Genomic DNA, 576,716 nt, shown 5'->3' on the forward strand with positions numbered 1-576,716 from the left:
ATGTAAGTCTATTTCTTCCAATTCTGCCCCCTGAGGAGGAAAACAGCTGGTCAGTACCCTCTTTCTAATAATGTTAACTGATTCACTAGTCAAGTAATTTTTCTTATGAGAGATTTTAAACCCCAAGAGAACCAAGTATTTACTCACAGAAGGAAAAAAGTCTGCACAGAACTAATGCAGGAAGAATGTGTCCTCAGCTTCAAGCTTTCCTTATATTTTCAAAATGGGTAGGATAGAAAGAAGTAGACAATGTAAAAGAGCCAGAAATAGAGATATTTTCTTAATTATTTTCCTCTTAACTATGATCCAGAGCTTGCTGACTACAGACAGAAAAGATGGTGGAAACTCAAAAAATATTAAGAAAATACCCACGCAAATATTTTCAGTGTTTATATCCCAAACCAAATTGTCAAAAATTTCTTAAAGTATTACAAAAAATTTTCACTACAAAAATGTCTGTTTTCTTAGGTAAGACCCCTCTCCTCAAATTTATCATTCAATAATCTCTTTGTAATTATTTTTATTTCATGGATATTTTTGCTGGATCTTTGTGTGAGCTCTCTCATCAGGCTCATTTCATGCATCACTGTGGCTTTGTGCATTAATCTCTGCCTCTCCTTTGAAAGATAATCTGCATTTAATGGCCACCTTATGCAATATGCAACAATGCAGGACTCTCCCACACATTCCAAGAAGGGCAGCATTGAAATGTGCCAACAGACATCTCTTTGTATCAAAATCCTATTTATTCAATTACCAATCTGGGGACTTCAGAACTTTATTATAATATTTTTCTTATAGTCACTCTAGGGAATAGAATTCCAAATCATTCTACCATTTCTCAAGGAATTACCAACATCACGGAAAAGATGAAGGCCATTATAAGTCAAAATGAAATATAAATTTAAAAATATATTTAAATCACTAAGTACCTAGAGCAGGGGATTTTCTTAGTTCTCTCAGTGTATTCAAATATGACAACAGCTTCTAATGTTTATCAGACTTGAAAATGAATTCAAAAGTTAAGGTATTTTTTTCTTGAGTATTAACTACGGCTGAGCCCTACCTAACCCAGAATGGCTTGACTGCATAATCATGATAAATTATCTCTAAAATAAAAATAATCAAAAATGAATACTATTTTGTAAGGAGATAAAGAAAAAATCATCTCTTAGTGGATGAGTGAATGAATGAATATTGAAGTAATTGGGTTGTTTGGTTATATTTCCAGTCTATACTTCCCTCCTCTGTCTGTTCTTTGAAACTTCCAGAGTATGATGAGCCCACAAGCCCACAAAGGTAAATCCTTACAGAATGCAGTGCCCCTCACTTTCGTTTTTCAGCAAAGTGTTTTGACATGGTGTGTCTCTGTTTGACCAAGGTATTGAATTACTGCTGTGTATCACATTCTTTGTAGGTCACTAAGATATAAAGGTGAATGAGAATAGTCTTGTCCTGCTTGGATTGACAATCTAGCAGGGAGATTAGTGGACAAACCGATCACTTCTATGCAGTGTGGAAAGAATATTGGTTGAGATATGATTCACTGGAATGAAAGCACAGAAGAAAGGTAACTAACCAGTGGCAGAGAGCCCATCACATCATGTTGTCAACTCTTGTCATTTTCCATTTAAACTTCACTCATGTATGCTTTACATGTAAAAACTTAAACCATAAAATTACCGCATTTATAAACCATTCCAGCCAGTTGTAAAATGTATAATAACAACTAACTTTTGTTGATAGCTTATTCTGTGCTAGGCACATCCCTATAATGGGTATGATTATTAAATCATTTCACAAATGAATAAACTAAAGTAAGAGAAGCCAAGTTACTTTCTGAGAATCACAGAGATAGAAAGCAGAAGAACTAAAATTTGCATTCAAACAATCTGATTCCAGATAGCAATTTCTGAAACACTCCGCTGCTTTATAATGATAGAAAGTGCAACAAAGTAAGTAGAATTTGGTTCGAATCTCACTGCAGCCCTTATTAGCTCTGTGATTTCAGCAAGATTCTGAATTTCTCAACTTTCAACTTGAACAATTAAGTTTTTCCTCTTTTGACAGTGTTAAGTGTGATTCTAATTTTTTTGGCACTCTTTCTATGGAGAGGTGGGATTTATGTTCTTCCCCTTTCATCCAATCTCTGTAACTGACCAGCAGCGTTCAACATAGGTGACGCTATGACAGTTTCCAGACCTGGTCATTAAGAAACTGTCAGCTTCTACTTCTTATCACTTTGAATGCTCTCTCCTGGAATCCAGCCTCCATATATAAGGAAGCGCAGGCCATATGAAAAGTCTCTTTGTAGATGTTCAGGCCAATAGCTCTAGCAAAACTCTAGCCAGTATCAACCTGAGACGTATAAATGAAGAAATCATTGAGATGACTCTGGATCCAGCCACCGTGTGACTGCAACTGCATGAGAAATCTTGAGCAAAAACCACCTGTGCCCAATCAACCCCCAAACCATGAGAAATAATTAAAAAACAGGTTGTTTTAAGCCTCTAAGTTTTAGGGTGATTTGGTATAAAGCAGTAGAGAAAAGAAACTGTTATCTACCTTGTTAATATTATTGGAACTAGTATGAAAGTTCTTGGTATATCATAAAGTATTATACAAATGTAAAAAAAAATTATTAAGCCTCTATTAATGATATATAAACAGGTGATACCATATCGATTAATACGACATCACAGAACTCTAACTGTTCAATACCAAGGGACAGTTAGTAAATTAATTTAAACCCAGTGGGTATTCCTTGAGCGTTTACTCATACTTAGCAGTAGGTTAGGGTCCATGGAAATACAAAAAAAAACAAAAACAAAAAAAAACAAAAAAACCACCAAGTGCAGGAGTATTTAATACATTCAAGAACATAGAAAAAGAATCTTTGAAATAAGCAACTACTGAGAGGAATTATTTTATTTAGCACCCAAATTTCTCAGAAACGTTTTATTCTATAAAGTGTTGTTCACTTTTTGATAGAAACTCAGGGTTGACATTAGGAAATTCTGTTTTTCAATTTTTTCTCTAATACTTCCTTGAGTACATGCAAAACATCTCTGGGTGAAGGGTTCCTATTTGTAAAATGAAGGTAATAATGTCTATACTGTAGAAGTCTTTGGAAGATTAAATGACACATACATATTAAGAGCCTAGTACATACAATAAGATATATAATGGATATCTCCCATTATAAATTGCCTCTTTGAAGCTTGGTCTCCACTGCAAAGTTTCAGTAAAAAAAAAAAAAGTGTGTGTGTGTGTGTGTGTGTGTGTATACAATAAAAGAAAAAATATATATATAGTTCAGAAATATGGCTGTCAAATTTTTGTGAGTTCAATTCTTAGGAATAAAAGGCTGCATTTGTTCTTGAATTACTTCTAACTCTTCTCTATTGTACTACACATGGATCAGCAAATCCTGTTAATTTTACCTTTTTATTTTTTATTTACTTTTTATTTATTTATTTTTTTATTTTATCAATATACAATGTAGTTGATTTTCAAGTCCCTTTACCAATTCTTCCTTCCCCACTCCTTCTCCCCCCTCCCCCCATCAACATCATATCTGTTCACTTGTCTTAACAAGTTCAAGGAATTGTTGTGATTGTTGTGTCTTCTTCCCCCCTCCCCCACTGTTAATTTGTTTGTATATTTATTTATTTTTAGCTCCCAATGTATCCAGAGGAATAGAAATCATCATACCTGACTCCAATGTTCATTGCAGCACTATTTATAACAGGCAAGAGTGGGAACCAGCTCAAATATGCATCATCAGATGAGTGGATAAGGAAACTGTGGTATATCTACACAATGGAATACCACTCTGCTATAAAAAAAGAGTGAAATACTACCATTCACAGCAACATGGATGGACTTAGAGAAAATTATATTAAGTGATATTTTACCTTTTTAAAATACCCTGTGTCCAAAACCCCTCATGACCCCCATCAGTACCAATCTGGCAAAGTCACCATCATCTGAGAGATGTGAGATATGAATTATTGCAATAGCTTCCCATATCAGATTCCTAGGCTTTCATTAAAAAAAAAATGTCACAAACTTAGTGGCTTGAAACAACAGAAATTTATTTTCTCATACTGTAGAGGCCAAAAGTCCAAAATCAAGGTGTCAACAGAGCCATGCACTGTTTGAAGCTCCCAGGAGAGGATCTAGACCCTCCCCTCTTCCCAGATTCTGGTGGTTGCCAGCAATCCTTTGGCACTCCTTGAATTGTGGCAACATAACACTAATTTCTGTATCTGTACTCACAAGCCCATCTCCTTGTGTGTCTGGGGCCAGATTTCCTTCTAATTATGAGGGCAGCAGTCACTGGATTTGGGACTTCCCTAATTCAGTATGACCTCCTCTTAACTTGATTGCATCTGAAAAGAGTTTTATTTCCAAATTAGATCATTTTCACAGGTATCGGGGGTTAGGATTTCAACATATGTTTTGGGTGGACAAAATTAAATCCCTAAATCTTCCTAACTGATCTCCCTGCTTTACCTTTACACTATTCACCTGATAGTAGCCAGAATATTTCCCATTTCGAATCATGTTCCACCTTTGCTCACACCCTCTGGCAACGCTCTATTCCCTTGAAGTAAAAAAAAAAAAGAAAAAAATCAAAGTCCTGAACAAGGGCAAAAGTTTCATCATGATCTCCCCACACCTGTCTGCTCCTACATCCACCCCAGGTCATTTCTCAGAACTCCTCTCCCTAGGACTCATCCCATTTTAGAGACATCAGGATGCTTTTAGTACTTCCAGTACTGTTTGGGCTCAGAAAGTGACATCCCAAAGTAATGGCCTCAGAAACAGCCCCCAAAGCAAAATGTTCCTCTGACCTTCTCCTGCTCTCCTGTCTCTCAGCCTCATTCTCCCCTGAGGTAAGCCATAGAAACTAGAATCCTACTTCCCCAGGATGGGTCATAGAAACCAGAACTGCCTTTCCCCAAAGCCAGTCATAAAGACTAAAATTATACTCTAATCTTTCCCCCTCCCCGACCTTTCTGTCTTGGAGCTGGTCATAAAGAAATTCTCTGTCCTACCTTGCTTGACTGTAGGTCATAAGACTCCTCATTCTAGAAAGTGTCCTGTACCACACCCTGGAGGAATGAATGCTACACAGAGAGACCAGGAAGAATCCGAACAGGCCTTGCTGGGTTTCCCCATTCAGTCTACTAGCATTAGCTCATACTTTTCTTGTCCAATCACATTTCTACATGGCTCTGCCCACTTCATAGAGCACAAGCATAAAAATGGACAGTTTTCTCTGTATCTTTGGGTCTTCATTCTGAAGGCTTCCATGTCATGTAAAACTATAATGTAATAAATTTGTTACACCTTCTCTCTGTATTAATCTGTGTTTATCAGGTAATTTTTCAGACAACCTTCAGGGGGTTGAAGAGCTTCTCTTGGCCCCTACAGTTATGGCACTGTGAGCAGGATACCAAAGCCACTCTGCTCTTCTAGAAGCTCAGCTGGGGAAGCAAGAGGTTGAAAACCAGCAAAATGGCAAGCTATTCTTACCTGTCAACTCCCATTCTCTCTATCTGTGGAAGCCAGTGAGAAAACAGTAAAAATCATTCCTTGTCTCTTTTTCCAAAATTTTGGTTAATAGAAAAATAAAGGATTTGTGTGAATAGCCTGAAGTGTAGCAACTCTGGCATACTTTTGGGTATAAATATTTATATTGTCTCATACTTTTCCTCCCAGAAATGTTTTCTTGTCTTTGACTTACTGTGCCATTTTGTCATAGGAGGGGTACCACAGGATAGAAAATAGGCCTAAAACCCCTATAAGCCTGTTGTTTGAACCTGCCTGGTAAGTTTTACAATTCTTACCAGACTGGAGTCTATTTTAGACAAACTTTGCTGTGGGTCCTTGAAAGAATAAGGTTCTCTCTTGTCTTGCTTTATGTCCAAGAGCTTGGTTTGTGACTACCGAGAGCATTCTCTCTTGGCCTCTACCTTCACAGGGGCATAAGTCTGGTGGCTCGTGTCTGGTGGCCAGTTTGATTTAATTGGGAAACCTAAGTACATGCTTTTTCCGAATGTACCAAGCTCTCAGGGGAGTTTGTCTTAATAAGAAGCCCCATCCATGGACAAATCATCTAGGCAAAAAATCAACAGAGAAACACAAGATCTAAATAATACTTTAGGCCAAGTGGACTTAGCAGATATCTGCAGAACACTCCATCCAACAACCTCAGAATATTCATTCTTCTCATCAGCACATGGAACATTCTCTAGGATAGAACACACGTTACATCACAAATCAATTCTCAACAAACTCAAAAAAAATTGGAATTATTCTATGTGTTTTTTTCAGATCACAATGGATTAAAATTAGAAATCAGTAACAAACAAAACTCTGGAAACTATGCAAACACATGGAAATTAAATAACATACTACTTAATGACATATGGGTCCAAAAAAAATTAAACAAGCAATCAAAAAATTTATTGAAACTAATGAAATTAACAATACATCATACCAAAACCTGTGGGATACTGCAAAATCAGTACTAAGGGGGAAATTTATCGCATTAAACACTTATTTCAGAGGAATGGAAAGATGGCAAGTAAACAACCTAACACTTCACCTTAGAGAACTAGAAAAACAAGAACAATCCAAACCCAAAGTTAGCAGATGAAAAGAAATAATTAAGATCAGAGCAGAACTTAATGAAATAGAAACCCAAAAAATGATACAAAAGATCAATGAATCAAAAAGTTGGTTTATTGAAAAGATAAATAAAGTTGACAAACCATTAACAAGGCTAACTAAAAAAAGTGGAGAGAAGACCCAAATAACAAAAATTAGAAATGAAAAAGGTGATACTGATACCTCAGGAATACAAGAAATCATTAGAGACTACTATAAACAACTATATGCCAACAAATTTGAAAATCTGGAGGAAATGGATAAATTTCTGGACACACACAAACTACCAAAACTGAGCCAAGAAGATGTAGAAAATCTGAACAGATCAATAACAATAAAAGAGATTGAAGCTGTTATCAGAAGGCTCCCAACAAAGAAAAGCCCAGGACCAGATGGATTCACTACAGAATTCCACCAAACCTTCAAAGAGGGACTGATACCAATTCTCTACAAACTGCTCCAAAAGATTGAAACAGAGGCCATTCTTCGAAACTCATTCTATGAAGCAAACATCACCCTGAAACCAAAACCAGAGAAAGATACAACAAAGAAAGAAAACTACAGGCTAGTATCCTTGATGAATATAGATGCAAAAAATCCTCAATAACATACTAGCTAACAGAAAAGAGCAACAGACACACACACACAATTATATACCATGAGCAAGTGGGATTCATCCCAGGGATGCAAGGTTGTTTCAGCATACACAAATCAATAAATGTGATACACCACATCAATAAAATCAAAGACAAAGACCATATGATCATCTCTATAGGTGCTGAAAAAGCATTTGACAAAATTCAACACTTGCTCATGATAAAGACTCTCTACTAATTTACAGTCCCACCAACATATGGAGGTTTCTCAAATATCTTCCATATGATCCAGCAATCTCTCTTCTGGGTATATATACAGAGGAACAGAAATCATCACGTTGATGAGATACCTGCACTCCCATGTTCATCGCAGCTCTGTTTACAATAGCCGAAACATGGAACCAAACTAAATGTCCATCAATGGATGATTGGATAAGGAAACTGTGGTATATATACACTATGGAATACTACTCTGCCATAAAAAAGAATGAAATACTCCCATTTGCAACAACGTGGATGAACCTGGAGAAGCTTATGTTGAGTGAAATAAGCAAAGCACAGAGGGATAAATACCACATGTGCTCACTCATATGTGGGAGCTAAGAGAGAAAGGAAGGAAGAAAAGAAAGACCACAGTAGTGCCTTGGTCTTACAGAGGGGGGAAACATTCCAAGGGCTACAAAGCAGAGAGGATAGAAGAGGAGGGGAGGGAGGTTGGGTAATAATTAGGTGGGACAAGGGGTACGAAAGTAATTTCTGGTAATGGGTATGCCCCCAGTATGAATCTGGCCATCACATCATGGGCATGAGGTGTGACAACTAGCTTTGTAGCTCATGAATATTTTAATTAATTAATTAATTAATTAATTTGTATTTCTCCTTAAAAAAAAGGCTCTCCACAAGTTAGGTATAGATGGAAAGTATCTCAACATACATAAAGCCATATATGATAAGCCCACTGCCAATATCATCCTGAATGGGGAAAAGCTGAAGGCTTTTCCCTTAAGAACAGGAACTAGATAAGGATGCCCACTCTCACCACTCCTAGTCAACATAGGGTTGGAAGTACTAGCCAGAGCAGTCAGAGAAGAGAAGGAAATAAAGGACATCCAGATTGGAAAACACGAAGTCAAACTGACCCTGTTTGTAGATGATATGGTCCTACATAGTGAACAGCCTAAAGCCTCTACAAGAACACTCTTAGAGTTGATAAATGATTTTATCAAAGTTGCAGGATACAAAATCAACCCACAAAAATCAGTAGTATCTCTATACTCCAACAATGAACATGCAGAAAAAGAAATCAAGAAAGCTAGCCCATTTTCAATAGCCACCAAAAAAAAAATAAATACTTAGTAATAAAGTTAACCAAGGATGTGAAAATGCTCTATGATGAGAACTACGAACCACTGTTGAGAGAAATTAAAGAGAACACAAGAAAATGGAAAGATATCCCATGCTCTTGGATTGGAAGAATTAACATTGTGAAAATGTCCATACTACCCAAAGTGATCTACAGATTCAATGCAATCCCCATCAAAATTCCAATGATATTTTTCTCAGAAACGGAAAAAACTATCCAGACATTTATATGGAATAACAAAATACCATGAATAGCCAAAGCAATTCTGAGCAAATAAAATGAAGCTGGAGGCATAACACTACCTGACTTTAAGCTATACTACAAAGCTATAATAACCAAAACAGCATGGTACTGGCATAAAAACAGACACACAGATCAATGGAATAGAGTAGACAATCTAGAAATCAACCCATACACCTACAGCCATCTGATCTTTGCCAAAGGCATCAAGTCTACACACTGAGGAAGAGACTGCCTCTTCAGCAAATGGTGCTGGGAAAACTGGATATTCATATGCAAGAGAATGAAACTAGTCCCATACCTCTCACCATATACCAAAATCAACTCAAAATGGATTAAAGAATTAAATATACATCCTGAGACAATAAAACTCATTAAAGAAAACATAGGGGAAACACTCCAGGATGTAGGATTGGGTATGGATTTCATGAATACAATCCCACAAGCACAGGCAAACAAAGGAAAAATAAACAAATGGTATTATATCAAACTAAAAAGCTTCTGCACAGCAAAAGAAACAATGAATAGAGTGAAAAGACATCCAACAGAGTGTGAGAAAATATTTGCAATATATATATCTGACAAAGGATTAATATCCAGAATAAACAAGGAACTCAAACAATTTACAACAAAAAAACAGTAACCCAATTAAAAAATGGGCAAAGAGGCTAAACAGGCATTTCTCAAAGATATATGAATGGCCAACAGACACATGAAAAATGGTCAACATCACTCAGCATTTGGGAAATACAAATCAAAACCACTTTGAGATACCATCTCACTCCAGTTAGGATGGCTAATATCCAAAAGACTGAGAATGATAAATGCTGGTGAGGTTGTGAAGAAAAAGGAATCCTCATACACTGCTGGTGGGACTGCAAAATGGTGCAGCCTTTATGAAAAATGGTATGGAGGTTCCTCAAACAATTCAAGATAGATGTACCATATGACCCAACTATTCCATGGCTGGGAATATACCCAGATGAATGGAAATCATCATGTTGAAGGGATACCTGTACTCCAATGTTTATTGCAGCACTATTTACAATAGCCAAGAGTTGGATCCAGCCCAAATGTCCATCATCAGATGAGTGGATAAGAAAAATGTGGTATATCTACACAATAGACTACTACTCTGTTATAAAAAAGAATGAAATACTACATAGATAGACTTTAAAAAATTATGTTAAGTGAAATAAGTCAAGTACAGAAAGAGAAATACCACATATTCTCACTTATTTGTGGGAGCTAAAAGTCAATTGATAAGTAAATATACAAACTAACGGGGGGGGGGGCGGCGGGCATGGAAAGGAAACACAACAATCACAATTCCTTGAACTTGTTAAGACAAGTGAACAGATATGATGTTGATGGGGGAGGGGAAAGAGGGTGGAGGAAAGAGGAATTGGTAAAGAGACATGAAAATCAAATGCATTGCATATTGATAAATTAAAATTTTTAAAAAAGGATTGATAAAAGCATGCATTAAAATTTTTTAAAAAGTTCCATCCATAAGGGGTGTTTGTACTCTCAGTTCTTAGTGCCTGGTTAGACCTAGGAAAGTCCAATCCCTAGGAAAGTCCAATCCCAGGAGGGCCTACCTGGTATCACAGATTAGTGGGTCTGGACTGGTGCCCCACCCCCCCCAACAAATTCACTGGATACTGGAGGCACCATTCACGCAAACATCACCTTTAACTGCCTGTGGCAACAAGTTTTTTACTATCTTAACCTATCTCTGGGAGTGGATTTTGAGGATCATTTGGGCTGCCTCTTACTCTAAACCCAGAAAACTACCTCTGTCCTTTCCACAAAGAGGCTTGATTGACTTACTATTAAAATGGGTACACCAATGGGGATCCTGAATTATCCATGGCCAGATATGGATCCTTTGAATTGGCTATGTTCAATGAAAACTTTTTTTTTGAGAGAGCTCTCACCTTAAACAACTGTTTTTATAGTTACCTATAAAAAGATTAATATAACTAGCCTTAAAAACTCCCTTGGCAAGTTTAAAAAACAGGAATAGGATTTAAAACAAAGTTAACATTCTTTTGACCCGCCACAAAATTCCTTTAACTCAGGAGAAAAGCATTTATAAAAATTAGTTTAAACTGTGTTTTAAATTACTTGTATGACCCTTCACCTTTTGGGGTACACATTTGTGATCCTTCTACCCTCATAGATATAGACAGCCTTTGTTTTCTTTAAGCTGTCATTAGGAACAGTCTGGATCTTGGTTTGGGTGATGCATTTTTGCTCCCTGTTTGGAGACTTTAGTACTACATGGGCTTATTTGTTCAGATTTTGAATCATTTGTTATATTTACAGTACATTAGAAACTTTTATTGTTTAACTTCTCTCCTGAGCTAAATGAATAGATCCATTCATTGCAGCTAGCATATTGACTACTTGAGGACTCTCAAGACTTTGTATTTGGGGGTGGCTCTGGATTCCGGGAGGGCTTCTTTGCACCTCTTTGCTTTTGTTTAATTTTCTTTTAGTCCTCTCTATTTTTTCTCTGTGGATTTTGTTTCTCCCTATGGGAACTATTTAGTCAATTGAACCCCTTTTCTTGAATCTGTACTGACTGTATGCACTTCCTCTCTCATCTTCTCTTTTTGGTGTTTTATGCCAGGGACCTCATGAGAAACACAACCACGGCACACCAACAGACCTCTTTTTGGGTCTGCTGCCTTCCTTTTGGAGCTCCAAGAGTCAAGTGAGTTTGACCCTATTTGTTAATGGGCTCAATAACCCAGTTAAAAACAGAAACTAGATTAAAAGCCACCTAGCTGACTTAAATTGGTCTCCTCATAAGGTGTTGCAGTGAATTCCTATGATTTTGTTTTGTCTTTACACCAATTTTTAAAATCTTTCTCTGTATCTTTGACACACCCAAACTCCTTCTTGGAAAGGATTGTGTTCTTTCTTTGTGCTTTGAGATGTAAATTTGGTACCCTGCTTTCTCTAAAATTTGCTGAGGGCTTCAGCCATGTGGGACAAATAAGATTTGACTTGTTTCACTTAGACAGAGATGATTTAAATTCAACTGTCCTTTCTAAATTTGTGAGTTTTATATTTACCTGTCTCATTGAGAGCTATCTTTTGTTTCTGTTTTTATGTACACAAGTATACATGCATATATGATATGTTGTGTCTACATGTGTTTATGTCTATACTTTTGTTTACATATTGTCTGCATCTTACTAAATTGGCATATAAATAATTCATGCTCCTAAATTAAGTAAATAAGCCTAAATGCTTTTAAAGTTCAAAATTCAGTTTAGACATTTGGCAAGGTCTATTGGTCAAGCAGATTTGTACTGTCTCTGATAGATGTTTAAGGTCATAAAGTTGTTGCTTCTGTGATATTTTTGATACTTGCTTAATTTCTCTGTGGGTTAATAGCTGTGAGGAACAGGTGCTCAGATTCCCCTAGAGCCTTGCACACATCTTATGAGCTTATGTCTTTGGTTCTAAGCCTCTGAATTCTGGGGTTGAGACAGTTGGCCATAGTGAGGACATATGTGATAACATATGTGTCCCCAGTGCATGGGTGACCAGCTATAGGACAAAACCAAGCCCCAAATGGTCCCATCCTTCTTGTCCCATCTCTGCCTCCTGGCCATGCTGGAAAGGGTCATATCTTCCTGACATTATCTTTGTAACTCTGTTCTCTGTCTTGAACTCTGAACCTGGTATGTAAATCCAGATGGGCACTTCCCTTCAGAGCTGGCCTATGGGTGCCATGTGAACCTAGGATAACTAGAAGAGACTTTGGGAAGAGTACCTGTCTATGTCCAATATCTCACTGACCTTGTTTAAGACTGGTTAATATAGGTTTAGTTTGGTTTTACTTTAAAAAAGAAATTAATTTGAATGGCTAGCTTTGTTTTCTATAAACAATTAAATATAATTGTTAAAATTGAGTAAATTAGGTGAATGTAAATGGGATAAGTGTTTATGCCAGAACTTGGCATAGATTCAAAAATCTTTTCAAAGTCATGTTATGGTAGATTAAGTATTAGGTGATCATGAGATGTTTCAGTCATTTTAAAGTAAGTTAAAATACTAAAACATTAATTATTAAACACTGGTTTAAATTTATATACTTCAACATCTTGTTTTTATGTAATATAAAAAAGGAGTATATTTGGATATGTTAAAAATTAAGAAAACATGTCTTTTTAAAACTTAAAAAATGGTTTTTATCTACAAATAATGATGTAAAACAGTTCAACATTGCTTTCTTCCTAGGTTTTTCACTAAAAATTAGGGTTGATGAGAGTTAAGATTGTAGTTAATATATGTAATCAAAACTACTAGGTATAAAAAATTCTATATACAAAGTGTATAAAAAAGATATAAAAATATGTTTTAGATTTAAAAAGTTATAAAAATAAAAGCCATAAAGATATAGTTTTTGTGAAGAAAAAAGTTATTTTCTTCAGTTTATAGGTTTTTTAAAAGTTGTTTTAGGTTAGAGGAATAAAAAATGTTATAAACAAAAACTAAATGAATATAGTTTTATAAAATTATAAGTTATAAAAAGGTTTATAAAAATCTTGTCTTCCATGGTCAAAATTAACTGAGATTAGATGAATTTGTTTATAAGTTTTCATTAAACTTGTCTTTATTGCTAATAGTACACTGGTACAAAAGTAAAATTTGCTTTTCTCTTTTAAACAAAATTTTCTAATTTGATAAAAGATAGTATCACCTTCTGAGTAAACTACAAAAACAAACAAACAACAACAACAACAAAAATAGGGAGAGAGAATGAGAAACAAATTCTGTGTCTATTAAGACTTTTGATTACTTAAGAAAACTGAGTTAAAGATTTGAGGGTTTTTTTTTACTGAAAATTATGTAACCTTATATTTGCATAAATACGTTATTAGTATGGTTTCTAAAATTGTATAACATTTCTAAAATTCTGATATGTCTTGGTATATATTATATAGTTATGGCTTCTATGAAAAATTGTTGTAAGCCACAGAAATAAACAAATTCCTTTGTCAATTGTATTATTAACCACAGCTATTTTAAATCTTGACTGTTCACAGTAAATTGCTTTATTCTGATGGTTCTGAAAGATCTACAAGCAACTATAATCCTAACATGTGTGTCTTCAAAGAAGTGTATAAAAGGATAAAAACATTCTGACGGTTACTCTAAAACACAGATCTCGGCTGATGACTTTGAGATTATTCTGTAGAAATGGGTAAGAACTCCAAAACTCTAATGGAAAACTGGACTCATAAAATTGATAACCCAACATAAAACGAAACAAGGATTAATTATATGGGACTGAATTCATAAAGGACTGAAACAAGTTTTTATGACTTTTTATTTGAAATATTGCTCATTCTTCTTGTTTTGTTTTCCACATTTAAGAAAACTTTAGTTTTTTCCCTTTGGAGCTAGCTATAGCTTTACAACAATTTGCTAAAGTATACTTTTGTGAGCAAAACTGAAACATTTGCTTTTCTTTTTACTTGATTCCTCCAGGATTTTGAAACTGTTTGTGTGTATTCTTATTTTATGGCAATAGAGTTATTTGCATAAGTTCAACAAGAATCTTTCATTTTTTAACAGGACAAAATTGGAAACTGTGGTTATTTTATCAAAGCATTGATTGGAATGTCATATTTTCAAATATGATGAGACCACTTTAAGGAATTGAGGTTGACTTTAAAGGAAACAATAAAAATCCCCTTGGAAAGAAAGGCCTGGTATACCTTGTCTTTACATTTCCTTACAGGGTTCTTCACCTTGCAGTAGGTAAAGAATGCCACTGTCTGACAGGCTCAGGGACCTCAAAATATTTGGGGGACCTCCAGAAGAGAGGAATTCATCCAATTTGTACAGGTACAGTCTGAAAGTAAATCAAATCCTTGGGTTGGCTTCCTAAGCCACAAGAGGCTTTTAAAGATCTAATTTGGGATTCCTTATAAAAGTCCCCATAAAGCCAATTTAAAAAGGGCCTATATAGGGCCGACCCCGTCACTCACTCGGGAGAGTGCGGCGCTGGGAGCACAGCAGCGCTCCTGCCGCGGGTTCGGATCCTATATAGGGATGGCCGGTGTGCTCACTGGTTGAGCGCGGTGCAGACAACACCAAGCCAAGGGTTGCGATCCCCTTACTGGTCACACACACACACACACACACACACACACACACACACACACACACAAAAGAGCCTATATAATAAATTACTATTACTGCTGAACTCTATGCAAATAATCAGGCCAGAGACTAAACTTATTTTGCAAATAAATTAATGTTGTCATAAATATTTTTGGTAAAAATGGGAACTAAAGAGTGAAAAATTATGTTTCAGAAGAAAATTATAGTACACCTGTGATTAGATTCAAGCCCTGTCCATTGTTTTTGAGTTTTTATTATATGGACTAAATACTGAATTTTTAATTTCTCCAATAACTGGTCACTACTATCCAGACTAAGGTTTCAACTTTCATATAAGCAACCTTTATGCCTGTTGCTGTATGAACTGTTAAGTAAGTTCATTGGGACACCTGATGCAAACTGCAAACCCCAAAAATCTGTCAAATTACCACTGTCTGCTCTTGCTCCAACTGAAGTTACTTCAAACCCAACATCTGAAATCTTCTTGACTGGCGGCCCTCTAGACTCAGAAACTTAGTTTATAGTTTCTTCTGACTGTTAACACTTGCTTCCCTTTGTTTCCATAGAAATGCCTCTTATTAAATATCTGATTGCTCACAGTATATACAGGCCAGACTTTGACAGAAGCCCATCCACATCACCACTACCTAAAATGAGGCACAACTATTTAATTGGCCTGGCCTTTTCTCAGAACTGAGACTGATTCAGTGGCTTATGAGACAATCAACCACTCCAATTTCTGGATTGTGAAACTTCTTCGGGAAGTTTCACAGTGGAGAATGTTGGAGCTCACAAAGGGAGACCTCAATGTTAAGGTCTCAGAAGCAGCCTCTAAAGCAAAGTTCTCCTCTGACCTTCTCCTGCCCTCCTATATTTCTGCCTCATTCTCCCCTGAGGCAAGCCATAGAAACTAGAACCCCTTTTCCCCAAGGTGGGCCATAGAAACTAGAACCACCTTACCCCAAAGCCAGTCATATAGATTAAAACTATACTCTAGTCTTTCACCAGCACCACCCCAACCACCTTTCTGTCTTGAATCTGGTCATAAAGATATTCTGTGACCTACCTTGTTTGATAGTAGGTCATCAGACCCCTGTTCCAGAAAGGGTCCTGCCCCATGCCCTGGAGAAATGAATGCTACACACAGAAAGACCAAGAAGAATCAGAACACACAGTCCTTACTGGATTTCCATACTCAGTCTATGACATTAGGTCATATTTTTCTTGTCCAACCACATTTCTACACGACTATGCCTGCTTCATAGAGCCCAAGCATATAAAAATTAAATTTTCCCTATGTCTTTGGGTCTTCATTCTGAAGGTACCGTGTCATGTAAAACTATGATATAATAAAATTGGTTATGCCTTTTCTCCTTATTAATCTGTGTTTATCAGGTGATTTTTCAGAGAACCTTCAGGGAGTTGAAGGAGATGTCTTTTCTTTGCCACTATAGTACCTTTTAGTACCTTTAACGTTTTTGTGTAGTGTTTCCTATAAGTGGAATTCTCTCTCCCTTTAACCCCCACAATTTCATGACTGGCTCCCTATCTTCCTTTGGGTTTCTGCTTAAATATCACCTTAGCAGTGAGGTCTTTCCTGGTAATTCCATAGAAAGTAGTACTCCCCTTTACCCTACATTACACAGCCTAAGTATCCTATTTTGTATTTTTTCATAGACAGAACATGTCTCTAAAAGCCATATTATATATTGTTCAATATCTGATTCCAGTCACCCCCACCCCTCCAACACACACAAAAATGTAAACTCCATGAAGGCAGGGGCTGTTTTGTTTATTTGTGTATCTCCAGTGCCTAGAACAGTGTCCAGCAAATCGTAGATATCTTATTCTTGTCCATTCAAATGCGAGTTGTGTCTGGTGGAGATTTAGTTGATTATTGCTTTGTGGATATTGATCAGTTTTGACAGTTCTTTATGTATTAAGCAAATTTATATCAGCATTCCTGGTGGCCGCATATACGTGTGATTCTTTGAGTTCCTTTGAAAGCTTATAACATCTTACTATTTCCTCATTAATTATCTCTTAGAATATCCACATTGATAAGATTTTTGAAAAGGGATGAGTGCAAATTCAGTATTAAAGAGAGTATAGGTATGTGCTGGAAGATAATAGGGCATGTGACATGTGGAGACTTGCACGGCAGAGATGGTAATACAGACTTGTGTGGTAAACCCTGTTAACTCATAATATTCGAAAACGTAACAGAATGTCTCATAAAAATACAAAATGAACACAATTCAGCAATTTTATTTAACTCATTAATTAATGAGGGAACTAGAAAGGTGTTTAAAAAAACAGTAGAGAGTCTTAATCTTCATAAGACTAACTCTTCAAACGCCATGAACAGGAAACATTTGCATTACTGTGGGCAGGAAATGCCTGCATTGTCATCAGCCCTCCAGATGTTAATCTCTAGCTCTAGAAAGGTGCAAAATACACCAGCCGAAAATAACTCCAAGGTCCACACACTGTAAAATAAGATGACTCCTGAAGAGTACCCTAGATAATATTCAGCATTACATTGAAAGGACATCAATAATCTTTTTCAAAATCTTCCACAATTTTCCTAAATATGCCAAGCGTATTATATAAGGTATACAGACCCACATGCTTCTGTGAGTGATGATTTATTTGATTGGATGAAGGGATAGCCCAGCTGGTGAAAGATGCTTTTGCAAGGCAAATTGGGATTTTATATAACAAGTTATGGAAAGTCACTCTAAACTCTCAAGCAGAAGAGTGACTTGAGGAAAACAATGTTTGAAAAGAATCATATTAACAGAGGTGTGTAGAATGGAATTTTGATGTTGGAGGAGAGGCAGGGAGAAAACAGGAAGCAACAAGATACACTTAGGAATTCGGACCTGATTTAGGCCTGGGATGAGCAAATCGTTCAGAAAAGGTTGGAGAGACAGCATTGGGCCTTGAGATAGTTGAAGTAATTGACTGAGATGACAGAGAGAGAGTCAAGCTTCTTCAGAATTTTTCAAAGGATAACTGAATATGAGGAGACTTTATGTTTCTAAAATGTTTGCTTGCTAACATTTGACAGTTTATTTCTCTGCATTTATATTACTTTTTGATGGCATACTAATAAGTTTTTCTTCTTTTGAATTTAAAATATTGTGTTCACCTTTTATTTAGGCCTTAGGCTTTTATACAGCTTTCTTGCCTAAAATGTTTTCTCTCTAAAATATTTTTCTTCCTTATCATTTGAGAAGGGCATACATCTATAAAATATTCAATTGGATGTATTCTACTTCTGTAAAAGTATTTGTGATATTCTTTCTATGATGGATGTTATTTAGATGTCAACTCTAGTGTAGCTCCTTAATATAATTTCACTAATATTTATTTAATACTTTGTTTAAATGCAGTATTGAATGCTAATTAAAGTTCCTGCAATACTTGCAGCAAGCTTAGAGAAATCCATTCCTTCTTTGTAAGTTTTATTTTTTTTAAGTCAGCAGTTCAATTACAATTTTTGTGCATATGTTTGTTTCACTGGATTTTACCTTGTTTATAAAAAAATAAGAAAAGCATCATGTCTAGTCAATATTAGAAAGCAAAACAAATCATTCAGGTTATTAAAATTCATACTAACACTTGTTTAAAGTGATTAGGTTATATCCTAATTTCAGGAAAAACAAGTACCAGGGAGCACTGACATGGTAATTACAGCTAAACAGTTGAAGCTCAAAACATGTTTCCAGTTTTTGATTTGAGTATGCTTTCTTTATTCACTTGGGTTTTTTGGAAATTAAACAGTGGTATTTTAAGAAAATGCCCTTTTTACAGCTTGACATATTCTAAGCAAACATATACACTCTAAAAATGCATGTCCAAGGTTAACCTTTTGAAAATTCAGACTGTACCGAAGACAGCATAAATGATTTGCCAGTGACAGTCATAGAGGTAATTTTTATGACCTGAACCATGAATCATTCTTTAGTTCTTGATTCCAGTGACTACTTTTCACTATATTGAGCCATGAGTTTCAAAAATAAACCTTCTGCTGGTAAGGAGATTTACAGAGAATAAAAAAGCCTGAGTCAACTATTTATCTGGGACCAAATTCTGTGAACTAAGCTTAGTTCAAGCAAAGGGTTTTTTAAGCAGTTCATTTATTTTAATATGGTACAAGCATTCTGAAGTTACACTGTAGCTTATGTTCACAGTGCATTGACAGAGAGGAGGGGAAAGGCCTGGAGGCAACATTTCATGCATTCTTAGAGATAAGAATTGAGCACCTGCTAGAAGCAAAGCTTCATGCCAGATGCTCTGAAGATACACAGGCCTAGCCTGCAAGAAGTTTATACCTATTATAGAGAGAATAAAACAAGTGCAAAGATCATTATGCTATAACAAATTATAATATAAGATAGAATATTTTAAAAACTACAGGCAGGGTACAAAAGCAAACTTTTTAAGAAATTTCGAAGACAGAAAATGTATTCTCGGAGAATTATCGAGACTTCATGGCATTTGAATAGAACAGTGTTTCTCAAACTTCTGCATGCATAAAAGATGCCTGGGGAGCTTGTTAAAATTTAGATTTTTGGACCATCCCTAGAGATTCTCATTTATACAGTCTGCTTTTCTAACCAGCACTCCAGGTGATTGAGATGGAAATGGCCCAGGTACCATGCTTTAAGAACGTGTGCTTAGAGCCTTAAAAGATAAATAGCATTGAGAAAGTAGTGGTGAAAGGATAAAGTATTCAGATAAAAGGAATGATAGAATAAAAAAGGAGATAGTAAGCCGAGACTACATTACCTGATCTCTATGGGGAGGCTTTTGAATTCCTTCTCCCATTTTAAGTAGCCTATTAAAAAAAGAATCATTTTCTGATGAGCAGTTCTACAAAAGAGAAAAATTTGGAGCTCAGCAACAGAACAGATGTAATAGTACTACTCCAAAATTATTCCTAAATTGACGCCAAATTGATGAAAGAGTCTATAAAAGTATCAAAATACTTACATCGCTGGGCAAGCTCTTCTAAAGAGCTACAGGACTCCCGAAGGGAAGACATCACAGGGAACTCACAAGGAGAGATCGGCAAAGTGATGAGTTCTTTTTGGAACAGCATACAGCTAGCTTCTAGTTTTCTATGGGCCTGCTCTGAATAACTGCCCTGTTTCGTTGGCGCCAGGCTGGCTCACCGCATCCCTGCAGTCAATGGGCAGTGCCCACTAGAGTGTGCCAGTGATTGTCTTGGTGGGTGGGGGTGGGGTAATCAATAACCTTTCTCTTACACCCAATCACGAGTGATTAGGAGTGTTTCGTGTCTTGTATCTTTGATTAGGCATAATTTCAGATTCTCTCACTTATATTTTACTCTCACTCACGTCCTAACTCTACATATCATCTGCCCTCATAACAACACTCCACTGGAGAAAAGGAACTTAGCATCCCTTATCAGTGTCATCATATGGCTAAAGCAGCAGAGGCTGGGGCTAGAACTCAAGGAAAAACATTGCATGATTGGTAAGTAGCACATATCCAGCCTCTAGCAAATGAGAATTTTCTAAGTGCCCATCACCACAAAAAGCTTGCAAAAGAGGCAGGAACATTATAGCCAAAGCATGGTGTAGGCAGGGAACAAAAACCAAGGAATGAATAGTACATCAAAGGCAAATTGTCAAAGACTTTGAATGTTAGGACAAAGGAGTTTTTTTAACAGATCAAAGGGAATCATTAAACATGATCCAAATTGGGCTGCAGGAAGTTTGAACTGGTTGCAGTATGGGAAGCGCTTAGAAACTGTAAAGGCAAGACACACACAGGGACCTCTAAACAGATACAGAGTTAGGATTATTCTTTTACAGACAGCCCCCACAAACTTCCGGACTGATCTACAGAAAAAGTACACTTACACCATTTATTCCAATTTGTTTCAGAAATTTCATGTAATATTCAAAGCAGAATCCCAGAGGCCTTATTATTGTACACTCTAGAAGAAACATGCAATTTTAATCACTTAAATTATATTAATAATTGCAAAAATCATTAAATGAAAATGTGAAAGATTATACATGTTTATTTCCTGTTCTGTTATATATTTTTATCACTCACATTTTAAGAAGACACTTGTTCCATATCTTAGATTCTTCCCATAGTAATCAATATTTCTAAAAAATAGTTCTCAAAATAGAAATAGTTTGTTCTCATCAGAACAGACAAAATTGAATTAAATCTATTCAGAACCTTTCTCTAACTTTCATGTATAAAAAAATCTGAATAGAAGAGATGCCCAAGGCCTTCTTATTTAACATTTCCTATGTCATTAAATATTCCTTTTACCTCACACTTCCCCTTTTTCTCAACTTCTTACGCTGCCTTTCATGGAAACCACAGGTAATGATGATCAGTAATCTTTCTTCAACTCCATTTACTCAACAAAGATTCTCTGAATTCAGTCCATATACAACTTTTTCTATTCTCATTAGTGGCCTCTAAATATGTATTATATGTTTTCCTATATTCTTATATAATATTCTGTTTCATCTATAATTGTCATTTGTCCAATTGGAAAATTTTCCTTTATGCTAAGAACTATATATTACTTTAATGTCAAGATGGCATCTAATATAGGTTTGAGCACAGAGTAGCTTACCAAAAATACACCACTCATTAGCTCCATAGCGATTTTAGGAAAAATTAAAAAGCACAGTAGTGACATGAGGACTAGATGATTGTATAATTCCACCTAACTTTCATTTCTTATTAAAATATAAAGAAACAAAGCTTAACACAATTTTCCCATTCCGATCCAAAATCTCAGAGTTTCAAAGCCATATGGCATGATTTTCTTGGATAGATTTATATTTTGTGTCAGGAAGGGAGAAACTGCAAATATTTTCTATATGGAGATAATTTGAGAAGGCAGCATGCATGGAAAATCAAGTATATGCAAAGTACAGATGGAATATTAAATGGAAAGTGTACTTTTAAAAAAAAAAATCTCAAAATCTCCATTAACAGTGAACAAAATTTTCTTTACAGAAATCATATAGGCACTTACTTTTTAAAAAATTATACTTCTTGGTTAGTTCAGTTCTTCAACTAAAATTTCTTTCTCTCTTGTGCATTTTGCAACGTTTTGGCAGGTTTATTGTTGAAAAGCCAAGGTGCATTCATAATTGCACCACCGTAACATACATTTATCATTGGCAAAGGTTCTGTACTGTAAATGAATTACTGTAATAGATGTGTCATGAAATAGCATCTTATTATCTTCCTCTTCTACTTTCTCCACCAAGCAGGTCAAAGTCGGAAACAAGTGTTACTCTAAAGTGATATTTTTAAACAAAGTAAAGGAATGAAGTGCATTTTAAAGCTTTAGCTTTGTAATACTTTAAAATGATAAACCTTTTTATTCTACTTATGATTCTAAATCCCTAAAACACTTCTTGCTCTGTGCTGGTTTTGCTCATACTCAAAAGCTATTGGTTTCTATACTGGCACTTAAGTTGCTCTCAATCAAGAAAATGTGATAGAGAATTTATTATATTTGAGGTGGTTGTCAAAAAGTGGAAATAGGTACCTTTTCTACCCTCAAAGAATTTATAATCTAGTTGGGAGATAAAACACCTTTAAAACATCAAACAAGTGTGAAATGGATAGTGTAGTAAGTAAGGACTATATACACTAAAAAGAGAATCTGTTCAGAAGAGAGAGTTCAAGTTGAGAAAAAAATCAATGTTGTGAGTAAATCAATGTTTAACGTAGATTATAAGATTTCCAATTGGTTTTATTCAGGTGTGTTTGAAAATATTGAGAAGAAAAACTCCTATCCTCCCCACTGCAATAAAGCTTTGACAAGATATTAGAGTAAAAATGTTTTCTGGCTATCCGGTATGTTAATATTCACCATTTCTATGTTTCTGGGGTAGCTAAAATAATCGGAAACATAGATGTGTAGGGTTCTTTTGCTATGTTATTTAAGCTACTTTATTGAACCCTGAAAGAAGCCATGCATAGTCTGTAAGCACAGAGAAACTGAACCCAAACAACAGACATATGTATATGTATATATGTCATATAAACAAAGCCTAACCACTGGATCTACACATCTAACCAAATGAGAAACTACTGGCAGGTAGCAGATCTGTTGACACAATGATGTCTGCGGAAAAACAAAATCCCATTTTATGATTTAAATGGCGACAGAAGTGGTACTCTACTCATAGACAGAGAAGTTGTTGAAATGAATGACAGGATCTAAATTCTCACATGACAAAATTTAATGAGAACCAAATATTAATTTCTTGGCTCGGGTACAAGAAACAGCGAACATTTAACTGAGGTTTGGCTTAACAATATTCAAATTTGGGGTGTTAAATGTAGCCTAGGAGCCATGTGGATCAAGTTTATCTTTATAATGAAACTGCAATTCAGACAATACTAAAAGTGTAGTATGTAGGATATGGCAAGTGAGATTTTGCTTAATTCTTTCAATTTGGCCAATCTATACCAGGGCTGCGTTAGAAAATTAAACATCTCAAATGATGATAAGCATTATAGTAAATAAGGTGAGAGTCTATAGTCAAAGTAAATGAGATATTTTTGTATGAATTTTAGGCAAAGCTCTTGCCTTCACTCAAATTGATTCGTGTGATTGAGAATGCCTGGAAACTTAACACATAGGGACCCTATTTTAAAATGAATTTGTAACAGAACAAGCAGATGCTCACATCTCACCTTCAACTTCAAAGTTCCTGTGTTTTGTTACTAACCAGAAAGGGCAACTTGATTTTTATCAGTTTCATTCATCCAAAGAAGTTAGGTTTTCATATTTTCTTTTGCATTCAAGAGAACACCCAGATTCTGTGCACCCAGATATCTACTGAATCTTATTTGACAGTTCCAAGAACTCATGTCACTTTCTATTGAACCAAAAGTAGTAATATTACACTTCAGTCTAAATCTTTCCTGTAAATCACCAAGTATATTCTCATATTCAAGAAGATGAGAATTTTCAAACTAGCAAATCGAATATTTTTTTTTCTAAAATGTTGAAAAACTTTTAATGTACAACACAGGACTTTAATTTCTTTTTTTTCCATACGGAAATATAATTAGTCAAAAGTTGTGTCATCTATTGTCAACCTCTTTTCACTCTCCCTCCCTCACTATCCAAAACATACACACAAATACAAGCATAAACACATACATGCACACTTAAATTCTTCATAAATACTAGTCAGCTCTAGCTCCTTATAGGCAACGAACAGGATTGAAATTAATATTTACTTCAGAACTTGTGTTTATCATATGAAACATTCTATTTACTTCACCTAAATATCACTGGAAAATATTTAGGTCAACCAAACACCAGAATTACTGTTAAATATAAAATATATTCATGATGTATTTAAACTTCCTGGAGTCATTTACACACCTGTTGCATCTTTGCATATTCTCTGTGTGCCAAAGCCCACCACTGTCTTAAGTATGGCAAGTCTATTTTTCCATCCCTTTTTTCATGCTAAACTTTAGTGTATGTCTACCTAGTAGTGTTGGAATGAAGCCATCCCCATTAAGATTTGGCTTTAGGACTTCCATATAGATCTTTGCTCATTAAGCTGTTCCTTCATCTACTTTACCCAGCAGGCAGTTATTGGAGTTTTGGGGTAGACCTGAATTTGTCATAAATGTCTCAGTGAAGTTAGTCATCATAAGAATTCTAATAACTTAATAAAAAGCTACTAACTGGGAAGGTCTTACTCTACAGCAAAATTTCCTTTCTGCTTAAGAATAAGCTCAGTATTAAGTCCTATGAAGACAATTACATACAAAGTGGAAGATGGAGAATGAAAAAAAATAGGAAAAGTAGGAAAGAAGGAGTACAGGGTTTTTTGGTCAGATATGGCTCAAGAATTATCCAATTAAATTATTTAACCTCTACCATATTGCTAAAAGTTCCCACAAGTGGCAATATTTCTAGTTACTTTTCATGTGGGGGGGGGGAGGATTAGTTTGTATTTTAAAATCTCTAATTAGCTTGAGATTTGGGGAAAGGAAAGAAGTAAATTAACAACCAAGGGAGGCCAAAGCTAAGGGATTGAGGAATGAGCACAAAGACTCAAAAGCACAACCAAGCAGTTTCAGTGTACCCAGATGCCCTTTGGGTCTTGTTTGACAATCTCAGGAACACATGTCACTTTCTATTATGCACACTGATACAGAAACAGCTCAAAACTTTCCCTATTCTTTTTGCAATGTCAAGTAAAAGTACAGTGTTTCAGTGCTCAGCTGGAATGTCACATGAGAGAGAGCAAGGGAAGGGAGAGTAAAAAAAACTGAAGAAGCACTAGAAAAAGAAATATTTCAGATGACAATAGTGTGTAATAATGGTCTACGGTGTGCTTATGCCCCTGCTGTAACAATTTTAACGTGCCATGCCTGATCTCCAATTTCAGGCACCTGCAAAAGGAGCAGCAGAAAAAATATTGTCCTGTTCAGAGGAAAGGTACAGTTATTTAATGGAAAGCTCTTCCAGTAGGCCCGTCCTTTATTTCAAAACAAAATAAAAGTTGAAAAATTGTTATAGCTGATAATAGTAGCTGTGGAATTAGTCATACTTATCTATCTATATCAGCTTATAGAGAAAAGGGTTAAGACAAAAGGAGTGACAGGAGCATGTCGGTGTCAGAACACAGGAAGGATGAGGCATCTCCATGAATGGCACCAAAGCACTCTCAGCTTTGCACCGTGGCAATGACAGGACAGGGCAGTAATGTCAGTTGTTCAATTTTCTTGTCTGCTTTTCACTATTAAGCTGATTGGGAACACATTTTTGACTTCTGTATTTGGTGAAGAATGTCAAAGAATAGTAGGAACTTCTTACATTTCTGAAAAATACATATTTCTGACAGCAATCTGTCCCTAATACTTAAGCTACTTTATGTTCTATCCCTCCTGGTCAGGGGTTCTTAACCCTGACTGCATATTAGAGTCATCTGGGGGCTTTAAAATATGGTGATGCCGCGTGCCAGAGATTCTTCTTTACTTGATTTGGAGTGTGTCATCAGTATGTTTTAAAAGCAATTTAGGTGATTCTAATGCAAAGTCAGGACAGAGAACCACTGTGCCTAGCCGGTGTCTACATGGGTCTCTTCCAGAAGAGTCATCTACAATCCATTTTCAAAATGAAGATGATCATATTCTACCAACACTGAGAATCTATAAGCTCCCTAGTGATTCTTAGAATCATTGCTACCATGTTAGTATAATTTAACAATTACTTAACGAGCTTTTCATGGAAAGATTGTACCCATGCTCTACTCTCCAAGTGATATTTTTCAACAGCCATTTCCTGACATCCATATTAGTTCCACAGAACAATTATTATTTGACCAGTAAAATAGATAATATATATTATGTAGATACATATATAGCTGAGATATATATACATGTGTGTATATATGTACATGTTATATATGTATATATACTATATAACATATTATATATCTATATATGTATATATCATATGTCTATATATTATGTATACATGTATAATATATATCACTGGAGATATATACATACACATATACATGTATACATACACATATACATATATACATGTGGACACTAGCTATATCATCTACTAGGAGTATTCTTGATTCTGGCCTGGAAGGCCTTCCATTTCCTACCTTCATGCTCATGGCAGAGGAGTATTACCTACTGTTGTATAAAATATTATGTGTATGGGTAAGGCTAGAATGGGTGACTAGGCAGTCAATTTCCAATGTTCTCTGACCAATCCCTAAGAAGAAAAACCCAGAGACATTGAAAATATATTTTGAGTACTATTTATGAGCCGTGATTATATATATTTTATATCCCTGTTGTTATTGAAAACTGTTCTTGAAATTCAGGGAGACTGACAGTCTGTCGAATGCAGAAAACCTATTAAAAAGCAATCTGAAATGCATTTCAGGTGAAATCACTTTTACCAAAGTGCAGATCATTTCATTTATTCTAAAGGCATATAATTAGAAAGGAGATCAAATTGGTATTTTTTTTCCTTTTACAATACAACACAAATACATACTTCTTTATTCCAGCTTCAGCCTTTTGAAAAAAATACACACCAGAAAAAGTGATTTCTTTTCTGTTTTCATGGACCTCTATAGTACGTATACTCACAATTTTTAAAATGGATTCTCAGGTGAAAACAGAAGCGTAATAAAAAAGCAGAAAGTGTTATTTATTTTGGCCTTATCTGCACATGTCAGAAAATTAAGACAGTGATGAATTACACACTACTGTACAAAATTTTATTATCAGAAGCAAAAAAAAATTTGTTCTGCTTAAAATACAGAAGACAAATTTTCTCATTTAGAAAAATCCATTTTGTTAGTGCTTGGTCATAATGAAATAAAAATTTCATGTTGAATATATACTGATTCCATTTTTACTGAATAATTTTAAAGACATACCATAGAAAATATTTTATCTGCTAAACTAACACAATATTATTTATTTGGGAAATGATTTAGTAACTGGCATTTACTAAAGAACAGCTACTTTTTTTGTTCCTAAATCATAAAACAGGTTAGAATGGAAAAAAAAATTACCTTCATTTGGCATATTTTAAATGTCTGTTCATTTGGAAAACCACTTTAGGAAAATAAACTTTGTTACTGCATAAATTCAAGTTCATTAGAAATATTCTATATAGTATTTTTAAGAGATTATCTGATAAATTTAGTGGTGTCCAGAAAGCCAATTATAAAAGCTCAAAAGTAGAATTCCTCTTACTGTTCAAGTAACTGAAAAATGCATAAACTTTGTAGTCCAATCTGTTAGTTTTGTATTCCTAACCTGTTTTCAAAGATTATCAAAATGAGAAGGGATCAAATTATAGCAAGGAAAAATGGCAAATATATTTATATATGGCAATGTACAGGTAGCATTTAAAAGGATAATGTGAAATTGCTGTTACACAATATTTGAAATGGTAGGGTACAACCTTGAGGAAAATTTCATTTGAAAAATGTTTTGTACTTGAGAAATGAGAGTTAATAAACCTATTTTAAATGAAAATGAGTAACAAAAAGTTAATAATGAATGTTCTCACCCAGTAGGTCATAAGCTATGTGAAGGTGGGAACAGAATTGTGTAAAAGAGCGAGTGCAATACTCTAAACCTAGCAGGGGTTAAAAGGATAGCTACTGAATGATTAACTCAGAAAATAAATGCATCACACATTCAAGGCAGATGTTCTTAACTCCACTGTAACGTTTTTTTTTATAAAATCTTCCATTCTTTCATTTACTTACATGACATAAGAAAAACGTGTATGATTAAAAGCAAGTTGACCTTTGCAGAGGCAAGTCAAAGCAGTTATCTTAGACTTTATCTACACACAGCAAGCCTATTGAAAAAATGTAACTTCAAGTAAATTAAGCAGTAGCAGCCCTTCTATAGTTGTGAGCAGAGAGAAATACTTCTCTGACCTCATCGCTAAGCAAGGGAAAAGTTCTGGCTATACTAATACATCTCTTCTACATGCAGCGACAGAGGTTTAACCTCATCTTTGTGGTCCACTGGTGAAGAGCTTTGCAATCCATCCTCTTTTCACTTATTTTTTGTGGCTCGTTGGCTGGAGTATTTACCTGTAATAGTGTAATTACCTGTTATAGCTTAAAACTCATTACACAACACACTGATGTAAAATATTTTGATGGAAAACTTTTTATAAAATGTATGAAATAACCGTGTTAGGAAACAAATGGTAAACCAGAACAAACTAATTAGCTTAACTTCTTTCAAACAAGCCAATAACAATTAGAAAGTGAGCTAAGTATTTATTCAAATCTCTTGTGGAGACCCATCTATATGTATAAACATTGTTTTCATGCACGCTGGAGGCAGATTAATGACTAATTTGAGCCAGGTAAGACCTGGGTTTAAAGAATTTTGAATCCTAGCTAACACCACTAATTAATTATATAAACTTATAACAACTTTTAGCCTCAGTCTACTCTTTGGTAAATTAGCAATAGTGACATTTCACAAGATCATTAAATGAGATGATACCTATAACGGGCCTGACACCTAGCAGTCACTCAACTTTTTGTTCCTTCCTTACAGCCTAACTCATACAGCACAAAAAATTTACTTTGGAACAAAATAAAAGATCAGATATTTACTTATTTTTTTTTCTTTTTTCTTAGTGCACTAGTACATGACTTAGGGATGTCCAAGAAAACATCGTCAAAGTACTGTCCCTAAAGTATTAAGCATTCAAAATAAAAGCCCCTAAAGTACTATGTTTTCAAAATTTGGGTAAAATCATACCATCTGCTAGTAAGGCCAATTTGTAAAAAACATATTTACAAGATAAAATGCAAGCAATGGCACATATGAATTATACTTGATATTAAAGCTCATATTTTTAAAAACTGCTTTTACTAAATATTTAAGACAGATTTAAAATTTTCCTTATCTAAAGTTTAAAATAATAATTTCATAAAATAAAATTGAAAATAAAAGCAACTAGAGTATACTTTTGTTAGTCTTTTCCTAAATCTGTACCACATTAAACAAAATATTTTATTTATAAAAACTTCCTTATTAGTTCAAAGCAACTAAACTGAAGGCTACTCTTATACAATTAAAATTTGAAATTCTTGAATAATTTATAAGAACATTTTTGCACTCAAGTTTACGTATACTAATTTGAACAAATAAATTATTGCCTAGGACATGTATTGTAGAACCTTTATATATTTAAAGAATATATAAAGTTAAAATTAGCACATTGTGAATATACAAATAGTATGATAAATCTGTTTCACATAAAACTCGAACTACTTTTTCATAAGTAGATTAAACATTTTTCCTGCAACTTACTGATATTACTAAATTACTCAAACAGCTTTTCTTAAGGATAAATTCTATCCCAATTTATATTCCAATTATTAAAATTTAAACTATACAATGTTATTATAATTTCAAAATTATACATATTTCTGTAAAACTCAACTAAGCACTATAAAATCAAACAACAAAAATTATACTGAAGTACCATAAAAGTTTTGAAATATGTACAAAAATAGGTGCACAATATTATCTATATCTAAAAATGATTTACTTCCTCTTCTATAGCACATAATTATTTTTCATGTTGTCCTTGTTCTGACTGGTTCAGTATTACTTATGTTTTTTTCATTTATTGTGATGTGAATTCCTTCAGGCCCTATTTATCTTTGCCTTCCCTTCCTTCAGTATGTGTCCTGTGAAATAAAAGTTGCTCAATAAATATTTCTTTAATTAAACCGAATTCTGTCAATATACAGCTAGAAATGTCAAATGATAATTCAATTATGATCTGTTACAAAAAAAAGTGTAGAAATCTTAATTTTTCACTATATGCTTCTTTAATAGGTATATGGTTACCTAATAGGCGTACTCAGGAGAATAATTGAGCTATTTTAGGTTCTCCAGCATCTTAGAAAAGAATTCCTTAAAATTTTAGTTACCAGTACATTTTAATTAAATGTATTATTATAAACTTCTTTAGGAATCCCTTTATTGCATCAAATCTAGTATTACAGTTGCACAAAAATTGTTTTTGCACAGCTTAGTCTGCATAGATTTATAAACATTTTACCAAAAATTATTTTCACTTATTTCAATGGATATTTTATCTTCATTATGACCATGTGTTACTACAGAAAGAGTTTATCAGCGTACAGCAAATTAACAGTATTTTAAGGTTAAATTTAAACAATGTTCAGCAAAAGATCTAAAAAGGAAATTATCATCAATGAACTAAATTCTTTGTCCTCATATCTGACTACTTATGATGATCAAAGTAAATAATGTTGAACATTTTCACCCAATTGTTTAACATTGTTCAAATTAGAAACACAGAAGTTAAATAATGTAATTATTGCAAGTATATTTAATCACGTATTTTAATGCTGGTCTAGAATTTAGAAAATATCCAAGTAATGCAATGAATAGAAGTATTTTAAACAAGTATTTATATTTTAGTTGTAGGAAAGCTGTATTGAGAGACTTATTTTATCTGTTCTCAAAGTAATAACTATCTAATTTTAAATAGCTCATGTTGCTACTCTGAGCCTCAGTTTCCTCATCAGAATATTAGGATGAATAAAATGTTCTATGTTTTTGTGAGGAGTCAAATAAAACAGCATGCATAAAAGTTCTTTGAAAATGAAATGCATTTTACAAATACGTAGCATAAATTTAATAACTTTGCAAGATAGTACAGTTATAACATTTGTAAATTGTACTAACACAAAAATCTCAGTCCTCTGATGTAAGTACCCTGGAAATAATATAAACCAAAGTGAGTTTAAGGCCCAGCTAAAGTACATGTTATTGAAACTCAAGAATAGACCTAACATTGTAGATATTAGCCTAAGAGGTTGAGATTGTATATTTTTAAAACTTCAAAGATTAAAAGAAAATTTTAGGGAAAAATGTGTAAAAATGGGGAGACCTTCTTATTTACAAGTCACCTGGAGAATTTTAATACCCAGTGTAGTAAATAATTTAGTCCCTTCTAATCGTAACCAAGTTTTGCTATTGTATATATATCAGTGCAGTGAAATTTGAAGACTAGATGTTGGACACTTTCAACAATTTGTTACTTCATGCATAAATATAATTTGTAAAACAGACAAAGAAGAGAGAAAAAATAAAAACTCTAAGTAGAAAATAGAATTTCATAACTACATTTGACAGAATATGCAAAGAGATATCATTAGTTATTTTATTATTTTGAAAATATTACTTATTTAAACAACTAAAAAAACATTAAAGCCTGATATTTCAACATTGTAAAGGATAAATTATTGAAAATATGTAGAACAAAAATGTCATCTCAATGTCATTGAGACCACTATGCTGTTGAACAAGTATTATATGAGGTATTGAACATTGCACGTAATTATACACTTAGGATTTGATATTGTCGCTAAATCAGTTGTTCAAGGCCACTAAAATACTGAAAGAGGAATACAATTTTTAACAGTGGGGAGGAAGAAAGAATTATAACAGCTCTTCTAACTCAAATCTGGAAATGGCAATTTAACTAAAAAACATGCCACAGTTACTAAGAAATTTTTAGTAATTCACAACATAAAACAAGACATCCACCTCTAAATTTTAATCTTCATTACATGAATTCAATGGTGATATGAGAATAGTGCATGTCTGAGCCCTGCACGGCAGTGTGATATCTATTATTATGTTTCAGAACTTACTCCTCAAGGATTTTGTAAATGTACCATGTAGTAATTGGATTCCATTACTTTTGATAGGTAGGATAACGTTTAGATTTTGTACTAAGCACTACTGTGCCATATTAACTCCACATAGAGTATTTTAAATTCATGTATTTGAATGAAGTGCTAAAAAACTTAGCTATGAGAAATAGGTATTAATTTCTTAAATGATAAAATTCAATTTTAGGTGGTACTTATTCTATGAATTAAGAAATTGCTCCTCTCTTCACAAACCTATAGAAATTCTATGGCTCGGGTTTCTAAAATGTCAATTTTTTTTTCCCGGTATTCAGTGACTATTAGTGTTAGAATATGTTTGTTTCAATGATTTGCAACATTTGGAGCAGTGGAAAACCTCAAAAAACAGGAAGTGGTCCACAAACATTTGGCTTATGTACAGTAGTTATATTGGTATAATGGTAAACTCAAAATATGTTACATTTCAAGCTTTGAGCAATGTTTGGAGAGTTGGCCTACTGGGTGAGAATACCGTCTAAAAACACGTGTGTTACATAACACAGAGCCATGAAAATAGCTATTCAAAATTCCCAGTATCACTTGAGGTGAGGAGCAACACACACAGAAAGACCAACACTGAGAGAATTTTTAACTCTCTGGACCACCAAGTGTAAGATGGGAAAACAAACAAGATGGAAAATAAACACTTTCTCAGCACTGATAATTATTATAAGTTTACACAATTGTTTTATGCATTAAGAAATTTGACCAAAATGATGACAGAATCTATATGCAACACTGCCACTTAGGAGAATTGAGTGGGTAGTTCGTACATTAATTTTGTTTGAATTCATTTTTACATAGTAGAATAAACCATTGTTTAGGAAGTAGATGAAAAATCCATAACAGTTCAGAAGTTTAGTCAGGAAATGGGAAGAACAGTGTTGAGATAAATTCTTTTACGCCTTTTCCAAGTGTCCATAAGTTTATAAAAAGAGATGTTTTCTTTGATTTGAAGAAATTCTTTGCACATGTGCAGTGTACAACATACTATATACATATGCGGCTTCCCTATACATATGCATACACTATCTATATGCCTTTTTAAATGTATACACAATTTTAACTCAAAGATAATGAGTTAGCAACACAGTAATGATTGCCAGACAAGCCAAGTGCTGAAGTAAGTGATATTGATCACTTAAAGGGCTATGTTACCTCTCACACTGCCCAGGACTTAAAATATAATTCCCTTTTTTAGTTTTAGTTTTTTCTTTCATTGCAACACTGATTGTCATAGATAATCTTTGTGCTTTTGCAATAATGCCCATCCTTGATATAACATATATTCACATGAAACATGGGACATTTTAAATAAGCATGCTGGAACACAGGCAGGACCATACATCCATGCACAGAATATTCTGAATATGTTTTTCCAAACTGCAACATCAACATGCACCACTGTCATATTTGGTCCTGTACAGCAAGAAATGTACAGCTGAAGCAATCACGGCTAGTTTCTCTTGTAAGAGTTTCTTTAGAGAAGAATGCCCAGTAGTGAAACAAAAGAGAATGATTGCAACAACAACAAAAAATTCCCCAAAACCAAAAAAAATAAAAAATAAAAAAAATAAAATTCCTCCCACACATTAGTACTGAAAATCTGGCCATTTTCCACGCAGCACATTTTCCTCATTCCACTTAAAGCAGGTCTTCTCACAAAATTCCGAGTTGAACTGTTTGTAAGAGACACATATTAGTGTCTCAGAGCTTTTCCTAACCATTGGAAGAGCTCATCTTGATAAAGCATTTTCCAGCGCACATTGGCTTCAACGGTTTCCACAGCTCGAGAGAAGGAAGCGGCAGCTACCCCATCGTAGTTCTTCATGAAGTTTTTCAGCTGAAAATAGAAATTTTAAAATGGTATATCTCCATGTCTTAAATTCATGTCCAACACATATGAATAAGAATCTTTTTTAAACAATCACTACAGAAGGTACATTTAATATTGTGGAGCGAGCTTGGTAATGAAATGAAGTACAACAGATTGATTGTGCCAATTAGGTGTGATGTAATTGATTTCGGGACAGAAAGGAAAAAAGTGGACATTGTAACCTAAATAGCTCCAAATTCAGCTGCTTGTTTTACAAATACATAGTAAAATAGACATTTAATTTATATTTTCAAAGTAGGTTGATGGGATTGTGCCAAAAACTGATTTTAATCACAAGGCATATTCCAATGTATGAAATTGCCTTAAAAACTGGGTATAACGATATAAAGATTAAGGTTCACTTTTTGCTTGAGGAGAGAAAATTATTCTTCATCTTCTCCAAATAAGCAGTATAGACCTTGACATTCACTGTCTTTGATGTCGAGGGATTACCAAAGTTATTGGGTGGTAGAAAAAAAGGAATAGTGCTATGAATACAGGATGATTAATGACATTGCAATCACCTAGGTAACTAAGTTTAGAAAGCATGAAGGAGGAAGATGATCTCATTTAGCCAGAGAATGTGAGCATTTAAGGTATAATTAATTTTTAAATGTTTTGTCATATTTATTTATTTACGTTGGCAGCTGATCAGTAGGGGGATCCATATCCATGATCTTGGTGTTACCAGTACCATGCTCTCCCAAGTGAGCTAACTGGCCAGCCCTGTCATAATTTTTATTAATATAAGATTTTATTTACAGAGCTCACATACTCTGGGAATACTCAGGGATTTTACTTCAAGATTAAATACTCTCAGTTTTTCTTTCTGTTCGATATGTCTTAAGAAACTGGCAGCCAACAAGCAATTGTGATGCTAATAGACAAAAGTGAAAAATCAACTTGCAACACAGAAACATTATGTGCTGTAATTAGTGTGGGGTGTGATTCATCACATGGTGAGTGCCACATGGAGGAGACACCAGGAGGGAAATGCAGTGTCTCAAGGTTGGCTCAGGGGCAGAGAGAAATGAGGGTGGGGAGTATTTAAAATGCAGTTAATTATACCTTTCTGAATCAATTCAGAAATTAGTTTATAGAAAGCTTGGTGTGATTATGACGGTGTTAACTTTGATTACATGATACTGTTTGGTTTTCTCAAAGTTTACCCTTTAACTTTTCTGTAAAGCCCTGTGCCTGAAGCATTAGCAGTGGGTAACCATATCTCAGAGTGATATCCTTTACACAACTTCAAAATCACTGTGCTTTTATAACAAACATGTAAAATGGCCATTGTATGACAAAGAATTGTTGGTGCTGTCCTTAAAACTGATCTGACAGTTGACCAAATTTACACATATGCAGAAAAAAGGAAGAAGAGAAGGGATTGGAGTTTACTGAGTATCTCCAATATTCCAGGCACTGTGCCTAAGACATATATGTGTGTGTGTACCTATATAAATATATACACACATCAATATATATATATATTTATAAATATGTAGCATATACATATTTATAAAAGGGAAGTCTAGTGGAAGTACTTGAATCATAATTTTTAAATTTAGCTGATGAACAAAATAGTACATTTGCATTTATATATTTATGTTTAAAGTCATTCAGTCTACACCCTTAAAGCAATAAATAATACATTTTGATCATGTTTTGAGTTTTGTGTTTTAATTTATTGCAAAAATATAACAGTATAGTGATATTATTTACATATTATACGTGAATCAGAAAAAAAAATTACATCTCTTCCTTTTAAAATATGTTCTGCATTATTACATTTTTTTCTAGGCGTTGAAAACTCCGGATAGTGATAAATGACACTGTGGCAACTTTAACTCTGTAGAGCATGCTCTTGGCTTCTTTATGAGAGAGCAAGCCAGACTGAACACACAAAGTAAAACTCTTAAGTCCCTTCTTAAAGACAAACTACGGGTTTGAATATGAATGTATTCTTGACACAAGGATAGTAGGTCAGATTATCCTGCAAGAGAACTCTCAGTAGAAAATGTAATTGGTGGGTCTCTTAATCTCTATTTAAGTATACTAAATACTTCCCTTGTGAGCCTGGAGAGCTTGTGGTGACTCTAATGCACCTTGAGAGTAACTTATTCATCAGAACACATCTGGCCCACTTTCCACAGTTACCCTGAATTGATCTTATGCCCCGTCTTCCTTTATAGCTCTGATGGTAAACATGTGGTCACAGCAGTTGTCTAACTGGTCCTAGAGCATGATCACAGTGCCTTACAGACCCCTGCCTCACTTTAGAGGGCATGTGGTAGATGGAAAGCATTTAGCATTCCAGTTTGCTTATTTCTTCAGCTCTTTGGTAGGTTTTCTGCTACCATTGGTTTTTTAATTGCATTTCCCAAATATTCACACCGTATTATGCTTTTATTTTAAAATGTTGGCAGTTTAGACACTTTTATGAAAAAACATTTAGTAAAATGTCAGTGCAGTGTTGTTTGTGCTCCATGATCTTCTTAGTATAAAATTTCTAGGCATGTTTGTTAATTTCTCTATTAAAAAACATTTTAGCATTTAAAGAAATCCTCTTATTTCACAGTTCCCCAGACATGAACATCATAAAATAAATTATTTTTAGAGTAAATTTGAAAACATAAAATACTCTTAGGAACTATATAAATGAATAGAATTAGCTACTGCCTTATTATGAGGTTTATATCTTCAACATTAAAAGTATAAATGGGATGTCTGTGATGCCCAGGATCTATGTTACTCTACTATGATGTTGTCTATTAGGTTCAAGAAACAGGAAAACAGATGCATGAAAGAATTGATTCATGAACACTAGTGTGGAAGAAAATGGCAAAGGCTTCTGAAATTCCATGAGATTTTGTCTCCATTAGTTTAAAATTAAGGAAATGATGGATCTTCTCATGGAGAAATACTGTTCAAATTGCTAGAGCCATATAATTAAAAGGAAACTCTAATGTTTTGGTACCAGAATATAGATTCTGGGAAGGGATCATGGAACAATATGTTTTTCTATTGATTGCCCCTGAAGGATCATTAAAATCTCTAATGAATTTTCAGAATTCATAAAGATGCTAATTCCTTTTTGATCTATAAACCCTTGGAAAAAAGAATATGCCATATGCAAAGGGAGCTCATGGGTGTTCTGCTTATGAGGCTCATGGGTTATGGGAGAATGCGACTGGATTTTCATGGATTTTCTATTTAAGAGGATGTGTTATTGTCAGTACAAACTAAACCCCTCATTGCACCTGAGTGGTCCTGAATCCTATAGAAGATGGTTAAAAGATGAAAGTATGAAAAAGCCCCAGGCAGCAGCTGTTAAACTACAAAGTAAGAGCAAGTAACTCTATGGTGAAGAGATTCATCACTCATTCTACTGGGGGCCTGGACTGTGAGATTAACTGCTTTGTAGATAATAGTATAAAAGCACAATTTAGTTTTGCACGTTTTGTGATAGAGACACAAAATGACAATTAAATAAAGTGTAAAAACTAAATATATAAATTAAATATGTAAAACAAAATGATCAGTAAGTGATAAAATCAGTTAAGTGTTTGTTTAAAATGTTTTATTAAATGGCCTAGCTACTACTGAATCAAAGAAAGTAAAAAAGAAAAACAGAGTTAGAGAAAGAGAGAAGTAGGAAGAAGAGAGAGGGAACAGGAGGGAGGTGGGGAGGAGAGGGGATACATGAGGAGAAAAGAGGAGAGAAGAGGGGAGAATGAAGGGTGTGAAAAGGAAGGAAGAGGAGAGGGCAAGGGAGAAAGATCTTTCATTTCTGTGTTCATTTCAGTGGCTGCACAGGTTGTGACTAAATGAGTCATTCATTCTCAGATCATTGAATGTAAAATCATGAATTTAAAGGTACTTCATTTAAATACAGAGAAAATTGGAAGCAATCATTAATTTAATTGCTCTTTCTGTTTCCTATGGATATGTGAAAGTCCTTTCTATTTAGCTTCCTTTTAAAACAATACAGTGAAAAATATTCTGGAGCTTCCAAAACTAAATCCTTCAAGGTTGGGAACACTCATAGCAGGGATAAAGACTGAATTTCAAATCATTGCAATCAGAGACATAGCTTAGCTCATGGTGTGAAAGAATCTAAGTTAGTGCATGGGGGATGATGTTAGAAAACTGGGAAGTATTAAAAGATACAAGTATTAAGGATAGTGCCAAGGTTGATGCTTCTAGGAGAATGCTGCTCAATGTGATTATCTCTGAGTTACCTCATTAGACATCCCATCAGTGAAAACTGAAGAAACCATGATTCTCAATGCCAAACATCAGCTATATATCACAACAGAGAAAAGCAGCAGAGGAAAGGGCAATAGATGTTTAAAGCCTGCTTCACTGTAATCAATTAAAATAATTTATATTTTGTTCTTTTTTCCTATCTACTTACTCCCTCCCCATTTCACATTCCTTTTTAATAGAGATATGAGTTAATGGTAAGACAAAGCAAAATAAAGCAAAGCAAAACAAACAGAAGCCCCCCCTCCACTCCCCCCACCACCTAACTAGCTGGTTTAAATTTCCAGATAAACAAACCAGAAGAAAAAGAAAATGTTAGATATTCCACAACCTGGACACTAGTCCTTAAAAGATCAGGTTTATTTTCATTAATGAAATTCATTTGTGATTGTACCAAGCAGAGTTTTAAAACAAACTATTAACCTCAATATGTATTGCTAAATATGCTCCTTTTCTGACATATGAGTTCATTCCCTTTAACAGGCTAGATAGCATGAGGCATTATTATCATGTCCAATTATTCATTGTCTGTATAGGACTGACCACAAAGCAGTGAGATGCATGCTCTCTACATCAATACCAACCTTAGTTCTTTATACAAATACTGAGGATACAAAATCAGGATGGTTTTGTTATTTAATGGATTATAAACTGGGTTTACAGAATTATCCGACGAGTAGCTGATTGGATCAAATATATCTGGAGTAAATTTTGGATCCTTAGATTTGGAAATCATTACATTCAAATACTTTCTGTAGACATTCAATGTTTAATATATTAGAAATAACTTTGCAAATAATTAACTGAATAATGTCTTTAACATGTAAGGATATGAGTGTATGTGTAAAAGAAATGGGTATGAATCTGCTGGAAAGAAATGGTTGAAGTAAAAGTATAATATGTATATATAAAAGAAAAAAATTAGAATTCATCTTAAAATATTTACCTCTTTGAGTTCACCTTCAGTATTAAGAAATTCTGTAACTCCACTGATAAGTTTGGAATTCATAAACAATGCTTCTCCATACCTGAAAAGATTTTTTTTTAAAAAGGTCTTAATGTTAATACAGGTAGTGATGTAAGAAATATTACTATAAAGATTTTTTAGAGTCCTTCTCAACTGTTCCATTTGACCATTGTTGTCAGAGATTGCCAGATCTCCGGCATTCCAGTCATTTCTCTATGGAGTCAGGGAGGTGCATAAAGTTACGGCTATGGGATACCACCAGATCCAACCTGATTTGGCTCATAGTGTCTCATAGAAGTCTAAGTTGCAGCAATTTTTTTTAAAGGGGGGACCTCTAAAAGTGGATTTAGGAATTACTATATTTCTTAGCCAAGGCCTGAGAAAAACCTATTTGAAAACTTTCAACTATAATCTAGCTCATTATAACAGAAAAGGATCCCAACAAAGGAAAGAAGACTGCAAGACCAACTTGGCCATAATCAGTATGTTGTACAGATCCTGATCAGTCTGGTCAGTCATATTAATTATAGGCATTTTCCTATTTCATTTTTAGAAACTGAGCAAACTTTCTCAAAAATGCTCCCCCAAATATAAGGTTTTTTTAAAAGGTGGATATTAAAATAAAATATTTAGTTGTTCATTTGGATCACATAATCCTTGTACCAAAAACACAGTTACTTGACTTATGACTCAAGGCAAAGAACAATTTGTGTCAGTGAGTTGGAAAGAATTCTCATTTGACAGATTTGTCTCTACTATGCAAGATATACCTATCGCAGGCTATCATACTCTTGAACTAAGATAAGAACACTAAAAATAATACTGGGTTTTTGGAAGCGAAGGTCCAGCACCATTACAATGGGTTGTTCAATGCTGCCCTAACTTGTGGGAGCTTATTAGTTTTGCTTTTGGAGAACTTAGTTTTCTCATCAGTGAAATGAGGGGGCTGAACTGGATGGCCACCATGATTTGTTGTAATTCTAGCATTGAACTATTGCATGGAAAAGTTAGCTAAGAAAAACAAATAAATGGGAATTCAATAATAATAAAAGTGATCATTAGTAATCAGTAAGTGGTTACAGAAATAGCCTACTATTCAGGAAAAAATAATTCTTTTTCTAAGGAAGTGTCAACTGTTTTTACTTATATTGTCATATGAAGATGAATAAGGCACAGTCCCTTCCTTCAAGGTATTATATTATCTAGTTGAAGAGCGAGACATGTAAATGGATAATTTCCATTTAATGCGGGTCAATATGGTGATGATGCAATTATACTCATACACTGTGCCCAGAGAAGGTCTTTTTAGCTGTGCGGTCTTGGGAATGGCTTCTGGGAGATGATGGCATCTAGCTTGAGTAAGGAGTAGTTCTGAGCTGCAGGGAAGAAAGTAATTTTAGCTAGAACACCAGCATAAAAAAGGCAAGGAAGTGTGAAACAACATGGTGTCTGCAGATGACTTCAAGCAGTTTGGTACTAAGAGGGCATAAATTCTGAGGCTGGAGATAGAAGAACAAGAGGCTGGGGAGTTATGTGGAGGACATATTAAAGAGCTTTAGATTTTAAGTGTGGCACAGAACCTCTGAAACTTTTACAGTGGAGAAATACCACATTTTCTTTTCAGAAACATTCTTGAGACAAAGGGAAGAGGCTGATGTGTGTGTATAGTGGTACATAAAGCATATGTATGAGTATAATTACAGACACAGGAAGACAGAAAGCTATTGTAAGAATGCTAGCGAGAGTAAGAACATGCACTAAGGAAGTGGTTGCAGGAAAAGAGAGGAAGAATTTTTTTAAAATAGAAATTGTTAAATTGACAAGACCGCAGGCCTAATTGTCATATATGGAAAGGGAAAAGGGGAAGCCTATGTAAACATCCAGGTGTCTGGCTTGAGCAATTGGTGGAAGATGATAAGATTTACTGAGAAAAGGAAGACAAGGGGGAAATGATGAATTTAGCTTTTGAGGCACACTACAATAGGGAACCTCAATGGGCAATTGTCTATCACAGGGTGAAGCTTAGGTGAAATGTCTGAGTTAGAAATATAGGTTTGGGAGTGATCAAAACCATGAGAGTGGCAACTAAAACCAGGAAGAACTTACGGAATGAGAAGAAAAGAGTACCTTGGACAGGATCCCCATGAATTCCAGCATTCAAGAATTCACATAGGAGTAGGAGCAGATGAGGAAGACACTCTTTATTTGTCAAGATAAATGCTACTGTAGCTATAGATATACTGAAATCTCGACCTTTCTACCTTTGGGATAGAGATCATGTATTCTCAGTGAGACAAAATAGGAATACCAGGAACCAACATTTGGTAGGCAATAAATGATATATGCCTATATATGCATTCACTGAACTCTGATCTACAAGACCATTCCCTAAATAAACTTTTTGTATTGGTAGACATTTGATGTTCTTTAAAATAAATGCTTATACATATTAATTTCACCTTAAGTGTCTGACTAACTCACTCTACTATATGTATGACAGCAAAGAAGGCTCAATCTTCCAATCATTCCAAGTTCTAAACTGAAAATATAAAAAAGTCAATGTGTCTTATAGGACTATTAATGCTTTTTGACAGTGAAATATCTGTAGATAAAAATGTGTTTTAACATGACACATCCATTTCAATTAAATTCATTAGACCAGAGAAACTGATAAAGGTGTGTTTAAAAATAATAAAGTTTATATATCAGAGACAGAATAGTAGGTCTGCTGACTATCTGGGAATATTTAAGTTTGCAGCATTTACCTGCACTATAATAAATTTAATTTTAAAATACTGTAGAGAATATCAGAGTAATAAATTAGCATTTATTATAATATATTTAAATACATAGTGAATTTTTTTTTAAATTGAGGCTAAAGAATTCTCATCATAATACAAGATGTCCTGGGAATGAATTCTACTGTAACTGGAATAACACAATGATTCAGTTGATTAATGTTCCCTCTGTACATCAGAGTTTTATTTCAGGTGTTTTCTGATATTTATATTTAAAGGAAATTTAAAATAATTCTACAGAAGTAATTGAAGTTGTTTAAATATAGTACCATTATATCTGACTTTTAAATCATTTTTTCTATAACACATTCAGGATACAGGATTTTTGATATGATTTCTTCAACTTTGGACCATCTGATAGAATTTCCAGGAAAGTTGCTCTGCCAAACCTTTTGCACTCCCCACATTTCCAAATATAATTAATTAAGTTTATCAATATTTAATAAATAAATAACGTTATAGAATTGTTAAAATAATTCTGAGTTTTACAGAACTGGCAGCACCCCTCTTGGCTGGCTATTTTAAAATCTAATCCTATTATTTGGATCTTAGCTGTAACACAAAACTTGGGCCTTTTATCCTCGGCTTTAATTTACTCATTCAAGTATGAATGATTGAATTCTTATTTTTACCTGGTATTTAATATCTTCCATTTATCTCTGAAAAACTTCCAGGCAAGGTCTCGGCCATGTGGGTTTCGAGCTACATGGATTATGACATCAATTGCATCTTGATCCAGCACCACTTCAGAATTCAGTGACAGATTTAGAAGCCTTTAAAAATAGAATTGTGGAGAAATTTTTAGTCCAAGAACTTCAAAATTTTCATAATCTTACTAAAATCACATGATCTAGTTTGTCATATTATTCAAAAGAGTAGTATAGTGCAAACTTTACTAATACAAATTTATCAATAAAACAAATTTATGTTTATAAAAGAAGATCGAACATGGTATTTAAATTAAGTTACATTAATTAAACTCTAAAAAATCTTGTGGATGGAGAAATCACTATTCTGGTTTGATAGTGCAAACTCCCTTTCATAATTCTTTATAGAAAACCCTTTTATAATAAAATATTTTCTTATCATATATACAAATTCTATAAAATAATTAATCAACAAAGATATAATCTTTGAAGTCAAGTAGCTTTAGTCATGTTAACATGGCAGATTTCCTTATCTTTTAGAATAACTATCATATATTCAAGGAGATAAAAGCAACTTCAGAGCAGTTTGATTAACAGAAAATACCTTCATTACACAAATAAATTTGGGAAATTAATTGACCTACCTATTTAATAAATTCCTGTCGTCACTGCAAGTTAATGCTTCCAGTAGTATTTTCTTCTCAGAAACTGCTGTGGTAGAATGGAATTTCATCCATATGAATTCCCAGACATCCTCATCAAGTAGTGACACTCCTGTACAGTAGACTATGTCTCTAACATTTAGTGGTATTCTAAAGAAGAAACCCATGGTGGTTTTCTGTTAATTAAAAGCTTCATAGTATTGTATATAAAAACAGATGTTGCTTTACTACAGTCAGTTTTGAAAAAGATTTTGTTAATGAGATTTTACCTGAAAGGGAATGATACTATACAGTAATAATGTTCAGAAATACTGATGACTGAACGAATAAAATGATGTTTTATTCAAAGGTAGTTTTGAATACAGTTTTTGTTTCCACTCCTGAAACTACATTTAAATAATAAGAGTAACATAAAGACTTTAAATGCCAATAAAAACAAGGCACTTTACATTTTCACCAATATTGATATACTTACTATCCAAAGATTTTGATCTAATAATTGGTAGACCCAAGAGTGACAAGAAAGCCCTGGTTGAAAAGATTAACTTGGAGAAAACAGACACATTTTCTTCTAATTCTTAAATAACTTTTTCTAAAAGTAATTTTCTCAAGCAGCTCTCCAAATTCTGGAACCTAGAAGATTATAAATATAGGTGATAAACAGAAAACAAAACATAAGTAGCAAATTATGAGAAAGTAGAAAATTCTATTTCCTATGTTTATTAAAATGACTATTGAAAATATACCACAATTTGACTTTGACTCCAAAACGTAATATTTCATCGGGAGACTGTTAGTGAATTTAATTAGGCTTGGCTATTCATAAGTTGTAAATTTTCAGGTCTACTTTGCCATAGCAATTTTTTAATTTTACTAAATATTGTTCCTTTAAGTTTCAGTATATAGCCCACATTTGCTGACTTTTAAAAATATTTCTCTAAAGAATACTCCAATACTTTTAAAAAAGGTTTACTAATAAAATTCTGCTTTTGGTGATATTCATTGATCTATTATTAAATTTATCATTGATAATTTGGCTATAATGTGACTAATAATTACAAACTGCTTTCTCTGAATATTAAAAAGAAAAAATACCTTCTAAAGAGTTAGGACCTTGATGATTAAAACATTGCTATACTTAAAGGAGTATTTGGAAAATAGGAAGATGTGTCTGAATGACTACCAATAAGATGATCTGAATCTCATTTCATTAAACTGCTAAGTAGGGCTACAATCAAGATATTGCGGCATTAAACCAGATGTGTGGAATTGTAAGAGGTAACATACAAAATTCACGGTTCCCAGAAAAGATTAAACCTATACTATTCTGTCTTTCCTTCAAATAAAGTATTTGGAGAATAGTTACTTTAACTTTACTAACTGAGGCCCTTTTTCTTTTTGATATTAGAAGTCAAGCATTTTACTTGTTCGTTCGATTTGTTTTAAAGAAACAAAAGGAATACAAACATAGACTAAACTATCCAAGAGCATCACATCTTTCAATTGTTTTCCATCTCACCCCTGGACCCCTCTGTAAAAATTACCCGCAAAAGCCCTCCTAATGGTTGGTGGCAGCTTCTTCTCCCTGCTATGTTTATGATCATTTTGCCACAGGGCACGGTTGAAAGCACTGAGAAAAGCATTGCCGCCACATTTTGAAGAATGTGTTCAATCCTGGTCGATACCACATGAGATTACAGAGACGCCTCCATTTTTACTAACCTCTGTAAGAAAGTTAGGAGATCTGGTCTTTCTCTAAATCAACAGCAATAAAAGAAAGCAAGTCTTTCCCTTCATATATTATTGGCTACAGAGCATGACACTGCATTATGGTGTGACTTTGGCCGAGAGATTAATATAAAAATTTGTAAAAAAAAAAAAATCTTCTGAAATCACTAGTTCATCAGTCACTGCACATTTTTTTTAATATTGGATGGGATAATAACAGCTTACTTTCTAAGAGAAATTTTTGAAGTTGTTAATATACCAAAGAGAGTATATGGAGGGAGCCCATTAAGTTAAGTTTGTTATCACCTACGGAACCAGTCTCCAATATCAGCAGTTTCAAGTAGAAAAGGTTTATAGAAATATAGAAAAAGAACAAAAATAAAGCAGAAGATAATAAAATATGTTCCCTGGAAAGTACTTGAGTGCCACGTGCAATAGTCACCAGCAAAAGTCCATATATTTGTTATCCAGTAGCTGATATTGTCTGATGCTAAACTGTGTAAGACACACATACAAATGAATAAATGGTTTGGCCAGTCCAAAGCCCTGGACACTGGCTAAAGGAGCATCAGAGGTAGAAAAGAACATTTTTGTGCAATACTGTATTCCATGTTACATGTCTTATTTTAGTCTATGTCATACAATCTGTATTATTTTATTACTATTAATATCGCATCTGTATAATGCTGTATTATCGACTTATTTTTGCAGCTGAAGAAACTCTCTTCTGAGAGGATATTTTGTACTATAAAAAACTATATATTAAGTAGAGAATGATCTGTACATAAAGTCTTTCCTATTTATTTTTCAGCTTAGAGAATGCTAATGACAAAAGCAAGATATACTGAGTTCTATTAGTAGTCATTATTAGATAATTGTCACTTCCTTCTGCTTTTTGTTGTTCAATATGATAGATCCTGATTTTGATTCTTTTGGATAAATATCCACAAATGGGATTGCTGGATCATATGCTAATTCTATTTTTAATTTATTAAGGAACCTCCATACTGTTTTCCACAGAAGCTGCGCCATTTTGTATTCCCATGACAGTGTGTAAGGGTTCCAATTTCTCCACATTCTAGACAACACTTGTGTGTTTTTTTTTGTCTTTTTGTTTTTTGATAAAAGCCATCCTGAAATCTCACTGATATACAGTTTGCAAATATTTCTTCCTATTCTGTAGGTTGACTTTTCACTCTGTTGATTGTTTCCTTTGCTGTGCAGAAGCTTTTTAGATTAATGTATTTCCACTTCTTTATTTTAGTTTATGTTGCCTGTGCTGTTGATGTCATATCCATGAAATAATTGCCAAGACCAATGTCGTGAAGCTTTCTCTTATCTTTTTTTAGGACTTTACAGTTTCAGGTTGTATATTTAAGTCTTTAATTCCCTTTGGGTTGATTTTGTATGTGGTATAAGAGTCCAATTTCATTCTTTTGCATGTAGATATACAGTTTTCCCAGCCCCATTTGTTGAAGAGCCAATTTTTCCCCTATTGTATGCTATTGGCACCATTGTCAAAGAGCAGTTGACAATGTATACATGAATTTACTCCTGGGCTCTGCATTCTTCTACATTGGTCTGTATGTCTGTCTTTATGTCAGAACCATACTATTTAACTACTGTAGCTTTGTAATATATTTTGAAATAAAGAAGTGTGATGCCTCCAGCATCACTCTTCTTTCTCAAGATTGGTTTGGCTATTTGTGGTCTTTTCTGGTTCCATATGAATTGTAGAATTATTTTTCCATTTCTGTAAAATATGCCATTGGGATTTTGATAGGCATTGAATTAAATCTGTAGATCACTTTGGTCATATTTAAATTTTAAAAATCTTAATTCTTCTAATCCATGAACATGGGATATCTTTCTATTTGTGTGCTCTTTAATTTTTTTCATTAATATTTTATAGACTTCAGTGTACAAGTCTTTCACCTCCTTAGTTAAGTTTAATTCTAAGTATTTTATTCTTTTTGTTGCTCTTATAAATGTGATTGCTTTCCTGATTTCTCTTCAGATAGTTTGTTAGTGTATAAAAACTTTACTAATTTTTGTATGTTGATTTTGTATCCTGCCACTTCACTAAATTCCTTTATCAGTTCTAACAGGTTTTTTGGTGGGGTCTTTAGGCATTTCTAAATATAAGATCACATCATCTATAAACAAGGACAATTTTACTTCTTCCTTTCCAATTAGGATGGCTTTTATTTCCTTTTCGTTTCTAATTTCTCTGGCTAGGATTTTCACTACTATGTTAAATTCAAGTGGTGAGAGTCTGCACGCTTGTGTTGTCCCTGACTTTTAGAGGAAAAGCTTTCAGTTTTTCATCACTGAGTATGTTTTAAACTGTAGTCTGTCATATATGGCCTTTATTATTTTGAGGTACTTTCCTTCTATTCCTTATTTATTGAGAGTTTTTATCATGAAAGGATGTTGAATCATTTCAAATGTTTTTCTTCTGTATATATTGTGATGATCATATGATTTTTATCCTTTATTCTGGGAATGTGGTGAACAACATTAGTTGATATTGGTATGCTGAACCTTCCTTACATCCCAGAGATCATGGTCATGGGGTATTATCCTTTCAATGTACCATTAAATTCAGTTTGCTTGTATTTTGTTGAGGATTTTTGCATCGATGTTTTTTAGGAATACTTGCTTGTAGTTTTCTTTTTTTCTTTTTTTTTTTTTTTAATTGTAGTTTTCTTCTCTTCTGGTGCCTTTGCCTGGTTTTGGTATCAGGGTAATTTCTTAAAACTAATGAAAACAAAGACATCATGCCAAAACCTGTGGTATACTGCAATAGCAGCACTAAGAGAGAAGTTTATTGCAATAAACACCTACATCAAAAGAATATAAAGACTTCAAATAAACAATCTAATGCTATACTGCAAAGAACTAAAAAAACAAGAACAATTTAATCCCAAAATTAGTAGACAGAAAGAAATAAAGTTCAGAGCAGAAATAAATGAAATAGAGATCCCCTGAAAAATACAAAAAAATGAAATAAAAAGTTGATTTTTGAGAAGATAAACTAAATAGACAAAGCATTAGGTAGGCTAACTAAAAAAGAAGACCCAAATAACAATAAATAGAGATGAAAAAGGAGACATTGCAACCAATACCATGGAAATACAAAGAATCATTAGAAACTATTATAAACAACTATACACCAAAAAATTTGAAAACCTAGAGGAAATGTATAAATTTCTGGACACACACAAACTACCAAGACTGAACCAAGAAGACACAGAAAACCTGAGCAGACTAATAACAATCAAAGAGATTGAAGCTGTAATCAGCAGTCTCCCAACAAAGAAAAACCCAGGATGGCTTTACTGCTGAATTCTACCAAACTTTTAATGAAGAATTAATACCAATTTTCTTCAAACTATTCCAAAAAATTGAAACAGAGGCTACTCTCACAAACTCATTCTATGAGGCCAGCTTTACCCTAATACCAAAACCAGACAAAGATAGCAACAAGAAAAGAAAACCATAGGCCATTATCTCTGATGAACACAGATACAAAAATCTTCAACAAAATATTAGTAATCAGAACACAGCATCACATCTAAAGAATTATACACCATGATCAAGTAGGTTTCATGCCAGAGATGTAAGGATGGTTCAACATACACAAGTCAATAAATGTGATACACCACCACAACAAAATCAGGACAAAAACCATATGATTATCTCAATAGATGTAGAAAAAGCATCTGACAAAATTTAGTATCACTTCATGATAAAGACTCTTGGCATTCCCACTGCCAATATCATCCTGAACAGGAACAAGGCAAGGATACGCACTCTCACCACTCCTATTTAATATAGTATTGGATATACCAGCCAGAGCAATCAGGCAAAAGAAAGAAATAGAAACTCTTAGGGCTGATAAAAGATTTAAGTAAAATTGCAGGATACAATATAAATGAACACAGCTCAGTAGCATTTTAATAACTCCAATAATGAACTTGCAGAAAAAGAAATCAAGAAACATGCCCACTTACAATAGTCACTAAACAAATTAAACGTCTAAGAATCAATTTAACAAAGGAGATGAAGAACTCTACAATGAGAACTACAAATCACTGCTGAAATTATTAAAGAGGTCACTAAAAGATGGAAAGACAATCCATGCTCTTGGATTGGAAGAATTGTGAAAATGTCCATACTACCCAAAGTGATCTGCAGGTTCAATGCAATCCCATCAGAATACCAATGAGATTCTTCACAGAAATGGAGAAAAGAAAACGCTAACATTCATATGGAACAACAAAAGACCCTGATAGCCAAAGCAATCCTGAGAAAAATGAATAAATAAATAAATAAACCTGGAAGGCATAAATACTACCTGACTTCAAATTATACTACAAAGCTATAGTAATGAAACCAGCATGGTACTGGCATAAAAACGGACATTCAGACTAATGGAACAGAATAGAGAACCCAGAAATCAACCCACTTACTTATAGTCAACTGATGTTTGACAATGAAAACAAGAACATACATTGGAGAAAAGACTGCCTCTTCAGTAATTGCTGCTGGGAAAACTGGACATCCATATGTAGAAGAATGAAACCAGATCCATACCTCTTGCCACATACCAAAATCAACTCAAAATGGATTAAAGACTTAAAATAAGACCTGTAACTATAAAACTCCTAAAAGAAAACATAGGGGAAACATTTCAGGAAGTAGAGTCAGAAAAGACTTTATGAATAAGACCCCAAAAGCACAGGCAACAAAAGGAAAAATAAACAAATGGGACTATATCAAACTAAAATGCTTCTGCACAGCAAAGGAAACAATTAACAGAGCAAAAAGACAACCTACAGGATGGGAGAAAATATTCAAAAAACTATGCATCCAACAAGGGATTAATATACAGATTTTACAAGGAATTCAAACAGCTTAACCGTAAAATAACAAATAATCTGTTTAAAAATGGGCAAAGGAGCTGAATAGGCATACCTCAAAGGAAGATAATATGAATGGCCAACAGACACATGAAAAAATGCTCAACATCATTAAGCATCAGGGAAATGCAAATCAAAACCACACTGAGATATCATCTCACCCCAGTTAGATTGGCTATTACCAAAAAGACAGAGAATAACAAAAGCTAGCAAGGATGCAGAGAAAGGAGAATTTTCCTTCATGGTTGGTGGGACTGTAAATTGGCGCAGCCATTATGGAAAACAGAATGTAGTTTCCTCAAACAACCATAGATAGAACTACCACACAATCTAGCAATCTCACTACTGGATATGTACCCAAAGGAATGAAAATCATCAGGTCAAAGGGATACCTGCACTCCCATGTTTATCACAGCTCTATTTATAGTAGCCAAGAGTTGTAATCAACCTAAATGTCCATTGATAGACGACTGGATAAGGAAAATGTGTTATGTATACTCAGTGGAATACTACTTGGCCATAAAAAAAGAAGGAAATTCTGCAATTTGCAGTAACATGGATGAAATTAGAGAAAATTATGTTAGTGAAGGCACAGAAAGAGAAATACCATATGTCTTCACTCATAAGTGGGAGTTAAACAATCAATCAATCAATCAATCAATGAAAGAAAGAACAATCACAACAATATGCTGAACTTTCAAAAAAAAAAGAGAGTACTGTGATTATTAGAGGTGGGAAAGTGGAGGCAGAGGTTAGCAAGAAATTGGTTGTGTCACAAAGACTGATTATGTTTTGTAAACATGAATATATTAATTATCCTGATTTGTTCACCACATGTTGTACACAGGTATTGATATTCAAATCTGTCCCCCACAAATATGTATAATCAATTATGTTTCAATAAAAATCTGTCAATATAAAGAGATAATATCAATCTTTCCATGAAGATTTTAAGACCTCTTATATTCACATTACGTATTTTTTTAACATATTTCCAGTTATACTTATTTTTAATACTTTGTCTTTTAACTTTTTTAAATTGAAACTTATTTACTTTATATACTTATGAGGTACAGTTACATTTCAATACATGTGAAGAATGTGTGATTTTCAAATCAGAGTAATTAGCATTATCATCATTGCAAAACTTAATTAGTTCTTTGTGATGTGGACATTTGATCTCCTCTCTTGTAGCCATTTGATAACATGCAGTAAATTATTGTTAATTATAGATGCCTAGTTTGACTGTACACCAATAGAAGTTATTTATCCACCATCATTACATTAATACCATATTTTGTGTTTGTCTCTACCAATGAGTTTTATACTTTTTTATGTTATTGCTTTGCTGTTTACCTCTCCTTTATTTTTAAGACCAGTTTTGCCAGTACAGTATTCCTTGTTGGCAGGATTTTTTGTTTTTTTTTTCTTTTAGTTCTTTGAATATATCATGCCATTCTCTTCTGGCTTACAAGGTTTCTGCTAAACACTTTGCTGATAGTTTTACAGAGGTTCACTTGTGTATGACACCTCTCTTACTGCTTTCCAAATGCTCTCAATGTTTTTGACTTTGCCACCTTATTATAATGAGTCTTATTGTAGTTTTCCTTAGGCTTCTTGACTCTGATATCCATTTCCTTCCCCAGATTTAGGAAGTTTTTAGACACTATATCTTTTTTGCTTAGTTTTGTTTTAAAAAAATCTTTAGCCAATATTATATTAGAATATAAATATTGAACAATATAAATTTCTCAGTAAGAATACCATATAATTTCATCTCAAAATTAAAATGTTATTTTTTCATATATCACAAATACATACTGTACTATGACAAACAAGCTTTGTGAATTAAAGTCCAAAATAAACATTGCTATTAAGTGCTTTTAAAAAGTCTTTACTGCTAAAATACATATATTTTAAAATTACAATAAAACATTGATGTAGAATAAAATATAAATACTTCATTTAGGTGATTAATATATAAATAACATTAACAAAACATTGTCTTGATAAATGTAGTTCTATAAATTGTCAATCTGAGTAAAAGACTAGTCTCTAATGTACAGCATTTTTTCACTGCTAATGAGAGAAAATTCAAACTTTCTGTGAAGAAAAAGAAAGTTTTATGTTTCTGGTTGTTTTCCAGTAACGCCAATATTCTTTCGATTTGAAGGAATTGACCATGAAGTCAGCAGCTATATCTTTAAATGTTTTCTGGTCCTTTCTATTTTCTGCTTCCTGGACTTCCATAAATGTTTGTATTGGTCTGCTTGATGATGTCCCATAAGTTCCTTAAGCTTTCTTCACTTTCTTTCATTCTTTTAAATGTTGGCTCCTCTGACTGAATTATTTCCAATGATCTGTCTTTGAGTTTGCTGACCCTTCCACATAATCTGGTCTGCTGTTGAACCCCTGTAGTGAATTTTTTAGTTCATTTGTTGTATTCTTCAGCTCCATAATCAGTTTGGTAGTTTTTAATATATTCTCTTTGTTGAAATTTTCACTTTGTTCATTAATTTTTCTCTTAACTTCAGTAAGCGTCTTTCTGACAGTTATTTTGAACTCTCTCTCAGGTAAATCATATGACTCTGTTTCATCAGGTTGGTTTCTGGAGATTTGTCTTGTTCCTTTGTCTGGAACACCTTTGCCTGCCTTTTTTTTTTTTGACTCTTTGTGTTGATGTCTACACATTAGACAAATCACATACTTATCCTGGTTCACAGACTGTCCTTGCACAAGGGAAAACTCCCACCAATCAGCCCTGCCAGAGATTCTAGGGACCTCTACTAATCCTTTCCTTTCCTAGGAAGAAGCAGGCAACTGTGATTTTCCTCTGCTCACTCTGTACTGAGCTGGGATAGGAGATGTGGTGTCTGTCAGAGCCAATGCCTCTGTTCTCTACTAGGTGGCTAGACTGCACCAGACCCACCAGAAATCCAAGACTGGCAAGTCAGATGCTAGTTCTATGGGCAGCCCCAGAGAAGTTTGGGCACAGGATGCGCAAATCAACTCTTCCCCTCCCAGGGCAAGGCAAGAGCTGGGATTTTCCCTCCATTTTCTCTGTGATGAGCAAGAGGGAAGATCTATGGCACCTACCAGTCCAAATAGTTATTTCTGTCTTCCCCAGATATATAGACTGTGTTAGACCTTCCAGAACTCCAAGACTGGTAAGGAGGATGCTAATTCTTTGGGCAGTCCTGGAGAAGTAGGGGCACAGATCAAATATTTTCTACCCTATGAGGTGGCCAAGAAGTGGGATTTTTCATTCCCTCATCTGTGCTGAGCAAGGGGGAAATCTATAGTGTCAATAGCTCAGAATGCTATCTTTGTTTTCCTTCATGTGCCAGACCCTTCAGAGCTCCAGGACAGGTAAGACAGAGCCAGGCCTCTGGGGAGTCCTCTTAGAAAAGTTGGGATGCTGAGTGCATGCACCAGTCTCTTTTCTCTCCTGGGAGAAGCTAGGATCTAAGGGGTCTCTTTCTGATCATATGACACTATGCCAAAGTGTAGAGATTCTGGTGAGTGTGTTTTCCAAATCTCCCTACTGGTTTTGATGAATCTGATTTCACATTTGCCAAAGGTACAGGAGCCTTTTGATTCATTTCTGGATTTCTCACAAAGGGAATTTGTCCATGAATTGCTGTTGAATCAGTGTGTCTGTGGGAGGAAAAGAGTCCAGAAATTTCTAATTCACCAATTTGGTGACATCACTCCAAAAACAGTATATTCTTTAAAAGGGTTTAATTGCCTATACCTGGACCTAACCAATGAGCTGCAGAGTAATACCAACATACGATATATAATTCTCTGTGGATTGGACTAGACACAGATGTCATCTCTAACCTCTATTTTAGTTACTGATTTTTATCCAGAGTTTAATCACTCATCTTTGAGAAATATTTCATGTCAGAAAGACCGGATTTTCGAAAATGAGTATTCATTCTGTTCACCAGCATTGAAGTGATGCTTGTTAAAACACAGCCTCTAGGTGATTGAAAAGGACAGTTAGTGGTATATTTAAGAAGCTGCTGTATGGCAAGCTGGTCATACACAGAGCAAGGGGAAAGAATCTTTAAAGGACACCCAGCGATAAAATGTTTGCAAAAATGACAGATGGACCACCCTGAAGGAATCAACACAAGTTGCCCTAGGCAGAGGAGGCTTTTGAAGGCAAAGCTGCCTAGAATAAGGGCAAGTTCTACATCTATGTCTCCACCCACAAACCAAGAGAAAGACTGCTTAGTTAGGATGTGCTTTGAAAGAAACTGCACGTCAAGTTTCAGCCTTGCCAGCAGCCATCCCTTTTTGTATACCAGATGTATCAAATTTGATTACTATAAAATCAAGCACACATATGTTTACATATATAATCTGAAGCCTGTTGATGGTTAATTGAAAAATAATCCTCAGTCTCAGGTACAAATCCCCAAAATCTCAGGAAAGAAATGGCTCTATCAGCAGATGCTAGGAAGTACACTTGCATAGGTTCATATGGCTCCTCGTAAGAGCAAAGACAGAGCTGATTAGCCCAAGAATATTGTTAAAATTTTTCTAGCATCTCTTCCCACCCTATCAAGTCTTCATCTTCTTTATTCAACCACTACATCAAGAATCAATGTACAGTACACAAGATCATTTTTACTCCTTGCTGAAAATAAAACAAGTTTAGCAAGCATTGAATATGCCAAGGGCCCTCAGTTCCCAATGACTTCCATTGTTAATGAAACCCTCTTTTGCTGCTAAATTTGTAAGGATGTTCTAATAACATTTTAGCAAAATGATTGCTCCGGGGACAGTTTTAGATGTCTTGTGTAAACGAAAGTCATTAGGAACAAACGAAAAAGCTCATTTGTTTGTAAAGCATGAGCTAAAAAAACCCACAGAACCCGTAGTTATGAACAGTACAAATGAGTCCTATGAGACTTTTGATATCTGGATTACATGGAGAGAGGCCCCTCCTAGTGAACATGAAAATTGTTTATGAAGATATGAATATCCCCATGGTCATTTCTCTTTAACTGCCGCCTCAGAAGTAAATCATTGAATGGAATTTTATCATCTGGGAAGGAAAGCTGTGCATGTTTTTCTCTAGGTATGGTATATACACAGTATACATGAACAGTGAGCAAGTCTCACCTAGCTACCTTTATATAACATGAATAAAGTAATGCTTAGCCAAAATAAAATAACTTTTTATTTTAGGGTAATAACATTGCAGAAATTATTACCAAATTAGTGTAACTTGTAGTACAGTTTTTATTCCATTCTCATTCTCATTTTAAATAGCATTATGAAAGAGTTAATATATATGATAAAAGTTTTGAAAGCATGGACATTCAGTTTATCATTTTGAAATAATTTATTTTTATGTTTCAGTGATATATTTATCTTTTTATCTGGTAAAAGCAAATGCTTAAAAACTAAATGCTTTGGAGGTAGAAGTTGAAAAATTATGTAGAAAAATAAGGACATGCATCTTTCAGAAATTTTTTTTTAATGAGTTAAATAAAATAATGGTTGTCTTAGTAAGTTTGGACTCCTGTAACAAAGTATCATAGTGGCTTATAAACCACAGAAATTTATTTCTCAGTGTTCTGGAGGCTTGGAAGTCTGAGATCAGGGTGCCAGCATGGTCAGGTTCTGGTGATGTCCTCCTACAGGACGTAGGTGGCCAACTTCTTGTCATGTCCTCACATTGCAGAAAGAGGGCTAGAGAACTCTCTGAGTTCTATTTTATAAAGGTTTTAATCACATTTATGAAGGCTTCACCCTCATGAGCTAATTATCTCCCAAAGACCTCATCTCCTAATAACATCATATTGGGGGTTAGGATTTTACATACAATTTTATGTTTGTGGGAGGGGTGCTCAGTCCATAACAATGGTGAAATAAAACTAAATCATAGTTAACTGGTATTTTAGTTAGTTATTAAGAGGAAAATTGTGAAGTGGATAGATAAATTAAGATAATTAAGGAAACTGCCAAAGATTTTGCTATGAATGTTTTCATTGATGTATTATTTTTTAAGGTAAATAAACCTGGATTCATCTAAAATATCAACAATAAAGAACTGGTTAAAGTTAAGATACAAATAACAAATAAGAGTGATATCACAGATTAATATTTAATGACATAATAAAATACATTGTTTAATAGGATAAAATATGTTATTAAAGATAGATTATAATACATATGTAAATGCATAATATGTATAATACCATTGTGTTAAGTTTAAAAAATAACATAATTTGTATGTTATTAAGAAGAAAGAATGAAAAACTTAACAAGAGAATATTAACATTTGCTTCGGGGTTTGGGCATTACAGGGAACTAGTCTTTCTTTTTGTTAACTCATATATTTCAAATTTAATAATGCAATAACTGTACAATTCTTTGGAAATAAGTAACTATGTAATTACATTTATAAAGATGAAGTTCAGTTACTATTAGAATAAAATACATCCAATATATAAAAATGCTATTGAATAATATGCAAAAATAATTCTAATAATAGATTTAAAAATCTTCCAGAGGAAAATTATACTTGCCAAAGGAAAAAAACCCACTATTTCAAAATATAAATTCTGATACTTAATCACAATATGGGTCTATTTCTAAGCAATTTCTCAGTAGACCTGTTATATCCAGTAACCATCTCCAGGTCTGGGTAAGTCAAAGTCAGTGCTTTGGGCTTCATTTTTCATCTTAATTGGACAGGGCTAAAGTACATGAGTTCTAAAGTCCATTTTTCCTCTGTTAGTACAAGATTCTTTTCATTAGTAATTGTATTAACATTTAAATGTGGGTTTAATTATTTTCAAAGACAAATCCAAAAAATTTCTCAAACCACTAGTCTCTTTAAGAGTACCTCTTTCTTTCCGTGGCATTACACATGCCATTGATATAGAGTGGGGCCTATCATTTAATTAATTTTAATTAATTTGATAATTCATTCATACCTTTGAAAGATCTTTTGCCTACTCTCTCTAAATATTAAAAGCTTTGGTTGAGTTTCCTTGTCAACACTCTGAAACTTGTTCTGCCGTATAAGTGCTTGTACTCTCTGAGGGCAGACAATCTGTGACTTAAAATATTTAACTGAAAAATAACCTGCATTTACAAAGGTTGACTTTGGTCATAGTGTCTCCTACTATGCCCATCTCCTTCTATCCCCATTTTTAAGCTGCTGCTAAGAAAGCTGTCTTGAATAAAACTTAAAGCTGTTTAGAAGGAAAGTATGAGTTCTTGCACCTAAGTGTCAGTTTCCTTATCTGGAAAATGAGAATAATAAGTCCTCATACAGCTGTTACAATGATTAAATGAGATAGTGTCTGTCCAGGGCTTAGCACAGTGCCTGGTGCATATCAAGGGCTCAGCATGGGCTTTATCTACATGATGTACACAGCCCAGTGTTGGGGACATAGAAAATTGTCTCAATATGTGGTAATGACTCTCCCCTACAATACTATTTTTATTACTATTATTAAGATAAAATAACAAACAATATTTCTACCTTCCCCAAATGAGTAATGGAATAAGGAAAAAGCAGCAATAAAATATTTAAACAATCTCCCTGGATGTGAAGTGGTAATTTATTAAAATACATGACTGACAATACATCTCAGGTTTAAGCCACTGCAATAAAATACAGTTTTATAATCCCACCTAAATTTACTGGTATACTTGTCAATCAACTATAATGCTGCTGAATCCATAAAAAATGCTGGCAACCAGAAGAAATATTGTTTCTAGGTATCTCTACAATGCCCTAGCAAAGAGGGAACAGATTCCCATGTGAAATGTGTAGCCAGCGAGTGGTGGAAAGGTCACTAGGCTCCAGTGCTGTTAGTTAGGCAACTTTCATGCTAGACTGCTCTGTTTCTATGGAGTTCTCTCACTTGTGACAAACATCATTTGTTCATTCCCAATGAACCTTAAGCATAACAAAAAGGAGCACTAAAACCACAGAACAAAGGAAAAGGCAGTTCAAAAACAGTCTGGTCCTTTGGACCTTAAAACAATAGCATTGGGGAAATCTGAGACTAGAACAAATATACTTAAAAGTATCTGAATGTGCTCTGAAATGATGTTCAATACTTCTTAATATTATAACTTTGCATGTCTGCAAAGAGGAATATGCTGCTCTTTCTATATGAAAGGGAAAAGAACGGTGGGGGACGGGGCATCATGTTAACTCATCCTGACTATATCAAAAGATTATGTTTTAAGATAACTGCCCTCCTTTTAAATAGCTTATAAAGTTAAAGTGAGCATACTTTGAAAGGGACATTCACTTTATCTTAGGTGAAATAATATATGAGTATATAAAATTATTTTTTACACCTTTAAGTCCCATATTGTGTATAAAGTAACCACGGAACTGGGTGGTCAGGAAGTGGGATGCTGAGGGGCAAGTATCTGGGTATAAGATTGCTTTATAAAATATAATTGCTAAAGTACAAAAACATAAGAAACTGGGTGACTCAGACAATATTAAAAAGAACAGGACAAAAAAGCGACATCAAAGAAAAGGTAGAAAGAACACAAGAGAGAAACGTACAGAGAGGCCCAAAAATTCAGGGTGAATGACAATGACAGGAATGACAAAGAACTACAAAAAGATAAAGAGGAAAAAAAGCAAAACTCAGAGAGAATTTGTGACTTGTCTAAAATTTTTCTTTGGCCTAGATTTTAAACACATCCTACTGAAAAGCCTAGAATACTGATATTTAGCATTTCACAACTTATGACTTCTTGCAATACATCTCAAATCAATTATACCCTTAAGAGCTCAAAAACGCTTTGTAACAAAAGTAGAAAAATTAAGATATCTATGATGACTCACTCTAAAACAGTGAACAGCAGGCTGCTAATATAAATAGCTCTAAGAGCATAACATAATTTAAAACTTAAGAGGTATACATTTGTAGTAGAAGTTGTGAAATGGCTGATAAATTGCCCTATTTATAGATGCCTGTGTTAAAGCTGAGATAAATTGTTTCCTGATAATCGCCTGCCTATTACCCATGGCTTTTCAACTCATCTGCTCTATCTTGGCTGTGAATATGTAAACTGCTTTGTCACTCAGCTCTTTTCAAGGCACTGTAAATCGAAGTACTTGCTATGATATAAAGTCTAAATATATATATATAAAATGGTGGTGTCTGAATTACAATAATTAAGAATCAGTACTTTAGCTTAACTGTTAAGATAAAAAGATAAATGATGGGAATAACACATGATTAGTTCCAGTAGCAAATACATACGTACTGCTCTCATTCAAATTATGACCCAGGTCTGAGTGTCTATGAAAACTCCACTGGATTATATCAGGCTCCACATTAACAAATAACATTTGTTTCACAGAAATAATTTATAGCAATAGTCATCATCTTTTGTAGCCTTTATACAAAGGTTGAAAAATTATACAAATTTATCGTATCTATCAAAGTACCACTTCCACAAATGTGAGGGATCAGTGCAAATGTGGTTTACCTTAATCTTTAATGCACTGTCAAGGTCACTGAGGTTAACATGGCTGATTCTCCTGCCTGGGAAGAATTGACTATCGCAATTTAGTTAATTCTTTAGGCATAACCACAAAGCTGTCATGAATAGGCAGTGAGTAATGTATTTCTCTCACTTGAAAGGTCCCCAACCAAAAACAGATTTTATTTTGGCCAAAGCTAATTTTACTATTGGTATGTGTGTGTGTTATGTGTGCATGTATCTTTCCCAAAATAGAATTCTGCTGGTTTTCATAGTTTTAATTGACAGATTCACTATGTAAGAAAATGCTGTACTTTTTAAAATAGAGAAATATTCCTATTTATATCAAATCTGAGATATTCTTTGGCTTCACTAAAATAGACTTTGACCCTCTTGTTATCTGTCTTATGTGAAAAAGCAGTGAAATGCATGATAAATTCTAAATATGTGTGTGATTAGAGGAATAAGGATTGATGTAATTAAAATTGATAAAGAATACTCACTAAATAGTTCAGAAGAATCTAGTCCTGTTATATTGAGTAACAGAGATTAAAAATGAAACAAAACAGCCTAGGTTCTGGAGAGAAGAATGGCATGAGTGGATAAAATAAAGATACAAATTAGAAAAAAAAAAAAAAGGTAGATTTAGCATTGGCAGATGATATAACTGAGAAAAACATACTTCGAAAGGGTTGATACAAGTTTATAATTTTTATAAAATAGTTAAAATACTTGAAATGAATACTGGCAGGTACTGGTTATAGCACTGCAAATATCCACAGTGAATGAGAAAATAGTGTATACACTGAATGCCTACACTGTACATTTCATGATAAAATCAATAAAGTTTACTTATATAGGAAAATTAAATGGAAGTCACTTCAATTTTTTTCTTATTTGATTTTTTAATTATAAAAAAATCTCAAGTCATTAGAAATAGAAAAAGAAGAAACTGTAATCTGTAAAATAAAGTGAAGGGATCCTGAAAAATGAGTATTTTTTTTTTTTTTTTTTTTTTTTTTGGCTGGGAAGTCTCTATATATTAGTTTAGGAAATTTTAGGAAAATCTCTATATATTATTCTATCTTCATACCATAGACCACTCCTGTGCTTTTTTTCCCCTAAACAATTGAAAAAATAATAATATTATTATGGCTGATTATTTTTGTCTTAATTTTTTGAGCAACAGGAAGAAACTGCCTTCAGCATTTTTTTATTCCTCCTTTTCTTTATCAAAATCTTAAGAAGTAAAAATAGGATGAAGGTAAAAGCTTAAATTGCAGTAACTCCTTAACGGTCCGTCAAACAAAGGAAAACAGTCCAAAATACTGATTATATATCGGGTTTTGAATATAAGACAGAGATTGAGGTTTTTTCTATTCATTTCCTAGGGCTGCTATAACACATTACCATAAACTTGGTGATTTAAAACAACAAAAATTTATTCTCTCTTAGGTCTGATGGCAGAAGTCCAAAATCAACGGGTCCACATGACTGTCTCCTTCTGGAGACTCTTAGGGAGAATCTATCCTATTCCCCTCTCCTAGATTCTGGTGGCTCCAGCAATTTTTGGTGTTTGTTGGATTGTAGATGCATTACTCCAATCTCTACCTCTGTCATTATCTGACTTACCCCCTGGATCTCTCTGTGTCTTACAAGGACACTCATTATTGGATTTAGGGCTTTCCCGGAATCTAGGATGATTTCATCTTGAGACAATTAGCTTAATTCCATCTTCAAAGACTCTATTTCTGAATAAGGTCACATTCACAGATAGGGTTTAGATTTGGAGGTCTATTTTAGAGGCCACTGTTCAACCCATGACTGTAAGTATATTTGCTTTTAATTTTTCTCTTATTGCCAAGAAAGCTGTCAAAACCATCAAATTTCTAATTATCTCACTTTTCAGATATTGTAAGATATACATACCATTAAACAATATTTCATATTTATAGAACATTTTATTATAATTGTCACAATGTTAAATGAATGTTATCACACTATCATTATAAAAAAGGCCAAATAAACAAAAAAATGTTGATATTGTTGAAAGACTTTCTTTGGTGATAACTGCAATGCTTATATTCCTTTGGGAAAATGTGGAGGAATCTCTTTTCTTTATAGTGGCTGACAGTCGTTGCAATGAACCTTACACTCAATGTACCTGAATTCATCAGCATAATCTATTCACTGTGAGTAGGTAAGAATGTTTTGAAAGCAGCAAATATTTTTGTTTGCTATTCAGCTCCAGCTTAGTAAATAATAATGATTACTATTGTAAGTTTAATCAGCACTGCTCCCTGAGTTGCCCATGTAAATCTATATTCACTTAGCATTTGTACTGTGATAAACAGTCTGTTAAAATAGAGCTATTCTATAACTAATCGATAGGCATATCTTTTGATAGATGACACGAAAGTTCAATGGTATTATGCCTGAAATTGGTGTAATGTTAGGCAAACACTGCTAGCATGATAAGAAAATTACTATTGGTGGAAATGAGGGAAAAACCAATTACATTGTAAAGAAAAAAAGTTGAATTAACTCAAGTCACCTTCCAAAAGCATACTTCTGTAAAAATTAAAATACCTTGGAAAAATACTATTGACTATTTGCCTATATGCATGGCTAGTAACATAATTTTTCTAAAAAAGTAAAATGTCAGGAAAAAGCCCAAAGTGTTGGGAAAAGGAACACAAGTGTATGATTATTTCTGTACTTTAAATTAGAATATGAAATCGTTAATGCATTTAGATTAAAAACCAAATGTGATTATATGAAAATGAATAGAAATATGTACTTACTGGAGTTATATGAGCTCGAAAGGCAATTAAAATCTATTCTATAATAAAAAGTAAATTAAAAATACAACCAGATTAGTTAGTCCCTGAAGTAGCTCATTCAGCCAAATATTTATCCCATGATGGACTGAACTGGGGTAGCATGTGCAGTTGGGGCTGTATCTACAGGTTTTGTATACACAGATTCAACCAACTGCAGATCGATAATATTTTAAAAAGTAAAAAAAATTTTAAAAATAACATTGCAACAATAAAAAACACAAATAATACAGTATAACAACTACTTATGTACCATTTGCATTGCATTGGGTACTATAAGTAATCTAGGGATGATTTAAACTATACAGGAGGATGTGTGTAGGTTATATGCAAATACTACCTCATTTTACATAAGGGACTTGAGCATCCTCCAGATTTTGGTATCCTCGAGAGGGTCCTGGAACCAATCCCTTGGGGATGTCAAGGCACAACTGTACTGAATTCACCAAATGGCAAGAAATTGGTACTTTCAGTGTAATTCTAGAGAAGCTTACGAAAAAAGGATAAAAACATTATCTTCTATATTCAGGTGTAGGCACTATTTAAGTAATCTTAATATATGAAGACCTATACATATGCAAATAAATCCGGAAGTGATTACTGGCTATAAAAAAGATTTCCAGTTTGACCAAGAAATTCACAATAGGATTAATTCAGATAGCAAGCACATTTACCACATTTAATATATTATTTTCCGTCTGCATAGCTTTCCCAAAACACTTGTTTGGTAACATGCTCTAATCTTAGAATAGAGATCCCTTAGAAATTTGATGAAGAAGCATAATCAATTAACTGGGATTTTTGCTCCTCTCAGCAAATTAAAACAAAACAAAATGATTAACTTAAAAAAGTTATCTTACAAAACTTTTAGAGAATGTTCTTGCATCAGTATAGATTCTGCCCAATCAGCTAAACTTTTTGAAAAGACCAAGAATCTAATCTTGAGAAAGCATGCTGAGCAGGAAGACCTTTCGACTGTTTTTTACATACTCTTCCTTCCACTTAACACACCTTTCCTTCTTAGCCTAGTGAATGTCTGTCTTTCCTGTAGACCTCAGGTCAGCTGGCATTCTACAGGAAAGTCAACCACACTGACAGGTCAAATTGTCCTTTTCTTCTAAACTTTCCTTCTGGGTTCTCATCACAGTTAAAATCGTACATTATTTGTGTGACATCTGATTAGATTGTATGGCAGGAACCTTGTTCTTTTGCTCACCATTGGCTGCCTGGTGCCTTTAGCGTGATGTCTGGAACATGGCAGAGACTCAGCATATATTTAATATCTGAATCAAGCAAGTATTGTAAGAGTTTGAATTAATACCAATTACAATAAGTAGACCTAACTATGGAAGAAATATTCAATAATGCTTTATTTTAGAAATAGAGCTGAAAGTTAAAAATTGACTATTAGCCAGATATCCCATTACCCAAATGTAGACTAGTAAACCTGCTTACACTGCAACTGTCACAATGAGGATTGCAGCATGTTAAAGATTTTATTTTTTTAGCTTTGAATAACTATGGAGAGATAACTTGATAATAATGTCTCAATAGTAATGATGATTTTGATGATAATTGTCAGTGCCAGAGGTTCCATACCATTTTCTGCTTTAAAGACACTCATAGCCAAGTTCTAAATCTCTTTGCTGGGGTTATGCAGGCAACAATGAGGTGACCAGCCATAAATATTGAAATATAAAATTCCTAGGGCAGAAAGGTGAGGGAAGAAAGGCAAATACCCCTTAGGTTTTTTCCCAAGTATATTATGCAAGTGCTCTCAGTTTTGTGTTGGGGGAAAACTAGCAAAAAGTACTTTTTAAATCTGTATTACAAATATTCAAGTAGGTTTTTCACTGTATTTTTCCCCCTTACCTCAAAGGGCCTGTTATAAAGAACATTTAGGGTGGAATTTGAGCACAGGTTAGAATGAGAAGGGGAGCACGAAGCTCACTATTAGCAGTGTTCCATACTGTGCAAAGTGTGAAATAGGGAACTAGCCAAACAAAATGACAATGTAGGATGCTGTATTACTTAATATGCAAGAAAAAGTATGAATGACTAAAAATAGGGCTCAACCAGTTTTACTCCACTTAACATCTAGTGAGAATATAACTACTTTTTACAGCATCATTCCTACATTCTTAGAAATCAAAAATTAAATAATTTCTGATATACCAATGAAAAAACCCAGCAGTTTCCATGCCAGGTGTCAGTAGGAGGTAAAGAGATAAATATCTTGACCTGTGAAAGCGGTGTTAGCTAACTAGTAACATAGTACTTCAAGTGAAATATTTAAGCACATGCAAGGAAATCATGAAAACTAAGATATAAACTGCTTGCCATATAATACAAAATAAAGTGCAACTAGTTGCATATTTTGAAGAGAGATAAGTAAAAGTAAAAATTGAATAAGGTTCCAGGGACATCCATAAAAATAAATTTCAGGCATAAATTCTTAGAATATATACCATTTTCACATATCTATAGATGGATCTGTATATTTAAACAGACATGTAAAATTCTCTGGATTTTTAGTGGAAAGGATTAATAATAAATGAAAAAAGATATTTATAAAAATTGATAGAAGGAATAAAACAACTTTAGAACACTTTGTAAATGTTAAGGATCAAGGGCCACAACTCAGTGTTGTGACTTCTTGATTCTAGGTCTAGAATCCCTCTCCTTATGTAGACTCTTTGCCTCAGCCATTTCCTTTACTTTTCATTATTTTAATTTCTACCCACTTACTAGTTTTCAACATCTCTCAGCATTCGGGAAATGCAAATCAAAACTACACTGAGATACCATCTCACTCAAGTTAGGATGGCTAATATCCAAAAGACTGAGAATGATAAATGCTGGTGAGGTTGCAGAGAAAAAGGAACTCTCATACATTGTTGGTGGGACTGCAAAATGGTGCAGCCTTTATGGAAAATGGTTTGGAGTTTCCTCAAACAATTACAGATAGATCTACCATATGATCCAGCTATTCCACTGCTGGAAATATACCTAGAGGAATGGAAATCATCATGTCAAAGGATACCTGTACCCCAATGTTTATTGCAGCTCCATTTACAATAGCCAAGAGTTGGAACCAGCCCAAATGTCCATCATCAGATGAGTTGACATGGAAAATGTGGTATATCTACACAACAAAATTCTACTCTGCTATAAAAAGAATGAAATACTACCACCATTCTCAGCAACATGGATGGACTTAGAAAAAATTATATTAAGTGAAATAAATCAGGCACAGAAAGAGAAATACCACGTTCTCACCTATTTGTGGGAGCTAAAAATAAATAAATAAACACACAAACAATCTGGGGGGTGTGGGAAAGAAGACAGAACAATCACAATTCTTTGAACTTGACAAGTGAGCAGATAGGATGTCAATGGGTGGGGGGAGGAGGTGGGGGAGGGATAAATTGGTAAAGGGACATGTAAATCAACTACATTGTATATTGATAAAATAAAAAATAAAAAATAAATGAGGTAGGGTTCATACCACTGGGGGTACGTGAAGACTTTCCAAGGAGTACCCAAGGATATCAATACATTTATGGGAATAAAGTTCCAAATCCTAAACTTTCATATGAACACCTTTCTTATCATAAAAGCTGTTCTATTTTCTTCCACTTTTCTGAAGAAAAGCATATTTCTCACTCATCTTGTGTCTTCTGAGGGTGCACCACATTGCAGTAGCAAAGAGAAAATTCTAAATATTGGTGTTGATGTTTAGAAAATGAGTTTTTAAATTTTTAAATTCTTTACTTCCATAGTATTTGAAGAAAGATCTGATCAAGTTGTCAGGTGATAATTAAAATTTTTTGGTAATGGATTGCTATGTGATATTTGGCATGAAACCTGGAGATTGTGAAGAATTGTGTCACATTACTACAAGAAAACACTTTCTATTCATGTACTTATTTTATGTGTAAGATTTCTCAGCATGTTAACATAAAAATAGAAACAGAATTCATGATGAAACTTTTCTCATTCTAGCAATGAATAACATTTATCTGCAATATATACATTAATTGAAAAAAAGGACCTATCTTATTTTTTACTTTTATATTTAACAATTTTTCTTTTATTTGGAAATGATTTATCAAGTTAACAATTGTAATGATAACTCAATTTAGAAAAAAACTAATGAAAGGTTTTGTGATGACATGACAAAGTGATTTCCTATATATGATAAAGGTGATTCTAAAAGATTTTCAAGCAACCATATATTAGAATACAAGTTTGAGGAAGAGAGGGTAATGATAAAAAATTTGTTACTATTAAATAAGAATTTAATCACATTTTTAAATGGCTAATGGTAAGTAAAAAAAAAAAAAGCTATAGTGTTTAGATTCTACTGGATACATTTAGAGGGCTTGAAAGGATTTTATTATAAAATGTCTATTAACAATATGCTGGAAGTTAATTCCTTTCAATTATTTAAATGTATGTGAAGAATTTAAGATGTGAACCTAAACATGTTATTTTAGAGGACACACCTGCATAAAGTTTGAGCCCTACTAAATTATTCTAATGAATTGTCCCTAATGCCTTCCTTTCTCTTACCCAATAATGTAATCATTAACTTCTGTCACTCAGTAATTCCCCAATAATCCTCAAATATCTCCACTTTTCATTTCCACTGCCTGTTGTCAGGGCTGGATGTTTTTCCTGATCTCCTTGCACTGATCAAATTCCCATAAGACAGTCTCTGAGAACACCACAGATCTCTCTTTGATTGAACTTCTGAGAGTTGCAAACCATGTATTTCTAACACCTGGAAAGTAATGGACTAGCATTAGTTGAGTGAGAATGAACACTGAAGTCTGTGTCTAACACAGTACCTGACACACGGTAGTTGTTCAATATATATTTATTGAAAGCTTGAATAAATGAACATATACTCTTTTACTAAATAATAAAAAGAGAACCAAAATTAGTCCTATTATAGGGAAATCATATGATTTATGTTCACACACAGTGGATGTAAAATTTTGAACTGTTAGAGCTGATGTAAGCACTGGAGATTTGAGGGCAATCTCCTCACGTTAGAAATACTACTGAGATTCTTTGAAGTTATTTGGCTTGTCTAAAGCCACATAAGTTTAGTGACAAAACTAGGAGCACAGCCTAGTTCCTTACCCCAGCTAACTGGAGGTCTAGGCAGCCCTACCCATACAATCTCCCTGCTGTGTTCACTCATTTCCAAAATTCCTTTTCTGGTAACTGAGCACGATAATTACGGATCTGGCTGGTCGAAGAACTCTAGCCTATGGGCCGAGCCCGTGGCGCACTTGGTAGGGTGCTGCGCTGGGAGCGCGGCGATCCTCCCGCCGCGGGTTCGGATTGACCGGTGCACTCACTGGCTGAGTGCCGGTCACGAAAGAACGACAAAAAAAAAAAAAAAAAAAAAAGAACTCTAGCCTATGAAAATGTACAGTGGGACAATTTATAGTGAGAACAGAAAAAGTAGTAGAAAGAACTGAGGGAATAGGACACAACAACCTGGAAACATGGACAGTAAGTTGGGATCTATGCTTCAGGGGAAGAAAACATGAGGTTTCTGGGCTACATATACACAGAAAAAAGAGTCCTTTGTCCTCCCACCTTTATGTTCTCACATAAGAAAAGCAATATTGATAGACAAACATGGAAGCCATTCAACAAATGTTACTGTTTCTATTTCCCTGTTTAAAATTCACACCACCCATTACACAGAGGTAGAGAAAACAAGCAGAGTGTAACTCTGAAGAAGACTAAGGTTTTATGATTTCCTATGAGGGTTGGGTATTATACAGGCATTCTTTTCCATAGCTCTCATAACCTGTGCAGTTGGTAATATCATTGCCATTTTGCAGAGGAGGAAGCTAAGGAGGGACTTTCCCAAGTGTGGTCAACAGACCAGCAGCGTCAGCATCACCTGGGAACTTGTTACAAATGCAAACTCTTGGGCCTCACTCTAACTACTGAATCAGAACCTCTGTGGGTGGAGCCCAACAAACTGTGTTTTAAGTACGTTTGATGAATCTGATGCATGTTCTGGTTCAAGAACCACTGGCTTATGCCATGTAGTCCCATGTACATAAAACTGTTACACTCATTGCAGCACTTAAGTTCTGCTGGGTAGTTTTTGTTTATTTTTCTATCATTTTTGAACAAATGTGTATTACTGATATACCGTAATTTTATATAGTACAAAACCACACATAGTAGGGTTACAGGACAGGCAAACCAGAGGTGGAAGCTCAACTCCACAACCTATTGGTATACAATTTTAGCAAGCTGAACAATGTTTGTTAGTTTTGGGTTTGTCTTTGGTAAAAATAAACATAACAATGGTGAGATTAAACACAAAATTCTTGAAATGTAATAAATACTCAATAAAGTTAATAAAATATAGTTTTGATCATGATCACCATTAAAGACAATAATATAGCAATAACATTGTAATTTAATTGGATGAAGCAGTGAAGGTTTGCAGCATCTCTGCTGTAAAGTTCCAGAGATATTCCTCTACTTATTTTTATTATAGAATGGTCTTAATTTTTTCAGTTTCAAAATGAATTTCCAATTCATTTCAAATCAGTAAACATTTACTATGTGCAAGTGTATTAGTCCATTTTCTGTTCCTTATAACAGAAAACCTGAAACTGGATAATTAGGAATGAAATTTATTTCTTAGAATTTTGGATACTGGGAAGTCCAAAGTCCAGGAAACACATCTAGTGAGGACCTTCTGCCTGGTGTTGTGACTCTATACAGCAACTCAGGGTGTCATATGGTGAGAATGGGCTGAGCAAGAGAGAGCTGTCCTTCTCACTTGTTCTCCTCTTAAAGCCATCATAACCACACTCAGTACTCTATGAATACATCAATCCATTCATGAGAGCAAGTCCTCACAATCTAATCACCTCTTAAAGGCCCCATCTTTCAAATACTACAATTAGATTTCCCACCCTCTTAATATTGTTACAATGGGGGTCAAGTTTCCAATACACAAACTTTCGGGGACACATTTAACTCAGAGCAACAAAGTGTGCGTCGTGTTATTTCAGGGTATTTTTTAAGTACAAAGAAGACACCAGTGTTCAATTTATATGTTAAGGAATGGATATCACAATCTATTGAGTGATTCTTCAAATTAAATGCTTTAAATCTTTGCTCTGTATTGGCTTAAAGCTTTAAATTGTGCCATTTAACAGAATTTGACAAATAATGCATTATTGTAGACACATTTACTTTTGAATTAATTTTATTACTTAGATGAAAATGCCAAAAGCCATATTATGATCTCTGTATAGTTAATTGTACAGCCTAGACAGTGTTTAATGCAGAGATTTTCAAATAATAATTCATCTGCAGTAACAGTATATTCCCTATATTTTAATCAGTAAAACTTAGACCTATTATTTCTTGTTTATTTGCCCCAACCAGTGAAAGAAACCAATTTCTACCCCCTTAAATATGCTTTTTATACATACAAAAATGTTACCATCTTTGTTATGTATTTTTGTCTCTTTTTTAGAGTGAAATTTCCAGGTGGCAAATGATAAAGAGGCCTTGAAAAACACAGCTACGATGAGAGGAGTTTGTGTTTTCAAGATCTTTCTATCATTTGTATTGTTCTCTACCCAGTGCTTGGCAATTTTGTCTCCTTTCTGATATGTGGCATTCTGCTGAACTTAGTCCCCAAACAGTAGCCTAAGGAGACCTGAATGTAGCTCAATCTGTTCTATGCATGACATCACCATTACAATTCAGCACACGTGGCACCTGAATAATTTACCAGGGATCAAAATGTCAACTCACTCAATTTATCGTCCACTGTAATTCTTAAATTTTTCTCTCTGCTGCTACCATCTCTAGCTATTCATTGCACTTTCTGGTCCCATTATTCTTCCCTGCACCAACTTTCACATCCATTCCATTTTCCTGATTCTAATGTCACTGATTTTACCCAATTCCCCAAAGCATCAAGATTATGCTGCTTCCATTACTCATTGTTTTGTAGATTTATTAACATAAATATACATCTCCCAAAACATTTTATAAGTAAACTACTATGTTACCTCTAGTATTCTTTTTTAGATGATTTTTGCAAATCATTTTTTAAAGATTTCAGTTAAATAACAATAAAAAGCCAAAAAAGCTGACTAGTATATGACTAGTCTACTGCTGTAGGCACACTTAAAAGAAAATCTCGTTCTTCCCTTCACTGACTCAGTTTAAGAAAGTTAAACTCATCACCAATTACAGGATTGCCTTATTGTTTTATTATTAAACTGTCATCCAAAAAATACAGATTACACCTTTGATCTTCACATATAGGTAGCTCCATGAGTATCACATGCTCTTGTTGCAGAAGGTCACTTGAATATGCTGGGGCATGTCATATGGCTGGTTAAGCAAATCTTAGTAAACACAGAGTTAGTTTCACTTAGTATGTTTACTTGCCCAGCTACAAAAGAAAATAAAGGAGGTAATATAAAAATAATAAAGGAAATGACAAAAGAAACTTAAAATGTATGGCTCAAATTTAATTATTTTACAAGGAATAAATGGCAGAGTTATCAAAACAAAAATGAGCTGGCATCTTATATAAGAGCTTTCATTAATAGGGAAATAATGAAGTGACAGATTGTTCAAGTTTACAAGTAAAAAATTACTACACTTATTAAATTAAATGGCAACCCATGTGCCCTTCCTTTTGCCTGGAATCCCCACCCACCCACCTTATATATTTATACACACCTACCCCTGTCTACAGCTTTGCCTTTTCCGTCTAGCAAAGTCCTACTCATCTTTTATGAGTCAGAATGAGATTCCTGCAAGATAGTAATCCCTCCCTTCTTGGTGTTCACACACTATCTTGTGCTTAATTCTTGCTCCAAAATAAAATTATTTGTTTATAGAGGTGTAACTTCTATTAATTTTGAAATCTGTCTCTTCTCTTTGCTTTTCAGCTACCAGCTGGTACTAAGAATTGCTCAATAAAATTTTGATAAATGAATGATTTTCAAAATAACATTTTCCCAATAGCTATATATTTTTTAATTGTAAACAGTGATATTTGGCTTGATTGTTCTCTAGAAAAATTATGATGATGCAATGGTATAAGCCCAATTTTCATTAAATGGTAAGAAAATACATTTACATGAGTAAATTCATTAAAGGGTTAAAAAGAATTACTAGCTCTGAGAAAGGGCATGTGTTTGTAGCAAAACAAAACTAAAACAAATAAAACAAATGAAAACAAAATGGAGGGAAGTAGCGACTACAATTTCTAAACAAATATTTCATCTTTTTTTCTCATACATATGTGTGATACTGTGAACATTTGTTACACAAATTGAGTCATTTTTGTCATACCCAAACTAAATCAGAGTCAAGTGGTGAGGGAAAAAAGCACTCAGGGCACAGAGCAACTGCTCCAAGAAGATTCTTCTAAAGCTCGGCTCCTGAAACAGCCTCCCATAACCCTAAGACTAGTTTTACCTGGTACTTGCTAAAAGGACCTGCTGTGAGTGTAAGACTATCTACCACTGTCACTCACAAGTCAAAGCCTGCCAATTCCGCAAAACTTCACTAGTGCCAATGAGCTTTCTTCCTAACCTAAACAATATGTAGCATTCCTCTCTGTAATAAAACTCCCAACCCTTTCTTGTTCTTCGGACATACTGGAGACCACCCTGGTCTGTGTGTATGCCCCAGAGCACAATCCTGTTTTGTCCAAATAAAATGTTTTCTGGGAGATTTGTTTCTATCTTTTATTTGACTTTGACAATATGTATCTTAATATAATTTTGGATGTAGTGATTTTAGATTAATTTTGTTTCCATGCTGTAATTATTCATGGTAGAACTGAAGAAGGTAGTAAAAAATAAAATTTAAAAAAAGTTTGTATAACATTTTCAGGTCTAATACCAGTATAACAGTTTTCAGAAGACTTAGCAAAAATGACAATTATTAGTAAAAGTTTAAACAATGAGGACACTTTAGATATAGAGAAGACTGATGAAAAATTTAACTGCTGTCTTCAAATATGTGATGGATCAATTGACAGATACAGTGATAAAATATTTTCCTTCTTAGCTTAGTACTAGATCAGGAACAATTAACTTAAAGGGCAAACAAGAAAATGCTACAGAAGGTGAGATATTATGACAAATTACTAAATAATGCAGTGAAAGATTTTCCTCAGAGACCTTTAAAACAGAATAGCTACCCTTTGATCTAGAGTCAGATATAAAATTTAAACCTAAATAACTCTTAACAAGGTAAATACCAATTCATTTCATAAGTTGGTTATACTGACTGTGGTGCTTTATGTTTATCCAGAACAAGTTCATGGGGTCATCCCTGTCACCCATATCAAGGGAAAGCCAGCTTCTTGGGGCACACAAAATAGCATCACCTGAAGAAACTGACCCCCTAGCTCCTCTTCCTTCCCCTCTGACTCTGGTTAAACAAGGAGGCCAGAAACTAAAGAGGAGTGAGTATCAGTTGCCTAAAGTGTAATAAGAAATGGGACATAAAAGCCCTTGGAAATATAAAGACACCTAAGAAAATTAAAAACACTAATAAGAAGAGCAATGATCTTTGACTTTTTTTTTTATGTGTAGTACTCTTTTTATCAACAAGTGGCATTTCACACAACAATTCTATTTAATAATTCTAATGTCATATTATGTATTAAAATACTGCATTGTAAAATTCTAAGATAAGATACAAGTTTAGCATTGTTGTCCAGGGTCACTGAAAGAATGAATATCTCTTCATAACCTTTCTGTTTTTAGTTTTTAATATTAACATTTGTTATGCTACTTCGTTTATAACATATGCTGGTAACTGTTTTATAAATAAATATCACAACCTTTATAAAGAACCTTAAGGAGTTTGGACTGAATTTAATTATTTTGTTCTTATTGGATGGTAGAGCTCTCAAAACTTGAAATAAGAGAACACCTTACATATACAAAAATCAGGGCCTGGATTAAGAAAGTTAACCTAAAATTCAATAAAGCATGCTGAATATAAGTGTATTGTGCCTTGTAAGCTGTGAACTTGAACAAAGTTTTGCATTCTCTCAGAATATGAAAGCAGTATTAAATAATATCAGAAATAACAGGATTTGGTTCAATTTACCTATTCCTGTTGCTGGAAATCCAATCTGAAATGAGTGTCGATGCCTGTTGGTGACAGTGTTTGTTGCCAAAACTGCATGCCAGCATTATAACTTCTCTACGGAGTTCTCTAGATATCATCAAAAGGGAAGAAAAAATAAAAGGTAGTATTGATATCTGGAGAGAAAGTCAAAGCAACCCATTACATAAATAGTAAGAAAATAAATTATTAACACAAAAAGAGTTTTTAGATCTGGAAATCCTATGCTACTGAGTAGAAAACAATCAGGCAGAGTGGACGTTAAACATACTAAAAGTCTTCTTTGGAAACAGTACTCCAATGAGGAGCTTGGGTTCCGATCTCAGTGCCAATAATAAAAGCAGATCTTAAATTAAAACATAGCAAAGAAATGCCTTTGTTCTTAGTATCAGGCAGTAGAAACTGTGCTATGCAGCAGCAGTCCTCCCAGGAAAGTGAAACATAAGATGCAGAATGAAAGAAAGATTGTTGCATGCTGCTAGAGTCACACTAGTACTAGTAGTAGTACATTATTGTACAGTCTGTGGGGAAAGAAGAGAATAAGAAAACAAAACAGTACTCGTGTTGGTAGGATGCTTGAACAAGAGATCCATTAAAATTATTTTTTGGCCATCCAAGTTTGATGTACGTTGTTGCAACTTGCTTTAAAATATATTCCTAAATGGGAGGTAAGAGAAATGAAGACATCAGTTTCAAACTTCTCTATACTGACAATTAAAATTCTATAAGAAAATTAAAATATTGTTTAAATGTATCTACTTTCAAATATTAGTAAAATTATAGGCATAATAATGATCTATTATAATTTTATTCGATTTAGCATTTCAAATATAAAAAATACGAATAAAATACTATTGGAATGGCAGACACCTACTTTTTTCTTCCTGTTGAATAACTAAATAATTTGCACTATTAAATATTTTAGATGACAATTTTGGTAACAAAATAAGGAAAATGAGGACTATTCATAATGATGCCCATGCACACATATATGCAAATATATGTAGATATACTTAAAGAAAATGAGCATTTAACATTTATTCATTTTATGTTAATAGAGCATATTTAATTAAAAATTGTTATGTTAGCCCAGCCAATAGCCTAGCATTGTTGAAGCTGAGATACACAGAACACTTCAGTTTAATAATACAGTATTTTATGGCCAATAATCCATTCAGCTAATGATATATTTAAATATAAGTATCAATGTAAGATATGCTCTGCCTCATTTTTATGTGGTCCTTGAATTTTGTCAGAAAAGCGAAAGCCCTGAAAGTACAGTAAAAGTAATTCTTAACTTTTACTGAAAATAAGCTATCTTACATCATAAACTATTCTAAAGTATAAATATACACAAAAATACATTTTACTTTTACAGAAGTTTACTATTGCAGTGTTTCTGTGTTAGGAAGTATAATAAGTCTTTCTCTGGCGGATGAAAATTATACCATAACTGAAATGACTCATTTCTTTGTTTGTCAGTAGTGAGGACTTAGACAAAACTAAAAACAGGGAAAGGCCAAGCCAGAATTATTTCTATTTTCTAAAAAAATTATTACAACAAAGGTGCTTTCCTGAAGCTTTAGAGTAAGAAAAAAGTAAGCAATTCTGAAGATCATCATACAACTTAGATGGCTCTAATAAACAGATTTCATGTTATGTCAATCCAGTTTTGAGTAATTCCAAATGCGTAGGTTAATTAGCAGAGTCAGTATGTCATAAAAAAACAGGGTGATTTTATAAAACACAGGCAGGTTCTTAAAACAACTAAAGGAAAACAAACAGTGCACAAAGGCGATAGAAGACACAATGACAAGAAATTTAGGAATCAAAGCTCATTAGCAGTACATAATACTAATATTATTCAGAATGATTATTCAATCAGACTAGGTGATGTCAGCAGTGCAATTTTGGTTTACCAAGCTTTGAGCTTAGAAAATCTAGTCAGGTAACATTTTGGAATGTTTGTCATGTCTTCATGTCTATTTGGATTATCTGTTGTTTGCTCTCCTGTATCCCCTTGGACCCAATTATGAATGGGCTTTTGCCTCAGTGTTGATCTTATCCTTGTTAATTAAGGAAGAGAATTGAATTCACTATGCCCTTTTGGATAAAAATAATGACTAAGAATCTTTACTGAAACTGTCTATATTCTGTTAAGATCTTCAGGATCTCTCTAACCTAGGTTAAGTCCTTTGTGAACACAGAGCCCTTTAACTCTTGGAAATCCTTAAAGTTTGAACTTTAAGGATTTGCCATGTATATTCGTTCTTAAATTCTGAAGCATTTAAGCTTAATTGACACTTGTAGGCCAGAACAAAAGGTAGCTTGTATTAAATTTTTTTTTTCAAATAACTATCATCAGTGTTATATAGAAAATCAGAACAAAAATAATAACGTAAACTAGAAGGAACTAAAATAACTCAAGATCAGGTGCATATAGTAAATAATAAGAAAATAGTTTATCTTCTGAAAATGAGAAAGAAGAAATTGTATATTTTTACATTGAAGACATTGTAGTTCTCCATGCGGTCCAGTAATTTATCTAGAGGATAAAGAGCTCGGCTGGCAGCATGCCAAGGAAGAAAATCCTTTTCTTCAGACAGGTATCTGATAATCTCCAGGGGAATGTTCTGAGGCAAATAGCCAGCCCTGCACCATCGAAAAGAATTTCATGTTAATTATATGCAGAGAAGATACATGATGATGCAAAAAATGAAGATTTTGCTTATGCAAATAAAAGGCAAAAAGCAAGATTCATCACAGTGTAAAGAAACAATACTCAGTGCTATAAAAATAAAATCAGTGTTTAAATATAGTGCTACTTAGGATGCCAATGCCCCTTAATATATACAGAGTTGGAGAGTTAAAAAATTTGCATGAATACAAAACATCAGTATGCATATTAAAAAAAGAATTGTGGAAGTTGAACAAAACCAACACTAGGTATTTTTCTTCACAAGAACTCCTCAGAGGTAACAAGTAATTGAAAACAATTGATTAGTGAAATGTAATATCAGTTTCTCAATGCATTCCCTTTACTTTTCATGTAGCTCTGTGTAACGATATTTAACACATTGTTTTAAAAAGATGGTGGTTAGTGGATATAAAATCTTAAGACGGATAGGAAAAATGGGATCTAGGGTTCTATAGTATTATGGGGAAGACCATAGTTAACAACAAAGTATATGTATCTTTGAATAGCTAGTCAAGATGATGTTGAATGTTACTAACACAAAGAAGTGACAAATGTTTGAGGTGATGGATATACTAAGCACACTGATATGCTCATTGCACACAATACGAATGTACCCAAATATCATATTGTACTCCATAAATATACACAATTATCATAAGTCAATAAAGAAAAATAAAAAGAGAAATAGAGAGTAGAATAGTGATTACCAGAAGCAGGGGGTGGGATGAGGGAGCGTGAGGAAAGGTTGGCGGACTAGAACAAAGTTACAAAGTGACAGATAAACAGGAAGAATAAGTTCTGATGGCCTAGGGTGACAATAACTAATAATGTTGTATTGTATATTTCAAGATAGCCAGAAAAGAGGATCTTGAATGTTATAACCACAAAGAAATGATAAATATTTAGGTGACAGACATGCTAACTCTTCTGATTAGATCACTATACAATACATGCACGTATTGAAACAACAAACTGTACCCCATAAAAATGTACAATGAAAAAAATAAATTAAAAATATTTTGCAAATATTTTCTCCCACTCTGTTGGTTGTCTTTTCACTCTGTTGATTGTTTATTTTGCTGTGCAGAAGCTTTTTAGTTTGATATGATCCCATTTGTTTATTTTTCCTTTAGTTGCCTGTGCTTTTGGGATTCTATTCATAAAGTCTGTACCTACTCCTACTTCCTGGAGTGTTAAATAAAAAAATTTTAAAAAATCAAATTAAAGTGTCAACTTACATTTTTTAGTGTATCTATGTTAGATTACAACATAAGAATTTTTTCAAACCAGTTTTTATTAAATTGCTTTTAATAACACCTTTGAAAATTGCAGTTAGATTTTAATGGAGTTCAAATTTTAAAAATTTTAGAATAGCCTCTTCCCTTTTACAATTTGTCTTTCAAAACAGAGGTTGCGTCACCTTGCCCACCAATGTCAGATTCTTCAGAAAATATGAAAATGTAGCTTTTAAAAATTATCTGAATATGTATTGTCTATAGTTTAAGAGGCCAAATCCAAAAAAAGAGCCAAAAAGAATTGCTTATCTCTATTCTCCGGTAGACTGCATATAAAATCCTTGTAAAATAAAAGCAATATAAATAACAACCCATAGTACATTAAGAAAATGGTCTTAGCCTTGATGTCTCTCCTGCATATAGTGACACTACATATTTTGCTGAATTTTTTCACATGAATAATTTCTATGGTCTTAATGCTGGTGCTTCCCCAAATTCATATGTTGGAACCTAATACCTAATGTGATAGTACTAAAGGAAGAAAAGAAAGTCCACTGTGGTGCATTGGGCTTGCAGAGGGAGAGAACATACCTTAGGATACAAAATTGAGTGGGGGGTAAAGGGGGACAGGGAGGGAGGTGGGAGATAACTGGTGGGGGACATGGGGTACAAACACAATTTGTGGTAAGGTGCATGCTGCCAGTATGGATCTGGCCTTCACATCTTGGGCACGAGGGTGGACAATCAGCTTTGTATTTCCTGAATATTCATAACCAATAAATAAATAAATAAATAAAAATACAAAAAAACCCCAAAGAAAAACATATTACTTAAAAAAAAAAAAAGAGGTGGTGTCTTTGCAAAGTGATTATTGCCCTTATAAAAGCAGCTTGACCGAGCTCCCTTGCCCCTTCCACACAGTGCCGTGTGAGGATGTGGCAGGAAGGCACCACCTTTGAAGCAGACAGCAAGCCCTCACCAGACACCAAATCTGCTGACATCCTGACCTTGGACTCTCCAGCTTCCAGAACTGTCAGAAAAAAATTCTATTGTTTATAAATTACCCAGTCTAAGGTATTTTGTTATAGCAGACTGAACAGACTAAGACAATAGCCAAGAGTGCAGACTGTTAACACAGGCAAGGGGGAAATATAGAAGCAACTAAAGTCTGGTTATCCCACTCACCTACATTTCACACTCTTGTTCTTTTGCAGCATCACAAAATTAGATGGACCTCTTTATTTGAGCATTGCTATGGTTTGAATGTCCCCTCCAAATCTCCTTATGAAAGGTAATCCCTATTGTAACAGTATTAAGAGGGTGGGAAATCCAACTATGGCATTTGAAAGGTGGGGCCTTTCAGAGGTGATTGGATAATGAGGGCTATGCCCTCAAGAAAGGACTAGTCCCTTCATGGATTAATGGGTTATGGTGGGAGCAAACTGGTGGCTTTACAAGGAGAGGAAGAGAATGCTTAGCGTGTTCTTGCCCTCTTGCCATGTGAAGACCTGAACCACCTCAGGACTCTGAAGAGAGTCCCTACCAATAATAAGACCCTCAGTAAATGCACCCCCTCAACATTGGACTTCCCAGCCTCCAGATCTGTGAGCAATACATTTTCTTTCTTTATAAAATACCCAGTTTCAGATATATTGTTATGAACAACAGAAAATGGACTAAGACATGTGTCATGGAAGGCAGACAAAGAGGAAACAAGGCCTTCTCTCATTTTCATTGAAAATATATTTGCCAGATTATTTAGTCCTTACTCAATGTGATAAGCAAAAATTATTCTACATATGAACATTAGCTTACAGCTGTGTTTATAATGTTCATAATAAAAACCAGTTCTGAAGATTATGTTTCAGCTTTTTTTGAGTTAAAACAAAAGATGTTTGTGGCTCTAATGATTGTGACTTAACCATGGTACAAGATCAACCACAGTTAATACCTAATGTAAATAAGTATCACGAGATAACTCAAAGTTTTACATAATTTCAAAATTTCCTAAAGTTTATATGATTTAGAGTATATCTAGATATGGGCCACTTTTCCTGTATAGTTTCCATTTTATACATTCTTGTAGAAATAGCATGAAATTAGGCTATGACAGCAATGAAATAAGCAACTTTATCTCTTAGCTAATATTGCATCTAAATAATACAGTTAAAATATTCATGGGTTTGTCACCCACTGAAAAATATTTTTTTATAAAAATAATGATTTGGCTTTATTCCTTAAGAGAAAGATAGTTTCCAATATTTCAGATTTTGTAATTTGTCTCCCCTGAACTTTTAATTCTAAATATTTATTAGCATGGTGATCATATATTTACCTCCTATTTATATATGCCATGGATTATATAATTTTAGAGTTGAAGAAAATTTATTTAGAGGTCATTATTACTTTGCTGAAGAAAAGTAATGTATTTAAAAAAACAAACAAACAAAAATAACCTTAGTAAGTAGCTACTTTACTACAGATTTTCAAATAACTATGGAAAATCTGGAAAGTTGTTTGGATCTATTTTCCTGTAGATTTACACATGATAGCCTTATGTCAATTGCAATTTACTGCATTTTTCTTCATCTCTATAAATGAATGAACATTATTTAATGACATGGTTTGTGGGAAATATGACTGCAAATAACAAAGATGACAAATAATGTTATGGAAAGAGACTTGCACTTGAGAAAGAGCCTGGATCTGACTCTACCACTAACATTCTCCATACAATTAGGTAAACAATCTCTCCAGTCCTCAAATTCCTTGTTAACGAAATAAGAGAGTTGAACTAGGAGAAATTCTTTCTAGCAATCCCTCACAAATCTTTTATTCTAACCTATACTTCCACAATTTAATCTGCTGAAAAGTAATGACAATAATAGGGGCCCAATTTATTTGTTTAAAAACCTGAGAAAATACTTTGTAATTTTATGTTCTCCCTCCTTCACCTGCTTGATATGTATAAGTCTAAGAGGCAGGGCTTGGATCTAGGTTTCATAGAACATCTGGCATAGTGTAAAATAAATAAATAAATAAATAAAAGCAAAGCAAGCCCTGATAGAAGTTCCTAATAATGACAAGGCAAGTAAAGAAAAGTATTCGTTACATAGAGAAATGGAGCAAGTTCTGTTTTGAGTCCTATGGCAGACATTGCTAACTGCTTACCAAAATTCACACCCTCTTCTTCCTAGCACAGCCTATAATTCCCAGTCTTCCTGGTTATTATGTGTGGTCATGTGACTAAGACCTAGCCAAAAGAATATGAATTTGCATCATTGCCAGGGTTGCCCATAGACACCTCCCATTAGCTCCTCTATGTTTTTTTTCCCTGAGATGAGTTTTCTAGGTGACCTTGGGAGTCTTGTCTTGAATATGTCAAAAACCCACTTGGATCGCTGGATGACTGGATGGCCAAATATAGATTCTCACACCCAGTCCTGTAATGTGAACAGAAAATAACTTCCTTTGTATTTGATCCAAATACATGTTTTGGTCTATTTATTTTAAGCAGTTAACCTTCTTTAATCAAGTCTCAAATAGAATAAGAAAGAGACTACACTCAAATTGCCCGCATTCTGCTTTGTTACTAACATATGTAAGTAATTACCTACTACATAATTCAATATACTTGCATTTAAGTGTACTAGATCAAAATATGTAGCTACATACACTTAATTGGACAAGACGATGATCAGCTTCATTACAAAATTAAGAATGGTAAGAGATAATGTTGGTGAATAGGTTACCTTGCTTAGATGTGTGTCTGCATAATTGGCTGCTAATGATATCTGTGATTACTAGTAGGGATAACGCAATCAATGTTGGGGAAGTGTGCGGAATCCGGTGAATGGAAGGAACGCTACATTTGCTCAAAGTAATCAGCCCGGTAGGGAGCACGCTTAGGATCTTGATGCTGAAATGCAGCTTCTCTAAATTTGTATTATCCTAGGAAAATGTTGCCAATAAAATAGGGAAAAAAAATAGCCAATTTAAAGAATACTATATATACCATTAGGTGTGCTATATTAATATTTCAGGAAAAGGTTGTAGATGATCTCTATCTTCTCTACTCTTGGAGTGGGAGTATGCATAAGAAACGATTTAAGAAGTCAAAGAAAAGACAATGAGGAAGAGAGGTAAACGAGGAATGTTAAAGAAATAGATAAAAGATTGTCCACATGTCCTCCCACCCTCTCCCCCCTGCACACACACACACACACACACGCGCACACACACACGCGCACACACACATGCACACACGCACACACTCACTCCTCCCTCCGTTTCTCCCTCCTTCCCCAATTTACCAGAGCTTGCAATGAAATATATCTTTAGGCATACAAGAGAGTATTTTTATAAGGAGATTAAAACCAGACTATATTTGCTGATATTGAAATGCTCTAATCTTAGCTGGCTTTGTTTTTACCTAAGATCCAAAGCTGCTTTTTACAAACCATTCTGAATTCCTGTGAATATTAACTCTTAAATCTACTGAGATGGGTGGCTTATACACAAATAATCTATTTTACTGTGAGTTTTCTTTAAAGGCTATTGATTCTTGGGTGCTTGAAACCTGGGGGGGTGGGGAGCACAACCTCAGACTCTTCAGAGCAACACACCCCACTCTATTAATTGAATATTCATGTAAAGCCACTAAATAGCCTCCTACATATTTCACAACATATGCAGATGACACTATCATTGTCCTTCAGGGTATGGATTTTTAAAGCACTTGCTAAAATAGTTAATTAAAAAGTTTACTACATTTTATCTGTTATTTATTATTCATTATTAAAAGACTTTAATATGGGAGAAGATCCTGTGGCACAGATTGGAAACCCCCACAGTCTTTAGAATACCACAGAATAAAAAGGTAAAAAAACATAGGCAGGTATTTCTGTCAACCTCCGTTTGATCAGTTCCTAGAGAAAAAAGAGATATGATTAGTGCATTGCTGAACTATGGTCTGCAGAGATAAAAAAAGAAGTTACTTATCTGTAGCCCCATAAAATCAGAAATGTGAAAATTTGCACAGAAAAGAGTTCTCATAGCCTCTCTTTCTCCTGCTCCTTCTTTCTATAAGACTTCTCCCAAAACTAACTCAGCCACCTATTTTCTGGGCTCAAATAATACCTCAATAACTCTGTATTCATAATAGTTATCATGACATTACCCATAATTTTATCATAATATTATCTTTCTCACTCACTGGAGTTAGATCTTTCATAAATGAAGTGTGATGTACCCCTTATTGTCCCCACAGACTAATGCAGAACCTAGCACAAAATAGGCACTTGATAAATGTTCCTTAAACTAAATTAAATTATGGCAATAATGTCATAGCTCTTAAAAACAGGAACACTTGCCAAGTATACTAAAACTTAAACATAACCATAATTTTTAAAAATTAAGCATTTTCAATGTTTAAAAGCTAGCAGCAGGATGGGTACTTTCTATTAAAGTGATATTTATAGTATTTTTACTCATCTTTTTTATTAATGATACACATACAAAAGATAAGAAGGTCATTCCTATCTAGCCAATAGCTTTGAATAAGCCAGTCTATATGAAAATAAAATAGCTTTATAGCCAGTGAGAAAGCAGAGGCATTATATGAACATCACTGTTTTTTTTTTCCCCCTCTGATTAGCAAATTACTTTCCTAGAAGCAATAATGTTATTTATACCATGCATTTAAATGAACTGAAGGAAGGCTTGTAAATCTCTTTCTCCTGGTCAATAAATTGACAAGGGAGAATTAAATAATGTCTAGGGTCCCTTCTACAGTATACATTTAATAATTAAAAATAAAACATCCAGAAATAACTTTTTTGCAGCTTGACTATTCTCACTACCAACACTGCAACCAGTCTTTCCTCTTTACACACATTTTCTTGTTTATTTCCAAACATAATATAATTTCACAAGAAATCGGCCATCTTTTTTTTTTTTTTTTTTGGCTGCCTGGTACAGTGATAGAACCCCAGACCTTGGTGTTATCAGCACCATGCTCTAACCAACTTAGCTAACTGGCCAGCTTGCTATCATCGTCATACAGAAAGTCTCTAGGCACTTAATAGTGTTAAGAAGCAAGGTCAATTTTTAACCAGTCATTGGAAGAGTTAATAGATGCCAGCTATTTGGCTAAAAGGGAAAAAGACCTTAGCTTTAGGACCAAAATAAACTAATTATCTTTTTTAAAAACTATCAATTTAATAATTCTAGGCTATCATGTACTTAGGACTTACTGTATACCAGTCAAGAAGTTATGAAAAGATGGTCTATGTTGGTTTCAGTTTATTATTCTTAAGAACAGTAATACTAAGTTTCAAGATCAGTACTATTATGCCCTGGTTTTTTTGGGTTTTTTTTTGATAAAGAAGCTAAAGTTTACAGAAGATAAGCACCCTCTGAAACTCGCTAGGCTAATGAGAGGCAGAGCTGGAATTCAAAGCCAGGCCTGACAAGAAAGCTCCTCTGGTTCTACCACATGAGATTGTCTCTCAAAATACCACTTAGAATTAGAATTAAATGGTTTATCTCTTCCTTCCTTTAATATTTGTTTACATGTCACTTTCACAGCATTGATCATTTACCATTTTAGACTTATGCAAATAAATCCATAATGTAGTCTCAGATGCTATGAAGCAGGGGGCAAGCGAGTTTAGAGAAAGGAGAATGATGGGGGGAAACAATTTAATTAGGGTGGTTAGGGAAGTCCTCACCTGCATGAAGTGAGAGACCAGGTTGATCGAATCTGGTGGGGGGAGAATTCTGGCTGAGGACACAGCAAGTTCAAAGGCCCTGAGATGGGAACAAATATGGGACATTGAACAATAACAAAAGGCTTTTGTGGCTGGAGTGAAGTTAACCAGGGGAGGAAGAGTGGTATGAAGTTGCAGAGCATGGTGGTGGAATTTAAATAATAAAGGTTCCAGATTGTTCTTCTTTTTCTTTTTTTTTTATCAGAAAATGCATTTACTATTATCAGTAAGTGAAGTAAAGATGTCAGTATTCATGATAAAAAAAAGAGGTTGTAGAAGCCAAGGATGCCTTTACATTGATAAAAAATGCCTTATTTTACTTGTAATTATAAACATTATTCCAAACAAAGAGGTACATTTTCTCTCCTTTTTGTCTTTTTACTTGCATAACCACCATAAGTTAAAATGAAATTGCTCTTATTTTACAAAAAGGAGAAAAAAATTTATATAGAGAGAAAACCAACATGCCATAGCCTAGAGGATTCCACTCATGCTATTACCAGAAGATCTACATTTTTTGTCCTCTCCTTTCAATGCCAATTAACTTAGTTACACCCCTACCCCCCACCTTTTTAGAGTGCAGATTCACCAAATGATGGAACTTGGTTAGAAGAGAAAGATTTTTCGTCATTGTAAGTTGAATAGAAAGTACAAAAAGGTAAGAGGACTTCCCTTTTCAAACTGGTGCTGGTCAAAATGTGATATGATTCTGCCCAATCCACTTGCTGGTGTTTTTCTTTAATGGTATTGTCTTTAAATGGGTTATTTTCTTACTAGGAAAATGAAAGCTCCACCACTTAATGTTGAAGAAGTTTTACATCTTCTAAAAGTTGACTTTATCCTCCCCTCTCAAGCATGTTCTGAAGAATGTCGGGCTGCAGATAAGCACAGACTGGATGAAACTCATCTTGCTTGAACTTTTCTTCCACCTCTTCAGCAGCTTTCTGATACTGCTCAGGGGTGTCTTTGTAGAGCTCTGAGCTCCTCTCCTCCGGCCCAGCCAGCTGCTCTTCGTAAACTGCACCCCCCTACTTTATCACTCTTCTAGCTGCTTACCAGCTACTTTGCCTCAGAGCGTTCCTCCTCACTTGATATCCTCTCTAGAAGAATAGCTCATTGGCAGCAGCCCTCTCTTGGTCCAGTTCTTTGCCTTGTTTTAGTCATTTCTGATTTTCAGATAGATTCGTTCCTGGTTTGTTCCAATGCCAGTTCCTCAGCTACAGTTCTTTTTAATTCATCACAGACTGAGGCACCATAAACACCAGAATACCACCAAGACTGCAGATCAGATGGAGAGGATTCCTTCATTCCATCAATACCATTTCCTGAAAGCCAGATGCCCTGCACAATGGTATTCTCATTCTCATCTGACTCAAAGGTGACTTGGTGGGTGGCAGGTGGTCAGGCCCATGGCTCCTGCTTCTGCCCCTGCAGAGACTGATCATGGACCCACAGGCACTTGAGACCCCATGAGCACACATGTGCATTGAGGCAGCTGGACTCTAGCACAGTGGAAGCCCAGATTGTTTTTCTATGTTTGATGGAAAGCCACTGCAAATTTTTGAGCTGGGAAATGACATGATCTGATTTATGCTTTAAAGGGGTGACTGGCTTCTGTGGAGAGCAAACTCAAATGTGCCAGGCATCTTTCACAGATGAGAAAGGATGAAGTGAAATATGATTTCCTAGTCGATCCTCTCTCTCTCTCACTATATAAACTATGCTTATGAGAAAAATATATACCTAGTGAGTGAAATGGAGGACATAAAAACAGAGACCATGATTTTAAAGATATGTCATGCATGAGATTTGTTTTATAAAGTTTCTTATGCAAGTATCAGAAGGGAAAAAAATCCCCAAAGCTTATCCACACATTATTTATTGTTGTTTAATTGTTTAAAGCAGCATTAGACAATATGAGGAAAGTCACTGAAAAATCACTAAAGTAATAAATACATTTCAAAAGTATATATGCTTTATATACAGGAAGCTGTATGTTCCAGGTGGGGTTAATTAGCTGAGTTAGTCCAGAATTTAAACACAGAAAACAGCCTGAAGTTAATACAGAAAAAATATCCACAGATATTATGATTTCCCTGTAAAATACCATCCTTAAAGCTAGTATGGAATTCTGCTTATTGGATAGCAAAGTTTTCCAATGTTCTAAAGAGCCACATAGGAGTTAAAGGAATACAAATTTCCAGCAGGATTCTGCAGAGATTTAGTTTACTGTCATCAGGATATCAAATCATTAACCTAAAGGTCTGTGAATCAGTGAAACTTCTACCTTCCTATGGCTGCTTTTTAGAGAAATGTGTGAATAACAGGAAACAAGAAAAGAGAAAATTCATCACCCAAACCAAATCACTTAAAAATAACTGGGTATATCTCCTCTAGACTGTTTATATCAAAGTTTTGCTTTTCATATAGATTTTATTATACTGCACATAAAGTTTATATATTTAACTTAGAATGATTTGCATATTATTAAAATTCTTTACAATTACCTTTGCATTGGTTCTAACAATATTCTGTTCAGAAGGTAAGTGTAGTTCACTATTGCTGAGTATTTTGGTTAAAAACATTTTTCATATTATAAATAACAAGGATATGAACATCTTTGTGCACAATACTTTTACATGTTCTAAATGATTTCCTTTGGATGGAATACTCAAATTAGAATTATCAAGCCAAGGGTTATATCACATTGTGGTTCTTGGCAAATGTCTAAGTGCATGTTTTCAGTCTTTATCAAGCAGCAACTGGTCCCAGACAAAGGAAAAGAGGATCTTATGCAGATCAGACAGTCGCTGTTGGTGGCCAACAATGATTCAGCACTCCCTGTGTCAGTCTCTGGGCCAATGCTTTACATGCATTATGTTTTTAAATCATCAAAACAATTTCTGAGGTTAGCAATATTAGTATCACCACTTTACAGATCAAAACTGAGGATCAGGGCCGGCCCGTGGCTCACTCGGGAGAGTGCGGTGCTGATAACACCAAGGCCCCAGGTTCGGATCCCATATACGGATGGCCGGTTCGCTCACTGGCTGAGCATGGTGCTGCCAACACCAAGTCAAGGGTTAAGATCCCCTTACTGGTCATCTTTAAAAAAAAAAAAAAAAAAAACAAAAAACAAAAAAAAAAAACTGAGGATCAAAAAGTTACTTAACTTCACCAGAGTAATATTGCAAATAAGGGTGGTGTTGGTGTTTGAACATAGTCTTCCTGCACCAAGCCCACAATATTCTTACCACTATTTCAAAGATGGCTGACAATAATTTTGTATCCCCTTTCCCATCTTCTAGTAAATGAAAAAATGGGGCAAGGAAGATGGAAGATATCAAGTGGTAGTAATCCATGGAGGCCATATGAGGGAAACATAATATAATAGAACACATGGGGATAAAGGGAGTGGTTTGGCCCATAGCCGTGACTTTGAAATGTGAGCTTCAGTGGACTCAATGTAGCTTTTAGCCTTTGCTCTTTTTTTTTTTTTTTTTTTTTTTTTTTTTTTTTTTTTTTTTTTTTGCTGCATCTGCCAAAGCCACTTTCTTTACCACTGACCCCCATTCTTTATGTTCCTTCAGTAGTCTAATTTCCATAAGTCAGAGAACATCCTCAGCCCAGACTTTGGCCTGGAGAGACTGAGTTTAGTTAGCAGAAATATACCTACCATGAAAAGCATGCATTACAACAATACTTTGCTTTCAGAAATATTGTTCACATGGTAAAGCAATAGAGTACTGAGATGTGGTCTAAAAAAGAAAGGGGGAGGTAATCATATAAAGTTTCTTAAATTTACATAGGAGGAAATGGTTCAATCAGCAGAAATATTTTCCATATTAAGGTCTTACAGGAAAGGGAAGAATTAGGCCTATGAAAAGTAGTTTGGAGGTCCTATATTTAGACTGAGAAAAAAAGGGTGAAGGACTCAAATAATGGCATATGGGGTGTTGGGGGAATTGCTTCCTGGGTATAACTGTAGGGCAGAATCCTGAGTCTGGAAAGAAACCCACAGATAGTCCATGTCAATTACAAAATCTCAAAAAGAAATCCCAAAAGCAAGCTCAGCTATCAGATATCAGATATCAATACCTATATGAGGCCATTATAATTTCCTATGTAATTTTCTAAATATATAGCGAAGGTCGAAATTTTAGGCCGACACAAAGTTTAATAATTAAGCAGGAAGAAAATAGAACACTTCAAAAAGTGGATACATTTTAAAGAAATCTTTTGAAGGCTCTTGAGAGTGTAATCTAGCAATGCAAAGGGGAATGATGACAAATGGAAAGATAGCAGGATAGAGGGCATCTACCAAGAGCAAAGTGATCAGAACCCATTTAATCTGAGCTCTGCAGCCAATTTGCAGAAGCTTCTGGACAAAGCTAGGATATTTTGAATATCAATAAGAATAAAACTGCCATGAGATAAAGCATATCAAATATACTTAAGTCCATAAGGTCAAAATGATACTTCAAAACAAAACAAAATAAGTGGTCACTATGAAGCACGGTAGAGAACTGGCCCATTAATTTTGAAACTGAAAAATAAGAGAAACAATGAAGCATTTATTCTGACTTTCCTTAAAACTATATCAGTGGGTCACCAGATAGTAAATGAGAACATGCTTCTCTTTAAAGAACTATTTCATTTATAAATGAAAGAATGAAGGAATCACCATTTTCTAACATCCAATGAATTAATAGATCTACGCATTGAACAATAATAGCTGCAAATATCATAAAAAGAGATACAACTACTTATTTTATGTGTTCATATAGAGTTAACTGTGAAGCAGTCTTGCCAAAAGTCTAAACCTACACTGGATCAATCCACTAGATTCAATCATCAATTTACAGACCACAGAGAGGACAAAGGAACACATTAAAGTGCACAGTGGGGATGCTGTCAGCAAAATCCAGACAGTGAAAAATCCTATAGGACAAACAAAAATTTAGAAAGAAAAATTTTTTAAAAAGAAGTGAAAGGGAAAATCAACAGCTTAAAAGAGATTTGAAAAGACACATTGATGAATCTTGGAGCAGTACCATCATTTGGGTCTTAATTCAAACCAACTGTAAAAATAAATGGCATTTATGAGACAATTAGGAATTTAAACATTCCCTGGATAGTTGACATTATTGAGAAAACGTTAACTTTTAGATGGCCATTTTAAAAATAATCATTTTTAGTTGTTAATAGTGAAATTATTTTAATGAATTGATTCAATATCTGGAATTTGCTTCAAAATAGCATGAAAGGTTGGATAGAGACAAGAATGAAGTAGGGACTGACCATCAGTAAATAATTATTGATGCATAGCGAGAGATACAGGTACTTGGTTACATTCTTTTGCCAGATTTTGTATATATTTGAAATTCTTCCTAATAAAAAAACAATGCTGAGACTAAGTCTTATTCACCTCTGCATCTTCAGTGTGTATCATAAAGCCTTCACATGGTACGTGCTTAAAAATATTTGCTGGATGACTTTGAAAAAGGCAACCGTTTCAGTCTTGGTTTCTTCCTTTATAAAACAGGGAAAATGATATTTACTTTCCAGGGTCATTGTGAGAGTTAAAAGAAAAGAAATGGAAAAGTATTTTGTAAACTGCAAAGTGCCACACAAAAGTGGACAGCCTTAAGACTGAAGAGCCAGAACTAGAATTCAGCAACCATGTGCTCTGCATCTGTATTCTGACCTTGATTTCTTCCCTACATCAAGCTACTAAACTCCTGTACAGATCCCAGCACATTCATTTTCCCCTTAGGGACAAAGTACCAAATGGTAGTGTAATTGCCAAAGGAAAATTATTACTCTGTTCTGAATTATTTCCCTCATAAATCCAAAGCCAGTCAAACAGGCTCTGTCTCAAAAACGACAGGGTTGCTGTACAGTGATGAGAATCCCACATACGAGTGCCCCATAAATCCGTGAGTATCACAGCCCTCCAAAGTCATTCTGAATCATGTGTTTAAATCACAAGTGGGAAGCCAGGCTGGCAGCACGTTGGTCAACACTGTGGAAACAATGAAATTGAGGTGATTTACTCAGCCATCAGTTAGAGAAATATCCCATCACCTGTCTCATGAAGACTTTATGTGTGAAAAGCATTTTGTTTGTTTGTCTTTAAACATTTTTCTATCACATCAAAGAAAAAAAAAGACTTTTCTTTTAATAATAATAATGGTCAATCATCCATATTTCTCTTAAATTCAATCATGGCTGCTATTAGAGATATTAGAACACATCAAAGAAACAATTTCAAGCAATAGCAAATGATTAAAAAGGGACAGAGGAGGACATGCCTTCTGTGTGTGCCATGCATTTTCTCTTTCTCTAATCTTAGTGAGATATTCATCTCTACTTAGAGAAAAATGAAATATCTAATTTAATTCTTTATGATTTAAAGCGATATTTTCCTGCTTCTCAGAATATTATGCTCTATTGCAAATTAGTGTTAAAAGCTACCCAACGCCATTGCAAATGAAATGTGAAAAGTAAAAATACTTTTTATTACCAGTGATATAGGAAAAGGATTTCAACTATTTAGCTCACTGTACAGAAAAAGGATTAGTATCTGGAAAGAGCTGTGCCCCTTTGAAATCACCTTTGGGGAAGCAGACAGGTTAGTTATATTTTTGGTACTTTGCTCTCTCTCATAAGAATGCTATATGATAACCTAAAGAAAAAAAGGACAAAGCTAAATAAATTTACTAAGCCACAAAAAGCACAGAGTAAATAGTAGCATTGAAATGTTGCTAACCACTCATTTAAGAAAACGTGCCTACCAGGAGTTTTGAATTTATTTGAGGAAATTTTTAACTCTTAGAATTAAAACATGTTTAAGCCATTTAGAAATCAACTAACAACTACGTATCATAATAAATGATACCTTTGTCCTTTGGGACAGTAACTTACAATTTACAAAACCTCAGGGATAGAGTTTATCGGGAAGTTGTTGATTCTAATAGGTACCTATCTCTCATATTCTCTCAATTTTGGCTGCAACTTTCAGTGTCGTGAAATTCAACATATGCTACTCATGTAAAAAAATATTTCATTAATCTTAGATTTCCAGCTCAGAAATATGAGTTTAATGCCTTAACTTTTCCTTGATTTTTTTTAATGCTGATAAGATCCAAATAACTTAGGAAAATTAATGATAATGATGTTCTAACTCCTTAATGATGATTAACAATTAGAGGACATTAATGGTATAGATTTACTGTGTTCTAACAGTGACACATTAATTTTTATAACAGTCTCACAGATAAGTCCTTGGATACTGTCTGAAGATTTTCCCTTCATTACCACTTCTAAGAACTAATTTTCTAAAGTTGAAGCATCAATGAAAATACAAAACAATAACAAAATGTCCTAGTTAATTCAGAACAAGAATATATATTTTTATTATTCCAAAATGTAGTGTAAAATTAAAACCTCTTTTTAAAAAATCATATTAGTTTAAAATATTTTATATTTTATATTATTGAAATTGAAAGAAATATGAAATTTAAAAAAATAAAAATTTATTTTCAGTAAAACAACCACTGTTATAAAAAGAAATTCTGGAATCTTAAAAGTCATTAACAGATTATTTAATGTACAATGTTAGTAAAACAATAATTTTCACAAAAATCATATATAATAAGAAGCAGAAATTTAGAAGAAAAGATGATATATTAGTCCATTTCCTTTGCTTATAACAAAATATCTGAAACTGGGTGATTTATAAAGAAAACAAAATCTATTGCTTACAGTTTCTGAGGCTGGGAAAAGTCCAAAGTCCATTTGGTGGTGGTGACAGTGAACCAGAGGTCTCACATGGCAAGATGGTGGAAGCAGGGAGAACAGAGAGAGAGAGAGAGAGAGAGACTCCCCTCTTCTTTTAAAGCCCTCAGAACCACACCCCAGACCACTATTATTAATCCATTCACTACTGCATGGTCCTACAATCCAATCACCTCTTCAAGGCTCCACCTTTCAATTACCATAATAAGATTTCCCACCCTCTTAACAGTCACAGTGGGGTCAAGTTTCTAACACACAAAACTTGGGGGACACAATTCAAGTTTCAGGGAGTTTTGGGGAGACATAGTTCAATCCATTACAGATGACAAAGTGATAAAATCTTTTTTAAAAATGATAGTTTTCTAGAAATGACAGAAAACCAGTACGCTCCATATGACTAAAATGCACTTTTAAAAAACTTACACTTGCTACTCTTCCATTTCAAAGGGAACTTCATCTTAATTAAATTAAATTATCTTAAAAGAAATTTTTTCTTATGGATTTTATTCGTAGATTATATCATCTGTCATTGTTAAGAAAGATGAGGAAATGAGTGCACTCACACTTTATACCATCTCTTAAAATGTTTCTAAATTTTCCCTGTTTAAAGATTTACTTTCTATTTTGTAACCTCAATTTCCTTGTTTCCTTATCTTTGGCTCCACATGTAAGTGGATTCAAGATTCACCATCATCTTTTTATAGCCAAAGGATAACTTGATTACATATAAGACTTGTATTCTATCCACTGGACTATTTTTGCTTATAGAAAGCTGAGCCAGCCTGAATTTTCTACTTTTTAGATAACTTGCTTTGTGTAATCCTTAAAGCCCATTGTACTCACCAAGACATATCTCAGTGCTAATCCCTCTGTGTAAGATTTTTTCCTAAAACACAGGGTGCCTTTTCAATCTACATATTTATGTCCTCATGGTAAGAAAGTTTTTTCCTATGTCTTCAGATTTATTTTCTTTTCCATTTGCTTTCTTCTTTTTTATGAATATTGTGTACACACACACCCCAATGTACAAACACACTACACGTACACACCCCAACACACAAACACACTGGATGTCTCATATTACATTATGATTTTCATTGTTTTTTCCATTTCACTTAATCGCAGCTATCTCAAGCTCATTTTCCATTTGCCTGACCTTGCTTTCCCCTACATTTATGAAATGTTTACTGCTGCTAACATACCTGTCTTTCCTGCAGCGCCAGATCACTTTCATCCTTTTTGTTGCCTCATTTCTTCTCTATTCTTCTGCCCATTTTCTTTAAACTCTTGCCTCAAAGAAGCCATATTTCATTATTTCAATTCTTTGCACTCCACATTTCATTCTTTTAATTCTTTGAAATCACATGGATGGGTATATTTGAATTCTGATGTTACAGTCTTCTGTTGTTATTGTGCTTCTTAACTATCTTTCCTATTCTTTCCTATGGTAGCTTTCCCCAGTTCTAAGGCTCTCGGTTAAGTTTATGTTTAAATATCACTCATATTGAAGGGGAGAGTTCCATCCAGTAGAAGTAGGTGCTGATGGGGCCGACCCCGTGGCGCACTCGGGAGAGTGCGGCGCTGGGAGCGCAGCAGCGCTCCCGCCGCGGGTTCGGATCCTATGTAAGGATGGCCGGTGCGCTCACTGGCTGAGCGCGGTGCAGCTGGTCACAAAAAGACAAAAAAAAAAAAAAAAAAGAAGTAGTTGCTGATGGATTGTGGCTAAGGAATAATCATGATGAAAAATTTGGAGCAGCAGCAGTTTACAATTATCGTTGTTATTTTGGAACTGGTTCTAATCAAATCAGTGGTTCCATCTGTTTAGGGGCATATTTCTGCTCCATAGTCCCATTTCAGAATATGCTGGAGAGCTGTGTGATTCACAGTTCACCCTGTATATTGGATGTTCTCATTGTGGTGATTTAATATTTAACTGTTTCTTCCAGCTGTCTCAATTAATGGTTGCCAAGCCAATTGCCATATATTCCCCAGCCCACCACTTCTGCACCCTCCTTCCTAAAGAAACTGGAGGTTTCCATGTCTTCTATTTTAGGTCTGAATTTGTTTCCTGCTCTTCTGTGTGGAGAAAGATTCAACAATGTAACCCATCATGCCTCCAGATTTTATTTCAAAGAAGGCAGTTCCTTCAAGGATGTGCCTTCCATTTTTGTGAATTTCTACATCCCCTAGAGGATTATAAATTTTTTCAACTATTTCCAGAATCCTTCCGTGTTTTGGTCCATACTTTACTATATTTTCCAGTCATTCTTTACTTTTTGTGATTTGGTGTTGTATCTGTCTCCATTTTTCTTTTTCTTCTTTGTTGTTATTGGCAGTTAGTATTGGGGAATCGGGGAAATCGAGATACATATATTTCACTTCCTTCAACTGAACATCCTTAAAAAACAAAGCAGAACAAAGAAACAAAAAATGGTCCTGCTAATCTGGGTCTTCAGAAGGTTATGTTGAAACCAGCATTCTTATGTATTTCTGCTAGCATATTCAATTGGTATCCATAGACTATTCAGCATGTTCTTCATCAAATCTGTTCTTTGTTTTTTTTTTAATCTTGAGGACACAATCAAACTTTATTTACCTGATTCCCTTAAGATTAAGTGTTACTCGGTAATTGATTTCTACCACAGAAAAGTGAGCAGAAGTGATGTGTCTTTTCAGACTGTCATATTAAAACCTTTTGTGTGTTTCTCCAGTCCCTATCCCCTTCTGTCTTGCTGCAATGGTGACAACACCAAGTTAACCTATGAGCTACTTATTAAATATAACAACCCTGGATCTTGGAGGAGATCTACTTGACAGTAAATCTTTCAAATAAATATATAATATAATTCAGGGGCAGAGCCTAAGAGTCTGGCTTTCCTGTTGAAGACGGATGAACTTAAGTAATCCCCTATGTGTCAAAGAAATATAGAAGATCTGAGAACCAAGTTTCTAAATAATTGTAGGAGTGGGTACTCACATGTGGAATTTCCTACAATAAAATAGGAAGACTGCTAAGTTTTTAAGAGGGCTCTGATGCAAAAGAAGCTATCATCTTTTTCGAATCAAAATACAAATTGCTATCGACTAACAATACAATACAAAAATGACCATGGAGATTGCTAATAGGTAAAATGAAAATGCATACATCGTAACATTCTAAGAATGAATGCAACCCTAAGAAACTCCAAAAGATTTTCAGTTTGTGAGGCTTAATGGAGAGAGACATCTCTGTATTTTCACATCATCAGTGAGTTCCCATACGGCGGTGCCTAACTGGAGACACTGCACATTGTCCAGAGTGACAGGTTTTTACTTTCCCATAATGCTATATCATGAGTGATATAATTTGGAGAAATACGATTTAAAACTGGATCACATAAAAAGTGAAACTGGTTGGCAAAAGGAACATTTTAAAATGAACTTCCAATTTTGACAGGTCACTCTAACTAGGTAAAGCCAAAATTTGTACATTATCTATCTGGAGATTTGAAATCTGAGCATGCTTCTTAATCCAAAATTCAGAGCAGACTTTCATAATGGAAAGGAATTCCCTTTTTAAGCTTAAATTTAACAAAGATACTATTATTTTATCTTTCTTACGCTGATTTTTTCATGTTTTCCTCCTTCTTCCATGTGCTTCTGTTGCAGTCACTTTACTTTGGGATCTCTTTGAACACTATCCTGAAATACCAGCCACTGCAAAAGCACTTGAGAACAATTACTTGATAATGTTGGATGCAAATGCCATTGTATCATTTGTGTGATGTTACTCATTTCCTTCTCTCAGATGTTTTTCTTTTTTTGCATGTATTTAAACTATGATATATATTAAACTAACAAATTTTACGTATAACATAAATTGGCATACAGGACACAATGTTTGTTGTTTCTATAAATGACACCATTTCAATGTATTTATACTGGTTATCCATGCTGATCAGAACCTTTGTTTGACAGTTGTGTACACACAGCTCCAAGGATAAATGGATCTCTAGCTAAAAAATAAAAGAAAGAGAAAAGAAATAAAAAAGAATTGCAAATTAGGAATTACTGACTAAATTTTTTGGAGGTAATTTTTTATGTGATAAGAGAAATGTTAATTCCCAGATACATTCATTAAGAAATGTTTCCTGAGCACCTATATGTTTTTCAAACATCATACTAAATTCTCAATTGCCACCTCTTCCATGAAGCCTTAAAAAATTGTCAGTAAAAATGTTACCAGTGAAATTAATCCTCTTAGATAACTGTTGTAAGGGTGACAGCAAAAGAACATGATCTTTGGAGTCACTTAGATTGGGATTGGTTGAACCCCACTTAATAATAGATTGACACTTAATAATAGATTGATAGGCAAATAATTTTACCCTCTCTGATCCTTAGTCACTACTTATCACATGGGGATAGGATATCACTTTCAGTCAGGGCTAAGTACAATCTCTGCAGCATGTCTTCTTCCACAGCAGAAGCACAGTGGAAAAACTTGCAGCCATTCTGGACTGGTGTACTAGTCCATTTCTGTTGCTTATAACAAAATACATAAAACTGGGTAGTTTATAAAGAAATAAAATTTATTTCTTACAGTTTTGGAGGCTATAAAGTCCAAGGTCCAGGGAACACATCTGGTGAGGGACTTCTTGGTGGTGAGTCTCTATAGGGTGTCACATGGTGAAGATGGCATGAAAAAAAGCTGACTCGTGTGCTCCTCATAAACCCGCCAGTCCACACCCATGATAACTCATTACCACTAGGATAGATTAACCCATTCACAAGGGCACAGTCCTCATGGTCCAATCACCTCTCAAGGGTCCCACCTTTCAAATATCGTAATTGAATTTCCTACCTTCTTAACACTATTACAGTGTGGATCAAGTTTCCAACACATGAACTTTTGGAGGATACATTTGACCCATAGCAACTGGGAACCAAAAAAAAAAGCTTACAAACCATAACCACTGAAGATAGTAAGGAGATAAAAGAAAAAAAAAGAAAATCAGCTAAAGGCCAAAGATCTTAACTAACACTGGAGCTGCCTCTCAAAACACAGTGTTTGCATTTCAAACCTATCCAAGAATATTAACTGGAAAAATAAAGGACATAATGAAAATCCAGAAAAATAATAAAATCTCCACAACTTAACACATAAAATACCGAGGATATAATCCAAAACTAACTAACTTATGAAGAATATAAAAAAAAAAAGAAAAGAAAAGAAAAAACAAATAGGAAATCGCAGGAGAAAAACACAAACAGATGAAAATAGCCAAGTGGAAATTCTAAAACTAAAAATATAATTTCACCAGGTGGACTTAACAGCTGGTTGGACATGGAAGAAAAGATGAGAAGAGATAAACTGGAAGAGGAATCTATAGAAATTATCCATGGTGAAAAATGCAGAGAAAAAAGGTAGCTAATACCGAACAGATCAATTAAAATGTAATTAGCATAACAAAAGTAAAAGAAAAAGAGAATGGGGCAGAAAAAAAATTTGACAAATTAACAGCCAAATTTTATTTTCCAAATTTAATGAAAGAATTGTAAATACAAGATGCTAAACAAATACCATATAGAATATACACAAAATCCATGCTAAGGCACATATATCAAAGTTGAGCTGTTGAAAGCCAAAGGTAAAGAACAAATTTTGTACACAGCAGAAGAAAACATACATATTGCAGAGAGAAATAATGGGCAATTAATGGGTGATTTCTCGTTAGAAATCAAGACAGCCAGAAGAATGAAGAGTGCTGAAAGAAAGAAACCATCAATCCAGACTTCTGTAAAGAAAAACTCTTTAACACTGAAGACAAAATGAGGAAATTTTCATATAAAACTAAAAGAATTTTTGGTAGCAGAAAATAATAGAGCAAACTCAGATCCTTGGAAATTAATGATGAGTATCAAAACTAGCCGAAATTATTTTTTCTTTGTGCTTTTTCTTTCTTAATTTCTCTATAAGCATACAAATGTTTTAAAAATTATAACATTTTCTTTTGACATTTATAATGTATGTATTATATATACATATGTGTCAATTATAATATAAAGGCAGAAGGGGGATAGCATATGGACCTATGAGGCTGAAGGATTTTTATATTTTATTTGGCATGGTAAATTGTTAACTGTAAATAAAATGAAAAATTAAAGATATTATTATAATATGGGGCAATGAATAAAAATGATGCAAAGAAGTATGGCTAATAATCCAACAGGAAAAGCAAAAAGGAAATCTGAAAAGATCCAGGTACTAATAATAAAAAGGTAGAAAAGAATTAACCTAGAGGGAAAATAACAGACAATATAATAAGAAAACAATAGCAACAAAATGGTAGACCCAAATCCAACCTGATCAAAAATTACATGAAATATTAAGAGGTTAAATACTCCAATTAAAAGGCAGAAATCTAAATAGCATTACCAGCCACCTTGACTTAAATGCACCCAACAATAGCTGAATACACATTCTTCTCAAGTGCACACAGTATGTTTACCAGAATAGAATAGTACCTGGGCCATAAAACAAGACTAAAATTTTAAGTTTGAAATTATACAGAGTATGTTCTCTGACCACAATGGAATTGTTTTATGAATAGCAAGTAAAAAATACCCAGAAAAACAAAAAATATGTAAATTAAACGATATACTTCTGAATAATCATTGTTCCCCCAAAAATTCAAAATAGGAAATTAGAAAATATTTTGAATGGATGATAACAAACATATCAGATTTTGTGGGATGCCAATAAAGCTGTGCTTCAAGGAAAACTTATAGCCTTAAATGCATAGGTTAGAAAAGAAGAAAGGTCTCAGTCAGTGATCTAAGACTCTACTTTAGGAAACTAAAATCATAAAGCAGATTAAAATCTAAGCAAGCAAAGGAACAAAATAATAAAGATAGAAAATCAATAAAATACAAAATAGAAGATAAAAAAATTATCAAAACCAAAGCTGATTCTTTGAGAATATCAATAAAATAAATCTCTAGTCAAAAGGATCAAGAAAAAAAGAGCAAAAACAAAAATTATCAATATCTGTAATGAGGGAGGGGACATTACCACAGAATTCACAGACATTAAAATGATAATAAAGGAATATTATATAAACTCCATGCCAATGCCTTTAACAATCTTGATGTAATGGACAAATTACCAAAAGAGACCCAAGAATAAACAGAAAACTTGGAGGTTCCTATAGCAATAAGCAAAATCGAATTTGTTATCAAAGACCTTCCCATATAAAGAATTTCAGGCTCAGATAGCATCATTGGTAAATTCTGTCAAATACAGAAGACGGATATAGCACTAATCCTACACAAACTTTTCCAGAAAACAGAGAAGGAAGAACACTTCCAGTTGATTTTATGAAGACTGATTCCAAAACCAGACATTGACATCACAAGAAATGAGAAATATAAAACAATATTTCTTATGAATATACATGCAAAATTTTTAACAAACTATTAACAAATCAAATTCAACAATATTTAAAAAATTAATACATCATTATCCCAGGAATGCAAGGCTGGTTTAACATACAAACGTCAATAAATATAATTCACCACATGTGAAAAACCACATTATTTTAATAGATACAGAAAAAAACATTTGATAAAATTGAATGTCCATTCATGATATAAACAACAATGAAAAACAGAAAGTAACTTCCTCAATCCAATAAAAAGTATCTTGATAAACCTACAGATGAAATCACTCTCAACAGTGAAAAGCTCAATACTTTCTACCTAAGACACCAAACATGGTGAGGATGTCAGTTATCCCTATTTCTATTTAATTACGTCCTGGAGGTCCTAGTCAGTGTAGTAAGGCAAGACTGGGAAATAAAATGCCTTAGAAAGAAAGAAAACTATTGTTATTTCCAGATGATATTACAATGTTTGTAGAAAATGCTAAGCAATGAAACACTATAACAAATAATAAATGAACTTAGCAAGGTTGTAGGATATAAGGTCCACATAGAAAACTAAAATTATGCTATCTACCCGAAGTGAATCATTGTGCAGTATATGCATGTACTGAAACAACACACTGTATCCCACAAATATGTACAAATAAAGGTTAAAAAATATATATGAGGAGTTGGCATAATTTATCCTAAAGAGACAGAGTAAATATTTCAGGCTTGTAAGCCACAAGGCCTCTGTTGCAACTACTCAACTCTACATTTGTAGCATGAAAGCTGCCATAGCCAATATATAAATAAATGGGTATGGCTGTGTTCCAATAAAACTTTATTGACAAAAACTGGTGGCCAGTCTGTGGTCAATACTTGGCAACCCCTGCTATTTATTAGCAACAAATAAGTCAAATGAAAAATTTATAAAACAACTTTTATATAATAACATAAAAAACAAAATACACAACAATAAGTTTAACAAGAGATGTGCAAGACCTCTACACTGAAAACTATGAAGCAGTGCAAAGGCAGCTTAAACAGACCTAAATAAATGAAGGAATATGCCACAGACACGAATTATATAGATGACAAATTTTTGCAAATCAATTTATAGATTCAAAGCAATCTCAATCAAAATCTTGAAAGACTATACACCTACTATAATCAAGACAGTGTCGTACTGGCATAATGATAGATGTATAAACAGACTATATAATCCAAAAAAATATATATTCACAACCTATACAGTCAACTGATTTTTACAAAGTTCCCATGGAAAGTCAATGGGAAAAAAGTCTTTTCAACAAATGTCACTGAGACAACTGAATATCTGAACGAAAACAACTAACATTAACCATTATCCTGCATCATACACACAAATTAAGTAAATATAGATCACAGACCTACACAAAAGAGTTGAAATGATTACTAGCAGAAAACATAGCAGATAAACTTTGTAACATTGAGTTTGGTATGAATATCTTGAACAGAACTTAAAAAGCACAAAACATAAAAGAAAAAGTTGATATCATGGACCTCATCAAGATTAAAAACTTTCAATCTTGAAGACAAATTAAGAAAACTGAAGAGCAAGCTGCAAACTGGGAGCAAGTTTTGCAAAACATATATCTGACAATGAACTTCTCTCAGAATATTAAAGAACTCTTATGCCTCAATAATAAGATAAACAACCCAATTTTTAAAAATAGGCAAAAGATTTGAACAGATACTTTACAGAAGAAGATAAACATAGCAAATAAGCATGAAAAGATTCTCAACATCAGTGATCATTAGAGAAATGCCAATTAAATCACCCACAATATAATGGCTAATGTTAAAAAGATTGACAATACTGTGGTGACAAGGATGTGAAGAAACTGGGATTGTCATACATTGCTCATTGGAATGCAAATTGAACAGCCTCTTTGTTAAATAGTATGGTAGTATCTTATAAAATAAGCTTATCGTATGATCAAGCAAGTCCTCTCTAGGTATTAACTAAGAGAAAGGCAAATATAGATCCACAAAAAAATGTATATGCAAATATTCATAGCAGCCTTATTCATAATAGTCTAAAACTTGCTAAAGCAACCCAAAATGTCCGTCACACGGTGAATGGATAAACAAATTGTAGTATATCCATACCATAAAAAGAAACAATGTATCAATACATGCAGCGATGTGGATGAATCTCAAAAACATTGTGTGACGTGAAAGAAGTCAAACATAAAAGATTACCTACCCTGTAAATCCATTTATGCAAAATTTGGGAAAAGGCAAAACAGTAATGAGAGCAACTGAATTAGTTGTCTAGGGTCAGGATGAGAGGAGGGAATTCCAAACAGGATGAGGAAATTTTTAGGGTAAGGGAGACTGTTCTGTACTTTGCGGAATTGATTATAATTTTATATAAATCAGTCAATTTTACTATACATTCATAATACTTTAACAAAATAATTGCCTCAGAAAAACTTTGGAATAGATACTAAAGACAAAATTAATAAATAAATGGTGATAAGAATAGTCATCATGTTCGGAGGATAAAATTAGATAAACAAGGAAAATCACCTGACACATACATGCTGCTCAAAAGATATCAATGTCCATGTTTTTTGGGTTTTTTGGTTTTTTCTTGCTGTTACTACTTAATGAGTAACTCTTTTCCAGGAAAATGTCTGTATGAGCTTGTCACTGTGACATGTGAACCTTTGTCACTCAGGAGGCTACCAAGGTGCTCTGAGACATCTTTTGTTTTTCACTCTGTAAACAGCTATAGTATAGTGTTCGACATCTGTCTTTATGGAGTTTGTCCTGGTTGCCCTCCTATCTGTGCTCCCTGCTTCCACACTTGTTTCTTCATTGTATATTATTTAAAAATCATTTAGAGTGATCTCTTAAAAAAATAAGTCTGATCATGTCACTCTTTCATTCAAAACCCTCCCAATGACTTTTCCTCTCACTCTGAATAAAACCATAAATTCCCACAATAGTGTATCAGGCCACACATGATCAGTGCCTTCTTTCTCCCTAAACTCATCTCAGTCTGCTAGGTCCCTTAGTCACTCTGTTAGAGCCACATCCACCTATTTGCTTTCCTTTAAACATGCCAAGCATACTCTACCTCAGGGCCTTTCCACTTGTTGTTCCTCTGTCTGGAATGCTCTGCTCAGATGGTTCCCTTGTTTATTTCCATCAGGTTGCTTCTCAAATATCAACTTAAAAATGAGGGTGCCTCTGACAACCATATTTAAAATGTCTTCTCTGCACACCCTTTCCAAACACTCCCATTCTTTGCTTGATTCATTTTTTAAAATTCTACAAGTACTATTTGACATATATTTAGCTATTTGCTTGACAATCTCTACTGTAATGCAATCTCTATGAAAGCATAGACTTTGGCTTTTTTATTCACTACTGTTAACACTAGTGTCTACAACAGGGCCTGATACACAGTAGGTGTTTATTAAATATTTGCTGAATAAATGAGCTGTCATATTGTAGATAGGCCATTTTGGATCACCATTTCCATTCCTTTTTACAAATATTTTTAATGCCCATGTATTTCTAAGTGTACGAAGGTGTTATTATATAACAGGAAGATTGCTGGTATTACAGAACATGCCATTTGTGAATTATTTTTACTAATGAGCATTGGAAATTAAAATTAAAAAGGTTAACCCACTAAAAACATAGTGAAATGCTTGTCATTATTTTCATTTTGCTTGTTCATGAAAGATGCTCTCATATGATTGATCTTTAGATGATAGAGAACACAGAGTTCATTTTAATACCATGTATATACATTGAAAAATTGATTAACCTATCTGCAATGAAAAATACATGGTGGATGATGCTAGCACATACAACCCAGGTAAAAAATATTGAAAAACTTTCCTATTAGTTCTTATGCACTTTTGTGATAAAAACAGACCAACAAAAAAATAACATGTGTTTCTACCTTATTTTTAATTTGTCATATCTTTGAAGTAAGTGAATATTTTAAAATTTCTGCATCAAACATTTATAACCGAATATTGTTACATATGATAATCATTTAGTATATAATCATGCATACAAAATACTTATCTTTCAGTAATATTTTCCTTCCACTAAGAAAATCAGTTGCATGTATATTAACTGAACATCAGCTATGATCCTCTATTTTAAAAATTTATATTATTTTTCTTATATGAAAGTTGGCATGACAAAATACAAGGTGATGGAGTTTGGATGTGTTGTGCCATCCAAAACTCATGCGGATATTTGATCTCCAATGTGGCAGTGTTGGAAACTGACTGAGTCATGGGGGCGGATCCCTCATGAATGGATTAATGCTCTCCCTGCGGGGTGGGGGTAATGACTGAGTTCTCGCTCTATTAGTTCCCGTGAGACCTGATTGTTTAAAAGACCCTGGCACCTCCTCTCTCTCTCTTGCTTCCTCTCACCATGTGGTTTGCTTCTACCTGCCAGCTGCCTGCCCCGCTTTCTGCCATGAGTAGAAGCAGCCTGAGGCCCATGCTAGATGCAGCTGTCCCCGAATCGTAAGCGAAATAAACCTCTCTTCTTTATAAATTACCCAGTCTCAGGTATTCTTCTACAGCAACACAAAAAGGACTAATACACAAGGGTACATCAAAAAGTTCATGGAACTATTCATATTATCTTTTAATTCGATTTTTCCATAAACTTTTTGAAGTACTCTCATAATCTTTCTAAAGCCAAATATAGTTATTTCAACATAGCATGAAATAAGTATTACAGCTCTATCTTTGTTATCTATGTACCTTGAGATCCATATACTATCATCTCTCTATCTACCAACAAATTCATATATATAATTTATTGAAATATCCTATATGCTAATTTTTCATTTATTAAAATCCAAATTTTCATATAAATTTCTAAGCTCTTCACAGTTTTAAGAAATAACTGGCCAATTTCAAAATTCAACAGAATTCAGTAACATAAAAAAATGGAAACAGAGAACCTGAGAAATTCAACAAAGATGGAAATTTTAGCAGTATAGTAAACCAGGAGGCCAGAGGCCTAATTGCTATGCACAGGAACTATTTTTCTATAACAATTTTAGTCTTACTATCAGTTGAAAAAGGATAGGTAATATTCCCTTTAAATAACATGGATAAAATTCATGGTCTGCCCTCAGCTTACACAATTAACTTCCAATACATTTGCACAGTGGGAATGCAAAACCAACTAATTTTCACCCAGAGTTCTTTCCATTTTGGCATTTCTGACAGCATTACCAAGAACTCTGCACTAATTTAGAGTGTGTTTAAGTTACATCCATATAAAACTCTCTGATAATCATTACTCTCTTCAGCATCTATTAGCTTTACTTGAATTTGTCAAATATAGACTTCTAGACTAACAATATTTTCTTCCTTATTGCAAACTCTTTTTTCCCCTTTTGGTTAGCAGTACCACCTGGTGACTTGGAGAGATGATATTGAATTTCTGTTTAATCCTCACCCTGATTAAGTAAAGCAACGAGCAAGCCTCTGCCTACATCCCTGTAGAAGCATAAATTAACTGCGTTCCAGGCCCTTCCCAGTTTAGGAAGGAAGAATCCAATCTGTGATTCAAATGTGGTCTGATTCCACAGGGCCCAGCACTAGTTAGTTTCTGAGTTGGCCTGTACTCTTATCTTTAAATAGTATTAGACAGGCTTTGGCACAGTTGCAACAAGTCAGGTTTTCCTAATCTGATGTTTTCTTACATTCCAAATAGTGAAGGCCTCTTCACTGGTACTCCATTCTACATAAGGGCATTTGAAGCATTCCACACAGAATAGTTCAAATTGCATGCAATTAAGAGAGAACATCATGTATTTCAAATCATCTCCCAAGGCTTTAGGATTTGCCACATAAGCAAAAGTGTGTGTTACTTAAAATTAATCACCCACCTTCATTGCATAAAATCTTAGAACTAAGTTTCCTTTTCTCCACCTCTTCATACTTAAAAATGAGATCTTCTATATTTTCATTTCAAGTGGAGAATAATATAAAATACTTATTTTCTGTTATTTTTATTCTAGTTTCCTTATCAAGGTAACACTACTACCCTAGGTAAATAACATTAGAAGCCAAAAATAGATTTCATGAGTTTGAAAAAAAAATATATATGTGCAGCTCTTTATCACTGGCTGATTAGCATGTTTGTTAAGAAAGATGATTACCAAAAAGGCTCCTCTGAACCTCTGTTTTGAGGTAGGAAAACATCATTACAGGACAACTTAAAGCCGTCAGTAATTACCTTAACATAAATCCTGTATTAATACCTATATTCATATAGTCCTCATCTTAAAGATTAATTTAATTTATCATAATAAAAATGAACGGAGGCTTTTAAGAACCAGAGTAGATAGAGATCTTTGTGAAAATGAGCCTTTTACATAGACAGGTCAAACACCAGAAGGATTCATTTTAATTTTTCCATATACTGAATCTACCTCAAAGCTCTCATTTTATTCCCTGGGAGACTAGCGTGTCCCATTTTGCCTGGGTCCCTATCAGACTCCTCACATCGATCAACAAGCAAGTAGTTTCTATCCTTGTTTGGCAGAAGCAAAAACAGCTATACTTTAGCTATATTTCCCTTCGTCTTAGAGTTGGCCTTAGGATGTGTTGTAACATACAGTTTGGGGCAGCATAGGAACTGATGAATATAGTGTATTGCAAGGTGATATGCAGGAAAGAAGTACGATGCCTAGTTATGGAGGGGCTGTAAGCGGGTGCTGTGAAGGCAGGAAAGGGACAAAACAACAATTATTGAAGTCAACTAAGGGTGTTGTGCTAGGCAAGTACATATGTGATCTATTTTCATTCTCATAAAAAACCCCAATCAAACTGTTAATAAGTCATAGAGTGAGAATTTCAATTCTATCTTTTGTCATCATTTTGTTTTGTTTTTGTTTTGTTTTTTGGTGGCTTTCTGGTACTGGGATCTGAACCCTTGACCTTGGCAATTCTGTCTATCTTAATAGCCAACGCTTTCGCTAATTTGGAGGGAAACCAAATTAAACAGACGGGTCAGTGTTCAAAATGTAAAACAAAGAAGAAAAAGATGGGAGTGAATTTCTGGTATACAGAAAGGACCAACACACAAATGTTTTAAAAATTAAAAACAAAATGCAAAAACAGACAAAAAAATGTCCTTTCGAGGCTATAGTCCCAAACTAACTAAGCGTTTTCAAGCAAATAGTCGCCAACAGGCATGACCCTTATTCCCAGGACTGACTGGTCATGTGCAGGTATGTGAAGATGAGACAACAGCAGGCAGTTAAATGACAGAGGCAGAGCTTCCCTCAGAATGTGGTGGCAAACAACTGTAGCAAAGGTTTTCCTAACAGGTAGGTTCTACTTTGGCTATATGAATCTTAGGAGAATATAAGGACAATATAATACTATTTTTAAAGTAATATTACTGCAGCTGGAGAACAGCTGACTTCTTTGCTTCTCTTCTACATGTAGATTATCAGTTCTGTTTATTCTCTAATATGCCAATTACAATTCTAATGATTTTCCATTCTACCAAATATATATTGACCATCTACAGGGTTCTGGCATATCTAAACTAAAGATAATCTCACAATATTGTCTTTGAATAAAGATGCAAGAAATATAATAGAGAACAATCAAGCTCAAAGGCTCCATACTGTAGAATTTGATTGTTTTATAAAGAAGACTCGTGGTGCTAAACAAAGATTATGTGGTGTGTGAATTCCAGCTCTGATCACCAAATAATCATGATCTTCTCAGACTAATCTGGAAGGCAGGTTTACATCAGATTCATTTCAAGGAAGTGTTATGAAAAATGTGTATATAACTTTAAAATACAATGTGAATCCATAGTGAATAAAAATAGTAAGAGAGCTTTGATGGTGAAATTAGACAACACTTAGGATCACACTGTAAATCTCCAGGAAACCCAAGGAAGCTAACACAACTGAGTGGCTATGTCCCTGGATGGATATCTACAAGCACCAATCTTTGCCACCAAAATGCACTTACAAAATACCAAAAATTAGTCCAATCAATTCTTAATAGAGCTTTGACCAGCTCTTGAAGAAACTAACACATTGTGTTGAAATTGTAGGGTTCTTTTATTTATTTATTTATTTATTGTCTTTTTCGTGACCGGCACTCAGCCAGTGAGCGCACCGGCCATTCCTATATAGGATCCAAACCCGCGGCTCGGCCCAAAATTGTAGGGTTCTAAATGACCAGAAATAACTCTATCAATCTTTTTCTTTTTTATCAATTATTTCATGCTGAAATAACCTATTTACTTATTTTTTTCTCTCCCCATCTTTCAAAGTTCCTGATTTCCTTAAAGAACATCATGGAATAACCGTAAAACCTAAAAATGTCTGATATTTTTCAGTTAGCACTTGCTGCAGGAAGCTCAGGTGGCACTGCCTACTTGCATTATCAGTAGATTTGCAGATTATTCCAGGTTTAGAAGCCAGAATAGTCAGTAAGAAAACGTTGCCATGTCTTTCACCAGAAAGGCACTATTGGACACCTTAGAGTTATGTGCATGGTTTATATGTGCCAGTATATTTATTTGAATATAAGAGTGTCTCCTAATTATATATGAACACTTCAGTACCTTTCCAAACTTGGGAAAATTTCTGAGATATCCAGATTGTGAGTTTTATTTATAGCCATGAAACAGAATATCTAAAATGGTAACATAGTAAATAATAAGAATAAAAAATGTTTTCAAATACTTATAACTGATTCCCTGATATCTTCATTGTGGAATAACAAGCTCATGACTCTACCATCCAAAGGAGATCAAGCTCACTGTTAAGGGTACTTACTCTAAGGCCTTCCAGCTTCAAGGGAGTGAATACGTGCCTGTAACCTTATGGCATAAATAACCTTTGGGCCTCTAAAGTAGTGGTTTTCATATCGTGTGTATTAGAAGCACACGAAGTGCTTAACAAAATGCAGATTCCCAAGTAATCAACAGAAATACGCAATTTTTTATAAAACATCCCAGGTGATTCTGACACAGGTGGTCTCTCAGGTCTCTTAAAGGGAGTACTGTACCTGAACATGCAAAAGATTACCAGCAAGAACAGAAGGGATAACTCAAATTCATGAAAGGAAAAACATTAAAGTGAAACTATTCCAGTCCAGGAATCTAAGGTCAGGAAATATTCAGATCTTTATGTTGAAAGTACATCTTACACATCTATTCAAGTAAAGTGAGTGGTATAAATGGACATTTTGGACAGAGCTCTGCCTAAATAACTTATTTGTGAACAGGCAACTATTTTACATTTTTAGGAAGTTCAGAAAAAATTTCTGTTAAATCTCAGGCTTGAATTTCAAAACAATTAGAGAATCAAAACAATCACAATTTGTCGTGTATATGACCAGAAAACACTGTACTAGTCTTTTTTTCTCTCACTTAGAACACCTGAAACTGGGTAATTTATAAAGAAAATAGAACTTATCTCTTAGAGTTTGGGAGGCTATAAAGTCCAAGGTCCAGCACATCTGATGAGAGCCTTCTTCTTGGTGGTAGACCTCTACAGCAATGCAGGAGTGTCACATGACAAGGATGGCAAGAGCTTTCCCATGTTCTCCTTACAAAGCCACCAGTCCACACACATGATAACTTATTATTCCATGAGAGGATTAATCCATTCCCAAGAGCACAGTTCTTACAATTCAATCACCTTTCAAAGACCCCAACTTTTAAATATCGTAAGCGGATTTCTCACCCTCTTAACACTGTTACAGTGGGGATTTAAGTTTCCAACACATGAAATTTGGGGGGATACATTTGACCCCTAGCAAGCACTAACTACATTGTGAGCTATAAAATTAATTTCAACATAGATGCTAAAGAACACAAAAAAATATTCAAACAAATTTGTACCTTGCTTTTGGAAATTTAGACTACTTACTTTCAAAAATAAATAAATAAATAAGAGTCTCATGCAAATCCAAGTAACCTACAAACATCACCCACAGTCTTGTAATTCCAGAGTGCAGGTTGTTTGCGATGAAAATGGATCAATATAATACATCACATTAACAGAATGAAGGACAAAAACCATATGATCATTTTAAGAGATGCAGAAAAGGCAATTGACAAAATTCAACATCCTTTCATGAGAAAAACTCTCAATAAATTAAGCATAAAAGAAATATACCTCAACACAATAAGGGCCAGTGATGACAAACTTATGGCTAAAATCATAATCAATGGAGAAAAATTAAAAGATTTTTCTTTACAATCTGGAACAAAACAAGGATGTCCACTCTTACCACTTCTATTCAACGTAGTACTTTTCAGCCACAGCAATTAGTCAAGAGAAAGAATTGGAAAGAAAGAAGTAAAATTGCCCCTGTTTGCTGATAACATGATCATCTATATAGAAAATTCACCAAAAATTGTTATGTCACCAAACTGACACAAAAACCTGTTAGAAATAATAAACAAATTCGATAAGATTTCAGGATACAAAATCAACATGCAAAAATCAGTAGTGTTTCTATATACTAATAGTGAGCTATCTGAAAAACAAATCAAGATAACAACCCCATTTACAATAGCTACAAAAAAAGAAAAAATACAATGTCCCGTGGTATCTGGTGAAGGATTGGTTTCAGGACTTCCTGCATATATCAGAATCTGCTGATGCTCAAGTCCCTGATATAAAATGGCATAGTATTTGCATAAAACCTACATACATCTTCCCTCATTCTTTAAATCTTTATTAGATTACTTATAATACCTAATACAACGTAAATGCTAAATAAACAGTTGTTACACTATATCATTTACAGAAGAAAGACAAAAAACATTCTGTTCAGTACAGATGCATTTTGTTTCCGAATATTTTCAATCCACTCTTGGTTGATTCCATGGACATGGAACCCATGGCTATGGAGCACCAACTGTATTTAGGAATAAATTTAACCAAGGAGGTGTACTAAAACTATAAAATATTGATGACAAAAATTGAAAATGACAAAAATAAATGGAATGATATTTTATGTTCATGAATTGGAAGAATTATTATTAAAATAGCCATACACTCCAAAGAAATCTACAGATTTAGTGCAATCCATGTCAAAATGCCAATAACATTCTTCACATAAATATAAAAAGAATCCTAAAATTCAAATGGAACCAAAAAGACCCAAAATAGCCAAAGCAATCTTGACCAAAAAGAATAAAGCTGGAGGTATCACACTACCTGACTTTAAAATGTACTGTGAAGCTATAATTAGCAAAACAGCATTGTACTGACATAAAAACAGACACATAGACCAATGGAACATAGTAATAGAGAGCCCAGACATAAATCCACACATTTAAAAAGAACTGATTTTTGACAAAGGTGCCAAGAACACACAATAAGGATAGTGTCTTCAATATATGGCATTGGAAAAATCTGAACAGATATCTACATGCAGAAGAATAAAATTAGACCCTTATTTCATACCATACACAAATTCAACCCAAAATGGATTAAAGAGTTAATGTAAGGCCAGAAACTATGAAACTACTAGAAGAAAATATAGAGAAAAAACTTCTATAACATTGGTCTGGACAATGATTCTTTGGATATAACCTCAAAAGCACAGGCAACAAGAAAAAATAGACAAATGGGATTATGTCAAACTAAAAAGCTTCTGCATAGCAAAGGAAACAATCAACACAGTGAAGAGATAACCTACAGAATTGAAGAAAATATTTGCAATCTATACATCTGATAGGTGGTTAATATCCAAAATGTATAAGCAACTCTAACAATTCAATAGGAAAAAAAACAAATAACCCAATTAAAAAATGGTCAATAGACCTGAACAGACATTTCTTAAGATATACAAATGGCCAACAGGTACATGAAAAAGTGTTGAACATCACTAGTCGTTAGGGAAACACAAATCAAAACCACAGTGAAATATCACTTCAATCCTGTTACAATGGCTATTATCATAAAGACAAAAGACAAGTGTTGGCAAGGATGTTGAGAAAAGGGAACCCTTACCCACTGTTGCTGGGAATGTGAATGAGTACACTCATTATGGAAAAACAGTATGGAAGTTCCTCAAATTAATAAAAATAGAAATATCATATGATCCAGTAATCCCATGACTGGATATTTATCAAAAGGCAATAAAATCAGTAAATCAAAGAGCTATCTGCACTCCCATGTACACTGCAGCACTATTCAGAACAGCAAAGATGGAATCAACCTAAGTGTTCATCAGTGAATGAAAGGATAAAAACAATGTGGTATTTATACACAATGGAATACTATCCAGCCATAAAAAAGGGAGTCCTGTCATTTGCAACAACACAAATGGGCCTGGAGGACATTTTGTTAAGTAAAATAAGCCAGGCACAGAAATCAAATAGCACATGATCTCAGTCATATGTCTGAGATTCTGAAAGTCATCTAAACAAGATCATGTCATAGTAATAATGAGTAGAATGGTAGTTACTAGTGTATGGGCAGTTGTTGGCAGGAGTGGAGGGTGAGGGGTCTTGGGGATTCGAGGACATGTGGTTAAAGAATATAAAATTACATTTAGATAGGAAGAATAAGTTCAAGAGATCTATTGAACAGCAACTACATAGCAACTATAGTTCATAAGGTTACATTGTATTCTTGAAAAATGCTAAGAAAGTAGATGTTATATGTTTTCAACACAAAAATGATAACTATGTAAGGTGATGCATATGATAATTAGCTAGATTTAACCTTTTCCATAATGTATACATACTTCAAAACATCATGTTGTACACCATACATACAATTTTATCTGTCAATTTAAAAATAAATTAATTAATTTTAAAAAAAGAAAATGGATCAAAACACCTCTCTTCTACTTTCCACTCAGCACTTTAAAACATTAGGCATTGATATTAAAACATTTTCACCTACAGAGATAAAACACAAATTTGGCACCAGGAGGTTACAAATTTGCTTTTGATTTAATGCAGCACAGTTTAGAAGTCTCTAAGAAAGACTGCCATCCTCAAGAGCCACAGGCCTGCCCTAATGCCTCAGGAGATTTGTACTTCTCAGAATTACCTGGTATAAGAGCCCTCCATAAATCTTTGTCCCAAGGACAACATCTGTGACTCCACCCTCAACAGATTTCTAAAGACAGCTCAAAGGAATGTGTTAACTCACTCTCTAACCTTGAGCAAACCAGCGTATGTCTGCAGGAACAGTGTAGTTTGAAAAATCCAGAAATATATTCCAGGCTTTTTCTGGTTTATAATAGAAAGAAAGCTGAAGACACCCAGCTCATTACAATAAAATGGGATTTTATTTTTAACATTTATCTGTGGCAAAGTGTTGCACAAACTAAGACTAATTTAGAGGCCTTTTGGATATGAAATTTTAAATAATTGCGTGCAGAAAGGTATAAAATGAGAGAGCTTCAAGGAGACTTTTTTGTATGTCTCAAGATGAGCATTTGCCAATGATGACAAATAGACAATTAGAATCCTCAGCCTCAGAGATGTGAGAAATGTAATCTTTTGGGGATGGCCATGAAGCACTGAAAGGGTTCACTGTGAGTCACTGATCATGGCATGGAACAACCCACATTGGTTAGAAAGGCTGAGAGAATAATTACTAGCTAATTTTAATAACTTTTGGTCAACGGCAGAAGATTGGAAGCATATAGCCAACAATAAATCTTATTTTGCAATAAACAATTTTATCACTTTCAGGATTTCATAAATATTTAATTTTAATCCTTTTGCACACACACTCTGGTAGCTTAACAAAAGATAACTAACAGCATAATCATACAGGAATACTTCTCCCAAAAGAGTCTAATACAAACAGCTAAAGAATCATCCTTCTCTCCCTGTCCAGTGAGTACAATAAACAATACATTTCAATCGATGTTCTATTATTATTAATAACCCTCATGATTCCATTATAAAACACAACTACGAAAGAAAGATGTTTATGCTGAGGTTATATAGTACTTTGAAAAAAGAAAAGGGTAGGGATTGAAGAAATAATTCTGAAACCAAACATCCTTCATAAAATCGGAATTTATAAAGCAGTAGACAGTAAAGGAGGGTCCAGGGTCCTTAATCAGTTTTTTCATAGCAATAGTCAGCTGAAGTACAGTAGCCCTGTTATCTCCATGACAGAATGGGGAAATCAAGACAAAAAGTTGAGTCTGCCAAGGAATTTCTCACAGTCACTCCTTCTCAATTTTACTTATGAAAGGTCAGTGCATCACAGATTTAAACAACCAACTGTGAAAGTAGGAAAAGCAGCTTTCCATCTAGCTGGGTTCAGGGCGCTGTTGCTTTTCAGACACAATATACTATTTTCTGCAGTAAGTGAAGGAATAACGAATATGTTTTGAAAGATAAACCTTATACAAGGTAAAAGAGAGCCATCCAGAAGACACAAAAGAACTTCTAATAAAAACCATGTTAGAAGAAGTCCCATAAGAAGTGGTTTACCACCATGCAGTTTGCAAACATTGTTAAGATTATTTTTAAAATGCTGTTGCTGACCCTAAAATCAAAGGTCAGGAATGAAAAAAACATGCAAGTTAAGGTTTTGAAATATTTCATAATTTGCTTCTTCATGAGCCATTATATTTTCAGTGACTGTTGTATTAAATTTTCAGTTTTCTTAATATATCTCATATTTATAAGCTCTGAAACAAATCAATAATAGTATTCATTTTTTAACTTATACATTCATCAAACATGTATTCATCAAACATATTATGATAGCTGATGACTGCCAACCAATACTTAGAGCACTTTTAAGAGTGACATACATAATCTTAATCTCCAGACACAGATCCTTATGCTTGTTAATAAAGCACTAATATTGTATACGAAACAACTTTTATCTTACTCCTTAACAACACTGGCAAATTAAGTTGTAATAACTGCCCTCATTAAGGCTTTATAAATGACTGAGTCCTTAAGAGAACGACATATAACAGTAATTTTAAAAATATGTTATAAAGCTAAAAAAAGTATGTTATGAAATTAATAACACAATAAATTGGCATGTGTTCTGCATGATTGAGATTGAATTGTCCAGGAAATTGGTGACCAAATAAAAAAAATCAATGTAGTAACTGCCCAAGGCAAGGACGATGATTATGATGATGATTTATCTCTGGAACTCTTCTGGGCATGCACACATTTTCCAAATAATTTTCATGTACTTTGAATACTTTCAGATAAAATGCCATGTAAGCCCACAATCCATCTTTTATAACTTTCTAAAATTGTACTTGGCATGTTAACAGCTTTAAGTATGCAATCCAGTGATTACACTTCTTATTGCAAATCTTCTAAATTTCCAGTTTTTATTATATCCTACAATAATAAATAATTTCAATAAAAAATTTTACCTTATCTAGGTGCCAATTTTACTCCCCCAAAATCTCAAGTCTCTACTTTACTCAAATTGTACCATGAATAATTGCTGTTATTACAGTTCTCCTGCCATAAGTTTATACTCTGCCTACACTTTTTTCTGTTTTCATTCTCCTACTTTAAAACCTTTAATAAATTTACATAGTAAACTTTCACTCTGCTAATGTTATTTTCTATATGATGTTTTCCATAATCTTCCTAGGCCACGTTAATTCTTTACACTTTAATACTTTTCGTAATATTTTACTCATAGCACTTATAAACTGAATATGGTTAATTACTACCATGTATCTTCCCTGCTAGATTGTGAGTTCATTGAAAACAAGGAATGAATATTGTTCATTTTTATATCCCCCAATCTAAAAATGATTTATCAAAACCAAAAACAAAAACAAACATGAATTTCCGACAACGGAAATATCTAGCCATTTTAGTCACTAATTTCAAAGTGCAAGTCATAACACAATAAAATTTGCAAAGCAATCAATTAATTGAGTGCCTATATGTAAGCAATGAAAAATTAGAGTATGTGAGTGTGGAAACAGTGCAACTTCATGTAGCAGCATATACCTTTAAAAAGTGAGGAAATAATACAGTACTACCAGAACTGTGTACATAAAATCACAGGGTTTGATTTAGGGACCCGAATAAATAGGGAGAAAAACATTCTGTAATTAGTAAGTTCAGATTGAAAAGCTGTTAATACTCTACAAACTAATTTATAAATCCAATGCATATCCAGTAATAACTGAAGCAGGATTTTTTAGTGGGATTTATCAAACTCATTCTAAAATTTATATGGCAAAGAATATATATGAGATTTTAAATAACAAAATAAAATTTTGTCAACCACAAGATACTATACATCCAAACCAATGAAAACAATATAGTACTGGTGCAGTAAAAAAAACAGATCAATACAAGAAAATCAAATCAATTTCCAAAAGTATGAGCATTTGCATTGACATAAAGATATAATTTCAAATCTATGAAAAAAAAGCCCTTTAAATAAGTATGATTGGGATAATCAGTAATAAATTTATAAATGTGAAAGAAAATTCGACCCTTCATTCTATATATAAAAATTGATTAGAGAAGGAAGGGTTAAGGAGATAAATGTAAAGCAAAATAATATTTAAAGAAAAAATAGAGTATTTTCAAAATGTTCAGATATAAAATCCTTCTAAGTGATACGGAACCAGAAAGCTATGAAAGGAATGATTTGACATATAAATTAAAAGCCTTTGAAAAATGAAATACACCACAAAGTTAAAAAAAAATGGCATAATGTTGAGAGAAAATACTGTAAAATGTATACTCCAAGAAGATTAATATCCAAAAACATCTAAAATATATTGGATAATATAGGAAAAATACCTTTGTCTATTTTTTATTAGGTTTTTATCTTCTGTTTTTAACCAGGTGACAATTCACAGAAGAGAATTATACAAATACCAAATGTATATGAAAAAATGCACAATTTTATTTAACCAAAAATGAATAACTTTTAAAAACTTATTTTTGCTACCAGACTATCCAAAACTTAAAATGTGTGTACTATTCAATGTAATGAAGGAATTGAAAAAATTGACCCTTTCATGCGTGATTGGTGGAGGGTTAAACTGGGAAAGCCTTAGGAGTACAATTTGTCATGTTCATCAAAAATTTTACACTCTTTGAATCCAAAATTACACTCACAGGAATCAATCCTATAAAAATGCACATATGCATAACAAAAGACTGCTCAAGGATATTCATTGCAGTCTTGATTATAATAGTGACAAATTAAAAACAATGAAAAGCTCCCCAGATTTACGTTTATAAATGAGTCAGAGAACAGAATACATTTCTGTTCATGTATGTAAAAAAAAAAAAAAAAAAAAAGTAAACTGTATAGAAGTATAAAAAAAGTGTCTGGATTAATACATACCAAATATTAAAAATTTTCACCTGTAAAGATGGTAAAGTGATGGCAGAGGATGAAGGGAGTCAAAGATTTCACATTACATTTTTTGTTTTCATCTTTTACAATTAGATTTTATGTGCTTTCTACATATATGTTTTAGAACAATTAAAAAATACCTAGAGCAAGAAACTTAATTGCATAAAAATAGTGACATGAAAGTATACAGTTTGAATAGTTAATAATGATCAATTCATACAACAACGTATTGGTACAATACTGTACCAAAATTTAGGTTAGGCAGTGGTAACGCAAGTATGAGACGAAGGCTTCTCCTCCCGATCACCCAAGAATTATCAGTAACCCAGAAGAGTAAGCGGTTGAGCAACAGGGTGACAACTGCTATAACACAGGTCCACAGAACATCATCTAACTCTTGCTGGTAAGGACAGATCGGGATTTGGTGAGGGAGGGTGAATGAATTGGATATTTTTTCTTTTTAAGTGGATGATAACATTCTTGACAGAGAAGGGGTATGGAGACAGAAAGAAATTTCATGTAAAGGGTAAAGTCACTCTGCCTTGAGTTCATGAACTCTGCTGTGCCACTGTTAAAGCTTGAATCCCCTACCACACACACTTGAAAGCTGTGCAACCTTAGCTGAGTGATGCAACCCCTCTTAATCTCCTTGTCTCAGCCATAAAATGGTGACAGTAACTGTTCACACTCCATAGGTTTTCTGAAAAGATGGAAGGTTATTCATAAAAGCCTCAGCACAGAAGGATTTAATAAATATTTGCTATTCTTCTACTCACTATCTTTAAAAAAGCCAAAGAGTGTATGTGTTCTGGAAATTTAAAGAAGGTAGATACAGACTGAATAGTAAAACTATGGAATATTTACTAGAATACAATGAAATATGTGTAACTCTTAATTTCAAGTAAGCGCATGGCATTTGCCTGAAAAAATGTGATTTTTTAGTTGTTTACTCTCACTCTCATAGGAAAATTATCTGATGAGAAGCAAAACAAATCATAACTATATATTTAATCGGATTTGCATATTATTCTGGTGAATTTTTATAAATAATAATGAAATTATTTCTTTCAAACTTTTAAGGCTTCCAAAATTGAAACTGAAAGCAATCTTCTGCCTCAGTGAACAAGAAATCTAAGTTTTGAAAAAAAAGTTCATCCACTAAAATTAAATATTCCATTTTAAAATAATTTCTATCATTTAATGCAGATGAGGCAAAAGATCCTTCCCTTTCAATTTCCACGTGTCCTCTGTCTTCAGAACATCACTACTTGTTTGCTTCCTCACCATCATTTCCAACCCATAAGGATTCACATGAGCTACTGTTTCAAATCTCCTCAGTCCCTCCATATTGCCTGGCTCTTTTATTAAAATAAATAACTTTACTTCTAAGAAGCAGTATACTGCTCTGGTTAAAGGCAGAAGCTATGCAGCCAGAGCACTTGGATCGAGGCCCTGGCTCTGCCAATTATTAGCTGCATGATTTTAGGCAAGTTACATGACCTCTCCGAGCCACTATTTCTTCACCTATAAAGTGGGAACAATAATACATATCTAAATAAATTATAAGGTTTTGTTGTGAGAGTTAAACAAATTACTATATACAAAATAGAACAGTGTCTGGCACTTTATAAGTGTTTAATTATTAGACAGTGATATTAGTTGTCTTAGAGTTCCTAACCCTTTCCTTGTAGTACTCAACATATCTCTATTTCTGCTGCTCTCTCAGTGCAATATTACTTTAAGTACACTCTTTCTGGCTTTCTGGACTCTCTAAACTTCTATGTAAAAGTAATTTTTCAACCATACCTAATACTTTCTTCAAAGTCCTCATATTTTACTGCAGAGCAAAAGCCACGTCTTTACTTCCACACATCATTATCTCAGCAGGTCCTCCTCCACCTCTATGATTTCTAAATTTTTGTCCAATAAGATGGTGCTGTGGCATGAAAAAGCCCTCATTTACCTTTGCTGGAAGAGAACCCCAGTTCTCATTAAACAATTATATCCAATTGGTACAATTTCATTAGAAATGTCCTTGCTGATAAACTGTCCTTAGACTTGCCATTTAGCTAGTGGGCAAATCTGTGCCTGCAACTTTACCTTCCAGGTCAGAATATGGCACTGATACAGCACCACTCAGCAAGTAAGGAAAATATTAGTAATGCTTGTTGACTTCTATAGTGGCAGTAAGGAAGGCAAAAGTCAGAGATTCTTTTTTTAATAGAAACACACCTGAAATTTCTGCTTTATCTTTTTTTATTAATTCTCTTTTCTATATTACTTACTCTACAGGAAATAATCTCTGTAACTTGGTCCCAAACTTTAACTTTGCTTCTGTCAAAGTAATTATTGAGCTTTCTATATGTAAGCTCATTAGTTTTGATGGATTAGAAAACCACAGGGTGTGATATGCTTTTAAACATATGTAAGAGAATTGAGATTTGGCTGGATACATAAACTGTAAAAGCAGTTTCAGATCTCAAGTATGAAACAATGCATAATACTAAGATAAGTCATGTGTTCATGTCAGCACAGACACAATTTCACACATCTATCTTAGGAGAAAATGTGATAAATCATGATAACCAGGTACGTAGAGAGAATTACCCATGTCCTAATCTGTAGTTTGTAAAATTAAATTAAAATTAAAACTGTATTTAGATGTGAAATAGTACAAAATATTTAAAGGACTGAGTTTATTTTACGATCCAGTTTCAAAATTGAGTAAATAGTTTAGGTTTATGATAAATATTATTTCATTGAATGACTATTCAAATGAATAACTGATTTTTACATTACAAATATAATTACGAAAATAACACAAATATTACTATAATTAGAACAACTAAAGGCTTTGACCACAAGATTGACATATACGTGTCCAGAACAGTCTTACCCTGTGGAATATTTATTTCTGTCTTGCAGCACAATCTTTTCATAAAGAATCACATTCAAAAAAACATTTAAAAAAGATATAGTGGTGTATGTAAGGAAAAAAGTTGTGAGTGCTTGAAGGTATTTTTCTATCAAAAATTAAGTATGTCACAATGGTCACTTTGTAGAGTTCATTAATGAAACTGGGAAAAGATTATTAATCCCCAGAGTGTTAATTTGAACTTGCAGCAAAACTGATTAAGCTTCTCCTGACTTGGAAATACCCTATGGCTATTATGATCAGGAGTTTAGGACACTGATTTTAACTCACATCCAAACACAAAACAATGTGAGATAGAAATTGTTTTTTAAAATTTCTTAAATTAAAGATATACATACCATTTAGCTTAATAGAGGAAGTCTTACAGGCACAAGTTTTTAATGTGGAGATCCACAGGAAAACATACCTGGCTAGGCTGAAGGCATCGTCGATTAAACCCGCTCGGTTACTGACAGAAAGAACCTATGAGGTCAATCAGAAAAAAGCATGGAATAATTTAGGATTAAAATGGCAGGAGTTCACATACCAAAACAGATCCTTGATGAGCAAATCTGGAGTATACCTCATGGTTCCTGATTAATTGATCAATTAATAATCTCCAGTTCCTTAGGTCATAGTTGACTCTAAAGTAGCCAGTTTGATTGATGTTTCCCAGTAGCCAGCTTCCTTTGTCCAAATAAGTTATCCTGTGGTGCTCTGAAAATAGCATTTTTGGAGGGTAAATAAATTTAAATTTTAAGAATGAAAATGGAGTAATGTGTTTTTTCTTAACCCAGATATAACAATACCAATAATTAAAAGAGAATGCCATCTGAAATACCTAATTGAAAACTACTCTTTTATTAATTAATCACTTGTATCTAGAATTTCCTAGAAAAACCATTAGTTGGTTACTCATTATCTCAATTAATTGTTTTCTTGTAATTAACATTTTTGTTCTTGACAAAACCCCATTACCAATACAAAATTTTCTTTCTTAAAATATATGTAACCTAGAAATCTACCACTGCACTCATGTGGCTTCTAATTAGATTGCATGGGGATATGTGGCCAGAATAAAAGAAAAGGTTTTAGACACATATTCTATTTATTTTATTCAGTAAAAAAGTGATTAAAACATAGAGCCCATTTATTTGAAAGTCATTATTGTTTTTTTCCCTTTTTTTCTTGTGCTTTCTTGGGAGCACTAATAAATAACACTTTTCAACATCATCAATTATGCTGAAAAAAAAGGCAGCTCATTTGTTCAAAATTCTAATATTTCCACAGAGAATTAGAAAAAAAATAATAAATTCTGCTTATTGGAATCACTTTGGAAAATGATAACTAAATTATGTTCTCTAGCTAGTTCAATTCATAGGAGTCAGTAAGCACAATATTGTAATTTCTTACATATTTAACTCCTCAGAGAACTGGTACAGAGAGAGAATTCCATTCACTTGAAAAGCTAGTTTATTGACTTGCCAGAACCACAGTTCACAATTCTACTGATTTTGTTGTTGATATTCAGGACTCATGCTTCATAGAATTTACACAATAAAGTTAACTTAAACTTTATTTATACTCGTATATGCAACACACACACACACACACACACACACACACACACATACACACACACGCACAGTTTGACATCCAGGAAGGAAAAAAAAAGAATAGAACCACACTGGTCTAATTTTTACAATGAATTAAAACCGTAAAATGTATCACAGACACCATAAGCCTCAGGTCTGTATAGGGGACACATCTCCAGTTCTTACTCCATTATCAAGGTTTTTACACATTAGACTCCAAAACAGGAAATAAAGTTTTCCCCTTTATTTCCTTGAATTACTGAATTTACAGAGTACTCTCTCTCAAGTAGAGGCCACACAAGAAGAGGTTATACTACAAAAATTACTGGGTGGACATTAATGACCATTTATTTCTCAGGTCTGGAATGGGGTGGACTAATGAATACAATGCATGTCACAGATAAATTTTCAAAAATCTGCTGTAACAAAATGTACTTAAACCCAAAAGTATACCACATATAAAAATTTAATCTTTAATGTTTCACATATCACTTCAACTTCTCTCCACTTTTATATATTGTGTCTATTGGAACAGATAAAGAAACAAGACTCAGGTTCTTTGAATCATCCAAGAAAGCTGTAAATTGTCCATCTTGGGTCTCCTAACTTCAGTGTCCTTTTTACTATGTTATAATCTATTAATACAAGATGGTATAACACTTTTATTGTAATATGATAAACACTTTTCACATTTTATAATTGATTTGAAAGGGGGAAAATGGCACTGGGAAAAGAATTAGATTAGTGTAGGAAAGCTGGATTCTTGTTCCAGCTTTCCTGTAATAAATGTTTGAATTTAGGTCATTGATTCTCTTTGGCTCTCATTTTCAGTACTTATACCTGAGGGCCAAATAATGGACTTTACGGTCTCTTCCAATTCTATGATGCAATGAAAGAAGGTATTTTTCTTAGAGATTTTACCTAACTTAATCCATGGTACTTAAGAAAATAAATCTATCAGATATTTCTCTAAACTGAAAATGGCATCTCTAAAACTTTATAATTGTGTATTTTTAAAAATTTTCATGTGTTTATCCACACAATTGCTTTGAAGAGGCTTTAGAACACCACACTCATTTTACAGATATAAAAATAACAAGAAAATATGGCATTTTAAAAACTAAAACAGCCTTATACACAGAAATTTTAATTAATCGTGTCTGAATTCAGTGAAGAAAAATTAAAACTTAAATATTGAGGATATTGTTTCTTCTGAGTAACCCTGTCTTCATATCTACTAAAATTTTTATAACAAAAAATATTAAAACTGGTTGAATTTATTTGATTTAAAAGAAAATTTGACAATTTTCATTGAAGAAATGTTTTTTTCCCCCAAAAGTTACATTTTTAAAGCACCAAATTTAATATATGAACAGCACATGATTTAGATTTGTACAAGTTTGAAATGGTCATGAATTCTTATGATATTAAATCTATTTTTAAAGTTACTTCCTGTCCACATTTTAGATAGCTGATATAACTTAAACCCATGTGATTCACTTGGCTCTAGTTTTAAAACTTATTCTATTCAGCAACTTATAGGTATAGTCAACTTAAAATTAATGTAGGAAAATAATCCCTATACCTTCTACATTGTCTGACTAGAATAAGAAAGACAAGCCTCTATTGTTTTGAAGTGCGTCATTATTAAATTTATAACTAAAACCTGAAGGTTATTACTGTTCATGAATATTTTTATGCCTTTGTTACAAATGAGATCTTTGGAGAAATGATTCCCTGAAAGATTTTGCAATAGATTTTTAAATATCTTTTAGGTTCTAGTTAATTATAGTCCTAAAATGTTCTTCAAATTAACTAATGGCAAGCAATGAATTTTAAAGAGATCACTTCCAATAGTCTAATGAAGTATGGTATTTGATGAGTATCATAATAAAAAGTATGGAAGTTATATTTCGAGTGTTGGTAATAATTAAAAATTATATTTAGAATATACACGAAATGGCACAGGACTTAGAATATATCAAGACACAGAGTAATTGGCATTTTATAAGATATTATATTTTATACTTTCTGGTGGAATAAAAAGGGAAAGGACATCAGGCATTTCTACACAATATTTGCTAGATGCAAAAGAATTAAAATTAAAAAATCATGTCAACAAGAATAACAAGGTAACAATGTGAGTCGAACTCAGGGATAATAACAGTATTTGTTTCCGCACTGGACTCTTGGGAAAATCAAATAAGAATGTTTTGTAGAACCTATAAAGAACTATGTGCATATATCCAAAGGCATCATGTTGAGTAACTGACATCTGCAAACCAACCTACCACAAGTATTAAAATCTTACTAGAGAGAGAGAGAGAGAGAGAGAGAGAGAGAGAAGAGAGATTCAAGACAGGGATAGACAGAAAAGAAAATGCAAGTTCCTAAAGCCAGTTCTCTACCTAACTAACCAACTGACACCTGACACTTTGGGTAAATTATTTCTCAAGCTTAATTTCCTCATTTGTAAGATGAGGATAAAGATAATATTTGTTTTCAAGGTTTGTGAATCTCAAATGAGCCAATGTTTGAGGACAGGATTACAGCATTAAGCTATTTTTAATGTTTACTTCTAATTTTCGGGATCTATTTCTCTCTCTTTTTTTTTTTTTTTTGAATCTTTTTTTCCCAATACTTGGCATTAATTTTTTTCTCTTCCATTCACCATTAATTGAATAGTCAGTCAACATACAAGCTACTACATTTATAAAGGTCTGAATTTTTGAAATTCCTGAAAATTCTTATTTTCATAGAAGATAAGCTCTTCATCATGTTTTTAACAATTTAAAAATTGGTTAACAACTATTCTTAGGCTAAAATAATTTATGCCTTACCTTTGAATTAATTAGATGTTTATCTAAAGTGTTTAGAAAATTGAACTGTCAAGAGTATATGATAATTCACATCAAATTTGAACTTTATGTTTTCCACCAATGACTTTGGAGATCAAACCTATGTCACTACTAACAATAAAAAAAATTATAAAAACATTAATCTAGCTGTTATAATTTAATGTGGAATTTTTTTACATAAATTGATAAGAATTTTCCAGGATATTCTTTTTATGTTTTTATGGAGAAACAATTTTCATTGATATTAGTTGGCTATCTTTTGGCAAAAAGGAGACATGACAACATATAAAAGGAGACAAGAGTTAATAATCTTTTCTTTTTCCCCCTAATCTTTGTCTGGTTTTAGTTTTTATTAGTCATTAGAGTGAAGGACTTCAAGACAAAATTGAATACAATTAGAAGTTTGACTGAAAAGGCAAAACAGGAAAATAGTCTTTATTTTAGGTCTCTCTTGGAAACTTTCTTCCAGATTTTGTATTTATAAAGTTTTCAGGAAACATGTCATGAAGCATTTACTTAGCATGGACATCTCACAAGCTTCAACTTTTCAACCATAACAACGTTTATATCAAACAGATGGTTCTGCTATAATTCAATGGAAAATGACACCTTATACTATGCAGCTCGCACATTGCACAACTTTGGGGTAGAGGAATGTGCCATTCATACCATAGTCTTTGCAATTAGCGCCCCCTAGATTTAACGTACCATACAATTTGTGCAGATGTGTATAACAACCATACATATCAGCATATGTGACATTTTAGGCAAACATATGATTTGAACCAATACATTGTTATTATTCCTGGATAATAATTAAATGCTATAAAGTGAAACAATCCCTCAATTGTAACAACCAATGGCTATTGATTGGTCAAGGAAACCTGTGACACTACTCTCTATATTCTGTGTGGGATAAGGAAATACCATTAGTAACAGCATGGAAACAACTAGGAAGTTAGAAGAAATGAAACAGAAAAGGTATGCGACAAAAATCAGCCTTTCTCTGAATCCTCCCACTGTCTAAAAGTGAAGTTTTAGGCTAATCCTGCTGTTTGATCAGTATCTTTACACGCTTCTAATTTTCCTGTTTCCATTCTACCTTCCAAAGATATTTACTTTATTTCTGAAGAGAGTTCTATTTCATGTTCCTAGCAATCCCATGGAGGGATGTCATCATTCTAATAGGTGGATCATTATAATAACAACTTGATGCTCTCACTAATCATGCCATAACCAATTATGTGGATAAATAAAATACATGAGCAGAAAAAGAGAAGTATGAACACAAATAATATAGTAAGTGTAAATTCAACATCACAGTATAAATACTAACTGCAGGAAATGAAAGAATACATTATAATAATTTTAAAAGAGAAATACTAATAAATTTTAAAATAAGCATTTCAATGTATCACTACATTACAAACGGATGTTTTATATGCAAGGTACATAAGTGAAAGCATATATTTTCATAATATGTGTTTATGTGTTAAAAATACAATAACATTAAAATCTGGATAAAAATTCACCTGGAATTTATTAAGTGTTTATATTTCTGGTAACCAGATTAGATTTTGCTGTAAGAACTTTTTGTAATATGTATATATGTATGTATTTTGAGCACTTAAATCTCCTTTGTAATAGCATAACTGAGGGAGTAAACCATATTTATTTATTTACACTTCATCTTATTTAAAAAACTTAAAATTTGTGGCTGTTTAAAATGATGCTTACAAAATACCAAGATAGCATCAATTAACAGCATGTGAGAAAGGGGTAAGAAAAACAAAATATGAACACAACTGACCATCTAAATCTAAATAAAATGTTATATGAAAGTTGATAATTGTTTTTTCTCCAACTCAATGGAAAAGAGAAATAAAAGGGACCTGTTTCATACTCTAGCATGAAGGATATAGATTGGATTCAAGAAATAGCTTTCTGACAGTGAATTGAAATAGGTCACAATCTTGTTTGAAGATATGTAGAAAAAGAATAGTCTCATCTTTCTTTATTCTTTAAGGTTTGACCCTACCTAGGGGATGGTTTTCTGACCTGTCTAAACTCCTCCCATCTGGCCCTATAATTTTTTAATTCCATGGAGAATATTGCCTCTCTCATCCGTTAAAGAGGCAGTCAGGTAAAGAGAAGATAGAAAAATAAAATTAAAAGTGATGCATGGATTTCAGTATTTGACAAACTTTTTTTACTGGGAGTTATGATGATATTTTAATTACATTTGGAATTATAAAATTATACAGTTTAAAAACAGCTATGATTAGTACTTCAAATACTTATTTTTAAGTTTTCCTATACCATCAAAGAAAAACATAAATTTAATAATTACGTAGGCAGACTGAAATTAGATAATGTAGAAACTATACTACACTATACCTAATTTTGCAAAGCTGATTATCATTCCTCTATCTTTTCTTTCTAATTTGTCTTTATTCACATTTTATAACAGCTGAAACCAGAGCTTAAGTTGCTAAACAATTATTTGAAACCAAACAGTTCCTCGGGGAGACTATATATTTTACCTGATTTGTTAGACACCCAAATAATTGCTTCTGAAGACACATGGCTTCTATTTCCTACCACAATAGTTAATGGAATCTGCCACAGGTAACTGCAAAGTAAAAGAGAAGCTTTAAGAATTAAAATAACTATATCAATTAAAAAACAAAAACAAATAGCATTTTCCATTCACCTTCTGTGTGATTTTTATTTTGCTCTTTAGAGAAACTAAAAAATATCCCCAGTCATAAAAGTAAGGAATAAGTCAATAAGATGAATTCACTCTTTCAATGCCACTAAGACTTGGCCTCTAAGAGTTTTAATTTCAGTGCAAAAGTAGCACCGCCAACAAAAGAATTTATCTTGAAAAAAATAGATTTGTATTTTGCATTAGAAGTAAAAAGTAAATAAAATCCATAAATCTGAGCCATACTATATATTGATTAAAGTCTAAAAATAACTCCTTTCCATTTGTTTCTATATAACATTAATACACATTTCAATAGTTTCATGCATTTACACTTTGGCATTCTCCTTCTTTATTGTCCAGTGATTCTGATGGACAGACACTATTAACATATTTTACAGAAGGTTAATACGGCATACTTATAGTTACTCAGCAAAGAAGAAAGAAAAAGCAAAACTAATTAAATTCCCCTAAAATCCATATTAATGCAAAGAATACTGTAGGACACACTTAATGCTTTGTTTTCTGAAATGGAATTTCCAAAGTGATGTGTCAAAGCATCTACCAACATTCAGCTATTAGTCACGAGCTGCTAAAGAGAAGCATTTTCTGAGACTGGCCAATTAACTCAGTTGGTTAGAATGTGGTGCTGATAACACCAATTGTCAATCCTTGAACTGGCCAGCCACCACAAAAAAAAAAAAAAAAGAGAGAGGGAGAGAGAAGCATTTTTAACATATATCCCTTAATGGGATATAAATTGAGGCCTCATTTGTACATAAAGTGTACAAAACATTTGACATAAAGTGATATCAATTTAATCTCAATTGAGTAGCCAGAGATGCACTGACTGGATGGTCTTATATTAAGTCCAATGACTATACAAGGGTTCTTTGAAAAGTTCACAGAAAGATTATCTTTTAATTCTATTTTTCCACGAACTTTTTGAAGCACCCTCATATTTTGTTTCCTTCCTTGAAATATAGTCAGATTATTTTGATCTACTACTATATACCATTAGCAACAGGGGTAGCAAAAAATTTCAGTATGAAAAAAATATTTTTTTGTTATACATATGTAAGAAGAGATGTTGGGTGAGCTCAGTAACTGTGAAGTAAATGAGGAACTGAATGTTTTTTAGGGAACATGCCTGGGGTAATAAAGAGTATAACGAAGATGTCTTTTGGGGGATGGGAAAGGAGGGCATGTCCTCTAAATATGTTGTATGGAATTTATTTTATCATTTCATGTTTTGCATTCAAAATAAATAGAATTCAGTGATAGTAAACATTCCAAATGGAAAATTGGAAGAAATTCATAATTTGATGCCAACTTCTATGTCCAGTATGGAAAATCAAAATAATGTTTAAGATTCTAAATTTTAAAACTATATGCTATATTTAATTATAAAAACATTTTTGACCGCCAACTAGGTGGGGACACTATGCTATACACTACAACAGATTCCACACATTCGATCAGGAAACAATTTCTAGTAGACAGACCTGTATTGATTCTTTAGATAGTAGTTAGTGAACAACCCATGTAAGCCCTTTAACAAATACTTCTAAACTTCTAACACAGGACTAAGAATATGCCACAAACATTTAGTGATGAATTTACTGTAAGGAAGACACAGAGAACTGATACATTTCTTTAACAGCTGCTCTCTAAAAATAATGTATCTTTTTTGGTTAATTGGATTAATTTATTAAGAGAAAATGCCTCACTGTTGAGTCTGATTCTCAAGTTAAATTTTAGCTTCATTTTTGTGTACCTAAGGTCTTACAAAAGCCTGGGAAACAGGAGGCATTTCATAAATTACTGTTGAATTTGATTGGATGTGCTTGGATTAAAGTAAAATAAAAGGGACCAAATCAGTCTATAGGTAAGACAAAGAGTAACTTTATGAACGTGACATTTTATTATATTATCTTCCACAGTGGGTTGCATCAACTAAATTGTGAAGCCACACAAGTGTCAGTCAAAGGGTAAGGAATATATAAAACTGACATTGTTTAAAAATCCTTAAGAATAAATATCTTTTTTGTAGCATGATCATCAAATGTCTTTACAACATGGTTTGCCCCTAATATAAACAAACAATTTTGCATGTATTTAAACTATATTATTCTAAATAACTGGAGAAACAAACAATTTTGCATGTATTTAAACTATATTATTCTAAATAACTGGAGATTATGATAAAAATTGGTATGTTTCAATATTTATGCTTTAGAAAAATTCTTTAAAGTCCATGAAAAAGAAATTCATATAAATATCTGCATGTTGCTTATAGTCAATACCACATACAGACAGAAAACTTCCTAAATGGAAGTTCCATATATACATACTCCATAATGTATCACGTAGCTTTTCAGATGCAAAAAAACTATAAGGTTTTGAGATACAAACATTGAGGCATTTTGTAAAACCTTAAAGATAGACTTCTATATTTTTCCTAAATATGTTTTTGTACTCTGTGTGTGTGTGTGTGCATGTGTGTGTGTGTATGTGTGTGGAATGAAAATCTATGTATAGTCACAAGGACAAATAAAAGGGTACAAGTTACCAAGCATACCTGAAATTTGTATTCATTTATAAATTGCTGTACTGTCAATACTATTTAAGCTATTTTTCATAACTTTCCAAACAACATATGTTTAGTCTTTTCATAAATTTTGTTTTAAAATCAAAGAAAGCATAATAATTATGTTGTTTTGTGATTACAGCTTAAAAGAATAGAAAACACTAAACATAGTTGAGTGAAGAGCACTGTGTGGTGTGCTGTAAAGAAATCTGAGACTGCAGTGGACTATGTTTAAAAAGAGAGTAGGAAAAAAAAGAGAGAGAGAGACTAGAAAAAAAGAACTTGTGAAATCAGATTGTGTTCCAGATGCTTAAATTAACTTGAATTTTAGTCATCTCATTTTAAGCATTAAAAGAAGGTTTTTTTTAAAAAAAAAAAGCACTTCAAAAGACCCCCCAAATATTAAGGTAGAAAAGAACAGGTGTATATTTTAGCCTAAGTGAGTAATCTTTTTAAAAAATGGTATCAATATAAATGAAGCATTAGTGTAGACTTTGTAAAAAACTGTTCAGAGTTTGCTATCATAAGGTCAGTAAGAATAGGAAAGTATGACTGTGAAGATAAATTTAATTCCCCTTACCACAGACCCCTGAGAAGCTCGTCAGTGTATGAAGAGACATTTACTTAACATTCCAATGAATTACCTTTATAAAGAAAAAAAAAACGCTACGCAAAGTCACAACCTCCTAGCACATATATACACTGTTACACATCAACTAACTTTATGCAATTACTAGTTATGTTAAGATCTTTCCTTTCTGCAATGTAATATAACCATTACATATAAAAATAATTACTGGATATATTTAAAGTGTCCTAGGCATGTTGTAGTGATGTAGTGATGTTGTCATGTTCCCTAGAAAAATAAAGACAAAAAATTCATTGCCCTCGCTCAGAAAATATCCACAATTCACAGGATTTCTAGCATAGATAGGCAATAGGTTTTACACTGTGTAAAGGCAGAAAAGAGTAGGTGTATATTTTAGTCTGAGTGAGAAGATTTATGAAGGCTATATAAAAAGGCCAGACAGAATAATTGGTACTGAAGCTTTGACCAGAATGTTACAGTGAATTAAATAATCAATAATATAAAATTGGAATACTAAATTTTCAACTACAAATTCTATTATTTCAAAGTAAATGGAAAATAATTTTTGAGACTAATGGAAGGCTCTGCATTTTCTTACTCTTAATATTACATATGCCAAGTTCTCAGGGATCAAAGTCATCCATATGATTTTATAACCCCAAGAAAAGCAAAGTTCCTTAGATGGTCCATATGCTTATATAGCCTGGGAGAAATTCTTCCTTGAAAGAGTCAGACTCATGGTTGGTACATCTGATATATGTTACAGGTTGACAGAGTATTTTTGTTCAAAATTTGTTCTGTCATCCGTGTGTCCTTTATGTTTTTCTGCATCACTGATGCTCATGTCAGACTGATCATTCTCAAAGGCCTGGCCTGAATCTCTCTAACTTTGCCGCAGTCAAGTAATTTTTATATAATTCTTGGCAAGGCCAGGGTTGATGCCTAAGCATGTTTAGCCTGGAGCCAGACGGTGGACGATTAGAAGCAACACTTGGCAGCTGTGGGGAATCCAGGCTGGGTAAAGAAGCACTGACAAAGTCAGTCCCTGACAGTGGTGACAGTGTGGCAGGGTAACGCTGTATTCCACAAGTCCAAACAGTTAATTGCAAAGGGTAGTGTGCTGAAAGTAAGTATATAAGGTACGGCAAAAAGTTCATGGAAGAATAGAATTAAAAGATAATATGAATCTTTCCACAAACTTTTTGTAGAAACCTTGTATATATCAAGATGGAGATTTAAGACAGTGCTTTCCTCAATTAGATTCCAAATGCAGTCACAAGAAAACAGTCATGAATTTCTCAATCACTTCTCTGGATAGCAGTCTTGGGGCTAGCTTACTTGGGAACAATTTCCATTCCTCTTGGAGATAGTACAGGAAACTTAACGTGTGCTCCAGATCTCCTAGGTACTAGTGGGTTATAAATCACACTCCTAATCTTCCAAGATAATGGGAGACAGCCTGAGTAACCTAATCCAAACATCTCATTTTATTATTAATTTTAACCTCTCTGCTTCCCTGTCCCTCCCAATGTCTGACCAGGGCACCTTGTAAGAAATGAAGCTAACTGATTTGAGTTCTACTGTCTTTCCTTAGCTCAGCCTCTAATGAGACACAAAATATCAGAAAATATGAAGCAGAAAAGAAAGAAATCCTACATGCTGAATTATCAGTAATTAAATAAGTTTCTAAAGAAGTGAAAGTAACAATAAATTAAGATATTACATATGCTGTGTATTTAGTGGTTTTAAAGACTAAAAATGAGGGAAGGAGAATATACTTTGATACTAAGTGGCATTGATATTTAGACCATTTTAAGGTTTCTATTTTAAGTTCCTTTGGCTCAGACATTTTAGTTTATATTTTTGTTCATTTTAATTATTCTGAATTTTTTAGTTTATATTTTGTTCATTTTAGTTTCTTTCCATTTGTTCTATAAAGCTCACAGTTTGCACAATTCCATTTAATTCACTGCAACAATCTTAACTTTTTTAATTTAATTCAAGAAACCTTTATTGAGAAAAGTGGAAAATCATATCTTACTTTTTTTAATCGCCATAATTTAAAATTCTGTCTTCCTAAGCAAATAACTTTGATGGTTGTCACCCTGAGGGTTAAAATATCCAAAAAATGGAATCAAAAGTAGAATCAAAATGAAAATAATATACATAAATAAAGAAATGAAAACTATATTTCACTTACAACATTTCAGAATTGTGTTATCAATGTTTTTTAAAATATTAAAAATGCAACGTGAAATGTAAGAATAAAAACAATATTTTTCATGTAAAAAGAGTGTTGTACCTGTTATTTTGAAGTTCAAGTGCTTTAGTTTTAGCACCGATGTCATAAACAAAATGTTGTTGGGTAATTATTATTCTATTTTCTGCTGTTGTATTTCCCAAGATGGTGATAACAGGATAACCCATCTGGAGTGTCCACTGATCCATTACTTCTTGTATATTTACATATTTTCCATTCCTTTTTAAAGCCTTTATAACAAAAATTGTATAAATTAGTTTTACAAACTATAAACATAATTAACGTTAAGCCATTTTTTTACCTTTACAATTTTCCTAAATATAGAAACATTTAAAATCAGTGAAGCTAATACAAATGCTAGTAAAATTAAACTCGTTTTTAGTTAAGCTTCATAAATATATATGTGGAAATGAAAGTTTTATTAACATGAAAGTTTTTACATAACAGAAAATAAAATATATTTCATCGTTAAAGCACGTACTTGCAGTATCATTAAGTGTCCCTAGTATTTCTAGTTATCACATTTAAATATTTGGTACTTGTATATAGAAAAAAATTCATTATAACTTCAATATTTGTCTCTTTAACATGAATATCGGACATCATATTAAAATTTTATTTCAGAAGTATTGTCATGTTTGAAAGTAGGCAAAGTATCTTTTACCACTATTTGTAGTTTAAGTAATTTTAAGCCCCGTTATATATAAAGACATATTATGTCAAAAATCAAACAAGAAAGCAATATGAGCAACAGGGAAATACAAAAAGGAAAAACAGTCAGTGTCAATAAAAGTTATGAATGTATTATAAACTCAATTCAAATATTCAAGTAGAGGTTTTGATATTCGAGCTTCCTATACTTTACCTCTGATAATGTATTCCATAGATCATTTCTGGCTGCATTGCCATACTTATGAATGGTTAAATAATCCTATAAGAATATAAAACTGTAATTATAATTCAAAGGTTAAGCAATTACCAGTAAACACATTTATTTCTCCATTTAATTAACAATTTCCATTTGCTGGAATTGCATTAAGGCAAAGAGAAAAACATGCAAAAAGATGAAAAATCTCATTTTAAAATATTCCAAAGAGATTTAACTATAGCATATTTTGTAATTAATTCATCATACAATATTAATCTCTTAAAAATGATTTTTATAGTCATAATCACTTCTTACAGATTTCCAGGGTCAAAGATCTTCCTCTAATTGAGCATTCAACCTCAGCCAATTTCAAAGAAAATGTATCTTCAGTGATATATTTAGGGAAAACCTTCCTATCAGGCTTTTGGGTTGAAGTATTGAAAAAAAAATTTTTTTATGGAAATAAAACACCTGGCTGTTATATGCTGATGTTAAGAGGAATTGCTTTGCCAAAAGAGCACTTTCCCCACAATTTGTCTCCAGGTCCCTAGTCTCTCTGCAAAGGAGAGGCTGCCTATTCCAAAAATGATGAATACTTTTTTCCATGAGTTTGAAACATATATTAATATTTAATAAGAAAAAGCCCTTCCTAAGTCTATTTAATATTTTTGGGCTTAGGACTTCCCATTTCTCATTTTTCACCACTAGAGATTAAATCTACACACCTTCTATCTGATGCGTGCCTTCTTCCCTTTTAAGAAGCATGCTTTGTCTTGCTGTCAATGTGCTATTTATTTACTGCTACTTGGCATTATTTGGTTTTCTGATTTTGAAGTGGAAAAATGAATAGTGTTTTATATTGTAAAAAAAAGGGACCCTCTGCTTCATTTGAAATTCCATCATCTCTACAACATGTAAGTAGTAGACAAAATCCTAATTTACATCAAAGTACTGAAACTGAAAAAAAAAATGCTGACTCCTCTCAGTACTTTATATAAGTGAGGTACTTTGGGGATAAAGTTGGGGAAGCAAACTTTCTGAAATGCAAATTGCAGCACCTGTGACAGACTCAGCTTTTGTTGACAACTCACAGCTCAGCTAATGGCAACTCTCACTCAATCAGACGCCTAAAGAGGCAACATCCAGCACTAACTTAGCAACCACCTTAGTCATCAGGTGTTATAAGTAATTTTGCGGAAAAAATACAATCCTTAATCCCAATTTGGCTTTGAACATGCCATATGAAGCTATTCCAACATGAACCCAGGGACCAGGATTTAAATAGATTATTTCAGATTTACTTTCAAAATTACTTTTTACACATTTTTAGCACTTAAATGAATAAATTTGGAAACAATGAGACCTAAGAAATACAAATTTGTGCTTTATTTTAGTGATGCCACAATAAAAAGGGATAAAATTAGAACTATTTACTACCGGGTGCATGGACAGTCCTGCTAGGCTAATGCAAAAGAGGAAACACAGGAATATTATGAGGTCAATGTACTACTACAGTTTTCCTCTCATAGATCATAAAAGTCCAACTATTCATGATACGAGTTGACCTTGTCCCAATATTGGTCATCAGCTTGAGTTCTTGTTTCCCTACCCAGTTCAGAGTAAGGTTCAGATTTCTACTTCAGACATTCTGAAATGGATATTATTCAAGTTTAAGAAGCTACTCCCAACTTGTCTGCCTCAGTATTCAGGGATGATAGCATGTCTTCTTGAACTCCCAGCAGCCCCAATATTCAGACATTATTGAAAGTCTACATATGTCAACTCTGTTTTTCAAAAAAAAAAATTTCTTGGGCTGACCCCATGGCTCACTCGGGAGAGTGAGGTGCTGGGAGCACAGTGGTGCTGGTAGCACCGAGGCCATGGGTTCGGATCCTATATAGGGATGGCCGGTGCGCTCACTGGCTGAGCACGGTGCAGGCGACACCAAGCCAAGGGTTACGATCCCCTTCCCGGTTACCAAAATTAAAATTTTCTTTAAGTATTTTAGCCTTTCTCTTGCATAAAAAAATTCATATGTTGTATCAAGGCAATTGTGCTTTGTCTTGCAGAATTACAGAGAAACAGAAAGAATAGTGAATTTTTAATAATCAATCATTTATTTGTTCATCCACTCATAAAATGTATTAAGCACTTATCATGTACCAGGCAAATTTCTAGGTGCTGGGGAAATATTGGTGACGAAAAGTTTACCAAGAACAACTGCAAATACTGAGACTTGATTTATGTAGGAAGATTTCTATGATTAAAGCTGAAGAAATCTTGGTGCAATAACAATTTGGCAACGTAAATTCAAACGTTTCGTGTGTGTTTGAATAAAAGGATTTTAAGTTCCTTTCAAACCTACCAGTCAATGAATATAGAAATGCTTGGAGATAAGAATCTGAAATGGAAATCCATGTTTACATATTATGTGTATGAAAGTCAATCAGCAGTACATTTGACATTATGATATAAAATAGAAAAATGTTTCAAAATTAACTTTAAAAGAATTGTGGGTTCTCTATGCTAGGTGTTTTAGAAATAGTAGAATTATTGGCAGGAATGAAATAAGATGAATAGTAGAATATTCTTAAGGGACATAACAAGTAATGTAGACTGATTAAAAGTTAAAGGCATATTAAGCAAGAGTATATTCCAGTACATCCACCTATAGAGAGAGGCGTCATAGCATAGTGGTTTAATGTGCAGGAACAGGAGTCTGACTGTATTGGTTCAAATCCAAGGGTCCAACACTCTCTAGCTATATGATCTTTTGCAAGCTGCTTAAACTGTTTGTGCCTGTCTTCATATCTATAAAACGGAGATAGTAAAAGTACTATTGCATATAGTTTTTCTGATAATTAAATGATTCAATATATGTACAGTGTTAGAAGAGTGAAGAATGCCTAGTACACTGTAAGTATTCAGTAGACATTAGCCGTTATAATCTTTTAATCATCTCAGGCTATTAGTTGGAAAACTAACAGAAGGGAAAGTATCATTAACAGTAATTAAAAAAACAGTATATTGAAACAATAATATTTGCCTCCTTTTTAGCACTGTGTGAATTGCTTTATATTTTATCTTATACAATCTACACAACGACATTGTGAGGTTAATATTATCATCATTTAATAAATCGGAACACTGGACCTCAGAGATTTCCAGCCCACATACAAATCCCATACCTACGCACACAACTGTCTGCCCAAATCTCATATCCAAGAGATGCTGCACAGATAAATAGGAGTCACATTAAAATGAAACTCACTGTCTTCCCTAAATGGGTCCCTTTTGGTAGCCCTTCCTCAGTGATGACCTTTCCATCTGCCTAAGCCAAAGGGTCATCTTGAGGCCCTGCTCTCCCTTTCTATCACATTCAAGTAATGACCCATCACCTAAATATTCCTCCAAGATTCGCCTTCCCTTTACCTGTCAGCCAACCATTCTACAGCATCTTACCCAGATGACTACAACTGCCAGTTTCTGCTCTGTTCCTTTCAAATCTAATTTCTACCATGAAGCCAGAATAATTTGATCAAATATACACATGAATCCCTGCTACATTCATAACATAGTCCAAACACCTTAAAAATGTCTCTTATCATCTGCTCCATCTGTAACACTCTAATTCCAACTATAAACTTGTTGCTCGCTACCTCATTTTCTGAAGATACCTAATGTATATTTTCCATCTTTTCCAGCTCTCTGAACATGCTATTCTCTACATATTCTTTCATCCTTTGCCTACTTCAATTCAATTCAATCTCCAGGACTCAATGTATTTCCTCCAGGAATCCTTTCCTGCCCATTCCAACCCCACTCCCAATTTTAAGTCAAACAACCTCTTTTATATTCTCACATGTTGCACTATGTATGAGCATTTATCAAACTGTGTTGTAATTGCCTGTTTAATAGTCTGACTGCTCACACAGTCTGTAAACTCCAGGAGAATAAGGACCCTATCACACCTATTTACTACTGTTTAACCAGCATCTTTGTGCCCAGCCTAGTAAACAGTAGATGCTCAATGTATATGTGATTTGCCTTTTTCTATGCAATATGCCTTTCTGTTAATAAATGATAATACAGTGATCAGAGATTTCTTACATCCATCAGGCTCCCCGAAAATGTCACATTTATATACTAATACAGGGCATAATTCATTATTTCAGTGTGTACTTGTCAGATATATAACTTGTATTGTACATGCAATTGCATATGATGTCCTCAAAACATTGTGATCTATTGCATATAAGACCATTTTTGTTTTACTTCTTTTGCTAACAAATGACATGGTTCATAAAGTTTCATATATAAAAGCCAATGGAACTAATAAAGACAAAAGGAAAAGTAAAAAGAATGAGCCAAGAAAGTAAAACACTTTTATGTTTTAAGATTTATGTGAAAATAATTATAGAATATTTACTGTACTATTACTGAGTCTCTCAGCATGCTAGGACAGGGAATTAGCCACCTAAATGATTTGTTCCTTGAGACATGCAGGGATGTCAATAAACACAATATGGATTGGTTTATATGTGGGCACCCCCCAAAAAACTTTTATGGAAATATTTGTATTATCTTTTAATTCTATTTTTCCATGAACTTTTTGAAGTACCCTCATATGTGTTTAGCTGCAAGTAACAAAAATATTCACCCTAGAATTACTTTTAAAATAGCAATATTTATTCCTCCCTATTATAATTAGGTAGGACAGAGTTGCAGCCACTTTCTTCTAGAATTATTTTGGTCCCACCCATAACTATTTTTTAACTTTATCCTCAGGTTTGTGGCTAGATGGCAGTAACAATCCCATGAATCACGTTCAGACATGACATACAGAGGAAAGGGATGAAATTTCTTCCCGAGATCTCTTTTTAAGAATCAGAAAATCATCCCCTCAAATTCTTCAGTGAACTCTCCACATTTCTAATTTGTCAGAATTGCATCATGTGCTCTGCTCTGGCAAAAGTCTGTTACTGCAGCATAAGGGAACATTCTTTTGGTCTTTACACAAGACAGGACATAATCCTCTGAAGTATATGGCTCTCCAGAAGAGGGTAAGACCTTAAACAAAATCAGAATTCAGCTAATAAGAAACAAAAGGTGACTAGCTATAAGTAGACCATCAACAGTGTTTTCTCTTACAACACAGGGGATATGTGTCTGGGCCTCATGCCACTAACAAGTAGGACACCCTCTACTTGTAAGACTAGTCTGGAAAATGCTAGGTAAACTCAAGCATTGATTTTTCTGACTATGTGACAAGAAGGCTGAAGCAAGGGTTTGAAATATTGTTGCTTTCTATCAAGAGTAATTGTACCTCAAAGAATTTGTAGTGGGCATTTGTCATTTTTGGGCTTTTCAGCATTTAAACACCACTTTTATATGGTGACAATAACTCACTATGGAGTCTGGAAGGAAGGCAAGAACTCTACCTCCCACCATTGAAAAGGAAGGGACAAAATACTAAATACTCCCTTTCCACTTTTTCTTGCAGCTAAAGCATGGGTATGTGCCCTGGCCTCAGACAAGTGGATGCTTCATCCTAGGACTGTGAATTTTAAAGGAGTAATGCAAAAAAGCAGGAGTAGTTGAAAGATTTTTCCCTGTGATGGTGACACTGAGAGTAGTCACACTAATCGCAGGAATTGAATCAGCCACTCCTGTAACAGGACCTTGGCTAGACTTCTTGATTTCTGAGTCTCCTTTCTTTCTTATTGTCTATTTTGTAAGCCTGGTTCTTCAGCCTTCCCAAGATTTTATGGGCTACCCTACACATTCTTCTAATAAATTCTTTTCTGTTTAATTTAGCCAGTTTGTTTCTGTTGTTTGCAACACAGTACTCTGACTGATACAATGGGGGATAGAAACAAACGAAGACACCTTTAAATTATCTTGGTGACCCTCAGAAAGAAACATTGAAACTCTCTCTTACAATTTATACAAAATAAAAACCAAAGAACACCAAGATCTGTTTAGTAAATCCACTAGGCTTTTGTTGTGGGGGGAAAGAAATGTATACCTTAAAAAAAAAAAAAAAGAGGTCAACAAAAAGGTTGGATAAAAAGGTTAAAACTGAAATGGAATGTAGAAAGTTCCATAGATGAGGTGTACATAGAGTTACAACTACAGTAAAAAAAATAAAACTATGCAAAGCTTTGGTCTAAATAAAGCTTCCAGAGTAGGGTGTTTTAAACTGGGAAACATAAGCTCTGAACTTAAATATTTGTAAGTATGTGCATTATTAGAGTAAGGTGATCTTAAAGGTATCAGTGGAAAACAACAAAAGCAGATTAAAAGTGCCAGATCACAGAAATGTCACACAAGAGCTGGCTAAAACCCATTTGAAGCCTGGCCCATGCACTTCAGAGGAAGTTTTTACATTCCCTGACCTTGAGAAACAGAAGCAAGGAAACTAAAACAGTGACAGATGAACAACTGAAACAAAAAAAGCTAGACCAAGATGTTTATTTTGGTTAACATCTGGGGACTGATTTGAAATTATAAGGTTAAGTAAAAATGAGCAGCAAAGCATCAAGAAAGCTTTATGCAAAAATAAAAGAAGTAATATTTACAGATTAATTATACTAGATGAAAAATATAATTATTTAAACTTCCTTTATTATTTTATTATAGTAAGTTTCCAAGAAGGAAACAAAATATAATAGAAACCATTACCAAACTTTTTGAGGTACAGCAGTTTCAAGCCACCAGACAGTAAAAAAAGGGGTGACATTAAGGAAAGAAAGCTACTTGAAGAGATAGAAGAATAATAGTTGAAAAGCCAATTATCTTGTTTGCAAGCCATTCTGATTCTGATTTTTTAAATGTGTGTTTACCCTAAATTTACTAGAAATGACTTGCTTAGATAGGGGAGTAATTCAGATATTTCTCTAGGAACAAAAAGCCATTTACATGTTTTAAAAATCCATTATCCCACCTAATAAATGTAAATTTTATAAAAATCAGTATACTTTCATAAGAGGCTGCTAAATATAGCAGAAAATCAGAGAATTTTAAATCAAAACAACCTGATAGCCCATGAAAGGTTTTTGTTTATTTGTTTTAAATTATAGACAGTGGCATATTCTCACACCACTTTTCTTTTTAAATATCTACTATGTAGTAATTATAGATAATGCCATCAGCACCTCAACAAACAGGCACATGAGAGTTAAAATACTGCCACTGTTGGATTTGTACTTCATTCCAGAACAACCTGACAGGGTCCTACACCTATCAGTGAAATAGTGTGAATATAATAGTCTATAGGGGTGTTCTGGGGTACTAAAACATCCCCACCTCTCACTTTTGCTGCTACCTAAAATATTACTGAGACATAAAATGAATCTATTGGCAAAACTGAAGTTTGTGAATTGCTATTTCAGAATGCCCTGAAAAAGGGCTTTGACCACTACAAGCTCACAAAATAGATAAATTATATCCTGGCTGGTAAAAATACACTGCCTCTTGTAAATCAGGAGGCCCACTGATTGTAGGCATGTACATGAAGTTTTCATCTTTCATCTCTTTTCTTGCTCAGCCTTGATTCTGGTGTCTAGTTGAGAATAAAATGTAATTTAATTGAGAAAGAAGTAGTATGTATAATCATAAAAACTAGATAAGAATCCAGACTGATCCTTACTGGTCATGCAATATTGGCTAAAGAACCTATTTACTCTAAACCTTAATTTCTTCAACTGAAAAATGTAGATAATGCAGTACTTTCCTGATAAGGGTGTACCCGGAAAATGACATAAAACAAATAAAGCATTTAGAAAAATGCTTGCCACACAAAGAATACAAGAAACTTTGGTAATTTTAATAGCAAGTTCAATGGGGGAAGAAAGCCTAGGGTCAACTCCTTCTTCTTCAACCCTCTCTCCAAGAGAAGCCAAAATGCTCTAGAAGCCCCCCAGGGAAATTACATGGACTAACCTGAAGGAGGAAAGTAGTTGGAGGGAAAAAAAGAAAAGCAAGAAAAAAAACTGACACACCTTCTTTAGTCTTGAGGGAAGTTTAGAAGTCCTCCCTTCAAGTTTGGGAAAGAAAAGGGTCTCAAATGGTTTTTCGAGGGTGGGTTTTTCACAGAGCTTCACTGAGGTGCCAAGACCACTGTTGAGTGGTGCATAGAATGGGCATACTAATTAGATTCATCAGCAGAAAACATACTTATCCAAGTTGGCACCAAAGCAATAAAGACGCTAACTTTCAGGTGACCAGAAAGGGTTTGAAAAGATATATACCAAACTCAAGTACCATGCTCTTTCTCTACTTCCTTCCCATCCACTCACCAACATGCTCCATGAAACCAGGCAGACTGCTGATCAAAGTGGATGAGACTAGAGGGCTATTTATCCTATGTTCTGGACAGAAAAAGTTTCCTGGGCCATTCTCATATTAATGGGCATGGCATAGGGGAATTCAGTAAGGAGAGTTTAAATTTCCCATATGCTCAGAAGCATGGGGGATTTCTTTTATTCAGTGTTAAAATCATAATGCTTTGCTAATATGTTGTTGACTGTTATTATTATTAACATCGGGTATTTGTCTATTAGATCTTCCTTTCTTTGCTTCCCTGATTATCCAGCTCAAATCATCTTAATCAGTGCCTGGCAAATAGCCTCATCTCTTTTGTAGCTCTGTCCCTCAATTAGCCTTGTTTGGCAAAAACTTCAATCCTGGATGAATCCAAGTACTTGTGTTCTTCAAACATGTGCTCATACAGCTGAGTATCACAGGAGAAAATCATGCAATTGAGAAGCTTAGGTTTATTATAAATCCATAAGCATCAAACTCAAATAGGCACTCAAAGCTGTCAAGGAGTTCCTTCCTACTCTTCCCAATCCTCAATTTTCAAACCTCTCCAACACCCACCCTCACCTCACTTTCATTCAGCTACTGATCTTTCTCACTTTCATTCAGCTACTGATCTTTCTGAAAAAAAGTCACCAGAAAGGTCTTCCTTCATTTTCCCATAACCAGAAATCTAAATTTACTGGAAGTATGCCTTCTCTTAAACATGAGTTCTTTCACCTCCCCAAGGACCAATGTCCAGAGTCACCTCTTACTCCTCCAACATTAACAACCTCATCCTCTCCTCAATCTTGATCTGCCAGCTATCTCTCATCTTTAAAAACAAAATAAAAATCTTCCTTAGTCCTTATTCCCCTCAAACTATTAAGCCCGTTTTTCTGATCTCCTTCCTTGGTAAATCCATTTAAATTTCATTGTACATACTCTGTCTCCATTTCCACATTCCCAACAACTTTAACCCATTCCACTGAAACCAATGAATTTGCAGGCCACCAAAAGGAACTCTTCTCAGTCTTCATCCTGTTCTACCTCACAGGAACAGCCACTTTCTTATTCTTGAAAAAAGCTTTTCTCCTGGCATCAGTGACAGGACACCCTGGGTATTCTGCCTGACCCTCCAGCTACACAACTCAGTCTCCATCACAGGCCCCAACTCTTCTCTCAGTCTCCAGTTGTGACAGCCCTTCAGGGCTTGGTCCCAGGCCCTCATCCCAAAAACCTCAGAATCACTCTTGATTACTTTCTCTTCCTCACCTCTCACCCCATACTCCTCACCCAATCTATCCCCTAGGTCCATTTAATTCTACCTTCAAAAAACATTTGGAATCCATCTATGTCTCTGTAAAACTACTATTTAAATCTCCATAAACTCTCACCTGAATATAAAAATATCCTACTTACTTTTTTACCCGATTCCTCTCCTGGTATGCCAACTGCCCAATCCCAATTGCGTATTACTACAATTAGCCAGAGAATGGTTTTAAATATAAATAGAGCCATCACATCTGATTTAAAACTGTTTAATAGCATTCTACTGTACTCAGAATGAAATCCGACCTTCATAGCATACTCCACCTGGGCACTGCATGGCTGACTGCTGCCCACCTCTTCTACCTCATCTCTTGTCCTTACCAGCTGTGCTCATCCACACGAGTTTCTTTCTTTTCCCAGAACATGCTCAGTTCTCTGCCTCAGTCCTTTGCACAACCTCTTCCCTCTTCCTGGAATCTCTCCCCACCCCCACCTCTTGCTTATCCTCAGACCTCAGTATACAAGCCTTCTTCCCAAGGATTCCCTGAATACCCAATGTAGAGTCACTCCAATCCACCCACCCATCATGTTCTATCACAGCATCCTATCTTTTTTTCCTTCCTAGAATTTATCACATTGACTAAATACATACATTTGCTTTTTTCCTATTTATTTTGTGTCTTTCTTATACTATTATAAGATTCATGAAAACAGCCTTATCTGCTGCATACGGCATGCCCTGAATACTTTGATACATATCGTGGTGTCTGACAGAGAGGAGGTGTATAATAAGTATGTGTGGAATAAATGAATGACTGAGCATGTCTGATGGGGACTACCAATGTAGACTGTAGACATAAAACTAAAGGAAGGTGAGGCAGGAAAAGAAATTATAACTTTGGTTTATTAGCACAAAGCATTAAAAAGTGATTTCAATGACTAAATGCGTTATTGTTCTTATATGGAAAAAAATGATCTGTAAAATAATCACTAGGAGAGACCTTGAGCAGAAGAGAGAAGGTAAATATAGGAGACTGAGAGCAAAAGGGTCAGTATAACAAATGAATACCACCATTTCTTTGTGTGTCATGCTAACGTGGAGCTCCTCCTTTCATAGACAAAATCACAGAGGTAGGCCAAACTGGAATTTTGAATGCATTGAAACTTTGTAAGCCAGGTTTCAAATACATAACTTAGGATAGCTCTTTGCAGCACTCCCCTTAAACCACTAATTTAGAACGTGGTTTTTCATAACAATAATTTTGACATATTAAATGTCACAGGGACAAAAGAGTTTGTGGTAAATATGTTAGGTTCATTATTTTTATTTTATAATTATTTATACAAAGTTATGAAAAGAGGGTAAGACCTCAATTTTTAATGAGTGAAACACATGGATAAATGTTATGAAACAGTAAATGAAAAGAGTAAAATGCAAGCAAAAAACATTTTTTGCAACCTAATTTATCAACCTAATTTATGATAAAATATACACATTGAAGTAACAATGGAACAATTTTTTACTTACTAAATTAGTAAAAAGCTTATTTTGAAAATTTATAAGACCCAATGTTCTTTACTTAGTGTAGTATAAAAACAGAACTTTCAAACATTACTTCTACCATTATATACTGGAGAAAAAATTGATAATATGGAGGAGAAATTGATAATATGCTTCTAGAAATATATATGAAGAGACAATCAAAAATATAAGGGGAAAATCTATCATTTAAAGATTATTAGAGTGTTATTTAACAAAAATTGGAAAGCAACCTAGATGTTTACCAATAAAAACAAAGCTAAATATATTATGGTACATCTTTATCATACTACTAGTACTAAACTATGTAATAGAGTCATCAAACAATTATGAAAATGAGTAACAAGGAAAAAAATATTCCAACTTAGGAGAGATTATTTTTAGCATCAAAACTTGTAACATTGCCAGATATGTAGTTTTAGGCTACTACATGCACTTTCCAAAAAGAGAACGTAAAATAAAAGGAAAAGTAGCTTTAAAAAGGAAAAGAAAGAAAGCTGCTGATGCAGGAGATAAACAGGTTAGAGAAAAGTGCCTCTAAGGCAAGTTTGTTGTAGCTCTGAACTAGCAATCTAACCAAATGGTAATGGCTACAAAGAGTCAGAGGTAGTTTTTAGATAGGTATATCCAAGTGTATGCATATTTACAGATGGGTATGCATTTACACACATAACCACATACAAATATATTATATTTATCTATCAACTAAATATGTCTAATAATTTCACAGGCATATTGTAAATAAAGTGATCAAAAACATAATTTTGTAGTACTAACCAGATCAGTTAAAATGTAAAATATATTTTGAGCCCTTAATATAATTTATAATAAAAATAGTTTATAAGGCCTCCCACTGATAAATGGGTAAATGCCTGCAGGATGACCACATAGAGACATATCTCTCAAATAATAAAGGCTTTTTAGTTAATGTTTATAGCCTCAGTGGTCAGTTAACAACATTTAAATCAGAGACAAAATAATGAGAATTTGATCAATGGCTGTATATTTTTAAAAAATGAAACTGATGACTAGAAGTTACTTCTCTTTGATTAAGAAATATGAATAGACATTCTTATTTAATTTTTAAAAGTACTTGTTTTGTATTGGAGGTGGAATTTTTGATTCTCAAATCCATGGAATCTTTTCTTAAAATGAAGTGTTTTACTTCTCTATAACATGCTCATTAATTCACTTTGTAGTTAGGGCTTTAATAATGCTAATTATGTCAAATCCAGTGACTAAAACCCAGTAATGTACAGTAATGATAGCATTATTATCATATGGCATTGAGTGATCACAACAAATAATTATCAAGTGTTAACCTTTCTACCTGTATCATATCTAAAACTGTGTACCGTCTTTAGTGAAATATGGAAATGTTTGAGCAAAAACTGTCCATGGTCATTCATTTTAAATTGAGCATGATTCAGCTACCATCTGGATAAAAACACAATACTGTACCTACAGAAAGGAAATTAACTTTGATGTACTGCCTTTCTTCCTTTATTATTTTCTGGCTTTTCATTTATCTAAAAACATACATACAAGGGAGCGAACACCCTTTCAAATTTAAGCCTGCGGTTTTCAAATACATGCACATGTTAACATATAACACCTCATTGAAACACAAGTTATTGAGCATGCCGTTGCTACTAATAATCCCTATGGTTGTGTGCCTATCATTACCTTCAGGCTATCAGAATTTTATGAGCACAAACCAATAATAATGATATTTCCTTTCTCCTTTTTATCCACACCTCATTGCTTTACATTGATTTGCATAAGCAATTTCCACCCTGATAATTGGAGCCAAACATCTTGTTGTAGGTTACCTTATGGAAAAGAGCAGTTAAATACTAATCAAGAGAAATCTTTTTTTATTCAACCATATTTTACATAATGTTGAATTATCCTCTCTGGTTGAGCAAGAAGGTGACTCACTTGGTGACAGGATTTCAGGGTTTGAGTTTATATCAAACTTCACAAAGATCTTTCTTCATAGTTTCAGTTCCCTGGTGTTGACTCATAACAACATGAAGAATGGTACTATTAGGCTCAAATCATTAAAACAATATTGTTTTGTTCAAAAGGAAAAAGCAATAGTAGTATGTACTAATTATTTTTTAAACAGGTACTGAGCCAATCAATGTTATCTGAGGATTTCATAATTATAGCTTTATTTTTATTTCCAGAAAAATCAGAGAAAACAGAAAAATGAAATTAGGGAGATTAAAACAAGTAAAAATGAAATAAGGAAGGTCCAAGTCATGTAAAAAAATATTCTATCTAAAAGAATCATTGTCTGAATTACTTTAAAAGTTAGCCTATTCTACTTATGTAGAATCAGGATTTGAGCCACAGGAACTTAACCTAAATTATAAAAACATGGTAAAAGAAATAGATACTAATTTATTGATAATATGCAATAAATTATAAAGACATGGTAAAAGAAGTAGATTCTAATTTATTGATCATATGCATATTATGACCATAAACATTGCTATGTATGGGTGAAAATTAACATATATGCACTTAAACAATAAGAACCCCAGTAAATGAAAGATGCAGGAATTGCTAAAAGCTGCTGTGAGGTGGGCAGTTTCTTTATTGGTGGGGGAATTTAGAGGAAGCATTTATTTATAAGAGCTAGGAAGATTTTAGGGGGATATTTAAAATCACTGAGAACTTCTAGAGAGACAGAGAAAAAGGACAACAAAACTGCAGTATCTTTGCATTCCAGGTACCGTGCAGAAAATAACATTGGACAGTAACAACATTGGACGCTGAAGTTTGTCCAAGTGGAAAAGCAGATGGAAATGAGGTTACCATTCATTTATTATAACTCAGTACCCCACCAGTAAGGACTTGACTTATGCTTTTGTCATTAAAATGAGAAAACCACATTCAAATAATGTAAATATTAAATAGACATGGAGCCCACTTGTGATCTTGCTAGATTTTCCTTAGAGAATGACCTAGGAAGAAATTTAGAGATATTTATATTACAGACAAAACTGAGTTGCTAAAGGTAAGAATTACATTATATATAGAAAGTATAACTTGAGCCTGTGTGCAAGATAGTTTCTGGTTACTGCTGACTTTCCTACTGCATTTCTCACAGACTCTGTTTAAGTCCCAGTAGGTAATGTCTCATGCAGTTGTTTTCTTAGTCATCATTACTCACTGCAATCATTGCTAGGAAAAAATCCTAGGCAGGGAAAATACATAAGCTTACTTTCCAGATGTCCTATGTAGCGTTGATCTTAAATCAAAAGCAATTTAGGCCAATTGCTGTTTAGATTCTTCTCCCTGCACTCACCATATCCCTGGAGGATCAGCCCACCTGGGGAAGTAGACTAAGGAGCCAGCAGTTGTGATTATGCAAACCAACTCTGTAATTCTTAAGTTAACCAAAAAGCGAAATAATTCCTCACAGTAGTAAGCTCCCCTATCTTTTCTCCAGCTCCTTATTTTAGAAGTAATAACTTCAGAAATTTAAAAATTTTAGGCATGTTACTGGTACTGATTGACCCTGACATAACTAAATCCACTCATTCAAAGAGGAGACTAGAGTTTACAGACCACAGGCAACTGGACTATAGTTATGAAGTGATTAAAATGTGGTCATTGTTGGTTTGATTTTCGTAATTTCTCCCCAACATATAGCCTTACAAATTTTTTTATCTTATTTTAATGTTTTATTGGTTATACATATTAATGGGGCAAGAGCTGACCATCAGCATCTGTGCCCCAGATGTCATGAGCAAATCAATGCTGTCAGCATGCCCACCACCTCAAACTGCAATTTGTCCCCATGTCTGCCACCCAACCTCTGCCTTATACTCCTCTCCCTCCCCTCCCCCATCCCAGTAACCCTACCTCTGTTCTCTCCCTCAACAAGATTAACACACCACTGTGGTCTTTCTTTCCTTCCTTCTTTCTCTTTTAGCTCCCACTTATGAGTGAGGACATGGGGTATTTCTCATTCTGTGCCTGGCTTATTATCACTTAACATAATTTTCTCCAACAGTTTTAGAAAATGCATATACCCAATGATAATTCCCTTCTGTTTGAAATACATAGAATTGTTGTGGTTTTGCTACTGAATTACATACCAAGAGTGATTTCAGACCCTCAAAGATGGTTATCTACAATTGCTTGTGTGCATCAGATAGATTTAAAGGAGGCAATACCATTGATAATGGGTAATAGGACCACAGTAATTCATGTTTTTCAGGGCCAAAACAGTTTCTCAAATTATCATCCATAATTTCCTAAACTGAAGAACAGGCTTTGGGAAAGCAAATGACTGTTTCAATAGAAACACAATATGGCTCAATAGAGAATTACAAAGTAATTTAAGAAGGACTATTTCAAGACAGGACTGGAGAGATTATAAAATGAAAACAATAGCTCTGATGCTTTAAATTTTTAGCTGAAGGTAGATATGGGCAGAGAAGCAGAGATCTATAACTATGCTAAAAGAGTCTCGTTCTCATATCTCTTATAGCCTTAGAAACAAAATTTCTGAAAAACAGACTATGGTTTGAAATTCTGAGTGGCAAAATACAACTCAAGTAAATTTCATGGCTTTATTAGGACGTTTATGTGAAAGTTAGCATATTGATTGAGAAAGCATAGGTAGGACACTGAGAATTAGAATGCAGGTCTCCGAAGTCTAAAATCCACTGAGTCTCCCTTGGCATCCAAATCAGCCCTTCTTCTTGTCTCTGCAAAGGTAAGTTTCCCCTTACTTGAATTCTCTATAATGACATCCATCCCCTTGGGGATGCTGATTCTTCTCAAGACCAACCTCCAATATACCTGAATTCCATCAGACCTGTAAGTAAAGTTGATTCCAGCAGATTTCAGGAGTACAAGTAGAAATTCTGACCTCAGAAAAGATGGCATATACACTGAAAAATCACTAAGAAATTTCAAAAAGTCCTTAGCAAATGTCATCTAAAACAACTGTAGCTTAATCTCAAAAATGTAAAACAAGTAGAGCAAAATATGAAAGTGAACAGGAAACTAAAAAGCCAGGGAAATGTAAGTTGTTTCCTAATACCAGCAAAATACCAGCAAAAACTCTCTAATAATAAATGCTGGTCTGGTGGTTTAACTACAGTTAAAGTACTAAGCCATACAGTCTTAATATTCAGATGATTAACTGAAGATTCAAGAACACTCATTCTCACACATTTAGTTGACAAATTTTCCCATTAAATTAAAACAGCTGTTTCAAATTAGAGATATCAAACCCAAATCTTGTAACTAGTAAACAACATTAAATGAATCAAAGATTCAGAGAATACAAAAAATGTAAAGAACCTTAGAGTATTTAGTCCAACTCCTGAATTTTATAACTATAAGGTCAGAGGCCACAAGAGGTTCAGTGACCTATAGAAAGCCCACCATTTATTGGAGAGATAGAAATGAGAATCATTTCTCCCTGCTTATTCCGTTGCTTCATGCTTCCCAAAATATGCCTGCTATCATTTTGGTAAAAGGAAAAAATATATGAAAAACACACTATTTGCAATTTGAGTTTGCCTTTACCTGTAAGTCTAACCCCAGGTCTGTTTGCAAGTAATAAACTTTCATTTGTCAACATAGAAATAGCCATGTTAATGTAAAAACAATTAATAGATTTTTCAGCAGAGATAAGTGCTGACAGTCCATATCAGCCCTTTCAACAACTTCTAAACTAAGACTCCCTAGAGCTTTATGGATGGGAAGCATATTAATATCAACTCTGCGACCACTCAGCACCATGACATGAAGTGTCTGTTCAAGAGGTCATCTCCAAAATGTATCTCATACATCTTCATGCACAAGAGATGATAATTTATCACCTAGACATAGGGATCTACTGTAAACTAATCCAAACTGCTGATGATACACTAAATCAGTTTGAGCGATGAGTATAAATGAAGCTGCAAGTGAAGTACTGAAGGCTACAGATCTATCTGATCAATGAGATGTCGCAAGGCAAATGAAATGCAGTGTTGACAAACGTAGAGTCCCTCAGTTGAAAATTAACCAAATCAAGTATCAGAGCATAAAGGCACACATTAATACAAGCTTCAAACGAAAGTTTCAGATAAAACTGAACAGATTGGGTCAGTGGAAAAGGATGTATTAAAAATTGATATATTAACACACCATAGAAAGTATGACAGGATAAAGAAAAATGCTGCAAAACAATAATCCTCCAAGTAATATAACTATAGTTATTCACTCTGCTGAACAAATCCATACACATAGATGAAGAAAAACAATAAAAACTGTACAAATAAAATGATTTCACATCAACTTGCTACCAGGAAATCAAATTCAATTTCTGTTGCCCTTATGAAAGCTTAGATATTTTCTGGAACTGTCATGCTACAACTTCAATAGGAAAAAGCAAAGGAGTGTGAATAAGGAAGGACATTCCTCTAGGTAGCTGACATTCATGGAGGGCACTCCTTGAGAAAAAAGATATTCCCAACTCTGTGTTCAGAATAGAGCCTTTAGCACCCGGAAAATAAGTCCAATGGCTTCAGCTATTCTGAAGGTGTTGCTAATAGAAAGAGCTGATTAGACTAAATTTCAACCCCTGCTGAAATAAATCTGTAAAAGTATTTTCCAAGGGAAATTATTCTTCAAGAAATTTATATATTTTCGTCTTTGCAGCATTAAGTATATATAGTCTGTCATAACATATTTAACTCTTGCTTTGTATTTTATCTTTCAGTTTGTTTTGTGTAAAGATAGAATTATACTACAAAAATATGACCTGATCCCAGATGTAGTTTATTTAAATTTCAAAATGAAAAGCTTACTAAGAACAGATAAGATTGATTGCTCTCTCTGTCTTAGCATAATTGTATTTCAGGTGAACATCAATTTACTTTAAAGGACACTTCTAAGTAGCAGAATGCATCATAAATAATGCATCAATCACGGCTACTAGAAACATGATTTACTCCAGCAGATTCAATGGAATAAAAGTTTATTTTTCTATATTTGTGTCTGCTCTAAAGAGTTTAATGATCTTCCTTTTCTAAGAATTAATTCTTAGATTCCGTACATCATACTCTAAATGCAGTATAATAAAACTGTTTCTTTCTCTTCCTTTTTTTTTCTGTTTAAATGTATTTTCCAATTGAAATAAAAACATTTAAACATGGTAACAAATAACAATCTATGTATGTCAATAATAAATCAACAACATAAAAGGTACATATCTGAAAAATAGCCTTAAGAGTTTCTCAAATACATAATTCTAATAAGGTTGACATTATTTGTTTATACTTTATATAAACTTTTAAATGGAAGAAAAGGAAGTCAGGCTTTCTGAATAGGTTCAAACATATTTGAAAATTATCTAAATTGAAAATGCAAATTAAACAGTTCAAGTTTTGTCAGTTGATACAGTGAGTAGCCTATCTACAACTTTCATTTGTCATACAGAAAGACATTTGCTTACCTTATACATCTAAAAGTTTTTCATCAAATTCAGCAATTTTGTATTAGCAACTTCTTAAGCTGTGAAATGTCCTTAAAATAAATATATTGACAAGAAAACATATAAGTGAAAATATAAAGCATTTTACTTACTTGCAAACCCCTCTGAAAAACTGAATGACCCATAAAATTAGCCAGCATTCTAATTAAAGCAGCACCCTGTAGGAGAAAGCATTAAAAAGAAAAGTATTTCAACCAAGTATCATGATTCTAAAATTGTCCAATATCAATCAAAAATAGTCTACTCCATTCATACTATTCTATTTTTAAAAGCAATTAAGAAACAAGAAAACTATGAAAATGATATCCCAATTACAGATAATAATTGCAGTTTTTTGTTTTGCAAAATATTTGTGGATCTGAAGGTTTTATGGATATAAAACCTACCACTGCAAAATAGAAGTTTCCTGGAAAAAACATCTCAGGTCAATAATTAGCTATAGTTCGGGAGCAATCAACATTTCGTCAAGCACTATATATAAAAAAGTTAATAAAACATTGTCTTATACTCACAAGTTCATAATTTGGTACAGAAAGGATACCCATGTTAATACATAATTATATTGAAATATAACTTTGGAGTAACATAGATTCTTACACTACTCCTAACTCAACAAAGAATAATTAAGCTGTAGGAGCGGAGAGTAGAGAGTACCAAGCAGTTAGACTGCTTGGGTTCACATCTTGGCTCTGCCACTTACTCACCATGTTTACTCAGGAAAATTATTTAATCTCTCTGTTCCTCCCTTTTCTCTCTTGTAACATGTAGATAATACTAGTTCTATTTAATGTGGTTGTTCTGAAGCATAAATGTATTAACATATATAAAGCAGTCCAAACTGTGTCTGAAAAAACAGTAAGTACTATAGAAGTGTTAGCTATCAGTATTTTTTCAACCTGGCTAATTATTTTTATTTTCTGTCTATTTATTTTAGAGGCTGAATTTAGCCATATATATCCACATGCAAGTAAAAATATGTGATCAATATAAATATTTAGGGTAATAGAAGAAAATGCTGACTTAAAAGAGTCTACCTCACTTAGAGAACCATTATTATAACATTGTAGAACAATGTCAGTGCAAAAAGATAGATATGTAATCAATACGAAACATTCCAAGTAATGATGGTGAAGCTTGGATGATCACAAATCTATATGTAAAATACATAAATGCCTTCAAGAAGATACTTCAATCCATGCTAAATTGTTTTAACTACGAAGCAGCAGATTGTAAGCAGGCAGCAAATGTTCAAATGTAAATGATATCCTGGCTTTGACAGGAAAATTCCTTTATGACTACATATTTCACATCATACTCATCACAAATGCACAACTACAATAACTTATTTCTTACATAGTGTCTCTTTTTACAAGAGAATCAGAAGAATCACACATATAGACTCATCCAGTCTGGGTCTGGACTGCTGCAGTCAGTCCAGAAACACAACAATGAATTTCCAATACACTTCTTAACATAATAAATGGGTGAGAGAGAAAGAGAAATTATCTGTTACTAAAAGTATTTGTTACTAGAATTTTTTCCTCTAATTCTGGGACTTTAATGCAATATAATACTCAAGCTCCATGAATCACCATTAAAGAAGTGTCTCAAAGAATTTCAATCACCACCAAAATTGCTTCCCAAATGGTATTTTATTCTCATCTAAACAAATGATGAGCTGGAAAACCATAGGGTTTTATGTCTCTTCTGGTATTTTTTTCCTCCCATACCTTCTACTCTTTGCTTTCTTTTGCTTCTTCGTCTTTATCTTCTACACACTGTGTAAGTCCATAAAGCATAAGCATTTATGATTCAATCTGGGGACCAGGTTAGAATTTCCTTCAGAGCCTATCAGCTCTGCTTTTTGAATTTCCTTGACAAGCTCTCCTCCAATACATTTCCCAATCTAATCTACCAACCCCAAGGGTGGAAACTGTCAATTTTTCAGCAAAACTAACCCTTGCTACCTGGGAATTGAGACTAGAATTTCAAGCAGTCAACTCAAACTTTCCTTCAGAACAGAATAGCCATCTTTAGATGATTTAAGTGTTTTCCCTCCAGGTAATGACTTAGTCTCTTATTGGGCTATAAAAACTATCAATCTAGCATGGTTTAATGACATAACAATACTTTCTAATCATAAATAATGTACCAGTTTTCCTGTCTGGGTCAAGCTGGTGCAGAGGGCAAATGGGAAATAAAACCTAGAAATACAATCAATAGTCCAAAGTTATGTATCACCTAATTCCCGAATATCATTGTATTATATAATTCAACTAACTTTTACAAAATATGTCTATGTTGCCCGCTTAAACATTTTAAGCAGCATGTACTCGTCTATATTTTACTGGCCTTTTACTGGCCCTAAAGCTAAATTAAAAAATCTCTATTTTGTAGAACTTCATTAACAAATGGGCTCTCCAACTGTTGTCATTTAGCCAACGTATACCAAGAACCTACTATGTATGGATTATAACAAAGATTACATCTCTTAACATAGGCATAGCTCATTATAAACTTAAAAAAAAGAAAAAGAAAACACTAAATTCCCTTTCATCATGTCTTCAAAACATTTGTTCATCAAGCAAGCATTGTTTACTATATTTGAACTTACACTCACTTGTGACTCAAATTTCCAGACCCAATGGAGCAAACTGGAGTTTTTGAAAGCCTGAGTGGCTTTATCGGAAGTAAATATACTATTTCTACAAGGATTTTAACATTTTGAGGCTAGCTCAAGAAAACTCGTCACTGTTTGCTAAACCAAATTTCAGAGATATACTAGGATAGCTAACTGATTTTTTTGAGGTTTTATAAAGAATATTCCACAGAAGTATGCTTATAAACTCATTCATCATTTAGTAATTTTTATATTCAGAAAATCTTTTTCATACAAGTTCCCACTTAAATTTTCTTTTACTTTTACATTGTAACAATTTGCATGTACATCAGTCTCAGAGACAGTAAACATCTCAGAGGAAAAAAACGGTATCCTCATGACTTGGTTCCACTCTCTTCCAGTGCCTGGCTCAGAGGAGGTGCTTCCTGAACATAACAAATATATGAGAGAGAAAGAGAAATTATCTGCACATACAGCAGTACTTTGTATTCTTCCTGAAGACTAGCTATTCAGCCAGGATATACAGTTTATGACTTCACTGATGTACTGCAGTGATAAGTAATCACTTTTGAAGAGAGGGAGATCTTCTCAGCTAATTTATTCCTTTAGCATATGCTTATTAAGTAAGGTGGTACATTCAGTATCCTGTAAAATATAAGTAGGAGTGTCACAAGTCTCTGTCCTCAAGGACATCAAAACCTTGCAAGTGAGATGAAATACAAAGTAACATAAAATGAATGAAAAAAGAAAGACAATTTTCTACTGTACTATGGAGGAGAGATTATATCTGGAAGGATGAAAGATAAAGAAAATCTTAAAAAGTGGTATTTGTGTTGGACCTCGAAATGTGGATGGGGGTGTATGAGCACAGATAAACAGAAAGTGATTGCATGGTATGGCAGGAATGGTCTTTGCATGGTCAGGCAGGTGGGAAAAGAAAAGCATAAGTAGGGAAGATGACCTAGAATGACAGAAGGCACAAAACCAGATAATGGAAGAATAGCTGGAAAATAAGATTGAGGCAGTTTTTAGAGAGGTTTGAACAATGGGGCTAAGAAATTTTAAAAAGTGATTAAATAAATTTTTTTAAAGTCAGGGCTTCACATGATACTCGAGGGAAGAAGTAAAACAACCATAAACAAATGACAGCAATAAGAATAAAAACTGGAGATAGGTTTAAGAAATAGAACAAAGATAAGTTTGAATCCTAAAGCCTGAGTGAGTGGAAAATGACATAGAAGATATACATAATTTAGGAAAATGTACTGTTGGGTGAATATAAATAACATCCATTTGAAAAATGTGGAGTTTAAGAAACAGGTAGAGAACCTGAGGAGCAAAGGGTAAATGAAACCATAGGAATGAAATTCAGTGGATAGTTGTGATTGAAGACACAAAATGGGATTTGGAGTGGGTGAGATTGCCAAGTGAAAGTGCTGAGGTTTTAGTGAAGGAAACAGAAAACAGAATCTTAGAATCTTGGTACAGATTGCACATGAAGTAGGCACTCAATAAATATCTGTTGAGAAAATCAATGAAGAAATGAAGTTAAGAGTAAAGGATAACATACAGCAATAAAAAACAGAAGGCAAACTGGGCAGAAGTAGTGCCACAGAAGAAACGTTTTAAGAATTACTGCTTCAGATTTAAAGGAAAATAAGAACTGAGAGAAAGCCATAGTAGGTCACATTTAACAGAGAGCTATTTAAATAGACTTGCAGCTGTGAATGCCAAATTGAATAACAATGAAAATGAAAATAGAAGGAGGGAAAGAGAAATCTAGAAGCAAGTTCACATGAGGTTCACATTTTTCCTTTTTAGAATATGGGAGAAATTTTTGAGCAGAACAAAAAATGATCCAGAGGAGATAGAGACTGGAGACACAGTAGATCAAGAAACATTTGCTGGAGCAAGATTCCAGGAGAGCCAGATAAGGAGAGAATTTAGGGATAGTCTTAGGAAAGAATTAGCACAATCTTCTCCGGGACAGAACTGAGGTAGAAAAAGGAAGTAAAGACTAACAAGAGATTTTGAAGTATAAAGCACAGAAGTCAAGGAAGTACATTGCACAGAATAAATTGAAAGCTCCATCAAGTTGAAGACCTGTTCTGTTTGGCTCAACACTATACACTCATTGCCAAAAACAGTTCCTGGCACATAGTAGGTTCTCAAAAAATGCCAAATGAATAATAGGCTGTCACTTCTCAATAATGCAGATGTGGTCCCAAGATTATGTGACTCGGAAAGAGTGAAACAAGGTTTGAAGTAACTCAAGTGAGAAGGCAAAAAAGAGTTTAAAAATGTAAAAATGTGTAGAAAAGTAAAAAGTCTTAAGTGAAGTTATTAATAATGTGTCTGTCATTCATTAAGCAACTATTACATACTGTATCCACAATATCAGAGGGAAGATATTACTATATTCATCAGGTCAGAAAATTGAGGCTTAAAAGTTTGTATAATCTGCTGAAAATGGCAGATAGTAAGCAGTGGAGCCAGATTAGAAACCCGTTTATATTCAACTTCAAAATCAGTAATCTTAACCAATTTGGGTTACTTTCTTGTGATCCCAAATCAAAAAAAAGTTAGGTGACTCTCTCTAGAAACACTGAGCTTAGCAAGAACTTACAGAAAAAATTCCTAGAGTAACTCAGAGTTTGGAGTCAGTAAGATGGTCGCTGAAGAGGATGAAGGAAAACTTATTCAATGGGACATAGTTGAAATGGCTAACAATATTCCCAGGACTGGGAATAGAACAGAAGACATAAATGAGCTAGCAGAATAGGAGATGTTTATGGAGTAGGAGACATAAAGCTATTTGAGGGTAGATTCAATAAAAACAAGGGAACGAAGTTGAATATAGTGATATTTGTACCAGATGCTGGAGGTGGCAACTGTGCAAATGTACTGCTCAGATTTCCTACTGCTGGGCATCTTCATTCACCACCATAAGGGCAACTTTCCTCAGTTTACTTTCCTCAGCCAATGACTGAGAAGGACAGTGTAACAAAGGCAGGCCCATTCAGTGACACAGGGCTCTCCTCCAATGGGCCACTCTAACTAGAGGACTCCCCACTGATCTGGATGATTGTTTCTTGAAATTAGGCTGAAATCTGAAACTCTTCCAACCCAATGCCCTTCCTTCCCTCTCTCCTTGTATAGGCTGTCAACTGCAACATGGTCTTAAGGCAGCTCTCCCAACATTCTCTGGCTTCTTTGACAAATAACTCTTTTGTACATCGTGGGGTCTGCTTTTTAGAAGGCCTGAACTAAGCCAGTAGTGCAAGTTTTAGTGCTGAGGTCCACATACATATAAACTGCTGGATGATGGGTCACTGGAATAAGTTGATAATGAGTATACTCTAGTAACAAGTAGCACACTCACCAACACAAAGGATCTTTTCCTTATTCCTCTCATGACGTCTTTGACTACTAAATATTCTGTACTATAGATGTGTTTGCTTTATGACTTGCTCTTCTCTCAAGTAAAGATAAAGAATAATGTATCGTTACATTCAGTTTTTATATGGGAGAGACTGAAGTGAACGGATTTAGGTAATTTGTCTAAAATTACATAGATACAGTGATTACTAGAACTTGTCTCCAAAGTTCTTTGATTAGCAATGAAATCTATGAGGTAGGAATTTCTTATTTTCTGAATTACTGAAAGTATTAGTCTATTGATTCTAAATGAAAGCACTTTTTAAATGTAAATTTCTAAAAGATGTCTCAGCAACAAACCTGGACAGGTGAGGAGATAATACCATGTTCTAACATGATTAGTTACTGAAGAATTTCTTTTGGTCTGAAATCCTCCATAGTTTTTCAAAAATATGTTTTCTCCTTTGTTCTTTTAGTTTGTTTGTGTGTTTTTACAATAGTATTATAGCTTATTTAGCATCTTAGGAAGAGGGGAAAAGGACATAAAATATATAATCCTGAATATCCCTCATTCACAAATTTATTACCAAAGAGAAAGGCTGAGAGAGGGAGAATAGAAAAAGAGAAGAAAGAGAATGAAAGGGAAAAAAATTAATTCCACTCAAGAAGGCAGAATGAATGCCTCATTGCTGCAGTCACCCATGTTAGGAACCTTGGAGACCTGTCTGATTTATTACTTCCTGAGGTCAAGCCTCTATCTCCACATGGCTGAATCAATTCATAGCCTCCTAGTGACATCCCCAGATGCCTTCATAGATTCATCTTTTGGGACACAGCAGACTAATTTTAATTACTTTAGAAGCATAATGTCTGCTAAGAGTTCTAGTTCTGTCATCTACTTAGGCATTTTAGATGATCTAAGCATCTACAATTAGCAGAAAACAATAGTAATGATGATTATGACAACAATACTACTACCATGATAATAATAATAATAATAACACCTACTTCAAGACTTTTCTGAGAATTCATTTAAATTATTCACATAAAGCACTTGGAACAATGTTTGGCATATAATAAGCTTCAAAAAATGTATGTAGTTATTATCATCATTTTCTTCATCATCACTATCATTATTTTCATGTTAGATTCCTGCCTCCCAAAATATTTACTTTTTAAAAAAATTTCCTGTGGTAGTAATCAAGGTTACACATAATGAGATTCACTGCTACCTACTAACAGTTTTTCCTACATGACCAAATAATCAGCTTCTGCTCTAGTTAATTTCATCTTCTCATTGTCCCATGAACATGACTTACGCTCTCATGTTTTAGTCATACGGTTTACCTCAATTACAATGATACTCCTTTCCAATTGTATATTTTTAAGCTTACACATTATTAAAAGCACAAGGAAAGACCATACTAGGATATGAAACTTCCCACAACTGTGTTAGCTGTCAATGCTTTTTTCTCCTCTGAAGTAATAAGTCCTTTAAGTCTGTACCACAGAATTTGTCAACAATTTTATGACTCATTATTTGTTTCATATGAACATTTCTCCTTTCCACAACTACATACAGGTCATATTATTCAGACTTACTATTGACACACCTATTAGTCATTGGTGTTATAACTTTTCCATTGCCAGTGAAAGATGACCCTAGTGAGGAGAGGTATCCAGCAACCCTTTGTTAGTTTCAAATCGGCAGTCTGGACCATGAGACTGCAGCCAGTACAGAAGTCTGCCATCTCCCCATCATGAAATTCAGCGTATATTCTTCACTAGGGCCATACGTTTTTTTCAGTATCCTCAGAAAACGACATTCAAACAGGGTAGTCTGTATTCAAGTATAGGAGACCAAAAATGTATCCAAGGAGAGGACCACAGATCCCAGGGACAAGACAACAAGGAACTTTCAACAGTATCAGAAACAGCCCGTGCATATAAGCATTCAACTGAAGAAATTAGAAACATAACGTAAAATAATGTACATGGAAGGAAAAAATATAAGGGCACAAATTAACAAAATAGGAAACAAAGAAATGGTTGAAAAGATAAAAAAGTAATATGATACAGTATCTGTGAAGACTAATAAAATAGCAAAGCTCTAGGAAAAAATTGATTAAGGTAAAAAAAAAGGAGAAAAGAAATGTAAATAGACAATATTAGAAATGAAAATGGGCACATAACTACAGAAAAAGTTAAAAATTAAAAATAAGAATATTCTAGCAACTTATGCCAACAAATATAAAAACTCAGATTAAAAAGAAAAATTTTTCATGAAATTATAACTTCTCAAAAATGACCAAAGAAGTAGAAAGACTTATCAGTGGTTTAAGAAACAAAACACCAAAAGACAAAACAACATACATACACAAAAACCAAGCCCGTTTTACAGGCGAGTAAACTTCTAAGAAAACTTTGTAATATGTTATACTTGTCTTGAACAAAGTGCTTTAAAAGAATTGAAAAAGAGTAAACACTTCCTAGGTATTTAAGCATGCATGTATAATTGATGTGCAAATTGGACAAGGTAATTATAGTCCAACCTCCTTTACATTATGCTCTATGAAAATATATATACGAGGGTACTTCAAAAAGTTCATGGAAAAATAGAATTAAAAGATAATCTGAATATTTCCATGAACTTTTTGAAGACCTGTCATATATATATAATGTTCATGATAAATGTCACATATAATAATGTAAATACAACTTAGTCAATATATATTATAATATACATAATATATAACAAATAATATAATCTATGTACATATAATATATATTATATGAAAAGAAAAAGACAGAGTAGCGTTTATCTCAGAAATTCCAGTAATGATTTAATAATAAAAATTCTACTAATATAACTCATTGCATTAATAGTTTAAAGTAGATGAATGATTTAATCATCTCAATATAAATGGGAAAAACATTCGATATTACTTAGCATTCATTAAAAAATAATATATCTTAATAGACTAGGAAGAGAAGAGAACCCATTAACACGATAAAGCCATCTTCCAAAAAATATAGTCAATGTTGAAATATTTAATGCATTCTTTTTAAATACAGAAATACGATAAGAATGCACTCTACTAATACTTCAAAATAATTTAATTAAAGGGATAATAACTTTAAATAATAATAATAAAATAATATAAATAAATACAAACAAAAGAAATAAGAAGCAAAAAAAAAAAGGAGGCAACAAATTAGCATCATTCAGAGAAAATGTGAAAGTCCTCACACTAATCCAAGAGAATCTATAGAACTAATCCATAAAATCAATAAAAGATTGCAGCTAGGTTTCCTACATATGGTCAATAAATAAAAATTAAGAGAGTTGATATATATCAGTAAAACCTAACTTAAAGAATTAATTTGAGTCCCATCCTCAAAAGCAAAAATACAAATATTACAAAACCAAAATAATAAGGAAAATTTCACAGTTGTTTAGAATTCTCATAGAAAAAATTACATAACTTAACCAAACACACAAGGTCTAAAAGTGAAGAATTACATTCCTTATAAAACTAGAAAGAATTTTTGTAAAAATTCAAAATGAATCTATAAATTCTTCAAAGTAGATTGTTGGTTTTTATTTTTTTGCTTCAGAAGTTGCCTTGATCTGAAAATTCAGATGGATTGCCAAAGAGTTAATAATAGCAATATTGAAGTAGAAAAAGACAAAGGGAATCATCACTTTTGATAAGAAACCTAGAAAGCTGTTGTGATTAGACCTCAGAGAGTAATGCTGAAGCAGGAATTAACATGTAAACTAGGAGACCAGAATAAGGAACTGCAAATATACCAATACTGATGTCAGTGAATGCGGACAGAGAATGGTATTACATTACTGTGAAAAAAAGGCAGAGAATTCAGTAAATAACACTGGAATGATTGATTATCTAAACAAAAAATAAATGACACTTTATATCACAATATAAAGAAACAACAATAAAAAATAAGCAAATGAATCATTTAAAGAACTTGACATAAAATGAAAAAAAATTTAAATATTAGGAGAAAATGAAATAGCATATCTTTATGAATTGGGGGTGAAAAAGGATACTTAAACCAAAAAAAAAGCACAGGCATAAAGGAGAAAATGGACAAACAGACCAACATCTGAATTTAAAAATCTATTTGATAAAAGACATTATAACTTAAAAGAAAAGCTACAGTCTTATAGGCAATCAAAGATTAGCATCCAGAATACAAAAAACAAAACAAAACAAAAAAATCTCCTACTAAAATGAATAAGAAAATAAGCAGATTAAAAAACAAAGACTATACTGGGAAATGAGCAATAGATATAAACAAGAACTTCAAAAAATAAGAAACCCAAAGGGCAATGAATCCATGAGAGAGACAATCTCATGCAGAGAGAAGAAGCATGGCCATCTAGATTTCAGGAGAGATATTGGAGCTAGTGGTCCCAGCCTCTCACAAGGAGCAAGCCTAGATGGAGAAGACAAAAAATAAAAGAAATCTGTATAATAGGTCCTGGGCATTCCAATATTTAGAAGCTGAGAAAAGTAATTGAGTTCATCAAAAGAGATGAACGAGAAATGGCCAATGAGTTGTTTAACAAACCAAACCAAATCAAACAAAACAAACAAAAAAACATGGCTCCAGGAAGCAAAATAAATAAAAGGTTTCAAGGGGAGATGATCATCCGTAGAAAATAAAGACTAATTGGATTTTACAAGGTGAAATTAAATTTTGATTTGACAAGAAAGGTTTGGTCAAGTGCAAGAATGAAAGAATAATTACAGGGGTTTTAAAAGAGTCGGGGAAGAGAGGAATTGGTGTTTTGCACTAAAAGACCAAAGATGTAAAGAAGTAGGCTGGGTGGATGTACATCAAGGGGATTTTTTAAGATCAAAATATTATAACATGTTATTCAGAGAAGAGCTATCAAATGGAGAAGGAAAAATGGATAATTCAGGAGACAGAAGTAGGCAAGGGAAGATGGGGCCTTTACACAGTGGAGGACTTGGCCTGTATAGCACAGACATTCATGCCTGCAACAAAGAGCAAGAGAAGCAGAGAACACAGGAATCAACAGGTGAGATGTACAGGTTTGGAAGTGAGAGAATATTGATATGTTCATTGCTTCTATTATTTCGGTGAAATAAAAGTAGAGTCATCAGATGTGAGTGAGAAGCAATAGAGGAGTGTGAACACTAAGGAAAGAGAAGAAACTAGGTGTTAGCTGCCTGGAAGAATGACAAATTGATGTGGGAGATATAGGTCCACGTACCTTACAGAGCAATTTCTCTGGCAGGTACACACACAGTGAGCAACGCTCACACATGAACCCAAGGACATATGTAGAAAGGTGTCATTTGCAACACTGTTTTAAATTTTAATTCTAATTTTAACAGCTTTGAATAGGCAAAAACTTCAAACTTAAGTTCATAAATAGAGAAATGGATTTATAAATTGTGCTTTAGTCATATTGTCTAGTAGCGGAGATAAATGACATAGAGGTCTGAGTATAAAAATATGGATGAGATGAAGTTATATCTGTTTAATGGTTATCTCTAAAAGAGAGGAAAGAGAAGGAAGGACATAGGGTGAAGAAAGGGATTATAGGACTTCAACTCTAATGTTTTATTTCTTTGAGATAAATCAGAAGTAAGAATATCTAACAAAAACATAATATTTGCTGAATTTGAGTCTTTTGTGCATATACACTTGATAACATTCTCTGTATGCCTGAAAATGTCTTAATTGAGATATTTATTTAAAAAAACAAATAGTGGTCTTTGAGACAACTGCTAACCTACAACACCTTACAATTAAACTCATTCAGTTCAGTCTTGCATGTTTTATACAAATTTTTTATTCCTCTTGTCTTAAGTTCCGTGATCAATCTGTACAGTCTTCTAGAAGTATTTTGGTGCTATGATTTTTTTCTTTTCTAATTTAACATAAACTTATCTAACAAGTGAAAAATGAAATAAATTGAATTGAATTAGCCAGACACATGATGTAACCTTTTAACAGTTACGATCTTATGAATAATAATTTTCTTCTAAAAATCAAAATATTAGTGAATATACTGTAATTTCCATTAAAGTGCAAAGACAACAGCACAGCAATGGTTTAGAAATAAGTGATTAAAAATATTTATTTTATTTCTGGATCTAATGGAAAGCTGAAATGCCCCAAATCAATAACAGTGTTGAATAAGTAAAACTAATTCAATTTTGTTTTAAGTTCAGGAAAAAAAAACACTTGTTTTTAAAAATCTAAATATTCTTCAATCCCAAATTCATTTTAGAACTTGAGAACAACAGGCTGTAAAATAATTGCACAAAGATGTCAATATCATTTGTGCTTTTTGTATATCAGCCAACAAACGATATCCTCGTCACTTATTGCAGAACAATTGTTCCTTGTCAGAGTTAGACTATCACAGCTGGAACCCATATGAAATTTAGCATATAAAGAAAAATACAACAGGAATTAACGTTAGTGAACAAGGCATGTCAAATGTGCTACATAAACAAGACTTTTAAAAGATGCTTGCATAATATTGTGCTAGCAAATGTCACAAATTAAATACCTTACAAAATCATTACAAATTAGGTTTTAGATACATACATTTTGAATACAAAATACTTCCCTAATTTATGTTTAATATAAAATATGACAGTGTTCTTAAAAGAGGCATGACTGGTTTTAGCTGAATGATAACTTACATAAATATGGTTTATTATGCAAACAACAATATATGTTGGTGTAATGAAGTTTTAGTGTCAGATGGATGTTTTGTCTGAAATTAAGAGTACAGTACTACCTCTAACAAGTCATTTATTATGCTGAACTGAATACTTCCTGAATATTCCAAACATGCACTTTTGCAACTAATAATCAAAATGTCAAATACTCAAATACCTGAAAGTTATCCATAAACTAGTTTATAGGCACAACTTTTAGTTACATGGTTAAATTCGTGCACCCTTTCCAGGTTTTCTTTTCTAATTTTTATTATATATTAATATATGTAATATTGGTGTGTATTAAATATATGTAGCCTATGTCAGTTCCTTCATATTTTTTGACTTATTGAAATAAGAAAAAATTAATGAGCATGTGACTCTTATGAGAATACTTTCTTGAATTTGTTTCTTCTTCATAGTCTCTCCCTTATTCTGGCCTATACTGTCTTTTGAGAGACTATGGAAAGAGCCATCTATCTGGTCTTCCCGCCTCTGCTGACCATTTCTTCTTTCCCAAAACAGACCCTGCACTCCCATTATTCTTGTTTTTCTACAAGTTCTTCATGCATGAAATCCCACAACTGCCCTAAATCGAAGTCTTGACTTTATGGGGCATAACTCTAATATCACATTTTTCCCAATTCAAGTCAGAATTAAAATTGGGCTCACGATTGTCCCATAGCACTTGTTTTTTATATCTGCCTTAGGATATAGCACAGTCTGTCTTATTTTGATAATTTATATATAACACGTCTGCCATTCCACTAGGAATCAGGAAGAGGCGGACCATGGTCTACAAAACCCAGCATTCTGCTGCCTGATAAGATATTCAATACATGTCTGTTAAACTAGTAACTGAGTAACTGCATTAATGTGTGAAATATTAGGAGGAAACAATAACAAAAAAGAAAACAGTAAACAAATACAACAGCAGCATTACTTATGGAAAAGACAAATCCTTGGTAAATGTTTCTCCTGTTATCTAGAGACCAACCCAGGTAGAAATTTCAGAAAGAAAATAATTGTATAAAACTAGACACAGATTTTATTGTTCATCTACATTGACTCTTCTCTTTACTGATCTAAAACTCACAATTACCTTTCACAGATTTGCCCTAATACTTTATATCTTTATACTTTTTCTTAAATAATTTCATCCACTTAGCCATTAAATTATAATCTTCAATTATAAAAGATCCTTTGAGTATTAACATTAAAGCCATAAAGAGGCATGCCTTCAAAACTCAGATATCCATGTGCAGACACCTTGCTCACTCTGTACTCAAGTTGGAACCACACCCAGAGTAGCACTGAAATCAACATTTGGAGAAAAATGAACTATGGCAGAGGACAGGACTTTTGTGTAATTCTCATGTTGCCAGAGAAATTTTTTTGCAGATTATGAAGAGTTGGTTTTATACTATTTAAGAAAACATTTTTTTGCATATTCATTTTTAAAGAATAATTTGGAATTATTACATGTCGTCAACAAAACATTTAGAAAGTAAAGTCATTCCAATAACATAAAATATCAATTACAAGATTAATAACCCAGCCAAAAGAAAGTGGAGTCTTGAGATAATATTTCTAAATCTTCTATCAGTAGCTGACAAATCTAAGCAATTGCTATTGTATGAGTTGTTAAGAAAGAGGATTTTAGCAAAAAGTGATCTGAAAAAAGTATGTAAGGAAATCAGGTAAATCAAAGAATAACACTAAAGGAGTATCCTATCTGGAAGCACTCTTCAGAATGGACATAGTATTGGGACATAAAATATGCAGAAAAAATCATTATAGCATGATTTGAAATAACTATGTACTGAACAAAAGAAGTTATAGAAAAAAATGTGAGAGGGACATCAGAGAAAATGTAGACATAGAGAATAAAAAAGTTTTAAAACTAGGTAAAAGATTTTTTTTTTCTGGAAAAAAGAGGGCCAGTCAAACACTTGATAACAATTTTTTTTTAATTGAAACATAGTTGATTGTACATATCTGTGGTGTACAGAGTTGAATATCAGTATCTGTGTGCAATATGTGATGCTCAAGTCAGGATAGTTAGTATACCCAACATTACACAATGTAATCATTTTTTTGTGTCCCTTTATGAATTCCTCCCTTATACTCCCCCCTCTCTTCCCCCACCTCTGGTAACCTCAGTTCTATTCTCTCCTTTTGAAAGTTCAAGGAATTATTGTGATCGTTTCTTCCTTCCTTCCTTCCTTTCTTCCTCTTTTTTCCTTCCTTTCTTTTCTTACCTCTCACTTATGAGTGAGGACATGCTGTATTTCTCTTTCTGTGCCTGGCTTATTTCACTTAACATGATTTTCTCTAAGTTCATCCATGTTGCTGCAAATGGCAGTATTTCATTCTTTTTTATGGCAGAGTAGAATTCCATTGTGTACATATACCATATTTTCCTTATCCAGTCATCCAATAATGGACATTTAGGTTGGTTCCAATTCTTGGCTATTGTAAATAGAGCTATGATAAACATGGGGGTACAGGTATCCCTTTGACATGATGATTTCCATTTCTTTGGGTATACACCCAGTAGTGGAATTGCTTGATCATATGGCAGTTCTACCTGTAGTTATTTGAGGAAACTCCATACCATATTCAATAATGGCTGCACTAATTTACAGTCCCACCAACAGTGTAGAAGAGTTCCCCTTTCTCTGCATCCTTACCAGCATTTGTTATTCTCTGTCTTTTTGATAATACCCAGTTTAACTGGGGTGAGATGATATCTCAAGTTTTATATGAAGGAGATGTGGTCAGTTGATTTTCAAATAACTGAAAAAGAGTTAAATAGCAACCAGACGTGAGAAAATGACTAAAACAGAGATATTTTAAAGGAAGAAAGTATTCTTTTACCATGGAAGCCTTAACCATTAATGGAACATGTAGAGTGTCCTTCAAAAGGCAGTTTGAATAAACTATATTTTCTTCTTGTATTAACAATTTAAGTATTGATCTTCCAGAAAGCTGGAGAATATTTATATAAATACTTTCCATAATTAAACAGCTTATATGGACTCTTGCTTAGTCTTTCTCCAAACTGCAACATTCCTTCATTTATTCATTTATTCATCCATCTATCCTCGCCTCCTACTAATACAGCTGCTGCTCCAAAATCCTCTTCTACCATAGTTCATAGATATTGCTTTGGGATGAAGACAATGGCTTAAAGATTGCCAACTTCTCCCTCTCTACCTCCCTCTTTCTCTCTCTCTCATATGCACACACACGTGCACACACACACACACACATAAGAAACATAAGAAGCCAAGTATACTATATTTTCTATGTGATCATCATATATAGTAAAGGCAAAAAATACAAGTCTAAATTTAAATAATGTCATCTCAAGGCATATCAGACATACCACACAGAATATTTTATTTTATTTTTAATTAGATTATTATTCTAATTAAGATTTAAGTATGTCATTATAGTGTATCATTATTTAGATTTGAAAGAGTTTATATTTTTACAAATGAGGAACCTTAGGAAAAAATAAAAACAACTGGGTTTAGACTAAAGGATATTTTTCAATTTAAAAATAATGCATATATCTAAAGGGCAAAGTTATTTTATTCTTATTTTAAAAGGAGATTCTAGATTTTCAAAACATTTTTCCTAAAGCATGCATATGTTCAAGTGACCTTTTCTTTCTGCATATGTTCAAGTGACCTTTTTTTTTTCTTAAATAACATTAAAATGAAGTAAATCAGAGTATACTGTATTTACAAGGTAATTTGCGTAAACATCCGTAACTTGCTGATCTAATTCAGAAACTCCAAATTCACATGTATCTTAAAATAAATTTTGTCTTGGGTACATAAATGCATCATTGGGAGCAGGTGTTAAAAGAAGATTCCATGGAAAATTAAGGATATTCAAGTCAAGAAGACTTGAGATTTGGAGGTCAGTTCTCTTGAATTTTAGGCAGACTTTCCACATGAACAAGATTCATTAGACATAACCATAAATAACTACGACCTTCATGTGTGCTCAAGATTGTCTTTTTTCCGTGAAAACCAGGATGCACAAGCTGCTTACTCATTCAGACGAAGTGTTGCTGGGCCTCATCATATAGCAGAGGCTTTATTTAGCAGTTATACTTCACATCTCATACGTTCTGACACCACAGACAAGGACAGAAGCATAGTATATTTTTTCATTAAGCATCCATATGAGGAAATCTTCAAGGATGGGCTCACACAAGAGGTTGATGAGATTATTTACACAGATGGGCTATCACTGAATTCAGGAACAATACTGAATAAAGCCACGCATCTCAAACTCCACCGTGCTATAAAACTGAATTTACCATCCTACTAGATCCATAATAAATAAAATATGTATTACAAGTGAATACCAGCATAACTAATGTTTTGATCATTGCAATTAATCTGCCAAGGAAATGCACCAGTTGAGATCTGCACTTCATTTTATCAGTCATACATATATAGAGAAGCAAAGAAGAAAAACAATCTTGTCTAGGGCATGGGCTCGATAACTGAATGACACTTTGTAATCTTCATTGTTGGATTCATTCTTACATCATATGACTGATTTTCTGGAAGCTAAGAAAATTATTTTACTGTACTAATATTTGCAGGATAAGGAAAATAATTGCTTGAGTAAGGTTTTCTCTATCTCCCTTTCTGCTATTCTGACTTCAAGGTGAGTTTATAGAGAGAATGAAAATCCCAGATGAAAGTTTCATCAAACCACCTTCAGATGTCCTTGAGAAAATAAATTAGTCTCTTCATGTCTTTCATTGAGAAATGAATTATTTCTTTCCTTGCTTTTTCTCCAGAAAGGCAGAAGTCCTAACTTCAGTTTGGATGCTTTTGCATAGCCGAGTATACCGTGGAGCAAGTTAGTATTGAGAACTTGATAACATCTAGAAGTCAGTCAATGAAGTAAAAGTTCATCACGATAGTGCTTGTAAAACAGAAGGACAGCTTTGCCTCCAGCTGTTGATTTTTGTTTCCAGTATGCCAAAGCACAGACGTATTCTGTCCCTAGAGAGTTTCAAAACTCAGAAACATACCGTCCAGGAAACTAAAGCAGAAAGCCATTTATCATGAAGCAAACTCTTCTGACAGTGGTGGATCATAAGCAGCCCAGGTTTTTATATCAAGAAAGCAATTTCAATCTTGCCAGAGTGTATTCAGCAAGGCCATAGAAGAAATTCATTGTTTAAACTTTTCATTGAGGGTAGACTTTTGTGTAATGCCATTAGTTAAATTGATGAAATCCAAAGCTTCAATATCTGAGTTAAGGGGAAAAAATAATTTTTAAAAAATTTAGTAGAAATAGCATTCCACAAATCACTCTTTGGGAAGTACCACTTCACAGGATAAAACTTCCCAAGACACAGAACATAAAAATAAACAATACCCTTTCTCCTAGGATCCTATCGGGAAGCACTTAACACTCTCTAAGCAAACATCTATATCACAAGTCCTGTTATTACCTCTCCAAACTTTAGCTTCTTGTATGCAGCAGCAAATTTCTACCTCTAGCTTTCCTCCTTTTTTTTTTTTTAACCATCAACCAATATGAGAAATATTGACTGTTGCTACTTTCAGATACCTAGAAAAAATAAACCACACTGATAACTGGTGATCTAGCATCCTTTTGTTTTAGAATGATTCAAGATCAACTTAACTTTCTTGTGACTTAATATAGAGCAAATATGAAAGTGGAAAAAGCAAGCTACTCCTATGTCCTTCTTTCTTTCTTTTTTTTTGGAAAAATTATTTCAAACTTGGAAATAATGGGGAAAGCTGAATAGCATGTTCTGTCTTTTTTTTTTTGGTTATGAATATTCATGAGATACAAAGCTGATTGTTATCCCTCGTGCCCATGATGTGGGGTCAGATTCATACTGGCAGCATACCCATTACCACAAATTGCATTTGTACCCCGTGTCCCCCACCCAATTATCTTCATCCTCCCTCCCCCTCCCCCATTTCCCCCTACTCCACTTTGTAGCCCAAAAAGTATTCTCTCCCTCTGCAAGTCCAATGCACTACTGTGGTCTTTCTTTCCTTCCTTCTTTCTCTCTTAGCTCCCAATATGTCCTTATTTCTTAAGCAAAAGAAAAAGTATTCTACTTCTTCACTCATACCGAATTTCTGTCATTTTTCAATAGCAACATCATGGTTTCAGCCTGCAACAGGGTCACTGAAAAGAGACATTAAAATGAGGTGATAAAAAACATTTGGTCCCAAAGCTATAAAAACGTTTTCTCAAGCAGAACTGGAAAACAGAGAAAGACTTAGCTTTTAAAGTAAACAAGAGTAGAATTAGGAACAAAAATGCCATAAAGGCACCGATCAATGGTCAATCCGACGGTGAGCTGTCCGACAAAGGCATCATGTGATGCTGAGAGGGAGGTATGCTCACTGCTTGCAAGACCTTCACCTCAGATATGAGAGGTATGCTCTGAACTTTCCTAACTGCTCCACCAGGGTCATCTAAGGAATCACAGGACATCAGAAATAGAAAGTATGACTTGATGCTTGAGAAAAGTAATTTAGAACAAGCAAAAGAAAGTTTTACTTGTCATTATTTTTCAGGAAAGACATGAATAGCTCAAACTAAAAAACTCTTAAAAAAGAAATAGGAACAGTTAACAAAGCATGACTTTGCCTAATAATACAGAACCATATTTACTTCTCTTTTTCATGCTCTATGTTTAAAATAAAAACCAAAAATCTCTCAAAATCCTTTGCTGTTAGGAATCTGAAACAAGTAGAAATTAAATTGGCACCCCTACCATAAAGCCGGTGAGGGTGTGGAAGGCAGAATTAATGACTGTTAAATTCATTTAAACTACACGTGTTTATTTTTGCTCACTATCTGTAAGTCATTGCACTAAGTGATAACTGGGATATCTCTAAAGCTTTGATTCTAAAAGGACTAATTAAATAGATATATACAAATAATTACAAAATATTAGAGCTTTAATGGAAAAGAAATTAGTTCCATGTTTATGTGCAATGTGCTGTCTAGACATAAAAATAAATCAAAGGATAACCAGTCTAGTGTAGTTGACTAAGAGCACAAATATAATAGCCGGTGTTCGAATCCTGACTCTACCATTTACTAACTTTGTAATGGTGGGTGGGTTAGTGCCTCAGTGTCATTTGCAAAACGGAGATGGAAAGGGTACCTATATTATGTGGTTGTTGTAAGGATTAAATGACTTAATATATGTAAGAACCTTATACAAAAGTGTCTGGTACACAGTATTACATAAATGTTAACTGAGGTTATTATTTAAGATATAGGTATCTTTAAACATGCTAACTTTTTTCCTAATACTACTACCACACTCATATCAAACTGGAAAAAAATATTTTTCAGGCATTAGATGACACTTCACTGGGTATTTATCCCATTTACTGGCTATTTATCCAAAGGAAAGAAAATTAGAATACTGAAGATATATCTGCACCCCCATTTTTATTGCAGCACTATTCACCATAGTCAAAATATGGGTTGATCAACCTAGGTGTCCACTGACAGATGAATGGATAAAGAATATGTGATATATATACACAATGGAATACTACTCAGCCATAAAAAAAGAATGAAATCCTGTCATTTGCAGCACCATGTACAAGTCTGGAAGAAATTGTGTTAAGTGAAATAAGTCAGGTGGACAAAGATAAATATTGCATGTTCTCACTCATATGTGGGAGCTAAAAAAAAAAAAAGTTGAACTAATAGACATACAGAGCAGAAATGTGGTTACTAGAGGCTGGGAAGGAGAGAGGCAGGGGCAATTGGATGAGGCTGATTAATGGATACAAAATTACAGCTAGTTAGAAAAAATATGTTCTAGTGGTCAACAGTACTATAGGTATCTATAATTAACAATAATTTATTCTGTGTTCTCAAACGGTAGAAGAGAGGAGCTCCAATACTTTCATAAAAAATGATAAATTTTTGTAATGAATATGCTAATTACCTTTATTTGATCATCAGCCCATTGTACACATGTATTGAAATAGAATTCTGTACCCCACAAATATGCACAATCAGTACATGTCAATTAAATGATTTTTAAAAAACTCTTGCTTTTACTCTTAACTGATGTGACTGCTGAAATAGTTTCAACTGCATCAATTTAGTCACAAGATTCCTGCTGTGACAGATCCCTTTCCAGAAGGAAAATGATGCAGCAATAAATGTTTGCACATTTCATCTTTAAACTGTGGGGCTGGAAAACAATTTTGGGAATATGTAAGCAAAACACAAACATTCAACTGCTTGGTCATTGCTTTGCTTGAGCTTATACTACTTACCAGGGGGATACATACCAAAAATTCTCTAGGCTAGATATTTTTATGGCACCAAGCTAACTGTGTCTCATTGTAAAATGACAGCGGAGAGGCAGCACACAATTAACTGCAGAGTGGGCTTGCTTCTGAATGTGCTGCGTTCTGCGGAAGCCTAACCATGCTTCTCAGACTCACTGAGACCTACCCAGCCCCACTCTAGCCCATGCAAATCTCTGCTTGGGGTTTCTCAGCTACAAGACAGTCTTGGCATAGAATTTTTCTCAGAGTCCTTAGGCTGTTGGCTCAAATGCAGAGGAGGATGAGCCAGGAAAAGCTAAGGAGGGATTGATGTGAAGGGAGGACAAAGTATTTATCAACATAGACTCTTGGGGAACCATAAAATGATGAGACTGGTTTTCTCAGGCAGGAAAGAAATTGTATCTGAAGGTTATTTCAAAAGAGAGAAGAAATAGTCAAATAAAAGGCAAAATTATTTGAATAAATGTACAATCTTCTCTACTGGGAAAGTCAATACCCATTTAATGACTGTGACCAGGCAATAATACAGGAGAGCAGAGTTTGGATTCAGGTAGACTGAGTTGAAATCTTGGTTCTGCTACTTATGAGCTTCATGAATTTGGGCCCAAAAATGTACCTATCCAGGCTTCAGTTTGATGTCATGCTTAAATGAGACGATGTATGATAAAATTCTGGGTACATAGTGAGCATTCAATAAATAACTATTAACATAAAAAATACAGTTTTAAAAATTAATATTGTTTCTTATCTTGTTGAAGATTTTAAGATGGTAATAAAAGAGAAAAAAGATGATAAAACAGTGCTTTGCTAATGGGTGAAAGTCATTACTTTAAGATTAAAAAAACTCAGGTAAAATTCAGTGCTCTGTTTTTAAGAATGATGCCATTGTTTCAGTCAAAAACTTTAGTCTCTGATGCTAGGAAGCAATAATCTGATGAAGAAACAAAGCATGGGAAAATTAAGCGAAGTCAAGCCTTGAGTCCATATGTTGCCCATTCTCACTCCCTCCCATCTATATTTCTTGTATATTTCTCATCTTTTTCTCTGTCTGTGTTACATTCTGCATAGTATCTTCACTTCTATTTTCTAGTTTACAATTCTCTCTTTAGCTCTTTTTTAATCTGTGATAAACCCATCTATTGTATTTACTGTCTTCTTAAACACAGTTGATACATTTTCATTTCTAGGAATTCTTTAGATCTGCTTACATTTTGCTTATATCTTAAAGGCTCTTTTTATTTCTTCAAATTTATTAGTATATTATTTTATACTCTGTATCTAACACACCCAATGTCTGAATCATATCCATGATTGATCCTGCTCTCATATGTTTCTGCTGTCTCATGTTCATGAAAACTTGTTTCCTTGTGTGACTGGTAATTTTTGACAGCTCTTTTTCCTTGAGATTTACCTGTGGAAATATTCTGAAATGAGATATAAAGGTGGGTTTCCCTAGAAAGAATTTGTTTGAGTTTCTGTCTGGTGTCTTGGGATACCTCTAGTCTAGGACTAAACATTTTAAATTAAATCCTGGCTTGAGGTTTACAGTATACCAAGGCAGTTTTCATTTGAGATCCAGTGCTTGTAGTCTTGATTTGAGATTGAGTGTTGCTTGTAGTTGTAAATTTTCAGGGGAAATTATCTTTCCCTCTTCACTTGCTGCCAAAGTTTGGAACAGGCAATTCTTTGTAGTCCCCTGAGGATGGGGGTAGGTTTATCACTAGTTCATCTGTGTGCTACAGTGTAGCTCTTTTAAGGTCTAGCTTTATAGGAGGCCTTCCATTAAACTTCTCACCTTGGGCTTTGTTTCCTTTTCCTTTTTCTGTGAAGCCTTGAAAATTCTGCACAAATTCTGCTGCTGGAGAAAATGCCCTTAAGAGAGAAGCCAGCTTCAGTACTTCTTTTTTCATCTGTCTGTTTTTTAAAGGTAAGACATGTTGTATGAAACCACAGTCAAGCCTTCTAATACTGATATAAAGACAACTCAAAAAGAGCTGGAAGACATTTTATTTTAAAAAGTTAAAAGACCAACAACTTGGTTTCAATTCCACCAGGAAATATGTAATAGCATGAATGATAATGGGCGTAGAAAACATGTAGTCTCTAGATAATTTTCTCAGTAGGTTATCAAATGACCCTAAGCCTCCTCCGAAAGAATTCATGAAAATATGTGAAAAATAAACATTTTCATCATTTCAAGGAAATAGCAAATTTACGTTCAAAAAGTCTACTTGGGCTAAACAGAAAGGTTTTTGTTTTTTGTTTGTTTATGTTTGACCAGAATTATATCTACCCAACATAGCAACAAAATTTGCATTGTTTGAAGCAAAAACTCTGATTGACACTTATATATGTCTTTGGTTAATAAAGAGGTAAATTGTTTAATATTTCATAAATATAATTTTTGACACTAAAAATAATTTTGGGGTTCACATAAAAAAGAAATAGTAACAAAAGGGATCCCTAATGATAAAACAATTGGGGGCTAACTCTTTTGAACTTTATATGTAACACTGGTAACCATATAGGGCTTTTTGAAGATGTGTACATTACATAAATATACCATGTGTGGTTGATTAAAATTGAATGTGTATTTATGTTGATTAAAAATCATCCATCAGATGCTAAAACATCACCCATTCACGATTGTTCTACAGGAAAATTCACTTCAGTTCAACTTCTTCCAATATATTCCATTGAATAGATTAGAAATTATATTCCAATATAGCTTCTTATATTATGAATTTATAGTGTGAATATCTTTATTCTGGATTTTCTTGAAATGTTCTTTTTGTAAAAAGAAAGTTTTATCCCTGTACTCCTTTTCCTTGTTTATTCTTCTCATTCATCAAAATGTCAGCCCTTAATTCCAGTTGCCTTGTTTGTTTATCCTTTCAATCTTAATTTATTCCTAACTTTACTTGTCCTTTTTCTAACTACTATAGAATTCTGTCATCCTAGAAAATCTATTCAAAACACTACAATCCCCTTTTTCTAACTATGTGATAGGGGAATATACATTGGCTGAATCCCACTTCTTTTTAGTTTTTATCTTCAACTGATATTTCTTCTCTGAATATCCTGTATAATGCAATTTAAAATTCACAGACCACCTGACTAAATGGCCTTGCACTATTAACTGAAGCCCCATTCCTTTCTGAGATGCATTGAAGCTGCTTCATGCCCTAACAGAATTACAGTCACATATAGCTGCAGGTGAGCACGTTACAGGAAAGGAATACTCTTTGTATATTGCCATTTATGCTAATTGAAATGGTAACTTTTTATTCATAATTGTGACTATTATGAAGTCTAGCACAAGTGAATCATTGCAAAAGTCATTAAATTTTGCATAAGCATTGCTTCTCGGCCTTTTGGCTAAGATCAAGTGAAATTTTGCATAAGCAAATTGCTAAGAATTCTGGCTGTGAAAGTACAGTTTATCCAAGGTTTCACTTTCTGCAATTTCAGTTATCCACAGTCAACTGTGGTCTGAAAATATTAAATGGAAATTTCCAGAAATAGAAAATTCATAAATTTTAAATTGTGCACCATTTCAGGAGCGTGATGAAATCTCACGTCTTTCCAATCCATCCCCCCAGGATGTGAATCATTCCTTTGTCCAGTGTATCCACACTGTATATGCCACCCATCTATTAGCCATCAATATTGCCTGCTCCTGATATCCAACCATTGACATCGTCATGGCTGTATGGTCCAGGATCACCAAAAGCAGATGGTCCTCCTTCTGACATATTGTCAGAAGGTCAACAGTAGCCTAACAATAGTCACAATGACTATGTCATTCCTTTCACTTCTCATCATGTTATTATCTCACATCATCACAAGAAGAAAGAAGAGGGGTAAGTATAGCACGATAAGATATTTTGAGAGAGAGAAAGAGAAAGGCCATGTTCACATAACTTTTAATACACTATATTGTTATAATTGTTCTATTTTATTATTAGTTATTGTTAATCTCTTACTGTGCCTATTTTATAAATGAAACTTTATCATAGGTATGTACATATAGGAAAAAAACAACAGTACTTTCATCCCTGAGTATCCATGAGGAATTGGGTCTAGGACCTCTCTCAGATACCAAAATCCACAGATGCTCAAGTCTCTGATATAAAATGGCATAGTATTTATAGCCTCTGTACATCCTCCCATATACTTTAAATCATCTCTAGATTACTTATATAATACAATGTAATTGCTATGTAAATAGTTGTTATACTGTATTGCTTGGGAAATAATGCCAAGAATAAAAGTCTGTACATGTTTAGTAAAGATGCGATTTTTAAAAAATATTTTTGATCCATTGTTGCTTGAATCCATGGATGTGGAACTCACAGTTACAGAGGGCTGACTGTTTATATAGGGTTCAGTACTACACACTGTTTCAGGTGTTCACTGGGGGTCTTGAGATGTATCCTTATGGATTAGGGGGAACTACTGTCTTTCAAAAAGCTGCAGAAGCAGAATCTCACTACAGCTAAGTTCTGCAAGCCAAGAGTTACACAGCTCTGGCCCTTAAGCTTCTTAAATCACGTGATCACCACTCTGGCTTCCACAAAGGTAGCATAAAAAACAGCAGAAGAATGAAGTCAAAACCAATATTGCATCTTCTTAAGCATTTCACCAAAGTAAAAAGGACAGAAACTGTGTGCAATAGAGGAATTCAAAAGTAGCCATCTAAACCAGTATTTAAAAACAAAATAATGCAGCACAAGATGGGCAGAGAAGATAAGAAGAACTCTTTGAACAGGATTAAGCCCTTCCTTACACTATTGAATAATCTTCTACCTAATCAAATACATTTTTTTTCTTTCTGTTCCATCAAGGAAATGCCAAATAAGGGAGAAACATCTAATGGGGAAAAGCACAAGTGTCACAGAGAAAGAGAACAAGCTGTTTTGAGTAGTATTAAATGTTTTGTACAAGAAAAAATAAAAAGAAATAAATCATTTAAATGGTAATGAATCAAACACAAGTGCAAAAGAAAATTTGCCTTCGTCAGCAAAATGCACAAATTAATAATTTACCAGTAGGTGGTAAAGGCATATGTCACAAAAATGTCAATGAACGTATTTCCTCCCAACATGTACATTTTCTTCACAATGGCAAAAAGTCATTTCATTTACATGATGTCTTAAAATCACCTCTAGCCCAGTATAATGGTGATCCAAGTGCAAAGGCAAAGACAAGACTCACTGGTGACAGAGAGAAAGAGTCACTAAAGTATGCTATATCTAGAAATATTTTTGATTATTTTTCATATGAACCCACAGATCATTCAGAGGTGGATAGGAATTATCTTTAAATTTTCCCTTTTTACCTAAGAAGCAAGCAGTCTGCTTCTTTTACCATTCACACCTCTAAATACATAACAAAGGGAAAATTTACACAATGCAAACATAAATATGTGAATGTGCAATTAATTTCTAATAAACTATAAATATGATATTACATTATCTGACTATCATGCATCATGAAGTCAAGATCCAGGAGGAATTTTTCAGTAGTCCTTCAATTTAGTTTGCTAATTTAGGAGCAAATTTTCTATTTTATGTTTAAAGAATATCAAAGAATGAAGATTTTACAATCTTGGGTAGTTCATATTAAAATAATTGCCTTTTATGTCAAGAAGTTCTTATATTAACTGAAATTTCTTCCTGTAATTTAAGGCCATTTATCTTATTCTGACCTTGATGTTGACAGAGTAGTGGTGATCAGGCTTCCTATAATGACCATTCACACATAAGAGCCAATTACTAAGTCACCTCTTAGCCCTCTATCCTCCAAGGTAGACATATGTAAGTTCTTTAGCCTTTTCTGACTGGCTTTATCTCCAAATGTTTTAAATCAATCTCTCCCTCCCTCCTTCTCTCAGTCTCTCTCTCTCTCCTTCGTGTAATTTTCTCAGCCTCTTAAGCTTGTTTGCATATTCTTTATAAAATGATGATAACCAGTGATTATTACTTCCCAGATTTTATAACCCTATTTTTTATTTGCATGCCAGTATGTTACTTATTTTAAAATACTGCATTTTTTTCATTCATGAATCCCTACTTCAGTATTTGTCAAAAGACTAACTTAAATTATATTTCTTATCGAGACAATGGCATAATAGGCAAGTACCCTGGAAAAATGTAAAGAGTATAAGTTAGAAATGACAAGATGGGACTCTCAGCTCTGACACCAAGGATCCTGAGCACATCATTAAACTTTTTGGGCCTTTGTTTACTCTTATGTGAACTGAAGATAATGTACCCCTTATAGGGGTGGGAGATTAAATGAGATAATAAGTGAATGTCTAGTGGCAAAACAGCCCCTCAAAGAACAATTGATACCATTATTCCCTATTATTGCTATCATAGACCTGACTAAAAGTCTGTTGTCCAACCATTTTACAAAAATAACTATAAGTACTGTAGTTAATATATACAGTACATCAGATACTGTAAAGTATGTACAAATGTGTCAAACAGGACAAAATAGCAATTAAATGTAATTACATTAATTTGATAGTATGTATGTAGTTGACTGTGAGTAGAGAAAGCAAAGGCTAAGAAGAAAGACCTAGTTAGAAGAATAAGAGCTAGAAAGACTTGCAGAACAGGAGGCTGATTATGCCTAAGGCGGGACAGTGAAGAGACAGCAGGAAAAGAGCCCAGCTGACAGAAGGGGGTCCCCTGAGGTCCAGGGCTGACAGGTCAGGCCATATGTGATGGTCCCCATTAGAAAATAGAATGATTGGGCAACACAGTTGTCTGTCTTCTCCCTCTGGAATTTATATGGAATTATGTCTGAAACTCCTTAAAGCTATTTCAAGTGCCATCTCTTTCTCCTAATTTCTATAAACAGATGAAATTTTTCTCTCTGAAACACCATAACATTCTGCTTATATTGCTTTTCAGACTTTCACTTTAATTCAGCTCAACAAGTATTTACCCAATTCCTGCTATACACAGACAATATAATAGGTACTGGAGATACATCAGTGAAAAACCTGGACATAGATCTCTCCCTTTATGAAGGTCACATTCAAGGGGGATAGCAGGAAGCAGACAACATAGCAAACACAATAATGGATATATTGTATAATATGTTAGAATGTGATCAGTGATATGGGACAAAACAAGTGGATTAGAATAAGAGAAATGAGTGAGGAAAAGAGTGAGGGTGTCAGTTGCCATTTCCAACGGGAGGCCTCTTTTCAAAGGTGATATTTAAGTAAAGGCTTCAAGGAGAAAAATGTAGACCCATAATGTTATCTGGAGTGTAACATCATTCCATAAAGTGGGAACAGCCGGATCAAAGGCCCTAGTGAAGGAGGGAGTTGGGTGGAGTTCAGGGAAAGCAAGGGAGCCAGTGCACCGTGATGAGGGGAGAGTGATAAGAAAAGAATTCAGAGGGATAAGAGCTAGAATATGGGTCAGGGGTCCATGGTGGCTCAGACAGAGTAGGGTGGGTGGAGATCAGGGAAGATCTTGTGGGTCATTATAAACACTTTGCCTTTTCTTCTTATTTTGGTGGAAAGTCATTTCCAGCAAAGTAATGGCACAATCTGATTAGGTTTTTAAAGATCATTCTGAGTGGTTGGTATCTGGTTAAAGACAGACTGTGGCGAAACAGGATTAGAAGCAGGTGATGGTGATTAGAAGAGGTCAGATTCTAGAAATATTTTGATAGTAGAAATGAGATTTCCTGACCAACAGGATGAGATCATCCAAGATGGCCTGGAAACTTGGGGTTACCATCCACTGAGATGGTTCATATCACATTTTGCCTTGAAATATATTTATTTGTGAAAGATTTTGTAGTTCAGAGCCCAGGCTTTGAGAACTTAGACCTATCTGATATCAAATTCTGGCTTGTCCATTTGCTGGATATCTGACCCTGTATAAATCTCTTAAATACCTGTGTCTGTTTCTTCATCAGTAAAATGGGTTAAAAAAGCCTGCATTCCAAGTTTTGGTTAGGAGTAAATGGGATAATATATGCAAAGCATTTCACAAAATGCCTTGTTCAAAGTAAGTGCTCATTAAATGATAGATGTGTTTTACTGTTGCTCTTAGTATGACTACTATTTTTCATTTCATGTGCTTTCCATCTACTATTCGGTTACCTTCTTGAAGGAAGGAATCATCTTATATTTTTTTCCTACAGAAAGAAGGCATCCTGTATGTAGAGTTAGTATATGCTCCCTCTGTGTTAACTGTGGCCTGACTGACATGACGTTGTGGATGGGGAGCCTAGTCTCACAAGAGACGATAAGTGCAAATAGATGATTATCCTTTCTTCTTCATTTCAAAGGATGATACAAATTGTACTTATTTATCTCTGTTAGCCATACAAGGATTTTCAAACTTTGGGTGTGCAAGATATTGGCAGAGCATTGCAAGTTGCATTTCCGCCACCACCCCCTTTTGTAAAATTTGTGTTCACCATGACCCCTTGAGGATTTTTCTCTATCTGCCATTTCTTTCTTTTTACTCTATGTAATTTTGTTAGGTCTCCAAAATACATCAGGCTTAATATAAGAATTGTTGAAAGTGTTCTTGTTTTCAAAGGATCCTCTTTAAATTGCTGGAGTCGTTTTGCAATCCATTCCTCTCTTCCAAGCTTGTAGCAACCCTCTCCACTTTGGCATCATATGTAAATTTAATGAACATTCGCTCACTTTCATCATCCAGGTCATTGGGTCATTGATTCTCATTTCCCTTTGTGCTTTTAGAGCAAAGAGACTGTCTCAATCCATCTTTTCCAGTCCTTCCTGTCTATGGACAGTACTTTTCCTGTTTCCATTGCTTTTAAGATAAAAGCGTCCTCATTTTCAATCTACTATTCTAATGGAAAACTTGTTATTTCACCAGGTCTAACTTTTTTTAAAATAAATATTGCTTTTTTCTCTTTTCATTCTAAAAAAAGGTATGTAATTTTAGGAGGGTTTTTTTTTTCTTTTTTTTTTTCTTTTTTTCTTTTAATACTGACCTTGGGGCTATCCATACTGAACATCACTCAGTAATTCTTCAAAGACACACAGTTCTTAAATGCAAATCCACAAAATTAGCTCCTGGTCTATTGGTTACTAACCTTTATTTCTCTATTAAGTTCTCTAGAATATATTTCTCTGCAAAAAGTTATTTAAAGTGTAATGAAATTGCTATTCAGGAAGAATAACAAAAACAGAAGTGGGAATAATTAGGATAATTACTAAGGGAATAATTACAAGAGAGGATAAGCTAATGAAGCACTGATGCAGTGAGAAGTTGACTGCTGGCAGAGGTTAATGTTGACTCAGAGAGAGATCTTCAGGGAGGACAGCATGGAGGAGCAGTGGCAAAAAGTTTTTTTTAAGCACTATAGAAAAAAACATTCTACATTCTACAACTCTAAGTCTCTACAATCTTTTCTGAATTGTCCAACTCTATCATATTAATTCCATCTCTACCACACCTACAGGAATATTCTTTCTAGAATGCAATTTAATTATGTTACTCCTCTGCTGTAAACTCTTCCTTGGTTCTTCTTGATCTGCTGGATGAAATACAAATTTCTTAGTATGAGAGAAAACGTCTCCCAAGTTCTTACCCGTCTTATCCCCCCGAGCCTGTCTAGTACCCTAAACCCACACTGTTCTATGACCATGTAAATTCCTTCCAATTTCACTTAAGCACCATCATGGTCCTCTTCTGAGCCTCCTCTACAGAATGGGTTTCTTTCCTTTTTGCAGCTCCCCTCCATCACTGCCCCCCATCCTGTGACTGTATCTTGTACATATTTCTATCATAACTCCTAAGAGTCTGAGGTTGGCATTCTTTACTTTTTTCTAGTCATTTCCTTTTATAAATTGCTCCTCCCCTACTTCAGGTGATTCTAGGGGGCCCCTCAGTTATGTGGCCAACTCCCATCACAGAGGATGAGCTGGTGACCCACGATGGCCAGTCAGAATACTACATCCCCATGGACTCAGGGACTTGCCGATGGTAATCTATTATCTAAATGGAACAAATCACAGTCCTCTGGGGAAGCAGATATAGATTCTGTTGGGAAGGATGCCATTTATTCTTTCTCTGAGTTCACTAGGATCAAAAAATTGAGGACCCTATTAGCCTGAACTTCTTTGGGGTCATCTCTCTAAGAATTATCTAGAAATTAAGTCGGATAGAGGCAAAAAGAGCCAAGAAACTGACTAAAGGTAGATTTCTGAAGATATTATTAAAATATCTGATTCAACCAATTGACTTATCAATTATTTAATCAACAAATTTCTTGTTATTACTTAAGGTAGTTTCAGTTAGGTTTCAACATTTGAAATAGAAATATTGCTAGTTAATACTCATATGTTACTACACTAATTTATTTATAGGCTGTCCCTCCTTTGTTTCTTATTGATTTTTTATATCCCTAGTTCTTAGCACATAGTGCCTGGAACATAAGCAGAGGCTTATCAAATGATTTTGGAATGAATGTTCCAGCCAAGTTTGTTCATCAAATATGGTAATGATTAAGAATGTTGGTCCTGGATCTTGATTTCCTGGGGAAATATATTCTTGGATTAATAATTATTCGGTAATCTCATCTTTTAAATAAGGATTATGATAGTAACAACCCCATAAGACATTTATAAGAATTAAATTAAATAGCAAATTTAAAAATTTTGGCATAGTACCAAGCACAGAGTATGAATTCAATAAATGTTAGATGTTGTTATTTATGGCTAAACAATCATCTGTATTGCCTGTTACATATCCCAGAATGACATGGTTTACCCATCCACTGACAGTTAAATTGGTTATTGCATATTACCCACAAACAAGCTTTTTGCTAGGAAGAGCCTGTTGAAGACAAATTGGAGAACTAGATTAAGACAGCAAGTGTACATCAAAGCCTGATATTGAGATTATCAAAATGAAGTCATGAAATTTCAGCATAAATGTTCTGATCTTCATTTTTCCACATTCACGTTTGCAGATTATTTTTCACATATGCCAGCAGGCAACTGAGCCACTATTTTTCTCTACATTTTCAGTTGTTTGATTTGGTACTGTGTGGTACAATGTATTCAAACAATGAATGCCCATCAGGAAAGCATAATGAACAAGTAGACAGCAAATCAATAAGGGTATAGAAGACTTGAACAACTCTATCAATCTACTTGACCTAATTGGTATTTATAGAACACTCCAGCCAACACCAGTAAAAAACACATTTTTCTGAAGTTCAAACTGTACATTTACCAACAGATACCAATTTCTGGACCATGAAAAGCCAAAATAAATCTAGGAAGATTCAAGTTATATAGAATATTTTTACTGATACCAACAGAATTAAATAAGAAATGAATAATAGAAAGTTTACTGTAAGTCTTCAAATATTTGGAAACTAAATAATACTCTGAACAACCCATGGGGCAATTAACAAATTAAATGAAAAATTAGAAATTATCTTAAAGTAAATAAAACCTCAATATATCAAAATTTTAAAGATTACCCAGGAAGTAATTGTAGGAGAAATTTTATAGAATAAATGTCTGAATTAGGGGAAAAATAGGTTTCAAGTCAATGATCTCAGCTTCTACCTTAAAAAACTAGAAAAAAGAAGACAAAGTTAAATTCAAAATATGTAGAAGGAAATAATACAGAGAAAATCTATAAAATAGAAAAAAAGAGAAAAAGGTGTTTTTTTAAAAGATCAATAAAATTTATAAACTTCTAGCTAGACAAATCAGGAAAATAAAAAGGATAGGACACACATTACCAATATTTGGAATGAAAGAGGTTATACATTAGAGATTCTATGGTTATTAAAGGGCAATAAGGGAATATATCACGTACAACGTTATGCCAATAAATCAAACATCTTAGAGGTCATGTGCCAAGTTCTTGAAAAAGAAACAAATTACCAAAACTCATTCAAAAAGAAATAACCTGAATAACCCACTATCTATTAACAAAATTAAATTATTAGTAAAAACCTTTACATGAAGGAAATTCCAGGTTTATATAGCTGTACTGGTGAATTCTACCAAACATTCAAGGAATAAATAATATAAATTTCAGAAAAATTCTCTCCTAAAAAGAATAAAAAGATAACAATTCTCATCCTATGATACTAGCATTATTGTGATAACAAAGCAAAAGAAATTACAAGAGAAGAAACTATAAACAAATATCCCTCATGGACACAGATGCAAAATTTCTAAACATGTTTTTAGCAAACTGAATCCATCAATTTATAAAAAGGATTATACATTATGAATAAATGGTCTTTCTCTCAACAATGCAAGGATGGTCTAACATCCAAAAAATCAATTAATGTAATTCACTATATTAACAAACTATAAAAACCAAAAAAAATGTATAACCATTTTGATAGACGCAGAAACAGCAATCTATCTAATCAAAACACATTTCTGATTAAAAGTCTCAGCAATGTAGAAATTGACTACAACATCTTCATCCTGACAAAGGGTATTTATAAAAAATTAAATACATCATACGTAATGGCTAAAGATGAAATGTATTGTCCCTAAAATTAGTATCAGGACAAGGACATCTGCTCTTACCACTTCTGTTTAACATTGTACCAGATACATATACAAAAATGAATTGTATTCTATATAGAGCAACAACAAAAAATCAGAAATGGAAATTTTAAAATAATACCACTTACAATAGCCTAAAAATGTGAAATACTTAGGGATAAATCTAAAAAGAAATAAAAGGTAGAAAAGATCTATTCACTACAAACTACATCACTGCAAGAAAATAAAGAGGACCTACAGAAATGGGGAAGTATATTATATTCATGTGTTAATCAATATCGCCCTGAATTGTTTTATAAATACAATGCAATCCCTGCAATTCTACCATGGTTTGTGCAGAAATTGACAGTCTCATTCTTAAATTCATATAGAAATGCGAAGGGTCAAGAATAACAAATAACTATTAAAAAATTAACAAAGTTGGAGGACTTACATGACCATATTTCACAACTTATTATAAATCAAGATTGTGTAATGTTAAAGCCAAGATAGGCAAATATATCAATAGATCAGAATAAATAGTCTAGAAATAGACCCACATAAATAGTTCACCGATTTTCAACAAATGAGCAAAGGCAATTCAGTGGAGAAAGGACAGAATTTTCAAGAAAATGGCTTTTGAATAATTACACAAAAAGAAGGAAGGAAGGGTGGTGGGTGGGCAGAGGGGGTAGTAGGAAGGGACAGAGGAAGGAAGGAAGGAAGGAAGGAAGGAAGGAAGGAAGGAAGGAAGGAAGGAAGGAAGGAAGGAAGGAAGGAAGGAAGGAAGGAAGGAAGGAAGGAAGGAAGGAAGGAAGGAAGGAAGGAAGGAAGGAAGGAAGGAAGGAAGGAAGGAAGGAAGGAAGGAAGGAAGGAAGGAGAAAAGGAAAAAAATCAGTCCAAACCTCAAACCAATACAAAAAGTAGAGGAAGGAAGGAAGGAAGGAAGGAAGGAAGGGACAAAAGGAAAAAAATCAGTCCAAACCTCAAACCAATACAAAAAGTAGAGGAAGGAAGGAAGGAAGGAGAAAAGGAAAAAAATCAGTCCAAACCTCAAACCAATACAAAAAGTAGAGGGAGGGAGGGAGGGAGGGAGGGAGGGAGGGAGGGAGGAAGGAAGGAAGGAAGGAAGGAAGGAAGGAAGGAAGGAAGGAAGGAAGGAAGGAAGGAAGGAAGGAAGGAAGGAAGGAGAAAAGGAAAAAAATCAGTCCAAACCTCAAACCAATACAAAAAGTAGAGGAAGGAAGGAAGGAAGGAAGGAAGGAAGGAAGGAAGGAAGGAAGGAAGGAAGGAAGGAAGGAAGGAAGGAAGGAAGGAAGGAAGGAAGGAAGGAAGGAAGGAAGGAAGGAAGGAAGGAAGGAAGGAAGGAAGGAAGGAAGGAAGGAAGGAAGGAAGGAAGGAAGGAAGGGAGAAAAGGGAAAAAATCAGTCCAAACCTCAAACCAATACAAAAAGTAACTTAAAAGTGTTTACAGATCTAAATATAAACATAAACCTATAAAACTTAAAGAAAAGAAAAACTTCATGGCCTTGAGTTGTGCAAAGATTTCTTAGATATGACATCAATAGCTCTATAATTAAAGAAAAATATAATAAAGTGAATTTCACCAAAAATGGTTATTCTTGGCATTTTGCTTTTAGAAAGACATTGCTATGAAGATAAAAGGCAGGCCACAAATTGGGAAAAAATTACTTGCAAATAATGTATGTGATAAAAGACCTATATTCAGAATATATAAAGAGCCCTCAAAACTCAATAATAAGAAAACAAACAACCCAATTTAAACAAACAAAAAAAAAACTGTTTTTTGAACTGACCAAAATTGTTAAAATTATTAAGCATTAGAGAAATTCAATTTACACCCACAATGAGATGCCATTAGAACTTCTAAAATTAAGACTTGATTATACCTAGTTGATGTAGGTAAAAATGTGGAGAAACTAGAATTCCAATACACTGTTGATGGAAATATAGTATGGTACAATGGTAAAATTACCTTAAGAAACAGTTAAGTAGTGCATTAAAATATTAAACATACCTATCATATGATCTGGCCATTACACTCCTAGGTATTTAGCCATGAGAAATAAAAGCAAATACACATACAAACATTTGCACATTAATGTTCATAGCAGTGTTATTTGCAATTGCCCAAAACCAGAAAGAATCTAAATGTCTAGGTAAATAAACAAATTGTTTTATACCCATTATTCTACAACATGCCTATATCTCAAAATAATTATGTTGAATAAAAGAGGGAAACAAAAGAGTACATATTGTATGATTCCATTTTTATAAAACTAGAAAATGAAAATTAATTTATAATGAAAAAGATTAGTGGAGGAACAAGAAGGGATGGAAAGAGCATGAGAAAACTTGTAAGAAAACTTAATAAGGACCATGAGAAAACTTTTCATAGTGGTGGATATGCTCATAACTTGATTATGGTGACATTTTCATTGTATATACATGTAAGAACATACCAATTTGTACCCTTTAAATATACACAGTTTGTTGGAGTTTAATTATACAATATCTTGACATAGCGGTTAAAAAAAAGAAATTTTTCTTGAGAAGTCACCACTGGAAATGGGTGGATCCTACAATCACTTGAAAACACACAATAAGAACTACATCTTCAGTAGTATTTAAAGAGTAAAGATATACTCATACAGCTAGAGACAAGTATGTCATAATCCAGTATGATGGCAGTCTTGGGCATGTGGCACAGTTTACTCATTTTAAACATTTGTAAACTGGTAAGCCTCTGCACCAAAATGTAGAGAGGGTAAAACAATAATCATTGTATTTTCATTCTTTTTACTATTTTGATTCTTAACCTTCTTTAATAAATTAAAAATTTCCCAAATCTGTGGAACCTGGAAGAAGTCTTATGTATGTGTAAAAGCACATTTATAACATATTTAATCTAAATAATATTTTCCTAATTTTATTCATGCTAAAGTAAAACTGGTATTTACAAAGAGTCTTTTAGAATTGGGGTTTGGGGAAAAATAACTATAGACATATCCCCAAACTCCTTATCTTAATAAATTATTTTCTGCATTATCTTTAAAGAATCAATACAGTTGAATAAACTGAATGTACATACAACAAAATCTAGCCAAAAACTTCATAAATAAAAATTAATATACATATTAAATTTACCATGGTTCGACACTTCCACTTATTTTTATAAAACATCAAAAAGCACCCTTTTGAACCAATGCAGTGATAAATTACTTGAAAAGACATTTTCTATTAACACAATTTGTATCTTTGCATATTATAATTTACAGTACTAATTAATAACCAATGAAATAGTCATTACCTGAGTGCAAAACCAAATATCCAAAATAACACCAAGGACTGGTGATGAATTAGTTTAACCTCTAGTTATTAAATACAAATGTTTTATTAAAAAATAGTAATTTTTTGAAAAACTTATACCATAATTAAATCAATAAAAAGTACATAGAAATCCCAACAAATGCCATTCAATCTACACTAAAGATGACAGTAAACTTTAACCCTATTTTAACAATTATTAAATGACTATTAAGTGTTAAACACCAAGATGCACATGATCATGTTAAAGAAAAATATTAATGCAAGTAACAATGGAAAAAATTTATATTATACCTTACTTTTACATCTAATGACCAGGCCAAAATTCTTCTTTGCCATTTAAAGTCTAGTCTTTAAAATTTGGTTTATTATACTTCCTATCCAGGAAACATGTTTAATTCCCAAAATCTTCTTTAAATAATGCTAGTAAAATGCATATGTCATGTCACTGCCTAAGCCCATTTGCATAAGCCAATCAAAATGAATAAGTACTTCAGGGGCACTGGTGAAAAATAACTTGTCACTATATAGGTCAGCTTTCTTATTAATAATAATAAAAACTGACATTTACCAAACACCATTTATACAGCAATTTCATATCGAGTCTCCAAACATTTATTCATTAATATGTCCAATATTTCTAAGTGTTATTTGTCAAACATTCGTCTCCATTTTACTGATTTATAAAGCAAAGCCCTATCTCATAAAATGACATGAATCTAGTGACTCTGTTTTCTAACACAGTCCATTTCGATCTGCTATGAAGAAGAGAAGAATAGAATACATCTAGCATGAAATAGTTTAGCTACCTGGAGAGTGAAATATTCAATTGGCACTTTGGTCTTATCTATTCTCACCTTTTTATATGCGATCCAGTCAAACACCCTGTCAATATCTGTTGCCTGTAGCACTTCCTGTGATACTGGATGAGAACTGGCCAAACCGTCAAGCAGCATCACTTCATGCAGAACGTCCGTCAGAAACCTCTGCTTTTCCTGCAATACAGTAGACGGGACAGTATTATAAGTGATTCATGGTTATGACAGAAGGTTATGACAACATGAATGGTGTGCATGTCGCTTAATTGATGATGTTCATCAGTCTTACATGGTGCTACTCAACTTTAAAGAAAACCCAGTAAATAAAATGCCCCTTAAGTTACTCGAAAATGAAGGTGGTTGGTTGATTTGAGCACACGTGAAACAAAATCAATGGACTATAATAACCCCTAAATGGATAAAAACAGTGGACTATGTGCTTTAACGGTGGTGAAAGCAAATTTGGACAGTGGGAACACAGTAAAAATGATAAGATGCAGGCTTACTTGTGCATTCTAAAGGATCAAAACTACAATTCTAGTCTCAAATAACCTTTTCAGGTAAGTTCATTATAAGAATACTAACTATTCTGCTATTTAACCACTTATTTCTAGTACCATTTGAACAGCTCATTTTCTCTCCGTGTCCCTCCGTCCATTCCTCTGCCTTTCCACACACACACACACACACACACACACACACACACACACACACACACACACACACACACACACACACATTTATTTTCTGAAAGAATTTCAGGAGATCACAACAAATAATAAAAAGCACTATTGACATCAAGCTATAATATTGGTGGCTATATTTGTTAATTTGGAATAATGGACATAAAGTAGAGATCAAAAGGTTATTAATAATCTATTACCATGAAGTAGTAAAAACAGACAAAATCATGAGACTTCTATACTTTGCATGCTGAGACATTAGTATTTGCTCTAATAAAAGCTGATTTGTTATATTAGAAGTAAACTGTAAAGAAAAAGTAATTCTCTGTTGTTTTTGTTTTAAGAAAGTCTGCTTTAAAGAAACAGATTGGGTTTTGTTAACAGAAGTGCTGGCAGCTACTAGTCCTCCTGGCCTCCTGCCTTCATTGAAGGAAGAGGGAAAGAAAAAAGAAGTTGCAAGAGAAAACAAGGGCTAAATAGCCCCTAGATAGTTGGGACTCGAGGAATATCATTACAGAGGTTAAATACTCCACCGCTTTAATTGCTCTAGCTAATTCCAAACTCACTTCTGAAGCCTCCTTATTTTGAGCCAGGAGATAAATAGCAAGTTATTTCTGAGTGAGTTGTAATTTCAAGCTGAGATGACACTAATCCTGGATTTAAAGAAATAGAAGTGAAAGATAAATATGCTAAGGAAAGAATAGTTAACTGGGCATATAAGTGTGTTAATTTCAATCTGGCTTTAAGAAACATTTTTCTTTAAAGATTTAAACTCAATGATTTAGTATATTTAATTAATATTTTAATTAATTAGCTTCCCAACTATACACTATAAAGTTTATTTTCTAATAGCTTAATTTTTATGGTCTATGGTCCATATATCTAATTTTTTCAGTCTTCTTTTGTTCTGAGAGTTTCACAGCACTGGTTTATGCCCCATCAAAGAGGACTACAGAGCAATGACTGAATCATACTGCACTTTGAGTCACAGAGGGCTGATGCAGTCCAGAGGCCACAGATAAAAAGTGCAAACTGAGACTGAATTAAGTGTCAAATATAACATAAACTAATATTATATTTTTTCTCAAATTAATTTTATAATTCAAGATGAATTAAGAACAGAATAGGATCTTATGATTTAAGATTCTAAGATTAAAAAGATCAGTATTTACATTGCTCATTTTAAGTACACTAAAAATCAACAATAAGATCTCAGAGAAATGGTCTAGTCTTAGTGAATAAGGGAAAATCATGTATCAATTTCAAAATAAAAACTTTAATGTTACTTTTAAACAGATACCCAATTGTGTTAGTCATTCAGTTTTAAAATGGACATTAAAATTATCTGATGTTTGAATTAATGGGAGAAATTATGAAATGTATAATTATACCTCACCTTGACCAGTGAACACTTTTATTTAGAAGAAGTACCAATTGAAGATGTGATTATATTCTGACGGTAAAGTAATATTCAGCTCTTCACATAGATTGCCTGCTCCATTACAAGTCATTCAAACACCTGGCCTAAAACCACAGTATAAAAAGAACTTAACATAATGTTTTATTTGAATCCTAATTTTAAATATTTAGTAATAAACATACATTGATCAATATAAAAATTTACTAAACATATCTTGGTTTGCTAAAGATATGATTTTTTAATAATGGTATAAACTAAATTCTACGTAGTTTTAAAAAGGAAATGAAAAGTAAATTTCAAAGAGGAAACTTTCTTGTTAAAGAAAATATAAATTAAATACGATGTATTGCTTCATGCTTTTGGAGGAAAACAAAACTAAACCTTTGTCTACTCAGTAGAATTTCAGTAAGCAGGGGTAAAATTTAGTAGTATTAAATCATTATCAAAAGATTCATCTTTTACCTTTTTGGATAGAATGTTACAGTGTAATTGAGAAAAAAAACTTTATTTGTATAAATAGGTTAAGAGAATGAGAGAGAGAGAGAGTGACAGAGAGAGAGAGAGAGAGCGAGAGAGAGAGAGAGAGAGAGAGAGAGAGAGAGAGAGAGAGAGAGAAAAGCCCGGCAGGAGAACACTCACAAAGCCTAGAAAAGAGAATAACTTTAATTGAGGTGAAAAAAAGACAATTCTAGCCAGAGGCAAACCCAATTTAACAGAACTACAAAGAGTTTCCAGCAGAGAAGGTGCTAAGTTTTTATAAACACCCGCATCACTACAAAGTAAGAAATCATCTTAGATTTGCCAGTGCCTGGTTGGGACATTTATCATCAAAATCAACATCAACAGCAAAACTTACCAAGTATTGATTAATTTCCCACTGTTCACTTGAGACTATGAAAGTTTTAAAATGAAGTTAAAGGAATCCTAACTCTAATGTGAGATAAAAGATAAAACAAAATAGTTGGCAATAATGAATGAAATAATAGTTTTCTCTTAAAGAATAGAAATGCTAAAGAAATTTTGAGAAAAACAATACTGTAAAATATAATTATTTGTGGAAAGTTTAATGGAAGAGTTAGAATTTCATCTGACCCTTGAAGGAAAGTTGATGTTTGGGGTGTGTGTGTGTGTGTGTGTGTGTGTGTGTGTGTGTGTGTGTGTGTGCATGCACGTGCATTGTGCACAGGAAATAATACATCTGTAGTGAATGTTCAATAGCTAGTTTTCATTTTACTTCATATTTTTAAGGTCACCATGATAGTCAATCTACCACTTTCGAAAAATGGCACAATAAGACACAATAGAGAACTTTAAAATCTGTTTAAAAGAAGTTCAATGTTAGAAGTGACCATAAATTCTACCTCCTAATACAGACACTACTTAGAGTTACTGTATACGTGCCTATATTTAAACAGTTACAGTAATATGAAATGTGTCATTTTGTTTTTAACTATTTTCAAAAATATTTTGCATTTTAATTTTTGGAGAACAGTGCAAAGAGATTTCAGAAAAGTAAAGAAAATGTGAGTAAACGTGGAGTTGATAATGAACACCATGGAAAAGAAAGCTGCGATTATTTTATTTATTCATTCATTTATTTAACAAAAATGTATTAGATTCCTACTCTAAGCCAGATATTGTACTGCATTTAGAGTATCAAAAGATTACTAAAACCTTGTCTCTAACCTTAAAAAACTCAGGAGTAGAAGAGAAAGTACAAGAGGAAGACAGATAAACAGCAAACTGTATTATAAGATGATGGATGCTATAAAACACAGAGGATAAAATGATTAATTTGTTTAGAAAAGCCTTCACAGAGGAAGTGGCATTAAAGTGGGTTGTTGAAGGATGAGGGGTTACTCAAATAAATGGGTGAAACAACTAAAAAAAAAACGGGCAAATCCAAGCAGAGGAAATATGAAAAAAAGAAACTCTGCTTAATCCTCAATTATTAGGTTTAGGTTGAAGAGTTTGGTCTTAATAAATAGGCAGTAGCAGGCATAATGACATAATAAAAGTCATGTCTTAGGAAAATTAACTTATCTGCATTATACAGGATGGCTTGATGTATTCAGAGACCAAAGACAGAAAGTAGGATGTGGTGATGAATTACAACAAGGTGTTGCTGAAGGACTATTGTATCCGAGAGATATTTAAATGAAATAATCAACCAACACTGATGCTTTGATGCCCTGGTCTTCTTAATGGATAATGAGAGGAAATACTTAAAGACAAATACATGGATTTTAGACTTGATTTTTAAAAAAGACCAAAAAACTAAAACAAACAAACAAAAAAACCCAACAACAACAACAAAAAAACCTTGGGAGGAACTATGGAGAAATGGAAAAAGCTTGGCTCAGAGCACAAGCTAAAAAAATCAGTTTTAAAGATTTTGCAAAGAAAATGACAGTGAATATCTAAAAAGAGATGTGCTACAGGCGTCTGAAAGCAAAACCCTGGGTCTAACATAAGTGGCAAGTGCTAAAAATCTTTTGGCAATAAATAATAGTCTGTATAGAAATATAAATGTAGTCTCAGAAAAAAATCCACTCCTTTTTCAAAAATCATTTCTTATAATATTTGCATTTCGTATATTGGTATTTAGTGGTATACGTGAAGGAAATTGTTAATAATTATTATCAAAGCATTAAATACAACTGAGAAATTACATTCTTCTATGTCTCAAAATGGCTTCTGTCTGAAGGTGTCAAAGACTGAGGGGTTAAAGGAGAAAATGCCTGGTCTAGCCACCGTCAGTAGTGAGGGGTGAGAAAATAAGAAGTAAAGGTTAAGGATATTGGCACAGTCCTATAGGAAGGCTGACTAATTTTAGAGAAGAGCAATACCAGGCAGATACTTTGCCTCTGTCACCAGAAAAAAGAAAAAGAAAAAAGAAAATAACAGAGAATAATCTGAATATAGATTAAAGAAAGTCAGATGCATCAAACCAGAGACAAGGAAGATGAGAGCCAAGACTGAGCCATTTCAAGCAGTGGTGAGGCATTCACAGGCCTAGAAGAAGCAAAAGAAAGATTCTCCAGGCAGTCATGTGTTACATCAGAGCAGCCACAAGGACTCAGTTTTCTAGGAGGATGGATCTGAACATAAATGACTCTTCTGGTATTTCTAGGAGAAAAGACATGCACATTGGTGCAAAGTTGATGAAAGAGCCCTGGACTGGAAGAAAACAACTGCCATTCAGCAACTGTATGACCTCGAGTAAGTTGCTCAAACTTTAGACATCCGCATCCCCTCATTTGTAACCATTTGTGGTTATGAAGATGAAATAAGAGAATTCATTCTACATATATTTATTAAGCACCTGCTATATTCTAGATGGTATGCCTGGTTCTGGGGATAGAGATATGTAAAAACATGGATCCTAATTTAAAGACTTTATTGTAGTAGGACAAAGATGAAAAAAATATTAAAACATGACCTGCTATACGTAAAAGTAGAAGTAGGTTCAGGATGTAGTGTGACTACACTGAGAAAGCTGTGATGTTTTCTGCCTGAGAGAGGACAGGAAAAGCTTCTGAGATGATAGTTTGAATTCAGTGTGTAAGGATGATTTGAGTTCTCTAGAAGGCAGTAGCATAAAGAAGCATTTTGGTCAGAAAGAAATGTGTGGGAAAAATCATGAAGACCTGAAACAACATGGTTTGTTTAGGGGAATACAGACGTTTGTATGACAAAAGGCAGGGAGTATAACAGTGTAAATTACTAGTGATAAGTACAGAGAAATAGGCAAGGGCAAAATCATCAAGGATTCTCTGTGCTAAGTCAGGAACTGAGAGTTAAGAAGTGCTATCATCAAGCCTACATTTAGAGAGATAACTGACTAAGTATTGGAAAAGTGGCCTACAGTGGTGAGTAACTAGAAACAGAGAAATAGGGCAATATCACATAATTGTGCACAAATAGCCACAAGTTTTATCTTTGTGATCACAAAATATTGTACCAATTATTTCTCTAAAGTTTAGTTCAATTTTGTGATGACCAATGGTAATCAAACAAGGTATTTACTTTGGAATCCCAAAATGGATAAATTAAATAGAGATATAAACATAAATATAGACATAGATATAGATACATATGTAGATATACATATAGACATCCAAATAGATACAAATATTTTCTTTTTTATAGTATTTTCATGTGTTTATGTAAAGCAATATCTCATTCCAGTTTATAATGAAGGCACTTTTCTAATCCTTGGAGTCAAACCAATAAGAACATCTGACTAAAATTATTTGAACATTGCAATCTAACTCCACATATGTTTACTAACTGCCTCATATATGGGAGGTCCTATGTTAGAGGCTAGGAAAACTCTATTACTATGGGTCAAATGTGTCCCCTAAAAGTTAATGTATTGGAAACTTGATCTCCATTGTAATGATGTTAAGAGGGTGGGAAATCCAATTATGATATTTGAAAGGCAGAGCCTTTAAAAGGTGATTAGACTGTGAGAACTGTGACCTCATGAATGGATTGATCCATTCATGGAGTAATGGGTGTACTTCTGATGGCTTTATAAGGACAGCCAGTGAGAAGGTTAGCTCTCTTGCTAAGCCCTTTCTTGCCATGTGACACCCTGGTCACCACAGGACACTGTAGAGGTTCCCACCAAGAAGGCCCTTACCAGATGTGTTCCCTGGACTTTGGACTTCTCAGCCTCCAATACTTTAAGAAATAAGTTTATTTTCTTCATAAATTTCCCAGAATAAGGTACTCTATTATAAGCAACAGAAATGAACTAATACAACAATTGAGACACAATTCCTTCCTCCAAACAACTCCCATTATGGTACAGAAGACAGATATGTGTACAACCTGTTAATGCCATGTGATGGATGCTGTATTAGTGGCCTAAATAAAGTACTATGGTAGTAGAGAGTAGTGGGAAAGTTATGGGTAAAAAGGCTTTCAGTGTTTATGACCATGTTGATTCGACCTCAGTTGATCTATCACAAGGAGAAGATATATCATTTATGTTTTACCTCTCTGGAAACCTGTATTACCATGTGATAAAGACTTTTAAGATTCCATAGGTTAAAAATAATCCGACATGAATCATTAGAACAAGGAATACAGGTATCCTATGATGGGATATTTTTACTCATTTTTCATGATGTATTTAAATTATGACAAAGGTTAAAGCAGGGAATTAAAACAAGAAAAGTAAATATATTCGGATGAAATATACATCAAGTTTTAAATATGTGAAATAGCATCACTATAACTTTACAATTATCATCTTTTGCAAAAGTGCAAGGGGGTCTTCAAAAAGTTCATGAAAAGATTCATGTTATCTTCTAATTCTATTCTTACGACAAACTTTTTGAAGTACCCTTGTATAACACAGTGTCATATCTGGGAAAATTAAAAATTATTTAGACTCCAGCTTCTCTATAACATTAAAATAACTTTACTCTGCAAACTTTATATTGTCACGCTACTTAAAAGTTCTAAAATGTCCAAAAGTATTTTAAAACTTCATCAGTTAAAAGTTACCTAGATTTAATTGTGAAAAATTATGCTATCATATAGCTGACTAGTTAATATTTTATACCCAGCTAAATCATGCTGATAGGTGAAATAAAAGTAAAGATCTAGTGAAAATAAATGTTGCTTCCGTATAGCAATGTACTTTATAAATTAACATTTCAAAATTTCATGTTAAAATACACATGCCCAAGATGTTAATAATCATTTTCATGTGCAACTTGTTAAAGCACTCCATTTATATTAGAGTCAAACTTGTGTAAACAACAATATATATACAGTAGGCACAGAAAAATAATTTAAAAATTAATTGCCATTAACCCCTACAATAAAATAACCACTCTACTAAAAAGTTTACCTCTGTATTTATTTATATAACCTTTTACACAATGTAGTACATGAACACAAGACTCCAGGCAGATCTCTATTGATATAACATTATTCTGTAATTTCACATAAGTGTTACAACAAGTTACTGAAATAATGTGTTCCATATGTTCTTATTTCTTTCAACCATCAACCATATTTCATCCACTGCCAAGCCACAAATTCTCTAAGATGCCTTAATCAATGCATAAACTAAAAAAGTGCTTACATTTCTATGAGAATATCTTGAATGATTTTATATGCCTCTCATAATCCTAGATAAGCCCCTGCACGTTTTTTTTAAGCTACTAACTCTCAAACATGAGTAACACAGAGAAAGAGGGTTAAATTGTGAATCTCTTCAGTGACTACATTGTTCAGCCGCCTTATGTTTTGCTTTTAACATCTGTGAAGGTTAATTTTCAGTGTCAAATTGATTAGGTTAAGGAATGCTGAGAAACATGGTAAAGCTACCTTTTTAGGTGTGTCCATGAGGATGTTTCCAGCAGAGATTAATATAAGAGGCTGGGTGGACTGGGTGGGAAAGACCCGCCCTCAATGTGGGCGGGAACCATCCAATCTGATGGGGACCCAAAGAGAATAAAAAAACAGAGAAAAATGGTGAATCTCTCTCTCTATTCATTGGAGCTGGGATATACTCTTCTCTCCCATCCATGGATATCAAAGCTCAAGACTCTTCAGTTTTGGGGTTCTAGAACTTACACCAAGAACATTATCAGCCTCCCTGATTTTGAGGCCTTTGGACTTGGACTGTCATGATATCGGCATCCCATTTGCAGATGGCCTATCATGGGACTTCCCTTCACAATTGCATGAGCTAATTTCCCTAATAAATTCCTTCTTATATATTTATAATATATCCTATTGGTTCTATCTCTCTGGAGAACCCTGACTAATACAGAAAATTGGTACCAAGGAGGGGGTTTGCTATACAGAGAACTGAAAATGTGGACACAGCTTTGGAACTGGGTAATGGGCAAAGGTTGAAGGAGTTTGGAGGACTCAGAAGAAGAGAAAAAGATGAGGGAAAATTTGGAACATTTTAGAGACTGGTTACATCGTTGCGACCCGAATGCTGATAGAAATCTGGACAGTAAAGGCAATACTGATGATGAGATCTCAGATAGAAATGAGGAACTTACCAGAAACTGGACAAAAGATCACCCTTGCTACACCCTAAAAAGGAACATGGCTGCATTGTGTCCAGGCTCTAGGACTTTGTAGAAAGTGGGACTTAAGAGTTGTGAACCAGAATGTTTGGTGGAAGAAATTTCTGAGCAGCAAAGCATTAAGGAAGCTGCATGGCTACTCGTAACAGCCTATGTTGAGTTATGGCAGCAACGGCATGACACAAAGCCAGAATTTATAATTAAATGGGAAGCAAAGCATAAACATTTCAAAAATTTGCAGCCTGGCCATGTGGTAGAGAAGCAGAGAGCAGGAGAAAAATCCAATGGTACAGCAGAGAAACTGGTTGCTAAAGGCATTAGCATGGGAATGAGGCAGCCAAGTGCTAACAGCCAAGATGGTGAGAGATGGGCTCTGAAGGGATTTCAAAAGTCTGGAAGGATTTTCCTCCCATCACAAGCTCGGAGGCCTCAGAGGACTGAGTTGTTCTGGAGGACAGACCTGGGGTAGAACTCAGGATCTTGCTCTCTGCTTCCCACCTGCTCTGGCTGGAGCAGCCCTGCCTCAGCGGCCCCACGTATAGTTTATGCAGCAGCTCTGGAAAGCACAAGCTGGAAACCTTAGTGGCGTACACATGTTGTTAAATCTACAGGCCAGAAGAACATGAGAGCAGCAGAAGCATGGCAGCCTCCACACAGATTTCAGAGGATGTATGGAAAGGCCGGGGGCTCAGACAGAGGCCTGCCACAGGAGTGGAGCTGCAGCAGAGGACATCTACTAGAACACTGTGGAGCAGAAATGTGGGGTTGTAGCCCCCACAGAGAGCTTCCACCAGAGAAATGTCTAGTAGAGCCAAGGGAGCAGGCTGCTGCCAGGACCTCAGAACTATGGAGCCACTGGCAACATGCAATGCTGGCCTGGAAATGCCACAGACACTAGCACCAACAGAACTGTGGGGACGGGGTTATCCAAGGCTTTGGGGGCCCAGATGCCTCATTTTGCCCAGGATGCAGGACTTGGAGTCTGCCCTGCTGGGTTTCAGAATTGTTTGGGTTCTGTTTCTTCTTTCTTCTGGCCTATTCTTCCCTTTTGGAATGGGAATGTGTACCCAATGTCTGTTCCACCATTCTATCTTGGAAGTAGATAAATTTGTTTTGATTTTTACATGTTCTCAGCTGGAAGGAGTTTTGCCTTTGGTCTCAGATGAGACTTTGAACTTTTATGTTGGTGTTGGAACAAGCTAAGACTTATGGGACCATTGGGATAGAATGATTGTACTTTGTACGTGAGAGGGACATGAGTATTGGGTAGCCAAGGGTGGAATGATAGAGTTTGGATGTGTTGTCCCCCCAAAGCCCATGTCAAAATCTGATCCCCAACTTGGCAATATTGAGAGTGGTTTGGGTTATGGGGACAGATTCCTTATGAATAGATTAACACCTTTGGTTGGGGGGAGGTCATGAGTAAGTTCTCACTCTATTAGTTCCCATGAGATCTGGTTGTTTATAAGGACCCTGGCACCTCCCCACACCTTCCTCTTGCCATGTGATCTGCTTGAACCTGTTGGCTGCCTGCTGCTTTCCACCATGAGTAGAAGCAGCCTGAGGCCTGTGCCAGATGCAGCTGTCCCAGAATTGTGAGCCAAATAAACCTCTGTTCTTTATAAATTACCCAGTCTCAGGTATTCTGTTATAGCAACACAAAACAGACGAGTAAATCTATGGCCTCATGGGGGAATTCCCTTTGATCAGTTGACAGAGGAAGACAAGGCTAGAACCTAGATTACAGATGGTTCTGTACGATATGCAGGCACCACCCGAAAGTGGACAGCTGTGGCACTGCAGCCCCTTTCTGGGACATCCTGAAGGCCACGGAGGACAGTGGTGAGGGTAAATCTTCTCAGTAGATGGGACTTCGGGCAGTCCACCTGGCTGTACACTTTGCTTGGAAGGTGAAATGGCCAGATGTGTGATTGTATAGTGATTCATGGGCTATAGCCAATGGTTTGGCCAGATGGTCAGGGACTTGGAAGGAACATGACTGTTAAATTGGTGGGAAGAAAATTTGGGGAAGAGGTATGTGAATAGACCTCTCTGAGTGGGCAAAGGATGCAAAGATATTTGTTTCCAGTGTGACCTCAGCAGAGGAGGACTTTAATTATCAGGAGGATAGGGTGACCTGTTCCGTGGATACTAATCGGCCTCTTTCTTCAGCCACCCCTGTCATTGCCCAGTGTGCTCATGAGCAAAGTGGCCATGGTGGCAGGGATGAAGGTTATGCATGGGCTCAGCAACATGGACTTCTGCTCACCAAGGTCAATGTGGCTATGGCAACCACCGAGTGCCCAATCTATCAGCAGCAGAGACCAACACTGAGCCCTCGATATGGTTCCCTGGGGTGACCAGCCAGCTACCTGGTGGCAGGTTGATTACAGTACACTGCTTCCGTCATGGAAGGGGCAGTGTTTTGTCCTTACTGAAAATAGACACTTACTCTGGATATGGATTTTCCTTCCCAGCATGAAATGCTTTGGCCAAAACTACCAACCATGGACTCACGGAATGCCTTATTCACCATCATGGTATTCCACACAGCATTGCTTCTGACTAAGGAACTCACTTCACAGCTAAAGAAGTGTGGCAATGGGCTCGTGCCCATGGAATTCACTGGTCTTACCATGTTCCCCATCATCCTGAAGCAGCTGGCCTCATAGAATGGTGGGATGTCCTTTTGAAGTCACAGTTACAGTACGAGCTAGTGACAATACCCTGTAGTGCTGGAGCAAAGTTCTCCAGAAGGCTGTATATACTCTAAATCAGTGCCCAATATATGGTACTGTTTCTCCCATAGCCAGGATTCATGGGTCCAAGAATCAAGGGGTGGAAACAGAAGTAGCACCACTCACCATTACCCCTAGGGATGAACTAGCAAAATTTTTGTTTCCTGCTTTTCTAGAGGCCTTGGTCCCAGAGGGAGGAATGCTTCCATCAGGAGACACAAAAATGATCTCATTGAACTGGAAGTTAAGGCTGCCACCTGGCCACTTTGGGCTCCTCATGCCTCTGAGTCAACAGGCTAAGAAAGGAATTATGGTGTTGGCAGGAGTGACTGACCCAGACTACCAAGAGGAAATTGGATTACTACTTTAGGATGGAGGTAAGGAAGATTATATCTGGAATATAGGAGATCCCTTAGGACATCTCTTAGTACTACCATGCCCTGTGATTAAGGTCAATGGAAAATTACAACAGCCAAATCCAGGCAAGACTATGAATGGCCCAGACTCTTCAGGGATGAAGGTTTGGGTCACTCCACCAGATAAAGAACCACGACAAGCTGAGGTGCTTGCTGAAGGCAAAAGGGAATACAGAATGGGAGGAAGAAGAAGGTAGTTATAAATACCAGCTTTGACCATGTGACCAGTTACAGAAATGAGAACTATAATTGTTCTCCCTATTATATTAAGAATATGTCTCTATGTATACACACTGAACACATATTAAGCAATTATCTTTTTGTTCCTCTTGTTCTTTATCATATACCATGAGACTTTTATACCAGCATTTAAAAATTGTCAACCCTACCTCATAGTATTTGCATTTAAGCCATGGGATATTAGGAGAAGGGCAAATATCATCTAAGGACTATATTTCCTCTTCTAGGAAAGGGATTAATGCATTTTCAGTTGTAGGCAGGGTAGTTGTATCATGTTAAGTGAAACTATTATGATATTGTATCATTTGAAGATTAAGTACAATTCAAGGAGATAGTATGGACATCAAGTTGACCATACTATCTACAAATGTTTCCAGCAGAGATTAGTATGAGAGGCTGAGTGGATTGCGTGGGAAAGACGCAATCTCAGTGTGGGTGGGAACCATCCAATCCACTGGGAGCCCGGAAAGAATAAAAAACAGAGAAAAGAGGTGAATCTCTCTCTCTGTCTGCTGGAGCTGGGACACATTCTTCTCTCCTGTCCACGGATATCAGAGCTCAAGACTCATCAGCTTTTGGGTTCCAGGACTTACACCAAGGACACCATTGGCTTCCTTGGTTTTGAGGCCTTCAGACCTGGACTGAGCTGGGCTATCGGCATTCAGTTTGCAGACAGCCTATCATGGAACTTTTTTTCACACCTGTGTGAGCTAATTCCCCTAATAAATTCCCTCTTATTATTCATATCATATCCTATTGGTTCTGTCTCTCTGGAGAAATCTGACTAATACAACATCCAAGCTGAATATGTCATGTCTCATATTATCCAGCTAAAGGAAAATACTAAAATGGAACACAAAATATATTTTATTATATACAACCAAATTCTGAACTTTCCACAGACTTACTCAAGAACCTTAAAGATACAGCAATACTGATATGGCAGAAGTTATCATTAATCAGTAACTCATGTTTTCATTACTTATGATAATCCTAGGTCTTAAGGAACAGTCGTGAATGTGCTTCAAATAATGTCAATCACAGTAATAATTATGAACAGGTTGTCTAATTACATAGCTCATTCTGATTCCAGCGGCCCAAAAAATCACTGCAAATAATCGCCATATGCCATGTGCTTTCATATAACCCTCCTAAGACATGCATATCATTTAGATTCTCTTTTTTTTTTTTTTAAGGATTTCTTGACATCTTTTCCTCTGTTTTCCTTCAAACACTTACCCAATGTAGTTTCACACATTTCTAATTTCAATACCCTTTATAATGAATGTCCTAATATCGACATAAAACTGCTATGATATTTTATAAATGATCTGTTGAATTTCATTTCATAATTTTTGTTATTTTTGGCAAATTTTATTACGGAACACTTCATATATGCTACACTTTGGGTTAAATGCTGAGAAATGATGGTGAAATAGTCGCTAAGCTGACAAAGCATATTGTCCAGTAGGGGAGACTTGCTTCCTCTTCTTTACTAGTTAACATGAACTCATTTCTGCTCTTCTACACTGTCACTTCAAGATCCTGCCCACAGATTTTAAGTTTCTGAGAGATAATACCTCTTTAATCTTTTCAATAGTCCTATCTCTACTTCGGCAGTAAGAATATTTCTTCTATCTCTATACTTAATTTTTCTGACAAGCTGATAAAACATTTTAATAACATCAAATTTTCTAATCTTTTTAAAAATTCACCCACTCATTTATCACATCCATCACAAAGAGTCTCCAGCATTTTGCAGACATAAATAATAGACCAACTAAGGCACTTTAATATTTGATTGATAAAATATAATTCAGAGTATTTTTAAATGTATACTGACTAATCATCTTAAACAGATTCTATTTCTGTTTAAATTCTACTGGAAACTTTCTCATACCATTCAGGTCCGGAAGAATTCCAAGGATGAGCTAATCAATTCCCATATGTTATTAACATGGTTACTAAGTGGCTAATTCATTTTATGTTATTTTAATTTGTGAGATAAATAATAATTCAAATGACCTGAGTTCTGTAACAAAATTCTTATTAACTTGATGAATGTTCATGAATGAATGTTAATAAATAACACATTTTTTGTACTTTAATTTCAATATTTAGTATTGTAAACGGTCGATTCATCAAATAACTTAGCCTGCTAAAACTTTACATTTGTCAGATCATAGAGGTCTTTATCTTTCCAATGAAAATAAAAAGCAATTTTTTTTCAAATTTGAAAGTTAATCAACTCAGACCCTAAATATATTATTGCATCTCAAAGTAAACTATTATAATATTTATAAGTTGACTGTGTACCTTCACTATTCAAATTGCAAATTCTGAACTAGCAATCCATTTGTAAAGTGCAAAAATATTAAAATATTAGCATCCTAGACTCATTTAGAAATGGAATACTGTAGGTATATCTTGTTGTGGGAAGCCAAATTATTTTCAGGCTTGGTAAGTGATATGAACTGTCAGCTCTCAAAAGAAGCAAAAGATTTCAAGAAAAGCTCCTTGTTGTCTTAAAAGTAGGGCAACAAACTTTGCTTAGAGAGTTTTATTGCTTTTAATTAGTCTTCACCAATAGTGTACCATGTTTCCTGTACTTCAAATTGGACCAGTCATGTGGAAAGCTAAACAGAATGTAATTAATGCCGAATTTTATTCTGAAAGAGCAATTGATTTCAACCCATCTTTAATCAGAAAACTTGGAAAATAAATAATATTTAGATAAAAATACACCACCGTACCACCACCACTACAACCAAAAGGACAGAAATCTGCTTTTTAAGGTACCCGTCTTCCAAGCAAAGCTGTGAACTTTAGAGAAAGAAGCAGGACTCCAAAGTAGAACTTATCTGAGCAGAAAGATACTCAAAGTCTAAGTGAAAGTAAATGGTCATTATTAACTAGGTACTATCTAAGCAAACATTAAAGAACATTTTTGAGCCATGTAATACAAAAATAATAGGTAGCTCAACGTCTTTACTGTTCCATGATTTGGCTAATCCTCTGAGACTTGCTGTGCCAAATTTCGTTGTCCAAATATATCTATGAAAATGAGCAGTCTTGACTGGGGTTATGGCTCTGTGTTTTGAACTGCCCCACAAAAAAAGCAACTTCTGACAAGGGCATGGTTGGTTAGCAAAGAATCAAAGGGGGGAAAAACCCTCCTACCCTTATCCACATCTTCTAAATGAAACCACTACATTAAAGTTAAGAAATTGATACACAGCAGTTACATACTAACATTATCATAAGGTTTATTCCATAGAAATTAGTACTGAGAATGGCTCATTTTAGGTGTTTGTTAATTCTTTAACTGAAATAAACAGAATGAATGAGCTAGTATGCTGTTAATAGCACTTGAAGGCATCACTGAACTATAAATAAAATCTGGAGAAGAGAAAATAAAATGATTAAAGGAATTAATTGGACACAGGTGTTTTTGAAGTAGGTTCTAGGGGCAAAAAGGCATTCCCACATATCTTCATCTTTAAAGACAAATATGACACAGACTGACAAAAATAAGACTCCAATCACTAGAATTCTATTTCATCAATTCTAAGGAGACATAAAAAGCTAAATATATAAAAATTTTCAAAAGGGGCTTACTTACATTTGTGAATGGTAGATCCACAAAGGTTATTCAGCTCAATGTCAAAACATGTTCTACCAAAAATCTTTTTGGATTTACAGTTGAGAAAAGCTGCCTGAATAGCACACTGAACAGTGATCTAGCCAATATAACACTCTTCAGCCTCTTAAGAAGAAGAAAGACAACAGAGAAGATATGCACTCTCGAGATACCTAGCAGAATATCTCACTCCATATTCCACAGTGGATTAATATATGTAAATAATTACATATACGCAAGTGGTACACAGTAAATGCTACAGAAGTGTTTATTATTACAAATGTTACAGGAGCAACTGAGGCAAAATCTTCATTAATCTCAAATTATCTTATTGCTTTTTTTTTTTTTTTTTTTTTTTGCTTTCTCTTCACGGGAAACTCTTTTACAATTTTTTATTTGTATCACTTGGACTTACTACTTTAATTTCTGACATCCTTGTCTAGTAACATCCGAACAGTATTAAAGTAACCTTGATGAAAAGGAAAAAAAGTCCATAAAGTGTTATGGACTGAGACAGTCACTTCTTGCTTAGAAATGATTTGTGTTCTAATGTCTTTTAAAACATATAGCTGTCTGGTGAAGGGTGATTAATAATTAGAAAATTAATAAATTATTCTTTGGGTGCCCTCTAAGTCTCCAGCTTTCAGTTTTGGTTGTGTTCATGTTAGAGGCTTTGCAAAGCAAATTCTTCTTTACTTAGGAAAGTACTAAATCTATCAGATGTTGGACAATTCATATATTAAAGGAAAATAACATTTTTACCAGGGGTCGTAAAAGGGACAGATAATAGGTCATCTGCTGTGACCAATACTATGTATTTGAGAACACTAATGCCTGAGAGAACGTCTTATAATTTTGGTATAGTTTTTGGCAATATCAATTGCTTACTTTATCAAGTGATGTCTGAAAATTTTTAGCAAGCTGGAAAATTCTTCTTGCAAACTGCTGTTATTTGAGAGGGTAATGAATAGTTTCATTTTCTCTGCAGTATTTCTAGATATGAGAAAAAATGGCATTATTATGAGGCTCCAGGTTCAATAAAAGTTTTTTTCTTAGAAAGTGTCAAATCCTGTCAATTTATTGGTTGGTTTTGAAAGTCCTAACATGAAGTAATGTGACTTTAAAGACCTCCCAGATACCTGATTAGATAGAAATATAAGTGAATATATATGAAAACTAATAAATTATTCTTGTTTTCTCTTTCCTTTCTAAACATATCTTACTTATTAGTAAAAGCTGATCTTCCGTTGAAAGCAGGAAATAAAAGAAGCAGGTTTACACACTTCCTGGACTTAACACACCTTGATAACATTGAAGTTCTTCAAAAGCTTCCATTTCCCAAACAACTGTGAAGCCAAAGACTTGATTTTTATAAAAGAACTACAAGCACAAACAAAAGTATGAATATATTATATATTCTTCAGCTGTAGTTTTATACTCAAAAATGTATTTGTGCAATAAAACTTCTAAGTCAGTTAATATACTTCAAAAATTAACAAATGATTGTCCTACTTTATTCATTCTTCTTGCTAACAGATACCTTTAACAGGGGAACTAACACAACCATAAGATATTTTAGAAAACTTACAGTATTAGTCCTAAAATGAAGGGAAATGTAAACATAATTTGTTACAGCCTCAGTGAGAGCCACGTTATTGGTGTACCACGTGCGGTTCTCGTTTCAACTGTAATTTCTTCTAGATATTCTTAATATCTCCTCAGTCCCCACTGGTTATAGAGTCCAAGTGTTAATCCTGCTTTATACTGACATCTTTTTTCAGATTATCCTAATTTGCACACTCTTTGAGTTTTCCTCTAATCTCAATGCATGGGGTATATGCATGTTAGGATTGCTACTGCATTTACTCAGAGCGCAGATGTGGCATATGGAACATGTTTCTTTAATGGCATTAGCTGCTGTTTTCATTGCTGCTCTTTACTCCCTCTTTGTACTTAACTTTCTTTGTCTTTGTTAACAGGCCCATTAGCCACCAATGCTAAAACTTCCCTGATGACTTTTGCTAGGGGAAAAGCAACCCATTCTCCCAGAATAGGGAGCTATGGTTCCCCAATTCCTCTCGAATGGGAAAGATATTTTTCTATTCTTTAAATATAGAGCCTATGATTTCAGCAGAAAAATAAAATTGCTTGCAGAGTGGAGAGGAGGGATGGGTCAAGGAAAATGCAGTCAAAGAAAAGGTCTATTTTGAAGACTGGAACCCCAAGAGAGCCAGGCAGGCACTCCTTCTATTTTCCTTGTAATCTTTCAATGTAAATGTCACTTTTAAGCCACTGAACAGGATCAAAGAGACCACAGACCCTTGGGACCAGCCCTAAGAAGCCCTTAAATTTTTCACATTCAATAGGTGTCCATCATTTCAGAATAAAATATCAACCAGTTAAAACAATTGGATCACCTTCTAATTTACTATTTCTAATTTACCAAGAAATCAAATATTATACGTGAACTTTGATCATAATAGACAAACGTAAATATACTTGAATGGAAAACCAAGAGTATATATGCATGCATTTATTTGGTATTCAGTATTTATGAGGCAAGATTCTAAAATGGATATTTAATTCCCAAATGGTGTATCTCTGACCCCATAGCTCTACTAGGTGAATATATTTTGATATTGATAAATTATAGGCAATAGCACCAATATACCAACTATTGTTGGAATGTATATTAAATAACTTTTAAAAGTAAGTAAAAACATTTTTTCCTACAAACACTGAATCAGGAATGGACGGAAGAAATGAACAGCTGAAAAAAGTAAACTATTAACTCAAACCAAATTTTTAAAATTTTTCTATTGTCCCCTCTCTAAATAGCAGGGCATTTATTATTGTTTTGAATAATTGGGCTATATATCTTTACATTTAAATTGGGAAAAAATTAATTCAATAAACTCTATATTGTTTATATTTATATTTTCAATGATATTCTCAACATTTTTTGAAAAAAAATAGTTTAAAAGGTGAGGATAATTTTATTCCAATGTCTGTTACTTTTTAACAGGCAATTTTTGTTGAAGTACATTAAAATGATACTGGTCTAATGGCAAAATTCATTTTTACTATTTTAGTCCTCCCCATGATAGAGAGAATTGAAAACATTTGCCAAAGTTTGGGGGAATACATTTTGAGATACTCTAAGTATTTAGTATAATAAAGTCTAGTTGCCTGATTGTCCATTAACAGTTATCTTTATGCCTAAGTATGTGTCCTTACAAAAATTTAGGAAGAATACCCAGCCCACAGAATTTGCCAAATTAAAATGTATAAAGGTATTGCTGTGTGAAACTCTGTAGCATCCCAGTTCCTTTAATAAAAGAGCATACACTCATGTTTAATGATTCTCATTACAGAAGAACTTCCTCACAAGGCTTCATTCAGGAGACTAAGGGACAAATCTGTAATATAGACAATACAAATTATAATGGAAACCTATGCAATATGCACAGGGGATATGATTTTCCCTGCATCAGCATGAGATCTATAAATTAAAGAGTTCTTCATGCAGCATTTTACTATGCATTCTTTTCCTGTATTATAATTATTTTCTCATGGGCTTTCTTCAAATTAAAATGACCAAGGGTTGTTGAAGAATAGGAATTATGTTGTGTTAGTCTTTTTTTTTATCCCTTTCAAGGAGACTTAATAAGATTTAATGTGACTGTCATCAATAGCATTCTATAACTTGATCCATCCAGTAATGTTGTCACTAACAGCTAACACTGATAAAATAATATCAGGCAAAAAGACTACCTGCCCCTTGAAATGTGTCTTTGCCATAAGCTGAGGAAGTTGCTTCTAATGATCTTGACATGTGCTTGATAAATGAAACATTATCTAAGGCTTATGTTTCTATAGAATAGCCCATATTGCCAGTATAGATAAGAATTGATTTGGTGAGACTGAATCTAAACACAAAGTTTACAGAAATTATTTTGTAATTTATAAAAAATTGATATAAATCTATGGTGTCAAAATGGATTACTGGGATTGAAAGTGTTAGAGCATCTATACGTAAAATCAATGCACTTTCCTAACAGAGCATTCATTTTCCAGGTCTGCGATGCCTAATCACATTTGTATAGTGGTTCATACATTCCGAAGACCTCGCAAATTATTTTATCTTCACAAAAACTAAGTCAGTGCAATTGTCCCATTTTTCAAATGATAAAGATGAGTTAGAGAGGTGAATCTGAATTTTCTTGGAATCTGAATTTCTTATTTTCAATCTATTCCCCTGACCTCACATCATACTACCTGTAAAGATTAGTTTGTTGAGAAACAAAATGATCACAAAAAAATTTTATTGCATGCAGTATTCCTAATGTAAAAACTGATTACTTTTGTATCAGAAGCTGGCTTTGAAAACACATGCATGCACACAAGCACACAAAATCTAAGATTTTACTAACAGTTAAGCAAAATAAGTTTATTGGCCGAAATCAGAACAAGAGCTTCCTTAACAATACAATGTAATTCTGGGTTTCTTTATTTCTATTCCTGGGAGGATAGATTGTCCTAGTAATCTCCCTAGCAAATTGAAATTGTATTTCAGTGCTTGAGCCCTGGTGTCTAAAAAATAATAAAAGCAGTCTTTTTGAGATTAGAAGCAAAAGAGGTCAACTTCCTGAATTTCTTTACTTCCAACATGAGCCTGACTTCTGTTTTAGGCTCAGCTCTAGTGAAGCCCAAGCCAGGCACTCCCAGGCAAACTTTAATGCATATCACAATAGGATGAGTTACTGCTGATACAGCCATTACTTTTGTTCTTCTGAGTATTTCTTTCACTCTTTTGCTGATGCCATTATGAAAAGTAGTGCTGGCATAGCCTTAAAGACACTTAATACGCTCTCTTATTTATATGGCTAACTTATTCTTAAAATTTTGTTTTCAAAGAAGATATTAATGATATATGTGGGGAAGGACAATTTGTTTATAGAGTTTCTTACAGGTTTTGTAAATTTAGTATATTGGGGTATTCTGCAAACTAAATAAGAAAGCTACTAAAAGGAAAAAGCAATCAAAGACCAGAAAGTATTTTTAATCTTTACAATATGAACATAGAGACATCATAATAAGACTTGTTTCTCCTCACTATTAATTGTCTAATTAATTGTGATGGAATTTATTCTTTCATTTCTTAGTTTGACAGAGTGAGCCTTCTGTGTCACTGTAATTGTGCCATCATTAGTTTCCATTTCTTAATTATTAAATATATATTTAGAAGAAATAAAATCTTATATCTTAATAACCTCAAGGTTTTTATACTTCCAGTGCATGGTTTATATTCTATTGAACACTCTGTGTTCATTTTCAATAGCTCTTACAAAATCTTCTCCAGAAGACCTACATTTACAATGAAAATGATGAAATGATGAAGAAATAAAAAAAAATATTCAAAGACAAAATCCAGTATAAAAACATTGAAAATGAGGGTATATCATCATGTTAAAATCATCAAAAACTGTCAGTTTTCACCCTGTGTACAATTCTGTTGAATACTTTTTAATTTGAGATGTATTTTTCATAACGATGAATAGAAAGGATTTTATCACAAGTAGCTAAATGAACTAAAAAAAAAAAACCCTTACCTATATGCATAATACGTACTTTGTAATAAGGACATCTTTTAATATTGAAATATAATGAAATTATAAATCAGCAATAATCCACAGCATAATGAAAATTAAATGAAATTTTTAAACAAAGATGGTTCAAAGTCATATAATAACCAAAAGATACTTATCGAAATGTTTCAGTAACCTTATACATATAAGTATTAAAATTTCACATTTGTTAAAAAACACTTCAATAATATTGCATGGTATTAGTGATTTTTCTTCAGAGTTCTTGAAAGGTATTTTTAATTAATTTCAATACCAAAATAAAACACTTCAAGTAATATTTTTAAAATTGCATTGTTCATACGTACATACCTAGATAAATCTAGTAAATGTGTCTTGCACGTTTGTGCAAATGAACCATGTTGCCTTTAAAAAACATGAGCAAAACTGCAGGAACATAATTAAAACATACCATCAATATGGCATTACTATTGTAACATTTCTTCTGTGAATAAGTAAGTTCACATTCTTTTACTCAGCAAGAGTCAGCTGAATTTATGGTAGAGAAGTTATATGACTTACAGGTGCCTTCATATCTCACATTGGTTTACATGCTCTTCAAATCATCCTTGGAATGATGACAGACAATTAGATAACCACCGATTATTAATACTTTAGAACATCAAAAAGATCAATTTAAACATAAATGGAAACATAAAGCAATTCACTGATGAAAGAATGAACAAAGTGTGGTATATAGATACAAATGAATATTATTCTCTTAAAAAAGAAGGAAATCCTGTCATTCATGACAACGTGGTTGAACCTGAGGGACATTATGCTAAGTGAAATAAGCAAGACACAGAAGGACAAATACTACATAATCCCACTTATATGAGGAATCTAAAATAGTGGAGTTCATGGAAGCAGAGAGGAGAATGGTGGTTGCCAGAGGCTGGGGGCCGTAGGAAATGATGAGGTATAAGACAAAGTGTACAAAATTTAAATTATGCAAGATGAAAAAGTCCTAGAGATCTAATGTACAGCCTAGTCAACAATACTATATTGTATACTTAAAAATTTGCTAAGACAGTAGATCTTATGTTAAGTGTTCTTATCACAAAATAATAATAATAATTAATAATAATAATAGTAATAAAAGAAGGTAGAAGGAAACTTTTTAAAGGGATGGATACGTTTATAGCATAGTTTGTGGTGATGGTTTCATGGATGTATACTTATCTACAAACTAATCAAGTTGTAAACATTAAATATGTACAGCTTTTTGTCTGTCAATCATACTTTAACAAGCAGTTTAAAATATATATATAATTGCCTATACTATATCACAAGTAAAATTTGAACTTCTGGAAGTTGACAAATGTTGGTACATTGCAATTTTTACCTAATTTAATAATCCATGCCCTCTCTCTAATTTTTCTTCTAGGATGCCTTATAACATTACAGCTTAAGGCACCACAAATCCTATTTCAGGTTCAGACATACAGGTATGCTCCCAAAGTCAAGGCATAATATGCATAACTTCATAAATAGAGTTAATGATCTCTTATTAAGTCATTTAATCCTAAAATACATACATCTACACCAATAATACATCAAATGTTTTATCTAAATTTTGTGTTTCATCTCTTGGATGAGATGTTAAATTCTCATTTTTCTATGTATTGAAATATCCTATACACTTAAAATATTACTTGAGCAAGTTAGCTCAGTTGGTTAGAGCTAGTGTTACAACACCAAGGTCGAGGGTTCAGATCCCCGTACTAGCCAGCTGCCAAAAAAAAATACACACACACACACACAAACACACACACACAATTTAAAATTACTGTTGACTTCTCTGTCTTAAAGGATAATTTGTCTTCATTATAAAATGCTATAATCTAAAAAACAAGGGTACTTCAAAAAGTTGGTGGAAAAATGGAATTAAAAGAAAATACAAACAAACTTTTTCAAGTACTCTCTTATTTCTATTTAGCTAAGTTGTAGCATTTTGAAGTCAATGTAACAAATCAGACTCTAGTTCCTATAACATTTAAATTTGGTCAACAGACACAAAGAATGATTGCATATTGTAATGATGAATAAGTTAACTATACCGATCTAACCACCACACATTCTACACAATTATTGAAAATCAACATTGTAATCCACATGTATGTATGATAAAAAATAAAAAATAAATAAATTTGGTGTCACTTTTTCTTTATCAGACAGTTGATTATTTTCATGCATCAGTCGGTATTTCTCACGTAACACCAGACCAACCTTTCACTGGGAATTCCAAATCATTAAAGAAGAGTACACTTACCATGTTCCAGCCAGGATAGAGGTAGTCTGTACCAACAAATTCAAAGTAGTGAGCAAAACCTTCCTTCAGCCACACGTCTTCCCACCACACAGGAGTCACAAGGTCACCAAACCACTGCAGTATCAAAATGAATGGGCATCAGATAAAATCAAATCTATTTAGAATTATTTTATCTAAAATTGAATGAATTAAACTATAATGAACACAACTGAAATTCATTCCCCAATTTCTTTCATGATCTTAAAATGTATGTGGGAAGATAGTATTGATTTATTTGACTACTTGGGCGACACTAAGTTTTTATACGTGAATTTAGGGAGGAACAAAACACAGATGATCAAGGAACACAAAGAGAATATTCAACTTATCAGGGAAAGGACTCAGGAGAAAAAAAAAAAACCCTGAAAACAACTGTCTTCAAATATTTGAAGGCCTATGATGTGGAAAAGGCTTGTTTCTTGTGACCCTAAAAGGGACAAACCGGGACTAATAAATGGAAATTAGGGTTAGTAAATGTCTGCTGAAAATGCAGAAAACCCTCTAACAGACCGAGATGGCTGAAGATGGAAAATACTACTTTGAGAGGCAGTAGGCACCTCATGAACGGCAGTACTGAAGCATCTCCCTCTAGTGGCAGAGGCGATTCACAGGAGAGCTGGCTGATGGATGGGACTAAGGATTTTTCAAGTCCTCTACCCCTAACTCCCCATGATTCTATGATATGAGGAGTTGGACCAAAAAATAACTCTAAGACCCTATTATGAAAAGTAATGTTGTCATTTTTAATTGGTGTTTTGATTTAGATCATGATGCATTATTCTAAACCCCTTGCTGAGTTTAGGAAAACGTTAGAGTAATTCTTTTTTCATGAAAAGAAAAATATATTACATGCCAGTAACTATACAAAAGAAGGGATTCAGTGATAAGTTAGACAGTGTCTCTTCTCACTCAGCTGACATTTTGTTTTGGAGACAGAGGCAATGAGATAGAAAACAACAAATAAATAAATAAGCAAATGAACAACACAATCAGATCCTAATAAACTGTTATAGGAATGGGGGAGGGGCTGCTTTAGACTATAAAAGCAAAATCATTCTCTCTGAGCAGGTGACATTTGAGCTCAGACTTTAAAGATCAGAAGGAACCAGACATGAGAAAGCCTGGGGCAAGAGAGTTCCAGGCAGATGTAAGTAACACTTAGTGTAAAGACCCTAAGAAGGAATGAGCTATTAAGAAACAGTAGGAAAACCTGTATGTCTGGAACACAGCAAACCAGAAGAGAAGCAAGAAGAAGTCCAGAAAGGCAGACAAGTACCACATCATGTACAGCTCTTAGGAGCCACAGTAATGAGCTTGGTGACTGAGCATTTCAGTATCAGTAAAAAATTAGCATTTCCTCAAGAGGATGTATAACTGAAATACAAATAAAAATAGCTCTGCATATGCTCATGACCACAAAATAAATAATTAAATTTTTATATTCCTTATCAAAAATACATATTTCTCCTTTAAATTGCCTTCAGAATTATGACAACAGACAGGTGGAGAGGGAGGGTGACACAGAATTATTTGATAATGATGGTGGAAATTATTATAAACATTTCTCCTAGCTTCTGGTTCAGTCCTTCATAGTAAATGGCCTATCACTACTGAGCTATAACTTAGAATATGAAACAAATGAAATTCAGTTCTCTGAGCAATTATAACACTATCAGTGTGCTTTTACTTCACCAGAACTACACATCTAACTTGTCATTTATAGGCATGTTCAAAAAGAAACTGCTTTTATCTCAAAGAGTTGTAAACTTAGGTGGAAACCATTCTCTTTAGCACAAAAAAAGCCCCAGTTATCTCCACAATGGATTCCCTTAAAGTCTCTGAGGTAAGAAATATATGCCCAACCTAGCCAGCATGACAGGTACAAACATCTTACAGGTTCACTGCAAAAGGCTGACATTTAGGAAAATGGTCATATGGCCTGCGCCAATTTATCACTAAGTCAGTATTCATTTATTGGCACTGCACAGTTCACCTTCTTTCACTAACAGCATTTTCCATATCACTCTTTCTTTAGTTTTTCTAGCTTTTAAAAAGGTTTGGGTTTTATAATATATTGAAGTCATATTGTATCACAGTGAGATTTCTAGTGTTTCAAGTCAAAAACTGTTCATAGTTCTTGGTAACCAGGACAGGTATTGCTCTCTATTAGCATGAACATCTATTTTTAGTAATTTTTTTTCACTAAAGTCAGGATTCAGATAAGCATTGCAAAATCTCTCTAATACCTTCCACTCACTGTCAGAAAGTACATAAAATCAAAATGAAATTAATTTTATCTTTGCTTCACTACAAAATTGGCTAATTTACATATGAATTTCTAAACATGCCAAGACAAAAAATATCAATCATTTGAGAACAAAGAGTCTATAGTTGAGTTAGTGAAAGACTTCCTAAGTGTCTATGTGATGGGAAAAGGGGAGTAACAAATTGATTTCAGCAAAGGCAAATTTTGACACGTACACAAAATTCAGCTGCATCTTGCAGCAATGCAATAAATCATTGCCATCACTATACTTACCATATATACACACTAATAATCACAAGAAAATAAAGCCAGGTTGATAGGGAACAGCGACTGGATAGGGACTCCAAAGAGGATGTCAGGTAGCAGTGCCTTCTCACTGCTCAGCAAAACTGAATGACAGTTGCTTATTCAATATGATCAGTGTTTGTTTCTGTACGTGTCGACGTCTGAGAAAAACAACATATCTTCCTGAAAGAACTACACAGAGCTCCACATAAAGTTAAAACTTAATTGGGAGGATAATAATTTAGCTTCTAATTTAGGTATCTGAAATCATTCTACATTTTCAGTAGTTTGCACATTATACTTACACCTGATCCTTTTTCTCATACCTGGTGACATATCTCATGAACAATGACCATGGTGACATCCAGCAAATAAGAAATAGATGAAACACTGGGATCCAGCAGTATTCTTTGTTCCACAAAAATACTTAGTCCCCAATTCTCCATAGCAGCATACGGATGCTTAGGCACAGCTAAAAGATCTAGAAATAGAATAAAACAGTTCCAAAGGCTTTAACAAAGAAACCAGATCCTAAATTTATATCCTAAAAATGTCCAGAAATCCAAATTAGTAGAAATACCTGTTCATTTTTAGTTTGAGGGTTTTGTTTTGTTGTTGTTGTTTTATAAATTAAACTACCTACCATTTTTACATTACAGCAGAAATAAATGCTGGTCATATCCATTAATCACAGTTCTTTTCAAGCCCAGTGCTATGGGTGGTTGAAAGTATGGGCACCATTATTAATGGGCTCATCCTAATAAGTTTCAGAAATCAAGCAAACCAAATGCAGCAAGAATCCACAGAGTCAAAGGCATTGTGCCTTCCAATGAAAATGTGTTCAGCTCAATGCAGTAAATATTATTTCTTACTTTTGCTTCAATATTTTCCAAGAGAAAACATTTAATATCAGTTTTAAAATGTGTTTTCATTTTTCTAAATACTTAAATTCTAGTCTATTTTTTCAACTCTGTTAAAAGTAAAGTGCTACATATAAATAGAACTTACAGAGAAAGCCATGAACTTACAGAGAAAGTGGATGCAGTGACAAAAGGACTATTAAAGGGACTCACAGGTTTTGGTCCAGCCCTATTATTATCAACTAGATATGTGACATCAGTAAATCACTTAATTTCTTAAGACCACAATTCTCTCACCTATAAAATAAGGTTATTGGCCTTAAATATCTCTAAAATGCCTTCTAGCTCTAAAAATCTGTGATTAGATGATTCTAAGATTTGTGCTTATTTTGAAAGGTCATAGAAGTATTATCAACTTCTGGCTAGAGTGACACAAAAAGTTCATGCTTTGATGTACTCCTTCTGCTCCAGACATATAGTGATGATAAATAAAATATTAAAAGGGAAAACTAAAAAACATCTCTAGGCTCAAAAATAAACCTCTCCGTAGACCAGAAATGGTACAGAAATGCAAAGCAGTGATTGCAGGTGAAGCCTCAGGCCTGCTGGGTTCTGGCTCCAGAAGCAGGTAGCGGCAGTTGGGAATTGGCCCTTGCACCATCTATCAGAGCCAAGAGAACTTAAGCCAAGCTGAATGCTGGATGCCCGGGGTTGAAGTAGGGCATGCACGTGCAACAGAGCCTGAAAATGGCTGGTGCTCATTGCTTCCTGGGAAAGCTAGCAAGTGGCAGGGTATTGATTCAAACTCAGCATCCTGGCCCCAGTGCCTTTGTTTTGGTTTTTTAAAAATTAATTATTTATTTTTGACTATACTTATTTATGGGATACAAAGTTGACTATCAGTATTTATGTACAGTATGTGATGATCAAATCAATATTATTAGTATGTTCATCATTACAAAGGGTAATTGTTTTTGTGTCCTTTACCCAGTTACTCCCTAATCTCCCTCATTTCCCCCTTTCCCGCTTCTAGTAACTATAAATCTGTCTCTCCTTCTGAAAGTTCAACGTTTTATTGTGGTCTTCCTTCCTTCCTTCCTTTCTTTCTTTCTTAGCTCCCACTTACGAGTGAGGCTGTGTGGTATTTCTCTATCTGTGACCGGTTTCTCTCTCTCAAAATAATTTTCTCCAAGTTCATCCATATTACTGCAAATGGCAGAATTTTATTCTTTTTTATGGCTGAGTAGTATTCTATTGTGTGTATGTACCATATTTTCTTTATCCAGTCATCCATTGATGGACATTTAGGTTGGTTCCACGCCTCAGTTATTGTAAATACAGCTGCAATGAACACGGGAATGCAGGTATTCTTTCAACATCATGATTTCCATTCATTTGGGTATATACCCAGCAGCAGGATTACTGGATTGTATGGCAATTCTATCTGTAGTTCTCTGAAAAACCTCCATACTGTTTTCCATAATGGTTTTAGTAATTTACAATCCCACCAACATTGTAGAGGAGTTTCCTTTTCTCCACATCCTCACCAGCATTTATTATTCTTGTCTTTTTGATAATAACTAGTCTAACTGGGCTGAGATGATATCTCAATGTGGTTTTGATTTGCATTTCTCTGATGATTAGTGATGTTGAGCATTTTTTCATGTACCTGTTGGCCATTTGTATGTCTTTCATTGAAAAATGTCTATTCAGCTCCTTTGCCCATTTCTTAACAAGAGATTAAAGTCCAGAATATACAAGGAATCCAAACAACTTCACAGTAATTACAATGCCATAATGTGCATAGTCTCTGACCTGGAAGTTCCACTTCTCATTATAAATACTAGAGTAACTCCCTAGGATGCCCTGGAAAAATTGTACAGAAATGTTCACTGTAGTATTGTTTGTAAGAGTGAAAAGGGAAAGTGAATGGCTTTCAGCCAGATAACAGACAAGACACTGTGAAGTGGTTATACAGTAGGCCCTCCACATCCATGGGTAACCAACAGTGGATCAAAATATGTAGAGGACAAAAATAAGAAATAACAAAAAATTATACAAATAAAAAAGCAATACAATATAACAACCATTCACATAGCACTTAAAATGTGTTAACTATTGTAAGAACAGTCAGCCCTCTGTATCCGTGGGTTCCATATTCACACAATCAACCAAACATGGATCAAAAATATGTGCAGGAAAAAAGATTTCATCTGTACCGAACATGTACAGACTTTATTTTCTTGTCATTATTCCCTTAAAAATACAGGTTATATGCAAATACGATGCCACTTTATATAAGGTACTTGAGCATCCGCCACTTTTCATATCCACAGGTATCCTGGAACTAATCCCCCATGAATACTGAGGGATGACTACGTAAAGGAATATTACAGAACAATCAAATGATCTCACCACTAGATTCTAACATTGCATATATCAACATGAACAATCTGAGAAACATAATGTTGAGAAAACAAGGGAGGTGTAAATGATCCACACCAAATACTACTTCAAAACAAGGAGAATAATATCACGTGTTGTAAACGGATACTCACACATGAAAACACACACAGAGATAAATAGTAATGGCAAAATGCACACACACACACACACATACAGCAGTGATAGACACTAAATTCAGGATCGTGATTGCTTCAGCAAAGAAAACGGGGGGTGGGGATGAGGAACACTCACACGAGGAATTTAATATTAGTGTCTTTATGTAGTTTTCACATTAATTACTAACAATATGAATCTTACTTTTTTAAAGCTGTTGATGGGCACATAGGTATTTGTTATAATATTGTTGAATCTTTTCTATATACTTTAAACACTTTGTAATAAAAAAGAATAAAATAGTCAACAGACTTATAATATGGTAGACTTTCCCGATTTCAACAAATATCTTGCCAGCATTGATTGTGCTCTTAAGTCTGAAATGTATATTAAAATAAGTCAAATATGGTCCTTGTATTCTACTACATTTATTTTAGACTAAGAATGAGGGCATGACAGCTACAACACACAAAAAAAGAAAAGAGCAAGTAAGTGAAGAATAAAAATCTCTATGAGAGAGAAAAAAACAAATCTGGTTAAGGAGATTCTTGAAAGAGACAGTATTCAAGTTGGACTTCAAAAGATAAACAGGATTTCAACAGGCAGACAGAGGTAATCTAAGCATTCATACACACAACAAATATTTATCAAGTATTTCCTTTGCTCAATATAGGCATTGTTTTGTTCTGTCATTCAAGCTACTTGCTCCCTTGTCTCATGTGCTTTTATTCACATGTGGGTGTGTGTAGAGGTCAATTAACAAGTAATAAATGAAGGACAGAAACTTAGTAAATGATAAACTCTACAAAGAAAATATAACGAAGTAAGATAGTAATTTACTGGTGGGGTGGGTGTAACATGGAGGACTTTCTAAAGTAATCGCGTTTCACTTGAGATGTGAATGATGGTAGAAGTCAGCTTGTTTATTCTAAAAAGAGGGGATGACAAATGCAAAGGTTCTAATGCTAAGGTGAAAATCTAACCCTAAGGTGAAAATGTGAAATGTGTGCTGTACAAACAGAGAGGTCAGTTTGGCTGAAGCATATAAGGAGAAGAGCATAGATCAGAGAACCAGTACTGATTGCAAATACATAACAAATAGATATTTTTGTACTTACAATTTAACGTAAGACCTTGCCTAAATATGAACAAACCAAACAACAGAACCACAGTATGTCAACTTTGCCTGTCACCAGTATATGACATCAGCAGTAGTAGGTCTGGTGTCATTTACTCGTGAGAACATGAGGACTTATGTACGATCCTTGCGAATAAAGTCTGTTGCAAAGCAGAGGCTGTAGGGCCGGGCCCGTGGCGCACTCGGTAGAGTGCTGCGCTGGGAGCGCGGCGACGCTCCCGTCGCGGGTTCGGATCCTATATAGGAATGGCCAGTGCACTCACTGGCTGAGTGCCGGTCACGAAAAAAAAAAAAAAAAAAACGACAAAAAAAAAAAAAAAAAAAAAAAAAAAAAAGCAGAGGCTGTAGTCCTCCAAGAGCCAGGAGTAGTCAGGTAGCCAAGACTAAGAGAGCAGATCAAGACACACTGGGTTCTGGATTGGCTCAAATGGCACAGAGAGAAGACGCCAGACATACGAGCCAGATGCAGAGTTTGGAATAAAGAGCAAGGTGCACTTAGGGAGCAGATATCAGACAGCAAAAGCCTGACTAGCAGAAGAAACAGGTACAGGGAGGGGACAAATGAAGGTTGGTTGGTGTCATAGATATCAGGCACTGGTGACATAAGCAGGCAGGTGGTTACATATTGGTGTCCAGAGATATGAGGGCACAGAAGTTAGTCCTGGGTATCAAGGTTATAGATCAAACAAATAAAGACTCTTCAGCAAATGGAACCAGATTGATGTAAGGTGATTGAGGGACAAAATAAAGCACAGAGGGCTCAGTAGCAGGGGGCAGCTTCTTAGATACAGATGGGCCTTATAATAAATAGGAGAAACCATGTTTATGGATGGCAGAGGGGAAAAAAGGGGAAACTAAAAAAGCTTAGATTATGCTATTACACATATAATAACCTCATAAAGTATTGAAGAAACTTGGATTTTGTTCAAACAACTATGGGAGGTATTTTAACTATGCCTCTGCTTTTTACCTTCATAAGTTAAGGAATCTCATATGATAGTTTTATTATTTAAGAGCACTTGCATCAAGCATATATCCACACAAAGACTTGTACACAAATGTTCATAAAAGCTTTATTTCCAATAGCTAAAGACTGGGAACAACCCAAATGTCCACCAACAGGTGAATGTATAAAGTTTAATATCCATACAACAAAATACTACTTAACATCCAAGCTGAAATGCCAGACTAATCCATGAAGGCAGGACAGTTTTCATCGCAATGTTTGCATTTCCAGTGCCTAGCATAGTGCCAAGCACATGGCTAATGTTCAAAAAATAATTGCTAAATAAATGAATAGTTTGTCCTGTGATGACAAGTCATGCTAGATATAGCTTACAGTTGTGATTGCAAGCCAAACAAATATGTAACTATTAAAAACACCCATATAAGAAAGGGCCTTCAGCTGTACAGTTGTGGTCATCAGTTCCATGGTTTCACTCTTTGCCATGTGAAGAGCTCTGCTGCTCCTTTAAATCACCTCACTACTCCTATACTAAATATCAGTTAGATGCATTCCCTTTGGATTCACAGCCAGGTTCTGAACTCTTTGCCCTGGTCCTTCCACCCTAAATCCATCTTGCTCTCAAATTCCTAGGCTGCTAACCTAACTCTTGTTTCCTGCTTTATTTCACCCTTTAAAAAAGCAGTGTACACAATGGTGAAAGGTTCAAGCTCTGGAGTCCATGTTGTCTGCCTGGGATCTCAACCCAAGCCCAACACTTACTTGTTGTGGGATCTTGAAAAAATTCTTTGCCCTCTTTCAGCTTGCATTTCCTCACTGACAAAATGGGGATATTAACAGTACCTGCCTTTAAAGTTGCTGTGAAGATTAAATAAGTTAGACCATGTAAAGCACTTAGCCCTAAGCACAAAACACAATAAATCAATGCTATCATCATTTAGGATCTTTCCAGTCCATCCTCACCTTGGGGAATTGAATGCATCACAGGCCTTAGCTGGGAGAGGAAGAAGAGTCTTGTCTTCGAACAAAGATGAAGTTTTGGTTAATATGTTACATTAGCGATTTTAGTTTCTGAATTAAAATTTTATTTTATGATTTAAAGCAGCATAGGATCTACCCAAGAATCAGCCAAAAATCACTCAGGCACACTAAAGAAATTCTAAAAGCCTAGCAGGTAAAAAACCCAAAAATTTGTATGTTGATTATGCCACTTGCCCAAGACACTGTTTACATATGCACGTATGCTTAAATATAAAAAATAAAACTCCTTGCTGTGAAGGTTAACATATATGGTTAGTAAAAATACATATTGCATTTGAAATAGTAATATTAATGAGATAAAATTTATAGAAGTAACCCATTACTGACATTTATAACATGAAAACAATCATCTTTTTTCTTCCTTTCAAATATATATTCTGGAGATTGTTTTACTGACAAACAGGTTAGGTTCTGATTGACCGTTTTTAAGTTCATTTGACAAAGGGGAGTTTAAGCTTTGCTACTCTTGGGTACATTCCCACCAAATCTGAGTGAGTTACTTTTTCAAAGCTTCAAAACAAAATACACTTTTTCCTGATAGAATTTCTATTTGGGCATCTCTCTTTCAAAAAAGACTAGTTTTAGCTACACATTCTGGCCTGTAACAGAATTTTCATTAGCACTACTTGGATACACAAACTTAGCTTTCAAGTTCTCAAACGCCGAGCATTTGCCGAATTATCATTAGGCCATAATATACAGGCAATGTTTCTGCTGATCCTCCTGCCAATCACTTTTCCTTAACACTTACTGATACTGTCAGTTGCAGAGGAGGAACACTTATCATGTACTGCCTGATTTCCTTTTTTCCCTGAAAAAGAATTTCTATGCAAAAGGACTTATCCCATATGCACACAGAACAATTGTAAGTTTCTCACTCCTTTAATTTTTAAAATTAGTTCAACATTAATTTCCATTATGATATAGTTCATTTTCTCTACTGTGTATATAGTACTTTCAAAACTCATGGTTTTTATTTTAATAGACATGATTAGGCATGAACACAGAGAACACACAAAACCCTATTTTCATCTGTTGGTGACAGGCTGAGTTGACTAACGTTTGTTGTGTAACAAAGATTTGCTGTTATCTAAAAGACTACAGGTTGAATTTAAAGGTTGCTTCCGTTAAGGTTCCATTTACAATGCATTTTCATTTACCCCCAAAATAATTATTCATTACCTAATAATACAATATAGGCCAGATTGATCTGAGCACTGTACATGTAAACCTTGAACAATAAAGATACAGTCACTTTAAACTCTTGTGGAGCTTAAAAAACCAATGGGGGATACAAACAAGTTAAAAAGCATATATATTATAGACACACATGAAGGCAATTACAGTATAGTGCATATGCTACAATGAATGCACAGTATAATGGATGTAGCACAGAGCAGAGATTAAGAACATGAACTCAATTCTGCTACTTAATGGGGCACATTACTGATCCTCTCTGCCCCTTATTTTCTTCACCTATAAAAGGGGGATGAATACAATTGCAACTTTCACAGGAATACTGTGAGGGCTATTGTTACAACACAATTCTCAAGGGCCTCTCACATTTCTGATGTCTTATGAGCACAGACTCTGGCTGCTCTTTGATCCACACTATCTTTTTAAGGACACTTGTATAGCAAAAACAGAGATAGCGTCCTCTCCAGAGAAAGGGCAGACATACATACCATCAGCTATAAAAGAACTGGAATCCCTAGGCTCAGGGCTACTCACCTCTTTGTGTCACTCTTGGGAAATGGGGCTCAGGAAATTGACACACAAAAAAATGCTGATACTCTGGCTACTGCTATAGTTGGAACAATAAAGTCTTTTGTTTCTAATCCAGGAGTTTCATGTCTTCTGCCAGCATTCATGAAATAGTGGCAGGATGACTTTTTAAAGTTGCGAATAGGGTAAGGGAAAATCTCAGACTCTTCACAGGTCTTGACAACAATATGAGTTAATATATGTGAGGAACTTAGAATAGTACCTAACAAGTGGTAAATTCTCAAAAACTGTTAGCTATTGTGATAGACAGAAAAAGCCTCCCCAAAGACATCCACATCTTCATGCCCAGAACTTGTGAATATCTTAGGTTACTTGGCAAAGGGAAATTAAGGTTGCAAATAGAATCGAGGTTTCTAATCAGCTGACCTTGAGATGGGAAGAATAATCTGGATTATCCAGGTGGACCCAATATAATCATGAGGGTCTTAAAAAGTGAAAGCAGGAGATCGAAAAAGTGTTAGTGTTAGAGTGATACAGCATGAGAAAGACTCTACCAGCCACTGCTGGCTTTGAAAATGGAAGAGGGCCATGAGTCAAGGAATGCAGGCAGTCTCTAGACACTGGAATAGTTAAGAAAATTAAGAAATTCTTCCCCAAAGCCTCCAGTGAGAACAGTGTTAGGCTTCTAACCTACATAAGCATAAGATAATAAATTTGTGTTATTTCAAGCCACTAAGTATATGCTAATTTGTTACAGCACCAATGAGAAACTAATACAGTTATTGTTATCGTCATCGTCATCCTGCTTTGGACATGCTGAGTATGAGTTGCCCTTGAAACATCCATATAGAGACATACAGTAAGAGGCTGAACATGGGAGTCTGGTGCATTAGGAAGAGCTTTGGGTGGAGAGTACAGCTATGAAGTCATTAACACATAGACAAGAGGAGAATAAGACCAACACTGAGTAGAGAAGAGGGTTCAGACAGCTGCCTGACTAGCACTAAGATTCAAGAGACAGGCAGAGGAAGGGGCAAATGGAGCAGGGCCCACAAAGGCTACTGACAAGATGTTGGCATAGAGCAGGACAGAAAATTAGGAGAGTGTGACATCACATCAATGAAGGGTAGTAGTCCATCCAAAAAGGAGGAAAAAGTTGACAGCATCTATGAATATCTTAGTTATATTTATAAGACACAGGTAATATATACTCAAGTACTTAAATTTTAATTAATGCTTTTAAAGAAATACAAGTTTACCATTCAACATCATTTCCAACAGATTTCAAAATAAATTACAAAATCTATTACACAGATATAGCACCATGACTAATCATACGTATTAGCACCATTACCTGAAGGGAGAAAAAAACAATTCTCTGTTCGGGGTTCTCATTAATCAGCTCTTTAATAAGTGTCAGTTGCTGGAGTGGGCCCATCTCATAGCATGCAACTCGGGAATCTATTCTTGTTTTAAAAGTCTGAGGTAGCTGGGAATCATTTTAGAGGTTTGGATAGCTCTTTGACACTCTTTAATTGACAGATTCACATTTTCAGCAGAAAAGAGTCTGAAAACAGTACTATTTATAAATGAGCGTTCTTATCTCTTGAAATCTGAAGTTGTCAGTAAAATTTATTTTCAAATTCATATGCACTTTAGACAGTCTGAGTATAAAGTGGTTACCCCTAAAGGAAATTATTTATGTAGGGCTGGTAAAGTGAAAACAAAGATTCATTGTGCCTTAAGGCCAGTTCCTCTTAGCATAAGCTATACTAGCAGCACCCACAATATTAAATGAAAAAAATGTAAACATATAATTCAAAGGAAACCATGTTGGGTTCTTGTCTAAAGCTGCATAGCATTAATTTCAAACAAAATCAAATACTTGTTGAAGCTACTGAGGAGAAAAAAATCCCTGACACCCAGTGGTTACTTGTTGATTTTTTTTTATCACTTCTCATTGCGGTACAGAATATCACCTAATATTAACTGGCATCTAAACAATGAATGGATTTTCTGGGAGCTAGCAATATAAATAGGAGATACTGAAAGTCACTGTAAATTTTAAAGGTTCCTAGGGAAATCTAAGAGTGTATGGGGTAATGAAGGCAGAGAGAAAAGGAAGAAAATAGAGTTAAAAAACAGCGCAATTGTAGAAACAGAGAACATAGTGACATCGTGTTTCTTTACTAAATTTTGACACTAACACAGAGCTAATTTGCCTTTAAGGGAACTAAAATAGAACATTATCAATTGAATCCTTGGCCTGCATACTACTAAAAGACTATCTTTTTATAATCCAAACCATTATAAAAAGAGATTTACCATTTGAAATAGCATCAAGTCTCTCAATGTGATTAAGAAAAATAAATGTCGTGTCCCATTCAGACTGAATTATGTATCATCTGGGAGGTATTGATCAAAATATGAACTATGTCTTTCATTATCAAACATACCTGATGCTTTGTTATATACATCTTCTTGAGAATATAAAGAGACAACCTTTTCCAAATTTTTCCATAGAACAGCTTCTGAGCACTTCTATTCAATGCTTTTTTTATTATTAAACCTATTACTAGTGTTACAAATATTCTCTAGTTAAATTTACATTAGATCAAGAAATGAAATACAGAAAGAACTAATAATGAATCACAGATTGAACTGAACCCTTTACCTCTCCAAGCTCTGGTATCCAGTGTGCATTACTAAGTTATACTACTAGAGTGTATTTTATAGAGAAGAAAACATTTTGGATCCACAATGGGGAAATGCTGAAAAGAGGAGATTTTTTTGTACCTATCATAAAAATGTGGCTCCTAATGCAAATACTCAGGGAACTGATATGATGGAAAATTGCCAGGATCTATTTTCCTAACACCACAGTTAATAGAGCATGAGGGTTCCATTGCTCAAAACAACATGTAACTGATCACTCTACACTTGCAGCAGGGAGACAGCCCTAAAGAAAATAACATTTTCTCATTATCTGGTTTTTTTTGTCCTAATACATTATGCAAATCTTTTATTCGTGTACTTGGAATCTGTTTGAACAGTTATTAAAATGAAAACCAGCATTCCAATGCAAACATAATATGGAGTGCTGCACTAAAATGCAGAGATCCAAGGGCACAAAAGCATTTACTCATGTCTTGGAGTAGTATTTGGGATACTGCAGTCCTGGATGGGAAATGGCACTCTTACAGACTGGCCAGGGAATGCTACAAAATATTTGGGATGTTCTAACAGCTAAAAACCTTGAGGAGCTTGTGTCTACCTCTCTGGGTCTGAGTGTGCGTGTGTGTGTGTGTTTTCATACAAGGGGTCTACAAAAAGTTCATGAAAGGATTCATAATATGTTTTAATTTCATTTTTCCACAACTTTTTGAAGTACTTTGTGCATATATATAATAGTTTCATATACATGTATGTGTATATATGGATATAAGTATATATTATATTTATGTAATATGTATATCATATCAATATACATACTGGGCATATATGAGTGTATATATCGCATAATGTTAGGAATGCATGCACACCGAAGCCCAGCATATTCAAACACACACACACACACACACACACACACAGAGGATCTTCAAAAAGTTCATGGAAAGATTGCCATTATCTATTAAATCCATTTTTCCACAAATTTTTTGAAGTACCCTCATATATGTATGTATAGAATATATATATGTAGGATTGAAATTAGGTACATTTTGGTAAACTGGTTGAATTCTATGAGTCTATGATTCTAATTTCAAGCTGGAAGTAGACTCTTTTGTATCTGTTTGTATGTAACTTCAGGAAGATTGAGGGATTAAAACCAGGCCCCCTTGTGAGTTTTATCCTAAGGGGCACAACTTAATAATAACAGATAATAATACTTTCCACAAGTCATTTGCAAGGTCTCCAAATTAACTACACAAATACAATATCTCTAAATATTATTTTAGACACTTCTAACATCTCAGCTTGTTTTACTCATGACATACTGATCTCTACCATTTCCAAAGTGTTATTAATTGTTGACTATGGGGTATGCTCTCATATTTAATGTAATTGCCAGCCCAACATATCCATTTGTTATTGGAAACATGAATCCATCCATTAAAGATGTGGCACACGATTTTTAAAAAGTATAATGATATTTCAGGAAAAAATTTTATTTCTACATAAGATAATCTTCTAAAATGTATCAAATAAAAATTTCTATATTACTTTACAAAAAATACTTCTCTAAAATTTTCAGCCTTGACTTATAGAAATTCATAAGAATATTTTTAAAGTGTACAACTATTAAACACTTGCATAAAGTAATTAGATTTTCTGTATCCATATAATAGGGTTTTTGTTATTATCATTATATTACAAGATTATACCATATTATTAGATTACATGTGACATTCTGAAAAAGGCAAAGAAAGGTTTTAAAAATTTTTTCTATGCTGATCATCTAGTGAAAAAAATTTACATAATATTAAGCATGCAAACATCAAAGATATTAGGTTTCTAAATTTGAGATCACCATTAACTTTGAGACTCTATTGAACAGTCATCTCTCCCTTTTTCCTTCCCAACTTTCTTGTCCTGCCTTATTGGTTCTTGGAATAGAGGTGTAAAGAATATTGTGTTCAGTGAATCAGGAAGAGTCCTCAGTGTTCTGAAGCACAAGACACATGAAGAAAAATGACAGGAGGAAAGTTAGGATGAAAGCAAAAAAATACTTAAGGATACTGTATAATTTTATGGGCCTTTACTCAAGTAGTAGAAATCCATGAACAGTTTTTGTTTATGGAGAAAAATGTCACACTAGCATTGTTACTCCAAGGTGTGTTTCATGAATGAGCAGCATTGGTATTGCTTGGGAATTTGTTAGAAACATAGAATCTCAGAACTAGGGCCAGACATACTGAATCAGAATATGCATTTTTAAAAGATGGTTAAGCAATTCATATGTACATTAAAATTTGAGAAGCACTGACCTAGAGCAAATCTTCCATAGAGGGTGCTTTGCCCTGGGGTTATGCAAAACCATCCATAAGAGTGGAAGAGTAAATTAGAACTTTTATTTGTATTTATTTTTGTATGGTACAAAAAGAAATAGATTAAGCTATTTCCAATATGTACCAGTTGATGCTGGTACTTTCCCTTGATCCACATATCAATAACCTGGCACAGACAGCAGCCATTCTGTAGACATTATGACATCACTACCTTTCTCATTAGTTCATTTTCAAGAAACTAGGGCATGTGGTAGTACTTTAGCACCAAATTAAATAGACTTATGTACTGTATCATCTAGTTTAACTCTATCAGCCTTCACAAAATAAATAGGTGGCTTAGATACCTGTACAGTGCTGACACGGGGGTGTTCAGGTCCCCTACTATTATCATACTGGGGTATATCTCTTTCTTTAGGACTTATTGTGTGTGCTTTACATATCTGGGTGCTCCACTGTTGGGTGCATATATATTTATGATTGCTATCTCTTTTTGCTGGATAGATCCCTTATCATTGTATGGCAGCCTTCTTTGTCTCTTTTCATGGTTATTGGTTTAAAGTCTATTTTATTTGATATAAGAATAGCTACTTCTGCTCATTTTTGGTTTGCATTTGTGTGATATATCTTTTTACTTCCCTTCACTATTAGTGTGAGTCTTTACAGGTGAGGTGAGTCTTTGGAAAACAGCATAGAGTCAGGTCTATCTTTTTAATCCAATCAGCCAGTCTGTCTTTTGAGTGGGGAGTTTAATCCATTTACATTTAGGGTTGTTATTGAAAGGTAGTGTCTTACTTCTGGCATTTTATTGATTTTAAATTGGAAGTTTTATGTATCTTTTGTCAAGCCTACAAATTTTTAAAAATTGAAATCATTTCAAGTATCTTTTCAGACTACAACAGATTAAAACTAGAAGTCAATAACAAGGGAAACTCAAGAAACTATACAAACACACAAAAGTTAAACAACATGCTCCTGAATGACCTATGGATCCAAGAAGAAATTAAACAGGAAATCCAAAAAGATGTTAAAACTAGTAAAAATAAAGACAAATCAGATCAAAAATCTGTGGGATACAGCAAAAACAGTCCTAAGAGGAAAGTTTATTGCAATAAACACTTACATCAAAAGAATAGAAAGATTTCAAATAAATAACCTAACACTACACCTCAAGGAAGTAGAAAGAACAATCCAATCCACAAATTAGTAGATAGAAAGAAATAGATCAGATAAAACTAAATGAAATAGAGACCCAAATATCAACACAAAAGTTCAATGAAACAAAAAGTTAGTTTTTTGAGATTACAAAATAGACGAGACATTAGCTATGCTTATTAAAAAACAAAGAAAGAAGAATCAAATAACAAAAATTAGCAGTGAAAAAGGAGACATTACAAATGATACCACAGAAATACAAAGAATTATTACAGACTATTATAAACAACTATATGACAACAAATTTGAAAACTTGGAGGAAATGGATAAATAATTGCACAATTACAGACTACCAAGAAGAAATAGAAAACCTGAACAGACCAATAACAAGCAATGAGATTGAAGCAGCAATCAGCAGTCTCCCAACAAAGAAAAGTCCATGACTGGATGGTTTCACTGATAAATTCTACCTGACCTTTACAGGGGAATACCAATTCTCTTCAAACTACTCCAAAAAATTGACATAGAGGCCAATTTCCTAAACTCATTTTATGAGGCCAGCATCACCCTGATACCAAAACCAGGCAAAGATACAACAACAACAACAAAAAGAAAACTATAGGCCAATATCTCTGATGAACATAGATGCAAAAATCCTCAACAAAATGTTAGCAATCAGAATAAACCAACTTATAAGCTGTGATCAAGTGGGATTCATCCCACAGATGCAAAATGGTTCAACATAAACAAGTCAATAGATGTGATACGTCACATCAACAAAATCAAGGATAAAAACCATATGATTTTCTCAATAGATGCAGGAAAATCATTCAACAAAATTCAATATCACTTCATGATAAAGACTCACAGCAAGTCAGGTATAGGTATAGGAAAGTATCTCAACCCAATATCAAGCCATGTACAACAAACCCACCACCAACATCATCCTGAATGGGGAAAAGCAGCTTTTTCCTTAAGAACAGGAACAACACAAGGATGCCCACTCTGACCATTCCTACTTTACATAGTATTGGAAGTGCTAGCCAGAGCAATCAGGCAAGAGAAAGAAATAAATGGTACCGAAACTGGAAAAGACAAAGTCAAACTATCCCTATTCGCAGATGACATGATCCTATATATGCAGAAAAAACCTAGAGAATTTACCAAAACCCCTTAGAGCTGATAAACAATTTCAGTAAAATAGCAGGATACAAAACCAACATGAAAAAATCAGTAGTTTTATACTCCAATAACAAATTAGCAGAAAAAGAAATAAAGAAAGCAAGACCATTTACAATAGTCACCAAAAAATAAAATACCTAGGAATAAATTTAACTAAGGAGGTGAAAGATCTCTACAATGAGAACTACAAATCACTGCTGAAACAAATTAAAGAGGACACAAAAAGAAGGAAAGACATTCCATGCTCTTGGATTGGAAGAATTAACATTGTAAAAATGTCCATACTATCCAAAGCAATCTACAGATTCAATGCAATCCCCATCAAAATATCAATGACATTCTTCACAGAAATAGAAAAAATGGTTATAACATTCATACTGAACAGCAAAACACTGAACAGCCAAAGCAATCCTGACCAAAAAAGATAAAGCCAAAGGCATTACATTGCCTGACATCAAATTATACTACAAAGCTACAGGAACCAAAACAGCATGGTACTGGCACAAAAACTGACACTCGGACCGTTGGAGCAGAATAGAGAACCCAGAAATCAACCTACATACTTATAGCCAACTGATATTTGACAGGGGCAACAGGAGCATACATTGGGGAAAGGACATCTTCTTCAATAAGTGGTACTGGGAAAACAGGATATTCATATGTTGAAGAAGGAAAATAGAACTCTACCTCTCATTATATATAAAAATCAACTGAAAATGGATTAAAAACTTATATATAAGGCCAGAAACTATAAAACTGCTAAAAGAAAATGGGGGAAACACTTCAGGAAGTAGGACTGGGCAAAGACATTATTAGTAAGACCCCCAAAAGCACAGGCAACAAAAGGAAAAATAAACAGATGTGATTGTATTAAGCTAAAAAGCTTCTGCAAAGCAAAAGAAACAAAACAGCAAAAAGACAACCTACAGAGTGGGAGAAAATATTTGCAAAATATGCATCTGACAAAGAATTAATATCCCAAATATACAAGGAACTCAAATAACAATTTAAAAAAAAAAAACAGGTAAACCAATTAAAAAATGGACAAAAGAGCTGAATAGGCATTTCTCAAGGGAAGATATACAAATGCCCAACACACACAGGAATAAATACTCAACATCATTAAGGATCAGGGAAATGCAAATCAAAACCACATTGAGATATCATCTCACCCCTGCTAGACTGGCCAACATCAAAAAGACAGAGAGTAACAAATGCTGGTGAGGATGTGGAGAAAAGGAGAATTCTCCCACACTGTCAGTGGGACTATAAATTAGTGAAGCCATTATGGAAAACAGTATGGAGGTTCCTCAAACAACTACAGATAGAACTGCCATATGATCCAGCAATCCCACTACTGGGTATATACCCAAAAGAATGGAAATCATCATGTTGAAGAGATACCTGCATTCCCATGTTTTTTGCAGCTCTGTTTACAATAGCCAAGAATTGGAACCAACCTAAATGCCCATCGATGGATGACTGGATAAAGAAGTGTGGTATATATATACTACGGAAAACTATTCTGCCATAAAAAGGAATGAAATTCTGCCTTTTGCAGCAACATGGATTAACTTAGAGAAAATTATCTTAAGTGAAATAAGCCAGGTACAGAAAGAGAAATACCATATGTCCTCACTCTTGATGGGACATATGAAAAAATAAAATAAATGAAAGAAAGAAAGATATAACAATCACAATAACTCCTGAACTTTCTAAAGGAGAGAGCAGAACTGAGGCCACCAGAGCTGGGAAAGGGGGAAGGGAAGCGTGGTTTAGGGAGAAATTGGTAAAAGGCCACAAAAAATGTTTACGTTATGTAATGATAAAATTAAAATTAAAAAAAATAAAAGATATTTGCAAAAAATAATAGATTGAGGTTAGTACTAGTAATGTAAAGACACACACACACACACACACACACACACACCCCCCACACACACCCCAAGAAAATGGCAAAGCTGACAGTTTTTGAATTCTTAGTAAGAATAACTAAAGTTTTTTGAGCATATAGTAAGCACTAGATAATTTCTATGTGACGTACGTGTATGAACTAAGTTAATCCTAACAATTCTATGAGACTGGCACTATCAGTAACTCCATTTTACAGATAAGGAACTGGGCACAGAGACATTAAATATATTGCCCAGGCCAATTTGGTATCAGTAGAGGTGGGATCCAAACTTTAGCAATCTGGCTTAGATCCCCTAACCACTATACTCTATTCACACTGTCCATTTTCATTATAAGGTAAAAACAAAGATTTAACTATATATTACAATATGAAAACTCAAATTTATCACCAAGATTGTAGTATTGATTTACATCCACTCTAACAACAAAACTTCACTCTAAATGCATATAGGGCTATGAAATTTAGCTAATGAAAGTAGTATGTGTATTATTTCAAAATTAGATAAATACAGCTGAGTAGGAATGAATGTGCTCAAAAAAACATATGGTAGTGATGCAAAACAAAAAATGGGTAGGGGGAGGGAGGAGACTGTTGTAGAGCAGCAGTTCTCCAATATTTGAGTGTACATTAGAATCATCTGGAGGGTTTATTGGAATAGAAATGTACAGAGTATTGTGTTCAGTGAATCAGGAAGCGCCCAATGTTTCTGATTAAGTAGGTCTGAAGTGGGACCTAAGAATTTTCATTTCTAATAAGTTCCTAGGAGATGTTGGTATTCTTAGAGTCTAGGAATCATACTTTGAAAATCATTGTTATAAAAGAAGAGTTTATAACAGAGGTCCTCAAACAATGCATACATTTGAATCATGTGTGAAACTTTTTAAAAATATTGATACCTGGATTTTGTGAAATTGGGACATTAGCAAGATTGCAAAATAGAACTTTCCAGAGCTCATCCCCCCACAGCAACATCAATTGTAACAACTATCCATGCATGAAAATACCTTCACAAGAGCTAAGGAAACCAGTTGAGAAATTATAGCAACTGCCTGTAGCACAGAAAAAGAAAAGATGCATCAAAGAGAGCAGAAAGGAGTTTTAAATTACCTGCATCACTCCTCTTCCAACCCCAGGCAGCACAGTGTGAAGACAGATACTCTCCACAACAAGGAAGGAGAGGAAAGTGAGCAATGAACTTTGCCTTGAACCCCAATGCTGGTCCTGCCCATTAAAACCCAGCACTCAGCAGTCCCCCAGGGCCCCAAACTCCAAGCCAATATCTCTGGACTGAGTTTCCTAGACTGCCCCACTGATAGGCCTACCCCAACAGACCCAAGCTCTGAACCAGCCCCAGCAATGGACCAGCCCCAGTGGCTCCAAGTTTCAGGTGCACCTAGCATCAGACCAGCCCCCACAGACTCAGGCCTCAGGCCTGCCCTGCAGATTCAGTCTCCAGCCTCACTTCAGTGAACTCTGGCTCCAGGCCTGTCCCAGTGGACCAAGGTGCCAGGTCCATCCCAGCACCCAGCCAGCCCCTGAAGACTCAGGCAAGACTCACCCAAGCCCTAGGTCAGCACCAAGGACTCAGGCTTCAGCTCAACCCCCATGGGTAGAGGCTCCAGGCCTGCCCTCACAGACATAGTCTCTAGGCCCATCTCCAGAAACCCAGTCAAGATATCCACCCCAGTGAGTCCCAACTCCAGATCCAACCCTGTGGACCCAGGCACCAAGTCCATCCATCTGCTAACCCAGGTATCAAGCTAGCCTGCCTGAGAACTCCAGCAGCAAGCCCACCCATTGACCACACAAGATGGCTTGCCCAGAATCTCTGAACAGGCTGACTGGTAAAGGGTTTTCCCTAACAAGGTTAGTCGGCACAGATTGGAAAAAGTTCCTAATTCCCCAAATGCACAAACACCAATGCAGGGCCACAAGGGTAAGAACAATCACATAAACATGATACTACCAAAGGAACAAAACAAAATAAAGCACCAGTAATTAACCCTAAGGAAATGGGAGATTTATGAACTACCTGACAAAGAATTCAAATAGTTGTTTTAGAAAAGCTCAGCAAACTTCAAGAAAATGCACAAAAATAAATCAATGAAATCAGGAAATAATAAGCAATCAAAATGAGAAATGTAAGAGAGAGATTGAAATTACATTTTTTGAAAAATCAACCATATATTCCAGAGCAGAAAAATACAATAAATGAAAGGAAAAATAGAGAGCATTAGCGGCAGAATTGAACAAGGAGAAGAATCAGTGAATGTGAAGACAGGTTATGTGACCTATACAGTAAGAGGAGAAAAAAAGAATGAAAAAATGTAGAAAGCTTATGGGACTTATGGGGACAGCACCAAAAGAGAAAATATTTGAGAATTTTAAAAAGAAGGAGAAAAAAAGGGCCAGAAAGCTTATTTAAAGAAATAATAGCAGAAAACATTCTAAATCTAGAAAAACATAAATATCCAAGTACAGGAAAGTCAAAGTTCCCCAATCAAAATCAATCCTAAAAAGACTATACCAAGACATAAACAAACTAGCAAAAATAAAGACAAGGAGAGAATGCTGAAAGAAGCAAGAGAAAAAAAGCATATTATATATAAGAGAGTTTCAATAAGGCTAGCAGCAGATTTCTCAGGACAAGAAAGGGATGATATATTTGAAATGCTGAATGAGAAAAACTGTCAAACAAGACAAAAGGGATATATTCTGAGAAATGCATTGTTAGGCAATTTTGTTGTGTGAACATCACAGAATATACTTACACAAACCTAGATGATATAGCCTACTAGAAACATAGGCTATACACTACAGTTTATTGCTCCAACTATCATATATACAGTCCATTATTGACTGAAATGTTGTCGTGCAGTATGTGACTATACTTTACCCAGCAAAACTTTCCTTCAGAAATGAAGGAGAAATAAAGACTTTCCTAGACAAACAAAGCTGAGAGATTTCATCACCATCAGAATTTTCTTAGAAGAAATGTTAAAGTGAGTTCTTTTAGCTGAAAGAAAAGGATCCTAATTAGTAACACTTTCAGCAATGGGGAGATCATACAGGCAGAAATCAATACGGAAACATAGGATGCAAACTACACTTTAGACTGAGTGAAACTAACAAACCTACAGAACATTCCATCCAATAGCAGAAGAATACACATTCTTCTCAAGTACACATGGAACATTCTCTAAGACAGATCACATGTTAGATCACAAAACAAGTCTTAATCAAATAAGAAGACTGATATCATATCAAGTATCTTTTCAGATCACAATGATGTAACACTAGAAATCAATAACAGCAGGAACTTCAAAAAATTCACAAATATATGGAAATTAAACAACATGCTTCTTAACATCAATGGCTCAAAGAAGAAATTACAAGTGAATTTTAAAATATCTTGAGACAAATGAAACAGAAACACAAAGTACTCAAACGTATAAGAGGCATCAAAAGCAGTTTAATGCCTGAGATCCTAGGCAGGAGCCAAGAGCAGCCCCCTACACCTGGAAGCAGGCAAGAGAGCACACCTGGGGTCCTAGGCAGGAGCCAAGGGCAGCACCTCCCACCCAGAAACAGGCAAGAGAGCATGCCAAAAACACCACTTCCACACAGGTGGCCCGCCACAGCCATGGCTGCCACAAAAGCATCTCAATGCTACAGCAGTAGCCACAGCCACCATGTAGGCAGCCCACAAGTCACTCGAATGCATTAACACAAAGAAAGTCACCAGCAGAGACCAGAAAAAGAAGAGGGTATCCCTCTTCTCAAAGTCCATTCCAGAGCAATAGAAGAAGAAACTGCTCTATCAGATGACCAGACAGACATCAGCATAGAAATACTAGAAATATGAAAATCCAAGAAAATGTGACAAATCAAAATATACAGCAATTATCAAACACCAGAACCTATAGAGTAGGAAACCCTTGAAATGACTGAAAAGGAATTCCGAGCAACAATCTTAAGGAAACTCACTGGATACAAGAAGACTCAGTTAGATAACATAATGAAATGAGACAAAAAATCCAGGATATGACGGAGGAAATTTACAAAAATATTAATACCTTAAAAAAGAATGTAGCAGAGCTCATGGAACTGAAAGATATACTCAATGAAATAAAAAACACATCCAATAGCTTAAGCAGCAGGCTAGAACAAGCAGAAGAGTTTCTAATCTTGAAGATGGCCTTTTCAAAATAACTTACATGGACAGAAAAAAAAAGGAAAAAAGAATTTTTAAAAATGAAAAAAACCTAAGAGAGCTAGCAGACAACCTTAAGCACACAAACATTTGAATCACTGGGTGATTCAGAAGTGGACAAGAAAGGAAAACCTATTCAAATGAAATAATAATGGAAAACATCCTAGGTATAGGGAGAGACATAGACATTCAGATCCAGGAGACTCAAAGATTCCCCAAACAGATTCAACCCCAAAAGATCCTCTCCAAGACAAATTATAGTCAAGCTGGCAAAGTTTAAAGACAAAGAGAGAATCTTAAAAGAAGCAAGAGAAAAGTGCCAAGTCACCTATAAAGGAGCCCCCATCAGACTAACAGCAGACTTCTCAAGAGAAACTCTAAAGGCCAGAAGAAAATGGGATCATATATTCAAAATGCTAAAAGAAAAAAACTGCCAGCCAAGAATACTATACTTGATAGCCCAACAAGGCTATCCTTCAGAAATGAAGGAAAAATAGTGCAATTTCCAGACAGACAAACACTGCAGGAGTTCATTACCACATGACCAGTCATACAAGAAATCCTCAAGGAAGTCCTACATCTGGAATCCAAAAAATGATACCACTACCACAAATACACAAGAAAGAACAAAACCCACTGGTAGAATGAAAATTCAAATGAGAAAGAGAAAGAAACTAAATCTTACTACCACAAAAAAACCATAATGACAATGTAATAATGCCCTGCCTTTTTCTAATTTTAGCAATTTTGATCTTCTCTCTTTCTTTTCTTTGGTTAGCCTAGATAAAGGTTTGAAAATTTTGTTGATCTTTTTAAAGAATCAACTTTTGGTTGTGTTAATTTTCTGTATTGTTTTGTAATTCCCTTTTCCATCTATTTCTGTTGTGATATTTGTTCTTTCCTACTTATATCTGCTTTTGGTTTAATTAGCTCTTCTTTTTCTATTTTCTTAAGTTAGAAGTTTGTTTCTTATTTGAGACTTTTCTTATTTTTAATATAGATGTTTACAAGTATAAATTTTCCTCTAAGCACTGCATGAGCCTTGAATCCAGTCAATTTTGATATGTTGAACTTTGATTTTTCCTCATAGTGCTCTCTAATTTCTCTGTGATTTTTCTTTTACCCATTGTTTATTTAGGAGAATATTTTTGCTTTCCACATACTTGTGAATTTTCTAAATTTCCTTCTGTTATTTTGGTCAGAGAACATATTTTCTATGACCTTGGTCTTTTTAAAAGTATTCACTTATTTTGTGGCCAAAAATAAAAACAAAAAAAGAAAATCTAAATAGAAATAACTGACATCCTAGAAAAATGTAAATGACAATATTGATGTAAGAAAAAGCTGACTGAATTAATACACCAGTAACCACAGGGGGGAAAAAAGAAAAAAAAAGCAGTTCTAAGGGGGAAGTTTATAGCAATAAATGCCTACATACAAAAAGGAAGATCCCAAATAAATAGCCTAATGTTACCCCTCAAGAAACAAGATAAACAAGAACAAACTAAACCCAAAGTTAGCAAAAGGACAAAAATAATAAATATCAGAGCATAAAACAAAAAAACTAATAGAAAAAAAATCAACAAAAATAAGAGTTAGTTTAATGAAAAGATATAATAAAAAAAACCTTTAGCTAGACTAACTAAGACAAAGAGAGATAAATAAAATCAGAAATGAAGAAGGAGATGTTACAACTGATACTGTAGAAAAACATAGATCCTAAGAGGCTGTGATGTATGATTACACACCAACAAATTAGATAACCTAGAAGAAATGGATAAATTGCTGGACACATACATCCTACCTAGACTGAATCATGAAGAAATAGAAAATCTGAACAGACCGATAACAAGTAAATGGATTAAATCAGTAATAAAAGGTCTCCCACAAATTAAAAGCCCAGGACATGATTGCTTCACAGCTGAATTCTATTAAACATTTAAAGAAGAACTAATACCAATCCGTCTCAAACTCTCCCAAATAATTTAGAAAGAGGGAATACTTCCAAACTTATTTTACCAATCCAGCATTACCCTGATACTAAAGCTGGACAAAGGCACTACAAGAAAAGAAAATTACAGAACAATATCCCTAATAAACATGGATGCAAAAAATACTCAACAAAATACTAGCCAACTGTATTCAACAGTACATTAAAAGGATCATCCACTATGGTCATTTGATGTTTATCCCTAGGATAAAAGGATATTCAACATACACAAATCAATAAATGTGACTCACCATATTAACAGAATAAAAGACAAAAAGAAAAAGAAAAAAAATTGACTATTTCAATAGATGCAGAAAAAGCATTTGACAAAATTCAACATACTTTCATGATAAAAACTCTTAACAAATTAGGTATAGAAGGAATGTTCCTCAACACAATAAAGACCATATATGACAAACCCACAGCTAACATCATAGTCAGTGTGAAAAGTTGAAAGCTTTTCCTCTAAGATCAGGAACAAGGGAAGGGTGCCTACCCTCACTACTTCTATTCAGCATAGTTCTGGAAGTCCTAGCCAGAGCAATTAGGCAAGGGAAAGAAATAGAGTATCCAAATTAGAAAGGAAAAAGGTAAATTGTCCCTCTTTGTGGATGACATGATCTCATATATAGAAAGCACTAGACTCCACCAAAAAACCATTAGAACTAAAACACAAATTCAGTACAATTGTGGGATACAAAATCAAACAACAAAAGTCAGTAGTGTTACTACATATTACCAACAGAACAAAAAAGTAATCTAGTAAAAAACTCCATTTACAATAGCTTCAAAAAGAAATAAAATATTTAGGAATAAATTTAATCAAGGAGGTGAATAACTTGTACACTAAAACATATAAATATTGATGAAAAAATTGGAAGACACAAACCAAAGGAGAAATATCCCATGTTCAGAGATTGGAAGAATTTATATTGTTAAAATGTTGACACTGCCCAGAGCAATCTACAGATTCAACTCAATCCCTATCAAAATTCCAATGACATTTTTCACAGAAATAGAAAAAATAATCCTAAAATTAATATGGAATCACAAAATATCCCAAATAGCCAAAGCAATCTTGAACACACACACACACAAATAAACAAAGCTGTAGGCATCACACTACCTGATTTGAAAATTTACTAAAAAAGCTATAGTAATTGAAACAGGATGGTACTGGCAACAAACAAACAAACAAACAAAAATAGACATATAGACCAATGGAGCACAATACAAAGCCCAGAAGCAAATCTGCCCATTTATGGTCAATTGATTTTCAACAAAGTTTCAACAAAATAGGAAAAGGACAATCTTTCCAATAAATGGTGCTACAAAAACTGGATATCCTCATGTAGAAGCATGAAATGAGAACTTCATTTCACACCATACACAAAAATCAACTCAAAATGGATTAAATATTTCAACTTAAGACCTGAAGCTGTAATACTACTCAAAAACATAAAGGAAAAAGCTCCATGACATTGCTCTGGGCAACTGTTTTTTAGCTATGACCCCAAAAGCACAAGCAATAGAAGCAAAAATCGACAAATAGGATCACATCAAGCTAAAAAGTTTGCACAGCAAAGAAAACAACAGAGTGAAGAGAAGACCTACAGAATGGGAGAAAATATTTGCAAATGATTCATCTCATGAGGGGGTAATATCTAAAATATACAAGCAATTTAAATAACTCAATGGTAAGAAAACAATCTGATTTTAAAATGGTCAAAAGACCTGAATAGACATTTCTCAAAAGAAGTCATACAAATCACCAACAGGTATAAGAAAAAATGCTCAACATTATTAATCATCAGAGAAATGCAAATCAAAACCACAATGAGATGTCACCTCACTCTTGCAAGAATGGCTGTTATCAAAAGGACAGAAGAGAAGTGTTAGAGAAGATGTGGAGAAAAGGGAATCCTTGTACACTGTTGGTGGAAATGTAAATTAGTATAGCGATTATGGAAAACAGTATGGATGTACCTCAAAACATTAAAAATAGAATTACCACATGATCCAGCAATTCCACTACTGGTTATATGTCCAAAGGAAATGAATCAGAATGTCAAAGAAATACCTGCACTTCCATGTTTATTGCAGGACTGTTCACTGTATTCAAGATACAGAATCAACCTAAATGTCCATCAATAAATGAATGGATAAAGAAAATATAGTATACACACACAATGAAATAATATTCAGCCTTAAAAGAAAAAAGGATGACAACATGGATGAACCTAGAGGACATTTCATTAAGTGAAATAAGCCAAACACAGAAAGCCAAATACCACATGATCTCATTTATATGTGGAAACTAAAAAAGTCAAATTCACAGGGGCAGGGATGTGTGGGGGTGGAGCAATTTGAGGAGATATTGGTCATAGGAGACAAAATTTCAGGTAGGAGGAATAAGTCTAAGAGATTGATAGTACAACATGGTAACTATATTAATAACAATGAATTGTATTCTTGAAAATTGCTAAGACAGTAGATTTTAAGTGTTCTCACCACAAAATAATGATAAGAATGGGAGGCAATGCTTATGTTAATTAGCTTGATTCAGCCATTCCACAATGTATACATATTTAAAAACATCATGTTGTACTAAATAAATATATACAATTAAAAGAAAATAATTAATAAAACAATTGATGCCTGGTGTTCACTCCCAGAGATTTTTTCAATTAATTGCCCCAAGGTTGGACCTAAGCCCCCTTACTTATTGAATGTCACTAAAGGGCAGCAGTGGTTGACAATCACTGCTTTAGACAGACGAAGAGAAGCACAAAGCCTGAATACTACTATTGTAAAAGTCCAGGTAAGAGATAATAGACTCCTAAGTAAAATACAGAAGCATTTCAGAGGTGGAAATGGGCAGGTCTTGATAATTAATTAAAATATGGAAGTTACTTAGTTGAGTGAATGGGGAATGTATGGGATCAAGGTATTCCACTGACCAAGACTGTGAATCCAGAGAACAATAAGGGGGAAAGTGAAGAAGGGAAGGGAACATATGGGTTCAGGCAAAAGGGAAAAATATTTTTATATTACAAATAGAACAAAGTATTTTCATATTGTTATCCTCAAACAGTCCATTTTTTCCTAGTAATGGAAAAGTGGTAACAAAAGTTCCTTCCCATAACACCATGTATGCCTTTAAATCCTCTCAAATAGTGAAAACTTCAGCTATCTTCGAGTCCATATTCATTAACAATCTCTGCTCTATGCTGCATCCTGTTCTACTTCTATGTTGATGGAAAAGGGACTCAATTAAAGGCCAAGCAATAAGTCAAAAATAGTCGGGAACCCAGAACTATGAGATATTAAACAGATAATGCCTGACTATCCTTTTATTCCTGATGTTGCAGTCTGAACTAAAATCTACTGTTTTCAAAAGCTTTTTGAAGGAAAAAAAAAAATAGAGTCAGTGTGTCTGCAAGGCTGGAAAAAATGTTGAAATTTCAGATCACATTGACTTCCATTAGTATCTTGGAAGACATGGAATAAACAACTTTTTCAGTTTACAATGGAATACTGGTGTTGATTTCCACAAATGTTCAATTCCCTGGGCGTGGGGGAAGGAGAAGGGATAGACTAATGGGTACGAGACTATGCTATCTACCCTATGTGAATCATTGTGCAGTATATGCATGTATTGGAACAACACACTGTACCCCACAAAAATAAATATAAATAAATTTGAAAAAAATAAAATTAAAAATTTTTTAAAAATTTAAAAATATGATTGTCTATAAAAAGCAAGACTGAGTCAACTTGCTCTAAATTCCTTTGCTTAAAAGCCTATGAGTTAATGTGAAGATTTAGTTAGATCTCTATTTTAAACATAATTATGTTGGCTACTGAGATCCTGCATTCTTTAGTATGGTGTATTATCTGGTATTAATGAGAAAATATCAAAATGTGCTCCCCCATACACAAACACCCCTTAACAAGAACTAATGAATTTTAAACCTTAGAGAAAACGAGAAAACAGGGTCAGATGCAAACCCTCTGTTGACATTCTCAAATTAGGAAAATATATATGGCACAGTACCGACTGCCACACTACATAAATGCTTCATTTCCACTCTGACTGAATGTAGCAGCAGGTGGTAAAGTGGCATCACAAGCCAGTCACTCACACTTTAAGCCCAAAGGCAAAGGATCCATTTTATTTGCACAGTTAGCTTAAGTTATTTTGTTGCCTCTTCTATATGCAAAAAAAAAAGTAAAAATAAAAAATCTCCTTCAAAGGCAAACAAAATGGCTAGGGATAATATGTCTCTTTTTTTTGTTTTTCTTTCCTAGATTGCTTTCTATAATAATGTAGTTCAAATCATTGGGCTAACCTTTAAGAGCACTTTGCATACTCTACAATGCTTTAGAGATAGCAAGTGTTATTTCTTAATAATGCCATAACTCAGAACATAGTACATAATGGACACAACTTTTATACATAGTTCTAAAATAGTCAAATGGATTAGATATCAATATCTGGACTTCAAATAATTTTTACTGGACCACTACCACTCTAAGTTTCCCAATGCATTAGCTAATTAAAGCATATTAACTGCTCAACACTGATACTAAACAGACCCAATGCTTATTTGCCAAACAATTACTTAGTATGTTTTTTAGTTGAGGTAAATCTGTTTTATCATTAATTTATAGTGATTTTATTTGTTAATCTGAATAGAGCCCTATTGCTAGCCCAAATGAAACCATTATACAATTTAGAATAAGCCACCTTTTACTCAAGGCACTATAATGCCATCTGCCAGGAAAGAGTTTTAATAAATATACAAATCTGTGATGGCTACAAACATGAATGGTGCCTTTCTAGAGTTGTGCAATGCACAACTTAATCTATTAGGTTGTGTCAACAGCATTAACAAGAAGTGTTTTCTAATTCATAAAGCAGAGAAGTCTAATGCACTCTGCAAGGAAATAGTGAAGCGGGTTTTCAAAATAACGGATATGCCTGTGAAGAGATGATTTCCAAAACACCATATTTGATCAGAGGACCCAGTGATCATTAAGAACATGATGGGAAATCAGCTACTTTTTGCTTTACAGAGGATATAGAAAATAAACAAATAGACTTAAGTTAGAAGTGTTACAGTTGTAAAATTTTTCTGACAAGAGAGCTATTGAACATTCAGGTAACATGCCAAGAAAGACTCTACTGAGAATGGTTCTGAGCTCTGCTATATGTTAGAATCAACTGAGAAGCTTTTAGAAATTTTGATGCCTGGGCCCCACTCCTGTCCAGTTGTCTCTGAGTCTCTAGGGGTATGCCTCAATCATCAATCTTTTTATAAAGTTCTCCAAATGATCTCTAAGGTCCAGACAGAGTTTAAAACTTCTGGCTTAGGTGATCTTAGGAACAGCATTCCTATCCAATGTAGATTGGGATGTGGTTCTCAAATGCGAATGTACATCAGAATGACCAGAAGGGCTTCCCAAAACAGATTGCTGGACACCACCTCCATGGCTTATGATTCAGTAGATGCTGATGTTTCTGGTCAAGAATCACACATTAAGAACCACTGATCTGGAACATTACATACCAGGACAAAATGTATGGCAGCACTGACATCACTAGAAGCCTGTTTGAAATGTAATCAGGCCCCACCCATCACTGAACTGATATCTGGATTTTAACAAGATCCTCAGGTGATCCATGTGGAAATTAAATTTATGAAGCCCTGGTCTAAAGCATAGACCAATTAAAAAGTCTACTGGGACAAGAAGGAATATAAATGGGGATTAAATAGGGTAGAGACCTGCAAATAACTAGAGAGCTCATATTCTAAAACCATCAGCTCTAAACAACCAGTGTCCATATGGGATTGAAGGCCCAGCACTGCCAGACATCCTAATATTTCAAGAAAGAGGGAAAAGAAAGAAAGCTAACCTGGATTTTTAGGCAAAATTTCCCAACCGTAAAATATTGGCAATTAATTCGAAGGCTTCATAACATCTTCAAAAACAAATAAAACACATCTGTGTGTCATATTTGGCCTATAATCTGCCCATTCAAGACCTCTGATCTAGAGCCAACCATGAATTGAGTTTGAGTTTAAAATAAATTACTAGAAATCCCCTCAGAACTCTTCCCTTAAAATCTTAAGATAAATGATATATTTGGTAACAGTTAATTATTTTCCATAAGGCATATTTCTGCCTGACATGAACTCAGCAAAGCAAAAGAAATAAATATTAGACAGGGAAACTTTGAAATATGAGTTATGGAATAAAAAATACACAGCTATAAGGTAGGAAACAAGAAAGGATGCTGAAATGGCTCAGGGTGCCTCTGAAGAACCTGAGATGTGGAAGCAATCAATTTCAAAAGGAGAAAGGTTAAGACATTTGTGTTTACTGATAAATACACCTACCGACACTACAAAATTTCTATCGGCCTTTCAGAGTGGAAGAAAAATAGTAGTATCATATATAGAGAATTTATTTTCACTTATTAAGGAATACGTGGTAAAACATCCTCAGTTCCATAGTTCCTCTTCATCTATATTTAATAGTATTGAGTCGTACCATTTCCTTTAGAAAGCAGTTTGAAAAAAATTCCATCTGAGACACACACTATGTTCAATGTAAGACTTTGGAATGATTTCTTAATCATTTAGTAGTTTTCTTTAAACCTTCATATAATCACTTCTTAAAGACATCTTAGAAGCTATCTGGAGAATAACAAGAAGGTACTTTTTACAAGGTCACACAGGAATAGAAAAAAACAAAGGGAGCAGCTAAGCAGGCTGAGAAGAATCATGAAAGGCAAATTATATACGTGAGTGAAAGAAAAGAGAACAGAAAGGTTATGAAAACATATTACTATGCTAGAGCACCATAAACAAGCAAAGTTTCATAAAGGACATGGGAATGGCACAGAAAAAGACCAAGGGAAATATCCAATCTCTCCTAACCAGGCTGATCCTCCTGATCGCCCCTTTCACCACACGATCCTTAACTCCATAACCTCGAGTGGCTCTCTTTCCAGGATCACTGACACATTTCTTAGCCTCTGATAAATGGTGTTCATAATAGTTTAGCTTTAATCCTCTTAAATTATTAAATACTATCTCTCACTTCTCTCCAAATCCCTTCAATTAAGCCAACAATTAAGACAACAGACACTTTTCTGAACTCTAAATAAGTTCTTACAAGCTTTTCAAATTTTTGCCTTTATAATAATAAACCAAAGTTTAGCAAGATGTTCTTCTTGGCTCAATATTTAAGAGAGCCACCATCACCTCTTACTTTATCCTGTCATCAACCTATTTTTTAAAAATATTGGGTACATCAATAACACCTAAGTAACAAAAAGAAATCAGGCAAAACTATTTCTTAAGAAAGAATAAAGTAGCACCTCAAACTGCACATGGTACCTTAAATGATATACATTAGCAGATGAAAGATAGACTTTTATGACCCTAAAGAATAAGGGAATTTGTAGTTGAAGCTGACAAAATTGGCAGTTACAAATATGAATATAGTCACCCCCTTACCCGTGGGGGGATACCCCGCCAGTGAATGCCTGAAACCACAGATGGTACTGAATTCTATATATACTGCTTTTTCCTATTCTGCACATACATACCTATGAAGTTTAATTTATAAATTAGGCACAGTAAGAGATTAACAACTAATAATAATAACTAAATAGGACAATTATAACAACATACTGTAATAAGAGTTATGTGAATGTCGGTCCTCTCTCAAAATATTTTATTGTACTGTAGTCACCTATTTTCTGACTGCGGTTGACTGTGGATAACTGACCAAGGAAAGCAAAACTGTGGATAAGAGGAATACTACTGTATCCCCTACAATTTATATTTACATGAAAGAAAACGATTGGGGATTTTTTTTACATGTTGAAATTATAACATGATACAAAAGATAAGTGCACTGAAAATCAGAAGCATTTTGTTTTTTACCTCTTTTTTTCCTGGGGGTTGGCCAGTATGGGGATCAGAACTCTTGGCCTTGATGTTAAAAGGCTGTGCTCTAACCAACTGAGCTAATCACCCAGCTGTTTTTTACATTTGCCTGTAAGAAACTATGTGATCCAAAGCCAAGGCATTTCATTAGTTTAAATTGATATCACCATTTTATTTTCTTTATATGCAAAAGGAAGAAAAAAACTAACATTTAATTTATTATTAAATATCTGCTTAATAAATGCCACCTGCCTCTGTGCTTGGCAAAATCACCACTCAGATGGGATGAAGAATTAGTGGATCTTTATACCCCTTTAATTGAAAAATTATCTTATTTCTAGGGAACATTTAAATAAATTGATATGTAAATCACATGTAAATCCAATCACAGTAAGTCACACCAGGACCACTGTTCTCTTGGAATCCATTCTCTTTCTATGCACTCATCTACAGTGCGTATTTTCTTTACCTGTTCATTAGTACTAAATCTAGAACTATAGAAAAGATCTATAAGCAGGAGCCAAACAAAATGCTTCGCTTCTTGGCCATATTGCCACTATACATGACAATATTAAAACTATAGAGAAAAAAATATATACAGCTTAATGTAAGTTTTTCCAATCAATTGTTCTCTGTTTTCCTCACAATACTCAAAAAAAAAAAAAAAACTTTTTCTTTATTTTTACAACTTTACATCATTACCATTGCTATGTTCCTACCCAGCTATTACGCTAAATCCTAGGGAAACAAAAATGAATAATACCCCATTTAAGTCCTTGTTTCTTAGGACTCAAAAAGACCATAAAACATATAGTTTAAGTACATAGTAAGTGCAATATACCTGGGAAGCTAAGAAAATACAAAAACAGAGCATCTTGTTCAATCATGGAACTCAAGGGAGGCTTTCTAAAGTACTGATGCTTGAGTAGAAACTTCTAAAGATAAAGCTGGAGTATGAACAAGAGGAAAAAGAGGGTATAGGACATCCCAGGAAGATGGAATAGTGAAAAGAGAAACAGAGGGTGAAGCAGCATAGTATGCAACAAAAACAAGCTGCTGTAGAATAGGATTGTAGTACAGAGGTGAAAGCAAAGAGCATGGGAAAAATGAAGCCAAAGTGGTTGTCAATGGCCAAAGCATAGAGGACTTTATATGTCATGCTAGGAACTTGGGTTTTATTCTGGCAGCAATGAAGGGTGAGGAATAGCATAGCCAGATTTGCCTTTTTCAAGTTTGAAAGATGGATCTGAGGTGGAAATGACAGAAGGAAACAAACAAAAAATCAGTAACAAGTAAGTCCGTATGTTGTGCAGTGTTAATAGGACTGTGGAAGAGTGGATAGAATTAAGAAATGTTTAATATATAAAATCAGAGGAATGATATGAGGGCAGCAAGTAGAGCAATGTAAGAAGCCTCTCTTTATGTTTATGGCTTTCAGGCAAACTCTGTACATTTGAATGCAAACAATTGAAATGTGAAATACATGAGAAGAGCAGGGTTGGTCAGGATTCAAAACAGGGAGCAGAGAAGCTAAATTCTGTTTGGATCTGTTGCCAAAATAAGAGTCATAATCCATGAGGAGAGATACAGCAAGCATTAATCAAAGTGGTAGAAGGAGAAACAGGAGATAGTGCTATCACAGGAAATAAAGTTCCAAGAATTAAAGAAGGATCGATAATACCAAATGCAGCAAACAGCAAGAAGATGCAGCTAGATAAGCACTGAAAAAGTAGGTTTGGGATTTGGTGATTTTCCTTTGTCAGGTAGTTTCAATGGACTACTGGGGATGGGAGCCAGACCATGGCAGGCTGAGGAGTGACTAAGTGGTAAAGAAGTGACAGCAGTAAACCTCCCACACATTGCAAACCCATGTGAATGGGTAAGATTTGCCCAAGTATCTCTGCCTTCTCTTTGTGGAGCAGAAATCACCTTTGTATCTTATCACACATCAGTGAGGATCTCTATCAACACTGCTTGAAAATAGAATCATTTTCCTTCAACTGAGTGAAAAGCCTGAATCACATTTAAAAGTCATTGTGAATAGTAGTTATCAACTACCTTAATAAGTCTCCTGTAGAGAAGCAGGATGAGGCAGGATGCCAACCTAGAAATCTCAAATAATCCTGGCATTTAGGGACTACACCCTCTTTTTAGAGTGAAAGGTTATCATAAATATACTTCAAGCTTTATAAGGAATAGAGAGACTTGCAGCTTCAGTTTGGCAACCCTATCTTTTGCTTAGTGTTTACAGGGTATGTTCTATAGAATTCTGTCTGTTGTTCCCACATGTACTCAAGAAAAATGTGTAGCAGAAAAGGGGAGAATTCTCAACCTAATCAAATTTTTTTTATATATTTGGGGCACTACCACTGAAATATTATTGTTCTTTTCTATTTCTTCCAAGCATTGGCTTCATTATCTTGTTTATCTTGTTTTGGTGATTAGATTCAATATGCATGTGCTATATTTGGCTTAACAACATCAACAGGAATGGAATAGCTTCTAGTTCCCTGGAAATGAGAATGCACCTGTAACAGCTCTTTTCATTAAATTCAAACCTGATATTATTTATATTTTATGATTCTCCCTGTAACATAAACTCTTAAAGAGATTCTCCTCCAGGAGGATTAATAGGAAGCTATACTTCTCATCAGACTTTTCCCACACCTCCTGTCCTTTCTCTTCCCTGTCCACCCAGCTAAATGTGTATGGCAGTGATGTCCTGCCTTCTCCAGAGATACTCATCCCTGGAGGCTTCAGTAGAAAGAGCAAGGCAGACCTCATGGGGCCAGGGAAGAGGGAATTAAAAAAAGTAAAAGAAAAATTAAAAACTTATTATCAGTATATGAGGTGAGGGATATGCTGATTACCCTGATTTGGTCACTCCACAATGTGTACATGTACTGAAACATCACATTGTACCCCATAAATATATACAATTATTATTTGTCAGTTAAAAATAAAACTTTTTTCAAAAAAGGGAAAAAAATTATCAGGCAATTTTATTACTGCTTCATCCAAACAACAAATTATCTTTTTCTTTGCAAATAACTGCATAGCTTCAATGATAGCAAGGGAAAACTTTATTTGATAAGAGGGCAAAGTGTCAATTGAATGACAAAACATAACAACACAACAAAAATAAAACATCGGATCCCCATACTGGCCAGCCTCCAGAAAATAAATAAATAAATAAATAAATAAATAAATAAATAAATAAATAAATAAACAAAAACAATAAAAATAAAACAGAAAGAACCTGTCACAAAAGAGCCACTCTGAACTGCAAGTTGTTAAAATTTATCCATTGATTTTTTTGTTTGTTTGTTTAAACGCTTATCACCTTACTGAGTATTAAAATCTAAAGGAATAACATGGAACTAAGCAAAATAGTATTTTGATTCTCCCTAGTTCATCCCGATTTTCCTCATTTCAAAAGTCATAACACATGTGAATATCCTTCACCCAAAAAATTCACCAAGCAGTATTTTTTGAGATTTGTTACTAGTTCCTTGATAAAAATCCATTTTGCATGTGCATACTTCTATTCTTCACAGTCACATTGAAAGTATGATGTCATCTGAGTCCCAATACTTGGAGGCCTGGCTACCATCATTCACAAATACCAAGCATCCACCTGTGACAGACCCTGTGCTGGGTGGGATCTACTCTGATGTTCAAAGCACAGTGTCATCTCCTACTAAGAATATAGCAGAGGGGGTTAGACCTTGGATGCTAGAGTAGGCTGCCTAGAATTGAAACCTAAATCTGCCACTTACTGACACTGCTTAATCTCTTTGAACCTCAGTTCCTATGTCTGTCAAAGTTTGATAATATGAATACATATGGCATAGGACTGTAATGAAGATTAACTCAACAAATATGCTAGCATGTAATGCATGCTTAATATATCTTCTCTAGCATTACACAAATTTAAAAAGATAAATATACTTTAACCCCTCTACAAAACAAAAAGGATCTGACCAAAAAATCCACTCATCCCAGATGCCAGTTTCTTCTTAAAAACATATATGTAAAAATTGAATAGACTCAATTTTGCATTTGTATAAAGATAAATTTAAAATAGACTTTGGAAGATTCCTACTATGCTGTTTCCATAAAAACTATCAAGTCATATAATAAGCTGAAAATGACAATAGTAGTTCAAAGCTTGCCTGACTCTGAATTGTACTGACATTTTTTCCATTTGGTATTGTTGGATCAAAATTACAGAGTTCTGGAGGACAACAGAATGGGGGTAACAGGCCTCATTTAACATCCTAAAATATCATCTAGATAAAGGTTGAGATAGCAGAAGTAGAATTGAGAATTGGGTGACAGAGGCCAGAGAAGAATAAACTTTGAATTGACTTAGGGAAAAGAGCAGTTTAGGAGGCACAATGACAGTTACTTTCATAGAGTGCTGGTTTTGTCAGGTTGTTTTAACAGAGTTACACATATTAACTTGTTTAACACTCACAATAACCCAAATCAATAAGAAGGTGCTTTTATTATCATTCCTATTTTATATACAGACACACCAAGGGAGTTTAACTAACTTGTCCAAGGCCATACCATAGCCAGTAAGTGCTGTAGGCAAGGATCGTGCTCAAACAGCCTGGCTTTTATGCATGATACTACACTTCCTCCCTCAAATATGAAGTGATGTATGTGTCTAGCTTGACTAGGTCCTGTATAAGCTGAAATTATAGATATTTAAAAATAGATAATGAAGGGTGTGCTTCATGGTATATTTATTCAACCAGATATTAATGTAAAGTTAATAGGTAGATGAGAGGTGGTTGTATGTTAAAATTTTGCTTTAGTATTCTGGGATCTATGAAGCTCACAGGAATGTTCAATTATGACACTCAGGAAGGGAGTTCATACTGCATCATCTATCCAGGTGCTTCCTGGATAGCACCAAACAAAACGGGATTCTAGAAGCAAGAGAGAACAAGAGTTCAGAGAAATAACTCCCTGTTCTTCAATACCTCAACTCTACTGAACTTTCAAGCATCCGTTATTGTGGAGGGCATCTTGGGCTGATTACTTTGGAATATTATTAAAGAAAGCATTAATATTTGTACCCAGGCCATGTCTTATCACTGGTTCTGACCTCATAAGAACCCTGTGAAGCCCAGCAGATGGGGTATGCTTACATAAACAAAGCAAAACACCATTATTTTGTAGTAAAACCTCAGTTTAATCCCAGTGAAGTAATTAAAATAATGTCTTTATATAAAGAACATTTAAAAATTTAATGGATTTGAATACGATAATCAAACCCAACTAAAAACCAGCAGGACATCCCCATACCAGCCAGCCAGCAAAACAATCAAACAAACAAACCTAACAGGACAAAAAGGGAAGAATGAATGATTAATTAAGTTAAACAAACTGGTGGATTATCAGAATTAGAAATAAGCCTGGTCATACCCTATATCTTTATTGATGACCCAGAAACAGCCCACAGCATGTTAATTAAATCCATAAACACAACTAAGCTGACGTGGTATTTCCAAAGGTTAAGCTAGGACAAAGGTTAAAAAGAAGCAGCCTCACCTTAAGAAAAATATTTTTAATAAGTAGAAGTACTGTCATAAACTTTCGCTCAAAGAACCATCAATTACCATGGAATGGAGATGCTCTTTAAACAAAGGTCGAACTCCACATAATAAAACACTTGAGGACAGACACATGGCCCTGGATTTAAGAGAGGCTTCATCGTTTATATTTTCATTTAGTGTAAAAATCCTCCCTCTTGTTTTTATCGGTCGGGGGTGGGGGGGAATGTGTGAACAAGTGAAAAAATTAAATGTTCACCTTTATCATTTAAGCTTCTTTTTTTGCCTTTTCTGTTTAATGAACCAGAAACTCTCTGTTTGCTAGTAATAACATAATTATGTCCTTGGGAACTGGTTTTTATATTGCAGCTATTTATTCCTTTACCTATTAGGTCATTAGTTCAGAATTATATGTTTCTCCTGTAACAGCCGATAATAATAAATTCTTATATTGCATCCCCAAAGAACTATGAAAAAAAGCCTCTGAAACACTTCATTCAGAACAAACACAAAGCAACAGTAAATTGGGAAATATTGACCAAAAATGGATGCCCAGCTTTGGCTCTATTTGTACCCACAAAATGGAATCAAGTGTATTACGCATGATTTTCCAATAAAAGCAGGACACTGTTATGAATGTTATAAAATTAGAAAATTCTTTTCATATTCTAATTAAACATATAACAACCTGATTTAGAAGACATTTAGGTTACAATCATTCCATCCTAAATAGCTTCACATCCCAGTTTAGGGGGTTTGGACTAATTCCTCAATACAAGGAGCTTTCAATCTAAAAGACTTACAATGCCAATAAAAGGATGTGATAAAGACAACACAACAATCCTTACAAGATTAGTTCAATAAACTGTTGTCATTTGGGGGCAGATTGCCATTCTTTTGGAGGATAGATTACTAAAGTGGATATTAATTTATCTGATGGCCAGATGTAGATGACAGACATGTTTTGCTTGATCTGTAGGGTTATTGTTTTGTTTCATTTATGAATTAGTTGCCAGCAGTTAATAATTTTGGAACTTTCACATATAAAATAAATCTGGATTTCTAGCTCCTCTTGAAGAATGACAAGATTTGGCAACAAAGACAAGCATGTAAGCATATGGAAACAATCAGCTTCTGATGAGGAAGAATGTCTCCCTTAAAATGGTGACACACCTTTTCCACTTTGCCTCAATCCCCAGTTTTCTAATTTCCATTGCATGTTGGACCCCTGTAAGGCATATAAACTACTTAAACTTGCCATTATTGTTCCATAATCCAAAGACCAACTCTTACTGCCCTTGTTTTATTCTGGAGTGGGATGGACCTTACTGAGGAAGAAGTGTAAGGGACAACAGAAAGAGAACAAGTGGTGGGATTAGTTGCCATAAAAGTGTGGAAATATTGGGGATGAATAGTGATTAGGTAGAAAGAGTTAAAATAGTATTTTATTTATTTACTTTCTTATTTACCTGAGCCCTTGATTTTCCCTATGACTAATATAGCCTGGATTTTAAGAGATATATATTAAAATATGGGATCTTATTATTAGAAAGAAACTAGAAAGTCATTTTGTCCACGGCTCTTCCAAATTGGCCCATTATAAGAATTGTTGGAAGACCATTATTTTGGACAGGAACTTCAGTAGTGACTGAATGTTAACATCTAATCTTGGGATTCAGAGTATATCCAGGATGGCACTACAAAGAACTCCATGGAACCACTACTTTAGAACAAAAAAAAAAAAAAAAAAAAACACAACTGGAAACAATTATAAAAACACCAAGCATACAATGTATCTGAAAGCTATCTAAGAACATATAACAAATGAAGATACACTTATTTTTTAAAAAATCTACTTATTCTCAGTGAGAACAATGATTGTCTGTGGCCCTTTAGCCACAAGCCACTCCCTTACTCACTTCTGTCCCCAGGTCAGCATGATGAGAGCTCTACAATGAGCAGGTATGGCCAAGAAGGTGGAGCTTGGGGCTTTCTCTCCCACCAGCTCCCAGTCAAGGTCTACAGCATCCCCTCTGGAGGGACAGGCTCCCAGTGTCTGTCCTCATCCTCAGCTCTGTGCTGCAGAGGTTAAAATCCAGCCATGTACTGCAAGAGATCAGGGGCTCCCTTTCTACACCCAGTCCCCACTTGTAGTTTAGAGGCTGGACCCCAGGTGTGGCAGGCTGAGAATAGTGGGTCCTCAAATGCCTTTGTTACAGCTTGTTCACAGGGCAAAGTTCTATGCTGGGAAAGACAAGCCAAGAATATGAGAGGCTACTGCTCGTCTATAATCTAGGATCTAAACAAACATCAAAGACTGGACTCATAAATTATTCCTACAAAGGGGCCTGAATTTAATTGAAGCAAATGTTTAAAAAAAAGTTAATACCAGTACCTCATAAGTATAGAAGAGGATGGATAAGTCCCAGTTCATTCTATAACACCAATATTACCCTGATACCAAAATCAGACAAGAAACCAAAAGAAAAGAAATATACAGATCAATATGAATATCATCAACACACTAGCAAACCAAATCCAGAAATATGTAAAAATGGTTATACACCATGACCAAGAGGAATATATCCCAGGAATACAAGGTTGGTTTAATATCTGAAAATCATTCCTATAGTACACTATATCAATAAAATAAAGGACAAAAACCACATGACCATTGCAATAGAAGCACTAAAAGCATTTGAAAAAACCTAGCACCCCTTCATAATTAAAAAGAAACAAACATAGCCAGTAATATGTAATAAAGGACATCTATGAAAAACCTACACCTACCATCATAACTAATGACAAATGACTGAATGCTTTCTCCCTAAGATAAAGAACAAGGATTTTATTCGTCATTGTACTGGAGGTTCTAGCAATTAGGCAAAAAATTGAAAAAGACATCTCTGTTAGAAAGAAAGAAGTAAACTTGTCTCTATTTGCAGATGACGGGATATATTTTATAAAAAATCCTAAGACCCAGCCATGACCTAAGTTGCCCACAGGCCAGGCATTCCTCTGCTGCACTTCCTCCCACCTTCCTCTCCCCCTTCCTGCCCACTTTTCCCTCAAAAAACGCCCCAAAACTTGGCTTAGGGATTCAGTAACTTCTTCCACTGCCCTGGCTCCCGTAGCTCTCTAAAGGCAGCACCGCTTCCAGCTCGAAGAGGGGTGAGGAAGTCGTTCTCTATACCAGGTGATAAAGCATCCAGGAAGCAAAGGGCTACAAAAGATGCTGGCAAGAGTGCGCCCTCTACTGGAGGATTGAAGGAACCTCACCGTTACAGGCTTGGTACTGTAGCACTCGTGAAATTAGTTATCAAAAGTTGTTCACCCAACTTCTGATTCTCAAACTTCCCTCCCAGTGTCTGGTGCGAGAAACTGCTCAGGACTTGGAAACAGATGCGCCCTCCTAGAGCTCAGCTATTGGTTCTTTGCAGGAGGCAAGTGAGGCCTATCTGCTTGGCCTTTTTGAAGACACCGATCTGTGTGCTATCCATGCCAACGTGTAACAATTATGCCCAAATACATCCAGCTAGCAAGCCAGGTACATGGATAACGTGCATAAGAATCCACTATGCTGGAAACGTTTCATTCTGAAAAAAAAAAACTCTCCTTACGGTTATTAATAGTTCTGAACATTGTATTTTCCACCATAGGATCAAAAGGTTCCTAGGTATATAATTATGCATGGAAAAATAAACAAAATTCTGATATTGGCAGGTTTTTTTTCATTTTCATTTGTGTCTGAAATTTTAATATAAATGTGGGGACATAAAGCATTAGTGCAAGTTAAAAATGTTTCAGTGAAAAGTTTCAGTACTTCAACTTTATAACAATTATAAATAAGCTGTTAAATTTTTCTGAACACTTGTATTTTTTAATGCACTTGTATATTTTAAAAACAAATGAATTTCTTATTGATGGCAACTAAATGGTGTTTGAGGAATTTTTATCATGTAGTAGATTCCATCTATTCACTATACCTTTCTAATTGAGTTGTCCTACATGCAAGTACATGTTTTTAATGTTGTCTGTCTTCTGTGCTGTTCCTGTAACTTTGCTATTAAAATATCTTCAAAAGAAAAGAAAAAAGAAAATCCTGAGGAACCCACTTAAAAACAACCAGAACTAATAAATGAGTTCAACAAGGTTACCAGATACAAGTTCAATATGCAAAAATCAAGTTGTATTTCTATACATAATTAATTAATTAAAAATAAAAATAAAAAAATTATATTAGTATTTATTTTATGAGAAAAAAAAGAAATGAATAATCCAAAAATAAAATTGAGAAACAATTCCAGCTACAATAACATTAAAAAGAATAAAATGTTTAGGAATAGATTTAAACGAAAGAAGAATAAGATGTGTTCACTGAAAACTACAAAACATCAAGATAATTAAAGATCTACAAAAATGGAAAGCTATCCCCTGTTCATGTATCAAAAGACTTAATATTAAGATGGCAATACTTCCCAGACTGACCTAGAGATTCAAAGCATTCTCTATCAAAATCCCAACTGGCTTCTTAGCAGAAAGTGACAAGCTATTCCTAAAATTCATATGTTAATTTGAGGGACCCAAAATAGCCAAAACAACATTGAAAATAAACAATAAGGTTGCAGTACTAACACTTTAAGGTAATATAAATCAAGTCACTTGTGGTATTGGCATAAGGACAGACCTATAGATCAAGGACAGAATGTAGAGTCCAGAAATAAACTCTCACATTTATGGACAATTAATGTTTGATGAGGATGCAATGACAACTCAATGAGGAATTAGTCTTTTCAACAATTAATGTTGGAATAACTGAATGTTCACATGCAAAAGAATGAAGTTGGACTTCTTTCTCAGACTTACACCATGCACAAAATAAATGAAAAATGGATCATAGACTAAGTGTAATAGACAAAACTATAAAATTCCTGGAAGAAAATACAGTAACCTTGGATTAGGCAAAATCTTTTTAGATATGACACCAAAAACAAAAGCAACAAAAATAGCTAAATTATATTTTATCAAAACTTAAAACTTTTATGCTGTAAAGCATATCACCAAGAAAGTGAAAAGACAACCCACAGAATGGAAGAAAATATTTCTAAATCTTGTATCTGATAAGGGACTCATATGTAGAATATAAAATAGACTTATGACTCGGTAATAAAAAGACAACTCTATTTAAAAATGGGCAATTAGTACATGAAAAGAATGTCAACATCATCAACCATCAGGGAAATGCAGATCAAACCACAATGAGATTCCACTTCACACCAAGTAGGCTATAAGTGAAAGGACAGATAATAGCAAGTGTATGCAAGGACACAGAATAATTGGAACTCTCATGCACTGCTGGTTAGACTGTAGAACAGTCCAGCCACTTTTGAAAATAGTGAGTTACTATTAAACTAAACCATAAAGTTAAACATAGAATTACCATATGACCCAGTAATTCCACCCCTAGCTATATACCCAAGAGAAATGAAAATATATGTCTGCAGAAAAACATGTACATGAATATTTATACCAGCATTATTCACAATAGCTGAAAAGTGAAGCCATCCAAATGTCCCTTACCTGATGAATGGATAAATAAAATGTGATATATCCATACAATGGCATTGTATTCAGCAATAAAAATGAATGAGGTACTGATTCATGCTACATGTGCATGAGCTTTGAAGTCATATGTTAAATGAAACATGTCATCCACAAAAGATACATATTATATGAGTCTATATAAAATTTCTATAATGGGCAAATTTGCACAGATAGAGAGTAGATTAGTAGTTACCAATGTTTGCAGGCAGGAGATGCTGAGAAAAATGGGATGGGGGGCGGTGAAAATGTTCTGAAATTGATTATATTGGCAATAGTTGCACAATGCTATGAATATATTAGAAAACATTTGATTGTACACTTTAAATGGGTGAATTATATGGTATGTGATTTGTATGAATTTTTTTCAATTGCCTCCACAGCATCCATTTCCCCCCTTCTAATAAAAAAAGAAATTTTTTAAAAAGCTGTTATGTTTTTTAAAAATTAGTCTAGGCTTTGTCAGCCAAAGACAGGCTGCTTGATCCTTTTTAATACTTTACCCATAGTTGACAAAAGCATTTCTGCAAGTGCATAAATACATATACATCCATAGACAGACATAGATATATGAGTAGATATCGACATAGAAGCACATACATTTTATACATACATACATACAAATGTTCACCATCACATTCTTTGTAAACAACAAATTATAGAATCAGTTAAGTAATTTAATACATCCAAAACTTACAAGGTGTTGTGCTTGTCATCAAAAACCATCCTATAGATATATTTGCTCCTATGTATTGACTTGAAAATGTGTTCCCAGTATATGGTTAGGACAAATTTTATAAGGGACAGCACAACATGTAGACTGATTCTATCTTTGCAAAGTTACATGTATGTGAAATAATATAAATCAAAATGCTAACAGGAATAATATCTGGCTCTTTGGATTACTGTTAGCATTTATCTTTTCTTTCAACTTTCTATGTTGTTGAATATTTAACGATGATGTGGAGCTCTGTAAAACAGACAGATCACTTGACCCCACCCTAAACTTACTACATTTCTGGAAGTATAATCTAAGAATGAGAGTTTTCTCCAAGTTATCCAGGTCATTCTGACATAACCAATATGTCACAGCTGTGGGATTTAGAAATCAATAGTCTATCTAATTTATGACCTAATAAAAAATTACCTTCATAACATCACAAACATATAGCCATCCAGCCTATGCATGAACACATAAAGGGAAAGGGATCTCTCAATCTCAGATGACAGACTATTCTATTATCAGAGAGCTCTATTTGTTAGTATGGTCCCTTAGGTTATCTACATATTTAAAAGCCACCCTTTTGGTGAGAGTTCTACATTCTCAGTGACTCACGTGCATTGCAATAATAGTACATTAAGTCATCATGAGAATGTGAAAGTGTGAAATATCCTATGGAGGGATACTCTTCCCTAAACCCCAGCCCCCCTCACCCCAACACACACACACACACACTCAACAGCCAGGGATACAGATGAAGAGAGCTGGTATTGAGACTAAAAGAGTGATAGTCTTCTAGCATGGTATCTTCGATAACCTATGCTCCCAGGAGATCATCCTACACAGTGTGAAACACAGTGCAATGAAATCACTTACAGCTCTACGTGGAAGCTGAAGAGCAGAGGCTGGGCCCTGGGTAAAGGAGATATTAAAGGGCTATAGGGAGTCCAAGGGGAGAAAATAGAGCCCATAAGTGTGGCCCCTTGTAGCTCGGGCATCTAGCACCCATATGCAAATTGGAAAAGGGGCCTCTTCCTCCAGGTGATCCCACTGTCTAGATCAGCAGCTGGCAAATTACAGTCTGCAGGGCCAATCCTAGCCACATCCATTCATTGACATATTGTCTATGGCTACTTTCAGACTACAACAGTAGGCAGAGTTGAGTAGTTGCCACAGAGACTGTGGGGCCCACAAAGCTTCTGTAGAGCCTAGATAATACAATTTTCCAGAATTTGTTTTAGAACCTGAATAACTATTCATTTTTAGTTTTTTGGGCCATCAGAGGGACACTATTATGTACAGGTGACATCAGACCAGTAAGTGGAAATAATTAAGATGAAGAAGAATTTCCTTTTTATGGGGAAGGAGGTTTGACAGTGATAAAAATATGCGAGAAAAAAACAACAAATCGAATATCAGTTGTAATTTTCTCCGTGGCTTACTAAAGAATATTATTGACATCCTGAAAACCGATCTCCTTCCCCAGCACAAAGGATACACAAGAATGTAAATTACATAAGAACTGGGATTTTTTTTTTAAATCTGTTTTGTTGCTGCTGTATCTTCAGTTCCTATAACAGTACCTAACACATAAAAGCACTCAGTAAAGAGCTGTTGACCCCATTTCCCCACTTACCAGCTTGGTGACCTCTGGCAAGTAAACTATTTCTTGTCCTCATGTCCCTCATCTGGAAAACTAGGAAAATAATAATTCCTACTTCATAAATCATTATTAGGATTAATGGGGTTGATATACAGGGGAACTTCCAAAAGTTTGTGGAAAAATGAAATTAGAGGATAATACAATTATTTTCATGAACTTTTTGAAATTCCCTCTTCTGTGGATTATTTATAACAGTGTCTGGTAAAATGTAAAGTATTTGTTGTTATTTTTTGAAAATCTTCAATTACAGTAGACAATTGAACCACTAAAAGTGTTATTCTTAGAAAATTTGAAACTTTCCCCTTCAGTCTCTTTCACAGAGATTAAAGTTTGCAATTCATAAATCTATGGAATAGGAAAGCCCAACATATTACATATTTCTATGAAGACATTTTACCCATTAAAATACCTTAAACGTTTTATTATTATATCTAACAATGAGAAAATACATATGCCAAAGTGATTATTTCCTCAGTTAATCAAACACATATTTATTTGGGATGTCTCCAATAATACCTTATTATGTACTTTAAAACCAAATCTACCTTGAATTATTGAGAGGGTATAAACTCTATGTTCAGTTGTATATCATTGCATTTACTGCACACTATAGCAAATGATTCTTTAATAATATTAGCATCATTCCTGACACCATCTCAATTGCTTGATTCTGTCACCAGTGTTATTGGTATGAAAACTTGATATCTTGCTTTTTTTTTTAGAACATCTGTGATTTGATATTTATGAGTTTTGGCAGTTCCAGTGGTTCCAGGGCTTCTTAATTTCTTGAGTGAAAATTTATTGTTGTTATTGCTGTTGTTAACCACAACACTGAGTATAGTTTATTCGTCACAGATCAACAGTAAAAAGAAAACAGTAAAGTTCATTAATTAGGTGATTCATTAATTATTCCCATCAATAATATGAGGCAGTATCAAGGTTTTCCTCTTAAAATTGTTTCTTTCAACAGGTGTTAGAAACAGAAAGATGGCACAGAAAATTCAAAATCTTAAAGAAATGGCTGCTTAGAACTGAGGCAAAAGTATTGTTTTTCCACTCATTTTCAATCTTGACTTGTAATGAAAAATTCTTTCAAGAGCTTTTCATCAGCTACTATAAAGTGAGAATCTTAAGTGAAGACAAATTGTAGAAACTCAATTGATTTGATAACTTAATGTACAACTGCTAAACTAAATGGAGCCAACACACATACACACAGACAATCTGGTTAACAGATTCTTTCAAACTCATGTACAAGTAAGAATTTAAAAACATCTAAATGTACTAAGGAACAGTTGGCAACTATAAAACCAAAATAAAGATGGATATTAACTATATCTTCCAGGCATATTTAATCAGGAATATGCAGTTTGCATTAGCTGCAGAAATGGAACCCAACAGAAAAACAAAACTGATCCACTATGGCTTTTTAAGGAAAAATATTGAGGGTTTTGCTGGCCAACAGAATGCCAACACTTCCTGTGCAGCACTTGCAAAGCACTCTTAGAGTCTAAGTCACACTAACAACAAAATGCATATGCAATTGCTCTTCTTATCTAGATATCCTAAACCTACAGTAAAATTTAGAGTAAAACACAAGACCAATATTGCTTTCATTTTTCTTAAAGGAGTAAAGTTTTTATAATAACGTTAGAAGTTACTATAAAATGGTTTCATAGCACGTTTTTAAAGGATTTTTTTTCCTTTCTTATACTTCTGTTTTATTTTAATTTCAAAGTAGCTATCTGGAGGAATTACTTGACAGTATGACAAACCAATTATGTTCTGGATGAGAATTTAACATTCTTTCACTAAATACTTATTAAATGGCTATTAGGTACTAGTTACTTGAGGAGATACTAAGATGAAGAATTAATTGCCTCTTCCCTCAAGAACTTTAGCATTAGAATGATACAAAATGTAACAAAATAACAAGGAGAAAATTAGTGATTACTATTTAATTAGAGAAATATAAACAAGTTAGTATTGGGAGAAGAGATGAAGCAAGGGGAGATAAGGCAAGTCAGAAATGAGATGGCATCTGAGTTAGCCCATGCTATGGGTTAAATGTGTCCCCCAAAGTTTCATGCACTGGAAACTTAATCCCCACTGTAACAGTGTTAAGAGGTTAGGAAACCCCATTATGGTATTGAAAGGTGGAGCCTTTAAGAGGTGGTTAGATTGTGAGGACTGTACCCTTGTGAATGAGTTGATCCATTCATGGAATAATGGGTGTGGCTCTGATGGCTTTAAAAGGAGAGCAAGTGAGGAGGTCAGCTCTCTCTTGCTTAGCCCATTGGCCATGTGATACTCTGAGTCACTAGAAAGCCACCACCAAGAACAAGGCCCTCACCAGATGTGTTCCCTGGACTTTGGACTTCCCAGCCTCCAACACTGTAAGAAATAAATTTCATTTCTTTCTAAATTACCCAGTTTCAGGTATTTTGCTATAAGCAGCAGAAATGAATTAATACAGTCCATGCATTAGTTTTCTATAATTACTGTAACAAATTCCCACAAATTTAGTGGCTTAAAACAATAGAAATTGGTAATCTTACAATTCCAGAGATTAGAAGTCCAACACAGATCTCCCTGGGCTAAAAGTCAGGCACTGGCAGTGCCATGTTCTTTTCTGGAGGCTCTAGGGATGTTATGGGTTGAATTGTGTTCCCCCAGAAAGATATGTGGAAGTCCTAACCTGTGGTATCTGTGAATGAGATCTTATTTGGAAATAGAGTTTTTGTAGATACATTCAAGTTCAGATAAGGTCATTAGAGTGGGCCCTAGTCCAACATGACTGGTGTCCTTATAAGAAGAAAACACCATGTAAAGGCTGAGACACAAGGAGAATGCTATGTGATGACAGAGGCAGAGACTGGAGTGATGGATCTCAAGCCAAGGAATACCAAGAACCAATGGCCACCACCAGAAGCAAGGGGGAGGCAAGGAAATATTCTCTCCAGAGTCTCAGAGCAAGGATGGCCCTATTGACACCCCTGGTTTGGGACTATTAGCCTCCAGATCTGTTAGAGATTATATTTCTGTTGTTTTAAGCTACCCAGTTTGCAGTACTTGGTTATAACAGTCCCAAGAAACTAAAACTAAGAGTGAGTCTGTTTCTTTGCCTTTTCCAGCTTCTAGAGGCCCCTGCAGTCCTTGGCTCATGACCCTTTTTCTCCATCTTCAAAGTCAACAAGGGCAGGTCAAGCCCCTCTCACATGGCCTCACCCTGAGCTCTGCCCCCCATTGTCACATCTCCCTTTCTGACTGATCATCTTCTGCTTCCCTCTTCAACTTTTAAAGATTCTTGTGATTACAGGCAACCCATCCAGACAATTCTAGATAATCTTCCCTATTTAAAGGTCAACCGATTCATAACATATTCCATCTGTAATCTTAATTTCCCTTTGTCATTAACATAATGTATCCATAGGTTCCTGAAATAAGGATGAAGACATCATTGGGAGAACATGATTCTGCCTACCACAATCCATAAACCAGAATTCCTCAAAGTGTGGTACACAGGGCACCTATATCAGAATCACTTTGGTGTCTGTTAAAAATGAAGGCCCCACTGGCTACATTGTGAGAGGGGATCAGAAAACCTGCATCACCACAAAAGTTGCACAGGATTTTTGACTGGTGGTCTTGAGAGAAGAAAGTACCTCAAGTGGAAGAATATCTTGAGCTATGTATAGAAAGAGGAAGTAAATATTGTGAGCATCGAAATGTAAAATAAACAACGTAATTTTTCCGTAGCAAAGAATACTCTGAACAAGATTTGTGAAAAAGTTTGAAAATGAGGATAGGATCAGAGCCAAAAGAACTTTTAGGGTGTCTTAGTCAACTTTGTCTTGCTGTAACAGAGAACCTGAGACTGGTAATTTATAATGAACAGAAATTTATTTGCTCACTGTCCTGCAGGATGAGAAGTTCCAGATCAAGGTGCTGGCATCTTGTGAGGGACTTCATGCTGTGTCATCACATGGCAGAAGGCAGAAGACAGAAGGCAAAAGGGCAAAAGAGTAAGAGAGTGAACCCACTTCTGAAAGCCCTTTTTATAATGGCACTAATCTATTCATGAGAGTAATGCCCTCATGATCTAAACACTTCCCACTACACCCTGTACTAATCTGTTTCCTGTCACTTATAACAGAATACCTGAAACTGGATAATTTATAAAGAAATAAAATTTATTTCTTACAGTTTTAGAGGCTGGGAAGTCCAAGGTGAAGGGGCGCATTTGGTGAGAGCTGCCTTCTTGGTAGGGGACTCTCTGAAGAGTCATGAGGCAGCATATGGTATCACATGACAGGAGGATAAGAGTGTACTAATATGCTCGCTTGCTCTCCTTGTAAAGCCACCAGTCTACTTCATCCATTAACCCCTTAATCCATGAATGGACTATAGTACACCTTAATATAATGGCAACAGTTTGAAAACTGGTTAACTAGCAGTTAGCATCATGTTGAAATGAAAAGGGGTAACTATAACCCATGAATGGATTAATCCATTCATGAGGACACAGTCCTCATGATCTAATTACCTCTTAAAGGCCCCACTTTTCAGATACTACAGTAAGATTTTCCACCCTTTTAATACAGTTACAATGGGGATAATATTTCAATATGAGTTTTGAGGGGACATTCAAACTATAGCAAGCTCCACCTCCCAACACTGTCACCTTGAGTATTAAGTTTCCAACACATGAATTCTGGGGGACACATTCAAACCACAGCAGAGAGCCAACCAATATAAGTTGAACTTCACTTGGAAGATCAAGAAACCAAAGACATTAAAGAAATAGAATCACCCAATTCTTGCACAATTGGCTTTCTCTCCAGAAATAAATTTGTGCCACGAAGAGTAAAATGAAAATATTCTGTAGTCTTTGAAGATATAACATTGAAATTATATCATTTTGTATTATTCAGTTATAAGGCCATAAAAATATTACTGTTCCTGTCTTAATCTGTTTCTCTCTCAGAATAAATCACCTGGCTAGAACTGAAAAGACAGGATCACTAATCAAAATGTTTCAGTCACTTGACACTGCATATAACCAGAACACAGAATCTTTTCTTTCACTGCTAATGAATATAGACTTGGAGGATTGTACAGGGAATGCAAATATTAAATAGTAGAAGTTGTAATAAATAATAATGTTACCCCTTTCCATTTCAACATGATGCTAACTGCTAGTTAACCAGTTTTCAAACTCTTGCCATTATATTAAGGTGTACTATAAAATTGGAAAGATTTTTATACTCTTGTCACTATTTCTAGGAACCATAAAATCCCAACTGAAAAGAAACTATTTCCACATATAAAAATTTAATATAATATGAGAAATGAACAGCAGCTGCCCCAGAACATTTTAAAACAATTGTTTCTAGATGAGAGATAATGAATCATTGTAGCTATGAAAAAGACACGAGACTTTTTGTAACAATAAATCTATGTCAATATTAAGGAATAAAGGTGGAGATAAATGTGTGTATGTGTGTATATATAGTCTACAAACCATAACATATTCGGCATTCTGGTTTACACAATGCTTCTATTTAATAGGGTGTTTGAGCATACACCCATTGCAGCTTTTACAAAAACATCCTGAAGCAATGGAGATTTTAAAACTCATAACCAAACTGTCATTACCACCATAGATGAATTTGAAAAAGCTCAGATATGTAGCAAGAAATAACTTACAGTTTTCCTAGATTTTTCCACTTTACCCATCCAAGAAAAACAAAAGTTAATCAATCAAACTAATGAAAAAACAGAACTATGTCACAGATTGTATTTTCCAGAAATGCCCACAACAATCCTTCCCATCCCACAAGATCTTCTACAACATGATTTTGCAAACTCTCCTCCCCTTGAGTCCATGTTGACTTTAGAAACTCTGTTGCAACCAATAGAATGGAGCAAAAATAATGTTGCATGACCTCAGAGACCAGATCGGAAGAAACCCCTATGGCTCTTGCCTTGGTCTCTTGGAAAACTCTATGTTTTCTTTCTCAGGCCATCACCTCTCAGAACTATCGCCACGCTGTGGGAAGGCCAAACCACACGGACAGCCATGTGTATGTACTTTCATCATCAGTCACAGCTGAGGTTAGCCTTCAAGTCCTCCTGGCCCAGTTATCAGATATGTAAGAATCCTCCAAATGATAACTGAGACATTCAAGAGTCGCCCCCAGCCTCAAGATTTTTCAAGTGAAGCCTCAGAAATTATGGAACAGACAAGCCACACAATCCATGAGCAGGATAAAATGGCTGATATGTGCCATCACTAACTTTGAGCTGGTTTCTTATGCACTATCATATTTGGAATAGAAACTATGCTAATCCCAAAGTCAGTTTGTAAAGAAAAGAATACAATACATAGGAGGTACTCTGACATTTAGGAATAATGCTTCATGTATTATAAATGTCTACCACCTCCAGTCTCACAGTGATGCACAGCCCTTAAACCAAGCTTGAGAACTTAGTTTGAGATTATTTTAGGAGTTGTTTCCCCACTAAATATTGGTATCTACTTCCCACATGTCATGCCCCAATGGTGAAGACAATCTCAATATGTGTGAAATTAATCTAGACCCTCTCTACATTACCTTCTCTGGCAAGTCTGTGTGATTGGTTCTATACCTTAAACTCTGAGGGAATTGAACCCAGTCTGTTTAGATAGGACCTTAATCCCCTGAGCTTTCTTCAAGACCTTTCTCCAGGGCCTGAACTCTGCTTCTAGGAAGTTATTCATATTCTCCTCTCTGTGACTGAGAACCCACCCAATGCAAAGAATCATAGATAATATCATATCCTATCATGCAGACCCATTGAAAATGATGCTGGCTTGGATCAGAAAGGTCCTAAATCCCTTGTACTTGCTTACATAAACAGTTTGCACCTTCCAGACATGACACAGTTTTTCTGTCCCAAGATTGTTCCTTCAACTACTCATCTCCATCAGGAGAGGCTGCCAACATGAGGGATCAAGAACACAAAACAAGACAAGTCTACAGTTCCCAAAATTAGGGCTGGACTGCTTAGATACTGACTGAGTTCTACTCCAGAGCTCACTAATTGCATTCAATGTAATTTTAGACATGGGACTAAATTTACAAATGGAGTCAAGGCACACTAGCTATAGGATGTAGCAGAATACAGAGGCCAAAAAAATAAAAAGAAAGAAAGAAAAGCATCACTTAAAAGAGGTGATTGCTCCCTGTAAGGTTCAGGGTGGCAATAATGAAACATTCTTGAAATAATATACTCTAGAGTTGTGTCTTTTTTGGCTTATTTCTTGGCTATGGTTTTACTGATTTATCTTTTTGCTTCTTTGGAAATTGAGACATTTCTCCATTTCCATTCTTACTTTGCATGATTATTCAAAGATTACCCACAGTAGGTTAGCAGAATCCTCTGCAATTCACTGGGATAGAATTCATCAGGGTCTGAGAAGGAAGTGTACAGCAACTAAGATTTATTAAATAATCACAATTTACTAGACCCTGACATCAGTTATCTACTTTAATCTACTAATTTCCTTGAGGTAGGTGTACTTTTCCCAGTCATCAGGAATGATAGTTAATTTTATGTGTCAACTTGATAGGATCACAGGATGCTCAGACATCTGGTTAAACATTATTTCTGAGCATGTCTTACGTTAGGGTATTTCTGGAAGAGATTAGCATTTAAATCAGTAGATTGAGCAGTGAATAGCCCTCTCCAGTGTGGGTGGGCAGCATCCAATCTTTTCAGGGACTGAATAGAACAAAAAGTGACACTTGAGCCAGGACATTAGTCTTGTCCCTCTCTCTGTGTTCCTGGTTCTCAGGCCTTCAGATGTGAATTGGAATTTACACATCAGCTCTCAGGCCTTAGAACTACACCACCAGCATTCCTGGGTCTCCAGCTTGCAGAGGGCAGATCACGGGAATTCTCAGCCTCCATAACCACATGAGCTAATATCTTACAGTAATCTCTTTTATAAGCCCAAGCAATTTGAGATATAGATACAGGTATAAATATAGATATATTTCTCTGGGGACTAATACACCAGGTAAGGAAACTGAGACTCAGAGAGATTAAGTACCTTGCCCAAATTTTAAAGCAAGAAAGTGACAGAAGCCAAGATTTAAACCTCCATCTGACTGACTCCAAAGCCCATGAGCCTTCTACTATGCCCCACTGCCATAAAGTTTAAACTCATTTGGGGCAGCTATTTGCCTGTTATAATCTCAAACCTGGATTTCTAATTTTTCTTTATAAATTTTTTTCTCTTTGGTCTGAGAACAATTTTCCCTCATATAGAAGAGGAGGGAAGATTGAAACTGAGGAATTTTTCTTCACCCCATCTGTCCCAAGGAATAAGCCACTCCCTCCTTTCTTTTCTTGCTCCTAATATAACTTACCCTTTTGATTATTATTAACACTTTTTCCTTTAAAGAAAAGTCTCACTTAAATGGGCATTTATCTTTCAGATCTGGTTCATATAGATCCGAGCTACTTTTTTATATTAATGTATAACCTGGGGCATCTTGCTTAACCTCTCTGAAGTTCAGTCGTCTCATCTTTAAAATGGAAATAATAATGGTATCCTTCTCACAGTGTGTTGTAAAATTTAAAAGAGGGTGTAGCTGTAGTAAGTTCTAAGTAAATGTCATTTATTATTTCTATTGTCGTCCTTGGTCATCCACCTCTTCTTCCATTTTTCTGTGCACATCTTTTTTACATCTTCTCTCTAACAAGTTCATCAAGGAACTTCCTGGATAGACACATCGATTTCTTTAAACACTGACTATACTGTCAGAATTTGGAGTTATTTTCTGTTCTTCTTAATCCATCTACTCACTCCTAAGTCTCCATCAAAAGAATTCTATATATTTTTTCCTCTGATAATTTTGAATTGCGAGGTGTTCAAATACGTGCTCCTTAGTTAACTCTTGGATGAAACACCTGGTTTTTCCTAGAGGTACTTTCTCCCCTTTCACTCTAAAATTTAGTGCCTCCTTGGCCAGATTTAAGTCAAAGTAACAGTAGTTCTACTAACTTCCTGTATCTCCCAAGAAAGTGAAATAAATTCTGCTTATCATCATTATCCATGTGTTTCTTTAATAACTTTTTAAACACATCATCTGAAGTCTTCACTTTTAGCATCAAAATGCACAAGACACAGCAATGTTCCTTGATAGCAGAAACAAAAGACAAAATCCTATTATAAGCATGATCTCTAACTCACCACATGACTTGAAACAATAAGATCTCTTGATACTTTCTTTTCCTCAGCTGAAATACTGGTACAATAATGTTTTCCAATTATTGGTGTGAGGCTTAATGAGACAATGTTTGTAAAGCACTTTGAGCACCTCCGATGAAAGTTGCTCTATTATCACTCTGATTTCCCCTTAAAAGATGGAGAAATCAATTCACCAGTCTCTGTGGAAAGTATTTTAAAAATCCATTTTACTCATTTTTTGTAACAGAGTTGGAGGACAAAGAAAACATTCACATGGGAAAAGACTCAATGATTTTGTATTGCAGTGTGTCATCAGAACTGTGAAGCAGATTAGACTTACCTTGTATGCAAATGACAGTTTCTAAATATTTTAAATATGCATTTACCTAAAAAAAGTAAATAGGCATTTTCTAGTAAATATCACATATTTTTCAATCATCCATGAAAATATTTGTCTTACATTCTGCAACTCAGATGGAATACAAAAAGAGAAACATTGAAGTAATGAGAACTTTAAGGTATACCTGAACAAATGTGGGAATTAAAAGTTACTCTTGAAAATCATTTTTGATTCATATCTTTATGCCTCAAAGAAATTGATCAACAGATTCTTTCTGCCAGTTATTTCTTGATAACAAGAGTTAATAAAGCAGGAATAATGGGAGAAACTTAAATTTCATCATAAGTTCTGAAATACCTTTAAAAATAATACCTAGAACATCTAAAAATACAAGACACTGTAGATGAGTTTATAATTTCTACCTCCAGGCAACTGCCATATATGAAATTTACGTTTTTTACCACATTCGGAAAAAATAAATGGATTGAATTTGCTCATGCAATTGAAAAAGACAAATAAAATACATGGGGAAGTAATGAAAATTGGTCAGTAGACTTAAAAGAAATAAACTATGTTAGTAATATTTGTGGTGAGGAAATTACTTTATGATAATCTAGAAGTATTTAATACCTATTTAGATTATTAGATGTGAAAGGAGTTGTGTTATCTAGGAAATTCAGGAATCAAACCAGGAAAAACTTCAGTAACAATATAAATTGTATGCAACAAATAGAACTTCTCAGCCTAGTGAATTTGAAAATCAAATTGTAAAAATCCATCACAGAGTACTAATGTACATGCAATCCAGTAAAGAATTACTAAAGCCCCACTCCTCCAGTACTATTTCTTTCTCTAGACAATAACTTCATATTCAAAATCATCAGCATTATACTTGGTACAGATAGAATCAGTTGCTCACAGTAACCCCAACATGCAAAACACGGTTGTTTTATAGAGATTCAGTAATGTCTTGGCTAGCTCCAGACTGTACAGGGCATAAAAGAAAACCAGAGGGATCAAATAAGCCAAAACTGATGTGAAATTACAAGAATAAAAAGAGTCTAACTGATGATCTCTACTGAGGCTGAACTCTCACTGATTCCAGTTACATGTATACTGAGAAAACACTACTGAAATTTAAGACTATCAAAGTTACGTTCCAGTCTCTTTGTGGTTACTACACTTGTCATTTACAGGTTAGTGGCAGAACCAAAAGAATTAAGAACTAAATAACAGATTAATGAACTACAGCAATAGTTTTCCAAGTTGGGTGCTGAGAGGCTGAGCAATGTGAGGCAGCCCTGTATCACAGACAAGAGATCTCATCTGTATAAATTTGTATAAAGGATTCCACTGCTAAAATAATCAACTACAGATTCATGAATTAACAAATAGTAGGAGCCCCTGCCTTAGAGGTAGCCGCACAAGGCTCAGATCAGATAAGTGTAACCAAATTAAAATCCCTGCTCAGACCCTCAATAATTACATGACTTTAGAAAATTTACTTAAATTTTCTGAGTCTCAGTTTCTTCATTAAAAATAAAAGTATATTAACACCGCCTTCACAGGGTTGCTGCAATGATTAAACGTTTTAATGTATGTAAAGAGATCATCAGAAAGTAGTAAATGAATAAATTATGTTCTCCCATCCCCACCCCAGAAGACACTAGGCAGAGATCATAATACATCCCCATGTCTCTACCAAAATGAAACACTATACATATTAAAGACTGAGAGGAAACAATTTTACCGCTAGCCATCTCTGGTAGGTTATCATAGAGATTAAGGACTTTACTGCCAAGATGCTAGTCCCTACTGCTTATGTAACTGAAAATTAGGTCACTTTCTTCTTGACCTTATTCAATTAGCATGCTCTGTTTTTAATTCTAGGCTTCTAGACAGAGAGCGATTACTGAGAAATTCCTTGCCTTTTTCAATTCATTGTTTAAAACTAAAATTTATGAAGATCTTTTACCTTTTCTTTCTTTCTTCTTTCTCCCAATTCTATGCAAATGATCAATCACCTCAAGTTGCTAATAACTAATAAATAGTTAATACTACAGCACATGGACGTCATTGCTTCTCTACCTCCATTAGTCTTTCAAACATCCAAAGCTGTGCCTGGGGTCTGGTGTCCCCCCTCCACCCTTACTAGTTTACAAAGTAACCAGTTTCATTACTTCCTTAAAAATTGCTAAACTGAAATTTGAGACTTGCTTTGTTATAATCCTAGTCAAAATCATGCAATTATTCATTTTGCTATTTATAAAATATCACACAAAGCAACACAATCATGATGTATAAAATATAAAAAGCAGCATAATCATAGAAGATAATGGCAATTCCTACCCTGGCCACACAACATGAGTGAACACAAAAGAATCTGTATTCTCAAAAGGCGATCAGAATTAGTTAGTTAATTACCAAAATTAGTGTCTTCAGTACTCACAAAAACACGTATTTTATAAAGTGTTGATTTTAAAATTTGACCCTGGACACTTTATTTTTTCATACTTAGAAACTTTCTCCAGCATGTCTCTCTGGATCTACCCACAGCAACTTAGAATCTATTTGTAGATGTAAAATAAAAAACACAAATAATAACAGACCTCAGTCCTAAGACAATATATAAGCAAATAAAAAATTCTATGACAGGGGTAGCCTATATAAATGCTAAAGGAAAATAATTTTTAAAAAATTATTCTGTAAGAGTCACGTTGCTAAGAGCTAGCATGAAGCTTATCTCATTTTATTACCACAATTGCCCAGTGACTTAACTAATGTTGTATATTAGTTATAGACAAAGAGATTAAGACCTGATTAAATTAAATAAGTTGATGACCGTGACATAGCTACTAAGTTGTGTTGAGATTTTAACTCAAGTTTGTACTACAGCAAGGCTGTATTCTTTGTACTTTACCACAATCATACAACAATTTAAAGTTGTGGAAGACTGTGATGCTCATGATCTTTTCTTAAATTCAGGACCTTCAGGAAATTTTTAAGTTTTGGTGTTTGTATTAATTATGGTAAATAAACTTTGGGCAAATAATTTACTACATTTCAGAGTGATTTTCTCAGTTGTAAAATGGTCTAAATAACACTGTCTGTGAGAAATAAAATGAGTCATGTATGTAATTTAGTATTTTCTAGTAGCCCTATTTAAAAAATAAAACAGGTAAAGTTAATTTTAATAATGTTTAAACATATGCATATGTGTATATATGTGTGTGTGTATATATCCCAAATATCATTCTAACACGAAACCTATATAAAAATTCTTAATATGGTATTATATTTTTTTCATACTAAATCTTAGAAATCCAATGTGTACTTTAGATGTATAATACATTTAAACTAGCCACATTTCAAGTGCTCAATAGTTACATATGACTAGTGGCTACCATGTTATACAGTACAGCTCTAGCCAACCTCAAGTTCTCTTCCACCCTAAAAGTCTAGAAACCTATTATTCTGTAGTTTGCAAAACAAACACATGCTGAAATGCATCCAAAAAATATTATGCTGTAGAAATAAATGCCTTGGAACCAAAGGAGTACTAACAGTTATGTTGATTTTTTTTTTTTTTTTTTTTTTTTTGCCTAACTGGGTCTTTTTAAAAATTATTAATTGTGAAATGACATATATAGAACAAGTACATAAAATATAAAAGTAATTTAAAAAATAATAATATATTGCAAACGCCCATATAACCACCATCTAGGTCAAGAAACAGAACTTAGTCAACCACTTCATAATCAACTACCCGCAAAGTGTGTACCACTCCGAACACTACACATTTCTACCCTCTTAGAGGTAAATACGATCCTGATTTTTGTGATAATCATTTCCTTACTTTTCTTTACAGTTTTATTACCTAGGTATGCATCTCCAAAACTACATACAATAGTTTAGTTTTGCCGTTTAATTTTATATAAATGGAATCACAATGTGTATTACTTGAGAATTACAACATTTGCTCAAAACTATCTTTGTGAGATCCAAACATGTTTTAGATATAGTTTATTCATTTTCATGGCTGTATTAATTCACTTTGTGACTATAGCATTCTATTATTAACTTATTTTGAGTTCTTTCTAGTGTTTGGCTATTGCAAACAATTCCGCTGTGAATATTCTTATCCACGTACCTTGAAGAGGCACATGCCAAAGAGTATCTCAAGAGCATCTTCATACTTGAGTGGAGTTGCTGGATCACAGGATAGGAGCATTGTCAACTTTTCTAGATAATGTCAAGCCTTCCTAAATTGGTAAATAAATTTACATTCCTATTAACAATAATAACGGAGTTTGGATGTGTTGTCCCCTCTAAAACTCATGTGGAAATTTGTCAGCACCACGCTCACCCAGTGAGCAAGTCGGCCATCCCTATATAGGGATCCGAACCCGTGGCCTTGGTGTTACCAGCACCGCACTCTCCCGAGTGAGCCACAGGCCGGCCCTCATGTGGAAATTTGATCCCCAATGTGGCAGGGTTGGAAACTGACTGAGTCATGGGGGCGGATCCCTCATGAATGGATTAATGCTCTCCCTGGGGGAGAGGGAATTAATGAGTGAGATCTAGCTCTATTAGTTCCCATGAGAGCTCATTGTATATAGGACCCTGGCACCTTCTCTCTCTCTCTCTTGCTTCCTCTCACCATGTGATCTGCTTGTACCCACCGGCTGCCTGCCACTTTCCACCATGAGTAGAAGCAGCCTGAGGCCTGTGCCAGAAGCAACCATCCCAGAATCGTAAGCCAAATAAACCTCTTTTCCTTATAAATTACCCAGTCTCAGATATTCTGTTATAGCAACACAAAACAGACTAGAACAAATAAGTTCTGTAATATCCTCACCAATGACTGGTATTGTCAGATTTTATAATTGTTACCAAACATATAGAAATATAATGGTATTTCATTGTAGTATTACTTTATATTTCTCTAATTCGTAATAAAATTACTCATCTTTTTATATATTTATTGACTAAATTTCCTCTTTTAAGTTGTCTCTTTTTCTGATTTATTTGTGCCTCTTTAAAAGTCTTGTCTATTTGCCTTTTTTTTTTTTTTTGGCTATACAAATTGTTAATGACTTCCCCAACTTTGTAATTTGTCTTACCATGCTTTTAATATGAACTTTATGATGGGTATACATTGTTAATTTTAATAAAATCAATACATCAATCTTTTCCTTTATGGGTACTGATTTTTATATCTTGCATAGGAAAGCTTTCCCTGCCTTGAAGTTATTCTCTTATCATCTCCTAGACCTTTGTATTTTACCTCTGACATTTAAGTCTTTAATTCGAATGGAGGCAGTTTTTATACTGTGTGAGATAGGAGTCAAGTTTAATTTTATTTCTATTTGGATATCAAAATGGTTCAGCATTATTTATTAAGAAGATTGTCATTTTCAAACTTATCTTGCAAAGTTACTTCTTCCATAAATCCAATGCCCATAAATACGTGGGTTTCTTCTTGAGATCTCCACTCTGTCCTTTTGGTCTATTTGCTTAGCCTCATGTCACTGTCATATTTATATAACTTTTAAGTATATCTTGATATTTGATAAGGAAATTCTTCCCATCTTATATTCCTTTTCCAAGAGTTTCTTGGCTCTTCTTGACCCTTTGAAATTCCATATAATTTTTTAACTAGTTTCTTGAGTTGAGCAAAAGAGCCTAATAGGATTTGATTTGGAATTCAGTGGCTCTGTGGTTCAACTAATACAGAATTGAGATTTTTATAATTTTCAGTCTTCACTCTATTAATTTTTGATTCTAAATTTATTTAGGTCATTTTAAATACAAATTTTTTCCACAGAACTCTTACATATATCTCCTAGATTTACTGCCAGGTACTTCATATTTTTAAGATAGAATAAAGTGTGTATTATTTCATTTTAATTATTATGTTGCTGGTATATAGAAATGCAGTTTATTATTATATATCAATAAGTATCTAATAATCTTATTAAACTCTTGTTAGTCATAATAATTGAATCTCTTGGATATTCCATATAAAATCATGTCATCTGTAAACAGTGGCAATTTTGTACTTTGGTTTTTTTTAATCCTCATATCTTCTGGTTTTTGCCTGACTTATTGTGCTGGCTCGGACTTTCCATGTGAGGTTGAACAGAAGTGGTAAACAGCCGGCCAGCATCACTGTCTGATTTTTGATCCAAAAGAAAAAATGTTCAATGTGCCATCTTAAGTTCAATTCTGCTTTATAAAATTTAAAAATAATCTTTTATCATATTATAGATGTAGATCCTAGTTTGCTAAGAATTTTTATCATGAATTAAATGTTGACTTTGATCAAATATTTTTCTGCATCCATTGAGAGGATCATATATTTTCTTTCCTGTATTCATTAATTGGGCTGGTTTACATTGATTGATTTTCACACATTCAACTAAGCTCGCATTTCTGGAATAAACTAAACTTTGCAATGTATTTTATATTTGCTACTCTTTCTATTTAGGACTTCTGCATCTATGTTTATAGATGAGAAAGACCTGTAATTTTACCTTTTTTAATGGTTGTGTCAGGTTTTGATATTAAAGTTATGCTGGCCTCATAGAATGAATTGGGAAATGTTCTTTATTTTCTACTGAAATTTAAGAATTTGGATAAAAATCCTTTTCTCTTTGGTAGAATATGGTAGAATTCAATAATAAAGTCAACCAAACCCAGAGTTTTCTTTGTTGGAATATTTTAACATGTTCAACTTATTTAATAGATACAAGACTATTCATATATTTTTATCTATTCTTTTGTCAATATTAGTATGTTTATTCTTCTAAGAATTTATCCACTTTACTAAACTGTCAAAACTATTGGCATGAAATATTAATAAAGCCCTCATATTATTTTAACATACACAGTATCTGTGGCAATTCCCTTTTTTATTCCTTAAATTGATTATTTGTACATTCCCTTTTTTCATTCCTTGATTAGTATCACCAGATATTTGTAAGTTTTATTGTTCTTTTCAGGATATCAGTTTTTGGCTATGTTTATCACCTCTTATTGGATTGTTTTATAGTTCTATAATTTCTTCCCTCCTCTTGGACAATGCAAGGACTTTCAAACACTTTAACTACATTTATTCCCCTCCCAATGTGTATGTTATTATTACCAGTTACTTTGTTTCTATTTTAAGCCCCACAATACATTATTATTATTATTTTATACAATTACTGTTAATTTATATTTGCCTATATATCTGCCAGTGTTTTTTCTTGTCATTTCTCTCGCTTTCCAGACCTACTATCTGGGATCATTTTCTTTCAACCTGAATAACATCTGTCCAAATCATTCTGCAATAATAGATGAGTCTAAAATCTTAGCAGCTTTGCAGCAACAGAAGTTTATTTCTCACACATTTTTCTGTCTATGGTGGATCAACTACAGCTCTGCTCAATGTACTCTCCATTCCAGGATCAAAGCTCTCCTCCTCTTACCTGGCACCCTTCTATCCATGGTTTTGACACCTCAGTCAAAAATAGGACATTCCATAAACTCTGCTATCACCCTGAATGTGCTCCATCTCATTAGAAATGAGTTATAAACACTCACTTTTTAAATTTTTATTCCCACAGTTAGCAATAATCTATGTAATCTTTGCTATGAGGTTGGAATCTATTCACACCATTTATTTAACAAAAAAACGTTTTAAAGATACAAGTAAAACACTATGATATAGTAAACTATAATGGATTGTTGGAATTTTGTGATTGCTAATTTATAAAAACATCTACACTCTACAGGTGGAAAGTAAGGCAATAAATATATATCTTACAAAGAAAGAAGGATGGGAGAAACATATAAAACTTTCTAAAAGATCAAGAGATATTTCAGTAACGATTAAGAGAAGTCTCCCTCAGAAGCAGAAAAAAACTGACCCTCACCAAATCATCCAGGTATATATCCACTCACTTCCTATTAAGACATCCAACACCTACCAGTAAAAACCCTATTTCCTTTAAAAGCTGTATACCGTTTACATAGAGAGAAGCCCAAATGTCTTGACCCCTGCTCAGAAGCAGTGATATTACAAGCCAAGAGATTTTTGCTACACTTTACTGAACCTCCACTGGGAGTCTCAATGGAAACAATAATCTGTTGACATTGTATAGAGCACTATACAATGCCCTCAGAAGTCCTAATTCTCATAAATCAGAAGTTCTACTTGAATGCAACTGATCTATTTTGGGGAAGGCAATCCTGCTCAGAATCAGATTTGTCACGGCACATTCCTTTAATCCTTCGCAGTATGAGCTCAGTAAACACAGTATTTGAAATAATATAACACATTATTTTATGTAAGAGCCTTCAGAGTCCTGAATCCCTGAGTGCTTTCCAGTAAAACAGCCAACTTACTTAAGCTTCTTCTTTTTTTTCTTTTTTTTTTTTTTAAGCAGGAGAGAAGTAAAAGTCCTATGGGCCAGTGAGCAAAGAAATATTTGAATATTGAGAATATTGAGGGGAGTTAATGAGACAGAGAAAGAACTGTTTCCGTTGGCAAGTCCTACAAAGTAAAGGTGATAGTGATATGAACTGAAGACAGGGACACTGACCCTCTGTTTGATATTTATACCCCTAGAATCTTATCTTGTACCTGCTCCAAGCATGTAACACTGCCAACTTGCTTGCAAATACAATCCTCATGAAACGTTACACTTTCCTTTACAGTGACCAAGGATTCACCCTTTTAGAAACATCACAAAGGACTTTATGTGAGGCTTTAAATCAATCCACATAAACATCACTGAATTAGCCAAGTGATCTTTTATTTGTTTGTTTTGATTTTAATTTTCTCTTTTGTGTTCCAAGCACTTGAAGAACAGATGTGAGAGAAGACTTTGGATAGAAAATAAAAGAAATAACAGAAGCTGTCATAAAGATTTGTTCAAAATAAGAGTGATGACTTTGGGGAAAAGTATAATTAGGCATAAGCCAACTACTAGAGACCAGAGATACAAATATAACAACTAGAGAACTAAATCAAATCATGGTATAGAACCACTGAAGAAAGTGGAGCCATCTTAAACATAGCAACTGTTGTAGTGATCTAGGGAGAGGTCAATTTAAATGAACAAAAACAGGCAAGTTACATAAAATATTCTACAAGTCAACAGTTAAACATTACCTCCTCCTAAGCCTTCGATGACCTACGCACACAACCATCACCAAAGAGTCATTACAGTGTCCTGGGATGATGCTCCAGCAGATATAACCAAATATTATTCTCCCTATGGTCTCAGTTTTGCCTTTTGTGAAAAGAGCTAATGACATCTTCGGAATTAAATGAAATAACCCCTAAAAGCTCCTAGCCCATGCATTGAAGTGGGCACTCAATAAATGACCATTATAATTATACTCTAATTTTTGAATTGGATTTGTCTCTGTCATTACAATTTCTTTGAAGAATTTATCATAGCTAATCAAGACTAATAGTACTTATTTTGAAGTTACTGCACACAAGGTACGGGTCTATGTGCTTTACATGTAGATACTATTGTCACCCTCATTTTATAGACAAGTAAGCAGAGGCACTGACAAGATAACTAACTTGCCCATGGTCAAACATCTGGGAAGTGGCAGAGCTAAGACTTTTAACCCCAGTAGTCTGGCTCAAACTGGCACAACACACTAACTACTGATTTTATAGAAATACCACACAGACGTATTTGTGTACATTCTGTTTACTTGTAAAAAGTACAGACTTCAAGCCTAAGTCAACTTGAACTCCTTTACATTTTCAGTTCTATCCGTAGTCAAAATCAAAAACACCTGCTAAAATCATCTGCAACTGTGACCTACCTCCTTCGCATCAGCACCCATGATCTGACCTGGTAACTCCAGTTCCTGTTCTGTGGAACTCTCCTTTTCTGACTATCCTCTTCCTTAACTGGATTTCAGTGTTGGCTTCATCCCAGAAGCTGGTTCAACCTTTGGTTTCAAACTCTGCTGCCTTTGGCCTGTTCTATTCTTGTGTCTAATTGGTCCCTGGGAATCCACTCCTGGCCCTCGCTTTGGAATCCATCATTCCTTGAAGGAAAGTATGACTATTTAAAGTCAGTCCCACTTGGGATTAAATTCCAGGGATCCTAGTCAACCTTCTAATTTTCCTGAGCCCCGGTCTCCTCATTAGAAATATGTAAAAATATTGGGGCCTGTCTTATCAGTTTGATGTGAGAATGAAAGAAAATAATATATGTAAAACACTTAAGAGTGGTGCTTCGTACACAGCAAACAATGTTCAATCATCAAGTCTTCAAGGAAGTGTCCTTCCTTTGTGCTCTGGCAACAATCCAACCAAGATTTTATCGTAGATCTTGCCACATTTTGTAGCATGTTCTTCTTTGTCCATACCACTAGATTGTCAGCCTTCTGAGAAAAGCCGTGCGTGTGTGTGTGTGTGTGTGTGCATGTGTGTGCGTGCGCGTGTGTGTGTTTACTGGAGTGTGTTTGAGGTGATTACATATTATTCACCTCTGTTCCCCCAATGCCCATCATAGCCACCAGCTTTTTTGGGGCTTAACAGAACTGAGTAAATGATTTTATGCCAAACCCACCAAATGAGAAGGTGACAACTGGCTAAATAATAAGGTTGGATGAAGCAAAAACAGACTAGTGAGATAAAAGAGATTAGCTTACAACTGCTTCTCAGCTCCAAGACAGTGAAGGGACTTTGCACCTCCATGCTGCCAATTAGTCAGACAGTCTCCCCATCACAGGCTATCTACCTTTACCTTAGGAAGTAAAGGCTGAAAAAGGTGTACCCTCCTGAAAGAAAAATTCAATGAGGTTCATTCATAAGAAACAGCATCATCCAAGCTAGAATGAAATGGCCCCCCAAAAATATTGAAGTCCTAAGCCCTAGTACCTGTGAATGTGACCTTATTTGGAAATAGGATCTCTGCAGACAATCAAGTTAAGATGACATCATTAAGGCAATCCTTAATCCAATATGACTGGTGTCCCTTATAAAAAGGGAAAATTCCCATACCAGACAGTGGCCAAAAACAAACACACAAACAAACAAACAAAAAAGGGAAATTTGGACACAGAGACAGACTCATGCACACAGGGAGAATGCCATGCAGAGATAGAGACTAAAGTCATGATTCTATAAACTAAAGAACAAAGATTACCAGCAAAATGCCAGAAGCTAAGAGAGAGGCATGGAACAGATTCTTCCTCACAACCTGATGAGAAACCAATCCTGCCCACACCCTGTTCTTGGACTTTTAGCCTTCAGAACTATGAGACAATACATTTCTATTGTTTAAGCCACTGAGTTTATGGTATTTTGTTACAGCAGGCCTAGCAACAAATAAAGATTTGTTCAGGAAATAGTAGGAAAATCTGTTAAAGATGTGTATGAGGGTACTTTTAAAATTTTTGCGAAAAGACAGAATTAAAAGATAATACAAATCTCAGGCCGGCCCCGTGGCTCACTTGGGAGAGTGCGGCACTGGTAGCGCTGAAGCTGCGGATTCAGATCCTACATAGGGATGGCTGGTGCGCTTACTGGCTGAGCGTGGTGCAGACAACACCTTGCCAGAGGCTGCGATCCCCTTACCGGTCAAACAAAAAACAAACAAACAAACAAAGATAATACAAATCTTTTCATGAGCTATTTGAAGTGCCCTAATATAATGGAATACAATCAAGAAAATAAGTCAAAGTAACCGTGTTAACCTTAATTCAAACCCACCACCGTTAACATCTTAAAGTATTCAAAATACTGAAACAGAGAAGATGTGCTCATCCCAGGCCATCAATTCTGCCTACAAGCCTATTTCCCACATCTGAAGGGCAAACCCTCTCCAGCTCTATCAATTACTATTCTCTCTCCAAATGTTCGTTATCCATTTTGCGCATCTGTTTCTGTTCTTCCAACTGAACTTCAGGATCACTCTGTTAAGTCAAAACTTACGTAAAATCATTCAAGTAGATTTTTAAATGGCACTGAATATAAGCTTCAAACATTTCGTGTCAATGATACTCCCAGGTGTTTTATAAAATCTGTAGTTGATGTGAACTTAACCATTTTTATTACATTTTTAAACTGTGAATTGCCAGTATAAAGCAAAACATGGATTTCTATGTTTGTGAAATGGTCAACTGCCGGCTCTGGAGCACACTGCTTTTGTGCAAAATGTGACCCTAGACAGGTCATTCAACCTCTTTAAGGTTTGTTTTCCTCCTCTGTAAAATGAGGATAATATTAGTACTTACCACACAAAGATGTCAGAATCAAATGAGATCATGAATGTAAAATGATGAGTAAATGACTTGCACATAACAAGAGCTCAGTGAGTGTTAACTATTGTTGCTGCGGTTAGTATCAGATATGTATTAATTACCTAATGAGAAACTAGAAAAGCAAAAACTGTCTGACTTAAAAAAAATAAATATCCTGTATTAATTAGTGTATTACTTCATTTTCTGTCACTTACAACAGAATACCTGAAACTGGGTAATTCATAAAGAAAATAAAATTTATTTCTTATAGCATCAGAGGCTGAGAAACCCCCAGTCCAGGTGGCACATCTGGTGAGGGCCTTCTTCTAGTGGGAACTGTCTACAAGCTCCTGTGGTGACACAGGGTGTCACATGATGAGAATGGCTAGAGTAAGAGCTGCCTTGTGTGCTCTTTATAAAGCCACCAGTCCACACCCATGATAACTCATTACTCCATGAGGGGATTAATCCATTCCCAAGGGCACAGTCCTCATGATCCAATCAACTCTCAAAGACCCCACCTTTCAAATAACATGATTGGATTTCCTACCCTCTTAACATTGTCACAGTGGGAATCAAGTTTCCAGCATGTGAACTTTCAGGGGATACATATGACCCATAGCACCCCAAAAGCCAAAAATCACTTACAAATAGAAGAAATAGGTAAAAACCATTGCTTCATTTTTACATTTTTTCTTACTTTAACTTATTTATAAACCAAGTAAATCTGAATAATACAGTGTTATGCATAGGAAAAAAGAAGGGAAAATTGGCTGAATAGGGCCTTCCTAAAATATTGTACCTTAAAAAATTGCCTAAATATTCTCAAAACATTAGAGTGTATCTATCTTAACTGTATATAACATATAATAATTCAAGGGAGAATTTATTTTACTCCAGTTTCCCCTTTTCTAATTGAAAGTTGCTTTCTTCAAGTGAGGAAGTAAAGTGTTCTAGGTAAGTGTCAGGCCTTAAAAACTAACGCCACCTTAAGTGACAAGTGGTGCCATTATGGGCCCACAAGGGCGTATTAATGTGGCAGCCTAAGATGGCACTGGGAGGAAGTAGGGTGGGGGTGTCTGCGGGAACCTTGCCTTAGCCCTTATTGGCCAAATACGCGCTTCGGTGCTCGAGGTTGCAATAGCTAGGCATTGAGACAGGATGCATGCTCTCTTGACCTTTAAGCTGATAAGATTATGTAAAAAACCTCCCTTCCCCATTTGTCTTTAAAAGCAAGTGCTTGTGTGATAATAAACGGAACTGCTCGACAGAACCCCCGCCACGTCTGAGTGTCCTTTAACCGGGCTGGTTTGGGGCCGGCGGGTGTGCTCCCCTCTCTTCACGGCTCTCTTCCCCCATCTCCTTCCAAAGGGGACAGGAGGGAAAGAGGAATCCCGGGCCATTCACTCACCCACCAAAAGCAACGAGGCTAGGGCTGTTCGGGTCGGCGGCGGCAGACCCGACAGGTAAGAAGGTACAAGACAACACTATTGCAAAGTGTTTTAGAAATCATAGCTTCTGTTAAGACAAAAATTTTTTCTCAAATCGGAATACCATACAATTTACAATGAAATCAAATATGTGATTTAACAATATATAACCTGCAATTTGGTTCTCATATGGTTTATTTAAAATCTTCACTATGAACTAGAGATGTGGTTTACTTAAGTTACTTATAAATATATGGTAATAGCTTGAAAGGTATTTTTGTCTCTGCAAAGTCCTCACTACTCTCCCAAGGTTTGAAAATGTGCAATATTTGTTAAATGGAAGCTCCCTCGGTGCATAGCTGCTAATGTACATAACAAACACCAGTTTGCACTGAGAGTTTTTATTTGTCAGTATGAGAAATCTGATTTTGCTTACACCTCCATATTAAATAAATGTATGCATAGTCTAAGATGTACCTCACCTTTGAGTAAAAGCATTACTCATACCAATAGCAGTTAATACCAATGCCTAGTTTACCACATTGCCATGGAAAAACTCTCAAAAACTAGGAAATGATTTTAATACTAATAAACATGAACACACTGCAAAATACTTTCTGCTGTAATGTCCTATAAGTAAATTTTCACTATAAAAATAATTCATTTTACTAATACACACTTGCCTAATCAGACAAAAGAATTTAACATAGGTATCTGATCTGTATTTACCCAATAAGCCACTTTCTGACTCAGCAGACTTGATACCCATCTGTCACTATCCTAGACAAAATGAATATGACAAATAGTAAGATCCCCATTTATTAGATTAAGAAACTGAGATCCAGAGAGATTTTTGCTCAAAATTAAACAGTGAGTTAGTGGCAGAGTGGGAAATTAAAAGTGAAATCATTGCACTCCATTTTCTCCCTTGATAGCCTATTCATCTACATTTTAAAATAGACCTCAGACAATTGAGATACAGAGGCAATAAAGAACCTAGAAATCTGTCAGTCATTCATCATAGAAAGTTTACTCTTTTTTTAAAGAAGTAGTCTATTTTCTACAGTCATAAGAATGACTACACATTAATAAAGAATAAAAAGAAAAAAATTTTAATCAAATTTGTGCACAAGTCATCTAAAATCCAGTGAAAGGAAGTTATTTTTGCAGCTCATATGTCTCACTAATTACAAACTGGGATTAATTTGAACTTTCTGCATGCAAATTTCAGCTTGCGCCAAGAACTATAGTGTTTTTTATGATAAAACAGTTTCTTGGTGAGAAATATAATTTGCAACACTGACATTAATGTCCTTATGTGAATAATATAATAAATAAATCATCCTTATGTTTTATACTTTTATATGCAGCACAGAGTAGTTTATAATTATTATTAAATAAACACAATGTTATCAAATTTGGGGTCAGATTACTCCAGAAATTGGAAAATGACCCATTTGCTGGATACTATGGTTAGTACTTTTCACAGTAAGAATTAGATATTCTTTCTCTTAAAAACTCAATTTCGTGATCTGATGTTTGGGAGATTCTCCTGATCTCTTTGAATAATATTATTCTGACATTGGTCTTCAGGTAATGTTTAGAGTTTTAATTTTTCTATTAATTTGGAAACATCTCAAGCTTGGACAAGTAAAAATGTTTCTAATAGCATTAAACATGCAATACTTCAATTTGCACCTCTGGAAGATGGGTAGAGTGAGGAATTCCCTACCAACCTCCACTCCCATTGATCAGGAAAGCTTTGCTGGCATTTGTGGTCTATATTGGGGTTCCAAATAAGATTTTAATTTTTTTAATCAGGTTCTGCTAATTAAAACTAATTGAAAAGCTGTACAACTTTTCAGAAAGAAAAAAAATAGTAAACTAGGGATAGTTTGGAATGAAACACTGATATTTCAGTAATTCACTTATCCAATATATATTTATTAAAAAATTCTGCCATTTGCAGCAACATGGATGAGCCTGGAGAAAATTATATTAAGTGAAATAAACAAAGCACAAAGAGAAAAATACTGCATGTTCTCACTCATATGTGGAAGCTAAAAAAGTTGCTCTCATAAAAGCAGACAGTAGAATAGTAGTTACTAGAGACTGATGGGGGAAAGGGGTAAAGGGGGATGGAGAGAGATCGGTCAGTGGATACAAAAGAGTAAAGACATAGGAGGAATAGGATCTAGCATTCTACAGCAATATAGAGGGACTACAGTTAACAACAAAGTACTGTGCATCTTTGAATAGCTAGTTGAGATGATGTTGAATGTTATCATATCATACTCCATAAATATATGCAATTATCATGGATCAATTAAGAAAAATAAATTAGAAAGAGAGAGAGAGAGAAATACAGAGTAGAATAGTGGTTACCAGGGGCAGGCAAAGGGAGAGGAATGAGGGCTGGGGAAATGTTGGCAGACTGTACAAAGTTACAAAGGTACAGTTAGATAGGAAGAACAAGTTCTGGTGCTCTAAAGTGACAATAATTAATAATATTGTATTGTTTATTTCAGGATAGCCAGAAAAGAGGATCTTGAATGTTAATAACCATGAAGAAATGATCAAAGTTTAGGTGATAGATATGCTAACTATTCTGATTAGATTATTATACAATGTATGCATGTATTGAAACAACAAACTGTACCCCACAAACATGTACAATGAAAAAATAAATTAAAATTTTTTAAAAAGACTCTACTACATGTCAGGCACTGTCAGAAGTACCAAGAATACCATGTGTTGTGAACAAGATAAAATTCCTGCCCTCATGAAACTTTCAATTGAATAAGTAGACAATGCTGTGCAAATGGCAAAGTACATATAGTATACCATATGTACAAGTGTATATATGTACATATGTATGTATATGTACGATATAGTACAGAAGTATAACAATGGCATATAATAAATGCTACAAAGAAAAATAAAGAAGTACAAGGAGACAGGGTCAATGGGCAGTTATTTTTGATAAAGTCATTAGAGAATGTCTCTTTTTCTCTCTTTCTCTCTGATAGAAAGTCACATTTGAACATATTTCCAAAATATGTCTTTAGTGAAAAGCATTTCAGACTGAGGGAACGACAATGTGATGCTTCAAAGGAGGAAATGAGAGTAGTATATTTGAATAAGCATAAAAAGACCGCATTAATAGGGAGGAGTGAGTGCAAGGGGAATGATGGTTTAGGTCAGAAAGGTAACAGGGATCAGATCATGGAGGGCCTCATAGGCTGATGTGAGGACTTGTTCTAAATCTGGCAGGAAGAAATGGAGAGAAGAACTGATGTCATCTGATTTATATTTTTAAAAGCTTACTCATGGTTGTTGTTTGGACAATAGGAAAATTGCAAGAATATAAGTAGGGAGAATAATTTGGAGGCTGTTTCAATATCCAGAAGGAAGATGGTGACTTGGTGACTTGGAGTAGAAGAGGAAATGGGTAGAATTAGAAAGATACAGGATATATGATAAAGGTAGCAGCCTATATGACGTGCTGATGGATTACATAAAGGACGTACAAGAGAGAACAATCAAGACTGACTTCAATTTTGTGTTTTACCTGAGCAGCCTGGTGCACGGGGTTGCCATTTACTAAAATGAAGAAGATTAAAAAAAGAGTAGGCTAGGTGACAGAAACAAGGGTCTATGTTTGGGATGTTTGCATATCAGAAATGTCAAAGAAGAAGTTAGAGTTCACAGGTCAGAGGCGAAGATACAAATGCAGGAGATAAAAATGTGTTAGCATACAGATGGCTTCAAAGCCATGGTTCTGAATAAGATCAACAGAGAGAGGCTCAACAGAGAAAAGAGAGAACAAGGATTCTATTCTTGGAATATCAAGTGCATAGACATTGAGAAGGTAAGAATTACTCAGGAAAGGAGTCTGAGAAATACTAGCCAATGAGGTAGGAAGACCCTACTGTAGCATTCTAGCAGCTAAGGGAATAAAGTTTTGAAGGAGTGAGTGATCGAATGTGTCACATTGTATTGAGAGGCCAAGTAAAATTAAGTCTCTCAACTGACCATTAGACAGCAACCTTAGAGTCATTGGCAGCACTCAAAGCCTGATTAAAGTGGGCTCAAAGGACACTGGAAGGTAAAGAGTGGAGACTGTACAGAAAACACTGCAGAAGTTTTCTGTAAATAGGATCTGCAAAATCATAGCTAGAAGAGGAATCTGAAAAGGTCTGAAAATGTTTCTTGGTTGTTTAAGACAGGGTATATTGAAGCCTGTTTATTTAAAGATAATTTACTTGCAGAGGGTGGGGCAGGGGGTACCTGATGATGCATGACCAAGGGGATAATTTCAAGAGCAAAGTCCTAAAAGCAGCTGAACAGTATAGGATCAAGACCATTTCTGGAGGAGTTGGCTTCATACGGGAGCACAGAAAATTCATACATTGTATGTACCAGGAGGAAAGGCAAGGTATATGAGTACAAATGCAGGTGGATGAGAGAAGGAAATTCACTTCTAACTGTTCTTTTAAAAAAAAAAATGAAATGAGTACACAGACCATTGGCCGAGATTGAAGAGGAGAAGAGTGTGCTAAAGGTATGAAGAAAGGAAAAAAGACGTGAGATTGCTGGGTTGGAGAGTAGCGGGCCAAAATAATGACAGGAACACAGAATGATTTCTGCATAGCACGAAGGGTTTACTTAACTGTGTGGTCATAAATTTAAAGTGAATACCGTAATCAAGCCAATGCAGGCACAGCATAGGCATAGAGTGTGATAGAACAGGGGTGCAGTTTTCCCAGGTGAGAATGATAGACGGAGGAGCAAGAGAGCTGAAGATAGAAGAAAAGAAACGATACAATGATACATTATCTCCTCTGTATGAAACGGGATGGAGGATCTGAGAGGAGTCATGACCATCAGAATGTGTATGATAGATAGGTTGGGGTTCCCATGGAAGAGAAGGGTGAAGAATCGTTGGAGAAGAACTGAAAGAACAAGACTGTGAAGATAAGAGGCTGCAAACAGAGTAGGATGCTTGAAATGAAGATCTTTCATGATGGAACGGTCAGTAGAAATGACAAGGTCCAGGGTATGACTGTGGACTGGATGGTGGCAATGAAAAAAGATTAATAGAGCTAAGGAGGTTAAGGCCTTTCAAGGGGGTTGGAGGAACCATCAAGGTGAACAAAGAAGCCACCAAGGAAGACAGAATTTCAGGATCATCAATGACACATCATTCGGGGGGTGGGGGGTTGGGAGATGTAGGTCAAAGGATACAAAATTTCTGTTAGATAGAAGGAATAAATTCAAGAGATCTACTGTACAACATGGTGACTATGGTTAATAACAACGTATTATATTCCTGAAAATTGTTAGTTAAGAGAGTAGATTATAAGTGTTCTCACCACAAAAAGAAAAATGATAAATGTCAGGTAATGCATATGCTTATAAGCTTGATTCAGTCATTCCACAATGTATATGTATTTCAAAACATCGTGTTCTACACAATAAATACATACAATTTTTATGTGTGAATTTAAAAAACAATTTTTTTTGAAGAACATCATTTGGTGACATACAATGCCTGGAAGGTGACAGCAGGTGCATTCAACAAAAATGAGGAGGTAGGAAGCACAATTCATTTGCATCCTCCCAGGTAGCCGGGGTTTTTAGGAAGGTGGTGGAGAGAAACAGAAACTCGGAAATAGCTCTAAACACAAGGATGACACTGATGCCACTTCCAGGCTTGTATGTTATGGGGTGTGAAAGAAAAATCACCCCCACTTAAGAGAGACACAGGGAAAGAAGTGACCTCAAGAGATAGCCAAGTTTCAGTTGGAGCTACAAAGTCAACAAAACAGTCAGAAAAGAAGTTAAGGACACAGGGAAATTTGCTAATGACATATAGGGAGTCCCAAAGGGTAGAATTGAATAGTCTGGAACAGAAGTGAATCTGAATCAGATTAAGAAATGTACACATATACATGTTGGAAAGACTCAAGATGATGAGATTTACCCCAGAATACTTGGTGCTATAATGATGATAGACTTGCACAGGGTTGATCATGTCCCAGCAGAAAGTTAATAAATATAATTAAGACTTTCTTCTTTTTCCTGATCTCTTAGGCAAGTTGTTATGGTGTCGGGAGATGAAAGGAGTTCCAAGTCATGCCAAGAAAACTTGCTGCTCTCTGGATCACCTTCAAATCCTGTTGAAAGTGGCATCTTTAGAATCTACTGTCGCTTAGAGTCTTAATCATGTTTCTCTGAGTTTAGAATGTAAGAGCTCAGGAAGAGTTGTTTTGGCCCATTTGTTAGACCCTGATGACTATTAACAAATTTAAATTGAGCATATTAAAGTAAGCCTGATGATAGTTCATTTTAAGATTTCCAAGTGAATGCAATTATTTGTCTAAATTATATTTATTAAACTTTTGCCAACCTCAATACACACAATGGGTAATTTATACCTGAGCATGTTCACATGAGCCAGGTGTGCACATTTATGATTACTAATCGTAATTCCAATCCATTCATTCTCTTCCAATGAAGCATTGCAGAAAGCAAATGCATGAGAGTCTTCTTGATTTATTAACTATGATTCCACTATATTTTTTTAAGGGAAAAAAAGCCTTATTAACAACAAGGTTTGATATTTTCACGGAATTCACAGTAACAGCTTTGTGATACTTGAAGCACACTTTGTATCTGAGCTTGACATACTCAGATTCACTCTCTAGGCTCAGCACGCACACACACACACACACACACACACACACGCGCGCGCGCGAGCGCGCGCGCGCGTCAACTATACCACAGCATTATATGGATCAATATAAATCAACCACCATCCAAAAGTGAGGATCAGTGTATTTTCTTATTTGTGATCATTTATTTGTAGTTTTTCTTCATCTCGTATCTTCAGTGACTGATATGTTTGACAACAGATATACAAAATCTGACATTGTGGGAAGAGATCCTCAATTTTACCATTTATTAGGTTTAAAAATGTGACAGATTCTGAAACATGTTTTGTGTGCCCTAAGATCATCTGTCTGCTTATGCACTACCCTCCCCACCCTTGCCTAGCACCACTGCACACTCTTCGGGGAAAACTCTATCACAGTGTAAGAACCATCTGCCTGTAGCCAAAGCTCTGAAACAGGAACTGCAATGGCCTATGTATGAGCCTTGGTGAACTTAGTACTTTTAAAAGAAGCATCGTATCAAAAAAAAAAAAAAAAAAAAAAGAGCAAAGACAAAAAACAAACCAAAAAAATCTATTATTATTTGATACATAGATCTGAGATTTAAGACCAGTCACCTAATTCAAACATCTGTGTGATCAAGCATTACTCTTTACTATCTTCCTTCTTAATTTGAAGCATTATTAGAGATAGCAGAGAAAAATAGGTATGTTAATCTTGACAGAAATATCATTTTCCAGACATTATTCACTTCAAGTGAGAATGTGAAATACATTAAGTGAGAGAATATATATAAAAGTGTTTGTGTGATTATATAATATAGGATATAAATATGTAATATATAAAACATGAATAAGCAATCCGTATATATAAATAAATGTTTATACAAATGTAAAGTATATCCTTTTTAAATGCAGGTATTAATAAATTGATATATAGATGTAGTATACAAAATATACTACATAATTGTTTATTAATACAAATGTAAATTCCATTAATGTGTGCATTCTGTATGTATTTATGAGCAAATGGATACCTTTAAGAAGAGCAAAGTGTACTAGTTATTTTCAGTGAGCCAGTTAAGTTTAATTCTCAAGCATACACAAAAATGTAGAAAAATAAACCTCTAATAAGAAACTTTGAAGAATTTGTAATTTTCATATTGTTGAACTAAAGAGGTTATCGAGTAATGCAGGATTCAGCAAACTATAGTCCATGAGTTGATTCTCGCCAGCCATCGCCTTTTGTAAATAAAATTTTACTGGAACACAGCCATGTTCATTCATGTATATGTTGTCTATGGCTGCTTTCTGGCTATCATGGCAGAGCTGAATAGTTATAACCGAGATGGTATAATTCACAAAGTTGAAAATATTTTCTGTTTGGCCCTTTACAGAGAAAGTTTAGTGACTACTGTGAAGTTGATTATAGGGGCTTCTTTACATGATTAAAATTCTTTTTAATCACAGAATTTTTCACTATAGAGGGTAAGGAGGGATGACACAGACTAACAGATATTTAAGACAGTTTTGGCATCACCACCACGAATCTAAGCAAACAGTATTGAAAATGACCCAAGCCCATACACAGGTTCATTAGTCAGCTTGGGCTGCTGTAACAAAACACCATAGTCTGGCTGGCTTAAACAATGGAAATGTATTTTCTCATAGCCTGGAGGCTGGTAGTCCAAGTTCAGGGTGCCAGCATGATCAAGTTCTGGTGAGGTCTCTCTTCCTGGACCGTAGATGGCCACTTTCCTACTGTGTTCTCACATAGTAGAGTGTGGGCTTATAAGGCCACCAGTCTTATCAGATTTGACCCCATCCTAATGACCTCATTTAGTCCTTTTTTTCTTTTCAGTTTATTTATTTATTAGTATTTTTTTTTTCATTCTGTGATGTTTTTCAGAACATTTGCGGGGGAGGGTGAAAGAGGAAAGGAGAAGGAAATAAGGTGGGAGAAGGAAGAAGGAGGAGGGGTGGGGTTCAGGCCTGTGGCACCCCCCTTATTCCTTCAGGGGAGACCAGGGAGCTTCCAGCAATAGCTTGGACATTGCTGTGTTGTGTATAGTTATCAGGGGGGTGTGGCTGAAGCCCTCTCCTATCACCACCCCAGATTGTGACCCTGGGGCCCTTCTTGCTGTGGCTCAGTGGCTGTTGCTGGTCTGGTTGCTGGTGTCAGAGGGGCATGGCTGAGGCCCCCAGCACTCCCCCTCCCTGGCTTGGTAGCCCAGGGGACTTCCAGTCCTTCTAGGTTTTACAGGTATTCTTTGGTGATATGAGACCTTTGCTAGTTAATATTAAACTTTGTCCCTGGTCTGTGGGTATTTTGTTTTTTCTTTCAGTTCTGTGTTTTCTTACTTGCTGTTCTCACAACTTAAACTCTGAACTGGAACTAATTTGTCATTCTTTGCTTACTTCTAAAATGGGGGAACTTCCTGTGGGGACCAGCATTTGAGCCCTATAATTGAGCTAAATTGTTGCTTTGCTTTTGATTCCCTGGGGAAGGCTTTTTGTGTAGCCCAGGTTTTAATGGTTGACTATATAGGTACTTCTGTTTCTCGTGAGATCTGGTGCACCTGGGTTGTGTAGAAACTCTGGTCTGGCCCTGAGTCTTCTCAGCAAACTGCACCCCCTGCAGTTCTATACTCCTGACCACTCTCCACTGAGTGTTCCTATACTGATTGGTGGACAGATCTGCTGTCCTTGCTGTGCCCCAGTGTTCTCCTGGTGGGCCCATCTCTCCTACTGCCCATGCTCCAAACACATCCTACAGGATGGGCCATGCTCCTGTCCCTTGCGATTACTCAACAGTCTCTGAGTGGCTCCTTTTTTCAGTTGTTGTGGCTCCTAGCTCCTATGTGTGTCTACAGGAGCCCTATTAGTAGTCTTTCTGGCCTAGGTGCCACCAAAGCCCTCTTCTCCCCTGTAGCCTCCAAGCAACTTCATCCAAAGTGCACAGCAGTCGCTTATTCCAGCTCCTTCTCTGTGTGTTCACCAGCTGCAGCTTGGAAGCAGCTGGGACTCAAAATGGTCAGAGCACTTCTTTCTTTCTCTCATCAAGGCTCTTCCCTCCTTCATGAACTCCATAGGTCTCTACTGCTTTTCCCCTAATCTCTAGAGGCCTCAGCTTGGCTGCCATTGCTTCTTAATAGCTATAAATTGGTTGATTAGTGGGAGACAGTGATACTGGGGACCATTTATTCTGCCATCTTGACCGGAAGTGCCTCATTTAGTCTTAATTAAACCTACAAATTACCTCTCAATTACCTTTTGTGAAGATATTTCAAAAAGTTTAAGGAAAGATTTGTATTATCTTTCAATTTTATTTTTTTCAAGAGCTTTTGTTTAAAAATTTTATTTTGTCGATATACAATGTGATTGATTATTGTTTCCCCATCACCAAAACCTCCCAACCTCCCCCCTCCCCCCTCCCCCCCCAACAATGACCTTTCTGTTTGCTTGTCATATCAACTTCAAGTAATTGGGGTTGTTATATCTTCTTCCCCCCCTGGTTTTTTATTTTGTGTGTGTGTGTGTGTGTGTGTGTGTGTGTGTGTGTGTGTGTGAATTTATATATTAATTTTTAGCTCCCACCAATAAGTGAGAACATGTGGTATTTCTCTTTCTGTGCCTGATTCGTTTCACTTAATATAATTCTCTCAAGGTCCATCCATGTTGTTGCAAATGGCAGTATTTCATTCGTTTTTATAACTGAGTAGTATTCCATTGTGGAGATGTACCACATTTTCCGTATCCACTCATCTGATGATGGACATTTGGGCTGGTTCCAACCCTTGGCTATTGTAAAGAGTGCTGCAATGAACACTGGGGAAGAGGTATACCTTCGACTTGATGATTTCCATTCCTCTGGGTATATTCCCAGCAGTGGGATAGCTGGGTCACATGGTAGATCGATCTGCAATTGTTTGAGGAACCTCCATACCATTTTCCATAGAGGCTGCAGCATTTTGCAGTCCCACCAACAATGTATGAGAGTTCCTTTTTCTCTGCAACCTTGCCAGCATTTGTCGTTCAGAATCTTTAGGATTTTAGACATCCTAACTGGGGATAGATGGTATCTCAGTGTGGTTTTGATTTGCATTTCCCGGATGCTGAGTGATGCTGAGCATTTTTTCATATATCTGTTGGCCATTTGTATATCTTCCTTAGAGAAATGCCTACTTAGCTCTTTTGCCCATTTTTTAACTGGGTTGCTTGTTTTTTCTTGTAAAGTTGTTTGAGTTCCTTATATATTCTGGATATTAATCCTTTGCCAGATGTATATTTTGCAAATATTTTCTCCCACTCTGTTGGTTGTCTTTTAACTCTGTTAATTGTTTCTTTTGCTGTGCAGAAGCTTTTTAGTTTGATATAATCCCATTTGTTTATTTTTCCTTTGGTTGCCTGTGCGTTTGGGGTCGTATTCATGAAGTCTGTGCCCAGTCCTATTTCCTGAAGTGTTTTCCCTATGTTTTCTTTAAGAAGTTTTATTGTTTCAGGGTGTATATTTAAATCCTTTATCCACTTTGAGTTGATTTTAGTATATGGTGAGAGGTATGGGTCTAGTTTCATTCTCCTGCATATGGATATCCAGTTATCCCAGCACCATTTGCTGAAGAGGCAGTCCCTTCCCCAGTAAATAGGCTTGGTGCCTTTGTCAAAGATCAGATGGCAGTAAGTGTGTGGGTTGATTTATGGATTCTCTATTCTATTCCATTGATCAGTGTGTCTGTTTTTATGCCAGTACCATACTGTTTTGGTTATTATAGCTTTGTAGTATAGCTTAAAGTCAGGTAGTGCTATGCCTCCAGCTTTATTTTTTTTGCTCAGCATTCCTTTGGCTATGCGTGGTCTTTTAATATTCCTTATAAATAATCTGGATAGTTCTTTCCATTTCTGAGAAAAATGTCTTTGGAATTTTGATGGGGATTGCATTGAATTTGTATATCACTGTGGGTAGCATGGACATTTTCATTATGTTGATTCTTCCAGTCCAAGAGCATGGGATATCTTTCCATCTTCTTGTATCCTCTCTAATTTCTCTCAGCAGTGGTTCGTAGTTCTCATTATAGAGATTTTTCACCTCCTTGGTTAACTCAATTCCTAAGTATTTTATTTTTTTGGTGGCTATTGTAAATGGGCAGGCTTTCTTGATTTCTTGTTCTGCATGTTCACTATTGGAGAAAAGAAAAGCTACTGATTTTTTTTGTGTTGATTTTGTATCCTGCTACTGTGCTGAAATCATTTATCAATTCCAGCAGTTTTTTTGTAGAGGCTTTAGGCTGTTCGATATATAGGATCATGTCATCTGCAAACAGGGACAGTTTGACTTCATCTTTTCCAATCTGGATGCCCTTTATTTCCTTCTCTTCTCTGATTGCTCTGGCTAGTACTTCCAACACTATGTTGAATGGGAGTGGTGAGAGTGGGCATCCTTGTCTAGTTCCTGTTCTTAAAGGGAAAGCTTTCAGCTTTTCCCCATTCAGGATGATATTGGCAGTGGGTTTGGCATATATGGCTTTAATTATTTTGAGATACTTTCCCTCTATACCTAACTTATAGAGGGTCTTTGTCATGAATGAGTGCTAAACTTTATCAAATGCTTTTTCAGCATCTATAGAGATGATCATATGGTCCTTGTGTTTGAGTTTATTAATATGGTGTATCACATTTATTGATTTGCGTATGTTGAACCAACCTTGCATCCCTGGGATGAATCCCACTGGATCGTGGTGAATAATTTTACGTATGTGTTCCTGTATTCTGTTTGCTAGTATTTTAGTGAGGATTTTTGCATCTATATTCATCAAGGATATCGGCCTGTAGTTTTCTTTTTTGGTTATATCTTTACCTGGTTTTGGTATCAGGATGATGTTTGCTTCATAGAATGAGTTTGGGAGATTTGTGTCTGTTTTAATCTTTTGGAATAGTTTGTAAAGAATCAGTGTCAATTCCTCTTTGAATGTTTGGTAAAGTTCTGCTGTGAATCCATCTGGTCCTGGGCTTTTCTTTGTTGGGAGCCTTCTGATAACAGATTCAATCTCCTTTATTGTTATTGGTCTGTTCAAATTTTCTACGTCTTCATGGTTCAGTTTTGGGAGCTTGTGTGTATCCAGAAATTTATCCATTTCCTCCAGATTTTCAAATTTGTTGGCATATAGTTGTTTATAGTAGTCTCGAATGATTCCTTGTATTTCAGATGAATCAGTTGTAATATCACCTTTTTCATTTCTAATTTTTGTTACTTGAATCTTCTCTCTTCTTCTTTTGTTAGCCATGCTAATGGTTTGTCAATTTTATTTATCTTTTCAAAAAACCAACATTTTGATTCATTGATCTTTTGTATTGTTTTTCAGGTTTCAATTTCATTAAGTTCTGCTTTGATATTAATGATTTCTTTCCGTCTGCTAACTTTAGGTTTGGATTGTTCTTGTTTTTCTAGTTCTTTAAAGTGAAGTGTTAGGTTGTTCACTTGCCATCTTTCCATTCTTCTGAGGTGAGCATTTAATGCAATAAATTTTCCCCTCAATACTGCTTTTGCAGTATGCCACAGGTTTTGGTATGATGTATCATTGTTTTCATTAGTTTCAATAAATTTTTTGATTTCCTGCTTGATTTCTTCTTGGACCCATATGTCATTAAGTAGAATGCTGTTTAATTTCCATGTGTTTGTATAGTTTCCAGAGTTTTGTTTGTTATTGATTTCTAGTTTTAATCCATTGTGGTCTGAGAAAATACATGGGATAATTCCAATTTTTTTGAATTTATTGAGACTTGATTTGTGACCTAATATGTGATCTATCCTGGAGAATGATCCATGTGCTGATGAGAAGAATGAATATTCTGAGGTTGTTGGATGGAATGTTCTGTAGATATCTGCCATGTCCAATTGGCCTAGAGTATTGTTTAGATCTTGTGTTTCTCTACTAATTCTTTGCCTAGATGATCTGTCTAATATTGACAGTGGGGTGTTCAGGTCCCCTGCTATTATGGTATTAGTGTCTATTTCCTTCTTTAGGTCTAATAGCGTTTGTTTTATAAATCTGGCTGCTCCAACATTGGGTGTGTACATATTTATGATTGTTATGTCTTCTTGATGGATCAGTTTTTTTATCATTAAGTAGTGTCCCTCATTGTCTCTTTTTATGGTTTTTAGTTTAAAGTCTATTTTGTCAGATATAAGAATAGCTACTCCAGCTCGTTTTTCTTTTCTGTTTTCATGGTAAATCTTTTTCCATCCTTTCACTCTTAGTCTATGTGAATCTTTATGGGTGAGGTGGGTCTCTTGTAGGCAGCATATAGTTGGGTCCTCCTTTTTGATCCAGTCAGCAAGTCTGTGTCTTTTGATTGGGGAATTTAAGCCTTTTACATTAAGAGTTGTTATTGAAAGGTGTTGATTTATTCCTAGCATTTTATTGGTTGTTTGGTTGTCTTAGCTGTCTTTTGTTCCTTGCTTTCTGATTTACTGTTTGGTTTCTGTGTTTGTTGGTTCCTTAGGTTGTAGGTAGCATTTTTGTTTGTTTGTTTTCTCTTCATGAATGCCATTTTCCTTATACTAGTGGGTATTGATTTTTCTTGGGTTTTTATGGCAGTGGTAGTTATTTTTCAGGAACCAAACCCAGTACTCCCTTGAGGATTTCTTGTAAGGGTGGTCGTGTGGTAGTGAACTCCCACAGTTTTTGTTTGTCTGAGAAATATACTATTTTCCCTTCATTTCGGAAGGATAGCCTTGCAGGGTAGAGTATTCTTGGCTGGCAATCTTTGTCTTTTAGTATTTTGAATATATCATCCCATTCCTTTCTAGCTTTTAGGGTTTGTGATGAAAAGTCTGATGTTAGCCTGATTGGGGCTCCCTTATAGGTGATTTAACGCTTCTCTCTTGCAGCTTTTAAGATTCTCTCTTTGTCTCTGAGTTTTGCCAGTTTGACTATTACATGTCTTGGAGAAGGTCGTTTTGGGTTGAATACATTTGGATATCGTTGAGCTTCCTGGATCTGGAGATCTGTGATTTTTCCTATACCTGGGAAGTTTTCTGCCACTATTTTGTTGAATATGTTTTCAATGGAATCTCCATTTTCCTCCCCTTCTGGAATACCCATGACTCGGATATTTGAGCGCTTAAGGTTCTCTGATATCTCTCTCAGATTTTCTTCAATGTCTTTGATTCTTTTTTCTTTCTTTTTGTCTGCTTGTATTATTTCAAACAGCCCATCTTCAAGCTCAGAGGTTCTCTCTTCAACTTCGACAAGCCTGCTGGTTAAACTCTCCGTTGTGTTTTTTATTTCGCTGAATAACTTCTTCAGTTCAGCAAGTTCTGCTACATTTTTTTTCAGGACATTGATTTCCTTATACATTTCCTCTTTCAGATCCTGTATACTTTTCCTCATTTCATCATGATGTCTAGCTGAGTTTTCTTGTATCTCATTCAGTTTCCTTAGAATTATCACTCGAAATTCCTTGTCAGTCATTTCAAGGGCTTCTTGTTCTATAGGATCTTGAGTTTGAGATTTATTAACTTTTGGTGGTGTACTTTCTTGATTTTTTGTATTTCTGGTATCTTTTTTTTGGTGTTTATTCATTATGGCAGGGGGTTTCACAGTCCACCAGTTTGAGACTATTGACTAACTAAGATGTTGCTGTGGTTGCCAATTTCATATGGCTACCTCCGTGACTGCTCAGTTGGCCTCTAGTGCCTTGTGTGTATGGTTGCCTCGGGTCTTGGGCCTCTCCGGGGAGCCACCTCTCTGGTCAGCTTGGACTCTGCTGGGCTGCTGGATCACATACCACAGGGTGTGTGATCTCTGTTGAGCTTTCCCTTCCCATGCAGGACTTCTCCCTGTTCCATGTGCTCTGGCCCGGGCTGTTGGATCGTGCAGTTGAGATCCCACAGGGTGTGTGGTTTCTGTTGAGTCTCCGCCTCCCTGGCCGGACTTCTCCCCGCTCTGTGCGCACTGGGCCGGGCTGGGACGTGTCTTCTGCAACCCTCGTCTATCAGCTGGGCCTTCAAGACCCTGCTCGGCACTGCCTCGCCCAGGAAGTCTGCCAGGTTTCTGCTAGGCACAGACGACCTGTCGCTCTGGGTGCCTTTGTAGCACTGTGTAGATCTTTCTCGGGACTTATCACCTTCCTCCTGGTATCGCAGTTATTTGTTTACTTGTCTTATCTCCCATACCAGAGCGTGAGCTCCTCGGGGGAGGAGCCCGCAGCACACTGTTCACCTTTGTATCCCCCCAGCCCCGACCGAGTCCGTTGCCCACCTGCAGTCAGCTCTCCAGCAGGTTCAAGCAGACTTGGGAACTCTCCTACCACACTATTCCTAACCAGAAATTGGTTAGGCGTTTTTCCGAACTGGTGGCCGCAGAGATGGTATCTGCCTCCCAGTAAGAGGAAGTTTACCGGGGGCCGGAGTCCAGGGTATGGTGGAGTGACAGTCGGCCCTGCCTGTACTTCCTTGCCCTCCCGACGCTGGCCGGGGATGCCCCACGCCACCAGCCCCGCCAGAGAACCACGGAGGGAGTGGGAGGGGAGGCCAGCCTGCTGGCCCCGGGAAGCCCTGCGCTGGGGCAAGCAAGTGGGAAGGCTCAGTGAGGAGCCAAGCCAGGTGAGGAGGACAGGCTTGGCTGAGCCCCGCCGGAGCTGCCACACCTGAGAAAATGGAGGCAGCCCCGGGGTGGTGAGTGGCCCGGTGATGCAGGCAGAAGCCGGGTGGGCGTCAGCCCCCCGAGCAGGGCTGGGTCGGGGGTCACTCACAGGGCTATGCCAGGTCGTGCGCTCACTCTCTGCCTCTGGTTTGTCGCCTTCCCCGTTCTTGGCCGCCGCCACCTCAGGCTGCTCGCTCGGTCCTGCGGCGCGGCTCGGGCGCTCCCAGGAATCTTCTTTATGCCAGCCTGAAACCTCGAATCATGAATAGGGTAGCTGGCTGCCTTCAGCGCAGCCCCAGCCTCTGGGATCCTGTCTGCATCCACAGCAGCCCTGGCGCCATGTTCCCTGTTTAGAGACGTGCTTTTGCAGCTAAGAAACAGTTCTTTTCCTGCTCCATACTTCAAAGCTGATGCCTGTAAATGAGGCAGCCTAGCAATCGTGCTAGGCGAAGCCTAATGCCACGGCTGCTGGGAGCCAGGTGTGAGCCTCAAGAGCTTTTTGAAGTGCCATGTTTTCATGTTTTCACAGTAGTACCTTGGTATCCAGGGGGAAGGGTGGAGATTGGTTCCAGAACCCTCCATGGGTAACTAAGTTCTCAGATGCTCAAGTCCCTTATATAAAATGGCATAATATTTGCATATAACCTAAGCACATCCTCTCATACATTTTAAATCATCTATAGATTATTTATAATGCCTAAAACAATGCCTACATGTCACCTGATTTGCATGGATTCATCTTAGTACTTGGCATGTGGCAAATCCAAGTTTTGTTTTTTGGAACTTAGTGAAATTCTTTTTTTTCCCAAATATTTTCTATCTGCATTTGGTTTAATCCATGGATGCAGAACCCACAGATACAGAGGGCCAACTATACAGTCACATTGGGGTTTAGAGCTTCAACATATAAATTTTGGGGAGGAGACAATTCAGTCCATAGCAATAGGTATAAGAAATGATACTAAATTTCTGCTACAGATATGGAATGTTGGTTTTGTCCACTGGAGAAGTTTGGCTCATCGAGTTTCATACCATTTACTAGCTACCTTTATTAATATTAATAAAAATTGACAGGGTATATCTCAATGTATTTAAGAAGCTAAATGATCCTACACATTATCAGCCTACCAATTATTTTACAGCTTATTAAATATTTTTTAGTCTGTAAAACAAAAAGAATTGCTAAACAATTTAAAAGCTAAAAAAAGTTCTATTTTATACTATTGAAGACACACTCTAGATCATTCAGGAATTATTTCCCATATGAAGACAGAACCCATAAGAAAAAAAAAACAGTTAATAAAGAATAAATCTAAGTTACAAACCATTGAAATTCCTCCAACTGAAAAATGGCATTTGGGACTCACCCTCTCTTTCAAAATTACCCTTTAAAAAGCTTCAGAAATGCCCTGAAGGCTTCATCTACAACTACCATATTGGATTTGCTCTGCTTATATGCTGCAACCTCCCTTACAGGCTAAGGTTTGTTTTACACTTCGATCTGTTTTACATTTCAAAGTACATAAACAGCAGCATCAAAATTCTCAAAAACAGTAATGAAAGATTTCAAGACTAAAAGGTGGACCAGAGTACATTTTCCATTTGAAATCTCTGAGAAAGTTTCTGCCTAAATCCTCCATGCCCCCAGTGCCACAGTGCACAGAGTCACAGTTTAAAACTTTTTTAAACAGCTGATTTTATAAAAAATAATTTATCCTCAGATGATTATATCACTTTCATATTACCTGGCCATTTTTTTCTAAGGTTCTTTTTTCTTGTAATAATCTCTCAATATCTATCCAAGTTGAATTGTATATGGTTTGCTGAGAACTCACTTCCTACATTAGACAACCAAGTGAACAAAATAAATACCTGCTTCTCACCCCACAAAATTACAAGTGGATATTCCATAGTTTACAGCAAGGAGTTTTACTTCCTTTCATTATCTAATAAGATCATAGGATCTTAATGCCAAAGTAAATGCATTATGCTCTGATTATGATAACTGCTCAAAGTTCCTGAACCTTAGAAATGACAATTAACGAACAAGTAATCTCTGCATGTCTTTACAATGGAAAAGTCTAAAAATTTCTGAATGGATAAAAAAGCAGTCACAGTAACACTGGAAAGAGGAAAGGAAAAAATGTATTTTGACTATGTCTGCCTTATAGAGCATTTTGCTTTAATTGTCTTTTAGACACTTAACCCTAATTTACATAACTAGCCCTCAGTCTCAGTTGCTTGAAATGAAGCTATTTTGAAAAACCTTCTGATCTCAATATAAACTATTTTAGCTCTAAAGTTTATAGGAATGGTCACCTTTCTTTTAAAATTCCCTGATGGGCAGTGCTTTTGTCAGCAGTAATCCCCAGCTAGATTTTAATGAAATGTTCCTCACTTTCTCTATGGCCTTGGATTGCTATTTGGCTATAATTAACTCCAAATTGACAAATGGCTAGTGAAAGAAGCAATTCACTCCAAGAGGAGGATTATTACAACCATTATTTTGTTCTAAATACAGCTGCTCGGTTTAGAAAATACAGAAAAATACAAATTATTTATCTTGCTATATTAATTTCAAATAACCAAGGAAAAGAGAAGGAAGTATAAAAAGATTGCTGCCTTTCACTGTGGCTACATAGGAAAGTAAGCCACATTCAGGGGTGGGGGAAGAGCAAGCTCATATTTTTTAAAGCTTGGCACAGTCTTCTGAGCTGTAGCTGAGAGGAACCGACACCAAATCTTCATTTCATGTCCTATTACAATATAGCAAATCCTGTTGGTTCTCCTTCGAAAAAATATCCAGAATCTGCCCACTTCTTACCACCTCCACTGTTACCACTCTGATCCAATGCACTATTATTTCTCAGATTAATGCAGTTGCTTCCCTCTGCTTTGGCTTTTGTCCCCATCTCCTAACAATCTGTTTTACATGAGGCAGCCGATATGATCCCTTAAAAATATAAGTCACACCAGATCACATGCGCTATGGACTGAAATGTGTCCCTTCAAAATTTACACATTGAAGCACTAACCCCCAATATGATAGTATTTGGAGACGGGGATTTGGAAGGTAATTAGGTTTAGATGAGGTCATGAGGGGCGTCCTCAGGACAGCCCTCACCAGAATCTGACCATGATGACATTCTGATCCTGGACTTCAGCCTGCAGAACTATGAGAAAATAAATTTCTGTTGCTTAAGCCACCCAGACTATAGTATTTTGTTATGATAACCCAAGGTGACTAGGACAATGTCTCTGCTCAAAATGAAAGTGCATGTCTTTCAAAGGCTAGCCAACAAAAACCTTCACTATCTGGCACAGTTATCTCAAAGACTTCAACTCAAACTAATCTCAGTCTTATTCCCTCTGCCCCAGGCACACTGGTCTTCTTGCTGCTTCTCCAACAAGTCAAATGCCCTCCTCCCCTTTACACTTTCAGATTTTGACTTGTGTCACCATTTCAGCAAGGAACTTACTGACCATCCCCCCACAACATTTCTGATACTTATTAGCTTTATTTTGTTCATAGCAGTTATCACTTTCTAATATAACTACACACACTAAAAGTACTTCAAAAAGTTTGTTGAAAAATAGAATTAAAAGATAATACAAATCTTTCCATAAACTTTTTGAAGACCGTGTGTGTGTGTGTGTGTGTGTGTGTGTGTGTGTAAAACATATGTCTGCCTCTCTCCTCCCATTAAAATATAAGCCCAATAAAGACAGGGATTACTGTCTCTTTTGTTAACTGCTGATTTTCAAGTACCTAGTAGAACAGTGTCTAGCATATAGTAGATATTCAACAAATGCTTATCAAATCCACAAGTGACTGTTGTTCTCCTTTTAAAGAACACCAAGGGGAGGAAGACCTGATGAGCAACTAGATTCTTACTTCATTTTCAGATTGCAAAACCGCCCAGGTACAAAGGATAGCTTCTGAATAACCTCACCACGGGACTGGCAAGGTAACAAACCAAACACTCATTACATCTTCTGGGTACCAACCCACCCATTCATTTTTCACCAACAACTTCCTTCACATGGGTCCTTAATGAGAAAGGGGCTGCAACTATGGCTAAGTCATCTTTCAGCCCTTCCACTTATATTTACCAAAAAGGAGTTTTCTTGGCAGTTTATAATATATATCACCATTATTTCTTTGTTTATTCTGTTTAAAAGAATAAACATAAATAAAATAAATCATATTTTATTTGATTTACAAGGCAGCCAAAGCTATACCTTTTCTTCCTCTCTTATGTGCTGAAGATAATTTAAAAAGGAAAAAGTTGGGGATTACTCATTTATTCAACAAGCATTTATTGAGTGCCTACCTTGGACCAGGCACAGTTCTAGGGAGAGGGAATACAGAAGTGAACAAATAGACAAAAATACTTGCTCTTATAGAGCTTACATTCAGGGAGGGGAAGAGAAAGGGGTTGGACATAGATAATAAGGTAAATAAATAAAACACAAGCTGGGTGAGATAATAAAAAATGCTGTGGGGAAAAGTGAAGAGATACAGGAAGTGACCAACAAGGCTGTAATTTAAATGTGGTGGGGGGACAGAGAAGATCCCCACCGTGAAAGGTGGTATTTCAGCCATGCATATATATGAAGGAAAAGTATTCTAGGCTGAGAGAAGAAAAACGACAAAGGCCTTAGGTTGGAGCTTGTTTGGTGTGTTGGAGAAACAGTGCAGCTGAAACAGGAAGAGTGAATAGGAGCAAAGTAGGAGATGAGGTCAGAGTGGGCAGTGGCAGCGAGGGGCCAGATCATGCAGGGTCTTGCAGGCCAAGGGAAGAATTCTGGATTCAACTCCATGGGTAATAGGAAGCATTGGAATGATTGAGCAAGAGAACAATGTCACCAGATAAATCCAATACTCTTCACAAGAACTCTGTAAATTCAAATATTTTACATTTTTTCTCATACCCCTTTAACTTCAAATTTCATTCAGGTTGAACCCTTGTCCCAAACAAGAGAGCATGGTGGCTGGAATGAGCGAAATAGTTATGGAAATGGTGAGAAGTGCTCAGATTCTGGATATATTTGGGATGTGGAGCCAAAAGGATTTGTTGATTGATTGGACAAACGACATGAGAGAAAAAGAGTGTAAGCCCAAGGTTTTTTTGTTTGTTTGTTTTATTTTTTTACCAAAACAATAACAGTTTAAGATCTGGAACTCAAATTTGAACATGTTCATTTGATTGACTCATTAGGCATCCAAATGCAGAAGTCAATAGAATGTTGAAGTTTGGAGCTGAGGAGAGAGAACCAGGCTAGAGATTCAAATTTAGGAATTGTCAGCACCAGCAGATGGGATCTAAAGCCATAAAACTGATGAGATCACCAAGGGAGGTCTCCACTAATTTAAGTAGAATAGACAAGAGGTCCAAAACCGGAGTCCTGGTGCACTCAAGCATTAATAGCTAGAGAAATGAAAAAGAAAATAAAACAACAAAAAGACAGAAAAATTAGCTAGTGAGCAGGAGGAAAAAGAAAAAGCAGGAAAATGTGCTGTCCTGAAAGACAGTGCAAAACTGTGTTTCAAAGAGTTGGAGAGAACAACTGTGTCAGATACTGCTGACAGCTCTAGATGAAGACTGAGAATTGACCATTGGATTTAGCACTGTGGAGGCACTATTGAACTTGAAAAGTTTTAGTATAGCGTTGGGGGTAAAAGCCTGCTGTAGAGTGCATTCAGGAGACAAAGGAGAAAGAGAAATTGGACTCAGTATAGATAGACAACCCTTTCAAGCACTTTAGCTGTAAAAGGAAGGAGAGAAATGGTTCAGTAGTTGGAGCGGCTATGCATGTGTGTGACTAAATTGAGAGAAATAGCACCATATTTTTAATGCTGATAGGGAAAGATCCAATAAAGAGAGAAAATTGAAGACTCAGGAGAGAAGGGAGAATTGCTGAAGTGATATCCTTGAGCAGGTGAGAGGGGATGGACTGAGGTGCACAGAAGGAGGAGATGTCCATTACTGGAGCAATGCAAAGTGACCCACAGTAATAGGAAAGAAAGCAGAGTATAAGACACAGGGCTTATGCAATGACTGTATATGAAAATGCTGGAAACAGTTATTTCCTAACTTAATGGCAGTCGTAAGGGCCAGATACCTCTGTTGGAATATGTAAAATAATACCTTGGAGTTCTCTTCATAAATATGCCCTGATTAAGTTAAAACCCTAATTGAATTAGTGAAAATATACTTAGGAGTAAACCCAAGCTGTGAAGGTCTGAAATTCTTAAAACTAGAGAAGTGTTGAGGAAGGCAGTAATAAAATTGAACATGTAACAATATTGCCACACTAGCAAAACAATAAAAATTTCTCTTCTAATAGGTTTTAAGGTTCTAGTGGAAGAGGCCTCTTATTATCATTGCTGAGTAAAATGTGCATGGTAACTACTCAATAAATGCTAGTTGAATTAATTAGTTAATTCAGCCCTATAGTTGGTATGTGTTGCATTAAATTCTCTACTCAGTGCACGTCTAGTTTGCTAGTTTATAGCAGTAATAATCTCATGCATCATTCCCACTAAAATGCATTGTTTTCATTGATTTTTTTCTTTACTGTTCCATTTATTTATTTTTTTGCATTAATGTTTAAATATTTTAAACATTGAGCATCATATATATGTTTTGTTTATAAGTATAGTCTTGAAAGTGCACAGCACGTAATAGCTGTAAAATAGTTCAACAAGAACAGTTAAATGGCCATATTATAGAATAATTAAATGAAGGGATAAAATGCCTTGTTAGATTGTGTTAAAATCACTGTTAAATATTGAAATTACTGTGTCAATTTTTATCGTATTTGGTGTTGTTCAAGCACAAATAGTTGTCAGAGTGGGGGTTAGGAACACATAAAAATATTTCCCATTGAAAGAAATAACAGCTCTTTTGGTTTATGAGAAAATCACCATATAAAGGGTTTTTTTAAGAAATAAATTATCTTCATAAAATTAGAAGAGACTATACAAGTATTTTTTTGATTCCAAAGAGGGGAAAAAGGATAGTCACTTGATGAAACTTATTTCCATGGGACTTGGTAAATTAGAAGGCAAAGTACTGCCTCATCTAATTCCCTAAGAGGGTGCTAATAATGTTAAACCAAAGAAATATCCTTAAGTTAGTTTCCACCGAGATACCATACAATTTAATAGCTCTAGTGTAAGATTAAATATCTTGATTAGCTATGATTGAAGAAAGCATTTTGGAAGTGACTTCACATTATCCAGAATTAGACTAAACTATATAAAGACACCTCAGGGATTTTATTTTAACAAGCAGTATTACTTGAGGTCACTGACAAACATGTACATAATACTTAGTATTTACCTAATCAAAGGCAAAGCAAGAAAAGTCATATTTTAAAAAAAATTAAGATAAGTCTCAAATAATTCAACTATGGGATGCATGATTAAGACAGAAATAGTATTATATAATTGTCACCTTAAATTAAAAACAGCAAATATATCCACAAATTAAAGGGGAAAAAAGCATAACTGTAGAGTAAATGTTTAGTAGGCAATACAAATATTTTATAAGATATTTTATGAAAAACTTTACTACTTTAAGTAGCAAATCACCATCATCACCATCATCACCACCACAATAAAAAAGTGGATGTGCCTATCATAGCTTTAACAAAAATCAATCATTCAAGCTAGCCTTTCCTGTTTATGAATTTCCATAGAGCTATTCATTCCATAACTTATAATGGAAAATGTTGCTGGAGTCAACATTTTCCATTACAGAAAAATGTTGACTCCAGCAACATGATACATAGAACCCAAGTTATCTGTGGGCTTTCTTGACTACACAATTCTCAAAATGACATCTTCTCCCATTTCTTCTCCATCTCCAATTAAATTCCTGCCTCTTTTGTCAGGACTCAAGTAAAGATAAGGCTTCTCGTTATGTGCATTTCGTGCCTACAGTAGTGTACAGTGATCCCACACTCTTAACATGGTACTAAATATTTACCTTACAAAATTTTGATGCTTGATTATATTCCATATTGCATGAGTCTCTAATCCACTCATTCCTGTAAACACTGTATCCTCACCTCAGCAAAACCTCAATCTCCCTGAGGGCAGAAATCCTTGTTACAAAACACCTGTACTCCCTTTACAATCACAGTACTGTGCTAAGCAGGTAACTAATTCTTCATAAAAAGCACTGTCTTGAAAAGAAGCAATCAAGCAAACACCTTTATAAAACATTGATTTACAAATTACAGAGTAGCAGCAAAAAGAAACTGAAAACTATCTACCATAATTAATTGAAATCTAAGTAGGGTAAATAACAAAATATTCCAATACAAACCTAAGTCATTTTATATGCCACCTAATTAATTTGTAAAATATCTATGATGAAAACACTTTTGCAGTGTTCACATATATCTTCTGGTTAATGAAATTATGAGTTATAAGATATAAGACATGCACCTCTTTATATTTTTTTGTTTCCGAATTTTCTACAAATACTATGTACTACTTTAACAGCAGTAAGAAATTAACAAAAGTAGCCAATGAATTATTCCTCTAGTAGTCAGATTATATGCTTTATTAAAGTGATCTACATTTCCATCTCTAAATTCTCAAAATTTCAGCAATCTGTTTCAGCAGTATCCCAAGACTCTGGAGCCAGACAGCCTGGGTTTGAATGCCAAATCCATTAATTCCTGCTGTGTGACCTCAGTACATTACTTAGTCACTGAGTGCCTACATTTCCTCATCTGGAAAATGAGAAAACAACAGGTACTACCTCAAAAGGCTGTGATAAAGATTAAATGGGTTAGAATATGCAAAGCCCTTAAAAGTGGCTCACATTTAGTAAACACAGACAGTTATCATCATTGTTCTTGTTGCCAATATGTTTTTGGGGAAAAATAACTTAATTCTTTATATTCTACAAGAACCTTCTTTTAAAGTAACACTCTAAGCCTCTGAGAGCTCTCACGAAAATAGGGCACATAGACATAGAAAGGCTCACTGTATTGTTTCAAGTCTACACTAGATATCTCATCACAACTTAACCTGAGAATAGAAAATCTCTGCAAACCTTACACAAATAGTTTAATTACTTAATTCAGAGATTTCAAAACAAATCCTCATATAGTGTACACTGGTTGCTTATTTTGGCTTAACAATAAATAATAAAGAAATATCTTTGTGTAACAGGAGAATACGTTGTAATCCTAACAGCAAGCATCAGAATTCCTCTTATGGACCTATTCTGACAAACTATTGCTGTGGAAACTCAGATCCTTAGATGAACTAGCTTGAGACAGACCCACAGTAGAGAAAGTTAAACTCCTCAGCATTAGAAATGAAAAAGAACTTGGGAAGAGAGGAGAGAAGAGAAAAGGTATTGCAGAGTTTATGACAGAACAGCAACATGAGTTTTAAGAAAAGGTGGATTCAATATTAAATTTTAAGTGTTTGTATGTTTGTTTGTCTTCACGATGTAACAATGACATTCACACATACACACATGCCCTCCAAAGCTTCAGTAAAGTTAGGACAACTGGTGGGGAGTTTTCTTATTTATTTATATATTTCAATTTTTGGTTTTCTAATGTAAATTAAAGAAAGAGATAAGTTCCATACCTCCTTTGACATGGTTTGGGACAGGGACAATCTGTGAGGTAAGGACGCTATCACTTAAGCAGAAACAGTTCTCCAGAGGTGAGCATAACTGGAAGGAACACAAGCGTGTCTCCCTCCCTCTCCTTTCCCAGAACCCTTCACGCCGTGAATTTCCAGAAATGCCATCTGTGGTCTATATTCACTTTCTCTAGTGACTGTCTCCCTGCCTGCCAGCCTCACCCCCATTTACTCTTGAGCATACCTGTCAATCAAGCCTTTGCTCTAGGACTGTTCTTGTCAAGGTCGCTGGTGACCTTCATACTGCTACCATCAATAAATGGTCAATTCTCATCTAATTTGACTTATCACGATTTATTGCTTGCTCTTTGAAATGATTTCTTCACTACATGCCTGGGACACCACAAACACTGGGTTTCCTTAGTTCCTCAACAAGTTGATCCTTCTCAGTAGTCTTTACTATCTCCTGTTCTCTCTAACATCCAAACACTGGACCAGTCCCATCTTGTTCCTATTCTCTTTTCTAGCTGCTCTCACTGCTTTGCGGATGCCAGCCTCATAGATTTATATATCAAAATATGCTAGCAAATTATTCACCCAAACTCCATATTTATAAATTCAACTTTCTACTTGACTTTCTTACAAACATCAAGGTGCCATTTAAATGTTAAATAGGCATGTCAGTCTCAAAAATTATCTCCTTTCACAATCCTTCTGCCTCAGTAAATGGCATTCCATCCTTGTAGTTCTGAGGCCCGGAGTCTCAGAGTCGCCCTTGCAGCCTCTCTTTCTCTTACAGCCACATCCTGCCCATCAGTAAATTCTGTTGTATCTATCTTCAGTATATCTCCAGAATTGGACTACTTCTGACGGCCTCACCGTTAACATCCTGGTCTAAGCAACCGTCATATTTCAGCTGAATTATGTCAAGGCCTCTTAATCAGTTTTCATGCCTCTTCCCTTTTCCTCCTTTACCAGGGTCTCTCAACCTCAGCTCTGTGGACATTTTGGGCTAGATAACTCCTTGTTACGAAGGGCTACCCTGTGCATTATAGATTGCTTAGCAGTAGGCTTCTACTCACTAAATGCTAGTAGCATACACCCTACCCACCCTCAGGTTGTGACAAATGAAAATGTCTCCAGAGGGACAAAATTGTCCCCAGGTGAGAACCATTGCTTCTCAATGTATCCTCAACCTAGCAACAAGAATGACACTTTACAACATAAGCCAGATTATATAATGCCTCTGCTCAACACTGACCAATCAATTTCCATACCACAAAACAAGAAGGAAGGAAGGAAGGAAGAAAAGAAGGAAGGAAGGAAGGAAGGAAGGAAGGAAGGAAGGAAGGAAGGAAGGAAGGAAGGAAGGAAGGAAGGAAGGAAGGAAGGAAGGAAGGAAGCAAAGAAGGAAGGAAGAAGGAAGGACGAAGTCTTAATCACCATCTGCTAGCTCTCTGTGATCTGCCACCCACCCATTCCTCCCTCACCTTATCACCCACTTCTCACCCCTTCATTCACTCTGCTCCAGTCACTACTTGCCTCTTTGCTGTTCCTCAAATACACCAGGAAAGTTAACACCTCAATGTCTAGGCACCTCTGTCCATGGCATCCACTGGGCTTACACCTTCACTCCCTTGAGTTCTTCACTCAAAAGTCACCTTCCCAGTAAAGTTTTCTATGACTGCACAGAATAAGTCCTAGTGTTCTATAGCACTGTAGGGAGATTACAGTTAACAACAATTTACTGTATAATTTCAAATAGCTAATAGAGAGGATTTTGAATGTTCCCAACATAAAAAAATGACAAATGTTTGAACTGATGGATATGCTAATTACCCTAATTTGATCACTGCACATTGTACACATGTATCCAAATATCACAATGCACCCCATAAATATACGAAATTATTATGTGTGAATTAAGTAAGAATAAATTTAACAAATTGGGAAAAAACAATACCTTTCTCATGCCCCATCTGCCCCCCATGCATCCCATCGTTCTATTCTAGCTTTATTTTTAATGTCACTTTTCTCCTTCTCATATGTTATTTATATGTTAGTAATTGCTTTAATGTCTGTCTCTACCTAATAGAATGTAAGCCCCTGGAGGGAGGGAATTTCTGCCTTTTTTATTCTCTGCTGTATCTACCTTTAGTAGAAAAGTGCCTATAATAGGCATTCAGTAAATGCTCATAGAATAAATGAAGGAAGGCAGGAAGGGTAGAACAGGTCTTGAAAACCATTTTAGATAGATCTGAAGGGTCAAGGCAGACTTGGCTGATATCCAGGATACATCTATATGCACCATTAACAAGAACCCAGTTGGTTTCCACAGAATGTATTTAAAATACAATTTGTATTATACAATGGTAAGTTAAGGATTTATCAGAATGCTTCTGGGATTTTTATGTAGGGGGTATTTAGAAAGCAAACTTATAAATCCATTAACATACAGATCTAAGTGTCTATAGATATATAAAACAGTAAAACTCTAAAAGAAATTTTTCAAAGAATCATGGGCTGTGATAACTCTCCTAGATACATAAAACAGAGTCTGCTGGAGTAAGTCAAATCATTCAATTATATACACCATAAGGTAGCTTACCAAGTAATAGTACAAGTGAACAAAGCTCTTTTCTGCAGATGAAAGCCTGCGTGGTTCAATTGTGAGTGAAACAGAGGAACAGAAATGCTTCCTGCTGCAAGCTGACAGTTACATGGAACCCCCTGAAGTTATAAATTGAGTTCCTCTGCTAATTACTGGTCTGAATGGGACAAAGAAGGATCCACATTTTATTTCTCTTGCTGAACTTGCAACATAAGCACTCATGAATTTACATTAGGGTCAAGCTGGGAAGTTCCCAGTCAGTTTTTGCTGGAGTAAAAAACAGTGTCACTTCCCATGCAAATGAGGTCAGGTATTCCTTTCCACCTTGGGTAACAGATTCTAATAGGGAAGTTAATACAGAGGTGAAAAGACAGAAAGAAAACAGAACAAAACAAAACACAGATCTTATTTGAAATAAAAATTTGCCTATGGAGTCTAAGAGCACATATTTTCAAAAAGACCTCAGAATTTTGTAATATCACTCATTAAAATTGTATGTCACACCCACTGATAACAATATCAACTATTCTACCTACCTTCTGAACTAACTACTTACTCATTGTAAGACCAATAAAGCTTCACAGCGGGCAGGTACTTTAATGAAATAGGCCCAGTTCTCCAGGGAGAAGAACTTGTGGTTCAAACACTAACACTTTTGATCAAGTAACACTTTATTCTTTCCAATGAGAAATACCTTTCATGTGGTTCCCAATCAAAAATGCTCTTGGGAAGGAGAAGAGATGAGGAGGGGTGAGAGGGGAACAAAGGACGGTTGTGATAGAATATTTCAAAACAGGTTTTCTGAGAAAGAAAAAATAACTTTAACATTTCTAATGCATGTATGTGCACTTTCTAACTCTCTGGAAAGTCATAGTTCATTCCCTGACAAAAGCAGCAGCCTCGTTCAAATCAGGATAACAAACAATTAATTCATTGCTTCTTTTGACCAACAATTATTGAACATATTCTCTTTATAAAAGGGAGAAATGTAAGAACATTCGCAGAGAACACAATCTCCATTATCCCCAAGTTTCTCTTCTCTCCCTTCTATTCTATTTACTATAATTGTGCACTAGAAATATGACTGAACAAAAATAACCTAAGGAATAACCAATACATTGAGACCTGACATCTGAAAATTTAGAAAGAGAAACTAATCAATGAGGGCGTTCTCCATGTAAAATATTGAATAGTTCTGGGAGTTATCAAGACCTAGTTTGAAAACCCAGCTCCTTCACTTACTGGCTGTCTAGATGAATGGAAAACTCCCTGGGTCTCAATTCCCTTTTGTGGAGAATGTTCTAACTGTACCTACCCACATCACATGGTAGTGATGGAGATTAGATGTGATGTTGGCAAGCACCCCTCCACAGTACATATTCAACAAATTATAGCTATTGGGGTTATCTTTTGAAACCCTAAACTTACATAATGCCTTTCTTAATTCCCATAAGCACTTATTGGCAAGACTCCAGAAACACTGTCTTATTTTACCTCTTCAGAAGAAATTATTTTTTATGCTCACCTTCACTAAAAATATAAACATCAGAATTTTCATGCTTCTGGATGTCTCAAATAAATGCATGAAGAAGAAATTCCACCTTCAAGGAGTCCTTCCAATAAAACAACCAAGAAAATTCTTACCTAGTTTTGGCAAAGAATAGGGCACTTTAAAGTAGTCTTCATAAAATTCTATTAATCTCTTTGTTATATGGAGAGCATAGTCCCCGGATCCTCTTCTGATAGCATCGGGTCTTGCATATAATCGTACCTAATTAAAAATATATATAAAAGTTACTTTAGCCTTTGGAACTCGAGTTTTATCTTCCCTGCAAAAATGAATCTACACAAATCACTTTGGATACTACAAAAATTAAGCAGAATTCTTGTTCATATATCAAAGCATGCTGTGCTTGAAAGAACCAAACTTAAACAATTGAGCTAACCAAGTTGAGCAAGTCACAATTTCATCGCTTTACAAGATGACACAGAGGAGATTTGTACACCTTGCATCAAAATAAATATCCAAAGTTATCACTTGCATGTGCTTGCTAGAGATATGAAGGTACCATGGATTAGTATAATGGGTCCCTGACTATGCAGAAAACAGGCAGGATATGGTGGCTGGGCAGGAGAGAAAATTCATGGTTTGTTAAAGACACTTGTAACACAATTTGGAAGTATTACCAGACTGAGAAAAAATGTATAATTTATGCTTCCTTCTTTTCTTTGGAATCAACTGTCCTTAGTCCCAATATGCAAAGTAGGGATAGAAAAAAAAAAAAAACTTTTCATGGACATAAGTAATCGCCATTCTGGAAGGCCGCCTGCAACTGCTCTTGGCATCAAACTCAGCTGAAGTAATTCATATTTCTAACACAATCAGGATACTTAGTATTGATTTTTAAAACAAGCATCATATATTGTCTAGTCCTTGGCCCAAAAAAGCCTAAAGCAAGTAACATAAAACTGAACAAACTAACAATTGTACAGAAAAGGTTAAAATGAGATTAGTTTTCATAAAGCTTTCATAAAGCTATCCAGCATCTCCCTTTCCAAAGGCTAAATCTACTTTTCACAGATGTAGTCCCTAATCCTCATATCAATTCTGTGAATAAGAAATATGCATTTTGTGGAGCAGTAGAAAGCACAGCAGCCTGGGAGTTGGATTTAGTCCAACGCTGCCACTAACTAAACTAGGTGATATTGAACAAATTACTTAACCTCTCTGGGTCTCAAAAGTTCTCATATATAAAATGAAGATATTGGCTACCATATGGCTGCTAAAGTGCTTTTCAGTTCTAAAACACATTACTTCCAATCCCATTTTACAGATAAGGGAGTTTGTGTTCTTTTTAAATCACTAGAAAAATAAATGGTTTATTCAGTATATGAAGAAGGATATTTATATTCAACAAGAAAACAAAAGAAAGTTGCATTCAATCATAATATAAAAATTGATTATACAATTAACTGTTTATTATACCTAAGGAGAGAGAACAGTGACGTGTATTATCAAAAAGAGTAGAAAGTCAAGAGAAATACATTCTGACTTTCTGTTAGAAGGACCTACAATTCAATAAGGTATTCACTAAATTCAATAACAATTATTTACTAAAATTATGAGGCTACTTCTCTCCCAGTAACTAAGCCAAATATTGTGTGTAGTTTACAGTCACCAACACCTTTGGCTGGCTGTAGTATAAAATCAAAAACTATCAGGAGAGACCACCTGCCGCAGCTGAAAATAAAAAACTATCAGGAGAGACCACCTGCCGCAGCTGAACTGAACACTCTTAGAGAGGCATGGTTAGGATTCCCTACCCCTGACATCAACTGTCTATAAATATTCAATGTCTTAAGTAAGGTTCCTAAGAAGCAGACCCTAAGGAAAGGATGCATGTACGAGTGATTAAATAAGGAAGTGCTCACAGGAGAAACATACAAGGGAGTGGAGGAAGGAGGATAAGGGAGGATAACAGGCCAGGTAAGGGTGCAATTTCACATGAAGTCCTGGACTCAGCCTGATCCACAGGGAGTTCTAAAGTGTGAGTTACACTGGTGAGTTTATGGTGCCTTGAGGCAACAAAACTAGACTTCCATACTTTTGCACCTCAGTCACTGGCTACTGGTTCAAAGGAAGGCTATAAAACCCTAGGTATTTCTGGTTGTTGGAGCAGTTGGGTGACACAGGTCCTGTGGCCCAAGGATAGCCCTTTGGAAAAGGTGTCAGGTATTAGCTATTAAAAGCAAAGCAGTGGGAGCTAGTGGATGGAAACACCAAAAAGGAAAAGGGATATAGTCTGTGCACCAGCAGCACCCACCAGAGACAATAATCATTCATTCATTCATGTATTCATTCAAACAATACATATTTATTTGACACCTGTTTGTACCAGGGCCTGGAAAAAGTATTTTTAATTTAACAATGAAAAAGACATGTTATCTAACCAAAGGAGATACTAAGCACTATTGAGACAAAAAGCGATGAAGATGTAATCATCATTCTCAAAGAGATTCTCATTTATTAGGTAAGTAATATAATGGCAATAGATAATGATACATGCCATATGAATGGTAAAATATAAATGGCAAATGGGCACTGAGGAAGAATGAATAGCTTTCAGAAAGCTCAAGGTGAAATAATTAGTAAATTCTTATTAAAACCATAACCAGAACTGCCGCAAAATGATGCAGAAAGGGTCACTGACTTTACTCTTAGGAAGAATCACTGATTTTGGTGGAAACACAGCCATTCCTATCAATCAATTCTACCAGTCACTCAAGTTATCTGTAGGCCCAGACAAGAAAAACATGACTAAATCAATCTGGTTGTCAAGATTTGATGGAAATGATCCAATTTGGGTGGGAAGATAAAACACACACACACATGCTTAGCACAGTGTCTTCTGTTGCTCATTCAAACATTTACTGCACACCTACTGTGTGCCAGGCATTGTACTAGGACATAGAAATAGACCAATAAAATTCCTACCACAAAACGACAAGACATTTATACTTACTGCTCTTAAGAGGTTCACAATATGTGGAAAACAAACAAATAAATCAACAACAAAAATACGATCTGAGAAGTGTAACAGTGTACTCTACCTTCCCTCCCATCACAAAGGATGATCTGACTAAGCTCCTCTCCAAGGCTAAGCCCTTCACATTCTATCCTCTCTTGTTGTTTCAAAGACAACATTCCCAAAATTCTCCCCTTTATCTCTCACATCACCAATTTATGCTTCCATACTGGATCATTCCCATCAGCAAAAAAAAATACCCTGTATTAGTTTAAAATAAATCTTTCTTGACCACAGTTCCTCCAGCTATGGTCTCCAGTCTTGCTCCTTGAAAGAGTTTTCCACTTAAGATGAACATTACAACCTGAGACAATAGGTGTAAGTAGGATGTTTGCCAGTTTATATTCCTTAATTCTAGTCTCTCTTGAACTCACTGCAACAAGGCTTTCATCCCCAGTAGTCTACCAAAACTTTTTTCTCACTAAGATCACTAATAGCCTCACAATGCCAAATTCAACACTTAGCTTTCAGTCAACATGCATAACCTATCAGCAATATTTGCAGAGCTGATCATTTCCTGTTCTCAAAACACTTTCTTCACTTGGTTTCTCTTACTTTCTCCTCTATCTCCCTAATCACTCCTTCTCAGTCTCCTGGCTCAAGCCATACACTTCTTCACTTCTCTGTCTACCCTCACTCCCTTGGAGATAAAATCTAGTCTCACAGTTGTAAATATCATTTAGATGCCAAACATTTACCTGAGAATTCCAGAATTCCAGACTTATTAATCTAACTTCCCACCTGACATCTCCACTTGGATATCTAATAGGCATCTCATACTTACTATATCTAAAACCAAACTCCTGATGTCACTCACAAAAACACGCACACACATACGTACACACACACACACACACACACACACACACACACACACACATCTACTCCTCCTAAAACCTTTCCCATCTCCATTAATGGCAAGTCCATCCTTCTTCCATACAGCTGCCCAGGCCCAGTGCTGAGGCATTATCCTTATTTTCCTTCTTTCTCTCACACTCCATGTTCAGTTGGTCAGCAAATCCTACTGGTCCCATATTAAAAATAAATCCAGAATCCAGCACTTCTTGCAAACTCACTACGTCCACTCCGGTACAAGCCTCCTCCATTTCTTGCCTGGATGACTGACTGCTGATGCCTCATCCTTCCTCTATACAGCAATCAAAATGTTCCTGTTAAAATGAGCATTAAATCATGTCACTCTTCTGCTTTTCCTCCTCCAGTGGTTTAATGTCTAGATCAGAGTAAAAGACCGTTTTTACAAGAGCCCCCAAATCCCTACACGAGTCTAGTCCTCTTTAGCTCTCTTGCTTCATTTCTTACTACTTTGCGCCATGATAACTGCAGTTCACTCGTACACTAGCTTCCTTGCCATTCCTCAAACATACCAGAGAGATTCCCCATCAAGGCTTTTGAGTTTCCCCCTAGATATCTCCATGGTTCACTCCTCCATCTTCTTTAGATACTTGTCTAAATATCTCACCCTCTGAGAAGCCTTCCCTCCTACCGCAGGACTCTCTATCCCCTTCCTTGCTTTATTGTTTCCTGAAATACTTATCACCATTTAACAAAAGATGTTTTACTTACTCATTTTGCTTCTTGTTTCCTTTTTTCCAAGAATGTAAATTGTATGAGGTCAATGATTTTTAGCTATTAGATCTAACCATATGAAAGTGCCATTTTTGTAGTTCAAAATATTTCATTCAATTTGCTTCTCAAGTGCCTGATACATAAACCTTTGATGAATGAATGAACAAATGAATAAATTTCATATGTATGTACAGGTCCTAAGGGAGTATATAATAAGGATTCATCTCAGAGGAGGGAATGTTTCAGCTGAATCTTTAAGGATAAGCTGGATGTTAGAAGCTACCAAGCGAAGGATGATATCCCAGATCAAATTAGTAATTTGTACTAAGGCAACAGCATTGACTGGATAGTACATGATCTTAAAGGGATTACTAAATATTGGAGCTTTATTATAATTAAGAATTCATGATAGAATACTAAGCTAGAAAGTGATAAAATCAGTTTTGCATTCCAGGAAGATCACATCAGTAACCTATACCAGGAGAACTGAGATATAGGAGGCTGCTTATTAAGACTGCTGGCAGAGAGACAAATTAGAAAAGTGAGGAAATAGACAGTGACAGGTGAGACTGAAGAAGTAAAGAGAAACTGCAAACCATATTGCAGAAGTGCCTGTAAACTGAATTGTAAAATATGAATTTAATGCTATGGGCACAAGCAAGTCATTTGAAGATTTTAAACCACAGACTATCATGATCAGAGTTAGATTGTAGCAGATTCCATTGGCTGTAGTGAAAATGATGAATTAGGAGGGAATAGGAAAAAATAAAACCAAATAAGTTAGACTATTGTGGAAGTCCGGGTGAAAGATGATGGTGGTTTGGACTAGAGAGATGGCAGTAGGGATGCAGAAAAATGGACAGATTTATTTAATTGGCCCTAACGCTCTGTTGAACAAGTCCTTTAGTTACCAACTAAAGCCAATTATAGTCACATTTTCACTTAAGAGCAATCATTCACCTTACCTGTACGCTAGTATCTCACTCCAGTGCACTGTTAGAACAAGTGAGACCTACTTGAAGAATTGGGTGGAAAGTCCAAAATAGTTCACAAACTGGTAATTCCTGTATGATTAATCAAGAACATGGTATAATAATTCACTTTCTACTGCGAAAAAAAATCATAGTTGTTTTCTTCTTTTATAGTAACTAGTATGATTCTATTTCATCATAACATACAAATTAAATCTTCATAAACACAGTTATCACTCAAAAGCAATAAAATATAATTTTATTATACCTGCTCATTTTCTGACATACCACGATAAGAACTTGGCTCTGAAAATGTAAATTGCCTACCAATCTTTATCTCTCCCTCTGCATAGTTTCTTCCAACAACCAGTATGATCAAACTCTATGGACATTTAGTCTAGTGGAAAAAACATTACACTAGGCATGGGTACCCAGGTTTCTGAGGCTCAGCTTTCTCACAAACTACTTCTGCTACCCTAAGAAAGGCAGTTAACTTCTCTAGGTCTCAGCTTCAAGTTCCTTCCAGGAGTAATAGTTTGTCATTATCTATTTATCATATCATGTCTGAGAGATTGGTGTGATATTAATTTGCCTAAATACTTCTCATCTTATTTGGTTAAGAAAATGATAAAGTTTCTTTTTCTTCACATAGTTTTGCTCTTTTACATCTTTTATTTCCCTTGAAAGTACAAATCAACTGCTCAGCTACCTTTTTCCATCCTTTACTCTTGAGTGTTCCTCTTTGTTTTTCTCTGAACTGTCCATGAACTTGGTACTGATTAGAAAGAAATAACTGTAGTAACCAACATGAAACAGAAAAAGTTGGCTTTGGAAGAATAGTCTCATGACACCATCCCCATGGTAATAGCTCATAGCAATGAGCTAAAGTGGAGGTGCTCCACATTTTCGATCCCTTAGAATAAAATGGGAGTGCCCTCCAGGGCTTTCTGTTAGACCCAGTCACCTTTACTCTGTAGTTTCATGGACTCTCTATACTTAGAGTATATTTGTTTTATTTCTTTATAGGGTTTTAAATAAATTTTACCTTTGAAAGGAAAAAAAATGCTAAAGGCAGATATCTTCAGTCCCTTCATTCACCTCACTTTTTCACAGAATCAGGATAGCAATAAGTTTCAGCCATCCTGACATTTGAGAGTGGCAATTTAGAGGACATGTTGGGAAGAATCCTGAAACCACATCTGGACTTGGCAGGAGAAAGTGCCATGGTCCATGAAATGCTGGCTGTGTACACAAGGGTAGGAGAGGCAGCACTGGTTCCAGATATGTGCCACTATTCAGATAGAATATTCCTTAAAAGGTGGTCAAAATAAAAGAGAACTTGAGAGAGATTCGAATTGATTTTGTCTCTAATAGCTGTGAAATTTATAATAAGAATATCAAAGACTGTTTAAGTATTTCATCAATGGGACATATATTTATTCAGTTAATAGTTAATAAGTGTCTATTAAGAGGCCACTGCTCTTGTGCTGTGTCCAAAGGTAAGCAGAAGACACGAGGTCTAATCATTCAGGGCACTTGCAGTCCAGTGAGGGAGATACAACAACAAGGTTCTATAATTTAGAATAACAAAGTGAATATAATTTACAATGGCAATTCAGAGAAGTTATCTCCATAGAGATGGTGATTCAGTGGAACAGGAACAGAGCACCATGGAAGTAAAGTTGAGCAATTACTCAGATTCTTACATATAAAGCTGTACCTTTCATTGCATTCAAGATTTCCAAATAAAGGCAAAACTACGTATATGATTGTAATATAATGCAAAAAAATGTAAGGAAACACATTCGTCAGAAATATTATAAAATCTACTAAATAATTTTACAGACTTTCTTCTAATAATTTAGAATACTTCACAGATTTCTTAAACATTTATCTTCACAAAATACCTGTGTAATAGGTGTGGAGTTAGCAATAAATTTTGATTTTATAGATGAAGAATTCGAAGAGATTTCCTATAGTCATTGAATTGCTTTAAAGGACAGTGAAGCTAAATCTCTGTGTCTGAAGCCTTTTGTCTACACTGTTTTAATTATTTGCTGTGTTAAAAATGAATTGTGGTAGTTGTTATATAATTGTGTGAAACTGTGTACAGTTTATGCCATACAGCCAAGGAAAAGGAAAAACATTTACAATGGTAGTACATCTGTTAAAAACCTGAATACCGTTTTCTCTGATTTGACATTTGTAATTTGGTACTTTAAGTTAAATAAACCTTCTGGCTTGCCAGAGTTACTCTCTGAGAAGATTTTATGTTGCAAGAGTACATAAGAAACTTTGGAAGACACGGTAATTATTTCATGGCTTTAAAATATCACTATAATAACAATAAGTTTACTTTTCTTTTCGTCTAACTGAAAAACCAATCCCTTTCTTTAATAATTGAAAAACCACCATGAGTTGTCACTAAATTCTCAGCCAATAAAGCTGAATTAATTCACCTATGTGAATATAATATGATTTCAGAGTTCTTCCTACAAATCATTAAAACAGAACAAGCCAGGGAGAAAGGAGCAGGTGCTTTTGGCACTAAATAGAAGACAAATATACTGATTCAAAGAGGAAAGGATGTTGTAAACAAGAAACTAAAAGCCCAAGAGTATTAGTCTTATTTAGAATTCAGAAGATAATTTTTTTCTAAGTAAAAGGGAAATACACACACAAAAAAAACTCTGACAGAAACAGAACCAATGCTCAGATGTAGGAATCAATAAACATAAAGAGGAGGCCGGAAGGGGAACGGGAGAGAACTGGCCTGGCTTGTGCAGGTGGTGGGGGTGGAGGTGACCAGAAGTTGTAAAGGGCTTGACATCTCAAGCAAAGGTCTAAATGTGTTGCTTTGAGAAACTGAGAGCCACTTCAGAGTATGAAGCAGAGTAACATGATTGAAAACAACAAAGGAAGATTATTTAGGCAACAGTATTTAAGACACTTTGGAACAAGGAGGCCAGTGAATAGAAAAGCATAATTTTAAAAGTGAAAAATTTGTTCCGTAGCTTTTGTAGTGAGTCAGCCAGTAATAGGCAGTCTCCATTACCACAGTCAAAGAACTCATTCTGAGAAGGAGGAGAATTTAGAATTGGGGACAGATGGGGAGGAAAGTCTTGGTGCTAAGTAGGCACATGGTGATATAAAAACCACAACTACCTCAAAACCTCTCATTCTAAAAACAAACACATTGCAGAAAGAAGTACTGGAGCCTCCCAGTGAATCTCACCTTGGAATCCATGCTACAGGCTCCTGTGACAGATACGTTGAGAAAATTACTTAAACATGTTTAGCGGGGCCTAAAACCAGCCTTATACTAAATTTCACTCCATAACAAATACTGTTATAAGGAGAATCCAGAGTACTGTCACTGATAAAGCTGCTCTGAAGGACTGTCCCTGCTTGGATTTTCCCCCTTTCCTCTTTATAGAATGTTGCTAAGGATTCATGAGAAAACCACTTACTGAAAATTCTGCGACAGGTTTGCTACAAACTGTGGGGTTCCGTCTGGGCACAGTGGCCCTAATTCTGTAGGTTTATAGGCTCACTATATTTGCAGTGTGTTCGTCTCATCTCTCTATAGGACCTTAAGTTCTTTATCATTGGGTCCATCTTTTCACACCTTCCTGTGTCTACTACAATGCCACACACCCAACAGGGACTGACAACATGTTGCTGGCTTCCATAAAACAGCAATAAACTTTGAAGGTCCTCATCCACTCTAGTACTAAAATGTCACTATAATAGATTGATAACATCCCCCTACTGCATTTTGCTTCAGGCAAAGAAATTAGCACTGTGGCAAACTGTACAGTCTCTTCTTGTAAATCACTTCACATTTATTTACTGGGCACAGTAGTTACCAGTGCACAGTGAGCGTGCAGGTTCAAGTTACTTACTTATAGGCTCTTCAACGAAAAGGCAGGGCTTTGCCATATTCCTACTACTGTTGTCACATTTTTCTAAGTATGTATGTGATCAGCTGAATGAGGGGTCCCAAAGATAGCTACACCTGAATCCCTGGAACCTGTGAATATTACCTTATATGGCAAAAAGGACTTTGCAGATATGATTAAGTTAAGAATCTTGAAGTGGAATACCATGAATTATCCAAGTGGGCCCTAAAAGTCATTGCCAATTGTCCGTATAAGAGGGAGGCAAAAGGAATTTTAACAACAAAAGAGGAAAGGCATTCAAATGACAAGCAAAGAGAAATGGGAAGATACAAAGATGGAGAAAGGGACCACGAGCCACCGAGGGCCAGGAATTCAGTTTAAGAAGCTGCAAAGGCAAGAAACAGGATCATCCTACAGAGCCTCTGGAGGGAAACCACATCATCCTCCAGAGCCCTGCAGACAACTTTATTTTAGCCTTGTAAAACTCATTTTGGATTTCTGATCTCCAGAACATTAAGAGAATAAATTTATGTTGTGTTAAGCCACTGAACTTGTAGTAATTTATTACAGCTGTGCTAGGAAACTAATAAGTTATAACTTCTTTACCTTCCTGCCAGTTAATTGACTACTTTGTATTAGATTTTAACCTTCTTGTGGGAGCACAGTTTATGTTGCTTTGTGCACCTCTCTCTCTATTGTAGGTATAATTCATTACAGCTTTGAAACTGCTACTTTTGGCACATTTGTCAACTGTATCACTACCAAGCATACGATATATTAATGCACAAGTTAGTACACATGCAAAAAACTGAAATAAATAAAAGACTCATCTACAGGGCTTTTTCTCCAAGTGCTGTCCCACAGTGTTTGCATCAAAAGCATCAGGGGTCTCTGTTTACAATTTGAATTCCTGGGACTACTCACACAAGAATTTCTGAATCATCTCTGTCAGGCAGGGCCCTAAAATTTGCATTTAACAAACTCACCATTGAATCATATGTACTCTAAATTTGAAGAACCATTGGCTTAATGTCACCTGAAGCAGCTTTTGTTCATTCAGCCCACAGCAAGCAAACTTCAAATCTTGAAAGAAATATTTAGCAAAAGCCTAACACATAGAAAAATGTATATACTGTTATTCCTTGAATCTCTTTCAACATCATAGTCTTTGATGAAGATACATTCAACATGGCTTTTATTATTTTTAACTCTAACAACTCATCTTTCTTTCTCCTGCACAATAAACAGTAAACAACAGATAAGTCAGATCCTATGTTTGGGAACCAGAAAAACTTGTGTAATCCTGTCACAGCCCATAGATAAAATGGTAACATTTAATCCCTCTCTGAGATAGAGTACCTCTTTTGTAGGAGACTGAATTGCAGTTTTTGGTTGTTTTGTTTTTGTTTTTGTTTTTTTGCAAGAGGGAATAAATTTAGAGAATTTCCTTATTAAACTATCTATTTTATGCCTGGTCAAATTTCTTCAGCAGGACTGACAGCCAAGCACATCTATTTGTAAATACAGGGGCTCAGTGCTGAGTTGAATTCAGCTTTGAGTTAGTTTGGCCCATCTGTCCTTTGATTCCCTGATTCCCAACTGCCTGCTGACCTCGCTTTTACATATGCCATCTTTCTCCGTAAATCAACACTTTCCAGACCCAACACAGCATCCTGCCTGCACCAGTCAGCTCTCCTGCACCTTTTAATGGTGCTGGCATCCTTCTGCCCCCCAGGGTCAGAACTTCAGGATTCATTTGTTCACTCATTCATTTAACAAATATTTATTGAGAGGCTACTCTATGCTGGGGACTTCTTCTAGGCATAGAGGATACAGAGTGAATTAAACAGATAGAAATCCCTACTATGAAGAGCTTATATTCTAACAGGAAAGACAGGTGATAAGCAAGCTAAATACTAACAATATATAGTATTTTAAATAATAATAAGTTTTCAACATAAAATTAAATCAAGGAAGGGGACGAAGAACTGCCAAAGGCCAGGGAAAGCTTCACTGAGAAGGTGATATTTGAAAAAATACATAAAGTAAATGAGAAGGTGAGAGATACGGGTATAGGTTTCTGAGGTAAATGAATTCTGAGAATAGCCACTTATCAATGTCCTTAAAATCTTCTTCATTTCAGTCCTCAAGCCTCTCCACTTAACTCTTTCTTTAAGGAAATTATAAAATGTTCCAATCAATTGAAAAGTACAGAGAATAATTGAAGATTACCCTTATAATCCAATCAGATATAATGTTGATTTTTTTCCACATTTGCTTCAGCTTTTTAAAAAATACGTGAAACATTACAATTCCCTGAGAACACACCCCCTTCACCTGATTCCACTCCCTCTTACTCTAAAATTAACCATGGCCATGAAGTACTGGCTTTCGTAATCAACTGCATGGTATATTTCCAATTCATGTGATATTTGTCCCTCAGTTTTCTCCAGCATTATACAATTGCCTTCAAAAGAGTTGTACCAGTTTACATCCCACCAGCACAGTCCCTTCCCCACATCCTCACCAAATTTTGTATTTTGAAATTTTTGTTAATCAATCGGTGAGAAATAGTGTTTCATGCTAGTTATAATTTGCATTTTTCTTTTTTTTTTTTTTTTAAGTTTTATTTTGTCGATATACATTGTGGCTGATTATTGCTCCCCATCACCAAAACCTCCCTCCCTTCTCCCTCCCCCCCTCCCCCCCAACAATGTCCTTTCTGTTTGCTTGTTGTATCAACTTCAAGTAGTTGTGGTTGTTATATCTTCTCCCCCCACCCCTGGTTTTTTTTTTTTTTTGTGTGTGTGTGTGTGTGTGTGTGTGTGTGTGTGTGTTCTGATAATAGTGAGGTTGAGCATAGTTTCATATGTTCATTGGCTCTTTAATTTTTCTCATTTGCAAACTGCCCTGTCTACAAACTCTATTTTACCATTGGATCCATTATCTTTTTCTTGTGATTTGTAGTAGTTCTTGCATATCCTAGATAGTAATTACTTGCCAATTTTGTAATTTATGAAGATCTTCTTCCAGTCTATGCTAGCCTTGTACATTATGTCCCTGATCAAACAGAATCTTTTACTTTGAACGTAGTTAAATATCAAACGTTCCCTTTAGGGACTGTACTTTCTAGGTCTTTTTAAAGAAATCTTTCACTGCCCTCAAGGTCAAAAAGATATTTTTCCTATATTTTCTTCTAAAAATTTTAGACTTCTGCTTTTCAAAGTCAGAGCTTTAACCCATGTGTAAAGTATTGTGTGAGTGATGTGAAGTTGAGATCTCATCTCATTTTTGTCTATGTGAATAATCAATTGTCTACGTAATACTTATTGAATAGTCTTGCCTTTTCCTTTGATTTATAATGCCCCTCTCTCATATGCTAAGTTCTCACATATGATTGAATCTCCATTGCTTTCTATTAGTCAGTATGTCTACCAATGTGCCAATAGCACATTCTGTAGGCACTAAAACCAAATAATAAATCTTGGAGTCTAGTAAAACAAGTATTATCTTCTTATTTTTTTAAAAGAAAATTCCTTATTATTCTGTATGAATTTTAGGATCATTTTCCACACTTAAGCACAAAATCCTACTGAGAATTTTCCTAGAATTATACTGAATTTGCATGTTAATCTGACATCTTCAAAACAGATCTTAACAATCCATGCCCATGGAAAATCTTTGATTTTTTCAGTCTTTGCCCCACTTTTAAGTTTTACAATTTCCTCCACATAAGCCTTGCACATCTTCTATTAGATTTACCTCTAGATACCTTATGGTTTGTTGTTGCCGTAAATGGGATTTGAAAAATATTCTAATCTATTATTTCTTATATTAGCCACCTATTGATTTTTATAAAGTGACTTTGAAACAAGTCAACTTGAATTAATTCTAATAGTTTTTCGTGTTGTTTTATATCAGCTTGGCAAAGTCAGGATTTCTAGAACAATGCCAAATAGGAGCAGTAAAAGAAGGCACGCTTATCTTATTTCTGGCTTTATTTGGAATGCTTCTACTGTTTCACTACCAACTATAATTCTTGCTGCAAGATAAGGAAGTTCTCTTCTATTCATTGCTTGCCAAGAATTGTGTTATGAATGGTGTTGGATTTTCCTAATTCTTTCTTCACATCTATTCTGATGATATGTCTCTCCTTTTTTTCCCAGTGATTTGTTAAGGTAGTGACTTATAGTAATGCGTTTTCTAGTGTTAAGCTGTTTGCTTTCCTGGAGGGAGGGAATGGGGGAAACTTACTTAATCATTTTGGGAAGATATCCTCTTTTGTTTAAGATAAAATTTAACTTTTCCCAAACAGTTAGGAAACATACCTAAACATGAAAGGGACCTTAGCCAGAGAATGGCCATATTTTGGGTAACTAAGACCAAGCAGAAAATTTCAGATAACCATTTACTGAGGAAATGATAATCATCAATTCCTTGAGGTTAGCAGAGGAACTGAGAAACTGACTGTATGGCTGAAACTGCCTGGGGATGAAATCATGCCCCAAAAGGATATTTCTCAAAAGTTTGTTTCTGTTGATCTCCCATTATATCCTCTTATGTTGATTTACTTTAGATGTTGCACACCTAAAATTAAGACTTGAAACTAAGTTTTCTTGTTTTCTTACCTTTCCTAATCAACTGCAAACTAGGGAATTCCAAGAGAAAGGCAAAGCACATTAGCTGATTATTAACTCATCTTCTTGCTTAAAGGAAATTTGCATCCAAATTAGTTAGAAGTGCGAGTCAGGTATTTTTATGTTCCAGTGACAGTCAACTGAGGTTATTGTCTTTGAGCTCTCCCTAGGAGATAAGGACTCCCACGCCAAGATGACATTAAGGGTTTGAAGCTGACCAGTCCACCAACTGCAGACTCCATGATGCCAAAGCACCCAGTTTGTCATGGGATCCTGACATCTAACTCAGACCTTCTACTGATCCTGTGACCAGCTCCCCCTTTGCCTACAGGACAAAACCCTTACTTCACCTTTCTGCCTCTTTCCCTTTATAAGCCCCAGAACAGGCACCAGAAGGCAGGATGATTTTTAGCCTGCTCATCCCCTAGATGCCAATTATCTGAATAAAGCTTCCAATCCTTCACCAACTTTTGAAGTTTCAGGTCACTTGTTTAGTGCAAGAGGGCAAGTTGAGCCTGTTGGCAGTAAAAAATATACCTGTAAAACTGTGTGAACCTGATGGGTGGGGTCTTTTTTGGAGGGGGGTACTTAGATTTTTAACCACTGATTCATTATCTTTAAGGTTATTGATAATTTATAGTTTTCTAAAAAGATTATGAATTTCATTTAAGCTTTATTTTTCTCTTACTATTCTCAGAGGTATGTCTCATAGTTTTCAAGGAACTCTCTTTTGGCTTGGTTGAGTCTTCCTATTATTTCTTTATTTTTTATTTCATTAATTTCTAATCTTTATTATTTCTTGCTGCTTCATTCTCTCATTATACTCTGTTATTTCTCTAAACTTTTCAATAAAATGACCATCCAATTTTAAATCAATTTTAAATAGCCTTTTATACTATATCCTTTAAGGCTGCAAATTCCTAAATACTGCTTCAGTTGAATTCCAAATAAGCAGTGTTCTCACTTTTCATTAATTTCTAAATATTTCCTAACTTCCTATATGATCCATAAATTATTTAGAAGTATGTTTTAAAAATTCCTTATGTTGTAATTATTAGGTTATCTTTTTATTATTGCTATATAATTTTACTGCCAACCAAAATTATGGCCTGTACCTACAAAGACACAGGCACCTAAAGCAAAAATATGTAAACGGGAGTACACAAACTAAAAAGCTTCTGCATAGCAAGAGACACCGTCATAAAGTGAAGAGACAACTTACAGAATGGAAGAAAGTGTTTGCCAACCACACATCAGACAAGGGGCTAATGTCCAGAATATACAAGAAACTTAAATGACTCAACAGCAAAAAGACCAAATAACCCAATTAAAAAATGGGCAAAGGACCTGAACAGACATTTCTCAAAACAAGACATACAAACGGCCAACAGGCACATGAAAAAATGCTCAATATCACTAATCATCAGGGAAATGCAAATTAAAACCAAGTGATATATCATCTCACTCCAGTTAGAATGGCTATTACCAACATGCCATAAAACAACAAACAATTGTGAGGACAAAGAGAAAAAGGAACTCTCCTACATTGCTAGTGGGAGTGTAAATTGGTACAGCCAGTGTGGAAAATAGTATGGAGATTCCCCAGAAAACTAAAAATAAATTTACCCTACAACCCAGCTATCTCACTACTGGGTATATACCCAAAGAAATGAAATCAATATATCAAAAAGACACCTGCACTCCCATGTTCACTGAAGCGCTATTCACAATAGCCAAGAGATGTATTCAACTTAAATGTCCATCAACGGATGACTGGATAAAAAAAACTGTGGTATATATACACAATGGAGTACTACTCAGCTATTAAAAAAAAATGATATCCTATCATTTGCAGCAACATGGACGGAACTGGAAACCATCATGTTAAGTGAAGTCAGGCACAAAAAGACAAATGCCGTGTGATATCACTCATTTGAAATCTAAAAAAAGAAAAAAAATGTGGTTCTCATAGAAGTAGGGAGTAGAATAATGGTTACCAGAGGCACAGCAGGGTGGTAAGGGAGAGAGAGAAAAAATGGTGGACTAATGAGTACAAAACTATGCTGTCTACCCTAAGTAAATTATTGTGCAGTACATGCATGTATTGAAACAATACACTGTACCCCACCAATATGTGCAAATAAATGCTAAAATATTTTGAATTAAAAAAAATTATGGTCTGTTTGATATTAATCCTTGGTATTTCTTAAGATTTTTTTGTGGACTAGTAATTGACGAATATGGAAGCTTGAAAATAACATTTAACCTCTAATTTTAGGAACATGGTTCCAAATATATTAATAAGATCAAAAACTGTGTGGTTAATATATTCTAAATTTGTTTGCTTTATGTTTCTAAGAAAGGTGTTAAAATCTTCCACAAGTCTGTCATCTTGGACTTATGCATCTGTAGTTCTGTCAATTTCTGCGACACATATTTTAAACCAATATTATTGGGTGCATACAGGTTCACATCTTCCAGGGGAAATGCTTTTATATATTTAGTCTTAGTAATGCTAATGCCTTAAAATTTATTTCAACAAGTAACACCAGTTTTCTTCTTCTTTTTCAAAATTTGGGGCTTTATGTTTATGATGAATCTTCTGTTAACAGCATAGAGTTAGATTTTATTTCTAAATTCAATCTACATATCTATATTTTGCAGACAAATTTACTGTAAATAGATATAGGTAAAGGTAAGTTTGGAATTTGTTCTAATATTTCATTCAATGTTTTCTACTTATCTTTTTGTTAATTTTGCTTCTTTTTTATCCTTCCATGCTTTCTATTAGATTGATCATATTTTCTCCATTCCATTTTTATCCTTTTACTCATTTGGACATTGTATATTCTATATCTACCTACTCCTTCAGTTGTGCACTTAAACATAAATATGTAATGACATTACATAGTCTAATGTTAATTCATATCTCTATATGTCTTGAGAATAATACAAGGACCTAAATATACTATATGAGGTCACTTCAAAAAGTTCATGGAAAAATAAAATTGTAAGACAATATGAATTTTTCCATAAGCCTTTTGAAGTACCCTGTACAGTCAGTACAGTATGATGGTCAAGTAAGCAGATCTGGAACTAAACTATCTGGATTTGGATCCTGGCTCTACCCCTTACTACCATCTATGGGGTAAGTTAATGATCCTCTCTCTGGATCAGCCCCCTCATCTGAAATGTTAATAATAAAAAACTTAATAAATGCTTGAGAATTATGAGAATCAAATGAGTTAGACAGGGAGAGGGCTCCTGTGTTAGCTGTTATGAATTTTCATTTTCCATTTACAGTGTAGTTACAATTAAGTCATCTGATGCTTATTTAAATTTAGCAACAGTTTACCAATTGCTTACTTCACTATTGCTTTTTTCTTTACAGGCTACATTTTCTTCTTTTTGGAATACATCCAGCACTCATTGTTTTCACAATGGTCTATAAATAGAAAACTCTCCCCAGCCTTCACTGTCTGAAAATGTCTACATTTTGGCTTCACTATTAATTAATAATTAATAAGAGTATGGAAACCTATTACACTATCTAGGGGATTCTGTTTTCACTGGTGAGCAGTCTACTTGTCATTCCTCTCTTAGTAGTTAACCTTCCTTTCCTCTCTCGTTGCTTTATTTAAATGTGAAAAGTTTTAAATATATATAAAGCAGGGAGAATGGAATAATCAATCATTATATAACCATCTCCAGATTCAACAATGACCAAGAATTTGCTTCATCTGCATCTTTTCTTTGCTGAAGCATTTTAAAGTAAAACACGTACGTTATCTCACTTTATTCATACCATATGCATCTCCCAAAAAATGGCCATTTTCTTTGCAACTGCTATGTCATCATCCACCTAACAAAATCTTCTCTAGATGCTTTTCAGATTTTCTCTTTGTGCTTGGTGTTTCATAGTTTCACCATATTTTCAGATGTGGCTTCATTTTTACTTATCCTGCTGAGGTCTTTCTTGCTCTGTCCCTCTACCTCACTGCACCATCCCAAATCCAATCCATCACCATGTCTTTTAATTTTGTCTCTTTAACCAATTTTTAATTCTTCATTTCTTTCTACATCCACCACAAGTGACTCACCTGAACTACTGTAAGAACCTGGTAACTTCTCACATCCATTACTTCCTCTCTACATCGATTTTTCACAATGTAGCCCGATGGATCCTTTTTGAACATGAAATGGATCACGTAACGTCCAATTTAAAACCTTCCTTTGCTTTGAAGGAAAAGGTCTACAAGGTCTGCATGGTCAGTTTCTGACTAGCTATGCATATGCTGTATGCTTAACTCTGAACATCCTCCCCAACCACTTTTTAATTAATTTTTATTAATCCTTCAAATTTCTCATCCCTTCTTCAGGGAAACCATTCTTGGAATCTAAATCTAGATCAAGGTTTTTGTTTCACACTTTTTTTCATAAATTCTTACAGAGGATACTTGGCACAATAGCAATTTTGCACCTTCCATTTTGTTGTGTGATTTTTTGAGTGATGTCAGTCTCCCCAGGAGACTAAAGTTCTATGAAAGCTCCTCATTGTATCCCCCACACCTAAAAGAGGAACTGACACAAAGCAAAAGCTCAATCAATATTGGTGGAAGGAAGGAAGGAAGGTCGACTTAGGTATTCCTCCCCTGTGCTTCCACACAACTCTGCAAATTCCTGTCCTATAGTACTCATCATACTTGACATAACTAATAGTTTTTCACTCAATGTTCCCAAATAAATTATAGCTTGTAGAGGGCAGAGAATGTGTTTGATTCAGTTTTGTATCTCCAACTAGGCAACTGGCCTAGTGTCTGTGTGTGTGTATGTGTTTGTAAATTATAAAATAAGAAATTGTGGAACTGTGGGAAGGTCACTAGTTTTGATTGGATACCAGGTACATGAAACTGAGTTGATCACTCTTTTGAATTTATACACTCATTCTTTATTCCCATTTTACTATGACCACCTGCTATGCCCCAGGCATTGATTCAGGCACTTGGGATGCAGCAATACACAAAACAGACTAAATTTCTGTCCATACTGAACTTACATTATACTATGCTTTTTTTTCTACGTGGTCTATTAAAATTCCGTCTTCTGTTTTATATACTCTTTATTATTGTTTTCCCCTTTACTCCAATTCCTAAGATCATTACTCACTTCTTATTGGTAACTACTCATATGTACTTTCTATCTACCCAATTCACTTGTTTTTACATGTAAGAATATTCAGAAAAACATATAGTATTATGTGTATGTTTTAGGTTTTTTATAAATGGTGTTATGTTATAATCTCATTCTCTTCTTTACTTTTACTACTTGTTCATTCTCCTAATTTTTAGATCTATCCATGTTTCTAAATATAAAATCTAGTTAATTTCTTCTGAGTGTTCTATAGTATAACCATCCTATGAATATACCAAGGTATTCATTATCCTAGAAAAGGACATCTTTAGTACTTTCAACTCCCCACATCCCAACATTGATGCAATGAGCATCCTAGTGCATGTCTCCATGTACATCGACTTGAGAGTTTCTGCCTAGCACATGTCCAGGAGTAGAACTACCATGACATCAGGATTAGCATACCAATTTCCATAAAAACTATAAGCTGCTCTCTGAAGTGACCATACCAGTTTACATGTCCATCAGTAGTACGAGAGGGCTCCCCTCATCTTCCTATCTTAACCAGAATTTGATATTATCAGATTTTCACATTTTTGCAGATCTGCTTGAGGAAAGGAATTATTAATATATTTATCCAGTAGCTAATGAGATTGAGTATCCATATGTATATAAGAGGTTCTAAAGCCAAATTTCCGCTATACTCAAGTAGTCATGAGTATATTAACTGCTCTGTGACTATTTGCCTTCTCTGTAAAGTAGGGATGATAATAGTACTTCTCTTAAGAGAAATTAAGTAGTTAAAAAATTAACTATCTAGAACAATATCTGGCACCAAAAAAAGTGCTTAATAAATGCTGACTATTATTATTTACTGTAATTACCTGGTATTCTTTTTAATTCAAGTATCCACTTCTGCAAGTTGCCCATTTATATACTCCAACCATTTTATTCTATATTTTCTGTAAATTCCTTTCAGTTTACATGAGCTTCTTATATATTGTGGATAACAGTCCCATACAAATGTTTTTACATGAATAAGTGAATGAGTAGTCCTGGGATTACATGCCAGTTTTGTTTTACAGAACTCTGACTGTTCGCTCTTTCTGCTCACTGCCTTGCTGGGTCATTTTTGGGAACACAATTTTGAATCTCAATTTTTAATTGAGATTTTAATCTAATCAATAATTTCTAAATAAAACAATTTATATTTCTTTTTTCTATGTTCACAATACACAAATCCACAATTGTAGGGTGAAAAAATCTGAGCTCTACACTGCAAAAATTGGTTTTCATTGGGTAATTTTTTTTAAAAAAAAATAGAAAATAGGACAGATTTTTTAAAAAGTAGATAGCAGGCAAGAGCCATGGATTCTGTCAAATTTTCTCAGAGACAAGTCTCAATTTACAAGTCATTTTCAACTAGAACAATCTCTAAAATGGGCTGCCAAAACAGTATAATTTTCTGAAAGATTACCAGAGGAACTATTTATCCCTATTAAAAGACCACATTTAATAAAATTCCTAGTAACCATTTATGAAACCACAGAGAAAGACTTAGAAAACTTCATAATAAAGCACAAATAAACATTTGACAAGAATTAGTATTCAAAGGAAATCTATGTGGAAAACCACAAAGTTTGTGAACATTTTTCTAGTAACTCAAAATAACACAGACAGCGATAACACAGTGGCACACCAACTGCCCAGCCCATATCTACATAGGAAGCCTATGACTACTAGATTATATTTTTAAGTAGATATTAAAAAGTATCATTTGAGAAAAAAGTAACTGTCTCCATACCGAAAAAGTGTAACTCATACAGAATTGGGGGTGAGGGGAGAGGAATCACATCTAGAAAAGAAATGAAAATGATAACCAGCTACCATCACTTGCACTACTAGCTACTCGGATGGCTAATACCTGATGCTGTTGTATGTTTTTGTTTTTGTTTTTTAATGGCAAGGTTAGGTGATCTAGATAAGAATTCACACATTGACCGAGAAGGCATCCTGGTGAACAATAACTTTTTTCTATCTGCATTAGCAATATTCTAAGTAGGTAAAACAGACACAATTAAGAAAAAGTTGATCAAATCTTTTTTTCCAACAAATTCCAAAGCTGATATGCAGATTCATTCAGTCATTCATTCAATTTATGTTTAATGAACATCCACTGGATTCTGAAGTCACAATAATGAGCAAAAACACAACCCTAGTGGTTATGGCATAGCACAACAGACAAACATTCATTTTAAAATCACAAAAGGTGAGATTACTCTGAAGGACAGGATCATGGTCACTGCTACTTTAAAAGTGTATAATGAAGGAATCTGACCTAGTCTAGAAGGTCAGAGAAAGTTTCCCTGAAATTGTAGGAAAAGAATGAGTTAATCTGGTGAATAAATGATGCAGGGGAAGAGTATGTTCAAAACTCTACAGTGCAAGAAAGAACACAACTATGGCTGGGATGGAGGAAATAAAAAGGAAGTACAATAAAGGTGGGAGAAAAGAGTGGTGTCCAGAATGTGCCCAGATATTTGGCTATCATAAGAATTAATTCTTTAATGGAAAACTATTAGTGGGATTTAAGAAGGGAAGCTCTAATTTAGAGAATCAGTTGGGCAGACATCAAGATGGAAACCAATTATAAAAATATTTCCATAGTTCAGTTGAGAGGTAGTAGTAAGTTGGACTGAAATGATAGTAATGAAGGTGAAGAGTGGTGCAGGGACTCTGGAGATATTGAACAGGCAAAATCAATAGGACAAGATAGGCAAGGAGAGATGCAACAAAAGCCTCTTTCATAATTTCTCCATGAATCTCTCTAGGTATTGTGCTGTTTTCTCTGTTATGGCTGCCAATTGGTCACATCCCTGCTGGTTAAAAGGGAACTGCTCTATTGCAACTGTTTGGATACCCAGGCAGAATTTTCCATGCATCCATTAAAGAAATACTCTCAGTACAATTTACAATAAAGAACACTTTTATTTGTAGATATTCTGTAATCTACACTCCTGCAACATGGCAGAACTAATTTTGCAGACCAACATATGATCCTTTTTAACCCCATGGGACATCAGTTATTTTCATTGCTGTTAACCTCATTTGCTTCTTCAGCACATCTTATTACACACATAAGATGCTTACATCCCTGGGCTTCATTCTTTTCTCAGGATTTGTTCCAGTTTATGAAACATTTTATCTTCAAAACCTGTAGAAATTTAGAAAATTTTCTTACCTTTTCCTCTGGATCTTCCATTAGTTGAACAGGTGGATATGACAGAAATACAAACATGTTCAAAGGTTTTGCAATATTTTCCCTTCAGGTTCACGATCAATTGTATGCAAATAGCTAGTTCCACTTGGCTAGGTTTGGATTCTTTTATTACAGACTTTCATAGTAACATTTATACCATGAGCCGGTCTTTCAGAGTAATTTCACCTTCGTGTGATTTTAAAATAAATGTCTGTTTCTCCTGCTAAACCAAACACCCTAGGGATGGAGTGAGTTTTTGCCACTCTCTCTCCCAATTGGAGTATCAAATTTATTTGTTAATATTCATTCACATACTATGCAAACACTCCCAGCTTTAATCTTTAGAATATACTACTACCCCTACATTTTCTATCAAGCCTCATTTCTTATAAGCAATCCCAGGAAGGGAATTTGGTACCTAAAAGGTTAAAACCTAGCCAAGTAGAACTAGCCCACCCAATGGCCTTCTGGAATCATGGGCCCATGCATCAGCACAGGCAGGCACTGGTTAAAAATGTTGACTCTGCCATCAATCTGGTACTCTACCATTTACCAGCTACATTTCCTTGGGCAAGATATTTAACCTACCTGAGCCCCAGTTCCCTATAAAAGGAAAACTATGACATACTATGTTCTGTGTTATGTTATGTAACTTCTAATATATTAAGGTGTATAATACATAAGGTCCTTGCGACACAGAGCTGTGTGGGAGCTGTCATCACCATCACCACCATCATCATTCTTATGTTTCCTACTTTCCTACAGGCCTGGCCATCCACCGGTAGTGGATCGAATGTCCCCCCACCCCAAACTCACTGAAGCTTGAATTGCATCCCCCAAGTTTTATGTGTTAGAAACTTGGCCTTCTCTGTGACTGTTAGGAGCAGGGGAAATCCTATTACGGTAATTGAAAGGGGGGGTGTGAAGAGGTGATTAGATTGTAGGACCATACTGTAGTGAATGTATTAATAGTGGTGGCCAGGAGTGTGGTTCTGAGGGCTTTAAAAAGAGTGTATGAGGGGGTTAGTCTCTCTCTCTCTCTGCTCCACCATTTTTGCAATGGGATACTCTGCTGTCACTGTTGCCACCGCCAAGCTCTCACCAGATGTGTTCTCTGGACTTCAGACTTCCCAGCCTCAGAAACTGTAAGCAATAAATTTCATTTTCTTTATAAATGACCTGGTTCCACATATTTTGTTATAAGCAACAGAAACAGACTAATACACCACCAAAGGTAGGGGAGGGGGTATTTAAGAGGGAAAGTTTATGCCAATCATCTTCTGACTCTTGGCATACTGAAAGTTGCAAGATTAAATAACTCATAGAGCAATTAACAATAAATTTAAAGAATTAGGTAAGTTCAGCAAGAATATGTGCAGAGAGAGAAAGGGGTAAAGTGATATTTACATATGTGTTTATTGAGAGAAGTGGGTTAAATGAAGGAGTAAGTTGTAGTTCTGAAGAGAGACTGTTGGGAAAAAATAGGAAAATGTCAGGGCCCCTCAGATGTTCAGAATCTTGTGGAGCATTTGCTGTAAATATCTTCAGGTGTTCCTTGTTACTACTTAATGTAAGCTGTGTATGGGCACCCAGGTGTCCACGGTTGTGGACTTAAGTATAAAAGACTAACAGCTCTGATCCACAGTGCTTCTCAGAACTCTCAGAGAAGCCACTAGGACAATTGCTCCTAGATCTGAATAAAACCTATTCGTTTTTCTATACCCACAGCTCCCAGAACCTTTTTTTTTTTTTTTTCCTATTACTTAGCTCACAGACCAGCGTGTGGAGGGTTTGTAACTCAATCTGTGCAACAGACTTGAGGGGCCTGTAAGCCCTAGCTTTACAATTGGCATAGTCAGCAGGATTTTGGAGCAGGTACAGGAGCCAAAAGCCCCTTGGAGAGGGAGGAAATGTGGCTACTCCTGAATATGTTGTGCCCTCTGGCCACTTTCCTGTTGACTGGGATCTGGTTGCTACTTCCTGTACTACAAGTCAGCATAGACCAGGCACTCCATGAGGCAGTGCGGCCTTGGAGAACCTCTTGGGAGGGGAGGAAATGTGGTTATCCTTGAGTATATGTCTGGTGGCCACTGCTCTGCTGACTGGAGCCTGGCTACTGCTCACTATGATGCAAACTGATGGAGATTTAAAGAAGAAAGCAGAGCTGTTGGAAGCACAGATAATCTGTCTGGAGGATGACGTGCTATGACTGGGCACTCCTGCCTCTCACACCTGGAAGAACGACAAACCCAGTGGTGAGTTGGAGGAGACTTTGCATCTCCAGGCACGACCTGTTGTGCACCAGAAAGTGAAACACAAGCAGCCTATAGGACCAGGTGGACAACCAGAGGCCGATCCACAGGTGACTGAATTCACTACCTATGTCCTGTATACCCAGGTTGAATTAGTTGATTTAGGGAGACAGTTCCGGGAGAAACAGGGGGAGCCCCTGGCTGCTTGGCTGCTGTGGTTATGGGACCTAGGGGTGGATAGTGTGATATGCTCTGGTGAGGAGATGGAAAAATTGCCCTCCATTACCATGCACCCCTGAGGCAGCGGCTGCAGAATAGCCACAGATATGCACAAGGGCCAGGTAATCACTCCTTAATGGAATGGGTGAGTGCAGCTGCCCAAACTGTGTGGGCGAATACTGGAGAACTGCTCAAGATTGTGAGTAAATGGCAAACCTACACTGACTTGGTTCAAATAATTCAGGAGCTGGGGATGAGGCAGTCCATGTTTATTGTGAACACCCATGGCCTGGACGATGAAAATTTTACAGGCAGCATGAGAGACATAGTATTGCAAAATGCCCCATCAACATCCCTTGGGTCACTGATGTCCATACCGGCCCCCTACACTGGTCATCCTATACATGAAGTAACAACCATGATGGTTAGCCTGGATGAAGTAGAGGAGAAAAGACAAGCAAAAGAGGTCTGGAAGGTGGCTAAGACCCAACCCCTAAGTGATGATCAGGATCTTATCCTGAGGGGCCCAAGCAAGACTAGCTGTAAGCAGATGTGGCTTGACTGGCTTGCAGCAGGGATTGATAGCAAGAAAACTGACTGGCAGCCAAATGCGGTCCTGTTTGCCTTGTGGCAGCAATTACGCCCTGAACAGCGTTTCACTAAACATCCAGAAACAGGTAGCAAAGTGTGCTTGGTGGACTTAAAAGATTTTTTGATTGCTTCTGAGGAGGCAGATGAAATGTTCCAGTTTGATTAAGGTGCAGGCCAAGGTACTCGTCTTTTGAGGGCAGGCAAGGACCAGAGGCCTCACGTTGAATTAGCAATACACTGGTCAAGGACTAACGGGCAGCATGTTTTGGCATTAGTAGATACAGGCACAGAATGTAGCCTGATATATGGCAATCCAGATAAGTTTCCAGGGGCCACAGTTCATATCCATAGATGGATATGGAGGACAAACTATTGAAGTCAAAGCTGTGTCACTGCCATTAAGCATAGGACAATTGCCCCCTCGTGTGTATACTATATATATATCCCCAGTAGCTGAGTGCATCTCGGGTATGGATGTACTTTATGGCTTGCACCTGCAAGCAACAGTTGGAGAGTTTCAGCTACAAATACGAACAATAAAGCCTGTGTTATGGGGATATGCTAAACATGACCCACAGGTGTTACCCAGCCAAGACATGTGGTTAATGTAAAGCAGTATCACCTACTGGGAGGACATGCAGAGATAGGTGCCACTATATTGGAATTAGAAAAAGTTGGCATTATTCGTCCAGTTCATAGCCCATTTAATGCTCCGGTATGGCCAGTGAAAAAACCTGATGGTACCTGGAGAATGACTGTAGACTATCAAGGACTAAATAAAGTAGCGCCTCCTTTGCATGCAGCAGTGCCTTTGGTTCATGACTTGATGGCTCAGCTGATGGATGACTCAGCTGGGAACTTATCATTATGTATTGGACCTTGCAAATGCTTTCTTCTCTATTCCAATCTCGGCTGATAGCCAAGATCAGTTTGCCTTCACCTGCAAAGGGAGGCAGTGGGCCTTTCAAGTATTGCCCCAAGGTTATCTGAATAGCCCAACCATCAGTCATGGTTTAGTGGCTGGGGACCTAGCCAAGTGGACAAAGCCCAGCATGGTTATGATGTTTCACTACATTGATGACATGTTGTTAACCTCTGATTCTCTTACAGATTTAACCCAGGCAGCTCCAACGCTGCTAAGCCATTTGGAACAATGTGGGTGGGCCATGAACACAGCCAAAGTACAAGGACCTGGCCTGTCAGTCAAATTCTTAGGAGTGGTCTAGTCGGGTAAGACGAGGGTCATCCTAGAAGCTATTGTAGACAAGATACAGGTATACCCTCAGCCCACAACTGTAGCTCAGCTATAGACATATTTGGGACTTCTGGGGTATTGGAGAGCTTTTGTACCCCATATGGTTTAAATGGCATGCCCACTGTATGCATTAACAAAGAAAGGAGCCCCCTGGGATTGGACTGAGGAAGTAGAACAGTTTTACCGGGCTACAAAAAGGGCAATACAGCAAGTACAGGCTTTACAAGTGGCTGATCCCACTAAACCTTTTGAATTAGATGTAAATATCACCCAAGAGGGGTTAGGATTGGGTTTGTGGCAGAGACAAGACTGATTCCAAACACCTGTAGGATTCTGGTCTCAGCTCTGGAAGGGTGCTGAAGTATGCTATTCTCTAATAGAAAAATAGCTAGCAGCTGTATATTCTGCCTTGATGGCCACCGAAGCTATCACAGGAACTGCCGAAGTCCTAGTAAGGATAACATATCCCATACTAGGTTGGCTGTGCATGTGGGCAACTAATCCTAAAACAAGTGTAGCTCAGACTCCTACTCTGTCTAAATGGGGAGCATATATAGACCAAAGAAGCACTGTGTCAACGAGTCCTCTGTTCAAAGAGTTGCAAGCTGTGCTAGGCCCAGTAGAGGCTGTGGAGGAAACTTTGACACAATCCTTACCCGTGGAGGTGGAGGCTACATCTTTCCATGAGGGACAGGGACCTATCAAAGAACAATCTTGGTATACAGATGGCTCTAGCATGGGACCCTCAGCATCACGGACAGCTGTTGCTGTTCAGCCCTTAGCAGATACTACATGGTATGAAAATGGCACAGGGCAAAGCAGTCAATGGGCAAAATTGAGAGCTGTTTGGATGGTAATAAAAAATGAGCCTGGGCCATTAACCATCTGTACTGACAGCTGGGCTGTGTACAAAGGTTTAACCCTTTGAATTTCTACTTGGAAATATCAACGGTGGATGTTAGGTCACTGACTCCTGTGGGGACAAGCCATGTGGAAAGAGTTATGGGAATTGGGGCATGAGAAAGAAGTAACCCTTTTTCATGTCACAGGACACTTCCCCCTAGCCAGTCCAGGAAATGATGAAGCTGATGCCTTGACTAAGGTAAGATGGCTGGAGAGAGCCCCAGCTACTGATGTAGCTCAGTGGTTATATCAACGAATGCAGCATGCTGGCAGCAAAACTATGTGGATGGCAGCTCAAAGATGGGTCTTGCCTATAAAGGGGGAAGATATAGTAAATGCCTGTCATGCTTGTCCAGTATGTGCTCAGGAGAGTCCACACCCCCAGCGGGTACCCCATATACACAGGCAAATAACTTGAGGAAGGGTGCCCCTGACTCGATGGCGAGTGGACTTTGTTGGAACACAGCCAAGGTCAGAAAATAATTTCAGATACATCTTCACTGCTGTTGATACAGCTACTGGTCTTCTGTTTGTATGGCCTTGTAAGGCCCCAGACCAGGTAAACACTGTGAAGGCACTGAATAGTCTTACAGCCATGTATGGCCAGCCTATAGTCATAGAGAGTGACAATGGAAACCACTTTACTGGACATGAGGTTCAGAAGTGGGCTTCCCAGTTGTCTATTCAGTGGAATTTACATATGCCATATCATCCCCAGGCAGCAGGGATGATTGAGCAATACAATGATCTTTTTTAAAAAAAAGGCTAAGGCTAGCTGTCCAACCCCCATCCCTGAAGGGGTGGACACAGCGGTTATAGCAGACAGTCAGGATTCTAAATGAGAGAACCCACAAGGGCGGGCCCTCTCCAGTGGAAGCTCTGTTGCATAGGGCTGCAGCACCTATACAACTGCAAGTCACTACTAGACACGAGCTTTTAAAACCAGGATATGGCAAGAATGGAAATATTCTCGTACCAGCCCCAACCTGTTTACAACAGGGACAGACAGTACAATGGGAATGGCCTTGGAAAATAGAAGCTCCCCATACATGCTGGGTAGGCCTAATAGGACCTTAGGGGAAAGGATTAGAAGAAGACTTGCAAATTTCACTTTGGGTGACAAGTACTTGGCCTCCTTGAGTAAAGGCAACATGACCTGGAACAGATAAGCGCTTTATTCCAAAGGGCACATTTGTATTATCATTATGGCCCATTATGAGTTCCCCTATACTGTTACATGTGTAACCTATAGATCCAACAGTGTTAGCAGACTAAGTATGGTATCATAAGCCAGGTAAGATACCTATTCCTGCAACCATCCTTTCCTAGGATGGCAAACTGGCGTGTACCTTACCAGAGGGGCGAGAACTCCCCCTATTGGTACCAACAACCCCTCTGTCTTTTCGCCCATAGTGTTCTGGCTGCAGGTACCAGAGTTAACTGGATACAGACATACGTTCGTGTGACCGATGTGCCGGCTTATTGAATATACACTGAACTTCATACCAATGATGACTACTCACCGGACATGTGCGGCTAATAATTGAAAGAACAAAACTACAGGACAAACCTTAAGGACAAGCCTTAAGGCATACTGGACAGACAATAAGTTGTATGAATGTAAGGGTCACTTATCCTTGCTAAGAGAACATCGCGAAAGATTCTGAACGGGTAGATTGTAGGGCGAGGGACCCTGAAGGGGTGGATTGTTGGGAAAAATAGGAAAATGTCAGGGCCCCTCAGATGTTCAGAATCTTGTGGAGCATTTGCTGTAAATATCTTCAGGTGTTCCTTGTTACTACTTAATGTAAGTTGTGTATGGGCACCCAGGTGTCCAGGGTTGTGGACTTAAGTATAAAAGACTAACAGCTCTGATTCACAGTGCTTCTCAGAACTCTCAGAGAAGCCACTAGGACAGCTGCTCCTAGATCTGAATAAACCCATTCATTTTTCTATACCCACAGCTCCCAGAGCCTTTTTTTTTTTCTATTACCTAGCTCACAGACCTGCGTGTGGAGGGTTTGTAACCCAATCTGTGCAACAGACTCAAGGGGTCTGTAAGCCCTAGCTTTACAAAGACATAAATGGAACATGGAAAACAGTCTATGAAATGGTGTATACCACTAATTGAAGGAAAAGGACCATAGCACAGACTTGAATCCAATATCTCTGTTATTTTATTACCTTTTAGATCTATGTAAGAATAAGCATACCCCGGTTTGTAACTAACAGCTATGCATGAGAAATGCATGATAGTTGTTCCCATTTCACACATGAGGCAACTAAGTCTCAAAAAAATGACGTATTTACAGTCACATATTTAGGAAATAACAGGGCAAGACCTAATTAGGTTTTCTCACTTTAAAGTCCATGATCTTTTTACTGCACCAGAGTTAATCCCAAGGCCACACAGCTTGGCCTTCTTTGACCAGAGCTGCATCTGCAGTTAGTCACAAACAGTCACAAACCATCATCCTCAACAATAAACAGATACTGTTAGGCCTCAGTATAAGGTGAGCAGAATCCACTGCTCAGAACACCAAAAGGGTATATACTTGAATATAAGCCAAAAAGAGCCAAAGAGACTGAAAAACATGCCAATTACCTCTTAAACCAATCCTCTTACTAAAAGCAAAACGAAGGAAAGAAAAACCAAATCATGTTCCCATTCACTGTTCCCAGGCATCAAATAAAATCACTCTAATAACAGCATTGCTGGTGATATTCCTTTCAAGATTGCCATATAATGCTTAAAAAATTCAGAAGCATAAAGAACACCTATTTCTCTAATAAGGGACAATAAAATAAAGTCAGGAAGATTAGAAATAAAGCTATGCATCCCCATGATAATTCAGAATATTCATATGAGCAAATAAATTTCTGGTATATATGGTTAGCATTTTTAGGAATGCAAAGATATTCATAGGAAAAATGGTGGAAATGCATGCTTTGCTAAACTCAACTTTATGTATGAGAAGTTATAACTACAGTATAAAATCCATAAAAGAAATGAAACAGGATTACATCACCGGCAATTGCTAATATTAATGGACCAGAGGGGACTACGTTCCCTGAAGCTAGAGACATGTCAGCGAGGAGAGACATACAATTCAGCTTGAAAAAGCAAAATCCATTAACCATGAAATAGAGAAAGAAAAAATCAAACTTTCCATATACTATATCTTACTGGAAAAAATCTATTAGCAAAAACCTTCTACTAAACAAACTGTTTCCAACTCGAACAAATATAAAAGAAACTGACTTAAAGTCAAGAAAAATTCCAGAAAATTCATACAGTTATTATTTTGACCACACATATCCATCAAAGTACCAACACACTTTTCTGAGTGTATAGATCTCAACAGAATGCATGTTGATTGGAGTACACTTAAATGCCTTTTTTTTAAATTAAGAAAGTATCATATTAGCTACCACAAATTTGATGTGAAGTGTTCCGAGCTTTTGTTTTCATTGCAAAACTGTTCCAAATAACATCTAATCTGGAAAAAAAGTCCTAGCCTCTAATAGGAAAAGTAGAGCAAAAAAGAGAGAGCTGACCCTCTCAGTATATAGTACTTACATTTCCTAAGACTTATAGTGGCTCCTAAAATAATATTTTAAAATATTTCACACCAAAAAAAAGAGCAAGATGACCTGAATCAATTAGGGAGTTGCTCATATAGCAAGACTCCCAGATGGAAAAGATCAAGGCCACTGTCAGGGATCAAAGTGATTATCTGCCTCACCAGTGGTCCAGGGTGATGCAGAAGAGACGTGGCACAGCATACGCACACAGACTTAAACCAGCACACAGAGGCTTTCTACTGCTTTAATGAAATTAAAGAGATAAATTCCAAGATGACGGACATATACAAATATATGTAAAAATTGCTAAGAGAGTACATTTTAAGTGTTCTCATCATAAAAAGATAAACATGTAAGGTAATGCACATGTTAAATAACTTGATTTAGCCATTTCATAATGTGTGTATGCACACACACACACACACACACACACACACTGGCACTTCAAAAAGTTTGCGGAAAAATAGAATTAAAAGATAATATGAATCTTTGCATGTACTTTTTGGAGTACTCATATATATCAAAACATCATGTTGCACATCATAAATATGTACATTTTTACTTTCCAATTAAAATAAATTTTTAAGAATAATTGAGCAACAACCTCAAGTATGAATGTGTACTCACTTAAACAATTACTATGTGCAGGCAGCCTTTTCAAGATGGTCCTCAGTGATTCCCTGCCTGCTGGTATTCACACCCTTGAGTGTTGGCTGGGCCTGGTAACATGCTTCTAATGGACAGAATATGGCAAAAGTAATGAGGTGTCACTTCTAAGACTGGGTTACAAAGACTGCAATTTCTTTCTCGCACTCTGCTCTGTCTGATTCTTCCAGCTTGTCACTCTTAAGAAGCCAGCTGTCACGTGGTGAGTTGCCATACAGAAAAGCCCACGTGGAAAATGACTGAGGGAAGCCTCCAGCCAATGCCAGCAAGAAACTGAAGCCTTGAGTCCAGCAACCCAAAGAAACCGAATCCTGCCAACAACCACATGAGTAACTTGGAAGTGGCTCCTCCCCCAATGAAGCCTTGAAATAACTGCAGCCTTGTGAGAAACCCTGAGCCAGAGGACCCAGCTAACCTTTGTTCAGATCTCTGACCCACAGAAACTGTGAGATACTCAATGTTTTAAGCCACTAAATTTTTTAAGTAATTTGCAACATACAATATTCAATTAAAATAGCCTCCTAATTAATTATCTCAGTTATGAGTAAATACATTACTGATTTTAGAGTGGGAAGATCCTTATCTCTACCCCAAATTTATTCCTAAATTCCAGGGTCTCAGTATTTCTCACTCAGACTTGTCTCCTTGCTTCTAGTTCTCTCTCCTCTGAATCCATCTGCTATGAGTGTGAGTCTCTCAAAAATTCATGTATTAAAGTCCTAATCCCCAGAATGTGAGCTTATTTGGAAATAAGGTCATTGCATATGTAATTAGTTAAGATGAGGTTGTACTGGAGTAGGGTGGGACCCTAATCCAATACGACTGGCGTCCCTATAAAAAGGAAAGATTTGGACACAGACATGCACACAGGGAGAATGCCATGTGAGACTGTAGTTATGCTACCACAAGCCAAGGAACTACCAGAAGCTAGGAGAGATGCCTGAAACAAATCCTCACCTAGCACCTTCAGAGGATCATTGCCTTGCTGACACCTTGATTTAAGACTTCTACCATCCAAAACTGTGAGACAATAAATTTCTGTTGTTTTAGATGTTCACTGTATGGTATTTTGTTACAGCAGCTCTAGGAAACTAATACACCATCTCCTACACAGCCTGCTAAGAAAGATCTATTTGCAATATGAATCCCACCATGTCATTACACCTATTCATTCATTCAACAAGTGAGAGTCTCTTACATGCCAGATGTAATGCCAGATACATTTCAGATGTGTGGCACTGGATATTCAGCTGTAAACAAGAAATACAGCTGCAAGCACATACTAGCACACCAGCAGATAGGGTGCCCTTTGTTCTTGAGAAGAGGGGGCCATTTCCAGGCAGACAAATTGCAAAATGGCAGCCCCTGAAGGAAGATGAATTAACCTAAAGGTGCTCCTGTGAGAGGAACAATTAGACCAAAGCCATCCTCATAGGTAAACAAGCCTTACAGTTCTATCTGGGAACAGTTGGTAAGGGTTTGACTGCTGGATTTCAGCCTGCATTTCCACCTCCTTGGCTGGAAGCTTTTGTGAGAGGACAATTTGCCCAGACATTAACGACAGACCTGAGTAAAGGTTTATACCTCTCTACTCTCATAGGTCTTTCAACACTTAAATACCTTTATACCTCCCCGTTAATTTTTTGTTGAGGATACCCAAGAACCTAGAATCCCATGTCCAAGCAGTCAGGAGAGCGGTTTGCTGGAGCTGGCTCCTACAAGTCTCAATGTCCACTGAATAACCCTTAATAGCAGAGGAGAATGACAGAATCTTCTAGAGATATCCAGAAACAAACAGCCTCAAGCATGAAATTTCTGTTCTGTGAGGCATTTTCTCTGAAAAATAAATGCAAATCTTGCATACTACTCCATTATACGTTCATTCTTATTTTAATAGAAAAATAATGGATTTTCTTCTCAAATACCTAAGTAAAATTGACATTGTATAAAGGTATGTTGTGCTTATTCTATAGCTTCATTCAACTGAGAAACACTTGTCATGGTTTGAGAAGTATAGAAGGCAGACCGAAAGGCCCTCTGTGATATGGTCTCAGAACTGTCCTTTGATGTGAGGAAACAAGGCCCCTACAGGGGCCTTGCACTTTGGAAGACCTCCCTCTGCCTCTTCTCCAGTTGCATCTTTCCCCGAGGGATAAAGAATCATGGGGGCCAAGGGAGTGTGCCCACCTGGAGCCCACACATTCCCTCACCCCATTAGATAGTGCTCCGGATATCCAAGAGCCCAGACAGACTGGAGGGGCTCCCTCTGGTTCACAAAAGTCCATTGCTAAATTCTCAGAAATTTTGCAAGCTGGATGTTAAACATGGACATTATTAAAAATACATTACGTAAACTTAAATTAGTTACATTGTTCACAAAAGTCCACTGTTAAATTTTCAGAAATCTTGCAAGCTGGATGTTAAACATGGCCATTATTAAAAATAAATTATATAAACTTAAATTCATCATATTCAAAACAAAGGTAATAAGCATTAAAATTCATCACTTCCTAATTATCCTATTATTTATGTACTTGTTATTTATGCCTATTGCATCCATATAGTGGAAATACTACACAGTGGTCTGCTATTGAGCATCTCTTCCTAATTCTGCCTTCAATACCACCATATTAGTAACTTGAAATTAGCCATGGTGAGAGTATCTATACCATGGAAATCAGCAAATTCTATAAATCAGGCTTGATTTATTATTTTCCTGATTGTCTAGGCACAAAAAAGTGACAGAGAAAACTTTAATAGAGCAGATTAAACTTTAAAATATGTCATGTCTGTAGCCATTAAATGTACACACAAAAAAACTGAGAAAACATTCATCCATTATTCAAAAATTATCACACAATTTAGCAAAGAAGTCACATACATCATTGAGGAGTGAGTGAAGTTCCGCTTGGCTGTTTCACTTTCACTTACTCATCAATAAAATAAAAATGTCAACCACTATGCAGGTAGGAACAATACTCAGAGAGCAGGTCGTTAAACATTTACCATCACATCAGTTGGCACAGAATCCATTTCTAGGGCCAAAACGGGCCTCTTTCACCTTTCTTCCCAAGTATGAACCATGCTACCTGGGGTGTGCCCCCTTAGGGGATAGATGTGCAGCCAGGGATGTTCATCCATAAACAAAGTGTCCTTCATGATGCTTGATCAAGCCAGGAGTAGGAAGACAAGAGGCTGGCAGCAGGCCAGAGCTCATGGGTGGGGATTTGAGAGTGGCCTCCACTTATCTCTGACCCAGTTCTGCACGTGTCAGGGGTGGTCCAGGTGCCACACCACTCTCTCTAATTGCCTTGCCTTTTGCACGCCAACAGCACCAGACAACTGTAGCCCCCTTATCCACAGTTTCACTTTCCCCAGTTTCAGTTATGAGAGATAACATTCACCTAACTTTCATCACAGTCTATTGTTATAATTCTTCTATTTTATTATTAGTTATTGTTGTTAATCTTTTACTGTGCCTAATTTATAAATAAAACTTTATCATAGGTAGGTATGTATAGGAAAAACAGTGTATATAGTACTGTCCTTGGTTTCAGGCAGCCAGTGGAGGCTTGAAATGTATCCCCCTCAGATAAGGCAAGACTAATCTTCTCCACACTCAACAGACCACATTGTTCTCACCAAGTAGGACTAAAAATTTTGATATGAATTAATGAATAAATGAATTTTATGGACTCCAGTCTCAGACTATTATTTATTAGCTATATGGCATTAGGCAAGACATTTAAACTCCTCAGGCTTTAAATTCCTCATTAGAAAATGAGGATAAATAAATCTCTTCCTTATTGTGAAAATTAAATAAGATATTATATGTGATAATTACAGTAGCTACATTTGTTAAGCACCTAATTTCTAGGCATTGTGCTCGGTGCATCACATAGATTATCTCGTCTTAATCCTCTCACACTTTAATTCTAAAATATAGGCACCATTATTATGACCATTTTAGAAGTGCAAAACCTGAGGCTTGAAAAGTTTATGTCCACATAATAGGACTCAACTAAGTTCTTTACTCCTTCAAAAGCAATATGCTTGGTCAGTGTTTAACTTGCAATAAATATCAATAAAATGATTATTGAAAGATTATTAAAGAAGTAGCTCATTTTTAATCTGGCTATATGTTTGGTAAAACTTGTACTGAAAAGTAAATATTTGTAAGCCCAATGTAAACCAATTATAAGAAATGTAATCAATATAGGTAAAGGAGATTAAACATTCTATTGTAAAGCTGGTTTTGACAGACGAGAATAACAATCACGAGGTAAGTTTTGAGTGAAAGCAACACAACATAAATTATCTATTTCAAGGTATAATCTAGCAAGAGGTTCTCCAGCCCTGAGAAGGGCTCTCTCCTGTTAAAATCAATAAACTAGAAGATATTTTATGAAATTCAACCCTTCCTTTAGATCTTTTAAGTCTCTCAATACTCATACTTCTTTATTTGCTTCAAAAAAACATATAAAAAAGTATATCCATTGAGAAGAATACTCATCATTGGTAATGAACTATTTAAAACAAATAACACTGGAAATACAAACTCTTGGCACAATAAGCTGGAGAGAGTATGTAAAATTAAACTTAAGGTAGCAGATAATAAGATTGACAACTGTACCTGGCTCAAGATAAGAAAAGGTGGACTATTACGGACCACAGTAAGAATCATGTAAATCTTAATGATATTTAACTTTGCAACTCATATTAAGAAGGGACTTGCTCTGGTTTCTTCTTCGGGCTATTCAAATTGACATCCTCAATATATTATTTATAAAGTGTAGTGACTAAGAGGATAAACTCTGAAGGCTGAATGCCTGGGTTAGACTCTTGATCCTGACATTTAGATGGGTAACCTTGGATAAGTTATAAAACCTCTTTGTTCCTCAGTTTGTTTATCTACAAAATGGGACTAGAAGTAATACCCACCACGTACGATGTTAGAATTACTATAATAAAGCACTTGCAATAGTACCTGGCACATGTACATATTGGCTATGATTATTAGCATCATCATAGAAATTAAATAATATCTCAATGCCTAGTTGCTACAATGGCTGAGTTCCAAAAAATGAAAGAAAAAAAAATCAACTCTATCCAAGGATCATGTCTACAAAACTATATTACATACCACTATAGTTAAGAAAGAAAATGAGTGTGTTCTCATTCCTATATTTACAATGTCATCTTCCTGCAATATTAAGAAAGACAATGGAAATAACTTTTCCTCAGAGATACTAGTTGAACTTATAAAATACATAAATTATGCTCTAATGGATTCATTAATTGCTTATTCAACTAGTTAATGAAAATAAAAAAGATTGATTCTTCCAATTCGATATCTCAATCACCTATAGTAAGCACATTCTCTCCATTACTGCTTTCTTTAGGAAACAGGCAGAGTACATTCAAAAATACTATTTGGGGAGGAATTCATTTCACTTTTCTTGCAAATCTGTTCTGTTTTCCAAGAGTTCAAGACACTGAAAATTAGTCTGGAGTTACACATCTGAAAAGAAGTGATAGGCTGAGAACTAAAACAAATCTTCAGCTACAGTAGATTTAACTTGTTTTCACTTACACCACACTTGTCAAGTATTTGCCAGTCTAACCGAGAGATTATAACCATGATTTTCTTTAAATTGGTTATTTTGTAACGATACAAATACGTGAATAGAATCAAAATATAACAATAAAATGTACTTACAATTTAGGAAAAGAAGTACCAAACATGGGTAATTCTTTCTCTGAATGAGTTCCAATTTTATTCTAAATCACTCCACAGAAATTTCAGAGTTTTAAGGTCTTTTCTTTGGATTCATATTTGTGTCTTAAGCACTGATTTTGAATTGAGTTTCAATCCTTCCTAACACTTACTTATTTCCTGCTACAACGCAGCTTTTCACTTTTGTAAACTAGTTGCTCCAAAATCATTTTCAAATATTTTCTCCTTTTGAATATTTCCCCATAACTTACCAGCCCAGGATTTTAAAGAAGTATAGTATTTCTTCAGTTTTTAGAAGAATCTTTTAGAGCTGTCTTTGTAAACATCAGGTTTATCTTCCACTAATGGATATTATTTGTCCATAGATATACAGTTTTTAAATCCCATTGACTCTACCTCCAAAATATCTTTCAAATATTGTCCCTTGACTCTTTCCTTATTGGTATCACTAAGCTTGACTCCTCACCACTTCTCATCAAAATTAATGCATTAATTTTAGAACTCTCTCTGCTTCCAATCTTAACTCCTTGCAATTCATCCAATTCTCATTTATAAAAAAAATTTTAGGCAAACATCTGATAAGACTACTATCCTGCTTAAAATTCATCAATTCACTCTTTTACCTACAGAATGTCAAATCCTTTAACATGCATAATATAGGTAGTTAGGAAATTATTTGCAAGTAACAAGAACAGCTTCAAACTTAAGGAAAAACACAGGGTGGCTGACAAAATCAAAGGGAAGACTAATGATATAGGCTGAGAAAAGGAGATTCAAGGTTGCAGGAACACAAGGATGGTCCCTTCAGAACACCAACCGTGTCAGTCTTTGGGTCACTCAGCTCATATACCATGGACAAATGGACAAGTGCCATGGACAGAGCATATGCTTAGCTGGATTAAAGTCACTGCCCACCTGGTACAGACTGTATCCGATGAGAGGTGATAGCTTCGATGGCAAGACTACTAATTATTCATGATATTCTGCCTTTTCATCATATTTTTAACTTCATATATGGTCTCATAATAAAGGCTACATTTTTACCCTCCAACACACAGTATGACCATGTAACCAAGTTCTGGACAATGGAGCATAAGTGGAAGTTGTTTTGTGCATTTCTGGGAGGTATCCTTAAAGATAGAGGCATACCTCTCCTCCCCCTCCTCTTCCTGCTGGCTGGAATGCAGAAGGAATAGATGGCTCTAGCAGGCATCTTGGACATCAGAGGCTTTGAGAATGGAAGCTATCTATGGCAGAATAACAGCATGGAATGAAGCTGGGTCTCTGACACCATGAAGCACCATAGCAGCACTAGACTCACTACCTCTATACTCCTTTTATATGAGAGTAAAACAGATACATTTCTAGTGTATGCCACTGTAATTTGAGGGATTTCCACCACTTGCAGTCAAATCTAATCTGAACTAAAACAGTTCATCATAGCAAACTCAACGTGTTAATACTGCACAAAAGAGTAATGATTGTTAGACAGAAATAAAAAAATAGATGCTTACTGCACACATCCATTCACGACTTTGACTCCACTTACCTATTTCCTCATTTTATGCAGAGTTTATTTCTATTTAGGATTGTCCATACATATCAAGCTCTCAACAAAAACATTTGGCTGCTTGGATTGCTTTTATCCCCTCCATCTGAATGGCTAACTTCTACACACACCAAGTATCAGGGTATCAATCCTGCCTTTATCATCATTTTCCGAGTCCCATATTCCAAGGTGAGTTTCTTACCCTTCCTCCAAGATCCCATATAACTCTTCAGTTCCATGGTACTTACCATACTTACATTTAATGACTATTTTCTTGTCAATCTCTGATACTAACTAAAGCATGAATTCCTGAAAGGCAGCATCTTAGTTCCTCTGAAAACCATCTCTCAGAGGGAGAGTTGCATAAAGAAAGTCTATTCGGATGTACTCTTAGAAGACATGTCTGTAAAGAAGTGGGGAAGGCAGGACTGGGCAGAGGGAGAAGCCAATCTATAATGCAGGTACAACTGAAGCCTTAGCCAATCCTAAGAGGAGCTCTGGGGCAGAGGAGGTTCCTCAGGGTTGTCACAAATTGAGGCAAAGTTCAGACCTTGCTATCTGTACATTAGCCAGTCATTAGTTTTGCCCTTCCCAGGGAGATAAACCTTGGATGAGAAAGATCCCTGTGACTAAGGGAATTCCTAGTGGGGGACTCAACTATGATCCTTTAGTAACAGGCATCCCCAGCAGATGTGGGATGGGTGAGCACCACAGTAGCCACTACAGCCAGGGGTTGTGCCTTGTTCATATGTAAATGGGCAATACCTAAAATAATAAAGCAATTATTTTGTTTTGGACAGATGGATTGATGGACATTCAAACCAGTGGATAATGATATCTTTTTTCAGGCACAGGGAATAAAATCAATAAAAAAGAAATAGAAGAGGCTCATGAGAAAGATAACTATGGAAGCAAAGTCCTGCTAGAGAGAAGAAAAGAGTGTTGGAGTACCCTATCAGCTCTAGGCTGACATTCCTTCCAGATACTTCTCTCCCCCAGAGTTTAATTGGCCTTATCAAGGTGCATTCCCAGTATGAAATGATATAGTCAGCAGGTATAACAATTGAGGCAGGTACAGAGAAAGATAGTCTTGAAGATAAGGAGCAATGCTTCATTTGTTGAGATAACAATAAATACAGCTAGTATTAACTCAAAGAAAAAAATGTTGAAGTAGACAGGCAAGGGAGAAATTTGAAAGAAAAAGCTTTAATATTTTCAGTAAAATAGGAGGTAAATATAATTATCCGAAATTGAATAAAAGTGTATAAGAGCTTTAGCAGAGTGAAAACTTTTTAAAAATATATATATTTTTAAGATAAATATATATGTATTATAGGAGTCTCTGAAGAAATCAAGAAGGTAGACTTTTAGATAGGGATTGTCCAACCATAATCCTGGAAGTTCAGTTAAAGTGAGATGACAATTATCTGTCATACACCAGGTCACAATATTCAATGCTTAAACGAGAAAAGTTATTTCTAGAATTTTCATTTCAAAAATACTCTTCTACTGAAAACACAGCCTGAATTTGTCTACTTTAACATGGTTTCTTCCTTCTATTATAAAGCCAACTTTAAAAGAGAAAAAGCTTAAGTCTTTTTTCCTCTTTAAGGAACTCAAACCATGTTGATTGTGAGACCTTGGAATTATTGGAGAAAACACCATGTATGAATAGTCTCCTTTTTTTAGTATCTCTTACCAAAGACCTGTCGTAGGTTCGCAAAATTCATTTAGAATATGTCTTCTTCACAGAACCTAAGTTAACATTACCATAACCAGAGACAACAGCATCATCATTATCTGTTACTTGATATGTTTATATCACATCATCATTTGCAAAGGGCTTTACATAGAGCAACCTCTCCTTCCTCCTTCCAGCCTTGTGAAGCAGAAGAAACTTAACCTCAGTATAAACAAGTGACTTGGGTAAGGTCACATAACTTGTACATAGTAGACCCAAAGCTAGAACCCACAGCCTCTAACTCCTCTTGGTGATGCACTTCTGTCCCCTTCATACCACACACACTGATACTCAAATATGTTCTTTGCTATCAATAATTTCAAGTTCTGGAGGTCAATTTAGCTATTAAGCATCTATCTTTTCATCTTGTATAAGTTACTTAATATTTACCAGGTAAGTGCTACAAGTAGAAAATACCCGATAAAGCGGTCACATTCTATTCACATGATCAACCCTGACCATTGGCAAAACAACTGCCAAGCAGAAAAGAAATCATCACTACCATCCTCAGTTAGAAACAACAGGATTTTTGCCTTAGGCAGGATGGTGTAATAAAGCCCCAAATTGGCAATAAAAATCTTAGAAGGAAAAGCTTGGCATCAATCTAATAAATAAGCATAGCCAAGAAAGAGAAAAAGCATTTCTTTCCAAAAGTCTGTGTGAAAACATAAGCAGACACAGTGACACTTGTTTAAAAAGTATTTCGAAACATATTTTAGAGCTCCAGTTAGCAGAAAATTCCTGCAGATCTGAAATTTCTACAAGTTACTTTTCTTCTAGGATCTGCTTGAAGATTTACTTGATTTTGTTCATAGATTTTCACAGATATCAAGTTCCTACCTGAAAGGGTTGTTAGTATCATGCTTAACCACAGTCACGTGCATGCAACAGGAAAACAGTATATTTATCCACTCTGCTACATTTATACATTGCACTGGGCTGACAATTAAAAATATAATAATAATCTTAGTGCAACTTCCAGATATACATATTTGGAACAGCATATAAAACCAGGGAGGCAGTGGTGAATCTAAAGCAGCCAAACACCATAAGCAGGAACTCTTTCGACTCGAGCAGTTTAGGAATAATGCAGATAAATCACAGAGCAAGCAAAGGGGACTAGAATGCATTTCAGGCTTGGCTCAGAGGAAAAGACATATGAGATACACTCAGGGAAACTAAATTTATACAGTCTAGAGAATGAGCTTCAAGGAGGGAACCTGATCATAATCTATAAATACCACCAAGGTAACACCATAAATAATTAAGGAGAGGAACTATTCGTTGTCTCTGAAGGTGGTCTAAAAATGAAGTTTTAGATTTACTTCTCACTTCCTTTCTTCTTGGCATCAGAACATGTTTGTATTGAGAGTTGTTTGCTCCTGCCTGGGATATACTGGGGCAGAGCACCAGGCAGGTAGGTGCCTGTAGCTACATGCCCTGAGGAGCATGGCTCTCTGTCTTTCCCTCCAGCTGTGCAGCCCCGTCCTACCTGAAAAGAACAACTGCAGAGCAGAAGGATAAGACCTCTGTCAGTCAACACTACAGAGACCTGCTTCTGTCATTCCAGGAAGCCAGAACACCCACACCCTCTTTAAAAGCAGAGAACTGGGCTACATGTATTTTACTATCATTTATTGTTGCATGTGCTAGGACAGTGTTTCTCAATCTAAGTGCATAAAAATCATCTGGGGACTTCCTTAAAATGCAGATGCCGATTCAGTAGATCTGGGGTGAAACCCAAGATTCTGCATTTCTCACATGCTTACAGATGATGCCGTTGCTTCAGGCCTGCAGATCACCCTTTGAGTAACAATGGCCCAGAAGCTCAGAGTCCCTTGGAGCAGATAACACAAAGAGGAATAAAGAAATGCAATATATTGGCACGCTGTAGGTAGCCAGCCCAGTCTGAGAGGCACAGAGAAAGCAAGCTTCCCAGAGAGAACAATCCTTGAGCTGAATCTGAAAAGGTGTTGGTGTAATTAAATATCAGGAAATTCTCACAATACTTGGATTTCCATTCATAGATAATTAATATGGATAACTTTAGGATTAAGAGAGATTTTATTCGCTGCTGATTTTCTTTAGTTGGTCTATGATTTTACAGTGTTTTAACATAACACAGTGTGGAGTAGAAAGAGCACAGGCTTTGGAGTCAAATGACCTCTCTGAGCTTCAGTTTCCCAGTGGTAAAACAGGTATAATAAAACTTGTCTCTGGGGTCTTAAAAGGGATGACAAAAAAGTAATTTCTTAACAAATGTTAAAACTCTTTTCCCCTTTTACTGGTACCTAAAATAAACTACATCTCTAGCCTCACTATAAATGCCCCCCTCCATCCTACATATCTACAAAAGTACTTCCAAAAGTTTGTGGAAAAATAAAATTAAAAGATAATACAAATCTTTTTATGAACTTCTTGAAGTACCATCACACTTCCATTCCTGGCTGTTTAAATGTGCTTCTGTCTAAGGAAAATCACATTGAATTTATAAATTTTACTTCTTTTTTGAAAATTTGCTAAATATATTGTCTCACTTGCTCATTAAGCATTTTTAAAATAATTGCTCACGAACCTATTTTTTAACTGAATAACAGATATGACGATCATATACCCTGGGTTTTTCAAGGCAACTTTATTTCAAATATTCTGCCCACTCATCAAACAATTGCTTCCAATTTGGGGCTTAAAAATATGATTACCAGAGATATAAGTCAGAATATTCTGAATTGCTGCCACAGTTTCTAAGAAATATTTTACTAAATATCTCATTCAACAACTTCAGTTGTTTACTTTAAAATTCCTCCATGTGAGGCTCTGTGGGGCAAGCCTACATGACTACGACACCGTCCCCACCATCAAGTTGTTCATACTCTAGTGGGTGGTTGTGTGTGTGCAAAGAGATAGTTGGCAGGAAATGGGAGAAGATCCACCTACTCAAGTATACTGTGGTGTTTGGTGCCAAGTCTCTTGTTTTGGTTCCTACATTCTTTATGTCTCTGGCACATCAAAGATAAGACTGAATTAAAAGATGCCTAAATGCCAAATAATTTCTAACATTACATATGTGTGTCACTGGTTCATTTGTACTTAATGTCTGCAGCTCAAAAAATGAGCCTTCTTAAAATAGATATAAAATAGCATTTAAGGACCGTGCAGTAGTAATGGGGTGTGCTCCCTGAAATCTCTTGCTAGAATCTAGAATTTGCCCCCAAGAGAACATGAAAATGCTCTGTGATTGGCATCCTCCTAAGGAATGTGCACTCACAATAAGCTAGAGTTTGAGTGGGAGTGAATTCGGGAAATACACTGTTCTTGTCCTTGTTCTATCGTAAAGAATTGGATTGAACCCTATAGCTACTCTTTAAATCATTTTTACTAAAGAAAAATTCTGGCAAGAACGAAAAAATCTACAAATGAGCAAAGTGCCAACTACGGCAATTATGATGATGAATGATCTGCTGAACAATATATTACACAGAGATTCTCACTCTCCGTGAGCACTGTAATTTTATTATTTTATGCTGTGCCCCTCGAAATACAATTCTAGTAGCAGAAGCCATTGCTGCTCTTCTCTCTCTGTTTACAGCAAATTAAGAGAGGAGAGAGCAATTAGGAAAGCCATTCAGAAGACCCTCAATAAACTTAAAATTATACCCATTCCACTAGCTATAGAAAATCCAAAGGTTGACGTTAATCCCCAAATAGCTGGACCATAAAACATCACTTCTTTCTGTGCACTGTCACTTAAATTTGAGTTATCCAGTGCAATAATGCTTTCTTTAAAACTTATGTTTCTTGAGGAACAGGATTTCCAAAAGGAAGTCTATGCATTCCTAGGAGAAAGAGATTATGAGATGATGACCAAGTTTCAAAATAGCACTTCACCTCCACCCCAAATCCAAATCACTGATTCAATTGTATGGCGTTGAGGTATTTTTGTTCCCATTTCCATCTTCAGAAGTCTATTCAGGATTCATAGGCAAGAGGATCAAACAAGATTTATTGATGGTATAGGCATGTGTTCCTGTCTATACACCTAATCATTGAGGTTTGTAAATTCCATCTACTGGGTTCTTTCATCCATGTCCATCCATTTTTAATGCACAGAACAAAATCTTCAGTGATGCAGAGCCATTATTTCAACCCCATTACTGTCACAAATTTTTCACAATATCTCCCAAACCACCATCTTTTGTAAAACTAGACCTCAGTTATCTTCACCTGAATTACTACTCTCTCCTATTCCAAATTCCTTGTATTTAACATTTCCCAATTCAGACAACCTTCAAATCTGCTAAAAGTACCTTTCCTTATCATTTTTATCTTGGCTTTAAATCTTAAAGCAAGACATCAATACATATTGGTAAATATTCACAACAACCTATATTTTCTGATTTAATCTGTATCCATTTCTCTATCATTTGAACAATCCATCAGTCTTCACCAGGCACCACCGAAGTTCTCTACCCTGCATTAGGAGCTGAAGAAGAGCCCAGAGCTCTGCATTTAAAGGGAACAGATGATATACTCAATAAAGTTTTGTAAAGATTAAATGAGATAACAGACGTGAACTGCTTAGCAAAGTGCCTGGTACACAGAAGGTGCTCAAAGCTTGCTATTGTTGTTATTACCACAGAGGGTTTTCATGCAGGTAGTGGTTCTCAAAATATGGTCCTCACAGCAACAGCAGCGACATCACCTGGAAACTTGTTAGAAATGGGTATTCTTAGGCCCCATCCCAGACTCCTTGGATTAAGATTCTGGGAATGGAGCCAGCAAACTGTGTTTTAACAAGCCTTCCTGGTAAATCTGATGCACGCTAAAGTTTGAGAAGCACTGTTCTACAGATTGAAGAAACTGCAGACATAAATCACAGGCAGAGGAGGAGATACCCATTTAAATGCTTCCTATTATTTTTAATAAGATATGATTTTTGCTCTAAAAGTGCTTTTTTCCCTACTTCCCAGCACTTAAATGTCCTGCCCTGTGTATGCAACTACCTACTTTGGATACAGAGCTGCCTAATTGCCAACCTTTGAGAGTGCCCCAAACCGCTAATCACAAACTCTTTAATTGTTTATCCAGTTGCCTTCCTAGAAACACCCGTGGGTCTAATTACCAGCAGCTGACCCCTGGCTGCAGGAGTGTGACCGTGAGCTCTCCCATATGTCGCCCGTGAGAGCAGAATTGGAGGCTGAGCGCTGTTCGCCCAGCCGCGGTTCTGACACTCCTGCACACACAGTGAATGTCGCTGCAGCCGCATTAACCAACTATATGCATGATTCTGAATTGCTTCGGCTTTTTTGAGCTTTGATTTTGGTTTTCAATGTTTCTTTGCTTTTATTTTTTGAGAACTGGGGCTGCGGGGTGGGAGAGTTGCTTTTGTTTCCTTAACAAAACTTTTCCATAAAAACTGGGTATTGCTCAAGGCCAGATTGTTAAGCAGCTGGGGCATTTTGGGCACTGCCTGTTACTGATTTTATTTCCTTGTCACTGCACTTGCAAGCAAGTCATTTATCTTTAAGTTAGCAAGCAAGAAATGGGAAATAAAAGAAATATGTTTTATTTAAAGCAGCGTTTGGGGCTAGGCGTGATGAGGGACATGGGCGCTGCCTACACTGATTTCATTTTCGTTACAAGGCATGACAGTGAAACCGTTTATCTTTTTTGGAGTCTCACTTGCATCGCTCATCTCTCTGATTCCTTTATGTTTCTCTTGGTTCCTTCCCTCTACCCATCTTTTCATACCAGTGTTCTTGAATTTTGATGAAAACAAACTGGTGACATCCAGGACAAGTGATTCTTTCAAGTGTCAAGCCGCAAGACATCCTTTTCCTCTCTGAGGGAGCTGGCATAGTATTAAAAAAAAAAAAACGTCATTTCACAGTGTAAACTGGAAGAGAATCTCTTATTTTTCCATCCAAGTGGGACAAAAAATAATCAAAGGAACTGTTCTACTTCCACCATGTATTCTTTAAAATGGAGATGTATGATTCTACCATCTGTCAATGCAAACTGTGATGTAAGAATTAAACAAAATTCGACATGAGCTACAAATTTCCTCAAAAACCAAAGCAATCAGTGTCCTTGAATACATTCCATTTTCTTGCTTTCAAAGCATTACATGACACCCACTTCAAAGGCTTGGTAAGGAAAAGTACTGTATTACAACATGGAGGGAAAAAATGGGTTCAATGCATTTATATCATCATAGTAATTCTCTATTTTCCCAAGATCTGCTCTATATGGACCCAATTCATGTTTCCAGATCACATGGGATTTTCTTGCACCCTGAATTTTTTTTTAATTGCTGAGCTTGTTTTCTACTATTTTAACTTTTAAGGACTGGTTTATCTCAAGTGGATGAACCCTATCCCCACTGATCTTCATTTAATATCAGAAATAAGAACGTGCCTTTAACTCTCCCACAACGTGCTCCACTTCATTTATCATAGTTGCCAATGTATGATAATCACCAATTTTCTTACTGTCTCCCAACCAGTCGACTGTGAGTTGGGAAGCAATAACTATAACCCAAGAGTCTAGCAAAAGACAAGAATATGGTGGGCTTTCCATAGATATTCTTGTGATGGAGTGAACAAATAAAAAGTTTACAAAACTTTGAAACTATTTTTTGTATTTTTACATAGACATATTTTCAGTGACATTAGAGAAATGAATCAGATTTTTAAAAGAATGCTATTATCCTTATCCTTTATAAAAGATAAGTTATTAAACAGAAGCTTGTATGATTTAACTGTTAAAATAAACTAGATATTATAACATATATGAAAACAAATAATGAACTATTTACTCAAATAGGATTATGTGCCAATTAGGAAAATCCCTTGAAGTTAGGCTACTGGAAAACTGACAGTATGACAAGGCAAAGTCAGTAGCAAAGAAACTTTTTCTCTGTATAAAATTACTTCTCCCCTTGTAAAATTAAACCTTGTCATGTTAAAACATTTCAGCAAATTTTTTTTTCAGCCCAGTCTACTTATGATGCATGTGTAGTACAGTTTCTATATAAAATATAATATTGTGGGAATGTACTAAAACCTCAGAAGTGTCTAAAGTTGATCCGTGCACTCCACCAAGGCCCCCAAATTATAAAAGCACAAATTCCTTTCCTATTTTATTTTCCCATGATCATGATGAATTAAATCATCAATAATCCAAAAGTATACATAATATCTCTTAAAATCTCTTTAGTTTATGCACAATCCCTTAAAAAGAAAATCAATAAAAATGTGAATGCTATTTGTGGAAAATATATATCAAACTTAAATTTGAACCATTAAATTGTAGTAAGGTGACCTAGCACAAAAAATTCCAAATTAGTCAATTACTTATAATGTATCTATAGCACTCAGCTTCTGTTTTCATTGTTCTTGAATGCCTAACCCATCCTATCAATGACAGCCTTTCTAGAAATCTAATTTTAGTATGTGTCAATACATAACAAAACAAAAGTACACCAAACAAGCATCAAACACAGAATGGACTTTTTGATTCTCAGATCTGAATATTTTGTCTTCAGTCAATATAATTAATAACCTGACATTGTTTAAACCTAGTAAGCCAGGTTTCTCCTTCTGATACTCCTGGACCACTTACAATGTATGTCAGTATACGAAAATAAGAGTAATTGGTGTTGGTTAGGCAAAAACCAAGCAAGGACAATTACTAAAACTGGACTGCTTGCCCTGTACACACTCCTAGTAAGAAAATTGATGAGGAAATGTGTGAGAGACAAGTGGCAAAAAGAAGCCTGAACAGAATAAATTCCCTAAACAATCTTTGAAAGTCAAAGCTAGTTTTTCTACATTTACAGTCTGATATGTCATCAAATAGCTTAGGTATTAATTTTATGTTACATCATTTTTTTTTAATTAATCCCATAAAAGAGAACAACTGCTAAGATCCAGTTTCATCTGGGATTTAGGAGTTTCAAAAGGAAAAACAAAGTGTTCAAGTCTGCAAGCAGAAAAAAAAGAAAAATCCCCACAATGATACACATCTCTTAATTGTGGTTCAGAGTAGTTTCCTCTATTGGCAATATTACTATGAATACAGAGTTAAATTCTGAAAAGAAATCTCTATGGTCAGTTTGGTGATTCAATGTTTTCCACTAGATGATCCATTAAATTATAATGATTCCCCAAATACAAATAGTTTTAGAACATCATAATCCTAAGTACTTTAATTAGGAGGAAGCCTTAATAATGTGAGAAAGGACTTTCATTCACTCATTCTCCCGACAAATGGGAAATCTACACAATACTCTCGTCACTGCCCAATTCTCAGGTCGCCCTCCTGTGACTCATTTTCTGAGTAGAAGTCCAAATGCTAGTTAAGGGAAAATAAGGATGGGCTCTCCCACTTGGGCTTTATTTTCTGTAATTAGAGCTCCTCTTAGTGTATACACCCTCTGAGCCCATCCTTCTCCCTGACATGTTGACTCAAACCATTTTCTGAAATACCTTTAATTTTGTGGAAGATATGAATAAGATAAGAGATCTCACGAGAAGCCAAAAAAAATCAAAATCTGATAATAGATCTTATTTCTTTCTCTACCCTGCAAAAATGTATGCATAAAGGAAAGTACAAAACTTAGAATCCTAAAATCAAAGAACTTTAGAGCTTATAGGGATAGATATCCATACATACACTATGTATATGTATATCTGTCACTATAAGTTCCATATATATACATATGTATATAGAGATATGTATACATACACATATACTATACACATACATTTACATAGACTCATCTAGCCCAGAAATTCCCAAATAGGAGTCCAAAGGTTGCTGTCCCTCCTGGTCAAAGTGTCCACCATTGAAGACAAAATTAGTAAAGCAAGGGCAATGTAGTTAAGTTTTGACAAAGTTCAGTTTGTTCAATGTGAAGGATTACCTTTATTCTGAGAGTGGACTTCCTACTTTTTTGATGTTGAAATATACTTTCTTTGATGAAATGATGGCAATAATAATGGTCATTTGCTGGGGGAAGAATTACTTATGATTACTTGGCAAACTAGAAGTTGACAAATCTATACTGGTCCACAATATTTTTTTCCTTAATTTTCTGTTGTGTGAATTCTCTAAGCTTGGAAATTTTACACATGAAACTTGGTGATATAAAGAAACTAGAACAAAGTCAGTGCCCTATTCAGTGCCAGAATGGAACATAAGATTAATCTCTTCTGGCTACAAATTAGTGTTTTTTGTTTCTGAACTGCCTAGCTGTCCTCCCACCGCCAGCCCAGTGGCAACCACCATGCCACCGCAGGAAGCGCCCCAGGCCTCCCAACCTTAGGCGCAACAGGCCTCAATCCTGCCCCTCCTCCTTCCTCCTTCTTCCATCCATTTCCTTCCCTTTTCCCCTCTCCCTCTCCCTTCCAATTGCTCTGCAACAACATCCTAGAATGTAAAAAATATTAATAAAATTACATTTTCTTCAAAAACATAAAAGAAAAATAATCATAATAATAAAAGACTATGTTCCTCATGAACACAGAATATTAGCAGTTAAAAAGAAAGCAGAGACCTTCTAAATGTTCTAGCTGTTCTAATTGTCTCTATGTATTTTGTTAATAATGCCACCTACTTGGAGAACTGAACTGATCATTGTTTTGCATGGTCTACAAGAATAATATATTTTTTTCCCCAACAAATTGGCAAGTTATTTGATTGAATACACAACATCAGATGCATGGTTTATAGTCACATAAACCAAAGAATAATATTTTGTACAGAAGCAAAGTGAATTGCACAATAGGTAATTATCCAGTTAATTCAAGCAAAAAACTCCAAACCTACTATTAAAAAAAGAAGTGGCTTGGCTCTATTGTCAATTTCACTAAATAGTTCCTCATTTTAAAGTAATTAAACTTACCCTTACAATAGGAAGGTTTCACCACAGTGCTTAATGCAGACAGCAACTTGGCTTAATAATCACTGATTTAAAATCTCTGAAAGGTTGAAAATAATAGAGATCTGCAGGTATAAGAAATGATTAAATATATGTAAACTACTTCTGATGAAAGAACAGTGCTGTCTTTTTTAATAGGCTTTTTTTTCCTAGAAAAAAGTCCCCTGTTTTGTTGCTGTTATTTGTTGTATTTGCATAGATTCTTTACTCCTCAAACATCAAATTCCAGTTACAACAACAAAAAATCATCATCATAATCTTTCTTTACAAAATACTGTTTGGTAAACAGAACGGTTCATTTTACTGGCTTTCTTCCTTTAGATTTTTCCTTTGAGATTTGAATAAACATGTAAAAATACATAAATCTCTAAAGATGAAATCTAAATCTCTTTATTGGGCAGTGCTTTAAAAAATACATGAATACTATGAATAATTGCTAAGAGAATGGTGACTACATGAGAATAAAACTGGAGCGAACAGGCTTAAACTGAAGAAAATAGGACTTAATTTAGAATTAAGCCTTTTTAATAACAATGTGATTCTATGTAACAAAAAATCAGGGTTGGTTTTTTTTTTTTTCCCCCCTCAGGTAAAAAAAATGAAGCAAATAGCTAAGGGCAATGTTTTATACCAAAAGAGTTCCCTGAGTTTTATTTTGTTTTTCTCTTTTAATTCTCTTTCATTTTGCTTCAAATGATTTGCTCCTTTCTTGTGCTATCCCTGAGAGGATTATTTTAGCTCCAAAGCTCCCACCTGATGATCAACACCTCAGAAGCACAACTTGCTGTACAACATTAGGATCATCAGTGTTTCCTGAAAAGCCAAGCCACACTCCAGCTCCAGAACAATGTTGTAACAGAAGGTAAGAAAATATCAGTTTAGTTACTCATGGAGGAGCTTTATAAAATAATACTAAAGATGGTGTAAGAGGCTTCCCTCTGACACAAAAATCTAGCGATGGAAATGAAGGTCTGTAAAGATTCAAAGGCAAAAAAAAAAAATCTACACTTTCAGGAGGAAGTTCTCCTCAATATAAATGCATGGTTTATTCAGCAACATTCCCCTTCTGACTGATTTCTCCAGAGATCCACTCCTCCTTTAACCATGTCGCAAACAGAGTATGAGTCCCTCGTATCCACAGAACTTCCCTGCCTGACTCTCAAGCCTTTCGATGATGAGTCCTCTGGACCATACTTAACAATAGGAATGTTCAGCTCCTGTCTGCCTTTTCACCCTATTCCTCCTCCATTCATCACTGTGTTGATGTGAAAGGCCCACCTCTCCTTCGCTGTAAATCCTCCCCATCACCTCCTCTATGAAGCTTTCCTATGTTCACGAAGGCAGCACGTAAAGATCAAGGACTATGGTTTCAGGGAGACCCAGGCTCTAGTCCTGGCTTTGACATATGTATTTATGAGTCTGCCATTTAGCCTCTCTGGGCATCAGATGCCTCTAAGGTTCCTGTCAGTTTTAAATTGATATGAACAAATAGAAGCATATAATAGGTAGTCACTAAACATGAAATATCTTGATTATTCCAGCTTCACTGCTCAATTTCAGTAGACCCCTTGCTTCTGAGGAAGAGAAATTGAGTCAGGGGGCTGATGCAACCAAGGGGGTTATCTTAAGGATAAACATGCCCAGGAAGTGCTCAACAATCTAGTACCAGGAAGGGCAGGAATTGCAGTAAATTTTGGTCTTAGAAAGCACAAAATTGTGTGGCAAAGCTGAACTTTGGGGTTTTCAATGAAAATCCTGCCATTAATGTGACTGAGTCATTTTGTGTCTACTTCTCTGCTGCCTTCTCTATCCAGTTGGATTCTCCTCTCTCTCATTCTCACTTTCTCTTTCTTTTCATAATTTCATTTTTCGAGAAACCCATCAGAACAATCCAACCTCTCTACAGACCATAACTGGCTGACTAGCTTTAAGCTTCAATTCCCACAGCTATCTTGTTCTATAACTATTTCTTAGTCCAAATTTTCCAAGAGAAAATCTGGTTGTCCCAGTTTATCTTTTTGTACCAAGCCATGCCATGAGTCAGTCAGAGACTACAGACTGGCTGCTTTTGTGTCAGATGCCCTCATGTAATCTAATCATTTGTGGAATTGGGGTGACAGGGTAGGGTCAGGATCACCTGAAACAAACATGACTACAAAAGAGCAGCCCCTACAGAGGCACGACAACCAAAATGGAACTGTGGGAAGGACAAACCTTGACAGTGATGGAAGACAGATGCTTGTCCTTTTCTTAGAACCCACACAACATTCATTACCAAGGATTCTAAACCTTATTCTGTTAGGACACATCCTGAGGGACAGCATAATGTGAAGAGGAGGGTTATGTGTAGTTAATCTGAAAAATTCTGCTCCCCACCAGGTGATTCTAATAAACCACTTTCTACCATCCATATCCAGGAGGAAAAGCACTCAATAGGATCTAATTTATCTCTTAATTATACATTGTTTCATATTGTTTACTGTTTCAATTTTAGTGTGTTCTTCCAAATTGTCTGTAACCTTCGTAATTGTAGGCATTGTGCTTTTTATAGAGATATCTTTGTAACCTTCCTCTTTCCCCTTCCCCCAAGATCATGGGGAACCACCTAAGTGCTAAATTAATACTTTCATATAGAGATTATATGTATAATATATATGCAAAATATATGTAATTTTTGTACTGGAAAGAACTTTGGAAATCTTCATTCTCCTTGTTGTTTTGAGAGATGAGAAAAAAAAGAGTCCAAAATAGTGAAAATAACTTGTCTAAGACCACACAGCTAATCAACAAGGCTAGGACAAGGACCCAGGTAGACTAAGGTCCCAGCCAGTGCTCCTTCAACCCCTGTATCCACTGCTGATTGATACACAAATGTACATAACCCAAGTTCTACAAACTCATTTATAATTTATCATATAATACTAAAGCAGTATCTGCAAATCTGTATACATATTGAAAATAATAGTCAATTACCTCAATGTTTTTATAAACAGTCTAATCTCACTATTCATACTAGTTATGCTCTTTCAAGTTGCTGCAAATATTGAATTAATAAATACTGAGCCATCGCTTCTAGGAAAAGTACAAGATTAAGTTCCTATGAGCCTCTGCTCACAACAAATTTTCAACCAATCAGTATATAACGTTGTTTCATGCTTGTTTCTGTTAAAGACAGCTTATTTAGACTTCCAGTCAAGATGGCAGAGTAGACAGTTCCTAGTATCACTCTCTCCCACAAAGTGCCCAACTTGCAACTATTAAAAAGCAACAACAGGAGACACGAGATCTGCACCAGAACAGGCAAGAGCTGCATGCTGCGGGACCCCAGTCCAGGCCAGTGTCCACCACCCAGAGAGGCCTGAGAGTCAGTCCCTGCCGGTTAGAGAGACTTAAGAGCCTCTGGGCCCACATGCCCTGAGACAGCTGCACCAGAAAAGGCAGGTGCTGTGGGACCTCCAGCTCAGGTCTGTCCCTGCTGCTTAGAGAGACTTCAGATCCTCTGGGCTCACATGCCCTGAGACAGCCATGCTGGAAAAAGCAGGTGCCATGGGACCTCCAGCCCAGGTCTGTCCCCACTGCTTACAGAGACTTAAGAGCCTCTGGGCCTCAGATACCTGTGCCGGCAAAGGCAGGTGCTGTGGGACCTCCAGCCCAGGTCAATCCCTACTGCTTAGAGAGACTTAAGTACCTCTAGATCCACAACCCCTGAGACAGCCATGCTGGAAAAGACAGGCATCGTGGGACCCCCAGCCCAGGCTAGTTCCTGCTGCCCAGAATTGCCAAGCCAGACATCAGAGTGAAACAAGTGGACTGTGATACCCCTGCCACAATGACAAAACACCAAAAGAAAGATACCAGAAATATGAAAAATTAAGAAAGTACATCACCACCAAAGGAAAATAATAACTCTCAAGCTATAGATCCTATAGAACAGGAAGTCTTTGAAATGACTGACAAGGAATTTAGAGCAACAATTCTAAGGAAACTAAATGAGATACGAGAAAACTCAGACAACACAATGAAATGAGAAAAAATATAAAGAATCTGAAAGAAGAAATGTACAAAAAATCAATGCCTTGAAAAAGAATATAGCAGAGCTTGTGGAGCTGAGGGATTCATTCAACAAAATAAAAAACACAACAGAGAGTCTAACCAGCAGGCTAGAAGAAGCAGAAGAGAGAATTTCTGACCTTGAATACAGGCTATTTGAATTAACACAGGCAGACCAGAAAAAAGAATTTTAAAAATTGAAGAAAATCTGAGAGAGATAACAGACAGCCTTAAGCGCTCAAATATCCAAATCATGGGTATTCCAGAAGGGAAGGAAAAAGGAAATGGCATCCAAAGCAGATTCAATTAAATAACAGCAGAAAACTTCCCAGGTATAGGGAAAGTCACAGATCTCCAGATTCAGGAGGCCCAAAGATACCCTAACATACTCAACCCAAAAAGGTCCTCTCCAAGACTTGTGATAGTCAAACTAGTAAAACTCAAAGACAAAGAGAGAATCTTATAAGCTGCAAGAGAGAAGTGGCAAGTCACCTATAAGGGAGCCCCAATCAGAATAACATCAGACTTCATCAGAAACCCTGAAAGCCAGAAAAGAATGGGATGATACAATCAAAACACTAAAGGACAAAAATTGCCAGCCAAGAATACCCAGCAAGGCTACCTTCCAAAATGAAGGTCAAATAGGTTATTTCTCAGACAAACAAAAACTGCAGGAGTTCACAGCCACAGGACCAGCCTTACAAGAAATTCTCAAGGAAGTACTGGGTTTGATACTGCAAAAACAACCATCACTGCCATGAATACTCAAGAAAGAAAAAAACCAACCAGCAAAACAAAAATGCTAACAACAAAGAAAAATATAGTTTATCTAACACCCCGAGAAATGAACAAATACAGAAGACAAACAGAAAATTAGGAAGAAACAAACAAAAGGTACTTAAGACATCTAAACAAAAATCAATAAAACGCTACAAGGAAATCAACACCTTTCAGTAATAACTCTAAATGTAAAGGGATTAAATTCCCCACTCAAAAGACACAGACTGACTGACTGGATTAAAAAGATGGACCCAACAATATGCTGCCCTCAAGAGATTCACCGGACCTATAAAGACACACATAGACTAAGAGTGAAAGGATGGAAAAAGATATATCATGCAAAAAGAAATGAAAAATGAGCTGGAGTACCTATTCTTATATCAGATAAAATAGACTTTAAAGCAAAAACCATAAAAAGAGATAAAGCTCATTACTAATATCATTCTTCAGCTTTTCCCTTAAAAAGAGGAACAAGACAAGGATGCTCACTCTCACGACTCATATTCAACATAGTGTTGGAAGTACTAGCCAGAGCAATCAGAGAAGAGAAGGAAATAAAGGGCATCCAGATTGGAAAAGATGAAGTCAAACTGTCCCTGTTTGCAGATGACATGATCCTATATATCGAACAGCCTAAAGCTTCTCCAAAAAAACTCTTAAGAGTTGATAAATGATTTCAGCAAAGTTGCAGGATACAAAATCAACACACAAAAATCAGTAGCATTTCTATACTTCAACAATGAACATGCAGAAAAAGAAATCAAGAAAGCTAGCTCATTTACAATAGCCACCAAAAAAATAAAATATTTTGGAATAAAGCTGACCAAAGATTTCAAAAATCTCTACAAAGAGAATTACAAACCACTCTTGAGAGAAATTAAAGAGGACACAAGAAGATAGAAAGATATCCCATGCTCTTGGATTGGAAGAATTAACATTGTGAAAATGTCCATATTACCCAAAGTGATCTACAGATTCAATGCAATCCCTATCAAAATTCCAATGATATTTTTCTCAGAAATGGAAAAAACTATCCAGACATTTATATGGAATAACAAAAGACCACACATAACCAAAGCAATCCTGAGCAAAAAAAAATAAAGCTGGAGGCATAACACTACCTGACTTTAAACTATACTACAAAGCTATAATAATCAAAACAGCATGGTACTGGTATATAAATAGACCCACGGATCAATGGAATAGAATAGAGAACCCAGAAATCAACCCATACACCTACAACCATCTGATCTTTGACAAAGGCAGCAAGTCCACACACTGGGGAAGAGACTGCCTTTTCAATAAGTGGTGCTGGGGAAACTGGATATTCCTATGTAGGAAAATGAAACTAGACCCATACCTCTCACCATATACCAAAATCAACTCAGAATGGATTAAAGAATTAAATATACATCCTGAAACAATAAAACTCCTTAAAGAAAACATAGGGGAAACACTCCAGGAAGTAGGAGTGGGTACAGACTTCATGAATAGGACCCCAACATCACAGGCAACTAAAGGTAAAGTAAACAAATGGGATTATATCAAACTAAAAAGCTTCTGCAAAGCAAAAGAAACAATCATCAGAGTGAGAAGATAACCAACAGAGTGGGAGAAAATATTTGTAAAATATACATCAGACAAATGATTAATATACAGAATACACAAGGAACTCAAACAACTTTACAGCAAAAAACCAAATAAGTCAATTTTTAAAAAAAAAATGGGCAAAGGAGCTGAATAGCCATTTCTCAAAGGAAGATATACAAATGACCAACAGACACATGAAAAAATGCTCAACCTCACTCAGCATCTGGGAAATCAAATCAAGACCACTTTGAGATACCATCTCGCTCCAGTCAGTATGGCTAATATCCAAAAGACTGAGAATGATAAGTGCTGGCAAGGTTGCAGGGAAATAGGAACTCTCATACACTGTTGGTAGCAGCCTTTATGGAAAACAGTATGGAGGTTCCTCAAACATTTATGGATAGATCTACCATATGACCCAGCTCTTCCACTCCTGGGAATATACCCAGAGGAATGGAAATCATCATGTTAAAGAGATACCTGCACTCCCATGTTTATTGCAGCACTATTTACAATAGCCAAGAGTTGGAACCAGCCCAAATGTCCATCATCAGATGATTGGATAAGGAAAATGTGGCCTATCTACACAAAGGAATTCTACTCTGCTATAAAGAAGAATGAAATACCACCATTTGCAACAACATGGATGGACTTAGAGAAAATTAAGTGAAACAAGTCAGGCACAGAAAGAAAAATACCACATGTTCTCACTTATTTGTGGAGCTAAAAATAAATAAATAAATAAACACACAAACATAGGGTGTGGGGGGAAGAAGACGACACAGCAATCACAACAATTCCTTGACCTTGTTAAGACAAGAGAACAGATATGATGTAGCGGGGGAGGGGAGAGAAGGAGGGGGAAGAGGAAAGGGTAAAGAGTCATGAAAATCGACTACAATATATATTGAGAAGTTAAAATTTAAAAAAAGAAAAAGAAAGAAAAAACAATAACAAAAGTGTATCTGTATTTTAAAAAGACAGCTTATTTAATATATATTGTTCATTCATTATCATTAAATTCATGATCAACAGCACTATAACTCATGCCTGAACAAAGTTTATGTAACACACATAATTTCTTTGCTGAGCATAAGGCAGCCTTCTTGCACTTAGGAACACTAGATAGCACTTCAGCACTATGCTTGGGGACCATTTTAAAGAGCAAAATCACCAACAGAAAACCAAAAAAAAAAAAAATGCAAGAAAAAAAAGTATCACTAAGTAGACCACAAGAAAAGACATGTTTACGTATGAGAGCTGCAGCAAGTAAGCAGAGCATTGCCTTGCTCACCTCACCTACAAATATTCACATCAGGTGACTCAAATATTTTGCCATTCTGCATATGTCTGTGAATGAACCTGAAAGCAGCACAGTATTCATTTGGAGGTTACAAATAAATTTTAGCAAGTAGAATTTGCAAATAACGAATCTGTGAATAATGAGGATTGACTGTATTTGTATACAGTCTGAGTGATAAAACTGTCCTATTTTCTCCCTGATATTTTGTGATCTCCTATCCATAAGAACTACTATAATAAAACAAGCAGTCAACAGTTCCTTTGATGTTAGTGGAACACAGCCTCCAGGACTACCAGGGTTTCATTATGTCATCCACAGCTAGGCAGAAAGCATCAACGCTAGGTAAAATTGTACGGCATTTACAAATGATTCTTTATAAATACTGCTACTTATGTACTTTAAAACTATATTAACTTTGCATTTTAATGTATGCCTCTACAATGAATTCACAGCAAAGAGTGCCTTTTAGAAACAAAACAACATAATTAGAACACAATGTATAGGTTTTTATGAATATTCACTAGAGGAAAGGCTTTGTTTGTAACAATTGGTTTTATGCATATACATATATGTGTACATATATGTGTATATATATATATACATATATATACATACTGTCTAAAAACAACTTACAAATGTATTCTTTCTTGAATCTATGTAGCCTCAAACACAAGGAGAATTTCAAAAACTTTTTCTAGACCAAAGATGGTGAACAAGTAGCCCAAAGTTGAATATCATGGTCCGTTTTCCCTAACAGTATTAACCCACTCTATATATTTTTTTAAATTTGAATTAATTGCCAAAAATTATAAATTGGAAGAATCTACAAAAACTATAATTTTCTGGATTCTTTTGAGAAAAATGATCTGTGAACAGCATCCACAATTCTTTGCTAGAAACCATTAGCTGGCACTGAATAGTAGCTGCCTCTTGTACAGGGCACATGCCTTCTCCTATTGGGTTCATTCTCTGACGCTTGCTATTATATCTCAAACTGTGGCTGAGTATCAGTTGCTATTTTCCTATTGTAAAATTAAGAAATAAGTAAAATATTTCTTTTACTAATGCCTCTATCAAAAATGAGACACACCCCCCTCAAAAAAAAAAAAGCCAAGAATCACACGTTTCTTTTTCTGGCACCCTGCTCATTCGTATTGGCATTTGAGTTGGTGACTTCTATTCCAAACTAAGGTAGATACCCTTCCCTCTAAAAAGTTAAAATAATCTTCACACAGAATCAAATCTTGGTTAACAATTTACCTATAACTCTTTACAGTTTACAGAGGTTCATGCATTATCTAGGTTAATCTTTGTAATAAAGGTGAGGTGGGTACAGCAAGTATTTTCAGCCTCACTCTACTGAGAAATCCAAAGTCTCCAGTGGTTAAACCACTTGCCCAAGTCCACACAGCTAGCAAGAAACCAAGAGAGGTGAAATCTAATATTCTGATTTCAAATCCAGATCTTTACCTAATGCACTGGGCATATGACGAAAAGGGCTGATCCATATTTTATCACATATTGCACTTAAAAAAATTATCTTTGTCATCAAGATAAAACTCTGGAGTGATAGAAATTAAGACGTTGCATTTATATTACACATAGAAGAGCCAACTTCACTTGAATAAGAGTTCTTATTCATGTCACTACATTAGTTTCTATGAAAAAATATGAGTGTATGTACATGCCTTTGTGTGTGTGTGCATACACATGCTAGTGTGCACATATGAATGAACTGAAGCAATTTAGAATTACAACAAGACTGAAATAATTGAGTAAATTGTGTTCAAGGGGAAATAAAAGCAGGGCAGATGTAATAAAGCCAGAGATGTCTTTAGTACCATAATAACATGCTATAATTATCATTCAGTCAGGACCATATTTTTTACTCTGAGCTTCCCAGCAATCAATGCTATGAGGGAAACATCATAATCTATTCAATTCATCATGTCCAGGAAAGAAAATACTATTGATAGCTGGGAGACATTTTTTCCCCCGAGAGTCCTAATAAAGTCCCCTTTGTGCAATATAAAGAATGAGATCCTCCACAATATCACAACAGTGAATAAAAGAATAAACCATGGTTCTTACATCTCTCAATGAAGACTGATGGTATAATGCCAAATCACAGTTGGGTAAAAGTGATCCTAACATCCGACATAATGCAGTCCAGTTACTCAGCAAATCTGATAAGCACATGTTAACAAAAACAGGTCGATGATGATGATATAGATACACAGATAGATAGAAGATAGATAAAACTATCATCTAAGAAAGTATCTAGAAGCAGCACACCTTTCAGGTATTCCATACATACTATTTTTCCCATCTAACTTTTGATTACGTATTGCGCAGAAAAGAGTTTAAGGTTAAAAATCTCTGACAAGACCATGGCATGAAAATATTTCATGTTGTTGATTAAAGACAAAGCCTTAACTTTTGACAATCTACTGAGATGGACCTAGGTTTGATACTCTATCTGAAATAATAGCCACCCTCTCCCACAATCCTACAGACAGCAGCCAAGGGAGGACCTGAGGCTAAGGTCCGTGGCACTTCTCTTCTTACCCAGACAGCTGTCCTCTCTATGAGAGATCTTAAAGTGACACAGGCTATAGCACTTGACCTCTCCCCTGAGCTTCAGTCCTGTGTTGTAAAGCAGCCTGCTGAACATCTCCATCTGGACACAGTGTCTGCCCTGCAAGGTGCTTTTCTCTTCCTGTATTCCCAGTCTCTAGTGGTGACCTTACTTCCTACCCATTCATCCAACCCAGAACCAAAGGGAGACTGTCCTGTTTCCTCTCCTTCCCTTAGCTCTCACCAACTGTGCCCTCTCTTCCTGCCTACTTCTGCTGATATGGTTCAGGAGAGAACCGCCTCTCATCTGCCTTCCAGAATCATCCTCCCAATGATTTCCCTGCCGTTCCTTCCTCACACCCACCTTCCCCCATTCTGATAGAGTAATAATAATAAAAATAAAAACAATAATTGTGGATGGTTAGAAATCTTGATCCTCATTTGATTTTAGAATAGAGTTTTTAGGTAAAATGCATGTATGGGGCAAAAGCCCTTGGGTAGGGGGCCACAGCCCACAGATAGCATGGCAACGCCCATTTAATCACTTCTAATTAAATAATGTTGATTCTCATTTGATTTTTAGAACAGGGTTTTTAGGTAAATACATATATGGGGTGAAGGCCCTTGGGTAGGAGGCCACAGCCTATAGATAGGGGGTGACAGCCCATCTAATCGACTCTAACCACTACTTAGGTATGGGATTGTATACTTTAATGATTTTAGAGCTAACAGGTGGTTGTCATACTGATCCTGTTAAGAGATTTTAAGAATTGCTGAAGGGAAAGATGTGGGGGGAAAAATGTTTGCTAGGGGCAAGCAGTCTGTTGGGGGAAACTTAGAGATAATTGTACTTAGATTTTATCATAAGAATGTAACTTTTGCTTAAGGAGAGGTTATACTTTAGATAATGAGCCAGTTTGACCAACTTAGCTTTTCACTAATTGTACTTTGGAATGTCACATTGTTCGTTTTACTGATGTTACTAGTTTCCATTGTTTAAGTATACTTAGCCATAAATAACTTTCGTAACACTTGCCCATGTCCTTGTGTCCTTTTGTAATGATTGAATCAACTGAATTTTCTTGTGAAACTTCCTTTACAATAAAAAACAGAAGCTAACTTTGAATCATGGCTGTACCCAGTTTTCTCTGGGGTACAAACCCTTTGGGCTCCTCATAGCATTCATGGTGCTTTGAGTAATCCTATTTTTGTCTCCATTACATAGTGAGAAGTGTAACAAATAATAAAAATAATACATTTATTGAGACTTTACCACATGCCAGGCACTGTTCTAAGTACATAACATAGAAGGTACTTCAAAAAGTTCATGGAAGAATAGAACTAAAAGATAATATGAATCTGTCCATGAACTTTTTGAAGTACACTTGTATATTATCTCATATATTCCTCATTATGCTTTGAAATAGCCCCGTTTTCAGATAAGAAAATTAAAGCACAAAGAAAATAAATATTTTTTCAAACATTACTTAGCCAGAATATAATGGACCCAGGATATAAGAAGGATCCATCTGAATTCATGCACCACACTCTTAACCACTAAAAAAAAAGAGAGAGAGAGAGAAAAGCAGCCCCTGACTTCCAGGAGTTTGCCTGGTACTCACCGCTGGGCCGTGGTGTTCTCTTACTGGGAGGAACAATCTTAGCAAATATCAGCATCAGGCAAGGTCACTGTGACTGTGATAAAGTGAGACTAATACCAAGACCACCTTATAATCTCGTCTAAGCACACACACAAACAAGGTCACTGTGCAAATGACAAAAATATCAAGCATCTCTCTCTCCAAGCTAATATGAGTGGCTGTTGTTCTTTACCAATTATAGGTTTACACCCACACTTGTCTGCCTTCCTTCTAGATAAGATGTATTAATGTACTAAATCACAGAATTACCCTATTTCCTGATAGACCCTAATCCAAAACAAACTCCCATTTCTTTGGACCTTTCCCAAAATCACTCAACCATAACCCAAATCCAGAAAGTTCTTTCTAACATCTTCTTACCAAGACACCCCCCATTACCCATACCTTTGGATTTTTCTTCATTGAAACAAGCAATAAATCCAATTTGAACAATTAAAGGTGTGTCACTGCTAGTCTTTGGCTGAAGGGCACTCTCACCACTATGCATACTGCCTCTCTTTGAGAGATCAGAGAGTGACATGGCTACAGCACATGATTTTCCCATGATGAAAGCCCTATAAATTCCATACACAGAGAAGTCCTAGATCATAAGGAGAAAAATGCAGTTCTCCATGCTCTTATCCATGCCTCTTTCTTCAACCTCATTTTTATCATATCCTTTCTTCTGCCACCCTACCCAAGACCCACCTTGAACATCTTACTACAAATACACAATGTTCCCCAAATATTTCATACCTTTACACATGCTGTTATTCTGCCTTGAATGCTCTCTGGCCATTCCATCCTACAACTCCCTCCCCTTGACTGACCCCTTCCTCATTCTGTAGCTGGCATTGGTGTCCCTTATCCATGTACTTAGACTTCTCATACCTGTTGCTATGGTTTGAATGTTTGTGTCCCCACCAAAATTCATGTTGAAATTTAATCCCCGGTGCAATAGTATTAAGATGTGGGCCTTTAAGAGGTGATTAGGAGCCCTCATGAACAGACCTAGTGCCCTTTTAACAGGGCTTGAGGGAGCCTGTCTGGCCCTTTTTGCCCTCCTGCCAGGTGAGAACACAGAGTTTGACCATTCTGCCAAAAGTTCCATCTTGGAAACAGAGAGTGACACCAGACACCAAATTTGCCAGTGCCTTGATCTTGGACTTTCCAGCCTCTAGAACTGTGAGAAATAAATTTCTTTTATAAATTACCTAGTCTTTGGTATTTTATTACAGCAGCAGGAATGGACTAAGACACCTACATCATCATTTTTATCCACCATATTAAAATTCTTATTTAATTTTTCTATTTTGCCTATTGCATCTCTAGCCCCCACTAGAATACAAGCTCCAGGCATGCAGGAATTATGTTTTAGTAATCCTTAAGAGGACACAGTAGAAAACCATGAATTTTAAGTCACATGAAGCAGCCTAAATTCACAGTTCCATCACCTAAATTTAACTTTTCAAGACTCAGTCTCCCCACCCATTACAAAAAATTGAATTATTATGCCCACTATTGTTATTGTGAGAACTAAAAGTATCTAGTAGTGTCTGGCGTTCAATGTACATTTAATGAATTTAATAGTACAGGGCATTATAAAATACCCATAACTCTCTCTTTGATATATATTATACTCAAACATCTCTATCTTAAAATATTGCTATATCCTACTTTCTCAGAAATTTGAGTTTGTATTAAATTCTATCCTATATGAGCTATCACAAGATGACCACATAACTTATACATCAGAACACATTTCTCTGAGCAGTCATTCAATTAAAAAACTTCAGACCAAGGAGAGAATACAGAGTCACTTAATCCAATGCACTCTTATTTTTTGAATAGGTAAATCATGGTATAGTGACAAGATGGGATTTTTGCTACATGCATTAACATGAATGAATTTTGTAGACATATCTGTGACTGAAACAAGTTAGAAACAAAAGAGCATTATGAATGATTCCATTTACACAAGGATAAGAAACACACAAAAACTAAGTTATAGTACGAGAAGGCAGGACAGCACTTTCCTTTGGGAAGGAGGATGAAGTTAGTGACTGAGTGGACCTGAGAGGGCCTTGGTGGGTGCTGGTGATGTTCCATTTCTTATCTGGGTGGTGGTTCCCAGGGTGTTTTCATTTTGTAAAAATCCATTTAGACATAAGCATACAACTCAAGCACTTTTATATATTTATATTTCAATAAAATATTTATTATTTTTAAAATGGTATTAGCCATACCCTGTGGCACGCTCCTAGTGATACCTGTTCCCAGCAATGCACTCATTTTTAAAATGAGAAGGGTACGGCAACATGAGTAACTACCCCAAAGTCACATAACAAATCCATGACTCAGTACTAAAACCTGCAAGTACTGATTTTCTTGCCAGGGCTCTTGATTTATGTGTGTATAATGCTATACCAAGTAAATATATCAGTGTCTTTTCAAGGAAAAAGTTCCTTGGATTTGTGCATTCGGAAGCTGGGATAGAACATATTCAATGAAAAGCTGTTCTTTGGCTATATCTCAGCTATTACGCTGGCTGATGGCAGAACATCCTCTGAATCTGTGAAAATTTGCAAATCAAGGCCAGGCCTCAATCCGCAGCTGGCGCAAAACATTCTGTTTGATATGAAATTTAGTTGTGTTTTTTTTTTTTTTCCTCCCAGGCTAAATTACACATAAAGGAGGAAAATTGTTGAGTATCCATTTAAAGTAACCATAATTCCAAGGCCACACAATGCAATTAAAATGCTGTAGAAAATCGGGCTACATGGCAATAATGCTGCCCTGCCAGCTCTCCTTTCCCATCACTAGTGAGGGGCTGGTCAAAGCAAGCTGGTGGCGAGAGGGCATCCGGCCATCCTTCCCAACTGGAGGACCCAAGGCTGAACTATAAGAAGGCCAGACCCACTGACAGCCCCATAGATGAGTACTGGGCTCCTATTGCCAGCCGCATTCTCCAGCAGATCTGCAGATGTGCCTCTATGAGGACTTGATTTGCAGATCATCTGCTCAGGTACACAGAGAAAGTGCACATCATAATTTTACAGCTACGTGTCCTAATATCCTGCAGCACTTTACTGTTTTAAGTATTTAGATGACAAGAAGGCTGGAACTATGCATAACTGGATGCTGATTAAAATGCACAAGAAATCATGAGTTATAGCACAGATGGCTGCTTGAAAAAAAAATTAAAGTATATATGGACTTTACAAAATCTAAACTAGTTGTTGCATAAAATATTGCCACCTTGAGGAACTTGTGTAAGACTTATCAGTTTGTTCTTTTCTTCATTTTCTTATAAAATTAGTAGAAAGCAACCCTTAGCTATCACTTTGAAATACCTCCTAATCTTACCAAAGGCTAAGGTAAAAGTGTATCTTCCTCACGTAGATTATATAAATGAAGGTCTTGAGACAAGTAGCTAAGGAAACCTTCAAACAAGTCAAATTTATTTTTAAATATAAAAGGCACAGTTTTCCTTCAAATGGAATAAAAAAATATTTTTAAAAAGTTAAAGATTAAAATACTCTAAATAACTTTAAAACAACATCTTAATGTAAATTATGCAGATATACTTGCCTGAACAATTTGTTTTTAACTAGGTAACACCAAGATAATCTGGTAAATTTGAAATGAAAACAAGAGTTATATTAACAGGTATTTGTGGTGGTTCAGTGGGTGCAAACTTGCCATCTAACTGTCTGAACACTAGTCCTAAGTGCAGTGATTTTTAAAATATTTTTAAGTGTATGCTTTTTAAAAATTTTTAAAGTGTAACCACATTTTCAAATCTCAATTCCAAATTAAAGCATTTATTCAGTAGACCTAAGTCTAAAACAAAGAAAATAATGCCAAAAGCAAAGTATTAAAATCACAGTCACCAGGCATCTTTTACATTATAAAACTGAAATAATTTTTATACACTTGCTACAATTCAGATATAAACTTCCCCTGCAACTCTCTGCAGGGCCAAAGCGTTAAACTCCACTCCACAGAATCACAAACTGTGGCCATATCAAACCCAAAGCTATCATTTCAGTATTTCCTAACAGTTTTCCTTCAATGACATTCATTTGAAACAGTAGCAATTTTATGCAAATAAAATTAATTTCATATTCATGTACTGTGTCTACAATAGATGCTGCCACAGTGAATAATGTTTTATAAGGCAAATATTATATATGAACAGTTTATTCTCAGTGCATTTAATTTGCAAAATCAACCAGAAATTTGGAGTAACAGATTGCAAGTTTGCAATTTATAAGGTGTTTTTGTTCCTCTTTTTTTAAAAAAGGAAAAAAGAAAGAAAGAAAAAGACCTGGCACTCGTGTTTTCAATTCAACTCACGTGTGATAAAAGAAGTTTTTGTCAAGAATGGCTAAAGGTTTGAGATTTTCATCTTGCTTGCAAGCTAACAGTTTAGCTTGCCACCATTTCATAGAAGCTGGCAAAAGACATGAGACCCCTGGGTCAAAAAGAAAGAACTTTATTACCCATAGACAGCAGGCAGAATGAGCCTCACTTACATCTGGGTTCCCCTTGCTCCCAGGTCCTCTGGGGACCATGTAGTACAGTTGAGATGGATAGTGCACACCAGTGAATCTAAGGAATCTCAAGCTTGGGAAACCCCCAACCTATAAAAAAAACTGCAAACAAATTTGCCACTGAGTTTGTCCTGGGCAGGGAACAAATCTACCCTCTTCCCTAGAGAAACAATCTCTAGTTTCAAAAGCTGTTTGCTATACAAACATCCTTGAAAAGATAGTTCAGAACAAAAGTTGACAAAAGACTTGTAGAAAGTAATGGAGAATTGTCCCCCAACAGTTTTGTGCTATAGGTTCCATACTTTATTAAAATTATTTATTCTAAATACTTCTACACTTCACCTAAAAATAAAATTACATGGGCCAAGCCCGAGGCGCACTCGGGAGAGTGCTGCACTGGGAGTGCAGCGACGCTCCCGCCGCGGGTTCGGATCCTATATAGGAATGGCCGGTGCGCTCACTGGCTGAGTGCTGGTCATGAAAAAGACAAAAAATAAATAAATAAATAAATAAATAAATAAATAAATAAATAAATAAATAAATAAATAAATAAATAAATAAATAAATAAAAATTAAAAAAATAAAATTACATACCAATTCTAAGAGAACATATTTCTCAGTGGTAAAACTGTGTGGAGTTTGATGTTGACAAACAGAAAGAAATATAATACCCTTTTGATGTTAAAATTAATTTCAGTACAGTAAATATATTTTAGACTATATCTTAACACTAACACGATAATATCTTACTTGCATAAAACAACTTTTTGAAAATACTCACTGGGGCATTTAACAAGTATTATAAATATTTTGTGTGTTTTAATTTAAGTAGAAGCAAGTCAAAAGGCAAAGACAATACAAAAACTTGAACTAATATCTGGTCTATCAGGTACTCTACAATGCCAATAAAATCTATGAAAAATTTTAAAAGTCAGTCAATATTCTGAAAGTAGCCAAATATTTTGGTTTTGGGAAAAGAATAATTATCTGGCTATGTGACCCAGTTATTTGAAACTGTAAATATTGCCCAGAATAATCAAATCATAAGCATGATAGCTAGAAAGAATTTTAATGCTTCTAATCTAATCAAGGACAGTCTAAAGGCTTATATCACACGAGTAAAAATATTTCAAGTGGCTAAAAACAAAGAATGAGAGAGAGAGGAAGGAAAGAAGGAAGGAAGGAAGGAAGGAAGGAAGGGCTGGAAGGGCAGGCAGGCAAGAGGGAGGGAGGGAGACCTCCTTTAAAAGTTTTTCTAAAAATAATAAGAAAAGTTTTGCTTCATGATCCTCAAAAACTAGATACAGATTTTCTTCATGTATATTGACAAAAATGCAGAAGAAAAAGGGAGGAAGGGGAATAAGAGTGAAGGCTTGGGTCACTACTTTATTACTTAATAAAATTCCTGGAGCAAATATGTTTTCATTACCTAAGAAGCTGATGTTTATCTCATTTTTACAGGTGGCATAACCTTAAAAAGTCTACAGAATTATAACCTTCATGAAATTTTATTAAGGTTTGGGAGGATAATATAGCCCACTGAAATCTGGTAAATCCACGGCCTACCGGAAAATGTGTTCATCTTCTCCGTGAGTGGAGTGACGGGAAATAGTTATAGGCTACCAATATTACCTTTTTAACACCCACCACATTGTTACATATAACCAAAGTATCATTTGTTGCACTATTTATTTATTTTTATTATTTTTAAAACAATGGCTGAGTGCTCTTGGACCGTAATTAATAGCAGGCTGGAGAAGGTCTGGTCATTACTTTACAGGAAATGTCTGACCTAAAGGTCATCATATTTATTATAAGTTGTTCTGACTTCCTAAATATAGAAAATAAAAAGCAATTCCTGTCATTTGTTGCACAATTGTACATAATCATAAAGTTGATGCTCTGTGAACAATATCAATACATTTAGCCAGTAGATAAATGCAGCATAAGGGATGACTCTGGAAAGTCATCACGCAGCAGAATAAGCAGCGATATAAAAAAATCAGAAAGATGAGGCACATTGATGATGGTGTTTGTGCGCAGAGCTGATTATACTAGCTGTGTGACCGTGGACAAGTTCCTTTTCAGTTTACTTCTCTGCAAAATGGTGACAATGTCTACTTTTCAGGGTTTTTGTGAGGACTAAGCAAGACGTATTTAAAGTGTCCATTTTTAAAGTGTGGCAGAAACTCGACAAATGTTGGTTCATTTTGCTTCCCCACCTATTTACTTCTATGCTAATGCTACAATCCGACATTGAAATCTATGTAATAGTCCTAATGAAGAAAATAAAGAGAAAAAAGAAAGAATTGTAAGAAAAAGTCTTTCTGGAAGGAAGGCACTAAATGATGTGAAGCTTTTACAGCAGACAGTTAAATAATGAGTTTCACTCTCCCCCATATGTTATGAGAAGAACTTATATTGCCCCTCAATTGACAATTTGCAGTAAATTTCATTTTCTCCAGTTTTTGTTTTACTGGACATCTATTAAAATGTACTGACTCAACTATAGTACTCCAAATTGGCCAATGTAATGGACAAACTAGGGTTAATGTTATTATTATTATCATCATTCTCATCATACAGATTAACTGAGTTTCTCCCTGGCAGTAGGTAAAGCTATTTAGTCAGTGTTCCATTAAAGTATCATTTATTTGATGAACAGTCAGCAATATTTACTGAGCGGCAACTGCAAAAGACAATCTCTTACTTTTGCTAAATTTTCAACAATGTTAATGGACTGATCCTGTCTGTGAAGATCCCACCACTAGCCCTAGGTGCTTTAAGTTATGAATGAAGCCTACATCTGTGGACTCATTAGCACCATCTTTATTCAATTGCCTATAGCCAGCCATAAATACAGACACATACATTCATACGTTTGCACATGGACAGATGATGAATAAATTGGGGAGTCATTAGGAATGAAGTCCAATAACAGGTTTACAGAACCTGTTTAAAAATAGCTAATTGAGGCCAGCCAGTTAGCTCTGTTGGTTAGAGCACGGTGTTACAATAACAAGGTCAAGGGTTCAGATCCCAATACCAGGAAACTGCCAAAACTTTTTTTAAAAAAATGAAAATAGCTAATTGATATAAACAACATTCTGGAAAAGAAAAAACAGTAGGAAAAGAAAAAAGGATCAGTGGTAGCCAAGGGCTGGGGATCTGGGTAAGGGACTAACCACAAGAGGCATAAAAGGAACTTTTGAGAATGATGGAAATATTCTGTATCTTGATCGTGGTGGTGGTTAATGGCTGTATACATCTGTCAAAATCTATAGAGGTATTTACCTAAAAGGGTGAATATTATTGCAGATAATATATACACCAACAGCTTGGCTTTAATAAAAACTGACTCATTGGAAGAGGGAAAACAAAGTAGAGGGGCCCATAGTGACGACAAATGCTATAATTTTTCTTCCAATAAGACTCCATGAAGCTAAAATGCAGAGTTGTCACAAATCTTTAGAAGAATCTGCAACATTCTGTACATGAATAAATTCTTGGACTCAGTAGCATAGAGGTCAGAATCAACTGAAATTGGTATTGATTAGATACTGTCAAATTTCAACTCCACATGCTAAGGCAAAGGAAGGAAATGAGATCCACAAGGAAAGCAGAAACTTCATTTTAATTAGGAATGTAAATGGCTGCCTTCTCTCCAATTTTTTTTTCTTCAGAACTACAAGTTAAAAATATACTCATATAAATATATAATCAAATTATTTTAATAAAAACCACAAAACATTTCCAATTCCCTGCTGCTCTACATTCGTGTAAATATTTCATTTTTGTAGAATTTTCACATTCATTACTTTACATAATTTCTATTTAATTGAAATGCAATTAATATAATATATGGAATATAGTGTTTCAGAATTATAAAGCACTTTCATGTATATTATTCTTGATAATATATTACCATATGTATATCCTTTCTTGTATATTATTAATTGTCACTAAAACATATGCGGTAAAAATTATTAAACCTGTTTTACAGATGAGGTAAGTACAAAGCAATCAGCAACAGTTGTCTGATTTGTCCATAGTCACACACTCAAGGCTCTGAATTTGGACATGAGACTTGAATTCAGGTTTGCTGACTACTAGTAATAATAACTAGACTTAGCTACTGGCATATAATAAAGCACTAAATTTTCACAACAACCCTATGTATGAGGTGGATACTGTTATTTTCTCCCCCGAACAGATGAGAAAACCAAAACACAGAGGGCTTAAGAGACTTGTCCAAGGTCACACAACTAGAAAATTGAGGGACCAAAATGCAAACACAGGAATCAAATAGCCCTGGTTCCACGGTTCACCACCATGAAATATTGCATGTCACAGCACCTTCCATTATCCCTGTGCTGGGCCTGAGGCCCACTCTAACCAATATATGCACTCTCCTCATAAGTTTTAAAGGAAACAGAACTGCAGTAACAAGTAACAAGTTTGAACAATCAGTGCTTCACTCTTTTTGTTTTAATACAGCTTCAGAGCTGAAGGAGAAAATAATACGTTCTTCACCCCGTCCCTATCCAGACTCCTGACTCTGACTGGTTTTCTAATCCAATCAGACCCCACAGTGCATAAGGTCCCCCACTCTATCATAAGCATTCAGCGCCTGATTTTCCTGTCCTTTCTTTGTAACTTCTTCTCAACGTTGAAAAACCCCATCTTCTACTTCTTTTGCTGCTACATTCTGGACACAAAGAACTGAAAACAAAAACGAACATAAAAAACATCATTTCGCTCTCTTCTCCATATCTCTCAACACATGAACTTTCTTGCACTTGACTGAGGAAACTGAACCATCAGATATGAACTCTTCAAATCTCTGTCTCCAAGTGTAGTAATACACCTACTATTTGCTTCGTCTCATACCACCTGACCTCCACTTTTTGAAGAAAAGCTGCTCTTCCTACTGTTTCCAGTTATTCCCCCAATTGTGCTTTTGTACCCCAGCCCCTCTCATCTCTTCATGGGCCTCCTTCATCATGGATGAAAAAATCCCTTCCTTAATTTGCATCTGATGACCTCACTTTCTCAACCTTTCTCTTCACAATCAAATATCTTGAAAGAGTAGATATTCACTCTCTCCTCTTCTTTACCTCCTCTTTGCTTTTAAACCAGTACCATATATTTTCTACCTCAAAAACAACTTTGCAAAGGCTCACAAATTAAACTCAGTATAGTAGTTGCCTGAGATTGGAGACAGAGGGAAGGGAAACTTCTGGGAGCAATGGAAACAGTCTGTATCTTGATTGTGGCAGTTTTTCCACGTCTGTCAAAACCCAATGAATTGTACATTTTTAAAGGATGCCATTTATCATACATAAATTAGATCTCAATAAAGTTAATTAAAAAATAAACTCAATGTGATGAGTTCTAGCATTTAAAAAAGAACAAAGAAATGAACTACAAAGAAATGCATTAGAGTTATCAAAAGATGAAAAAAAATTATGCAACTAGACACTAAATTGAGATGTGAGTTTCTTTTCAACCATGTGAGATAGGGAATAATACTGGATTAGAGAAGTAATTCAATGAGGAATGCATCATCTAGTCTTTATAGATGAGATTTTAGGTAACAGCTTTGAAAAATACAGAAATAATATTTAATTGGAGATTTTATGTATCACCTCCTATTTTAAAAAATGAGTGTGTAACATTAACTTATTACTCAGTGAAAGCATTTCTACAGCTACTGATGTAACCTGGACTGGGCTTGTTACTCTCTGACAATATAATACACTGCAGGAATAGATAAGGATTGAAGAAAAATCAGCTTTTACATGCCAGGTACTTTATATATATAATCTCGTTTCATCTAACATGCATAATAAAATCTTGTTAGATGAACTGAGATTGCTTATTTAAAGCAGTTAAGTAAAACAGCTAATATGTAGTAGAGCCAGAATCAGCTCCAGAATCTGTCAGGCCTTAAATTCCTTCCTCTATGCCATATGTATCCACTGATCTAAAAAATGGATTGTCAACATGCCCATTAAACAATCACTCTTAGATATCAATTGTCTGAAGAAGTTATCGGCAAATGCTGGGTCACAGGCAATTTGTCCTCACATTCACCGATGTGTGCATGCAGTACCAATAGTCCATAAGATTGGAAAAGAACTAAACATACTTCAGCCACCAAGAAATGCAGGAGTCAGAGCTGCTCTGCTCTGAGAGCCCAACCTGAATTCTGTCCTAGTCCTTCCTCCATAATGACTTGAACCAGAGGAGGATCTTAAAGAAAGCAAAAAATGTGTTATCTGTCTTAATGTTACTGAAACTTTCGGGCAGTTATTGGTTGAATCCCAAGTGTTCTATACCATACAGTACAAAAGAAAAAGGCATGACAAAAAGAGTACCTACACCAAAAATATCTAATATTTAATTAAAACTGCATTTTTATAGGTGCAAATTGTGTTAGCTGCAAAATTCATCCTCAAAACCTCCATTAACTACTTTGTTGTGTGGAGTTATTAGGTATTACCTATTTAGACAATAAAAAGATTTCAATTTTAGTTTTAGTTGAGCCAATTCATAGCTGTTCTCTGTAATGACAACAAGCAACTAGCTCAGCTGTTCCCTACAAAAACTAGAAACTAAAGGTATCACATTAGCATAAAATAAACAAAATATTCCTCAAGTTCTCTCATCTTCTCACAGCCAATATTCAATACATCATGACTCCTAGCAGTTTTGCCTTCAAAATACATTCCAAATCCCACTACTTCTCTACTGTCCACACTCTGCAGTAACTACTCACATGACCTCTCTATGTCCACCCTTATCCATGACAGTATAACCCCACACGGCAGACAGAGGCACCTTTTTTAAATGCAAGTCTGATATGCCACTCCTCTGCTTGAAAAGTTCCAAAAGCTTACCATAGCACTCAAAAGGAAAGCAGAAGTCCCTATAATCACCCACCTACACACACACACACATATGTGCACAGACATGCACACACATATGTGCACAGACATGCACACACATATCTGATCTCATCACCTACTATTCTCTTCTTCATTCCAAATCTCTTCTTGCAACACCTGCAGCACTCCAGGCATTCCCCTGCCTCAGTACCTGTATTAGTCTGTTTTGTGTTGCTATAACAGAAATACCTGAGACTGGGTAATTTATAAAGAACAGAAGTTTATTTGGCTTACGATTCTGGGACAGCTGCATCTGGCATGGGCCTCAGGCTGCTTCTACTCATGGCGGAAAGTGGCAGGCAGCTGGCAGGTATAAGCAGATCACATGGTGAGAGGAAGCAAGAGAGAGAGAGAAGGTGCCAGTGTCTTGTAAACATCAAGCTCTCTCATGGGAACTAATAGGGTGAGAACTCACTCACTACCCCCACACCCCAGGGAGAGCATTAATCTATTCATGAGGAATCCGGCCCCATGGCTCAAACAGCTTCCCACACTGTCACACTGGCAATCAGATTTCCACGTGAGTTTTGGGGGGACAACACATCCAAATTCTATCAGTACCTTTGCACTGGCTGTTCCCTCTGCCTGGAATTCTCTTTCCCAAGATGTCCAAAGACTCACTCTCTCAGGTCAGTCTTTGCTCAAACATTCATTTTCAGAAAGGCTTTTCCTAATCACCCTGCTCCCTTTTCCTGCTCTATTTTTCTCCTTAGCACATATCACCATCTCACATATTGTATATTTTCATTTTTTTTGTCAGTCTTGCCCTACTGGAATAGAATGTAAACTCTGTGAAGTTTTGTCTGCTTTATTCATTGCTGTGTCGACCATGCCTACAACAGTGCCTGGATCATGTGAAAATTCAACTAAATATTTGTTGAGTGAATGTTACTGTATGACTGAATGAAAGAAATCATGATACCCACACAGAAAAAAAATGCTTATTTTCTTGTTTGCTACAGCTGAAGTATGTACATCTACTTCCTCTAATACTATTGCCAACTTATTTAATGTAAATTTAAAATAAATGAGAAATTAGAAGTCTCGTGTACATGGGTGAGTACTGGAATTTCGTATATCGTAAAATAATTCCTTCCCTCCCTGATTTAACAATGTTAGCATTAGGCAAATTTTGAAAAAGCATTTACTAGCCTGTGATTTACTTAGTTCACAGTTACTTTCCAACATGGAATCAAAAATTAATAGAGGAATTAATGAATACTGTCCTTTCGTTTATTTTCAGTGAATACTATAGATATGGAAAACATTCATAAGAAATAAATGTGTCTAAGTCCTACTTGTTCCTCTTGAAAAATATTAGATTAAGTCAGCTCATCTCATAATTTTTTTAGAAGAATACTCAAAGAGGTTCAACTGGATAACCACTAGCAGAAAAAACTCTCAGCCATGAAGCAGGTAGATGAAAAAAGAGAATGACAGAACAATCCACACTGCCTGGGACCTGTCTTCAGTCTAGAGTTTCCCACTACTAATAAATCCAGCAAGATGGAGTTGATTTGTCCTACTGAGATGAAATTCCAAATGGGCAAAGAAATATTATTACTTTTTACTGCCAAGTCAGGGAGAGGCAGAACACCAAGAGAGAAATCTAGGAGTGTATCCTAATATTTGATAAGTATGGAAGGGTAATATGGCCATGTCTGAGGAGAAGAAAAAAGTTTTAGGCATAGTTGGTGAAATCAGTAAAATTACTGAAGAAAATTATCTACTTTTGTCAGATTGTCCCTATTCATTTTGAGACTTTGCATCTTCAACAATAAAATGTCACTACTGTTGGAGTTTTTTGACCTGGCTTGGGAATGCCCTGCTCCTACATATTAAACCTGATGGAGAAATACCCTTTCTGCATCCTGATATGACTATTCTAATACAGTTGGGGTGAATTGTATTAAAAATACTAGGACTTATTACTGAGGAGGTAAATGATTATTGTAGTCAAAATTCTCCTGGATTCATAGTCACCATCGGATGAATAATTGTTTGAGTTGTCATCAATGGCAATTTATAATGCTGTGATTTCACCTAAAGAATCATACCATGAACAACAATGTACAATCATCACCTTCTGTTATTGTCCATAATGACCTAGCTAGGATCCTTTTGATGAGATTTAGCAATCTATTAATCTATTTTTCAGAAAGATAAATTGTTGAAAATGATTTAACCTAATTTGTGGAATAACATTTATTATTTTTTATTGAACATATCACATGCCGTCTTTATATCTTTGTCAGAATTGTTTTGTTGTTATTGTTGGAAAGTTGAGACTTTCTAATACAAATACAAAAAAGGACATTGAATGAAATAACACTCATGTAACCATCTCCCAGAATTGAGGGCTTTTATTGTTGTTGAAATTTTACTGGGTTCTTTTTTTGATGAGGTATTCTAATAAAAAAGTTCGATCTCAATCTCTCTTGCTCTCTCTGTCTGAATCTTTAACCACAGGATGAGATGACAGATACGTGGGACAATAAGACTGATTTCTGCTTATCTACAACCGTATACAACCTGCTTGCAGAGGTAGTACCTTCCTAAAGAGACCAGCATGTCATGAATTATGTACTGTTTAAAAAGGTCAGTCATGGACTTGGAGAAATAGATTCCCTATATCAATAATTTCCTAAAACATCCCTGGTTCATTTATGTGTATAATCTGGCTCAGGAATACTGGGAGTCAAGAGAAATCTAAGGAAACACCCTAGATGAGGACAGCCATCTCAGAGATGGACCTCGTTGTGAAAGAAGCTCATTAGTAACGGTCCTCTTGATTAGACAGACATTGCTCTAAAACTTCCAATAGTCTGTGTCATCTGAAGATGATAAATAAGCTTCACCAGCTATTTTTCTACTTGATTCATGAATTGGCTATCATGGAGAGAGGCCTATATGTTTACATAAATCCAAACGAGATTTTCTCCGAAGCCTCCTCTGGCAGGATCACTGTGACTCCAAAATTTCCTTATATTTATGTATAATCATCCGGATTATTGGGCACTATAAGCTCAAAACATTGTCAAATTTTCTAAATTACATCAATCTTTCTCTGCAGTTGCCCCCATTTTATGGTGGTACTTCCTTTCCACATTTAGAACTAAGAAATCAAAGTAGATATTAAATTCAAAATATACAGTAGTAAACTTCTAATCAAATCTGGAGGATGAAGGATTATTGACATTCCTATTTCCAATGAAGGCCAAATATATTTTATATCTAAATCTAAAGAATCTAAAAACTGTAACCAGTAGATTACTTGGGGAAACTGAAAGAGTATAATTAGATTGTCATGGAAAATGCTTGCAGAACCAGATAGAACCTGTTTAATATTTTAGCTCTAATATCCACCAACTATGTGAAAATGATCAAGCGTTCAGTCCTTCCAGATTCCATTTCCTCATCCATAAAATAGGGATGATAGCAGCGACATCACGTGTTTGCTCTTCCTGATTCTGGCACACATGTAGTGTTCGATAAATGTCTGACACTGCTACTGTGTTTTAATAACAATCCATGCCAGAGACTGCTAATTGTCCGCCAATGTCAATTTCCTTCATTCCTTATATTTAGAACCCCTCATTTTCAGCTTGACACATGGCCTTATGAAATGAAGACCTTATTTTCCAACATCTTTTGCAGCTAGTTATGCATGTGACAAAGTTATGGTCAGTAGGGATTAAAAAGAAATGCTCAGATAGACAGCACGAGAAGGAAAGCTTTAGTCAGTGCTTCTCATTCAGGAGTGTACATCAAAGCCTTTTAATATACCAGCAAAGCTGAGGCCCCATATCTGAAGGTTCTGATTCAGTAAGTCTTGAAAAACAGTCCCCAGGTGTTTCTAACACACACATGTAGTTTAAGAACCACTGCTGTAGGGCCTCCACCAAGTCTCACACATTTTTTTTTTATTTTAATTTTTTATATTTTATTTTACTTTTTTTTGGTGGCTGGCCAGTACCGGGGATCACACCCCGGACCCCGGTGTTATCAGCGCCAGGCTCTAACCAACTGAGTGACCAGCTAGCCCTCTCATGCATTTAGAATATGAAGAGTAAACGAACAGTCAAACAGTACATTGAAAACACAGCAAACTAAACAACACTCAGACAATAACTAAAACAGCCAAATAAGCTCATAGGAAATAGTATAAAAAGTTCCTTCTCACTTGTTCTTTCTGCATGAGAAGCTATTTCCTTTCACTATCTTTTCATTTACAGTAACTATCACAGAAAGATATGGAAACCCTTGCCTCTTACTCCTGTTATTCTAATTGCATTTGTGCTCACATTCACCTGCAGAAGTAAGTAGATATCAGTGAGTGAATGAGTCTTGATGAGTCCTCTGACATCCCATGAATACCTGCTCCAGATGGACAGCAAACTTCCAGATGGAGTCACCTCCATACCTTTTAATATAGAGTCATCAACCACCAAAGTCCTTCCTCTAGAGCAGCGGTTCTCAGGCAGGGGTGATTCTACCAGAGCACATTTGGCAATGTCTGGAGACATATTCAGTCACAGCTGGATGTGCTACTGGCATCAGTGAATAGAGCTCAGGGATGCTGCTAAACATCCTACATTAAACAGGACAGACCCTTCACGACAAGGAGTTATCCGGTCCAAAATGTCAATACTGTCAAGTTTGAGAAACCCTGTTCCAAAGGGTTTTGAAGGGAATCCCTCCTCTACAGGTCTGTGGTTAGAATGTTCAAAAGATATGTTCTCCGAGAAGCAGCTCACATCTAGCTAGAAAATAAGCTCCCTAAAGAGAGAGGCACCCCTGTGTCTGCCCAGTAGGCATTCAATCCTAACATCTGTGAGCCAGTACAGTAGAGCAGTGAGGAGCAGGAGTCTGCAGTTAGACCACCTGCACTTGAGCCCCAGATCCAGCATTTACAGCGGGCAAGCTACACCTTTCCTCTGAGCCCACACTTCCTTATCTGTATAACACAAAAAATATTGTGGTAGAAAAAACTTCCTCATATAATTATTCAAATTAGATGAGATAATCCATGTAAAGTCCTTTGAAAAGTACCTGATACATACTAAGTGATTCAAAACATAATGCTATTTTAAAATAAAATAATAAATTAAAATAATTAGATAAATGAATGATTTTTGTGAAGCGCCAATAAAATAGAAAATCTCCTCTTTTTCATCTTTTAACTTGTATGTTCTTTTGCTCCACCCCACCTTTAATCATAGCCTGAAAACAAGCAGTATATAATTTAATTTGTTTATATGTGAACATAGATAATAGGCACAGACACCTTTGTGTTACTGGTTTAACCTCCATCTCTTCACTTTTCTCCCCCTGGTTTCTTTCTGGGAGCAATCCTTCTGTAAACCTAAGACTATTCCATCTTCCCACATATGACAGAACCATAGAGAAATACACCTTACACACATCTTACTTCCCTTAAAATTAGGCTATAAGTCATTTGTACAATGTTGGTAATCATTGGAAAAATAAACACTACAAATTTCTGCAACTTTTCACAGTGGCACTAATGCTGGGGTATCTAGACGAAATAGCAGTATTTCCCGTCTTCACTTCCCAAACAATGTCTCTTCACTCTTTGCAAACTACCTTTTCTAAGCTGCTCCCACCAAGACTCCCATTTTAATCGCCTCTGCTCAGCCTCCCCCAACCCCAACTGCCGTCCTAGCCAGTTCGCCAGCAACACATCATCCGGTTTCTCTCTGTGATGCCACCAAGCGTCGAGCACCTGCATGGGCCAGGCACTTTGACGGGCACTTCACTGCCACTGTCTCTTTTCAGTTTCTCAACAACATTACAAGGTATTCATTGTTATCCCTGTTCTAAATAAGAGACGCCTGTTAAGAAACTTGCCCCTAGTAAGCAGTGGAATCCAAAATCCAACCCTGCTCTGCCAAATACAATGCCATTTCCACCAACTTTGTCTGCCAGCCACTTCTCCCTGGCCTGCTAGGAAACACATCATTTAATAGAGTCCCTTAACTCCCAGCTGACTCTTTACACAGGAATCTTTCACTCTCTTTCTGTTCACAATGCCTCTCCATAGGGGAAGGGAAGGTAAAAGGATTTCTCCCACCATAAGTGTCTCTTACATTCCCGCAGAGGCCCTTCTGATGGAATTTCTCATTGTCTAAGAAAAAAATAGGACCGCTCTTCCATTGAGACAAAGTGATCCTGTTTCAAATGATTGTTTTTCCCTATTTGAAATTCTGACAGACATTTCTTCATTAATTCTAGGCATGTGTGGAGATAACCTAACTTTCAGCCCAACTTGCCATTTAAAAGATTTACATCTCATCAGAGAGGAACATATAATAAATTTGTCATATTTTTTTTTTAAAAAAGAACTCCGTATCTCTTCATTTTCTCTCACTGCTATCACAGGATTGTGTAGCATTAGGTTTCAAGGGAAGGAAAGATGAGAGATGCTTCACTCTGGCCAGTCCTCCCCCTAAACCTGGAACTCTTCAAAGAAGAGTAGGACAAAGTAAGAGAGGAGGGGAAAGAAAGCAAGAGAAAAACTTCCAGAAGTCAGAGCACTGTGCCAATGCACCATCCTCTCAGGCAAGCAACCTAAAACTTTGAGGTTTTCTCTGATTCACTTTCATCCTTTGTCACCAAAATCAAGACATTCATCAAAGCCTATTGATTTTTCTTTCAAAACAAATCTTATATCACCTATGCTTTGAATATTTACTGAGAGACTACTGTGGGCAAGGAACTGTCTTGTATACCATGAGGTATATGCATGCTATACGTATTTCTATGAGCCTCCCAGAATATATATATACACACACACACATGCATATACAATATATACTATGCATATTTTTGTGAGCTACGTACATATATATACAAACATGTAGTGCACGTGTTTGTAATTATACCTATAACATGTATAATAAATATATGAGTGTGTTTTTCACTGGAAACACTCTTGTCCTTACAGATCTTGCAATCTAGTAAGTGAAAAAAGAAGTGCTGAAGACAACATGAATTTATTGGGATGATGATCCAAACAGAATTACAATTGAAGGCCTATTACAGTGTGAAGAAGGGAAAGAATCCAGTGGGGGCCAAGGTTTCGGGGAGAAGATGAAACCTAAAACTTCCTGGAAGAATAGTTATGCTCTTGTGCTAGGATAATTCTTCCTTTTTAAACCAATGTTCTTTAAAAACTCAATTCAGTAATTGAATCACAGCATTTTATAGGGCTATGTTTTTTAAAAAATGTTTTATTGAATGTGAAAAAGGCATATGGACAGAGAATTTGCCTTTTCCAGGTCTAAACCCCCATTATCCATGCTAAATCATGACCTTCTGGCTCTCTCCCCTCCAATTTATTTGGCTTACATCTTCGAGATTAATATTTTGTAAGCCTCACATTAATCCCTTATCATTCCCTTATCCTTCTGGGATCCTTATTTTTTTTCCATTTCCAATCTGACTTGTCTCTCTGACCCCACTCTACTCACCCAATTTTATTTCCTGCAACTCTCATCCCATGCTTTTCTCTGGACCTAGCATAGATAAGAGTACCTTCTCTAGAGCTCAACTTCCTAGGTCTCAAGGCAGGTTCTGCCACTTGCAAGCCACAGAATCATAAGCAAGTTATGTATTCGCTCTCTCAGTACCTCATTTTCCTCATCTAGAAAATGGGAAAAACAGTTCCTGCCTCAAAGCATTAAAATGAAATGATAATTAGAACAGTACTCTCTTAATGATATCTATATTTATCTAATGTTTTTGCTTACAGGATGTACTCTCCTTTCTTGATAATGTCACACTGCTTTTCCTTTGAAAAACTGCCCCTATCGGCATGCTGATGAAGAAACCTTGGCATTTCTTTATTCTAGATATGCTGGCACCACATCTAAGAGACAACTGGACTGGTAGCCCCTGCAGTGGGAACTCAATTCAGGGGAAAAAAAAATGCTTACCTCTCTCCTTAGAATTTGAGGACTGCAGCTAATATAATCTGGTGACAGTGCCCCAAGAAGACTCTTAATTGGTATCCATTGTCTAGATTCTCAGATATCCATCTCAAAGCATAATTGCTTCACTCTCTATTTCTGTGGGCTTCCCGAGATCCTACCACTGATTTTCTCTTCTGCTTAAGTTTTCCTGAGTTGCTTTCAGATATCTGCAACCAATTAATTGACATATTAATCTTCTCACTCTGAAGAAAACTCAGCGGTCATCTTTCCCATGGACACTCTTCCTATCACAAAGAAGGCTCACTAATTTCCTTTGCACCTACCCATATCCACCCATCTCTCAAGATCCAATTCTTCTCAACAATTATCCATGCCTTCATTGCTCTCCTTCTCAGTTCTTCTTCATATCTAACATCCCATTGAATTTACCTTCTCTTTACAAAGTAGTGCCTTATACCTTTCAGTGAGTGGTAGTACCTTGCCTTGTTAAATGGTTCCTGAGCCCCTTGTAAACAAAATGTTTACATGTTGGCTTATGCACAGTATTTAACATGATGCTAAGCCCAAAGAGGACATTGGATATTTATTAATTAGTTGATTAAGATTAATCAGAAAAGTTTAGAAATTTTTCCTCTTCCTGTCACTCAAAGTCCTACATGTATGTGAACTTCTTATGCATCTGCCCAGTGTGTTCTCTCTTTGATCATCTTAATTATGTCATAATTTTCCAAATATCTCAGTTCATTATTAAGTATAGCTGTGCAATATACATTTGTGAATGAGTGAAGAAATTGTTGTCCACGGTTTTAAAAAATATAAGAAATAAATAATTTTCAGGGCCATGTGAACAGTACATATGGATAGTGATTGTTTTAGGATTTGCTAGTTCCCCTTAAATTAAGCCTAATCAGAAAACAGAAGAATCTCACACACCCAGCAAGTTTCCCTCCCGTCATCTGGTCCAATATGGAAGTCAAGAAACATTAGCAGGTGGCAGTGACTGAGGACAGACAGTACTATTAGTACTTTTGATGTCTTCTTCCACTCTGAATATTCAGCTTTATTTATCCATCTGAATGCAAAGTTCCTCCAGGAATAATATTTGATTCTTCAGAAAAGAATTTTTCTCTTTGTTTCCTGCAAGTTCCATCTCTAGAAATGTTAATATATCTCAACCAAATATTGAGGTTAGTCTTTCCAAAATTTGACATCAAAACCTATAAGAATCATTATAACCTGAGTAACATCAATCTTTATAATATTATGTTGTCTAATCATTTGTTTTATATCATGGTTACCCAGAGATTTTTCTCTGGACTGCAGTGTATTTTGTGTCTGAGACTAAATGCAAAAGTTTAGCTACTGTGATCTAAGCAACTCCATTCACTTGCCCATACATCCACTTAATGCCTCTTCCTTAATCCTCAGGAAAGTTGAGCCAGACCAGCATGGCAGCCTTAAATAGGAAGACAAATCCTGGTCGAGTAAATAATGGAGAAAAGGAACTGGGAGTCTTTTGGTAAAGATGATAAGACGTTTTGTATTATCCCCATGTTTCTAAAGAAAGCTTCTAATATGAACTGAAGCCCTCCCAAGCTCAAATCCTTTAATCGCTCCCCTCTGCCTGAAGCACAAAATCAAAACTCCTTAACATGGCACACAAACCCCTTCATGATCTGGTTCTTGCATGTATCCAACTTCATCTCTCACCCCTGCCCTCCTCAAGATTACACAGCACTCTGCCCCTCTTAGATTATAATATCTTGGCTAAAACAGTCATTTAAAGTAAAAGTCCTAAAGATTTAGAAGGAAAAAGAAGAGGGAAAGTCAAAAAAATAATTAAAAATCGTAAGTCAGAAGGAAAGTAAACAGCAAAGAAAGACAAAGCAAACTTTTTTACATTATCAGATATATGCCATTACTTTATTCTAGATATGCTGGCACCACATCTAAGAGACAACTGGACTGGTAGCCCCTGCAGTCACCCAAAGTCCTACCAAGAAGACTAAGGAAAGGAGGATCACAGGCAGAATCATCTTGCTGTACCAAGTCAGAAATAGACCTGGCTGTGCACTATGCAATCTATCATACACACTCCAACTGTGAATACTCTGCACTGACCAACTGATCTGTTTTGTAGATTTGATTTCACATCAAGTTTTTCCCCTTAGCTTCTCTTAACCTCTTCAATATGTAGACTCTTAAACCCCAGGGCAGTTGATAAATTGTGGACAACATAACAAAACACATTCATCACTGAATCCACTCTCAGCGCAAGCCAGCCACCAGGGGATGGAGATTAGCTGAGGCACACTCCATTACACCAATATCCCAACAAAATCTTGGGGCTGGACAGTCCTATAAGCTTCTCCATTAACTCCTCTCCTGCTTGTGCTGTTAATGCGTCCCTCCAACCTATCATTCCACCTGCTATGTAAATAATTCTTACTTTCAGCACTCTTATCCTTTATACAAACTCCTGACACCTGCTACTTCTGTTCACATTCTCATCCTTATGGAGATCTGCTCTCATCCATCCTCAGGACCAGAGAGAGGAGTGAGCACTTTCCGAGCTCCCGCCACTGCTGCTTTTACACCACTCTTCCTCCACTTCCATGAAAATCTTCTCTTCTTTTAAAGTTCACAGCTCTCACTAACCCTCTTCCCCATCCAAGCCTATGGGTAATGCTCTTGCACTTCTTTGATGAGCCCAAAATCTGGCTTACAGCTTTCCTACCAACATTCTCAAGGAGAATTCCCTCTCCTCTTATTGACATTTGTTCCAGTACAACCTCGTAGTTATTTTATCTCTGCTCACTGCATGATTCTACCCTCAGTCCCCTTCTACCACCCAACCTTGCAATAATAGGCTTAACATTCCTCCACCTAACCCTGAAACCTAACACCCTCTCCATCACAGACCATCTTTCCACCACATCTACTTCCTACTCTCATGAGAACTTTTAGTCTTCAAACCTCCCAATCCATTTTTCGTGACTATCTCTCCCATTCGGGGTTTACTTGTCTCCCGGCTACTCTGGATTCCATGGCCAATGATTTCAACAATGCTTTTACTGGCCCTCTAGGTGTCAACCCCCAGGTTCAATCTCCCCACATCTGCTTTCTCTATTCCTGTTCCTGAGTTCTTAAAACTTGCAGAAAGGCACAAAAGACTGTTGATATTTCCCCTACAGACACAAGCCATTAAACATCAGGTAGTCCTTGCCTGCTGTCTGGAAACCTTTTTGTTCTCTTCTTATAGATTCAGCTCTCCTGTCACGTAAAAATCACTTGCAATAGGCTCTGCACAAATATATTTCCTTCTCCCTTCCCTTAACTAGCACTCTTAAAATTACAGTCCACAATCATTGCATCCATTTCTTCACTCTACACTCATGCCTTAGCAGAATCTATTGGCTCCATTTCTTCCACACTAATGCAATTCCTGGAGGTTCATCAATTTCATTTTATTTTTTTTCTTTTTAAGTTCTCAAATCCCTTGACCTTAATAAACGCCTGAGCTGGCCATGTAGCCTGCTGACACCACTACAGGCCTGATTGGGTGACCCACGCCAGACTCAGGTATATCTATCATGCAGCAAAAGTGAGCTGGAGTCATAAACCAAAGACAAGCACTCACATGCCAACCCAGACCCACCCAGCTGCCAACAGCCAATCAACGATACTCAGAGACTTTGCTTTCCTACTTGAGAACAGACACCATTCCTGTTCTTTCAATTAGTAAGAACCACCCCATTGTTCCTCCCCCTGTAGCAGATCCTCCAGAGCCTAGACTCTGCAATGGATTAAGTTCCCTATCTGTCCTTTGCCCATCAGTACTCATCTCTTTTTAACATATCATTTTATTTTTTTTTGACTGGTAAGGGGATCACAACCCTTGGCTTGATGTCGTCTGCACCACGCTCAGCCAGCGAGCACACCGGCCATCCCTATATAGAATCCGAACCTGCGGCCTCAGCCATACCAGCACCGCACTCTCTCGAGTGAGCCACGGGGCCAGCCCTTTAACATTTCTTTTTACCTAACATTTCTTTTTACCTGCACTTCTCACAGAGTTCCTTAAAAACAATGATATCTGTGTTGTAATATTTATATTTCAATATTAGTCAAAATGACTTATCATAAATTTCCATGACCCACATATTAACCTAACCATAAGGTTTTGGAAACCTTCTGAAATTGTGATCTCTCTGAAGAAAATTTACTCAGTTAGATGTTCAGTGCCATTTCTCTGAGTACCTACCATTTTTTTTTAAAATTTCATTTTGTCAATATACATTGTGGTTGATTATTGTTGCCCTTATCAAAACCTCCCTCCCTCCTCCCTCTCCTCCCAACCCCGCAAAAATGTCCTTTCTGTTTGCTTGTCTTATCAACTTCAAGTAATTGTAGTTGTTATATCTTCTTCCCCCGCCCCCCCCCCCGGGTATTTTGTGTGTGTGTGTGTGAATTTATATATTAATTTTTAGCTCCCAGCAATAAGTGAGAACATGTGGTATTTCTCTTTCTGTGCCTGACTCGTTTCACTTAATATAATTCTCTCAAGGTCCATCCATGTTGTTGCAAATGGCAGTATTTCATTCGTTTTTATAACTGAGTAGTATTCCATTGTGTAGATGTACCACATTTTCCGTATCCACTCATCCGATGATGGGCATTTGGGATGGTTCCAACTCTTGGCTATTGTAAAGAGTGCTGCGATGAACATTGGGGAACAGATATACCTCCAACATGATAATTTCCATTCCTCTGGGTATATTCCCAACAGTGGGATAGCTGGGTCATATGGTATATATATCTGCAATTGTTTGAGGAACCTCAATACCATTTTCCATAGAGTCTGCACCATTTTGCAGTCCCATCAACAATGTATGAGAGTTCCTTTTTCTCCGCAATCTCGCCAGCATTTATTGTTCAGAGTCTTTTGGATTTTAGACATCCTAACAGGGATAGATGGTATCTCAGTGTGGTTTTGATTTGAATTTCCTGGATGCTGAGTGATGTTGAGCATTTTTTCATTTGTCTGTTGGCCATTTGTATATCTTCCTTAGAGAAATGCCTACTTAGCTTTTTTGCCTAATTTTTATTTGGGTTGCTTGTTTTTTTCTTGTAAAGTTGTTTGAGTTCCTTATATATTCTGGATATTAATCCTTTGTCAGATGTACATTTTCAAATATTTTCTCCCACTCTGTTGGTTGTCTTTTAACTCTGTTAATTGTTTCTTTTGCTGTGCAGAAGCTTTTTAGTTTAATATAATCCCATTTGTTTATTTTTCCTTTGGTTGCCCATGCTTTTGGGGTCATGTTCATGAAGTCTGTGTCCAGTCCTATTTCCTGAAGTGTTTCTCCTATGTTTTCTTTAAGAAGTTTTATTGTTTCAGGGTGAATATTTAAATACTTAATCCATTTTGAGTTGATTTTAGTATATGGTGAGAGGTATGGGTCTAGTTTCATTCTCCTGCATATGGATATCCAGTTATCCCAGCACCATTTGCTGAAGAGGCAGTCCCTTCCCCAGTGAATAGGCTTGGTGCCTTTGTCAAAGATCAGATGGAAGTAAGTGTGTGGGTTGATGTCTGGATTCTCTATTCAACTCCATTAATCAGTGTGTCTGTTTTTATGCCAGTACCATACTGTTTTGGTTATTATAGCTTTGTAGTATAGCTTAAAATCGGGTAGTGTTATGCCTCCAGCTTTATTTTTTTTGCTCAGCATTGCTTTGGCTATGCGTGGTCATTTATTATTCCATATAAATGTCTGGATGGTTCTTTCCATTGCTGAGAAAAATGTCTTTGGAATTTTGATGGGGATTGCATTGAATTTGTATATCACTTTAGGTAGTATGGACATTTTCACTATGTTGATTCTTCCAATCTGAGAGCATGGGATATCTTTTCATCTTCTTGTATCCTCTCTAATTTTTCTCAGCAGTGGTTTGTAGTTCTCATTATAGAGATTTTTCACATCCTTGGTTAACTCAATTCCTAAGTATTTTATTTTTTTTGGTGGCTATTGTAAATGGGCAGGCTTTCTTGATTCATCGTTCTGCATATTCACTATTGGAGAAAAGAAATGCGACTGATTTTTGTGTGTTGATTTTGTATCCTGCTACTGTACTGAAATCATTTACCAATTCCAAGAGTTTTTTTGTAGAGGCTTTAGGCTGTTCGATATATAGGATCATGTCATCTGCAAACAGGGACAGTTTGACTTCATCTTTTCCAATCTGGATGCCCTTTATTTCCTTCTCTTCTCTGATTGCTCTGGCTAGTACTTCCAACACTATGTTGAATAGGAGTGGTGAGAGTGGGCATCCTTGTCTAGTTCCTGTTCTTAAAGGGAAAGGTTTCAGCTTTTCCCCATTCAGGATGATATTGGCAGTGGGTTTGTCATATATGGCTTTAATTATGTTGCGATACTTTCCCTCTATACCTAACTTATAGAGGGTCTTTGTCATGAATGAGTGCTGAATTTTATCAAATGCTTTTTCAGCACCTATAGAGATGATCATCTGGTCCTTGTGTTTGAGTTTATTAATATGGTGTATCACATTTATTGATTTGCGTATGTCGAACCACCCTTGCATCCCTGGGATGAATCCCAGTTGATCGTGGTGAATAATTTTACATATGTGTTGCTGTATTCTGTTTGCTAGTATTTTAGTGAGGATTTTCGCATCTATATTCATCGAGGATATCAGCCTGTAGTTTTCTTTTTGGGTTATATCTTTACCTGGTTTTGGTATCAGGATGATGTTTGCTTCATAGAATGAGTTTGGGAGATTTGCGTCCATTTCAATCTTTTGGAATAGTTTGTAAAGGATCGGTGTCAATTCCTCTTTGAATGTTTGGTAAAATTCTGCTGTGAATCCATCTGGTCCTGGGCTTTTCTTTGTTGGCAGCCTTCTGATAACAGCTTCAATCTCCTTTATTGTTATTGGTCTGTTCAAATTTTCTACGTCTTCATGGTTCAGTTTTGGGAGCTTGTGTGTATCCAGAAATTTATCCATTTCCTCCAGATTTTCAAATTTGTTGGCGTATAGTTGTTCATAGTAGTCTCGAATGATTCCTTGTATTTCAGATGAATCAGTTGTAATATCGCCTTTTTCATTTCTAATTTTTGTTATTTGAGTCTTTTCTCTTCTTTTTTTTTTTTTTAGCCATGCTAATGGTTTGTCAATTTTATTTATCTTTTCCGAAAACCAACTTTTTCATTCATTGATCTTTTGTATTGTTTTTTGGGTTTCAATTTCATTCAGTTCTGCTCTGATCTTAATGATTTCTTTCCGACTGCTAACTTTAGGTTTGGATTGTTCTTGTTTTTCTAGTTCTTTAAGGTGAAGTGTTAGGTTGTTCACTTGCCATCTTTCTGTTCATCTGAGGTGAGCATTTAATGCAATAAAATTCCCCCTTAATACTGCTTTTGCAGTATCCCACAGGTTTTGGTATGATGTATCATTATTTTCATTAGTTTCAGTAAATTTTTTGATTTACTGCTTGATTTCTTCTTGGACCCATATGTCATTAAGTAGAATGCTGTTTAATTTCCATGTGTTTGTATAATTTCCAGAGTTTCATTTGTTATTAATTTCTAGTTTTAATCCATTGTGGTCTGAGAAAATACATGGGATAATTGCAATTTTTTTGAATTTATTGAGACTTGATTTGTGACCTAATATGTGATCTATCCTGGAGAATGATCCATGTGCTGATGAGAAGAATGAATATTCTGAGGTTGTTGGGTGGAATGTTCTGTAGATATCTGCCAATTCCAATTGGTCTAGAGTCTTGTTTAGATCTTGTGTTTCTCTACTGATTCTTTGCCTAGATGATCTGCCTAATATTGACAGTGGGGTGTTCAGGTCCCCTGCTATTATGGTATTGTGTCTATTTCCTTCTTTAGGTCTAATAGAGTTTGTTTTATAAATCTGGCTGCTCCAACATTGGGTGCATACATATTTATGATTGTTATGTCTTCTTGATGGATCAGTCCTTTTATCATTAAGTAGTGTCCCTCATTGTCTCTTTTTATGGTTTTTAGTTTAAAGTCTATTTTGTCTGATATAAGAATAGCTACTCCAGCTCATTTTTCTTTTCTGTTTGCATGGTTAATCTTTTTCCATCCTTTCACTCTTAGTCTATGTGAATCTTTATGGGTGAGGTGGGTCTCTTGTAGGCAGCATATAGTTGGGTCCTGCTTTTTGATCCGATCATCCAGCCTGTGTCTTTTGATTAGGGAATTTAAGCCTTTTACATTAAGAGTTGTTATTGAAATTTGTTGATTTATTCCTAGCATTTTATTGGTTGTTTGGTTGTTTTAGGTGTCTTTTGTTCCTTGCTTTCTGATTTACTGTTTGGTTTCTGTGTTTGTTGGTTCCTTTGGTTGTAGATAGCGTTTTTGTTTGTTTGTTTTCTCTTCATGAATGCCATTTTTATTATACTAGTGGGTTTTGATTTTTCTTGGGTTTTTATGGCAGTGGTAGTTATTTTTCAGGAACCAAACCCAGTACTCCCTTGAGGATTTCTTGTAAGGGTGGTCATGTGGTAGTGAACTCCCACAGTTTTTGTTTGTCTAAGAAATATACTATTTGCCCTTCATTTCGGAAGGATAGCCTTGACGGGTAGAGTATTCTTGGCAGGCAATCTTTGTCTTTTAGTATTTTGTATATATCATCCCATTCCTTTCTAGCTTTTAGGGTTTGTGATGAAAAGTCTGATGTTAGCCTGATTGGGGCTCCCTTATAGGTAATTTGACACTTCTCTCTTGCAGCTTTTAAGATTCTCTCTTTGTCTCTGAGTTTTGCCAACTTGACTGTAAAATGTCTTGGAGAAGGCCTTTTTGGGTTGAATACATTTGGAGATCATTGAGCTTCCTGGATCTGACGAGCTCTGATTTTTCCTATACCTGGGAAGTTTTCTGCCACTATTTTGTTGAATATGTTTTCAATGGAATCTCCATTTTCCTCCCCTTCTGGAATACCCATGACTCGGATATTTGAGCGCTTAAGGTTGTCTGATATCTCTCTCAGATTTTCTTCAATGTCTTTGATTCTTTTTTCTTTTTTTTGTCTGCTTGTGTTATTTCAAACAGCCCATCTTCAAGTTCAGAGGTTCTCTCTTCAACTTCGACAAGCCTGCTGGTTAAACACTCCGTTGTATTTTTTATTTTGCTGAATAACTTCTTCAGTTCAGCAAGTTCTGCTACATTTTTTTCAGGACATTGATTTCCTTGTATATTTCCTCTTTCAGGTCCTGTATACTTTTCCTCATTTCATCATGATGTCTAGCTGAGTTTTCTTGTATCTCATTCAGTTTCCTTAGAATTATCACTCGAAATTCCTTGTCAGTCATTCAAGGGCTTCTTGTTCTATAGGATCTAGAGTTTGAGATTAACTTTTGGTGGTGTACTTTCTGGATTTCTTGTATTTCTGGTATCTTTTTTTTGATGTTTATTCATTGTGGCAAGGGGTTTCACAGTCCACCGGTTTGAGACTATTGACTAACTAAGATGTTGCTGTGATTGCCCATTTGGTATTCCTACCTCCGTGACTGCTCAGGTGGCCTCTAGTGCTTTGTGTGTGTGGATGCCTCAGGTCTTGGGCCTCTCTGGGGGGCCACCTCTCTGGTCAGCTTGGACTCTGCTGGGCTGCTGGATCATGGGGCGCTACCACAGGGTGTGTATTCTCTGCTGAGCTTCCACTTCCTGTGCAGGACTTCTCCCTGTTCCATGCGCTCTGGCCCGGGCTGCTGGATCACGCAGTGGTGGCCCCACAGGGTGTGTGGTTTCTGTCGAGTCTCTGCCTCCCTAGCCAGACATCTCCCCACTCTGTGCACACTAGGCTGGGCTGCTGGATCTCGCAGTGGTGGCCCCGCAGGGTGTGTGTCTTCTGCCGAGTCTCTGCCTCCCTAGTCGGACATTTCCCTGCTCTGTGCGCACTGGGCTGGGCTGGAACATGTCTTCTGCAACCCTCGTCTATCAGCTGGGCCTTCAAGACCCTGCTCGGCACCACCTCACCCAGGAAGTCTACCAGGTTTCTGCTAGGCGCAGACGACCAGTCACTCTGGGTGCCTTTGTAGCACTGTGTAGATCTTTCTCAGGACTTATCACCTTCCTCCTGGTATCGCGGTTATTTGTGTAGTTGTCTTATCTCCCACACCAGAGCGTGAGCTCCTCGGGGGAGGAGCCCTCAGCACACTGTTCACCTTTGTATCCCCCAGCCCCGACCGAGTCTGTTGCCCACCCGCAGTCAGCTCTCCGGCAAGTTCAAGCGAACTTGGGAATGCTCCAACCACACTATTCCTAACCAGAAATCAGTTAGGCGTTTTTCCGAACTGGTGGCCGCAGAGATGGTATCTGCCTCCCAGTAACAGGAAGTTTACCGGGGCCGGAGCCCAGGATGCAGTGGAGTGACAGTCGGCCCAGCCCGTACTTCCTTGCCCTCCCGACACTGGCCGGGGATGCCCCACGCCACCAGCCCCGCCAGAGAACCTGGGAGGGAGTGGGAGGGGAGGCCGGCCTGCAGGCCCAGGAAGCCCCATGCCGGGGCAAGCAAGTGGGAAGGCTCAGTGAGGAGCCTAGCTGGGGGAGGAGGACAGGCCTGTCCAAGCCGGGCCGGAGCCGCGACCACCTGAGAAAATGGAGGCAGCCCTGGGGCCAGTGTGTGGCCCGGTGGGGCAGGCGGAAGCCGGGCGGGCATCCGCCCCCCGAGCAGGGCCAGGCCGGGGTCACTCACGGGACTGGGCCGGGCCAGGTGGCTCTCTCTCTGCCTCCAGGTCATCGCCGTCCCCGTCCTCGGCCGCTGCCGCCTCGGGCTGCTCACTCGGTCCCGCGGCGCGGCTTGGGTGCTCCCAGGAATCTTCTTTTATGCCGGCCTGAAACCTCGAATCCTGAATAGGGCAGCTGGCCACTGCAGCTAAGAAACAGTTCTTTGCCTGCTCCACACTTCAAAGCTGTTGCCTGTAAATGAGGCAGCCTCTCCTCCCAAGGGCAAAGTGGCAGTCACCCCCCACGACCGGCCACCAGCAGCGGTCCTCCCTTAAGAGACGGCAAGAGGAAGGTCCACAAGTTTCCCGGCTGCCTAAGGCCCAGTGGCCGCCTCTTCACCTCAGCTACTCAGTGCCAACCGCCGCAGCCACCACCATCTTAGGATCCCCCCGAGTGCCTACCATTTTCTACATACAATATGAACAACTGATCTTACAAAGATGAGTAAGACAGAGCACCTGCCTTTAAAGAGTTCAAAGCCTAGAGGAGCAAAGCAGCCAGCAAGAAAAGACCATGAACAGCAGGATAATGTCTATAAGAGATGAGTATACAAAGTATTCTAAGAGTACAAAGAAGGATAGCTACCTCTTCCTGGAGTAGGCAGGAAGTTTCTACTTATATTCCTAAATAAACCACAATCCAACTCTTTTGCTACTATTTCTTTTTCTTTCTCTATGGACCATTACTACATTTGTAAAGCAATCTGACCAGAATGCCTAATGACAGCAGGATTCCTATTATTAATATAAAATTTTTTAAAAACTAAAAGAGAACATTCTAAGTGCCACCTAGCTTCTTCTCACTGGCTATGAAAATTACAAAAGAGAAGAGATGAGCTTAAGAATAAACTGTCCAGTTTTCAAGCAAAATATAGAAAAATGTAAAGAACCAAGACCTGCTGGGTTTGAAATTATATATATAGGTCACTATCAGGAGAACAAGGTCTAAAGCTGAAGCCAAGGATGTGATTTTGTTAAGACCTCAGAAACTCTTAAAGAGATGCCCCATAACCTCTTCAAAAAGACAAAAGGCTGTATAAGGATCTTAAGGGCATGCCTCATGAAGCCTCTCTGTTAAACAATAGGACATCTAAGAACCTTTATCCCACAGAACCTCAAAGAAGACAAAGTTTCATCTTAAAAAGATCTGTGGGTATAGTTTTGAATAATGAAGTGGATATAACCTGATACTTAAAAAGCCAACTTTTTACTGGTAGGAAACAAGCTGAGGTTATTCATTTCTATTGCAAACTCAACTACCTTTTAATTGCAAATTACTTTTATTAAATTATTATTTAAGTATTAACAAAACTAAAATTGCTTTTTAACTGGAAAAGAAAAGGAAGAATTGGTAAAAGGACATGAAAATCAACTACATTGTATATTGATAAATTAAAGTAAAAAATATAAAAAAAGAAAAGAAAGGATGCCCTAGAAGGCAAAATTAAGAGCCCAAAGAATAGCACTAAATGCCAAAAAGAACAACTCACAAGGAGTAGCACTGAGCCATATTTAAGGAGCTGGTAACATGTTTCCAGCTGGATTTAAGAATTGCTAGGGGAAGAATTGTATCTTCCCATTGTCTACATTCTTGAATGGAAATGGCTATGGCAATAATCACATTCCTATCTCACCATTGTCATTGGCAGGGGCAGAGAGGAAGGAAAGATAACTTTTCTCTCTAGTTAACAGGTCTTCAGAGAGAGAGAGAAACCATAACCAAGAAACCAAACCCAAGTCTTCTAATCTGCACTTGGACCTAAAGTAGATGGTGAGATCCTAGGCCTCAGACTTGAGCCTAATGTTGTGATGGGATGAGACCCATTGGTGAGTACATATTGTGTGTAAGATGAATGTAGATAATTTTGGGGCAGAGAACAAACTGTAAATTTTGAAACAGGCCCGCAAAATCTTTCACACTCCTCCCATCAAGAGCTGGGGTCTATGCCCTCTTCTGTTGAATCAGGACTATCCTTAGTGACTCACTTATAAACAAGAGAACATAGTAGAAGTGATGCTGTGTGACTTCTGAAGATAAGTCAAAATACCATATAGTTTCCACCTCATTTTTGGAACACTTATCTTTGGAGCTCTGAACTACCTGTGTTGGGCCAGCGGGATCGGGAGGACCAGAAAGCAGCAACAAAGTAGCGATGGAGCCTCCATCTTGTTAACTCCACCCCTCCTTCCCTCTCCCCGCTTCCCTCCCCGGAAGGCGGGAACCAGAAACTGAACCCTGCTCAATTCCATACCATATATGGGCAAAAGAAACACCAGTAGCCCTCCCCCTATAAATACCTGCTTGTATCCACCTTGGGCTGACTTCACCAGCCTCACTCCCTTGCAGGCTGTGGAACCTCGCCCAAGAGTGCTTCTATTAAAGCTTGCCTCGAACCCTTTGCCTAGCTCCTCTTGTTACTTACCACCGCCAATTTGAACCGGACACTTTGTAAAACCACCCTGAGGCCACCATGCTTTGAGCAAGCCCAGGCCACATGGAAAGACTCTACGACTGGCTGCCCTAGCTGATGTCCCAGAAAACTGACAGCACAACCACCAGATAAAGATGTTTCCAAAGGATTCTAGCCCCCAGCTGTCAAGTTCCCCCCATCATTGTGTTTCCACACCCAAGGTCCCAGACATCACTGAGCAGAGACAATTCGTCCACACTATGCCCTTCTGAATTCCTGACCTGCAGAGACCTTGAGCATGATAAAAAGGTTGGTTTATGCCACTAAGTTCTGAAATAGTTTTTATGACATGACAGTAATCAGAATAACATTATAAAGGAAGAATTCAAACTTTGCATTTCAAACAAGGAAACCAGGATAAAGATAAATTAAATAATAACCAAGATCACAGAGAAGCAAAGAAAAAATTCATAAACATACCTATATAATTCTAAAATCCATGTTTATAAGCATAATGCTACACTATATTCCATAGAGATATCCCTACCTTGGTATCTTTTCTTATTAACATTTACCCTGCCAAGGATTATATGCACACATTATTTGCTTCTCTAAGACCAAACCATTACTCAAGGCCATACTAATTTCTACCTCCTCCATGAAGTACAACCCTAGACTCCAACTCTTAGCAATTTCCCCGTAGGAATAGTCTTAAATTTATTTTCTACAACTTTTCATTGACATTTTGTGAATACTACTGTCACTAGCTCACAATTAGCAAATGCATTGCTTTCCTATGTATATTCCTTGGCTACCCTCCCATAATTTGGAAATTCAAATGTCTAGAGTTGGAAATTCAAATGTCTACAAGATTGAAGCAGGCAACACACAATGAAGTAGACTAGGTGCAAAAGAAAAAAAAAGTGGTCTGGATTAAGTTACACTGGGAAGCAAATGCTCCATGTAAATGAGTCAGCCACTACCCAGTTACAGCACATTGATTTTCTTCATAGCATGTATCACCACCCAAAATATTATATATTTATTTGTTTATTGCCTGTTTCTCCTCAATAGAATGTAAGCTCCCTGACAGCAGGAACTGTTTCTGCTTTGCTTGCTACTATGGTACCAGAGCCTAAAACAATATCTGGCATTCAGTCAATAAATATCTGTCGAAAGAATAAACGAATGAACAAATATTGCCAAGTGGGAATGTGGGCCCAGTGTTATAGGCTCTTTCAATTTTTCAAGAGAAGCCAGAAATAAATAATTTTATGTGCAATCTCCCAATTTCTAAATGAGGACAACTAATTAGAAAAACGTTAAGCCATTTTGGGGATGGGTAAACACAACACGTCTGCAGCCTTGGATTCAGTCTGAAGGCTGAATTTGCAATCTGTGTACTAGAAGGATCATGGAATTTTTTTTATCTTTCTAATTACTTAGAACAGTGCCTTGTAAACTTGTAAGCAATTTGATAAGCAAATAATGATGGTGATGATGATGCCTCGAATATTCATGCTTAGAACACTGCTACAGTTCAGCTGTGTACTATTAATATACTACTCAAGTTCTTCTCTCAAATCTCAAGGAAAATTGCTTCAGCTTCTGATCTGAAATGACCACCCAGACTTCACATGACCATCCCACATCCAAGATTCTAAAGTTTTTATGACATGACGGTAACCAAAACAACATTGTAAAGGAACAACATTCCCATATGCTTCCAGTAATAAAGAAAAAAGGCAGTGAAAAGAAAAGAGATTGGATTTCAAAGGGGTGATAGAAAAAGAGAATCAAGTTTTAAACTCTATTTTCACAGTTGTAAATGAGAATTCCCAATGGCCATTTTGTTTTCCTTTCTACTGATTTTAGTTTTAGATTATACACTCTAAAATTTTACTTTTTTTGAACTTTCCAAGTTCTTTAGTAACATATTTTATCTTTTCTACATAAAAATTATTAAGTAGGAATTTTTAAATATTGGCTAATTATTTAGAGATTCTTAACTCTAATAAAAAGTCACATGTCAATAATAAGAATGTGTCTGGCTTTAAACATGGGTCACTTAGCAACAAGCATAATTATGTAGGGCTGAGAACACTTGTAAGATACTTTAAAGAAAACATGCTAGTAAAAAGCACTTCCAGTGTACCCTGTGCTAACTGACCCACAGCAAGTCAATCAGCTTTTGAAGTTGCAAAAGGAAATGAGATGTCTTCGTGTTCCTTTTCTGTGTAGAGTCCAGTGAGTACAGCCTTAAAAGTCTGTAGAAGACATCAACAAACATCAGAGGAATTCAACATATCAAATGATTATAAGTCCAAAAGAGTAAAATGCCTGCTAGTCTTCTATAGTCAGCATTCAGGACATTATTTTAATGACTACATAGATTAATTCACTATAATGCAGTTCTTCAATTTTTTTTTCATTAACTTTTTATGTCAGCAGATTTTATTTTTAAATAGCTTCCATAGCAATTTAAATTAAAAGTAACAGTGAGGAAAATTTCTTTAGCCAAAGCTACTTATCAAAATTTAGTTTATCATGAAGCTATGAACTTCCTATAGATTAAAAATATACATTTTATTTATCAATTTTTTTATGTTCAAGGAACACCAAAAACAATAGCCACTGGATGGGGAGAACCACAACCTGAATTTTCTTAAAAAACACAGATGAAATTGTGAAATAATTCACACAGTTCCTTGGGCAGAGGGGGGAAAAGCCCAAAATCTGGGATCAAACCAACAAAGCCGTTCCACTTACTTACTTTTAGACCCCGGATAAGTTACTTTATCTCTTTAAAGCTCAATTTACTTTACTCATTTGGAAAAAGTGGAATCATAATACTTCATGGTAGAGCTAGTATGAAAATTAAAATAAATGCATATTTATCACGTAAACCACTGAAATGAGGAAGAAATTATTGTCAGCGTGGCCTAGCTTAGCCTAATGCAATGCAACGCCATGTGAAAAGTGCCTAGAACACCATGGTGTCACAAATGATGGAGATCGAAGAGAATCCAATCGACTCTTATCATAAATTTAATGCAGACAATGCTCCCTTTATCTCACCCTTGTTAAGAAAATAAAATAAAAATAAAAATAAGTTGCAGAATGATATCTATAATACTTATATGAACTTTTAAAACGTGGTGTGTATTATAAACAGAAAGATATGTATATACTTAATAATTGTATGATAATATTCATGGAAATGGCAAACATCAAATTCAGAACAATGGTTACCTCTGAGGAAGGGGGCACCGCACTGAGAGCAGGAGGGTTACACAGAGGGCTTCAACACTGTTCAGCGTGTTTTACTTCCTCAGCAATTAAATTAGACTAAAGCAAAGATGGTAAAATGTTTAGATTCTATAGATCTGGCTAGCAGGCATATGGAGTTTGTTATATTATTTGCCACATTTTCTGTACCTTTAGAATATTTCACAATGGCAGCTTTCTCAGTCACACAAACAGAAACAGGCAATTTCCCAAAAGAGACAACAGCTATTCTGGGGATACCTGGGAGTGGTGGTGGAGATGAGGGGGGACAGGGATGATGGGGGTGGGAGGTGGAGGTGATTAAAGGAATGAGAGGACTGGGTATAGAAGAGAATATCCTCTCTGAGTTTTTGAAACAAGGAAGTCACTTTGCCTCCCAAAAATTAAGGAAAGAATTCAGCTATATAAGACTTAAAGAGTTTAGAAATGATTCATTGTTAATCCAGAAATCAGGTTACTTTACAGAGTGTACAATACCTAAAAACATCATTAAGCTGAAAATACTTACTATAACCCCACTCTCGGTGGTAGTTTCTCGGTATGTGAAGTTGCAAATTGCCCAGGCTAAATAATAAGTGGACATGAGAGGGGTCTGTGAAAAGTGATCCGTAACCCATCCATCTTCCTCAAACACGGAAGTTTCCACTGGCATATTGGATAAAGATAAATAGGTTGCTTGATGCTTGATGCTGATTTTGAAAGTAGCCTTGTAGATTGGCTCATCGAAACAAGGAAAAGCCTTTCTGGCATGTGTAGGCGAAAACTGAGTAATACCAAGGAATCTGGAAAAAAGAAAATGACATTCTTAATTACATTTATGGCTTGAGTTAAGTTATGGCCACATGCTATGCGTCTGCTGATAAAATAACATATTTGGTCAAGTTGCAAAATATGTTTTTTCTGAATCCAACATAAGTACATAAGTAGCACAAAAGCACGATTCATATAAAATACACTTCCTCAATAGAAGTTCTTCAGGGAAGTTTTTGTCTCAATTGAAACAAATTCTCTAAATCCAAAGCAGTACTTGTCAGGTGAAAATTCACAGTCAGAAAAACAATTCATTGGCATGACATTAGCAAACATTAGAAAATAATGATTCTCCTTTTTGATGTGCTTCACTTTCCTCCCTGAAACGTGTGATGTACAACATGTAAAGCAATAAAACCAAAATCCAAACATTGTCCTCAGATATATGTAGAACATAGACCATCACTAGAGAATATCTGTGCTCTGAAATTTCAACAAGACATAGCCTGTTTTTGTTAAGAAAAAGGACTTTGAAACTTAGTAAATCTTGATCTAAATTCTGGCTCCACAATTTTCTTAGCCATATCATTTTAAACAATTACTAAACTCTTCTAAGGTATAGTTGTTCACTGCTGAAAAAGGAAATAATCAAGTATAACTCAGGAAGTACTGCAAAACTTAGAGGGAGAAAAAAAGGTGTAAAGCACATGTCACTGTAATAGCATGGAACAATCAATAAACGGCAATCACTGGTTCACAATATTTTCAGCCTTTCTTCAAGCACAGAAACATACATTTATACTAAATAGTCCAGAAACCATTGTTTTTACCACTTATAATACATATGTTATATTCATACATATTAATAAATAAATATGTCAATGTGTGGGTACACATACACAAATATATATATTAGATATATAGATATAGATATATATTTAATACATTCAAGTATTCAAATTAAGCTGTATCTCATTAAAATTTTAACCAGAAGCAACCTCTACATTCTTTCATCGTTTGTGGTTACAACTAAATAGACACTCAAATTAAGTACTTTAAGAAGGACACTCTTCTAAATAAGAAAACATTCATGACAAAAGTTAATTAAGCTTTTTTAATAATACTAGCTACAAAACTTGATATAAGGCAAGCCAATATCACACCCTATGTAAAAAGTTACTGAGTTCAAAGATAATTTCTTCAAAAGGCTCTTTCCACCATAATTAGTTCTTCCACCACTCCTCTCCATCATCCACGGTATACATGGTTAATCTAGTATGGCACACGTTCCCACTGAGACTGAACTTGGAGTCAAAATTATTCTCAGCATAGCACTTTAGGCAGCTACTGCATAACAATGCTGGTTGACATGCATATTGAATCTTATTGGTTATCCCTGGCTCAAACCATGAGGTGTACATGTTTACACCATTTTAAAATTATGAAGCTTACATTTATCACGGAGGGCCAACCTTTCTAAAAAAGCTTAGTTTTGAAAAATAGGGTATTTTAAAGATTAATTGCATACTCAATCTCACAAAGAGAGTTTTCGAGAGTTATCTTAGAAGCAGCACTGGGCTGCTACATAACCAGAGCTTCATTAAGTCACTGAACTGCCTGGTCCTGTTTCCTCATTGGTGGAAGGAAAATAATCATATTTTCTAGGCCTTCCTTACAAAACTGCCCAAATGATAAAATGAGATAATATATGGAAAAGAACTTTTAACTATGTCTTCATACAAATACAAGGTTAAAGTTAGAAGCAATATTAGACACAAATTGTCCCACTCTTGTAAATTTTTAATTAAAAAATTTTAAATTGGGCAGAGAAGCTGAATAGGCATTTCTCAAAGGAAGATATACGGATGGCCAATAGACACATGAAAAAATGCTCAACATCACTCAGCATTTGGGAAATGAAAATCAAAACGACTTTGAGATACTATCTCACTCCAGTTAGCATGGCTAATATCCAAAAGACTGAGAATGATAAACGCTGGTGAGGATATGGAGAAAAAGGAACCCTCCTACACTGTTGGTGTGACTGCAAAATGGTGCAGCCTTTATGTAAAACAGTATGGAGGTTCCTCAAACAACTACAGGTAGATCTACTATATGACCCAGTTATTCCACTGCTGGGAATATACCCAGAGGAATGGAAATCATCATGTTGAAAGGATACCTGCACTCCCATGTTTATTGCAGCACTATTTACGATAGCCAAGAGTTGGAACCAGCCCAAATGTCCATCATCAGATGAGTGGATAAGGAAACTGTGGTATATGTACACAATGGAATTGTACTCTGATATAAAAAAGAATGAAATACTACCATTCGCAGCAACATGGATGGACTTAGAGAAAATTATATTAAGTGAAACAACTCAGGCACAGAAAGAGAAATGCCACATGTTCTCATTTATTTGTGGGAGCTAAAAATAAACAAATAAATAAATAAATACACAAACAAATGAACGGGGGGAAGACACAATGATCAAGAACAATACCTTGAACTTGTTAAGACAAATGAACAGATATGATGTTGATTGGGGGGAGGGGGAAAAAGGAGGGGGGTAAGAGGAATTTGTAAAGGGACATGAAAATCAACTACATTGTATACTGATAAATTAAAATAAAAAATAAAAATAAAAATAAATAAATAAGAATAAATAAAATAAAAAAGTAGATCCTGTAGGGCTGAGTGATTTGTCCAAAGTTACAAAGGCAATCAGCACAAAGCTGGGTCTAGAACTCACATTTTCTGTGTCTGAGTAAAAGCTAATTATATTCAAAAGCAGTAAAATTAATTTTTAGCCATAATTTATAAACATTTTAATTCAACTATTGGTTACAAAGGTCTTCTTTTCAAATTTATCAGCATAGAGGTAATATTGTTTCTTATTATTTTCTGCTGATAGTAATACAGTTTTTGCTTAACCTTTTAGTTAAAATGCACCCATTTACAATTTTGTCTTCATGAGCTTTTTATCTTACATAATGTTCATGAATCTTACTTTTCAATTTATTAATTAAAATGTCCCCCAAGCTTGGCATTTCTCTACTGAGGCTATTTCAAAGATACTCATAGGATTTTATACATGAGAAAAGGGGTTCACTTTTAACTTTCAAGCATCTGAGAACTCCAATTCCAATCACCGAAAAAATAGATATTGCCTGCTATGTGTGAGTTTTTCCACTATATATAGTACTTGGGAGGATTTTATTAAAAAGATATAACTATTTTTGTCCGTAAGATTTTTGTAATCTAATTGAAAAAAAATTTTTTTCCATGTGTGTGTGTTTGTATATACAAACACATACACACAGGAGGATACTTCAAAAAGTTTGTGAAAAAATGAAACTAAAAGATGATATAAATCTCTTCATGAACTTTTTAAAGTACCCTCCTGTGTATACAAACACACATGCACACGCACACATGCACATACATGAAAAGACAACTACTAATACTAGGGAAAAAGTCCTACAAGAGTTCAACAGGGAGGTTGTAATTAGAATGTATTAGTCTTTAAGTAAAAATCAAAGGTATCTTTGACATTAAGTAATTAATGTATAGAAACTTACTAAGTGTAGAGGATCTCAATATCTCTGCGCTAATGGGAAATTAATAAACTAAATATTTATGCAGGGGAAATACATCGTGTCATCTCTTTTTGCCTTACCTGGTAAGTAAATATGTTAGGGAAGGTGGCAATTTAAATCACTGATCCTCAGGGTTGAAAAGGACTGTAAAGATCATCTAGTGACTTTTACTGCAATTAATATTCTTAATGAATTCATACAGTATATATGTATGCACAGAGGGCCACCATATATTCTGATAATGTCTAAATGAGGAAATACCAATTTCACAGTCTGGCACCTGAGGACGATTACAATTGAATTTCAATCAGTATTTAGAAAATCTAAAGTCTCTTGGGAAAGAAGAGCAGTTGGACTAGATTACATTTTAGGTCTTTTCCAAGCTTGAGATCCTATAACTGAACAAAAATTAGAAATAAAATATTCCCCAAATATGATGAGGTTCTTTAAAAATATTAAATTACACTACCACTAAGTAGCTTCTTACCACAAGTTCTATAACGTCTTTGCTTCTCTTAATCATGCATTTTTGAGTGTTCAGTACTGGGGAGAAAAAAGATAAATATATATAGTTCCTTCCTGCAAGAAATTTATACTCTTATAAAATAAATTAACCATATACCTAAACAGGTATTATTCAAAAAGCCTTGACAAAAAAGGAAAATGTAAAAGAAATTACATTCTCCTAAAGCAGTTTCTCAACCTTGGCACTACTGATATTTTAGCCTGGATAATTATTTGTTGTGGGGGCTGTCAGGTATACTGTAGGATGTTTAGCAGTATCCTTGGCCTTTGCCACTAGATGCCAGTAACATTCCCTCTCCCCAGCTGAGATGACCAAAAATTGCTTCAGTTGAGAACCACCAGCCTAAAAAGTTCAAAGAAGGCTTTAGAGAGAAGGAAACATAAGAATTGGTCTTGAAACCTGGGTAGAAGTTTAAAGGTCACAGGTGAATAGAAAAATGAGTGAGTTGACTATAGGTCACACAGAAATAAGCCTTTAAAAAAGCTTTGACACACATATTCAGTTAGTGCCCTGTCTGTTGCCTTGCAGATTCTGGTTATGTCAGATCTCAATATTGCAAGTCCATCTCTAAAACCTCTCTCACCCTTGATACTCTCCTCTCTAACAAAGCAAGCCAGTCTCGGGTCAGAACCCTCAACAGGCAACAGTGCCTGTAGGACTTCAAAAATATAAAATGTTGTCTTCACTGCATATATTTTATGGTCGCCTTCAGTTGGTGGAAATGAGACTTCTTTTTTTTGCTTTACTGTCATTAAAAACATCAAAGAGGCCTCTAGAAAGGGTCATTTAGAGAAGAAAATAATGAGTTTGGTTTTGGAGTGAATTTGAAGTGAGTTTGAAGTGGTCATCAACTATAAGAAATACAAAAAATTAATTTAAAATAGAAATTGTTTTAATATAGTATGGATATGAAATACATATATATAAATACAGCAAAAAGTAAAACAGAACATCAGGATGCAGAAGGTAATGGGGACAAGCATTTTGCTGTCTGTTTTTCTCCTGCTTTCTTAAACAAAATCACTTTTATCTTTTAATGAATCTCTTCATTACCATGTAAAAAAACTCCTCTTCTAACATGACATTCTGGAAGTGCCATTCCAAGAATGTCACTTTAGCATAACTAAGAAAATGTAAATAGCATACATGTATTTTAATTCTCTTCTATCTAAAATAAATTACTTGATTTTCTTAACAACTTGTCTCTGACATTTTGGTTGAGCTAAGAAGGAAGGCTTAAAGCTCTGAGTTGCCTCTGAAGGATATAGAGAATTGATTTCTTCTTATTTCTGCGGAAGTTCACTAGGCAAGTTACTTGTGTCAAGTCATTATGATAACGTTCAGCACAAGTAATGCATTAATGTTGGTGGATATTGCCAACAAATTACAGTATGTGATACAAAACAATTTCTGCTCCATTATTTTCAGCTTGCCTTTTCATAAAGGGAAGATATGCAAAGAAAACAAACATTTGCATAACATTGTTAGTATTCAGATTGATTCATGACTTTTCACTGTGGAATCCACCAAAACCAAGAGAACCTCACAAATAGCATGGAGTATTTGAAAGGTTTCTGTTGGACCACATCTATGCATACCACATGTATAACACAGTGAAAAATCATCTTTGAACTTATTTCTGTAGCAATCACAATGTGCCTAGTGTTGCAATAGTTTAAAATTGTCAATAAAAATCCCTAAGACCTAAAGAAAAGTTCCAATGGACCATCTAGTTATATTCAACTGATTTCAGTTAATGGACGGTTACGGTTACAAGGTCATGGAAGTTATACATGTCCCATTTAAAGTTAAGACTGTTAATCAAAATGCAAACTGTTACATGATGACAAAATGTTTTAAGCCAAAATGGGTCGTTGTTTAGACTGTGTTTTTATGCACTTCAATGAGTCATTAAACCTCTGCTATTTCAGAAGAGAAGTACTCCTGTTGAATATTCAGTGGTATAAGCAAGAGTATAGTCTATTTTTTTAAAATAACCATTCAAGTAAACTAAAAACATAATGCAATAATGCTAGCAATATGTATGTAGGAAGTGGTGTATATGTGAATAACTGTGTTATAAAAACAGAGCATAACATTCATAATTGTTTTCCCATTTACGTACTAAATACTCTTATCAAAAATGAGTATTGAATACTTGTTCATCATTGATGAAAAGTATTATGAATGCACTAAAATTACCTTCCCAGGTTTTGATGTTAGGTTTTCATAAGAACAAATAAAATTGGTGTCTGAGATTCAGCATTATGTAAGTATTATAAAGTACTGTTACTGTCAAAACTCACGTGAAGTCGTGGGACCAATATCTAATGCCTTTCCCTTGGTACTGAGGGTCTTTCTAAGGGCTGCACTGGCATCCTCCTGACCCTTTAATTGCTGGCTCCTGCTATTCTCACTGCTGATTGAAGGCAGTGCCATAATCAGAGAGTTGTGTGTGGTTTTTTTGTTTGTTTATTTCTGCCAGTCTTTCCACTCCCTCAACGCTCTCCATCCCACAGTGTCTGTCCAAGGTTAGGGTTTCTCTAGCCATGAAATAGCACAGCCTTTCTTTACCCTCTTTTCTTCCTAGCGATAGGGATCTGCTTCTTCCTCCTCTCTTCCCAGTGTTTTGAACTCTGCTTAGGGGGAAAAACAAACAGCAGCCAAAGGAATGTGCACAGTGACCATTTTCCCACTGTTTTGCCAGCATGGGGAAACCACAAAGCAAGAACATTGGTCCTACATGAACTTGCACCAGCCCAAAGAGCAGATCACCAACCATGGGATAATATAATAATATTTAATAGCCATAGAAGTTCCTACCAATTGTCAGACACTATTCCAAATGTTTTATTCCTCATGTAATCCTCACAACAACCCCTTAAAGTAGGGTATTGGTATTGTTATCCCCATTTTCCACATGAAGACACAACAATTAAGAAATCTGGCCAAGGAGATAAAGCTAATAAATGGCAGAGTCAGGACATGAAGCCAAGCAGTCTGGTTCCAGAGTCCCTTCTTAGGAGGAGAATGAACAGACTGAACACACACTTTCCCCTCCCGCAGCACAACCAAAAAGAGCTTGAATCTATTCTTAAAAGAGATCAAAAATAACCAACAATGGTAATTTTAAAACTTCTTTCTTTGTCCATCTCTGATTTTTTTTTTTTTTGAGTTATGCAGTCATGAGGAAATATGTGAATAATTAAACTAAAACTTCATCCTGCAAGTCAACATAAGCGTGCACTAGAAGGAATCCATTCCCTCCCCCGTTCCTTCATGAGGGGGGCCAGAGCTCCTTAAATGTCAGGCCCACTCAGGCACTCAGAGGCCTGGAGGCAGGGAGGGCAGGAAGGGTGAGTCTGCGCCTCTTACCCCACGTCAGTCCATGCAACCTTGCCAATTTTATTCCACCCTCACAGCCCCACCACCACCCTCTGGCTGTGTCTGTTTGTGAATTGTTACCGATCATCCAGGAAACTGGGAACAGTGGGGAAGGAGTATATTTCACTTTTAATTTTCCTTTATTCTGCATAGTAAAATTCTATCTGTGAGAGACAGCATCCACTCTCTAGTGTAGAAAGTAGGATGGCGTGGGACTTTGAAAAACTCTGGGGGAACCCAACCACTCTTGTAAACCTGGGAGGATGTAAAGAATATGCAAAGAATTAAGAGAAAGGTGATGATGATGGTGAAGGTGATGATGGTAACAGTGATGATGGTGATGATTATCATTGCTGGGGGTGGGAGGTGAAGAAGGGACATCTTTTCTTACAGACCAAAACATTTATGTTTCAAAGGTAAATTATTTCTTCCTCACTGTTTTTGTACCACTCTTTGAAGTCAAGCTTGAAGAGGTGAGTGCTATTCTTGTAATCATATCAACCAAATGCCACCATCATCAAGTAAACCTACAGCATTATCCCACACTGTTGTCTCTTCAGCCCATCTGCACACACAGTGGCAAAAATTAGTTTAAGAAAACCACATGTTGTGCAAACCAAACAAATGCTGGGAAAGCCAGTAGCGAGTCTATCCTTGTTTGAAAGAGCTCCAGAGCACATAGGCTCTGTTTGGACGTTGAATAAGTAAAAACACAGGCAAAGTAATTTAACTCTTTCAGAAAAACTGTGTAAGGGTATTTCAAAAAGTTCATGGAAAGATTTGTATTATTTTACCTTTCCATGAACTTTTTAACTACCCTCGTATGCTTTATTACAATGTAGGGTGATCAAATCAGACGGCACCACAGAAAAACATGGCAAAACAAACACTAATTGTATGAATTTTCCTCCCTAAGTGAACCATAACTAAATGGTCAGGTTTTTAAAATATTTTCTAGATTTTGTTTATTGGTGGCATTATGAACTGTGACCAAAATACAGCACTGGACTCAGTTTATGCATTTTATGCATGTCTGACAGAATAACAATGAGCTAAGTCCATTAGGAAATCATATAAAAAGGTTTTCACATAAATAAATGGCTCTCAAAGATTTTTCAGTTCATAGCTACGTAGAGGGGCAAAAAGCCATATACTCCCACTAGCTCATGTAAAACTATCTGCCCATCAAAGTGAAGGGGAGAAATGAAGCTGCTTTCAACATAAAAACAATGTGGTGGTTTTCTTGTTTTTATTAAATATCATGATTATTAACTCATTCCAGAAAAATTACAAGGCATCAAACCAAATTCCCACCCCAAGATAAAAATTCTCCATGCTCTTCACAAGATTTTTGCAAGAGTGGTCCCTATTCTTTACGAGAATCACAATTATTATTTTTACAGTTTACTTAGAGATCATGATTTCTCTCTCAACAACCCTTTATAGAAAAAGGCCTCCTATTTTTATTGTCTTCTGTCACAGTGGCATGTTATACACCCAATCAAAGTTTATCAAAGAAAAACAGTCTCTCTTTTGAAAGTGAATAAAATGTTCATTTATTCTGAGTCAATTTCTTCTTTCAATCCAACCATCTGGATCTAAATTAAGGTACCCTACTTTGAACATGGGTGTGCTCACCATCTGGCTACCCAAAAGCGACAATTACTTCAGGTAAATGAACATTTTACCTAATTCTAAGCAAGCATATTCTCTTATAGGAAACTGTGGCATAAATACACACCCCTTTTATCTACCTGCTGCACAACTACTTGAGGAAAAAGTGAATATGTGTTCCACCTAATGGACATAATTTACTGCTTGTGTGTAAACATTTCAATTTTCTGAGAATTTATTTATTTTCAGTATTCAACAAGTGGTGAACTTTTTCTCTTAGCCAAATGAGTAATCAAAAATAGCGGATTTGCCTTAAATTGAGGAAACTTGAGCTTCCACGGGGAGCTTGTCTTCTAACCTTTATCCACTATAGTATGGGAAGCAGGAAAAGCAAGTCTTCCCTTGAAGTACATAACCAGGCCTGCTCCAATACTTAGAGGGGGATAAAACTTTCCAGGAGTGAAAGGCATGTAGCACACAGTGGAATTTAATTTTCCTGTCCTCACCAAAATTCTTTCTCTCATATCTCTGAGGAATGAGCTGAAGAATCAGATTGACAGGATATTAATGAGTTATTGTTTCCACATAGGCTAAGTAAAGTGGACCGAGTTGCAGTATTGCTCTTTTAAGTATTTCAAGTTGCTCAACGTGACTCTCTTTGGCAGATTAAATATTTGTTTCATTACAGAAATTATCCTATAATTAAATTGGCAAAAATTATGACTAATTAAAGAGCAAAATATTTAATGCTTAATGAAATGAAAATTCAGAGTTCGCATCTGTGTCCTTTTGGAAAGTGGGTTTTAAAATGCCAATTTACATTGCATTTTGGGGATAAAATCATCACCAATAAAAGGCCAACCCTGGCTGAATTCCTGATATTCATCTGTTTAAATATGCTCCAAGTAGTCATAGTAACAACAATAACCAAAAAAAGTTTAATATATGGAATGTTGACATAATTCTGAAGTGGTTTATTAGATTTCTTTTGCCTTATCAACTCCAGTAGAAACATCTAAGAAATTATCAGACTCACTCTGGTATTGAAAATGGGAGAAAAAAAAAAAAAAAAAGAGGAACAAGTACTTTCTCTAAGATGCTGTTTAGAAGTAAAACCACCCTGGCATCTTCAGAACAGAGAATCCTGCATTTTTATTGGGATGCAGTTTAACCACATGTGCACTAGGTTAAACTTTCAACCAACTTGTTTACATTTTGGGGGAAAACTGAAGGAGAGAGTGAATACAAATATGCACTAGGGATACAAGAAATCATTTATGGGTCAAGCAGAAACATCTGGTCTTTTTAAGAGTCCTGTTAATTTGAAAGCACTGACCAAAACAATCTCAATTCTGCCAATATATTTTGGCATGGCTCAAAAACAGGATTTGTTGGAAGTATTTATTTTACCACAAGATTTATCAGCAGTGATATCCAACTCTCACTATTGACATTCTGACACAACAATGCTGTTTCTAAACATAACATGCAAATTTGTCTTCTATGATTCTATGATTGAGGGTTTCTTAAAAAATACTTTTACTCTGTATTCTGTAGAACATGTTGGAGGAATGGTAGAAGGGGGGTTAAATTATCCATATCTGATCTTAGAAAGTGAATAATTTCTACATACACTTACAAGAAGTTTTCTATCATACAACTGCTAAAGTATTGGGTATTTTATTTATATGAAGTTACTTCATAGCACTCTATAAATAATAAAACTTTTGTGTATTCCCATAACACATTGAAATTTTCTCAGCTTCTTACACAATAACGTCTTTTGGTAGTTTCTGAACACCATGAGCCCTGATCTAGGGATCAAAAAGCCAAAGTTCCAGTCGTAGCTCTCCACTGACAAGCCTGCTGCCCTCAGGTGCCCTGGCTACTCTGAGACCCAGTTTTCTGCTGTTGTATCACCTGAGGAAAGGAGAGGCTCTGCCTCATTGCTAACCTCCAACTTGCCTCTCCTTCTAAAGTTAGTGATTTCACTTTTAAGTTCACTTTGGTTGTTTATCTGCCCTATAGTCATTTAAGTAATCAAAGTTACTTTAAATGTAATGGGTTAGAGCAAAGAGCAAGAAGCACTGTTCATTTATTCAACAATGTATTTGAGACCTTATCACCACAGGATGCTCATGAGAGCCAGCATTTAGGACACTCTAAATGCCAGGCACACGGTTAAGTGCTTTCCAATGCTTTCGCTCATGGACATCTACACCAATCCTATAAGGATAGTGTTATTAGTATTCCTAAATTAGAATTAAAGGTATGGGCTCTAGATCCAAACTACCTATGTTTGTATCCCCACTCCGTCAGCTCACTCTTTAATCTGAGTCAGGCTATGTGGCTTCTCTGTGCCTCTATTTCCCCACCTGTAATACAGGGAGTTCTTGCAGGATCGAGTTCATGAACGGTGCGCAATTAGCGCTAGAGGTAGTCATTATTAGGAATTGGCAACTTAGATGAATCACATTCCTCAAATCTTCACCACAGGTAGAGGGACAGCGGGGAGTCGAACCCAGTTCTCTTGGATTCTGAAGTCTAAGCTCTAAACAAGTGGTGAAAAGCGCCACAACTTCTCAAATAAAAACTATAATACTGCACAAATCTAAAATTCATCAAAGGCTCTCACTAGCAATGTATTTGAGACTGACCACTAGTTTGCCCACCTTTCACCACTGTAGTCCTTTCCAGAGACAGCGACTCACGAACAAACAGCAGGCATCCCCCAGCGTTCATACGGGGCAGGCAGAGACTGCGAGGTTACTCCTCGCGGGCTTTGGCCATGGCAGACGCCAACCCCCGTCCCCGCCCCTTCACCCTGTCATTTGGAACCGCTCTTTCCGCTCCGAATCTCAACTTGCAGTTTGGGAAAACTTTATGCAGTCAAAGGCCATCCTGTGCTCAGCGCCTGCCAGCGGACTACTAATAGTCAGGGGAGCTGGGCATGTTGAAGGGAAGTGGATGTGTGCCCTTCCCTACCCTTGTCACCGGGATGCGCGGCTGCCCTGGCCTTTGGCGCTCATGTATTTTTTTTTCCTCGACGGTAACTTGGCAAGCTTTTCATGTCACTCCGGATCGCTCGGATTACAAGATACCCTTTAGAAAAAAAGCCCGCCACCCCCTCGACCAAGGAACTTCCACCGGGAGTAGGGAGGTCCCGACTAGAAGAGGGGCAGCATTCATCTTTTGGCACTGGTGAGTGACTGTGCGGACTTAGCAGCAGTGGGGGTGCTGGGTGAAGGTCCCACCCCGCCTTCACTTCCTTCCCCCACCCCTAGCTTTTCGGGTATTGGAATCCAGCTGGGTCCCCAGGGTCGCCGTCCGCCCAGCGGTTCGAGCTGCCGGGCGGGGTGGGGCGGAGCGGGGCACCGCCTCCCTCCGTACCTTCTCTCGCCGTGGAGCACGTAGGAGCTGCGGAAGAAGCCCAGGAGCTCGTTCTCGATCAGGGCGTTGTAGATAATCTTCAGGTTGTAATTTCTCTGCGCGTCCAGGGTCCTGTTCAGCACCACCACCAGGACCTGGGTTTGCGGGTAGAGGAAAAATCCGGCCACCGGGACAGCCCCGGCCGCCCGGTCCTCGGCCACCTGCACTTTCTCCACCGCCACCCGGGAAGCGTGCAGCACGACGTAGCGGGTGGCGTTCCGGCACGCGATCTCCACGTTGACCTCCCCGGAGAAGGTGAAGTTCTCCATGAAGGCGGTGAGCATCAGATTGTAGTGCAGCGGCTTGAGGTGGCCCGACAAGCGCAGCTGCGTCCAGGGCTGCCCCTGCTCCTGCTCCTCCTCCGACGGCGGCTGGGCGGACGGGGTCCCCGGGCTGGCCACTCCGCCCGCGTCGGGCTGCGAGGAGTCCACGCCCGCGTGGTGGCTGCGCCCGGCCGCTCCCGGGAGGCTCGCGTTGCTACCGCGCGCGGGGAAGCCCGCGGGGCCACCGTCGGCGCCGGGCGCCGCGCTCGCTCCGCACTCATCGAAGCGCAGGCTGAGCAGCACGGCGAGCATGGTGACCGCCAGCAGCGCCACGATGGACACGGCGAAGGCGAGCACGAGCCGCTTGTGCACCGCGATGTGGCGCTCCGTGGTGCGGGGTCGCACGCCCACCGAGTCTGCCCACGGGTCTGAGAGCCCCCTGCCGCCGGCCCGGAGCGCGGCGTCGTCTTCCCCCATCGTGGCCGCGAAGGGTGAGCAGCTCTTCTCGGCCCCCTCCTCCTCCTCCTTCTTCTTCTTCCTCTTCTTTTTCTTCTTCTTCTTTTTCTTCTCCTCCTCTCGCTCCCCCCGCTCGCCGTCCAGGGCCATCACACCGCCTCCTCCTCCTCCCCCGCCCCCTCCGGCACCCCCCGCGGGCGGGCCACCCGGGCCACCGCCAGCGCAAGCATCAGAGAACGCACGCGGGCCGAGGGCGCGACGCCGGCTGGGACCCTGGGGATGCTGGCCCGGGTTCTTTTAAGACGGGCTCTGGCCGCAGGCGACGGCAGCCTCGGCGTCGCCCATCAGCCCCGCCTCTCTCTGGACACGCGCGGCCGGGGCGCGGGGCGTAAGCTCTGGGACGCACCCAACTTGGAAAGCGTCTGGCTCGCCCCAGCGCGCGCTACTTCTCGGGCGAGCACCCGGCGACTGGGCACATGCTGCCCCCGCCCCTGCGCGCCTGCGGCTCCCGGCTCTCCCTCCCCTGCGCCGCGCTCTCGCCTCGCTTTCCGCGGGAGCCTTCCGACCGGTCCTCGGCTCGGGAGGACAGGGAGCGGCGGGGAGAGCGAGGGTGGAGGGAGGGAAGTTAGGGCTTCCGCTTTCTCCCCCTGCTCCAGCGGCGGCGTTCAGTCCTTCGGGTGGGATGTGCTCGCAGCAGCGGCGGTGGCAGCAGCAGCACCGGAGGCGCCCGAGCCATGCACCCCGCGGCCGGAGAGGAGAGGATGACCAAGGAGGGACAGACCGGAGTGAACCAGCCGGGGGAAGTCCCAGGGCCGCAGAGCTACGCCGGGATCTGTCCTGGAGGAGCCTTCTCCTCCACACTGGACACTAAGCAGCGGTGGTGGCGAAGGATGTGAGGTTACAGAGCGGAGAGCGAGCCTTCCTCGTTCCGATGTTGCTCTGCCCTCCGGAGATGACAAGTGAGGAAGAAGTGTCCGGCCAGGCCATCCCCTTCAGGTAGATGAAGCTCTGGGTTTGCTCCAGATCCCGGGGGGAGAGCCGAAGTGCATGTGTGCGAGCGCGTGTGCATGTGTGCGCGCGTGTGTGTGTGAATACACACAGGCTCCGGGTTTAGATTGCCAAGGCGACTCCAGCTGCATTCAGGGACTGAAACTCCCCGAGAAAGGCTAAGGAGAGGGCGAGAGAGCGCGAGGAGAAAGGGAAGGCGGGAGGGAGGGGAGCGGGTGAGCAGCAGAGGCAGGCACGAGGAGATTAGAGAGCTTTTCTCCGCTCTGTCACACCAGACACCCACAGCCACAGAGGGGGTTGCTGAGCCGCCTGCAAGAAGTACATTGTAAATCTTCCGCGTAACAAGCCCCGCAGTCACTACTCTTCCCGACTCCTTTGCCCCATCGTGGTTCCCCAGAGGGATCCTCAGGGCTAGGGCTGTTAACATCAAGAGCAAAGGGAGATCCTGCTGGGGAGACTTGGCTGGGTAAGATTTCACATTAGGCTCGCCAGAGGATTTGCAGGATTGTATGTAAACTGAAATAAATTTTCCAAAGCCTGACTATATATATATTATACCGTGTGATGTGTCCAGGTGTGCGGAATAATGGTTAGTAATGAAGCATTAGAATCCTCTGGAAGTAAATGCCAAAGAAAGGAGGTTTTCCCCATAGGATAATTTTTTTTTCTTTTTTTTTCTTTTTTTTTTTTTTTTAGATTGTGGAAATGATTAAAATAGAATGCCTACAGTGCAACATTCGGGACCAAAATCTTGAGACAGAAAAGCTGGGGATACCAGCCCCCAAGACTTTAGACTTACTAGAACAGTGAACAAATACATTGCTTGACTGGTCAGTTTTTCGCTTCACCTCACCACAATTACTTTTTTGCAGTTTTCCAGTGTTATCATGAAAATTGTTTAAACTTCATAAGGACGGTTATCAATAGGAAGTGTTTGCTGACAGCAGGAAGCACCCTAACAGGTTCATAGCCCATTAGCTGGTTATGGACTTATCTGACTTTATTGGAGTTTAAAATTATAGCTCAGAGTATGTATGAGTATATGGTATATCCAACCCTCAGAATTTGCATGAAGAACTCTAGCTGGAACAATATTCAGAAAACAGCCAGCCCAAAGTGACAGCTAAGAGACAGGAGTCTCTAGTTTTTAGTAAAATGAAGTATGATTGTCTTCAGAGTAATAAAAAATAAAGTAATTCCTTTTTACATGTTTCTTTTACATCTTCAAATCCTGAAGGCATTTTAAAAATCATGTCCATAATTATTTTCCTTACAAAAAGGAATGTTTAATGCTACTAGCGTTGGAGTACTGAAAAGATACAATTAAAATATTGTGTTTGGCTTTAAAGCATGACCAAAGAGAAGAGACCAGGTACACATCAATTTTAGCCTGATAACCACTGAAAACTCAGCCCTACTCGAGGAAGCTCTTTTCCATTTACCCCCAGATGGGATACATGCTCAATGCCACACATTCTAAATGTCCATTTGAATCTTTTTTAAATGATGATGAAAATAAGTGCCAGGGTGGGTTTTTTAAAGCATGTTGTATGTGGGCCGTTAGCAACAGACCAAGGGAAATGCCACATTCTGTTCAAGTTACTTTTTTCTGATCTGTTTTTAAATGTCTGTGCTCTTGCTGTCCATATGTATCTGACTGTATACATTTTAAGAGTTGAGGCATTGGGGTTCTTTAGTTTGTTTTCACAGAATCAAGAAATAATAGTGCAGGCAAGCAAAAGGAGCCCTATGTTCCAGCAGGTCACCAGACTCCTCTGACTTCAGAGTTCTAATCTGGTGATTCAGAATTACTGATCTTATGTCCATGGATTCAGCACATTTGATTATCAGAGACTTCTGGAACCACCCCCAGGAATCTGAGAACCACTCTCTAAATGAAGAGTTAAAGAGATCTTTAGGACCTTTCTTTCTCTCAAATGATAGTCAAGAAAAGATTCAAAGAAGGCTTTTTCTGTTTTTCTTTGTATTTTGTCATTGTGATTATGTACTTCTGAAAATGAGTACAAGGCAACTCTCAAATATTTTGGAATTAAATAATACATTTACCAATTAGTAAAGTCTCTGTACTGGCTGTGATTAAATTCATAAATGGATTGTTTTAGAGACCTAAGCAGAATGGACACAAGCTTATTAACATAGAGTGGACACGACTTATTAGCTCATTGATTCTCGTTAAATGTAACTTTACCCAGTAAACTCAGTATTTAGATCAGGTGGGTAAATGTTTCTTCCTCTCATCTCAATGATATAAAATGGTCCCTGTGAGTTTTTCTTTTTTTAATTTCTGAAAGTATATAGCTCCCTTTCCCTGAGAAGTAAGCACTTTGGTAAACTAATGTTTTAATATTATTTTTCCAGAGAATGTTCATTCTACCTTCAAACCAAAAAAAAAGGCAAATTTTAGATGGTGTGCCTTACAAATATATTAAAGAGTTGATTCACTAATATCCCTTTAAAAAGTTGCCTTCAGTATGGTAGGTCACTGGATTAGAGACAGGTTTGATTTTGCCAATGCTAGAGCCATGCAGAGCTCTAAACAAGGAAATAAAAAGTGTGTGATGTTTTTCTCAAAAATACATTTATTTGTTCGGAGAACGTTATGATTATTTTCTTTAGCTAATAAATGTCATTAAACTCATTTTGTGGCCACATTTGATTCAGAGACTTGTAAAAGTGAAAACAGTCTGAATGTTTAATATCCATGAGGCCAAACAGAAGTTGTTTTAAATTAAATCTACATGTTAGTCCTGGAAATAATCAAAATGAACTATCTTCAGTGAATGTGCTGGCTTCAGACTCTTTACTCTATTTAAATTTGAACTGCTTTTTTTTTCCTTTTTACACTGGTTTCTACACACAACTCAAGTGTCTTTGTGTACTCAGTCCCTTCAAGGGTGATTAGAATTTCACATCCAGAAGAAGCTTAGCTCAGGATAAAGAATTAGAACGTGCTCTTCCCTCACCTCTCAACGTTGTCCTAACCCAGTTACTTAACGGACTCAATTTCTTCATGTATTAATATAAAGGAGTTAGACTAGGTAACTTCAGAGATCTCTTCCAGCTCTCAAATTCTACGAAAGAAATTCAGAAAAACTACCTTCTTCATGCTCTCAAGAGATTTTAAATCAATCTTCTCCACTGAGAAGCAAAATAATTCAATTAAAAACTAAAACTTTAATGGGTAAAGATATTTTATAAAAATGCACCATATTTGTAAAAGCATAGGAGAAAACAAACAAATGTTACTACTTTGGCAGTCAAAACAAGGCTGAAATATTTTATGGGAGGGATATGTTTCTGAAGACCTCACACAATTGGTGACCAATGATGACAAGGAATCGCAGAAGTCCCTGCTTACCAGCTAAAGTGGTACTGCCATGTGGCAATAGCAAAAAGGCAGTTTGAAATTTGAAATTGTCATAATTCAGTGAAATTTTTAATTTGGAGAAATCCACATTATTGCAAACTTTATTAATACTTTTATAGTGCACACTTTCAAAATTTCATGACATTTGGCTCCACTGCTGTCAGCACTGTTGAGACGTTTCATGCAAGAACCACCCTTTCAGATAGAACATTCCTCAAGATCTTGAAGATGAAGAGAGAAGAATTGTTTAAAATTAGACATAAATGAGATAGTGAAATGTCATGATGTTTGTTTGTAGTTTGCCAACTACAATTAACACCTTGATTTAACTGTAAGTTGTCTGACTTCTATTTATTTAAAAAGGTTAATCTGAATGGATATTATGACTTCTTACATAGAAATCTGTGAAACCATGAAGTTGTTTTTTAAAATCCCCTAACCTATTAGTATATTACATGTTATTAGTTCTAGGGAAGTCTCATAATTATGCTTACACCAAGACATAACAAGTCTCATAGCACAAAAGGGCTTCTATAGATGGCAAATGTAAGGAAAAGCATGACCAAATAATCCACAGTGTGATTCCCATTTCCAGCATTAAATGTTATATACAGAGAAGGGAGAACTATCATCTCAAGAAAATTGTATTTTTATTTTGGAGGGTTTCCAATGCTAGGTTAAAACTCTTCAGTGTTCACTCTGTGCTCTTTGGTTTATGATCTAAGTAAGAAAGCTCCATTAAAAAGGCAAAATACGTATTGTGGAAATATTTACAGTTTATTCATGAAAACCACAAGCATAACGTATGCCAAAGTCTGCAAATAGAATAGAAATTGGGTAACTTTCCAGAGACGTTTCTATGGAACTAGTCCATTTATATGGTAGATGAGGAAATGGAAATAGTAAATATACAAATATAGTTGTTACCATGAATTTAAGTTGCTTAAATCAATGTTTTTCAGTAAACACGATAGGAAGAATTAGTGATGATAATAATAATAGCTAAGATTTTTTTCAAGGGTATAATTTGCCCAGGTATTTGTCTAAGTGTTTATGTTACCTTCTTTAATTATGAAAATACCACCATGAAGTCAATGCTGTTATTTCTCCCACTTGACAGATAAGGAAATCGAGGCTCAGAGACATTAAATATCTTGCCCACAGTCATTTAATTAGTAGACGGCAGTCCTGGAATTCAAAACGAACCAGTGTTACTCCATCACTTGTATGCTTAACCAGTATGTCATACTACTTCCCAAAAAGTAAACCAAATGTAAACTATTCAATTGCATGATTGATATTTGCTACATAAATTATAAAGTCAGTGCCAGGTACTATGGTAGGGGTATAGCACTGAACCAAACAATCCTGGTCTCTATCCTCGTAAGAGGCAACAGTGCCTGGCACATAATAAGTGCTATGTGAATGTTTGTTAAATGAAATGAATACATAGAAAATAATGTAGTATGGCCCTGAGCAGAGTAGTAATTATAATTTTGTAAAGTAATGACAAAAAAATGGACAGCATTATTCATCCTGGATTGAGAACTAAGTACAGTCATACACCACATAACAACATTGGGGTCAACAACAGAGCATATACACCATGGTGGTCCCATAAGATCATAATGGTTATACCATATAGCCTAGGTGTGCAGTAGGCTGTTTATGTAAGTATACTCTCTGATGTTCACACAGCAACGAAATAGCCTGATGATGCATTTCTCAGAACGTATTCCTGTTAAACCATGCACAGCTGTAGTTGAAAGAGTTGTCTACAGCTTATTTTCATACTGCAGAACAAGCAGTTTACATGCTTTAGGAATATTACCTCTTGAATACATCAAAAAATATATACTTAACCCTGGCTTATTTGACAGTTCAAGTTTACATGTTTTGAATGGTACCTCACCTCTTTCAAACCAATGGTACCTCACCTCCTTCAAACCATGAAAAGTATCTGCTTCAAAGGCACACTTAGGTTTTAATATGAAGTCACATAAAGACATCCAATATTCTGTTTTATTTCTTCCACGTCTATTTTCTAATCCATATTTTTCTCTCTTCTAATCATGTATTCCCTTTTCTTTCACTTAATAATAAAACATATTTTTTACCTTTTAGCACCTTCACTTACTGCAGATAGATGCTGCTTGATATATATTTATCAATATAATCTCTAAATGAGATAATTAGATAATGAAATATTACTAATATTGAGGTCATCTACATGTATGTGTTTTTAAAAGCTGATTTTGAACTGCAGTGTTTTCTATTTTTAATAATATATAGCAGTATAAAATATTTAATATATAGGTTTGCTGAGTCAGTATTCTGGTTAAAGATGCAATTACTTCCAAATGAGAAACACATCTTCTGTTAGAAAATATTTCTGTATACATATATATGTAGTACATGATAATAACAAAAATTAAAATCACAATGTTTTAAACCTTACTGAATTCCTAGTTTGAAACTAAGGAAAAAGATGTATCATGATATTTTTCCTTCAAGGTTTTGGCCTGTGCATAAAAAATGTCTTCTTAGTCATGAGCTGAAGAATAGCCTTTTTTTGGTTGGTTTGCTTTCCTTGCTTATATTCAGAGATGTTTTTTAGAAAAAGACCCAGTTCCTTCCACCACATGGCACTATAACTAAGGAACCTCCATACCTCTTTAGTTTTAGGGTTACATACCAAGGCTACGCCAGCGTCACACCATTTTCTCTTTCTCCATACATGCTTTTCTAAGAGCATTTCCCCATTTACATCCTTATGCAGGCTTAGAAGGTATTCAAGTGCCTTGAAAGTTGGTGAAATATGTATTTGGGGATTCAGAAATTATTCTTGAAATACAAACAATCAGACTGGCTGAAATACCTTTTTCATGGTCATTTTAAAAAGTTATTTAGATGCTCCTACTTCAAATACTAAAAGTCTAAATATATTGTACTATAAATATTATAAACCTAAGTATGTTAGGTTTTTATTACATTTATATTAAGAACATTAAGTGCTGGGTACTATACAAAACATAACAGAGAAATGGTCATAGTTTATAACCGAACAATGGTTATGGAGTCTATATCTGGGGGAAAAGAAAAACTTCCCTACAAAATAACTTCACAAAAAAATTCAATCAAATACTAACTCTAGAAAATAACCAGCTGTTTGAATGAATGAAGTTTTTTGCTTCAAAACAATCTGTAGGAAAAAAGCAGTGAACCTGAAAATGACTATTGTGAGATATTAGCATTTTAAAATTTGGATGATCATTTCGTGAAATAGTTTGGATTCTCATAATAGGATTGATTTAGAATGTAACTTGCTCTGCTCTTCACTTTTGTCACTTTTCTCTTTAGTGCCACCTTGTGGGTTAGCCAGTTACAATAAATATATAGGGATTTGAGTGGGTTTTGGGGGGTTTTTTTCTCTGCTGTGTTCAAAGCTAGTTTTAGAAAGTAGTGTGGTAAAACTCAGATATGAGGCGATTTCTTTGTTTTCTCAGAGAAGCAACCACTTCACCAGAAGATATTTGCCATAATTCTGCAATTGGTCATCTGGACACCAGAACGATTTCTCAGAGATTAGAAATATTAGAGCCTACACAGAAGTCAGTGTTCATTTACAGGATAATCACCAAATTTATCTCGAATAACATCATTAGGAAACTCTGACTTGTGATTTTTCCATAAGAAAAATGTTTTCTTAACTCAGTATCACCATTTCTTCAACAGTGTCTCATGAGAATTTATTCTGGGTGACTCCATACACTGCTCGATCCTGTTTTAGGAAAAGCTACCAAATCTGACTTTGTTTCTTATGCAGCTTACTTCTGGCATCAGATTGAATTTGCATTGAGTTACCTTACTTGGTTTATTTTTTAATTGTGCTGCAGTTATAAGGGAATAAGGAGAAAGTCAGTACAATGTGTAGAAATGTCTTTTTTAATTGAGACAGACAGGAAATATGTTATATGTTCCCTAATGTTCTCCATATAGTAGAGGTGCTATAATAATCTTTGGAATAGCCAAATAAAAAGGAATAGTTTCACCTGAACATATTAGAATTTGCTTCTTACTTTTTCATGGAGAAATTAATTTTGAAATTACATTTATGGAGTCATTTTAGAACAAGTGGAAACCATATCTAATCTGGTCACTTTGAATGTGTAAGTGTTCATATCTGAACTCCTCCTGCCCTATTAAGAGTTGAAGGTTGTACCATGTGTTATTCAAAAAGTAATTTTCCTTGGATGTGCGATAAGGCCTTAGCCTCGACCTATAACCTGAATGTCATGAGCTATCTATTATCTAAGCTAGAAGCACACCACCAACAACGAAAAATTTTATGTATTTTTATAGGCTTGCTAAAATTCTATTATAGTACCAGGGCAGTTAAATACCATCAGTAAGTCTGCAAAAACCTTAAATTTAACTCTCTAGTTATTTTTAACTTGAGCAAGTCTTATGCTTTGATTCTGAAAGTAATGTATTGTGATTTCCAACTCAAGAAATGCATTTTAATTGTTAATGTTTACTCCCTTTGATATTTGAATTTCTCCAGGACATTCTGACATATATCCAGTTTCCCAAGGATTTGGAACAGGAGCAAATTAAAAGATACCTAAGGATGGCGACATTTAATCTATAAACTTCCATTTAACCTTTGCATGGCTATCATTGAATAAGTCACTGTTCTTTAATCTAAAAAAAAAAAAACCTCAAGAAATAACTTTCTTACCTGGGAACTATGAAAAGTTTTGACCATTTTTCCTTCATGCTTCAACTCTAGTTTTAATACTAAAAGTGTGTCTTCCTTCAGTTTAAGTGAAATAGCAACCTCCAGAAAAAACCCTTTAACACCTATGCAGTTGTTGAGGGCACAGGGGCTGCACTATATACAAATAAGTGATACCTGCATTCTACACACAACTTAATTCCTGGGATGAATTTGATCCTCCTCTCACTTTTATTATATTCTTGTTAAGTATATGGGATTTCTCAAACAAGTTACAAGAACCAAAACATATTTCATCTCTATTATGTTACAGATTACAAATTATGTAGATCCTAATAAATTGGGTTACATTACATACCAACAGCTTTTTCCTAAGAAGTCGAAAGGCTTTTAAGATCTCTTTTTAGTTGCTCTTAAGGTGAGACTGAACAAAACATTTTCTTGACATTTCTGAGAATTTTATTTTTAGTTTCCAAGAATCATGTAGTTTTTTAATCTTCCAATGTGGGAAAGTAGTGAATATTGATTCATTTTTAGAAGTGCTAACATTCGACTAGGTAAACTTAGTAAGTTATGGCTATTAACGTTCTCTTTGTCTTCTAGACAGAAAATCAAAGCTGTTTAAAGTAAAAGATATGCTTACAATCAATGTATGTCCACAAGTTAACTTTAATGTTTACAAACACTTCCTGTGATCATTGTGTCTTATTTGGGTGTGTATGTGTCTTTATCTATATCTATCTTTAAAAATATAGATACAAACAAATGAGAAAGAGAGTTATATATGTTTCTATATGGTCTGAAGAAAAGTGTTGTACTTGTCACTGTGCTAAACTGCAGGGTTATAAAATGCACAAATAGTTCCTTGTGTCATTCCTTCATTTTCAGTGCTTGCCAAGATAGTCAAATGAAACTGCTGATTTGATAACCGTCCAAATATATAATTCTAACACCATGATTATAGGATCATTTCTTTATTTCTTGAGATTTACCTATAGTAGCTCACTGTTTAATGTTCAGCGTTCTATAGCAATTCTTGTTTAAATGTTCAGAGCAGGAGCTACACCTTCTAGGATGTGCAAATAATCAAGTCTTAGCAACATTATAAAATATAATCCACATTATGAGTTGAACAGAATGAGCTCTCAGATCTGATTGCCTAAGGCTCAAAACGTTAATGCCCCTGAAATACCTTGTATATATTAGCTAGCTGAAATTGCATTAAAACTAGAGAACCAATTGTGGTCTTGACCTTGGTCTCACTCCACCAGCCTTTGCGTGCTGCGGCCCGCCTGAGAGGGGAGCTTCTGTTCCACGGACACATAGCTGGCTGCCGACCTTCACCTCCTGTCTGTTCCCACAATTCCAAAAAGGATCAGGTCTGTGGAACTTCATTTCCTAGTGTTCCATTATGAACTGACTTTATTGAATTTTTCCCAAAGTGCAACATTCTCCAGTTCTTTCTCAGGAGTGCAAATTGAAGAGACACAGAACCAGATTCAAATGAAGAGAAACCTTAAAAAATAAATAATTCAAACAATAATGCCATGAAAAAGCACTTTGAATTTTTCAATTACCAGGCAATTGACTCTAAAAAAGCAAACCATTTTAAATTATCCACATGCTCTAATTTATTAGTCCAGAGCTCTTGCCCAAGGAATTTTTTGCAAAGGCAATATATAGGACATCATGAGAATTTGCCTGCTTTTCTAACCTCTTTTTTGCCCACAATCTCTATAGAACTGAAAGCATGTCAGCAGCAAAAGAGGGCCCACCAGTGGCTATAAGAAAGAGCTCACTAATAAGCATATTATATATAAAAGTAAAGGGGAAAGAGCCGAATTCCACTTTTAAAAGTCAAAATTCTATGGATGGTAAAGATTACAGACATCATTGCTTATTTATTTATAACCAGTTAAAAGTCCTCTATATTTTTTTCCAAATCCTCAAAATATACTGCTACCAGTCACATAATCTTCTGCAGAGAAGTTTATTATGAAATGACCACCTGATTTTGTAAAGTCCAGACCGCTTTAAACTAAGCTAAATACCCTCCATTTACCCAATAGCCATTCAAAAATTGTATAGTTAGGGCTCGCTGGTTAGCTCAGCTGGTTAGAGTGTGGGGCTGAAAATACCAAGGTCCAGGGTTCAATCCCTGTACTGGCCATCAACAACAACAAAAAAAAAATTGTATAGTTAATGAACACTAACCAAAATAACAAGTTCACAGAGCTTAAGGGAAGGATAATTTTTCAGTCCCCTTTGGAATCTAGACCAGTACCATCAAGATCTAGAAAAATTCAGCTATTAGGCACAGTGGCTTTTTTCTCAAAAAAACTATTATCTGCTTCCTTGGTAAATATTTAATAACTTGAGAAGGGGAAGAAAAAAATTGGGAAAAAATATCCTAAGTAGGTTCAAAATTCTTATCTAAATCTTTCTTAAATGAAACATAACTGCACATATTTGTGGGGTACAGAGTTGACTATCAATACTTGTGTACAATATGTGATGATCAAATCAGCATAATTAGCATATTCATTACAAAACATAATCATTCTTAAAACGTAATCATTCTTCATGTCCATTAACCAATTTTTTCGCTAATCCCCTCTCCTCCTTTCCCACTTCTAGTAACCATGGTTCTGTTCTCTCCTTCTGAAAGTGCTTTCTTAAATTGTGCCTTTCAAATACATGAGATGTTTATGAAAGGAGCTTTAAATGTAGTATTTAGAAATGACTTTTCAACTCTATAATTATAAATTGATATAAACCTTATAGAAAGTAGTTTAGCAACAGCTATCAAAATTCACAAATCTAAAAACTGGAGCAAGACTTTTGAGACACCCTGTATCGTAACTGTTGGCATGACTCTCTGCTACTAGAATAAAAGCTTCCAGGAAGGAAACATGTATATTCATTTATGTATCCACAAAGCAAGCAAAGTCTCTGGGCTATACTGAGTCCTTCATAAGTATATGTTGAATGAATTAATGCTCCATTTGTTATTATTTGTTATCAATTTCTTGGCCCTTATCTCTGGTTTAAGGCTTGTGTCCTCCTCCCTGCCCAACACTCTTTTGGCCTACGTGCCTGACAAGGGTGCTCTTCAGTGTGTCCTCCTCTGAATAGCCCAGTCAGCCACTCTATTGGAGTTGGTCCATAGCCAAGATCCTACTCTTCCTTAGCTCTAGAATAGAATCTTGCCACCAGAGTATTAATTGAAAGCATTTTACCTACAGTTTAGAGGGGATGAACTAACAAACAAAAACTATATCATTTCCCCTGAATAAGCCCATAGTAAGTTCCAGAATCAGTATCTGATCCTCTCACCTTCAATTTTGGAAACCAAAGCAATGCATTCACCTGGAGGGAAGATTTGACTAGATGTTGACAATTTATGTCATACACTGGAGTCATACTTTACAGAGGAGTTAGACTCTGAAGTCCGCATGTAAGATAAGAAGCACCTGTGGTCAAATTTGCCCTTGAAAAAAATCTAAACTGACCACAAAGGCAGCAAGCCATGGTTTTGTGTATCCACCAATACAGCAATTTGTATACAAAGATGTAAATATAAAATATGTACAGCATATACAATATTTCTGGTATTTTTAATTAAGTTAAATTTGAGTAAATAAAAATATCCATATGGTATGACTGCTGATTTAATAACCCTGCCACCAATTCACTAGTATGTTTATGATGCCTAAATAGCCAGCCAATGCAGAAATTTCAGTTTAAAAATGATGGTAATGACTTCTTTCTTTTCAGCAAAAAGGAAGTCCAGTGGGTGTCAGGGCACACACAAGGGGACTTTGGAGTGGGCAGGAAAATAGTTTAGTGGGAGTCAGGGCCCAAGGAGAGAGGGCTTCTGAGCAGGTCAGAGACCTGTCAGGATAAAATAAATAAAAAGGTAAATGGGAAGAAGAGAAAGTTCTTTCTTGGATTAGGATGTCAACCAATAAGCACAGAAGGAATTCAGGCAAAACATCAATGAATGGTAAAATTAGAGGATGAAAGTGCAATGAGAAACAGGATTTTATGTAGTCTTAGAGTATCTACAAAATGTTTGTTAATTAAAAAGGAAAAAAAAAAGAAAAGCTGGCTTTATAGTGGAGAAACCTAACAGACACCATCTAAGTCCATCCATGTTGCTGCGAATGGTAGTATTTCATTCTTTTTTATAGCAGAGTGGTATTCCATTGTGTAAATATACCACACTTTCCTTATTCACTCATCTGATGATGGACATTTAGGCTGATTCCAACTCTTGGCTATTGTACATAGTGCTGCAATAAACACTGGGAGTACAGGCATCCCTTCAGCATGATGATTTCCATTCCTCTGGGTATATTCCCAGCAGTGGAATAGCTGGGTCATATGGTAGATATATCTATCTATAGTTGTTTGAGGAACCTTCATGCCATTTTCCATAAGGGCTGCACCATTTTGCAGTCCCACCAACAGTGTATGAGAGTTCCTTTTTCTCTGGAACCTCACCACCATTTATCATTGTCAGTTTTTTTGACGTTAGCCATCCTAACTGGAATGAAATGTTATCTCAAAGTGGTTTTGATTTGCATTTCCCAAATGCTGAGTGATGTTGAGCACTTTTTCAAGTGATCAAAGTTCACACTACCTGTAATGGGACAAATCAGTACTATGTGCCCCACCTGATAAGAATGCAGTTAGCTTTGTATCTCACGAATGCTCTTAATAAATAAATTTTTTTTAAAAAAGATTCTCAGGCAATAAATCTGACAATAAAATACTGTTTTAAGATTTTTTTAAAAAGGAATGCAATGAGGAAAACACAACATCACTTCTCTGCAATTTATAATCTGGTTGCAAACAAGAAGGAACATCAGACAACAGAAATTTAAAGGACTTCTAGGAAATAAAAGTGAAGGTTATGAAAGTCAAGCAGAGATTGAGGACTCTTTCCGTCTAAATAAAGCAAGATAGGGAGTTGCGACAATGGAGGACAATGTGGGATCCTGAACTGGACTTTTTTGCCATAAGTACATGATTAGAATAATTGGCAAGACTTGAATCAGGTCTCTTGGAGATGCGTACTCAGGAGTTCGCCATACTATTTATACAACTTTTCTGTAAGTTTGAAATTATTTGAAAAAGAAAAGTTTAAAAAAAATCTTCCACATTTATTAGTACTTTTTTAAGCTCCTAATGTACAGCTCTAAAGTTGCACAAGCCAGGAAAGGAACATTTGTTGGAAACTAGTAATAATAGCATCAATAAAGTGGAAAAAATGATGAACTGATCATGTGATGTCAATCAACCAGTTTTTTCCAAAACGCATTTTACTTTTGGGTTTTATCTACTTTGCTGTCATCCTATAGGCACTAGCTTTGCCTGTTTAAATTTTTCCCTTCACATAGCCCACGTAGCCATATTAAACACAGCAAAAGATATTTTGAGAATACCTTCTGTAAGTACTTTTATCTTTTTTATCTCCTTTCCTTTTCTTCCTTTCTTCCTTCCTTCATTTATTTATTTTTGGAAGCAGCATCCACCCTACTGGAAGAACCTATTTTAAACATAGAATACCTTGCCTCACCCTGCTCATCCCCATGACAAATAGTTCAAGTAGCAGCTGAGAGACAGAGAAGAAAAGAATAACTACACACTTAACCTTCTTCACCCTCATCATCCACCCAGCAGTCTCTCCTGTCTCTTCCTTTTTATCACTATTTTCCTCCTTTCTTCTCTGGACCAGGGACATAAAACTGTTCTTGAAATTAATTAAATAGAAGGGGACCTCCAGCAATTTTTCTTGCCCTATAATCGAAAGTACTCAAACTCCTCAAAACATGAAAGGAAAGCAGGATGTAAACATTCCCCTTTTTAAACTTTTTTATTTTCTAAGCCATCTTCCTCTGCATTAAGTCAAGGCTATTCTAAACAGCACTTGTCAGAAAGGTGAGATACTGTTAAAAGAGTAGAAACTTTAGACAATGTAAGTTCAAATTACCTTGTCTACAATTAAAATAGCCACCATTTTTTAGAAATGAAAGGTAAGGTGGAAGGAAGGCAACAATCAAATAGATTGTCTAAGATCTTAAGCAGCATTCATCGAACAGAAGCATCTGAGAAACAATGACTACAAGTTATATTTGGAGAGATATTTTAGTCCTTTTGCCTGAATCTGCCTCACAGACCCTGGGGAAATATACTATTAGATATCCTAGTGCTTTCATCTTATCACTCCAATGATGATGATGGTGAAGATGACAATGACGACAACAAAGACAATAATAAAAAACACAAAGCAACTGAGCAGCACTATTTGTGTCCTACATGAAAACCATTTCCAATATCATCATTTCCTTTGAGATCCCCAGAAAGAAGGACTATTGCAACCTGAACTCCTATCAGTGTTGTTAGTCATTTCACATGATGCAATTTACAAACAGCTGGTATGGGTGATGCTGTTTGATTACACCCAGTGGCACCACTCTCAGTGAGCCACATCTCAGTGCTAATGAGGACCCCTAGTCCGTTATTCTGAAGCAGGATCTGCCCCACACCTCTCAAAGTACTGCAGTACTTAGTTATTCTGGGTACCACAAGGAGGGGGCTGGGATATGTTCCTCAGTGTACATCAATCTCTTTAGCATGGCCACTAATGCAAGTATTAGAATCACAAAGCTTCTCTTATGAAACTTGTCTGAAGGTTGTCATCCCTGCTATTTATTTATTTATTCATTTATTCATTATTCAAAAAATATTTATTAAGCAACAACTGTGCTCAAGGTATGGTGAACAAAACAGATTAAAATTCCTGATCGTGTGGAGCTTGCATTCTAATAGGGGTGACAGACAATTTTTTTTAATGTAAGTAAAATAGAGGTAAGAAAAAGGAGACAGGGAGTGCTGGGTACAAGAAGAGGGGCTACAAATATGACAGGGAAAGCCTCACATTTGAACGAAGACCCGCAGTAAGTCAGGCATGTATATATCTGGGGGAGAGGGAATAGGAAGAGCAAAGACTTTGAGACAGGAATTTGGCCAGTGTCTGAGATACAATAAGGAGACCTATGTGGCTAGAGTGGAGTAAGTTAGGGAGAGAGGAAAATGAGGTAGCATTGGGAAAAAAATGGTGATCTAAGATTGTGTCAGGTTTTGTAGGCCATTATAAATACTTTTGCTTTTATTGAGGGTGATGGAAGACACTGGAGAGTTTTGAGCTGAACAATGACATGATCTGCTGCGGGGTTTAAGAGAAGTCCTTCTGGTGGATTTCATAAGCATTCACAGAAAGCATAAAAAGAGAAAGGACAGTTTTGAGGCAATTGGAATAATTCATACAAGAGATGACTCTAACTTAGAGTAGGGTAGTAGCACAGTTTTTGCAGGACAGTTCTCCAGGTGGCTTTGCACACTCCCAGTTCTCTCCACTTTCTTGCTGGTAGTTCTCAAGAATAACTGTAGAATGTACTGAGAGTGCAACATCCTGAGATAAGAAGGAACTGCCTGAAACAGCTCAGGTCTTGTTCTTGTCCCTGCTAGAGAGTGTAACATTGTGAGTTAGGGAGGACTGCCCAGGACAGCCTGGGCTTTGTTCCTTTCTTCCCCTGGAAGCACGATGTCCTTCAAAGCTTTGCCCAGTGATTTGTGTTTCTTCTGAGATATAACCTAGGGTGAGCTGCCTTTTAGGGTCCCTCAGCTAAGGTGCAAGTGGGGCACAACAGCCAAGACTCAATCCACCCCAGGCAGCTTTCTTGGGCCTTGGAGAACCAGCTCACAATGGATCCTAGGCTTCTTTCATCCTTTTCTGACTATCTGGAAGTAACAAACCTGCTTCATATAACATGTTTGTGTGAGTGTGTTCTGTCTCACTGGCCTTAGGCATTGGTAACACTGCAGTAGAGCGTGCAGTGGGTGGAAGTGTTCTGACTCCTCTTCCTGGTGGTTGACATAATGATGATCTTCACTGTCCTCCACACAGTAGGAGGCCTTCCCTGGGACTGGTCATTAGTGAACCTGCTTCACAATTTATTAAGATGGCAAAGTCTTGGGAGGAAGATCAAGACTGTTGTGTCAGTATTGCTGACAGTCAAGAAGTGGCATAAGAATTGATCATTATATTTGGCATTGTGGGAGCCATTAGTGACCTTCACATGAACAGGCTCAGTGGAGTACTGGAGGAAAATTTCTAATCAGAGAGGGTTCCAGAATGAATGGGAAAAGAGCAGTAGTAGATGAAGAATACAGACAAATCTTTCCACTGGCTTTTTTGTAAAAGATGGTAGAGAAGTGGAATAACATCTAGAAGAGGATGTAGGATTAAGACAGGTTGGGGAGGGTTAATTATAGTACGTGTAGATGGAAATAATCTAGTCAGGGAGAAAATATTGATGTTGAAGTAAAGAAAGAAATTTGCTGGAATTATGTCCTAGAAGAGGTGTGACGGGATGAGTGCTAGAACTAAAGGGGTTGGTCTTGGTTTGAGAGCAGACAGTTCATCTGTAGGAACCAGCAGGAAGACGGTTACATGGGAACCTGTGGTGGTGGGTGTTTGTGAACATTCTCTTCCAAATATTACTCTTTTCTCAATGAAATAGGAAGCAAGATCATCAGCTGAGAGAAGAGGGGGGGAAAGGTGTTGACAGTTTGAGGGAAAAGGAAGAAGATATGATATAGTAATCTAAGAGGACGAGTAAGTAGAAAATAGAAAATGGAAATATTTGACCTTAGGATTATTTCACCTGAGTGCTCATATGATATTAGTGGTCACAAATTTAAAGTTTTTTGGAGCCACTCTCTTCCATGTGGGTACAAGCCTGGAGTACTTGGGGAGTTGGATTAATAGGATTGAGGGTCAGGCAATTGCAACAGAGAAAAGAGTGGGGCAAGGGAGATAAAGTGTATTGGCAAGGGAGCAATTGTAAAAATGGACCATGGAATCAATACTGGACAGGAAGGAAAATAAGGACATGAGCAGCTGGAGATTTAAAGACAGCGAAAATTAGGTAGAATGAATAGATTGTAGGTTCCTGTAAAGTTGAAGAAGTATTATTGCTTAATACTAGTTCTTGAAATGAGGTCACTACACTTAAGGCACAGAGAATCCTAGAAAGTAGTGGCTTTTGTTTCTCAAAAGATAATACATTCCTCTTTGCTCCAGAACTCAAACATACATGTATACTTTTCTGTACTGTTACTTATTAAGAATTCATGCTCAATTCCACCAACTGCAACTCAACTTTAATATAGAGTAGGGAATTCCTGTACTATTATGAATCCACTCCTTTGAATTTTATTTTCTTCCAGTACACCATGGCTAGCACATGGCTTTCTACCAAGAGTCTATTTTCATTGCAAACCTCATCATCATAAGCCCCCAATTTACAGGATGAGGAGAAAAAATTGGCAGTCTAAAGAAGATGACTGTTAATTAATGCAGAATAAGCATCTGACAAAATCCAATACTCAGCTATGATTAAAAACTTTCAGCAAGTTAGGAATAGACAGAAACTATCTCAACTTGATAAAGAGTATCTTTTAAAAACCTAAAGCATTTTCATTGATTACAGCAAATGTACCACTATGATGGAGGATGTTGATAATGAAGGAGACTATTCATATGTGATTGAATGTCCCTCCAAAACTCATTGAAGCTTCACCACCATTGTAACAGTGTTAAGAGGGTGGAAAATCCAATCACGGTATTTGAAAAATGGGACCTGATTAGATTGGATCAGAGAACTGAGCTTTGGGAAATGGATTAATTCATTTATGGAGTAATGAGTTAATGGTTTAATGGGTTGTCATGACTGTAGTTCTGATGGCTTTATAAGGAGAGCATATGAGCAGGTTAGCTCTCTTGTTTAGCCCATTCTCACCATGTGATACCTTGTGTTGCTGTAGAGAGTCACCACCCAGAATAAGGCCCTCACCAGATATATTCCCTGGACTTTGGACTTCCCAGCTTCTGAAACTGTAAGAAATAAATTTTATTTCTTTATAAATTACCCAGTTTCAGGCATTCTGTTATGATCAACAGAAATGAACTAATACGGTAGGTAAAGGGAGTAAATAGGAAATTTCTGTACCATCCCCTTAATTTTTTGTGAGCCTAAAACTGCTCTAGAAAATAGTCTATTTTTTAAAAAATCTATAGCTATTATTCTTTATGGTAAAAGGTGGAATGCTTTCCACTAAGATAGGGAACAAGGCAAAGATTCAGCTCTCACCACTCCTATTCAAAATAGTACTGGAAGTTCTAGCCACTGCCATAAGGCAAGATAAAGAAATAAAAGGCATACAGATTCAAAAGAAAGAAATAAAACTGTTCCTATTTGCAGAAGACATGATTATCTATTTAGAAAATTACATAGATGCTTCAAAAATAAAACTCTTAAAACCTAAAAAGTGATTTCAGCAAGGTCACAGGATATAATATCAATGCAAAAATCAATGTCATTTCTATATAGTAACAAAGAATATATGGAAGCAAAATTAAAACACATTTACAACCAATCCAAAAAAAATGAAATGCTTAGGTGTAAACTTAGCAAAAGATGCACACTGTCTGTATGCTAAAAATTGCAAATGCTGATGAAAGAAGTCAATGATGACCTAAACAAGTAGAGAGATATACCATGTTTATAGATTGGAAGACTCAACATAATAAAGATGTCAATTCTCCTCAGATTGATCTGCAAGTTTAATGCAATTCCTATAAAAATTCAATCAAGTTTTTTTGTAGGCATTGCCAAAATGATTATACAATTTATATGAAAAGTACAAACCTTGAATAGTTAAGATAATCCTAAAAGGGGAATAAAGTAGGAAGACTCACTCTACCTGATATTAACATTTCCTATACAGTGACAGTAATCAAGACTGTGATACTGGCAGAGGGACAGACTCAGAAATAAATGGAACAGAAGAGAAAACCTAGAAATATACATGCACAAATATTTCCAATGGATTGTTTTCCAATTAATTTTTGACAAAAGGGCAAAAGTAATTAAATGGAGGAAGGACCGACTTACCAACAAATACTGCTGGATCAGTGGGAATCCATAGGCAAAAACAAAAGAACATCAATCTTAACCTCACATCTTATGCAAAAATTAACTCAAAATGGATAATGGACTTAAATGTAATTTTAGAAAAAATACAAAAAAAACTCTTCAAGATCTAAAACGAGGCAAAGAATTCCTAGACTTGACATCAAAAGCTTAAGTCATGAGAGGCCACTGCCGCCAACAACTCCCCAGGACCCAAGGCAGCAGTGGAGCCATGGAGTTCCTGCATGCAGGACTTCTAGTCCATCAGCCAGGAGAATCCCCTCTCACTGAGAGAGGCTGCAGCCACCGCAGACCCCCCGGGACTGAGGCAGCAGTGGAGCCATGGAGTTCCTGCATGCAGGACTTCTAGTCCATCAGCCAGGAGAATCCCTTCCCACTGAGAGAGGCTGCAGCCACCGCAGACCCCCTGGGACTGAGGCAGCAGCAGAGCCATGGAGTTCCTGCCACCCTCCACACACAGGACCCCTAGGTCACCAGCCAGGTGAGTCCCTGCCCCCGAGGGAGGCCACAGCAGCTGCAGACCCCCAGGAGGAGGCAGCAACAGGCAGCTGAGCCTCAACAAAACTCCCCAATATTGCTCCAGACACCAGGGTGGAACAAGTAGACTGCAATAGCCTTACCCACAATAACTAAACACCATCAGAGAGATACTAGAAATATGAAAACCAAGAAAGTATGACACCTCCAAAGGAATACAACAACTCTCAAGTTCTAGTCCTTTCAATGACTGACAAGCAATTTTGAGCAACAATCCTAAGGAAACTAAATGAGATACAAGATGACTCAGACAACACAATAAAATGAAAATAAGTATACAAGAACTGAAAGAGAATATGTACAAAGAAATCAGTGCCCTGTAAAAGAATGTAGCAGAGCTTGTGGAACTGAAGGATTCATTCAGCAAAATAAAAAACACAACAGAGAGCTTAACCATCAGGCTAGATAAAGCAGAAGAGACAATATCTGACCTTGAGGTTGGCTTCTTTGAAATGACACAGACAGAAAAAAAAAAGAAAAAAGAATTTAAAAACTTGAAGAAAATCTAAGAGATAACAGACAACGTCAAGTGCTCCAATATCCGAATCATGGGTACTCCAGAGGGGGAGGAAAAAGGAAATGGCACTGAAAACATATTCAACGAAAAAATAGCAGAAAACTTCCCAGGTATAGGGAGAGATACAGATCTTCAGATACAGGAAGCCCAAAGGTCTCCCAACATATTCAATCCAAAGAGGTCCTCTCCAAGACATGTTATACTCAAACTGGCAAAACTCAAAGACAAAGAAAGAATCTTAAAAGCTGCAAGAGAGAAGCGTCAAGTCACCTATAAGGGAACCCCTATCTGACTAACATCAGACTTTTCATCAGAAACCCTAAAAGCCAGAAGAGAATGGGATGACATATTCAGAATACTAAAAGACAAAAATTGCCAGCCAAGAATACTTTACCCAGCAAGGTTATCCTTCTAAAACAAAGGACAAATAGTATATGTCTCAGACAAGCAAAAACCATGGGAGCTCACTACCACACGACCAGCCTTACAAGAAATTCTCGAGGGAGTACTGCGTCTGGTACCTGAAAACAACCATCACTACCATGAATACTCAAGATAGAACAAAACCTCCAGTAAAATAAAATGTTAACAATAAAGAGAAAAAAGAAGTTTATCTACTATTCCAAGAAAACAACAAACACAGAAGACAATCAGCAAATCAGAAAGAAAGGAACAAAAGATATTCAAAACATCTAAACAAAAATCAGTATAATGCTAGGAGTAAATCAATATCTTTCAATGATAACTTTAAATATAAAAGGTTTGAATTCCCCACTCGAAACACACAGACTGACTGATTGGGTTAAAAAGATGGACTCAACAATATGCTGCCTTCAAGAGACTCACCTCACCTGTAAAAACACACATAGACTAAGAGTGAAAGGATGGAAAAAGATATACAATGCAAATAGGAATGAAAAAAGAGCTGGAGTAGCTATTCTTATATCAGATGAAATAGACTTTAAGCCAAAAACCATTAAAAAAAGTTAAGGCCACTATATAGTGACAAAAGGATCTACCCAACAAGAAGACATAACAATTATAAATATTTATGCACCCAATGTTGTAGCAGCCAGATTTATAAAGCAAACACAATTTGACCTAAGAAAAGAGATAGACACCAATACTATAATAGTTAGGGATCGGAACACCCTACTCTCCACATTGGACAGATCATCTAGGCAAAAATTCAACAGAGAAACACAAGACCTAAATAAAACTTTAGACCAATTGGACTTGGCAGACATATACAGAACATTTCATCCAACAACATCAGAATATTCATTCTTCTCTTCAGCTCATGGAACATTCTCCAGGATAGACCACATGTTAGGACACAAATCAAGTCTCAACAAACTCAAAAAAGTTGGAATTATTCCATGTATTTTTTCTGACCACAATGGATTAAAATTAGAAATCAATAACAAACAAAACTCTGGAAACTATACAAATACATGGAAATTAAACCACATTCTGCATAATGACATATGGGTCCAAGAAGAAATTAAACAGGAAATAAAAAAATTTCTTGAAACTAATAAAAATAATGACACATCATATCAAAACCTGTGCGATACAGCAAAAGCAATACTAAGGGGGAAATTTATTGCAGAAAATGCTTACCTCAGAAGAATGGAAAGATGGCAAGTAAACAACCTAACACAGCACATTAAAGAATTAGAAAAACAAGAACAATCCAAACCCACAGTTAGTAGACAGAAAGAAATAATTAAGATCAAAACAGAAATAAATGAAATAGAAACCCCAAAAATGACACTAAAGATCAATGAAACAAAAAGTTGATTTTTTGAAAAGATAAATAAAATTGACAAAACAAATTAACTAAACAAAGAAGAGAGAAAACACAAATAAAAAAAATTAGAAACAAAAATGGTGATATTACAACTGATAATTCAAAAATACAAGGAATCATTAGAGACTACTACAAACAACTATGCACCAACAAATTTGAAAATCTGGAGGAAATGGATAAATTTTTGGACACACACAAACTACCAAGACTGAACCAAGAAGACGGATAATCTGTTTTTTTTTTCTTAATTTAACTTCTCAATATACATTGCAGTTGATTTTTGTGTCCCTTTACCCATTCATTCCTCTTCCCCCCACCCTCAGAAAACCTGAACACACCAATAACAATCAAAGAGATTGAAGCAGTTATTAGCCATCTCCCAACAAAGAAAAGCCCAGGACCAGACGGCTTCAATACAGAATTCTACCAAACCTGTAAAGAAGAATTAATACCAATTTTCTACAAACTCATCCAAAAAATTGAAACAGAGGCCACTCTCCCAAACTCATTCTATGAGGTAAACATTACCTTGATAACAAAACCAGACAAACATACAAAAAACAAGAAAAATACAGGCCAATATCATTGATAAATATAGACACAAAAATCCTCAATGTACACCATGATCAAGTGGTATTCATCTCGGGGATGCAAGATTGATTCAACATATGAAAATCAATAAATGTGATACACCACATCAATAAAATTAAACACAAAACCATGTGATCATCTCTAGAGACACTGAAAAAGCATTTGACAAAATTCACCATTCATTCGTGATAAAGACTATAAATTGAGTACAGAAGGAAAGTATCTCAACACAATTAAAGCCATATATGACAAACCCACTGCCAATATCGTCCTGAATGGAGAAAAATTGAAAGCCTTTCCCTTAAGGACAGGAACAAGACAAGGATGCCCACTCTTGCCAATCCTATTCAACACAGTGTTGGAAGTACTAGCCAGAGCAATCAGGGAAGAGAAGGAAATAAAGGGCATCCAGATTGGAAAAGATAAAGTCAAGCTGTCCCTTTTTCTGGATGATATGATCCTATATATTGAACAGCCTAAAGCTTCTATAAAAAAAAAAAAAAAAAACTCCTAGAGTTGATAAATGATTTCAGCAAAGTTGCAGGATGCAAAATCAACACACAAAAATCAGTAGCATTTCTATACTCCAATAGTGAACATGCACAAAAGGAAATCAAGAAAGCTAGCCCATTTACAATAGCCACCAAAAAATTAAATACTTAGGAATAAAGCTGACCAAGGATGTGAAAAATCTCTACAAAGAGAATTACAAACAACTGTTGAGAGAAATTAAAGAGGACACAAGAAGATAGAAAGATATCCCATGCTCTTGGATTGGAAAAATTAACATGGTGAAAATGTCCATATTACCCAAAGTGATCTACTGATTCAATGCAATCCCCATCAGAATTCCAATGACATTTTTCTCTGAAATGGAAAATGCTATCCAGACATTTATATGGAAAAACAAAAGACCACACATAGCCAAAGAAATCCTGAGAAAAAAATTTAAAAAGCTGGAGGCATAACACTACCTGATGTTAAACTATATTACAAAGCTATAGTAACCAAAACAGCATGGTACTGGCATAAAAATAGACCCACAGATCAATGGAATAGAATAGAGAACCCAGAAATCAATCCATACACCTACAGCCATCTGATCTTTGACAAAGGCAGTAAATCTACATACTGGGGAAGAGACTGCCTTTTCAATGAGTGGTGCTAGGAAAACTGGATATTCATATGCAGGAGAATGAAACTAGACCTGTACCGTTCATCATATACCAAAATCAACTCAGAACGTGTTAAAGAATTAAATATACATCCTGAAACAATAAAATTCATTAAAGAAAACATAGGGGAAACCCTCCAAGAAGTAGGAGTAGGTACAGAATTCATGAATAGGACCCAAAAAGCACAGGCAACTAAAGGTAAATTAAATAAATGGGATTATGTGAAACCAAAAAGCTTCTACACAGCCAAAGAAATAATCAACAAAGTAAAAAAACAACCGAGTGGTAGAAAATATTTGCAAAATACACATCTGACAAAGGATTAATATCCAGAATATACAAGGAACTCAAACAACTTTCCAGCAAAAAAACAAATAATCAAATTTTAAAATGGTCAAAGGAGCTGAATAGGCATTTCTCAAAGGAAGATATATGGATGGCAAACAGACATGAAAAAATGCTCAACATCACTGAGCATCCAGGAAATGCAAATCAAACCACATTGAGATACCATCTCACTCCAATTAGGATGGCTAATATCCAAAAGACTGAGAATGATAAATGCTGGCAAGGATGTAGAGAAAAAGGAACCCTCCTACACTGTTGGTGGGAATGCAAAATGGTGCAGCCTATATGTAAAACAGTATGGAGTTTTCTCAAACAACTACAGGTAGATCTACCATATGACCCAGTTATTCCACTGCTGGGAATACACCCAGAGGAATGGAAATTATCATGTCAAAGGGATACCTGTACTCACAGGTTTATTGCAGCACTATTTACAATAGCCAAGAGTTGGAGCCAGCCTAAATGCCCATCATCAGATGAGTGGATGAGGAAAATGTGGTATATCTACACAATGGAATACTACTCTGCTATAAAAAAAAAAAAAATTAAATACTACCATTCACAGCAACATGGATAGACTGAGAGAAAATTATATTAAGTGAATTAAGCCAGGCACAGAAAGAGAAATACTGCATGTTCTCATTTATTTGTGGGAGGTAATAAAAATAAATAAGTAAATAAATGAATGGGGGGGTGGGGAAAGAAGACCTAACAATCACAACAATTCCTTGATTTTGTTAAGACATGTGAATAGATATGATATATTGACAGGGGGAGGAGAGGGAGGGAGGAAAAGCAGGAATTGATAACAGGAATGAAAATCAACTATATTGTATATTGATAAAAATCAAATAAGAAATGAATAAATAAATAAAGCTTAAGTCATATAAGGAAAAGTTAATAAGTTGGACCTCATCAAAATTTAAATATTTGGTTCTGCAAAATATCCTGTGTATTAGTGCATTTCTGTTGCTTATAACAAAATATCTGGATCTGGGTACTTTGTAAGAAAATGAAATTGATTGCTTACAGTTTCAGAAGCTGAGAAGTACAAAATCCAAGGACCACATTTGGTAGTGGTGACAGTGACCCAGTGGTCTCACATTGCAAGATGGTGGAAGCAGAGAGCACTCTCCTTTTAAAGCCCTCAGAACCATACCCCTGACCACCATTACTGATCCATTACTAGGGCATGGTCCTGCAATATAATCACCTCTTCAAGGTCCCACCTTTAAATTATCATAATAAGATTTTCCATCCTCAGCCATCACAGGAGGGGTTAATTTTGGAGGGGACACTCAAACCAAGGCATTCCACCTTGGCCTCCCCAAAATCATGTTCTTTTCACATACAAATACATTAATTTCATCCCCAAAGTCTTAACTTGCTGCAACTCAAAAGTCCGAAGTCTCAAATTCCCATCTGTGAAATCAACACATTATTAACTGCCAAGATATAATGGTGGGACAAGCATAGGGTATATATTCCCATTCAAAAAGGGAGAAATAGGCCAAAAGAAAGTTGTAACAGGTCCTAAACAAGTCTGAAACCCAGCAGGGTAGGCATTAAATCTCAAAGCTGGCAAATCACATACCTTGACTCCATGTTTGACATCACTGGCATGCTGGTGTAGCAGTTGGGTTCCCAAGTCCTTGGGCAGCTCCGCTTCTGTAGTTTTCCTGGTCTCAAGCCATGCTTCAGCTCTCGCAAGCTAGCATTGCACACTGGTACCTCCACAATTCTGGGGTATCCATGGCAGTCCTGCTCTCACAGCTCCACCAGACATGGCATTGTTGGGGTTTATTCTGCTGCAAATCTGACCCCACATTTCTGACTAGCATTGCTCTAGTGAAGGCTCTATGCAGTGAATCTGCCCCTGTGACAAAGCTCTTTCTGGGCCTCCAGACTTTTCCACACATCTGTTGAAATTGGAGTGGAGGTTCCCAAGCCTCCACAGCTCTGGCATTCTGTGTGCCTGCAAACTTAACAACACCAGATGAATGCCGCCAAGGCTTCCAGCTTGTATTTTCCAAAGCTGCAGGTTCAGCCACACCTTACACCTGGGGCCAATTTAGCCATGGCTGAGATTGCTGGTGCTGCAAGCAGCTTCCCAAGGTGGCCCTGGGCAGCCCATGGAAAACACCTTGGGCCTGTTCCCCCTCTCCCCCCCAACCATTCTGTCTCCCTAGGCCTTTGGTCCTAAAGTGGAAGAGTTGGCCCCAGAGGCTTCTGTAATGCCTTCAGGGCCTTTTTCACCTTCTATTGATAATTCCTCTTTTTCGTACTAATCTTAGCCAACAGTCTTACACCACTGAATTTATCTTCTGAAGATGCTCTCAGCTTCTCTATGGCCAGGCTACAAATTTTCCAAAACTTTACACTTTGCTTCCATTTTAATTATACATTCTGGCTTATGTCAAGCTTTTTCTGCTGTAACTCAGTCTGTGCTGTTACAAGTAGCCATGTACTTTCCTTAATATTTTGCTGCTTAGAAATTTCTTCTACCAAGTACTTTGGTTCACAACTCTTAAGTTCCAACATCCATAAAGTCCTAAGGCATGGGTGCAATGCAGCTAGTTCTTTGCTAGTTCATAGCAAGGGTTATCTTTGCCCCAGTTTTTAAAAATTCTTCATTTACATATGAGATCTTCTCAGAATGGCCTTTACTGTCCATATTTCTATCAACATTCTTCTCGCCACCATTTAACCCATCTCTAAAATATTCCAAACTTTCTCTGGTTTTCTTATCTTCTAAACTTTCACCAGCATCTAGGCTTTTCCTAGCCTGTTCCTCCAAATTCCTCCAGCCTCTCCTCAACACCCAGTTCCAAAGCCATTTCCACATTTTCAAGTATTTGTTATAAGCAACACCCCATTTCTCCGGTAACAATTTCCTGGATTCATCCATTTCTGTTGCTTATAACAAAATATACAGAACTGGGTAATTTATTAAAAAATGAAATTTATTGCTTACAATTTCTGAGACTGAGAAATCCAAAGTCTCTCTGATGAGAGCTTCAGTGGTGGCGACAGTGAGGCAGAGTATCACATTGAAACCGAGAGAGAATAGTTCCTCATGCACTCACCTTTTAAAGTCCTCAGAACCATGCCCCTGACAACCATTACTAATCCATTCACAAGGGCATAGTCTTGAAATCTCTTCAAGGTCCCACATTTTGATCACCATAATAGGATTTCCCACCCTCAACAGTTACAATGGGGCTTAAGGTTTGGGGGGACCTTCAAACAATGGCACCATGTTAAGAGTATAAAAAGACAAGCTACAGACTGAAAGAAAATATTTTCAAGCTGCATATCTGACAAAGGACTAGTATGTAGAATATTTAAATAATTCTCAATACTCAATATTAGAAAACAAATAATCTAATTACAAAATTGACATGAACAGACCACTGAAGAGAATGTACAGATGACAGGTAAGAGTGTATAAAGATTTTCAACTTCATAAACCATTAGGAAAATGTTAATTAAACCATGTGTAATATACTAAAAAGCATATTTTACTTCATAGGGCCTGGTTTTCCAAAGCCTTACAGTTTCAAATATTGACCTTGCAAGGACAGGAAATCTTCCTCAGGCTATAAGTCTGTGGTGCAAGATAAGAATTGTGGCACAGCAGGTTGCTGTGTCAAAAGACAGACTAGTTACTGATTGTTATGTAAAGATACTGAGAAATTGCTGTTAAGAAGGAATGTTTGCTAAGATCAAACTGTTGTTGATAAGACCACTTAACTGTCTTACTGGAATGTCATCTGGCTTGTTTCACTGAAAGTTACCAGCCTATATTGTTAAACTATAACCCCACCTTTGTTCTCTTCCTGTAACTTCCTGGTCTGGAAAATAAACTATAACCCCACCTTTGTTCTCTTCCTGTAACTTCCTGGTCATCTGGCTTGTTTCACTGAAAGTTACCAGCCTATATTGTTAAACTATAACCCCACCTTTGTTCTCTTCCTGTAACTTCCTGGTCTGGAAAATAAACTATAACCCCACCTTTGTTCTCTTCCTATAACTTCCTGGTCTGGAAAATAAACTATAACCCCACCTTTGTTCTCTTCCTGTAACTTCCTGGTCATCTGGCTTGTTTCACTGAAAGTTACCAGCCTATATTGTTAAACTATAACCCCACCTTTGTTCTCTTCCTGTAACTTCCTGGTCTGGAAAATAAATGCAGGAAGAGAACCCTAATTTGAGATTAATTTTCCAAAGGAAGGGATCCCTCTTGCTGGAGGGTCCCGACAAAGTTAATCACTTCAGGGCTTCTCACTGCTCAGAAGAGATGGGCTTTGAGTAATCCTTTCTCTCCATCACCCAGAGGAAGTGAGGTGACAAATCCGTGGGGGGTGAAACAACGCAAAGCAACAAAACCACTGTTGCTATATACCTATCAGAATGGCCAAAAGAAAAAAAAGAAAAATACTGGCAGCATCAAATGTCAGCAAGGATGTAGAGAAATTGAATCAATCATGCATTGCTGGTGGGAATGTAAAGTGGTACAGCCACACTGGAAAACAGCTTAGTGGTTTTGTTTAAAAACTAGGCATGCAGTTACTATACAACCCAGAAATTCCACTCTCTAGCTCTTATCCTAAAGAAGTGGAAATTCGTTTTTGCACAAAAACCTATATAACGTTATAGCTTGTCTTTTTATCCTATACAAACTGTTCAAAACAGTGTTATTCATAGTAGCCAAAAGTTGGAAACAACCCAGATGTCCGACAATGGGTGAATGGTTAAACAAACTGTGGTGCATTCATATATACCATGGAACAGAACTCAGAAATAAAAGGGAATAAACTGTTGATACAACAGCGTGGTTGAATTTCCAGGAAATTACGCTGAGTGAAAAAAAGCCAATCCCAAGAGTTACAAACTACAAGATTCCATTTCTGCAACATTCATCAAATGATAAAAGTATACAAATGAGGAACTGACTAGTGGTTTCTGGGGGATATGTACAGGGGTATGGGCGAGCAGGAAGGAAGAGGGTATGATTATGTTGTGTATCATAAAGGATCCTTGTGGCATGGGACAGTTCTGTATCTTGACTTTTTTGGTGGTAAGATGAATCTATACATGTGATAAAATTGCATAGAACTAAATACACAAACACACTGGAATGCATGTAAAATCTGAATAAGGTCAATGGATTGTAATTAAATGTCAGTTTTCCAGTTGTGATATTATACCATCATTATGCAGAATGTTAGCATTGAGAAGCGGATATACAAATCTTTCTGTATTATTTCTTATAACTGCGTGTGAACCACAATTATCTTAAAATAAAAAGCTAAGTAAATAAATAACAGAGAGAAGTGAGAGGCTTTTCTCTGGAAAATTAGATAATTGGAGGAATTTTATGCTTTAAATCGGGGAAGTATGCAATAAAAACCAATTATACATCTGTGAATTATATTAAAAGTGACACACCATTTCAGGCAAAAGTCAAGGAAGGAAATAACAGCAGCATACACTTTTAGCTTTAACATTCATCTTTTAAACTATCTCTGGCCTTTTCTCTGGCCAGAAGGAAAGAAATCTTCAGATCCACTCTGAAGCCTTTCTTAGACTGAGAAAGCTCTGATCACTTTTCAAAGCATCTTAGTGCCAAGCATTCTTTGAGCATTCACTGAGTCTACCTGCAACTTAACAGAAAGTTTTTTTTAGTTGCCCTCTGACCAGATACAATGAGTTCTCTTTTTATCTGATTCCTGATTACTCTCTGATATAACAGAGAAATGTCTTTCAGCCCCTTACAATTCATAATAAAATTTAGATGAGAGGAAACTGGATTATCTGATTCCCACACCAGTGTGATCTTCCTACCGTCTACAGCAGCTTTTTATAGCGCTTAGCCAGAACTGACATTTCTACCTTCCAAACCATCAGCTCTTAATGGTCCCTCTCATCTCTAAACTTCTGTAACAATTATTACCTATACTAATGTGTTTATTTTAAATTGAAGCATATTTATATACAATAAAAAGCACCAATTTTAAGTGTAAGTTTAATGCATTGTTGACAAATGAAATCACCCTTGTGTGACCATCATCATAATCAAATTATAGAACATTTTCATCTCCCCAAGAAATGATCTTGGCCTCTTTCTTTAGTCCCTAGCTCCAGGCGACCATTATTTTACTTCCCATCACTATGGATTAGTTTTGCCTGTTCTAGCATTTTACCTAAATGGAAGCATAATATGTGTATTCTTTTGAGTCTGGCTTCTTTAACTCAGCAGGTTTTTGATATTTATTTATGCAGTTGTGTGTACTAGGAGTTGTTTATTTTTATTGCTGAGTAGTATTCAATATTGTTATGTAAGTTATATAAGTAGTATTATATTTTGTTTATCCATTCACCTGTTCGTAAACATGTGGGTCATTTGTAGTTTGCGACTATTAGAAATAAAGCTGCTATGGACATTCATGTACAAGTCTTTGTACAGGGACGTATGCTTTTGTTACTCTTGGGTGAATACCCAGGAGTGGAATGGCTGGATCTAATGGTAGGTGTATACTTTTTTAACTTTATAAGAAACTTCCAGACTATTTCACATTCCTACCAACAACATATGAGAGAGTTCCAGTTGCATTCTTGCTAACACTTTCTTACTCTTTTTAATTGTAGTCATTCTAGTGGGTAGGTAGTGAGATATCATGTAGTTCTAAGCTGCATTTCCCTGATGACTAATAATGTTGCAAATCTTTGTATATACTTATTAGCCTTCATATATCTTCTTTTGTGAAGTGTTTGCTCAAATCTTTTGCTCATTTTTTAAGTAGGTTATTTGTCTTCTTATTACTAAGTTCTAGTTAAAATCCTTTGTCAGGTACATATGTTGTGAATATTGACTCTCAATCCATGGCTTACTTTTTCATTTTATTTGAGAATGTCTTTGAAGATCAGAAGTTTTAATTTTAATAAGACCCAACTTGTCATTTTTAAAAATTTTATGTTTAGTTCTTTTTGTGTCTTGTCTGTGAAATTTTTCTCCTGTGTTTTTGTCTAGAGGTGTCACAGTCCTATTTTATGTTTAGGTCTAAGATGCAGTCTAATACTCTTTTGATTTAAAAATAATAATAAAAGCCAGAACTCAACTCCTTCTGTCTTCATTAATATTAAACTTATTTAAATTGAATTTATTAGAGATTTAATTTTTTACTTTAAAACCCAAAGAATTACCAACAATGTAATAAATAAGAACATTAAGATCTGTGAATGAGAGTTCCAAATATATAAACTGCTTAGTTTTTTAGTGAAATGCTCATATTTCACATGTACCGAGGTAAAAGCATTAACTACAAGAATTTGCACCATAACCATGCTCTTATCAAGAGCTCTATCCCCAGTTCTCTCTCTCCTCTTGAAATGCCCACAGCTCGATAGATCTTAGAGGAAGTGATAAAAGGAGAACCCATAACAATTCTGTCCTCTCCCATACTCAAGAGTTGGAAAAACTACTACAATTTACAATTAGTAAATTCTAAACCTTCTGCTTTTGTTCTTCTTTCTCTTTCCTGATGTTCTAGTACATTTCTAGTGATTTATCATCTGAGATGGATTGGTCTCAGGAAATGTAGGAAGGACTTTCATAATAACTTAGGAAAAGCATCTTGTAATAGCAATCCTTTTCTTTTTAATTTAAGTATGTGAAAATACATATGAATAAGCATTTCACTATTTGATGTAAATATTCAATTTTATGAGTTACACACATACATACATCCATAGACAGATAAATAGATGATATGTAGATGATACATACATATATATATACATTCATACTAAAGGTCCATACCTGATGAAAATGAAGTTCCAAAACGCCACTCTAGTGTCTATAATTCTGAGATAGAATTTCTTGAAATTGTTCTGGCCCAATCTCCACACAAAGCAATCCTAATCTATACAATATTGCCTAATATTGTAACACCTAGTTTTATTGTATTTTAAATATTTTGGGACTTGCAAATATATCAGTACAATGACAAAGTAGATTCTGAATGTCTACAATGAAAAACACTGTACTATGTGCTGCAGCAGTGATTTTGAACTCTGGCTACAAATTAAAATAACCTAGGAAGAGCTGGCTGGCAAATATTCAGTTCAGTTGGTTAGAGAATGGTGCTGACAACACCAAGGTCCTGGGTTCAATACCTATACCAACCAGCCACCAAAACAATAATAATAGTAATAACCTAGGGAGTTTCTAAAAAATATCAATGGCCAAAACTGAATCAAAATTTCTGGGGCTGAGACTCAGGGTACCCAAATGATTCTCATGTTCAGATAGATGGAGAGCCATTGTTCCATAGTAGCAGCTGTCAATGTGTGTTCCATGGACCACTGAAAGTCCCTGAGGCCCTTTCAGGGAGTTTATGATGTCAAAAGTCAAAGCTTTCCCCCAAATTCCCATATAATTGCTAAATAGAACTTTAGCATGCAATATATGCATTTTTCTAATTGAATAGAATTGAATTAATCATGATTTTGACCTTCATCCAACTTTATACAGTGCTTCTTAACCAGGATATTCTGTGTGAGAGAATAAAGAAACTGACAGAAGAAAACAATAAATGTACCTTTAATTTTACTCAGAGGTTTGGAATAAGAAAAACAAATCATCATTTGCAAATTCACTCTTCTCCACTTATGGGGGCAATTGGATGGACAAATATCAAAAGCACCACCTTAATATGAAGAAGAAAATAACTTTTCCAACACTTAATAACAAACTGTTAGGAACTAACCTAAAGCAAGAGGAATGGGAGGTAAGTTGATTATTCCTTTGGCCCTTCAGAGAGTGTCCTCAGTTAATGTTGTTGCCAGAAGCAATATCCAAGCTCTTTACGTTAAACAAGTCAGCTGCTGGAGGTGAAGGCAAGCAGGCCTGGGAAGACCTGTCTATGCAGTTTATCAAGAAACATGAAGACAAAAATAGAAAAGAGGAAATGACCCAAAAAGAAAATGGAAAAATACATTTTTTGGGAGTCAGAAGGGAATCAAAAGCCATATCCAAGTAATACTGAGCAGATAAATATGGCCTCAGCATTACTGAAACTCAAAAGAGTGCATTCCCCTTCTCACAGAGCAATGCATCCGAAGTCAGAGATAGAAAATTTAAATATCCGTGAGAAATCATTGTCTGCCTATTTAATCGGGAAACATTTTAAAATTTGGTTACATGCATTTTTAGCAAAGGTGTAAGGAAACATATATTTCTTCTATTGTAATGTGAATGTTAAATGGCACAGGTAATTTTGGAGGACAATATCAATTAAAAGAGAAAATGGGTAGTTGCTGATCAAGTAATCCTACTTGTAGATGGATTATAGTAGTATTAACATGAAGACAAAAATCCACCTACTTGTAGATGGATTATATCTATCTATTATATCCTACTTCATGTAGTAGGATTACATCACTATTTGATGTAAATATTCAATCTTGATGTAAATATTCAATTTTATTCAATTCAATAAAATAATCAAACATGAGCACAAAGATATATTCACAAGAATGTTCCTCACAGCATTGTTTGTGACTAATCGATTAAGTATTGAAAATCTCCTACAAAGCCATCAATATGGGCATGGTTAAATATAGTGTGGTGCATTGTACTTTGTTGTAGTTAAGAATAATGAGATGGGCCAACAGAATACATGCTGTTTTCTAATTGTATAAAAATACCTCAACTAAATATATGTACATGTGTATGAATTTGAATATACGGAAAAAGACTTTAAATATTTTCCTGGGTAGGGAAATGTAATATAGGAAAAAGAAATTGAATATATATGTATTATGAATATTGAATATATAATATATATTATATATGGAACATATATAATATATATGCACATATACTCTTTAATTCTCTTTAACTATACACTCATATTTTGAAATTTTTAAATTTGAAAATTAAATTATATATTCTATGTACATAGATAGATAAACACACCCATATGAGTAAAGGTGGACCTTGTGAAGAGAAAGCATATCCTGCTATATCCGGTCAGAGTCGCAAAATGGAAAATTCCCAAAGACGAGACTTGGGAAACTTTTAGAGCGACTACGAAATCTTGGAGAGAAAACTGAAGGATCTGTAGTCTTGTGGGACTGTGGGATGGTGGAGTGTTTTCATTGTTTTTTCCCTTCTGAAGGCTGGGATTTTGCAGGAAATAGTAGTATGTGGGAAGTGAATAGCTGGAGAGAGAGAAAGGGAAAGACAAATCTATATGCCTTAACCTCTTTCTATATATATACACACACACACACATACATATGTGTGTGTGTGTGTGTGTGTGTGTGTGTGTGTGTGTGTGTGTGTGTGTGTGTGTATACACACGCACACTCACAGAGGTATATAATCAAAGAATAGGATTTGGATTCTAAACTACGGATATGAAATGAGTTAGAAATGCATTTATGTCACACAATTGGTGAGATATTGACCCACAAATTATCTGACTTCTTCAAGAGAAATCTATATTGAATAGAAGGAGCTGGAGAAAGAAACGCCCAGATAAAATTTGACAATTTTTACTATAGTGTAGCGGTTTTTTTCCACACTCCATAAAAAGTTTTTAAAATTATTGACTTTCCTTTCACACTATTAATATTAACAGAGATGAACAGAAATAAAATGAATAGAAATAGAATTAATAGAAAATTAATATCTAAATTAACATCTAAACATTTTATTATAAGTATAAATGTTTGCAAAGGATATAATTTCTTGTGTATTTTGAATAATGACATTTTGAAATACAATTGTTCTAACAGGTTCAGTGTGTATCAAATGAATCTAAATACCATAACAATTTGAAGAATACATGAACAAGCTCTTTTTTGGCAGTCAGGATTTCACATCATTTCTTTTTCTCTCTGAACTTACATTTTCATTCCCCAATCCCCAATGAATTTGATCTTAATGCAATATATTGTTATGCTTAAGAGAAGAGTCTTTTATTGGTCAACCTATCATATTGTTTTCAATAAAATATGCATATATTTTTAATTTTTAAAAATGTTATGGGACCATTAGATGGCAACACTTCTTGTGGATTCAATTATCACTAAAACTACTAACCAATCAAAACAAGTATATTTAAAATTATTATGATTAGAAAACATAAGAGTAAAATTTTATTGGTAATATACCTCATTGAAATGACAGTGCTCTTTTTAAAATTAGTTTATATAGACATGAATTATTATTTTGATCTATAATGAGGGGCCAGAGGAAATTAGACAAAAGAAGAGACATATTAGGCTACGACTATGAGCTGAACTTTACAAATCATCTTAAATGTGTCCTTCACAATAGAATCCACAGTACATTTCTATTAAATTACCCAACTCTAATGTAATATTCTTTGGAAAAGCTCATTTATGCCCAAGGTTATGTTTGCCCCAGTTTGAAGGTCACTGGTGTAAAGTGTGTCAGGATGACATAAAATGATGGTGAGTGTCCAATAGGCCACGTGACAAAGTCACTAGGATGGGTACCGGTAACATCATAGTCTCAGACATCTGTATACCACTGTGCAAATAATGGACAATCACATAAAGTTAATAACATGGGGTCATAAATAGAGCCTCATACTGAATAACACGGTTTAGTAAATGAAGTGAGATGATGGAAAACTGTAATGTATTCCAAATGGACAGAGGTATTTGAGGGAAGGCAGGATAGACAGTACGTCACACACACCCTGCACACCTGGTCAGTGAGTGTTCATTAAACACACAGAAGCCTGGGCTCCACTTATGACCTAATTGATCAGATTCTCTGAGGATGGGGCCAGAAATCTTTTTTACAATAATTCCAGGTCTATAATTAAGGTCTAAATAATTAAATTCTATTATGTTTAAGAATAATTTAGTGCTTAGAAAAGACAATTCAGTAATGTCAAAGGAAAAAAAAGTTATGAAGCCTTTAAAACTGAAGAGAGATGAAGATGATTGAGAAACTCTTAAAACAAATCTGATGATGCAAATGTAAAACTTCCAATACACAGGAAAAGGGGCAATGTCTAAAACAGTGCTGTTGAATAGAAATAGAAACCACGTATGTAATTTTAAATTTTCTTGTAGCCACATTTTACAAAGTTAAAAGAAACAAATGAAATTTATTTTAATAGCATACATATTAAACCAATATTTCCAAAATAGTATCATTTCAACATACAGTAATTATAAAAATTAATAAAATATTTTACCTTCTCTTTTTTTCAGCTATGTCTTTGAAATCTATACGTATTTTGCACTTTATAGCACATTTCAATTCAGAATAGTCACATTTTACGTGTTCAATAGCCACATGTGACTGGTTGCTATCTTATTGGATAGCACAGGTTTAAAGAAAATAGATGACAATAGAGGAAATTCTCTGAAGTTCAGATTTTTTTAAAAAAACTTTTACAAAATATAGAAAGAATACTGTTCTTGAAGATACTTTTGTCATCAAGTAAAAGCCTCAAACCCCAAACCTCAAACAAGCTTAAATGGGAAAGCAAATATCCATCGCAGGAAGTCCTGAAATAGGGCAGACTCAATCACAACATCAAAGTCCAGGTTCTTTTCATGTTTTCACTCTGCCATCTGTGCGTTGCCTTTATCCCAAGGCTGGTAGCAAAATGGCAGCAGCAGTCCCAGATGTCACATCTTGATACAACTGTATGCAAAAATAGAAGAAAGAGAGCATCTCTTCTGTTGTATCTTTCTGAGTAGTATGAAAACTTTGAGACCACTCCTAATAAGATTTCCTTCACATCTCGTTGGCCAGAATTGAGTTAAATGCCATTTCTTAGCCAATCACTGTCAAGAAGTGGATATGAGATTTCCCATTGTGAGAAAGATGAAGTAGGCAGTCTCCAATTTGTTTCTCCCACTGAAATGAGTAATAAAACCAAAGAAAAATGCAAGTATCTACTTGAGGACTCTTAAAAGTGAATAGCAGCAGGCAGATTTGGGAAGGAGGTTGGGATTCGAATCACCCCTGAACCAGCAGTGAGTTTACCACTTTTTTTCACCTCTAATATTCCTTAGCCTGGTCTCAAGGCAGCCCAAGAACCAGATGTGGACATTGGTGTCCATAGAGGGATCTCAAGTAGAAGCTGTCTACTGGCAGCAACAGTCATGGCAGCAGGAACCCAAGGCACCTACAACACTGAGAAAAAGCAACTTTCCTCTCTGATCAGAGGAGCTATGGTCCCTACTGATATTTTTCTCTCTGTGTCCTGCTGATGCTTGGCCCTGGAGATGGAAACATGTGGCAGAGCAGGGTAAATAAAGCCCCAGCTTTCCAGCCAGAGGATCATAAAAAGAGTCAACAAAAAACATAAAGTCCTGGGGAGAAAGTGGAAAAGGAAGAGCTCAAGAAAGCAAGTGAATTGAAAGGAATTTTTCATGACCAAGATTAGCAGAGAGGTCTTAGATATGGTGTTATCCGTAAAAGAAAAAAATTGATAAATTAGACTTTATCAAAAAATTTTTTTAAATCTGCTCTATGAAAGATACTGTTAAATAATGAAGACAAGCTACAAACTGAGAGAAAGTATTTTTAAATCATTTATCTGACAAAGGACATACATACAGAATATATAAAGAACTGTCATAATTCAAAAGTAAAATAACTCAATTAAAAATGAGAAGACTTGAACAGACACTTCACCAAAGAGGATATATGTAAAGTGAAGAAGTACGTGAAATATGTTCAATATTATCAGCCATTAGAGAAGTACAAATTAAAACCACAGTACACACCTATAATTATGGCAAAAATAAAAAAGGCTGTGACGATATCACAAGCAGGTAAAGACACAGAGCAACAGCTACACTTACAAATTGCTGATGGCAATGCAAAATGATTCAGTCACTCTGGAAAACTGCTTTGCAGTTCCTTATAAAGTTAAACACATACTCTCTATATGACCATCAATCCTCTCCAGGGAAATGTTCACACAAAAACTTGCACAAAAATGTTTATTGCTTTTCTGTTCATGATCCCCTAAAATTGGAAACAACCAGATGTCCTTCAACAGGTGAATGAATAAATAATAAATGAACAAACAAACTGTGGTACTTATGTATTTATAATAAAATACTACTTAGCAAGAATAGCAAAGTACTAATAATACACACAACAACATGGGTGGATTTCAAAGGCATTATACTTAGTGAAAGAAGCCAGTCTCCAAAGGTTAGACACTGTGTGATTCCATTTATATGACATCCTCAAAAAGATAAAATGGTAGTAACAGAGAATAGATCAGAGGTTGCCAGGGTTAGAGGTAAGGGGGGCATGTGACTACAAAGGGATAGCACAATGAAGTTTTAGGGCATGATGGAACTGTGCTGTATTGATTGTAGTGGTGATAATAGGAATCTACACATATGTTAAAATTTGTGGTACTGCACACCACACAAAATAAAAGCCAATTGTATGTTTAAAAAAACAAGCAGACTTGATTAGGCACATGGCTGCATGTATAGGTGTTGCGGTCCGGGGTGGGGATGGGGATAATTAAACCAAATAGGAGTCCTTTTAGGAAGAAGAAGGGAGGGAAATGGGTGTTCAATACACAACCAGCAGTGATCTCGATGAGCATAAATGGGTGTTCAATACACAACCAGCAGTGATCTCGATGAGCATAAAGGACAAATGAATGTAAGAGAGTGGCTGAGATCTGTTAGAAATTGCAGCAATGGCCAAATTTCTAGATTGAATTGAGATGTATAAAAATAATGCCCAAATAAATTTGAATTTTTTTTATTTATTTGGAGCAAAACAAGGAAGCAATAAGCATTCTGCTAAGGGCAGATGGTGTAAGGTTAACAGATGACAGACAGAACATGGAACTGTCTAATTGTTATTATGCCTCCATTTTATCTGTCAAGATGACCTTACATAAGTGAAAATGGTTGGTTACAAACAGAGAATGTACAATAAAATTTCATCCAATTTAAATGCATATATATAAATAAAAATACAAGAAGGACATACTTTGAAATGTTAGCAGTTTTATTTTTGGTGTAGGATTTTAATGTGGCTATGTATATGTATTTCCTAAATATTCTGTAACTTGCACATTTCACTTTTAAAAGAAAAAAGAAAAATATAAATGATTTTTTAAATGAAAAAAAGTGAAAGTTAAAGAAAACAAATCTCTAAATGATGTGGTTTTCTAAAGAACACAGATTTTATAAAAGAGTTACAGTTAAATACACCCCAGAGCACTACAAGAACTTTTAGAGAACAGAAGACATGCAAAAGTAGTTTCAATCTTCAAAAAAGAAATGTCAGGTTCTGAAAACTATAGCAAAATTCTACACCTAATTATTGAAAGAACAGATTTGGAGAATTTAGAAAAGAAGCACCATTAGGATCCCAGCTTAGGCTCACTGAAAGTAAGTCACCACACACAGACCTCACTTCCTTTCCAGACAGAGTTGCTACAAGTAAGTAGTGATAGCTGCGTCCTCAGACTTGAACACTCAACACTTTTTTCTCTCTTTCTGATGATAGTACTGCAATTTTATTTGGGAGAACTATTTTGGCTATTTTATAGACTTATGTTTATAAACATGTCTTAACACATCCATTAGTTAATTCTTTCCCCCTAAAATCTAGTATTTTTACCATCACAGAAAATAGCAACTGTATCCTCCCGTTGCTCAGGCCAAGCATCTTGGAGTCATTCTTGACTCTCTTTCTCACATTCTACATTAAATCCATCAGCAAATATGGTTGGTTTTTCCTTTAAAATATATCAAGGATCTGATCATTTCTCCACTGCTGCTACTACCACCCACACCCAGTTCCACTCACCATCTTTTCTCACCCAGCTTATTACCATGGTCTCTAAAGGCAATCCCTACTTTTTTTCTAGGCCTCCTACACTCTACCATCTATTTCAAACACCAGTCGTCATGGCATTCCTCTGACAAAACCTTACCATTTTTTTTTTACCTTACCAAAAAAGTCCTTACCCTGGCCTTCAGGCCCCTAATGAAGTGCCGGGCCTTCTTCCCTTCCTCCTGCTCTCTCCCTTGCTCATTGGCTCTAACTACAGCAGCCTTGCTGGACCTTGCACCTGCCAGGCACATGCCTGATTCAAGGCCTTTGCACCACCTCTTTCCTCTGCCTGGAATTCTCCCTTCCAAATCCATCCAGGGTAACTATATAACCTACTTTGCCCAAGAGAACCCCCAATTGTGCTTGCTATCAGCATTACAGGCACAATCTTTAAAGTGTCCCGGTTTGGATAATAAATTGTATGGTCACCCTACTCATGGCTCACTGCCTCACCCCTTTCAAGTCTGTTCAATCTCACGTGTGCATTGGGGATGCTTTGGCCACCTGATTTAACATGGTAACCCCTACCCCAGTACCTCTCTCTTCCTTCCCTGTTTTTTGTTATTTTTTCTGTGGTTCTTCTCACCTCCTGATCCACTCTAAGACTTCCTTGTGTATGTTTTATTGCCTGTATTCTGCCACTGCAATGTGAGCTCCATGAAGGCAGACATGTGCCTGTTTTATTTTCAGTACTGTATCCCCCGCCCCTAGAGCAGTACAAAACGCAAAGCAGGTCTCGACAAATGTTTATTAATGAATGAACTCACAAATGAGTGCGTAGAAATTGTTTTCTCGCTAGATATCAAAATGAAGCAAAATAAAAATTTGTCTTTGGGGACTTTGAGGATAAATAAATATTCTATAAAACATTCCTTGAGGCCACATAATCCAAAATGCCTTATCTAATTAAAATTTATCAAGCTAGTCTCAAAAGACATGAGTTTTAATTTAAATATTTTCTTGATTCAAATAGACATTTTTATAAACATACATAATTATATTGAATATATAGATATGCCAGGATTCCTATAGTTGAAAGTGATAGAAATTTAACTTGAAGTTCCTGAAGCAAAAAGAAAAAAGAAAAAAAAAGGCAAGAGTGGGGGATGTTTCTGGAAGGATACTGTGAAGTCTTATAGAACTGAAGGAAATACCAAAGGACCAAACCTTTATACAGCCAGCACCTTCTGTGATTTTAGGGTCTAGATACAGGAATTCAAACACAAGCAAGATTCTTTCATTGTCTTTTCTGCTTCTTGCTATATTTTGGCCTCATTCTCTCCTATTGAAGACTGACTGTGGGAAGACTTCTTCTCCCAGCTCCTGGCTGTAATTTAAAAAAAAACAAAAAAACCTGGGGAAGGACTGACTCTCATTGGCCCCAGCTTGAATCACATCAGCTATGGAAAGGACAGTGAAATACTATGATTGGCTCAGTTCTGGTGAGGGACCCCTCCACCACCACCCCCAAACCACCCCAGAGTTGTCACTATGATCAAAAATGCAGGCTTCTGTCACAAAATGACAACAACCCCTTCCATATAAATGAGAGAGGAATACTCCTGAAAAGAAACTAAGTCCTTTTTCCAAAAGAAAAATAAGAAGTGCTGAGAAAACAAAAAATAGAAGTCCACTTCAGTACCCTTTTATATTTTTTCAACACTACCCAATGCTATAATCTATTCTAGAGATTAATACATTGTTTACTCCTAAATGCATGATTTTTTTCTTCTCATTGAGTCTGATTCAGCACTTCGATGAGTTCTTTGCAATTTTACCAGCCGATAGGCATGCACTTTGCTTTAATAAGACATATTACCAAAACACTGTACATTCCTTAGTCATAGATACTCTTTCTCTTATTCCACTATGTTAAATAATGATATACATTTTCAATTTATCTATGGGGAATGTTAGAATATGACAGCTGTATTTGTTTTTCACGATGTAAAGTGAATGATAATATCTCACAAGCTGATTTATTTCCTTCTTTTCTATCCACAATGATCTCACTCTGCTATTTCAGCTTAAAAATATGGATATTGAAACACCAGCTGCTTTAACTCTAGAGAATAGTTCTTTCTTATGAACCAACAATTTTACTTGAAAGAGGAAAGAGACAGAAAATAAAGGAACATTTCTCAGGGCTATCTAAACTGAATAAACAACCCCGAAAAACCATGTAAGGTCTGACAACATTGCAAGAAGATTCTTTTGTTAAGGTACAAGATACAGAAATTCCCATGAAAATAACAAAAATCAATTAAAGCATGAATTCTCACAATTAGAGTTGTCATTATTATCATGTTATGACACAAAAATACCTCATCACATTCTCAATTAAATTTGCTGCATAACTTGTGCAAAGTAAATGATATAAATTTAATTAAAATGTTGTGGACGGTAGGTAGCAGACTGTGGTGGGGGTTTTTTGCCTTTTGTTTTGTTTTATGTGTTTTTCACTTGAAAGGAACATAATAGATTTTATCTCTGTTTAGAAAAGCATGCATTCAGGGCCCGAAGCAGTGATTTATGCAGTGACATAGTAAGTTTTTGACACAAAAAGTACTTGTCAAAAACGCAAGTGTTTTAAGGAGACCAAGGAACACCTGGCTTTCATCAGTCAATAATATACCTGACATAAGTAATAATTGAAAACTGACAGCTACAAGATGTGATTTAGATGCTTCAAGCTCTTGCAAATGAAAAGGTAAAAAATATCAATTTTGCATTTTACAGCAATTTTGCTGTAATGTAATTGAACTTCTACTCATTGACCACAGTGGTGCATTGGACTTGCAGAGGGAGAGAACAGACCTAGGATTGGTTGCTGGGAGTGAGAGTCGGAGGGGGAGGGGTGTTAGGGAGAGGTTGGGTGGGGAAATAATTTCAGTTTATGGTGGCGGGCATGCTGATAGCACTGACCTGATCATCACATCTTGGGCATAGGTGCTGACAGTAAGATCCATACCTAATGAATATGTATAATCAATAAAAACAAATTTAAAAAAAGAACTTCTACTTATTGCAACAAGCATTATAATAATTGTATTAGTAATTGGTGAGTCATAGCATGAAAAATATCTTTAACTGAACACTTGTTTTCATAGTATAGCTGCAACTCTGCCTAAAAATTGGGTTCGATTTGGCACTATAGAATAGATTTAATCTTTCATATTCCATCTGTCTTTTATGACTAATTTCACATTTAAAAATACACAAAAAGAAAAACCATGTGGTTAAGTAATTATGCAGAGTTTTAACTGGTCATGGTCAACAAAAGTGGTGAATATTAATTTTGGAAGATGTGACTTTTCTGAAATCCTGAAGAAAGGCAGTACACTTTTATAACACCAGAGATAATTATCTGTTCTAAATGGCTCTGGGAAAATCATGCTGTCTCAAAGTGTTTTTCTCAAAAGACTCATATTCTGCTTTGGGACTTCAAAACTTCCCACTTGTACATATTGCCTGCCTCACTCTCATGAAAACCCTGGGCTTTCGCACTCCAAGTTCATTTTTATGGGATGAGATACATGTTGGAATCAGTAGAGATGGCTTTCTACTTTCACACGACCACCCTGCTCACCTGGTTCTCCCAAAAGCCAACACTTTATCAGTTCCATTATCATAAAGCTATGATTTTATACTAAGGTTTTTATCTTCACTTTAGAAATAGCCTGGGCTGTAATGAGCAAAAAGCACAAGCTCAAATACCTGTGTTTTGTTGTACGCACAGCTGAATGCCTTTACTTTTTTCAAAAGTACGTTGTCATCCATGACAAAGATGAGCTAAATATTCTCACCAAATCCACGTCTCCTTCTTTCTGAGTTCACAACCCTATTTCATTTTCCAGTCTTTCTTGGAGATAGCAGTGGCCATGTGACTGCCTTCTAGCCAATAGAATGTGGAGGAGTCCTGAATGCTGCTTCCAGACTTGGTATGGAAGAAGCTCTCATGTCCAATCCACCATTTTCCTTTGGCTTCTGCTGGCTGAATAGAGAGGTCTCTGAGGACCCAGAGGAAGATAGAGGCAGGATACATTAGTACTAAGTTGAGTCCATGAGTGAACATGTGGAACACTGCCCAAAAAGCCACGTGCATGAGAAATAAACTCTTATGTTAAACAGTTGAGATCTGGGGACTTACCTAATTCAGTAGCTATAGCAACCTTCACTAGTACACACCCTCACACCTAAATCTGGTTGAGCAGTGTCAAAAATAAAATCAGATCAAGTTAAGAAAAGTTTAAAAACTTATTGCCATGCAAAAATTACAGATTATAATCCAGAAGACCTTAAACCAAAAGTGGTAAGAAGCTCAAGGACACATCATTACAGGATAGTTTATAAAGTGAAAATAAGGAAGTTGTTTAACCTTCACAATGATTGGTCATTGCATTGAGGGTTTCCAGATGCAAGGGATTGGTTAAAAGTAATCACCTTATACCATTTTTGGAAAGTGGCTTGAGTTTCATTTATGGTTTTGTTCACTGTGATTATCAGAGGCATCTACAGGAAATAATCTAAATTTCACTAACACTTAAAAATCAAGCTAGGTTAGGTTTTGCTTATGTGGCCTAACTGGTTTTGTCTGCTTGGGGAATTCTCAGACCTGGTCATCATTTTATTTTATTTAATAGTGGTAAGCAGGAATACAAAGTAATAATTTGGATTATCATCAGGAAATATTCACTACCTTCTCCCTCCCATTGTGGGAAGAACATACTTCCGGTGTTACACATTGACTCAACTTGCTTTGGCCAATGGCATGTCAGCAGTTGTGTTATGAGCAGAGGCCTTAACTATGCTGTGCAGTTTTGACTTGGCTGTTGTACTCTGGCGATCCGCATGGGGAGAGCATACCCTGGGTAGCTGGTCCCCTTCAGCCCCTCGAAAATCACATACATAGCTGACCTGAACCCAACCTACAGCCTAGAGTGAAAGCCATCTGACCCACAGTTGGAAGCAGAGCCATCCAACTGAGCCATTCGTAGGTCAGCCAAACTATGGTTTATTTGAAGACCTGTGAGCAGGAAAATTATATGCTTCTTATAAGCCACTGAATTTCAGTCTGGTTTGTTAAAGCCATAGCTGATACAGACAGGCAGCCATATTACAGTAATGTGGTTGAGAGTGCTGATTATAAGGCCCAACTCTTATGTCAAATGTCTACAGTTTATTCACTGTGTTTCCCTGTGCAAATTATTTAAACCATGCCTCAGTTTTCTCATTTATGAAATTGGATGATAATAGTATCTATCTAATTTATAAAATGCTTAGAACAGTACCTCACACACAGCAGCCCCTGTAAGTGTATATTGGATAAATAAAATAAATCTCATTAACCCATAAATGTGTCAGCTAAAGACCCCTATCAAGAACATGATTTTTGTACTGGTTGCTTTTGCCAGAGGGTGCTTGATTCTCCAAAGACTGTGTTCTCTGTGTCCGTGTTACATAATGCTTAAGGATTCCATATGTTAAAGACTTCCTTCTGATGAGTCAAATTACCGGGATTTGGGTTCCTTTTCACCACATAAGCACTGCATCAGACACTGGGTTTCAATTTCCTCATCAGTGAAATAGGTACTGTAATAGTTCTTCATGCTGCAGTTATCAGTATTATAGTAGACGCTATACAGAAAATATTTTAGTACAATAAATAATGCATTACAAATATTTAATAAATATTAGTTATCCTTAATTGGGGCAAACAATTTTAGGAACTACAAGGTCACTTTTAACTTCCTAAGAAGTAGATTTTAACTTCATATTGTTTCCTTAAATTCACCAAAAGGTAACCTTCTCTAATCTATTTAAGCAAGGTAGGTTTTTTAAAGAGAGCACCTAAAATGAACAAAATACTGCAACATCTTTCTCTTCAACTACAACAAATCTCTTTGCTTTTATTTTCATTTTGTTCAATATGTCAGTGTAACACAAATCATGAAAATCATAAGAATGATTCCTGTTATTATGTCTATCTTCTTTTTATGTTTATGTAAATAATGTTTTCTCTACCATCTATTTACTAACAATATTTCTGTTATTAATCAGAAAGAGCCCTCAGAACACATTCATTTCAATAGCAATTTAATTTAAAAGGTAAGAGTTGTGGATTATGTGAAATACTAAGCCACAATGTGTGTATCTTTTACATGAAAATAACCTTAATTTCCCTGCTTGACTGAGAAAAGAAATAGAAAGAATGATTGCTATAAATCAGAAAAAATTCATAACTTGCTGGAGGTGTAACAGCTGTTGATTTAAGGTTCACATCTTTGATAACATGATGCTGCTGGGAAGATAACATCTTTTTGACAAAGATGTGAACAGAAAAATTACAAGGCTTTACTCAACATTTAAATATTTTCTCCATATCACTTAGAGAAAAAATTTTTCTTTTATTCGCTTACACTAAATTATGTTTGAAGTATATCTCATCAGCAAGCTTTACAATAAAATTTAGTGTTTTCTTGTTTCACAGGTATACAGTAGACTTGTCACATCACAAAAAATAAATCATTCTCAGTTTAGAGAAATGGTCTACTATTATTATGTACAAGTAGTTCCTGCCATTGGTAATACACACACAGAATTGAGCATACACCTGGGATAGTATTCATTTCTTTTATTATTGACTATAAGTAGGTGATTGAAAAATTAGGTGACAAAACAAAGCAAATATTGCATTGACTGGGAAAAATATCTCCAAGGTGGAATCTTGAAAATGTATAAAAAGAATATCTTTGCCAAGCATTTGGAAAAAATAGCAGTGTTTTTATTGATCTAAAGGCTGCTGCATTATTGTACGTATTCTTGCACTATTGACTCACAAACTATGAAATTTTATGCTGAGGTTTTGTGTTTCTTATTTATCAGTGAAATGCACCAAGAACATCATCAAAGAAGTACGGAGAATAACGCAAGTAATGGCCTTGTCTCTTCACTGTTCAACAAACCCAATGTGCTTCCTTTATGAATTACACTTACCTTAGAAAGTCAGATTTGCTTTTTATTATTAAATGTTTTTTTCTCTTTAAATGTTTCTGTCTTTTACCTAAGACCATCTTGCAATATCACTGTAAACTCATATGTGCCCCAGCCCTGTAGCCATCTCAAGTCACTTTTTGTTTGAACATTCAGATAAAATTACTCGACTCCCCACACCATATGCTCAGGGAAATCCAAACCCCTCTCTTCCACTCTCAGAATTGGGACAGAGTTGCCCACAGTTTTTATGGATACTTCTTCCTCTTCAATTTCACTCTAAATTCCTGCTCTTGATCTAATTCTTGATCCCTAACAGTGGTTTCTCCTCTGGGGGCCACTACTTTCTTTCTGCACCATTTTATCCCAAATTGGACACTACTTCTGGTCCATTGTCCAAAGCACCATCCCCAAAGGTTGTGCATAACAGAGTGTTATTGAAGGTTTGAGAAAAGCAGAAAGCAGCTTTAAATTGAATGTTGAACATCACTTCCCATTCACTTCTTTATTAGTTCAACAAATATTTATTAAGCATTTTCTATGTGCAGGTACTGTTCAAGACATGGAGATACAGCAGTGAAAAAAATAGATAAAACCCCTGCTTTTATTGACTAGTTATGGGAGAGAGATAATAAACAAAATAAATGAGTAAAATACGTAAGTTAGAGAGTGGTGTTACCCAGAAAAATAAAACAGGGAAGGCAGAGGGACTGTTGGGAGGAGTGCAATTTTAAGTAGGGTGGGAGGGGACAAGATTTACTGTAAATGTGTTATTTAGAAAGACATTAAGAAAATATGGGAGGAAGCCATGGGGACATGTTTTGAAAGAGTGCTTTAGGTAGAGAGAACAGCAAACACAGAGGCTCTAAGGTCAGAGCTTCTCTGGAATGTTAGAGTTCCAGGCTAACATTAAGGCTAACATTAAGGCTTTATTCATGCTCTCCCTTGCTTCTTCTGTCTCCTGACCCACCCTGGTGCTTCCCCATGTGGCCCTGCATGGTAGGCTCCCTCTTCCTGGGAACTGCGTGTAACACGACATCTTTTTATTCTTCAATAGAGGAATAGGGGTAGTTTTCTTTCCAGGAAAGGCTCTCATTCAGAGTAGGTCTTGGGGGTCTACCTTGACATAAATAAAAGGCACATTAATTAGTTTTCCTATACGTAATAAATGTTCTCCTTATGGAACAAAAATTCTACTCCACTTCTGATTATACAACCATAACCCCTTGCCATTACTCCATACCCTCATTCCAATTGTTCACACCATTTAACTCTTTAATATAAGTGGTGCCTCCTAAGTCAGATGTAATCCACCACCTTAATTATAAGCAGTATTCTCACTAAGGAAGTGACCAAATTCAAGCTAAAATGTCCTGTCTAGAAGATCTTGTGGCCCAAGAAAATCTGTAGTTTTTTCAGAGGTAACCACCTACAGACCATAATAAATTTGTTTCCCTAGAAATTCTATGTTCTGCACTGTCTGGACTCTACAAAAACTACCTGTCTGGTTTGATAAGACAAAAGCAGCTAAGGTAGGAATGGCCTCATGGGCCACCCTTAACCCTAGTTGGAAACTTAATGGGTTCGGTTTCCTAATCTGTTGTACAACAGAACTTTCTTCAAACTTAATGTTTCTCCAAAAGGGGGGTGGAGTGGGAGACTTACTTGGGCAAGTAAGTTTTGTAAATACTGTATAATGTATTTTACAACCTTGGAGATTGACTAGGCACATTAGACTGTGATAAGTGTGTGATTTGAGTGGGGGAAAAAAAGAGTAAATAAATCCTAGAACCCGTAAAAACCTGATCTCAAATATTATAGCTATCTCAATGACTAAGAAAACATGTTTGTCGTTTTTTGTGTGTGTTGATGTTTTTTCTATTTAATTTTCATGCTTTTTCTTGGTTGTCAAATAGATATATTTTCAGATTTTTTTCTCACAGGACAGTTAATACTATTAATCAGTTAAATTGCTCCGTAGTATGTGAATTAATTCTACGGGAACAACGTCGTTCTGATTTCCAAGTGTCAATAAATGTCCAAATTCCAAAAATGACAATATCATTTTTGTTATTCATTTCCTTTTCACAGTTTATGTTAATTCTTGGTTCTAAAATAGCCCCAGTGTGTTATTTTTCAATTATATTTCTATAGAGTGATGAAAACAGAATCATGATTCATAGTAACAGTATGTTTGCCTTAAAAAGAGTTTTGTGCTAATGGAGGGAAAAGACTACATATCTGTTTAGCACATTACCATATTTCCTGGTTCATAAGCTTTGGCAATTTGTAAGGCACTACCAACGTTTATAAGCATGTTGGGTTGGGTGGGGGGGGGGTGGAATTTTACAGTAAGGAGAGTGGAGGGGAAAATGTATTTTCCTGCCCTGACAAGATCAATGGGTCTTTCAGCTAGGGTGCCCTTAGAGCTTTTTCAATCAGCCACTCTGGGAAAAGCTTAAGGTTCTGAGTGGGGAGCTTTGTAATTTGTTAAAATATTGCTATACTATACCATCAAAGTATTTCACCATCTAGGGGCAGCTACTACAAATTATAGCCTGATACCCTGAAAGAGCTGTATGTTAGATGTGAGTCTAAACAGTTTACTTCTACATACAGCTTTTATTTAATAGTGTGAATTTCCATACACTGAATTGGATATGAAGTGATTGATAAATTAGGAAACATGTTTTGCAAAACACAGATTATTGGTTATATCAGGATCAGGTCTGGTTACCAACACATTCATGTAGGAAATAAAGTTGAAGCAACTGTTGCAACAGCTGCTTTCTTTACCATAATAGAGGTAATAGGTGATAAGAATGTACAGAAGTACTGTGTGCTCTTGGTTAATGGTGATGAGAAAACAAAGACAAGTATTAATGACTAAAACCTAGATGAGATCCAAGGCAATATTTATTAAATTTCTACAGAAAATATAACTTTATTCTTGTTAAAAAAAAATATTTGTGGACAGAATTGTGTGTGTGTGTGTATGTGTGTGTGTGCACGCGCGTGTGCGTGTGTGTGTGTGTGTGTGGTGGTGCGTGGTACAGGTTATCTAAATCCATGACCTTGGTGTTAGAAGCTGTGCTCCAACCAACTGAGCTAACAGGCCACTCCCTATAATTTTATTCTTGCAATTCTTTTTCAAACTCTTAACTCATAGCCACAATAGTTTTTGTAAAAGAACTTTTGGTAACTCAAGATTGTCTAGGAACAAAACCATCAGGTGGTTGCAGACCAGAGACCCTCTTGCTAGCACATCTACAAACTGACAGTATTTTTATCATTTCTTATATTGTAAAAATACCCATTTTTCCATGTTCCTTAAAATGAATACTGAGTTATAATGTTTGAGAAGTCCATTTTGTTCTGTCACACTGTATTAGCATTTCACCTATTTATTCTTTTGACAGTTCTCATTGTCTTTAGAGACCGACTATTCCTTCAGTGCCCATATTGGATGCTTTCCACCTCCCTCTTCTTCGGCTCATATATTGCTGTTAAATCTCATCTCAGTTTTTTTGTTTAGGAGTTTATTTCAGGCTATGTGTCAGTGTAAATAGTTAAGCTAATTTTAATTAAAATATTAAGTAAGCTTTCACAAGGCATAAAGCAAATGATTTGGAAAAGTCCAGATACATTACATGTACTGAATTCCCTTCATCCACTTTGTAATTTGATCAAAGGAATGCAATTGTATATGTCTGGCATGACCTGTTCTCTATAAGCCCATGCTGTTTATCACTCAGGCTTTCACTACTCTCTTGATGCATATATAATACTTTTTCCCCTAATACCTACTCTGTTATTTTACTAAGAATTTAAGATAATAGTGGCCAGGATGGCTTTTTTCTTTCTTTTTAAAGTATTTTTAATTTGGTTATTGTTCTCATTGCTTTTGAAATGCTTTGGTTGCTCCAGTCCCAAGAAATACTTCCCAATGGAGACATAAATGCAGTGGGTAATTTTCCTGGCAACTAAGGGTGCATTATTTAAACCAAATGTGCTTAATTGCTATGTTCTGTGTATTCATTTTTACCCTGTTGAGTTCAAATAGCTTATTGATGTTACCATTAATCTTAGGTACCATTCTCATCTTTTCAGCTAATTATTCTCTGATAGAATCATAAGAAAAATTTGCAGTTTCTGAGTCATGAGCCAGTTCAATCAGAGATGATGTTTGTCTGTTGCCCATTTTAGAGTACTTTTAAATACTTTATACCAACTCCATGACATATTCAATTATGCCAGCCTCAGCATATTTGAATGATAATTCTATTTGTCACTTTAGTATACTCTTCACAGCAGTAAGTCAAATAATTAATAGTTGGGCTCTGGAAATTCACAAATCAGCAACGAGGCTTATAGTCTATTTTACATGATAAGCTAAAGATCATGACTTGAATTTCTGATACAAGTAATTCCTATTTTATCAGTATAACATTTATTAATATAATAACAAGTATTATATATTACCAATTAATATCGATTAATATATTATCGATTAATATCAAATCAAATATGTGGTAGTTAAAATTAATTGGTCCTATCTTAAAAGAGTTTTCACAAAATGAACAGAGTGTTTCTAAATTTTGTATATACAAGAGTTTAAAGGGAATGAGGATGTAAACAGCCAGCAAGGAGTAACACTAATCTCTTTAGAAACTCTCAGCTATGAACAAGGTAAGGTGTACATGCTAATGTAAGTAGTTTCTCCTCACGTACAAAGTGCTAAGAATGTTACCTTTCCTTATTACAGCAAAACAAATCTACCTCTGGATCTCCACTTGCCATGGTCAGCTATGTCAGTCATTTTAAATGTCTCTCTTCCCTCCCTTAGAAGCCTGGGACGACCCCTGAGCCTACCAAAGCTTGAGGAAATAAAGGAGAGATCCAGGTCAACAGCTGAGACACTCATCATGCACGTCCACATGCAGAGGTGGACTGCTCTGCAGGTAGCATCCACATATCACCTTTCAGCTCCCCGGTGGCCTCCCACATGACAGCCGTTAGTGCGCAGGCTTCCTTGATACCCACGCTGCTATCATTTGGGGGTATGACTCACCTTTCAGACTCTACTTTGTGATGAGACACTGTTTCCACCACCCATAAGAGCGGTTAGCTTTTGGTCCCTTTTTTTCTGAGGAATTCTCCTGCACCCTGAAATATCAAGACTTCATTCTCCAGCCTTGGAGGACAAGCAAATAAAAAAATATCTAGCCTTTCTTTCCCTGGCCCTTTTATTCATGGTGTATCATGAAGTACTTGGCAATCCCACAACTAAGCATCCCAAAGGAAAAAAACTCACAAAAGAAACTTTATTTCCCTGATTTCTTTAGAAATACAGTAACTGATCTCCCACCACCTAAGGAAAATGCAGTACTTCTTATAAACAGAAAAAAAAAATACAGTTGGCTTTTCATGTCACTACTTTAAATGCTTTACTAGCTCCCCTTTTACACAGGAAAACCAACACAATTGTTTTTTCCAAACCAGGATGAAAAGCTTTTAAATGAATTTCAGTGTCCACGTTTAAAGCTATCTTATATAGAATTCATCCCATTACCAATTCCTATCTCCTGGCTTTTTTCTTTCTTTCCACTGGTTTTTCCTAACTTCTTGAACAGTTGGAGATAAATTATTGCTATGTCTAAGGCAGATGGCATCAGGCTTTTAGTAAACAATAGATTCTTATATGTAATAGTAATAAATATTATTCAGGCAATTCCCTTGGTTAGAGGGTGTGCTGCTTATGGGGCTAATGTTGCACATTCATTCCTTGTCTGAGCCAATTAACTTCTTAGAAAGAAAAATCTTTCTATAAGACTGCATCTCTAACTACAGCCAATAGAGTAATTCAGCATGATCGCCAGAAAAAAAAATTTCAGAGAACACTTCCTGACAGTCGGTCAATTGCATCATTTTAGTATATGATAGACAGTGTACTATTATATCATTTGCTAGGGAGAGGTGTATTTCCCTGCAGAACTTCTTGCAGAATAAAGACTTAGCAATGCTTCAAGTACAGGAAAGAAGACTTCAGTTCAAAGTGAATGGGATTTGTGCTGTTAATATCAGAGCAAACTTAAAATTACTTATACCCAGTATTAATAAATAAAATAGTTAGGATAAACATTAGAATTAAAATATAAAATGCTGAGTGACATGATAAGGATTTTAAAAATAGGAGAGGGGAAGATTATTTAAAATGCATCTATTACGTGTAGCTGCATTAGTGAGAAATATGACTAATAATCACACTACTGAGAATGTTTATAACTCAACTTTACTATTTTAATATGGCTTATAGGATATATATGCTGCAAAATACTCATTAGTATGAAGTATCCTAGCAGTTAATGTTTTTGCTACTGAAATCAGCTCATTGATTGCTATCTTTGTCTGATAGCTCATGATGGCAATCCAAGGGTACTATCAACGTGATGAAAACCTACAGAAAAACCCCACTCTTTCCTAAGGACACAGAACTTATGACCGCATCTAAAAAGTAATCTTTCCCCACAACACTCCCCTTGGGGAACGATGTGGCTTGATGCTCTCCCAACCAAATTCCAAACAAAAAATATATATATATTTTTCAGTCACCAAAGTACAGCTGATAATATGGAGCAAATTAGTATGAATATGATATGATATTGAGGTATCAACCCAACCAGATGGCCTTCCCATACCACCATGCCCATTATTCCTGGCTCCACACCCTTTCTTGGCAGACATCACTTGCAAAAGTCCAGGGCTTTTTAGCGGCTTTCCACTCTCACAGCTGCTAGCCCACCAAAGGGGTCCTTCTTACTTGCAACCACAGTCATGTATATAGTTATATATACTAAGTTCTAGAAGTATTGAGTTATTTTGTCCCAGCAGGGAAAAAATAATTATTTCAAAAACAGATACGTTTTATCTTTTTTGAATCTGTACATTAAGTGATAAAAGCAAAAGGGAAAAGAGGGTAGAAAATAAGATAAAAATCAAAAATGAAGTGAGTACACACAGGCACTCCATGCCATCCCATTTCCAGATCAGAAATTTGACTCTAAGCTTTCATTTGCCCAACACAAAAAGGGAAACATGATTAGATACATGACTCAAAGTGAGGAGAACTCAGGAGAAGCTGAAGAATCCAAGTACTGAGTCAAAAACAGATATATCCCATTAGTCCATGTAGAAAGACCCCATGTGATGTGAATAGCATCTTCATAATTATATTTTTAGAAAATACGGTGGTAAGTTTCAGGTTAAACCGGTGACATCGTGCTAAACTTAATTCTGTGAAAGCAGTTCTCACTGGAATACACCAATGAGATGGTTTGACTTAATAAAAATAAATAAATAAATTCAGACATGTTGTTTCCCACAAGAGAAGAAATACCCATTGGGGAGCATTTCAGAAATTTTGAGACATTTTTATTGTTCTTACAGTATTTGTTGTTTACTATGGGCATTTGGTGGAAAGGAGCCAGGGGTGGAGACACTGGGCAATGCACGATAGAGTCCCACCCCATGAAGATTTATTTCACCCTTGTGACTTTACTGTGTACTGCCAAACTTACAGATGCTTTGACATGTGGTGGCATTTCAAAATGGAAAATATGCTTCTCTGTTATTTCATCACTAGCCCAACCTATGTCATAAGATAAAATTTATTTTCATATTATACTGATAAATAAGACTAGCTCATTTGCTTATTCTTAATTTTCTCCATTTGACAGTTTGTAATTTCCCACGGAACATTATCCCTAACTTGATTAGGTTTTTTTCCTTTTTCTCTTGTCATTTACATATAAGTCAGGTTATTATTACTTATCATTCCACTAGTTTTAATTAGGGTCCACCCATTCCTCTGCCCTTTAATTTTCCTTCCTATGTACAGAATGGTTTCCGGCTTTTTTAAAAATCTTAAATCCAAGTATTCATCATAAATAGTTGCAAGCATGTGACTGTTTTGTTATGTTTTCTAGTATAATCATGTCTGAGCACTTACATATTAATATGCTTTTATATTTTTTATTGTAAACTGCTTTCTTTTACTTTTTTACTTTATTTTATAGTCGGAGCACTATATTGTTCTTTTTAAATTAAAATATGTTCTTTTATTATGTTTTATTATCTCTGAATTTTGTTTCATGATAAAAAGGAGGCAGTACAAAATATTTGTTACCAGAAGAGGGCATTGAGTGTGATAGAATTGAAGGCCCCTTGTAGAGATGGGGAGCACTTGCGAGGAAAAAAGACTAGCATCTCACATACTGATTGGATATTCATGTATGTAGCATATTAGTTGATCTACACCCTATGTCTAAGTAGATGGGGGTAAAGAAATTAAAGTGAAATGGTGGAATGAGGGAGAGGCGTCAGTGGTCTAGCCTGCACCCCTACCATTTGAAGTGGCAAGGATTTAAGGATCCTTGAGTTTTGATGGCAGGGAGCACCACAGAAGATAACCAAAGGGACTGCTTGACAGACAAGCGAGCCCCAGCAGTGGGAGACATGGGGTGTAAATGGGGGTCCAAGGCTGACAGGACTAGGAAGAGGTCTTGCAGGAGCACATCTTCCATGTCAGAGACAATGCAGTAGCAACTCTCCCATTGAGAGCCTGAAGAACAAACACATACACCCTATTAAAAAGCCAGGCTTCAGGTGCCTCTTATCCAGCAGCCGTCAACTGTAATGGGAGGACTATAGCAACTTGATCTAAGTAGGAGACATTTCTCCTATATTCATCCTTCTTGCCTGGCCTCAACACCCTGCAAGAGATAGCAGACCAGAAAAGAGGGGAAGGAAAAGGATAGGCTTCATCCTTTCAGTAGGAAGGATCCCTCTCTGGTCAAGGGTGAGTTAGAGGATAGGTAGTGCTTTGAGCTGAACAGGAAACAGAACATCTCAACTGAACTTCATATACCTGGAAGGGACTAGAAAACAATGGGATCTGTCCAAGTCATAAGTAAAGGGTTGAAAAGGGCAATTCAAATGGATAAGTTTGAAGTCAATTAATGGAGAAAAATTAAGATCTTTTATATCTATTCCTACTGAGTTTATATTGCTGAATATAGTGATTAAGAGAAAGAGACAGATAGGCAGGTAGACAAAATTCTATGAAATTAATAGGTCTATAATATGAGGATAGAAATAGTCCATCCTTTTAAAAAAATTGAAAAAGAAACGTGTCAAACTAGACAGGACTGTAATCCTACATCAATATGGACAAGGATCAGAGCCCAATATTCAAAGTTGTCCTTGAACAATAATGAGAAAAAATGCTCTTCCCTGCCCGCTTTATTTGGCTTGAGCTTTTAAGTCAACTGTGAATAAGCTTTACAGTCAGGGTATCCTGGTTTCTACAAAATTCAGTGTGTTAACCTTGGGTTGTAAAATCAGGATAAATAAATCTCTAGAAGTCCTCTCGATTCTGGACTTCCATGATGTCATCACCAAACTCAATCTGCCCTCATTTTCTAATTTTACAGCTAAAATTGGGTCTTCCCACATGGATTAATTATACCTGAAATTTTTAAGCCATAAAAAGAGATTATAAGAGTATTTCAATTTGATGAGATCCCAGATCACCTCTTCTAATTTGTTTCCCAGGTCATTGCACTGACTTGTAAGGAGTTTTTTGAAGTACAGCAGCTCTTGTCATAATACAGGGCTCTAAGACGGTGAATTATCCATCACCATGGTGCTATATGGATAGAACTTGTCTTTGGTTACAGCAGCCCTTTGATGGAAGGTGAAAGGAGAAGCTTCACCATTGGCACCTAAGGCAGTATTTTCTTAAGTGGTCAGAAAGCAACAGATTATGTTTTGTGGTATTCTCTCCCACCAAAAACTCAAGTATTCTTGCCACTCCAAAATGGTAGGGATGCAAGCCATCCCACCGAGACTCCTATTGTACTGAGTCCACTGATTTCCCTAGGCCAGCTATGAATGCAGATGGGGGTCCGGAATCACTCTGAAAAGGGTATTGATACATGGAAAAGGATTGCTTTCTACTTGGCCCATAGCATCCACCTGAAGGATAGTAGTAAGCAAAAAAGAACAAATGCTATGATCTAGAATGGTGGTTCTCAAAATATCCTCAGACCAGTAGCATCAGCATCACCTTATAACTTACTAGAAATGCTAATTCTCACTCTCCTACCCTCCACACATGATGAATCAGAAACTCTGGGATAGAATGCAAAAATCTGTGTTTCAAGAAGCTCTCCAAGTGATTCTGATATACACTAAAGTTTGAAAATCATTTATCTATGATGCTGGCTATCAGGGTAGAGAGACAGGGAGACTTTCCCTCAGGTTTATCCAAGAGGTCCAGTCAGCAACATGTGACATTGTGTGGCAGTTGTATTTTCCAAAGATGGCTGGAATAATATCTCTCATTCTGCATGTTCTTCTTTTAATGATGTTAATCCTCCCATGGGGAAAGTAGGCCTATGTCCCCTACCCTTGAATTTGGACAGTCTTGTCTTTCACTGTTAACCCACAGAATGTGACAGAAATGATGCTGTATGACTTTCATAGCTAAGTCCCAAGAGGCAATTTAGTTTCTGTTTTGCTTGCTGGAATACTTTATCTTGAAGCCTCAACCACCATGTAAGAAGTCTAAGTTTCTGAGGCTTACATGCTATGAGGCAGCCCAAACTAGCCTATGAGAAGAGACCCTATGAGGAGGCCGTGCCACTACACAGAAAAAGATGCTGGTCCAGACCCAGCTGCTTTGATTTCCTGCTCTTCCAGCTCCAGCTCCACCCCCCACCATTTGACTGCAACTGCAAGAGAGAATATGAGCCAGACCAACCATCTGAGCCCTTCTCGAATTCCTGACCCACAAAAACTGTGAGCGATAATAAAATGGGTATTGTTGTTTTAAGCCACTAGTAATTAGTAGATAGCTGAACATATGGTGTTTTGGTAATCTAACCTTGTTTTGTTTTTTGTGTTTTTTTCAAATTTAGTCAGTCATCCTAATGCCATTTATGAAATAATCCACCTTTTCTTTGTTCAATTGAAAAGTCAAATTTACTATATTAAATGCATTCATATTCTTGGGTCTGTTTCTGAAATTCCTCCTCTGAACTATTGATCTGTCTCCCTAGTTCTGCACCTTTTCTACACTATTTTAAATATAGCTATGTAATATATTTTAATAGTGAGTAGGACTATTCCCATCCTGTATTGCCTTTTTTAATAGTGTTGTCTCTAATCTTCTGGATAAGTTTTAGAACTATTGTCAAGGTCTAAAGATAAAAAAAAAAAGAAACAACAAAAGTCCACTGAAATTTTATTTGTTTGCCTTAAATTGATTAGCTTGGCTTACAATATTAAAATTCCCAAGGAACTTGATATATTTCACCACATATTTAAGCTTTCTTTCATGTTATTCAGTAATTCTTGGACTTGTTTCTTCACATACTTCTGAGCATTTCTTGGTAAATTCAGTCTCAAGCACTTTCTATTTCTGTTACCAGTGCTATTAGATTTCATTATCCTTTTCCCAAACACACACACATACATATTTTTTAACAAGCATATTGCAAAAGTATTGTCTGTTTGTGACTCCCTTTCTAAACTTTCAAATAATCTTAATAGCTTTTCAGCTTATTTTCACAAATAGATAATCATATCTTATGCAAATAATTATAATGTTGCTGCTTCCTTTATGATATTTATACCTCACTTTATTATCTCGTCTTGTTTCATTGGCTAAAGATTTCAGGAAAAAAATTAATAACTATATATTTTTTAAGATAAAATATGGAAGTTGTTATATTTTATAAAAACTCTTTTAGAGGCAACCCTAACTGTAACCAACTTTCACAATAAGGAAAGGCGACAAGACCCACGAAAATACCCATTAGCATTCCTTGGTGGAAGAGAAGTTAGGGCAAAAAATGCACCAAATTTGAGTCAGGCTGATGTAGAAAATTAGATAGGATGCCATGTGCATAAATAAGTACAGTATAAGACTCCAAGTTAAATGTCTTCAAAGAAGTTCAAGCAAAACAATATGAAAGGAAAGGAGAAATAAGTTTTGACTAAGGGAGGTGAGGGTGACCTTCGAGTGGGATTTTGAAGTATGGGTAAAATATTCCAACCTATGAAAATAGTATAGGTCAACAAAATTGGAAGGAAACAAGACATATTTGGGAACGATGAGTAGCCTGGTTTGGACAGAGTGGAAAGTGATGGTAGAAAAAATCGGAAGAATAACCTAGAGAGTGCAAGAATGCCAGACTAACAACAAGAGTAATTAACATGAGATGGGGACTTGCCATGTGCCAGGCACTGTCTCATGGACAGTATAGGAGCTTCACTTGCTTTATCTCTGAAATGCAGCTGCAAGCTTAGACTGTGTGTTTTAGATCACAGAGGTCTATGTCAGTTTTTCAATGGGAAGTTGACATCACCAAAGCAAATTTTGGGAATAACTTGATAACAACTTTCAGGGTTCAAGAAGGGAGGATCTGGAGACTGCAAAGGTATTTAAGAGGTTTGCTAGAAGACACAACCCAAGTCATAGGATTCTACTCTGTCACCTCTAGCTTTGTTTGATACTGTCCTCACCACACATCCAAAACTGATCTAACTACCCTAATCTTACCTACAAACAAGCAGTGTCCTTCAAAAGCCTATGCCTTTTCACATCCACTTTTGATCTATGCCTGGAAGGCCCACTCTGCACTTCTCCTTTCCTTTGTGAATCTTAACCTATTCCAAGCTTGGTTACTTATTTCTTCATCTTTGCAAATAGCACTTTTCCCAGGCCCCTATAAGGGTAATTACCATGTTATATTTTAGTTAAGTGTTTTAAATTGTTCTTTCCTGCAAGTTATGAGTTATTTGTGGGAAGGGCCTATGTCTTATTTATCTTTATATTCCCAGCATCAAGCACAACATCTCTGAAGGCCCACAGGGAGCAAAGGCATGAAATAGATACGCAGATGGACAAAAGGACCAGGGACTAACAGAGAAGGCCTGAGACAGTGGCGTGAACTTGTAGTGCACAAAACAGCAGTTTTGTGATGACTTCTAGCAATGCTCAGTAGCAGAGGGTCATCAGCATCTTCTGGTTTTTGTTTTAGTTTTTGTTTTTTGGCATCTGCCTGGTATAGCGATTGAACCCTAGACCTTGGTGTTATCAGTACCTTGCTCTGACCAACTGAGCTAACTGGCCAGCCCTTATATTTTCTTTTTTTGCCTATGCACTTGTTTTTTGTTTTTTGTTTTTTGTTTTTTTTTTTCTTGCCTCCTTGTAGCAATAGGACCTCTGAGCTGGGCATGTGACCCAACTTGGGACAGTGATTTGTTCGAAAGCACGTATTTAGGCTGAGCAAATGAATTCCTTCCCTGAGAAGAACTCTCACTATAGCTGTGAAGAAGATTCATTACCTCTTTGCGGCCAGGTTGAAAAAGTGTGAATCACCCCAACATGAGCTTCATGAGAACAAGTACATTTTCAGTCTTATTAATATCATTGAAAACGTCCTTGTTCTCAGGAAGCTCACATTGGGGTGATTCACATTTTTTCTATCAACTGTACAGTTATAGGTGCAAAATAAGCACTCAGAAAATATATGTCAGATGAATGAATCCCAAACTTTCAGCAGCTGTAGTCTCAGACGTAGTTGGGGTTCAGGCCACTGTCAAATAGGAGTCCTAATCGATTGATAGAGAAATCAGTTTAGTAGCTTCATTGCATTAGTACAGTCTTTACCAAAATGTGCCAAGAAAAAAGAAAACAAAACAAAAAGCCCAAGAGCACTTAAAAGCAATTGCCATGTGCTATTATCATCACATTTTAACAAGAACAAACTAGGAAGGACTAATGTCAGAACAAAGGACCATTTTCTATATTTAATTCATTGAACTTCATGAAAAGTTTACTTTATTGTCATTAATCCTCTTATTTCTCTGCTACCTGGTGAAACTTAGGTTGAACTTGAATCAGTTCATGGAACTAAGGCATAAGAGGGTGTAATGGGTTGCATGGTGACTCCCAAAAAGATATGTCTAAGTTCTAGCCCCCAGTACCTGTGACTGTGACCCAATTTTTGGAAAAGTATCACTGTAAATATAATTATGTTAAGGATCTCAATATGAGATCATCCTGGATTTAGGGTGGGCTCTAAATCCAATGACAGGCGTCCTTGTAAGAAAAAGTCAGAGGAAGACACGAGACACAGAGTGAAAGATAGGAAGTCCATGTGGAGAAGGAGGCAAAGAATGAAGTTATCCAGCTATAAGCCAAGGAATGCCAAGCATTGCTCAGTCATGAGAAGCCAGGAGAGAGGCCTGGAACACATTCTCTCTCAGAGATTCCAGATGAAACCAACCCTGCTGACACCTTGATTTCAAACTTCTAGCCTCTAGAACTATGAGAGAATAAATATCTCTTGTCCTGAACCACCCAATTTGTAGTAATTTGTTACAGCAGTCCTAGGAAACTAATACAGGAGGTTATTCCAATTAGAGATTGACGAAAAGCAGCATCGTGAAAATTTAGGAAATTGCAGGAATCTGTAGTCTGAGAAAGGTCATTGTATTTGGCATTTTATGCTAGACGAAGAGTATCAAAGTGATAATAGTCCCAAATTTGCACTTCCTTTAATGGAGAACTGGTACTCATATATAGCCATAAGCTATATTTTAATTAGACTTGTTGGACCAAATTTATACCTGACCTAGAAACCACAATGATAAAATTTTCTATTACTTGCTTTTAAAATCTCATTTATATAAAATCATGACCACATAGAAAGTAACTTCACCTTTTTTCCAGAACCTCTGTTATCTATAGATCACATTGGTATCTTCATTTGAATAGATATGTAATAAATGAATGACCATAAGTGAAAGTAAAATTCAGGGTTACTGATGTAGGCTACTGTTTTTGCCATTGCTAGGTCATGGACTGAACTCATCATGGCTCATACTCATATACACATTCTTTGCTGTAGACAAAAGAAATTAAAATGTAAAACTTATTTTAAAGTTTATTTTAATAATATGCAGAAATAAATGCATATATTTGACTCTGGGTTCCTGTAAGATGAGCCCAATATTTTGTTCTAACATTTTCCCATCAAACATAGTAAAAAAGTTGGGTGGTGGTTGTTTTGCCGTCTGACATTTAGGCTTATGTTTTCAAAATTTTTATGTTTTTCACGTTTCTGATTCATTATATTGTGCAACAAAAGCATCTCTGTTTCACTTAGTATTCTGTTGAATCTGCAGAGATCTTGCTACTTTAAATGTACATGCACTGTTCTTCCAGCATAAAAATCAGCCATTAAGTTGGAATGATGGAGCAATGATTTCTGGGTTTTATAGAGATTAACAAGGCTTACTTCCTCCTACAGAGACCATCTAACTAACAGGCTACACATTGATGACCAAATGAGAGATTGACAGATGCAAGGAACTCTCATGTCCTGTCAGACACCCACTAGATTTTTCCAAATACAGTAAATGATCTTTGGCTTTTTAAGAAGCTGTTAAGAAATGCTACCATCCATTAATTCCTAAAGACACTAAAGAAAGTCCTTAACCAAGATGTGGATGGATAGTTATTTATGTAACCAAAGGCTAGAAAGAGAGCTATTTAGTATTAATGAGGTTATAGACTAATTTGATTCGTTACTGCTACTAGTTGAAATTGAATGGATCAGTTCATTACTAGGCCTGATTTCCTAGCAGGAAATAGTGGAGATACTGTGTGTATGAATACCTTCTCTACAGCTTCATTTTTGCTCCTTTTTTTTTTAACATTTCTTATGAGTAAACATTATCCTTTTCCTATTTTCTTTTCTAAAGGCAGCAATGCACACTAATAGACATTCCAAAATAAATCATTTATGGTATGTATAATGAAATCAGAAAACTATAATTGCTCATCTGAACAATTCCTTTAATACAATCTTACTTAAAAAAAAAAAAAGAAAAGAAAAGAAAAGAAATTGGCATTACCTTAAAATTATTTCAAAGACAAAAATGCAAAAAAAAAAAAAAAATGTCAGGTCAGGTTGTTGTTTACTTTTCATGGCCAATACCATTAAAATAAAATGCCAAGGAAAGATTGGGAGGGGTTTCAAGATGGCGGCGGCTGCGGCGGCTGGCGCGGAGTAGCTGAGGTGGAAAAGGTGGCCACTGGGCCTCAGGCAGTCGGGAAACTTGTGGACCTTCCTCTGGCCATCTCTTAAGGGAGGACTGCTGCTGCTGGCCGGTCGTGGGGGCTCAACACCACTTTGCCCCCGGCAGGAGAGGCTGCCTCATTTACAGGCAACAGCTTTGAAGTGTGGAGCAGGAAAAGAACTGATTCTTAGCTGCAAAAGCGAGTCTTGAAACAGGGAACACGGCGCTAGGGCTGCTGTGGATGCAGCCAGGATCCCAGAGGCTGGGGCCGCACTGAAGGCGGCCAGCAGCCCTATTCAGGATTCGAGGTTTCAGGCCGGCATTAAAGAAGATTCCTGGGAGCGCCCGAGCGGTGCCGCGACTGAACAGCCCGAGGCGGCAGCGCCGAGAACACGGAAGGCAACAAACCAGAGACAGAGCAAGCGCCCGACCTGGCACAGCACTGTGAGTGATCCCTGGCACAGCTCTGTTCGGGGGGTGGATGCCCACGCGGCTCCCGACTGCACCACCAGGCCACTCACTGCCCCGGTGCTGCCACCATTTTCCCAGGTGCGGGCAGCTCCGCCCTGCTCGGCCATCACTGAGCCCATTTGCTTGGCCTGGTGCGGGGCTTTCCGGACCCTGCGGGCCGGCCTCCTCTCCCACTCCCTCCGCGGTTCTCTGGCGGGGCTGGGGGTGTGGGACGTCCCGACCAGTGTTGGGAGGGCTAGGAAGTACGGGCGGGCCGACTGTCACTCCACCACACCCTGGACTCCGGCCCCGGTAAACTTCCTGTTACTGGGAGGCAGATACCATCTCTGCGACCACCAGTTTGGAAAAAAGCCTAACGAATTTCTGGTTGGGAATAGTGTGGCAGGAGAGTTCCCAGGTCTGCTTGAACCTGCCGGAGAGCAGGCTGCAGGCGGGCACTAGACTCGGTTTATACCGGGGGGATACAAAGGTGAACAAGACCCGAGAAAGATCTACACAGTGCTACAAAGGCACCCAGAGAGACCGGTCGTCTGTGCCTAGCAGAAACCTGGTAGACTTCCTGGGCGAGGCGGTGCTGAGCAGGGTCTTGAAGGCCCAGCTGATAGACGAGGGGTGCAGAAGACACACCCCAGCCCAGCACAGTGTGCACAGAGGGGGGAGACGTGCGGCCAGGGAGGCGGAGACTCGACAGAAACCACACACCCGGTGGGGTCACCACTGCACGATCTAACAGCCTGGGCCAGAGCTCACGGAAAGGGGAGAAGTCCTGTACAGAAAGTGAAAGCTCAACAGAGATCATACACCCTGTGGTACGTGATCCACCAGCCCAGCAGAGTACAAGCTGACCAGAAAGGTGGATCCCCGGAGAAGCCCAAGACCCGACGCAACCACAAGACACTAGAGGCCAACTGAGCAGTCACGGCGGGAGCCATACCAAATTGGCAACCACAGCAACATCCTAGTTAGTCATTAGTCTCAAACCGGTGGACTGTGAAACCCCCTGCCACAATGAATAAACACCAAAAAAAAGACACCAGAAATACAAAAAATCAAGAAAGTACACCACCAAAAGTTAATAAATCTCATACTCTAGATCCTATAGAACAAGAAGCCCTTGAAATAACTGACAAGGAATTTCGAGTGATAATTCTAAGGAAACTGAATGAGATACAAGAAAACTCAGCTAGACATCATGATGAAATGAGGAAAAGTATACAGGATCTGAAAGAGGAAATATACAAGGAAATCAATGTCCTGAAAAAAAATGTAGCAGAACTTGCTGAACTGAAGAAGTTATTCAGCGAAATAAAAAACACAACGGAGAGTTTAACCAGCAGGCTTGTCGAAGTTGAAGAGAGAACCTCTGAACTTGAAGATGGGCTGTTTGAAATAACACAAGCAGACAAAAAGAAAGAAAAAAGAATCAAGGACATGGAAGAAAATCTGAGAGAGATATCAGACAACCTCAAGCGTTCAAATATCCGAGTCACGGGTATTCCAGAAGGGGAGGAAAATGGAGATTCCATTGAAAACATATTCAACAAAATAGTGGCAGAAAACATCCCAGGTATAGGAAAAATCACAGATCTTCAGATCCAGGAAGCTCAACGATCTCCAAACGTATTCAACCCAAAAAGGCCTTCTCCAAGACATGTCATAGTCAAATTGGCAAAACTCAGAGACAAAGAGAGAATCTTAAAAGCTGCAAGAGAGAAGCGTCAAATCACCTATAAGGGAGCCCCAATCAGGTTAACATCAGACTTTTCATCACAAACCCTAAAAGCTAGAAAGGAATGGGATGATATTTTCAAAATACTAAAAGACAAAGATTGCCAGCCAAGAATACTCTACCCTGCAAGGCTATCCTTCCGAAATGAGGGGCAAATAGTATATTTCTCAGACAAACAAAAACTGTGGGAGTTCACTACCACAAGACCACCCTTACAAGAAATCCTCAAGGGAGTACTGGGTTTGGTTCCTGAAAAATAACTACCACTGCCATAAAAACCTAAGAAAAATCTAAACCCGCTAGTACAATAAAAATGGCATTCATGAAGAGAAAAAAAGCTAACAAAAACACTATCTACAACCTAAGGAACCAACAAACAAAGAAACCAAACAGTAAATCAGAAAGCAAGGAACAAAAGACACCTAAGACAACCAAACAACCAATAAAATGCTAGGAATAAATCAACACCTTTCAATAACAACTCTTAATGTTAAAGGCTTAAATTCCTCAATTAAAAGACACAGACTGGCCGACTGGATCAAAAAGCAGGACCCAACTATATGCTGCCTACAAGAGACCCACCTCACCCATAAAGATTCACACAGACTAAGAGTGAAAGGATGGAAAAAGATTTACCATGCAAACAGAAAAGAAAAACGAGCTGGAGTGGCTATTCTTATATCTGACAAAATAGACTTTAAACTAAAAACCATAAAAAGAGACAATGAGGGACACTACTTAATGATAAAAGGACTGATCCATCAAGAAGACATAACAATCATAAATATGTACGCACCCAATGTTGGAGCAGCCAGATTTATAAAACAAACTCTATTAGACCTAAAGAAGGAAATAGACACTAATACCATAATAGCAGGGGACCTGAACACTCCACTGTCAATATTAGACAGATCATCTAGGCAAAGAATCAGTAGAGAAACACAAGATCTAAACAAGACTCTAGACCAATTGGAATTGGCAGATATCTACAGAACATTCCACCCAACAACCTCAGAATATTCATTCTTCTCATCAGCACATGGATCATTCTCCAGGATAGATCACATATTAGGTCACAAATCAAGTCTCAATAAATTCAAAAAAATTGGAATTATCCCATGTATCTTCTCAGACCACAATGGATTAAAACTAGAAATTAATAACAAACAAAACTCTGGAAACTATACAAACACATGGAAATTAAACAGCATTCTACTTAATGACATATGGGTCCAAGAAGAAATCAAGCAGGAAATCAAAAAGTTTATTGAAACTAATGAAAACAATGATACATCATACCAAAACCTGTGGGATACTGCAAAAGCAGTATTGAGGGGAAAATTTATTGCATTAAATGCTCACTTCAGAAGAATGGAAAGATGGCAAGTGAACAACCTAACACTTCACCTTAAAGAACTAGAAAAACAAGAACAATCCAATCCTAAAGTTAGCAGACGGAAAGAAATCATTAAGATCAGAGCAGAACTGAATGAAATTGAAAACCAAAAAACAATTCAAAAGATCAACGAATCAAAAAGTTGGTTTTTTGAAAAGATAAATAAAATTGACAAACCATTAGCATGGCTAACAAAGAAAAGAAGAGAGAAGACTCAAATAACAAAAATTAGAAATGAAAAAGGCGATATTACAACTGATTCATCTGAAATACAAGGAATCATTCGAGACTACTATAAACAACTATACGCCAACAAATTTGAAAATCTGGAGGAAATGGATAAATTTCTGGACACACACAAGCTCCCAAAACTGAACCGTGAAGACGTAGAAAATTTGAACAGACCAATAACAATAAAGGAGATTGAAGCTGTTAGCAGAAGGCTCCCAACAAAGAAAAGCCCAGGACCAGATGGATTCACAGCAGAATTTTACCAAACATTCAAAGAGGAATTGACACCGATTCTTTACAAACTATTCCAAAAGATTGAAACGGACGCAAATCTCCCAAACTCATTCTATGAAGCAAACATCATCCTGATACCAAAACCAGGTAAAGATATAACCAAAAAAGAAAACTACAGGCTGATATCCTTGATGAATATAGATGCAAAAATCATCACTAAAATACTAGCAAACAGAATACAGCAACACATACGTAAAATTATTCATCACGATCAAGTGGGATTTATCCCAGGGATGCAAGGTTGGTTCAACATACGCAAATCAATAAATGTGATACACCATATTAATAAACTCAAACACAAGGACCATATGATCATCTCTATAGATGCTGAAAAAGCATTTGATAAAGTTCAGCACTCATTCATGACAAAGACCCTCTATAAGTTAGGTATAGAGGGAAAGTATCTCAACATAATTAAAGCCATATATGCCAAACCCACTGCCAATATCATCCTGAATGGGGAAAAGCTGAAAGCTTTTCCTTTAAGAACAGGCACTAGACAAGGATGCCCACTCTCACCACTCCTATTCAACATAGTGTTGGAAGTACTAGCCAGAGCAATCAGAGAAGAGAAGGAAATAAAGGGCATCCAGATCAGAAAAGATGAAGTCAAACTGTCCCTGTTTGCAGATGACATGATCCTATATATCGAACAGCCTAAAATCTCTACAAAAAAACTGTTGGAATTGATAAATGATTTCAGCACAGTAGCAGGATACAAAATCAACACACAAAAATCAGTAGCATTTCTTTTCTCCAATAGTGAACAGGCAGAACGAGAAATCAAGAAAGCCTGCCCATTTACAATAGCCACCAAAAAAATAAAATACTTAGGAATTGAGTTAACCAAAGAGGTGAAAAATCTCTATAATGAGAACTACAAACCACTGCTGAGAGAAATTAGAGAGGATACAAGAAGATGGAAAGATATTCCATGCTCTTGGATTGGAAGAATCAACATAGTGAAAATGTCCATACTACCCAAAGTGATATACAAATTCAATGCAATCCCCATCAAAATTCCAAAGACATTTTTCTCAGAAATGGAAAAAACTATTCAGACATTTATATGGAACAATAAAAGACCACGAATAGCCAAAGCAATGCTGAGCAAAAAAAATAAAGCTGGAGGCATAACACTACCTGACTTTAAGCTATACTACAAAGCTATAATAACCAAAACAGTATGGTACTGGTATAAAAACAGACACACTGACCAATGGAATAGAATAGAGAATCCAGAAATCAACCCACACACTTACTGCCATCTGATCTTTGACAAAGGCACCAAGCCTATTCACTGGGGAAGGGACTGCCTCTTCAGCAAGTGGTGCTGGGATAACTGGATATCCATATGCAGGAGAATGAAACTAGATCCATACCTCTCACCGTATACTAAAATCAACTCAAAATGGATTAAGGATTTAAATATACACCCTGAGACAATAAAACTTCTTAAAGAAAACATAGGAGAAACACTTCAGGAAATAGGACTGGGCACAGACTTCATGAATACGACCCCAAAAGCACGGGCAACCAAAGGAAAAATAAACAAATGGGATTATATCAAACTAAAAAGCTTCTGCACAGCAAAAGAAACAATTAAAAGAGTTAAAAGACAACCAACAGAGTGGGAGAAAATATTTGCAAAATATACATCTGACAAAGGATTAATATCCAGAATATATAAGGAACTCAAACAACTTTACAAGAAGAAAACAAGCAACCCAATTAAAAAATGGGCAAAAGAGCTAAGTAGGCATTTCTCTAAGGAAGATATCCAAATGGCCAACAGACATATGAAAAAATGCTCAACATCACTCAGCATCCGGGAAATGCAAATCAAAACCACATTGAGATACCATCTAACCCCAGTTAGGATGGCTAAAATCCAAAAGACTATGAACGATAAATGCTGGCGAGGCTGCGGAGAAAAAGGAACTCTCATACATTGTTGGTGGGACTGCAAAATGGTGCAGCCTCTATGGAAAATGGTATGGAGGTTCCTTAAACAATTGCAAATAGATCTACCATACGACCCAGCCATCCCACTGTTGGGAATATACCCAGAGGAATGGAAATCATCAAGTCGAAGGTATACCTGTTCCCCAATGTTCATCGCAGCACTCTTTACAATAGCCAGGAGTTGGAACCAGCCCAAATGCCCATCATCAGATGAGTGGATACGGAAAATGTGGTACATCTACACAATGGAATACTACTCAGCTATAAAAACGAATGAAATACTGCCATTTGCAACAACATGGATGGACCTTGAGAGAATTATATTAAGTGAAACAAGTCAGGCACAGAAAGAGAAATACCACATGTTCTCACTTATTGGAGGGAGCTAAAAATTAATATATAAATTCACACACACACATACACACACACACACCCAAACCGGGGGTGGGGGGGGGAAGAAGATATAACAACCACAATTATTTGAAGTTGATACAACAAGCAAACAGAAAGGACATTGTTGGGGGGGAGGGGGGGAGGGAGAAGGGAGGGAGGTTTTGGTGATGGGGAGCAATAATCAGCTACAATGTATATCGACATAATAAAATTAAAAAATAAATAAATAAATAAATAAAAATAAAAATAAATAAAATAAAATAAAATAAAATAAAATGCCAAGAATTCAATTTATGTAAATTTTTTCAGCTAAATTATTTATAATAGGAAATTCTCAACTTTTCTGAAATAAATGCAAATTTAATTCATTAGATAACTAGACTGGTATAAAATCTTAGAGGAAATGGAAATTGAAAATATAGAAGTGATTTTGTTTTGGTGACACAACAAATCAATCAGCATAAATTGTCAAGCATACAAAAATATCACTAAAATGTGTTCTGCATTGTCCATTAAAAGACATACTTTTGTGTGTAAGACACAAGTTTCTCAGGAGAATGAGAGAAGTAGGAATTGTGGGCTCAAGTTGATCTGAATGCTGTGAACTTTGTAGCACCCCCTTGTACCGTCCTCTCAAGAGAGTCTACTAATAAAGACATTGCTGATGACAGAAGATCTGGTTTTTATCCTAGCTTCCCCACCTGACAGTTCTGTGACTTGGCTAAGTCATGTGACCTCTCTGAGCATCAGTCCCTTCATCTATATTAAATAAACTTTAAATAGTAAACATGTAAAGTGCTGACCCTGCCCCTACCACAAGGATTTCATAGGATTAAAGTGAAATAATGAGTTACATATGCTTGGTAAATTATAAAATAGCACAGAGGTGGCACCCTTTAGTAGCTGCACATGAGTCCCAGGCTGCCAGCCTAGAAGTCCAATAGAATCAGACACAAACTCTAGTTAAACAGTCTTTTCTTGGTTTTCCCTATTGACTGGATTTCCAGAAAGTATGAAGCCTACTTAATAGTTGTTGAGCGCATATCATCTAGGCCTTTACATGGTCTGATTTAATGCCCATGACAATTCAGAGAGATAAATTTTGCTTTCCACAGATGAGGAAAAAGACTCATTGACTAACTTGCCTAATGTCATTTAGTAGGAATAGCAGAGATGAGAGGCACAACCAACTATGTCTTGCTACAATGCCTATACTTTTTTCCAACCAAACCTGTAGCCCATTCGAATTCCTCCTTCTGGCTGAAGTAAAGATTCAGAAGTGAAATATAAACATAACCACATCTTCTTTTGTAGTCAAAGGTAGCTGCTTAGCTCCCAAATCATCAGGCTCCAACCATTTTTCTGAGCCTCCCCTCCCTGCCCCCGCCACCCCCGCCCCCCTCCCCAGGGAATTTAGGTGTCACTGATGCCACCCTGTGAATTCCAGGGCACCAAAAGGCCATGTGCACATTTCCACTTGTCCTTTGGAACTCTTACTGAAGACACAAAACAAAGCTGCCTCATGAGCCCAGATTTATCTGATTCCTCATGGGCCCTGAGAACCTAGCTGTGGGATCCCAGGCCATACCATCCCCATGACGATGGTGTTAGGAACTCCAGCTGGCTCTAACCCTTGTGTTTCCCATTACTAGTAAGTAGGTCGCCTATGGGAAGCACCTAACACAAAAAGACACTCCACAAATGATAGTTTGCATGGGATTAAAAAGTGAAAAAGATACTATTCTTCCTCTCTAACAATGTCTACAAAGCTGTCAGAGATTCAGAACTTTCGCTGCTACTGCACAAGAGAACATATATAAAGAAAGAAAAAAAATATTTTGTTCCTTCAGCCATGGGTAGGATGAAGAAATGATCTGCAAGAAGAAAAAGTATAGTTAAATAAGGATTTCAATCGCAATTTAAATTTTGTTTTACAGTGTCTATTATTTTTTCCTTTAAAAAAAATGCCAGTGTTTTCAGCACTAAGTAAACATTATGTCATTGATTTTTTTGTTGTTGCTTTCATTGTTTTATTTGTAGTCATGGGATAATTTTGTTTCAAATGTTTTCTAAGGATCCAGTTCAAATGTAAAACACTGAATACTTTATTACAAAGTCATTGAAACCATATCATTAGTTTTGCTTGTTACTCAGCAATTGAGTGAGGCAGCACTTCCAAACATCTAGAAGACAAAATTCATGACCTCAGAAAAAGCAATAATTGTTTTGCAAATTAAAATCCTTTTCCTCACTTCAGCCAGTAACTTAATCATGTAAATGTGGTGTGTAATGTGAGTAACCTGAAGAGGAATCGTGCATCACTTTGCCTTAGCACCAGCAAAATATCTTCAGTTGACAGTTATTAATTTCTAGTCAAATTATCCTGAAATAGGGTCAAACAGAACTAATGGTTTTATTTTACATTCCAGGAAGTGTTGTCTTTCGGTATTCAAAAGGCAGAGCTCTGTAAAGAGAGCTGCAGCAGAAATCAGGAGACCTGAGGGCCCGCTCCAAAAAATATTAGCCATATTATTAACTGTATTAACCCTTCACCATTTCTCAGGCTCTTCCCCACAAACTGTAATAAAATTATCAAAGCTATCTATCTATTCTTGATCTGCACTGAGTAAAATGTACACTTTTTAACTTATCTAAAAATACAAATATCTGTTTATATGTCAGTAACCATGGATTTAAAAAGCTGTTATTGTTTTCATTTATTTTTCAGTTTGTGATTTTTTTGAATTTGAAATTTTAGCACACTAAACATACACATAAAAGTAAAAGAGATCTAGAGTATTAGTTATATAAATTCTTTTCCCCCTCAGTTCCCAGTTAGATGGTCTGTGTGATGTGTGCTATATCACGATAAAATTGATTATTTTACGCAACTCATATGGAATCCCTTCAACTGGCTCACAGAAATTTAGACAAATTCAAGTTTATGATGGCATGCAAATAATGCCAAGCAATTCATTTTTGGGTTGTGGTACCCACCCAGGCACATAAGTTAGATAAGTATAAGGAAAATGTTTGAATTTGATAGTTGCAGATGTGATACAGCCAATGGCATGCATGGCACAGTGGGAAGAGCGGGTTTCAATTAGGGAGATCTAGTATCGCTGTCCTAGCTCTGCTAATGTGGCCTTGGGCCAGTCACTGCCTTTCTTTGAACCACAGTTCCCTCTCTTCAAAAACTGTTTGAAAATAATACCTGTTATTAGGAAATAGAAGCAAAGTTTATTGTGATGTTTAAGAGAAATGTCAGGAAAGTGCCTTTGCTAACTATAAAGCACTCTAAAGATATTATGATACTTTTAAGAGCTTTATTGAGATATAATTCACACACCACATAATCTATCCACTTAAAGTTACAACTCAATGCTTTTAGTATATTCACAAGATTGTGCAATCTACTTTTAGAACATCTTTGTCCCCCCCAAAAGTAATGGATACCCATTAGTAGTTGCTCTCAATCCACCCCCACCCTCCATCCCTGTTTCTAGGCAACCACTGGTCTATTTCCCAGCTTTATAAATTTGCCTATTCTGGACAGTTTATATAAATGGAATTATATAATATGTAATCTTTTGTGACTGTCTTCTTTCACTTAGCATAATTCTTACAAGGTTTATCCATATTGTAGCATGTATCAGTGCTTCATTCCTATTTATTGTCAAATAATACTCCATTGTATTGATATACCACATTATATTTATCCACTCATCAGGTAATGGGCATTTGGGTTGTTTCCACTTTTTGGCTATTATAAACAATGCTGCTATGAACACTCATATGCAAGTTTTGTGTGGATGTGTGTTTCCATTTCTCTGGAGTATACACCTACCAGTGTAACTGCTGGATTCTATGATAACTCTATGTCTAATACTTTAAGAAACTGCTAAACTGCTTTCCAAAGTAGCTCTGCCATTTTACATTCACCAACAATATATAAGGACATCAATTTCTTCATATCTTCACTAACACTTTTTAGTCTATCTTTTTTATTGTTATGATCCTGGTGGATGTGAGGTGGTACCTTATTGTGACTTAATTGCATTTCTCTAATGATTGATGATGCCGAAATTTTTCGTGTGTTTATTAACCATTTGTATCTCTTTGGGGGAGAAATATCTAACACTATGCCCATTATTTAATTGGGTTATTTGTCATTTTATTATTAAGTTGTAAGATCTCTTTATACATTCTGGATGCAAGTCCCTTATCACATATACAGTTTGCTAGTATTTTCTTTGGTTGTGTGGGTCCTTTTCACTTTCTTAATGTTATCATTTGCACCATAATGTTTTAATTTGATGAAGTTTAATTTATCAATTTTTTCTTTTGTTACTTGTGCTTTGGATATTGTATCTAAAAAGTCTTTTTGCCTAACCCAAGGTCATGAAAATTGACTCATTAAGTCTTCTAAAAGTTTTATATTTTTATCCCTTACATTTAGGTCTCTGATCCATTTTGAGTTACTTTTTGCTTATGGTGTAAGGTATGGGTCCAATGTGATTACTTTTTCAGTTTAATAAGCCCAAAGCAATACATGTTCATTAGAGAAAAATCAGAAAATATATACACAACAAAAGAATAAAACAAAATACACTCAGAATTCTATTTATTCCAAAATAACTACTTTTAGCACCCTGGTTTTTATGCTTCCTAACCCTATTCTCTCTGTGTGTATTTCATCTGGGGGGTATATACATGTGTCGGCATAGGCATGTACACCTTTTAGCGGGATCACATAAAGCACCTAGTTCTGTAGGCGGGGGTTTTTTCCCTTTTGATAAATTGTAAACATATTTGCCTATCAGTTTTTTGGACTTGACTTCTGAACTTCAAGTTTCCCAGCTGTACAAAAGCATGTTAATTGTGATCACTAAAGGAAATGAAGGTGTAAAAGCATTTTGCGAAACTTTATTAATAAAGTGAATTAGTTTTATTTTATTGCCACACTAAAATAGTCCTTTCTGTTGAAATGCTTTCTTCAAATACTCTATTAAAGTCCTATCACATTAGATTAGTAAATTAGCAATTTTTTAAAATGCCTATGCTCTTGAATTCTTCAAGACTAGCAGTCTATGTCTTTAAGTCTCCAAAGCCTGTCACAATTTCTGGCCCATAATGCTCAATAATTTTTGAAATTAATATTTATTATCAACACTTCTAAGTTTCTTAGAAGTGGCCCACTATTGTTCTTTGATCACTGATTAAATTACTATTAATTAGTTGATGGACATATTTATAATTGTTATATCTTCCTTACAGATTGACTCTTTTGTCTTTATAAAACGTCCCTCTTTATCTCTTTTTTTCTTTTCTTTTCTTTTTTTACTGTAACGTAATTGATTGTATGTATCTGTGGGATACAGAGTTGAATGTCATTACACGTGTGCAATATGGGACGCTCAGACCTCTTTATCTCTAGGTAAATTTTTTTGTTTTAAAGTCTACTTTGTCTAATATTAGTATAGCCACTTCAGCTCTTTTATGGTTCTTGTTTGCATGGTGCATATTTTTCCATCTGTCACAAAGTACCATCAACCAGAACCGTGGAGCTCTTCATCCTTATGATCTGTCTTCCCCCTGGTCAGAACCCCAGCACCACTTCAACAGAGCTGGGAATGGCAGTCTGTAGTCTTCTTGGCTTGCCACTTCTACTGTGGAACCTCTGCCATCTGAAGGAGCTGAGGAGGGGATAATTGGGACCCCAGTATTCAACGCGTGGCATGCCTGAGATAGAGTTTCCACTCTAGGAGACGGGGCTGGATGTAGCAAGGACAACCTGGTCCTCTTGGCCTTGCCTACCTGGAATAGAGCTGCCACCTAGAGGCAGGGGGAGGAGATGAGAAATGCTGGCAGCCTGACCCTCCTGGAATCTGCGGAGAAAGAAGCTCCCATTTCCTTGGCCACACCTGCTCAGATTAAAGCACACCAGGCAGTTTTTTAACATAGGGGTGGTAATGCAGTGGATTGCGGTGGAAATACTGTAGACTCTAGCTGTTTTTACCAAGATTTAGTAGATTTTGTTGAATAAATAGTTCTCAATCTGCTGTATACCCACAGGACAATTTCCAGAGACTTTCAACGATCTTTTTTTTATAATTTTCACCCGTTAAATTTAGAGTCCATTGATCCCCTTACTCTGCCATTCCCACTATGACGATTTTTTTTTAAGTGTTATTAGAATTTCTATCAGTGGAAGCTTTCAGGGCAAAAAGTATTATAAGCTCAGAAACATCATTCCCTTACAAGATTCCAAAATCCTTTTTTTAAAAGGATAGAGTTGAATAGGTAAAGAAGGAACCTGGAGGCAAAGGCCTAAGGATGCAGGTGCCTTCAGGCAGGGACCAAAAGAGGTGTGAAGTGTTTGAGAATAAGAAAAGGACTTTCAGATTGTGCTAATGATGTTTTAGGACCGTTGTGATGAGAAGTTTCCCTGGGGTAGAGCTGCTCTCAGGACTGTTTCTGAGGTGAACCTTCAAGTTTCACTGGGCAGTGAACGGCAGCCAACAAGCTGGTATTTGCTCCCCACATCACAGCAACAAAGTTAAAATGAAATTCAGGGTAACGCAGTACTGTGTTACCACTCACACACACTCGTGCCTATTCCCTGCCTAGATGTGGAGGAAATGATGAGTTTTTAGAGAAAGGAAGAATTGGGAAATAGAAGAAAGCAAGAGAAGAAAATGCTGGGCTGGCAGGCAAAGCTGTCTCTGAGTGCAGGACAAAGAAGGAAGTTCCCTGTTTCCATAGTATTTCCCTGACCCACAGAATCCCCTTTGAGCGGAGACAAACGCTGAAGGAATGAGGGCTAGGTGGGGGGTGGCATCAATGGATAGGCATCATTTATCTGGTCATCGAGCTGCTCAGGTTCTATAATTTCATTAATTTGGAAATAAAGCAACATTCCTTTTGAATTTTATTGCCCAACTTACGTTATGGTGAGATTTGGATATTAAATACCTAAGTCAGGAAATATTATGAATAATTTCAAAATAGTTTTAAAAAGGAAAAATTTTTAAATTTAAAAAAAGAAGTTGGTGTCAACCTATAACCATTAGGGTTATCTCCACCTTAGGTGTCTTTGGCTAGACTATTTAGAAAACTGATAGTAGTAAAAAAGTTTTTTGTCCATAGCTATTCAAATGATTCCTGTTCATACAAATGCAAATACGTTTTGTCCAATAAAGAATATAAATCTCTGGAAGGTAAATTCTCCTTTTAACCAATTGAAACATCTTACTGGTTCCCTCATTAATTAATGAGTTAAATATCTTTGACCTTTGTTCATTTTATTTTTGTAGCAGAGTCACGATTTTGCCTTTTTAAAAATATTATCCTTTAACATGAATATTGAACATTCCTTGGGCAATATTATTGCTGCTACCCTGATTTTTTTTGTCCTTTATTTGTTCCTTCCCCTTCCCTAACCTTTTATTCCTTTTCATTGAATTTACTCTTGATGGTGAGAAGTGGACAATAGCAGATACACTAAACACAAATGATGCACAAGGGAAACAAAGGAGACCACTATCAGAATTTTGTCATGTGTATAAGAAGCCATATTACTGAGAAGAATGTCATAAAACTTATACTGTTACAGGCTAAAGATACACACCCCCATATAACAGGTATGCTACTACATCAGGAAAAAAATGTACTTATATACATATGTATACAATTAAATTGATCTTCTAGAACTTAGAATCTTTGTGGTTCTAGATATTACAAAGTTCATATTTGGAATATTACAAATGAAAATTTAAATAGTTAAGATTTTTAAATGAACTGAAAAATGTCCATAAACTATTCCCTTTGCAATTACTATAAATTTCTCAACCATTCTTAAATAATGCCATTTTATTTTTATTCTTTTTAAGCCTCAAAAATGTCTATGCTTTGGTCTTGGAGCAGTTTTCTCTGATTTTCTTAACCAACAATTCAGTGATAATAAGCATTCAAATAACATGAAGGATTTAATCAACACGTGTATAAATGCAGCAGACAACACACTGTATAAACACAGATAACTTTAAGCAAATACGTCCTGTCCTTGTAAGTCATAATTTGTTTGAAAGAAAGTTAGCTCTAGAATATAGTGTAAAGTGGTTGTTTTAACCTTAGGTGAAAGCAACTTGCTTCCACCTCTTGCCAAGGTGAATCTGTACTCAATTTATCTTAACAAAGTAAATGTTTGCCCCTATTTTAATGTAGCAGGAATCTTTACATAGGGAAATCAGATAGATGAAGCAAATAACCTAATACATTAGATGATCCAAGTCATCTTTATTCTTTTCTAATGGTAAAAACAAATTAATTTGTTTTCTTGCCTTGGCATTTATGAATGCTAATTTAATCACTCAGATTTAGACTTCCTGTGAGAGAATTTGAAACCACATTGTGAACATGATTTTCACATAAGGTTTGTTCTTTTTTCCCAAATTAGAAAGTAAAATTTAAAAAAAAAAAAAAAAAAAAAAACAAAACTCTGTGCTTGTATTAGACCCTAGGCAAAATCAGCATAGCTCTGCCATCTCCTGTTAAGTTGATTCAGGACTCTGGGGGACCATGTCACCATCTGGACTGGAGTGCATATGGTCAGAGGGAGGCCTGGGAGAGTGTCCTCAAGAAGACCCCAGCTGGCTGAGCAGCCACCTGTTACTGAGACGAGCGAGGGCAAAATATATCGTATTCATCACAACCCATCTGTTTCTAGTCTCCAAAAATTCAATCCTGTCACAGCAAGGTACAACTTCAACGAGAGGACTGACTCGGACCGGCCAAGACCACAGGTCCAGCTGAGCAGAAACACGTGGGAGACACTCTGTGATGAGAGACAAGGAGGCCAATCTCGAGAGGTCAGGAAGGTAGAGAACAGGCTCAGGGAGGCAGAAAGGCAGGTATTATCTAGAGCCAGGAGCTCAGAGAAACCGTAAGAGGAGGATCGGTAAACAGGGTTAGGGATTTCAGATTTTATGCAGAGCAGGTTATTCTAATGGCCTTCTGAATACAAGTGCCTATAGACCCAGAGGTGTTGATTGTGGCTTCAAGGCAGACAGATAAGTATGGATTAGTTCAGACTGTGATTAAGGTAATGATATAGAATCTAGGATTAATTTATCATCTCAATGGCAAATAATAATAATAATTAATAATAACCAATACTTACATAGCCCTTAATAAGTACTTTGCATATATTAACTCATTCAGTCCTTACCATATCCTGTGAGGTAGATACTATTATTATTCCCAACCCGCAGATGAGAAAAATTAGGTGCAGAGGATTTTAGTAAATTGCCCCAAATAATATAATAAGTAGTGGAGCTAGATGTAAATAGATTTAAAACCCAGCAGTCCAAACTCCTGACCACTACTATGCGCAACTTTCATTTCCTTGCATCTTCCAAGAGGCCTCAAAGACTGAAATCTTCTCTTCTTATTTCCTTATTTTATTCTCTCATTTCCCTATCCAACCTGTTTCACCCTGTTTTTCTCTTTCTAATATATCATGAGCATAGGTTGAATATTCCTGTGGAACCCACGCAATGACCGCAAATACATGGGATGTGCCATGCCCCTCCTCCTCCCAACCCATCATGTAAGTTGAAATGAGGAAGAACTCTTGTTTTTTGGCCGAAGGAGAGGTTTGACTCCTGAATGCCTGAACTGTGTGAAAGGTGTTAGGGGTGCGCGCACACGCGTGTGTGTGTGTTCACATGTGTGTAAAGAGCAGAAGGTAGGACATGGAAGGTAGAAGTTGGAGAAGAGCTGAAGGTTGAAGGCAGAAGCTGGAGGGACTGTGTTTAGGAGGAACTCCCTGAGATGTATGATTTATACAGTCTGAGTGGAGCCCAAGTGAGGGCAACAGAAGACACTAGATGCTCAGCACAGCAACAGCCCCAGTGACAGTGGTGAGACACTGCTCTCCGTTGTTTGCAAGCAGCAGACATCAAGAAACAAGAGCAAATTAATGGGCTTGTTCTTGAGATCTCATGAAAACCCTCCCAGAGATGCCTAAAAGTAAATAGGGGAGATTTCAAATGGGAGCAGGAGAAAATTAAGGTCCCAGAGTTGTGCAGGAGAGCAGCACCGAATGGCAAAATGCAAGTAGTAATGTTAAAGTAGCTTCGGTGTTTATAGAGATGGGTGGGGCCTGCAGACATCCTAGCTTGCTGGAAACACAAGAATAGAGAAGAGCAAGTACTCTAAATGTAACATAAACCATCCCCTTCAGTCATGTCAAGTACAGCTGCTGACATGTCCTAATAAAGGGCAACACAAACAGTTTGCCAGAATAGCTTATAATCTATTGATGCTTTTTTTGTTGAAGCTTTATATTTGTAATCATTTTTATAAATATCGGGTTTTAACCATATATTAAAATATTTGTCTTTTTTGTTATGGAATACTATTTTGTGTTGTGCACATTTTTGTGTGTGTGTCTCCCACTAGTATTGACATTTGGTACCCAAGTTTGTCCCTCTAAACATGGTTCGATTCAAGTCATAAGAAATGTAACTATGACCTTTTAGTTGTCTCACTGAGCTTGTGCTTTCTTAGTTTGCCTAAAGTCAGATTCCAAGGGTCAGGTGTTACAAGGTGAAAAGCAAAATAACCACTTTTGATCTAAGCTAATGTAACTGGACCATATGTAATAGCCCCGCTGTCCTCCCATTTTCTATTTTGTACATATCTTTTCTGGTCATCAGCTGTAGCAGGCAATCTTGGGGGGGGGGGGGTAGCAGCCTTTTAAAAATTCTCAAAAGGATGAAGGATGAGCAGATGTCCAAGAGAAAGATAAAAAAAACACTGCAAGTAAAACGTAGAGATTTATTGACACACTTTAGCAAGCTGTAATAGAAAATGCTGAGGACCTTAGAGTACAACACTAAAAGAGAAAAGGTAAAAGTCTTATTTTCATCCCATTGTGTTCAATAAATCATGTAGTTTCAATTGCTTTCAACAAGTTCAGTCACTTACTGTGAATTGTCATTAGTTGTCAAGTCCAATTTATCACAGGCAAAATATTTTATCCTATACACATTTTTATATGTAGATAACCTTATTTCATATAAGTAAGCATTTTAAGCATTAACTTATAGCATATAACACTCATTTTAAAATAAAGCTATTACATACAAAGCAATATAATTATATCATGTATTTCTTGTTAAAAATTTTCATTTTGTAACAGTAATGAAATACCTGCTCCAACAATAAGTTAATTGAATTCCATGGGAAAAGGAATAATATTAAAACATAGTCCATATTTTTATATTTTAAAAAATAAAGGATTTGGCTGGTGTTGGAAAGATCAACACTTTCAACCCATGCTGACAGAGGTATAACCAACGAGATGTAGATTATTTTACCTGCTAACAGGAATTAATTAGTAAATACACATTGAATACCTAGAACAAACTAGGTAGTATGAAGGCAGTTGCTACTTTACGATTAGTGAAGAAGCAGACATGTAAACAACTAACTAAAATGCAAGAGAGAATTAAACAAGAATCAATTCTTTGGCACAATATCCCTTCACACCTGTTAGGATAGCCACTATCAAAAGAAAAAAACAAAAAATCACAAGTGCTGGCGAGGATGTGGAAAAATTGAAACCCCTGCACAGTGTTGGTAGGATTAAAAAATGGTGCAGTTACTATGGAAAACAGCATAGAGTTTCCTCAAAAAATTAAAAATAGAATTACTATATGATCCAGCAATCCTACTTCTGGGCTTATTTCCAAGAGAATTGAAAACAGGATTTCAAAAAGGGATATTTGCACATCCATGTTTGTGGCAGTAGTATTTGCATTAGCCAACACATGAAAACAACCTAAATGTCCATCAATGGATGAACAAAGAATATGTATTGTGCACATACAACGAAATATCATTTAGCCTTTAAAAAGAAGAAAATCCTGTCATATGCTACAACATGGATGAACTTTGAGGAGATAATTGGGTGGGGCACACAGGGTATAGACACAATTTTTGGTAATGGGCATGCTGCCAGTATGAATCTGACCTGCACATCTTGAGCACGAGGGGTGACAATCAACTTTGTATCTCATGAATATTCATAACCAATAAAATTTTTTTTAGTTTAAAAAATAAAAAAAAAGAAGAAAATCCTGTCATATGCTACAACATGGATGAACTTTGAGGACATTGCACTAAGTGAAAAAAAAACAATCACATCAAGACAAATACTGCATAATTCCACTTAGATGAGGTATCTGAAGTAATCAAACTTACAGAAATAAAGGGAAGACTGGTGGTTGCCAAGGCCTGGGGAAATAGGGAAATTGGGAGTTGTTCAGTTTCAGTCATGCAAGGTAAAAGGTTCTAGAGGCTGGCCAGTTAGATAAGTGGTTAGAGCATGTTGCTGCTAACACCAAGGTCCAGGGTTCGATCTCTCTACTAGCCAGCCACCAAAAAAAAAAAAAAGTTCTAGACAACTGTTGTACAACTATGTGATATAGTTAACAATACTGTAATGTACACTTAAAAATTTTAAATGGGTAAATTTATGTTATATGTTTTTTAACACAATGAAAATATCCTCCAAAAAAAAAAAAAGAATCATTGTTTTTGGTAGCACAACAGAAGGAGTAATTAATTCTAACTCAGAGGATTATGACTTCAGAACAGTGGCAGCATTTAATCTGAGTTTTGAATAGTGAGTAAAATTTTGATGTACAAAAGGATATAGAAAAGCATGAACAAAGCCCCAAAGGAGTAAAGTTGCATGAATTGTTTGAGGAACAAACAATCTGGGTGGCTGGAACACAGGCTATGAAGGGCTTAGCTCAGATCATTTATCACACAAGTTTCTTTAAGGGACAATAACATCTTTTCTATTATCTATAACAATTTACAACTATTTTACCAAGATAGAATGTTATTTTATGTCTTCATTGTAAAAACCCTGTACAGCGTAGCTTATTTAGCATCCCACTCAAAAAGTGTGCAAAGAAATGAGAATTGTGGTTCCACTTAATCTTGAACTTTTGCCTTTTTTTCACAACCTAACATAGGACAAAGCAGCTCAACCCAAGAAACATAGAAATTGAAAAAACTAGTGAGAAAAAAGTGTATAAGAAGCTCATTATTTAGTTTATAATTCTGATACATATAAGAATACATTTTGGTGTTCTCAAATTCTGTCATTCTAAGATAGTTATTGACCTTAAAGACCAAATCTTATATTCCTGTCTAATTTGGCAATGATATTGACAATTAAAATAGAAAATGGAAAATAATTGAGAGTTCCAGTCTTATTTAACATAGTAGTGGAAGTACTTTCCAGACCAATCAGCCAAGAGAAAGAAATAAAGGGCATCCACATGAGAAAAGACGATGTCAAACTGTTGATGTTTGCAGATGACATGATCCTACATAGAGAAAAACCTAAAGACTCCACCAAAAAACTCTTAGAGCTGGTAAACGATTTCAGTAAAGTTGCAGGATATAAAATCAACATGCAAAAATCAGCATTTTTATACTTCAATAATGAACCAGCAGAAAAAGAAATCAAGAAATCAAGTCCATTTAAAATAATCAACAAAAAAATGAAATACCTAGGAATCAACTTAACCAAGGAGATGAAAGATCTCTACAACGAGAACTACAAAACACTGCTGAAAGAAATTTTAAAAGGCACAAAAAGATGGAAAGACATTCCATGCTCTTGGATTGGAAGCACTAACATTGTGAAAATATCCACACTTCCCAAAGCAATCCCCATCAAAATACCAATGTCATTCTCCACAGAAATAGAAAAAACAAAAACAATCCTAACGTTCATGTGGAAAAACAAATAACCCCAAATAGCCAAAGCAATCCTGAGCAAGAATAAATAAATAAAGCTAGAAGCATAACACTCCCTGACCTCAAACTATACAATAGCATAAAAACAGACACTCAGACCAATGGAACAGAATAGAGAACCCAGAAGTGAACCCACATAGTTACAGCCAACCGATCTTTGACAAAGGCAACAAGAACACACATTGGGGAAACATACACTTATCCTCAATAAATGGTGCTGGGAAAACTGTAAATCCATATGTAGAAAAATGAAACTAGACTTATACCTCATGCCATATACCAAGATCAACTCAAAATGGATTAAAGAATTATATTCAAGACCTGAAACTATAAAACTCCTAAAGGAAAACATAGGGGAAATACTTCAGAATATACGACTGGGCAAAGGCTTTATGAATAGACTCCAAAAGCACAGGCAGCAAAAGAAAAAATAAACTAATGGGATTATTCCAAACTAAAAAGCTTCTTCACAGCAAAAGAAACTATTAACAGAGTGAAAACACAACCTACTGAATGGGAGAAAATATCTGCAAACTATCCATCCAACAAGGGATTAACATCCAAAATATACAAAGAACTCAACTCAACAGTAAGAAAACAAGTCACCCAATTAAAAAATGGGCAAAGGAACTGAATAGACATTTCTCATATGAGGATACAGATGGCCAATAGACACATGAAAAAATGCTCAACATCACTTGGCATCAGGGAAATGCAAATTAAAACCACATTGAGATATCATCTCATCCCAGTTAGACTTGATATTATCAAAAAAGACAGAGAATAACAAGTGCTGGTGAGGATGGGGGTAAAGAGGAACCCTCCTAAACCATTGGTGGGACTATAAATTAGTGCAGTCATGGAAAGCAGTATGGAGATCTTCAAACAGCTACAGATAGAACTACCATATGATCCAGCAATTCCATTGTTGGGTACATACCCAGAGGAATGGAAATCATAATGTTCAAGGGATGCCTGCACTCCCATGTTCATTGCAGCTCTGTTTACAATAGCCAATATATGGAACCAACCTAAATGTCCATCAACAGATAACTGGGTAAGGAAAATGTGGTATATATATTCAGTGGAATACTACTCTGCCATAAAAATGAATGAAATTCTGCTATTCACAGCAACATGGATGAACTTAGACAAAATTATGTTAGGTGAAATAAGCCAGGCACAGAAAGAGAAATATACCTGTACTGCATGTCCTCACTCATAAGTGGGAGCAGAATGACAGAAAGGAAAGGAAAGGAAAGAAGGAAGGAAGGAAGGAAGGAAGGAAGGAAGGAAGGAAGGAAGGAAGGAAGGAAGGAAGGAAGGAAGGAAGGAAGGAAGGAAGGAAGGAAGGAAGGAAGGAAGGAAGGAAGGAAGGAAGGAAGGAAGGAGAAAGAAAGAAAGAAAGAAGGAAAGAAGGAAACAATGACAATAATACATTGAACTTTCAAACAAAAAGAAAACAGAACTGTGGTTATTAGAGGTGGGAAAGGGGGAGAGAGAGGGGGATTAGTGAGAAATTAGTTAAGGGTCACAAAGATTGTAAACATGAGTATACTAATTATCCTGATTTGATTACCACACATTTTACACATGTATTGACATTCAATTCTGTACCACACAAATATGTATAATCAATTATATTCCAATAAGAAAAATTGTCCAAAAACCAAAAAGTAGGAGGTTTGAGCTCAGGAAAGAGGTTGACTGGAAAGAAAGATGGTAAGGCATCAACCAAAAAGTAATTATCATAAGAGCTGATGTAATCAACCAAGCAGAATGTGTAAAAGAAAAGAGAAAATTACTATAGAAAAATCCCAGGAAGTACAGCAACAGAGGGGTGGACAGGAGAAAATTCAGAGAAAACAAGAGGCTAAAGGTGAATCGGGGTGAAAGGTGTCCTGGAAGCAAAGAGGTAGGGTATTAGATGAAGAAAAATGTGGATGAGAATACCAAATGCTGCAGCAGCCAGGTAGGAGGAGAGCTGAAATATGATTATTGAATCCACCAAGTATGCGGTTAATTTGCTAGACAAATCTGAGTAGAATAGTAAGTGAATTCAAGAGTATATGGTTCCAAAAATATGACAGACTTGATAAGCTGAAACCTTCCCACAGCAAATCCTAAAATATCTGGCTATAATTTGATATTCTTGAAATGCATTACTAAACTCAGAAAAAAATTAAGTGAAATAGCCAAGCGCCAAACAAGGATCCCCCATGACATGGAGATCCTCAAACCACCATATAATGACATTAGCTGATGCCGTGATTGGGAAGCAGGGGTAGAAGGCAGGGCAGTTAAACTTGCTAAAGTAGTTTAGGATTTGGTACACACAAGGAGAAAATAATATGTCTGGCCTGTGTGATGTGGAGAGTTGCAGCTGAGACACCCTCATAAACCTAGGACCCTCTAGGGTTGTATGCTCAATTAAAGGATGGGCTAGAAAAAACTCACCCACTAGCACAAGGAGATGGTGATGGAGTTTGTTTGACTCTTCCTGAGCTCTGAGTGGGTAAACAATCAAGAAAGATTTTTAGAAATATCAAAACAACAGACAACAGACCTGTGTGGGTGTGTAGTGTTCAGAACCTCAAAGCCAAGAAATTAACAAAAAAAGCATAAAATGGATTTCAGACTTTGATATCTCAAGAGGAATAAACAAATGATTTATAGTGACTCTCCCATAATTTGTAACACAAAACCATTCTCTCTCTCTCTCTCTCTCTCTCTCTCTCACACACACACACACACACGCACACACACACACACACACACACACACAATTAAAGATGAACTCACAATAAAACATTATAAAAAGACATAAGGAAACAGTTCACTATACGTAAGAGATAACCAACATAAAAACAGCAGGATTGGAACTCTGAAAACCTGAAATTATAGAAATAAAATTTGAAAAGAAATATAAAATACATATAAACTAATAAAAATATTAAAGAAAAAATCAATACCCAGAGGAAAAAAATGAGCACTGGAACAAAAGAAAAGGAAATGTGAAAAAGAACCAAACAGAACATTCAGAAATTTAATAGAGATAGAATAAATCTTTTATTAGAATAAAAGATTCTAATGATACAATTAACAGGTCTAATCTAATGGACATTCATAAAATATTTAGAAGTGGAGTGGTATATTCAGAAAAGCATGTTAAGTTGACTCTGCCTGAAAAGGGATTGGAGACAGAAATTAGTTCAAGCAAAGGATGACAATGGTTTCAAGTTTTTGAATAGTCATGGTTCAAACAGGAAAGGGGTCACATTAGGATAATTCTAGGAGGGTTTATTTACAAAGGAATTTATTTTAACAGTCTCAGTGGGGATAGAAAACCAGAAAGAATAGTGCAGAAATCTGGAACTAGAAGCAGTGAAGCTAAAACCAACCTTAGACTCAAAGAAAGATCAGCTTCCCTCAGTAGAGACAGGGAAATATTATTTGACTTCTTAAGCTGTATTAGTCTTTTTTATAAAAACAAAAACTAATTAAAGGAAATTTTGTTGAGAGCTTTCATATGCCAGGCACTGTGCTAAATTTATATTATTTAAACTTCTCAATAACTCTATTATATGGATTCACACTGAGGAATCCAAAGGAATAAATAGCATCATCCCACTCTCCTTTTTCCCTCGGAACTTCTGTCAAGGCTTCCCATTGGCCAGAAATAGGAAATCAGAGAACAAGAAAAAGGAGAGTCTTAGTAGCAAAGAAACAAGGAGAACACAAGCACATCCAAGACCTGTGCCTACCATGGAGCTAGATGCAAATTAACTATACTGATCTAACCACCACACATTCTACACAATTATTAAAAATCAACGCTGTACCCCATAATAAAAAAATTAAAATAATAAAAAATAAAAATAAAAAATCTTATTTCAGTCATCTCACTGAGCAGTCATCATGATTAATTGGTATCTTAGTCCATTTTGTGCTGCTATAACAGAATACCTGAATCTGGGTAATTTGTAAAGAATAGAGATTTATTTCTTGCAGTTCTAGAGGCTAGAAAGTCCAAGGTCAAGGGACCCGTATCTGGTGAGGGCCTTCTAGCTGCTTCATCCCATGGCTGAAGGTGATATGGTAAGAGAGCTTGAGAGCAAGAGAGAAAGGGAGCCAAACTCATCCTTTCTAATCAGAAATCCACCTCCCGTGATTAAATAACCCATTCCTGTGATGACAGCATTAATCTATTTATAAGGACAGAGCCCTCATGATCTAATCACCTCTTAAAGTTTCCACCTCGTAACACTATTGCATTGGGGATTAAGTTTCCAACACATGACCTTCAGGGGATATGTTAAAATCATAGCAATTGGTTTCCTATACAGGTTGCTTGCAGAAAGAGACACACTGTTGAGGCCAGTGCAAATATCTGGCCCACCTGGAATTTTATATTCTCTTTCAAAATTAATAAGATAACATTCTGTAGTTACTAAAAATGGGAACTTTATAAACTTGGTTATTTCTTAGTAATATTTCTTATTATTAGTTATTTCTTAGAAAATTTGATAATAGCTTGCGCAGTTTTATGACTCTAGCAACACAAATGATAGAAGGTGGCTGTGATGCAAGCAAAGGCAAAGACAGAGGAAATTTTAATCAGTAGTCAATATTTGGGAAAGCAGATGTGGTAACACCAAGACAGGGTTATTGCTGCATGGCAACATCAGCTGGAGCAGAGTAGCTGCTTCTCCCTTTCATGGAACATGCTTGTATTAACATGCCTCACTCCCCACCAGCAGGCTTCACTCTGTTAGGATAACTACCTCACTCACTCCTACAAGTATATGAGCTGATCCCTGTTGCAATCCATCTGAAATTCCTCTCAGAGGGCCTGGAGCCTAGAGGGGTTCTGGTGACCTCCATGTCTCCAATCCTCTACTGCTAAAGGCACTACATGAAATTAACTAGGAGCTTAACAGAATTAGGCTAAATTAGGGGAGAATCTAACCTCAATATCTTAGCCAAAAGTACTGATTTTACTCCACTTTTTAACTTTTTCTTCTAATCCTTCTCTGTTTCCCTAAAATTGTTTTTTAAAAACACTTAATCATAAGTACAAGCTACTAGATTTGGTTTTTACAACTCTTTATTTTGCCTGCAGCTGTAGCATTTTCTTTTTCTCCTTTAATTATTTCCATTTCACTGACTAAAATCCCCTTCTAGCTTATGAAGCCTTCATGACCTTGCCCCTGCTCATTGTTCCAGCTGTGTGTCTTTCCATTCTTCCTTAGTTCCACTCCAAGGAAAGATCTCCTGGAGAGATCAAAGAGATCTCCAGGAATATTAAACTAAATAATTGAATGCAGTTAATGATGTACAGTAATCCATAATTTTACCCCCTACTACCTCTAATAGAAATTCTTCCTTTATCACTGTCCTACTCCAAACTCCCTGCCAAAGTACATTTTAACTCACAACCACTCCCAAATACTTCCCTGATACCCACACCCACCAGATTGGGTTAGGTTCCTCACCTTTCTTTGCATACCAATAAAGACACTGTACAATTAGCCCTGATCTATATTATAGGAGCCTATTTACTTTTCTGTATTCTCCAGTAGATAACCAGACCTTTGCAAGCAGTACAAACCATAAAAATGGCTGAATTAATCAATACCTTAAGCTTGATCCAATTTGAAGAATGGCCTGTTCACTATTGTGCTAGGTGTTAACAACCCAACCTAAACCCTAAAAGTTATTTCTTCATTTTATCTTCTTTTGATTTCCTGCAATTCCCAATTCCATCACAAAAGCAAACTTTCTAATTATTTTAATTTTTTTCTGATAGTCAATACCCTCCACATATACTGAAGGAATGCATTTTCAGATTTTATATTAAATAAAATAAACCATTATCATGAGTGATATTTTGGTATGAAGTTTAACTCAAAATGAGACACTGGTTTTGTTAGGCAATAGGTGTTTATTCTAACACACATCTTTTGGACAACTTATTAAACAGAGACTTCTCATGACAGAGTTCAATTTCCTTAAATACACTGAGGTTTCAACAACCTCCTTACAGACTTCCCTCCTCACTGTTTCTTCTACCCCTACTTCCCTCTACTCAACATATACACAAATCCACAAGCAATCTTTACTACATAAACCTGTTCGGCTTTCAATTACAAGAGATGTCAGCCTACTGTATTGAGATTGACACTGTTCTTGTTCCATTCAAGGAACATGGTCAGTAGGAAATAAATCTTCATCCATCAATATTCTGGAAATAAGAGGGCTTGTCAGGTCACTCTGTTATTCACCTATGAAATACCTTGGAACTCTGTAAAACTACTCAGTTGTACCCTCTATTCAGCAGAGAGACACACATACCTCCCCACCAAAAAAATCTAGGCATCTGCATATAACCACTGAAGAGATTGTAAGGAATTCAAGCTTAATTTCACTACAGTTGACCAAATTTAGCACAAAGGAGAAGAAACCTCAAACAAGCTAGCCCTTTAGAATTTAAATTCATACTGGGATCTGAACACCAAAATTGTGTGAAGTAGCTAATCAAAATGCACTGGTGTACAGAGACCAGAAGAATCTTCACATAATCCAAGAATTAAATGGCAAGCCCCTAACTCACTGAATGAATAATGAACAAAGTAATTTAATCAAATTACCTTCCTCTTGCAGGTTTATTTCAGCTCTCTTCTAGAGTGGCATACTAGTCAGCTTTATTTTTATCTCTCTAAAAGGCCATTTTTATTATGTCACCTGTTTAAATCACCATAGTGGCTCCTTAATATTTGCAGGAGTTTGTGGGCACAAATATTGCTCAGCATCCAAGGCCTTCCACAAGCTAGCTTCAATCTTGATCATATTCTTATCCCCACGTGCTCTTTTCTTTGTCCCTCCAACATGCTCCCACAGCTTGGCACACACAGTTTCCACATAGTTTTGCCAGCCAAACAGGCCCCACCCAGGTATCACCTGCATGAGAACACTCCTCCTATCCCTTGGCACTTTACCTATCTTCCCTTGATTTCCAAAGGTTCTTAGAATCACAGAAAGTCATTGCTGAGAGCAGCTTAACCACCCTCTGGTGTGCCCGGTGACCACCCTATTTTTTTAAGCATTGCCTTACCTCCTATGATGATTTTTAAATGCGATCGTATGTGGAAACCTATTACTCTAAGAAGCATGTAGTCACTCAGTTGGTCAAAGGAAGGGAATGGCACCTGAGGCAACCCACACACTCATCTGAACAGAACATACTTGTATTTGGAAACTATCTAATCTACTCCAATCTTTCCATTTTACAAATAAGGAAGGAAGGCTCATACATATTACGAATTTACCCAAAACCACTTATCTAAGAGAGTTCAGGCAGACAGACAGAACTTTCTAGGCAGGTGTCCTAGTTCAGAGTCCAATGACCCCAAAATACTAAGTGCAGTATAGAATGCTAGCCTATACATCAAACCATAAGTTGAAAAGGCAGGCTGCATGTGGTTTACCTGCAAGCCTTCATCACTCAACAAACATATACTGAATGCTTGTTGTGTGCCAAGAATTTTTCTAGGCACTGGGGATTTAGAGGTGAACAACACAACATAATCTCTGCCCTCATAGGTCATATCCTCTGTTTAATATTGACAATTAAATGAGGACCAACCAAAAAAGATATAATTTTAAATTGTATATATTCAAGAGAAATGAAAATGTATGTCCACACCAAAACTTACACATAATTGTTCATAGCAATATCACAATAGCCAAAAAAAGCAAAAACAACTCAAATGTCCAAACTGATGAATGAAGAAACAAAGTGTGCTATATTTATACAACAAAATATTATTTAGGCATATAAAAGGAATGAAGTTTTGATACATACTACAGCATAGATGAACCTTGAAAACATTACACTAAGTGAAAGAAGCCAAACACAAAAGGTCATATATTATATAATTCCATTTATATGAAATGTCTAGAATAGGAAAATCCATAGAGACAGAAACTTGATTAGTGTTTTCCAGGAACTGAAAGGGAAAGTGACTGCTAATGGGTATGGGGGTTTTTTGCAGGGGAAAAGAAAATATGCTTGAATTAGAGGCGATGGTTGTACAACTTTGTGAATATGCTAATAAACACTGAATTGTATACTTTTTAAAAAAATGTATAGTATGTAAATGATATTCAATTAAAAAAGGAAAATACGTAATCAGAACTCAGAGATGTGAATGAAAAGAAGAGGGTACCGTTAACAGGGAATAATAGAGGAAAACCTAGAAAATATGATGGCCAGAGAAGGCTTCTCTGAAGAAGTGATAGTTAATTCCATACCTAAAGGGTAAGCAGAATCCAGATACACAAAGAAAGAGGGAACAGTGTTCCTGGAATAGAGAACAGCATCAAGACACTGAGGCAGAAAAGAGCTTGGTGTGTTCTAGGAAGTCAAAGTAAGAACAAGAGAAAGAGGAACACAAGAAGTCAGAGAGGAAAGAATGGGCAGATCAAACAGAGCTTGCAGGCCATGGTAAACACTTTGGATTTTATCTTAAGTGCAGTAATAAGCCACTTAGAAGTTTTAAGCAAAGGAGTGGCATCTACTCTCTCATTCAGTAAATTTGATTGTCATCTATTATGTGCCAAACACTTCTCTGGAACAGGAGGTACAACCATAAATAACCAGAAAAATATTTTGACCTCATGGAACTACCATTCCAGTGGAGGAGACAGTCACCCAATCAGCAAATAAGTGAAGCATAGTGTATGCAGACAGCACTAGGTGCTATGGAGACAAGAAAGGGAAGTGCATAGGGTGTGCATTGTGGGTTGCCATTTTAAATACGGTGGAATGGGAAGACCTCACTGTGATGTGATATTTGAGCAAAGACCTGAAAGAAGTGAGGAAGCAAGTCATGAGTATTTGTGAGGAAATATGAGGAGCTGCCAGTGAGGTAGAAGGAAACTGGGAAACTGTGATGGCCCAGAAGCCTACTGAAGATAGTGTTTCAAGGAGTAAAGAATGATCATTTGTGCCATGGGCTAGTTACACTCAATTAAGATGAGAGCTAAGAATTGACTGCGAGGGTCATTGATAAACTTTGATAAAAAACAGTTTCAGTAAAAGAATAGTGGGTATTGGTCTGATTGGAGTGGTTCAGAGAGAATGAGAGAATTGGAGGAAATGAGTATACTTTTCTGTTTAGAGGATTTTTTTTTTAAGTAAGCCAGGAAATGGGGCAATATCAGGAGGGAAGTTTGGGTAGATATGTTCATAAATGATCTAATGGAGGGAGAAAAAGTGATGATGCTAGAGAGAATGGGAGAATATCTGGAGTGGTATTCCTTAGTACGTGAGAGGAGATGGCATCTCACCCACACATGGAGGGTTGGACTTCGATGTGAGAATGAAGAGTAATTCATTCAAATAATAGGAGGAAAGAGAAGGAGGTTGCAACAGCATAGATAACGGGGAGGTGGATAGATGTGGTGGTGGGAGCTTATGGATATAATTAAAGTTAGTTTAAAAAGTTAGTTCTGGCTACTCTCTGTGCAATTGGACAAGTGTGAAAACAGGGACTCCAGTAAGAAGGCTGGTATAATAGTACAGATGAGAGATCTTGGTAACTTAGACTAAGGTAGTGGTAATGACAATGTATTTTTATATTATAGTTAAACAAGCATATATGCTATCTTATTTCTGTGTATCAACTTCAGTAATCTTTCTGCACAGGTATTTATTTATACATTTATTTTTCAAATAAACTCAAACCACTAAATTATATCTCAGAATAATTAAAGAGAAAGAAATGTTTAAGCTCCTATCATATATATATATGGCTAGAAAATAACTTTCCCATAAGTTTCTATATTCTGTTGTATATTTATCAAATTCTGTAATTTTATTTCAATGTAATATTCTGTAATCATAAAAGAAATATGCAAAATAATATATGACAGTATTTGTGATTACTCTTGTCTCTCTCATACTTCCATCAATCCCATAATAATAGGTATGTGGCAGAAATAGTACCTATGTTTTTCAAGAGATGTTACTGTATGTAAGTGAAAAAGCTAGCTAGCTGACGGGAGAGAAGGGGTGGATCCTGTTCATAAACTGAAAGAGTCATTATCCAAAAAAAAAAATTTCCATAGAATTGAGACTGAGAAGATATGCCTTCTATTTTTTGATCATTTTTTTAACTCCACCATAATGTACATTTATTCTTTCTGTCTCTTTTAAAGTTTTATCAACAAAAATATTAGTAACCATTTTGGTCTTTTATTTGGTCACCTGATGTGAAGCCATTTAACATGAACATTTAAAATACAACATTCAACCCCGTACTTCCCAGTGAGATTTGAAACATGCCTAGACTCTCTGGTAGAAAATAGGTAATTCCCAGTGAGGGAAAATGTTATGCTGTAAATAGCTGCCTCTTGTATGAATCCACAGTCTTTACTATTTGCTCCATTTTCTTTCATAAGATTAACATTTAAAAGCCTCTTTGTTACAGACTGAAGTTGAATTGTGAAATGTGCTCCTGAATAAATAATTTCTTCCTGAATGTTAATTACATTGGCAATTATACAGAAGTGTAATTTTACATAAATACAGTGTTAGGGGTTCTGCAGATGCAAACAACTGCACAAATGCCTCCTCAGTTGGGAAAAAAATGTTTCTGAGGTTAAAATGAAAGTGTCTAACATGCTGAATAAATACAGAACATTTGATATATTGAATATTAATATGTATGTTTCTGGAACTCATCACAAAGCTTTAGAGCAACCACACAGCTACATATTCATAAAGACAAAATGTACATACTTTATTTTCCTTATATATTTATAACAATGACAAAAATAAGTATACTGACACTTAAAGATCTAAGCCAAAAATTTTAAATGAGACAACTTCCAATCATAAGAATCCAAAAATTTATCCAATTTTGATATTCACCAGTTTTTTCAGGTGAAATACTTTATATGTAATTATCACCTTCTTATTTGATAATGACATAATGATATGATGATGGTGGTGAAGGGCTAGTTTTCACAAAGCCGCCTCCATAACTGGTTATAGTCAATAGGTTTTTAGTCAGGAATTCCTGCCCCAGTAAGAATCACAGTCAAATTGGATCTAGACTTGTTTGCTTGCTGAAGATAATAACCAATAAAACTGGTAATATCTGAGCACTTACTATGTGCAGGCCCTCTAGTAAGCACTTGGCCTGTACTAGTATTGTTCCTTTTAACCTCACAGCATCCCTGTGACACCCAGATGAGGAAACTGAGGTTAAGAATTTTTTAAAAACTTAACCCAAGTTCATATAATGACAACAAAAAAGGTAAACCCAAGATTCAAATTCAGATCTTTCTAACTCCAAAGTTCATACTATTAAGTAAACTCTGTTTTGTAGTTTAGAAATAAAAGCCTTAGAGTTAGCCCAGATCTCAAAATCTGTCAGTGCTTTTAATCATGGCCTTAACTTCTGCCTTTTTTTCTTCCTTTATAAATAGTTATCCTGAGGTGGCATTAGGAGTGGGTTAAATGCAGTATCCAAATAATTTCTCTCAATTATAAGAGGAAATCAATCAAATTATTGCAGCTATCTTAAAAAGAAACTAGTTGATTGAAATTTTAAACTTTAACTTATAAATCCTTCAGAATAAATTGAGGCCACCAGAGGTAGGAAAGGGGGTGGGGGGAGGGGAGTTAGGAAGAAATTGATAAAGAGCCACAAAAAAATATTTACATTGCATAACAATAATAATAATAATAAAATAAGATTAAAAAAAACTTATAAATCCTTTTACTCAAAGTATAGTCTGCAGATAAGAAGCATCAACATCACCTGAGACTTCATTAGAAATGCAGAATTCAGGCTCCACCCTGACCTGCTGAATGAGTCCCCAGTTTGAGAAGTACTGATATAAATAATAGGTCATCCAAATTCACACAGACCCTGCACTAATTTCCTTTAAAATTATGTAAAATCACAATGAAGTTTTTAAAGTGGCATTTGCTAGAAGGCAGTATAAACTACTAGCACTTGATAATAACAATGAGAGAAGTAGGTCAGCAGTTGCACAATATGAGATCCAGAAAATACAGACATTGCATTCTGAAATTCCCCAAATTTTCTAATCTGTAAAGCTAACCCAGAAAAGCTTCTATATAGAGACTTATAGGAAGACAGCTTTTACTTCTGCTTATACTGCTGCTCAATTTCAGTGGGAGGATTCTGTTTTTAGAAAGTATTTCAGTCACTAATTTAAAAAAATAATAAATAGATATGATTTTCATGTTATATTAAGGCTTGTTTGTACATCTATTATGAAGGACACTTTAACGAATCACAAAATATCCTATTAACATTTTCAACAGCTTTATGACATGTTTAAGAGAACAATGTCCCCTCCACCGAGAAGCAGGCAAGAAAGCATTCCCAAAGTCCTTAGGCAGGAGCCAATGGCAGTCCATTCTGCCCGGAAGCATGCAAGGAGCACGCTAAAAGCATTACTTTCACATGGATGGCCCACCACAGCCACAGTTGCCACAAAAGTGGCTGACACCATAGCAGCAGTCGCAGCTACTGTGCAGGCAGCTTGCCAAATGTTCAACAGCATTGACACTAGGAGGGTCACCAGCAGAGACCAGAAAAAGAAGATGTCTCTCTCCTCAAAGTCCACTCCAGAGTGATAGAAGAAGCCACTGCTCTACCAGATGACCAGACATCAATGTGGAGATGCAAGAAATACAAAAATCCAAGAAAATATGACACCACCAAAAGAATACAGTAATTCTCAAACACCAGACCCTATAGAGCAGGAAACCCATAAAATGACTGAAATGGTATTCTGAGCAACAATCTTAAGGAAACTCACTGAGATATGCAAAGACTCAGTTAGACAACATAATGAAATGAAGGTAAAAAATCCAGGATGTGAAGGAGGAAATTTACAAAGAGATTAATACCTTCAAAAAGAATGTAACAGAACTCATGGAACTGAAAGATTTACTCATCAAAATAAAAAACACAACTGTGAACTTAAGCAACAGGCTAGAACAAGCAAACAAAAGAATTTCTGATCTTGGAGAAAGTTTTTTTCAAAATAACCCAGGAGAATAGAAAAAGGAAAAAAGAATATTAAAAAATGAAAAAATCTAAGAGAGCTAGCAGACAACCTCAAGCACACAAACATTCGAATCATGGGTGTTCCAGAGGGGAGGAGAAAGGAAAAGACATAGAAAAACTATTCAATGAAATAATGACAGAAAACTTTCCAGGTATAGGGATAGACATAGACCTTTACATCCAGGGGTCTCAAAGATCCCCAAATAGATTCAACCCAAAAAGATGCTCTTCAAAACAAATTATAGTCAAACTGACAAAACACAAACAGAGAATTTAAAAAGAAGCAAGAGAAAAGCATCAAGTCACTTATAAGGGAGCCCCTATCAGACTAACAGCAGACTTCTCAGCAGAAGCTTTATAGGCCAGAAGAAAATGGGATGAAATATTCAAAATACTAAAAAATAAATAAATAAATGAAATTTTTAAAAAACTGCCAGCCAAGAATACTATACCCACAAGGTTATTCTTCAGAAAGAGGGGGAAATCATATATTGTCCAGACAAACAAGAATTTCAGGAGTTCACCACCACGTGACCAGCTCTGTAAGAAATCCTTAAGGAAGTCCTGCATCTGGAATCTGAAAAACAATAATCACTACCACAAACACACAAAAAAGAACAAAACCCACTGGTAGAACAAAAATGCAAATGAGTAAGAGAAAGAACCTAAATCTTAACCACCACAAAAAACCATAATGACAATGTAATAATGCCCCTACTTTATTTTTGATTTTAGTGATTTTGGTCTTCTCTCTTTTTTTCTTGGTCAGTCTAAATAAAGCCTTGCAAATTTTGTTTATCTTTTTAAAGAATCAACTTTTGGTTTGGTTGGTTTGCTCTATTGTTTTTTTTAATTCACTATTTCATAAATTTCTGTTGTAATTTTTGTTATTTCCTACTTATATTTGCTTTTGGTTTAGTTTGCTCTTCTTTTTCTATATTCTTAAAGTAGAAGTTTACATTACTGATTTTAGATTTTTCTTATTTCTAATATAGGTGTTTACAAGTTTAAATTTTCCTTTAAGCACTGCAAAGAAAAAAGAGAGAGAGAAAAAGAGAGAACAAAGTGTTATTCGAAATTCACAAAATATTCAGACTTGTCCTCATGGTTACATAATTAGCAAACATTATTGTTATTGCTAGTTTACCTTTACATTTTTTTTTTACTTAAACTTCCAATATTGTTTTTTCCCTTTCTCAAATTTTCTTAGTATTAAGACAACAGTGAAATATTTTAGAGGTACATTATGATCAGTTGCTATTGAAACTTTCTCAAATTTCCAATGTTTAAAGACACTGGTTAAAAACACCTTTACCTATGTATTGAGTAAACTGTTGTCTGCATAATTTTTGGATATTAGGAATGATTTTTTTGCCCATATCAGTCAAGGGTCAGCAGGAGAAAACAGAGTCCATTCTAGCTATAGAAAACAACATGGAAATTGCTACAGAGTATTAAATTACTGAGCCTTTATGCAGGGCTGTGGAAACTGAATGTAGGCTGAGATTCATGGAATGACTCCCAATATCATATCACTTGGACACTAAGTGAGCTGTTGCCCTGACACAATCAACAAACTGCAGAATAAGGAAGTTGACTGTTAAACCAGGAAATCACTGCAATAGCTACTAGTTCTAGAGTCACACCACTTCTGCCATAATCCACACTAACCAGTCTTCAATAGATATCAGTAAGCCCCCTGTAGTTATCTGTAAGTGATGTTGGAAATAGTAAGAACAGTGTATTTCATGAAAGTCTACCCACTGTAATTTATTTTTCTGTAAGTTACTTGGTCTGACTCAATGCTTTATGAGATACCATAACAAAGGTTAAGTCATACAGAAAGCCCACATAGGACAACAGGGAAGGCAAAATTGAATCCAGAATAAGTAACTATTCCAGTAAGAGCAAGATGCTTCCCCTTCTAAAACAGAAAGGGCCTGACCTAATTGACCTGCCATTAGGTGGCTTCTAAATTTCCTTTAAGTATGGTGCAGGTAGGACATTGAGCAGGACATGAGCCAAATCAGTCTTGGTGAAGAGAATTCTATGTTTGAAGCCCATGCACTACTTCCATTCCTGCCACCATGGTCACTTGGTTTATTAGCCCATTGATCAAACTCGGTGTGGCTGGGGAAGAAGACATTATCACATCTATAGTATTCTGTCCATATGATTATTGAAAATCTCACTCTCTCTGCTTCCACCATCTTGCAATGTGAGACCGCTGGGTCACTGTCACCACCACCAAAGCTCTCATCAGGTATGTTCCCTGGATTTTAGACTTCCCAGCCTCAGAAACTGTTGTACAAATGAAACTAGAAGACATATTGCATGTATTCGTATGTACAAACCAAACAGATTGTGTTTGCTTTATGTTTACTCAACCAGTGTGATAGATCTACATGACAGTATTAGAAGAATTTAAACAACTTTGAATTCCTGCAAACTGTACTGCCATGGAGAAAACCCATAAAATTAAATATGATGGTGATCTCTAGCCATGAGGCTTATTGGATTTTACAGTGATGACAGTGGTGAGAAACCCCCAGGGTCCTGAGACAGCAGGCAATGGGCCCCAGCCCCATTCACCACAACCAGACCATAGCTGGATTCAGAGCAAGAGCCAGAGCCAGAGGCCCTCCAGGGTCCTGAGGTGGGGGACTAAGGACCTCATCCCCACCCACCCAACTGCAACAGGGCCAGTAACAGAGCCAGCTGCGGGCCAGCCCCATCCCCCTCTCCCTCCTCTTCCTCCCCCCCCAATAAAATCTAAGAATGTACTTATTATAAAAAAATAAAAAGAACCAAAGAACAAAATTTTTTAAGAAAAAAGAAAAGAAAATCTCTTCTACTGAGGGAGATCTTTGGTGAATACTCACATGGATACAAACAATTTTACATTCTAGGCCCATTGCTAGAGGTCTATCCACATATTTCTTTCCCAAACTTATTTATCACCAACCTTCCAATCATGATCTTTCCAAAATTCCTGAATATCCAGCCAAGTTATTAGCATCTGTTTGTAAATTGGTACTGGACCATGATTCTAACCATCTTTCCTTCCAGACAAAATGGAAAATCTCTAATATACCACTCAAATTTCTGTCCACTAGAAGAATTTTTCTTCCTCATTATCCTCCAGGTTTACCCCTCTATAGGGTTAAAATGCTGTAGCAGGTCACTTGTGCTGAGCCACATGCAAACCAGACTTGAACTTTTTCCTCCTCAGTTAGCTTGTCATAGGTGGGGTGATGGCGAGGTGGCACTGCACCAGGAGTAGGCATTTTGGAAATTTGAGTCACCTGCTCTTACAACTTATTAGTGTCTACAGGACCTTCTTAGGCCTGATCTCATATATGCCATTTCCACCTGATGGTGGAGTGCTACCAGACTTGACAACAGTACCTAGTGTGGCAGAAAACACCCAGGTCATTAATGAAGGATAAGTTCACATGATCAGACTTTCAATGTCTAACAGGGCCCAGGAGCAAGCCAAGACCAGCTTCTCAGCACTAGAATGTTTTTACTTCTAAATACCACTAACTTGTTTTGATGTTTGTAGTATTAGGGGCGTGTGTGTGTGTGTTTGTGTGTACATGGTGTTCCTCCAGGGGTCTGGTAAAAGCTACATAGGACATCTCAAACTGCTACAGACACCGCAAGCATCGTTGGATCTGCTGGCTTACAGGACTAAACGACCAAGCCTTTGCCCCGAGGCTTGGACCAGCTGCATCAGCTTCTCTTACTCTTGGCCTCATTCAAACCTGGTAGCTCCGTGGGTTCCCTCAGCAAACAGGTCAGAGCATATTTCCAAATTTGGGATATGTTGCCTCCAAAATCCAAAGTGACCCACTAAGCATTGTGCCTCCTTTTTAGAGGCACTTTGGAGGGAATATCCTTTCACTTCCCAAGACACTGGTCTCCCAGAAACTTCACAAAAGTGACCAGCTCCTGAATTTATTTTGGCTTTTTCTTCTACTCTCAAACCACATATTTCTTACCAGGGCATCTAGGGTACCTGCTACCGCCTGTTTACCAAGTCCTGCCATCATAATGTCATCACTGAAGTAGGTCATCCTCGTTTCCACTGGGATGGTGAAATAATCAAGACTGCATGTACAGAGAAGTTGGAAAGCTGGAGAGCTGGTATTGCTTTAAAAGAATGACACTGAGAGGGTGCTCACTCTGGATAGAAAAATTTTATCTACAGTGTCCACCATTCTTCCCTCACAATATCTATTTATCTGTAAGGTTTGAAATCCTTCTATTAAAAATTTAGGTGTATTCTTGAATATGAGTGATGGATACCCCAGAGATGAGTAGAGCATCAAGTTATTATTGATCCACTTATACCTAGGTAAAAATTACTTAGTCATTTTACTAAGTAAAAATTTCTTTTACCTAAGTAAAAATTAGTTGATCAGATCTCTTTACTGAATAATATTCATTGAAGAACATTGCACTGAAGTAAAGAATATTGTATATTCCACACACTTACAGATATTATGTTACTTCATTTATTTATTCATTCTTTCCCTTCCTACCAAGTTTTTAGGGCAACAAGTGAAGATAGCTTTTACAATCCTCATTTTAGAGAGGAGAGAAAATGAGTTGGACAACAGGTTGCTTGAATGGCAGGTCTGTCTCCAAAGGCCTTGCTCTTGACTCTTGTAGGATGAGCATCTGGACAGAGAAGAAACTTCCAATTTGTGACACAGCCAAGGGAATGTGAATCTGTATGAGATGAGCAGGTGGATACTAAAGACACAAATAAGGAGGCTAAACTTCAGAAGTATCCGGTCAAAGGTAAGCCATGGGCATAGTTCTCTCTCCTAAGTCTTTTTAAAAATGCTTAATTTATTTTTAGCATTCAAAAAGTAAAATCTTACACATACACACACACAAAATCTGCATCTCTTCACATTTCTTGAAAGAGTGGATGATGGCAATTCTGGGCCCACATTTTCACAAAGCAACATCAGCAGGAGATAAGACATGAGCTGCATCTTTACATGGGTTCATTTACTCCACTTCACCACAGTGCCCGACAGTCTCTGTTTACATATGGCCCATCTCACCCATTTAAGTAGCCTATAGTACTCCTGAAGGCATTTAGACCTACTATGATTATCCCAGGTACAATTGGCACAAGGTTGGAGTATTGGGAAAGAATAGGAGATAAATAATTTGGTTTAAGACAGATCCTGATAGCTGAGATACAGATATACTATCTTCTGATTTGATGCCAATTTTTTTAGGGACCCATTTTCACAATGGCTTTAACTATTTTTTAAAAACCTGAAAACTAGTATAGTTTTATCCCAAACATCAAATTGAATGAGTTTACTTAAAGCTATAATGAACTCCACCTTGCTCAGGACATTGAGCTTCCAACTACTGAACCTCTGTCCCGCAAATCATAATAGTTTTAATTTCCTCAGTCTCTATGTTTGTTTTAGCAATTCCTCTGAATCATACACTCAACAATATATGTCATTGCTGCATAAATTCTGTATATCCTTGCTTTGTAAAAGAGCAACCAGGGGCAATCATTGTTAATTAAGTTGATCAAATACTGGCACATCTGTTATTTTAGCCAGAATTTTCATTCTGTTTGTCATTGCTCTATTTTCCTTTTTTCTAAATTAATTATTTTATATTATTTCCTTGGTTTTAAGTGTTTAATATAGCCCTAAGCTATTTATTAGCTTAAACTTGAAGACTAAGTTTTAATATACAATCTTAGTTACATTTAGTGTGGCAACATAGTCCACAGCAGTCAAAGGCAGTATACAGTAGTCCCCCCCACCCCCTGTTTATCCATAGGGGACATGTTCCAAGACCCCCAGTGGATGCCTGAAACCACACCGAGGGTACCAAATCCTACATATGTTTTTTCCTATACATACACACCTATGATAAAGTTTAATTTATAAATTAGGCACAGTGAGAAACTAACAACAATAACTAACAATAAAATAGAACAATTATAACAATATACTGTAATAAAAGATATGTATGTGGTCTCTTTCTCTATCAAACTATCTTATTGTACTGTACTCACCTATTTTCAGATCATAGTTGACTGTGAGTAACCGAAACTGCAAAAGCAAAGCCATAGAAAGTGAAACTGTGGATTAGGGAGATTACCATATATCTTTTCATTAAAATGTGGATCTCATACGTGTCAACTTGACTGGGCTAAGGGATGCCCAGATAGCTGGTAAAACATTATTTCTGGGTGTGTCTGTATGAGTGTTGTCAGAAGAAACTAGCATTTGAATCAGTAGATTGAGTAAAGAAGATAAGTGGAAGAAGGGCAAATTTGTCTCCCTCTCCTCTCTCTCTCTCTCTCTCTCTCTCTCTCTCTCTCTCTCTCTGTTTGAGATGGAACATCCATCTTCTCCTGTCTTTGGACATCAGCGCCCATGGTTCTTCAGCCTGTAGACTTGGACTGAGACTTACACTATCACGCCTCCCTGCCACCCTCACAAGCCTCAGTTGGACTGAATTACACCAGTGGCTTTCCTATTCTCCAGCTTGCAGATGGCAGATAGAGAGCTTCCCTAATCTCATGAGCCAATTCCTATAATAAATATATATATATATACACACACACATACATGCATACTTCTACATATATATACACATTTGTGTGGATATACACACATATACATATATGAAGATACTTCAAAAAGATCATGGAAAGATTAATATTATATTTTAATTCTATTTTCCCATGAACTTTTTGAAATACCCTATATATTCCATTAGTTCTGTTTCTCTGGATAACACTGACTAATATACCAAGTTATTCTAGCTTTCTTTCTGAGTTCTAATTATCTATAAAATGAAGTAACAATATTTACCTCACAACATAATCACAAGGATCAAATGAGATAATAAAAATAAAAACACTTCACAAATCATTATGAATTAATCCTGTGTGACTTTTTAAAGTTGCCTCAGTATCAAGGACATCTTATTTTAAATACCAAAATTCTGTTTCTTGGCTAGTATATAAATGTCGGTAAAAGAATAGTTCCATCTAGTCCGTGAGCTTTTTAAGAGTTGGTCGTATGCCTTACTCTCTTCTGCATCACCATGCTTAATATAGTTTATGTCACTTAATTGGTAAGAGAAACTGGCAACACAACACCTCTGTCCTACTTCTATCAGCCAGGAGATTTAGAATCTAATGGAATCTGATTGGAACTTGTGCCTCTTCTCCAGGGTGGCAAAGGAGAACCACTTATTACTGCAATACTTGTACTTATTTAAAAACTATAAAAGCCAGATCTAACAAAGAGTCAAAATCTTTTTAGTAAAATAATCCCATTTGTTGATGTTGCTTTTCAGTGGGCAAAGTAAAATCACGTTAATAGAAGAAATACGCTTTACTTATTTGAGATAATGCTGTGTTGTCTATGAAAAAAAATAATTCTTACTTTGCTTCTTAGGTAAAATTACTGAGGAAATCAACCACACCTGCTCAAGGGCAGACTGAACCAGAATTGGAGAATCTTACTTTTTCATCATGCAAGGAGCAAAAATCCATCCTCTCCACCTCCAGCTCAGATACACCAACACCTGAAGCCCTCAAGACACATGAAGAAATTGGGGCTGGGGGAGTTGGGAACAATATGGGTAACTTAGGAAAGTTGACTGCAAAATATCAAGGAAAGAGAAGTCAGTCAGGAGAAAGATAGAGGGCTTTTGAAGGCTTAATTAAAGGAAGGTTCTTCCTTTTTATAGTGTATGAAAGAAAGTCTTCATTTCTCTTCTTCCCGTATAGTTCTGGTAGCTTGAGACCTACAAGACCCCTCATTAAATAACCTCCGAAACCTCTGCAATAATCAAATATGTGCTGGGGAAGAGAAGTTGGAGAATCTGGGATAGAATGGTAACTTCCCTGTAATCATCTTGCTCAGGCTTTAGTAGAGAAGGAACAGGAGAGACGTTGCCTGTCCAACCCCCAATGGATTACAGGGCAAAGTTATGCTTGTTTATGAAGCAAAGGAGAAATACAGGCAATGGCAGGAGAGAAAATTCCAGGCACTAAAGACACTTTTCTCCTAAGGGTAGCAAGACATAACTTTTGGTGCTCCACAAAATATTGCATGAACAAATGAAAGAATAAAGAATCCATGATCAATGAATGGCCTGTACAGCCATCGATTTTCCCTACTTGCCTACATTTGTGTCATATTGCTTCCAGCTATCTTGTGTACCCTTCAGTGGCTCCTAAACATTTGGATTTTACAGAGTAGTAAAACATCAAGAACAAATTTGAAGGCTGATATACACTATGCATTGTTTTTACCAAGTAAGGAGATTTTTAAAGTACCTGCTCCTATAACATCATTTTACAAAAGAAAAGATATTGTAACCATCCAAAATCCTGTGATCTCAGGATTTTAAAATTGAAGAGATAACTTTTTTGAAAAAATTGTTCATAGTCCTTATTTCTCTCACTTTGCATAGACAAGTTTCAACTTAGCCATGAGTTTGAGAACCATTCCCCTGCACTTCAGTCTAGACTAGAACCTAGACAATTCTCTGCATGAAAAACCCTCATCTGTCAGATACACAAAGCCATTGACACTATTATGGTGCATAATGAAGTTGACACATATGTAACTGACAATATTCGGCCATTTTGACCTACCAAAAATAATGAATATTTCATATGGTTCAACCTAAAGTCATGATCTTTTTGTCTGCACGTGATCATTTTATAATGTCAAATAAATGTTGAAACTATGACAAATGTATTCACAGCAATTCTGTAGAACTGTATCTTTTCTGAAGAAAGTATTTAATAATTCTCCACACATGAACTAGTGTTCGAGGGGGGATTTTTCTAAGTGCTCCTGGCCATATTCTGTGCAATTGTTGAGAGTCTATATTGGGGCAAAGGGGGTTATTAAAATGCTAAACTTTTCAAATATCAAATCTTTAATTACATCCATTATAACAAATCAGCCTTTCACCAAATTAACTAAAGATTATCAGGTACATAGCACAGTATTGAGCACATAATAAACTTTCAGTAAAGGTTAGTTAGTGTCTTAGGGATGATTTGATTAAAGAGAGAGGGAAGCTTTTTAGCCAAGTAATAGGAGTTTGTTATAAGGAGCTCGGGGCTCTCATAGAACCCATACTAGGAAGAAGGGGCATGCCTCATGGGAATAGAGATGTCAAACAGCTACTTTCTCCACATCACATTTTCTCTCGGTTGTATGATCCCTCCCCTCCCCTACCCTAATTGTTTCTTTCTTTGCAGACTCCTAATTCCTATTGCCCCGTAACATTGTCTTACAACACTTGTCCCAAAGTCATGTAAGGGAAATAAGCCTCGCCCCCTCCCCAGGCTCCTGCTTTGGCACATAAAACTGGAAATGTATCCTGTTCAGAGAGCATTAGTAAGGAAGCATACACTCTCTTTACCCCCTCGTCCACTTTTTTTCTGAGTATGACATCTGATTAGTGAGACTGAAGTGAGTACTTGTGTGTGGAGAACCCAAGATCTTCCTGATTCTCTTTTTCTTGGGGCCGGTCCTGCCTCCCAGTCTTGGGTGTTCTCTCTCCTGTAGGCTTGTGTGGTCTCTGTTCAGAATGCTAATCTGGGCTAGTCTTGCTCCCTATGGAGCCAAGTGAGGGGAGACCTGTGGAATTCTAGCTGCTCTTTCTTCTACTGGAAGGAAACTTCAACTACAAGGGTAAGGAGTAGGAAGCCAGCCCATTTAGGCCTTGGGTCCAGACAACTTTCCAATTCAGATTTACTAATAACAAAGCCGATATTTTTGTACCTATTAAAGTCCTGAGTTTCTTAAGAATAATTACTTGACCCATTTACTCCCTAAAAGCAACAGCTCTGGAGCCTCCAGCTGTCCAACTCAGTCTCTATAGCTCTTAGTTCAAGCAAAAGAGAATGAGATAATTCTATTGATTTTGTTTAAATCAACTCTCCATCACTGTTGTGGACAGCTACTATAGTTACGGACAAAGGAGTAAGGTTACTTGAGCCTAGGTCTACCTATTCAGCAGAAATTGTGGGGAAAATCCCACAAAAAAAGTAGTAAGTTGTGTTGACTCAAAAGAGTTTTTTGACTCTTAGTGACACTAAGAGTCAAAAAACTCTTTTGAGTTCTAACATTCCAGAGTTCTAAAATAGTGTTTACCCATAAAACCATTATTATTTAATGGTTCTACATAATGCATTCAGAGCCAGGATGGCTCTCAATTGGACAGATATAAGATATTTCCATTCAAATTACACATTTAATGGATTAAAGGTATTCTCTATTTTTATTGCAATGTGTACCTGAAAATTATGTCATAAAGTGGGTTGCCCTAAGCAAACTATAAAAAACAATACTATAAGTGGGAGTTATAGGTCATCAAATATATTACATCCATATATAATGCGTAATAAGTCAAAATGGATTGGCTTCCTTCTCCTTATCCCCAAAATTGAAGTCATTTACCCAGCAGCAAGCAAAGCAGCTAGAAATTTCCAGGCCTCTTCCCACAGAGACCTGCTCTGCTGAACATTTCAAAGACAGAATGATTATAAAAACTAGTCTCTGGTCAATTAAAATCATGCTTCAAATCTTGTAAATGGGTCTGATGTTCTTTACACAATGATTATGCTAGGACTAATATATTATTAGCATATAAATATATAATTCTAAATCACACTGTGTTTAAATTATAAATTTCATAGCATCAAAATTTGACCTAAAACTAATATGCAAACTACAGTACACATTAATTAACTAATTTAAATTAATTTTGCTTGCAACCTAGTAATTCATACAGACAAAAGTGAGTTAATTTGGCTGGCCCAGGGCTCTTGAGGCAGCAACGAAAGTTGAAACTGAGGAGTTGTTATTTTCTCTCTCAACAAATTTCAATAAAGCTAGCAGAGAAATTCAAAATCATTCCACTGACCTTGGAGATGAATTCAAAGCATTAAACCAGGTACTTAGTAAAGGATTGTTGTTGATGCTAATGATAGGGCTTCTCTGAGTAGAAAGCATTTTTAAAGTCAGGGATGACCCAACATTTCTCTTCTTCACCCCTTTCTACTACTGAATTTTACTTACAAGTCCCTGCATACCAGGCGCTCCTTAATTGTGTATTGAATTAAATTCAAAGCTTCAATTGTAATTCTTCATCACGGAACCAATAGTGCAGCCAGGAAAGACGTCATTCATTCTCACTCTTCCCCGGCTTACTTGACATTCGTTGCCAAGGATCAGATGCCTTCAAATAGCACTGCCATTAATAATCACCAGATCACTCTGGATTATTCAGGGTAGGCTAACCACCATAGCAGAGAGACCTAAATGAGTAAAGTTTTACCATAGTAGTACATGTCTTGCTAACATAAAGAAAGGGGGCATATCGGTCAGTAGGCCAGCTCTCTCATAGTCACAGTCATTGAAGGACCCAGGCTTCTTCAGTTTTGTGGCTCTACCAATACACAGGTCCTTATGCTCATCTGCATCCAGCTATCGGAAGGAGAAAGACAATGGAGAAGTATGCAAGGAAAGTTTGCATGGGGTAATCTGGAAAGTGGCACTTATTACTGTCACTCCTTTTGGCTAGAACTCCATCTCATCACCACATTCAACTGGATGGGAAGCTAGGAAAAATAGTCTAGCTCCATGCTCAGAACAAAGAAACTGATTTTAGTGGATAGCTGGAGTCTCTGCCACACCCTTTTACAAAAGGACCTTTAAAGTAAGGATAATAAACCCAACAGCCTAAAATGGCCAGATAAGGAACTTAAATGAGTGAAAAAGGCATAGTGGAACCATCAAAACAGGAGGACATTCCATACTTAAAGGAGTTCACACTATTCAAATCCAGCAGATTGTTGCCTTCAAAAAATGAGGACAGAGTATTGCCAGATCTGATTGTTCAAGAGAAGCCAGAAATCTAGTTTTGTTTTCAATGTGAATTCTTCCAGTATTAAAATGTTGGCAGTTATTTAATGTTTTAAAAAATAATACGCAGGTCTCACAAATATTTCTGCATGCCCCATTTGGCCCAGAGTATGTAAACTGCAAACCACTTTAAAAACTTAACTAGGCTCTAAAAACATAACTATTTAAAAAAAAATACACAACTTAGTACCCTGATACATGTTTGCATAGGCTGAGCTTGTAATAGAACAAATAAACTTCAAAATTGAGACATGAGTATCAATTAAGTAGCATTAATTACTACCTAATTAATAATAGTAATTGATGATTAGGTAGTGTTAATTACCTACCATGTACTACATGGATATCACAACCTATTATTGTAAAGCAAAAAAAGGCAGGGACTACCTATGCCTTTATAAATCCTGTAAATAACTAAAAGAATCAGAGTGGACTCAATTATATTTCTTAGTTTATTAAACGTTTGGAAATAAGACTGATTTATTTATTCATTTAACATATGCTCAGTGTATGCACAAGATATTGTGTTAGCTGCTGCCAAGGAAATAAGAAAGATTCTGATTATACTTTTCCCTTCAGAAATTTATATTTCAGTAAGAAAATAGAGTAAGTACATAACTAGCTATAATATGAGGTCAAAAGCAAAAGAGTCATAAGTGAGTTGTGACTGTGTAGTTCAGACAAGGAATAGATGATATCTGGCTGGGTGATCAGAAATGTCTTTACTGAGAACGCGGCAGGTGAAGGCATGGGAAGGTAAGGTTGGGATACATAGAAATAGAGATGTAGGGATGCCATAGGAAGTAGAGAGCATTAGCAAAGACACGGAATTTGGAAAAGTAAAAGTGAGTGTAGGGATGGAGGGTTGGCTGACACAAGAAGTACCTGAAGGCAAATAAAGAAAATCTATGTTAGTTTAATTTTTTATTCCTTCAATAATTAGTAAAGTCCTTGAACCTCATCAATGGAGACATTGTCCTCCTAATGGGACAAATTTTCCATAAAATACTGATGCCAATGTTTATAGAAAATAGGTAAAATATCACTTATATAAATTTTAATGACTTCAAAATAGTGTTATTTATAGTTGTTAATTGTTTTCAAATCTCATTAAATCCAGTATTCTGATTTACTCATGATACATCCTGCAAGAACTCCAAGTACTGTCATGAACTTCTTGTACCAGAAATCTGTAATAAGTCAGGTCCTGAGCTTTCTGGTTACAAGCTGCTTTTATTACATCAGTCACCTCCTGTTCAGATTTTCAATAGGTGACATTTACATGGTTCCATCTGTCCAATTAATCTCCTTTCAAAGCCATATTGTCTCACTGACATTTGGGAACCTTCCAAATTGTTGATTCTATGTATCTTCAGTTTGTAGAAATTACCTCTGTAGTCAATTTCTCATGAGAAGTTCACATCAAAGACATTTCTTTTGTTTATTTTAAAGAAATGTTTTTATATTTTCTTGCCCTGGATTTATAATTTTATTAGCTTTCGCAGTTCAGATAAATCTGTTCTCAAGTCAATTTCACAGCACTGGCCAAATACATTATAATATCTTCTATTGGAGATTGGGTTTAAAACATTCTGATGTATGACAAGTAGCATAAAGTAGTAACTTTTTAACTGATGTCAAAGTATGATAGAATCTCCAGGTTTGTAAATTTTCTCATTATCCATTCGGAAACTATTTTACTCAGCAAGATAACTACGTCTATTTTGATATTCCTCAATTTCCGTCTCTCATCAAATCTTTTTTCAAACCCACAGGCTACACTAATTTTGTTCCCCTCTGTTATTGAGATGTTTCTATTTAATAGAACAGTTATCAGCTTAGGCTCCTTTATATTATTAGTTTTTGAAAATAAGACGTCTGGTCTATTGGGCAAGATTTTTTTTTTTTTTGTCGTTTTTTTTTTTTTTTTTTTCGTGACCGGCACTCAGCCAGTGAGTGCACCGGTCAGTCCTATATAGGATCCGAACCCGCGGCGGGAGCATCGCCGCGCTGCCAGCGCAGCACTCTACCAAGTGCGCCACGGGCTCGGCCCAGGGCAAGATTATTTTTTAAATCAGTTTTTATAGTTCTAAAAAATTATATCAATTGTCATTATTTCTTTTGGAATTTTAAATTTTAGTCTTGACATTGTCAGTGATGTTACCATTATTGTTATCATAAATATTAGCAATATATAGCAGTATAGTGTCTGATGATTCAATATCTAGGTCTGAATTTCCTAATACACAGGTACAATATTCCACTTACAATACCATGCTGCTAGACTAACTCAAAGTAAATATTCCTCCCATGTATTTTTCAACTTAGAAGCATAGACTATTTAATCAGAAAAGCTTCTGGATCAAGTCACTGAGGCAAATTTATCAAAGCAAGGGCTCAAACATTTTAATTAATGGTGTTTGACATCACATGAACTGCTCATTTTCTGAAATGTATGTCAAAAATGATCTCCAAAAACACTATTCGATCCTTTTTATTTATATATTTGTTAATTATAGCCCCTGACTTATTTCTCGAAAGCATTTTTGTTTGATTCTTCACAAAAGAAGGCTATGGGGCTTTTTCCCCCCACAATGACTAGAGTATATATCTTGGAGCTTACTTTAACAAAGTAAAATACGGAGTAAGGCCAGAATGTACTCACTTGTATTTGTTTATTTTTTCCCTTCATAGGTCTAATCATTACTTTCTCCAGTATTATTCCTGGTTAATAGTAATATATAGGGTCTAATGATAGTTTATCATTTTACACATTTTGGGGTCAATTCAATAGCTATCTGAAATTTCATGTGCCATGAAGTTTAAAATATTTATTTATTTTTTAGAAAGAAAAAAAATGTTCTGGTCCAAGCTCACACCTCACTGTGGCATTCTATAACCCGTTTTGTAGAAAACATTTGGCACTTTGTCTTTATTTCCCATATATCTAATTTATAATGTATATCTACAACTACAGCGTACTTCAAAAAGTTTGTAGAAAAATGGAATTTAAAGACAATACTAATCTTTCCATTACCTTTTCTACGTACCCTCATATAATAATATCTATAGAAATTTCATAATTTTATTCCTAATGGTCATAGTTTGCTAGACTGTGGTTTTGGGTGTCTTTATTGTAGCTATTTATTTCATCTTCCAAATGCCTATGTTCTATGTACATTCCCAGATAAATGCCACTGAATGATCTGAATTGATAACTTCTGGGTATCAGGTTTCAAGGAACAATGTACATTTGCCAAACTGTATTTATAAAATCAAGTCTCAAAAGTACCTATTCTCGTGTTTTTTTGAGCTCACATACAATATTGTACAATTGTTGCAAGTAGAAATCTTCCATCTTTGGCACTTTTGAAAGATCTATAAATATAAGCAATCCAATTTAGCAATGATAAATGCTGCCTTCCAAATTCCAATCATATCTCTCCTTAGTTATAGCAATTTTCAATAAATAAAAGGAAAAGAAAAAACTTTGGTCATGCTTAGACACATATCATTTTTAAGACCTAGAAATAAAGACCTGGACTAAGGCCAGTCATTTGAATTGTGGAGATATCATTCCAAGAATATCTTTTATAGTTATCACTGCTCACTTGTCACTGTGATCTATTGGACTTCTCCAGCTTCCTTACCAATGGAAAAAAAATGTATTTTCCATTATTTATTTTGTTCTTCTTGCATGAGTTCTGCCTCTCTGTAATGTATTATTCAACATGTTCTTCTAAATAAGTCCACAACAACCTTGGTATCAAAAAATCAAAATGACCATTTTGGTTTTGGTACTATCACTTCCTTTTAATAAGGAAGTAATTCTTTCAAAAATAAAGTTTTGAAGTTTCTTTATAATCTATGAAATAAATGGAATGGGACTGTAAATTTTCAAACAAGTTAATGAACACTTTCCATTTAACAACTCAATCTCAATGGCTGTACTTTTTCCATTCTAAGATGACACTGGCTACACATGCATCATAAATTTAATAACAGATCTTTAGAAAAAAACACACCATTACACTAATGCACATAATTAATTTTAGCTAACTGAGAACAGCATACATTTTCTCATAGAAATACATATCACTCACTTTTTTGTGTATCTTGGTGTGGTAGACACAGAGATGAACTGCCCAGAAGGACTTGCTGCCCAGGTACAGAGAGGATAGTCAGCAGACAGCCTCTAGCTGTCAGTCCCTTAGGGTCTGGCTCAGCTGCAAAGAGTCACTTAGCCTGAGCTCACACCCTTCTCAGGCAAGACATAAGTGTACTAAGCTGGGAGAGTGGCAGGTAATGGCCAGACACAGGACATTCTGACTGGTAAGGTGGAACATGGCTTTGTTGGGTTCACACTACAGTTCCCCCCTGGCCCTTTTGCTTCTCTCCTTTCTTTCACAGGCATTAATACCTAATAAACATCTGGCACCTCAAATTCCATCTCAGCATCTGCTTCCAGAGAGCCCAGCCTGCCACATATGGTCAGAGTTGATCCTTCTTCACAATCAGACTCTAAAATTCTTCTGAATTGCTTTTGCCATCTGTAGTTATTTATAGCATCATAGTAGCATGCTGACCTCCATAATTCACACTCATGATCTTGTACACTTTAGAAATATTTAGGTTGACAGTGTAATTTGAATATGCCCTACTCATAACTGTAGGTAGTGTATTAGGTGAAGAGTTAAAATTCTTTTCATAGCAAGTAACAATCCAACACTACATTAAGCAAAAAGGCTACCGCATTGGCTCAGAGAATTAAGAAGGCATAACTCTGAGGATGTGGGAAAGACAAGGAATAGAATTCATCTTCATTCCTCTCATTGCCAGCCAATATCTCCCCATGAAGTATGGTCTGTTCAGTGATATCTACCTGTCATCACTGACAGCTGAACTTACAGCTTCCGCCATAACAAAGAGTAACTTGACTCTGTCAAGTTCTGTGTTCAAAAATCCCATTGATTCCCTTTTACAAAAACCATGGTAGTAATTGTTCAGGCAAGAAAAGGACATCCTGCAATATGGGACAACATGGATGAACTTTGAAGACATTATGATAAATGAAATAACCCAGTCACAGAAGTACAAATACTGCATGATTCCACTTAGATGAGATATCCAAAATAGTCATACTATGGAAGCAAAGAATAGAATGGTGATTGCCAGAGGAGGCAGGGCTGGGGTTGGGGGGGAAGGAGGGAGAGTTGCTAATCACTGCACATAACATTTCTATTACACAAGATGAATAGATTCTAGAGATCTGCTGTACAACATTGTACTACAGTTAACAATACTATATAGTACATTTAAAGATTTATTGAGAGAATAGATCTCACATTGTGCTCTTACCACAGTAGAATAAAAAATGATTAAAGTATAATATATACTAAAACATAAAAAGGCATTGTGTGAAAGTATGATGAGAAAAGTTAATTTGACAATGTATCTCTGTAGATTATTTAGTAATAACAAAGGGGAATGTGTTAATATTACAGTGGTGAAGCCACCGTAATGAAGTGACAAAGAACATAAGATCCTTTGTGTACGATTCTTGCAAGAAAAACACATTACATAAATATAATCATAAGAAAACATCATACAAAATCAAACTAAAAGATATTTTTCAAAAAAACTGCTCTGTACTTTTTTTCTTTTTTTTACTGAAGCACAATTGATTATATAAAGGAAATAAAGGGCATCCAGATTGGAAAAGATGAAGTCAAACTGTCCCTGTTTGCAGATGACATGATCCTATATATCGAACAGCCTAAAACCTCTATAAAAAAACTGTTGGAATTGATAAATGATTTCAGCACAGTAGCAGGATACAAAATCAACACACAAAAATCAGTAGCATTTATTTTCTCCAATAGTGAACATGCAGAAGGAGAAATCAAGAAAGCCTGCCCATTTACAATAGCCACCAAAAAAATAAAATACTTAGGAATTGAGTTAACCAAGGAGGTGAAAAATCTCTATAATGAGAACTACAAACCACTGCTGAGAGAAATTAGAGAGGATACAAGAAGATGGAAAGATATTCCATGCTCTTGGATTGGAAGAATCAACATAGTGAAAATGTCCATACTACCCAAAGTGATATACAAATTCAATGCAATCCCCATCAAAATTCCAAAGACATTTTTCTCAGAAATGGAAAAAACTATTCAGACATTTATATGGAACAATAAAAGACCACGAATAGCCAAAGCAATGCTCAGCAAAAAAAATAAAGCTGGAGGCATAACACTACCTGACTTTAAGCTATACTACAAAGCTATAATAACCAAAACAGTATGGTACTGGCATAAAAACAGACACACTAACCAATGGAATAGAATAGAGAATCCAGAAATCAACCCACACACTTACTGCCATCTGATCTTTGACAAAGGCACCAAACCTATTCACTGGGGAAGGGACTGCCTCTTCAGCAAGTGGTGCTGGGATAACTGGATATCGATATGCAGGAGAATGAAACTAGATCCATACCTCTCACCGTATACTAAAATCAACTCAAAATGGATTAAGGATTTAAATATACACCCTGAGACAATAAAACTTCTTAAAGAAAACATAGGGGAAACACTTCAGGAAATAGGACTGGGCACAGACTTCATGAATACGACCCCAAAAGCACGGGCAACCAAAGGAAAAATAAACAAATGGGATTATATCAAACTAAAAAGCTTCTGCACAGCAAAAGAAACAATTAAAAGAGTTAAAAGACAACCAACAGAGTGGGAGAAAATATTTGCAAAATATACATCTGACAAAGGATTAATATCCAGAATATATAAGGAACTCAAACAACTTTACAAGAAGAAAACAAGCAACCCAATTAAAAAATGGGCAAAAGAGCTAAGTAGGCATTTCTCTAAGGAAGATATACAAATGGCCAACAGACATATGAAAAAATGCTCAACATCACTCAGCATCCGGGAAATGCAAATCAAAACCACATTGAGATACCATCTAACCCCAGTTAGGATGGCTAAAATCCAAAAGACTATGAACGATAAATGCTGGCGAGGCTGCGGAGAAAAAGGAACTCTCATACATTGTTGGTGGGACTGCAAAATGGTGCAGCCTCTATGGAAAATGGTATGGAGGTTCCTTAAACAATTGCAGATAGATCTACCATGCGACCCAGCCATCCCACTGTTGGGAATATACCCAGAGGATTGGAAATCATCAAGTCGAAGGTATACCTGTTCCCCAATGTTCATCGCAGCACTCTTTACAATAGCCAAGAGTTGGAACCAGCCCAAATGCCCATCATCAGATGAGTGGATACGGAAAATGTGGTACATCTACACAATGGAATACTACTCAGCTATAAAAACGAATGAAATACTGCCATTTGCAACAACATGGATGGACCTTGAGAGAATTATATTAAGTGAAACAAGTCAGGCACAGAAAGAGAAATACCACATGTTCTCACTTATTGGAGGGAGCTAAAAATTAATATATAAATTCACACACACACATACACACATACACACACAAACCGGGGGGCGGGGAGGAAGAAGATATAACAACCACAATTATTTGAAGTTGATACAACAAACAAACAGAAAGGACATTGTTGGGGGGAGGGGGGGGAGGGAGAAGGGAGGGAGGTTTTGGTGATGGGGAGCATTAATCAGCTACAATGTATATCGACAAAATAAAATTTAAAAAAAAAAAAACAATTGATTATATATATTTTGAGGATAAAATGTTGACTACCATTACTTGTGTACAGCATGTGATGATCAAATCAGTATTATTAGCATATTATTATAACAAATCATAATTATTCTGTACTCTTCAAATGTCAGCCATAAAAGAAAAAATAGGCTAAGGAAGAGTTCCAGATTAAAAGAAATTAAAGAGACATGATAGGTAATTGCAGGACATGATCCTAGGTTGAAACATCAACAGGGGAGAAAAAAAGTGCTATAAAAATTGTAGGACAGTTGGAAAACTTTGAATAAGGATTATATAATTATATTGTATTAATGTTAAATTTCCTGTTTTTGATCATTTTACTTGTGTTTCATTAGCTCTTGCTTGTGACAAACCACTTTAAAACTTAATGACCCAAAGTGATCGACAGATTCAATGCTATCCCCATCAAAATACCAAAGACATTCTTCACAGAAATAGAAAAAAACAATCCTGACATTCATATGGAACAACAGAAGACCATAAAGAGCCAAAGCAAATCTGAGCAAAAATAATAAAGGCAGAGACATTACACTCCCTGACTTTAAATTATACTATAAAGCTATAGTAACCAAAACAGCATGGTACTAGCGTAAAAACAGACACATGGACCAATGGAACAGAATAGAGAACCCAGATATCAGCCCACTGTCCTTTGACAAAGGCAAAAAGAACATACATTGGGGAAAAGAATGCCTCTTCAATAAATGGTGCTAGAAAAACTGTAAATCCACAAATAGAAAAGTGAAACTAGACCTGTATCCCTCACCATATACCAAAAGCTCAAAATGGATTAAAGACTTAAATATAAGACCTGAAAGTATAAAACTCCTAAAAGAAAACACGGGAAACACTTTAGGATATAGGACTGGGCAAAGAATTTATGAATAAGACCCTAAAAGCACAGGCAACAAAAGAAAAAATAAACAAATGGGATTAGATCAGACTAAAAAGCTTCTGTACAGCAAAAGAAATAATTAATGGAGCTAAAAGACAACCTACAGAATGGTAGAAAATATCTGCAAACTATACATCTGACAAGGGATTAACATCCAGAATATACAGAGAACTCAAACAACTCAACAGTAAGAAAACAAATAACCTGATTAAAAAATTGGCAAAGGAACTAAATAGACATTTCTCATATGAAGATATACAAATGGCAAACAAACACATGAAAAAATGCTCAATATCACTCAGCATCAGGGAAATGCAAATCAAAACCACACTGAGATATCATCTCACCCCAGTTAGACTGGTTATTATCAAAAAGACAGAGAATAACAAATGGTGGAGAGGATGTGAGGGAAAGGTGAACCCTCCTACACTGTTGGTGGGACTGCAAATTAGTGCAGCCATTATGGAAAACAGTATGAAGATTCCTCAAACAACTACAGATAGAACTGCCATATAATCCAGCAATTCCACTGCTGGGTTGGAAATCATCATATCAAAAAGATACCTGCACTCCCATGTTTACTGCAGTTCTATTTACAATAACCAAGAGTTGGAATCAACATAAATGTCCATCAACAGACAACTGGATAAGGAAAATGTGGTATACATACACAGTGGAATACTACTCAGCCATAAAAAAGACTGAAATACTGCCATTCACAGCAACATGGGTGAACTTAGAGAAAACTATGTTAAGTGAAATAAGCCAGGTACAGAAAGAGAAATACTGCATGTCCTCACTCATAAGTGGGAGCTAAAATAAAGAAAAAGAAAGAACGAAAAGAAAAAGAAAAAGGAAGGAAGGAAGGAAGGAAGGAAGGAAGGAAGGAAGGAAGGAAGGAAGGATCATGATAATACATTAAACTTTAAAAAATAAAGAACAAAACTATGATTATTAGAAGTGCGAGAGTTCCAGTCAAGATGGCAGAATAGACGGTCCACAGCATCACTCTCTCCCACAAATCAACAAATTTACAACTATAAAAATGTAACATCAGCCAAGCTGGGGCCACTGGAGCTCAGGGGAAAAGGAGGAAAGACTTATGGAGCTCATGAAGGTGGGAGAAACCACGATGAGAGAAAGAAAAAACTGCTCTGAGCATTTTGGACCATGGCAGCTTTAATGCCAGAGCTGATGAGCGCATGGAGCAGGAGCTGGCAGAAGCTGCAGCTGTGCCTTTCAGATAGAGTTACTTGGAGGCAGCAGGGGAGAAGAGGGCCTTAGTGCCCTCCAGGACAGCAAGACCACTAATAGGGTTCCTGTGGACCCACGCAGGAGTGAGGAGCCAGAACAACTGAAAAAGGGGAGCCATTCAGAGGCTGGTGAGTCAACACAAGGGACCACCGCAGGGCCTGTCCCATGGGAAGTGTTTGGAGCATGGGCGGTGGGGGAGACGGGCCTACCTGGAGAACACTGGGACACAGCAAGGACAGCAGATCCACCGCCAATCAATGCAGGACCACTGAGAGGAGACTGGTCGGCAATGCAGAATTGCATGGGGTGCAGTTTGATGAAAAAACTCAGGCCCAGATCAGAGTTTCTATACAACCCAGGTGCACTGGGTCTCTGGAGAGCCAGAAGTACCTGTAAGGTCAACCATTAAACCCTGAGCTGCACAAAAAGCCTTCCCTAGGGAAACAGCAGCAAAGCAGTAATTTAGCTCAACCACACAGCTCAAGTACTGGTTCCCACAGGAAGTTCCCCAGTTTTAGAAGCAAGCAAAGGACAAAAAATTAGTTCTGGCCCCGGCACACCACCAGCACCTTTGGGCCTACCTGGGAACTGGAGGCTTGGAGAAGGGAACTAGACTACCCTCCCACAACCAGGCACACCACGCCAGCACCTCGGGACCCGCCCGGGGACCCAAGACATGGAGAAGGGGACTGGACACCCCCATACAACCAGGCACACTGCGCCATTGCCTCGGGCCCACCTGAGGACCTGAGGTGTGGAAAGGGGGCCCAGGCCCCCCTCCCACAACCAGGCACACTGTGCCAGCACCTCAGGGCCTGCCCAGGGACCTGAAGCCTGGAGAAGGGGACCAGACCCCCCTCCCACAACCAGGCACTCTGCCAGCACCAAGGAGCATGCCAAAAACATCACCTCCGTGTGGGTGGCCCACCACAGCCACCACAATAACCATGGCTGCTGCGAAAGTGGCTAAACACCACAACTACCATGCAGATGGTCCACCAGCCACTGGAGTGCATTGACACAAGGAGAGTCACCAGAAGAGATAAAGAAAAGAAGAGGAATGTCTCTCTCTACAAAGCCCATTTCAGAGTGACAGAAGAAGCATCGGCTCTATGATAATATTGGGGGACCTGACCACACCTCTCAGCATTGGACGGATCATCTAGGCAACAAATCAACAGAATAACCATTATTCTTTCAGGAGGAGAGAAGAAATCTAGGGTAATTAGAGGGGGGAGGAGGAGGGAGAGGGGGATGGGGAGAGATTGGACAAGGAGCATAAAGAATAATTCTAATTTGTAACAATATATATGCTAGTAATATTGATTTGATCAACATACCTCAATGTTGAACCCCAAAAATATATATAATCAATCTTGATTCAATAAATAAAATAAATTTTTTAAAAAAGAAGTGGGAAAGGGGGAGGGGGTTGGTGACAAACTAGTTAAGGGTCACAAAGATTATGTTTTGTAAACATGAGTATCTTGATTATCCTGATTTGATCACCACATATTGTACACATGTTGATACTCAAATCTGTACCCCACAAATATATGTAATCAATTATCTTACAATAAAAAAACCTATCAAAAAAAAAACTTAATGGTTTAAAGCCACAAAATTTATTCTTTTTCATGGTTCTGTGGGTTGGCTAGCAATTCTTCCAGTCTGCGCAGATTCAGATAAGATTGTATGGCCTCACTCACACTAATAGAAGTTGGGTTGATAGCAGGAAGGATGATGGCTACGTGTGTCTCATCCTGCAGCAGCCCAGCCCAGGCTTGTTTAAACAGTGGCAAAAATGTTCCCAGTATCAAGGGAGATCGAGTCCAAAAGCTCAAGCATTTCTCAAGCCTCTGCTTATGTTAACATTTAATATCTTGTGTCCAAGGAAAGTCACGTGGCTGAGCTCAGATTAAAGAAATGAAGAAATGGGTTCCCCCTCTTGATGGGAAGAACACCAAAGTTACACTATAAAAGGACATGCATATAGGTATGGGAAGAGTATTTGGCTGTTTTGCAATCCATCACACTATAACTAAGAATGCCCTCATTCTTAGAAGATACACACTGAAGTATTTAAGGGTAAAGGGGCATAATGTCTACAATTTATAAAAATTTCAGGAAAAAATAATGTTGTGTGTGCATGCATGCGTGTGTGTGTGTGTGTACAGAGAAAGAGAGGAAGCAAATGTAGCAAAATAATAGCCATTGCTGAATCTACATGATGAGAATAAAGGGTATATGGAAGTTTTTTGTACTGTTTTTGCAACTCTTTAAATTTACAATTATTTTATAATAAACAAAAATCCCATTGAAGTATTGGATTTCTTCAGTTTGAGCCCAAGATTATGTGGGGTCCCTGTAGCAACACAAGACCACATACAGGAACAGTATGCATGTAATGAGATATTGGTGGGATGAGAAGCAGGTCCTTAAAAGAGGGTGCTGGGGATACTATTTCAAGGATGTCCTGTATTATGGACTTTGGGTACTTTCCTATTTATTTACAGTCATATTTACATCTTTTTCCTTATAAGAATTATGTATCACTGGAAATTGTGCCATTTCTCTCTAATGTCAAGTGAAAGCTTTAGTCAGATGGCTGTTGAGCACTTGAATGATAATCCTTCATATCCATTATCAGGTCACACCAACCTCTTCTAGCTTTGTTTCAGTTTCAGGTCTATATGACCACAAAGTCATACCATTTCCACTTCTTATTCTGCCCAAATGTGGTGCCAGATGATAGCAAGTGGCGTAAGACATATAATATTCTTCTAAGTACGTATTTCTAATTATTAACATCTGAAGACATTATTTTATTATTTGAGTACAACAGGGACAATGAAAAAGGTAGTTAAAATAATTTATTTTGGAATGAACTATATAGCTCACTAGTCAGGAGCTTAAGCATAAATATTAAAATAAATACTTTAATGCAATACACTAATAAATGAAAATATTCTGATATAATCTAAGTGTGTTTCTGAAGTTGACTACCAATCTCATCTCTCTAGGGCAGCAGAGCCTTCTGGGGAATTTGTGGTTACACATAAAAGAGATCTGCAACCAAATATGTTTGAAAAATATTGGGTAAAACCAACATTAAACAGGTTCTGATAATAAGCTAATTTACATTGAGCATCTTTAAGAAGCAGTGATCCTCTGTAGAATCTACTAAGCATATTTAACAATGGAGTCATTTTCTCATGAAGCATCTTTGTGGGACTGGTATTATTAGGATACTGATGAAAACTTTAGCCATGAGTGGCCATGGTATTATCTTGCATTTGGTTCTACTCCGTGTCACTCTCTTTTTTAATCTCCCATACTTGTAACCTTTTTTGACCCATTCCCACTTCTCACTCTTATTTTTGCTCCTTTCTAATGGATCCCACTCAGTGTCAGATTGGCCATACCCTTAAATCTAAACTGGAATACATTAATTGCACAACTCTATGCTACAGGGTCAGTGTAGTGCTGTAATCTAGGATTAGACAGACCTGAGTCTAAGCTTGGCTCCACCACTTCTCAACAGCATGAGCTTAGGAAGTTTACATGACCTAAACCTTGGTTCCCTTATCTCTAAGATGAGAAAATAAGATTAAATACTTTACAGAGTTACTGGGGGATTTAATGAGAAGACACTTGTAAAAGGTTTAGCATTGTGTCTGGCATGCAATAAGTGTTCAATAAATGTTAGCTCTTGCAAAGTGTTCTCAGTCTTTATGTCTGCAATCACACAAAGGTTAGAACATTACCTGACTTCAGTTGAAATGGATATTTCTGTCCTGTTTGCTACCTAATAGATGACTGAAATTTCAAGAGGCTGGCGATATGGCTATTTATGAACAATAGAGATATCCCCTTCTTTGTGCTTTCTTAATGGATACTGATATGTCCTGGCCCTTCCCAATGGCAGAGATATGGTAGGCCTTTTCTATATCCTTACTTTACTAAATGTGCAGGACTCTCTTTTGGCTTAAGAGTATTAATGGATTTTGCAGGGAAGCGTCCTAATAGGGCACTTGAATGGTGGACATGTGAAGACACAAAAGGCTGACGCAGGACATCACTTCCACTCCTCTGATGACATCGAATATGGGCAGCCTAATGTCTCACATATTCAATGACTAGAAAATTGGTGGAAATAGTATGACTCACACAATGATAGGACAACGAGTAGGAAAGATCTTGGCGGCAGAAGTATCTGAAGATAGAGGTAAGGTAAAATAGTCTCCAAACTGTGAAGGAACTTTGAGACCAAAACATGAAGCAAGCAACTCCATAAAGTACTCCCAGGAGTTTATTGATGTGGGTAACTTATATTTGGGAAGGACTGGGCGGGTGATGATCCATATGTTTGTAGCTGCACCCAACAATGCCTGGAGGGGCAATTGAGGTTTATAAGGGGCTTAGAGACAAAGGTGGAACTATGACAAAGAGAGAAATGGCTGCCCTGCAACCATCCGTTGTTTATCTTAGGGGTTATTTGTATCACTTAGAGTGATTGGTTCCTTGTCTTACACAAATATAACATCCCATTCTTGTTTGTCTTAATTTCTAAGAAAGATGTGCAGGGAAAGATTGTAACTATTCAAGCCAGAACTTTAAAGGCTGTGAAAATGGGGTAGGGTTTCACTAGCATCCCCACAAGAAGCCATAGAGTTCTTAATCACTATGACACCCTCTTCTGGAAAGCTATCCCAGGGCAGTGGACTTGTGTTGATCCTCTGGTCCCACTCAGCTCTGAACAAGAGAGACGTGTCTCTCATTGGTCCTTCTCTCAAACCACTCACTTAGTAACTTCTGGGAGGCAAAATAAATATGGGAGCACCCCCAGAAATGGGGTCATGAGAACTGGACATGACCTCTCACAGCAAATTCTGCTCCTCTCTTTTTGTCCACCAATTTCCTCCAACCTGAGATTCTGTCAGGGGCCTATTAACCCAAAAGGAGATTTTATGCAAATTAGGAAAAAGCTGTCATGATACTTTCCTTTCATCTATCAGAAAATTATCCAAATAATGTTTTAAACGTAAACTATGTTAGAAATGGCTCCCCTTGCATTTACACCAATCAGAACTGGCACATTTGTAAGCAAAGGCCCTAGATCTCGTACCCTCTTCTTTAAGCTCTCTGACCAACAAAACTAATCCCACTCTTTTTTCTCAAACATTTGGATAAAGCCTCTTTTTCTAAAGATATCTTCCCTAAATCCCCAATCTTCCCTCTGAAGGGAATCTACCTTTGATGGTTAAAGGTAAAAAGGGGGACTGGGAGCAAAGCAATCACAAGTTAATTTATATCAAATAATTCAGATAATATGCACTCTGAAAAGTGCCTGTAAACCCTTGCTAAAACATGTGCCACTATTATGATGGAAGAGGTTCTATTGACCTCTCTATCTTTAGGGAGAAATAATAGATTCTTAGCTGAGTGTTATTTGGAAGATTCTTTTCCATTACCCAGAAGCTCTTAGGATGACTTAGCTTCCTGGATATCTATATTGCACCCTGACTACCATTATCAAAAGTTACCACCCTCTATAAGTTTTGCTACTTAAGCATTTCTTCAGAGAGAAATTATAGAGACAGGAATACATATGTGGTCTACCCCAGATCTACAGAGCCACAAACCTTGGGGGTGGGGCCAAACAAGCCATGCTTGAACAATCACTCCAGGTGATCCTGATGCTTACTAAAGTTTGAGAGCCACTGCTCTAGATATTAGACTAATAATAGCTATGTCAGAATTAATAAGAATTCTTCACTCCACCAGCAGATAAGAATTAATGATAGTCAACTGTTCCCATATCAGTTAACCATGGGGATAGATTTTTGTCTTCTGCTTAATCCTCTCTAACCTCCCCATGTGTGTCCTGGACCACAGTTCACAAGACCACACATCCATTTTGTACTGCTCTTGTCACTGAAGTTGGACCCTTATTTTCATATACATTTTATTCACTTCAGGATTTATGACCTCAAGAATCCCAGCCCTTGACAAGTCTCAATATTATAACCCACCCTCAAATGGGTTATGCCAGCCTTAACACTTTATACCAGAATGAACTGGACTTGAGTCCCCCATTCTACTCAGACAAAATGTTCTGGTTGACTAGCTCCTGTCCCCAACCTGTACCTTTCCCTATTAAGTGTCATTTCTCTCAATTCTTCCCAACAGAAGTTTCCAGGTTGCCACATAGACTAAACCTGGTATACCATTGTGACTCAACTGCTTTTTCTTATGTCCTAAAATCCATCCCCAAGATCTAAATGATTCCACTAATGCAGTGATTGTCAATCACCATTGCTATGAACTAAAGCCTGCCCCCCCCACCCCTCAAATTTATATATTGAAGTCCTAACCCCAAATGTGACTATATTTGGAGATAGGGACTTTAAGGAGGTAATTAAGGTTAAACAAGCTTGTAAGGGTGGAGCTTTGACATGATAAGACTGGTATCTTCATCCAGAGATCTTTCTCTCCACACTGACACAGAGGAAAGGCCATGTGAGAAACAGCAAGAAGACAGCATCTACAAGCCAGGAAGAGAGGCCTCACCAGAAACCAACCCTTCCGGCACCTTGATCTTGGACTTCTAACCTCTGGAACTGTGAGAAAATAAATTTCTGTTGTTTAAGCCACCCAGGCTATGGTGTTTTTTTTTATGTCAATGTAAGCAGACTAATACAATCACTGTGAACAGAAACATTTTGGGGAGGTTCTAAAAAATACATACCCCCTAGAGAATGATTTGATTTGTCCAAGATATGACCCTTGCATTAATAATTTTTAGAAGCTTCTCAAATTATTCTGTGTGCATCCTAGGTTGAGAACCACTGGCACTGTCCCTGTTTTATGGAACTGAACCCCTGGGCCAATTTTTAAAAGAAAAAAAGAAAAAAGAGTCTGTTTTATTGACAAAACTTGTGAGGATATCTTTCAGTGTAGACAAATCTGTTCTCTTATTTCAAGGAATCCCCAAATAGATAAGAGAGACATGATTTTTGCTTGTCAGCTTGAGCAATAGAATGTAAACTGAGCTTGAAATTAAAATAACTTTGGAACAAATCAGTTCAAGATTTTTAATGTAATAACTTATTAAAAATCTCTTATTTTTCTGTTGAAGGTAACTTTGTAAGAAAGAAGGAAAATCAGTAAAGAAACTCTTATCAGCTCTGTAAATAAGACAGGGTCCTAATCTTTAGAACACATTTGAGACATATTGTCTTAATGAGGACTAAATTAAAAGTTGCCAATAATCTACATAGTTCACATTCTCAAAAGAATAGTACAGGATGATTGGAATAAGTGGAATTTTTCTGGAAAAAAAATCCCACTAACATGTTCAAATTGGAATGAGGGTGTATTGTATGTGGTTCAATTGCAGAAAATAAAATCCACCCTAGTTAGTCAAAGACAACAGAATCTAATACAGAAAATAAAGTACCTACAAAATTATTAGTAGGTCAGGTGGAGCAGGATTGAGTCTGAACACCCCAAGCCCACACTGCCCCTGTTATGATCAGAAAAGCTACTTCTGCAAGAACTTGCTGAATCAAGTAGCCACATTCAAAACTAGGAAGCTTTCATAGACGACCACAGACCTATTCAACCTCTGTCATCCTCTGTCTTTATAAGCAAAATAGAACCCCACATCCATGAGATTGTGACTCAATCATTAATCAATGTATCATAAAAATGCTTTTGATTGGTGTAATTTAAATAATGTCCAGATATCTAGATGCAAGGGAGTCTGAGAAATGTGGTTTTTAGTTTGTCAGCCTTTGATTCTAGAAAAAGATTGGAATATTTGTTGATAAAGCCACATTCAGTCTACTCAGCATCCATATACAACCTACTTTCTATACTTATATTTCCAAACTGCAAACCAACCTCCAAAACATGCATATCTGCTTCAGTCTTCCAGCTATAGACTGGCAGTCAAAGGAGACATTCAAGAGAATTACTAGTGGTCCAGCCATACTCCTCCATCAATTACCTCCTTGATAATTAAGGTCAATTATGCCAGCCAACCCAGGATCAGCCTCCTTTTCCTAAGATAGCCAGTTGATAGTCTCATCTTCCAACTAAATTTTTGTGTCCACTGGAGGATGTCTTCTCTTAGTTACTTAGACCTCTAAAACAACAGAGCCTAAAATTTCAGCAATGGGAAGCAAAATTTTATAGGTAGGTCATTTGATATAATGGTGAGAAATGCCATTCCCAAGTCTCTCACTTTGTTTTCAGGCTCTCTGTATTCCACATAAGGAAGAAATATGTTGGTCAGTGGTTCAGAGTAAATACCACATCTATAAGATGGCACACCAGTCTCACAAAGTGTTGTTTCTTATATGCTGCCACAATCGAGTCTTTGGTAGGCTATTCCATTGTTGTACATAAGCATCTGCTTCTAAATGTATGTTACCAGTAAATCCCATAAGTATCAACCTGATGGCTTATTTATTTTGCAATAAGATTAGTTACTTGGTCAGAAAAAGTTTTGTGTGGGATACCATGAATAAGCTATTTAGTAAATCCTCAGATGTTTGCTGGCAGAAGCATAGTAAGCAGAGAAGGTGAATCCAAATCCAGATTGAGAAAAACTGCTACTCTCTTCATGATAGAAGGGGCTTAACATAATCTATCTACCGTTAAGCCTCCTGGGAACTATCCTCTGTTCCTGGCAGTTTGTGCACTTAGTTGATACATAACCATATTAACTATGGTGGAGGAAAATTTGTCATTGAGCTGATATAGAACTTCCACCTTTGCTACCACAACCACTGCTCATTAAGCAAACACTGGAGTGGCCAGAGAAAGATTTTCACTCTTATCTATCAAGTGAGCTTCATGTTCACTTGATTTTTGAAAACCTCATCTCAGACTGGGATCTTTTGAAGGGCAATCAAAAGCTCATATTACTTGTCCTCTGTGCTCTTCCAAAAAGCCCATCCACCAACCTCTTTCTCAATCTCTATGTCATTAATCCTCCAACTTTGTATTTTCCAACTCATTAGCCATTAGCTGTTTCCCAAGACTCAAAAGATATATACTGTATATACATTCAGCTATCTTTCATTCTAGGCAAAATAGACCATTAGATGTATCACTGTACATTCTGTCCACTGGGAGAATTTTCTTTCTCCCCTGTGTTTCAGTAACAACCCTGAACAAAGATCTAATGCTTTAGTAGTCAGTCCACTTCCAGCTCATGCCACATATCACGGGGAACCATCTATAGACAGAGTTGAATTTTATTCTTTCTCAGGTCATATGGAACTTCCCATCTTGTCCTGGGGGTGGGTTACAGGAAGAACAGAGTGCATCAGAAGGACTTAAGCCTTATGGCATATGTTACCCAGGACTTGCACTTGAGGATGGAGTGCCCCTGTATATCCCCTAATTTATGACTTGGTGAATCAGACACCACCTAGTTCATGAGAAATAGCTTCGTTTGCACAGATACCTGGAGGTTCTCAGGTTAAATGTTTAGTCTCTGCTAGAGTATAATAGCACACAAAAGCTGTTTCTCAAAAGTAGAAACAGTATGGCATGTGTGAATTTTGCTAGTTGTTGAATATATAAATATATATGTTTAAATTTAAACTCAAGAATTGAAAAAAATAACCCCAATATATATATACAAGGATACTCCAAAAAGTTCATGGAAAAATGAAATTAAAAGATAATATGGGGAGTGAGAGAGGGGGGAAGAGGAACGGGTAAAGGGCCATGAAAACTGGCTACAATGTATATTGAGAAGTTAAAATAAAAAATATATAAAAAGAAAAAGATAATATGAATCTTTCCATGAACTTTTTGAAGACCCATCATAGATTGACCTACCAAAAATACTCTGAGGTAGACATGGGCTAAAACTACATTTATTACTAGACCCCACAAGCTCCACTCTGATGAGTAGACTATAGTGGCACCTGGGTCTCCATGGATGAGTGTTATCTCAGAACCAATATCAATAATTACTGAAAGGTTTGAGTATCTTCCCTTACCTCATACATTATTACTTTATTATCAGCAATGGGAGGAAGATTTATGGTATGTATTTGGGATGTTTTGGTAGAGTCTTTAATCATGGATCATTGGTTGGCTGAAAATTTGGATTTAATGATGGCTCAGGATGAATAAAGGTGTCAGGAATCCCTTGGTGTGATAAAGAAAAAATAATCTAAAGTTACAGGGAGAGCAGACAAATGAATCCCTTTCACCTAAGAGGCTCTGTGTCTGTGTACTGACAGGTCTGGGAGTTGGTAGGGAGGCCGTGATTATCATAATGTCTCAGGTCAGGCATCTGTTCTCAGACCTTGAGTTTTAGTAAGCTGACCACCTATTTCATTCCTAGGGACCCAAGATCTATAAGACACCACTAAACATTTGTGACACCAAACCAATGTTGCCCTTCTGCCTATTATGGTAACTGCGCTCAGCCTTTCTGATGCAGTTAGAGTTAGTGCCACACTTAGCCTTTGCTACATAAAATTCAATCATCCCCAGCAAGGTAGTGGCTCTGTTTGAATAGCAGCATGTTCTGTCTTCATTTGTAGTCTATAGAAGACAGAGTGGCTTTCAAAAAAGTACCCTCATCAATGCATTTATCAATGACTTGGGTTCTCTTGAGAGACATAGTTATATAGCAATTGAGCTAATCACACATGTTAAACACATCTTAATGTTTCTAATTCCCTAGGATTTGCATTTCTTCTTTTTTATGATACTGAGGAATTTCTGGCATTTCAATTTCATTTAGCCTAAGCCACTATAAGTCTATGATTCAGTCAGCCACCAGACCAAACAAAAACACTCTCAGATTGCTCAAGTTACACACTGAATCCCAAATCTCTGATAATTGTGTCCATATCAATGAGTTCAGCCTTATTAAAACTGTGGTCTAGTATCCTCAAAATCCATGTTCGACACATAATCTCCAGCTTTCTGCTGTTATAAATATATTGGCAAAACCATTTAACTACATTCACTTATAAGCCTTTTCCTCTAAAGTTTGACATTGCAATTGTTCCCCAGGACATGCAGGGATCTGACTCTGGCTATAGGTGTGAAAGCAAAAAGGTAGTAAGGATACTGTAAGAGGAAAATTGTCATTCCTTTGCAAGGGACCTGCCTCAGACAAACTGTTAAAGGGTCTTGAGACACAGCAAAGTTAACATCACCAGGCAAGAGAGGAGCTGCTTCAGTGGGCAAGGAAGACTTGGTAAGGTTTAGGGGTACAGAGCATGAAGATTTACCCAAGTCCTCCTAAATGACGTCATTTCAATGATGGGGTCTAGGTTTTTTTAAGGCAATGTTTTCAATTTTGTGAAAAATAAATGGCAAAACTGGAAATTCAGCATACCTTGAAATTCATCAGACTTTCAACCTGACTTCCATCTAAATTAGTCTTGATACTTGCTATGGGTCAAATGTGTCCCCTGAAAGTTCATGTACTGGAAACTTAATCCCCATTATAACAGTATTAAGAAGATAGAAAATCTAATTATGGTATTAGAAGGGTGGGGCCTTTAACAGGGGATTAGATTGTGAGGACTGTGCCCTAGAGAATGGATTGATCCTTTCATGGAGTAATAAGTTAATGGTTTAATGGGTGGTCATGGGCATGGTTCTGATGGCTTTGTAAGGGGAGGGAATGAACAGGTTAGCTCTCTCTTACTCTGCCCATTCTTGCCGTGTGCACCCTGCATCACTGCAGAGAACACCCACCAAGAAAAAGACCCTCATCAGATTTGTTCCCTGGGCTTTGGACTCCCAGCCTCTGAAACAGTAGAAATAAATTACATTTCTTTATAAATTATCCAGTTTCAGGTATTCTTTTATAAGCAACAGAAAAAGGCTAATACAGGCTATGAAAGATGATTCTTTAAGGACAATTGTAGAAATTCCTTGATTCTCAGTTCCTAGAGCTGAGAATTTAAAATATTGAGTTTATCACTTTCTTTTAGTTCATAAGCAAAATTTGGAAAAAACCAGCCAACCTCAAAGCCCTTTTCTTCCTCATCTCCTCTCATAATGGTCTATCACAGTAGTCGTTTTCTCTTCTGAACCCTTACCTTCAATAGGCATATTATTTCAGAAGACCAGAAGTGATAATTTAAGGAATTGCTCACTCAATGCCATAATAGCCTTTAAACACAATAAAGTCCATTTTTTTTGTATGTTCTACTGTCTACAACCACACCCAGTACTAATTATTTCATTACTCAGGTCTCAGTTGCACACAACAGAGTCCACTTTAACTAGTTTAAGCAGAAAGAGTTTTATACAGGGAATTAGATGCTTATATAAATTTGAACAGCTGGAGGAGCAGGCTACAGGCAAATCCCTCTGGACCAACTGCTAGCCCTTGGTGAATGAGAAAGCAGCCATTGCCACTGCAGAAAAATAATAAATCAGGAGTCCGTTTGCACTGTTGCTGACTGCAAAACCATACTAAATCTGTCATGACTGAAACAATCTCACTGCTATGACAGGAAGCAGCTGGATCAGTGAACCATCCCCACATTAGGAGGTCACCCCTTCATATGCTGGCTCCCGAACCATGTCACCTCTCCACAACCTGTGCCTCCCACTCTCTACCTTTTTCCCCTATGTTTATTATTTTCTTAAATCAAAGTCTTGTGCAACAGCATCTGATTGATGAAAGCTAAATTATATGTGAAATTCTGACTTCTGGACAGTCTGAGAATATAGTTTTAGCTTTCCATTCTCAGCATACTAGAAAGGACTTTGGACGGATATTGAGTTAGCCAATATCACTTGTAATCTCCTTTTCACTGTATATCAGAAACTCTTCAAAATCACAATGATAGGCCTGAAAAAGCCACCACCACACTGTGTCATATTTTTTCTCTGTTTCATGGATGATGGGAAAGCAGGTAAATTTTACTAAGAACCATAGTTAGAGTCAATGATCCATATCCACAATCTGTACTGTTAGGCAAACTGTATTGACATGCCTACAAAAACCATGGAGCACTTTGAACAGATTTGTTGAGGCATACTTGATGTGCAATATATTGTTTATGTTTAAAGTGCACAGTGCAATGAGTTTTCACATCCAGAGAAACATTGACACATCAGGATAATGAACATATCCATCAGCCTCAGAAGTTTTCCTGGATTTCTTTGTAATCCACCCCATGGGGATTCTGTTTAATTTGACATCACATCAAATTAGCCAGCTCACTCTTAAATAGGGGAACAAGCCAACCTTCCCCTAACCCCTGCCATTAGAACAGGATATGTTCTCAAACCCAAAAAGCTCATCTTCCAGTACAAAAATTCCAGTTCATTCATAGATAACCCAGAAAAGCTCTCATGTTGGGGCATAGCCCTAGTTCTGTCCATACCCACCACAAAAATCAATATGACTAGACATGTAATATAAACCATTAGCTCTTAAATGTGTATAGTAATGTACTGATATATAGTTAACATTAGAGATGTTCCTCAAAATTTGATTGAATGTGGAAAAAATTGTATTTGCTACAGCTAACACATACTATTGATGATAATGTCTACCAGCAACTTAGATAAGCAAGTTATACAACACAGATAAAATTTGCAACCAATGAGACTGGAAATGAACAACAAACAGAGTTGAGAGAAACCAAAAAATATTTTGCGTTTACTAAAACAAACCAAAAAATTTCTGGTATTGGAAAAGAATTCCAGGGCAGTAAATAGTTCTACCCAAATAGCAATATAACACTAAACACTACTAAGAGAACAGTATAATAAATTTCAAATATAATGCCCCCAAATTCTATTATTTAGAAATGTGTCATGAACATAAATAGGATGGAAACTATTTGGGGGTGGAGGAACAGGGAAACATATCTAAATCAATAGTTCTCAGACTTTGTATACCTTGGAATCACCTAGAGGATGTCTTAAAATACAGACTGCTGGGCCTACCCCAGAGATTCTGATTCAAGAGGTGTGAGGTGGGAACCCAAGAATTTGCATTTCTAACAAGTTGCCAGTTGATGCAGATGCTGCTGGATTGTGAAGCAAACTTTGAGAGCCACTAACTGATGATGACTTCCAGCTTAATTTCCATCTGATGTATTCAAATTAGAGTCAAAGAAGCAGGGAGAGCAGCCGATAAGCTTTGGCCAACAATATGGACATGTAACATAATCAGAGATTACCTGCCCCAAGTAAGTAGCAGAGAAAAAATAAATAAAAGAAACATGGAAACTATACAAAAATTCTATTCCCCCAAAGAAGAAATAATAATAGAAGCATGGCATGAAAATAGTAGAAGAGGAAAACAATTAGGAAGAGAGAATTCAGGTGAGGAAAAAACTGTTTTAGAAAATAACTACTTTGGTGCCTATTGTAAATGGGCCAGCTTTCTTGATTTCTTTTTCTGCTAATTGGAGTATAAAAACGTTACTGATGTTTATATGTTCATTTTATATTCTGCAACTTTACTGAAACCATTTATCATTTGTAGAGTCTTTAGGTTTTTCTATATGTAGGATCGTTTTATCTGCAGACAGGGACAATTTGATTTTATCTTTTCCAATCTGATGCCCTTTATTTCTTTCTCTTGCCTGATTGCTCTGGCTAGTATTTCCAATACTATGTTAAACAGGAGTGGTGAGAATGGGCCTCTTTGTCTTGCTCCCATCCTTTTTTTTTTTTCTTTTTTTTCTTCAGAATATTAAACTCAATACTTTTCTTAATTAATTTATTTATTTGTTATTGGAATGTAGTTCATTGTACATATCTGTGGGGTAAAGAGTTGAAAATCAATACCTGTGTGCAATATGTGGTATTCAAATCAGGATAATTAGTATTTTCTTCATTATACAATGTAATTGATTTTGTGGCCCTTTACCAATTCCTCCCTTTCCTCTCTCCCCCTTCCCCTTTCCCACATCTGATAACCTCAGTTCTGTTTTCTTCTCTTGAAAGTTCAATGTATTATTGTGATTGTTTTACCTTTCTTTTTTATTTGTTTTTCTGTTTTTGTTTTTATTTTTGTTTTTTTAGCTCCCACATATAAGTGAGGACATGTGGTATTTCTCTTTCTGTGCCTGGCTTATTTCACTTAACATAATTTTCTCTAAGTTCATCGATGTTGCTGTGAATGGCAGTATTTCATTCTTTTTTATGGCAAAGTAGTATTCCATTGTATAAATATACCACATTTTCCTTATCCAGTTATCCAATGATGGACATTTAGGTTGGTTCCAACTCTTGGCTATCATAAACAGAGCTTAAAACTTTTCCCTATTCAGAACGATATTGGTGGCGGGTTTGTTGTATATGGCTTTACTGTGTTGAGATACTTTCCTTCCATACCTAATTTGCTAAGAGTCTTTATTATGAAGGATGTTGAATTTTACTGAATGTCTTTTCTGTGTCTATTGAGATAATCACATGGTTTTGCCCTTGATTTTGTTGATGTGGTGTATCACATTCATTGACTTGTGTATGTTGAACCATCCTTGCATCCCTGGGATGAATCTCACTTGACAGTGGTGTATAATTTTTTGAAGTGTTGCTGTATTCTATCTGCTAATATTTTATTAAGAATTTATGCATCTATGTTCACCAAGACATTGGCCTATAGTTTTCTCTTTTTTTATTGTTGTATCTTTGCCTGGTTTTGGTATCAGTGTGATGCTGGCCTCATAGAATGAGTTCAGGAGAATGGCCTCCATTTCAATTTTTTGGAATAATTTAAAGAGAATTGGTATTAATTCCTCTTTAAAGATTTGGTAGAAATGAGCAGTAAATCCATCTGGTCCTGGGATTTTCTTAGTTGGGAGACTTTCAAATTAGAGACATCAAGAAATTTATAAAACAAGAGACGTAGGAAGACATGAGATGAGCACAAAAAGAGAACTGACAAAGGAAAGGCAAGAAATTAGGAATAAGAAACACCAATGGAAAAATTAACATAGCATTTGAAGCAGAGAAAAGTAGAGAAAACAGAATTCATAACATAGAGAACAGGTTTGAAAAAAATCATACTGAAATAAAGAGAAAAGGGATAAGAAAAAATTAAAGAGAAAATGATGGATATAAAGTGAAAGCAACAGAGGTGCAATATGTAACTAATTAGTGCTCCTGAAGAAAACAACAAAATAATTAGAAATTAAAGCATTTTCAAATATTGCTGAAATTTAATTTCTGATTTGAAAAATTCTGCATTTGGTCAAAATAATTACCTATTCTCCTGAAGAAATGGCAGTTCAGGTTTCAAGAATAGCAAAGCTCCACAGCAGAAGAAACACAGCACCTCCATTCACATCACTGAAGCTCTGCCTCAGGGCCATTGCCTTAGTTTGATCTCTGCCTAGTTGAAACAGTTCACATGGCTGCATCATTCTGATCCTTCTCTTTTTATATCTAATGGAAAATTCTCAGAAGTCTTTCCTGACCTTCCTCAATAAAGTGGATCTTTGAATTACTATCACTGTGCCATAATTATTTGTTTTATGACAAATATGGTTGTTGCTTTTTTTGACTTTTAAACATATTTTTATGTTGTTAATTATTTCTAACTTCCCTTAGAATTTAAGCTCCACATAAAGAAAAACCAAGTCTGTCTTGTTGATCACTGTGTTGCTAGCATTTACTATAGTGATTGGTATATGGCAACTAGTCAATAAATGTGTTAGATAAATGAATAAATAAATACAAAGTTACTGTAAGTAAAACCATATTTTACACTGATAGACCAAATGTAATAAACTAAAGAGTCTAGAATTAGACCCAGGCATATATAGGAGTCTGAATACATTAAAATGGCATTTTAAGGTGAGGCAAGGGTGTTCGGCACCTGGTGCATTAGTTGACCACTTGTAAAAATGAATAAGCCTCAATCTCTTGTGTGAATGGCTTTTGAGGAAGTCAAAGAATGGTGAATAAGTTGGCATAGAAGAAAAAGAAAAAAACAGACGCACAAAATCAGATGTTCATAAAGTCAGCTATGAGATGTAAACCATTGGGAATTTGCAGATATCTTCAAAAAGGTTTCCAACAAAACATAGCATAAAGGATGATACCAATCTTATTTAATTCTGGAATGAAATCTGACATCTGGGTTACATAAATAAACACTGAAGCAAGAACTTAAAGAAGAAAAGATGAATAGTTTCAACTTCATACAAATTTAAAAGTGTATGACAAAATTAATATTACCACAAATAATACCAAATGATAAATGACAACACAAATCAAAAATTGCAACATATTTGGTAAATGATGATTGTTTCTAACATACAAATAGCACTCACAAATCAATAGGATAATGAAAATTACTGAAAGACACAAAGAGACAATCACACACACACACAACACATAGCACAACAGAGGATCCTACTCTCCTACACATAAACATATATATATACACACAATGTACGTTGTATAATACACATTGTACATATATATACTTTTGTATCTATATATATATTTACACACACACACATATATACATTTAAACTAATGTTAACTATAGTCAAAGACATAAAATACATTGAAATATCATTTTTCACCTATCAGACTAGCAAAGATTTAAAAAACTGACAATATCCAAAGTTGGCCAGAGGGTAAGGAATCTCAAATACTGTTAGGAGATTTAGTTTAGAAATACATATTTAAAAATTAACACTTTGATCTAGAAGTTCTACTTTTAAAATTTTCTCCTAAAATAATATGTAATTGTAATTTCAAACTTCATGTGTCAAAAAGAAAATTCACAAACACAACAAAACTTGTTCATCTCCCAATTTTTTCATCTTACTAAATGCCACCTCTAGATACCTAATAACTCCAGAAAGAAATTTGGTCATCCTTCATTCCTCCTGCTCCTCACTTCCTACATCCACCTCATCAACAAGTCTCTTCAATTCTACCTCCAAAATCAATCTCAAATTAATTCTCTCTTCTCTCTGCTATTCACACTCTAGTCCAAACCACTATCCCATATATTTTTCCTGTATTCTTACAATAACTTCCTAATTAATTAAGCTTCTACTCACATACAACATGATCTTACCTCAACTCTGAAACCAAAATTAAGGCTTTTAATCATAAAGTTTTACATTTTAAAGTTAATGCTTAAAGTGCTATAATTTCTCCCATATTTAAAAACTGACCACCAAACAAGTAACAAACCTTCCTTGACTCCACATCCCATTCTAGCTCTTGTCCCTTTCTCAGCTCCCTTTCACACACACACACACACACTCCACTGTCTATAGCCTCTGTCTCTATTTTTTCACTTTTCTGTCTCAAACCTTCTCCCATCAGACTTTCATTCACACTCCTACCAAAACCTCTTCTGCATGGACATTGTGAACTTTATGAAATCCAACAGTCAATTCTCAGTCCACTTCCTACTTGATTCCCCAGTACTCTTTGACACATTCATCATGCCCCTTTTCCTCAAATTATTTTCCCCTTCAAACCTTCTCCTCTGCTCTTCCCATCTCTAAAACTAGCACCACCATTCACCAAACTATTGGAGTCTTACTTGACTCCTTTCTCTCTAATACTCCATATCCAGGCTGTCTGTTAGCTCAGTTGCTTAGAGCACAGTGTTATAACACCAAAGTCTAGGGTCCAGATCTCTGTACCAGCCAGCTGCCAAAATAAAAATGAAAAGTTAAAAAAAAAAATGTATATGTAAGACTCCATATCCAATCCATCAGTAAAACCTTATTAGCTCTTCCTTTTTAGTACATTCGGAACCTGACCGTGTCTCACCATGCCTGCCACTATCACTTCCATCATTACCCTCTTCACACAGCAGCTAAGGTGATCCTCTTCTTAAAATATGTGAGATCATGTTACTCTCCTGCTCAAAACCTTCTAATCTCTTTCCATCCTATTTAGAAGTAAAACTAAAATCCTCATCATGTTCTTCAAGGACCTTGGCTACCTCTCCGTCCTCATCTTTCAGCACTGTCCTCCTCCTCTATGCTCTGAGCTTAGCCACTCAGACCTTCTGGGTTTTTTAGGCCCATCAATTAGAAGATCATAGCACCTGCTGGTCCTACCATTTCCTCTGCCCAAAATGACCATTCCCTAGATACCGGGTTGGCTCATTTGTTCACTGCTTGTAAATGATAGTTAAGTGTCATTTTCTCTAAAAGGCCTTCCAGACCACTACCTAAAAAAGTGTACCCCACTACCCTGCTTTAATTTTCACATACATTTGCTACCAGACATTTTATTATATAAAGCTAGAATGTCAGCTTGAAAAGAGCAAGGACTTCCTCTATTTGGGGAATTATTAAATCCCTAGCATTCCCTATATTCTAGGGCATAAAACATGGTTGGCATGAGACAATTGCTCTATAAATATTTAATAAAAAACAGATTAAATAAATAAGTGGTACCCTTGCTCCTTCACCTAAAATCAGCACCTCTACTACCCTTAAATTTCTCAAATAGCATTTAGAACTTTGAAAATATTCCACTTAGAATAAAATCTAACTCTTAATCATAGCCCCCATGAGGGCCTAAAGGATCGATTTCTGCCTACTTCTCCATTTTTATTTTCTTCCTCTTCTTCTAACATTCTCTGCCTCTCACTGTTCTCAAGCTACGCCACCCATACCTCTGTTCATCAAACACTCTAAGGTCATCCCAAATCAGGGACAAGCACCTGGAGAAATCTTTCTTGCTAGCTTTTTTAGTTCAGGTTTCTGATAAAATTCCTTTTCCTTAGAAAGGCCTTTCTTGACTATACTATTTTATGCAACCTCTCCCTCTCATTCAGTTACTGTCATATTTACCTATTTTATTTTCTTCAAGCATGTAACATTATTTGTAATTATCTTGGTTACTTATTGATTTGACTTCCTCTCAAGAATGTAAGTTCCATAAAAGTAGAGGCCTTAAACATTTTATTCACTACTATGTCACCAGCACCTAGAATACTGCCTGGCACATAAAAACATCCAATAAAAATTTATTGAATGAAATGTACAATGATACATACATGTTTGCATCTTTAAGCCCATATTATTTATGAAAGCTCAAAACTGAAAATAATTTAAAATCCATCAACAATAAATTGAAGTATTTATGGAGTATTCATACACTGGAACACTTTGCAACCATGCATAGTAACAGAAAACTGTATTTATTGATATGAACTAAATGACCACAATATTTTAACAAATTTTAAAAGTTACATATTTGGTTTGACACAATTTTAGTAAATATACTTGTGTTTTTGTGTATGTATAAGTAGATGTCTAGTAAGATATTTGCCCAGATATTAGCAATTGCTCACTTTGACTGACAGGACTTCCTATACTATTTATTTTCTTTATCTTATTTGTTTATTTATTTATTTATTTTTGTAGTTTCAGCTTGTTTGGTTGGTGTTTACAATGGGCATATATTATTTTTAGTTAGCTGTTTTTATTCTGAAGAATAAAAAAGCATGAGTGTTCTCTTCCATGAATATACAACACAATTCTAATCTTCTTGCTTTGAAACAACATAATAAATGCCAAGTGGAGTGACATTTTAGAAACAGAGAAACAACAGTAAAAATTTCTTAAACATATGCCATTTTCTATTTGAAACTATATTGGCTTCAAAATTAAGCAATCACCTGATTCATGTACAGTGCCTTCTTCCTAATTCATACTGACTAAAGACTTGAATGGAATATTCTACAATAATAAAAAAGAGTCTTTCCTCCCTCTCAATCTTGCTTTATGAAAGAATGAACTATTAGCACATAACCAATTTTGAGTTTTCTTACCTAGCACACACCACACATCTTACCTTATACAGAGTAGTTGGTACACTCCAAATTATACTTTGAATAAAATTGTGGTTACTGGATACCTTTCAGCCAGGACTATAGTCTAGTCTAAACTCAGAGAATTTTGTTTGTTTTGCAATTTTCAAGCCAAAAAAAAGTGATCTCAGAATTTGCTACAAAGAAGGCACAAAGTAATCAAAGACTGCTCCTACTTAAACATTCAATAATAACCATGTAATTACAGAAGCACTAAAAAAAATCTCAGGAAATCTGAGTGAAACTGTTCTTGTGAAAAGGCATTTGAGTATGTACACTGTCATATATAGAGTTGTCTGTTCATCATAGCAGAATCGCAGCAATTCCTATAAATCATACTGACACACTTTGTTCTAGTCCAGCTTGCAAGATAGCTCCTTTCACAATGTCCCCAAATCACAAAATGAGTTGCAAGATGTAGTCAAATTACTTTTCTGACAAACAAAACAGCAAAAAGAAAACTTGCAAGGGTGAATTCATATGAGATTGAAACATGCTTAAGAAAACCGAGAACTAAGAGATTATTGTGATTGCTGTGGGCACCATGATATGCCAAAATTGTTTTATGACACTTAGCCATAATTGCAGCTAACCACACTGTCAGGGCTCTTTTCTTGGCAAGATCAGAGGCTATGAATATGCGCGTGTACTTGTGTGTGTATATAAATTAATTTCCTTGTGAAGATGTGATTGCTCCACCTGTTATAGTCTGTCTACATCTTAAATTTTCATCAAGTGTTGCCAATTAGTTCACAGAACAGATCTGAAGAGTGAAAATTGATGTGCAGAATTTCTTATTTATGGATGAAATTGGTTATGCCAAGTGATTTTTGTGGCTGCTTTAACTATTCTGTTATTAAATTGATTAAATAATTAAAGCTGTTACAAACAAGTCAGATGGAATTTCACATCAAATTTCAGCTAGTGCCTTGGAAATGTCATATATTTTCTAATGCTATGAGATTCTTTACATTACCAGAAGGTCACTTGAAGTTCTCACCTTCATACAAGAAACAGTTGTGGCAGGATAAAAGAGTTATCTCCTAGGAATTTGAAGTACTGGATTTTGTAATTTATAAGCACCATGACCCTGAGCAAGTAACTCTCCTCTCTAGGATCTTTTTGTCACATATAAGAAATGGAAATAAGATTTGTTCTGCCCATCTCTTTAAAGATAAGATTCTTTAAAGATTAAGGTAAATCATGTCATTTGAAATGCGGTCTGAAAACTGTAAACTAAAAACCAAATTCAAAAACATTATTACGTAAGAGAAGTCACTATTAGCAGCTAGTTTGCAATAACCATAAAAGAGCTGTTCAGCAAAATCGATGTCACTTAAACTCTGTTGAGCATCTACTTTTTGGAAACCACTTCAAGTGTTCAAAGATGACTAAAATACTGTCTTTCTTCAACAAATTCAACTTGTAGTGAAGACTGCATAACACAACCAAAACTATAAAACCATGGCAACAGATAAATGTCAAATTGTGGGTATAAGTGGATAGTGTTGGGAGATGGAAAGTGAAAGATGTCACCATGACCTTCAATGACGAGAAAAGTCTTCAGTTGTGTTGGACAGAATTTCTTTTTTTTGTTCTTTCTTTCTTTATTTTTTATTTTATTTTTTTTTTTTTGTATGGCTTTTGGGGCTTTGGACTGAGGTTTTAGAGTGATAAATAATCATGCTCCTTTCATACTTAAACTTCAAAGCCAATTGATAAACAGATGCTGTTACCAGAGAGATGCAGATTTTTTAAATCCAGCTTTATTTAAGATAAGATTAAATTATATAATGCAGTTTAGCCTATTGCCACCATCATACCTCATTAAGTAAACTCAGCACTAAACTCTGGCAGATCTGCCCCACTGCAGGCCTTCCCAGCAGTGAGAAGCAGAAGAGACCCTGGACATCAGAACAGTCCACAAGTGAGAGAGGCCCTGAAGGAGCTGAACTGAGCCTGCTTAGCTCCTTCTCCAAAATTCCTCCATCAGGTAAGTCATACCTTCTTCCATGGGGAAGAGTGAGTGAGGCAGACTGAAAGAGGCCAGGGGGATTACTCTATAGAAAGCAAGTCCTTTCATGGAATCCTGAATCCAGACAGGAAAGGGCAGGAACCTAGAATAAGGATGAGGTAAAACTATAGCTTCGTTTTTGTTTTTTTCCAAGTGGGGTGGCCATGTGAATTATTTAATCTTTTCCAATTAATTTGAAAGCCACTTTTTCATGTTTCAAATTTTCTATGTATTTAGGTCTATTGCTCACGTCTCTCTTCTGAGCCATTGATTTGGTTCTACCCCATTTTAAGTGTATTTATATCTGGAAAGGTTAGTCTCCCCATGTTATTAAGTTATGCCTTAAAAACTAATTAGGAGTAACAGACGGAACTAGATTAGGGAGGCAGTCCAGAAGAGGAAGGTGGCATAAGAAGGAGCAAGAGGTGAGATTGGACATTGCATACTCAGGGAGAAATGAACAGGCCAAACTAGCCAGAGAGAAGAGTTTCTGCAAGGGAGTTGGAAACAAAAAAAACAGCAATATTTGAAGTGTAACCTGACAGATTAAGTAATGCTACTCTATAGACATTGAAGGTTTTTCAATAGGGTACCTCAAAGCAAAATAGTTTTTGAGAAGATTATTGCTATATTACTATTTTCTCAGTAATTTAGAAATGAAAAATACAGAATGGAGCTTATTAAAATGGTCTAAGAGTAAGGAAATAAAGATGAGAATGACAGATGAACACATATGTCTTCTTGAGTATTTAAACAGGACAAGGAATTCGGTTCTCAATGAAGTCGAGCCAATTACATAACTAAAGCACAGCTATACCTCATTCGTAAACACCTTTAGTAGCACGCAGTCCTCATTTTAGACTGTTTTATTGTTTCCTTATTATTGTGGCACATTTCTAGTAGTGAGAAATGCCTAATAATGAAAGATAAGAATTTTAAAATATAATTAGTACCAGGAATGTCCTTAGAGGAAATCAGAAAATTATAAAATAGGAAAAATTTACTTTCAGGAGTTTCCACTTCAACTCCCAAAACCTATGAAGAAACAATTCTTACTTTTGTTGGAAATCATGTGTTATCATGGTTTTTTGTTTAAGATATTTGAGTACTACTTGACTGGGGGAACAGATGAGAAAATAGATATCAAAGATAAACTTTAGAACTGGGAGGAATTAGGTATCAGAAAAGTGCTAGAAAAGTCTAATCATTTACTAAGTTTATAATTAGGTACTAGGAAAGTCCTAACCATTTACTAAGTTCACAATTCACCTTTCCTACCCAAATTATCTGAATACTGAAATAGGCTTTCATAAAGGAAACAGAATAAAATGGGTCATACAGAAGAGATCTGGAGCAGCCAAGGAGTCAGCTTTTGGCTGTTACACAAAACTGATGTCATGAAAACAGAATTCAAGAACAGATAATATTTTAAAATCAAGCCTTAGTGGATTAATCCCTTATTAGTGAGAATTTAGCCAGGTACAAGCTTAGAACCATCTATAGAACTTCAAGGAACTTATTCTAAGAAAATAATCCAGGATATACGTAAGTAGCAAATGTTTTAGTCTCTTTTCTGCTGTTATAACAGAATATCACAGACTGCATAATTTATAAAGAGAAGAAATTTATTTCTCACAGTTCTAGAGGCTGGGAAGTCCAAGAGCAAGACTCCAGCATTTAGCAAAGGCGTTTGTGCCGTGTGGTGGAAGGGCATGTGAGAAAGAGAGAGAGTGTGACCTAAATTCATTCTTTTATCAGGTGCTCACTTCTGAGATAATTAACCTACTCCACAATGGCATTAACCCATTCATGAGGGCAGACCCTTCATGACGTAATCACCTCTTAAAGGTCATTTGTCACAACAGCAATTAAATTTCAACATGAGTTTTAGAGGAGACATTCAAACCATAGCGTCAAGCTACACTGTTGACCACTGCAGCCTTTTTATAGTGTTGTGAAGAAATGATAATACCCAAAACAAACAAACAAAAAGAAGTTGAATAAACAGAGATTCCACAGATGGAATCTGACATGTGTTAAATAAAACACTCCTAAATGGTGGTATGAGGATCTCTGTGGACCCTCTCCCCATCAAAATAACCATTACTAGAAAGTATTTTATTTTTTAAAAAATTTTAAGTCTCTGGAAATTGTCCTAAGGGTGTATAGCAAATGGAGAAACATTTATCTAATTATCCAAGAAAATCTAACAAATCTCAGTAAGAACATCACAGTGTGATGGGAGCTCTATTCCAGGCAGGTGCAGCAAAGACGACACAGCTCCTTCTTCTCCCAGCTCCCAGGCTAGGGTAACAGTTTCTCTCTGGAAGGGCCAATCTGCCAGCATTTATCATGCCCACCCCATCCCCGATCTGTGTTGCAGAAACTCTATTCCAAGCAAGAGTGTGGAGGCACTCTCTTCCTCCTCTAGCCCCTACTAGTAGGACAAAAATTCTACTTTAAGCATGATAGGCTGGGAATACTGGGCTCCAATCATCCTCTCCTTACCTCTCTCAGAAGACGAACATTACACACCACCAGGGGTAACCACATACCTCCAGTGCTCATTCATAGAATATCACTGTTGCCCCGAGAGAAGTGGCCCACTGTCCCTTACCCCAGCTCAAGGACAGTAGCATAGACATTCTTCCCTGTGAGAGGGGCAGGCCATCAGAACAGAGAGCTCTGTAGTTCCCTTTAAGAAGACTTGATTGCAGCAGAGAGAGGTGAGGTAAAGCCAGGGGTATTATTGAAAACATTGGAGAATTTGATGGTGAGTGGTTAAGAGAAGGCTGGTAGCTTCATGATAGCCACAAGTAAAACACTGGATAACTCCCCCTCCCCACCCACCCACCCCCACCCCCCACCCCAGAAATTTAACGGAGAGAACAAGGAAAAGAGAAAGCTATTTAGAGCCCTCCTGTGGTCAGAGAAGGCCTCCAAGACTATGGAGATTCAACAGATGTGTGGTCAGTGAGTGAAAATTGTAGCTTCAGAGGCACAAAACTACTGAAAAGAAGCCAAGGCACCCCAAAAGTTGAGACCATGACCACAAAAATAATGTCAGAATCCCCTGCTAGTCATTCTAAGCTTTCAAGCATATGTTCTGTCTTGGTCAGAACTAGATAATAAATGACAGAGCTAAGCCTACAGGTTACAAAAGATTTTCTTTGTGCCTATTGGGGGCAGTAAAGTAGTGGGGACTCATAATATTAGTGCCTGGTAAACTAAGATAAAATAATATGATAATGTGTGATTTTTTGTGGGGGGGGACAGGTGGCAGCTGGTCAGTACGGTGATAATATGTGATTCATTTGCATTTAAACAAAGACCTCTTGGAGATTATGCCTTCACTCAAAGGAATGGATTAACAGTGAAATATCAGAAATAAGGGCAGTCAGGGGAAGAAAATATTTTATTCATAGAAAGCTTCCTTGAATGCCTGCTCAAGTCTCACCTCACAGGTAACCACTTATTCAGGATTGTCAGATAAAATACAAGATGCTCTATATTTTAGTATAAGTATGCCCCAAGTGTTAAATGGGATACACTTATACCGTTAAAAAAATATATCAGTCATTGTTTATATGAAACTAGGATTTAACTTGGCATCCTATATTTAGTGGGAAAAAAAAACTTTTGAAAAAGTAAAACTATTACATTATAGGAGTTTTCTGATTACTTTCAGCTTAGCCTCCTACATTAGCAGTTGCTATCCCTTCCTCACCCTCTCCCCAGTTTATTTAAAAGTTTAAGAACATTTTATATTCTGCTTAATAATTTAAACAACTTTTGGCTGTTCTGCCAAAACTTTGTGACAACCATTGAAGTGACTGTCTATGTAGACATCTGAGGAAACTGAGGCACGAGGAAAGTGGGCAGCAGAGAACTCCCAGGCTGATTTCCAAACCAGCCCACTCCTAACACAATCTGTCACTCGGATCATGGTTGTTACTAGTCACAATAAAAATAATTATATTCTCATTAAATGGGACTATTTCTCATAATAGCATAATTTGACTTCCAATAAGGAACTGATCCAGCAGTACTTTAGAAAACGCACTGTTGTTTATCTCAATGGCAGCTAACTTGGCACAAGGTACTGAGAATTCTATTTTCCCGTTCAGCATCACCACCACCTGTGACATTCCTAAGGTTCCTTCTTTGTAAAATTAAATCTCCTGCTTTGGCTCAAAATATTTCTATTCGTAATGGTTACACATGGACACCAAAGAAGATTCAATAATTCTCAACTTTTCCCTAGGGAGGCTTTCCATCTTTCTTTTGATGTATTTTACATAAAACACACACCTTCATATTTTATCACCCTATTAACTTTAAAGTCATGCAAATATGACTATTTTAATCTTTCTAAACTTTTTATCACTATGGTTTTTTTCTAAACTTATCACTGTAAATTCTTCAGAAACCTAGATGTTGTCTGCCAAAAAAAAAAAAAAATAGTGTTTTGAATTTACCCTCAAAAGCCATTTTGCCTCATTAAAAAACAAAAAATCAACTCTGCCATTTAAAATTTGGTGGTAGAAGTGGAAATGTTGCTAGCATCTTCATTTGTATTTCTTCCTTTTACACTCAAGTCTGCTAATTATCATCTTAAATTGTCCTTTAAAAGGATCACTTCAACTTCACCCAGTTGGAGAGTCAAGTCCTAATATATATCCAGGTATATCAAGCATTGTTTCAAAATCACCATGGTAACCTCTAGTTAGGAGAAGCTAGGCTCACATAATCCATTTTCTCTCTGAAGTAAACCTAGTGCTTATCATTTGATTTTATTGAGATACCCCTTCTTTATACAACATGAGTGAGTTTCAACAGCCTCCCCTCCAAGTTCAGGTGCTGCCTTTTGCATAATTTCACCATACTTCAAGGTGTTAAGGACTCCCTCCCTCTGCTTCAGGGCCATTAAGAATGGAAATGTCCACCAGGGCAGTTTGGATAGCACCCAGCAATGTCCAAGCACAGATGAGTGTCACTTCTGTTCTTCAATTCTGGGTGACTTATAAGTACTGAACTGTGGAGTGCCCCCGCCCATCCCCTCACTCCAGAGAATGAGGAATCCAGCTAATCTGACTCCTTAGAGTGTCACATAATCAAATGACAACATCACTGACCTCAGCTTCCACACAACGAACTGATGTCAGCAGTAGATGGGATTGGACTGTTTTCCAAGCTGAAACTGATCTTCTCCCCGAGTTTCATCCAAATCTCCTCCTAACCTCAGCCCCAAAACATCTCCAAGTGCACAACTTTCCCGCTCCCTTATTGCCATCCAGGTTAGAATGGTCTCTGGTTTTCCCAGTTTAACTTTTTCTGAATCCTTGCTTTCCATTAGAAAAATCCAGAGAGTTTTGGTTGGTTGGTCAGTTTTGCTTTTTTTGTTTCTAGTACCAATGCCCAATGACCATCCTGAGAGATTTTGAATCAATTGGCCTTAGGCACAGCCCAGGAACAGGCATTCTAATAGCTCCCACAGATAATCTTAGTGTTCAGCCAGGGTTCAGAAGCACAGTCCTTTTCATTTCTTATCTATTGTTCTGGCTTAAGCTGTATGTCAATCTTCCTTCAAGGTCTTCCCTTTGGAATTTCAAGATGCTTTTCTTAACTTTATAGAAATTGGCTCTTGAAAATAGAAAGCTTTGACTTTCAAAACTACTGTTTCTCGTGTGAACTTCAAGGGCCTGTTTGGTAAGTCACAAACAGAACAGTGGCTGTTTCTTCATCCTTGCCCCCTGCTATCACAATCTTAATTCTCCTGCAAAAGAAGAGTTCTGACTGACCAGGAAATGGTCATATACTATAAAAAGAAGAAAAGAGCAGAGGGATGAATATTTCAGGATTTAATCTCACCGTGTTCACTCCCTTACTTAATTTCTCTTTCCCTTTATCTCCCTTTTGTTGAAGGAAGTTTCCCTTATTGATATTCCTCTCAGTGATCATTATGAGGTTAGGGGGGCATTAGTGGTTTTTTTCCAAAGGACAAGTAAAATGACAAGAAACATAGGAATTATTTAAGAATATCGAGGTTCTTAGCCTCAGTCTGGTACTACATGAAAGGATCCTGAAAAATAAAATGGAGACATTATTACTAGCCTTTAAGGAACTCAGCCTAACTCAGAATTGATCTTATCTATGCAGTGGTCCTTGGTGAGCACATTTATCAAGAAAAAAAAAAAAAAAGCCTGTCCCACACATGGATCAATACAAAATGCCCTGCCTCACAAGCCAGGGGTTCAAAATCAGTCCACTTCTCCTAGAATATGCAACTTAAATGACCCAGAGTCCTCTGCTTGCTGCCTTGGGAATGTCTTCATAAGATAAGCTCAGAAACCCTATGCATTCATCCTTTCC

At 35.9% G+C, this 576,716-nt stretch overlaps 1 protein-coding gene and 1 pseudogene across 1 annotated transcript; both read right to left on the reverse strand.

Moving 5' to 3' along the window:
• Nucleotides 1-34,041: 34,041 nt before the first annotated feature.
• On the reverse strand, nt 34,042-428,165 carry TRHDE (thyrotropin releasing hormone degrading enzyme). Its single transcript, XM_063076143.1, has 19 exons — nt 427,258-428,165; nt 414,500-414,773; nt 315,240-315,366; nt 216,833-216,987; nt 213,917-214,030; nt 189,835-189,972; nt 152,104-152,169; nt 133,383-133,448; nt 132,560-132,747; nt 126,915-127,003; nt 120,502-120,635; nt 120,346-120,401; nt 76,217-76,364; nt 74,272-74,369; nt 73,695-73,802; nt 43,541-43,708; nt 42,882-43,022; nt 39,431-39,512; nt 34,042-34,185 (listed from the first exon to the last, which is right to left on the reverse strand). The coding sequence occupies exons 1-19, from the start codon at nt 428,163-428,165 to the stop codon at nt 34,042-34,044; spliced, it is 3,204 nt and encodes a 1,067-aa protein (XP_062932213.1).
• LOC134360926 (MICOS complex subunit MIC19-like) lies at nt 85,252-85,816 on the reverse strand (annotated as a pseudogene).
• Nucleotides 428,166-576,716: the final 148,551 nt, after the last annotated feature.

The sequence above is a fragment of the Cynocephalus volans genome, chromosome 12 (genome assembly GCF_027409185.1).
Source record: "Cynocephalus volans isolate mCynVol1 chromosome 12, mCynVol1.pri, whole genome shotgun sequence".
Classification (NCBI taxonomy): domain Eukaryota; kingdom Metazoa; phylum Chordata; class Mammalia; order Dermoptera; family Cynocephalidae; genus Cynocephalus; species Cynocephalus volans.

What these genes read in the sequence shown, in the direction of transcription:
- TRHDE (XM_063076143.1), bottom strand. Translation starts at nt 428,165, where the DNA reads ATGGCCCTGGACGGCGAGCGGGGGGAGCGAGAGGAGGAGAAGAAAAAG. An exon ending in TTCATGAGATATGTCACCAG is followed by an intron (nt 214,031 to 216,832) that starts GTATGAGAAAAA and finishes TTGATACTGCAG; the next exon opens with TGGTTTGGTGACCTTGTGAC. An exon ending in TTGGGTGTCTAACAAATCAG is followed by an intron (nt 120,636 to 126,914) that starts GTAAAATATATA and finishes TGCTATTTTCAG; the next exon opens with AGCACCACAGGATAACTTAT.